General features: G+C 42.8%; 1 protein-coding gene and 1 long non-coding RNA gene across 8 annotated transcripts; both read left to right on the plus strand.

Moving 5' to 3' along the window:
• Positions 1-32,957: 32,957 nt before the first annotated feature.
• Positions 32,958-429,511, plus strand: LOC125457049 (actin remodeling regulator NHS). 7 transcript variants are annotated; one of them, XM_048540751.2, is made up of 10 exons: positions 32,958-33,473; positions 349,690-349,842; positions 380,297-380,418; positions 387,836-387,898; positions 405,082-405,277; positions 409,329-409,460; positions 411,092-412,144; positions 412,298-414,154; positions 416,863-416,983; positions 425,468-429,511. In XM_048540751.2, exons 1-10 carry the CDS (start codon positions 33,203-33,205, stop codon positions 426,042-426,044), a joined length of 4,545 nt encoding a protein of 1,514 aa, XP_048396708.1. In that variant the 5' UTR covers positions 32,958-33,202; the 3' UTR covers positions 426,045-429,511. The 7 variants fall into 7 exon arrangements, with proteins under 7 accessions (XP_048396708.1, XP_048396704.1, XP_048396705.1 ...); XM_048540747.2 differs by having other exon boundaries at positions 411,092-414,154; XM_048540748.2 differs by having other exon boundaries at positions 411,095-414,154.
• Positions 187,589-200,990, plus strand: LOC125457057 (uncharacterized). The gene is made up of 3 exons (XR_007248557.2): positions 187,589-187,820; positions 188,347-188,381; positions 200,288-200,990. It is a non-coding gene; the product is annotated as an uncharacterized LOC125457057 (long non-coding RNA).
• Positions 429,512-437,219: the final 7,708 nt, after the last annotated feature.

Genomic DNA, 437,219 nt, shown 5'->3' on the forward strand with positions numbered 1-437,219 from the left:
TCTTCTTTACTCTCCATCTTCGGTCTGCCTCCCCCTCCCTCCCTATTTATTCCAGCTCCCTCTCCCCATCCCCCTCTCTGATGAAGGGTCTAGGCCCGAAACGTCAGCTTTTGTGCTCCTGAGATGCTGCTTGGCCTGCTGTGTTCATCCAGCCTCACATTTTATTATCTTGGATTCTCCAGCATCTGCAGTTCCCATTATCTCTGAAACTATAGGGTGTTGTGGCCTTGAGGCAAACACTAAAAACCTAATACATCAGTAAAATATATTTTGCAGTATTATTTCGTGATAAGCTAATACTCAGGGGTTGCATCACCATGTTTGGTTGTGATTATAGGGCTTCAGGCTTTGACATTCAGTGGGCAATACAAAGGAGCCCCTAATGGATAGTCTATGACATCATCTGAGCCTTTGTTAAGAGTCTGCTGCTTTGCACTTGCTCCCAGACGCTCATTGTTCTCTGTTTTATTTGAACAGTCGCTCAATCAGTCGTGTAGTTATTATACATCTACTGTTTCATACACCCCTATCTAACAGTCTACATACTTTCCCATAAATGATTGAAGAAGTAGACTGTGTGCTTTGTGCTGCTGTTACATTCTGTTTCATAATAAATCCACTGTAAGCGATTGAGAAGCACTTGGTGCATTGCATTTCCAACATGAACTACTCATTTGGTAAATACTCACACACAAAAACATCCTCCTATCATAGTCCCAGTTTAAAGAAAAGAGATCACAGTTCATCAAATGGCACTTTTGCTTTCCCTTATTCTTTCACTTGTCTGTTTTCAACTTAGTCCTCTTCTCTGAGCAGTGTTCCTCTATTACAGTAGGGATCAAACTGATGTGAAACCCTACGATTTCCAACGTTTACTGCTTTTTATTTTGGCATTCACTCCAGTTAAAAATTAGGACAAGAGGAATTTTAACACCCCCCAACCCTAGCACTTCTCCAGTACCAAGCAATAGGGAAGTGACTGTGAAGAATTAATGATGGCCACAAATATCTCAGTCTAGCCTGTTTATAATAAACATTTCCATTTGAGAAATGAAATATATTACATATTTGGCATTCACTAAGTGTTGCAGGACACGTGTGCCAACACTATTAGCAATTTTAAAACGATGGACAGAATTCTAACCTAACATGGTATTGCTGAACTTCTCATAGGCTTGTTGTATTGGCCTGGGTACAAAAGTGTGTATTTATTTGCCCTTCATTACCAGTCACTTCTGGTAGTACTTTAATTGTCATCGTTTCTGAACTGTGCACAGATTCCACAGCTAGTGATGTGATTTCCCAGTAAGTCTGTTAAGGGAGACATTCACTGTTCACTGAATATTTCCTTTTTTGTGTGCTGAACATTTCTGTTTGTTTCACTTCTGGCCTACTACAAAACTGTCTGCAGTCTGAATAGGGAACTCTAGTAAATGTATTGCATTCCTCATTGCATTTAACTTAAAACCAAATCAGGCTATTGCAAATTTTGATCCAACCTGCTGGAATTGATGCTTCACACTAATCTCTTCCCACTCCTTGTCACCTAATCCCATCAGCGCAGCTTTCCATGGTTTTCTGTCTCATACATTTGTGTCTTGTGTGCATCCGTGCTTTTCGCCTCAGACACACTTGGGCAGTGAGTTCCACGTTCTAATTTTCCTCCTTCATGGCTTTTCGATTTGATTTGATTTGACTTATTTATTGTCACATGTACCAGGTTACAGAAAGCATTGAAAAACGCTGTAAAGAGTCTCTGCTCTGCAGCAGCTTCTTAAAACACGGGAAAAATAAACCAAAACAGAGACTATTTCTTCATTTTTCTGCTTTTATAAAGAAAGTGTCCAACTTCACAGCCCTTCTTGTTAAGTGCTCCGACATGAGCCTTGGGCCTAGTTACCAGGCATGTGTCTCCTTTGCAGGGCCGCTGAGGCAGGAACAAAACTTCACCGACCTAACCGGCACCATCTTGGTTACACAAAACCAGAATCTTTTTTTTAAAAAAAAACCCAGCAGAAATAAAGGAAACAAAGTCAAAAGGAGTGAGAAACATCCAGATATTAAAGCCTTATTTAGGCCTTCCCTCCATGCAGGCGCCCAGGCCAAGCCACAGTCTGGATTCTCAGGAGGAGCTGAGCGCTCGGTATCACTGATGCTACTGCCTCCGATCTTCTCCTGCTGCCAGACCTGCTGAGCTTTTCCAGTAACTTCTGCTTTTGTTCCTGACACGCAGCATCCGCAGTTCTTTTGGTTTTTAGTTTGTGCTGCAACCGAGTCCTGGAACGTGAACGGGCAGGGCCCGCTCGCTGCCTTCAAGCCCTGGGTCCCGGAATGTGCTCTGACATTGAATTTAACAATGACTGTTTTCGAGTTACAGTCTCCAGTTTCGGATCTTCCCCACAAGTAGGTGCATTTTTTTTTTCTGAAGAAGGGTCTCGACCTGAAATGTCAACTTTCCTGTTCCTCTAATGCTGCTTGGCCCGCTGTGTTCATCCAGCTTCACACCGTGTTATCTCAGATTCTCCAGCATCGGCAGTCCCTACTATCTCTGTAAGCATTTTTTTATGTCTACCCGATCAAAACCTTGAAAATTCGAAAGATCTCCGTTAAAGCAATTAATTGAAATGACTCAAATGAAACTAAAATACTGCAGATGCTGGAAATCGAAAACAAACACAGAATGCTAGAGAAACTCAGTGGGTCAGGCAGAATCTGTGGAGAGAAAGAAAGCATTTATGCTTTGAATCTAGTATGACTTCTTCAGAACCCTGTTTAAGCCTACCAGTCCTGCTAAGTTTTTCTATCATCCTCTTAATTAAATCCACTCTTTTTTTTAATTGGATTTTATTCCAATTATTTTGTGTTGGTTATTTTATGCCCCATTTGCCTCCAGAAACAAGGTAATAATAAATTGGCACTGTTGTTTGAAAGTAGTGTACCTTAGCTAGCCTGCACTATTGCTTAATAGGAATTTATAACACTGAAGAAGCATACTCAATCTGTGCCAACCTTTGTAAGAGTCATTCAAACTGGATCCCATTGCCAGCTTCTCTCGGGTTCCAAAATCCTGCAACATCTGTTCCACATACTTACTCAATTTTCCCTTCAAAGATCAGTGGTCTGTACCTCACTTCCTGTTGTAAAATATGCTGGAATTTGCGCACTCCTGTGTAAACAAATTTATCTCGAACCATTCCTCTGCCTTGAATAGGTGCATTCAGGGGGAAAATTTGCATTGATGTAGGCCTGTACCACACTTCTCAAAACATTCTCAAAAGGCTTTACATGCAATGAGCTGCAGTGACTTTGGTAATGCAAGCAAAAGTGCTGTCATGGAATGCACAGAAACTTCTCACAAGCAGTAGTTACATCACAAAGTGTGAAGCTGGATGAACACAGCAGGCCAAGCAGCATCTCAGGAGTACAAAAGCTGACGTTTCGGGCCTACACCCTTCATCAGAGCTGTTGGTTTGTTTTTACTGATGATAACTAAGGAATGTTGGCCAAGAAACCAGGCTTTCTAAGGGCAAAGCCAAGCGATCTGCAACATCAAGCTGAACTGTTAGGAAAAAAACACTATGCTTTAGTTTAACTTAGCTTTGTTGGGTAATCCTCCACAGGGTAACACTCTACGATTAACACTAGATCCATTTTTCACCTGACTGAGAGACAAACTGCTCTTGGTTTTAAAAGGTCAGTTGGTTAAGCTTCAAAAGCCTAGGATGGCTGAATTGTAACTACACAACTAGAATTAGTAGCACAGCACAAGTTTCAACCACTAACTAAGAAAGTCGTTGAGTTAATTGCAAATTTTGAAAGGAGGATAAGGTTCCTGGTTTGATTAGAATAGTCAGAATGAACAGCCCATCATAATATAGGAACATTGCTAACTCTCACCTTGATGACTAAGCAGAAAATCATTGTAGTACATGCTTTACTGGGTGATAAATTATAGAGCTCATTATTGGACTGAAGACATCCCTGAAAACGTACATTTTACCACCAAACAAAATGTGGACTTGCAAGTGGATGCAATCAATTATCTTGACCCTCAACCCCTTAGTGACTTGGAGCCTTCCGAAGACCTGTAAGTGTTCATTTTCAGATCACAAATCGGTGGGATCTTATAGGTCTAAGAGTGGTGGACTGGGCAGAATCATTACTACCCATTTTCTGTTAATCCCAGTGTTCTAGCTCATTCTGAAACTTCAGCATAACTCCTAAACCTGCAATTGACTGATCTGTTTATGTATTCCAACATTCTATTTGCTTTTTTAAAAATTGTTTTTCCGTCTTGACCATAAAAACACTGTCATCAATTTGAAGAGCTCCTGTGCTAATTCATTGGAAGAGCAATATTTTTCTTCCTTTGTGATCTTTATGTTTGTCAATATGATATTAATGATCCAAAATTAATTTGCTATTTAACTACCAGTTTTATAAAGATCTACGTCATTTTCCAAATGTTAACTAAATCTTCTGGCTTGACTATTATACTATATTAACTAACCTAGGGCATTGTTACTTGGTTTTGCATCCACATAATTTGTGTAAATGTGAAATAACACAGGATCTACTGACCTTCGCAGTACTACACTCACCATCTTCCCTTGTCGAACAGCGCATCTGAGTGTATCTACCGTGATTTTTTTACATTACTTTTGCAGCCCTGTATTTGTGTTGTTTTCACTTGGGGCTTTGTCAAAGACTTATGGATTTGAAAGTATTTATAATAAAATAAGACAGGCCAGGATCACAATAAACATCTGACATCATGCCATTGAGCCAACAAAAATCAACGTATACCAGTCACGATTGGACATAGAACAGTTTTTCCGCCGCCTTCGCCTCCACGCCTACTTCTTCAACCGGGAACCTAACCCTCCCTCCACTGACCCCTTCACCCACTTCCAACACAAGTCCTCCTCCTGGGCACCACCCCCAGGCCTCCTACCCTCCCTCGACCTCTTCATCTCCAACTGCCGTCGAGACATCAACCGCCTCAACCTCTCCACCCCTCTCACCCACTCCAACCTCTCCCCCGCAGAACGGGCAGCCCTCCGCTCCCTCCGCTCCAACCCCAACCTCACCATCAAACCCGCAGACAAGGGTGGCGCAGTGGTAGTATGGCGCACTGACCTCTACATCGCCGAGGCCAGACGCCAACTCTCCGACACCACCTCCTACCGCCCCCTCAATCATGACCCCACACCCGAGCACCAAACCATCATCTCCAACACGATTCATGACCTCATCACCTCAGGGGACCTCCCACCCACAGCCTCCAACCTCATTGTTCCCCAACCCCGCACGGCCCGTTTCTATTTCCTTCCCAAAATCCACAAACCTGCCTGCCCTGGTCGACCCATCGCCTCAGCCTGCTCCTGCCCCACCGAACTCATCGCCACCTATCTGGACTCCATTTTCTCCCCTTTGGTCCAGGAACTCCCCACCTACGTCCGTGACACCACCCATGCCCTCCACCTCCTCCAGGACTTCCAATTCCCTGGCCCCCAACACCTCATTTTCACCATGGATGTCCAGTCCCTATACACCTGCATTCCGCATGCAGATGGCCTCAAGGCCCTTCGCTTCTTCCTGTCCCGCAGGCCCGACCAGTCCCCCTCCACCGACACCCTCATCCGCCTAGCCGAACTCGTCCTCACCCTCAACAACTTCTCTTTCGATTCCTCCCACTTCCTACAGATTAAGGGGGTGGCCATGGGCACCCGCATGGGCCCCAGCTATGCCTGCCTCTTTGTAGGTTACGTGGAACAGTCCCTCTTCCGCACCTACACAGGCCCCAAACCCCACCTCTTCCTCCGTTACATTGATGACTGTATCGGCGCCACCTCTTGCTCCCCAGAGGAGCTCGAACAGTTCATCCACATCACCAACACCTTCCACCCCAACCTTCAGTTCACCTGGGCCATCTCCAGCACATCCCTCACCTTCCTGGATCTCTCAGTCTCCATCTCAGACAACCAGCTTGTAACTGATGTCCATTTCAAGCCCACCGACTCCCACAGCTACCTAGAATACACCTCCTCCCACCCACCCTCCTGCAAAAATTCCATCCCCTATTCCCAATTTCTCCGCCTCTGCCGCATCTGCTCCCACGATGAGGCATTCCACTCCCGCACATCCCAGATGTCCAAGTTCTTCAAGGACCGCAACTCTCCCCCCACAGTGGTCGAGAACGCCCTTGGCTGCATCTCCCGCATTTCCTGCAACACATCCCTCACACCCCGCCCCCGCCACAACCGCCCAAAGACGATCCCCCTCGTTCTCACACACCACCCCACCAACCTCCGGATACAACGCATCATCCTCCGACAATTCCGCCATCTACAATACGACCCCACCACCCAAGACATTTTTCCATCCCCACCCCTGTCTGCTTTCCGGAGAGACCACTCTCTCCGTGACTCCCTTGCTCACTCCACACTGCCCTCCAACCCCACCACACCCGGCACCTTCCCCTGCAACCGCAGGAAATGCTACACTTGCCCCCACACCTCCTCCCTCACCCCTATCCCAGGCCCCAAGTAGACTTTCCACATTATGCAGAGGTTCACCTGCACATCTGCCAATGTGGTATACTGCATCCATCGTACCCGGTGTGGCTTCCTCTACATTGGGGAAACCAAGCGGAGGCTTTGGGACCGCTTTGCAGAACACCTCCGCTCGGTTCGTAATAAACAACTGCACCTCCCAGTCGCAAACCATTTCCGCTCCCTCTCCCATTCTTTAGATGACATGTCCATCATGGGCCTCCTGCAGTGCCACAATGATGCCACCTGAAGGTTGCAGGAACAGCAACTCATATTCCGCTTGGGAACCCTGCAGCCCAATGGTATCAATGTGGACTTCACCAGCTTCAAAATCTCCCCTCCCCCACTGCATCCCAAAACCAGCCCAGTTCGTCCCCTCCCCCCACTGCACCACACAACCAGCCCAGCTCTTCCCCCCCACCCACTGCATCCCAAAACCAGTCCAACCTGTCTCTGCCTCCCTAACCTGTTCTTCCTCTCTCCCACCCCTTCCTCCCACCCCAAGCCGCACCCCCAGCTACCTACTAACCTCATCCCACCTCCTTGACCTGTCCGTCTTCCCTGGACTGACCTATCCCCTCCCTACCTCCCCACCTATACTCTCTCCACCTATCTTCTTTTCTCTCCATCTTCAGTCCGCCTCCCCCTCTCTCCCTATTTATTCCAGTTCCCTCTCCCCCTCTCTGATGAAGGGTCTAGGCCCGAAACGTCAGCTTTTGTGCTCCTGAGATGCTGCTTGGCCTGCTGTGTTCATCCAGCCTCACATTTTATTATCTTGGAATTCTCCAGCATCTGCAGTTCCCATTATCAAAAATCAACCACTGACCTTATAATCTTGCTGTGCAAGTAAAGTGCAATGGAGATTATTGGCATCAATAGTTTGGTAATTGTCCAAACCAAGGAGTAATTATCTATATTTAGAGGTTAGCTATGTACTCTACAATGATGGATAAGTGTTCTACATTCAATCTTTGTTTATCTCCTGATACCATCTTTAGTATCTTTTCATCTGCCATGCTTCCTCAAAAGCTGAGGTTGTAGACATGCTCGTCGAGCAGGTGTATTTGGTTGCAGACGTTTCATCACCCTGCTGGGTAAGAGCGTCAGTGCAGCTCTGGTGAAGTGTTGGTGTTCAGTCCCGTTTGCTATTTCTATGCCTCCGTTTGCTGGGGTGTTTAGCATCACTGTTTTTTCAGTGATTTGTATATCAGATCCAGTTCTGTGTGTTTGTTGATGGAGTTCAGTTGGAATGCCAGGCCTCCAGGAATTCGCTGGTATGTCTCTGTTTGGTTTGTGCTATTATGGATGTGTTGTCCCAGCTGAATATGTGTCCTTCTTTGTTCGTGTGTATTGAGACCAGTGAGAATTGGTCATGTCTCTTGGTGGCTCGTTGGAGTTTGTGTATCCTTATTGTCAGTTTTTTTTCTTGTTTGGCTTATGCAATGTTTCTCACAGATCTGGCATGGTATTTTTGTATATTACATTAGTTTTATTGGTTGTGGGTATGGGATCTTCTATATTCGTTAGTAGTTGTCACAGGATAGTTGTTGTTTTGTGGACTACCCTGATACCTAGGGTCTGAGTAGTCTGGTGATCATCTTTGATACGTCCCTGAAGTACAGTAAGGTTACTAGTGTGTCTAGCCATGTTATGTCTTCATGTTGTGGTCTATCACGGAGGTAATGGGAGATTGTGCTTTTTGGGTATCCATTTCTTTTAAAAACTCGATATATGTGCTCCTGTCCTGCTTTGCACAATTCCAGGTTGCTGCAGTGTTTTGTGGCTCATTTGAATAATGTCCTGACGGCTGACAAAACGTCTGCAATCAAATATCGCCGAGCAAGTCTGCAACATCATCCACAATCCGAGCTATTAATCTTCTCAAAAGCTTTAAAAAGAATCTTCCTTCAAGGCTGTGTTGGAACCTGTAGCCACCTTTGACCCAGCATTGTATTTGGGCACTTGGTTAGATAATGTTGAAGAATGATCTGGTGTAAAATGTCCACTGATTGTGTTCATTCGCTCTACACATCATCCTTTACTGTCGTGACTAAGACTGGATGTTTAATGTAAGTCACAGTGATATAAATTATGGACTGTTCACTGAATTCCTTGACTGAATGAATATCTAGGACTGTTGTGGACTGAAATAGGTTTTGAAAAGAGACCAAAAACAAGTTATAATGGCCACAGCAATCACCTGACCAGAGAGCTTGGTCAATTTTCATGCAACCAATATGGATTAAGGAAAAGAGATAATGGGAACTGCAGACGCTGGAGAATCCAAGATAATAAAATGTGAGGCTGGATGAACACAGCAGGCCAAGCAGCATCTCAGGAGCTGTGCTCCTGAGATGCTGCTTGGCCTGCTGTGTTCATCCAGCCTCACATTTTATTATCTTGGATTAAGGAAAAGACCACCTGAGCTGAATTTAACATGTTCTTTAATCCACCCAGCAGACTCACTAAAAAGGCACAAAAAGGCCCTTGTCCTCTATTTTGAAATACACCTTTAAGATGCTTTCGCACATCGGAGATGTAACTGCAACTAATAAATTCCATTAATTCCATAACTCCTGCAGATGCGATATGCACAAACAAGCTTCTATTTCAAGAAACTCCTTTGGACAGAGAGAGAGAGAGAGATGAAATTAAGGATGTAGCAAAAACACAAGCTGAGGACTCTGGCTCTTGAGAAAAGAAAGTGCACAATAACAATACTGATGAGATAGAGTTGACAAGGCAGTCATAACTCAAATGATAACTGCAAAATACAAAAGCAGATCAAAGGCTAGGAATTATGTAGTGAGTTTCTCCCCTCTTACTTCCCCAAATGCTGTCGTCCATCTACAGGGCACAAGCCAGGTGTTTGATGGAGTGCTCTCTAATTGCCTGGATGAATGCAGCTCCAACAACATTCGATTTCATCAGGGATAAAGCAGCTCGCTTCTCTGACACTACATCTCCAAATATTCACTGCCTCCACCACGAACACTCAGTCACAGCAGCATGTACCATTTATAAGATGTACTGCAATAATTTCCCACTCTTCCTTCGACAGCGTTTTCCAAATCTGTGACCATTATCATCTAGAAGGACAGGGGTAGCAGGTATGTAGGAATATTATTACCTGCAAGTTCCCCTCTAAGCCACACGCCATCCTGACTTGGAAATATATCGCCATTCCTTCACTGTGACTTGGTCAATATCCTAGAATTCCCTTCCTAATAACAAAGTACCTACAGCAGAGAGATTTTGATGCTTCGAGAAGGCAGTTCACCAAACCACTACCATATCTAGGGAAATTAAAGATGTACAATGAATGTTGGCCTAACCAAAAATGTCCCGTAAATATGTTTTAAAAAGTTGCTAGTGATTCAAGACACTAACCGGACTTCAAGTTTGAATCTTGCATGTCAAGGATATCTAACAAGTTTAAATTGTATATTCCTTTACCTTCCTTTATATTGAATATGATCCCATTTTAACTTTGTATTTATGAGAGGGCCACATGATTTTACAGAGGTTGCGTCCTTGATGTCACTACTTTATTATTTTTCTCCAAGTTAGATTATTAATAAAATTGCGCTTGCACTGAAATAAGTCTTGAAATAGGCTCCTTATTATTCTGATGAAATCAGTTAATTATGTTTTACTTGGGGAAAGGTATGGTGGCAAGTTTAAAAAAGTAATGCTAACCACTGTTGTGGCCAACCAGCGAGGTTGAAAAGTGAGGAGCCAATGATCCATCTTCAATTGGTTGTAAAATAAGAAGATACAGTGGTATGACTCTCCATAATAAGATAAACAGACAGATATGTATGTAGGGAGGGAGGAATAAAAGGTTACACTGATACAGTTAGATGAAGTAGGTTGGGAAGGGGCTCATGTAGAACATAAACACCAACATGGGCTACAAAAAACCTGTTTCTGTGCTGCCAATTCTATGTAATAGCTTGTAATTATCACTGAAGCTCTGAAGACTGATGGAGCATATGCAGTCTTTCATTATTTTTCTAAACTGACAAGTTGAACACTACATGATTGTGTCCACAGTCTGGAACAGGGGCTGTATACAAGAGCATTCACCAAGGTGTCCAGACTCGTTGGCCATGTGGCAGCATTCAGAAAGACAGAGGACAGGAAGGCAAGTTCACCCCAAAACGCATGGGCAGTTTCAAGCACGGGGACACAATGATTTGAATAGACAGAATCTCTGAGGAGCTGCTCCTCCAATCACAGGTTGCTTCTCTCCTGTGCTCGCTGACAATAGTTTCGATGCTGAATCTAATCAGCAGCGTATGAGGGACAGAAGCAGACTGTGATTGGAGGAGCAGTGAGAAGCTGGATGGGAACAGTGAGTTACCAAGAGCAAGAGAGAGGGAGGCACAGGTTGCTGGCACTGGAGCCAGAGAAGTGGTGCCAGAGAGATGGCGTCAGGGTTAGAGATGTATGGGCAAAAAGACAGAGGGCCTGGCCACAGAGGTTTGGGAAGAATGGCAGGAAGGGTTAGGGGGTGGTTAATTGGTAAATGTTGATGTTACTGATGCATTTTTTTCTAATTCAGCTTCTCATACCTCGCATGTCAACCTAAATACAAAAAGTAATGTTATTACATGACTGTGTCAACACATAAATGAGTTATATTTAGCTCATACAATTCAGAAATAAGCACCCAAGAAAGCTTCAAGAAGATGCCTTAGAGAGGTGGGGAGAGAAGAGTATTTTGACCCCTGTTCCCAATTCTGAAAGATGTCGGGGCAAGGGTTAATTTATACCAAGTGTTTGGGAAGGGAAATAGAAACTCAGAAATAGGAGAAGCATCAGGGACCATGTTTTTTCTCCCTCACCCTAATCAGGTCCTAGCGAGTTTTGAGAAGATTTGTAGCTCAGGTTGAGGTTCTGGATGTGAACACATCCATCCTAAGACAAGCCAAACAGAGACATGCACGAGAATTCCTAGAAGCATGGCATTCCAACCGGAACTCCATCAACAAACACATTGACTTAGAGCCAATCTACCATCCCCTGAGAAAAAGAACAGGAAATGATATCACCAACCCAATGAAACCTAACCAGATAAATAGAAAGCGGGACATAACACCAGCGCTTCGTCGGAGGCTCACTGATGATGTTACCTAGAATGGTGACGAAACGTCTGAAAACTAACCTTCCAGCTCAGCGAGCAAACTCACATCCTAATCAGGTCCCTTTGAGTACGTACTAAATCAGATTATATCATGAATGCTCAATACTATGTTTGCAAATGTTGTTAAGCTGTACAAACCAAATACTGGGCATCTTCTTTATACAGTTTTGTACTCAGTTTTTCAATCCACTCAATAATTATTGGACAACACACATTAACTTAAAATAGTTTTGCAAAGATGTTATGATGTGCTGAAAGAGGTTAGTAACAGTGTCCATTATTGTTTAATAATATATTATAATAACATTATTTTCTATTACATTAGAAAGCAGTTTTGCAAATGGTTCTTGTCAAAGTTAGTTGTCAAATCCAGTTATTTGTCTGTGTTTTTCCTCTAATGCAACATCTCTTTCAGTGGGAGGTGCTATATCTGAAGGGTCAGCAGGCACACAGTAGCAAAAATCTGTCTTTCAGTTTGGTTTATACAAGACTTGTGTTTTGACTCTGCATTAAGGTAGGCTGTCCTTTGAGAGTTTATGCATGATTCATTGATAATTTTGTGCACCATAGGGAATGCAGTGACTGCCTCAGGGCTTCTCAGTCAAATCAGTCCTACTCTCTGGAATACAATCTGTCAAAATGATGTACTTACTTCCTTTCATACATAACCGCAAGCCCTGAATAATTCGAGTACATATGTGTTTATGTTTGAGAATTGGGTTGAATAAAATGGTGAAATGAATTATCCTGATTCAAATGTTTAGTGTATGCAACCAGGCACAACCACAGAAGTAAGCTTCCAAAATTCTTGGACATCACGAAACAAAATTCATGAAGTCTGGGGATGAGGAGGAGTGGAAGGAATTGTTAATTTCAACCTACTCCACCTGGAGGGAATGTGGTGACCATCTATTTAAATTTGCCTCTAAAACTTTAGAGTCCTAGAGACAGATAGCAGGGAAACAGACCCTTCAGCCCGACAAGTCCATGCCAGCGATAATCCCAGATCAAACTAGTCCCACCTGCTTGTGCTTGGTCCATATCCCTCCAAATATTTCTTATTCATGTATTTATCTAAATGTCTTTTAAACATTGTAATTGTACTTGCATCCATCACTTTGTCTGGAAGGTCATTCCACATACGAACCGCTCTCTGTGTAAAACAAGTTGCCCCTCATGTCTCTTTTTTGAATCTTTCTCATCTCACCTTAAAAATATGGCCCCTGGTCATGAACTCCCTAGGGAGCAGCCACCTGCCATTCACCTTATCTGTACCCCTTGTGATTTTATAAACCTCTGTAAGGTCACCTCTTAATCTCCTAGGCTTCCCAGCCCATCCAGCCTCTCCTTATACCTCAAATCCTCCATTCCTCTGTTCTAATAACTGTCTGTTCTAACTCAACTCTCGCCCATCACCATCAGAACTGCACCTCTCTTTAGGTGGACAACAGGCCTGCCTGCCTCAGGTGGGAGATTCTTTGATGCACTTACAGAATATTATTATATCCAACATTAATTTGTGTTTTTAGGCCACAATGGGATTTTCACCACACCCACCCTGTTTAATAAAACTTGGTCTGGAGGAACACGAGGCCATTTTTTGACACTGCTGTAGATATCACAGTAAGTCTGGCCCTTTGCTAAATTGTGCCAAGTCCAATTGTGAATGGAGGAGGCTGTGCCAACTCATGTTGGCTAATCGCCAGCTGCCTCTTGCCACTGGTTTCAAGTAGCTGGTTGGCCAATGTGCATGTTGGCCTCACAGTGCCAGGGGCCCAGTTTCAATTCCAGCCTTGGGCTACTGTCTGTGTGGAGTTTGCAAGGTCTCCCTATGTCTGTGTGGGTTTCCTCTAGGTGCTCCTGTTACCTCCCACAGCCCAAAGTGTGCAGGTTAGGTGGATTGGCTATGGTTTTAAAAACAACCTCGTGACTGGTGTGTCTAGATGGGATGCTCTTTGGAGGGTCAGTGCAAATTTGATTCATTGTTGTCACATGTCCCAAGATACAGCAAAAGATATTGTTTTGCATGCTGACCAGACAAATTGTACCTTACATAAGTACATTGGGTAACTGAACAGAATACAGTGTTACAGCTATTGAAATGGTGCAGAGAAAGATCAACTTTAATATAAGAGAGGCCGCTTTCTACTGTAGGCAATTCTATGAAGTCATATCTGACTCAAAACGCCAACTGTTTCTCTTTCCACAAGTGCTGTCTGACCTGCTGGTGTTCTCCAGCACCTTCTATTTTTGTTTCAGATTTCCACCCTTTCCATATATATAGCCTTAAATCTGGGCTTTGGGAAATTGGCAATCACAATTGTGTATAACAATTGCTGACTTGTGAAATAAAAGTAAATGTCATTGCTGCTGTGATGTGCTGTGTTGATAGCAAAGCACATCACAGAAGCTTCATTCTGTTCTGTCTAATACCTCAGCTGGAGCACTAGCTGTGTAAAGTGCCCTGCTCCCTAACCTGAAGTGGCTCAATTTGATAAACAAAACAAAAATCACCAAAACAAAGGAAAAAAATTAATTGACCATTGACCATTTGGGACATCTGGTAGGATTTCCTCCTGCCCCATTCCTTAAGGGGTGTTTCACAAAGGCTGGAAGAGAAAGGGACCATTCTTAAATATGGCGAGTTTGAATAAAAGTCTTGAAATGGGTTGAACCATCTTGTGCTGACCTGCATACTAGATTAGCTACTGTGGTCAGTTTTATCTCCCCTACCGCCATCTCAGCTGAAATGAACTAGTTGAACACAGTCTGAGAATCAGACTTTCCTAGTCAGCGTAATTCTAGTTCCATGCCAGATGGGCATCAGCATCGACATCACCTATACTTTTCGATTGTGTCATCAGGAGGTCTCCAGTCAGTTAAATCCTGCTGGGGCCAGGTCAAATGTGTGCCAGTGTGTTTTTGTCATGAGTACTCAAGGACTGGATTTTCACTATCAAGGCAGTAAGCTCAAGTCAGGGAATTTCTAGACTCTGCAGACCTAGCTTGGTTTAAAGGAGCCTGTTAGACCACACTTTCACTCCAGACAGCCAACGGCAGGGCAGTCAAGTCTGGTGACCCTGGACATAGATCACAAACAACCCAGAGGTGGTTAAGTGTTGAGATGGGCTGGTTAGAAAGCCTGTCTATGTTCTCTGAGACATTGTTCAGTTGTTTTAGATGCTGTTAGGCCATCCATCAACTCTCCACCCCGGCCTCACAAGCTTCCTATCATGTTCCCTAAAACCCTCTTTCTATCCAATGGCCCTATGCCACATCCATAGCCACAGGTCCTATGTGAAGATAGGAAACAATAAACTGTTACCATGATATCTAATGTAACGACACTTTACATGTACTTTATAGTACAAGAAATTCAGAAATAAAATTAATGTTTTTAAATCCCCTGAAGTGGTCCAAATCTTATCTAAAAGAAACTTCAGATCCCACATCCAAGACAATGAATGTATTTATTGCCTCCTAAAGCTGTCAACTGAATGTGGACTCTGAAGATCCCACTGAAATAATTTTAACTTTTGAAATTCTGCCAAGCATTTGTAATGACTTCTCAAACGCCTTGGAAAGATGTCAATACCTAACCCTATCAAAACTATTGAATAAACAGTCATATTTTCTTCAAATTCACACCAGATCTCCTGTCAATTAAAGCTGTCAGCCCAGGATGTATTTTCTGAAAATATAACTGACCATTTTTCTTCATTGCCAAGAGGTCGGGGATTTTGAAACTTTAGATTTTAACATTTAAATATCCTTGACAGGTGGATAAGGCACAATTATTTCTAATTCATCAATTTGTGACTGTTCATTTAGGCCTTCAGCACAGCCAAAATGTGGCCTGTTGTAACTTGGCATTGAAGTCACAAAGCCCTAGTTGTGTTTGGGTTTTTTTAAAATCTTAGTGAGTCTTTCTGACCTTGACTGTGAGATAACCTGGCGTGAAGTCTTCCTGAACAATTTATTCTGTGCTTAACTCCTGCATTTTGAGAATTGATGGGAATAATAAAAGATACTCTGCTTCACACACGTGATGTATTGACGTGCAGTGACATCCTGATGGTAAGGTCCAAGCTCCACATTCCGAGGAAAATTCCAAGAAGAGCCATACATAAGGGAGAGCTGAAGATGTTTGTTTCAGTCTCTGAATTGCCATGGATAAGAAAGATGTTTGTTTCAGTCTCTGAATTGCCATGGATAAGAATCAGACTGATCTGGACAGCCAGAACTCTGCCTTTCATCATGGTGACATGCATTTTAATCCATCTATTATCTATTACCTGCTTTCTTTCTTCCAAATGGCTGTGTGCTGTTTCCCCTCCCCTGTATAACATCTTTGCGCTTGCATTGTCACCTTCATTTATGCAGTGTAGTGTCAGATCAGATTTGACACAGTCCTGCACAAATTGACAGCAAATTCACGAATCCAATTCTGTGAATTCCAGCTTTCCCAAAGAGTGATTTAACCTGTTCACTGTTGGGCCTTGTGCAGCTGCAGATGAAATCAAGCAATTTGCTCCCACTCTAGCCTGCAATAAATGACAAACATTTAGAGAAATGTTACCTTATGCATTTATTCTCTCCACCCTTCTCTTATGTGGGGGTTACAGTACTAAATGTACTGGAGCTATCTATTAGCTCACTCAAATGGCCACCCTTGAAGTGGCACTGAATTCAAGCAGCTATTTAATAAAATAAAATCAAACCAAGGCTAGTTCTAGTCTTTCATTGTTCAGGCATGTTATGATGCAGCTCCATGACAGGTAGGATTTGAACCCAGTGCTTCTGGTCTAAAGGTAGAGATTCATCCACTTCATGACAAGAACCTCTTCAAGATTAATCCTATCCCTACCCAACATACTCATATATTCATTTATTGGAAAACGAGCAGGAGTGGGAACCAAGACTGACTTTTCTCCCTCCCTGTGTAAAAGACATTGAAGCAATCTATTAACTCTACCATGTGTTTGGCCTCACACCCTGCTACATGGAGCATTATCCATTGTTTAACTTTTCTCTTATTTGTAACGCCAGTGCAATGATTTTCAAAACTCTTTCTGCAATACTTACAGTGTAGGATGTTAAGCAGTTACACACCTTCTGTGTGCTCCTCCAGTCTGGCACTACAGGCTGTTGCACCTAAAGGCAAGCAAATCTTAGAAACAAAAAAAAACACTTTTTTTTATTATTTAAAGGGATGTAGCAAGACTAGCGGTTATTGCCAATAAGGCTGCTTGGTGGTTTCGAAGCCCCAGTAAAATTCGTCAAATATGGGATTAGGATTTCAGTGCAGCAAGCAACATCACTGTGTGCCATTGCTGTAGGCTTAAACAACGTTTTATTATAATTACACTTATCCTCTTACCTACTGGTGAGATCTCTTTGTGCAATAATCCCCAGTATAATTGTAGGGGCTTCATCTCGTCATGATATAGTTTCTAAGAACTCTTCAAATGATTCTGACACCACTCTATTGTAAGGTTTGTACCTTTTTAAATTGAATTCAATATACCTGCGCTGAATATAGATTGACTTCGTATTGGCTGCTCTCGTTTTCATGTGTAAAAGATATTACTGAATTGTAAAGTTAAATGTGTTCAGTCTCATTCAATGTCTACACCATTCTCAGCCAAACATGCAGAAGACTCCCAGATCCGAACCCATAATTTAGACAGAGCAAACTGATATCATTGGGGTTAATGCTTGCCTTTAATGGTCAGTGCTTTGAGTATCGGAGTTGGGAAGTCATGTTGCACTGTACAGGACATTGCTTAGAGCACTTTTGCAATACTGCGTACAATTCTGATCTCTTCACTATAGGAAATACGTTGTTAAACTTGAAAGGGTTCAATAAAGATTTGCAAAGATGTTGCAAGGGTTAGAGCTAGAGGGACTGGCTGAATAAACTGGGGCTATTGTCCCTGGAGTGTCAGAGGCTGAGGAATGAACTTAGAGGTTTATAAAATCATGAGGGTCACGGATAGGGGTGAATAGGCAAGGTCTTTCCCCGAGGGTAGGGGAGTCTAAAACTAGAGAGCACAGGTTTAAGGTGAGAGGGGAATGATTTAAAAAGGACCCAAGGGGCAACATTTTCATGTAGAGGATGGTGCATGTATTGAATGAGTTGCCAGAGGAAGTGGTGAAGGCTGGTACAATTACAACATTTAAATAGCATCAGGATGGGTTTATGATTAGGAAGGGTTTAGAGGGATATGGGCCTAATGCTGGCAAATGGAATCAGATCAATTTAGGATGTTTGGTTAAGTTGGACCAAAGAGTTTGTTTCCATGCTGTACATCTCTGTGACTATGCCTCTATACCAGTTTAAGATGACGTTCCAAATCTAAACCAAAGAAGTGAACAATTATCAAGCAAGACCCCTGCTTCCACTAACCATGCAATGAAAACTGGTGGCAAGAGCATGCTTGAGAACAACAGAACTAAGAGCAGGAGTAGACAATTTAAGCCCTTAAGCCTGCTCCACCATTTGATATGATCATGGCTGATCTCTTCTCAGTCTCAGCTCCACTTTCCTCTCTGCTCTCCATAACTCTTCAACACATAACTAATTAAATATCTATCCATATCCTCCTTAAATTTACTCAATGTCCCGGCATCCACAACAATCTGGGGTAGTGAATTCTACAGATTCATGACCCTTTGACAGAAGTAATTTCTCTTCATCTGTATTTCAAGTATGCTGTCCCTTATCTTAAAACCATGACCTCTTTTCTAGATTGTCCCTCCTGAGGAAACATCTTCTCTACATCTACTTTTTCAATTCCCTTTAAATTCTTATATACATCAATTAGATCACCTCTCATTCTTCTGTACTCCAGACTGTACAGACCTGCTCAATCACTCTTCATAGGACAAGCCCCTCAGGTCTGGAATCAGTCCAGTGAACCTCCTCTGAATTGCTTTCAATACAGTTGTATCCCTCCTCAAGTAAGCGGACCAAAATTTTGCCCAATGCTCCAGATGGATCCAGAGTTTAAGCCTAAACCAAATGTACAAAGTTGTGAACTTACTCTATTTTTATTCATTCATGGAATGTGGATATCATTGGCTGGCCAAAGTTTATTCACAGCCCCTAGCCCTTGCCTGTACCAGTACAGAACAATGCAATGGATAGTCAGATTTCTGCACTGATAGGCTTTTAAACATAAAGCAAAAATCATTTAAGGCATCCTTATGAAAAGTCAGCTTGATTCCAGTAATAAAAACAAGGGAAAGTGAAGAGTTGTATTATGTTCTGAGCCAAATCCTTGTAGCCGTTAGGTCCTAGAATAATGTGGCACAAAATAAAGGAGAAGCCAACAGGAGAAGAACCTTATATAAAATGGTATATCATGCCTTGCATGACCTCAGGACTTGCCATAGCGCTTCACAGCTAAATCTTTGAAGTGTAATCCCTGTGAAAGCCACACATGGAAGTTACATGGGAGACCAAGATGCACACAGGCAGCTCACACTAATAATTAAATTAGTTACCATAGTCGTAAATTTTTAGGTTTTGGTTGAGGGCTATAGGATCTCTCAAATTCTCTTGAGTGGGTATCCAACATCTTGGTGTAAATTCACGCCCAAAAGACATCACTTCTAACAGTGTAGCTCTCCAAATGAATAGCAGAATTTTTTGTTTTCTTTCCCAAGATGAGGGCATTACTGGCAAGGTCAGTATTCATTGATCATCCCCATGTTATCTCAAGAAGATGATGGCAAAACGCCTTGTTGAAATGTTATGGACAATCAGGTGTATGTTCACACACACTGCTATTAGGATGGGAATTCCAGCTTTTTAAGTGAATGACAGAGAAATAGCTTTAATTTCATATCAGGATAGTGTATGACTTCAAGAGGAACTTATTTCTTTGAGTGGGCTATCCTTATTCCCGTAGTTGGTAAAGACCATAATTTGGAAAATATTCTTGGAGGAAGTTTGGCAAGTATCTGCAGTACAACTTGTATATGGTATGCATAGCAACCTACGTGTTGTCAAGCATCTTGGGTATTGTTAGAGCTACACTCATCTAAGCAAGTGAAGAGTAACATGTGCCTTACAGACAGTGGACAGATGGAGAAAGAGACATGGATTACTCACCGTAGAATTCGCGCTTCTAACCTGCTTTTCTAGCCACAATCTTTCTGTGGCTGGCCCAGTTAAGTTTCTGGTCAATGGTAATGTTGATGGTCAGGGGGGTTGGCCAATGTTAATGCCACTGTATGTCAAGGGGAGATGGCTAGATTCTGCCGAGTTGGAGTTGGTCTTAGTCTGGCACTTGTGTGGTGTGAATGGTTATTAAGCCACACCTAAATCACGTCCAGGCCTTGTTGCTCGAGTGCCTGCAATGGTACTGAATACTGGAAAGTTAACTTAGAATTTGTTTTCAAGTCTTTGGAGAAAGATGTGAACTACAAACTGATTCTGAGAATAGGATTGATCATTGAGTCAAGACTGACATGAAAATAGAGAGCCAATAATCACCTAACCAGCTGGACACATTGGAACATATCCTACGTGATCTCCAGGAAAGGAGACCACCAAGATGAAACAAGAAAACTCACAACAAAGGTCTATATCATTGATTTTATTGTTACAAGAACATAGCACTTGCCAGTTTAACTTGCATTATAGTTTTTGTCAGTGGGTTATTTTGTTTCAGTGGCAAACAGTGAGAGAATTTGGTAGAAGAATCCATAGTTAATGCTGATAAATCTTCACTGCAGTACATTATATGCAATTGCTGGATGTTGATTTTACGGTAGATTGATTTATTTAGAATGACCTCATTTTCTTAGAGACTGTTTAAATAGCAGACAATTGAATTACTGAAGTGTTTAGTACAAGATGTTTCAGGTGTGGCTAATTTGTAAGAAATTTTGTGCAAACATAGCAAGCACGAGGAACAGTCATAAAGTATATAAATCTGCAGAAAAATGCATCCAATGACGCGTTCTTTAAATAGCATGGGCAGGATATGTTTCTTATTCATCACGGATCAGGGAACAAAATCTGCCATGTGTACATTAAATAAATCCAAATAACTTGCACTGGAGAGTTGAGGAAGGATCAATTCAAATAAAGAGTGCAGTGCAGATGTTTTTTGAATGCTGTGGAAGTTAGCCTATAGAGTTTGCGGTAATTCGGTTTCATTTTCCAATTTTCCTTTATGCCTTCTTCAGAGAGTTGTGGGTGTAGGGTTCTACAACTGACATCTGCAACCTGACCCAACAAGATAGTCCTTACTAAGATAATAAAATGTGAGGCTGGATAAACACAGCAGGCCAAGCAGCATCTCAGGAGCACAAAAGCTGACATTTCGGGCCTAGACCCTTCATCAGAGAGGGGGATGGGGAGAGGGAACTGGAATAAATAGGGAGAGAGGGGGAGGCGGACCGAAGATGGAGAGTAAAGAAGATAGGTGGAGAGAGTGTAGGTGGGGAGGTAGGGAGGGGATAGGTCAGTCCAGGGAAGACGGACAGGTCAAGGAGGTGGGATGAGGTTAGTGGGTAGCTGGGGGTGCGGCTTGGGGTGGGAGGAAGGGATGGGTGAGAGGAAGAACAGGTTAGGGAGGCAGAGACAGGTTGGACTGGTTTTGGGATGCAGTGGGTGGGGGGGAAGAGCTGGGCTGGTTGTGTGGTGCAGTGGGGGGAGGGGACGAACTGGGCTGGTTTAGGGATGCAGTAGGGGAAGGGGAGATTTTGAAGCTGGTGAAGTCCACATTGATGCCATATGGCTGCAGGGTTCCCAGGCAGAATATGAGTTGCTGTTCCTGTAACCTTCGGGTGGCATCATTGTGGCAGTGCAGGAGGCCCATGATGGACATGTCATCTAGAGAATGGGAGGGGGAGTGGAAATGGTTTGCGACTGGGAGGTGCAGTTGTTTGTTGCGAACTGAGCGGAGGTGTTCTGCAAAGCGGTCCCCAAGTTTCCGCTTGGTTTCCCCAATGTCTTCCCTGGACTGACCTATCCCCTCCCTACCTCCCCACCTACACTCTCTCCACCTATCTTCTTTACTCTCCATCTTCGGTCCGCCTCCCCCTCTCTCCCTATTTATTCCAGTTCCCTCTCCCCATCCCCCTCTCTGATGACGGGTCTAGGCCCGAAACGTCAGCTTTTGTGCTCCTGAGATGCTGCTTGGCCTGCTGTGTTCATCCAGCCTCACATTTTATTATCTTGGAATTCTCCAGCATCTGCAGTTCCCATTATCTAAGATAGTCCTTACTTGTCAGTTTAGATATTAAACGTTAGCAAGTATCACAGTTAACCTTGATCCTATTTCTCACTTGGAAGGAACAGTAAGTTAGTAAACTGTCTTTTCAGCTCTGAAATGTGGATGTAAAGTAGCCTTTCACTGCTGGATGTAACAGGCCCAATATTAAAAAGAAAGAACTGAACCAACTTTCATCATAAATATAAGGCAACGACCAGGGTTCTTGTGGCACAGTGGTAATGCCCCTGCTTCTGAGTTAGGTGGCTCAGATTCAAGTCCTACTTGCTTCAGAGGGATGTCATAACATATCTGAACAAGTTGGTGAAAAACATCTATAATGTAAGAATATCCTTTATCAAGCACTTTGTGTAGAAACAGAAGTAGGCTGTTCAGCCCCACCAGCCTTTTCCACCATTCATTTAAATCATGTTTAACTTGCATCTTAACTTTATCTACTCAACTTGGTTCTGTAATCCTTAATACCTATTCCATGCAAAATTTTGTTCACCTCAGTTTTGGAAGTTCAGTTTGACTTGGTTCTGACAGAATTTTGGGGGACAGCCATCCAGATTTGCAGTCTCCTTAATCTTTTATATTTGAGGGAATACACACCTGGTTTGTACAATTTGTGTTCATAATTCAATCCTTTGCGGTCAAAAAAGTACATTTGAGGATGGTCACTGTTGTAATTTAGGAAACACAGCAGTCAATTTGTCTGAAAAACTATCCTACAAACAGTAACATGTTAATGTCCAAATAGTCTATTTCAGTAATGTTGATTAAGAGAAAATTATTGACCTAGACACTGGAGAGAACTCCCGTGCTCCCCTTTAAATGGGTTTATTTGTTAGTTTACAACTGAAATTAAGGGGTTTCAGTTTAAAGTTTCATCCAAAATGAGTTTGGGCTGTCTCAGCTCAGTTTTAAATGCGTGGGGATTCCACACAATAAAACTGATACATTTTGAACTTAAAGACATTGTTTTGCAAAGTGGAAAATTATACACAGAAGCAGTTGGGATACTACTTTGAAAATGACGAGTAATATGAGCTATACTCTATACCTGCCTTTGATGTAGGTAACCTTAGGGGCATTGGGTGCTGACAACAGTAACTGAGCTGAGAACAATTTACTGGTGGTAGCATCTCTCCTCTTGATTAATACAAATGTTCATTGTGACAATACACATTTATAAATTGGGGGAGAAACTCCTAAATTTATTCCTGTTACTGCAGCATAAAATTTCTATGTGTTGATCTTCTTTCAATAGTTCGGATTTGAAGAAAAAGCTAAACATAATATTAGCAAGATACAATGTTTGATCCGAAGCCTGTGCTGAGTTTAAATCAGATACATTCATCAATTATTTTGAGCTTTACTACTGCCACTGGGGTGAATGTGTCTGAAGTAAGGATGGAGTGAATGATATGTAAACACTGTTAATTGATAAAGACGAGGTTTCATTGTAAAAAGGGATCCTGAAATTTCATGATGTAAGAAGTCGGCATTTGCTGTTATGTTTTTATTAACTACTACAGAAATATTGATATATTTCTGAATGTAGAATAGGAGGAGAGGCAAACAGAAATCACAGATGTGAGAAGGAAAGGTGAAGGAGGTCAGGGAGGAACTTCTTTTATATCAGTTATTATAACACCAGCAGCACTGGTAAATTGTATTCATTACCCATCTCCACATGCTCGGAGAAGGTTACATTACATGATCTTGAACAATTAGATTTACTGCAGGCATTGAATCCACTGCATTGTTCAGGACTGGAGTCACCTGGCAGACCTGTTGACAGATTCCCTTTCCTGAAGAATGGCAGTTACAGGCTGGTAGCTTTGCCTTTAATTTTCTGGAAGCAGCCCATGGATAACCTACAGAACAGATTTGGGGAACATACTACATGATGTACCAACACTTGTTCATTGTATTATCATGATCCATGCTGACTGCTTTATTACACACCACTATGCCCAGTCAATGTTCGTCCTGTGCACATCAATAACAGGCCCAATATTGTGGAAGCTGGCACTATTTAGAGTTGCAAGAACTCACTTGTAAATTGAATTTATGCTGTAAGTTGATTAATAAGCAGAGATCAGCAGTGCAATTAGTATCTTCATTACAACAGTATGTTTTAAGTCTTTATCAATGCCATTTTATTCTTCAAATGCAACACATATAATGCCATAACCATCCCATTCCTTTCACATTCTTCATTTCATCCCCATTTCCCATACCATCCCAAACTTCCAAAAACATGTACAATTGCACCAAGAGCCAGAATAAATAGTCCTGCAAATAGTGAGTACTCACTCACAATTCCTTTAAATAGTGCTAGTGGGGTGTTCTTCCTCCTGTTTGATTGTCATATCCATGTTAGGTCTTTGCAAGAATTATTCATCAAATGCCACTTACTCTAGGGTGTAAGTATCTTAAAGCATTAATACTGAGGAGTGCCTTAAGCAGTACCCACAATAATGAAGTCATTGGGACTGAGTGAGAAAACAGCTAAGGCGCTTGAGGGAACTACTACCCAGGTCTTCTCCATCACCTCTGAACTAACATCTAGCCCATCTGTATAACTTGGACCTAGTTCCTAATATTCAGTAAGCTACATATCAATTCAACTGAAAGCTTCTTGCTGATGTAAATGGATTTCCTCTACCGCATCAGACCCAGTGGATCCTGTGGATCTGTGCCTTAAAAAATGGATAGTGGCATCAAACCTATCCCATGCTGAGCAATAATGCAGACAACCCCATATAACATAGTGAATGAATTAATTAGTTATTGTTGCACATGTCTCAGGGGATAGAGTGAAAAGTGTTCCGTCGTTGCAATGTGGCTCCATTTTGAGGCATACAGAAACAAAAAGAAAGTACTAAATTCACGTTCATCTTCATTGATTGAAGACCCAAGCACAGCTTCGTGACATCTGCATGTTGCCCACACTTGGCCTAGTGGAGCCAGGAGTCCCCACTCTGCACGTCAACACCACAGCAATTGATAACCCACTGCTGCCAAAAGATCGCACATTCCAGCCTTCCGCAGCCAGGAGTCCCCTGCTCCACCAACACTGCAGCCGGCGGTCCGCTGCCATTCCAGGTGGCCACGTATTGGGCCTACAAAGCCAGGACTTGGTCCATTGTAAGGATTTGCAGTACAACCACTCCCCTTAACTTAGAAGTATTGTCAAGAGTTATGTTTGGCTTGAGCACGCCATGAAGTAAAGGCACTAGGATATGTTATTTTTAACTCTCCCATCATGTTGCCTGTGGACTTGGCCGTGACTTCACAATAATGGGTGTACGTGATATATCTGTGTCATATCCTTTACATGAAACAAAAGCTGTGATGTTAACTACAATGTTTGGCAAAATCACCAGCTGCCATAATAGAGTTGTTTTTGAGATTGCATGGACACCAGCTGAGAGACTCTGAGTACTATCAAGGCATCTCTTTGCACTCTGACCATTGCACAACAGTCCCCAGTACAATCTGTAATAAGTAGCACACTTTTCAACTCTGTAATGGGATACGTATGCTCTGTTGTTTTACTTAACTGGGTATGCATACAATGTCAGGTTAAAAGAGAGAAATTTAAACTTATAATTAATGTCAATATCAAGTTCTCTCTCCTAACGGATTCGTAGAACTGGGTTAGGTAAATTAGCGGGCTGGAATTTCTCTGGGTATGATGATCCCTCAGAGAATAGGATTGGTATTCATCTGATGCCACTGGAGATTGACCCCATTGTGAGGACCAAGGTTGGACCTGTTTGGACAAATTGGGAATATCCCTGATTTGTAGCAGCTTTATTGGGGTGGAGTGAGGTGGAGGCAAGTAACAAAACACTACCAGTGAGATTTAAACTCAAGGGGCAAGATATTGCCAATGTCAAGAATTTCCTGTATAATAGCAGCCTGAACATCTTTTGGAATTGTCAACACCGTCTGCTGTATCCTTTGGGGGATTCCATGACCACTACTCGCTGCCACCATCTCTTTGTTGCAAGACCTGGTCGTAACACAGAGTTGTATATCATGCTAACACTGTAAACAGCAGCTGTCTGAAATCCAGCCTAGTGATAATACCTAAATACTGGGAGTTGTCATCAGCAATAGCACTATAGAATAGTATTAACCACCCAGGAAGAACCCTGAATGCTTTATTTTATGTTGGAAAGATCCTGTATTGTTGTAGCTGGCAGCATTAACTCACATAATGACATGCTGCTGGTCACAAATGAGACACATCTTGAGAGATTGAATTCCTTCCGCTGTTGATCTAGATCAGGGTTTGATTAATGAACCATGTTAAGCCATCTATGTGCAGTCTTCTTCTTAGACCATTGGAGATCATCTCATTCAGTCACATCACTAGAACCACTCATTACCATTGGTTGTCCACCTTTTCATAGCTGATTGCCTAAGGTTTAGTGATATCCTCATAAAGCTTCCTTCTGAAGTTCTGCTAACCCACCTCCAAATCATAAAAGCTGAGGGTAAATGCGAACTCTGCAACCACTGGAAACTGTAATGATAGAGGGCTGGGTTTGAGAACATGGCTCAATAATGGCCTTGTATCACAACACTCCTGCAAGCACTACTTCTGGGAAAACTGATGAGAGGGAAAACTCCTTGATATCCTTTATACCCTGCTGTGGGGCATAAAGTTAGACGTCACATGGCTCAGGGGCTACTCCCTTATTGCCTGTCCTCTTCCTTAATTACAAATGAGTCAGAAGCTCCAGACACGAGACAAACTTGGAATTGATGGTCAAGGAAGGTGCAGTTATAACACAGCTAAATAGCTTGTGTATCAAGTTGTAAATCCTTCCAACACACACCAATATCAGACAGTAGGAGCAGGAGAGATGCAACATGGGAGCTGGACTTCTTACCATATGGGAGGAGGATGTCGGGGTGTGTGGAGTTGGCTGAGTGGATGGTGTGGTTAGATTCATGTGAATGGCATGGGGTTCAATCCCTTTTCCAGGTGAGATGGATTCGGAGCTGCCTCTTTAGTTCTACCCAGGTTGCAACAGCTTGGATTGGACCTGCTCAGAGAACTGGAGCAGACTGGGTATGCAAACCATGACCATACTTGTCCTGTCATCCAGTGTAATGAGGCAAACGTGGATTCCTCCACTCCCTGTATGTTACTACTACTACTTCCTTTTTTCAAACCATCTTCCCTGATTCAACTTGTTGACAGTGGTTCTGCCTGAACTATGTACAAGCAAAGGAGCCCCACTACACCAGGTTATCTTTCAGGAAGCCTGCACGCCCACTTTGCATGGTTTTTTAGTTGGACGGGGGTACAACTTCACCATTTCTTTTGTAAGCTTTGCAGGGGGGGAAGAAAAAAAGCAACAATCGAATTAGTTTTTTTGAACTATGTCTGATCCTTCAAATTCCATTCGGGTTGTAGTGTTCAATAGCTGTACATTTCTGATAGTAAGAACTGCTGATGCTGGAGTCAGAGGTAACACAGTGTGGAGCTGAAGGAACACACTGAGGAAAATGAAGAAGGCTCCTAACCTGAAATGTCAGCTTTCCTGCTCCTCCAATGCTGCCTGGCCTGCTGTGTTCCTCCTGCTCCACACTGTACATTTCTCGTGATGTTTCATCTTCATGTTGTTTGCAGATTAACAAATCTGCCACCCCACATTCCATGAAAATGAATTCAACGACATCATGAGAAATGTACAGTCAATGATGTCCTTCCCTTTGATATTGATCCACAGACTGAATTACCTATGTTTCATAGATAATGAAATGTGAGGCTGGATGAACACAGCAGGCCAAGCAGCATCTCAGGAGCACAAAAGCTGACTTTTCGAGCCTAGACCCTTCATCAGAGAGGGGGATGGGGTGAGGGTTCTGGAACAAATAGGGAGAGAGGGGGAGGCGGACCGAAGATGGAGAGAAAAGAAGATAGGTGGAGAGAGTATAGGTGGGGAGGTAGGGAGGGGATAGGTCAGTCCAGGGAAGACGGACAGGTCAAGGAGGTGGGATGAGGTTAGTAGGTAGGAGATGGAGGTGCGGATTGGGGTGGGAGGAAGGGATGGGTGAGAGGAAGAACAGGTTAGGGAGGCAGAGACAGGTTGGACTGGTTTTGGGATGCAGTGGGTGGAGGGGAAGAGCTGGGCTGGTTGTGTGGTGCAGTGGGGGGAGGGGACGAACTGGGGTTGGACTGGTTTTGGGATGCAGTGGGTGGAGGGGAAGAGCTGGGCTGGTTGTGTGGTGCAGTGGGGGGAGGGGACGAACTGGGGTTGGACTGGTTTTGTTTCATATTTATTTTCTTTTGATCCAGAGGTAATTCAGTCTGTGGATCAATACCTCAGGTAATGGTTCAGGCTTTCCCAGTAAAGCTGATAGAACAGGCTGTATACACAAGCCCATGCTGGAGATCCTTCTGAGGTTAACCAGGAAAACTATTTTCTAATCAACCTATTCAGAGATGTTACGGCACACTTCGGGAACAGGTGAATCTAAAACTGGCCCCCCGGGTCGAAGATAGAGATACTCCCGCTATCACAAGAGCTGTTTTCAATACCGATGCTTGTCAGAGTTATGAAGTGAAGTGATGCATTCACACCAGGTTTATTTCAGGCATCTTGCAGAGTTACCAGGTTTGGAAGTATTAAGGGCTCTTGTGATGGACAAGGGGTCCGGGTTCAAGTCCCACATGCTCGAGAGGTGTGTCATAACAAGTTGGCTAGAGTTTTTGTTGAGAAGTACAAAGGGAAGCAAAGCTGATTTAGAAATGATTTAGTACTGCAGCTGTCCCTCAGGAGCGATTTCGCGGTGGACGCTGGTTTACCAGAGGAACTTGATGCAATTTGAATATTTGAATGGTGATTCGGTCAGGTAACTCCCTGAGAAGCAACCGCCAGTCCGTATAAATCATAATTTAACTAAACCAGTAACAATAACTGTAAGGAACCAACATAATTGCGTTATATCATCTTAAATTGGAAACGAATGGCATAAACTGAAGTAAAAGTAAAACGCTGGAAGTTTGAAACAGAAAAAAAAGTAGGAAAATGTTACAGAGAGGAAGATAAGACTTGTATTTATCCGGCCCCTTGAACAAGAGTAAAACAACAACGAAAGATAGCAGGAGGAAAGGAATCGGAGGCGACCAGGAGTCAAAAGCCAAAAAGTGAATAAAATGAGAGACGACTAGAATCGGAGAACATGGGGATAAAATCTTGGTTATCTAGGCAGAGCATGCGAGCAGAGCGAGCGGGCAAGTGCAAATATGTAAGATCGGAGCACAGAGCCTAGAAGAAAGACCAGAGACACATGAAGGCTCAGGACTGCCCAGAGACACCGGATAAAGCCTAACCAGAAACCTGAAATCCTGAAAGATATTTCTTTAACCATCCCAACAAATGGTATGCAATCTCTGACCACAATAGCACCCCGAAAGCTCATCAATCTCTCTTCGTTTCAGTGTGACCCTGGCTCTTTTACACATTCCCTTCGATTATTGAGGCTGCCAGAAACTCCAGATGTGGGAGCTTGTGGAATCTGCCCTGCAGCCCCATCATTGCTGCTTCAATGCCCCACAGCAACACACAGGCTTAAAGGCAGCCAATACTCACTCTCTCTCTCTGGGTTTCGACTCGGTGGGGAAAAATACACCAAGATCAGCTTCCACATCTTTCTGAAGGCCCTGATTATTTTTTCCACCTAATTTCCACTAACCATCTTGGCTCGTACCTGAATTCCAGGTGAATGGGTCCGAGATATTCCTGCTGTCTACCAGGGTGAACCGGATGAGACGTTGAATGAGACAGAAGCAGGTCACTCGGCCCGTTTTACCTGTGCGGACTTCGACGCCCAGAGTCCCACGCTTAAGATGAAATTGCGTTGACGTAGCGCCTTTCAGGACCACTAGAGCTTTCAGGACCACTAGAGCTTCCAGCCAACAAAGTCTTAAAAGGAAAGAACTGGTTCTCACCTGAACTGAGAATGTTTGGTGACAGGCTCAGTACACTAAAAACATTTTTGTTTCCAAATCCTGCCCATACAATATTAGAAATCGTTGACGTGCACTAATTTCTAGTGAGATGTACAGTAAATTTAAAATCAGCTAGTTTTGAATGTGCAAACTTTTTTGGCCAAATGGAGAATAATGATGGGTGCATCTGGAAACTGTTGCTGTTTTCTGCGGCGAATTATTTCCATAAACCTTTGCTCACCGGTTTACCCTTAAATTAATAAACTAGCCAAATCCTTTATCAGATAAATGTCCTATTGTTGGACTCACAATTTTTTTTCACAAAAAGGAGTAATAATGTCAGGGCTCTGAAAGTGTTAAGCAGGGTAACAATCTCCAATAGTTACCGTCGCTGTTTTGTTGTTTCGTTACAGTGTGATGGAGCTCTGTCTCCAAGAAGGATGTTGGCAATTTAAAACCAAGCGTTGCACATAAATCACAGCATAACGTATAAACAGCAAAATATAAATGAAAAATGTGTGAGGGCTACTGAAGGAAAGCAAACATTCCTGGAATTAGAGTCTGAAGAAGGCTGTCTGGACTCCAAACGTTAACTGTGTTCCTCTCTTCAAAGATGCTGCCAGGCCTGCTGAGCTTCTCCAGCAATTTCTGTTCTTGATCCTGGAATACAGACAACACATGAGGAAAGAACCTGAGTTCTGATGAAAGCCGTTCCCCACAGAGAATGGTTTCTCTTCATAGATGCAGCCTGGCCTGTTAGTGTCTGGGCCATTTAGAATTATAGAGTTGTACAGCATGGAACTTTGGTCAAACTCATCCATACTGACAAGATATCCAAAATTAATCTAGTCCCATTTGCCACCATATGGCCCACTAAACCCTTCTTATTCATATACCACCCAGATGCCTTTTAGGCATCTGGCAGTGGGGAGGCACGAATGATATTCAAAATCTCTTCACACATGTTGAACCATGGAATGAAGCATGATATGACTCTTGTAATAACCCTTTATCTGGGGATAACAAATATCCTTTGGTGTTTCATTTTGTTAGCTATTCTTCTGCAGATATTCATGGTCTACTCTAACCAGAATAATGACCATTGAGCAATGTTGATTGATACCCAACAACCATATGCTCAGTGTGAGACAGCGTATTTGGGAAAGGAAGGTGGATCTTCAGTGTAAAAGAGAATTGGCTGAAACTGTTGCTCTAATCCTTGCCCAGGAAAGAATTTGGTTTTAGTTTTATCTACCCAGCTGAACGATGTTTCAGATTGATGAAGGATTGTAAATTAAGAAGTTATCTGCCAAGTAGTTTTTAAATTTTAAAATGTTGTTAAAAATTTTTACCATTCTTTTAGCTTAGTGAATCATTTCATTGTGCTTTGCAGCTTGGTATCAGATCAAAGCAGGAATCTGAAAGAGTGATAAGAAGAGGGGAATACCTTAATGTGCATTTGAAACAATGGGTTCTGAGGTTTGATAACCGAAAGAAATAACGTAGGAGTTCAAAGTGAGAACAAAATATAGATACACTGAATGGAGGTGTATGGCTAAAGACCTGTTTAGGCACCGACATTACACCATTTTAATAGGAACAGAGAGTGAAATACTGCTCTAGTGTGAAAGACAATAAATAGTGCAGGTGGGTGCAGGAGATTGCATAGGTGTGTAGACCAATTAATGTTCTGTGACAATTCAATGAATAGGCAAAGCAATGGCTCCACAATCTGTTATCTCTGACTCCAGCTTCAGCAGTTCTTAGTATCTCTGGGCAAATCAAGTTCAATGTGTGTGAGAGCATGGTCATCCAATGAAGATAAATTGGGAAAAACATGTAGCCAAGTGATAAAGCGCCTTTATTTCACAGGAAATTGAGTATAAAGGCATAGAGGTTTTGCTAAAACCAAGCACTAGACAGACTACAGCTAAAATACTGTGAATGGCTTTGGTCCACTTTATGAACTAAACAAAATGTTGGCATTGGAGGCAGACCAGAGAAAGTTCACTATGTTGATGTTAGATATGGAGGGACTGTCTTATGAGGAGAGATTGAGCAGTTTCGGCCTCTACTCATTGCAGTTTAGTAGGTGACCTTATTGAAACATCAAAATTCTTAGGGAATTGGCAGGGCATATATCCAAAGGTTGCTTTCCCTCGAGACAAAATCTAGGACCAGAGGGCGTAATCTCAGAATAAGGGATTGCACATTTAAAACCGAGATGAACAATTTCTTCTCTGAGGTAGTGAGTTGACTATTGAGGCTAGGTCAGTACGCCAAGGCTGAGGTTGACATTTTTATTCAGTAATGAAATCAGGATTATGCGAGGGGAATGGCTGGAAAGAATCGTCAGATCAGCTATGATCTCATATAATGGTGGAGCAGATTCAATTAGGTGAATCGCTTACTTCTGCTCCCAAATCTTGTAGTTTTGTGAATTAGGAGTTCAAGTGCATAGTTAATACATGAGAACAAAAGCGACTTTTTTTAAGAAAAAAGAACGATTGAAATGATCATCTTTGCCTCGAAGAAGCAAGTCGTACTGAGCCCAGGTCGGAGATGGGTGAACTGGAAAGTGTACCACAGCTCAGCTATTACCTAATGAAATGGTGCTACACCTAGATGAGTCGAATGGCCAACCCCCTTCCTCGTGTGAGTATGGAAAGTCTGAAAATATGGGAGCTGACTTCCGACCTGGGGGGGAGGAGGAACCAGGAGAATGTACTAAATTAACGAAGCCAGGGATTACCAAAGTGGCGTCCGCTCTCAGCGCCTCTTTGCCTGTCAACCAAGTATTTCCGAGAAGCGCAGCCGCTGTTGTAATGTAGAAAAGGACAAAATACATTTAGCGCGCAGCAGGCTTCCACAGTGCGATATGGGCAAGTGAGGCAGGGCTGACACTTTGCACACACACACACACTGACACCCTCCTGAGCTGGTGTTTGAGGTAAAAAAAATCCCAGCTCCCGATCCAGGCGATCCAGCGCCTGGTGTTCCGCGCAACATTTAAAACCTCTTCTTTCGGAAGGGGGGAGAAAAAAGGGCACCAAAAGGCAACTGATGATCGCCAAGGCGGACAGAGTGTGGGTTGCTCTCGGAGAAGGGTCGCCTCCGACTGCGGACGGGAAGGGGGCACTATGCTCGGCAGCTCGCCGGTGTGATAGGGGCCGGGGGCCGAGGGGAGAAGGAGGGCGACAGTGCGGGAACGCAGGAGGCAAACTTTCCGCCGCTGCTCCGGCTCATCCCAGCGCAACTCTGACGCTGCGGCTGCGGGCGAGAGATGCCTTTCCCGAAGCGCATCTGCAAGCCGCTCGGGCTCAGCCGGCCGGCTTCCGGGGCCAGGCTCTTTGAAGAGCTGCCCAGTGTATGTAACCACACGCTGGGCCGGACCCTCCGGCAGCTCTCGGAGCTGGCCAAACACGCCGCGGGGCTCTTCCAGGAGATCGAGGATGAGGTGCTGGGCGTCCACCGCCGCGTCTCTACCATCCAGAGGAAGATCAGCGAGATCGGCGCCGCCGTGAAAACCCTGGAGCCCAGGCAGCAAACAGTGCGTAAGTGGAGCATTCTGTGCGAATTCCTCAATCTCAAATGTCCTGCGCAGGGAGAAGTGAGTGAGTGCACTGCTGCGATGTGCGAGAGGCGGCAAGATAGACAGACCCTGGTGGGTTAATCATGTAACCCAGTCTGCAGTATCTGACTGATCCGTGCAATGTGTCCTGGAAGGTGTTAGCTGGAAATCGAATGGCTTGTCACCTCTTATCATTAAGGTTTAGGGTCCCAGTTGCATTTCTTGCGTCCTGTTTACTAAAGTCCGCGAGTACTTTTCAGCTTGCCGTGTCGGGCGCTGTGTGTTTGATCTCCCAGATGGTTCTCCCTCGTTTTCTTTTGCTGTGTATTTTGATCTGGGGACAATCTTGTTTTTGCCTTCTGGGTCACACTGTCAGCCATCCCTTTTGTTTGGGTCCTTCGTTTCGGAAATGCTGTGACTTTCAGTAAATGCTCAAAAACAATCGCAAAGTTGTGGATATTGCCCCTTCCTCAAATCATTGGGAGGTATCGATTGAAATCTTTCTCCCTCTCGTTGGAGTAAACACAAGTCGACCCCTGTACAGTGATAATGGGAACATCTCTCATAGAACATTTTACACCGGAGTTTACTGAATGTTGAGTTATCCCAGTCCAGCCAGGATTTCGTATGCGTGTGTGTATGTCTGTTTGTCTGTGTCTGTCTATGCGTGTAAGTGTGTCTGTGTGTGTGTATGTGTACGTGTCTCTCTGTGTGTGTCACTTGTGGGTGTCGGTCTGTTTTGTGGGTGTGTGTCTGTGTGCGTGTGTATATCTGTATGTGCGTGCTTTGTGTGTATGTCTCTGTGTGCATGTCTCTGTGTGCATGTCTGTGTGTATGTCTGTCTGCGTGTGTGTCTGCGTGTGGATGTCTGTGCATGTGTATATCTGTATGTGCGTGCATGTGTGCATCTGTTGTGTGTGTCTGTGTACATGTCTGTGTGTATGTCTCTGTGTGTGTGCATGTCTGTGCGTGTGTCTCTCTGTGTGTGCATGTCTGTGTCTGTGTGTGTATGTGTGTGTGCATGTCTGTGTCTGTGTATGTCTGTGTGTGTGTGTGTGTGTGTGTGTATGTCTGTGTGTGTGTTCACAGATTTTCCCCCTGATGGCAGTAGCTACACTTCCTTGTTATTCAGAATTCGCGCTCCTTTCCCAGCTCCCGCCGTCTCTCGGTTTGCCCAGCTGTATTTTGCGGCTATTCCCCTCTCACCGCCTCCCCCCACCCCCTCTCTCTCCCACCCCCGGAGGAGTTTGTGGACCGGAGCTCAGGAACCCTGGCTCCCTGGGCTGGGAAGCTGAACCCCGGACGGCGTTCCTGGGATGGGGAAGAGTGATAAAGGACCGTTTCTGAGAGTGGGGTCAAAAAAGCGCTAGATTGTGTGAAGCAGCAACCAAACGGGCCAGCGCCAATTGGGAACCGAGAACCCACTTCCAAACATTGGCGAGGCAAGCAACACAGTGCTGGATGGAATCTTGTCTGAAATGAAAACACATTTCCTAATAAAACTGTTTCTCGGTAACATTAACCTGCGTGTGTAGTGGTTGTATTTAAAGTCAAAGACTGTGATGCTTTATCCACAGCCCGTTTCAGAATTCAGCTGTGTCACCCTCAGAGCGCTGGTGCTGTAATGTTATAGAAAGGTTGGCATTTAGAATGAGAAGGTGGCCTTACAGAGATACCATGACCCCGCCACCCCCCCGCCCGCTCTCTATTCTTGTGCCTGAGAGAGTTTACTGCGTGCCTGTGTGCAGTTTGCCTCGGATTTGGTGAACTTCCTCCTGTCTGTCCGCCCCTCACACACAGATGCAGTGGAGCCTGGAGAATGGATCTGAGCAGAGGCTCTTTGTAGACAGGCGCTGTGTGAAACCCACTGTTTTGTGCCTGGCTCTCTACCTGAGGAGAGCAGATCGCTTCTCGTTTCCGAGTGTGTGAAAGGGTTCGAATCGGCAGGTTGCCCCTGGGTTCCAACACAGCAGGCAGGGGAGTAAGGATCAGAAAAATGTTTCCCCGGTGAGTGAAGCCTGTAGCACCGACCTCCGGGTAGGCAGCATCTCCCGGCGCCCGGAGAAAGTCGAACCCAGGAACTGAGAGGAAACACAACGGTTTAAATAGCGGCAGATTCTGTGAGTTACCACTGACTGGTAGCCGGATCCCATCTCACAACACAGAGCTCGGGTAGACTGGAACCAATCAAAGGTTAAAGGCGCAACATCTGAATTTCCATTTATTGCCCACCGCCAGTAAATCCAGCCTCTGTCAACCCAATGTGAACTTTCCAAGCCGCCTCCCAGACAGTAGGGAAATATAAGGATTGGCCTCTGATCTCTTAACCACATGTCGAGAGATTTCTGCAAATCAATTCCGAACTCAAGTACCCGTGCCCCCATTTCAGGCTGGTGTGATGTTTTTAATATTGCCACGCCGTGTCCTGGCATCGATGCCTCCTCAAGGCCCAACATAATCATTCACTGAGCCCCGGGGCCGGATGGCGCTTGTGTGTGCGTTCAATTCCAAATGGCTTTCAATCAACCTGCCCAGAGATACCAGTGCACACCTCTGCAACACGTGTTGGCTGAACCTAGGCCTTCTGGCTCAGAGATTGGGACAGTACCACTGTAGCATAACAGCCCTCTTGTGCGTGCTGAGTCTCAGGTCATTTTTCACCACCTCTTCAACTTGCATTTGAGTGACCAGTCTTCCGCTAAACACCCAGAACACTAAGTTCATTTATTAAGTATAACAGCTCATCCACTGACTAAGATGAGTCATTGATGTGGGTCATTTTCTGCATTTGGGAGTATCCGCTAGATGAAGCCAGACAGATGATGAAATTCATTGCTATCTCTGTTATGCTAGCTCAGTTTTTGGCCAACTGAGGACCAGGGTCTCAAATTCAATATGAAGACCATAGTTTACTGGACACCAGTGATCTCTACACTGCTCCATAGATGTTCAGACATATGACAGCAGGTACTTTAATGAACTGGAGGACTGCACAAAGCTGTGCCTTTGCAAAGCCTCCAAAACTGATGGCAAGACAGTGAAACTGCTGAATCCCCTCTCCAAGCCTACCTGCTGAGCGTCAAGGCACAAATGACCCAAAACCAGCTCCTCTTGGTAGGACAGCATGTTCATATCCTGGAGCACAGCCTCCCAAAGTGACTGCTCCATTTGGAACTCTGTTATGGCTGGAGACTCCCAGGAGGACAACAGAAACTTTCTAGTTATGTCCCTAAAGCACTGGGGAAGATGCTGAACATATTGACAGTTTCCATTAAGGATGTGCAGAGCAGTGTCGATGTCTCAGACAGCGCACTCCAGGCCTCCAGATACCACTCCTACCTGACCGTCGAAGTGCTACCTACCCTCTGCATGTGGCACAGTCTGCAGACTGGACTGGTCAGCCAGCTCAGAACCAATTCAAATCAAATGCAAGTAAGTCATCATTGAACAACACGACTGTCTCAAAAGGAATAAAGCTGATACCTTTTCAAGGGCCAGTATTTCAAACAGAAAAACTTGTGAAGTCTGTCGTAAGTTATAGGCTAGTGCTACCATCATATTGAAAAAACCCTGATAATTGCATCACCTTAGATCCCACGGAAAACTGATTGATTCACAAATGTCCATGCTGAAGTGAACTATCAGTTTTCATCAGTAAATCTATCTGGGAAGGAATATAATCCTCTTTAACTAGCTGCATGCATCATGGGGCACTCATGGTGGTCTGTGGCTGCAAAGATCCCAGATGGTTCAAAATGAATTTTACTATAAATATTGACATGATTTAAATAGGTTTTCTGTGGGGCTTTGCAAAGGCTGGGAATTTGGATTGATAACCAGCAGTAGTTGTGCTGAGCTGACTAAACTTTTTTGGAGCGTTCAGAAATATGCCTGAGCAAGCACAGAAACATGCGTCTGGTCATTAGGTACCACTTTTTTTGATGGTCCCTGAGTTTAAAATTGACAGCTGGAGTTATGCTTTGCAAGAAAAATTCTTCATGTCTGGTGTGTGCACCTTGAATTCATTATCAGTTCAACTCTTTTCAATTTGTCTTTGTCCTTGCTCCATACAAACCAGGTGTAGTGTGGTGATGATCCTGGAATGTGGTGCCGGAAATTGATGCCATATCCCCAACTATTGCTGTAGTAACAGTGGACCCAGCAAATTACTTATGTCACTTACTGTGCAGCTACCTTGAAAGAATAGGGATATATCATTCTGCACATTACCTCTTCAGCACTAGAACTGACTGATTTACCAAGATTACATTAGGGATGAGGGTAGGTTACATAAAAGAGGGTCAAGACTGAGTGCAGTAATTTTTGTGGTGAACGTACTTTCTGAAACACATTAAACCACAGAATTCAGAAGATCTTAAGAGCAAACCCACATCTGTGTTGAATTATCCGATCTCAGCATGGATACTGGTAGGGCACCAAATTCACTCACATACCCTGTGTTAGGAAGGAAATAATGTCTCACTTATTCCTGGTACACAAGAAAATGTAGATGTATGGATCTTGGTCAGAGCGAGAAAATCAGATATCTTCCATCCTTTCTCAGAGAGAGACTAATCTGTTGATTTTCATTGCCTTAGGTCACATGCACAATTCATAGCTTTCTGAGAGGATGGCCTAAAGAAGTAGGATTACAGACAAAAGACAGGGAGCAAAGTGATCAGATAGGAACCCCACAAAGAAGTTCTGTCACATCTTGCTTTGAGTTAAGTGAACTGAATGAGTTGAAACATGCTGGTGGCTTGGTAGTCACACGCTTCAAGTATGTTCCCAAAACATTCATTATTGCTACCCGGATGATGTAATCACTTAAATACTAGGTCTAAGATTGAATGTTGTTTTTTTTCCCAATTACCTGAGGCCCAAGTCTGAAAAAATTCCGTGACCACATCTCAGACACCCGGAATGTGCACATGCAGGCAACTGAAGTACTGAGATGCACCCTCTCTATCTTGGAAATTGCTGCTGGATTCTTCATGATCAGACTCTTGATTTCATAGTAACATGAACAGCTGGAATGATGTGGAACAGCACAGACTTAAGCTCAAGTGGTTTTGAATCATTTTAATGTCCATTCGTAGCCTCATAGGTGGGCAACATCAACCATTTGTACAAATCAGTAGTCTTTGGTTCCTGTAAGAAATGTGAGAGGTCTAGTGAAATCAAAAGATTCATTTCCAAGTTACAGTTTGCAGTTAATAACTGATCATAAATAATTTAGTTGTGGTATATGTTAACTCGGCTGGGAAATACTGGCAGGCAACTAAATCTTTCACTGTGAAGTTAACATCTGGAGATTTATACTTTGTAATTACAGCATCAGTGATTTTCAATGGCTGCATTTGGCTGCAAGGGGCAGTCAAATGTTGACTATTCAGAAATTATTAGCTAAATTAGAATGCCATTGTTTTCGTTGGAAATCAGGATGTGGGTGTTTCATGGGAATAGTAAATGACTTACTTCATGGTTTTTTTTTAATGAAGAGTTGAGATTCTGAGTATTGTAAAGACCATGCATAAAAAAAAGGAGGAAGGGAAACTTTTTTCATGGTAATATTTTATGAATGGATTTAAGAATGTGAATTTGAGTGGCATTGCAATGAAAGGGCTGCTGTGAAGCTGTACTTACGTATTGCCTGTATGTATAAGCACCAACTCAATTGTAATATAGTGCCGTTATGAACTCCATGTACTGCTATAACAGGAATGGGTGGTACCATTATAATTTTACCTTCTGTTAATGAATACCACCCTCTGCCCATTCCTCTTACATGTGAAGGTATTCAGTGTTTGGTGGGATGTGGAAGGTCTGAGGCCAAGGCCTCTGGAAAATGTGAGTTTTACCTTGCTGTCGATTGTTAAATGGAGCAGTCAGATTAACCTTGGAACATTGGTCTACTTCACCATGAATAGATTTTTATAAAAATTTAAAAATAGCGTGGTTAAAATAAATTACACCAGCCTTATTTGCCTTCAACAGAACATCATTTTACCAGTACACAGTGACACTTTCTTTAACTTCCTTCCCAAATGTTTATGGAGGCACTTTTGTCTTCCAGAAACATTTTTCAATGCCTCAACAACAATTTCCTTTGGTCCAGGAATTGATTGATTGCAGCACTATGGGTGGGAGTTTCTAATCTGACTTTGAGACCAGGACTTCCCAGTTTTTGTATGATCGCAGGGTCAGTGCATCATTCAGTTATAAAGTTATAATCTGGTGATTTGCTTGTTGTTGTGCATGGAAAAGTAATTATGTGTAGGATGTGCAACCCAGATTAATAGTCATTCAGGATAGTTTAAATTGGTAAAAAAACAATTAGTCTGCTGTTAGAGGAGTAGTGTGATGTGTATGCATCTGCCTTTAAGGGTGCACTGAAAAATCTCACAGTAGAGCAATGTAACAATACAATAAATAGTCATCCTGTCTCCATATTGACTGAAATCAATTTTCTATATCTATTAAAATGTGATGTCTCTAATGGGGTTTGATTGGGAGTGCGTGTTTGAGATTTCCCTTGGTTAGACTATTTTAAAATAAATACCTTTTAAATGCACCACTTTGTCCATGTCGGTGTTGGCAGCTTCAGGCCTACAGCTAACAACAGGCAGCAAGAATATTTTGGGGTCTGGCCCACACCAACGAGCAGAGAATATAGCCTGCATGTTCTACATCTTTGGGGGTGTGGGATACCATAACTTGACTGTAGGCTGTGGATTAGTTTCTGTTCATGCAGGCTATGGTGAACGTTTTCCTCCCCTTCTCCATGGGACTGTGACCAAATGTGGCACCAACACAAGATTGGAGTTGAGGCCATCCTTTTCTGTATAGTTTAAAAACTGATACTTTACCCAGAACTATCAAGATGGCTTAGAACAAGAATCAAATTCATACTGGCATATCAGTTGGTTCTGTAGAAAATGCTATTTAAGTAGTTGAAAGATGTCAAGTTGATCCCAGCATCCTTTGGAATCAGCTACCAAATCACACAATTCATTTTGCAGATATATTCAAAATAACATTGGTTTAAAACAAATTCTGAATTCTGCACACTGGCCAAGTGATACCTTTGTGTTTGGGGCAGAGATCAGTCAGTTCAAAAGTCTGTCTTCCTTGCTACTTCTCATTTTAAAATACTTTGTTAGAAAATATCAGCACCACCATCAAACTACAGGTATCTAACTTATACAGATGAGCCCATAGCAACATCACAAAAAGAACAGATGTGGCCATAAAGTTGCCCTAACAGAGGGTCTTGACATGGTAACATGGGAGATACTAAGTTCTTTTATGATATATGGATGAATACTAACAAGGGAACAAGGGAATTAACAAGGGAAACAATTGAAGTCACATCCAAAAAGCCACAGTGGAGACTGGAAGGGGCTTAGGGATACAGACACATACTACAGTGAGAGTTCATCTTATATAAGTGTGCAACTTGACCTTTGGTGAAAAAATCCAAATTTTTTTCCTCATTGACCTGCTTCTCACTCAAGTCAAGCTTACTTTGCAGCACATTTGAAACTGGCTGTTCAGCTCTTCATAGAAAGTGGTTAAAATTACTTTTTGGCTCCTTTTTGCACCTGATTTGGTGGAAAGCTTGGTAGGAACAGTCTCTGATGTGGCAACTCTTTGATAAGCTGAAGCGGGTCATCATAATTAAATATATAGCAAGACAATGGAAGAGGGTTGATTTAAATCCTTCAAAAATATTGTTCTGGTCTAAGTTTACCCTCTTTTTTTGACTTTTACATGAATACATATGGCACTTTAGATGCAGCAAGTAATGGGAATCAAGACAAATGGACTGAAATGTGGTTGGCTTATTAGATCTTTTATGCCAATATTAACGGTGACCATAGATTTTGCATAAAGCACAATGGATTAGGTGGCATCGCAATTGTTATTTTGGATACCGTGTTGCAGAAAAACAGCTCTCATAATTACCTCTTACAATTACTGTAAGCAGGGTCACTTCCTTTCACTTCTAATACAAAGGAAAATCTCAATGCCTCAGTTAGTTGGGTAATTTAATAATGCACACGAGGTGTGGCCATAACACTAAATAGCTACGTTCCATTTAAATCAAGCATGTCAAAGAAGTATGCTCTGCAGTGGACTGTGGCATAAATATAGCTTAAGTGACAGTAAGGTCTGTTGTGTGTGAACCTTTGATTAAGTTGGATGTCGCCATCTGAAATCCAGCAGAATCTGTTTTGAGTGAAGGTGCCTCGTAATGTACATGTAACAGACATTTGAGAGCTCATTGATCTGACATTCCAATATGAGTTCCAATGAGTTTATCCTATGAACAGTTAACTCCTATAAACCAAGGAGATGCCAGACTTAATCCCTGGTCTGAGTTTAATTGCATTGAAGGTAAGGGCTTTAAATTTGGCCTCAGTGCTGTGACAAAGGCAAAACTGAGCAGCTCCCCACTCCTGGTCAACCAAAGTCAAACACTGCCAGAAAGGAGATATATGAATATCAGTGTAGAAGGAATTTGATTCGCCTTTCATACCCATATGGTGGGCATAGTCTTGCAGCAGCTGATGTGGAGGTTTGTACATGAATAATGTCTACTCAGATGTGGTAGCTATAGATCACCAGATCTCTTCCCCACTTGCTATTTATAGGGTTGTTATGATCAGTTACCACATCTCAACCTCCAGGATTCAAACCACAAACTGTTTCTTTGATTTTAGTGACTCAATTGCAATCAGAGACCTTGTTGACAGTTCTTCAAAGCCATGTATTTATGTTACGTCAAGTCATGCAAATCTCTTGACTAAGTACATCTCCTAAAGTTCGATTCCAGGAGCACTTAAAACCTTAAAGTGGCCTTGAAAAGAGGATTACCTGAGTTCTAATGCACTGTAGGGACTACAGGAAGTGGATACTAGCTGGCAGTCAGAAAGGGAAGGTGATTAACACACACCCAATAGCTAACTCCTGCATATTATTCTTGTCACTCCTTCTATGATGTATCATATTCAGTTAGAAAAAGGACCCGGAGGCAAAATGGGAACTGATGATTGTGCTACTGTGTATTTTGAATAGCCCAATCTGGCCAATTAAATCTTTAGCAGCTGAAAAGAACTGAAGTTTATTGAGTCAGTCATTTAGACCTGTATGAGTGCTAGAATTTAGCCATTTCTGTCGGCTCTGGAATGTAACTAGCTGAAAAATTTCCACAAGGGTAAAAGAAGGGATGGAGAACAAAGAGTCAAAATGAAATGATTTTACTGGCACACAGCATCATATTGTCCAAATTGATGAGGTCTGCTGATTCAATACATAATGTCACGTGTACACACTCTCTCACTCTCTCTCTCTCCCTCTCTCTCTCAAACATGCAAATGGTGTATTGACGGATTAGCCACACTGCACTTCTGAACTCAGGCAGTGAGATGGCACTTCCATTATGGGAGTTTGCCTTTCTCCTTGCCTCATTTAGCACTTTTTAGCAAGGTGCACTGAATTGTGAGCCACAAAAGAGGTCTCAGACTTTAGCTGATTTTATTGTATTTAATGGCACTGGTAGAGCAACAGTGTCACGTTCAGTATAAATCTATTCTCCATGATGAAATACTTCAGGAGGCCAAACATTACAAGCTGCAAAGACACAAGGGCCTGGCATTCAATTCTGTAGACATGCTTTGTCTATGTCAGTCTTTTACAAAGTTAAAAGTATCTATCTAAGACAGGTTGTTGTTACACAGAAACTTGAGGCAAGAAAGCTTTACAAACTGAAGGGAAAAGTGTTAATGAAAATGAATGTAATATTTTTAGCCTCAGGTTATTACTGGGAAAGTGATAACTTATTTTAACAATGTGGCTGGAGGCCTCATAATCATTCCTAACAGTTTAGTGACAGAACAGACCAAGCACTTACTAGTTCGAAGAACATTTATTTTTTCATGTAATCAGTACAGTGTGTAATACCAGATAATCACATTTAATGTTACACGTTCACTTCTATATATTCTTTATGGATGCATAAAGGAATCCTCGGAAACACCAGGAAGAAATGTCAAAAGAAATGCTACTAATGAAATACTTATGTTGTATATCTATCTATTGTAAAAAAAAATATATTTGTTACTGGTCTCCTGAAAAAGCTGCTAAATCCTGACCTAGGGTACAGTCTGCAGTTGAGTATAGAAGATTAAGAGATGATCTAGTTAAGGTGTTTAAAATGATGAAAGAATTTGAGAGGATTGATAGAGAGAGATTAGTTCCTCTCAAGGGGCAACTTCATGATAAGAAATTTGAGCCAGGCAGCCATCCATTTCACGGATGGTGGTGGAAGTCTGAAAATGTCTCCTCCAAAAATCTGTTTGAGGCTGGGTCAAATGAAAAGTTAAGGATGGAAAGGTTGTGTCTGTGAGGATGTTAAAGGTTTCAGAACCAAGCCAATTGGAAACATGCGAAAACAATGCACAATGTCTGTAAATTGGGTTCCTTAAAAATAAATCTAGAGCTGGAGGACCACGCAGTGCATTTTCCTCTAACCCTCAAGTGTGGACAATGCACCGGGAGCAAGATAATAACATCCTTGTGATCAGGTCATTTCAGTAGCTAGCATCTTTACCTGTGAATCAGAAGGTGATGGGTTAAAATTTCTACTTCAGAGACCTGAGCACAAAACCTAGCTTCATTCTCCAGTGAAGTACTGTGCTTCTGGCTGGCTCTACCATCTCTTCCATGAGATGTCAATCAAGGCTCAGTCTGCTCTTGCTGGTGGACAGAAAGGATTCCAAAAATGCATATTTTCAAAGAAGTGCCAGAGAGTTTTCCGTGGTGTCCTAGCCAACGCATTGTGATTATTTACTTTGTTGTGGTTTGTGGGACCTAGTTGGATGCAAATTTGCCCCATTTGTTCCACTGTAAGAGTGATGACTCTTCAATTACTTCAGTAGATTTACGCTGCTTTGGGAAGAACTGAGATTGTTGAAGATGTTGGATAAATCCAATTTGCTCTTCTTTATCACCAAAGCTATGGTCTTCAAAAGGAAAATGTTGCAGCTGTCAAATAGTTAAAAGCCCAGAGTTGTTGCATCGCAAGATACAAGGGGCTTTTGCTAATCAATGGCTCTGAAAGATGTTTGCTGACAAGTATCAAGGAGGATTACTTTTAAAGGTTCTCTTTTTTGAAAAAAAAAGACTCCAAATCAGCAGAATCTCACCAGTGTTTTCTTCTGTCTCTTATTTTTAAAAGGCTGGATTTGAGATCATTGCACATTCCAGTCCTTGGGAACAAAAGGTTGATCTCCCTGGGGTAACTTGTCCTGTGAGGTACTCACAAGACAGGCATCCTCCCTCTCTGACCTGAGTGATGGTAAAGGAATGGAGGGTTTAACATTACATCAGACTGGGAAGAGATGTGGGACAGGGAATGAGTGGGAGCACTGAAAACACAACAAATAAAATTCAGACTCCTTGGAGGGAAACCTGGAAAGTCTAAACTTACTGATGCTGTCAGGTGATCTTTGTGAGGATTGTTTTTATTAGCACAGTTGTGGTCTGTTCCTATAAGCTCATTCATTTCTTCAGAATGTACGATGGAAAGCAGACAGTATATTGTCGGGAGAAAAACCATTCTGAATGACTTTTAATTAAACAATTTTCGAATAATCTACCTCTTCAGTAGATTTCCCTCTACTTAATTGAATTCACACATCTCTTTAATCTTGAGGGTAGCCAACATTTTTTTAAATTCACTCGCACTATGCCAGCATGCCTGTCAAAGTCAGCCTTTATCACTCACCCCTATTAGCCCTGAAGAAGGTACTGGTGAATGGACTTGAACTATAGCAGCCCATGTTATTTAGATACATTCAGAGCCTAGTTGCTCCAGTATTTGCATTCCAGGACAGTGAAGGAACGGTGGTATAGTTCCGATTCAGGATACCCTTTAACTTGGAGGAGAATTTGTAGTGGGTGGTGTTCCGAAGTGCCAGAGATCCTTATCATTCCACATGGTAAGGACTATGGAATGGGGAACGGTGGTCAAAGAATTTCTGGCACGTTGTCGCAGAGGATCCTGAGTGTCCACCCATGTTGCATTTTCTCAATCTTGAGACCAGTGATGCATTGACCACAGGGGTCATTGGCAAATGTTGGGAGCTGGAGCATGTTGGCCAATGACTGACATAGGGGAGAGTGCTTTTGGTGAAAAATGGTCGGTGGAAGCTGTTGGTAAACAGTGTAGCGGAGAGGGCAGCTAGGCAATGATAGAATAGATAACAATGGGAATGGAGACTAGTTGGTAACCAGGATTTAGAGGGTATTGCAGGGGATCGAGTGTGGGGGTGGTGCGTGTTGTGATGATTATCAGAATAAGGGGTCGCATATTCAGATGAAGATGAGGAGGAATTTGTTCTCTCAGAAGATACAGGATATGTGAATTTCTTTATCGCAAGCGGCTGTAGAGATTGGGTCAACAAGTATACTCAAGGCTGAGGCAGACAGATTTTTATTCAGCATGAGAATCGAGAATTGTGGGGAAAAGACAGGAAATTGGAGTTGAAGATTAGCCATGATCTCATTAAATGGGAGAACTGCTGCTATATCTTATAGTTGCTGGAGCTGGTTATGAGTTGGAGAAGTCTGTCAGGCCATGGACAGAGTTAAGGAGGTGGAATGTAAAGCGAGGCAGCAAATGGATCCATGGAAATGGCTGAGAGGGATGGCTGCCTGCTGATCTGAAATGTGGTAAGAGAGATCGTGGGCATCAGTGGATGGGAAAGGGAGCAGCAGACCCGGGTTTGCAAAAAGGTGACAGAACTGGTGAGGGACTAAGGTGAGGGCAATGAATAGTGCATATGCCAACACATTTGGCACCGGGTTCAGAGAGTCCCTGAGCTGCTTGGGCATTTATTGAGGGGAGGAGGGATTCTGGGATACCTCCTGGGGACTGGATGGTCCTCCAAATTCTTGGTGGTGGTGCCACATTTAATTGAGCTTTTGGACCCCCAGTTGATGGGCTGAATGGAAACCTTGCACAACCAGATTTGGCAGCAGTGGGGTGTATCGTGGACGACTTTCTTGTAGATAGTACATAGAATACACAGTGTGCCAGTGATGAGGGAAAATAAATGTTTAAGGTGGTGGATCAGGTGCCAATCAAGTTTTATTCTGCATGTTGTCTGAAGTGAGGAAAGACTGTGTCACACAGCGAATAATTTGGATTGGGCATATGCTGGATGGAAGTGTGGTGGAGGCAGGCTCAGTTGAGACACTCAAGAGGACATTAGATGATTATTTGAACAGAAGCAGTTTGCAGGGTTATGAGGAAAGGGCAGGAGTTCAGCATTGAGTCAAAATACTGAGAGAGCTGATGCAGACATGATGGGCCAAATGGCCTTTTTCTGAACTAACGAGCAATTCTGTGAATTTGAGTGTATTCATTGAGGTAAGTTGAGAATATTCCATCACACTGTGGACTTGTGAATAGATGATGGTGGGATAGAATTTGTAGAATTGGAGGGTGAGTTACTCACCACAAAATTCCCATCCTCCAACCTTGTCTTGGATGCCCATGGCTGGTATGTCGGGTCTAATTCAGTATCGGTTGAATGTTAACCTTCAGAATATTGATAGTAAGGCTTTCATTGAAAGTAATGCCATTGAATATCAAGACAAGGTGGTTAGGTTTTCTCATGGCTAGAACTTTGGCAGCATTAGTGCCAGCCTAAGCTTTGTGTTGTCCATGTCTTGTAATGTACACAGACAGACTCCTTTAGCATCAGAGGAGTTAGAAAGGGGACTGAAGATCTTGCGATCATCAGTGAGGGTGCTCACTTCTGACCTCTATACTGGAGGGAAGATATTTGAAGCTGCTGAAGATGGTTGGGGCCACTATCCGAAGGAATTCTTGCAGTGCTATCCCTGGACAGAGATGAGTGACTTCAAATAACCACAACCATCTTCCTTATTCCAGATGTGAGTCTAACCAAGAGAAAGTTCTCCCCGTGATTATCAATGAAGTCGACATTACTGGAGCTCCTTGATGCGACACATATTCAATTTTTATTTCAAATTCAGGCTAGTCGTCATTCAGTTTCTTTGTCCATATTTGAACAAAGCCTCTAATGAGGTCTGGAGTCAAACTGGGCACTGCTGAATAGTTTATTTTTGTTTCTTTATTCACTCACGGGATGAGGGTGTCACTAGCTAGGCAGCATTTATTACCAGTCCCTAATTGCCCAGAGGGCAGTTAAGAGTCAACCACATTGCTATGGGTCTAGAGTCACATGTGCCACTTGGTAGCCGTGTTGACGATCTTGTTATTATGCTGATGACAGAGCATGTTTGTTAGATGTATCGATAGCCTAGAACACTGTGTTCTAGGTAGTTTCCATTCTTCCTTCGCTGAAAGAGCTAATGGAAGGAAAACTGTATGTAACATTTTTATTTATTATTGTTCTACCTGACTCCATATGATCAGAAATGAAATCATGGCTCAGTTATGGCAGTGGATACAGTATTCACAAATAGATATATTTCTTGGATGTAATTCTGCTCTGATGACAGTCATCTAGACTCGAAACATTACTTTGCTATCTCTTCATTGGTACTGTCTGATTCACTGTGATTTCCAGCATTTTTTTTTCAGTGTAGATTCCAGGATCTGCAGTAATTTGCTCCTAAATCTTAGGGGATTGGCTGACTGACAGAAAGCAGAGGGTCTGGATAAATGTATCCTTCACTGGATGGTGAACTGTATCTAGTGGGGTGCCACAGGGTTCCGTTCTCAGACCTCAACTATTTACGATCTATATAAATGATCTGGGAGAGAATGTAACATAGCAAAGTCCACAGATGATGCTAACATAGGTGGGAAAGCAAACAGTGATGAGGAAATAAAGAGTTTATGGTTGGATATCGATGGGCTAGGAGAATGGACCAGAATCTTGCCGATGGAATTCAATGTGGATAAGCAGGAGGTTGTCCATTTTGGCTGGAAAAATGAAACAGCAAATTATTATATAAGTGGATAGCATATTCGAAGTCAATGCAGAGGGACCTGGGTGTCTTTGTGCGTGTATCATTGAAAATGCTTTCACAGGTGCAGCATATAATAAGAAAGGCAAATGGAATCCTGGCATTTACTGCAAAAGAACCTGATTATAAAAGTGAAGAAGCATAGTTACAATTATATAAGGCATTAGTGAGACCACATCTGGAATATTGTCTCCAGTTTTGGTCTCTTTACTTCGGGAAGGATGTGGTGCACTGGACGAAGTTCAGAGGAGGTTCACAAGGTTGCTTCCAGGGATGAATGGGCGGTTATATGAAGAGTGGTTGAATAGCTTGGGCTTGCACTCACTGGAGTTCAGAAAAATGAGTGGTGGGAGGGAATCTGGTTGAGGTATATAAAACAATAAGGTGGGCATTGGACACATGCTCTCCCTTGAGGGACAGTCTCAAACAAGCGATCATGGATATAGGGTGAGAGGAGCTAGGTTCAAAACTGAGATGAGGAGGAACTACCTCTCTCAGAGGGTTGTGAATCTGTGGACCTCACTGCCACAGAGTGCAGTGGAGGCAGAATCAATTAGCAGATTCTTGAAAGAAAGAAACATGTTGCTGATGAAAAGTGGGATGAAGGGCTGTGGCAAATGTTCAGCAAAGTAGAGTTGAGTCAAGGATAAGATCAACCATGATTATGTTACATGGCAGATTGGCCTCAAAGGGCTGAATTGTCTCCTGTCACTACTAATTCCTGTGTTCCTACCTAATTGGAGCCATTGTTTTAACAATATGAAAATACAGGTACTGCGTAGAATACAGTGAGGGGAAATGTTCTTGGTAAACCAAGAAAGGGAAAAGAATGACTTCTCAGTTATTGTCAGAGTTGGTTTTGCCTGGGATAACTCCGTTTTAAGGATCTGAGTGTATCCTCTCATAAACTTGGCTGTTCCCACATTGAAATCTGCTTCTTGCAGAAAACTCTTAAAATGCACTGACTTGTAAAGTGGTTTTGTAAAAACTGAAAATCTTACAGGAGAGCATTCCACCGGTGGGAGAGGGTTAATTATGTTTGGTTTACAACAGGAATCCTGGCAGGTTTTACAAAGCACAGTTTTATTGGGTAACGCACATTCCTCTTCTTAAGTATACGGAAGGTAAGTGCCGCACTGTTTTTAGATGTTACCCAATTATAATGTGAAATCAAAGGAATTCCTCAGTGATGCCTCCCATGAAAGCCATCTGAAATAGGCAGGCTATGTCAAAGGGCAAATGATTCCATGTACATCTTTGGATGTTTGTCCCTCGATGAAGTAATCCTATATAATTACAAAAACATCTAATACCCATTAAAGTAACCTCCAAAATCCATTCGGATGCATTCTTTTACTCCACGAGAATGAAAACATGGGAATAGTTTGAAAACGAAAACTTTATAAGACAAATGCTAATTGAAAGGCATGCTGATGGCCAAAGAAGGACTTGCATTTAGATAACATCTAATCATCTTTTTCAGAGTCATTGCAAAGTGCTTTCCACAGAGCAGACTACTTAGCCATGTTTTTTGTCTGTGATACAAACATTTTGCCTGCCAGAAGACCCAACAAACAGCAAATGGAATGGTTAACCAGTCTTGGTAGTATTAATTAGTAAAGGAATAATGGCAGGAGCACTAAGGGAATTCCCCATCCTCCTTTCGACTAGAATTATTGGGTTTTTTTTCACACCCTGTCAGGACAGACAGTTGGATCCTCAATCAAATACCTCATCTTAAAAATAGTATCTGGCAATGCAGTGCACCCTCGCAACTGCACTTATGATAAGGGGTATGGGGTAGCTTAAATTCAGCAAATTCTTAGTGTGGGACTTGGCCTCAGGGTTGTGAGACAGGAGCACTATCACCTGACAGGTAAAAGTCACAACTGTCTGAACAGGAGGTGTAATGGAAGTTCTATAATGTTGCACAGAGAAGTCTTTTGAGAAAATAACAAATTGAATTAAGAATTAATAACATATTAGGGTATGGTCAGGCTTGTGTCTTACACTTGCAATATCAGTGATGTCAAGGAACTATGATTGGATCAGCTGTATTATCTAAGTGAAGTTGGTTCACCCTTCATTTCCCTCGACTAGATCTGGAATCTGTCTGAACCTGCCACCCTTAGTTTCTAACCTGCCAAACAAGAATCAAAATCTTAACATTCAGGCAGTGTGTGAAACCTCTGCATTTAATATCCAGGGGATGCAGAGAGAAACTATCCAGAAGACAAATTGGCCTTTATTAAAATTACTGATTTCTCTTTTCTGACAGATCTATTAAAGTATTTTTCTTCTTACCCCTGCACATTTAAAACTCACCAAATTGGCCATTATTCATTTTCAGAATCAGCAAGCTGTTATGACAGAGAAACCTTCCTTTTGCCCAATATTTGTACTTCCAACTGAATGGACTTGGGGTTGGGTTTTAGGGTGTGGGAATTTTTAAAAATGTTTAAATGATGTTAAATCAAAGAATTTGTACTTCCCAGTGAACTAGCAACAGCCTATAGAAGGTTCATGGATTTCAGCAAGCAAGGCTGAAATTAGTCTCAGCCTTACACGGTAAAATCACACAATATTAGTTCTCCAACTATAACTGGTGTCCCTTGTACAAATTTTCATAGGCGTTGGTCTTGGAAAGTTGTCATGGATCCAAACTCACAATGTGCCAGTATCTTCAGAAGAGAGGCATTTCTCAATATTTGAGATATAATTGGATAATTTTAATAGGATATCACAATCATGTGCCACAGGATGTTTGGACATGATTGAAGCCTTGTGCCCATCATGGGCTGCATGGTGGCTCAGTGATTAGCACTGCGACCTCACAAGACCAGGGACCCAGGTCAATTTCATCCTCAGCCAGTTGTCTGTTTGGAGTTTGCACATTCTCCCCATGCCTGTGTGGGTCCCCTCTGACTGTTTCCTCCCACAGTCCAAATATGTGCAGGTTAGAGTGTATCGGCCATGCTAAATTGCTGATAGCGTCCAGGGATGTGCAGGCTAGGTGGGTTTACAGGGATAGGGTTGGGGGTTGGGTGTGGTTGGAATGCTCTTCAGATGGTTGGTGTGGACCCGATTATGCTGAATAGCTGGTTTCCACTCTGTAGGGATTCTATGTGGAAATATTGGCTGAATTTTCAGGGTGACAAGATAAAAATGACCAAAGTATCACAAGACGTAAAAACAACAGGCTGAGCACTTCTATAAAAATTTTCAAAGGAAACATGCACAGGCCGGGAGCTTTCAGTTGGTTGTGCTGGAGTTTTTCATACATTTCATCTGAAATTGGTGCCATACATCACAGAATTTAAGTGCAGGTTACATCCAATATAAATTGAACTGTGACAATTTTTCTACTCATTTAAAAGATATTCTTATTGAGAACGGGTTCTGTCCACAAAACATGCTTGCTCTAGATTGAATTACCATTGCAAATATCTGCCAAACTCACTTGTTTCCAGATCTTTGAAGGGGAATAGGGCATGTTTTCAAAATCTTCTGATTATAATAATTCACCTATTCAGAAACTCTACCAATGAAGCTGGGAATGAGTCTACATATATTTTGTAAAGTTACTTTTCAGACTCAAATTGCTTTTTTTTGAGATTGTGATAGTGACAAATTTTCAGCTATATTAAACAAACAGAAGCAAGTTTCCAAATTTCACTGTATAACAGAACGGCTTTTAACGCAAATCCTTCAGAATATCATTGTCACATACTGCCACATTGCCATAGCTCTCACAGGTTTCGCATTCAGAGATGCGTAAATGTCCATGAATGAAAACTTGAGGGGAAAATATCAGTGCATTTCAATCCAATGTGAAACCTCTACAGAAGTGCTTAATGTATCAAAGCATATTACCTTTTTGAAGTATAAAACAATATCTGTTCTGTCTTTAACATAAGTGATCATTGCCATTTAACACTATTGATTATTCTTCACTTGGTACATTGATCTTTCCTCTTTAGGCGGATCTGATTGTTGCCTCTAGTCACTGTTTGTTTAACACCAATAATTATTGCCTACTTAGGCACTACAACTTGAAGTAAATAAAGTGGTATTTATAAATTAATTGATGATCCCTTCAGTTTGTGGAGTGCCATTGAATTTTAGATACTGTGATAATTTATGAAATGCTGTTGTATATCTGTGCAGAGCAAGGTTCCACAGAAATCAATGAATGTTGCTACAATTTGCTTTTGTGATGTTGGTGGAGTGGTAAATATTAGCCATGATTTGCTAAATTAAGGGAGACAAACCAAGTCTATTCAAGCTACCCTCTTAACAAAACCTCTAAACCATTAAATATTTTTTTAACTATTATTTATTCTTAGGATGTGCATACTGCTAATAGGGATTGCTGAATTCTTGCCCAATTCTTGGCTCTGATGGTGGACCTTTTCCTTGAATTCATGTGGTCCATGTGATGAAGGAAAGTTGTTAGTTAGTGTTTCAGCACCTTGATCAAGGAATGTTGAAGGAATGATGATACATGTTGCAACTCAGTGTGTGTGAACTTGAGAACTGGGACGTGAAGCTTTCCCATGCACCATGTGTCCTTGTCCTTGTAGACAGTAGAGAACAGTGATTTCAGTATATGTTGCAAAGAAGCCTTGGCAGGGTTTTGCAGCATGTCCAGTAGATAATGCAAATGCCAGGGGATTGTTTTGTCCTGGATAGTGCTGAGATGCAGGAGTATTGTTGAAGCTGTACTTATCCAGGGAATTAAGGGACATTCTATCACACCTCAAAGTTGTTACTTGCAGGTGCCTTTCAGGATTTGGGAGGCAAGGCCGCCAGACACAATACTTAGAGTCTGAAATAGTATCGTTACCACAGCATTTAGTGACTGGCCCATTTTATATTCTGGTCAATAGACGCTACCAGGATGTTGCTGTCAAGAGACTTAGTGATTGCAATGTCACTGATTGTTAAGGCAAATGATTATGCCCTCTCCTAGGATATCATCGGTGCCCATACTTATGCTTACATTAGGCTGTTTCTTTTTCTATGTTAATAACACAATTTGTTACTGCTTTAATGTATATTTCTTCTGTATTTTGAAACCTAGAGGAAAATTTTGTGCGCAGCAGTTAATGATTGCAATCAATTGATAACATTTAATAATGAAATATTGGTCAATGTTTTCACCATCTGTTAGTATTTATCATTTAAAGTTCCTTTGAAATACTCTCATTAAGTGTTAGGTTAATCTGTTTGTGAGCTTTAGCTGTCAGTAAGGAATATTTTGAACTTTTGATGAGGCTGTAATATTGCATGAGAAATGAAACATACAGAAGATAATTGAGGCTCGTTAATTTAAGAAATAAAAATAGATTGCATTTGAGTGAAGTAACTTGGGAATTTTAAGCATGTTTATTTCATTAAATATGAATTGTGCCTGGAACAGCTTGCCTGTAAAAATAAGAAAGCAAGCTTTTACAACTTTTAGTATCTTTCAGTCCTCTGAAAACTTTTCCATCATTTTTGACCCTTCTGATCTTTATAGTCTCCATTCAGTTTGCATCACCTTGAGCCTAAAGCTCCACAGTTGAGTCAGCTTCTTGACAACCACAGATCAAATTGTCCAAGGAGCAATTGGTGGCTTAGTTCTTTGTTCAGCCAAACTACAAATAAATTTTAAAAACCAAAAGAACTGCAGATGCTTTCAATCAGGAACAAAAACAGAATTTGCTGAAAAGGCTCACCAGGTCTGGCAGCATCTGTGAAAATAAAATCAGAGTTAACATTTCAGTCCGGTGGTCCTTCCTCAGAGGAAGGGTCATCAGACCCGAAACGTTAACTCTGATTTTTTTCATTACAAATGCTGTCAGACCTGCTGAGCTTTTCCAGCAACTTCTGCTTTTGTACATGTAGGTTTTCCTGTGACCTGGTGACATTATTGAATGCACAATAGCATCCTGGGACTAGAGCTTGTTACTGTGTTTCTTCCCCAAAATAAGTTTGTGACTCTGTGCACCCCTACACTAGCTGTTCTCTTGAGAGAGAAAGAACAGGAGGAAAGCAGACAGCTGCAGATCTCGCTTGTATTTCGCAAGGTAGTCATTTATAAGTAAACTGGCCTGGCACTGGGTCACAGTGCCCCTGTTCAGATTCCTGGAACTCAGTCATATAACCTTGGTGAAGGTGCCTGGCACACAATAACAGAGTGGCAGTGGAGACTATCTGGGGACAGATGGTCTGCCTGTTCACTCAGTCAAAGAGCGGTGCATGAGCTGGGGGAAGCTAAGGAGGTGGAGGAACCAAGTGAGATGTGTGTAAAATGTTACATGAGAACATTAATCATCATTTATAAATAAATCATGATTTCTGGGAACATTTACCTGATCAGGCAATTCAACAATCTGGACTAACATGGAATTCTAGAACAATAACTTGTTGACAAATCCAGCAGGTCTGTTTTGCTTCCTTTGCTTGGCAGGGCTTCTTTAAGATCCATCAGTTGATATTATTCAAGTTTATTTCAGTTTAATTACTTGGCTTCCATGACCAGAAAAACCAATCTCCATCTTAATCTCCTTTGTAAAGTAATATTGTTTGGAATGGGCCTGTGGACAGTTGCCAGTTGGGTTGCATAGTCCCCCAGTTATTCTGCTGCATGTACAAATATTCAGGGAGCCTCAGAAAACAAACTTAAATTTCATCAAATTGGATTTCTTTTCCTTTTTATGTATGATGGAAACCCACATGACGCAAGTTATAATCTTCTTACAAAAAGCATCTCGACGGTGCCAATAGATAATAGACAATAGGTGCTGGAGTAGGCCATTAGGCCCTTCAAGCCAGCACCACCATTCATTATGATATGCCATTTTGTTGTTGCAGAGAAATAGAAGTTAAAAGAATGTTAGAAATCAACTGATTTTAAGAGGCTTGACATTTGACCTTTTAGATGTGGCTGTGACAAGTCTGAACCCCAGCAGCCCGGGGGAGACATGTTTGTAACTCGTTATGCTCTCAATTTACATTATGCCTGGTTACAAATAGATTATGTTCAACACAGGATCATGAACTAATTTGTGTTCATATGAGGCTGGGCAGGATCAAATAAACTGTAAAGATGTGCTTTCCAGCAGTGCCCTGCAGCCACTTAGACTTTTAAAAACTTGCTCTGATAATGTTGGGAAGAGGTTAATGTAAGGTGTCATGATGTAGCTTAATAGAGCAAACAGAGTGATTGCCCTCAGTGGTGAATTACTAACATGACCAATATATTAAAAACAGAGACAAAAGTTTGATACAAGATATAGCCATTTGAGTTAACCAGTCCACTCCATTCAAGATTAATATATGTTTATTTGCTGCTGCAGTTTTTTCCCTGCCACACTGTTAGTCTCCGACTTTAAATATTAATTGAATTTTGTTCTCCATGTTCCTGGAAAACCAAGTTGAGCAAAGCTATTTAAGCCTCTATAACTCTCCATGATAATTATATTTCAGAATTGAATGCATTTTCCCCATGCAAAGGTATCTATAGGTGAATGCATTGTGTTCCACAGACCACACAAGTTTTCTTGAAAATAGCATTGTGACATCGCTTATTTGCATCTGAGGGGCCAGACGAGTCACAGTTTAACTTTCATCCCAAGGGCAGCACTTCCAACCGTACAGCAGTGTCTCAGTGGGATTTGATATTCAATGGTCTGGGGTGAGACTCGAACAGAGCCTTCTGAGCCAGTGACAAGATTACTGCCACCAACCAAAGCCTGATGCCTGCTCTTTAGATTTGCATCCTTTAAGGGGTGCAAATTCCCCTGCTTGCTGGCAGAAAGGGGAAATATTTAGGCGAGTTGGCCTTGGAGAAATCCTTAACCACCTTCTTCCCGACTCACTAATTAAGTACTGGGCGAGGAGGACCTTTGAAGTTCTTGTCTCGCCAAGAATTAAGGCCAATGAGCGGTCATTTAGTGGTTAGCCTGAACCTCCTACATTAGTTTCCTGGCTGGTTTATCAGGCTGAAGTGGGTGAGAGCCTCCATATGCACCAATTTCAGATAATCAGAGGCACAGATGGAGGGCGTGTAAAGGAAAGCCACCCTCTGGTCTTATCACTAGCACTCTCACTCCTCACTTCACTTTTCCTCACAACCCTCAATGCACAAGAAGCAAAAGAAAAAGACCTCCCTCCTTTCCACTGGATTCCCTGAAGGCTAGGCCTCAGCCTCTGACTGGCAGCATCCGGTGAGCCAAAACACCACTGTTGACACCTGTGATTGGCTGAGAAACTCATGCACATTTGACTGTCAGGTTTTAACAGTCCGCCGAACTTCCTCAACAATGGGGATGACAATTTAATCGACCTCAAGCATACCCAACCACATAGCCTGAAAAAGGGGAAATCTCAGTCCCCTACCTCTTTCTGTCATTTACCTTATTTCTTTGGATGCTACTGTTGCCTCTCACCCAAAGCCCCAGATTATCTCCTCGGTTGATATCTGAGGAACACTAACAGAAATGCACATTGCCTTGGGCTTTGCATCTGTGACAAGGAACAGGTTTTAAACTGCACTTTCTGTACATTTTACCAAGTAACTTCCATGCAATATGAAGACAGGATGGCACCTTTTTCCCCTCCCTGTTGTATCATCTGAAATTGGATGGGTCAGTCTCTGAGGGAACCAGCAAGAGTCAGTAATGACTGAAATGCCTCTCAAGGTGCTTTTCCAAAGAGGCAAGTGTCAACAGATTTTAGTTGATGCTGCCACCCATGTTGGGTGGCTCAAGACCCAGCTGCATTCTGGTTGCTGATGGCTTGAAATACTCTTGCATGTAAACCTGAGCTCATCTTTTCATGATGCTCACCACTGGAGCCACTATAGTCACTGGAGAGTTTCTGTGGATGGAAGGACAAGGCCACAGTCACAAGTGTCTAAGCAGCCATCATTTCAAAGCCTTTGTAGGTGCTCTTTATTCAGTGACATATTGTAATGCAGTGGAGCAAAACTGGCATTTATTATAAAACCACAAGATGAAATGCCATTACTTCCAGAAAGTAGTTTCAAATGAAAGTACCAGGATAGACAAAACACACCAAATATCCTGATTCTAAATCCTTATTGAATTTAAATCCTTACCACCTTTAGGGGTGGCACGGTGGCACTGCTGCCACACAGCACCAGGGACCTGCGTTCAATTCCAGCCTCAGGCGACTGTCTGTGTGGAGTTTGCACATTCTCCCCGTGTGCGCCTGGGTTTCCTCCCACAGCCCAAAGATGTGCAGGCTAGATGGATTGGCCATGCTAAATTGCCCGTAGTGTTCAGGGAGATGTAGATTAGGTGGGTTATAGGGAGATGGGTCTTGGTGGGATGTTCTGAGGTTCGCTGTGGACTTGTTGGGTCGAAGGGCCTGTTCCCATACTGTAGGAATTCTAATTCTAAACAGACCTTAAGTTTCTTTTTGTAGAATTGTGGTTGACTTCCTCCACCAAATCAGCTCTACAAACTAAATGTAACAGAGGAAGACTACCTTTATAAGCACCAAACAAATTTGGCTATTTTGAAACCCTGAATGATTATCAAATATCTTTGTGTTCTTGTGTAGGCAGCCTTGAGTGACAGACATGACAAATCAAAGAGAACGGCAACAATACGCATGAAGTGTTTGACTGAAGTAATTAGAGAACAATTATTAAACTGTACAATGACTCAACAAGTGTGGAATATGTTAGTTATACAGTGTGTTAAATTATGCTAATTCTTCATTAGCATATTCAGTGGATTTTTCCTAATTTAACCCTTCAATCCATGGTTCTTGTTGCTATTCATGTCCTCAAACAGAAAGAAAGGCTTCCATTAAAGTAATGCCTTTTATAACTCAGTCCCCATCCAGTCTTGAGCACTAATGGACTGCATGGCCCTGACTGGCAAGCAGCAATCCCAAAGGTGTACTCTTCACTTTAACAGCCCACAAAATACAGTGTGCAAATCAAAGGGGAAAGTAAACGACACTTTTAGGAATGATCGCACGCAAAGATGACAACTCAAAGGCACGACACTGAGAAGCTCTCCCTATCCCAGGCCCCTAAGATCTTGAAAGGCAGACTGGCACCAGCTGAAAGAAGTTAGTCCTTTGGTGTGTATATAAATAATCATTTTCTGTTATTTAGTAACCAGTCAGTGGCTGCATGCATCTTTTGATTTATTTTCTCTAATTTGGAAATAATTGGTTTATTTTTACGTTAAGTAGGACAGGAGGACTTGTTTGGACCTGATTGAGGAAATGCCAGTCTGGCTGTCTGGTTTCCAGCTCACTTCCTGGCCAGCCTAATCCTGTGAGCCCAAAACTGACATGTCTTTGATACTAAGTTTCACAATCTCTTGTTTACTCCATGGTAACTCCAGTTCTGAGAGTGAAAGGCCGAACAAGCAAATACTTGTGTATGGCTACCATTCAGAGGAACGTTCCTGTCTGAACTAGGATTCTTCATTTGGACCTGGTCAACTCCATTCTCCACACCCCCACTACCAGCATTCCAAACTCAGATCTAGGGAGAAATGCCCAATGCCCTCCTTTTCTCCTGCTGCTTCCTCCATTCCAAGCATGCGTTTAAATGATGTTTGTCTACCTCTCTGAATCATTGAGCCAGGCATGCAGTTTGTGCAGTATGCATTTTGTAGCAAGGCTGATAGCCAAGATGAACAAGACTTAGTTCATTTGGGATACATGAAAATCAGAAAATTGGTTAGAAGTTTTGAACTTGAAAAGTCATGGATTTATAATGGGGATAATTTTGAAAATGCTTGTTAGTGGGGCATCTCTCCACACACCGTCCCAATATTTCTTCTCATTAATACCAGTAGAAGGTAAGACATATATTGTAGTGTGAGAAGAACCTTGGATGATATTGCGATTTAAATTGCTTACTAATGTTGTCGAAACTACTGTAGAGGGTCCCTGCATTAGAGGAGTTTTTTGATAGTTTTAGTTTTGACTAATACTGTGTATTCTATTCTCTAATGTGCTTATTGTCAAGTTCACTGTGGTTTATTTTGGTGGGGAGCTGTGTAGTTCAAAAGGTGCGATATTCCATTCCCAATGCCTGTGCTGAGCTCCTCCATCTTATGTACATTCACATTTGGTCAGGACAGTTACCTCAGTATCACTGATAAAAGATTTTTAAAATCACCCAAGACATCTGTTGCTATCCAGCAGTTAGTGCTGAAATCAAGTCTGTGTGAGTGCAGTGGGTCTCAAGGAAGCTGAGATCAAGCTCCCCTGTAAAGCTTTTCATTTTTATTGCCAAAGGCCATACATGAGTAATGAATTTCTAATGTGTGTAATGTTGGGTGTTTAGTACTATGAAGCTACCTTAGCAACACCTAGTTCTATTTTTGGAGAAGGCTGATATAGTGCATAAACACTAGCATGCACCAAATGCAGTGACTGCCCTACATTGTCTGTAAGTGTATTCTTTGGACTTTATTTTGCCCAGTTTTGTCTCCTCCATTTTCATCATATGCTCTTTGATATTGCAGTGAGGAGGCAAGTTTGCCAAATGAATAAGGTGGCACGGTTGCTCAGAGGTTAGCACTTCTGCCTCACAGTGCCCGGACCCAGGTTCGATTCTATCCTCGGGTGACTGTCTGTGTGGAGTTTGCACATTTTCCCTATGTCTGTGCAGGTTTCCTTTGGGTGCTCTGATTTCCTCCCACAGTCCAAAGATGTTCAGGTTAGGTGGATTGGCCATGCTAAATTGCCTGTAGTGTCCAGGGATGTTTAGGTTAGATGGGTTAGACATGGGGAAATGCAGGGGTAGGGGAATGAGTCAGGGTGGGATGCTCATCAGAGGGGCAGTGTCGACTTGTTAGGCCGAAGGGCCTGTTTCCACATTGTAGGGATTCTATGAGCTATGATCACACTTGCATACAATGCACAGTAATTGACACATTCCAGTGCTTAATGCTAATCGAGTGGCAACTAATAGCCATGTCACACAAGTGCCGGGTGATGGCCATCTCCAACAAGGAAGAATCTAACCACCTCACTTTGACATTCACTGGCATTACCATCACTATTATGGGAGCTACCAGTGGCCAAAACCTGAGATAGACCGTACAGATAAATACTGCGGTTACAAGATCAGGTCAGAGGTAGAAACTCTGTGGTGTGTAGCTCATCTCCTGACTTTTTAAAACTTGTCCACCATCGACAAGGCGCAAGCCAGGAGAATGACAAATATTCTTCTGTTGTCTGAATAAGTGCAACTCCTACAACAGTCAACAAGCTCAATACCATCTCGGACAAAATAGCCTACTGGATTGTCACCCCATCCATTGCTTTCAACATTCACTGCTTCCACAGTCAACACTCAGTCACAGCAGTATGTATCATCTACAAGATGCACTGCAGTAAGCTACCAAGGCTCTGTATACAGTATTTTCCAAACCCATAGCTCCTCTACCCAGAAGGAGAAGGGCACCAGATGCATGGAAACAGTATCTCCTGCAAGTTTTTGCCCCAAGCCACACACCATTCTGACCTGGAAGTATATATTGCTATTTCTTCACTGCCACAAGGGTAAGATCCTGGAAACCCCTTGTTAACAGCACAATGATTGTGTCTACCCCCATGGACTGCAGTGCTTCAAGGAGGCAGCTCACCACCACCTTCTTAAGAGCAGTTCAGAATGAGCAATTAATGCCAGTACAGCCAGCATTGCATGGATGAATAAAAGCAAAGCATCCTTCTTGATTGGGGCTGAGCAGGTTTGGAACTAAAATATCTAACATATACTGTCATTTTTTTAGTTGCTGACCGTTTATAATTGGAGAATTGTAACGAAATAATTGTTTGGAATCTGACACATTTACCATCAGTTTAGTCAAGTATAATAAAAATGATTACCTACCAGTGCTTCTGATTTTCTGAAGAACATATTTGTTCATGGACCTAGCTATTATTTTAATTGGTTTTAAGCCTCCTTTATTCATAGTCATTATGTTTACACTTTTTATACTTTTCTCCTTTAGCTGGGGTTGCTGGGTGATTAATGTGTAGGGAAAAAAAAGCAGAGAAGCAAATTTAACCTCTGAACAGTAACATTTTCAAACGGGATGCATTAAGACTAAAACTGAGAGACTAGCTGAGATCTATGTAAATTCAAAAGCATAGATAATGGTGTGGGATGAAGCTGTTTCATTCTCATCTACAAAGCCTGTCAATTGAGTTTCTTTCCTAATGTTGACAGCACTTGACACATTTCTTGCAACTCTTTGCGATAGCAGTCAGCCTTTGATGTCTGTGGAAGTCGGAAACTGAAAAAAATATTCTGCTGGAAGCCACTAGAAGTTAGCTTTACATGAATTACGCAAATCATTTAGAAGTGATGATAATGAGAGGTCTGTATGGCCTATTATTGTCCTTTGGGAGGTGATGTGGGGATAAGAAATATTGTAAGTATTTTATTGCTTTTAAAGGCAGACCTGCGCATACCAGCAAAACCAGAGAACTCTGCATTCTCCCCTCATTGTCTATCTGATGAGTCTGGGTGGAGGATTTTCTAATCTTCTGTCTGGCAGCTCAATGCTTTTTTGCTCAAAAGCTGCCAGTGTCCTACTTTCAGCAGATCTGCTTTTAGATTTTGACAGGACTTTAATGTTTAATTCTTTTTGATTTGCAACACGCGCACATCCACTAATCAACTGTATCTGCATCAAATCTAAGACCTTTCTAACAGCTGCAGCACAGCAGACTGCAGTTACAAAGGGCTGCCATGCACATTCCTCTTCCTTGATTTGTTTCCTTCCACTTAAATCTTTCCTTTTGTCTTCTGTGTCTGATCATCACTTGGCACATGCAGGATGCTCCATGACTGTCAATGGGAGTCAGGGCTTGTAGTCACGATAAACATGCCATGCCATACTATGCCTTTACTACCAGGAAGAGTTGAAGGCTGGTGTCTGGAATAAGAGCTACCAATCCAGGTTGGCATCTCAATAACCAAAAATGTGAGAACTGGCCTCACTCGTTAGATTGTACTGTAAATATCAAGAAGTGCAAAATGCTCATGAATGCATGTTTACTGCAGTGATTAATGTCACGTCGAGTGGGAAATATACATGGTAAGCAATTCAGACATCACAGTTTAAAAACAAGGATTTGCCCATTTAAGGCAGGGATGAGGAAATTTGCTCTTCCTCTCTGAGGGTTGAACGTTTCTGGAATTCCCTTCTTTATTAGGCAGTGGATGCAGAATCTTACAATATTTTTAAGGCAGAGGTAGATAAATTCTTGATGACCAAGTGGATGAAAGCTTATCGGTGATATGCAGGAATGTAGAGTTAAGGTTAAAATCAGATCAGCCACAACCTTACAGAATGGCAGAGTGGGCTCGAAGGGCTGAGTGGTCTTCTCTTGATCAAGTGTGTAGATTTCATAGAATTCCTACAGTGTGGACGCAGGCCCTTTGCCCAACAAATCCACATCACCCTTTGGAGCATCCCACCCAGACCCATCTCCCTATAACCTCCCTAATCTACACATCCTTAGGCACTATGGGCAACATTGCACAACCAATCCACCTAACCTGCACATCTTTGGATTGTGGGAGGAAACCGGAGCACCCAGACATGGAGAGAAAGTGCACACTCCGCACAGACAGTCGCCCGAGGGTGGAATTGAACCTGGGTCCCTAGCGCTGTGAAGCAGCAGTGCTAACCACTGAGCCACTGTGATATTTTCTTCTGGGAATATTGCTGGTATTTTTGTAAAAGGAGTGGGTGAATGTAAATCTAATTGTATACTAATTTTTAAGCTCAAACATGTTTATTCTATTTCATCTTCTATGATAATATGAATGCTAGTATGTACGGCCTTAAAAAGCGAAAGATTCTGTATTTTATAGTTGGGGTTATTGGAGTGTTCAGCCCAGGGTGATCCCTAGTTCAATCACTCATGGTTAGGGGCTGATCCCAGTGAAGCCATTGATAAAGATGTTACAGCTGGCCTCAGTGTTCCTAGATGAGGGAGAATTCCAGTGTGGTTTGTGCTCCTGAGATTGCTGGAATGTCCGAGTGACTACATCGCATGAATACAGAAACAGGCTGGAATCCCCATTATAGTTAGCGAGTCTGTGCTCAGTGACACTCTCCATTAGAGGTCACGGTATTGCAGGTCAAAGGTCATTGGCAAGAAACATTGGGCAAGAGATGTGATCAGGGCCAGAAGCCTTTTCTCCAAATCTGGTCAAATTAAAGTTTACCTGCTTTGTTTGCTTTTTTGTGGGAGATGTCTGGACAGGGGCTCTATGTCAATGAACCAGTCCAGGATTCCAGCAGCAGAGAGACTCGACTTGGAAACATGGTCCGACCCATTTACATCAGTCAGTGCACAATGTCTGTCACCCACTTGACAGCTGTGGAAGGTATGTGAACTGTATGTGGGGTTAGGGCTGCAGTTGGGTGAGGTGTTAGGGTGCCAGGTGGGTGAAGGGATTGATGTCAAGTGGGTGAGATGCCAGATGGGTAAGATGCTCGGTAACTGAATCATTGCTTAAGGTGGGTTGGGTTTGGGTGTGGGAGAGAGAAGGGGTGTTGATTTGGAGCAAGGTGGAGGAACAAATCAATGATGAGTTGGGGGGGGGTTGTCAATTTAATACCTACCTGGAAGTTAGAGTAGGGTTTTAATCCTTTCATCTTTCCTGGGTAACTACTGAGCTTAACTGAGTCAGGACCCTCCATGCTTTGACTTTAATGAGCTTTCTTGGAGGATTCTTGATGGAGGAGAATTGCCAACACATGTTCAAATTTGCCAATCTGTTCTATTGGGGTTCTCCAGCCTGCACACTGCCCCTACAACTCCCTAGCCATCGGAATATCTCCTTTCTCTTCCCAGATGCTGTCTATCCAACGTTTTCTTCCTTTAGCTCAGTATGAACACAAGGTGGTGTATTCAAGGCACACCTACTCATGTAAGCATCCCACTGCACAAATCCCTGCCACTCAGAGATGAGGAGAAAACATTGGTGAAAAGACCCGATAACCCCAATGCCCCCTCTCCGTCTGCCTCAATTCACTTTATCAGGACCCTGACAACCAGAGTAGCAATGATTCACTGTATTATAATTATCAATCCGTAACTCATGAACTGGCACTTGTCAGTGAAGGTGGTGCTTTTGCAGTCCTCAGGGAATTTGAACTAATCAGACAGGGCAGGCTGCATTCAATTATTGCTAAAGCTTTGCACAAATTCCATTACCACAGTGAGTACTCTTCAGAACTGATTGTAAAACACTTGGGACATTCCAAAGTTGTGTAATACACCCATTAAATGCAAGCCGCAGACAAGGGAGGTGCAGTTATAGTATAGTGCGCTGACCTCTACATCACCGAGGCCAGGCTCCAGCTCTTGACAGTTCCTCGTACCGCCCCCTTGATCATGACCCCACCCCCAACCACCAAAACATCAACTCCCAGACCATTCACAACCTCATCACCTCAGGTGACCTCCCACTCACAGCCTCCAAGCTCATCATTCCCAACCCCACACAGCCTGCTTCTATCTCCTTCCCAATATCCACAAACCTGACTGCCCTGGTCAACCTATTGTCTCCGCTTGCTTCTGCCCTACCGAATTTATTTCCACTTATCTCGACTCGATTTTCTCCCCCCTGTCTGGGAACTCCCTACCTACATCCGTGACACCACCCACGCCCTCCACCTGCTCAAAAACTTCCAATTCCCTGGCCCCCAAGACCTCATCTTTACCATGGACAGCCAGTCCCTATGCCTCTGCATTCCTCATGCAGATGGCCTAAAGGCCGTCTGCTTCTTCCTGTCCCGCAGGCCCGACCAGTCCCCCTCCGCTGACACCCGCATCCGCTAAGCCGAACTCATCCTCACCCTCAACAACATCTCCTTCAATTCCTCCCACTTCCTACAGACAAATGGGGTGGCCATTTCCTCTTCCCTCTTCCAAAGTTACACTTACTCCAGCCCCCACCTCTTCGTCCATTCCATCAATTACTGTATCAGCGCCGCTTTGTGCTCCCATGAGGAGCTCAAACAGTTCATCCACTTCACTAACGCCTTCCACCGCAGCCTTAAGTTTACCTGGACCATCTCTGATACCTCTCTCTCCTTCCTGACGTCTCTGTTTCCATCTCTGGCAACCACCTGGAAACTGATATCTATTTCAAGCCCACCGATTCCCACAGCTACCTAGAATACACCACCTCCCATGCACCTTCCTGCAAACATGCCAACCCCATTCCCAATTCCTTCACATCTGCCGCATCTGTTCCCGAGTTGAGGTATTCCACTCCCGTCCATCCCAGATGTTCTCGTTTTTCAAGAACCGCAACTTCCCTTCCACAGTGGTCGAAAACGCTCTTGACTGCGTCTCTCACATTTCCAGCAACTCATTCCTCATGCCCCCCCCCTGCATAACAACCAGATCAGAATCCCCCTCATCCTCCCGTATCACCCCACTAACCTCCGGATCCATCGCATCGTCCTCCGCCACTTCCATCACTTGCAATCTAATCCCACTATCCAAGGACATTTTTCCCTCCCCACCCTTATCTGCCTTCTGGAGGGACCACTCTCTCCGTGATTCCCTTGTCCACTCCCACCTATCTGCTCCTTTATCCATCTTCTGTATGCCTCCTCCTCCTTCTATTTATTTCAGAATCCTTTTCCTCCCCCATTTCTGAAGAAGGGTCCAGATCTCGAACGTCAGCTTTTCTGCAACTCTGATGCTGCTGGGCCTGCTGTGTTCATCCAGCTCTACACCTTGTTATCTCAGATTCTCCAGCATCGGCAGTTCCTACTATCACTAAATGCAAGCCTTTGATTCTTCTTTCTTAGGTTAAAGCAGACCATGTTTATAGTTCCTTCCCCTACCCACCCAGATGGTTTTTGGACTTGTAACATCCACACACATGCACCATTCACTTACCTAAAGAATAGGCAATGGGTGGCATCTATTAAGCTGCATAAAGGACTCCTGGATACAAATGCACCACTGCAACTGTCTGACTCAGTTTTCATTAAACTCACGAACTTAGCAACTTACACGATTGAGTTCAGATTCAATGGCACCATGTGTTCTGATATAGATGGTGTTGCCATGGATCCCTGGAGGTTCAGTTCTTGTTAACATCTTTGTTGGTTACCATGAGAAGCATGTCTCTGATGCAACCACTATTAACTGATTGTTTCTGATATAATGATTACATGTTTCAAAACTTGAATCAGCAGTTGCAATAAATAATTTCTTTATGCAGTTTAACAGTTTGCATCCTGCATCCGAATTTACTGTTGAAATGCAGTGATCAAACAATCTCCCTTTTTTTGACGCGTTAGCTAAGAAACTTGCAATTTGGTTCTCATACAGTCGACCAGAAGCCTATCTTCATGATTAATATATGGGTTTGTCGTTCCTACACGTTCAGGAATTATAAGATTAATATGAATGGCAAAGCAATGAATTGGGGTCCAGACATATGCCCACTCTGCCCCAACATGGTGGCTCAGTGGTTAGCACTGCAGCCTCACAGCACCAGGGCCCCAGGTTCAATTCCAGCCTCGGGTGAATCGTCTGTGTGGAGTTTGCACGTTCTCCCCGTGTCTGTGTGGGTTTCCTCTGGGTGCTCTGGTTTCCTCCCACGGTCCAAACATGTGCAGGCTAGGTGGATTGGCCATGCTATATTTGCCCATAGTGTTCAGGAATGTATATAGATTAGGTGGGTTATAAGGGGATGGGTTTGGGTAATATGCTCTGAGGGTCAGTGTGGACTTGTTGAGCTGAAGGGCCTATTCCCACACTGTAGGGATTCTATAATTCAGTGTGAGCTCGATGCTGAGATAGCATGTATCAAAATTACCCTGCTTGGTAATGGCCACTTTGATCAAATTGTCACTCACTGGGTTACCACTCAAGCTCCAAAGAGGGCCTTTGGCTACCACTTTTAACACCAAATAGTCCCCAGTCTGTCTGAGATAGTCCTGATCAAGGAAGGAGTCACAAAAATGTGAGCGACAAACAAAACTAGCTGTCTCATATTGCTACTTTGCAGTGAATCCCTTGAGTAGGTGTTCTTCTGTACTAACAAAACATTGTCATCAAGACAGAAAGATGTTTTACCTGCAGTACAAATGAGCAATGTGGTATATATGTTTCAGTGCCAGTTTAAGCAATATTTGCAAATGCCTAGTAGACTGCATTGAACAGAATGTCCGTCTGACTGCTCTGAGCAGGCAATGTGCCAATCAAACTCAGCCAATCCGAGCTTGCGAACCTCAGAGGAATATCATAACCCATATTAGATGCGATCCTGCTACTGGACAGCATTTACCAAATATGCTTGACTGTGCTGAGAATTACAGCAGAAACTGTGTTTAAATTATCACTTGAGTTCACAGTGTGATTCATTTGTATGTGCTAGAAGTTGTATATATCAATACACAGGATCCTGATCTTGGTAGACAAAAGGAATTTATATAATGAGCACAACAATCTAGTTCATGTAATTTAATCAAGTGAATTTATATCCATTCTACGTTGATTCTTTTTAACTGAGGGAAGCATGTTGGAGACTGGCAATCCCTGCTGTGTTCCCCATCACAACACCCTAAACAGTCAGTTTCTACCTGCCTGGTCTGACTTGTTTTAGCTAGGTGAGATTGATGGTCACCATTTCCTGCTACATCCCCATGCTAACTATGGCCCAAGCAACCAGCATCCTCTTCGTCTGCTGTAGACATCAGTGTTCTTTTTCCAGGATTTGTTTCTTCCTTGTCAATCTTTATGAGTTCAAGACGGAAAGATTTGACTTTGTGTCTCTTTCCAGCGAATACCATAAAAAGCACAATGGAGATTCCTTCCATAATGTGCAAACCGTCTGATTTTTATTTCCAATTTTACACTCAGGCAGCATGTTAACAATCTGCCCTGTCATTGTCTCAGACTAACCGCGATCGAGGGCATGAGAGAATCATTAAATGGTTGACATTTTCCGTAAAGCCAGTAATGTATGTGCATTTTTGAAGGCTCCAACTACATTTCACCATCTTTTCCAGATTACATGAATTAGATGGTTATGCTCATTAGAGTTTTTTTTGTAGCTTCTTAATAGCATTCATATTTAGTTCAAGTAGTTTGACCTTTCAGCACTTGCATTTCGGATCTGAGCAGTACCCAGAAAGTTCTGGCATACAACAGAAAGATATTTGATAATCAAGACTAAGATGATCTGTGGAAAAGACCTTTATAGAAGATAGCCACGGCCCTACCCACACCGGTTATGTTAGTGAGGCTATCCAAGCAACTTTTCCAATGTGTTAAGGACACTGTTCCTGGCACTGGGCAAATATTTCATTTCGTTTCCTCCCACACCAACAGTCTGTCAATTTGGCTAAAAGCACAGCTGCTTACAGTGCGTAAGCAAACAAGGTTCTGGTTTTACAGAGGTCAGTCAGTGAACTTCAAGGGGCTGGATGACCATTGCGTAAAACTCGTTCTCTTGTGAAGATTCATATCATGTCTGGAAATAAATTGAGAGAAAGAAAAACAACCTGAAGTCGAGCCTTTTAAAAGCAGGTGGTTTGTGTGTTGAACCACACGAGGAGAAAGTCATAAAACCAAATGAGATACCATGAAAGAAAAACAACGCCAGGCAAACCCAACATTCAGCAACATCTGGAGACAATTTTAGATTTTTTTTCTTCTCTCTGCAAATGAAAATAGCAGTGAAAAATCAGCATGGAGCGTATTCCTTGAAATAAAATCTACTGTAGAAAGCTTTTCAAAATAAAAATGCTTTATGAGTCTCTCTGGAAAAGTCCACATGTTTACAGAGGTCCTGTGAGGTGCCCCATGCAGTTATTTGAATTTATTGCAGCACTTTTTAGGAGAATGAATGCTGTATTCCTGGTGAGAAGTGTACTTCTAAAAATCCGTGCAAGTTTCCAAGATAGAGGGAGAGGGAGAGGAGGGGTGAGGGGCTGGTCGAAGAGGGAAAGATGATATGTTACACCTTTGATGTGTTGGTGGTCTCTCTGGTTGATCTAAGAAACAGACCAGCTGCTCTTGCCTCATAGCCAGCAGATGTTCACATACTCTCAAAACTCTACCATTGGTTCCCCTCCCCCCAGTCACACCCAATTAAATCATTCAGTTATGTTGCCTTCTCATCATTTATGTCTTTTTGTTTAATTTCTCACTCAATAAGCCTCTGGTTCTATGTCAGTATGAACTCACTGGGGTCCTGCGGGTGACCTTTTTCACTTGTAACCTGGCCACTCAGTACATTTGTTCCACCAGCATGCTTTGAGTAAATGTCTTGGAGGAGCAGTGGGGAAGTTGCTGAGTTGAAGTGTTTCGTAAGAGATTTCAGAGTGTTCATGCACAGTGATGGATATATTGACATGTCAGTGAGTTGTAGTCACACAGCATGGAAACAGACCCTTCGGTCCAACTAGTCCATGTTGACCATGTTCCCAAATTAAACTAATCCCTTGCCTGCATTTGGCCCATATCACTCCAAACCTTTCCTATTCATGTACTAATCCAAATGTCTTTTAAATGCGATAACTGTACCTGAATCCATCACTTCCTCTGGCAGTTCATTCTACATGCAAACCACCCTCTTGTTTAAAAAAAAGTTGCCCCTTGCATACTTTTTAAATCTCTCTTCTCTCCCCTTAAAATATGCTCCCTAGTTTTGAACTCCTCCACCTTAGGGAAAGGGCCTTTGCCAGTCACCTTATTAAGCTGCCTGCGATTGTATAAACTTCATTAAACCTCAATTTCCTACACTCCAGAGTAAATGTGTCCCAGCCTATCCAGTCTTTCTTTATAACTCAAACCCTCCATTTCCAGCAACATCCTAGAAGATCTTTTCTGAACCTCTCCAGTTTAATAATATCCTTCATATGACAGGGTGACCAGAATGGCACACAGTGCTCCAAGACAGGCTTCACCAACATTCTGTGCAACCTCATTATGACGTTCTAACTCCAATTGTCAAAGGTCTGAACAATGAAGGCAAGCATGCAAAATGCTTCCTTAATCACCCTGTTTACCTGTGAGGCAAATTTCACAGAATTATGTACCTGGACCCCTAGGCCTCTCCATTTTACAACACTACCCAGGACCCTGCCATTAATTAGGTATGTTTTCATCATCACCATGGATGCCTTTGTTTGTTTCACCAAAATACAATACTTTGTGTTTATCTAAACTAAACTCGATCTGCCAATCCTCAGCCCAATTGATCGAGATCTCTTTGTAACCTTAGAAAAACTTTTTCACAGTCCACCATACCACCAATTTCGTGCCATCAGCAGACTTCCTAACCATGCCTCCTAGATTTTCATCCAAATCGTTTATATAAATGACAAACAAAAGTGGACCCAGCACCAATTCCTGTGGAAAACCACTGGTGCAGGCCTACAGTCTGAAAAATAACCCTGCACCACCACCCTCTGTCTTCTACCTTAAAGCCAATGAGCCAGCTCACCCTGAATCCCATGTGATTTAACTTTACTAATTAGTAAATCACAAGGATCCATATCAAAGGCTTTACTAAAATCCACATAAACAATGTCTACTGCTCTGCTGGCATCAATCTTTATGGTTACTTCCTCAAAAAATGCAACAAGTTTGTGAGACAAGATTTCCCTCACACAAAACCATGCTGATTATCCCTAATCAGTACTTATCTCTCCAAACGCTTGTAAGTCCTATCTTTCAGAATCATCACCCAACAGCTTACCCACCTCTGATGTCAGACACACAGGTCTATAGTTCCCAAGCTTATCCTCGCAGCCTTTCTTAAATGAAGACATAACATAAGCCACCCTCCAGTTCTCTGACACCTAACCCTAACCCTAACCCATGATTATAGATGATACAAATGTTTGCTAGGAGCCCCACAATTTCCCTCCTAACTTCCCACAACATCTTAGGATCCACTTGATCAGGTCCTAGAGATTTATCCACCTTTGTGTTTTCTAAGACCTCCAGCACTTCCTCTTTTGCAATATGAACTCATGTAAAAACATCAATATTTATTTCCTTGAGGTCTCTTGCTTCCATTTTTGTCTCCATGGTAAAAACTTACATGAAATATTCACTTAATATCTCTACAATCTGCTTGATCTTTAAGGGGCCCTACTCTCTCTCTAGTTGCTGTTTTGCCCTTGATATCCTGGTAGGATCTCTTTGGATTATCTTCAACCTTATCTGCCAAAGTTTTCTCATAGCTGCTCTTTGCATTCCTGATTTCCTTCTCAAGTATGCCCCTACATTCTTTGTATTCTTCAAGAGATTCATTTGATCCCAGTTGTCCGTATCTAATATATGATTCTTTTCTACTCTTGACTCAAACCTCAATATCTTTATTCATTCATTGTTCCCTCACCTCACCAGCCATACCTTTCACTTCCTTGGGATTGGCTCACAGTAACAAGCAAATTACTGCAAGAAAGCAATGTTTTCTGCGGGATAGCTGACAAACTGACTCTCCTCCTCTTGCTGCCTGTCATCAGGGTATGGGAACGTTATTACAGACAGATAGTTGACGTATTTGGATGTAATGAAAACCGTTTCTATGATCTACAAACCGAGAGTTTCTGACCCTAAGTATGGACACCACCATTGCACTACAACACCTACATGTGCACATGACAAAAGATACACAGCTCAGAGGTTCCAGTTGTAGCTTTTGAGATTGGACGACTTCATAAGGAATCCTTACCAACGCACTGCTATCTCGAACATTTTTCCTCACGAATTTTGGAAAAAGAACATGCTCCAGGCGAATGGTGGCGGGGGGAGCACTTTTCTGTCCTTTTTCCTCTCTGTCTTTCAGCACCTTCTCCTGCACCACATGGCCTATGGAATCATAGAATGCTTTCAGATCACAAGGAAGCCATTCAGTCCACCATGCCCATACTGAATCACTAAAAGAATAAGCCAGCTATTTCCATTGCTCCATTTTTTCTCCATAATTGTGCAAATAATTTCTGTTCAGGTATTTATCCTATTTAAGCCTGTCTCTATCCATCCCAGCCATGCTGTATTCCAACAGGAATTCCTACTTAATGCTTCCGGCTCTGGAGACAACTCATTTGTGCAGAAGCCTTGAAATCCAGTAAAGTCCTTCAGCGCAAGCTGCGCCACTTTCTGTAGAGTTTTGCAACTTGGAAGATCTATGGAAAGCACAAAGCCATTGTGCAAGCTCAGCAAAAGCCAGAATAAATCCAGTGCCAGCCAACCTATAAGTAGTTGCTGGTCTCTGTAAATAGCCCTGGTATAGTGGGGAGGGGGAGATTCTTTCCTGTTGTGTGACACGCATTCAGCTGTGTGAGATGAATGAAGAGTGTTGAGACCCAAAATAGCACTGCTGCCTTCAAATCAGCAGATTTTCCAAACTGCTGCATATCATGAATGCAGTCAACAAGATAATATCTGGTGTCATTCATGGCAGCAATCTGTGCGTGCAGGCTTTGGGCTCCATGTCACTCCCTGAGCAACCTGGCAGTGCCGAAACAATAGGCGCTGACAAGTACCGAGCCTGGAGGGCTGAACTAGGCTGCGGTTCACCAACTCAGTGCATTGGGCTGTATGCTCTCTTTCTAGACACGTCTTCACTTTGATATTTTTGGGCTAAATCTGTTATGTTTTGGAAAGGAATAGTAGATAATGGAATCTCTGGAGTATTTGTAGCATTGTCCATCTTTCTACATATTTTACCAACTTGTGATATCCTCTGTCTTCCTGAGTGATTGACTCCCATGTTGCATAACATCAGATGGAAGTTGCCTCATCCATAACCGGTCTGTCTTCCTCCCTCCCTGGGGGTAAATACCTGGCGTTTATCTAGTACCTCCCCCTGATGGTATAAGTGTGAGGTGTTGCATTTTGGAACATCAAATCAAAGTGGGAGTTTCATGGTGAATGGTAGGGACTTAAAGTGTGCGGTGGCACCATAGGACCTTGGAGTACAGGTGCATGGTTCTCGGAAAGTGGAGCCACAGATAGACAGGGCAGTGAAGAAGGCTTTTGGCACACTGGCTTTCATCAGTCAGGATATTAAGTGCAGAAGTTGGGAAGTTATTTGGTGAGGTTGCACTAGGAGTATTGTGTTCAGTTTTGGTCACCTTGCTATAGGAATGATGTTACTAAACTGAAAAGAGTGCAGAAGAAATTTTCAAGGAATGTTGGCAGGACTGAGTTACAGGGACAGGTTGGAAAAGCTAGTACTTTTTTCTTCAGTGTATGAATGATGAGGGGAATCTTCTGGAATCGTAGAGGATCACGAGAGGCATGGACAGGGTGAGTGCACTTGGCCTTATTCTTTGGCTTGGGGAATCGAGGACTAGAGGGCATCAGTTTAAGGTAAGAGGGAAAAGAATAAATGGGAAGCGGAGGGGCAACTTTTTTTTACACAGAGGGTGGCACGCATATGGAATGAGCTGCAGGCAGAAGTGGTTAAGGTGACATTTAAAAGGCATTTGGACAAATACATAGTTAGGAAGGATTTGGAAGGTTACAGGCCGAGTGCAGGGAAATGGTGTTAGTGTGGATGGACATTTTGGTTGATATGGACGAATTTGGGCTGAAAGGCCTGTAGGACTCTATGACTCTATGACCGTAAGTCAGGAATCGAATCTAGCCCCAGTCTTTTCAGCTGCTTCCATGTTTGCAAAACTGTGCTTTGAACTGGAGACATCATGGGGTAACTCTCCCAGTCTGTGGAGCTAAGCTTGTAGTGACAAGTAACAAAACTGAGAAGCTTCAACTCCTACAAGACACCTGTTGAGAAACTGGATCAGGTGCGACACGGCTTGGTGCCAGCAACGCTAAAATGCTATTTTAAATCTACTTTAGTGCTCCCATGAAATTACTGACTTCTGCTCATTAGCAATTACTTTGGTTTCAGCTACGAAACCACACCCCACCATTTGACAAAACGTTGAAAATGAAATACAAGAACTATTTCAGTGCACAAAGAATCTATCTATCCAGCTTCTTGGCATTTTGAATAAGGAAGTATAATGTAACGTCAGGACAAATGGCAGTTTGCAGCACAAGAGTGTGTTGTACTGATTGAGAAGCTGTTGGATGTCCAGTCTCACATTGGGAAAGTGTTATGCACTACCTGGGTGAATAGCTCCTGCGTGACAATGGTGTGCAATCTGCTAACTGCTTGGTTGCCACTAACATAACAACATTGGGGCACTTAAAGGGGAGTGGAGAATTACATCAAAATAGAGTCAGGACAGGGGACCTGATATGGGAGCTATTTCTACTTGTGGAGTCTAGTTGCAGTGTGTAAAGCATACGTTTAATGTAACGTAGTACTTTCAGCCTCAACAGTTAGGATTCCATGATCAGAAAATTGGTGTACTTCATAATCATCCTAAAATGAAACAGTGGCTTACATTTACACTATGCTTTGCCAGATCTCCCAAAACATTTTGCAGTCAATGATGTTATTTTCAAATTGTAGTCATGGTGCAATGTAGGAATTGTGGAAGCCAGTTTCCACTCCCACAACCGGTAAAGTGAAATTCAGCTTCACTTACATTGGTTTCTGTCCAGACCAATGATTGGTAACAGATTTTTACAGGCGTTGAGTCATTTCTGAAAGAATGGGATAAGATCCTAGACAACATATTTAGTTTAGGAGCTGGGAAATCTCAAGTGCTTACTATTCATTTCCTTGGCTTCTGGCAAGCATGAGTTTCTGATTTGGTTCAATGCACAGCCCAATGACATTATAACTGTGCAATCCAGGGGGCACCACTGAGTAGTTGGCTTCGCGGTCGGCTGGTTTTCATTCACTGCTGTTGAATCCAAACAAGAGTTCATGATACATTTTATCAGGATACATTCTTCACTCAAGGATTCTATGTTGCTGAAGAAAATGGGACTGTTTGTGGATTAGCACTTACTTTCGTAATGGGATTAGAGAGAAAACAGTACTTTGGATTCTTTAGTAATGACCAGATCTTTACGTAATGGTACAAATTGGACTGGAATGACATTTGACTGTTACAGATATCAACACTTGAGATGAAAGTGAATTTGAATGCTGAAAATCTGTAATCCTGGCTTTATATAATGAATGAAAATAGTGCACTGGAAATTGCACTTATATTTTTGTAACATGATATAGATTAAAGATATTGGGCTGATTTATGTGCTAATGAAGTGTCAGGCCAACCCTAGCTTAAAATGTACAGTTAGTCAAAAGGTAGAGGGAAGTCAGGGTTGGACTTGGTCAGGTCTGTCCAGCCAGTAGCAAAAGCAGATTGTAAGTGGCCCCAAGTCTCTCCATCTCTCAGCCCTCATTAGCCCCTTCGGTCCCTTTTCAGGGCAGCACGGTGACACAGTGGTTAGCACTGCTGCCTCACAGCACCAGGGACCTGGGTTCGATTCCACCCTGGGTCAACCATCAGTGTGGAGTTTGCTCGTTCTCCCCATGTCTGCGTGGGTTTCCGGTTTCCTCCCACAGTCCAAAAATGTGCAGGTTAGGTGGATTGGCAGTCTTAAATTGGCCATAGTGTCCAGGGATTTGCAGGTCATGGGAAAAGCAGGGTAACAAAAGTTGGTATGGAGGATCCTGAGTTGTACTCGGAGAGTTGGTGTGGGCTTGATGGCCAACTGCCCTGCATTCACACTGTTGGGATCCTATGATAAATGCCAACTTGTGCCCACCATACTTGTCAAAACTCACTCATGCTCCATGCTTCTGTGTGCCAGTTTATAAAACCACCCCCCCCCAACCCAAGGTCTGTGACATCCATGTGCCACCTCCTTAGAAACTCAACCTGTATCCTCCATGTGGAGACGGGGAAAAGAGATTTCTAGCAATCTAAAACCGAGCTCTCTCAAACAATGTTAGGCAGTGCTTTTCTCCAAATGAGAAAGAATTTAACCATCTCCTTTAATATTCAATTACACCACCATTGCTATATCCCACACTATCTACTTTGATATGCTTAATATTCACCAGAAAGTGAACAGGACCAGCCATATGAATACTGTGGCTACAGAAGTAGGTTGGGAATTCTGAGGGTGGTAACTCTCCTGCTGATTGCTTAAAGACTGCCTGCCAACAGCAAGGCACATGTTAGGGGTGTGATGGAATTCTCTCCGTTTGCCTGAATGAGTGCAGTTCCGACGACATTCAGATAAAGTAGACAACCTCCTGGGCTCCCCTCACCTATCCTCCAACTTAAATATTCACTCCATTACCCTCTGATACCAGGTGGCAACATTTTGTGCTAAATTCAAGACACACTGCAGCAGTTCACTAAGGCTCCTTCAACACGACTTCCACATTCACGATCCTCTATCGGTTTGAAAGACAAGCATAGCAAATGCATATGAATAATGCCACCTGCAAGTTCTCTTCAAAGCTGTGCACAACTCCACTTTGGAAGCCTATATGACTTTTCATTATTAGGATCAAAATCATGGAACTCCCTTCCTAACAGCACTGTGGGTGTTCCTGGTCTAGATGGACTGCAGAAGTTTCATGATCGTGATTCCTCACTACCTGGTCAAGGATGGACACTAAATGCTGGCATTCCTAGTGGTGTCCACATCCCATGATTTAAAAATAAAAGGACCTGTCAATCGTGAGATTAATTTTAACTTGTACAGATAGTCTGCTTTTTCCCATATTTAAAGAGCAGGGGATATGAAAACATCAGATCATGCCACTTAAATAGCCTTGTTCACCCATCAACAGCATAGTAAGTGCTGTGGAACCAAGCTGGCCAAATTAAGACACCTATTAACCACAACTTAATTAAATGGCAGAACATGCCTGAGGAGTCAGGTGACCTCTACTGGTTGCTGTGTGATCATTTGGTCAAGAATCAGAATATTGCACTAATTTCTTGTCACTTGTCTGTCACCTTCATCTTATTCTGAAGGTGTGCAGTCATGGAAAATGTAAACTAACAAAGCACAGATGGTAGAAGACAGTAAGCCATTCAGTGTGGGAGAGGGACAAAGCATCCTAACTAAACTTAGTTATGTCCTTACCTGACATCCATATAACATGTCATTCTGAAAGAGATTGTCAGCGACCGATGAGGAATTGTGGTTCCCTTCCCTGGCCCCATCCTATCCCCTCTTTTAACAGCAAGACACTAAGGCGATTTGACATTGTTTGTGTAGCTGTATTGAGATTAGTACACTCAGCACCAATTGATATTTAATGTGGAAACCTCTTCAGGAACCTTCACAATATGTGTTTCAGTTTGGGTCACTAGAGAATGACATCCATGTGCCAATGTCAGAATAACAGAACCATTTTTTGCACTGCTCTGAGAGTATTATCAGTAAGGAGGTGATTTTATTTTGAGACAGAATGTGAACCAGACTACTGAAGCGTCAACTGTCAATGCTTTTCTGATTTGTACAGTTCAGCTTCTTATCAAAAAAACCCAACAAGTCTTCGGGAGAGCTGACCTGGAATTCTGTTTGGATCCCAACTGTGTTCTAGCCCAGGCAAGTATTTAACAGGCTTCAGCACCAACTCTGTCTCAGCGTGGTGCTGTAGATCAATAGCACTTTGTCCCGGATGCATAGGCAGGTGACTGTAAAATGCATTTTTGCATTCCATTCACCTGGTTCTATCATTTAAACTTCAGGAATTTAATAATAAATAAAATATCATAAATTTCTTGTAAAATAGTTAAACACTGGCATCTCCCTGCCTCACTAATGGTGTTTACCGTTTGACATCCATGTTTTGTTTTGTAGATGAAAGTAGCAGAGAAGCATTTTGTTTCGGGAGGGGTTGCAGTACAATTTCAGTGCACGGCGATCGAATCTGCCTTGCTCTGTACATCCAGGTTTTAATTAGGGCTTATCACTGGCCAATTACCACCATAGGCTCATTAAGCTCATTAAGAAGAGCTAGCCATAACAACTGTCCAGGTGTTGGATTGAACCATGGAGAAGATAAGCCATTGACGGCAGCTGCAAGCTTCCCCTTTTGTAATGAAACATTTCATTAGTGCATATTTTGCTGACAGATTGGAAGGGCCTTCCTCCAAGGACAGGCCTTTACAGGTTCAATGAATACATCAAACAGTTCAGTAGAGGCTGCTGCTGCGAGAACTACAGCCTGTGGCAAAAAGAGAAGACGCAACATTTTCCGGAAATCGTAAACTACAGTTTAATGAAAGGGGAAATGGTTCGGTGGAATTTTGTTAAAACAAGTGTGATCTGTGTCATCGATACAATGTAACATTTAACATTACTTGATGGTTGAGGTGAAATATGATCATTTGCACTGAATCAGCAGTGAGTTAGTCTTTGAATTATTTTTGTTTCTCCTGCCCTTTTTTTCCCTACTGTCCTGTTCAAAGACATTGGACCTTTGGAAGGCCCCATAAGGACCTGGCTCTCCTAGTCCTTGTTTCGGTGAACCTTGATGACAAGTGTTATCTCTGCTGTTTGACCTCGTGGATCATGACAACCCAACTCATGTTTGTGCTTGCCATATGATTCATGCAAAATAGTGGCCAGGCCTTATTATGTCCATTGAGACTTGATCTGTAACTTTTCAGGGCAGATCCCTTCGCCTGTTGTGCTCTCATAAAGAAGGAGTTAGCCAGCCCAGCCTAACTGAGTAGGAAGGGTTAATATTGCGCTGGATGAGCCTTGCCCAATCTATATATAGCCCTCACCTGTAATTTTAAAGAAAACACATAATTTTCTGTCAGATTGTGTCCTAATTTGATATGAGTTGTAAAATATAGATACATGCACAGGTTTCGGTGTTGCTTACCAAATAATTTCACCAGAGGACTTGCAGTTTGCAATAAGCAGATACATGTGGTACCCAACTATTTTGTGAACACTTCTCTTGTATTGAATTTTGCATATTTTATTAATTTTCCAGTGTAACTTCAAAAAGACAGCATCTTAAACTTTATTTTGACAAAAGGTTGCTGGGAATCTGGGTGAGTGGTTGTCCATTTCAGGAACTGATGTCTCCTTTTCTGGTAGACTGGGGAGAGCCAATTTGAAATAAGAAGAATGAGGATAACAAGAACATGGGAAGCACCTACTTTCACGGCCCACCACCGTCACCTATTGATCCTGACTTGGATATTAACGACACTGTTCCTTCATCAGTGCTCTAACTGGATCCTGGAACTCTCCATCAGTATGGCTTTCAACACACATTAACACAATGGTTGAGGAATGAAGCCTTCCACTTCACAACTGATGGGCCATAATTGCCACAGCTGTCTGCATCCATGGATAAATAAAACAGCATAGATCCACAGCAATAAATTCAGCCAATGAACCTTATGTTGACAGTCCCGCTCTGAGAAGCCACAGAGCAGATTAGTCTGGGAAATGAAATATGTCTTGTTGATGCACCAAGAAATGTTCGTCAGTGAAAGTCCATTCAAAGCTATGAGTTAGTAGCATCCAGTCCTTCAAACTTATTCATTATTTCATAAGATCATTGCTGATCTGATTATGGTCTCAACTCCACTTCCCTGTCTGCCCCTGATTTCTTTTGGCTTCTTTGTTGGTCAAGAATCTACCTAGCTCTGTCTTAAAAAAAATTCAATGATCCTCTCTCCACCATCGATTGTGGAAGAGAGTTCCAAAGATTCTTAATCCTTTGAGAGACAAAAATATTCCTCGCTCAAATGGGAGACTTCTTTTTGTTAAACTGCGCCCGTTATTTCCAATCTCTCCCATAAGAGGAACAATCCTTTCAGCATTGACCCAACAAGTTCCCTCGGAAAATGCTTCCATAAGATTCACTCTTGTTCTTGGCCCAGTTTATTGAACCAGGCCCCATACTCCCAGGTATTTGTTAGTGAGACAACATGGTGTGAAGCTGGATGAACACAGCAGGCCAAGCAGCATCAGAGGAGCAGGAAAGTTTGACGTTTCGGTTCGAGACCCTTCTTCAGAAAATTGTTATTTGTTAGTGAGCCTTCTTTAATCTACCTCTAACATATTTGTATCCTTTCTTCAACGAGAAGACCATATTTGAAGGCAGTACCCCTGATATAGTCTCACTAATACTCTATACAATTGCAGGGGAAAAAAAGTCCCTACTTTTATGTTCCATTCCCCTTGCTGTAAGCAACAGCATTCTCAATGTGGCCCATCATTCAGACTCTAAAGACCTTTACTTTGCCTCCAGGCACGCTAGAATTGCTTTATTTGAAACTGCATAACAAAGTCCCCGACTCTGCAATCATTTCTCTTCATCTTGAAGTACAAAATTTTTAATACAATATAATTTTAAAAGCAGTTTTCAGGAGCTTGACATTCCCTGTAAAAGATGCGGTGCTGTAACCTCACCCCCGACTTTGTTTTTCCCCAACCCATCCAGATGCTCGTGAAGTTTCAGAGTGAGCTGGTGAGTTAAAGGAATGGTATCTTGCTTCCATGCTTAAATTTTTCCAGCTGATGTTTCAATTCTTAAACTTCGTCTTACCAAGTACCCGTTAGCTGGCATTACACAGTGAATCTCTTTGTGCATGTAAGGAGTTAGGTGAAAATGGATGGATATGTGCAGCGTGAATGGACAGGATTCTAATGGTTGTCAGTGTTGGAAAGGGTGTGGGTTTGTATTGTTATCAGGCAGTGACAGCACCTGACTCGATTTTGATGTCACCTTGAGATTGAATAAATTCCAGATTTGCACATGAGAGATGGATCCTGAGGTTATCCTTCAGTTATTGGGTAGATTAATTGGGAATGTGGCAAATTCATGTAATGGAAGTCAAACATACATATGAAAGGGAAACGTGGCCATACTAAAACAACCAGTCCAGGTAAGAACGGTTTAAAAAGCAGCGTAATCTCCTTATTAAGTCAATGCATAGGAGTTGTTCCAATTGCTGATTGGCTTCTAATTGCTTCCTAAAAACTCTATAATTCTGTACACATGAGCCCACAATTGGTTTGGTCTAAAGTAATTAACTAGGATAATATTTATTGATAAATTGCACGGTAATGTTAGTAAGCACTCTAATGTAATCCTTTGATCCACTATGCAGCAGTTTATGATATCATCCACTGTTAATCGCAAACTGTCTACATTATAAGAAAGTATCCTTGTCTCTCCGGCAACAATTTTTAGGCAATGGAGGAGTAAGATAGTAAATCTCTAGACATTTACATTCAATTAAAGATATTAATATTGCCCAAATAGGGAGGGATTTGAGGAGAAGAATGAATTTTGAAGGCCTAGGAGCTCCACATTCAATCCCATAGGAATACTGAAACTGCCACAATTCATCTTGTTTGCCTTGACAGTGTTATCGTTATCATGTGATACTTGTCCAGATTGTAACCTTGCCCCTTCAGAATCTTTTAAGACACATCATTTCAGCCTTCTCTTTTCCAGGGACAAACATTCTGAGGAAGAGCTGGAGTTCTCCGTCTAACCAGGAGGGGCAGTGCAGGCAGCTCATTGGCTCTTCTGAGATTGTAAGGGCGAAGGATCAGGAAGGCTTCTCACTACTTCCACCAAGTTTGTGGAGCTTGGGAGAAAACTGTGATGCTTAGCTGAGGCTGAAATTAGCCTTCATGGATTGATGCAAACCATTCGGGTACCCCACGCTCAGATACCCCAAGTTACTTGCCCACAGCCTGGCTGACAGGATCCTGTCAGGTGCAGTTTTAACCTGAACAATGACCCCTGCCCAAATGGTTTGGTTAGGTTAGCCTCCACTGCTTCCTCCTGATCTCCTCACCCAGAACAGGCAGGAACTATTCCACACTCATTTGACCAGCACCTGTATTGAAATTTCCAATCCACCTTGCCATCCAGCTTCCCAAAGCCAACCTGGAATTAAAGCCAGCCTGTTACGCACAATATCAAATGCCCCAACATAGGGTTATTTTGGTCAGCTTAACATGAGCCTTGTCATGTTTCAAGCCAGATCTTATTGACATCTGTGGTCTTCGTACAGATGTAAAAGTTAGGAAAGTAAACCGATTTAGTTTTGTCGAGTAATAAATTATATTCATAACAGTGACTCTTTAAGTAACTCTGCCATGATCATATCATTACACACTTCTCCTTTCGAGGCAAGGTGGAGTGATGCAGGAAGAATGTTCCCAATGGTGGGGGAGTCTAGAAACAGGGGTCATGTTTTGAAGTTAGCGGTGGTAAGCCCTACAAGACAGAGTTGTGGAGAAATTTCTTCTCCCAGAAGAGATTGTTCTCAGAAAAGATCCCACAGTTTTAAAATAATGGCACAGATCTTCTGATCGAGATCGGGCACCTTACATTCTTCGTAACACACTTACCTTTAGAGGGCATCACCATTCGAACTCTGATTAGGAGATTCCTCAGCTGAACCAGTCAGTAATCCACACTACCTGCAGTGAAGTGAGTCAGAACTGAAATCATGCCCTTTTCTGAAGACAATTCTTGACATATCCCAGGATTTAAAGATCCTGAAACTACTTCCACAACAATCGAGAGAAGGTAAATGTGTAAGGTGGTTAAGGGGTAGGAATCCAGCTAAGTCGTGAAGAGGTAGGGTGTCCAGTGACTGAGAGGTACAGTGGGTGTAGTGCTGGGTGCCAGGTGGGGAAGGGATATGGTGCCAAGTAAGGTGAGGTATTGTGGTAAGTCAACAGAGGGTCTGGTCTGGCCAGGATGGGTTTGGTCTTCATGGGTGTTCAAAGGACGAGGTCAGTTGTGAATTGGGGTGGTGAGTTTAATATTTACCCAGGAGTTGAGGCAAGTTATAATTCCTTTGACATTTCCTGTGTAAGTATTAAGCTAAATTAATCAGAGCCCTTCAAAGTCTCTGCTCTAACTCTGAGGTAGGGAGTTTAATAGAATGTTCCAGATGCTGGCGAATGGCCCATCAAAAGTTTCAATTTCCAGCAAAGAGTCAGCTCCATTGGGATTTCTAAAAGTAACACAGTGCATGCTGGAGAAACTCAGTGGGTGTGGCTGCATCTGTGGAGAGAGAAACAGAGTTAACTCTTCAAGTCCAATATGACTCCTCTTAAGAACTCTATGCTTTTCTGCATTGTCCCAACACACTGCTGCTGCCCATGCTCCTGCAATGTCTATTTCCCATGGAAGATCTGATTGTTTAATCAGGCTGGGCGCCATTACTGAAAGTTGGTTTGTCATACTTGTCACCCTTGCAATGTGGGTATTGCTACTAATTCATGTGATGAAGGTATTCCAGCAGTGCTGTTTTAGTAGGGATGATGTTGCATGTTATGGACTAGACCCAGTTCGAGCCATTATGTTCGAACACTGGGAGAGATCAGTATAAATGGAATGCAAGGTTGTTCAGAGACCATGCGGGCAGTGCTTGGCCCCTATCAATTCGAGCCCCAGTTGTGTTCCAAGTATTTTTACATTCTCACGTTCAATAACAGTTGGAACTCAGAATCAGCTCCTGTCCAAAACATAGTAACTCTTCCTGCAGTGTAGCTCTATAGACTGGCAATGAACCGTAGAAGTTAGGAACATGGGTAGGCCATTCAACCCCTCGAGCCTGCTTTGCCATTCAATATGATCATGGCAGACCATTGAACTTAATGCCCTAATCCTGCCCTCTTTCCACATCCCTTGTTCCCTTTAGCCACAAGCTAACTCAGTCTTGAAAACTCACAATATTTTGGCATGAACCCCTTTCTCTGGTAGAGAATTCCACAGTCTCACCGCTTTCTGGGAGAAGAAATTTCTCCACAACTCTGTCTTGTAGGGCTTGCCATCGCTAACTTCAAAACATGACCCCTGGTTCTGGACTCCCCCACCATCGGGAACATTCTTCCTGCGTCTAACCCATCTAGTCCTGTTACAATTTTTATAAGTTTCTATGAGATCTTGTCCTCATTCTTCTAAACTCCAGCGAATGCAATCCAAACTGACTCAAAATCTCCTCGTAATGCCATCCCAGGATTCAATTTGACAAACCTTCACTGCATTTCCTCGATAGCAAGATTATCCTTCCCCAGATGTAACTTTTTTGTATGTGGGGACCTTGGCTAGTGCTTTTCAACAGGCCATTGTGATAATGATGCACCTTGGGGTGCCTTGATAAATGACCATGCTTGAACAATTTGCTTGCTTTTCCCCACAGGGTTTCATGAAAGAATTTCAGAATGATTGGTCAGGTAGTTGGTTTTCTTTGAAGTTAGTGTTTGTTGTTTGCTGAATTGGGTATCTAGTTAAATATTAATGACTGAAGAAGCACTAATTGCCTAATTTGACTGTTATGGTGCACACCCTTGAGTTGGCATGAAACTGCATTTATAGATGAATATGTGGAAGTCAGTTAAAATAATGAGTACAGATTGAAGACCTCTTTGGGAAGAGAGTTTTTTTTAAGGGCTCTTCAGGCTGAGTTTGGGAAAAATGTTCTATCTTTGTCCCTTTCTGGAGCTTGCTGACAAATTCCTTTTGTCTTTGAAAGCCTTTTCAAAGCCATCTTTATGACCCTTCTCTCAGCCTTCATGGCTCAGCTTCTGTTTTCCTAGCCATTGTACCTCCCCTAAGTGCTTGGGACCTTTCTTCATGTTAAAACCACTGTATAAGGACGGGTCATTGCCAGCACTGCTGTTTTTAGCGACAAACCCTTACTTTCTTTGCCAGATATGCTGAGGATTGTCGCAAATAACTTACCACCGCAAGCCAAGAGAGCAATTGGTCATCAACATTTTGATGATTTTGGAATTAAAGCGACTTTGCAGTTTTCCTTTTTAAACTGACCTTGGATATTTGGGTGTGAGTTACCACAGGCCTAAACCAGGCATTCTCCGTTCATGGACCCTCATAATTGCCTGTGTATTCGCAATAGTAGGAGCCGGTCATGTTTAAATCTAAAAAGCTAAGACTGACTTTCCCCGCTTCCTTTCTGCTAATTACCTGTCTTTTGCTAATTACCTGTCTCTCGGAGATGTTGGAAATTTTTTTGTAACCCATTTTTGATCCACTCCGGCACATCGACTAAACTGGCATTCTGTACTGGCTATTTTTGAAGTATGGCAATTAAAAGTCCTTAGTGTTTGTAAAAGAAGACAGTAATCAGGATTTACTGCTAGGCTTCTTCTGCATTTTTTTAATACAATTTGCATTTTAATGACTTTAAAAAAGTGTTAGCCAAGCTTTCTGTTCATTGTGGATTGCAATCTTTCTATTACAAATTGAGGAGCACTCTTCACCGTTGTAAATCCTTTCGACAAGTAATCTTGGAAAATACTCTCAATGTAATCTTCTGTTTTTTTTCTCCCCCTCCTTTCCTGGGGTCAGCACTCGCTGCTGTTTAGTGATGTGTACAGTGACAGCAATCTGGTGCCTTGCTTGCGTGGGACAAGAAAAGGACTATTCAGTCACCATCTGACTGTGTGAAAATGTCGCAGCTGAGCCTCATCGTGGTCTTGTGTCTATCCATGCGGGTCACTGAACAAGCAGTCAGGATTAGGAAGAGCCAACTCATTTCCCTATCCCTAACAGCTAAGGTTAGCCAACTCAGACTGAAGTTAAACTGGGTGAGATGGGGTGGGATCTGCATAACTTACTGCTAAACAGGCTTGATCACAACATTTCAGAATTTTTAAAGGATGTTTCTGTCAATGTTTGCAAACAAAATACCTTTGTATGGACACAGCACTTGATAAGGTATCAGGAAGCTTGCCTGGAGAGTTACTGGGACAGCTGAAGGAAATGCATTAATGCTTGCAATAAAGGTAGCAAGATCAATGAAAGAAATTGTGTCATTGAACTTCTTTCTGATGAACTTTACTCCTTCACAATGGGTTACTATAGGATAACCTATTTCACAAGACAAGGCAGAATTCTATTCTTTTTGTCTTTCCCTCTTCCTACTATTTTCCATTTTCTTTTTATTAACCCCATTTTAATTCTGGCATCTGCTTACTTGACCACAAATTATTTTTAAAACTTAATGTAAGGGTCAGGCAAAGGATTTCCATTGCTTCTGGTTCAAGCTGAAGTAACAGCCTCAGGCCTGAGCTGATGGCAATACTTGATTCTCGAAATGCGGACATCCCAAGCTGACTAAACATGACAATATTGAGAATTCTCTGGAGCCCAAGAAGGTTCCTGAGATTGTGCAATTTTCCAATTTTACAGGGAAGGCACATTTCCAATTGTACTGTCCCTGCTGGTAGATGTCAGAATGAGTGTATTTTGATCATGCCATCATCCATAATCCTTTCAACAATAAGTCAGAAGTCACCCAATACCAGGCTATAGTCCAATAGGTTCATTTGAAATCACAAACTTTCGGAGCACTCTCCCTTTGTCAGGTGAAGGAACAGTGATCCGAAAGGTTGTTATTCCAAATAAACCTGTTGAATAATAACTTGGTGTTTTGTAACTTCTGACTTTCTCCACTCCAGTCCAACACCAACACCTCCACATTACGGCTTTCAGTGTTAAATTCAGCTCTTCTCTCTGGTTATTTTGCTCTGAAAATGTGAATTAACTGTTGCAGTGGAGCAGATTTGATCTACGATGATGAAATGCTGTTTTTATTTTATTCTGGGTTTTCCTGCTTCCAGATATTACTGCTGATCGGTGTTCTCTACTGCTGAAAGGGAGAGACAGGTGTCACTGTCTGTTAATATCAGAATGCTTCATTGGTAATGGGCTTGACTCCAAGTCAGTTCTGGGTATCACACTTCAGGAAAGATGTGAAGGCCCGAGGAAGACGAGCGAGGGTTTACTGAGTTTTTTTACTGGAGATATGGGACTTGTGGTGGATTGTAAAAGTTTGGAATCTTTTCCCTGGAATGGAGAAATTAGAATGTGACTTTAGATTTCAAGGTGATATGAGGTTTCAGTGAAGTTTACATTCTGGTTAGGTCTGGAAGAGAGCTTGTTAAATATTTTAAGAGACTTTTCATGTAGGGTCATTATCCTTTCATTTTAAATATGGTGAAAACTCTGTACAGGTCAAGACTGTACCAAGAGTCTGCCTGAGAGAACCATTCCTTGGCAGTCAATTACAGGATCTTATGTCACTTCCCTGTGGTGATATAAAATGACTTTTTTACATATTCACATTAATCTTTTCACTACGAGTGTGTGGAGAAAAAGTATTTCCTTTGGCAAGCGTGTTAATAATCAGAAGTCATTGACTACAATAATTGGTAAAAGACATAGTCACTGTTTTAAAATGCCCAGTACAGACTCAACAATCCTCCTCTGCTGGAAGTTCAGTGGTTCCATGAAAACAGTCATTTATGGGTTCAGCACCTATCCCATCAGCCCCCAAGGTGACGATGTCTTGGGTGGTAATTTTGACTTTGGGTAATAATGTAAAACAGGTAATAATGGATTGACAACCTGCTTCATACCTCTCTCATGGTCTTCAAAGCAACCTGCTGACTCGCCATCACCTGCTTTACGCTGTCCCACAGTCAAATTACCCTCAAAAACATCCAGTAATGTTGTAGTCTTAGGCCCTGCTCGACTATTAAGTAGAAATAAAAGGTCTCCTGGTTCAGTGTGAAGCTGAGCAAATTGTTTTTCTTGCCAACAGTCTTTCCCTGCACCGAGAATAAAAGCAAATTAAATGTCCTTTCAATCCATGTGTTTTGTGGACCATGGATATGTGCAGATTGGATGTTTTGACATAACAAAGCCTGCATTTCAAAAGTAGCTCATTACCTCTCTCCAGTCTTCATATCAGGACAAAGTGTACCACAAAGGACTTAGAAATGAGGGAAAAACAAATGAAAGGTAACACTGGTTACAAGAAATGACTGGCTACTTCATGATCTGGAACGGGGGCGTGAAAGCAAGGTTGGGCAGGAGGTTGTGTGCTAATTAACTCCTATGTGCCCGACATCAAAATGCACCCCCCCCCCACCCCCCCCCCCCCCCCCCCCCCCCACCCCGGAGAACAGCAGAGCAACGGACTGTCTCCACACTGAAGGTAAATTGGGATTCGGAGTCCCTGAGTTTATGTGTGGCCCAAAAACTGGAGGAAAACACAGGCACGAAAAGCAGATCTTTTCTGCTCAGTTTAAATAATAAAAATGGACAGCCCGCTAAAGAAAATAGACCCCAAGCCAGTAAAAATAGGCATCAGCTCATCAAAGTCGGTTTTCAAAATTAGCTGTTCTGCAGGATCATGATGATAAATGCAAAGAAGCCTCTCTCCTCCCAGTGTCATTATTTTTGTCGTTTCTTAATTCCTGTAACCACATTAACCACACACTCAGCTCATCCTGCTAATAAAATTGGGAGATATATAAAGGTTGATGGCGGATTACAGGTTTCCACATAAAATTATTAAGCAGCAATCAGAAAGCAACCAGTGTGGGTTTGAATTAATGCTGGAGTTGTTTTGTTTTTCTGTTCACTCCAGGAAGTTCTGTATGATCCTGTTGCATCATTTGCTGGGAGATAAAGTTGTGTTGCTTGCTGCCAAAGCAGGTGTCCTTAATACTTTGAGCATGTGTCTCTTGGCTTCACTCTGATGGAGTGCCAAACTTTGACAAAACAAGACAAACCGGCACTCACTGTTTTCTTTTAATATAGAAAAGTCTTTGAAATGAACAATGAAAAGATTCTTTGATTTTAGATCTTCAGCAGGCTGAGGAAAGTGGATCGAGACTACAAGGCCTGCCTCATATTATGAATAATATTTCTGTGGTCGGCTTTGTGTTTTGACAGCCTGGATTTCATTTCATGTTTGTCGCTTGGTAAATGTTTTCATATAGTAATCTTAGGTTTAGCTACAAGAAGGAAAACAGTGCAACATTCCATTTAGAAAGTGCTTTGCACATCCTCAAAGTCTTAAACAGTGCTTCACAACGAGGTGAATTACTTGAAGTTATTTGTTATTGCCTGGTGTTGTAAACCAGGGTGTGGAGGAGAAACAGAGTGTAGACCAACTTGGCCAAATGACCTACCTCTGTGCTGTACATTATGAAAACTCTCCATCCTTGCTTCCTTGCAACGTATCAGCTTTAGGTCAACAGTCATCTTTACAACTCTAATCAGGAAAATATAGGTTCAGGTCCTACTCCACAGGCTTGAGAAATTAAAAGCTTTAAAGAAAAAATTTTTCAGTTCCAAAGCAAAAAACCATTCATCCCATCACTGCTGATACTGACTCTCTGATTGTACAGAAGGATCCCATTATGTTCTTGATGACCAGAACACCAAACTGTCTTAATGTAAGTCAGAGCGCTCACAACTTCAGTCTACTACATCCTCCATTATTTCAATGCTGAAATGAGGTCCCACAAAAAATTAATAATGTGTCAATTATTAGAAGAAATAAAATCTGAAAATGATGACAACACATGGAGCCATAAATTGCTGACCAATGCAGAAGAATCATTTTGGATAATAACCTGAAGATTAGGTGTCTGTTGTGAACCTCTGTCTGACTAATTCAAGCCTTAAAACTAATATGAACCAGCCAGATTGAATACCTTTAGAACTTGTCTAGTGAGATTGTTTTGATGTGATTTGTTACTGTCACATGTACCAAGGTACAGTGAGAAGTGTTGTCCTACATACTTTGCAGGCAGATCATACAATGCAATTGTATCAGGGTAACAGAACCAAGTGCAGGATACAATGTTACAGCAACCAAGAAGGTACAGAAAGAGATCAACATTAACATTAAACAGATCTATTCAAAAGTCTGAAAGCAGTGGGGAAGAAGCTGTTTTTGGATCTGTTCATATGTGTATTTAAACTTTTGTAGCTTCTGCCCCATGAAAGAAGGTGAAGGAGAGTATAACTGCGGTGGGAGGGGTATTTGATTATGCTAGTTGCTTTCCCGAGGCAGCAGGAAGTATAGATGGAGTTAGTGGCTGAGAGGCTGGTTTACATGATGGACTGGACTGTGTTGTGAATATGACCAGAATCACAGTGATTGGGAACATGACTGAAGTCCTGAAAACGTTGACTGATCAACCAAAACTGAACTTGTGAAGGTTTGAATAACTTACTGCTGCTTCTCATGATGATCTGTGGTAATTATGTTAGGTGTTGTTATAGCTATGAAGCTTCTACACCCTTTAAAACACATTAAATGCCTATATTTACTGTCCAAGCTGCAATGTTTCAGTTTCTATTGTGTTAACTCTGTTGTTGGCAGGCCAGGAATATTTTTAAACACTGTTGGATTCATTGCCATTTTCCACCTCTTTGGACCTCTTCCCAAAAATGAGAATGCTGTGGACAGGCTATGCCTACATTTCACACACTGCTGCCACTGAGTAATGTGCTGAGTACAGATATTCTCTTCGATATTCAACATCTGCTGTGTTTTACTATTTTGCTTCATGGCGGCGTGGTCAAGAAGGCACACCAACCCCTTGACTTCCTCAAGAGGATAGGGACATTCAGCATGTTCATAAAGACTGTTGCCAATTTTTATACATGCACCATAGAAAACAGCCTGTCTAGAAATCATCACAGCTTGGTGTGGCAACTGCTGTGCCCAAGACCACAAGAAATTACAGAGAATTGTGAACACAGGCCAGTCCATCACACAAACCAGCCTTCCATTTATTGACACCGTTTACATTTCCTGTTGCCTCATCAAAGCAACAACATAATCAAAGACCACTCCCACGCCAGTTATACTCTCCCCCACTTTCTTTGGTCTAGGCAGAAGATATAAAAGTTTGAATACATATACGAACAGATTCAAGAACAGCTTCTTCTCTGCTGTTAACAGACTTTTGTTATGTATTAAAGTTGACCTTTCTCTGAACTTCTCTGTAGTTGTAACAGTATGACCTGCATTCTCTTCTATTGCTCTGATGTACTTATGTAAGGTATAATTAGCCTGTATAGCATGCAAAACAATATTTTTCACTGTACCTGTGACAATAATAAATCAAATCACTGTGCATTACCCTGATGGTCAATGGCTGCTGTGACGTAGTAACTGACACTGACACCAAAACAAAACCATTGTCAAGAGGTGGTGACCATTTTATTTATAGTACTTATGCTAGAACCTTGATCTTCTGGATTGGTCTCTTAAGCCAACAGTAAAGAGCACCATGTCAAGCTAACGCATCGCTAATGGACTTCATGCCCACCATCTTAGCTAGTTGGTAGGATGCTGACATGTGGTGAATCCTAGGGGAAAACAAAATCCTATATTTGCCTGATGTTGACTAACCACTCCAACTCATAGTAAGAACTGACCCAAAGAATGAACTCCGCCTTCTTTCTATTACCATGTTCAAAATGCAGTTGAATCAGTATGAAGCCTGTTTCCCTTGTACAATCTGCACTTCCTAGCTCCTGTTGTGCTGTTCAATAAGATGTGAGTGTTTCTGCGTTGAAGGGTTCCTGGAATTTGGATCCAGTGTGTGAGCAAGTTAATCCAAAACCTCAGGCAACTGCAAAACCTGAAACCGGCACAAATGTCTCCTTTCAGTTCCTTACGGTTGAAAATATAATTGGAGAAAATACAGCACTGCAGATTGTTAGAGATTCATAAATGCAGGAATGCATAAAAGGAACATTAAGTGTTTCAATGTCGATAAATATGGAGAATCCTTCAGTTGAAATATTAACTGTTGCAGAAGTTGTTGACGGGACCTGCCAAAATAGCTTCTGCTTTGCTTACAAAAGCTGAAAGTAAGCCGTTACGTTGTACACAGAAGCCAAGGAATAGCTTCACACTTAATTTTCTTTTGTTTATTAAACTTTATGGCAGAATAAACTTTGTGCTTCATTGGAGACGTTCTTACTGTTGGACATTGAGACATCCTGGAAAATGTTTAACATACTGAACAGATGGTGGATTTTTTTATACTTCACCTGTTTGTAGTTTGTTTCTTGACATATGTATGAAAAGAAAATCAGCAACCTATTATGAAAATGGTCATCTGACTGAAAACCCGATGGATGACAACTGATGTTGATATTTAGCGATATTAATGGCCAAGACATGGGACTCTCCAGCCTCTTTGTTTCCACTGTAGGACAAAGCCCTGCAGTACGCATGGTTAATGTATACCAAGTGAATTACTGTAGAGTGCAGCCATTCCCGATAATAGCAGCAGCTATACTCGCTCTGTTTCCACATCTGATTTACAAGCTACCTTACTCATTATTCGGTTTTCATCACTGTCATTTTGTCTTAGGAGTTTCACAGAAAAGCATTTGAAATCTCGGCTCTGATTTGTAAACTTTTTTAATTGTTGCTCTAAGCCCATGCAGGTCAGAAATGGGAATGAGCCAAGTAGCTTTTAAAATGTAAGATAACAAAGTGTAACATAATAGAAAGTGAAAGTGTGATGATTATATATTTTACAATGACTTGGCCATCAAGTTAAGGTGTGTTGTTAAAGGCTACAGATGCTTCCTACACATGAGAGCACTCTATGGTTATCATATGTTGGCTTAGGAACAGGACTAGACACTGCACTGACCTTTGTCTACCACTCAATTGGATTACAGTTGATCGTTGGAATGGTTTGGCAGTCCAGTCATGCTCTCCCTCTCACTACCCAAGGTTTTAAATATACAGATCTCAATCCATTATTCATTTTCTCCCCTGACTGTCTTTGTTTTTTTCTCGGGCTAAATAAGTCCAGTGATGTTACCTACCCCTAAGGAAATTCTCTCAAAATGTTCCGCATCAGTCAGCCTGAAAATAAGGGCAGAATGCATCATCTACAACATAATGTCAGAATACATAGATTTTTTTTTCAAAGACACATGTTTCAAGGAGTTTCCTTCATTTACCCAGTGTCCTCAGAGCAAGTTTTTTCAAGCTTAGAGCTACTGAAGGTTTTTTTTTGTGCCTTCAAGCTCTGTGTTTTGCCTCATGATACTGGCAAACAGTTGTAGGAATAGAAGCGTTCAGTCCACGTAAAATCTGTCTTGTATCCTGACAGCTTCAAAGTTAGAAAACCAAAGATCCTCACAGCCAGCACAGATCCCACCTAACTTGTCTTCCATTGGAAATGTGTCTCCCTTCTCCATCATAGTGATTAATTTCCTCTCAGGTACACTTCAGAGGATTCGTTCTTGCTGTCCTGAGCAAGTACCACTGGAGATATTAACTGCTTTTTACATTAAGGAAATGTATGCCAACAGATCAATATTTCTGTCTCCTAGAGTCAGGAGGGCTGGTTTTCATCTCCAAAGTGAGATAAAAATTGAGTCACAAAACATTGAAATTGGCTGTCTTCTTGTTGCTAGAGAAACCATTTCCTTGTGATTTTCTGACCCGTATCATTTTCTTGTAGGTCAGGAAGACCTTGAATACCAAAAGCACAGGCACTACTTCCAAGGCCACTACTCCCCATTGTGGAGATCGCAAGGAAATGGAATTTCCTCCTGCAAACTATTTCTATGTGTTAGCACTGCTGCCTCACAGCACCAGGGCCCCGGGTTCGATTCCTCCCTCGGGCGACTGTCTGTGTGGAGTTTGCACATTCTCCCTGTGTCTGTGTGGGTTTCCTTCCACAGTCCAAACATGTGCAGGTTAGGTGGATTGGCCATGCTAAATTGCCTGTAGTGTTCAAGGGATGCCTAGATTAGGAGGGGTCTGTGTGGGATGCTCCGAGGGTCAGTGTGAACTTTTTGGGTCGAAGGGCCTGTTTCCACACTGTAGGGATTCTATGATTCTGTGATATACTATAATAGTCATTTGGCATGGAAACAGATCCTTCGGTCCAACCAGACCATGTCAACTATAATCCCAAACTAAATTAGTCCCCTGCCTACACTTGGCCCATACCATATCTCTTCAAGCATTTCTTATTCATGTACTTATCCAAATATCCAAACTATCTTTATCACTAAGGAGGCAGTGCTGGGCAAGCTAATGGGGCTAAAAGTAGACAAGTCTCCTTGCCCTGCTGAAATGCTTCCCAGGGTGCTAAAAGAGGTGATGGGGGAAATAGCAAATGTACTCGTAATTATTTATCAAATTCACTGGACTCTCGGGTGGTTCCTGCAGATTGGCTGTTTTCCAATGTGATGCCACTGTTTTAAAAAGGAATTAGACAAGAAGCAGGTAACTATAGACCAGTTAGCTTAACTTTGGTAGTGGGGAAAATGCTTGAATCTATTATTAAGGAAGAAATAGCAAGACACCTGGATATAAATTGTCCCATTGGGAACACCCAGATGGGTTCATGAAAGATAGGTCATGTTTAACTAATTTAGTGGAATTCTTTGAGGACAGTATTTGCATGCTGGCGAATGGGGAGCCTGTGGATGTGGTGTATCTGGATTTCCAGAAGGCATTTGACAAGGTGCCACACCAAAGGCTGCTACATAAGATAAGTTGCACAGTATTACAGGTAATGTATTGACATGGATAGAGGCTTGGTTGACTAGTAGAAAGCAAAGAGTGGGGGTAAATGGGTGTTTTGCTGGTTGGCGGTCAGTGGCTAGTGGTGTGCCTCAGGGATCAGTATTGGGACCGCAATTGTTTACAATCTACATAGATGATTTGGAGTTGGGGACTAAGTGTGGTGTGTCAAAATTTGCAGATGACACTAAGATGAGTGGTAGAGCAAAGTGTGCAGAGGGTTATAGATAATCTAAGTGAGTGGGCAAAGGTCTGGCAGATGGAGTACAATGTTGATAAGTGTGAGGTCATCCATTTTAGTAGGAATAACAGGAAAATGGGCTATGTTATAATTGGTAAAAAAAATTGCAGCACACTGCTGTGCAGAGGGACTTGGATGCCCTTGAGCATGAATCGCTTAAAGTAGGATTGCAGGTACAGCAGGTAATTAAAAAGGCAAATGGAATTTTATCTGCCATTGCTCGAGGGAAGGAGTTTAAAAACAGAAAGGCTATGCTGCAGCTGTATAGGGTCCTGGTGAGGCCACACCTGGAGTACTGTAATGCAGTTTTGGTCTCCTTACTTGAGAAGAGATATACAGGCACGGGAGAGGGTGCAGAGGAGATTCACTTGGTTGATTCCAGAGTTGAGAGGGTTTGATTACAAGGAGAGACTGAGTAGACTGGGATTATACACATTGGAATTCAGAAGAATGAGGGGAGATCTTATAGAAACGTATAAAATTATGAGGGGAATAGATAAAGTGGAGGCAGGGAGGTTGTTTTCGCGAGTAGGTGGAACTAGGACTAGAGGGCATTGCCTCAAAATAAAGGGAAGCAGATGTAGGACTGAGGTCAGGAGGAACTTCTTCACCTAAGGGGTTGCGAATCAGTGGAATTCCCTGCCCAGTGAAGTGGTTGAAGCTACCTCGCTGAATGTTTTTAAGGCAAGGCTGGATAAAGTTTTGAACAGTAAAGGAATTAAGGGTTATGGGCGGGTAAGTGGAGATGAGTTTCCAGAAGATTAGCCATGATCTTATTAAATGGCGGGGCAGCCTCGAGGGGCCTGCTCCTAGTTCTAAGTTATGTTCTAATGTCTTTTAAACGTAACTGTACCTGCATTCACTACTTCCTCTGGAAGTTCATTCCACACATGAACCTTGCTTTGTGTAAAAAAAAATTGCTCCTTGTGTCTTTTATAAATATTTCTCCTCTCACCTTAAAAATATACTCCCTAGTCTTGAAATGCCCCAGCCACCTTAGGGCAAATACAACTCCCAATCACCTTATCTCTACCCCTCATGGTTTTATACGTGTCTCTAAGGTCACCCTTCAACCTCCTATGTGCCAGTGAAAAAAGTTTCAGCCAATCCATCTCTCCTTATAACTCAAGTCCTCCATTCCCAGCATCATCCTGGCATATCTCTTCTGAACCCTCTACAGTTTGATATCTTTGCTACAACAGGGCAACCAGAACTGCACATTGTACTCCTGAAGGGGCCTCACCAACATCCTGTACGACCTCAACAGGACATCCCAGCTCCAATACTCTGAGGTCTGAGCAATGTAGGCAAGCATGCTAACACCTTCTTAATCATTATTTTGTAAGCCATAGAACAACAAATCACTTTGATGAGTTCGTGACCGCTGCAGAAAGACTGCTACGGAGTCTGGATCATTCAGACAGCAAAATAAAGAAGGTTTTGACACCTTCAAATGTGGCTTTTGGATGCTGCACTGTAACGTAGAGATATTGCAGTGATTCATACAGGGCTCTGTCCTGTAAAGTTTAGTCCACATTTACATTGACGAGGTTTGTACAATTCCTGTCATGAGCTACAGCACATTTCCAAGTCAAAAGTCCAATAATGTCCTTTAAAAAAAGATTTTAAAAAGGTTACATCAGTCTCTCCTGTCATGATTTGCGCTCTGATTTAAAACGACTGAAAGCTCTGTCAATTTTTTTTAAAAAGTGAATAAAAACTGAAAGAGCTGCAGAAACGAAGCATAGGCTAGGTGACCGCATTGTGGAACATCTACGTTCTGCTCCCAAAATAGACCCTGATCTTCCAGTTTCCTGCCACTTTAACACACCACCCTGTTCCCTGGCCAACACCTCTGTCTCTGAGATAACAAGTTGTCGAGCTGGATGAACACAGCAGGCCAAGCAGCATCAGAGGAACAGGAAAGCTGATGTTTCGGGTCTAGACCCTTCTCCTATGATGATGCTTGGCCTCCTGTGTCCATCAGCTCTACACCTTGTTATCTCAGATTCTCCAGCATCTGCATTTCCAACTATCTCTGTCTCTGGCTTGCTGCAGTGCTCCAGCGAAGCTCAACGTAAGCTGAAAGAACAGCACCTCATTTCCCATTTGGGGACCCTGCAGCCCTCCAGATTCAATATAGACTTCAATAATTTTAGGGCTTAAACTCTCCTATGACCCAGCCCCCTACGCTACACACCAGGCTTTGTTATCACATAGCCTGCCATTACACACTACCTATTGTTAGTCACTAACAGTCCCCATTAATAGCTATTCACCCTCCCAACCAGATCGTAATCAACTCCTTTGTCAATCCAACTGCTGTTCTCTCTGTACAAGCTCATACCCATCATTTACTCCCGACCCAACCCCCTCCCTATTTTCTGCATATAAACCAACATCTTGTGTCCAATTTTGGGCCCCACACCTCAGGAAGGACATACTAGCCCTGGACCGTGTCCAGCAGAGATTCACACGGATGATCCCTGGAATGGTAGTTTTAACGTATGATGAACGGCTAAGGATCCTGGGATTGTACTCATTAGAGTTTAGAAGGTTGAGGGGAGATCTAATCGAAACTTACAAGATAATGTATGGTTTAGAAGGGGTGGACGCTAGGAAGTTGTTTCCGTTAGGCGGGGAGACTAGGACCCGTGGGCACAGCCTTAAAATTAGAGGGGGTAAATTTAAAACTGAAATGAGATGACATTTCTTCAGCCGGAGAGTGGTGGGCTTGTGGAATTCATTGCCACAGAGCATAGTGGAGGCCGGGACGTTGGGTGCCTTCAAAGCAGAGATCGACAAATTCTTGATCTCAAAAGGAATCAAGTGCTACGGGGAGAGTGCAGGGAAATGGAGTTGAAATGCCCATCAGCCATGATTTAAATGGTGGAGTGGACTTGATGGGCCAAATGGCCTTACTTCCACTCCTATATCTTATGGTCTTATGGTCTTATCTTCCCAGCTACTGTCAGGTCTGAGGAAGGGTCACCGGACCCAAAACGTTAACTCTGATTTTTTTTCCTCCACAGATGTGGCCAGACCTGCTGAGCTTTTCCAGCAACTTCTGTTTTTGTTCCTAAAAAAACGTGCTTTTTAAAGTTTAAGAAGTATTTTTGCACCTGCTCCCCTACACTGATGAATAAGAAATGAGGAGAAGTGTCTAGAAGCTTTTTCCATGATAACTGTAGCTGTTGTGAATGTTTGGTTGAGTTTCAAAAGTTATTAAGTGTTTTTAATAACTGAATATGCATTTAATGTGGTAGTTTGTTAGTTTGTAAAGCTAAAAAGACTACATTTTATTTCCACAGGTATAATTTCTACGCAGTTTTTAGTATCAATTATAGTGTGGTGGAATTCATTGTTTAATTAGATAATTAGAGACTTACTTTTTGTTTTCTATTGATTTTAAAATGATTCCCATTGCTGTTGCATTGTTCCTGAGGGCTATACACAGAGAGTACTGAGTGACTATGAAGGATACATTTGGTGGCATGGGGGTTCTGAGAAGGGTGGGAATGTGAGGGCTGAGATTCCGGTAGCCTTTAAGCAATGTTATGAGCTAGTCACACGTGGACCTGGTCTGCGTTTCAGAAGGTACAAAAATTAGCAGATCGAGTTTTCCCGAACCCACATGGGTTTAACGTCAAAGAATGCTCAGGATTAATCTTGCCATTACATACCTTGCATTATAATTGAGCAGAAGACAGTGATGCAGAAATATGTTTCTTGTTATTACAGTTGGCCTCCACCTTGAAAATGTGAATGTTTTGGTAGTAGCCTCCTGAATGATGAGCAGCACAATTTAACTTCTGCCTATAGGTGTGAATGTTGATAGTTATTCAAAATCTGGAGTTTCACATTTTTAAGTAGAATCCTCTTGGACACCTCATGCTCTCATCAAAATGCTTAACCTCTGCAAGTAAGTCTTTTGTTTATTGCGGATACGTCTTTAATCCCAGGATTCTTTGTGCTGTGTTTTTTAATTGACAACTAGAGACCGATACAAAAGGGAGATTTTGTGAGACTAGCCTGTGAGCCAATGCTAATTACCTTGCCATTAGCACAGTGCACATTTTGTTGGTGATCTGGCAAAAATTTATCTTTTCTTCAGCCACCTTTCTGCCTGTGTTTTTGGAACCGGAGCAGGTAATTAGGAACTTGCTCTAGCAGATTCCAGCAAATTTTAGATTTCCTGCTAAACGTAATGGGTTACATTCCATATGTCTGCCCATAGTTGGTAATGACACAAACGACAGAAAGGGTGCCTTTCTCTTCATCCATCATGCATCGGAAAGGACAGATAGCTAATCAAATTGTCAGGCCTTTACCGAATGCTGCTTCTGAACTAACAACTGAGAACAGACTGCCAATAGGATTTTCACGTATCCCTGAATGTTTCATTATAATTTCCCACGCCTAACCATCTCAGGCCTTCAACCAACTTTTAACCCTTTCTCCATTATTTACATACCGCTCAGCAAATACGCTCAATGCAAATGAGACAAAACGATACATTTTCTTCAATATCTCTATGATTTTTTTTTCTTCTGGGTTACCAAGAGATGAACCTTTGAACTTCTGGCGATAGCCAGGGCATCCTGGAGTGGAGCCAGCCCATATTGTGAGATGTGTAAGAAAAGCCTAGAGGTGGAGCCTTCTCAGACTCTGAAAGATTAATTCAGTCTTTTTACACCAAATTTGATTGTGAGAATGATTTTGCTCATCCTTGATCGAAAGACACCCTTCATTGTGGAAAGGAACAGATAAAAACATCTGGCTACCATCTCGTCTTCTTTAGAGAATTTAAATAACCTAAATATTATAGTGTGCAGTTCTGGTCACCACATTACCAGAAGGACGTGGATGCATTGGAGAGGGTACATAAAATGTTTACCAGGATTGCCTGGTACAGAAGGTTTTAGTTACGAAGAAAGGTTGGATAGACTGGGTTTTTGTTTTCACTGGAAAACGGGAGGCTAAGGAGTGACCTGATAGAAGTTTTTGAGATTGTGAATGGCATGAATAGAGTGGAAAGTATGAGGCTTTTTCCCAGAGTAGAGGGGTCAATTACTAGGGGGCACGGGTTCAAGGTGCCGCAGGGAGGAGTTTTAAAGAGATGTGCGAGGCAGGTTTTTCACACAAAGGGTTGGTAAGTGCCTGGAACACGTTGTCAGAGGAGTGATGGAAGCAGACACCATAGCAGCATGCAAGAAACACCTGGACAAATACATGAACAGGAAGGGAACAGAGGGATATGGATCCTGTAAGTGAAGACGGTTTGATATGGAAGGGCAAAATGTGTTGGCACAGGCTTGGAGGGCCAAAAGGTCCGTTTCTGTGCTGTTTGTTCTTTGTTCTTTGGTGTTTACACTTCACAAATCCAAGTAAGAATTGTGCTTACAGAGTTGAGCAGAATCCATACTGATCACAGAGATGTGAGCATTCATCTCATCTACCCCACTGTTCGCCCCATTCATTTTCACTAAAAAAACTCTTCTCTCAGTTGTAACTCGCACTAAAACTAAAGTGCCTTTTCAAGCATCCATAATGGATTTTGCCTGTCCTTATTTTCACATCTTTCACGGAATTTTCCACATAACAGACATCCCGTTTATTCATTGCACCTATATGTCTAGCACATGCCCGGGACTTGAGTCGATTTTTTGGGATAGACAGTAGAAGAGTGTGTGAACTTTTCGCTCTAATTTAGAATGCATGTATATTCCAAAACTAGAACTTTCCCATTTGTAAATACTAATTCAGAGGTTGGTATTCCGGAGGTCACTATTCTCCATCTGTACCATATAGCTGTGGTCTAATTAGACTCTCATCTCCTCTCGCTGGAGATTAGATTTAAATTCCTTTCCATGTGCTGGGCTCTTAAAAGCGTGATTACAAATAAAGTATAAAATCTATCTATTATATGAAAAGACTGTAGATCTTTCCTCTTATAATTTTGTTCAATGTTCAGAGCAAGTATTCCTTTCCGTTATTCCTTAATTGAGATTGCTATTCAGCATATTTAATGAAAGCCTATGTAATCACAATCTGTGGATGTGATTAATTTGGGTTAAGTTATTTAATTAATTAGGATTGTTCTTAGGGAACAACATTAAAGAGGAATTGAATACAAGTGTACAAAATGATGGATTTTGATCAATTTAGATAGGGAGAAATTGACAGGAAGGTCAGTACGAAGGGAGTAAATTTAAAAGGGTTGATTGTAAAAAAGAGCCAGTGGGGAGCTGGGAAGGTTGTTATTGTCATGAGATGTTAAGATCTGGAATGCATTGCTTGAATGAGTGGTTGAACCAGATGCAATTGTAACTTTCACGAATCGATATATTTGGAAAAAAAAGAAACATTTGCCGAGTTATGGGGGAAAGGCGAGAAGTGGAACTAACTGAATATCTCTTTTGGAGATTGGGCACAGATAAGATGGGCCAATTGGCTTCCTGTGTTGTACCATTCTGACTCCCAGAATGTGAAATAGCCCAGGGCTAAAACTGTTCAGTGTATCAGAGCTACACACTGCTGGATTTGCCCAAGATGTCACTGAGGGTAAATGACTGCTGCTACTCAGACACTCTGCTTTTGTTCATGCTGGCATTTGGAACATTGTGGATGCATAGCTTACACCTTTGACTGCCTGCAATTATCTATCCATTCAAATTTCCATAGCCAAGGAAAGCTAGTCCATCAGAAAATCTATCCAGGTTCAGTTACATGGTGAGAAAGAAATTATGCGCAGGGGCCTGAGTATCAACAAAGTTATCAGATTCAGAATAAACTAGTGGTCCTCTGCATTGGCCTTATGTCGCACTGTTGATCAAATGGAAAGAGAGTGGTGTCTTTGCTCCTGCTAAGTAATGCAATTGTATCTTTGGAAGTGGCAATATCAGGATTTTACTGTGTTATCTACAGTCTGTCCACTTTGGGTGAATCCACAAATCCAGCCATTAGCTTTGTTCATACCTTTACAGATTGGTCCATACATTGAGTGAGTCTGACACTTCATTATTTAGCATCTGCCAGCTGAGCAGTACCAGCAAAAGTCTTGTGGACAGTGATGAAAGCAAGTTGAGTTCATCCATAATTCTGAGCATGATTGCCAGAAAAGTACCTAAGCAGCCCATTTCTGATTCTGCATTGAAACCAATGGTGAATACCCGAAACGTTGACTACTCCTTTCCTCCAGATGCTGCCTGGCCTGCTGTGTTCTTCCACCCTCCTGTTTATCTACCTTGGATTCCAGCATCTGCAGTTTTTTTGTCTCCATCCAAAGCAGAGAAGGAGCCTATTCAGCCTGTTGTGTTCCTACTGGGTCCATGTGACAACTGTACTGTACATAGAAACGTGGAAAATAGGAGCACAAGCTGGATGTTCAGCCCATCGAGCTTACTCCGTTATTTACCATGATCTAACCTGATCCTCTTTCACAACACCATATTCCTCCTCTGTTCCCATAGCCCTGCTCACCTTTACCCTCTAAAACTCTGTGACCTTTTGCTGCATTCTGTCTATGGAAAGTACATATTTTCTTGTGTAGGGAGACTAAAATTGCACATAATACCCAACAGTAGTCTCACCAAGGCTTAGAGACGGAGTGTCTTCTCTGTTTCCATATTCCAAGCCACTTGCAATGAAGGTCAACATACCATGTGCGTTCCTGACTATTTGCTGCAGTGAAAGTAAGTCCCATTGTCCTGCTTTATCCTCATAATCTTGCACATTGTTTCTCTTAAAGGTGTTTATCCAATTTTGAAAGCATAATTGATCTTAAGCTCCACCACACACACTCAGACACTGCATTCCAGATCCTAAGCACTCACTGAATAAAAGTAGATCTTGTTTGTTTCTCAGTACACTATTTCTTCAAGTAAACTCCGGGGCCAATTTGGGAACAGTTGAGTGCAATCACAGAGATGAGGGTAACATATTATTTTGCTTGAGGCAAGTGAAGGCTTCAGATTAAAAATTAGATGTGTTTCTAAAAAGTTCAAATTGTAATATCTCACGAATTGCAATTCTTGCCCTCATGAATCTCATATGCAAACGGCAGAGTTCCATATGAGAAGTCAAGGGGACCCCAAGGCAAATTGCTTGCACTCTACAAGAAATTAGGGAGAATGATTAAGAAACTCAGATATATACTGGAATGCAAATACAGACTTAATCAGGTAGTGAGATAATAAGGTGTAGAGCTGGATTAACACAGCAGGCCAAACAGCATCAGAGGAGCATGAAAGCTGATGTTTTGGGCCGAGACGCTTCTTCAGAAGAAGAGTCTAGGCCAAAATGTCAGCTTTCTTGCTCCTCTGATGCTGCTTGGCCTGCTGTGTTCATCCAGCTTCACACCTTGTTATCTCAGATTCTCCAGCATCAACAGCTTCTACTATCTCTTAATCAGGTAGTGGTGCTTGAAGAATATGTTCGAGACATGGGGGCTTATGGTAGGCGGGAGCAAGATAATAAATCAGAGAAAATGAAAAAGAATTATTAAATATAAACACAGAATACGATTGGACAAAAAGTCTGTTGACTGGCAGGAAAACAGCATCCAGTGAGGTCATTGGATCCTGTTTGCATTCCATGTGACATTGGAAGGTGCTGCTGTCCAACAGGTCACATGGCTGAAGGTTGGAGCATACAGGCAGCAAGGTACGTTCTGAAATCTCTGTGAATACATCTAACCAGTGCTGACAGCACGACTTACCAGCTGCCTTCACTTTTCACCCAATAATTGATCCTACTTCGAATCTGTGACTATTACAAACATGGACAAACTGCTAACCCTCGCTCTGAGCCTGGGTGAGGCCGGGTACTATCCTACAAATAGCCTGCTTGTCCCTTCTTTCTGTATCATCTTCAGAGGGTGATTTTTCTTTTTCTTGACATTGCAAAGTACTGGAGCATTGACAGGGCTCTAGTAGAGAAACACTTGAGGGAAGGGCAGTGATAAACATTATGGGGCCTAGTACTGCTCATGGCGAGTCCCCAAGCCCTGTTCCCGAAACTGATCCCAGCCCAAACATAGCATTGCCGCTTGCTCCCTGGGTTCTGAAGTATCACTGCACGCATGCACCCCTTCCAAACTGCCCCACACCTCCACATACCCGTTCCCTGTCCCATGCCCTGATTTGCGGTACCTCCTATGTGATGGTATAACAGTAAGGGAGAAGGGGATTGAATCTGACTCTGCAGTCTGTGCTGATTCTGCTGGGTCAGTTCCCAGTGCAGGTTTCTGCCACACAACAGTTAGCTCTCAATCGCTCTTGTTAGACCATGAAGGTAAATGATTCTGTCAGCAGGAAGCCACAGATTTTTACTCCAATTCCTTATTTCCGTATGAGCATTGGTTCAGCTGGGAGATGCAAGGGCATTTTTTTTTGCAGTGCCTGAGGGCAAGTTTATTTTCAGGCCTTTTACTATTTGGAGCTACAGTTTTGTGAAAATCATAGACCTGTTCTCCCTCAAAGAATCTTGTTTTTTCAGATTGCATTTCAGTATCTGCATAGTGTATAAAGCTGATGAAGTGAAATAGGTAGAGGGGAATAGCAGACTCTCAATAGTGATGGTTAATTTGTTAATCAGTGCCACTATGTTGCAGTTTTTTTTTCTCTCCCACAATATAAATATGATTTAACTGAAGTATCCATTTCCTATTCGGACAGAGTGGGTTTGCTCAAGTCACTGGCTGCTTGACTTTAAATAAATGTGACTTAAAGAGAAAGACAGATGTGAGCAATCAATGACTGTTGTACAGAAAGCTTCAGCTCCTCCAAATTTCTGTTTTTCCTTGTTCCAACTTGTGTCAAAGTCTCTTCAATCCTGTATTCATTGACCTACATTGCCTTCCTGCCCAGCCACACCATTACAATTCTCATTCCTGTTTTCAAATTCTGCCATGCCCTCATTTCATCCTATTTCTGCAATCTCCTCCAGTCCAGCAATAAAAAAAACACAACAAAGATTTGCATTTATAGTACAGTGGAATACCCAAATAAGCTTCACAAGAACAGTACAAACAAAATTTGATACCAAGTAACATAAGGCAGTGTCAGGTGGATGATGAAATACTTGGTCGCAGATATATTTTGACCGGCATCCTACAGAAAGGAAAAGACTTATAAAAGCAAAGAGGTTTAGGGAGGGAATTCCAGAATTTAGGGCTTTGATGTCCCAAAGCAGGACAGCCAGTGGAATGAGAAAGAGCACAGAGATACGCAAATATGACTTAGAGAGTTTTAAGGTTAGGAGTGTGACTTCTGCATTTGTCGAATTCTGATCTTTAATACATCCTAGCCTTTTGTCACTTTGGTTTAAGCCACCGTATAGCTGCAAGATACTGTGCCATTATGTGAATAATTCCACATGAGATTATGCTCCTAGAAAGGGGACTACAACCTTGTCCCATTGAGCGCTGCTCATCTTGTACTTGTGTTTATTCCTTCCCTTTGCTGCCAGTTTTCTCCAGCAATGACTTGAAGGAGCTGCCCAAATTGAGGCATTGGTTTCCCTGTTAGCTGCAATCCTCAGGTGACACCAGCATCTTTACCTTCCCCAGCCCAGTTGCACTGGCCATTGGATAATGGCTGTCACCCATGACCCGGCTAGAATTAAGACTTCATGTGCTGACTTTGTTTTATCTCATATCCTGAACCAATGATCCCAGTCATTGCCTGCAACCAGCTGCTGGCCAAAAATATACTTCCTGGGATTTATTGGCAACTTGGAAGAATGTATTCATAATTGAAGCAATGGGAAAATTTTTCCCTCCCTCCCCCCGAGACATTGAAGACTATTGATATTTTGGAATACAGGTCCATAGGTGAGCCATACAGTTGTTCTGGAAGTCGATACTTTGAAACATAAGAACATAAGAGCCAGGAGCAAGAATAGGCCATTTGGCCCTCTGAGCCAACTCTGCCATTCAATAAGATCATGGCTTATCTTTTTGTGGACTCAGCTCCGCTTACCTGCCCACTTGCCATAAACCTTAATTGCTTTACTGTTCAAAACTCTGTCCATCTTTGCCTTAAACACATTCAATGAGGAAATCTCAACGGCTTCACTGGGCAGGGAATTCCACAGATTCACAACCCTTTGAGTGCAGAAATTCCTCCTCAACTCAGTCGTATATCTGCTCCCCTTTAGGTTGACGCTATGTCCCTCGTTCTAATTTCACCCCCTAGTGGAAACAACTTCCCTGCTTCGCTGTTACCTATTCCGTTCATAATTTTGTATGTTTCTATAAGATCTCCCCTCATACTTCTAAATTCCGATGAATATAATCCCAATCTACTCAGTCTGTCCCCATGAGCCAACCACCATGGGTCTATGAAGGCAAGGTGGGTAATGGGAGGAGAAGAAAGCTATCATAAAAGAGAGTGCTTAAAGATAGAGTGAGGGAGATAAAAAGGAAGGAGTCGCTTAACTTTTTTGTGCATCACCCAAATCCATCACCCAACCACTGATAGGCATACATTCAGCAGTCTACACCCTGAACTCTTAAATTCCTTCCCTACACCTCCCCATTATTTTCTTCCTTTAAACCTGTCTCTTATATGGCTCAGTGTTGAGTCTGTTAGATTATACACCTGTGAAGCTTCAGGTATTTACGCTGCTGAAAGCACTGCATATGATATGTAAGCGGGTGGTTGGTTTGCTCAGTGGCCTGGATGGCGTAATGCCGACAGTGCGGGTTCATTCCTGCAGCGACTGAGGTTACCATGAAGGACTTTCCTTCTCAACCTCCCCCTTTGCTGGAGGCACGGCAACTCTCCGGTTAAACCACCATCAGATATCCCTCTCTCTAATAAGAGCGTGGGACGATGGCAACTTTGCCTTTCTATGTACAAGCCTGTTGAACCTTCAACAGATTTTAAGAAAACAAAATAAAGCTGTTAGAAGTATTAACAAACTGGCAGGAAACATGAATAGAATTGATTCCTTGGAGCTGACAGAGAGATAACCACTAATGCCAGACTGTAATTTCTGATTTTGATGATGTAGGATACTTATTCACAGAACTGTTTAATGAAAAATAGTCTCATTCTGTGGTACATTTGTACTGGCTCTCATTTTGTTTTACTCTCAAAAAAGCTATTTGTTGTGAGCGTTATCGAACCAGATTGCATACCGGTACTGTTATCATTGTTTTCTGACACATTAATCCATCTGCTGTGATATCTGACCAGAGTTTGCCAGAAGTGAAGTCTCACGGCTGTTGTTTGTTTCACACTTCAGATAAAATTGAGCGTTCGCTGTGGTGATGACAGAAAACGTTGTTACTGATTGTCATTGCACTGCGATGGCTTGGCAAACTTTGGGGTAATTCAGCAGCAAGTGAGGTTCAGACTGAACAGAAGTTACATTCTGTGGAGTACTGTAGGAAATGAAGTGCAAATCTTGAAAGTGCGGGCAATGCTTCAGTGATTTCACAACACAAGCACAAAGTGTGACAAACATATCCAGATTAATGAGTTGTGACTATATTTCATACTGATATTTATGAGTATCTTATGGCATTGCTTATGATTAGTCAGACAAAAATGCTGCTTTATTTTGTGTAACGTATAATTGTCAGCTTCATTGATTTACAGCGCCTAAGGATAATTGTGTTTCCACATGGATGTATACTACAAAACTCTCTATTTATGTATTATTTAATCTGCTACTATTTCTCCAATCATCTTCGAAGTGATCTGCCCAACAGTATGAGCTGAGAATTTCACAGGAATGTTATGACCCAGAAGGAAGCCAGTTGGCCCATCATGTTATCTACTGGCTCTCCAAATGAGCGTTATGGCATATAGCAATTCTAAGTGGGGATGTTCAGTGATAATTGCAGAGTTCAGCTCCATTTGCAATCTCTCAAATAATGAAGTTATTTATGCTGGCAAGCAGCAATATCCAGGCCTTGGAGAGATAATGGGAACTGCAGATGCTGGAGAATCCAAGACAACAAAATGTGAGGCTGGATGAACACAGCAGGCCAAGCAGCATCTCAGGAGCACAAAAGCTGACGTTTCGGGCCTAGACCCTTCATCAGAGAGGGGGATGGGGTGAGGGTTCTGGAATAAATAGGGAGAGAGGGTGAGGCGGACCGAAGATGGAGAGAAAAGAAGATAGGTGGAGAGAGTATAGGTGGGGAGGTAGGGAGGGGATAGGTCAGCCCAGGGAAGACGGACAGGTCAAGGAGGTGGGATGAGGTTAGTAGGTAGATGGGGGTGCGGCTTGGGGTGGGAGGAAGGGATGGGTGAGAGGAAGAACAGGTTAGGGAGGCAGAGACAGGTTGGACTGGTTTTGGGATGCAGTGGGTGGAGGGGAAGAGCGGGGCTGGTTGTGTGGTGCAGTGGGGGGAGGGGACGAACTGGGCTGGTTTAGGGATGCAGTTGGGGAAGGGGAGATTTTGAAACTGGTGAAGTCCACATTGATACCATTAGGCTGCAGGGTTCCCAGGCGGAATATGAGTTGCTGTTCCTGCAACCTTCGGGTGGCATCATTGTGGCAGTGCAGGAGGCCCATGATGGACATGTCATCTAAAGAATGGGAGGGGGAGTGGAAATGGTTTGCGACTGGGAGGTGCAGTAGTTTGTTGCGAACTGAGCGGAGGTGTTCTGCAAAGCGGTCTCCAAGCCCCCGCTTGGTTTCCCCAATGTAGAGGAAGCCACACCGGGCACAGTGGATGCAGTGTACCACATTGGCAGATGTGCAGGTGAACCTCTGCATAATGTGGAAAGTTATCTTGGGGCCTGGGATAGGTGTGAGGGAGGAGGTGTGGGGGCAAGTGTAGCATTTCCTGCGGTTGCAGGGGAAGGTGCTGGGAGTGGTGGGGTTGGAGGGCAGTGTGGAGCAAACAAGGGAGTCACGGAGAGAGTGGTCTCTCCGGAAAGCAGACAGGGGTGGGGATGGAAAAATGTCTTGGGTGGTGGGGTTGGATTGTAGATAGCGGAAGTGTCGGAGGATGATGCGTTGTATCCGGAGGTTGGTAGGGTGCTGTCTGAGAACGAGGGGGATCCTCTTTGGGCGGTTGTGGCGGGGGCGGGGATTGAGGGACATGTTGCGGGAAATACGGGAGACGCGGTTGAGGGCGATATCCAGGCCTTGATCTGTTGTGGGTGGTGTGAACACATTTGCTAATTAAGTTCCAGGCGTTAACTATCTCCAACACAATGGAACTTAACGATTCTCCCATGATATTCAATAGCATTACTACCACTTGCTGAGAGTTACCATTGATCGGAAACTTGATTGAGCCAACAACAAGTAGCTAGTAAAGCACACTAGAATTAGGGCTTTCTGTCGTAAGTGGCTGACCCCTCCAAAGCCTGTCCACCATCTGTGAGGCATGAGTTAAGCATGAGATGGAATACATTCCACGTGTCTAGATGAGTGCAGTTCCAGTAACACTCAAGAAGCTTGACACCATCCAGGACAAAGTAGTCAGTTTGATTGACAATTAATGGCGTATAGCTGCACTATATATGTTGCAAATGAAGACAAGGGCAACAAGTGAACAGGAGTGCTATCACCTCCAGTGGCACACTACACTGACCTGAGACATATTTGAGCTCATTTTACAAGTGCAAATCAGGATATATAATAAATACTGGCACCAGTGGTACTCCTGCAGAGCAGGTATGAAATTTGCTGCTGGGTGAGAAAGGACTGAAATGTGATGCTCCCATATTTTAATAACCATTGTCAAAGCTGAAGCAAAAAAAACAAGCCTTCAATAAGCATTCAGTTTAAACCACTCTCATTAAGAAAGACAGGGAAAATCTTGATTTTGTCACCATTACATTTTTACCCCTGGGATTATGGATGAAATGATGGATCTGATTCCCTGAGTGCATTGCGAGGGGAGCCACCCTAGTTAGATAGATGTATTAAGTTGGGGTGGGTAAACAAGTAGTCCCACAAATTTTAATCCATTCATTTTAACGGTGGGGAATACAACGGTGATTTCCTGATGGGCAAAACCTGTGCAGAAGTTTCCAATCAAAAGAATACACTTATAGATTCTCATAGCAGATGATCTCATAGAATCCCTACAGTGCGGAAACAGGCCCGTCAGCCCAACATGTCCCCACCGAACCTCAGAGCATCCCACCCAGACCCATCCCTATAAACCACCTAATACTACGGGCAATTTAGCATGGCCAATCCACCTAAAATGCACATCTTTGGGCTGTGGGAGGAAACTGGAGCACCCGGAGGAAACCCATGCAGACACAAGGAGAATGTGCAAACTCCTTAAAAAAACCTTGTGAATAAATAAAAATTAGAAATAATTTGTACTATGGAACTGTAGACGTTGAGGATATCTTTATAATTTTATTATTTTTATATTCTAAGTCTTTGAAAGTAACAAAGAATATCAATTTTACAACCTCCTTAGACGTAGGTTCACGTTAAGCATTTTAAAGATAAGTTTCTGATTGCGAAATAACTAGGCAGTTCCTTGATCCTTTGCCTCTCCTTTTCCTTCCCACATAAATACACATTTCCTACAGTAATAGATGACGTTGAGTTCTCTTTCGCAGAACGAAAGCCAGATCTTTTAAAGCAAATACAATGCCAAGAAACAGCATGCAGCTGGAGCTAGCGTTGGAAGGAAGCTGTCTTTTTGCAACCAGAGAACTGTGATGGAGAGCACGATTGTATTTTATTTCGCAACGGACTTGTTGGAAATTTGTTTGACTCATTTTTCCCATCAGAGTGAACAAAACCAGACAATTGCATCTTGCCCAGGGTCACTGGGAGCTCATTGGTCCATCTGCAAATGATTAGCTTCTCACAAGCTGACTGTGTTGTGCATTTTCCTAATAGCCTGCTTTGTTGTTGTGTTCAGATACTGAGATGAGCACATGTTATGAAATGACTTCGTCTGTGTCGTGCAACCCACAGTGTAGGTCATCTGTTTACAGATGTTACAAGGCTACGTTGCTAGTATGTTGGATAACAAATAGGGAAGTACTTCCAAGACTAGATCTAGTAACATTTGCCAGCTAGCTTCCCAAAACACTGTTTGTGGAAAAATCTCAATTGCAGAAATTTCTTACATCAAGAGCCTTGGCATTCAAAACATTCTTTTCAGGAAGGTCCCAATTTCCACATCCTACCCTGACGTGTTAGAGTTAATTGTCCCAGTACCAAAGTCCTCAGCTAGGCTGTGGAGCCCCTTTTGTTGGCAAGGGAGTTCAGATATTATATGAGGTTAGAATTGGATGACCATTTTCAGCAAATGCAGCAGAGACATTTTACTGTGATTTTTCTAAAAAAACCAAAAGTTGTTCCCCTTTCAGGCTTACATATGATAAACTTTCTTTAATGCTTTTCCTCAAGTTAGATTATTTAGCTTAGTTGGCTGGATGGCTAGTTTGTAGTTTTCAGAATGACACCAACAGCATGAGGTCAATTCCTGTACTGACTGAGGTTACAATGAAGGACTCTCCTTCTCAACCTCTCCCCTTGCCTGAGGTGTGGTCACTCTCAGGTTAAACGTCCATTGCACATCTCTCTCTAATGATAGAGCAGCTTTATGGTCTATGGTGACCTCACCTTCAATCACACACACACAAAACTGATTTTAAGGACGGTGCACACCCCCACCCCCTCCCCCACCCCGAGTTGGTCAGGTATCTGTGAAGATACTGAATCAAAACTTCTGAATGTAGTTGTTGCCACAGGTATTGCAGTCAATCAGGTTAATTCTCAGGCATGATTTTTCCTGTGGGGCTCTTCTCTGAGATTAACGCTCTATGCTAAAATTCTTTTCTTTAAGCAGTAGAACAGAAAGATGAGTTTTGAATGTTGTGGAAAAGCTGGAAGAAGTTTGGATGCTGTAAATCAGGAACAAAAACAGAAGTTGCCGGAAAAGCTCAACAGGCCTGGCAGTATCTGTGAAGAAAACTATCAGAGTTAACGTTTGGGGTCCGGTGACCCTTCCTCAGAACTTCCTCAGTTCTAAGGAAGGATCCCTGGACCCGAAATGTTAACTCTGATTTTTTCATCACAGATGCTCCCACACCTGCTGAGCATTTCCAGCAACTTCTGCTATAGAATATTGTGGTTTTCCCCTTCATTTCTTAGATGGCACTTTATTTAATATTAAAGTTGGATTTTAATGCTTTTATTTATTCTTTTCCTCCATTTCCCCTTTTCTGAAGATACTTCTTCATTATCAATAAGAACACTGAACAAGAACATGAGGCATTCATCTCATTCACATATCTGTTTTACGTGAAGTTAGTCACTGAGTTCTGTAAGAATCTTGACTAAAGTTTTCTTGTAAATCTCTAATCTACTATTGTAACCCAAGAGTGCTATCACCCACTATGCCCCCCACCGTGTGATTCAAACTGGGATCCTTGTATGCTTTACCCCTAGTTATAACCAATTTTAGGCATTGTAATTTGGCTTTCTGAGGCCCCTTCAGCCAGCACAGACTGGACATTGAGTTGGGGATTTCAGTAGTACGCTTGGATCTACATCTGGTTTCCTATTCCAGTTGAGCCTCCAAAGAAACAGTTTGTTTCCGATGTTTGCTTTGTCACTGATGAAAGATTCAATAGAAACCTAACAAGTAATACACAAGCATTGAGAGGTGCGGACGTGAAACAGGCCAGAAGTGGGTTCTCGTTTAAGATCTGATTCTGGTTTACGTGGTAGGGGGTGGAAATTTGTCCCAGGTTGTGGTGCAATACAAGTAACCTAGCAGCACCGACCCTGCCCCGCTTTCAGCTCAGTTGCCCTTAGGTTGTCAATGCTGCACTTTTATTGCGCTTGGGCCCGAGAGTAATTTCTAAACCTTCAAGTGTGCAGTTCAGAAACAATAACTGTTTACAGCCACATGCCTTGTTAGGGTTGCATGTGACAGTAACCTGCAATAGCAGTCTTCCTGGCTGTGCAGGAAGGGGTGCATGTTGACTTCCAGTCATGCAATTCTGTCATTTCTTAGATGGTGCAGTGAGGAATCCGAGCAGCAGTTTACAGTTTGTACAGACTAATCTTAAACATACTTGGGAGGTCCAGCAGTAAGATAGTTGTGCCAAGTAGGCCTCTTGTTACATTGCATTGGGATAGAATTTTAATTTTGCAACATGCCGTGAGATTATGCCGTGGAATTGAATAAGTTGGTGCTCAGTATCAACTGTTCTTCTGGGAAACTATAAGGTGACATTAAATATGTCTTCACATGAAGTTGAATGATTTGTTTTGGTACCTGTTTGTACTGGGGCATGTACATGCTTTTGGCATTCACTGGCCTTTCGAATTGTTGCTTGTGAAACATGCTGGACTATTTGACTTGTGATGGTGGAGGAGGCTGTGTGCTGTGTATGGGGTTTTAGATTTACAGTGCTCAATGTAAAAAGCCTGCTGGTGGCTCGTTGAATAAATACTCTCTATTGAGTTAGAAGTTGTGTGTTCAAATCCCACTCCACAGACCTGATCTCAAAATCCAGGTTGATTGTTCAATGCAGTGCTGAAGAAATGTTGAATGTACTGTTTCCAAGATTGTGACACTATGTTATTGGACTGGGGCCTTGCAGTACACAAAGAGATGTCTTGACTTCATTAAAGCTGCTGTATAACTGCCCGTTGTTTTATTCTGTGTGAAAAAAAATTTAAGTCTATATATCTATCTTATCAAATACTCTGAAATTTAAATGATTGTGCTGTAGTTATCCGCTCTCATCAACATTTCAGTCTTCAGTCACCTCAGTGCTGGTCTCAGTCTCCTCTACTTGTGTGAGTTCTTCTATTGTTCTCTTTGTATCATTCACAGTTTCTTGATGGTGTGACTCAGATTGGGAGTTGTATTTCCAAAGGCTGCAGTGATTATTCTACGCTCTCTGAATGACATTTTATTTTGGCTCCTTGTGTCCAGTTCCTGGGAAAATTGTCGAGTTTGACAGCAAAGTTTCTAATTGGTTTGGGTTAGATTTGTAGCAGAAGCGAGTGTCCTGAGCAGTTAACACAAAATGACGTTGACCTTTCTCTGACTTTCAGAAGAGAATCCCAAGTATTTGTGAGCTTTTCCATTCGCAGCTAACAGCAACACATTCAGGAGTGCCACATGAATTTTAAATGAATGTTTGCACCTCCAGTCCTCTAGAGTTGAAACATCAGGCCCTGAGCAGAGTAAAAGCAGGAGGTGAATTATGTAAATGATGACAAGCTACAGTTGAACAGCGAGTCTGCAATCAGAAGCTGCATACCCAGTTTAACAAAGTGTGGAGCTGGATGAACACAGCAGGCCAAGCAGCATTTTAGGAGCGCAAAAGCTGATGTTTCGGGCCTAGACCCTTAACTGTAGGGTTTAATCTAACTCATTAAGGAAATCACAGGCTTTGGGGAGAGACATGGACCATTGCTGGGCCCAGGTCCTTCATCACCTTTGGTCTTGATACACAGCTCACGCCCACAAAATTAAGTCTTCCTGTTTTATACTTCATATACCAAACAAATGACACTTTGCATTTTGTTTAAATCCATCTGCTGGTTGTGTAGATTGTTTTTTTTCTTTGCCACACTGCGTAAAGAATTTGCAAGCTCTGGGCAACAGTAACATCTGTGGACCCACTCATAACACAAACAATCCCCACCCATTAAGACAAAATGCAAAGTAAGAATCAAGCAGAAACAAATGAAAAATGCAACGCAAATGTAGGAAGTCATGCATTACAACCATGCTGAAACAAACTTTGTTTCTGTCTTTCCCCACTGGTGTTACTTTGTATATTATCAATGATGATATCCAGTGGTTGAAGTAACCAGGCTTTACCAGCAGCTTTGGACTGTGGGAGGACACTGCAGCACCCAGCTTGAAGCCCACGCTGACACAGGGACCATATGCAAACTTCAGGCAGATAGTTCCACAAGGCTGGAATCAAACCTGTCACTGGTACTGTCAGACAGCACACTAGCCACTGAGTCACCAAGCCACCCAATTTTTTTTTGTCTGTTTCCCCAATGCCGGGCATAACACAGTATCAGCCCCAGTTCTGAGGCCACTCTGCCCAGCTTGCCAATTCTAATTACATACCTCTGGAATTTGTAAGGCCACAGACCCTTAGCACTCTGCATTGACATGATCCTGTTTGGCTTTGACTCAAAGCCAGAAACATTTTAACAATGAAGGTATTTTCTTTTTGATAAAAATGGAGGTGTTTCCACATCGGACTGTTGTATCTGGGAAAATGGCTGTGTGGGCTCAGAAGTAATATGGATTTAATCCCAACTCAGATGGGTGCAGATAGAATACTGTCCACTTTCTTTTGGCACCTGGCTTGGGATGAAGAATGGCAGACTGTTGTGGTAGAAGGAGATTTGGGCTGGACAGACAGAGGGAATGTCATTTTGTATTTAACCGTCTTGAATTTATGTTCAGCCTGGAGTACTTGATGCTGACACCACAGGCAACAAAGTGTGAAGAGAGACGTGATGGATCACTCTCTCAGAAATCCATTAACTCAACAACAGCCACAGAATTGACAGAGCCCCACTAAATAAATAAACAATTGCCGCTAGTTAGGCATGGTTGTCACTCTGAGCTCCCTGCGTTGGATCCTGGAGGGTAGCTGTGTCCACTAAAACCGAGTGGTGGGGGAGGATGAGCACACAGCCTCAGCATATAAGATCACGTTTAAATCAACATAAATCACGCTAACTTAAATAGTCCTTCTTCTCAGTAGATGGAATTATTTCTCGCGAAAACCTCAGAAAAAAAACACATTTACTTTAAACCACTTTCTCCCTTCATTTTTGGGGTTTTGAATGGAAACTGCATTGCTCTACAATCCCAGTGCTGAGGGATTACATTTGTACATGTGGAAAGGAAGAGACTTGAATGTATAAAGTGACATTTTCAAATTGCATGCCAGAAATATTTTATGACCACCTTCAGGAAGTGTAGTTGTAGATGATGCAGCGACACATTGGCTGTGGTCAACAATGAAAGGACAATTTACTGCCTCAACCAGAAGACCATAACATATAGGAACAGAATGAGGCCATTTGGCCCACAGAGTCTGCTCCATCATTCAATCATGGCTGATATGTTTCTCAACCCTGTTCTCCTGCCTTTTCCTGTTAACCCTTGATCCCCTTACTCATCAAGAACTCATCTATCTCTGTCTTAAATACACTCAGTGACTTGGCCTCCACAGCCCTCTGCAGCAATGAGTACCACAGATTAACCACCCTTTGGCTGAAGAACTTCTCAGCTCTAAAATGTCTTTTCTTCACACTGAGACTGTGCCCCAGGTCTTCGTCTCTCCGTCTTCTCCACATCAACTCTATCCAGGCCTCTTCGTATTCTGGAAGTTTCAATCAGATCCTTTCTTACCGTCTAAATTTTATTAAGTACAGACCCGAATCTTCAACTGCTTCTCATATGAAAAGCCCTTCATCACTAAGATTATTCTTCTCAAATCCTCTGGATCCCTTCCAACACTAGCACATCTTTCCTTAGACACAGGGCCCAAAGCTCACAATATTCCAAATACAGCCTGACATGAACCCTACACAGCCTCAGTGGTACCTCTCTGCTGCTGTATTCTAGCCCGCTTGAAATGAATGTTAACATTACATTTGCCTGCCTAATTGCCAACTGAACCTGCATGTTAACCTGAAGAGGATCCCGAGCCTCTAAGACCTTTTGTGCTTCAGATTTAGAAGCCATTCCCCACTTAGAAAACAGTCTACGCCTCTATTCTTCCTACCAAAGTGCATAACCTCATACTTCCCCACATTGTATTCCATCTGCCACTTCTTTGTCCATTGTCCAAGCCTGTCCAAATCCTTACACATCCTCCTTCCTTCCGCTATACTGCCTGCCGCTCCATCTCTCTTTGTTACTAGGTTTGCAGATGACATAATGCCCTCCATCCCTTTATCCAGATTAGTAATGTGTAATGTGTTTCCAACATAGACCCCTGTGGAACTCCACTAATTTCCAGCTGCCATCTTGAAAAATACCCTTCTATCCCACTGTCTGCCTTCTGCAAGGCAGCAGCACAGGTTCTTATGTTATTTCACAGCCTCCTGTACTACAACTTGTCAAAGGCCTTTTGGAAATCCAAATAGATCACATCCATTGGCTCTCCTGTGTCTAACTTGTAACTTCTAACTATCTTCTGTGTAAAGGAGGAATCAAAATTACAGGCCATCAGTTGAATCTGGTTAATAGCTTTTTCATCTGTTTATAAGTTTCAGTTTGAGGTAAAGGAAATTTTCAGTGTGACCAGAATTGAAAGGTGTATGGGGTTTTGCACATAAGCCTGACATTTACTTTGTTATGCCAGTGTGTTTTGATGAATTACAAGTGAAAATTATACATAGGGCTGATTCTTTGGCTGTGTCATTTTTATCATGTTTCTTAGAGTGTTTTAGCCCTGTGGGGCTGAATGAGTTTTCTTATGCAGTCATCCCAAATTTGCCTTGTCAAAGGCCCCATGGTGCCTGTTTTATCTGATGCTATCCCTCTTCTACCACTCACTGTACTCAGAAGAGTTTGCCACTGCTGGGATATCTCTGAATAAAATGTTATCGGGGTGTGGCTGTCATCGTTAAAAGCTGTTGTGCATCTGGGCAAGTGGTGGAAGCCTGGAGCTGCCCTGCTTGGCATGTAACACATGCCCAGGACTTGGCAGAGAAGGCACTACTTTGTGTACAGGGACGTGGAGGTGCTGGCAGGCAGGTTGGTGCTGAAGAGGTCTATCCTTTACCCCTTGGATTGCCAGAGAAGACAACACCCGGCTATGCCAGCCTCATTCCAGGTCGCTACCCAAGTCAGTGCAGCCTCAATTATCTGGAGGAATGCCCAACCGTGCAGGATGTAGGTCAATGATTTCTCTGCTCTGCCGGGCCATCTTGCCTCTGCTGCCTCACACTCAATCTGCATTGACCTCCCACCAAGGCTCATTCTCTACTACTCTGACTTTCTTATGCAACATCTTCCCTCAGTCGCGCTCACCCACCCGCCCAGGTAAGCAGCCCTGTGATGCAGCCTGGTCCAGTCTGGGAGCTGGGTGCCTGTGCCCACAGGTAAACTGAGATCTGGCTGTGCATCCCGAGGTATGGCTGTGAAGTGCCAAAGTGTATAGTAAGTGGATCAGTGATAGATGTGATGGTGCAGAGGGGTTGGCAGCATCTGTGAACATGGGGTGCATCCTGAAGCAGCCCATGGAGTGTATCCTGAGCAATTGGCGATGAGCTGCAATCACCTGCCCAAACATTCAAGAATCCTCGGCGTCTAGTTTCTTATTGCTCCTGACATCACTGGACTTTCTCCCCTGATTCTCACAGATGTCTCACAACAACCCATGGTCCTAAGGGCCTTATAGGATTCTGCCCATCTGTGTGACTGTGTGTTTAACAACATCTGCAGTCATGCGAGAAGTTAGAAGAGACTCCAAAATTAATCAGCTCTAACACTGGAACTCAATGAGAACATCTCATCCCACATCTTGAGCAGCTGTATTAATGTATCTCGAGTCAAAGAGCTTTCTCCTTCAGAGGAAGAATTGTCTCTTGGTACCACCCTGGATGAAACTTGTACTTACAGGGAAAAACAGTTGTTTGTATGATCCCCTCCTGCATGGCATGTAAAACCAACAACATTTCTGAGGAAAAGCAATTGATCCATACCCATAGCTGTCATAGTTGTGTCACTTTTCTATTTCTTCTGGTTAATGAACTATTGTGTTTCTGTATTTAATTTCTTCGAGCGTTACACTTCCTGATATGATGTTGGATCGATGTGTTTAAAATGATTTTGTCCCAGTGACCCACCAACAACACTTCCCACCTCCTGGCTACGAACAATAAAACTAAAGGTACCCAATTTGGGGATCTTTCCTATCTTGATTCTGGTAAATCATCATCTGCACATTTATCTGTAGCATTGATGCAGTAGCGCTGCTGCCTTGGAGTTGGGCTGCTGTGGAGTTGAAAGGTCATTTTTCTCGCCTTCAATTTGCAACCAATTCCTCTCTTTAAAATCGGTACGAGACATTTTTGGGGGGTCACTAGTCATCTCCTCGATGGGCCCTTGCGATCCACTTTAGCACGTACCTTAACATCACGGATCTAATGACAAAACTTCAACCACATAGACGAGACAGAAAAGGAGAGTGTACAGCTTTAAACCCTGACCCTCTGAAGGTCACTTTTATGAGGCTGCATTCATTTCATGGCACCTTCCGAAGGGCTCCCCACAATTGCTGGGCACTTTACCACATTAAGCAACACCCTTTAGCAGCAAGAAAACTATCATTTCTTTGCCATCCTTTACTTTCCCTGCCTACAGTACTGAATTGTAGTCAAAATAAAAACACTTTTTAAATTGTGGTCCAGCAGGGAAAAGATATCTCTTTTGGATATCAGTGAAACATTGAGTTTTAGATTTAACTTTATCCTGGATATGTGTAAATGCCAATGTTTGATGAAATTTTGAGACTTAGTATTAAAAATGCTGAGATTATAGCTAACTTTGTTATCCCAGACCTGAGTTTCAAGCCCCCTCCACCCATAACATTGACTGCAACAAATCAGTGGATTTGGCCTTCTGGTTATGTAAAACAAATGGTCAGCGAAAGTTAATTTCAGAACAGATGGACCTGCCAACTTTTTGTTGATGTTCGTCTGCAGAGATCTGGCAATTCCTCTAGCTGTTGTGTATTTTGGATCTAGATCCCCTCCAGATGCATTTGAATTAAGATAACCACCAAAGCTATTGCTGAAGATTTTGCTTTCATGGGATTTTGAGCGCAGTATGAGTGAAGAGGTTTTAATTTTCAACTTCCAACCCATGCCATTTGACAACACAGCATGATGTCAAAGTGTATGCAAGATTCTGGCTTGGCAGGTCAATCCAGCATTGAAATAACTGTTCCCTAGAACAAGTGAGAAACACTACCACACAATGTTTTAACGAAGATCTGTAGCTCGGGTTGCGGTCGGAATTGTTGGATGGTTCGCCAAGCTGACTGGTTTTCATGCAAACGTTTTGTCTCCGTTCTGGGTGACATTGTCAGTTCTGTGTCGCCTCCGTTGAAGCACTGTTGTTCTGTCCTGTTTTGAATTTCCGTAGTCTGGTCTGCCATGGTGGGCAGCCTTTTGTACCCTAGTGGTGCGTAGATGGGGTCTATTTCAACATGTTTGTTAATTGCATTGGTGGTTGAAAACCAAGCCACCAGGAATTCTTCTGCTTGCCTTTAGATTAGATTAGATTCCCTACAGTGTGGAAACAGGCCCTTCAGCCCAACAAGTGCACACCGCCCCCTAGAACATCCCACACGTAACCATCCCCCTATAATCCACACACCCCTGAACACTACGGGCAACTTAGCATGGCCAATCCACCTAACCTGCACATCTTTGGACTGTGGGAGGAAACCAGAGCACCCGGAGGAAACCCACACAGACCCAGGGAGAATGTGCAAACTCCACACAGACAGTCGCCCGAGGCTGGAATCGAACCCAGGTCCCTGGCGCTGTGAGGCTGCAGTGCTAACCACTGAGCCACCATGCCACCCCTTTGTCTTGCTTGTCCTAGTACTGTCACTCTGTCCCAGTTAAATTATTGTCCTTCCTGTCTGAGTGTATCCCCCTCAGGCCCATAGTTTCCCTGCAGGGCACACCAACACAGCCAAGGAGGTACAGCAGAGACTAATATACCTCACCAACAGACCAACCCACTACATACACTCAGCACAGGAATTCCTGGACAACATCAGGAACATAAAAATCAACAAGGAGGAAATGATGGTCTCCTTTGACATTACAGCACTATTCACCTCTATCGATATGACGCTAGCAAAGGAGACACTGGCCACATTACTGGGCAAGCTGAAAACACAAACCTCCAATGAAACCATCAGCAAGGACAACATGCTAAAATCACTTGACCTATGCGTTACCATACATTTGTCTGCAACAGTCAGGTTATGTGAGCAAATTAATAGAACACCCATGGGTTGACTGGAACACAAAGCCCTCCCCCAGATCCAGCCTAAACTGTGGGTTAGGTACGTGGATAATACCTTTGTGATCATTAAATGAACAAAGTTAAAAGAAACACACCACCTTGTTAACATCATATTCACCACAATCAAGTTCATCTGTTCAACAGTCAACTCCCGTTTCTAGACCTAATGGTGGAACGAACGAACAAAGGGGAATTCCTTACCTGTGAATAAAAAGACTATACACACAGACCAAATCCTGAGTTAGAACAGTAACCACACCAGCATCCACAAACAGTGCTATGTGAAGACTCTTTTTAAACGAGCAATAACACAATGCACACCCGAAGCTGTGCAAAAATGGAGAGGAACACCCATACAGAGTCTTTGCAATCAATGGGTATCCTAACAGCTTTATCTGCCTTTGCCCGGCAAACAAACAACACCAAGATGACACTGTGCACCCCAATACACTGGCCACCCTGTCCTATGTTAGAAACATATCGGAACTGACTGCAAGAATCCTACGACCTCTTGGAATAATAATAGCACACAAACCAACAGCCACACTTTGCCAGTTGCTCTTAAAGACGAAAGACCCCATACCCGCAATGAACAGGACAAATGTGATATACAAAATACCATGCAACAACTGTGAGAAATACTACTTAGGACAGACAGGCAGCAAACTCACCACTAGGTTTCATGAACATCAACTTGCAACAAAACGGCACGACCGACTCTCCCTTGTTTCTATTCACTCCAACATGGAAGGATATCAATTACAGTACTAGGACAAGCAAGACAAAGGAAAGCATGAGAATTCCTGGAGGCCTGGTTTTCGACCACTGATGCAATTAACAAACATGTTGAAATAGACCCCATGTACATACCACTACGGTACAAAATCGGTAACAAGACTGCCCACCATGACAGGCAGAACCACATAAATTCAAGGCAGGAAAGAACAACAGCGCTTCAAATGGAGGTTACACAGCACTGACGATGGCACCTAGAAGGGAGACGAAACGTTTGCGTGAAAACCAGTCAGCTTGGTGAACCAACCAACAACTCCACTATCACATAATTTTCACCATGTGCTGTGTCAACCAGGGCAGAAGTTTTGTTGTTAGACCCTGAGGAGACTGGGTGGATGTTGAACACATGTTTCCTCTTGCGGGAGAACTTAGAACTGGCATCACAGTTTAAAAGAAAGGGGACGCCCTTGAAAAACAGAGATGAGGAATTATTCCTTTCTCTTAGTTGGTAGAGAGGTTTTGGAATTCCCTTCCTCAAAAGGCAATGGATGTAGAATTTTTAAATATTTCTAAGGCAGAGGGAGACAGATTTGTAATCACCAAGGGGGATGAAAGTTTATCAGAGGTACACAGGAATATGGAGTTGAAGTTAAAATCGGATCAGCCATGGTACTGTTGAATGGTGATGATGCAAAGTGGCCACTATTGTTTGTATAGTCATCAGCTGTTTGTGTCTACAGCTTTCTGTCAAGTGGGGTAAAATCAAATTCCTTTTCCATGGATCACTGTCAAGTTTGCACAGCTGGGAAGTATCATTGTTGAGACAGATCGGGCCCTGCTATCTGCTTTTGGCACAAAGTGAGAAATGTTCCACATTCTGGAACACTCGAAGCATGTGCAACATCTTGTACTATAATTCTTCAGGTAGTTTGTGCAGAGTTTGTTATGGTGAGCGTCTTTGTTTTTGATGTGGAGTGTGGAGTGCACTGATCTCACTTCACAGTGCAGAAACACATGGAACATTATTGGCGATCCGCCAGCTGGTGACCTGGTTTGAAGAGGAATAAAAGGTGAAACTTTCCTTCGCGTTGTTCAACTGTCTCTAAAACCTCTCTTGGTCAAAGAGCCAGTCAGATCTCAACAAAAGCACTTGGGGAACGATTTTCACCTCCTTTAGTCTGTTTCATTAGAGGGTAACTGAAGATGCATGGCCACACAATGGTCTCTAGATAACTCTCTCATGCTGTCTAGCTTTGCAAATAATCAGATTCTAATATCCTTTCACTGCTGAGATAATGATGTTGGATTAATTTGCTTGATTTGAGAGCTTCCAGTTGGCTATTTGGCCATGGCATTGTTCATTGACTTGCGTCTGGTGCCAGCTATTGGCCCTAGATAAATAATGTGCTTGACTCTCAGTGCTAAAGGTAATCAAATAAACGAGAGCTCATTATTTGTTCTCAGTGATCAAAAGGAAGTGGTGGCAGCACATCTGCCTAACGTGACTTTCCAAATGTGACAAATGGAAGGCTGAATGGGTTGTGGGCTTCCAGCTGCAGTCCCCACATGTTGAGCCATTCAGGCACCCTTCTGCCAACTAGTGGTTACTTTCAACCCTGCGTTAGCAGAAGTCTGGGGGAAGCTGGTTATGTCCTCCAATGCTTTTCACCCCATTGTCTGTTCTAATAGATACAAACCCGCTTGTGCTTATGCACTTTCTAATCAAATGAACTGTTAAACTCTTTAATCTGTCTCTAAGGTGGGCAATTGTTTTAATTTACCTTCCTGTATAGTATGAAAACCCATCTGGTTCACTAATGCCCTTTAGGGAAAGAAACTGGCCATCCTTACCCAGGCTGAACTACATGCGTTTTCAGACCCATGGTAATGTGGTTGACTCTTAACTACCCTCAGGGCAGTTAGGAACGTGCAATAAATGCTGCCTAATCAGCGATGCCCTCATTCCGTGAATGAATAAAGGCCAGTGATATTATGCAGTGGTATAACCCCCATTGGAGAGGTTTGCATTTCGTAATCAGTGTTGTCTAGAATGATTTTACAGAATTTGGCTTCTGTTTGGTTTGTAATAAAAATGACAGTCTTTTTCCCAGTTGCAATGGGATAGGTACAGTGCTTGGTACATTCCTATCAGAACAATATGAAGTGGCTCATTACTGAGGCAGGGATTTTAGTCACAAGGAGTTTCTATCCACGGTGGGTGTTTTCACACATGCTTCTGTAAAGTAGGATTTTCTTTTAGCAAAAAGCTATTGACGTCTTTGACGTTGATTGTTCTCGAAGTATGGAGTGTTGATGTCATTTCCAACACACTTGAGTGTTTAATGAATAAAGAGATCTTCAAAATTTGAGGCTGAACCAGCTATTGTGTCACATTGCTTATCACATTCCACTTGGACGCTAGGGGTTAATAGCCTGCTGCAGCAATTCTTTGGCAGTTCAAAGACATAAGGATACGTTCCACAGACTCTACAAATATCTTGTAGAGGTGTCTCCCTGATTTCCCATGCTTGAAGTCGTCTGATTGTTAGTTCTCATGACATTGTACAATCTGGGCTGCTGTACAGCAAAGATTTATAGATTTTTTTTGTTTGATTTGGTTTGTCTTGCGTTACGTGTCTTGTAGGAGCTCAGTTTAGTAAAACATCACTTTGTTTGTACAGGACTGGCAGCTTAAGATATATGAGAAGCAATCATAGATTAGCAGGTGTACCTTGTGAATACATTGTCTAGAAAGGAACTGAGAAATGCAGGCATGAAGGTGCCAGCTTTGACCCCTGACAACCCTGTTTCATCTCAGTTTGAATAAGAAAGCAGTATAATTTATATAGATGCCGTTGTTTTTATTTGTCCATGGGATGTATGTATGCCAGGCCAACATTTATTGTTCTGAGGCATTTGGTGGTGAGCTGCCTTCTTGAACTACTGCACTTCATGTGGTGTAGGTACATCCACATTGCCTCTAAGAGTAGAGTTCCAAGATTTTGACCCAGCAATAGTGAAGGAACAGTGAGATATTTCCAAGTCCAAATGATGCAAGGGGATGGGGTTGAAGGAGAACTTACAGGTGCGTGGCATTTGCATGCACCTGTTGCTCTTGTTGCAAATTTGGAAGCTGATGTCAAAAGAGCCTTGGTGAGTTGCTGCAGTGCATCTTGGAAGTGGTACACACTGCTGTCACTGTGGTGATGGGGGTAAGTACTGAAGGTGGTGGGAGGGGAGTGCCAATCAAGTGGACTGCTTTGTCCTGAATGGTGCTGAGCTTCTTGAGTGCTGTTGGAACTGCACTAATCCGGGCACTAACCTGGCCATCACACTCCCAACTTGTGCTTTGTGGATGGTACACAGGTTATGGAGAGCCAGGAGGTGAGTTACTGCCCACAGACTTTGATCCACTCTTGTAGCCACAATATTATATGACCAGCTCAGTTCAGTTTCTCCTCAATGGTAGCTCCTGGGTTGTTGGCACAGTGCTTTTTGCAACCTCAGATCATCCCAATGTGTTTTACACCAAACAAAGCACTTGGTTTTAAATGCTGAAATGTAGGAAAGGCAGCAGGCAATTTCAGGTACTGCAAACTGTGTCAAACAGATTATGATAATGACCAGATGACTTGTTCTGGTTATTGATGAAGGGATATCCATCAGCCATGACACCAGAGTGACCTCCCTGCTCCCCTTGAAATGGTATCTTTTCTGTCCATTGCCTCAATTTAACATTTTATCTGAAAGACAAAGCAGCAATCCCTCTCTGCTGCCCTGCCAACATTAGCCTGGGTTTTATGTTCAAGTGCCTGGAGTAGGGTCTGAACCCCAATCCTTTCGACTCAGGAGAGAATCCTGCCATTTGAGCCAAGCCTCAGTTATAGGTGGAGTGATGGCAAGGACACTGTTACTGACCTATCAACATTTGCTGTCCAGGATCAGACATGCAGGCTAGTTAATTCAGTCAGATAGAGTATCCCCGGGAGACACAGCAGGGGTCCTTGCCTCCACAGGAGAGGAGGAAGAGACAAAATTGGAAGTGGGAAACAAAATACAGAGAGCTTTCATAAATTAACAGAAGAAAGACAGTTAGCAATTGAGTATCTTGCAATGAAGACCTTGTTGCAAAATCCTTTCATCTCCTGAGATAATAGTTAGGTGTCACTGATGTGATGAAGCCCCCAGGCTTGACTAATACCAGCCTCTAATAAGTGTCTGGATTGTACCTGTATGACATTATTAATCCAACAAACATTGCAATTAGAATTATCTGTCAGAGGTACAAAATAGCCAGAAGTGCAAGGGTCAGTGTGTCAGGCTGGAGTGATTTAGAATCGCAGTGGTGTTTGAATGTTCCATGTTTCCCTCCCACCATTTATAGCTCTCTCATGGCTGTTGACCTTCACATAACCTCAAGCAGCAGGGATGAGCTTGATAGCTTTCCACATTGAAGTGGAGTTGGTTATAAGAAGGAGTCCTTCAAGGAGGGAGGCAAATACGGGTGTCAGTTACTGAGAGAAAAAGCAAACTTTTTTGCATGGGTATCACTCCCTTTATGTGTTGCTCCTTTTATGAGACTTCAAAGTCCTTTTATCAAAAAAAAACAAATTCTTGCTTTTTTGATCATGCAAGTGGTAGAATTTTTTTGTCAGCAAATTAAATACTTTGAGCTGTGCAATGTAGCAATTCAGCGGAACATTTTAATAAAGTGGGGAGAGAGCATGAGACTGTATTGGAATTTTTCTCTTTTTTCTCTCTGTGTGCGCTGTGAAGTTTCAATGGTTTGTGAAGCAGCAGGCTGGGATTTCTTTTACTGAGGCCTGTCAAACTCGACAGTCAGACGATAAAACATTTAGCACGTTAGCGCTCTAGCATCTATCACCAAGCCAATTTGGCACCTTCTGCCCCCCTACTGTAAAAAGACTGTCAAGTAGAGATTGGTGAGTAGAAAGGGTGACCTGCATTTACATAGTTTCTTTCAAGACATTAACACATCTCATAGTGCTTTACAGCCAATTAGTTTTGGAGTGCACTCAGTAATATATTGAAGGAGACCCAGGAGATGAGTGAGGAAGATGGTGAAGAGTGAAAATTAAGAAAGTCACCGGCGGAGAGATTGTGGGAAGCCTCCAGCTCCTTCTGTCTCCATTCCCTGTATTATCCTCATGTTTAGAATCTCTAGGGTCCTCTCCAAGTAATTATAACAGCAAGACTAACCTCCTCACCTGTGCTTCTCGAAGTGAGGGTCTCAAGTTCAATCTTGGGGTTGCCATGAGACAGCAGTGGCTACAGAATCCCCAAGGTGCAGGAAAAGGCCATTCGGCCCATCATGTTGGCACCAACCCTCCAAAGAGCATCCCACCTGGACGCATGTCCCCACCCCAGCCTCACAACCCTCCGTATGGGTTACTGCTGCCCACTGGCCACTGTGGCTCTCCAACTGAGACAGAACAGTTGTGCTCCTGCTCGGACAAGGCACACTCAACTTCCTGTCTCCTGCTCTAACTGGGCTGCACATGGTACACTCAGCTCCCCTCCCACCTTCTCTCTTACAGGTTCCCCCAACCCACCCCACCTCCTTTCCTCCCTTGGTCTCAAAGAGGATTGCAACAATTTTAAGTTTCAAACAGGGACCACTGTAGGAAAAGTTTTGGGAAGCACTGCACGACATGCTAATGAACTGCCTACTGACAAAAAGTGCAGCAGTGTGAAATTGCAGTGGATAGCTGAATACATACCCACTGAAATTGACAAGAAAAGTCAATGTTTATCCAGAGATAGTAGGAACTGCAGATGCTGGAGAATCATAGATGACAAGGTGTAGAGCTGGATGAACACAGCAGGCCAAGTAGCATCAGCGGAGTTGGAAGGCTGATGTTTTGGGCCTAGAACACTTCTTCAGAAATGGGGGAAGGGGAAGGGGGCTCTGAAATAGGGAGAGAGCGGGAGGTGGCTAGAAGATGGATAGAGGAGAAGATAGGTGGAGAGGAGACAGACAGGCCAAAGAGGCAGGGATAGAGCCAATAAAGGTGAGTGTAGGTGGGAAGGTAGAGAGGAGATAGGTCAGTCCAAGGAGAATGGACAGGTCAAGGGGTAGGGATAAGGCCAGTAGGTAGGAGATGGGGTTGGGGCTTGAGGTTGGAGGAGGGGATAGGTGGGAGAAAGGACAGGTTAGGGAGGCAGGGATAAGCTGGGCTGGTTTTGGGATGAGGTCGGGGAAGGGGAGATTTTGAAGCTTGTGAAGTCCACATTGATACCATTGGGCTGCAGGGTTCCCAAGCGAAATATGAGTTGCTGTTCCTGCAATCTTTGGGTAGCATCGTTCTGGTACTGCAGGAGGCACAGGATGGACATGTCGTCTAAGGAATGGGAGGGGGAGTTGAAGTGGTTTGTGACTGGGAGGTGCAGATGTTAGTGTGAACCAAGCGTGGGTGTTCTCCAAAGTGGTCCACAAGCCTCCACTTGGTTTCCCTGATGTAGAGGAGTACACAACGGGAAGAGCGGATGCAGTATACCTATTATCTCCACCTGCTCCTACCGCACCAAACTTATCTCCATCTATCTCGATTCCATTTTCTTCCCCTTGGTCCAGGAACTCCCTGCCTACGTCTGTGACACCACCCATGCCCTCCACCACCTCCAGAACTTCCAATTCCCCCGTTTCCAATGCCTCATCTTTACCATGGACGTCTAGTCCCTATACCCCTGCATTCCCCTAAAGACCCTCCGCTTTTCCTGTCCCGCAGGCCTGACCAGTCCCCCTGCACTGACACCCTCATCCGCCTCTTGCTCCCACAGGGCGCTTGAACAGTTCATCCACTTCACCAACACCTTCCACCCCAGCCATAAGTTCACCTGGACCATCTCTGATACCTCTCAATCCTTCCTAGACTTTCCACATCAAGCAGATGTTTACCTGCATATCTGCTAATGTGGTATACTGTATCCGCTGTTCCTGTTGTGGCTCCGTCTACATCAGGGAAACCAAGCAGAGGCTTGGGGACCGCTTTGCAGAACACCTCCACTCAGTTCGCAATAAACAACTGCACCTCCCAGTCGCAAGCCATTTCAACTCCCCCTCCCATTCCTAAGACGACAAGTCCATCCTGGGCCTCCTGCAGTGCCACAGTGATGCCACCCGAAGGTTGCAGGAACAGCAACTCTTATTTCGCTCGGGAACCCTGCAACCCAATGGTATCAATGTGGACTTCACAAGCTTCAAAATCTCTGGCAACCAGCTGGAAACCAATATCCACTTCAAACCCACCGATTCCCACAGCTACGTAGAACGCACCTCCTCCCACCCACCTTCCTGCAAAAATGCCATCCCCTATTCATAGTTCCTTCACCTCCACCGCATCTGCTCCCAGGATGAGACGTCCCGTACATCTCAGATGTCCTCGTTTTTCAAGGGCCGCAACTTGCCCCCTCAGTGGTCAAGAACGCCCTCAACCATGTCTGCTGCATTTCCCGCAACTCATCCCTTGCACCCCCTCCCTGCAATAACAACCAAAACAGAATCCCCTTGTCCTCACATACGACCCCACCAACCTCCGGATCCAATGCATCATCCTCCGACAATTCCGCCATCTGCAATCCGACCCCACCACCAAAGACATTTTTCCCTCCCTCCCCTTTGCTTTCCAGAGGGACCACTCTCTCCATGACTCCCTTGTCCGCTCTACACTCCCCTCCAGCCCCACCACACTCAGCACTTTTCCCTGCAAGCGCAGGAAGTGCTACACCTGCCCCTACACCTCCCCCGCTCACCCCCATCCCAGGCCCCAAGAAGACTTTCCACATCAAGCAGATGTTCACCAGCACATCTGCTAATGTGGTATACTGTATCCGCTGTTCCTGTTGTGGCTCCTCTACATCGGGAAACCAAGTGGAGGCTTGGGGATGGCTTTGCAGAATACCTACTATCAATTCGCAATAAACAACTGCACCTCCCAGTCGTGAGCTATTTCAACTCCCCCTCCCATTCCTAAGACAACATGTCCATCCCGGGTCTCCTGCAGTGCTACAATGATGCCACCTGAAGGTTGCAGGAACAGCAACTCATATTCTGCTTGGGAACCCTGCAGCCCAATGGTATCAATGTGGACTTCACAAGCTTCAAAATCTCCCCTCCCCCTACCGCATGCCAAAGCCAGCCCAGCTCATCCCTGCCTCCCTAACCTGACCTTCCTCCCACCTATCCACTCCTCCCACTTCAAGCCCCACCCCATCTCCTGCCTACAAACCTCATCCCGCCCCCTTGACCATTCCATCCTCCCTGGACTGTCCTATCTCCTCCCTATCCCCCCACGTACTGGCTCTATCCCCACCTCTTTCATCTGTCTTGTCTCCTCTCCACCTATCTTCTCCTCTATCCAACTTCTATCTGCGTCTCCCTCTCTCCCTATTCATTTCAGAATCCCCTTCCCCTCCTCCATTTCCGATGAAGGGTCTAGGCCTGAAACGTCAGCCTTGCTGCTCCTCTAATGCTGCTTGGCCTGCTGTGTTCATCCAGCTCTACTTAATGTTTATCCATTCTATTTGAAAAGAGATGTGTTACTCACTGCGAAGCCATGTCTCTGGCATTGACAATTAACTTTAACAATGTGGCTTTTCATTCCTTCAGAATTATTCATTATTAGTGGAGACAAACGATATTTTTGTTTCACCTATTTATCTTCTACCTTTCTCTTAATCCAATCATCCGTTTCCCTTCTTTAAATTTTGTACTCAATTTGACGTTGGTAATCTGACACTTCTGGTTCTCCTCATTAATGTTCATCAGGCTGAGTGCCTTAGGATATCTAGTTTCCTACACGTGAAAGGAAGGCATTGCACTTTCTAGATGGCTGGTTAACAGAGACTTCCAGTACACAAGTCAATAGAAAGTCTCCGGAGGAGCTGCTGTTGACCACAACATCTATCCCACTATGTTAGATGCCACATCTGCTGTGTGGTGCCCTGTGTGGTGGCATCAGTTAATGTGCAGCTGCAAGGAGAGCCAATTGGCACAAATGTTGGAATAAGGAACCTGAGAGATTGGATAGGCAGTTTGCTCATGTTACTGGAAACCAAGAAATTACAGACCAGTAAGCCTGATAGCTATGGTGTGAAAATTGTGGGAGTTTATAAATAAGGATAGGGTGACTGATCACGTCGAAAAATTTAAGTTAATCAGAGAGAGTCAGCATAGATTCATGAAGGGTAGGTCATGCCTGACGAACCTCATAGAGTTATTCAAAGACGTGCCAAATGTCGTGGTTAGCAGTAAGCCAATGGGTGTTGTTTATATAGATTTCAAGAAGGCTTCTGAGAAACTCCCACACATGAGAATGTTAGGCAAGTTACTGACATGGATAGGAAATTGGTGAGTGGTGGGAATCTTGGAGTTGTAATAATGGGTAAGGACTGAAATTGACAGGATATGACTAGTGGTATCCAGCAATGATCTGTGCTGCAGCCTCAATTATTTCCAATTTTCATTAATGACTCGGAAAATGACATAAAAAGTCAAATACCTGAATTTGCTGATAAAACAAAATTAATTTTGATGACCGCATAAAATTACATGGGCATAAAATGGGCAAAGCTGTAGCAGATGAATATTAATTTAAGCAAATGTGAGGTTTTCCATTTTGGACCACAAAAAGAAAAATCAGAGAATATTTTAGAAGGCGCAAAGTTAAATATAGTGGTTGTCCAACAGGATTTAGAGGATCAAGTACATAGCTTTTTAAAATATCATGAACAAGTGCAGAAAACAGCCAGGAAGGCTAATGGAATGTTTGCTTTCATATCTAAAGGGCTAGAATTTTAGGGATATAGACATTATGCTGCAGGTAAGCAAAATTTTAGCCAGACACCACTTACAGTACTATGAGCAGAGCTGGGCAACACCCCTTAGGAAGGATGCACTGCCCTGGAGAGAGTTTAGTTCAGGTTTATGAGGATGATACCTGGACTCCAGAAGTTAAGTTATGAGGAGAAATTAGACAAATTAGGCATTTACTCTCTAGAATTTAGAAGGTTAAGGGTGATCTGAGTGAGGGCTTCAGGGAAAGACAGGGCCAATAAAAATAAATTATTTCCACTACTCGAAGATTCTAGAAGCGGGGATAGGGTGTGCAGAGTCTAAAGAATTAGGGCCGGGCCATTTAGGAGATATGCTAGAAAGCACTTCCACGTACAAAGAGTAGAGGAGGTTAGGAACTCTCTTCCTCAAATGGCGGTTGATGGTAATTCAATTGTTAAATTTAAACCTGAGATAGACAAATTTTTATTAAGCAAGGGTATCAAGAGATGTGGGCTCAAGGCAGAAGTGTGGAGTTAGCAATAACAATGGCAGAATGAACAAAAATTAGATATGGGATACAATTGTCTTCTTCACAATTTTGCCAAAAATTTGGTGGAACAAATTACATGTCTGTTGTAGAACTCACATGGATTTTCTTCCACTAAAACCCCAACTTGTTGTGTTGCCAGGTCAGGATTTACCTTGGAGTGTGGTGTGCAAATTGACCTGACATATAAGAGAACCCATTTTTCATCACCAATTCATGTTTAGACCTATACTTGGCATTTAAGATGACACTCCCTTTCTTCAATGAAATGCTAAATCAAGCAAGCAGTAAGGCCTATAATGCCAAGGCATTACTAGCGTTTCAGACATGCCCACACAGAGCAGACCATGCATGGTGAGCAATGAGCAGGAATGGCACCTCTGGCAAAAAAACTGAATGAAGTACAAAGCTGGCTTCAAGCTACATGTTGTAGTATTTGTTCATTCATCAAATAACTACAGCCGCAAGGGAATTTGGTGTTCATGAAAATAATTGCATGAAAATTCAAGAAGAAACCCACCTTGAAGGAGATACTTACGGCAGAATGCACCATGAAAATAGTATTTCCAAAGGGTTAAAAATCCACCCTTTCCCATTGCCTTGCTACCTAACTGTTTATGGCACTACATCAACTGATCAACAGAGTTGCCAGTAGGAAACATTTTTTTCAGTCACAGGATGTGGACATCACTGGCCAGGCCAGTATTTATTACCCATCCCTCATGGCAGTTGAGAGTCAACCACCACGCTGTAGGTCCGGAGCCACATGTAGGCCAGACCAGGTGAGGATGGCAGATTTCCTTCCGTGGACCACATTAAGATCGTTTAATTCTCCCCTGACAATCAGCAACGATTTCATTGTTATCATTAGACTCTCAATCCATATTTTTGTAATTGAACACAAATTCCACCATCTGCCAAAGCAGGATTTGAACCTGGGTCCCCAAGACATACCTGGATTAATAGTCTATCGATAATCCTACTCGGACATCGTTTCCCCTTATGTCCCTACTGACGCTAAAGCAAAAAGAATCAGAAAGTGTTGACATTATTTTGTGCAGACACCAGTAGCTGAACAGACACCTTCAAATGAGTAGGTTTGCACCAGGGTATGTACAACTTCAGTGAGGAGGTGGCAACTAGATAGAATTTGGAGTGTTTTTGTAAAATGTTGGGTGTTGAATTATACATGAGATTGTGACCGTTGCCCATGTATAAACAATACTGGTGTTTTTTCATGCATTGGACCACCTGCACTAATGGTTCATAGTTTATACTGGGCCAATATGTTGATACCTGTTTTTGGAATGGTTTTCACAAGGCCGTGGTACTCAACTTGTGGTCCCGAGTGTAGGAGATTAAAAGTGGGCTGAATGGACTGCAGTCCTTCTCTGTGCTGTTTTCATCAGGTTTCTGAGTCTGGTACTCGAACAAAATTGTTAAACTATTTATGACCTCCTTATAATATTGTGCAGGCGAACTTGGACCTTTAATTGTTACTTAGTAAGAAATAAAGACCCTGCTCAAATCCAAGTTGGTGAAGTTGACTCTCCCTCTCCTTTAATGGAGCTATATCACCTCCAAGCTTGGCTGAAGTTCATTTTCTTTTCACGAATTTGCTGACATTTTCCTAAGGGGCAGTTCCCTTGTTTGCAGCTTCTCGTGTGCAGAGCGCACAGTGAGCAGTTGAATGTTGCCTCGCCAGTATAATTAGCCAGCAAACAATTGCTGAAAGACTGATTGCGGCCCTCGTGAACATTTGTCCCTTTTTAGGAAGCAACTTTTCTCTAAGAAGGCCGAGGCATAAATAATGCAATAATCGGCTTTTCAGCCAAGTGAATGGGGGGTGGGGAGAAGCTTGTTAAAATGTGCATAATTAGCTCATTTATCAAAGTGCTTCAGTTGTTTCATGCTGAAAGGGAAACCAATTTTTGGAAGTGATAAATTGGAGGAAAATACTGATTATAGTTGAATGCATTGTTACGTTGCAGAGAGCGCAAAGATCAAATATTTTGAAATGAGATTGCCTGTTCGCTATGAAGAATACTGGTCACTGAGAGCCCATATTGGGAAATAGAGGTAACTTCAGGGGTGGGAACTATTATGGTGTTCATTTTTTATACATTTAAAAAAAGGGCTTTGCATTATTGATGAAGGAACCCATTGCTGCAGTAATGAGGGAAGATGTCCTAGAAGGCTCTTCAAATGAGGCAGTCTGGATAGATCTAAGAAATTAAAAAGGTACAATTACTTTGATTAGATTCCCTACAGTGTGGAAACAGGCCCTTCGGCCCAACAAGTCCACACAGCCTCTTGGAGCATCCCACCCAGACCCCATTCCCCTATAACCCACACACCCCTGAACACTATGGGCAATTTAGCATGGCCAATCCACTTAGCCTGCACATCTTTGGACTGTGGGAGGAAACCGGAGCACCCGAAGAAAACCCACGCAGACACAGGGAGAATGTGCAAACTCCACACAGACAGTTGCCTGAGGCCAGAATCGAACCTGGGTCCCTGGTGCTGTGAGGCTGCAGTGCTAACCACTGAGCCACCCAAACATTTTATATTACAGGCCGCCCAACTGTCGGAGGGAGAAAGAGTAGCAGATATGTAGTCGAATCACAGAAAGGTGTGAGAAAAACATGGCTATAGTTTGAGTGATAATGGGAACTGCATGGAGATAATGGGATGCATGGAGAATCCAAGATAATGAAATGTGAGGCTGGATGAACACAGCAGGCCCAGCAGCATCTCAGGAGCACAAAAGCTGACGTTTCGGGCCTAGACCCTTCATCAGAGAGGGGGATGGGGAGAGGGAACTGGAATAAATAGGGATAGAGGGGGAGGCGGACCGAAGATGGAGAGTAAAGAAGATAGGTGGAGAGAGTGTAGGTGGGGAGGTAGGGAGGGGATAGGTCAGTCCAGGGAAGTCGGACAGGTCAAGGAGGTGGGATGAGGTGGTAGGTAGGAAATGGAGGTGCGGCTTGGGGTGGGAGGAAGGGATGGGTGAGAGGAAGAACAGGTTAGGGAGGCAGAGACAGGTTGGACTGGTTTTGGGATGCAGTGGGTGGAGGGGAAGAGCTGGGCTGGTTGTGTGGTGCAGTGGGGGGAGGGGACGAACTGGGCTGGTTTTGGGATGCGGTGGGGGAAGGGGAGATTTTGAAGCTGGTGAAGTCCACATTGATGCCATTGGGCTGCAGGGTTCCCAGGCAGAATATGAGTTGCTGTTCCTGCAACCTTCGGGTGGCATCATTGTGGCAGTGCAGGAGGCCCATTTTGGAAATGTCATCTAAAGAATGGGAGGGGGAGTGGAAATGGTTTGCGACTGGGAGGTGCAGTTGTTTATTGCGAACCGAGTGGAAGTGTTCTGCAAAGCGGTCCCCAAGCCTCCGCTTGGTTTCCCCAATGTAGAGGGAGCCACACCGGGTACAGTGGATACAGTATACCACATTGGCAGATGTGCAGGTGAACCTCTGCTTAATGTGGAATGTCATCTTGGGGCCTGGGATAGGGGTGAGGGAGGAGGTGTGGGGGCAAGTGTAGCATTTCCTGCGGTTGCAGGGGAAGGTGCCATGTGTGGAGGGGTTGGAGGGCAGTGTGGAGCGAACAAAGGAGTCACGGAGAGAGTGGTCTCTCCGGAAAGCAGACAGGGGTGGGGATGGAAAAATGTCTTGGGTGGTGGGGTCGGATTGTAGATGGCGGAAGTGTCGGAGGATGATGCATTGTATCCGGAGGTTGGTGTGGTGGTGTGTGAGAACGAGGGGGATCCTCTTTGGGCGGTTGTGGCGGGGGCGGTGTGTGAGGGATGTGTTGCGGGAAATGCGCGAGACGCGGTCAAGGGCGTTCTCGACCACTGTGGGGGGAAAGTTGCGGTCCTTGAAGAACTTGGGCATCTGGGATGTGCGGGAGTGGAATGCCTCATCGTGGGAGCAGATGCGGCAGAGGCGGAGAAATTGGGAATAGGGGATGGAATTTTTGCAGGATGGTGGGGGAGGAGGTGTATTCTAGGTAGCTGTGGGAGTCGGTGGGCTTGAAATGGACATCAGTTACAAGCTGGTTGCCTGAGATGGAGACTGAGAGATCCAGGAAGGTGAGGGATGTGCTGGAGATGGCCCAGGTGAACTGTAGGTTGGGGTGGAATGTGTTGGTGAAGTGGATGAACTGTTCGAGCTCGTCTGGGGAGCAAGAGGCGGCGCCGATACAGTCATCAATGTAACGGAGGAAGAGGTGGGGTTTGGGGCCTGTGTAGGTGCGGAAGAAGGACTGTTCCATGTAACCTACAAAGAGGCAGGCATAGCTGGGGCCCATGCGGGTGCCCATGGCCACCCACTTAGTCTGTAGGAAGTTGGGAGGAATCGAAAGAGAAGTTGTTGAGGGTGAGGACGAGTTCGGCTAGGCGGTGAGGGTGCCTGCGGGACAGGAAGAAGCGGAGGGCCTTGAGGCCATCTGCATGCGGAATGCAGGTGTATAGGGACTGGACGTCCATAGTGAAAATGAGGTGTTGGGGGCCAGGGAATTGGAAGTCCTGGAGGAGGTGGAGGGCGTGGGTGGTGTCACAGACGTAGGCAGGGAGTTCCAGGACCAAAGGGGAGAAAATGGAGCCCAGGTAGGTGGAGATGAGTTCGGTGGGGCAGGAGCAGGCTGAGACGATGGGTCCCCAACCTTCAGCTCACCTGGGCCATCTCCAGCACATCCCTCACCTTCCTGGATCTCTCAGTCTCCATCTCAGGCAACCAGCTTGTAACTGATGTCCATTTCAAGCCCACCGACTCCTACAGCTACCTAGAATACACCTCCTCCCACCCACTCTCCTGCAAAAATTCCATCCCCTATTCCCAATTCCTCTGCCTCCGCTGCATCTGCTCCCACGATGAGGCATTCCATTCCCGCACATCCCAGATGTCCAAGTTCTTCAAGGACCGCAACTTTCCCCCCACAGTGGTCGAGAACGCCCTTGGCCGCTTCTCCCGCATTTCCCGCAACACATCCCTCACACACCGCCCCCGCCACAACCGCCCAAAGAGGATCCCCCTCGTTCTCACACACCACCACACCAACCTCCGGATACAATGCATCATCCTCCGACACTTCTGCCAGCTACAATCCGACCCCACCACCCAAGACATTTTTCCATCCCCACCCCTGTCTGCTTTCCGGAGAGACCACTCTCTCCGTGACTCCCTTGTTCGCTCCACACTGCCCTCCAACCCCACCACACACAGCACCTTCCCCTGCAACCGCAGGAAATGCTACACTTTCCCCCACACCTCCTCCCTCACACCTATCCCAGGCCCCAAGATGACTTTCCACATTATGCAGAGGTTCACCTGCACATCTGCCAATGTGGTATACTGCATCCACTGTACTCGGTGTGGCTCCCTCTACATTGGGGAAACCAAGCGGAGGCTTGGGGACCGCTTTGCAGAACACCTCCGCTCAGTTCGCAATAAACAACTGCACCTCCCAGTCGCAAACCATTTCCGCTCCCCCTCCCATTCTTTAGATGACATGTCCATCATGGGCCTCCTGCACTGCCACAATGATGCCACCCGTAGGTTGCAGAAACAGCAACTCATATTCTGCCTGGGAACCCTGCAGCCCAATGGTATCAATGTGGACTTCACCAGCTTCAAAATCTCCCCTTCCCCCACCGCATCCCAAAACCAGCCCAGTTCGTCCCCTCCCCCCACTGCACCACACAACCAGCCCAGCTCTTCCCCTCCACCCACTGCATCCCAAAACCAGTCCAACCTGTCTCTGCCTCCCTAACCTGTTCTTCCTCTCACCCATCCCTTCCTCCCACCCCAAGCCGCACCTCCATCTCCTACCTACTAACCTCATCCCAGCTCCTTGACCTGTCCATCTTCCCTGGACTGACCTATCCCCTCCCTACCTCCCCACCTATACTCTCCTCTCCACCTATCTTCTTTTCTCTCCCTCTTCGGTCCACCTCCCCCTCTCTCCCTATTTATTCCAGAACCCTCACCCCATCCCCGTCTCTGATGAAGGGTCTAGGCCCGAAACGTCAGCTTTTGTGCTCCTGAGATGCTGCTGGGCCTGCTGTGTTCATCCAGCCTCACATTTTATTATCTTGGCTATAGTTTGAGACAATTTTCAACTTTGCTAACAATAATTGGGATCACTTTAGCATGAAAGGATTAGACAGAGTGGAAGTTTTGAAGTGTACCAGGAGAGCTTTTTCTTGCCAGTATGTTGGTAGTCCAACTAGAGATGGGGCAGGGCTAGACCTAATCCTTGACAATGAAGCTGGTCAAGTGGTTGAAGTTCCAGTGGATGTGCATTTTGAGGATAATGACCATAACTCTGTAAGTTTCAAATTTATTTTGGAATGGTAAAAAGTTGGTGCGGAAGTTAAATGTCTAAGTTGGGGGAAGGCCAATTTCTATGTTGCCTGGGATGAAAAGTCAGTAATGAGGAAAGACTGGATAAGCCTGGGTTTGATTTCCCTGGAGCAGAGGAGACCGAGTGGGGAATCTGATTGAGATATATAAAATTATGAGAGGTGTGGACAGAGTAAATCGTGAGAATTCTTTTCCCATGGCAGATGTGTCTAAGACCAGAGGGCTTAAGTTTAAAGTGAATAAGTGGTTTAGAGGGAATCTGAGAAAAATCTTTTACACCCTGAGAAGGTGGTGGAGGCAGGTACTCTCACAACATTTAAAAAACATCTGGATGAGCACTTAAAATGCCAGGACATTGCAGGGTATGGACCAAGTGCAGGTAAATGAGATGAGTGTAAATTGGTGTTTATTGGTCAGCATAGACACAAGACCATAAGACATAGGAGTGGAAGTAAGGCCATTCGGCCCCTCAAGTCCACTCCGCCATTTAAATCATGGCTGATGGGCATTTCAACACCACTTCCCTGCACTCTCCCCATAGCCCTTGATTCCTTCTGAGATCAAGAATTTGTCGATCTCTGCCTTGAAGGCATCCAACGTCCCGGCCTCCACTGCACTCCGTGGCAATGAATTCCACAAGCCCACCACTCTCTGGCTGAAGAAATGTCATCTCATTTCAGTTTTAAATTTACCCCCTCTAATTTTAAGGCTGTGCCCACGGGTCCTAGTCTCCCCGCCTAATGGAAACAACTTCCTAACGTCTGCCCCTTCTAAACCATACATTATCTTGTAAATTTCTATTAGGTCTCCCCTCAACCTTCTAAACTCTAATGAGTACAATCCCAGGATACTTAGCCGTTCATCATACGTTAAACCTACCATTCCAGGGATCATCCGTGTGAATCTCCGCTGGACACGTTCCAAGGTTAGTATGTCCTTCCTGAGGTGTGGGGCCCAAAATTGGACACAGTATTCTAAATGGGGCCTAACTAGAGCCTTATAAGGCCTCAGAAGCACATCGCTGCTTTTATATTCCAACCCTCTTGAGATAAACGACAACATTACATTCGCTTTCTTAATTACAGAGTCTACCTGCAAGTTAACCTTTAGAGAATCCCGGACCAACACTCCCAGATCCCTTTGCACTTCTGATTTGCAAATTTTCTCACCGTTTAGAGAATAGTCCATGCCTGTATTCTTTTTTCCAAAGTGCAAAACCTCACATTTACTCACATTGAATTTCATCAGCCATTTCCTGGACCACTCTCCTAAACTGTCTAAATCTTTCTGTAGCTTCCCCAGCTCCTCAGTACTACCTGCCTGTCCACCTATCTTCGTATCATCGGCAAACTTCACCAGAATGCCCCCAGTCCCTTCATCCAGGTAACATGACCGGCTGGAGGGTCTGTTTCTGTGCTGCATTACTCTCTGATGCTTTTACTCTCAGGAAGCTGACATACAGTTGTCACACCCCCAGGATTGCCCTGGATCTTTGGGAATTTAAGATTAATCATCTCGTCACTGCTGCAAGCAATCCATGAGAAATGAGACATGAAATGACATGTTTCCTCATTCTCTTTGCACAGTTTTGATTATCAGTTCTAAAAGTATTGGCAATGGGTGGGGACAGGGGTAATGAAAGGAAATTTCACTGGATAAAGCAATTGATGGAAAAGGTAGTGCAATGAAATCCCTGAGAATCTGTCTAACCAGAGTTGGCAACTCAATTGACCACTTGGCTCAGAGCACAGAGGAAATCTGTTTCCAATTTTACAAAGTTTCACCACTCTGACAGATTGCTCTGCCTCCTGACTCAATCAAACCTAACATTGTCTGTTGGCTTTGTGGCAAAGTTTCCTAGAACAAGTGTCATCAATTTTGAGTTTGAAGTACATGATCACAACATTATTTTATAGCCCAATGCTCTGGCCGCAGTTTTAAGCTTTGCTATAATTGGCATCTCTTTTTGCTGTGAGAAGTTATTAAAAACTTGTTTGAATGTGAAATTTCTGACCTTATTACACCCGGATTTTTTTTGCAGCACATTCCAAGCAGCGGGAATGTCGTGTTAATAAACTGGAACGAAGTCGCTAAATCCAAAATAGCCAAGAGTTGATCTGCCAGTGAAGCAACAAACTGGCCTGCAAAGACCAGACAGAATAAACTGATGTACAGTTCCTTAGTCCCACATTGAGAGGGATGTTTGAGTTCTCCTTTGTCTCAAGCCCTGCAAATGTTAAAGGACAAGAGGGCAGACCTTCAATTTGCTCCCTGGACATGAATGGGCTTTGTTGATTTTTGAAACTGCCCAAATTTCATTCCCAATTAAATCAAGGGGGTCATGTCTTCAGGTTGCCATAGTCCTTCTTGATCATAGCGTGCTTTTCTCATGAAAGAGAGAGATGACTGGTGCTGGTTTAACCTGAGGGTCACCATGCCTCAGGCAAGGGGGAGAACCCTTCATGGTAACCTCAGCTGCTGCTGGAATTGAACCCACTCTGTTAGCCTCACAAACCAGCCATCCAAGCTAACCAAACCTTTATTCAAATCTGTAAGCAGAATGTTACCATTATATCAGCCTGGGTTTTGACCACAAGGAGAGCATCAAAGTCTGAGTTTATCCTCACCGGACGCACTTGTCATTAGTAAGGATAGCAACCATGGGCTAAACGTTCAGGAATGAAAGTGCTAGACCATTTTCATTTTCCCTTCTTACCACAAGCTTCTCTGAAACCAGACACAGGACCCACTTCACCACACCAGCCATAGTCATTTATTTCAACACTAACCGGACAATGTGCTATTCCTGAATCAGAGAGTGCAATCATACAGTGTGAAATCTGGCATCTGAGCTTCAGGATCAGTTAGGAATATACTGGATCAGAGGTGCTAAGCAATAGCGACCAGAAGGTCCTAGATTCAATCTCGGGTCAATGCCTACGTTAAACTGACTAATCTGAGTACAAAGCTGGTCTCAATAGAGTCAGGCTAGTTGGGGCAATACAATAAGCCAGGATGCTCATTGCTGTTCGCATCACAGTGTATGGATGTGAGATGTGCTTTGATGAGCTCAGTCTGAAACAGTCCATTGATCCCATGGTCCACATGAAGTGCGAACATGTATACAGAGCGGCTAGAGCTGTACCTACTGTGAGCCACTACTAGCAGCAGCAGTGAGTAAACATTGTGGTGGTCGATTTTCCTTTTAAGAAACTACTTTCAGTAATATGGCGATTGACATGTGACTGTGCAGTATTTTGGTTTGTTGCTGTTTCACGAGGCTGCTGTTTTATTGGAAAGTTTTGACTTTTTGGCATGTCTCTGTTGGTGTTAGGAAAGTAGTGAGAGCTTTTGTTGGCACAATAAAGCAAAACTTGTGACCTGAATATTCACAGTGCAATTTCCGGTTTCTCTATTGTAAACGGTCTGGATTTGATGTATATATGGAACGGTGCCATTCATTTTCCATACACACCTCACTGACTGTGGCAACAATAAGCCATCTTGATTTGAATGGACAGCCGTGTTATGGTTACTTAACTTCAGAGCAGGTGAGATGGTTCGACATTGATTTGCTTTGACAGTGAGCTGATGACCTACTGTAGAGCACATTCCCTTCGAGCTTTATAACATATATATATAAAAAAAACTGGCACAGGCATTGAATCAGCAAGCTCGGATGCATGTAAAATGCTGTCAGCTTCTGAATATGTGCAACATCCAAGCCAAATTTTATTCCAATTGTGGAATCTGCATATTGGTTGAAAATAAAGCCACTGGCAGCTTTCTGATATAACTTACAGCACAGACACAGGCCCTTCAGCCCAGATGGTCCAGTCTGATGCGTATGCTGTGTACCAGGCTTCCCCCGTCCTGCTCAATCAGTGACATTTTTGATTCCTCATTATTTCAGGTACTTGCCTATCATCCCCTGAAATTCATTGATGCTATTTTGCCTCAACTCCTTCATGTGGTAGCAAATTATAATTTCAGCCCTTCCTCCAGAGTTTTCGCGATAGTCAGCCAGATAGTCAGGCATTGGTTAGGTCAGCTGGTTGGGTGGTTTATTTGTGATGCAGAGAGATGCTTACTGTGTGGGTTCAATTTCTGCACCAGTAAATTTCCCACCTTCTTCACCTTGCCGCTTGTCTGAAGTCTGATCCTCAGCTGAAATTGCCACCGGTCATGTCCCTCTCCCCAATGACAAAGTGAGGCTATCGTGATTTTACCTTAATTGGGAACAATCTTATATTTTTGATCCCCAGTTTTGGACTCCCCACAAATGAAAACATCTTCTCCATGTCTATTCCATCAAACCGTTTTCGATAATGTAAAATACAGCTGTCAGGCCAGCCTTAGCCTTCTCATTTATATGGTGAAGAGGCCTAACATCTTCTTTCAGTTTAATTGGTCCTTTAACTTCACGACCAGAAAGTGAAGTCAAACAATAATCTCGTTCCCATTTGTCCGCTTCACCACAATGAGATAGAACCTCAATATCTTTATTGTTATGTGGTACGACCTTTATTGTCATATGATAGCAGAACATACTTGTTGTTTTGCTTCATGAATAGAAAGAAATAAAAAGTAAGCAGGCTATGCCAGTTTTACAGGCCCAGCGCGTAGTTCTCATTGTTTGGGATTATTGATTCAAGAATGAAGAAAGGCAGCACTGAATCGTGGTCATGCAACACTCTTACAGTTTTAGTCTACATTATGTGCTGCAGCCCATAGTGAGGCCTCAGCCACCATTTTCTGTGCAGTGGTCAGGTTGTGCTGCCCTGGCACAAGTGTGCTCTGTTGGATGATATATTACATCAAGGCCCTGTTATGCCTTTTGTGTTCCCTTGAACAGCAGGAGTGTTCTCCCTGTCTAATGTTTATCCCTCAAATAACATGCAAGGTAGATTATCTGGCTGCTTTGGGAATTTGCTATTCCGAAATTGACTGCCACGTTTCCTTCATTGTGCCAGTGAACATACTTGGAAATATTGATCGTAAAGCATTTGGAAATGGATTTCATGGAGTTGCAAAAGACATTAGATTAGATTAGACCAGATTCCCTACAGTGTGGAAACAGGCCCTTCGGCCCAACAAGTCCACACTGCCCAGCATCCCACACAGACCCATCCCCCTATAACCCACACACCCTTGAACACTACAGGCAATTTAGCATGGCCGATGCACCTAGCCTGCACATGTTTGGACTGTGGGAGGAAACCGGAGCACCCGGAGGAAACCCACGCAGACACGGGGAGAATGTGCAAACTCCGCACAGACAGTTACCCGAGACTGGAGTCGATCCTGGGTCCCTGGCGCTGTGAGGCTACAGTGCTAACCACTGAGCCACCGTGCCATTATATAAAATGTAAGTTCTCCAGAGAATAAGGTGCCATCTTACAGAGCCATACTACACCAGAGATTGCATGAAGAAAGGCAAACTACTTGCAGAGATGCTTCTGAATTCTGTAAGGAACCATTATCCCCCTGTGTTGAGGCTTCAGCTCTCCTGAAGCTGCAAATAGATGATTTTGATGTCTTCTGAATTATTGTTGCTGCTTTTGATGACAAAGGAAAGTATAACTATTAGCCAGAATTTCTGACAGTCAAAACCACCCATTTGTCCCGACTTTTCCCCTTCGCTACATGGGTACTAGAATCACAAAAATTTTGAGACTCTGATTATTGGATTCTCTTTGTCAGTTAGAAATACCAAGAGACATTTGAAAAGATGGGTAACTGGTACTGAGTTAGTGTAAAATTTTTCTTTGTTGCTGAATAGGCTTGCATTGACTCACTGTGCAGAGATGATCGACTATCCCTATATGGTGGGAAACCAAAGAAGGAGATGGTGTGTTCTCTACCTACACAGTAAGTGCCTCAACACAGCCAGCCCAGAAGAGGGCAGCAGTGGAAGAATCTCAGTGCGTACTGAGCAAAAAGTTCTGCCCTGTCCTGCAGCTGAAGATGGAGTTAACATGTGACCCTAACTCTATGTCCTCCCACCTTGGCATTGCCCACAGTCTGCTGTGACTACATGCTTGCAATCTCCAGTCATACGCCTGCTCATTTTGTCTGATTATGTAGGCCCACCATATTACCACCCACATGTGAGATGCCTTAGTGACTGTTGAAAGCTGTCCTTTCCTAATGAACTTAGCGATGCCAGTTGTGGACTGATGCCCCTCACCTATCCAAGCATGACAAATGCTATTGTAGTCCTCAGTGATACCTCTTTCTCAGTGTCTGTCTTCTCAGTGTCTCGACTGGCCACTTGCTTTGACTATATTAGGGGAAGCTGTGTCCACTCTGTTTGCTCAGTTTGTTGGCATATTGACATCACCAGAGTTTGAGATCGGCCATCCAAGCCCCACTTGCTGCTCACTTTCTCTGAGCTTAAGATGTCATTGAATGATTTCAGACACATGACCCTTGACTTTGTGGTGACTGCCTAGCTGTTGACAATGGACACTGAAATTCTTCTGGCATTCTCAAAGATCAGTGTTCCTCACTACTAGGTAACTGCCATATTTAACACCTCAGGAAAAGCACCCAATAACTCTGGGGGCTGCCTGTGGATGCTTGCCCAGCCCATGCCAAGTTGGCATTTTGTTGAGGAGGTTCGCCATCGGCAGGCCTACTCCCGGTTGCCATTTGCCTTTTCAGAGGGACCTCCATTTACCTGTGCTACCTCCAAAGTTTAATTTGCTCCGGGCCAATGAGGTGGTTTGCATCTCAAAGTCACATCACTGTTGCCATTGGAGTGCGGGATCAGGCTCTGGAATTATTCTAGGAATAGGTTCCAGATCCAGAATTGGGAATCTAGCCCAGGCGGTCCTTTCAACCAGGTCATAGCTGACTGCTTGAAAACGACACTTAAAAATTCATGATTTAAGTTGGAAATTAGATATAAAAATGTTGCTGTCCAGCATGACCCTTGACATCAGTGAAGAGAAAGGATAGATGACTGGTTCCTGGTGGATAGCTTTTACTACCTTATCTGTATTTCCTTCATGCCAGTGCTCTTCATTTGAGTGAGTATTAGATTTTAATATCATACAGGAGTAATTTTCAAAGGGCATCAGAATATCTTGTTAAAAAGAAAACAAATTTCAAGACTAAGGGGATAGCAGGGAATGGGATTGTTTAGAAAGCTCTTTTAAAGAAGCATAATAGAACTTTTGATCAACATTTCACCACACCTTCACAGTGCAGCACATATCTACACTATTGCACTGGAGTGGCAACTTTGATTTAAGATCTCAAATCATTATACAGAAGGACTTGTACCCACGACTTTCTGACACCAAGTGTTAGTAGCTGAGGTAACGTAACAAATGGCAAACAGGCTCTGATGAAGGGTCTAGGCCCGAAATGTTAGCCTTTGTGCTCCTGAGATGCGCTTGGCCTGCTGTGTTCATCCAGCTTCAGACTTTGTTATCTTGGATTCTCCAGCATCTGCAGTTCCCATTATCTCAAATGGCAAACAATTGTCACTTTCTGCTTAATGCTATAAGGCTGTGTTCTCATACGCTTTAGGCTCAAGTGCATGAGAAAAGTAGAACCCATACATTCAGGACAGTATATGCAACATATTGTCCATTCCTATTGTACTCTTGTGGAAATTGAATTTAGGAACTTGTTCTACACATTTCCATAACCCAACTATAAGTGCTGGCGACTAAAATTTGGATCCACATTATTCAATTGCGAAGGAACCCTTTCCTTCTTTTGGTAGCCAGCACCAGCATCAGTTTACACAAATACGTTATAATAAATACTAGCTGAAATAAAATCTTCTTTCTCCTTCCAGGATGCCCAAAGAAAGGTTTTGAAAAAGATGGGTTCAGGCAATATTTGGAGGGGTGCGGTTTTCAATATAAATCAGTTTCCCTTCCGTGTTCATTTTTAGACCTTGAAACCAAATGCAAATTTCTTGATAATTCAATCCAGCAATTATTAACTGATTAATTTACTGAGTTAGGTGCTGTATTGTTTTCTTTCTTTATAGCACATTCTATTTGTTTTCTTCAGGGTTATTCTTTAATGATATCAAGTACATCTTGAGTGAGGTAGACTATGCAAGGGTTGCGGGAACTAGGTCACTGAGCTAATCTGCAATTTTGGATGAAATCAGAGAGGACAGGAATTTGCATATTCCATTTCTACAGGGCTATTTATAGACCCAAAATAACAGTCAAAAGAACCAGAAGGAAGATGCTGCATACACAGGAGGAATTATTTTCATTTTTAGGAGTTTACTGAGGATAAAGTTTCAGTTACGCTGACAAACATTCATTCTGCATTCATTACATGTAGATAATGCTTCGTTTTAAAAGTCAATTAAAAAATTTCTGAGCCTGTGCCAAAATAGACAAAGGTGTGGGTAGGGCTGAATGTGAATAATCGCAAGCAGAATTCTGGTCTGGCCAGAACAATGGAGAAGCTCATATCAGAATTTAATATTGGGACTACAGTTAATATTAAACTTTACAATCTTGGTGGCTTAATACATGCTGAAAAGATCCAGCCTGTAGCTAAGCTGTGGTCCTCAACATTGTAACTGCTCAATGTACATATGGGACTGTATTCATTGATGTTGAAAATTCATAGATGTTGAGGACTCTGTTGTTTCTCTCCTTTTTCTCTCCTTTACTTGTTCTCTACTAGAGGGAACAAGGAAATTGTTGTTTAGAGGCAAGGCTGTTCCAGCATCTGGAGAGCCAGGGAAAGGGATTTAGAAAGACTATATATGGGTCCCAACATTTTTCTCTGTTTCTCTTGGGAAATGCCTTGCCTCATTTTGGCAATTCCACGAACTGATGTGATTGAAATCTGGAGCTGAAATATGACAGACATGAGCTCACATCCCATCAGTTTTGAGCCTCAGCAAATTGATGTATTACTAAGCGTAATCCCTGTTAAAGAAATGGTTGAGGATTGTGACCCTGTAGAGAAAAAAAAGAAGTCAGTGATTAACCCTATCCTGACTGGCCACCACAGTTAAAGTACAATTTTTAACATTCTACGAGAACGGTGACCTCACTTCTAAGATTACATGTGATTGCTTCAGAATATCCTATAATGTGAATGATAAATGCAAGTTTTCTCTTTCCTTTAAATGACAGAAAACATTTTCTTTTATCGGAGGTCGACAATGTGGCGTTAATTGTCCAGTTAGAGAAAACCATATTTTGTGACAGTGAGAGCCCATGCAGGCGAATGCAGCCATGTTTCCTTCCTAAAAGCATGAGAGACAAGTTGGATTTTCACATCAATCCACTAGCTTTTATGAAGAATCCAGTATGCTAGATATTGATCTCATAACCTCTGTGGTGGTCATCTTGGAGCATCACCATCAAACCACCATACCCTGGTACATGGGGTCCACGTAACATTTCAGTCATTTGGTGTGAACATACCATCTTCGGAGTTTACAGTCTGCAGTAGGGAGTGACACCTTACACAATGGTGCAATTTTTAAAATCAGGTTTCAGTATTTTCTTTGTGTGTTTTTCCTGGTCGAGGATGGGTATAGGGCACCACAAGTTTCAGCTTCCATTTTCAGAACTGCAGACTTCCAGGTGGGGTATACCGGTTACACAGTTTCTCCTTTTCCTACTCATTGCATAATGACTTTGACTACCTCAACCCACAGAAAAGCAACAGTATGACCTTTCCATGTCCCACAACCGTCTGTTTGGTCTGACAGTATTCAGCTCTCTGGAATCAGTCTTTCACTCAAGTTGTCAAGCTGAGGATTGTGGTAAATCCCTTTCAAGCAATTACATTTTTCTGTGTGTAACTTGCTTTCATACAATCCAGAATGCCAGAATGAGGAAATATTTCAGCATTATATTGTTTCTGATGCTCACTTGATTGATTGTTATCTCATTGTCATGAAAGAAAGACAAGCTTCTGTATCGTTTGTTACCACAGACCATTCCAAAGTGCTTCAAAACCATTGAAGTGCTTTTCGGGCATGATAATTTTGTAATGCAGGAAACACAACAAGTAAAGAAGATAGGGACAAACATTGGCTATTCTTCCCCTTCTCTGGGATAGCGATATAGGATTTCTTACAGCTAGCTGAGAGAGCCTCGCTTGAACATCTTGTCTGAGAGACAGTACCTCTGATAATAAAACACTCTCTGGATACTGTACTGGATGTTAGACTTGAGTTTTATTCTCCAGTTCCAGACCTTGAACTCCTAAACTTTTGACTCTAAAGCAAGAATTCTAACTGCTGATATTTCATTAACATTCAATCTCGATCCTCTGTCACAAGAAATACTCTGTCACAAGAAATACTCTGGAACTGGGTTGAGATGGTACAAGTCATTTCAGATGAAGAGTCAGTTTGCTGTCTCTCCATGGATACGCCTGAGCCTCTGTGATCTCCAGCATTTGTTGTTTTCAGTACAGATCAGACTCCTTTTGCCAGAAAAAACATGTTTATTCCCACAGTCAGAGCTGCATTTTACCCAGGTTCCAGAAATGAACGAACACAGCCTCAGTCAGCCACATTAAAAACAAAGATAATAACAAAAAATAAAATGTGAAATCAGCAGCTAAGATATGGTGTACAAGTATTTTGTTTTGAGTCTGAATCATGCTCCTTCTGCCTAAAATAAGTTAAAGCAGCATTTTTTGAATTTGTTAATGTGGGAGCCTAATTCAGGATTATTTTGAATAGGGCATGGAATACAAATATAGCATTTATGTTCAAATACTTAAATGCAAGCCCCGATCCAATTTATTAGTGAATTTGCTTGTTAAATTTCTGTTGCCGACTAACAACACAAGCTGCGAGCAGGAAAGGCCACAGGGTGTGCCTGAGGCTTGGGGCGAACTGATCATACATTCTGACTGAGGACATGATACTTTCCATTCATGGCATAATCTTACTTTCATTTTGTCAATTTTATTTTCCTCACTTGTCACCAGAGTGGTCCATCCCTTGATTTAGACAGTAGGTATAAACGTCTTTGTAACATAGCAGCTATATGTACCTTTTTTCCCAAGGCTTTCTGTGGGATTCAGGTTTCTGTCTCTGAGAGACAATTGGCAATTCTGTGTTGATCATGGTACTTGGTATATACTGTACTGAAACAGATTCTTTGACTCAGCAGATCAAGGCAATATTGATGCGCAAGACCTTTGTCCTTCCCTTAGACACCTCTGTCTGTCTGTGCTTTTCTATTGTCGACACTTAGTAATACCGCTTTAGTGAGGCAATGTGATCCAGTTAATTAAAGTGAAGTTTTTGCTTAAGACTCTGTTGGTGGAAAGTACACTGACAGGGCCTCCCTATTATCAATGCATTCACTGAGTTACGCCATTAATTCATAATCGTTGCCTTCTGTTTAGTCTTTCTGGTATTGACAGCACAACCAGGTGTATTTTTTTTGAGCTAGTAGGAGCTGCGAATGCTGGAGAATCTGAGATAACGAGGTGTAGAGCTGGACGAACACAGCAGGCCAAGCAGCATCAGAGGAGCAGGAAAGCTGACATTTCAGGCCTAGACCCTTCTTCAGAAAAAAAAATAATTTTGGCCTGCTGTGTTTATCCAGCTCCACACCTTGTTATCTCAAACTCTCAGATGTGTTGTCTTTTGTATATGACATTAAACTGGGACCCTTTTTTACTCCTGCAGGCATAAAACATACTATTATATCATTTTGGCCTAGGGCAGGGGTGTACTCTGAAGTGTCCTTGCTAATATTCATCCCTTGACACCATTGGTCACCACCATGTTACTGGTTGTAGGACCTTCCTGTGGCAAAGTTGACAATCATGTTACCTATGTTATAGCAATGACTGCACTTAAAGAAGTATTCAGTAGCTTTAGAGTGCTTTGGGACTTTCCAAACTTAAATTAACAAAGAAATACATGTCTTTATGTATTTCAATGATATCACTAATGCAGAATTATGTGGGAGTTGGCTTTCTCAATTAGCAATGTCATTGGAAGAAGACTTTGATTGAGTTAAAATGTCATGTCTGTTCCAGTGCCTGCTGTGATCAATCTGTACATGTGCATTTGCATGTATGAGCAATGCCAGTGCAGCATTCCATTTTAAATTAGTAATAAAATCAGGGAAATGGAACAACAGTTATAGTCAGTGTGCAAATCTCTTTGCAAGTTGGTGCTTAAATATCCTGGTCTCTACAGATGCAGTGCAATGTTAAAATTGTAACTCAAAGGCTATTTAACAGTGACCGGAAGCCCCAATTTGCAGAGATATTTACAGAATGATTATAGTTGCGGCTGTGCTTTCCTGAATTTTACAACTGATTTTAAAATTTAAAATTAAGAAGTTGTTGTGAACTGGCCCCTTAGTTAAAGCTTGCACTCATTTTCAGCACTTGGCGTTATTTTTTCCAAATTCAGTCAGCTCCATACTTGTGGGTTGTAATGCTTTACCTAATGGTGGCTTTGCCAATGTACACAGTTCAGCTAAAATTGAGAGACAGCAAGAACTGCAGATGCAGGTTGGGACCCTTCTTCAAAAATGGGGAGAGGGAAGGGAGCTGGGAAATAAACAGAGGTTGGTGGTGGGGGGGGAGAGCTGGGGAAGGTAGGTGGGGTGGTGATAGGTGAGTGAAGGTAGGGAGTGGTAGGGATTGGTCAGTGGGATGGGTGGGGCGGAGAGGTGGCAGAGAAGATAGACAGTTTGCGTCAGGTCAAGGAGGCGGGTATCAGAGGGAGGGTTGGTCATGGGACCAGATATCATCCTGTTTCAAGGACACCCTGCTGGTGATCAAAATGTCCTCAAACATATCTCTTGCATTTCCCACACCTCTGCCCTCACATCACCTCCCCCCAACAAAAATAAAGACAGAATCCCCCTTGTCCTCACATACTACCCTACCAACCTCCACATCCAGTGTATCATTCTCTGTCACTTATGCCACCAGTAATCCAACCCAACAAGCAAAGGTATATTTCCCTTCCCACCACTATCTGCTTTTTGTAGGGATCTCTCTCTCTGCGACTCCCTCATCCGCTCCACACTCCCCACTAACCCCACCACCCATGACACCTTTCCCTGCAACCACAAGAGGTGCTACGCACTTGCCTACACTTCCCCCCTCAACTCCATTCAAGGCACTAAGCAATCCTTTCATACCAGACAGAGGTTCACCTGTACATCCGTCAACTGGGTGTACTGCATCCGCTGCACCCACTGTGGCCTCCTCTACGTCGGTGAGACCAAGCGGACACTCAGAGACTGTTTTGCAGAGCATCCACGCTGTCTATGTGACAAACGACAACACTTTCCAGTTGCCAACCATTTTAACTCCACCTCCCATTCCTTGGGTGACATGTCCATCCTGGGCCTCCTGCATTGTCATAATGATGCCACTCAGAAACTGGAGGGGCAACACCTCATACTCTGCTTCGAGCACCTACAGCCCGATGGCCTAAACATGGAATTCGCCAGTTTTAAAATCTCCCCACCTCCGTTTTCATCCCATGCTCAACCCTCCATCTCATCCCCGCCTCCTTGACCTGATGCAACCTGTCCAGCTTCTCTCCGACCTGTCCACCCCCCCACCTCACTGCCTACCTGCACTCACCTATCACCATCCCACCTACCTTCCCCAGCCCTACCCTTCCTCTCTCTATTTATTCCCCAGCTCCCTTCCCCCTCCCCATTTCTGAAGAAGAGTCCCGACCCAGAGTGTCAGCTTTCCTGCTCCTCTGATGCTGGGTGGACTGCTGTGGTCCTCCAGCTCCACACTGTTATCCCAGTATATAATTAAGTTACTTTGTCGCCAAATCCAATTCCATTACAATTATCCCATTCGGGAATGTCAGTTTCTGCCACCGCAGTGCTGGGGCATTGTATGAAAGTTGTTCAGTTTGGGTGATATGAAAAGTGAGATCATAAAGTGTCCAAGAAACTCTAACAAGGCATCTCTCTTCAGAGAATGTCAAATTGTGGAGGTCTTCAATTTTATTGTTACCATTGGCCCACCTTCAAGGTTAGAGCATGAACCTTTTGTAAAAACATCTTGTAAGGGGAAAAATAACCAACTGCCATGAATAGTTAATATTTTATTGAAAGGACACAGGGGATGTAGGAATCCGTTTTTCAAAGATTCTGTTTGTCTACACTTAAAGCTGAATTTGAAGTAAAAAGAGACAACTCTGATCTCTGGAGGAGCTGAGAAAATGAGTGTGATTTTGTGGAAGGGTATAGTATGCATATCCAGTGCAGGAATGGCACATGAGGCCCGACTGGTCTATAATGGTGTTTGTACAAACCTCCTTTCATTCTAATTACCTTCCCCACCCTGCCCCTAAGTTTGTGTTTGTATGAAATGTCCCCTTAAATGCATGAACGCTATTTATTTGAGCCACGGTGTTAAATGAAGTTACACATTCGCCCCATGCTCCGGGTAGATGTGTTCTCCTTGTATCAGTATCGGTCTATTGGTGGCCAACCTGCATCATGTCCTGTTATTTTGGATTCACCAAACAGTTAGCAGCCAGTGAGGAAAAGTTGACCGACTAAAGCAAACACTTAAAATCTAATTAACCCCATGTGTAGCCTCATGATCTGTGCACATAATAGTCCTGTCTTGAGCACTAAGCTGTTATCATTGTGATCCTATGAAAGAAAGAAAATGCCAATAAGAAGTGAAAGCAGAAAGTTGCCTGAGTTCCACTCTCTGCATGCATGAGAAGGATGGATTGTTATCCCAATGATGGACGCAGGGGAGGTGTTTGTACAGCCTCCTGCAGGTTTTCAACGCATGTCATGCCTGTTGGTGATGGATTGCAGCAGGAGTAGGGCTAATGTTTCACTGAAAGCCTCCCAGAGTCCAAGCCAAAGCAGTGAAAATACAGGCAGCATGAAAGCAGATAAAATTTGTGCACAGTCACTGTTTCCATTCATTCTTGTGGAAGTCCGTTTGACAAGAGCCAGATATCAGCCTGTCCACTCTTAAAGAAGCAGACTGTTTGTTTTTATGCAACTATTAGCTTCTGAAATAATCTACCCTGGATTACCCACAGTACAATCACTGCATTAGGTAGTATACTTGCAAATATGGTGGATGTTATTTTCACATTTTAATGGAAACATGGATAAAATTGGAACAAAATTATTTGTTTATCCTCTCTTGGGCATAAAGATGGTAATATATCTTCTAAATTACTTCACCATGGCAACACCTTGCTCTGGAAATTTGCTCCCATGTTCCCTTTGGAAATATTAATGATTATTTTGATATTAGTGTTGTGTTTAGACAGAATATCTGAATATCTCATTATCCTTAACTGTTTTGATGTATTAACTCCCCTGAATTCTCTCAAATTTGATAGAAGCCAGCACTTGATAAATTTGATTTTATGTGCTCATGATCTAGATATTTTTGCGTAATAATATTTCCAAAAGGAAGTTTGGCATTAAGAATTATTTGTTATTGTAACCATTTTCCAAGCAGAAAAGTCAGTCCAAACCTATATTGGGTGGAGCAAATTGCAATGCAGATGTATCTATCAGCAATGTACAAGACACCCTGGGGCCCTGATGCTTTTTGATTTCTTACACTACAACAGTGACTACGGTTCAAATTATTTCATTACCTGTAAAGCGCTTCAGGCCATCCTTGGGTTGTAAAACATGCTGTTTTGCTGTTTGCATATTTTCCAGCTCGAGCTCACTGCATAAGCACTGTTCAGAATTTGCAAGATTATGGCAAGTCCAGTTTGACTAACTCCAGTGTAGCACTGAGCAACTTTTTGCATGTCATACCTGGAGCTGTGCTTTTATTTTTGGTGTTAGACCAAACTCTACCTCCACTCTCAAGTTAAAATATAAAATCTGGTGGCACTATTAAAAGCAGAACTGGGCCGTTCTCACTTGTTTGCATTTTACATATTTTTACCTCAATTAATTCCCAATAACCTGATCACGGTCTCATTGAGTGTGAACCACTTCTTGGACCTCCGCAGTTTGTGAAAGGGGCTATATATAGAGAAGATATTCTTTTCAAACATATCTTACTTTGAAGAATCTGTGGGTGTAACCATGTGTCTAACTCTTTCTGAGGAAAAAAATGAATTATAATGAAACCATATGCAGTTAGTGATATTAATTAAGTGCATCTATTCACTGCACATTTTTACTTCTTTACAACTATTTGGTTAGATTGAATTTTTTAAAAATCAATCCAATGGGAGCAAGTGTCGCGAATTGCTGTGTGAAAAGTTTATGATTCCTGGGGAATAAGTGAGGAGTTTTATCAGAAACTTTCTGTTCCTCAGGGAGAGTTGGGTTGGTGATAACCTTTCCACGCCCTCTCTGTAGTTACAATACTGGATTTCTATGGGAAAGACACACAGCTCCAAAGTCACAAATTGTGTAACAATGATAATACTTTTCTGAAGCCCCTTCATTCAGAAAGGAAATATAAACCAGTGTTGGCAACTCTTGCAGTCTGCAGAGACCCTGGCACATATGTATTATCCACCTTGACAAACTGCTTTAAAGTGGTAATAATAATCCCTCATTTAGCAACTAACCTACAAATGGTAGGTAGGAAATGATGAAACTGAGATAATCTATCTCTCGTAAATGAGCCTTTAATAATAAAAGTTACTGCCGTGACTTATGACTGTGATAAGAATCAATTGTGCATTTTAAATGCACTGCAGCTGAAATAAATTAAATTGAGTCATTTTCTTTGAATTTGTATTTCAGTGGGCTTCCCTAATGTCTCCACGTCAAATACATTAAGATGCATAGAGCAAACCAAAAATCCATAATCAATCCTTGTCCATGCTGTGTTAGCTGAGCCCAGTTAAGGAGATGTTTGGGGTGTTACATTTGATCCAAACATATACATGGCTACAAACTGGAGCAAATCAGCCAGATTTCCCAAACCTCACCATTGTCTATTCACTGCTGGCCATATGAATGTGGCTGGGCATCAAATCATGGTATGTGGGCTCTGTTCCGTTGCCCCCCTCCCCCCAAGGTAATTCAGTTTCTGTCTGTCTAACCTCTTGCATCAGGAATGGCCACTTGGGTGAATTGGTGGACTCCAATCTAGATATTTTTCAATCAGTTCAGAGATTTTGTAACACATGTCTGGAAGAGATGGGATTTGAACCCAGGCTTCCTGGCTCGGAGATGGGGAAATTACCACAGCACAGTATAACGAAATTGGCAACCATTTCACTAAATAACGTCTCCATTGTATTTGGCTGCCCGTACGTCACCCATGGTCAGCAGGTGATATGCCTGCAGGGTGGATGTATCCAGACCTGGTCCCTTATCTCAACCTGTCCTCAAACGTGGACATTACAGCAAGAGAGTATCATCATGAACTGCTGACTTTGCAGAGGCCCTTCAAATTAGCAGTTCCAGCCAATGCAGAACTTTGCAGGGATTTCAAGCATCGCTGATACTAAGTTCATGGACCAAAGCTTGTTTTAAACAAAGGACTTCAAAAATCATGTCAGGGTACAAACAGGCTTCCTTGAAGAAAGCGTTGTTTCAGTTTGCTTTTTATCTCTGAAAAGGAAATCAAAAGCAGCAATGATTGTTATGCAGTTAAATGACATAAAATGCTTCGCTGCAATTAATTCTAATCTCAGGTTTTTAGAACTTCAAGATTATAAACACTAAAGAATCTCTCCCTCCCACAAATAACTTCACAAAGTGATAGGAAAGTAGACCAGGCGGCACTCGGATGATTCATTAGAGCTGTTTATGTCTTTAAATTTGAAACTCAACACAGAGCAAACATGGTCTTTTGAACATCGCTGTGTGTGAAGTATTTTCAACAGCAGCATCCACAAGCTGTGGCTGCTACATATGTGAAGACGTGGACTGGATCCACAAATCTGACTGGACTGGAATGGATTTATATTTCAGTCCAATTTAGAGTCATAGAGTTGCACAGCACGGAAATAGACCCTTCGGTCCAACTCGTCCATGCCAGCCAGATATTCTACATAAATCTTGTCCCATTTGCCAGCATTTGGCCCATATCTTTCTAAACACTTCTTATTCATATACGCATCCAGAAGCTTTTTAAATGTTGTAATTGTACCGGCCTCCACCACTTCCTCTGACAGCTCATTCCATACACGCACCACCCTCTGCAAGAGAATGTTCCTTTTTAGGTCCCTTTTAAATCTTTCTCCTTTAACCTTAGTTCAAACATTTTAAAGGCTTGGTCTGAAAAGGCAAGTTAGCTGTCCTGCATGGTACACCTATGGTCCAAATTCCCACAGAATGCAGTGACTGCTTCTGGGTCTCACCACAACAAATAAGCTCATGATGATCTCTGATGCGCACCAGCTTACATTAAAATGGTCGGTGCACACCGAACATGTATGAGAAGCCTGGCTATGAAATTTTTCCTGTTTTGGAGGGAACTGATTCATTTATCTTTTGCCATGTGAGTCTTGGATCGATGGACCAATGTCAGCAGTCAGAAGGGACATACGTACACAGAATCACAGAAGTCTTATGGCACAGAAATAAGCCATTCAGCCATTGTACCTGCTCCAACTCTTCAACTGAGCGCCATTACCCAGTGCAAATCTCCTACATTTTTCCCATTCTCTCGCACATCATTTTTATCCAAATAGTGATCTATTACTCTCTTGAATACCTCAACTGAAGCTGCCTTAACTACACTTCCAGACAATATATCTGTACCCTAACAATTTACTGAATGTAAAAGTTTTTTCTTTAATCAGTCCTGCTTTATTTGGAGATCACTTTTTATTCTATGCCCTCCTTTAACAAACAAGAACAGTTTCTTCCTCTCCACTAAATCCAACCCGTTCACGATTTTGAAAACCCCTATAAAATCTCCTCTCAACCTTCTTCTCTGCAAGGAAAACAGTCCCAACTCATTCAACCAATTCTCATACCAACGCTTCTAATCCCTGGAAACATTCCTGTTAGTTGATTTTGCACTCTTTCCAATACATTCACATCTTTCCTAAAATATGGCACTCAGAATTGTACACAATACTCCAGCTGAGGTCTAACAAAATGTTTTATACAAGTTCAACATCACCTCCTTGCTCTTGTAGGCTATGCCCCGTTAATAAAGTCGGGTATGATTTATTAACTGCTGTCTCCACCTGTCCTCCAAATGGATATGTTTCTCAATCAGTTGTTCATTGCTCCTGGCCATTAGCTGAGCTTAATGTCTCGCTCTTCACTTGCTTGTGTTAGCTGAGAGTTAAAACTTGCCTAGATTTGACTAAGTTAATCCTGCTTCTGGATTTCTGATTTAGATTTGATTGTGTGGTGATTGCAGAGCTAAAGGATATGAGAGAGTTGACATGAATCTTCTATGTCCAGCGAGATAGGGCATGAGGCAAAGCAGGAATGACGTGATGACTTCAGTGCCCATGTTCCATGCCACCTAAATTGAATCTTTTAGGGTAGCAACTGCGGCCGCAGGCAGGTAACAGCTAAGTGGAATCTCTAAAGTTGAGGCTCGATGAGGTCATTCAGATCTTGAAAACATTTCGATGTATGCCTATGTTCTTGATGCCAGCCTCACCAGCAACATATCTGTCCAGTTGAGAGTCTAATCCTATACATAAAAGTAACAGGACAGCTGTTCATACAGCTCTTTTCAAAACCATTGGTCATCAGGTCATTAAGGGGTTTTTTGCTTACTCCGTTCAGGGCCAAGTAGTTTTTGTGATGTAGTCCCACGTGTAGGATTTACAGCAGCCAAGCTGTGCACAGCAAGATCCCACAGGCTACAATCGAATAAGCATCTTTTTTTCGTGTGACATTGATTGAGGGCTAAACATTATCCAAGATACTGGGGATAACACCCGTGCCTCTTGTAGGAAATATTACTCAGTAGGTAGCTGTGGTCTCAGTTTAATTGCCTTATCCAAAAGAAACCACTTCTGACAGTGCTGCATCAGCCTTGATTTTTATGCTCAAGCCCTGGAGGGTGACTTACTCCCAGAAGAGTGAGTGCTGCCAACTGGGCTCCAGCTGATACAATGATATGCCAAGATTATTTGTTAAGATTAGAGCTGGAGGCCCACGAAGGAACCTGGGGCTCCGCCTGCTCTGGGCTCCCCTTAAACACATTTTCACCACCAGGTTGCTAGGAATTGTTCCAGTGGTTTTCAGAGATGCTCGCACAGTCCTCCCCAATGAAACTTTCCCTTCAGTAACGAACCCTGAGAGTTAAATAGCCAAGGCCCATAAAGGAGAGTTGTGAAAAAACTTTTCAACAATTCTGTCCATCCCACCTTTCCTCTTGCCTTAGATTAAAACGAGGGCAGACTAGCTTTCCCTGTAGCAAAGGGAAAGATTGTTCTAACACCCCCCCCCGCGCGCCCCCCCCCCCCCCCCCCCCCCCCCCCCCCACCAATCGTTTACTGTGTGCTTGTTTTATATGTGGGTTGATCACCAGTAAATGCAAATAGAGGTAGTCTGGTCAGTTACAACATGAACTATTACTGTGGTAATCGACTACACAACCAGATCACAACTTGATTGCAAATATCACCAATAACGTGCATTTAACAAAGGACAACCTCTCAAAGTGTTTCACAGGAGTGATTATCAAGCTACCATGACAACAGGCCAAAGAAAGAAATATTAGAGGAGAGACTGAAAACTTGATCAGAAGGTTGGAGTTTGAAGGGGGAATGAGAGAGTTTGAGAGGGGATTTCTAGATCTTGGCACCCAGGTGGCTAAATTCCTGACTGCTGGTGGCAGGACTCTGACTGTGGGCCCATAACCACTAGGCCAATGTTGGAGGAACACTGCGTGCTCTGAGGATTGAAGAGGTAACAGATAGGGAGGGGTGAAGTCATAGAGGGATTTGTGAGCAAGGATGACAATGTTAAAATGTGGCATATTTAACTAGAAGCTAACTCAATTCGGCAGTGACAGTGGGTGATCAAAACATCTTATGGGTTAGGGTTGCTATACGAAGGAAGAATTCTCAATATTGTTTCAAAGGAAGCCTCAATTATTATTGTGTGACATGTTAAAATGAAATGTATTCGCAATTACCTGTATTTCATGTATTTCACTTTTCTCAAGGCAGAAAATTGGTGCAGATTCTTGCTTCCACTTGCTGCCTCCTGTTGGGAAGTGTGTGTTTGTGGATTTCAGTATTAGGAGCCTCAGTGATTATATTCAATGTTGAATATGTGCTGGCACTCACTGTGTAGTGCAACAGAAGCACAGCAGTCACTTTGGGCCCAGGACTGGAAGGTGGCCAGTATCAGTGGAACCTGTAGCGAAACGTGTGTCAGCGTCTGATGGGCGAGAGAAAATAAAAGCTTTTTCAGGAATCGGTCCTCTCAATTTAGCCCATTCTTACTTCCATGACGATAGCTGGCAAAGCTGGCTGTTAGATGGTCTGCAGCTGCAGTTAAAAGGGACGTGGGCTTAGGCTAGTGAATATTGTACAATGCATTAGCCATCAAGCCATTAAGTAGCAATCAAGAATTTATGGGAATGATTCAGAGAAGATAGTCAAATTAGAAAGTTTAATGTAGCAAATTGCAAATTTGAAACTTGGAGCTTGTTACTACCTTAAACTGTGCCCCCCCAATCGCATCCTCCCTGGAATTCAGTTCTTTCGAATCACTCCCATTTTCCTACTGAAGCAAAAGTTAATCTGACCTGGGGAAGCCATTTCCTTTTTCCAGCAGTTATTGCCCTGGCCAACATTCTGGAATGATGATTGTCAGAGTTACGACCACCATGATGTGACTCTGATAACGTTAAATCTGATTTAAGAGCCGACCGGTCCTTGTAATCTGAAGAGGCAAAATTACCTTCTTGTCAATGAATTATGCCAGGCGTTGGATAAAAGCTGAAGGAGCAGTAATGTTCCTGACTGCTGCCTGTAATGCCCAGAGATCAGACCAGTTGCCTGAATGTTGGGCCTAACACGCCAGCAATGAGATCGCTCCCTTCCTGCTTGTTGTGGGTCACTGCCAAAGGCAGTGCTAAAAACTCCATTGATCTTTGAGTTTACAAGATGGAGGACAAGACAGTACCCTCTGATCCATCACTCCCTTTGTGAACCAACTTTGACCGAATAGCTGCACCATTACCCTGTTGCAATCTCCGAGGAATCGGGGTAAAGACTTGGAAATTCTACCCCAGTGATGATGATACACATTTATGAAAGGCCTTCAATGTAACAAAATGTCCTCTGACCCTTCACCAGTGCAATACAACACACAACTTCAATTCTGAAACGCATACAGAGACTAAAGGACGGGCCATTTGGTCAAAGAGGGAGCTAGCAGGCTGCAAAACAAGAATGTGCAAGAGGCCGAAATTGGAAGAAGGACAGTTAGAGGGTGATGAACGAGGTAATGGAGACGGGGCTGGGCTTTGGTTTCATTTAAAAATGAGAATGCAGTTTTAAAATCAAGAGCTTGGCAGACCAGTAGTCAATGTATATTGGTGAAGACAAGATGTGATGGAACAAACAGGACCTGGTGTGGGATTAGGAAAGCACCAGCAAAGCTTTGGCATCATCAGGTCTAAAGACAACAAAGTAGTTGGTGAGGGCTTCAGCAGCAGCTCAGCTTCGTCAGGGATGGAGCCCAGTGATATTGCTCAGGCGGAAGTAGGCAGCGCTGGTGACAGTGCTGATGTGAGGTTAGAAACAATGTGCAAAAATGTGCATATGCCATCACGGATAAATTTCCATGAAGAATCTCCTTATCACCAGTTGCAACTTCAATTGAGAAGCCAAAGAAAACCACCTCTGGTTATTCAGGCCCAGCAGCATCAGAGGAGCAGGAAAGTCAACGTTTTGGGTTGGGACCCTTCTTCAGAAATGGGGGAGAGGGAAGGGAGCTCAGAAATAAATAGAGAGAGAGGAGGGGTGGGGCTGGGGGTGGTAGGTGGGGCAGCAATAGGTGAGTGCAGGTAAGGAGTGGTGGGGATTGGTCAGTGAGGTGGGAGGCGTGGGTAGGTGAGAGAGAAGATGGACAGGTTGTGTCAGGTCAAGGTCAATATGAGGTGTCAATCTCCACCTCAGGAACCTACAGCCCAATGGCCCAAACGTGGAAGCCACCAGTTTTAAAATCTCCCATCCCATGTCCAACCCTCCCCCTTAGTGGACAGGGTTGTTAAGAAAGCATATGGTGTTTTGGCTTTCATTAACAGGGGGATTGAGTTTAAGAGTCGTGAGATCTTGCTGCAGCTCTATAAAACTTTGGTTAGACCGCACTTGGAATACTGCGTCCAGTTCTGGTCGCCCTATTATAGGAAAGATGTGGATGCTTTGGAGAGGGTTCAGAGGAGGTTTACCAGGATGCTGCCTGGACTGGAGGGCTTATCTTATGAGGAGAGGTTGACTGAGCTCGGACTTTTTTCATTGGAGAAAAGGAGGAAGAGAGGGGATCTAATTGAGGTATACAAGATAATGAGAGGCATAGATAGAGTTGATAGCCAGAGACTATTTCCCAGGGCAGAAATGGCTAACACGAGGGGTCATAGTTTTAAGCTGGTTGGAGGAAAGTATAGAGGGGATGTCAGAGGCAGGTTCTTTACACAGAGAGTTGTGAGAGCATGGAATGCGTTGCCAGCAGCAGTTGTGGAAGCAAGGTCGTTGGGGTCATTTAAGAGACTGCTGGACATGCATATGGTCACAGAAATTTGAGGGTGCATACATGAGGATCAATGGTCGGCACAACATCGTGGGCTGAAGGGCCTGTTCTGTGCTGTACTGTTCTATGTTCTATGTTTTTATCCCTGCCTCCTTCACCTGACACAATCTGCCCATCTTTTCTCCCACCTGTCTGCCCTTCCCACCTCACTGACCAATCTCCACACTTCCTATCTGCCCTCACCTATCACCGTCCCACCTACCTTCCCCAGCCCCATCACTCCTCTCTCTATTTATTCCTGAGCTCCCTTGCCTCTCCCCATTTCTGAAGAAGGATCCCAACCGGAAAGGTCGACTTTCCTGCTGCTCTGATGCTGCCTGACCTGCTGAGTCCTCCCAGCTCCACACCGTTGTCTCTGACTCCAGCATCAGCAGTTCTTGTTATCTCTGATTATTCAGGGCTTTTGTTGCTTTCCTGTTTGAGTTCTGGCTGGTAAATGGGATGACCTTAGCAGAAATTCACTTTCCCAGCCTTTTCCCACAAGCCTAAACCAAGCAGTGAGTCCTTTCCCCGAGACCTATATTGGTCTTCAGTGAATTCTGAGATGCTGAGGGTCAATCGAATCATGTGAACATCACTCACACACCAAGAGGTTTCTGACATTGCTTTTAAAACAAACTACTGGCTGATCAATGTCTGACAAGCTGTGTATTCAGCAGTGCCTCCTGCTGGACAAACTCACCCCCACCCCGCCCCCGGATCCCAAAATTGTTGAAGGGTGGTGTTTCTCTGTCACAGGGAGAAAGCGGCAAGATGGGGGAGGTAGAAGTGATACCAGAGGTGTAGTTTTCAGCGGCCACCCCAGCGTACAGGATAGAGTGCCACCTCATGCCAAGGTGATGAGCTGCCTGCTGGGCAGCAGCTATTGTCAATGCCACAGGCCCACTTGTTGGTGTGTTAATCCAACAGTTGGACCTTTTAATCATGGTTTATTTATCTACCTCTGGGCCTGAGCTGATGACAATGGTGGGGAGTTGAGCATGGGCTTTCCTGCCCAGATTGTATCTCAGGTAGAGGCAGGAAGGTGCCATACCTCAGATATACCATCATCCCACCTAACAAAATGTCCTACCCACCTCTGAGCTCATCGCTAGCAGTGACATCAACCTCAGCCTTGAGCAACAAGAGGTGCCTGGCCCTGCTGATCAATGGACCAGTTTGCTGTAGTTATATAAAATATTACTGGCTGCCCGTGTTTTTATAGCTCTGTCTCTTCATGAACTGTTCAACAAACTCTTTGAGGAGCCCAGCTGTAGCTCAGTGGTTTCTGTCTTGCCTTTGAAGTATAAGGTTGTTCGGAGTGTGTTGGAGTCTGCTCGGAGATCACGGCCCTGGTAGTCTGAAAATGTGATGGTGGCTAACTGCTGGAGTATTACCGAGGGAATGCTGCACTATTGAAGCTCCTGTGTTTCTGATGAAGCTAAAAGATCTAAAAGATTCTATGATAATATTTGAAGCTCTCTCATCTCCATTAGTAATAGCTATCAACGATGTAACGTCTTTCATATCATCAAACATTCAGCTATTCTTCAACCAGCTATATGATCCAGTTATTTAGTTCACTGCTATTTGTGGGACATAGCCTGATGTAAATTAACTGCTACAATTAGCTGTTACAATTCAAACAGACAAGACTATCAAATTACTTTATTCTGAGATTGTGAAAGGTTGTAAATAATTACAAGGGATTTTTTTTCCTTTGAGTGAACATTTATGGTTGTGAACATTTCTGCAGCAGCTCCATGTATAACTGGCCTAACTAATCTACTGATCTGACAAGTCACTTGGCCATGATTAATTACGTTGATCTCCTGTGCGCGTTGATGGCACAGTGTTTGACCTCAGTCATATCTGTGCCAGCAAAAAATATTTTCAGAAAATGCCCTTGATAGAGCCAGTCTTCTCCTGTTGAGCTATGGAGTGGGAGGAGTAAAAGCTGCTTTACTGCCTGAACTAGCCCAATGGCTTGATGTTGAACCATTGGGTTTCCATGAGATTATTCCCAGCAGTTTGTCGAGTTTTAGCCAGAAAGATGCAGAATTGAGTACCATTGGGTTTTAAGAGGAAGGGAAATAAAGCATGGCTCCTACTCCTGGTCCTCCTCTTTCTGTAGGGTGACCAGATACATTATTATTCTGACATTATCAGTGTCCAACAGTGAGGCACACACTCAAGCATCCCATAGTCACCTTAAGACACAGCCGTCTGCGTTTTCTCCTCAAGGGGAAGAAAAGAAAACTTGCATTGATATAGCCCCTTTCATGGCCTTGAGGCATCATGAAGTATTTTGCAGTCATTGGAATACTTTTGAGGCAGGATCTTTACAGCAATATAGGAATCAAGGCAGCCGTTTAGTGCATGAAAATGTTCCACTGCAATCATTTTAGTTATTGGTTGAGATAAATATTAACCAAGATAAATTTTGGGAGAAGATAATGAGTTGATGCTAGCAAACAAAAAAAATTGCCTGACTGCCACTTTCTTACTTCAGTGTTTTATTCACAAATTCACTACTCGATGCGTTTTGAACAAATAGGAACATGACAACATAAGTAGGCCATTCAGCCCCTCAAGCCTATTCTGCAATCCAGTAAGATCACGGCTGATCTGTGGCCTAACTCCATTTACCTGCCTTGGGCCCATATCTTATCAATACGTTTGGTTTATCAAAAAATTATCTGTCTCCGGTTTTAAATTAACAACTGACCCTGCACTCACTTATGGAAGAGAGTTCCAAACATTTATCACCTATTGTGTTTAGAAGTACTTCCTAACATCTCACCTGGGCAGTCTGGCCCAATATCTCAGATGATGACCCTAGTTCTAGAATCCCCAACCAGTCAAAATAGTTTATCTTTATCTACCCTGCTTTTTCTTGTTAATATTTTGAGAACTTTTCAAATTGGGTAGTTGCTTCAAAACAAGGAAATGTTAAAGAAGATGAGGTTCAGAATTAAACCAAATGGCATGTCCAGATGGAAACACTAGCACAGACTGGATGGAGTCAATGGCCTTTTCCGCAATGCCTACCTGCATTAAGCAGTGAATAAGCTGCTGGCATCTCCTCCCAGATGGCCATTTGCCTGAGGTCATGGAAAGTATCTACTTTCTGTCGAGCTGTATTTCAGGAAGGAATCAAAACTTTCAGGAGAGAAGTGAATTTTAACACAGTAATCTGGTGTTAGATTTGTTTTATTTGTTATTGCTATCAGTAGAGCAACAATTAATTCAGCTCCTTCCTTGAGATGATTGCAGTCAGCAAGTTAGTAGAGGCTAGCATACTTCATTAATGGTCCAAATTCCAGTGATGAAATGTTTAATGTTCAAAATCCTGTTCTGAGCCTACATGTTCAAACATTGTAACATTGGTCCACTTGCTTCACCCCGTGACTCCTTTCAGTTCTCCTACAAAGAATTGCCACTATTTTCAGTGAGGTGAGAGAAGGAGTTGTTCTGGAAGTGGAGCATCTCTTTAAGGAATGGATATTAAACTGGAAGTTGAGTATTTTGGTGTCATGATTACTTAATCCAAAAATGTCTTCGCAATGAGACTGAATGTGTCCTAACCTGCTTTATTGACTCTGCGTAAACAGTTTTTTAAAAAATGGTTAATTGGGCTTGGCATGTGTGTTGACAGGACTTCTGCATAGCTTATTTTTGAATCAAGTATCTCGGACTAATAGTGCTACTTTCTGACCGATTTTTTTTCATTCTGTCCAATCTCCCACATACAAATACACACATGTATATGTACTCAGCAGAAACACGTGCACACTCACCTACAAATAAAAACATTACGAGACAAATGCAAACACATGGACACGCACATACGCATACATTCACAGGCATGTGCACAAATACAAATACACAGAAACAAATACAAACACACACACACACACACACACACACACACACATACACACACATGCGCACACACAAATAAAAACACATAGAAAGAAATACCAACAGATATGCATACACATACACCCACACACAAACATATATGTATGCATACATCCATATACAAATACAAACACATAGAAAGAAATACAAACAGACATATATGCAAACACAAATATACACAAAACACTAGGGAGTAAAAGGCCCCCATGTCCCAAGAGAAGCAGTGAAGGAGCCTGTCTTCACCACCCCCAAAATGCAAAGTTCAATTTGTTACCCAGAGCAGCCAGCTCCCAGGCAAGGAAATAGTGAGGTACCCAGTGCATGTGTCTCTAGAAGGCTAAGTGCAAGAACAGAGTGGCTTGACTGTACCAATGGGGGTTCTTCCAAATCATCCTGCTGCCGTTACCCTGCTGGTGTCACACAGGCAGAATGGACCAGGCCATCTTGCTTAGTCGAACAGCAGTGAAGCAGTCTGTAAACTCTGTGAGTTTTGAGGAAAATACCCATGGGCCGAGACTACCAGGGTGCCTGGACTGGTAAGCAATATGTGCTTTAATGACTTAAAAGACTGTCTTTGTGAACATGTGAAGGGTGAAGTCTACCATGCAATGTGTTTCCACCTTAGGGTCCCTTGCCAAGGTCAAAGCTGACCCACTGTTTCCACAGGACTAGGAAATAACACACCTCAGCTGCTACAGGCTGGTGTGAGATGCTCTCAGTGTTGTTCTACATGGCACAGGTCAACCTGTACTTAACTCCAGTGCCATGGCGGTCATCCGAGACATCTCCCAAATTACCTGGAGATCAAAAATGAATTATATCATGCATAAACCTCTAGACAGAAAGGTAGGGGAAAGCTATTCTCAGTGTTGACCTCATCTTGATGCTATCTTTTGTGAATGGCCATTTTGAGCTCGGAGTAAACCTTTAGCACGCAGGTACGTGTTACCATGTGGTGAGATACAACCTGTGCCCGTTTTTGTGAAGGATGGGTTTAGCTGTGTGGTTGTGCAATGCTCCAGGAGTTGCACCATACCATACCAATTGTCCTTCACAGACCTGTTAATGCAAAAGAACAGCTTTGTCCACAAGCCAGTGACCTGCATGTGACATCCTACAAAGGGGATGGAGGATTCAGTCAGATGACTGGCAGAATGCCTCATTCGCAGAGCTTTTAAACAAGGGGTGTCACGGTGGCTCAGTGGTTAGCTTTGCTGCCTGACAGCGCCAGGGACCTGGGTTCAATTCCATCCTCGGGTGACTATCTATGTGGAGTTTGCACATTCTCCCTATGTCTGCATAGGTTTCCTCCGGGTGCTCCGGTTTCCTCCCACAGTCCAAAGATATGCAGGCTAGGTGGACTGGCCATGCTAAATTGCCTATAGTGTTCTGGGATGTTTGAGTTAGAGATGAGGAAATGCAGGGCTAAGGGAATGAGTCAGGGTGGGTGGTCTTTGGAGGGGCAATGTGAATGTGTTGGGCCAAATGGCCTGTTTACACGCTGTAGCAATTCTATGATAAGCAGCAAGATGTAGTTTCACTGGTGATGCATAGAATTCTGACCCCTTTGTTTGCTGCCCTCCTTCTGGACTGTCCTTTTCCAAAGCAGGCCTGAAAAAAGATCCTTCATCAGAGAGGGGGATGGGGAGAGGGAACTGGAATAAATAGGGAGAGAGGGGGAGGCGGACCGAAGATGGAGAGTAAAGAAGATAGGTGGAGAGAGTATAGGTGGGGAGGTAGGGAGGGGATAGGTCAGTCCAGGGAAGATGGACAGGTCAAGGAGGTGGGATGAGGTTAGTAGGTAGATGGGGGTGCGGCTTGGGGTGGGAGGAAGGGATGGGTGAGAGGAAGAACCGGTTAGGGAGGCAGAGACAGGTTGGACTGGTTTTGGGATGCAGTGGGTGGGGGGGAAGAGCTGGGCTGGTTGTGTGGTGCAGTGGGGGGAGGGGAGATTTTGAAACTGGTGAAGTCCACATTGATACCATATGGCTGCAGGGTTCCCAGGCGGAATATGAGTTGCTGTTCCTGCAACCTTCGGGTGGCATCATTGTGGCAGTGCAGGAGGCCCATGATGGACATGTCATCTAGAGAATGGGAGGGGGAGTGGAAATGGTTTGCGACTGGGAGGTGCAGTTGTTTGTTGCGAACTGAGCGGAGGTGTTCTGCAAAGCGGTCCCCAAGCCTCCGCTTGGTTTCCCCAATGTAGAGGAAGCCGCACCGGGTACAGTGGATGCAGTATACCACATTGGCAGATGTGCAGGTGAACCTCTGCTTAATGTGGAATGGGAACCAAGCGGAGGCTTGGGGACCGCTTTGCAGAACACCTCCGCTCAGTTCGCAACAAACAACTGCACCTCCCAGTCGCAAATCATTTCCACTCCCCCTCCCATTCTCTAGATGACATGTCCATCATGGGCCTCCTGCACTGCCACAATGATGCCACCCGAAGGCTGCAGGAACAGCAACTCATATTCCGCCTGGGAACCCTGCAGCCATATGGTATCAATGTGGACTTCACCAGTTTCAAAATCTCCCCTTCCCCTACTGCATCCCTAAACCAGCCCAGTTCGTCCCCTCCCCCCACTGCACCACACAACCAGCCCAGCTCTTACGCCCCACCCACTGCATCCCAAAACCAGTCCAACCTGTCTCTGCCTCCCTAACCGGTTCTTCCTCTCACCCATCCCTTCCTCCCACCCCAAGCCGCACCCCCATCTACCTACTAACCTCATCCCACCTCCTTGACCTGTCCGTCTTCCCTGGACTGACCTATCCCCTCCCTACCTCCCCACCTATACTCTCTCCACCTATCTTCTTTACTCTCCATCTTCGGTCCGCCTCCTCCTCTCTCCCTATTTATTCCAGTTCCCTCTCCCCATCCCCTCTCTGATGAAGGGTCTAGGCCCGAAACGTCAGCTTTTGTGCTCCTGAGATGCTGCTTGGCCTGCTGTGTTCATCCAGCCTCACATTTTATTATCTTGGAATTCTCCAGCATCTGCAGTTCCCATTATCTCTGAAAAAAGATCCAGCTGGTTTGTTGAAGTTCACCCCTGATGGCTCTGTAATACAGGGTTCCATGCTCCAAGAAATGTTCCCAGGGTGGGGGTACAGAGGTGAAGAACACCAACATTAACATTCACGGTTGCTGAGGGCCATTAGCTCAGTGAAAAGCTGTTGAAACTGTCCAAAATGCACTTTACTTCTAATGCAAAGAGCTAGAGACAACATTGTGCTGCAAACTAGCACATTCTGGTGTCCACGCAACATGCTGAGAGATGCACAAAAATTTGGAACAGTGTTTGCAAAGACTCGAAGAGGAAAGATTACTGTTGAAGGCCCACTACACTAAGGGACTAGGGACTGTGAAAACCTCCCTGGGCTGAACATTTGACATGGAATGAGTATTGTAAATATATGCTGCAATTGTCATAAGGCACTTCAGTGTGCACACGCTATATTAAAAGACAGTGGTCTTTTTGCACTTTATGTAAAGTCAACCTTGAAATGATGTTCTATGAATTAGGATTTTTTTGGCAACAAGGGGTGAATCTTTATGAGCTGTGTGGTTCAGAAAGGAAATATATGATGTCTTAATTTACGGAGCCATCCAGTTGGGGGCACGGCAACACAAACAACGTGGCATTTTTTTAAGACCCTCTGTATTTACTGCCCTTGTACTACAGCTGCTCTGTGTATCACCATCTTGAAAACACTTATGCTATCCACACAGAAATGTAAGTTCCTATTACGTCTGGACGCTGCCTAATGAATAATGAAATATGGCTAGAGGACATGTCCATAGTGAGGAAGCAGTGGATTCATGCTTTCTGAAGGGAATTTCTGCAAATTCATAGCTGTTATAGCATCACTAGTGAAAAGCATTACATATTATTTCTGGGTTTTTAATGATTCTCTTTCTCAATCCTCTGCTCCACTTTGCTTAAGAAAATTTGTGGTGGTGAAGTGAGATTTCGCAGTAAATACAAGAGCCGGCTTTTAAAATATTTAACTGGTGTGTGTTTTGCAATCACTGAAAGTAGTCAGACCAAGGCAGCTGATGGAGGCTTGTTTTGGTTTCTGCTTCACTTGCTTCCTCTGAGTTGCATTTGATCCAACAGGAGGGCTTGCGTACTGAATGGGTTGGTGCTTGCAGAGGCCAGTACCATGCTGGGGCTAACAAAAGATGCACAGCCATCAACCCCGCTCCCAAACTCACCCCAGCTATCACTCTAAAGAATTGCTGACAGCCAGCAGTAGCTTGGGCACTGGCCAGGAAGCGAAGAACAGAACAAACTGGAGCCTAGACAAATATGAAGAAGCAGGATACCTCAATCAGACAAATAGGGTTTAGTGGGAGATGAGGTCCAGCTCTAAGCAGCATGTGGGAAAAGATAATTATGAGATGGAAGCATTCAACAGCACCAGCAAATAGGTCATTGGGGTCGCTCTAACTATTATGACTCAATCATTGTAGAGCCTGAGTCTTGATTTAGTTAGGCTTGCAGGATTCCTTTATGTTTCTGCTTGTGTCACTTCCCATTAAACATTTCTTTCTATGAGCCTCTATCATTACGATATCACAGCAGGGCCTGTAATATTTAAACTACAAAAGGGCGCAGCTTTGGATTGCAGTGTTTCCAATTAAGCATACAAAAGATCACAGCTTAACAAATAGCCACATTATCGTTCAGAGTGTGTAAAGTTCCCAAGCAGTGTGAAAGACCAAATGATGTGAACCAACAGAATACGCTGCTGGAGCAATGTTTTCCCACCTGTCGATGCCAATCCCAGCCCAGTTCATCCCCTCCCCCCACTGCATCACACAACCAGCCCAGCTCATCCTCTCCCCCCAGTGCATCCCAAAACCAGCCCAGCCAGTCTCTGCCTCCCTCACCTGTTCTTCCTCTCACCCATCCCTTCCTCCCACCTCAAGCCGCACCTCCATTTCCTACCTACTAACCTCATCCCACCTCCTTGACCTGTCCGTCTTCCCTGGACTGACCTATCCCCTCCCTACCTCCCCACCTATACTCTCCTCTCCACCTATCCTCTTTTCTCTCCATCTTTGGTCCACCTCCCCCTGTTTCCCTATTTATTCCAGAACCCTCACCCCATCCCCCTCTCTGATGAAGAGTCTAGGCCCAAAACGTCAGCTTTTGTGCTCCTGAGATGCTGCTGGGCCTGCTGTTTATTATCTCAATTTCTTTTCTAACTTCTTTCCAGTGAATTTCCACATTCCTCTTTGTTGAAGTATGGCGCAATGCAGGCCAGCTGCCTTCTGCGAACTGACAGTAGCATTAATTTAATATCCTCATTCCACCTGCCCCCTCCCTCAATTACCCACCCATCCCTCTGAAAGAAGCAGAGAGGTAGAGATCATTGGTAAAGCTGCAGCGCACCATGGTTAACCTTGTGTAAGACAAGAAATCAACCTGGACGATTCGCAGTTCTTAATGGCTCAGCTCCACACAGCGACTGATAATGAGATTTGCAAAATTCGTTTCAGAGGACAGCTCAAGAGAAAAAAATGTAGTGACCTAGATAGGCCACAGGGTCGGTATTTGGTCCTGCCAGTTCATTTTCTGTCTTTCTTGTAGGCATACCCACGAAGAACCTGTCAATGCATGGAGAATCGCAACTGTGGATTTAAATTATACACAACGGGGAGGTGGGGGGGGGGCAATACTTGGCATTAGAGTAAAATGGGCATTGGTCTACCATGGCAGAAAAAAATCAGACAGACTGGAAGTAGACTGGCACTGCCACCGTAAAAGATACATTTTACTCCCAAAGTGCTATTGTTGCAGTAATTGTGACATTGCAATATTTCTTGAAACACTTCCTCAGGCATGGACAATGGCAAACACTGAAAGTGTGGCTTTTAACAAGATCGACTTGCATTTTTACGGTGCCTTTCACAACCATGCAAAATCTCAAAGTGCTTCACTTTAATAATGCACCACCTCAGTGTAATTATTCTTGCAATGTCAGAATGGCAGTCATTTTGAGTGTAGCAAACTCCCACAATCATCTGTGCTACGAGGACTAGAAACCGCAGATGCTGGAAATCTGAAACAAAAACAGTTATCGCTGGGAAAAAAATTCTTGGCAGCATTGTGCAGAGAAAGCAGAGATAAAGTTTCAGGTCCAGTGACCCTTTATCAGAACTGATGGTAGCAAGGTAAAGGTGGTATACAGGGTGAGGATAGAGGGGTTTGGGTTGGCGGGGGTTGGTGGGTGTGCACATGGTGGGTGTGGGGAAGCACTGAGTCAGAGATGGAGCCCAGAGAGAGAACGACAGTGAGGCAGACAGGATGATAGTATGCTAGGGAGAAAGAAAAGCTCTCATGGGGCCATAGTTGGTGAAAATGGGGTTCACTGTGCTGAAAGCTGCTGATAGTATGACAGGACCTGGGCTATGCGGATGGGTAAAGGACATGGAGGAAGGTGTTCAGGCCCTAAAACTCTTCAACTTGATACTGAGACCTGAAGGCTGCAGGGTCTCCAAACTAAAAATGAGATGTTGCTCTTCCAGCTTGCACTGAACTTCACTGGAGCATTGCAACAGGCCAAGACAGAGAGCATGGTGTTAAGTTCACAAGAAATGGGAGCAGGAGTACGCCGTTTACACCACACCGCCCCCCCCCTCCAAGCCTCCTCTGTCATTCAATAGGATCAAGGCTGATCCAATATTCCTCACATCTGTTTTCCTGTATTTTCCCCGTAAACTTTTATTCCCCTACTGATCAAGAATCTATCTATCTCAGCCTGAAATATACACGAGGATTCCGCTCCCACTCCCCGCAATGGCATGGAGTTCCAAAAACACTCAACCCTCTGAGAGAAATGGAATCCCCCTTATCACGGTTTGAAATTGACACCCCCTTATTCTGAGACTATGCCCTCTGCTCCAGTTGTGTTGAAGTGGCATGCAACTGGAAGCTAAGGGTCATTTCTTTGTGAGCAGAATGTAAATGTTCCACAAAGACCATGGCTTAACTCCCCAGTGTAGAGGAATCCACAGTGTGAGGAGTAAATATAGTATACTAGACTGACTGAAGTGTAGATAAATCACTGCTTTACCTCAAGGTGTGTATGGAGCCTGGTGAACTGTCATTTTCTCTCTGTGTTCTCCATCTCCATCTATCGACACACACCTCTTCCCCAACTCCCCATCGTGCCACACCCTGACTTAAACCATCTATTACTAGCTACTCCAGTTCTGCAAAAGGGTCTCTGGACTTGAAACATTAACTCTGCTTTCTCTGGAGACCTATGAGTTTCTATTTGGACCAAAGTTGATTGAGGGATAAGTGTTGTTCTAGACACTGGGTTTAACTCCCTTGCTCTTCTTTGAAACAGTATAATGTGATCTTTTATATCAATGCATGAAGCAGACAAAACCTCAAATTAATATCTCATGCAAAAAATTGCACCTCCAACAATGTGGCATTCCTTTGATACTGCACTTGAAATTCAGCCCTGATTTTTGTGTTGGGAATAAAAATGTCCTTACTGTTGCTTTTTGAATTTTTTAAGTTGATTTATTGTGAGTCCCCCAGGCCATGTCTGTTTCCCAACTAACGGGTCTGTTTGGAATAAAAACAGCTTCTGGGTGTTTTTTTGACAGGGCCCTTCCTGCCAGTGTCATGTTTTCTTACGGCTCTTCAAACAGGATCTATGAAATGGTGCATAACAGAAAAACAATTGTAACTAATTGTAACAGATTTGAGGCACATTATAAGGGAATTGTCATAAAACCTAAAAGTAATATCGATAAGCCATTATAACCATTGTCTGGTTCTGTTGAAAACAGTTATGGATCAAGATGAAGATGAAGATGTTTATTTAACTACATTTCACATTTGCTGGCTTCCTTCATGGGTTGGTACAGTGCTCTCTCATGATTTGGGATCATTAACACTTCTCAATACATTTTTTGCTTGTTCTGAATGAATGAATCAAATGCAGGCAAATGGAACATTTTTCTATTTGTTTCTCAGGATGCTGTTTAGGACGTTTCTAGATCAGCTTTAGAACAATTTGATGGCTCAGTGGTTAGCATTGCTTCCTCACAACGCCAGGGACCCGGGTTCGATTCCAACCTTGGGTAACTGTCTGTGTGGAGTTTGCACATTCTCCCTGTGTCTGTGTGGGTTTCCTCCGGGTGCTCTGGTTTCCTCCCACAGTCCAATGATGTGCACATTAGGTGGGTTGGCCGTGCTGAATTGCCCCATTTTGGCCAGGGATGTGTAGGTTAGATATGTTAGACATGGGAAACACTGGGTGGGGAATGGTCTGTGTGTGATGTCCTTTGGAAGGTTGGTGTGGGCTTGTTGAGCTGATTGGCCTATTTCCACACTGCAGGGACTCTATGATTCTAATTAAATTGTGAGGCTCGCCCCTTACAAAGTGCCTCAAACCAGCTTCAGAACAGACTTTCTGTACCACTGAGTGACAGAATCATGGAGCCCAATTGGAGGCTGTTTTCACATCAAAGCTGTGTCAGATCTCCAAGGGAACTATCCAACGAGTCCTACTTACCAGATCTCATAAATTATCTTTCTTCTTTTGTGTTTCAGAAGTGACTATTTGCTCTGATTCAAGCGTTACAGATGATAACTTCCCGAGTAAACATTGCCACTTTGATAATTTTGCCAATTTTGAATCTCTATCCTGTGATTACTGATGCCGTAGAAAGTGGATACAATTCCTCCTCACTTACTAATACTCTAAAAGCCTTGTGGAAATTGTGTACAATTCTGGAAAAATCTCTCAGAATTTTTAACAATGCTATCAAATCCACACTCATCCAGAGAAGTACAATCCCAGGTATTTTAACGTGCTAACTTTGAGTTTAAACTGCTAATTAGAAGATGAGAGAACAATGTGTTAATTTAGTAACCCTCCACCTGTTCATTTTAACAGAGCCGTGAGTGCATAACAAACAGAGAGCTAACACATTTGTTGAAGTAGTGGAGGAATTTGATTGAGTGTTTTAGAGATACTCCTGTTAGTAACAATAACAGTAAAATGCAGGCAATGTCTTTTCTGATGAGATTGCCAATTTAGTCCTAATTTTAGTTCTCTTGATGTGGGTTTGTCCTCATTAAAACTGAATTGAAGCTGGGCGGAATATCTTTCTCTTGTGTTATTTTTAATTATGCTTCCTGATTCAGACAATCTGGGTGAGGGAGCCTTTGTCTCAGGTCACTATATTGGAGTCTAGCCTAGTTCCGATCTGCAATAGAAAAGAATCCAGTTTGCACTGGGTGTGAGAGGCAGCTGGCAAAGCGAATGGGAAGGGATAGAAATTCATTTTGGGCAATGGCAGACAGTATTATATTGTCTGTGAGTTATTGATATTTTTAAATAAGCTGTACAGCAATATTATTACACACCTCTGGAGTTGATGGGACTTGAACCCAAGCCTCCTATCTTTGGGGTAGGGACACTACCACTGTGCCACAACCATCCTCATCTGCTGCTTATGTGCAGCCTGATGTTCCTGCAATTGCAGTCAATTAACTGTCAAGGGCTTTACATAGCTGGAAGCCAGTCCGATCAAGCCTATATTACTCCATTGCCCAATTACAAAGTTCCCCTGCAAGATTTTTATTTGGTTGGGCTAAGCTAGGTCCCATTGTGTACATCTAATTTACTGTATCATCCCCACAGTGTTTAACTGCTTTCGAACATTGGCCTAGTGAATAGGTTCACGAGGCATTCCAGATGGCTTTGAAAATCGGGCTCAGGTGTGATCGCACACAAATTGCACTCACACTGAAGAGACTTAGACAATAAGTCCCGTTGCCTCTTGAAGTGTGACTGTTCTCTCGCGCGCTGCCAGTTTGTATCTCGACAGTGAAGTGCAAGAATAGCAGAAACAGCACACAAGAAGGAGAAAAGTTTACAAAGTAATTCCCATTAATAGCATGTGTTGTCAACATGCCTTTGTGTTGCACATTCAGTGTGTGTTCAGGCAAAACCAAGTGTCAATGAGCTTATTGAGCTCAGCACAACATTTCAGCAAAGATCATTCAGAACAGTTGAAACTCGAGCAAGAAACCCGAATCAAGACAGCTAAAGGATTGGTGTTCCGTAGTTTTAAAGTAATTTATTTATCCATCTTCCTCCTCAATATTCTCAAGTTTCTGGCTTCAATGAGACTTATTCCCAGTCCTCTGCCAGTGTTGCTTCAAGGTATATAAGATTGGTCTGGTCCAATGTCATTGTCCCAAATCCACCATGCCTCAATCCGAAACCCATGTCCTTTCCTCAGCTCTGACTAGCTGCATCAATAATATCAAGAGGGTCGAATTTGAAAATGGATAAAGGAAAGAAGCAGTTAGAATGTCACATGGATGTTATGCAGTCAGTGGACTTGCATTGTGTAAGCTGTGAGGAGAAAGGCTTGAGCATAACCCCATGGATTGCTTCAAATGGCAGGATTTCCTTCAGCTTCTGACATCAAAGGGTACTGATAGTCCTGCTCAGTAAGTCACTGACATGCGATGATATTGAGTCAGACACAACAGTCTATTCAGAATTAATATGGTTGGGATCTGTTGCACTGAACCACATAGAACAGCAAAGATCCGGCTTTGGTATTTTCAGGGATTTTTTTGTTTGTGGAGGGGAGGACACAATACAGTCAACCTCAGCATTCCTGGGATCGAGAGGGAAGAAATCCCTGATTGAATGGGCCTGTGTGTGGATGCTGATCTGGGCTTGATGTTGCTGAAGGACTGACAGACTGAGTGTCTTTTCTGTTGGAAACAGAATCATAGAATCTGTACAGTGTGGAAGCAGGCCATTCGGCCCATCGAGTCCATAATGACCTCCAAACAGCATCCTACCCAGACCCATTCCCCCTACCCTATCCCTGTACCCATGCATTTCCCCTGGCCAATCTGTCTAACCTGCACATTCTTGGACTGTGGGTGGAAACTAGAGGAACAGGAAGAAACTCACACAGACAAGGGGAGAATGTGCAAGCTCCACCCAGACACTTGCCTGAGGGTGGAACCAAACCCGGGTCCCTGGCGCTGTGAGGCAGCACAGCTAACCACTGAGTTATCATGCCGGCCCAAATACCCAAGGTGGTATTTGAAATTATGATCTGTAACGATAGAATGGTCAGGCAGAGAATGTTTCCTGCCATGAGGAAGAGCATAACCAGAAGGCATTAAAGTCAGATGGTGGGCAAGAAATTGAATTGAAAAGACACTTCTTTTCTCACTGAGTGGTGGGAGTGTGAATAGGGAGTGGTTGAAGTGAATAGATGCATTTTTCTAAAGGTAGACCAACATAGGAGGCAGAAGAGAATAGACTGTTACGATGGTAGACTTAGGTAAGGAAAGATTGGAGCAGCTTCAAGATGTGCATAAACTCTTGGACTGGCCCGTGATCCCCTCGTGTAGGGAAAGATGCACAGGCATTGGAGGCAGTCCAGAGAGGGTTCACCAGGCTGATACCAGGGATGAGGAGAGGTTAGGTAGATTGGGCCTTTACTTGCTGAAATATAAAAGAATGAGAGGCAGTTTTATTGGAACATACATGATTCTTAGATTACTTCATAGAGTAGACACGGAAAGCTTGTTTCCTGTTGTAGGAGAGTGTAGCACTATAGGGCCTAATCCCAGAATAAGAGGGTCACACGTTTAAGGCAGAGATGAGGAGAAAGTTATTCATTCAGAGAGTTGTGAACCTGTGTCATCTTTTCCACAGATGGCCAATGAGGGTGGATCATTAAGTATATTCACTTGCAACAGACATATTTTAATCAGTTAGGGTGATGGGGCTATAGCAGGAAAGTGGAGTTGAAGATTATCAGATCAGCCATGATCTCACCAAATGGCAGAGCAGACTCGATGGACTGAATGGCCTGCTTCTGCCACTACATCTTCTGGTCTTATGGGTGGGCTGGATGGCCTTCGTCTGTAAACCCTATGTCAAAGGTCAAACTGCTTGCCCATGCACTCAGCAGCCTCACACATTGGTACAAGGGCATGGTACCTGACAATGTTCAATGCATATGAAACTATGGGAGGAAAAAGAAGAAAGTAGTTGAGAGGAGTACGAGCGTGGGTGGAAGATTTAATTGTGTAATACTCACCAGTAACTGGAAGAAAGGCAGGTTAAGTACATGTCCACCCAACTGTAACACCTCCTGGCTTGGCGCACACTTTCCATTGACCTTTCTTTGGTTCAGGGCCGTTCCCCAGCAGGTATGCAGAGAAACAGACTACAGTGTTCTTATTTGGCCCTTGTGTTGCTTGAGCACAGTTAACGTTCCCTTGGTAAAGAAGACTGAGAATTTCTTACTAACTTCAGAGAGCTCTAACAGATGAGGTAGTTCTTTGGCATTTCTACAAACCTTCAAGCTAATTGTTATTTTTTTAAATTTATGAGCAATGTTTGGAAAGGTGCCAAAGAACCATTACACCCCATGGCTGTCTTCTAGTGTCAGGCAGATTATTAAACTTTCCAGCTTTGTTAACAAGGTACGAGGTAATTTTCTTTTTCAATTGCTGGCTGTGAGCTGTGCCTGTATAATTAGAAAGGACACATGATGAGTGAACAGCGACAACTGGAGATGTGTGATGGAGGCCAGGGCTGGACACTGCTGGTATAATAAATGCACTTGATATGGGGACCCTAATCGAAAGATGACCCACGAACATTTAATACCCAGGGAAGCAATGCATTCACAATGATGAAAACAAAAACCTGCACACTGCCTCCCATTTTACCAATTAATGAGCAAACGGTCAAAAAGATTAAAGTTCGCAGGCAGGTACTCTGGCAATATCAGCATGATACCCAATGCCAATGGCACTGTCTGCTCATTTGTTTACTTACAGATCAAGAAAATAATCTTACACATCTGGATTCTTAATAATAGTTGTCTGGAGAGAAATGAGCAGTGAGATTAGTTTTGGATTGCTCATCTAAAGTGTTGGCAAAAACACTGGATTGCAGACATCTCATTCTGTGCTGTAAACGTTTATAGTTCTACATGTGCTTATTCAGCTCATTTGTTTGCATCACTGTTCAGTTGCTCTGGTATCTTCCACCGTTGTCTGGCTGTGAAGCTTGGCTATTACAGTACAAACAGAAGCCCATGGTACCAGTGCCAACTCTTTGGTACAACAACCCATTAAGTTGCATACCCCTGCTCCTTGTCCACAGCCTTGTACATTTCACCTATTCAAGTAGATATCACCTTCCTTTTGGAAGTTACTATTGAACCTGCTGCAAATAGTTTGCCTTGATGCTTAGCCACTGATGTAGTAAAACATCCCGATGTGTTACATGGGCAGTGCAGTCGAACAAAATTTGACTTTGAGACACTTCAGGGCATGTGGCCGAAAGCTTGGACAAAGAGTGCAGTTTTAAGAAGCATCTTAAAGAAAAAAGAGAGAAATGGAGAAGTTGGGAAGCAAATTCTAACACTCTGAAGCATCACGGCTCACTATGTAATACGTTTCTCCTCATCGGCTCACGGTCCATTTTGGCCATCTATTGAGCACAAATTGGCAGCACAGAAAGACACCTGCCAGCTTTGTAGTACAGATGTTGTAGAACAATCTGACTGGCTGAGTGGGTCGGGAGATCACTTCCTGTTTTGTCTTTATTCGCTTTGGAGGGAATGATAAATCGTACTTGAATCCCTGCCCCAATCCACTTGATGTCCTAACAAGTAGCTATTGCAAGGGGGAATAGTTTTAAAGTGAGTGGACGTAGATATGGGGGAGACATCAGAGGTAGGTTCTTTACTCAGAGAATGGTAGGGGCATGGAATGCATTGCCAGAGAGGGTAGTGGATTCGGCCTCATTGAGGCATTTAAGCAGCTATTAGATAGGCATATGGATGATAGCATAAGGTAGGGGTGGAGGTTAGATAGAACTTAGGTTTAGGGTAAAAGCCGGGACAACACTGTGGGCTGAAGGGCCTGAACTGTGCTTTACTTCTCTGTGTTTTATGTTCTAAGTGTTTACCACGATAATTGTCAGAACAGTGCATGGAGACAGATGGGATGATGCACAAAGATCCCAGAAAAAGACACAGTAGAATAGGGGAAAATAACTGAGGACAGCAGGAAAGCATTAGTATGGCTGGAAAAAGAGGAATAGTGTGTATTGAGAAGGGAATCTCAAAAGGGAAAGTTTTCTATGATCACCATGGGTGCCTCATTAGAAGTTGAAGCTTTAGCTGCAAAGTTCTGAATGTGAATGGTAATAGTTTAAAGCCAAGTACTTCAGAGAATAACATCTGTGTTGCATGTGACTTTAACTGTTGCACTAAGGTGCAGTTTGAAGCTGTTGCCAAAACACAGTGAAAAGACAGGATGTCCTCATGCTCCGTGCCAAACAAGCAAACAGCAGACTCTGATAGCTAGACTGAAAGTGCTGGTGCTGCACTCAGAACCAAGTTGATAGGGATGCTGCTTTGTGGGAAAAAGTTGCCGTGGAGGTCATGTTTAACACAGGGTTTCGGTCTGCACGTTGGAACTGATATTGACACGCCCCAAGTTTGCCAGGGTGAATGCTGAAAGTCTGAATGTGTTAGTTGGTGAAACTCTCTGTTGCTGCTGTTCTGCTGTCTGCAAGACTTAGTGCTGTGGTTATTGCAACTGAAATCCGTCATCATAGACTGAGAGGGGAAACATGAACCTTCATTGTCTTGCCCAAATGGGTGCTGAATGTATAACCTTCAACCATTAATTATTTAGGCCACTCTGATTGTTGTGTGCTAACACACCAACTCACTTTGATTAATATCTTACGTGATCATCCCAAAGTGATTGTGCCTCAGAATCAGTAGCAGAAACACTCGCTGATCACCCCCCACAACAAGCACCTTCCTACCCAGAGCATTGAGGCTCATTGAAGCCCTATCACTTGGTGAGATTCCTTCTTACACTCTCCCACTGCATAGGTGGCTCAGAGGTTAGCACTGCTACCTCACAGCGCCAGGGATGCAGGTTCCATTCCAGCCTCAGGTAACAGTGTGGAGTTTGCACATTGTCTGCATGGGTTCCCTCTGGGTGTTCTGGTTTCCTCCCACATGCCAAAGATACGCAGGTTAGGTGGTTTGGCCATGCTAATTGTCCAGTGTTGTGCAGGCTAGGTGGGTAAGCCATGGTAATTCAGGGTTACTGGGATAGAGTGGAGGAGGTTGATCTGGGTGTGATGCTTGTCAGAGGGTTGGTGCAGACTCAATGGGCTGAATGGCCTCTTTTCTACAGTTCTGTGTCTCAGCTAGTCACTATGTAAACTTACCAGAAGGAGGAATAATATAAGTTGTTCCATCATTGAGGGTGGTCTGTTGGCTATTCGTTTGATGCTTTTGAAACATACACTAAATGTTATCTCTCACTGCTTGCCTGGACCAGCTTCAGTGAATAAAATGTTCAAATGTAAACTTTGCATCCCACCACTTGGAACCAATTGTCCCTATTACCATGGCCAAAAGGTTTGACTTTTGAATGAACTTTGCACACTCGTTATATAAATTGGCTAATAATGAAATAAAAAGATATGGGCCTATTAAGAATAAATGATTGCTGTGATTGTTCTGTCACCAAGCATAAATTGCAACTGGATAGGAATTTACATGTTTACAATTCTTTGTTCATCTTTGCAGATATCTTTTTTGTTACTGTTTGATCTGTGCTTCACCTTTCACTACAGGCTACATGAAGCAATCTTATGCAGGCTTCTGCTTTTAATGTTAAAAAAAAAATCATCCCCATTTCTTCCTCTGAAAGGACCGTTATATTTCTGGGGTACTGTTCGTCAGGCCATTACTCACATTTGATAGATGGCTTGTCAGTTTTGGAGTCAGGCTTAGGCCTGATCCACAGCCCAAAGCCACAGATGAATACCTCAGCGGACACCAGACCAGGGCGTACTATGTCATTAGCAAGAAAAAACAGAAATAATTGCCAGTAATGAAGCTGGAGTATTGCAATGAAATATGGCACCTGACTTAGCTACAGCTCTGTTCGAAAGATGTTTGACTGTTGATTGAGATATGACCATGCTAATAAATGTATATCTTGATTAATTAACTGCATGGTTAGTGTTTTCACACACTGAAGTCCTTTGATTAAAACGTGACACACAATGATGTGACAATAAACATAAGCAGCTTGAAGGATTGTAAACTTTCCAAACTTCTGGTTTGACTAGGCGACCCATTGGTTGTAAGAATCTAAATAATTGGTGACCAGGGAGTGTGGTACCACTTTCAGCTTGTCTTCCCGCCATTAGTCATCCCCAGGTGCCAATTCATCCAAACACTGCAGCCTGCATTCTCACACTGAATCCCTCTCTCCTGTCTTCCCCACCCTGCACCCATTTCCTATGCTCCCATGTACTAATATCAGATTTCATATTCTGACTTCAAATCGCTCCTAAACTTGGCTCAATCCCATTGTGCACCTGTCCAGTTTTCGTCAAGTCGCTCTTGTTCATATTCTCCTTTTCCATTCTTTCCTGGCTTCTGGTCTTTCTTACCCGGTCTCCTTCCTCCAAACTTCTTCCTCCTTACTTTCAAAATCGTTCCCCTTGACCATTCCTCTGGCTCTTCCTTGTAATCTTCCAAGTCTCTTTTCTTCCCAAATGTGTATTTTACCAGCCAATTCCTCTTTTAATTGGGAAGTGTTCCATCCTATCTTCCAATATGTGTAGAGTCCAATAAAAAGTTCAAGTTGCAGGTAACTGTGTTTCCAATTGCCTTTGACATGACCACATGTTGAAATATGTATAGCTCCTTTTAATTTTTTTTTGAAAGTAAGAAAACATTTTCAAAAACTGCATGAAATCTTTTAATGTATTTAACTTGATAACAGAATAAATAGCACAATTAGATTTCAATCACTTGAACTAATGTTGCTAATCATAGCATTTGATAATTAAACATCAGCTATGATCACAGTAGCAAACAGGTTAGGACTGTAAAATATTAGCTTAGTTAATTGGAAGTGCATTGTATGATACTGCAGTGGTGGTTTAATTTAGACATCTATTTTTACTTAAACAGCATGTGGCTATCAAAGAATTCATGCCCAAGTTCCTGTCGGATGCTTCTCATCACTTGGAAGACATGTTATTATAATCTTAATCATTAGAATGATTAATATCTAGCAATGTAATGTTTATGTTCAAGCCTGTAGAATGGCAGTAATGTCACTGAATGAGTAATTCGGAACCCTAGGCTGATATTCTGGGCACATAGGTTCATGACAGACATTGAAACTTTGTCACAAAAGCCTCATCCATTTTTTAAAATGCTGTTTAAGAAAGGAAATGTGCCATTCTTCCCTAGTCTGAGCTACTTGTGACACCAGATTCAAGGCAACATGCCAGACTATTTGCAGCTCTCTGAAATGGCCCTAGCAGATCAAGGGCAGTTAGGGATGGACAACAAATGTTGGTCCGTCCAGCAACTCCCGCATCCCATGAAAGAATAAAAAAAATCATCAAATTAGTATAATTCTAAGAAAGATTGGGAACTCTAACATGCTGTTGAATTGACTGATTCAGAGTCATGTTGATGAATTCGCATCCCTATCTGATTAAGCCAAGCACAGCCCAGTTTGCACTTAGAACCCAACATCAGCCCTTCTCGCAGTGTATGTATATTGAGCAACTGAACTATGGAGAGATTCCTCAGTCTGTTTTGTGTATCACTAAGATTTTTGTTTGACAAAAGGACAAGATTAAATTAGCTCTATTTGCACAATTTTGCAGGAAATTCATTTTTAATTAAGGAGCATGAATGTTGACAGAGAATGATTGGCCAGAATGGCCTGGTTCTGTTCTGTACAATTCACAGACATGAAATCCTTTGCACTGCATGAATATCCTTTCCAGAAATCCCAATGCACCCACCTTGCAGTCTTTGATCTCCTGGCTTTTCTCTGGTTTTAAACAGGTTGATGAATTCAGCCACGTGCCTGTTTCTTACCATGAATAACAATCAATCATAAAATGAAATCAAGAGAAATAGAGAAAGTTTTTCAGTTCCTCAGAGCCTTTTTATAAAGAGCTTACAGAAATTCAGGATAACTAGACTGTGCTGGAAACATTCTCTCTGTAACACTCCCACTGGGGAAGTATATCATCACTCATGTGAATTGTTGATTTGAGTTGGCTCGGGTTAACAGAATGCAACAGCAGTGCTTAGATCCAGGACTCTGTTCCAACTAAAAACAAGCCCACCCTGCCCTAACCCTAACCTTTTGAGGTCACAAGATGCATCTGTAAAATTTGCCAATTTTTTAAGTATATAGAGCAGAAAATGCCAGCCTGAAAATAAGTATGCCACAAAATGAACAAAGCACAAGTTACAGAGGCAGTCAAAGTTATTGGGTTTCACTGTATAAATTCCCAAACCAGATGGCACAAAGTATTGGACGGACACACAATGTGTGTTACTTGGTGCTTGGAACTTCAATCTGTAGCAGTGAATCCCTAAGATTTTCTGACAATTTGGAGGATTCGTCTGAATTGGCCAGCACGTGCCATTCAATATCTGGGATGCATTCCTAGGTTAGTTTTTAAGTGCACCTTTTAATGTTAGCTTGTTAGGGGTAAAGCTCACAAACAGGACTGCTGACTCTCTCCCTTTCCTCCTTTACTCCTAGCCTCGGTGGTTGTGCCTTCAGCTACCCTGTTCCAAAATTCTGCTATGATCCTCTTGACCTCTCCAGCAACCCATCATCCTTTTCAACATTCCATCAAATGCCATGGAATTTTCCATGCTTGGTAATCATTTTCCTTCATCTAAAGTGGAACATGGATAGGGTTAAGGTTAGAAGCTGACATATAAATGCGGGTTTTAGCTGGGACACCTTGGACTTCCTTTAAAATCTGACTTTAATTTCACTGTTGAACTTTGTCACATTATCACTCTAGGTTATCCTGAATATAACCCATGAGCATTCAGACCATCTGTGTTACTTAATGCAATGGTCCCATACATAATGTGTCCTATGGAATGTCATTGCACAGACCAGAAAGATCCCAGTTTTGATCCTGAGTTGTTGTGGTGTTAGGTGACCTCAGTGTGGCAGCCAGAGGGTCTCTACAATGAGCTTCATTGGCCCTGGAATGGAGAGGTACAAAACAGCAAGTGGTTCTACTTCTGATTGCATTCCTGGTGGCAGCATTTGGGTATCTAGATATCAGGCTTAACGTTATCTTCTTTGTGAGAAATGGTCACTTTGTGGAGCTATCAGATAATGTTGAGGAAACTATATCTCATTGTGAGTCAGTGACTGCTGGAGTGAGAAGTTGAAGAGGTTTGAAGAAATCGTAAACTGTGTAAATAGCAGTTTAATAGCAGTGGTTTTATGGGTAATGCTCCTAATTTATTCAGTGGGTTAAATCTGTCAAGATAATTGTCAGCAAGATTTGCTATAACTAAGTTATACCTTTATGCATTGACAACACCAATCTTTAGTCTCATTCCCACTGCTCGTTTGCTGCAAATTCTTCCTCTTTAAGCAAATATCTGGTTCCTTTTGAAAATTAGGCATTGACTTACTTTATCAGTAGTTGGTTATCTGTAAAGCACTTTTGGGCATTCTGAAGTTGCAAAAGGTACTACATAAATGCACAATATTTTCTTTCTCGATGCATTTCAACTCTGATGATTTTTGAACAAAGGATGATGATTCCAGCTCTCAAAATTCTTTCCAAATCCACTTCTACATTGTTACTGTAGACAAGCTGTCCCTATGTGCTGTGATACTGACTGGCATGACTATGGGCAAAGGATTGATACAATAACATGCCTGCTGTGAGATGGGTTTGATGAGTGCAATAAGAAGTGGCTGTTCCTGCTCCTGTTATCACCACAAGGGAGGAAAGTTATGGTGTCAACTAGAGCTGGGTTGATACAACTCTGTCCTGTTGTTGTGGCTCGCAGTCAGTATATCTACATTAAGAAGATGTGCTTATGATACAATTTCAGTGCAATAGATTGTGACCTGAAGGTACAAAGATCTCATTATCCACCTTACCCTAGATCACTTGAGGCATGACACTCTACTGGGAGCATGTTCCTTTGTTGAAAGAGCCCAGCCACTTAAATGTCTGAGAATGTAATGTTTGTACATAATGGTTAGTTATAATAAATGTCTGTTGGATTCTTCAGCACCATACTCATGTCCAGATTTTCATGCTATTGGAAATAACTATTGGAGGCAAACTCCTTTCGTCTCTGAGTCACAAAGTTCCACGTCAAATCCCATTCCAGGACTTGAATTTAACAATCAAGATGGCAGCGCTAGACAGAGGGAGAGTTGCCCTGTTGGAGGTGCTTTCTTTCAGATAAGGCATTAAACCAATGTGAAAGATCCATTGCACTATTTTGAAGAAAGCAAAAGTGCCTAGCCTATATTAACAACATCATATTAACTACAGATTATCTGCTCATTATCACCTTGCTGTTTGTGAGTTTGCAGTGTGAAACTGGCTGTCAGATTTCCTACATTGCAGTAGTAACAATACTTCAAAACTCTAAAGCTCATTAATCGTGAGCAGTGTTGTAAAAAAAATCATAGTTCATGGCTGTGCCAGCCAGCTCAGAGTCAGCCCCCTGGACTGAGGAGATTCTAAATACCCTAGTTGTATTCGGCAGCCTGGGGGCTTCCTGATTGGCCCAGGTTAACAACCCCAATCCATGACCTTGTAGTCAACAAGGTCACTCTGGTTACAATCACCACACCCATGTTGTGAACTCAAAATCCCCTGCCCTATCCACATGACCCCTCTGTTTAGAAACCTACTCAACCAATGCCATCCTTTCTGGTCACCGATCCCCCATCTGCCAATAGTGTTGGACCACAGTGATGCTGTGTTCTGGAGATTCCGACCTCTGAATGGCTGGCACCTCCAGGCAGGGGACAGGACATCTCTGGTTCAGGAAGTGATGCACCTGAGGGGCACTGGACCTGGAAGGTTTTCTCTGGGCCGGTGTTGGTGGTGGATTGTCATGTGCGCTATGGCTGCCAAACTTTGAAGACAATTTGGAAAGTCCTAGTATATCTTTCAGTTTAAAGAACACTTTGTGTGTGTGTGTGTGTGTGTGTGTGTGTGTGTGTGTGTGTGTGTGTGTGTGTGTGTGTGTGTGTGTGTGTGAGAGAGAGAGAGAGAGAGTGATAACAGGAAAAACTTTGCTATGGTTGCACAACTGCCTGTATGACTTGCAGTTTTTTCTTATTACAGTACACGGTGTCCACAGAATTCCAGTGCCAATCAATTTGATGTTCATCATCTATTCTCTGTGGTAAACAACCTGTACATTATGAGATCATAGTCATGTGGTTTGCCAGCATGAGCGATTCAATTCAATGATTTTTTCCTTCTAAACACCACAGCATGTTAACAACACCAGAGAATGAATGAAGCAGGTTACCGTGGCGATGCATTCCATTTATTCCACTTGACCACGCTTGTATAAATTGTCTGCAGTCAGAATCTTGGCCCCTCAGTCAGCAACAAGGACGTTTCTTCAAAATAGGGTATTAACAATGGTTAGAGAAAACATCCAGGCTTATGTGGGCTATTTTAAGGCTTAAATAGCATGGAGAAAGTTTCAAAAGGAACCATGCAGACTGACTGGTAGGAAATAGCTCAAACATGGTACCTTCATCGCCTCACTGCCACTGTGCAATGGCTAAAACAAGCAACTAAAGACAGCAGAGTCTGTGGGAGGTAAACGATTCTTCCTTTAGCTCAAAGAACTGGAATGATGTGAGTAAATTCATGTGCTGAAAACCTAAAGACTCCTTTTCTCCATCCAGTATGGAAATGCCCCAGTGCAATTAGACATTTATTCTTTTGGTTGTGTTTTTCCCCATAATACTTTAGCTCTTTCTGTCGTACTGTTGCTTGTATGAAGACTAGTCAGGCAGATCTGCTGTCGGGGGTGCCATGCTCCTCAATCTTGCACCATCCTTACACATCATCTGTAAACCACTTTCTGACATCTGTCATCTGATGACACCCAAATCAACCCTTCTTTCTACTGCTCTCCATTTTGCCCTTGAGAAAAGATCTCTGGGGCTTCTCAGTACTGATCAAATGTCCAAAATCCTGACTTTTTTTTTCTTGTTGGCACGCCTTTAAACTTTTCTTTTCAACGTCAAGTAATTCTCCCCTTCTGTCATGTTCAGCAAATGAAATTGTTAGTATATATGTTAGCATCTACATTTCAAAGATTTCTTATTTTCTTCCATAGATCGTTATATGATGTCAAGGTTTCTGAAGCATAAGGTGGGTAGAATGTAGCATCTTATGAGTTTCCTCTTTCCTTGTCAGACTTGAGTTTTCATGTTGCTAAAACTCTTTCATTAGCATAAATTTACTTCTGGAAAACTCTATCCTCCTCCTCCTGCTTTATACTTGCTATCTTCTGTTATCATTGCACAATTATGGAAGCTTATAAAACCGTGATGGGTACAGAGAGGGTGAATAGCAAAGGAGTTTTCCCTAAAGTGGGGGTGTTTAAAACTAAGGGACACATTTTTAAGTTGAGAGCAGATTTAGGCAGCGACATGAGGGGCAACTTTTTCCCATAGAGAGTGGCTAGTGTGGGGAATGAACTGCCAGGGGAAGTGGTGGATGCAGAAACAATTGCATTTAAGAGACATTGGACAAGTACATGGATAGGAAAGGTTTGGGGCTAAACGCAGGCAGGTGTGACTAGTTTTGTTTGGGAAAATGGTCAGCATGGACTGGGTGGACCGAAGGGTCTGTTTCCATGCTGCATAACTCTGTGACTGTATGTAGGTAAATATATCTGCTGGTTCCAGTGTCCAGTCCAATCTTCATTCTAGTTTCTTCAAATGTATTCCTCCAAATTGCCATTGTATGCAGGGCATGTGGGCTTACTGTGGAGAAATGGAATAATGAGATGTATGGCAAAGTAGTAGAACTGGAAAGAAATCGCAGAATGAGAACCAGAAACTGAACTGGAGAGAAGCAAATAGCAGCAAGCAGTGGATGGATAAAAGGGCAACGTTCTTGAAAAGGATGCAATAGCAGAAAAGTGGGCGGAACATTTAAGTGAATTTGCTGATGATCTAAATCGCAGGAGTCCTCAAGATATAGATGTAAATAATGGACAAACCAATATGATATCAGAGGTAAAGGATGTTTTGAATTGATGAGTAAGGGAAAAGATCCAGTCGCAGATGAAGTAACAACTGAACATCGAAAAACCCTTGGACAAACAGAATTCAGAAGTGATAATATAACTTTACGACCAAATGTATTTGAAAGGATTGTAGCAGATACTAGGGCCAGGAATTTCTGCCCTGGATGGCTGATTGTCACATTTTTCCCTTTGAACCTCACTCCTTCCTAACCTTTGTCAACAAATCTCCCAGGAACAATTAATTTGTTTTCCTAAATTCTTCTGAAGCCAGAACAGGAATGCAAAACAAATGATCTTCAACCAGCAGGAGAGGTAGAGTCGCACACCATCCAGGATGTTTCCAAATATAGTGGTCTGTCTGTGTTAACAAGGTGTGGAGGTGGATGAACACAGCAGGCCAAGCAGCATCAGAGGAGCAGGAAGGCTGACGTTTCGGGCCTAGACCCTTCTTCAGAAAGTCATTCTGTGTTCCTGGTGATTCAGTGATCGGACTTGATTTTGTAGTTTATACAATCACTCCTCCTTCTGTCACACACGAGGACATGGTATTCCATAAATGCTTTAACAATCCTAGCTCCAGCGGTTCATGCTTCATTGATGTGGGTGTATCTGGGAACAAAATAGGTTTTAATTTAATTTAAGAAATAGCCCATTAATTTAACACTGGCCTGTGTTTGAAGATCTTCTATTGATGTGGTACAACTTACAACAAAGGAGGGATGATCACAATTGCATAAAAATTGGTTTTGCGCAGACCAAAAGTTTCAGAATTGAATCAGTCCAACAGTAGCTTGCAAGGACAAGCTGTGCACTATGAACTGTATCAGTACCCCAATATAACCAAGTACAACTAAATGCTAATTTATCAAGAAAACTCAAGGCTAATGATAAAAGCAAACTCTTGCTGCACCCTTAGCTTAAGTAAGCAAAAGCCTAATTTTTTTTCTTTGTTAAATTACAACAGTGACTGGGTTTTTGCTGAGTATTCTGATGGTTTTGAAACTCATTGGGATGTGCTGAGATTGTGAAAAACACAGTATGTGCATAACCTTTTACTCGTGTGATATTACCTCCTGAGATGTGAATATTTTGAGCTCTGAGCCACTGATGAAAGCATTTACTGACCACTGCACACTGATTATGGTGGGGACCACTTTCTTTGTGATGCTTGCACAGGGCCTGCAAACTTCGTAACAACTGAAAGAACTGTGGGTGCTGTAAATGGGGAACATAAACAGAAGTTGCCGGAATCTCAGCTGGTCTGGCAGCACCTGTGAAGAGAAAAAAATCGGAATTAATGTTTCGGGTCAAAACTGAGGAAGGGTCACCGGATCTGAAACGTTAACTCTGATTTTTTTTCTTCACAGATGCCGCCAGTCTCACTGAGCTTCCTTCAACCTTCATGACGGCTTTGCTGCATTTTGTGTGTTGGGCCACACAACGTCTGTTTCCTTGTGCATGATGAAGTCTGGCGACATGCACAAGCAAGCTAACACAGTAACACCGCAGCCTCATGTTCCCAGACTGGCTGTTTAGGGAAGGGAGCAGAGGGGCCTGGTCAAGTACTTTGTGGAAGGGTCTAGGCCCGAAACATCAGCCTTCCTGCTCCTCTGATGCTATTTGGCCTGCTGTGTTCGTCCAGCTCTACACTTTATTATCTCATTTTGTGTGTGGGGTTTTGATTTATAATTGGCCTATTTTTAGGTCAAAACCACTTCAGAAGGTTAAAAAAAGGTCGAGTTGGAAATTTGGGTAAGTTCAGTATTCAACAGTTTTTAGATCCAGACTGGTTCACTACTGGATACCTAAAAATGAGGTATCAACCTAAGGAAGCTATAAAACAGGACCGATTGTGTGCCAAATAGCGAAAGCAGCAAGATATAGAGTAAGCAATTCCACAACCAACAGATCAGATCTAAGCTCCGCAGTCCTGCCACATCTAATTGTGAATGGTGGTGGACAATCAAACAGCTCACTGAAGGAGGAGGCTCCACACATATCCAAATCCTCAGAAATGGGAGAGCCCAACACATTTGTGCAAAAGATAAGGCTGAAACTTTCGCAATGATATTCAGCCAGAAGTGCCTAGTGCATGTTCCATTCGCAGGCTCGTCCAGATATCCCTAGTGTTACAGATGCCAGTCTTCAGCCACTCCACGTGATATCAAAAAGCAGCTAGGGAGACTGGATACTACAAAGGGTGTGGACTCTGACAGTATTCCTTAAGAAGAGCACTGAGGACTTGTGCTCCAGATCCAGAATCTAGTCAAGGTCCTCTAGTACAGCTAACATCCTGATAATGTGGGAAATTGTCCAGGTAATGACTTGTACACACAAAATAGGTCAAATCCAATCTCGCCAATTATTGTCCCATCAGTCTACTCTCAATCATCAATAACGTGATGGAAGGTGCCTTCAACTGTGCCCTCAAGCACCATTTGTTTAGCAATAATGGGCTCAACAATGCTCAGATTTAGTTCTGCCAGGACCACTCAGCTCCTGACCTCTTTATATCCTTGGTTCAAACATGGACAAAAGGAGGTGAATTCCAAAGATAAGGGTGACTGGCCTTGATATGAAGACCACATTTGTCAAGACATCAAGGAGCCCAAGTGAGATTAAATCATTGAGAGTCAGTGGGAAGTCTCGTGCGTTCTCCAACAAGAGAGAATCTAAACATTGTCCCTTGACATTCAATGGTGTTCCCATCACTGAATCCTCCACTGTCCAGAAACTGAAGTAAACTAGCCAGAGAAATATTTGCAACAAGAGCAGATCAGAGGCTAGAAAAATCCTTCAATAAGTAACTCACCTCCTGACTCCCCAAAGCCAGTCCACCATCTATCAGTCACAAGTCAGAAGTGTGATGAAATACGCCCCACTTGTCTCTTGAAGCTTGACACAATCCAGGGCAAAACAGCCCTTTGATTGCCACCACATCAACAAACATTTGTTGCCTGAACCACTGATACAATGACAGTAATGCGTACTATCTACAAGATGCCATGCAGAGCTCCGTAGACAGCACCTTTGAAACCCACAAACACTACCGTCCAAAAGGACTAGGGTGACAGATATATGGAAGACCACCATCGATATGCTCCCCTCGAGCCAAACACCATCCTGAGAAATATATCACGGTTCTTTCAGTTCACTACATTAAAATCTTGGAACCCCCTCCCTAAATAAATACAACAGTTGCACTGCTGTGAATCAAAAAGGCAGCTCACCATCATTTTCTCAAGGGTAACTAGAGATGGGCAATAAATATTGGCCCTGCCGGCAAAACCCACATCTCATGAATGAATTAAAAAATTCGATGAATAGAAAGGTGCCTTAAATGTCTAAGGCACCTCATTTTAAAAATAAGAAGTCATTTTTCACCAAAATGAGATCAGATATTAATTTGAGCTTTAAATGCAGCCAACCAATTACTGAATGGGTCAAATTGCTCAACTAGAACAATGGATCAAGGTCCCAAGATCCATTTATACATCATGGCCTAGATTTTTCAATTGTAACAGTGATAGTGAACCATTAAGTTTAAATAAGTTAGAACATTTTAGCCCATGTATCTCTCTTTCAGGAATAGGCAACATATTGAATTTAATAGATTTATATTTGGAAGTAAATTATCTGCACCACAAATCAATTCAAAGGCGTGAAGGTTGGGAAGTCAAGATTGTTTTCTTTTTCAGTGCTAATTTCCCGTTTTATCTCTCTAAAACCCTGACCCCTTGCAGTTGTTCTGTGACACTGGACACATCCTTCCCCCCACACAGTATTAGTCATGTTTTATCTCTGTTAACAAGGTCAGCCCCATTACTCTGTTCAGCTACATGCAGGGCAAAGGGGTGGGTGTTCCATTCCTTTGTGTCCTCACCCAATTGTGATTACGTATAGGGACCTGGCTGTTATTCCTTATCCCCAACACAAGGGCATTAATAATTATTACAATTAATCCATTGCAATATACATTGTGTTATAAGTGAGTCTTTTAGGAGAATAATCTGAAATTCAGAAATGTTAACTGATTTTGATATTAAAAGTAGTTATGCGTTTTCACTGATTACAAGGTATTTATTTGCTCTTAAAACATAATGACCAAGAAAGGCACAGTGCAGCATGGTGGCTCAGTGTTTAGCCCTGTTGCCTCACAGAGCCAGGGACCCGGGTTCGATTCCATCCTCGGGCGACTGTGTGGAGTTTGCACGTACTCCCTGTGTCTGTGTGGGTTTTCTCTGGGTGCTCTGGCTTCCTCCCACAATCCAAAAATGGGCAGGGTAGGTGGATTGGCCGTGCTAAATTGCCCATAGTGCTTGGTGATGTTTATGTTGGGTGGGGTAGACACGGGAAATGCATGGTTAGGGAATGGGTCTGGGTGGGATGCTCTTTGGAGGGGCATTGTGGACTTGTTGGGCCGAATGGCCTGTTGCCACACCGTAGGGATTCTATTGGGGTGGCACGGTGGCTCAGTGGTGAGCACTGCAGCCTCACAGCACCAGAGACCTGGGTTCAATTCCAGCCTTAGGCGACTGTCTGTGTGGAGTTTGCACATTGTCCCGTTGTCTGCGTGGGTTTCCTCCGGGTGCTCCGGTTTCCTCCCACAGTCCAAAGATGTGCGGGGTAGGTGGATCGGCCATGCTAAATTGCCCATAGTGTTAAGGGGTGTGTGGGTTATAGGGGTTTGGGTCTGGGTGGGATACTTCAAGGGGCGGCGTGGGGCCGAAGGGCTTGTTTCTGCACTGTAGGGAATCTAATCTAATCTATTATTCTATGACAGTTGATGACACAAGTGGGCGTTGTACTGGTGCTTGCTTCTGAGAAGTTGCACTGAGCAGAGGCTTGCTGTGCTTTGAAGACTAGGCCATATCTGCATTAACAAGTGTTTAGCTGCAGGAGCTAGCCTGACACCAGCTAGCCTGGTTCACGAAAGAGGGAGTAAGGCGATAGAAAGATGAGCGTTTCTATATTGCCTAATACTCCGTCTGTGTATCCCATACAGTGTCACAGAATTATTACAGTGTAGAAGGAGGCCATTCAGCCCGTCTTGTCTGCACCAGCTCTCCAAAATGAGCATCATTACTTTGTGCCATTTCATGGACATTTCACCACTCCCATGCACATTGTTTCTGTTCCACTCATCATCCAATCCCCTCTTGAAGGCATCCATTGAACCACACTTCCAGGCAGTGCATTCAAGACAGGAAACACACTTTGTATGAAGAAGGGTCCAGACCCGAAACGTCAGCTTTCCTGCTCCTCTGATGCTGCTTGTCCTGCTCTGTTCCTCCAGCTCTACACCTTGTTATCTTTGTTCAAAAAGGGTTTTTTTCTCACCTCATATTGTAAGCAATGAAGCCTTTCTGAAGCGTAGTCCCTGTTGTCATATTGGAATAGTGGCCGTCAATTTTCACACAGGAAACTCCAACAAACTGAAACATAATCATGACAAGATAATCTGTTTATTTTAATGTTGACTGAGGTATAATTATGGGTCAGGATGTACAATATGCCACGGAAACTCTTTGAAACAGTGCCATGGGATCTGTTATGTCAACAAGCTAGTGCCTCACTTTAACTTCTCCTCTGATAAGACATTCTGCTGATAGTGCGGCAGTCCCTCTGTTTTCCCTGGCGCATTAGTCAAGGCTTTTTGCCTCAAGGGTAAGGGAATTCAAAACTGGAGGGCATTATTTTAAGGTGAGAGGAGAAAGATTTATATAAGGGAACTGAAGGGCAACTTTTTTACACTGAGAGTAATTCATGTGTGAATGAACTGCCTGAGGAAGTATTAGATGCAGGTACAGTTACAACATTTAAAAGACATTTGGACAGGTACATCAATAGGAATGGTTTATTGGGATATGGGCCAAACACAGGCAAATTGGACTAGTTTAGTTTGGGAAACTTGATTGGCATAGACTAGTTGGATGAAAGGGCCAGTTTCTATGCTGTATGACTCAATGACTGTATAAGACCCAGGAGTGGGTCTTGAACACACAACCTCTAACTCAGGCAAGTGTGATACCAAATGACAGATGAAATGTATGTGGTTGGGTAGCCATGAGAATGGGGAAGCAAGCCTTGGCCAATAGCAAAGCAGAGAACTGAAGTGGAGAAAGCTTTTAATTAGCATTTTACTGGCATTCTCCAAGGTCCTTTAGGTTGATGCAAATGTTGTTGACCCTGAAAGATTGAGTTGCAGGGCTGGAATTGGGCAATGGGGTCCCAAAGCAAGCATCCAATCTGCCTATATACGCCTAACAGGAACCTGCCGCCTGTTCAAAAATGGCGATTTCCCCTACAGTTAGAATTCATTGGCTTCCAATGTGCAAAGCAATACAAGTATGGAAGCTAGCTTCACCAAATAATGTGGGCAGGAATTCAATCAATTTCCCCTCCCTGTCCAAAAATTCAATCAGGTAGCTGTTCTCCTAGGTTAGCTCATTTCACCCAGCCGTCAATCACACTAGAAAAAGAGGCTATGTTACACAGTGTGGCAACAAAACAAAAGGCTTGACGAGGATTAAACCCAGTTAAAACCGAATTAACTGGTTTCAACCATTGTTTTAAAATTCAACAGGATTTTGGTAGTCCTGCATTGTCTTGTTCTTTTTTTTTAAATTTCCGTAACAAACTATTTTTGCCTCTGTCAGTGAAACACTTTTCTTTATGATTGTATACATGTAATCCAAATGTTCCTTCATTTGGAAATGCAAAAGCGTACCCAAAGCAGTGATTCAGCAGCTTTGTTGTCAGAACTTGGCTGGAAAGTCCAAGGGCATAATTTCTATTTGGGCCGGGAAATAAAAAGAGCAGGTTTGAAGACCAGAAAATGGGGAAGAAGCAAAGGTTTTTTTTCTCCCCACGTACACACTGGGATGTTGGGAGCAGAGGGAAGGGTCTTGAACAGATCTCCCAACTTCCATGTTTATGTCAAAGGGGTGTGTGTGTGACGTAGACTTCCTGGGCAATACCACAAAAGACCCCAGCAACTGATTCGCTCACTGTATGCATGTTGTATCTCCTGTTAGTGTCATTGGCTGCTTGGAGATAAAAAAGACCTCTGATACCCCCAGTGGAGTGGCAGGACCCCATTTCTCCCAGTTTTGCCATGAATGGGGCGTGCCTGCTCTGAACACGCTGATGAGCAGTTCTCATCTCACACTTGCAGTTGGCTGGGAGTTTACTTATCAGCTTCCCTGGTGATGTAATGAAAACCAATCACTGCACTAAACAACTTAACACTCACTGTGAGAATACTGTCAGCAGTCACTCTCACCTTATTTTCCTGTGTTTTTAATTTCCTTTTGGTCCCCAATATTCCTCCTTTTCTTTGCTGAGGATAGTTCGTGCTGCCAGCTCTACAATGGCCAATCTTCCTCTGTCAAGCCACAGTGAATATTAGCAACAGTGTTAGCATCACAGTCTAACTCCATTTCCTAATGTTCACCAACGTGGATTGCCAAGTAGCTTTCAATGGATGATAGGCCACCCTTTCCTGGCAGTGTAGCACTGAAACAACTTGTAACAATGTGGTTGAGCCAGCTGACCCACGTGTGTTTCATCACATATCTTATTGGCCTATGGCTCAGTCCAAACTGTGCAGCAAATAGAATATTGCAGCACAGAGAAAAACCTTTCAGCCCATTGATTCCACATTGATCGAACCCAAAACAAATTGCGTTCAGGCTGTAGAACGGCCATGATTTATTTCCTCTACTCTTATGGATTAATTCTATTTGAAACTTGGGAACAGGATTAGACCATTTAGCCCCCACAAGGCATTCAATTGGATCTGCCCTGTATCCTAAATTCACCTAACCGCCTTGGTTCTGTAACACTTAACAGTATTACTGTATCAAAAAACTGTCAACCTGACCTTTGAGATTTTCAGTACCCTTGCCCTCACTAAAGATTTCCATTCCCCTGGTATGAAGAAATGCCTTCCTGATGTCATCCTTGATTGGTCTGGCTCTGACACTAAACTTATGTCTCTTTGGCCTGCACTACCTTATAAGAGGAAATGGTTATCTCCATTTACCCTACTAGTTCCTCTAAACATCTTTAAACACCATCGACATTGAATCAGCCCTTAATCTTCTATACTCATGGCTATACAGATTTGGCTTGTGAAAGCTGCCTTCAAATTTTAACCCCTCAGCTCAATAAAATGCTAAGCAAACAAAATAGAGAATTCAAACAAATGAGCAGCTCTTCTGTTTGCAGAATCTGAATTGACTACCCTAAACTGTTGAAGTCATATTCACTTAACCAAACATTATGACTCCTCAAAGTATTACCCACCAATGAAAGAGGAACTTGTCCTTGGAACTAATTCCTGCAATCTTTCTATTTGAAGATGACCTAACTTCTGGTTTACTGAACAACCTAGATTATCATAAGCACACAATTATTATCATCATATAATTTCAAGAATTTGAACTCATGGGGAAGTCAGGGTTTGCAAAATGTAATCTAATCCGCATAGCGGTAAACTTAATGGGATCGGCTGACAGACATTTCTGAAAGACTTCACTAAAATCAGATCAAGTGCAAACTGAGTAGCTGATTCAATCCTATTCATTTCCCTCTGTAAGGGTTAAGTATTAATCACTTCCATTTTGAATTTAAACAAAAGCCAGGCTTTCAATTCTGCGCAGTATAGGACTGCTTTGCTGCTGGAGATGCCATCTATCAGTTGAAACATTGAACTGAGGTCCCAACTATCCTCTTAGGTAAACCTTTAATATACTTCAAGAAGAAGCATAGGGATTTTTCCAACTGTCCTGGCTAGCTATTATGATCAACCGGCATCTCTGAATTAGCAGCGGAGGTCATCATTGTATTGGTGTTTGTCCAAACTTGCCTTGTGCGAGTTAGCAGTCAGTTTTCCTGCATTATAACAGTGACAATGCTTTGAATGCACTTTTTTGGCTTATAAAATGCTTGGGGACATTCTGAGCTTCTGAAAGGCACTATTTAATTACTAGTTATTTCCTTTTATTCTTTTTGATTTTCTCATAGTGGGAACATTAAATTCTACCCCTCATCCACTCTTCATAGAGTCATAGCATCATAGAGATGTCTAGCACAGAAAAAGACCCTTCAGCCCAACTCGTCCATGCCAACCAAATATCCTATATAAATCTAGTCCCATTTGCCAGCATTTGGCCCATATCCCATAGACCTTTCCTATTAATCCTTTCCAGGTGCTTTCTAAATGTTGTAATCCTCCCAGCCTCCACCACTTCCTCTGGCAGCTCATTCCACATATGCACCTCCCTCTGCATGAAAAAGTTGCCCTTAGGTCCCTTTTATATCTTTCCCCTCTCACCATATGCCTATGCCCTCTAGTTTTGAACTCACCCACCCCAGGGAAAAGACCTTCCCCATTTACCCTGTCCATGCCCCTCATGGTTTTATAAACCTTGATAAAGTCACCCCGAGCCTCCTCATTTTGCTAATTTCCCCAGATAGTGTGCGTAAACCACACAATGTACACTTTCCTCCAACTCAAACAGTTAGACAGAAGGACTGCAATTTTTTCTACTTGGTACAATCAAAGTTGCCAGTCAGGAGTGAGCTTTCCATCTTCCTAAGTGTTAAATCTTCTCTTCACCTTATCTTTCAAATCATACCGTCGCCTACGAATGGTCCAGTTCACCCAATCATAGCCAGAGCGTTAGGATGTCCGTTTGATAAATGGTCAAATATCCATTCATACCTAGAAATGAAGTTGCTCAACCACCATCGCAACTTGAGTTGCAGGCCACATGCTTCCCTTCATAACCGGCAAATCAGCAACATCACTTCATATTACCTTTTCCTCAAAACGGTTTTCCATCCATACATTTCTGATTGTGAAGATTTTGGTGTTAATGCATTGAGTTAGTACACTGTTCTTATGATTAATTGTATTGCGTAGGCTTACGAATGGCTCCTTCTTCAATTTTTATCTCTTCTGAAGATGTTAATTTAGACTGGTTACATATGGCTTACACCCTTGAACATTGTCCAATGATTTCACATTAGTGCAAATCAACAAAGGTGTTTTAGTGTGATGTTTGCCAATGTTAAACAGCCAATGAATGCCGAGACTCACTTGGGAAAGATACTGTGGTTTAGTGCTGCCACCCACCTAGCCCATCCATAAATTCCTTCGGGAATGAAAGGGAGAAAATATTCAGGAGTTTCAAATGTTGGGAAAGACTGAATGGGTGATATTAACCTGGTAAGTGTTGAAACAACTGTAGCAGCAATAAGTTGAACACCCTTCATAGGCTAGCGGCTTAAAGACCCAGCCTTTCCTCGTCTTCCTTGGTGGGTTAATCTTCAACACAGAAAAACGAATGTATTCCTGAGATCCCTTTGATATGTCTCTTCAATAGCTGAGATAAACAGACGTCCATGCAGTGCAATTCAACTATGGAGCTTGACAGCCTATTTCAACAGTTCGTCTGGCTACTAAAAAGCTCCTGCACACACAGCAAATGATGCTTGCTTCCCAGTGCTGTTTGCTTCTCTTGATGAGGGTGTGAACAGATAAGCTATTAGTTATTGACACAAGGTGGGAAGCATTTCAGGATTTGTCTTGTAGACCTAAAAGCCTTCAGATTAGATAATGCCAGCATTAAAAAAGCACCAGTTAAAATCAGGATTGCTGTGAAAATGTGCAATAATTGCTTGTGGTCAAACATAAATTGACTGTCAGCCTGCTAGTTTAGTTGGCATGCTTCACTGCAAAATGCTAACTGAACTAACTAACCATGTCCTGAACTAAGTACATTCTGTTTCACACCTATTGTTCTGAGTTAAGCATTGCAGTTTGTAGGAGAAAATTCAAACGTTTGAAATCCCTCAGCAGGTAGCACACTTCAGGATATATTTAAATATTGACCAAAGTCAGTCAATGTTCACTATTTTGCAGAACTGTGGCATCAATGCATGGCTTTCATAATGTATCCTTTTATAAAAATTTTTCGAACTATGCCGTGACTTTTCTTATTCTGTCATGAAGCCCAACAGTTAATCTACACACCACCCCATGTGGTTATTGCCCGTGCCAAGACTTTGATCCTCAGCACATTTTGATGGAAGAACAGCCAAGCCCTGACCTGTACTCACAAGATGCCCAGATGAACTCTTCTCCCCCAGGAAACAACTGCTTATACCTTGCAGAGGAAATTGTTCAGTGCTAAAGTGAATCAAAATGCTGCAGCATAAGTCTGTTCATGTGATAAACATGACTTTTGTGTTAAACATGTTTTTTTTTCTCTCTGTATGTAGAGAAAGCTAGGAAGATTTCATCATGTAAATGATGCGTACGGGACTTGGTCATCATGTCTCACTCCCTGTAATCTGGGAGGCTGCAGTTGAGGTCACACTGGGCCAAAAACACTTCAGACTACACTAATTCCATCCCCTATTCCCAATTCCTCCGCCTCCGCCGCATCTGCTCCCACGATAAGACATTCCACTCCTGCACATCCCAGATGTCCAAGTTCTTCAAGGACCTGCAACTTTCCCCCCACAGTGATCGAGAACGCCCTTGACCGCGTCTCCCGTATTTCCCGCAACACATCCCTCACACACCGCCCCCGCCACAACCGCCCCAAGAGGATCCCCCACGTTCTCACACACCACCCTACCAACCTCCGGATACAACGCATCATCCTCCGACACTTTCGCCATTTACAATCCGACCCCACCACCCAAGACATTTTTCCATCCCCACCCCTGTCTGCTTTCCGGAGAGACCACTGTCTCCGTGACTCCCTTGTTCGCTCCACACTGCCCTCCAACCCCACCACACCCGGCACCTTCCCCTGCAACCGCAGGAAATGCTACACTTGCCCCCACACCTCCTCCCTCACCCCTATCCCAGGCCCCAAGATGACATTCCACATTAAGCAGAGGTTCACCTGCACATCTGCCAATGTGGTATACTGCATCCACTGTACCCGGTGCGGCTACCTCTACATTGGGGAAATCAAGCGGAGGCTGGGGACCGCTTTGCAGAACACCTCCGCTCAGTTCACAACAAACAACTGCACCTCCCAGTCGCAAACCATTTCCACTCCCCCTCCCATTCTATAGATGACATGTCCATCATGGGCCTCCTGCACTTCCACAATGATGCCACCCGAAGGTTGCAGGAACAGCAACTCATATTCCGCCTGGGAACCTTGCAGCCTAATGTTATCAATGTGGACTTCACCAGTTTCAAAATCTCCCCTTCCCCTACTGCATCCCTAAACCAGCCCAGTTCGTCGCCTCCCCCCACTGCACCACACAAACAGCCCAGCTCTTCCCCCCCACCCACTGCATCCCAAAACCAGTCCAACCTGTCTCTGCCTCCCTAACTGGTTCTTCCTCTCACCCATCCCTTCCTCCCACCCCAAGCCGCACCCCCATCTACCTACTAACCTCATCCCACCTCCTTGACCTGTCCGTCTTCCCTGGACTGACCTATCCCCTCCCTACCTCCCCACCTACACTCTCTCCACCTATCTTCTTTACTCTCCATCTTCGGTCCACCTCCCCCTCTCTCCCTATTTATTCCAGTTCCCTCTCCCCATCCCCCTCTCTGATGAAGGGTCTAGGCCCGAAACGTCAGCTTTTGTGCTCCTGAGATGCTGCTTGGCCTGCTGTGTTCATCCAGCCTCACATTTTATTATCTCAGACTACACTAGAGATTGTTTTAAGAGTAACCGGAACTATGTTGTCAATCAGCAATGAACAAATTGTTTTGATGACCGTACTAAAAGCTGATATGAACATTCGTGGTTCTACTTGCTTTAGCATGTGATGTTGTTTCGTTTTGCAGAAACATGGTCTCTGAATCAACTGTGCCAACGTAATTTATTTCATTACAACCAATAATTGTTTTTGGATAAAATAAACTTTATTTATTGGCCTAAATGATGTCAGGCCAATTCCCTTAACATTGCTGAGATGTGTTTTCCTGCCCACAGCCTTATCTTTTGTTGCATCATTCTTAACTATCACCTCTGAGAATTGGTCAGCATATCCAAAAATTGAGCTATAGGTTTGGATTTTCAGTTTCCCGTAGGTGCAAGGCTGGGTGCAGGCACGCTGGGAAAATAAAGCTCTTTGGCATGTTAGTCTTCCCGCACCTCTTTAACACTCTAAACTTCTTTAAAGGGAGGATAGAATAGCTGACCAGACAGAGTCACATTTCCAATTTTAAGAATGGAAAGAGAGAATGGTCTAGGATTTATTAGTCAGCTATTGGGAGAATAGCAAGAAACAGTTATTTATTCGACCAGTTGATTTAAGATCTTGGCTGTTTTTTAGAAAAAGGATAATCCAACTGAAATGCTGATGTGGTGACAAAAAGCTGCTGTTACTTTTGCAGAGCAGATTAAGTAGCTGAGGAGGGAGTGTTGACTGAGGGCATTTGCGTCAATGGTTGCTCTCCTGCCTACTCCAGCCACCCCTCTCCCCAGGTGACGACAAGTCCAATCAGGTCTGCCATCTACCTTTGAAAATTGCCATCCGAACTAACTCCTGCTTTCAGGCAGCATTGAGTGTTGCTAATTGGGTTCAGCTCTGGTCCACTTAGGCCTTTTGCACATTGACACAGACATAACGCAAGGTTGGGAGATTGAAATTATCCAGATCCCAGGTTCCTGATCCCAGGTTGAAAATCCAAGCTAAGGTCTTGGGTTTAATCCTCGGTTTTTTTGTTACATTAGCTGATACAATCAGCATATTGGGGTGGGTTGCTGAGGGAGGCTTATGGTTGGTATTAGTGATGTAGTTGGGTTGAATAGCCTGGGAGCAGAATGTAAATTAGACCTCCTGCTACATGCAATCACCAAGCTGGAATTGTGCGTGCTTGAGCATTGGGTGAATATGATCAGGCTTGAATTTCGTTACTCTACTAATGCCCACTGTCAAGGTTCATGGATGAAAGAAAGTCCCCCAATGGAATATATGAAGTTGTAACTCGACAAAAGGTAGGGAATGGAAGAAAATTAGCATGTAGTCAGGTCCCCAATCTGTGCTCTCGTCAACCAATCTCAGTAAGAATGGTACAAATGACCACCCTGTTCTGTATTGAAATGATCAACCATGATTCATGCTATTGATCAGGAGTATCAGGAGTCACACAATGCTAGATTATAGCCCAACAGCCTTAGTGAAATGACAAGCTTTCGGAGCGCTGGAATGACCCTATGATCCGTCTAAGATAATCCACTTGTCTAGATTCTAGAGGAGAGCAGGTTTTGTTTTAGTTGTTTGATGCACGAGTCAGCATCTTCCAGAAAGGAAAAGTGAAAAATATTGAAAAAATGGCTGATCATTTAATAAGTGTTTGTGTGCATATGTATACGCATAGGAACAGAAGCTGGTCTTTCAGTTCTTTAGAGCTACTCCAGACATGGCTGACCTGCATCTCAATTCAATTTCCCACTTTTGCTCCATTTCTCTTGAGATCCTTGTTCCATTGGCCAGCTGCAGTCTTTAAAGTTTCAGTTTATCCACCATCCATTAGCTTTCTACATTGAGAAAATGCTTCCTGATTTTATCCTCAAATGACCCAGCTCTAACTTTAAGGCTGTGTTCCTTCATTCCAAGATCAACCACCAGAAGAAATACTTCTAAGTTCCTTTTGTATTTTAAATCTTGCCTCAAATCAGATCGCCCATCAACACTTGAGATAATTCAAGCCAAGTTTATGCAACCATACCTGAACCCTCTCAGTCTTAATATCATATTGATGAGGATACATTTGCACCTCTTCACACAAATAAAGACATGAGTACGTGTATACTCATTTTGGATATATTTTAAGTAAAATCTCTATGGTATACATTCATTATAACATTGCTTCATGGTTAACATGGATCTTCATCTCGATGTATGTGCAGTAAGAAAATCACATGATGTGGCCGGAATACCATCATCAGTGAATGCTTTCAGAATACAGAACTTGGCATTTGTAATGCCAGCTGCTGCCAGCGCACAAAATGAATAAAGCAAACACCTTCAAATTGGCAGCAATATCATGATATTGAAAACACAGATCACACAAAGAGGTTTCAGGAAAATAATCTAATTGTGGGGCTTAGACAAGAGACTTATGACGTAATTTGAACCCCTCGATTAGATTACTGCCTCATAATCAGTCGCAGCTTTCTGGAGATTGCAGAGCACTGTTTGTTTTGTACAGGATTACCCCCATGCAACAATGAAAACATGCACAAGCGAGCAAAGAAACAAACTGAGGGACACCTATTGCATCTATTGACAAACTGAACAGAAACATGCATCTTGGCAGGACAGAGATAGGACTGTATTTGAATCTAATTCTAATTATATAAAAAAAATCCAGTAATTGAATACGTTCCATTATCCATCAATGCATTGCCTTTAACAAGTTATCCAGCCTGGGACTGAGCCATCCCCAGTGAACTTGGACCCAAGGTTTGATCCCTACTTTTTTCGGAGCTGGATGATTACAGTCAATGAGGACTTCTGTGTGCTTGGGGTAGGCAGGAAGAACATCAACTAGCCAGTTTCCAGTCCTCATCACGATCCCTGTTGAAAGGTACATATTATATAAACAGGTTGATGTTGGGGAATGCTTTAGTTTCAGCCTGTCTGGTGGTATAACAGTCTTCAGAGTAATGCGAGATGTCAGATGTGTCACCCCTGCCTCTTGTTAGTCTCAGTAGTTATGCCTAACTAGTCATTGTAACTTGCATGGATTGTTATTAACAATGTCTTATCACTAAGATGAGTGCCTCTGCTTGTTAAAACTCACTAGTAATTCATCCTCCACTACAGTGAACCAAATGGCATCTGACATCCAGTATAGGAATAAGAATTAGTGGCAACGTGCTTATCTATTCGTTAACTGCTGGTCAGAGATAATGGGAACTGCAGATGCTGGAGAATCTGAGATAACAAAGTGTGGAGCTGGATGAACAGAGCAGGCCAAGCAGCATCTTAGGAGCACAAAAGCTGATGTTTCGGGCCTAGACCCTTCATCAGAAAAGGGGATGGGGAAAGGATTCTGAAATAAATAGGGAGAGGGGGGAGGCGGACCGAAGATGGATGGAGGAAGAGATAGGTGGAGAGGGGAGGATAGGTGGGGAAGTAGGGAGGGGATAGGTCAGTTCGGGGAAGACGGATAGGTCAAAGGGGCTCCATTTTCTCCCCCTTGGTCCAGGACCTCCCTACCTATGTCTGTAACACCACCCACGCCCTCCACCTCCTCCAGAGCTTCCAGTTTCCCGGTCCCCAACACGTCATTTTCACCACGGACGTCCAGTCCCTATACACCTCCATTCCCCATGCAGATGGCCGAAAGGCCCTCTGCCTCTTCCTGTCCCGCAAACCCAATGGGTCCCTCTCCACCAACACCCTCATCCGCCTAGCCGAACGTGTCCTCACCCTCAACAACTTCTCTTTTGATTCCTCCCACTTCCTACAGACAAAGGAGGTGGCCATGGGTACCCACATGGGCCTAAGCTATGCCCGCCTCTTTGTAGTTACGTGGAACAATCCCCCTTCCGTACATACACTGGCGCTAAACCCCACCTCTTCCTCCATTACATTGATGACTGTATCGGCGCCGCCTCTTGCTTCCAAGAGGAGCTCAAACAGCTCATCCACTTCACCAATACCTTCCACCCCAACCTCAAGTTCACCTGGACCATCTCCAACACACCCCTCACCTTCCTGGACCTCTCTGTCTCCATTTCAGGCAACCACCTAGAAATCGATGTCCATTTCAAGCCCACCGAGTCCCACAGCTACCTAGAATACACCTCCTCTCGCCCACCTTCCTGCAAAAATTCCATCCCCATTCCCAATTTCTACACCTCCGCCGCATCAGCTCCCAGGATGAGGCATTCCACTCCTGTACATCCCAGATGTCCTCATTCTTCAAGGACCGCAACATTCCCCTGCGCTGGTCGAGAATGCTCTCGACCGTGACTCCCGCATTTCCCACAACTCATCCCTCACACCCTGCCCCCGGAATAACAACCAAAAGAGAATCGCCCTCGTCCTCACATACCACCCCAACAACCTCCAGATACAATGTATCATCCTCCAACACTTCTGCCATCTACAATCCGACCCACCACCAAAGACATTTTTCCATCCCCACCCTTGCCTGCCTTCCAGAGAGACCACTCTCTCCGGGACTCCCTTGTCTGCTCCACACTCCCCTCCAACCCCACCACACCCGGCACCTTCCCCTGCAACCATAGGAAGTGCTCCACTTGCCCCCACACTTCCTCACTCACCCCCATCCCAGGCCCCAAGAATACTTTCCACATCAAGCAGACGTTCACCTGCACATCCGCCAATGTGGTATACTGCATCCGCTGTACCTGTTGAGGCTTCCCCTACATTGGGGACCGCTTTGCAGAACACCTGCGCTTGGTTTGCAATAATCAACTGCACCTCCCAGTCGCGAACCATTTCAACTCCCCCTCCCATTCCTTAGATGACATGTCCATCCTGGGCCTCCTGCAGTGCCATAATGATGCCACCCATAGGTTGCTGGAGCAGCAACTCATATTCCGCTTGGGAACCCTGCAGCCTAATGGTATCAATGTGGATTTCACCAGCTTCAAAATCTCCCCTCCCCGACTGCATCCCAAAACCAGCCCAGCTTGTCCCCGCCTTCCTAACCTGTTCTTCCTCTCTTATCCCCTCCTCTCACCTCAAGCCACACCTCCATTTCCTACCTACTAACCTCATCCCGTCCCCTTGACCTGTCTGTCCTCCACGGACTGACCTATCCCCTCCCTACCTCCCCACTCATACTCTCCTCTCTACCTATCTTCTCCTCCATCCATCCTTGGTCTGCCTCCCCCTCTCTCCCTATTTATTTCAGAATCCTCTCCCCATCCCCCTCTCTGATGAGGGGTCTAGGCCCGAAACATCAGCTTTTGTACTCCTGAGATGCTGCTTTTTTCTGCTGTGTTCTTCCAGCTCCACACTTTGTTGTCTCGTTAACGGCTGGTGGTTTCATAGGACAAACGACAATAAATGAGCAGATACCTGGTGAGAACTGGAAGGCAGAGCTATGTCTCTTCACACCTTCAAGTAAAGTGCTGATGCTTACACTTGTATCTCAAGCATAAATAACTCACACAATTGATAAGGTTCCTGGATGTGCACAGAATCATACTTTTGCATTGGTACATTGAGGTCAGAAGGAGAGATAACTAAAGGGATGGCGATTCAATAAAGTGTAAGAGTTTTCATTCAGCATGCAAGAATGAAATCGATTTTTAAACAAGATTGCCTGTAAAAATGCCTCCTGCTCAGGACCAGAAGAAGTCAGAATACAATGCCCACAGGGATTTCCTAACAATATTTCTTTCTTTCACATCAGAGTGATAAGCTGAATGTTACACTGTCATTCTGAAGGTGCAAGTTGTTGGCCACTCTCTGCAGACCGCACAAGCCAACAGTTAAGGACAATAATTTCTGGATGACTTTATCAGATTTATTGGCAAAGAATTTTGTGAATAACCAATCATAATCATTTGACAGGAAAACATGGCTGTTCCATGCCACTCGTCCCTGCTTTCAATCTGGCTGTCTCGTCTAATGATGCGTCCCAAACTGTGTGCTTGATAAGGAAGCCCTTTATGACCTGGCTGCCTGTTTAGTATTAAATTTTCATTGATGCTGAAGAAAAGCTTAAGCTGGTGGGATACTGAGTCAAGTGAGACAGCTGCTCAGCGTCATTTAGCTTTGGCCCATGTGGAAAGCCACCTTGACATTAAACCATGAGAGAGGTCAGCCTAGGGTGAGACAACCTGCTCATCATGCAGCAAGTTTTTCAAATCAGATTTTATCTGAAAGCTGATCTCACAAGCATAGAAATTAAGCATGGGCATGAAAACCTTGCTTCAGTTTTTGGTGTTGGAAATGTATTTATGTTTTCAATCAAAAGCAACGCAGAATTGGCTACGTGTATGTTGCTGTGTCAGGTAAGTAGGATCGCACAAGTTCAAGCAGCTACTGCAGCTGGAGCTGGGATGTATAAACAACTTGGATGCAGCCACGAGTGAGTATCCACTCAGCCGAGATCCCCCGCCAAGCCAACAGTCAGCTGTCACCTTCATTTGGCTTTTTGAACTTTGCTCCAAAATACAGACTGGGCATGTTCAGATTAGCAAGAGCACAGCTTCAAATTTAGACCAGCTATGTATGTTCACCTTCTGCAGAGGTACAACATTGGCAGTTGTTCTTTTCAATCTCAATGGGAGCACTTGTGTAATATTATGGGAGACTGTTTGATCTTCTACACGCAATCTGGGCTAGAGCAGTTCTGTTGGTGTTGCAGCTGAAGGAGACCATGGGTTAGAAATTACTTCTATGTTCGTGCACAATTTACCAAATTTGGATTTGAGTATTTGGTATTTAACAATTATACAAAATTCTGTTTGGTATTAATAATGAAGAATGATAAAAAGGACATATCTTCAAAGCTGCCGGGGCAGGTCACAAAGCAGTCAGAGTGTCGATGTACATCCAACTCTCAGTGGAGGAACAACACATTGAGGAGGTTTTCTGGGCTGATAGCCAAGGCTCACTGGATTGCAAGTGTGGAAAATATTGCAGCATCAGGCAAATTAGGACACGTAACAGGAATTGAGCCTGTTTGAGTTATTCATATTTTCCGTACCTATATGATCTGGTGCAAATACTCAGATACAATCAAATCTATCCCATCTACCCTTGTGATGCTTCCATAGAATCCCTACTGTGTGGAAACAGGCACTTCGGTCCATCAAGTCCACACTTCATCTTGGACACTGTACATGCATAAATGGCAAATATGTGCAGATATACTTACAAAACTAAGATGACACAGCTCTTCTAATTGCGTTGATTTGTCTATGAAAAATGCAATCATTGATAAATTTTTGGAAATCAAAAGATATGGGGATACTGCAGGAAGATAGAGTTGAGACACCTCTAGATAAATGGTGGAATAGGCTGAAAGGGCCAATTGGCCTATTCCACATATGTTCATAGAAAACTCTTTCTGTGTACTTACACAAAACCATGGCCCATCATTCCTGCGCATGTGATATACATTAGCTCCCAGTTAAACAATTCTGGTCTCCCTGCAGTAGGAAGGATATCATGAAACTAGAAAGGGTTCGGAAAAGATTTGCAAAGATGTCACCAGGCTTGGATTGGCGAGGCTGAATAGGCTGGGACTATTTTCTCTGGAATGTCGGAGGCTGAGGGGTGACCTTATAGAGGCTTATGCAATCATGAGGGGCATGGATAGGGTAAATAGAAAAGGCTTTTATTTCCCAGGGAGGGGGAGTCCAAAACTAGAATGCATAGGTTTAAGATGTGAGACGAAGGATTTCACAGGTACCTAAGGGGGAACTTTTTAATGCAGAGGGTAGAGTGTGTGTGGAATGAGCTGCCAGAGGAAGTGGTGGAGGCTGGTACAATCATAACATTTAAAAGGCATCAGGATGAGTAGATGAATTGGAAGGTTTTAGAGGGATATGGGCCAAATTTTGGCAAATGGGACTAGATTGCCTTAGGATATTTGGTAGGCATGGACAAGTCGGATCAAAGGGTCTATTTCTGTGTTGTGACTCAATGACCCTAAGCAGTGCCTCAGTTAGAAAATTCATATGAGGCTTTGTGAGGGGTAGGTCATGCCTTACAAACCTTATCGAGTTTTTTGAGGATGTGACTAGTAAGGTTGATGAGGGTCAAGCTGTGGATGTGGTGTATATGGACTTCAGTAAGGCATTTGATAAGGTTCCCCATAGAAGGCTCATTCAGAAGGTCAGGAGGAATGGGATACAGGGGAACTTAGCTGCTTGGATACAGAATTGGCTGGCCAACAGAAGACAGCGAGTGGTAGTAGAAGGAAAATATTCTGCCTGGAAGTCAGTGGTGAGTGGGGTTCCACAGGGCTCTGTCCTTGGGCCTCTACTGTTTGTAATTTTTATTAATGACTTGGACGAGGGAATTGAAGGATGGGTCAGCAAGTTTGCAGACGACACAAAGGTCGGAGGTGTCGTTGACAGTGTAGAGGGCTGTTGTAGGCTGCAGCGGGACATTGACAGGATGCAGAGATGGGCTGAGAGGTGGCAGATGGAGTTCAACCTGGATAAATGCGAGGTGATGCATTTTGGAAGGTCGAATTTGAAAGCTGAGTACAGGATTAAGGATAGGATTCTTGGCAGCGTGGAGGAACAGAGCGATCTTGGTGTGCAGATACATAGATCCCTTAAAATGGCCACCCAAGTGGACAGGGTTGTTAAGAAAGCATATGGTGTTTTGGCTTTCATTAAAAGGGGGATTGAGTTTAAGAGTCGTGAGATCTTGTTGCAGCTCTATCAAACTTTGGTTAGACCGCACTTGGAATACTGCGTCCAGTTCTGGGCGCCCTATTATAGGAAAGATGTGGATGCTTTGGAGAGGGTTCAGAGGAGGTTTACCAGGATGCTGCCTGGACTGGAGGGCTTATCTTATGAAGAGAGGTTGACTGAGCTCGGTCTCTTTTCATTGGAGAAAAGGAGGAGGAGAGGGGACCTAATTGAGGTATACAAGATAATGAGAGGCATAGATAGAGTCGATAGCCAGAGACTATTTCCCAGGGCAGAAATGGCTAGCACGAGGGGTCATAGTTTTAAGCTGGTTGGTGGAAAGTATAGAGGGGATGTCAGAGGCAGGTTCTTTACGCAGAGAGTTGTGAGAGCATGGAATGCGTTGCCAGCAGCAGTTGTGGAAGCAAGGTCATTGGGGTCATTTAAGAGACTGCTGGACATGCATATGGTCACAGAAATTTGAGGGTGCATCCATGAGGATCAATGGTCGGCACAACATTGTGGGCTGAAGGGCCTGTTCTGTGCTGTACTGTTCTATGTTCTATGTTCTATATCTGAATTTTAAAATCACTCTCTCGCTATCTCTGTTATGTCATATAAGATCATGTGTTCATTCAATTCTGGCCAATAGCATGTCCTCAAATTTAATCATTCCACCTTTGATGGCCATTGCCTTTACCTTGGGTTCTCAACTTGCTAAATTTTCTTCCTAAAACTCTTAACTTCTCTACATGTTTTCTTTTTTATGATGCTCATTAAAACTTGGATCTTCAAACAAGGTTTTGCTTTCTGATGTAATAGTGTATTAGATATCAAATTTTGTTGATGGCATTTTCTGACATTGAAAGAGCCTACATAAATGCAGATTGTTATTAATTTTATTCTTTTGTTTTTGTCTGATATGTATGCTCAGTCATGAGCTGTTCTGGCTGCAGCTTCTCCCATTCCATTTTGATTTGGGTCTTGGACAACTTTGGTCAGACTTTGAAGTGAACTGTGCAGCTTGACTTAAGCTCTAAATTGGTACACTTTGTGATTAACCTTTTGAGCATGCTTCCATATGCCCTAAACCCAGCATTCCTTGCTCCCCTACTTCTCAAAGCAATTTCCGTCCTTGTTCATGCATGGTTTTTATGGGATATGGGATATTTCCTGTGCTGCACTACACAAGGAGAAACCAAGACCTTCACTGTTATTTTCATACCTATGACCAAGACATTTCAGAAATAAAATTGCAGATCAGGCTCTTATCTGGCATTGATGTGCCTTCAGAAGTGCCTGTTGGAGCATATGTAAGATCAGATATTCGATAGCATGCTCCTCCTCAGATGCATTGCTGATTGGCTCAGTAAATCTTGCAGTAGGCAGAGATGGAGTGCACTACAAGTCAGGAATAAGGCCTTTGGTCATTTGTCCTCATAGCTGCTTCAGGTGTTAAACAATGGTGTTAAACATTGTTAGATAACACCTTGTGATGTTTTACTGTGCAAGGTCTTCCTGCAGTAACACATTGAGAGTTTTAGATGATATCAGCAATGACAAATTCTAGCTGTCATCAAACAAATCCTAGTTTGTCCAGAAGCAAGGCACACTTCATTTTTATTGCGTGTCACATAGAACTGTTATTCCTTTCAGGTAAAATACAATCAAAAGCAGAATTGCAAAGCCAAGCTGGAAAGGCAGCCCAGTTTGGGTGCTGCCTGTTCTTTCTGGGGCTTAAATAGCCTCGAATGGGAAGTGGGAATAAAAACTAACCAAATGAACCTTTCAGTTGTTCATTTCTGTCATGAGGACATGTGGATATCAAGAATGTTGGGTTTGAATATGTGAGACAACCAAATGTAGAACGCCCACTCTTCATGAACTGACAAACCAGACGCTTTTGTAAAAAAATGTCAACATTCCAGTTGCCTTGTGGGAAATATTTATTCGATGACATGTTCTATTTTCCCCAGAACCATTTTGTCTTATCTATTAAAAACATGATTATGTGTGAGAATGAGCAGTCTTGTACAAACAAGAGGAAAGCTTCAATATAAGTCAACTCAAAAATCTGCGAGTGAGGGTAATGGGTTAACAGGACCACAATGAGAGTACACAATAGCACTGTGTCACTTTAAACTGTGTTAGTCGGCCTGTGATGTCTGGACTACCATTTATCAGTGAATGAAGTTGAGTCTGACAGAATTTAGACGTGTTGACAGACCTCCGATCTCTGCAAAACCAACTAGTCAGCTGGAGAGACAGCTTACAGTTCCACTCACAAAAGACTGATTTCAAAATGCCAGACAGTCATTTTTTTCTGTTTTTATTCACAGCATGAGGGTGTCGCTGGCTCGGCAGCATTGATTGCCTATCCCTACTTGCCCGGAGGACAAATGGGAAATGGAACTAGATTTTACAAAAGCCTCCGCTTGGTTTCCCCGATGTAGACGAGGCCACAATGGGAACAGCGGATACAGTATACCACATCAGCAGATGTGCAGGTGAACATCTGCTTGATGTGGAAAGTCTTCTTGGGGCCTGGGATGGGGGTGAGGCGCGAGGTATGGGGGCAGGTGTAGCACCTCCTGTAGTTGCAGGGGAAAGTGCCAGCTGCGGTGGGGCTGGAGGGGAGTGTGGAGCGGACAAGGGAGTCACGGAGAGAGAGTGGCCCCTCTGAAAAGCAGACAATGGTGGGGAGGGAGAAATATCTTTGATGGTGGGGTTGGATTGCAGATGGTGGAAGTGCCGGAGGATGATGTGTTGTATGCGGAAGTTGGTGGGGTGGTACGTGAGGATGAGGGGGATTCTCTTTTGATTGTTATTGTGGGAGGGGGTATGAGGGATGAGTTGCGGGAAATGCGGGAGAGGGGAAACCAAGCGGAGACTTGGGGACTGCTTTGCAGAACACCTGCGCTTGGTTCGCACTAAACAACTGCACCTCCCAGTCGCGAACCATTTCAACTCCTCCTCCCACTCCTCAGATGACATGCCCATCCTGGGCTTCCTGCAGTGCCACAACGATGCCAACTGAAGGTTGCAGGAACAGCACCTCATATTCCGCTTGGGAACCCTGCAGCCCAATGATATCAAAATGGACTTCACAACCTTCAAAATCTCCCCTTCCCCCAACCACATCCCAAAACCAGCCCAGCTTGTCCCCACCTCCCTAACCTGTCCTTCCTCCCACCTATCCCCTCCTCCCACCTCAAGCCCCACCCCCATTGCCTACGTACTAGCCTCATCCCACCCCCTTGATCTGTCCAACCTCCCTGGACTGACGTATTCCCTCCCTCACTCTCCACCTACACTCACCTTTACTGGCTCCATCCCCGCCTCTTTGGCCTGGCTGTCTCCTCTTCACCTATCTTCTCCTCTCTCCATCTTCTATCCGCCTCCCCCTCTCTCCCTATTTATTTCAGAACCCCCTTCCCCTCCCCCATTTCTGAAGAAGGATCTCGGCCTGAAACGTCAACTTTCCTGCTCCTCTGATGCTGCTTGGTCTGCTGTGTTCATCCAGCTCTACACCTTGTTATCTCAGATTCTCCAGCATCTGCAGTTGCTACTATCTCTTTTTCTTTTGAATGTTGTCTAAACAGGGACTGTAAAGCCCAAACATAATCTCTTAAGACCTGCACTCTGCTATTCCAAGAAGCACATTTGAAGGGTTCTGTTCTCTTTGTACAAGATATAAATGTTGTTCTGATTGTGTAGTTTGAGATTTGAAAAATAGCTGTGTTTACTTTAAGGCTGTTTATGGGTTATAGAAGTGATCACGTCACAATATAGCAGTGTACTGGCCCACCCACAAGCATCTCAATTTAATCATTGCAAGCTGCCTGGTTGGTGAAGAGTGTGAGCTCTGTACGTCGTCCACACACTTTTGGGTGCAATGGGATCATTCATTCCCCATGGCAACAAAAGCAGAGGATACATTGACTTCTTTTGGTGACGTTATTTGAAGTGGAGCCAGGCTGGTGTGGCTTACTAACCGAGAGATCAAAGTTTCTTCTGATTTCAGATTTACAGGCTTCAGGCCAGAACTGTGTGAATGCAGTCAGCCCAGTGTGGTTCTGTGCTGATGCTATCATATCCTTTCGCAAAAGAGTTACACTGTACATTTTTAGGGACAGGAGAAATCCATGCACTCGTTCTGTGTTAATGAGGATACCACTGCACATTGAGAGCTCAGTGAAATTAATGGCACAGACTTCATTTCCAGCAGTCATTTAGCCTGTGGATCGAATTGTCTCCAACGTAACACAGTTGGCATCGAGCAGTGGAAAGCAAGTACAAACAGGTTGATACACTGGAAGGTTTTATGATCTGATCCCTGAGAAAGGGAGATCTGCAGGATTTCAGAACACGCTTGATATTCACATTTAGCTCAGAGCTGAGAGCTGCATGGTTATATTCAGCGTTGTGTCCTAGATCATTCTTCCCGCTGGGACACCGGCAACACTATTAACTTGATAGGTAGAGTGCGCTGATTGAATAAAAGTAGGAGGCCTATTGATGCTCTGGGTTGGCAAATAATATGGTTATCCCTGGTTAAAATTCAGAAATATGCAGGCATACCATTGGAGTTACTAGAACTTTGGTTATGTCTGACAAGTGTATTGGTTGTCTAGAAGTGGATGAATGATGTTTGGAAGAATGGTAGGTAACCTACATCCTCACTAAGTGCTTTACTAGGTGGGAGGGTGTAAAATTTGGTGCCACACCTCTGGGCACTGTTTCTGGTGTCTGCTAGGCATCAGGAGATCCCAGCTTAAGTTACCTTCTCAACCTGTTCATACTTGCTTTCCACTGTGTAGAGGACAGCTCTAAGCTGGTGGTGAGCAAGGAAGGTGCCTCTTCTCCCCTATGTGCACTAGACAGCCTCCCACTTCAAGATGTGCATTTTTGCCTTCTCCCTTGCCCTGTTTTCCAGGGACTGCCAGACCGGCTTCATCAAAGAACTAACCAGGTCCTCTCCACTTTTCTTCACATTTGATTCTTATCACTAATTCCCATTGAGTTCTGGGTACAGTTCCAGAAGTGGCCATTGGCTCCCAGTGGCACTGCTGGGACTGGAAAGCTGCTGGCCATTTGATTGACTCACAGCTCTGGGGCTGGGGCTTCTCCCTCAGTTGGGGTCAAAGTTATGGTACACTCATTTAACTGCACAACAGCTGCAAGATGAACTGCCCAAGTAAGGTGCACTCACTCCTAACATTTTCACTGGGTGTGTAGACCCTGCGTCCTGCAAAAAATCCAACCCACTGCGTGCAGTCCAAATAAGGCTTCTGTGCAGACTCCTCGCTAACTTGCTTAGAGATCCTTAATAGGTATTTTACAGTGTAAAGCTCTGAATCAATCAGAAGAAAGCAATGCTCTAGACAGTATCTTCATTTGTATGTTACATTGTATTTTACATGAAGTACATACCTGATACTTAAAATGCTTTAGTTAAAATAGAATTTTAATGTTTACGGTGTGTTTTTTCTGGCCCCATACTCACCTGGTATTGGCACATATCTATTGGCTCTGTTGGGCTGGTTAAAACAGCACCAGTAATGGGTTTAATGAGGTTCCATTTAAAGCAGCTGTTAAAATGGGTCTTAAGGGAGTGATCTAAATGTACTACATTCATGCATTTTAGTTCTAATAGTTCACTAGATGGTTTTAGTAGCTTACCACGAAGCTGCAGCTGATATTCAGGAACATTATGCAAATGGGGTGCGAAGCAGTATGAAAAGTATGTTCTCTACTACTGGTTTTAACAAATCATACGATAGATTAGACGCTAGTCCAGAAACTAGTCCAATTTTCACCAAAAAGCCTTTCAAACTAATGGTGCATGACAAACAAGAGCACATTCTGGTTAATGTCTGCCATCCTGAGAAAGATTATTTATTCCTACTGTCTGTTTTCAGTCTGTTAACCATTATCAATCCATACTAGCATATTTACCTTCAATTCCATGCACTGTAACTTTATTTACTAACTTCCTGTTTGGAACCTTATCAAGAGCCATCTGAAAATCCAAGTACACTGCATACAGTACAACAACAAAGAGATTATGTTGTATTTATATGAGACACCAGTTTAGCCTTCACTGCAATATTGCATTGAGTTCCAGAAAGATGTGAATGCATTAGAGAGAGTGCAGAAGAAATTTACAAGAAAACTTCCAGGGATGAGGACTAGATTGGAGGAGTTGGAAATGTTCTTGAAGAGAAGGCTGAGAGGACATTTGATGTAACTATTGAAGGTCATGAGGCATGTGGAAAGTGTAAATAGGGAAAGGATATTCCCACTCATGAAAAGATTGAGAATGAGAGGGCACAGAGTTGGGGTAGTTGGTTAAAGAAACAACAGAGATATAAGGAAAATATTTTCATGCAGCAAGTGTTAGGGTCTGGAATGCACCACAGGAGTATATTTGGAGGCAGATTCAATAGAGGCATTGAAAAAAAGAATGAGATGGTTGTTTGGAAAGGAACAATACACAGGTTATGGAGAATGGTATGAGGTGAAGTACTCAATTGGAGAGCCGAATGGCCTCCTCCTGTGCTATAACAATTCTGTGTTTCTGAGAGTTTCTGTACGGGAACTGCATGTGGATGTCGATTTGAGAAAGGGCTCAGGCTTTGCTGAGCTTTCCTGTTTGCGAGAGTTACTTGCCAAAGCTTGTATACAGATAATGGGAACTTAAACAAAGCACTGGAACCTGGCAGGTGCCTTGAGGTGGGGAGGGAAGAAAATTTGTGAGAAAAGAATTAACTGCTTAACAGAGTGAGTTAGTGCTGAGTACGTCAGATTGTTTTACTAAACAACATGTTTATCTGTGTGGGTGGATAAGAATGTAAGATAAAGCCGCTAAAATGTTGTCAATGGAGCAATATCTTGTTTGTCTGATAGCTGTCTCATTTCAGGGATACGAATATGCGTTTGAATTGGATTCATTCACTGTTACTGACTTGGGTTACTGATGGCTGTGACATCTTATGGGGAGATGAGGAGGAAAATATGTCTTTTGATAAATTTGGAATTATTGCCTTTTTTTTGAAGAACAGGTATTAATGCTCAGAATTCCACCTGAGTGTCATTTCATAGGCAAATAATCTTCCATTCACGTTTAATTTCACAAATGTGGATTCGGGTTATTCACCATGTCCTTTAGGATGGGAACAGTTAATGTGAGGCTTTCAGTGGATTACCAGTCACCGATTGTCATTCAAAGTTAGTAATTTTCCCCTTTGACTGCAAATCTTCATTACTCAATGAATGGTTATTGGTGCTTTTACGGGACGCTCCAAGCCTATGGTGACAAATTTAAGCCCTTCTTTTGTCATTTTCTTTGGCTTGTTTAGTGAGGTTAACACCTTGGTACCATTTCACACTGAGTGAAAGGAGAAAATTGTAAAGTCCATTTTAATCTTTGTTCCTGTTCCTTTTATAAACCTACCTATCCTAATACACAGCTCTGAAGAAGTGTAATATCCGAAACATTGACTGGTACTTTACTCCAGTTGCTGCCTGGCTTGCTGTGTTATTCTAGCCTGCCATTTGTCTACTTTGGAATCCAGCATTTGCAGTTCTTTTTTTGCCTCTAATACACCAAAGCCTGGGTAGCTGGATACTGAGGCCAAGAAGGTGATTGGCAAGCTGCCGGTTATTGACTGCACTCACCACCGTCTTTCTGGGGATTTGAGCACAATATCTAGGCTCATAATCCGTGTTGGACACAGAGCTGCCATATTTCTGACCTGAGTTTAAACCAAGGCCTCTTCACATGAATGTAAGAGATCCCATGACAGTATTGCAAAGATATCCCCCCAATATTCTTGCCAATATCTATTCCACAACTAAGAGCTAATTGCAGACTTTTGTGATCATTTTCTAGTTTATGGAGCCTTGCTGTATGCAAACAGCAGGGATATGCATATTCTAGAATTGTGTAAATGCAGGTTTTTTATTGGGGGGGGGGGGTGCGCCGCAGTAGTGGTTGAATTTCTACCCAGTTAGTGTCACTCCTTTCCGAGTATCCACACAATCGCATTCCTGACACTGGGGTACTGAGGATTACAACCTGGTAACAGTCACTGGTGATCCCACTTCTGGCTATCAATAATGGAAATATTGCAACAAGTTTGTTTTTCCCACCTCCTGGCACAATCTTTAATTTCCGTTTGATAAAATTAAAATCCCATGCAGGCTCCAAGTTTGAAATAAAAACAGACTGTTCTGAAGAAGAGGCACATCAGACTTGAAACGTTCAGAGATAGTAGGAACTGCTGACACTGGAGAATCTGAGATAACAAGGTGTGGACCTGGATGAACACAGCAGGCCAAGAAGCATCAGAGGAGCAGGAAGGCTTACATTTTGGGCCTGGACCCTTCTTCAGAAAAATTTTCTGAGTAATTTTCTGAAGGAGGGTCCATACCCGAAACGTCAGCTTTCCTGTTTCTCTGATGCGGCTTGGCCTGCTGTGTTCATCCAGGTCCACACCTTGTTATCTTAGACTTGAAATGTTAATTCTGTTTCCCTCCACAAATGCTGCCAGACCTGCTTGAGTTTCTCCAGCATTTTGACTTTATCTTCAATTCTTAAACAATAACAGAAGTTGCTGGAAAAGCTCAGCAGGTCTGGCAGCATCTGTGAAAAGAAATCAGAGTGAACGTTTCGGGTCTGGTGACCCTTCCTCCGAACTGGTTTCAGTTCTTCCGTTTTTGTTTCTCATTCTCTCTAGCCTGTTTACTGAGAACCTGAAGCATTATTTGTCGAAGGCTGCAGCACCAGAAATCTGACATCATTAGACTGTCACTGTTAGCAGTAAATGAGACCAATATTGATAGATGGCAACTCAATATCCTAATTAGTCAGAGTTACACAGTCTCTGGGGGTTTGTTCAGCTCATGTTGCAGCTGATATTAGATTTTAACTTTCATTAAGAAAAACACATGTCTAAAGAATATCGTTATCAGAGATAACAGCATTATTGAAACCTCTTTTTAAATCATGTACCGATATCAAACAATTGAAATAATGGTCTGTAAGAAGGTTATTTGATCCCATTCTGTGTTTGCTTGAAATCTGTTGCCATGGTAAAATTGTGCCCAAACCTTAAGTCCTTAGATTGTCTCATTTCAGTGAGTCTTAAACAGGGATTCTGTTGCCGCATACACTTTACTGAGAAGAAAAAAAAGATGTTAAATTGTGTCAGATTAATCTGAGACCTTTCACCCGTCTCTAAGAGACTGTAATGGAGTTGGGCAAGTGCCAATTGATGGCCTTGAACTGCCAATACAAATACAGTTACTGTACTGTATACAGTGGGTTAGCAAACATATTAAATACTCACACAGGCTGGGAGCGAGTCTTTAATTACACAGCACAAGTTGCAGTAAGAATAGAACCATCAGGTTGTTATGAGCCAACCCTTGACTTTCCAAACAGTACAAATTAAATCTCAGCAACCCATTTGTAAGTGCTTGTGAACTTAGTGCTTAATTGGACTGCTGGTGCCAAGCAGCTCTGGCATCTGTTCCTGTACTACTAAACTGTTTTTGTTTATCTGTTTATTTTGTGTCTGCATGTCTCTGGTCCTGCCCCCTCGAGTTATGGCAATAATTTCTCCAGATGCCTTGACCTCTTGGATTCTTCAAAACAAATGTGTAAAGTTTGACACTAAATGGGAAATGTTGGATGAAGAAATACACCCATTTATGTATTCCTACTTTTCACACCCCCCTTCCTCAGGACGTTGGCTCATTACGCGTTTTAAGTCTGCGGGTACTTGACCACTCCCAGATTCTGTCCAAAGTGGTCACTCATCATGTGTGGAGTTAAATATTGTCATGTGGAGAATATCTCAGTTGAGCCTATCCTCATATAATCCTGATATTCACACTTAGCACTGGGTGCTGCTAGGTAATGAACAAAACCATGAATCCTGGTTTGATTTTACCTTCCCTAAGACTTTGAGCCTTGCTCTCACCACACACTAGCAATCATAATAGGAGTCTTTCCAATATGTATTGTAAAAATTGGTTATGTTATGATCCCAGTGGATGTTATTAATAGATGGATAAAATCCTGGACTGAAATCTGGCTTGAAAGTTCGTGCTTTTATTTTTTTTAGATTTAACCAGATAGTCATTCAAAAAATATAAGTTTGCATTGCTACACATCTGGTTTTAACAATAAAATAGAAGTTTGTTGCACAAAAGTAACGAAGGTAAATAGAACAAGCCAAGTTATTTAAATTTAAAACAAAAGTAAAAAGATTAAAACAAATGGCAAAATACAATTTCATTTATCCCAACAATATTCCTTTGCAGTACTCATACCTAAGAGAATGTCTTTCCATTTCACATCGACTGTGCCTAATTAACTATGGCTTTAATTCTCCATTTTGAGAGTTTGATAGCCTCATCTGAGAGCCTGCATGCAACTGAGCTTAGACTTTCGCAGCTTCATGTAAATCTTTCAGGATTTTAAATAAACACTTACGGTCTGGAACTAAAGCCCCTATTTTTATACTCCATTCCCTTTGAAATAAAAGCCAATTGTTTGTTTGCCTTCCCTCTTTGCTACTAAACTTAAATGATAGCTTTTAGTCATTTATGCAGGAGGACTTTCAAATTTCTTTATGCTGCAGCCTTCTGCAATTGTTCTCTTTTTAAATAATATTCAGCTTTTCTATTCTTCCTGTCCTAGTGTCTAGCTTATGAGAAAATACAATTGAATTAAGCACAGGGGTAAATTTAATTTTACCTCCAGACAACTATGAATCACTAACCTATTTTACACCTTACCTGAGTTGTCTTCTCCAATGGCATTGATAAGAAAGAAAATGGGGCAAGGTCAAATGACTGTTGGCCGAATATTTACTGCCTATTTACATACAATAATAATGTGTCAAACATAAGGAATTTATATCCCTGTATATCCTGCACTTTCCTGCAGTGATCCTCTGGTATACATTACGAGATAATGTGCTGCATACTATCTGTATGTCTTCATGGGAGAGCTGCACAGTTTTGTGACTGAACAGAAATCACCTAACCATAAGATGTAAGGGCAGAAGTAGGCCATTTGGCCCATCATGTTTGCTCTGCCATTCAAGAGATCATGGTTGATCTGATAACCCTCAGCTCAATATCCTGCCTTTTCTCCATAGCCATTGTTTGCGTCCCCTATTGAACAAAAATCTGTCCATCTCAACCTTAAATATAGTTGATAACCCAGCCTCAATAGTCCTCTGGGATTCATTATCTTCTGAGAGAAGAAATTTCTTTTATCTGTATTCTAACTGGCCAAACCTCTTCCTCTAAGATTATGCCCTCTGGCCCTAGACATTCCCACAAGGAGAAACAACATTTCTGGATCTACCCTGTCAACACCTAGGAATTTAGAATGTTTCTGAATTCTATTGAGTACAGGCCTAAACTGCTCAACCTCTCCTCATAAGACAGACATTATAGATGCTGTGAATTTCAGAGAATGTTTAATTCTTTGTTAGCATTAATCCCATTGAGTAACAGAGTTTGCTGACATTTCAGTCAGTGTTCAAAGGCAATGGTTGGTTTTGTGGGTGACCAATGACAGAAAGGCTAAAGTGGATGTGGTTGGAGGTGGGAGACCATATGATAAATGGAGTCTTGGAATACATCTGATGAATGTTAGCCACCCCACAGAGTGGTCACAGCTCAGAATTTTGAAAGACCTGATCTGATTTCGGGCGTCTAGTGGAACATATGCATTTGTTTTCTTTACCCACTAGAAAAGGGCAAGTGAAAAGGTAGAGACGGGCGTAAAATGAAACATGGAAATTGTGATAATATTGTGGCTTTAGGAGGTGTATTTTGTACTTTTTTGAAGAAAGGTTTTAAGGCAGAGCAGTCTCCCAGAGCCAGTAGAGTAAACAGCTTGTGAGGCTTTGGATTTTTTTAAGAGGTTAGAACAATAGAAGCCTGAAAGGGTGTGGTCAAGCTCCCACAAAATCAGGATTTTAACTTTTAGCTTTCGGCAGTTATTGCTGGGATCTCAGCAGGGTTGGAAGCTGTAATAAATCTCTCCCGGCTGCTACACTCTCTCAAAATTTTCTCTTAATGTTAGCTCCCTCCTGGGCTGCTGGAGTTGCATGTGAAACAATCTGTTTTCTGAACCAAATAAAAACTGAGAGAACTGCGGATGCTATAAATCAGGAACAAAAACAAAGTTGCTGGGAAAGCCCAGCAGGTCTGGCAGTATCGGTGAAGGAAAAAACAGAGTTTTTTTCCTTCACGGTGCTGCCACACATGCTGGGCTTTTCCAGCAACTTTGTTTTTGTTATCTGAACCCACCTTTTGCTACGAGTGTGTTTATGGGATGTAACTGCATTAGAAGACAGTTCAATCATGTCAATTCCTTCTTTCATTTGTTGTATTTTAACTGTAGAGAATGAATAAAGTGTGTTTTGCTTTAAAACCGATGCTGACACCAATCAGTGCATCTGGAATATAACACCTTACATTTACCTTTAAAATAAGAAAAAACTTGGATCTAGACTGAGGGGGTTTGGTCTAGTCCATGAAAAAAGAAACAAAATAATCCTTGAACACAAGGTCAAATCTAGCACTACTTGGAACTGTTTGAAGAGTGGACAGGGGAACTTTACTGGGGAGCAGGCTAAAACACAGTTTCCAGAGAACAGGGTTACACTGTTGGTGTTTTGTTCTCTGAATCTTTCCTGCAGATCCACTTTGTTTGGAATCATTTTTGTATGCATTAGCAAGCCACATATTGGCATTAGCACACTAGCCCACTGGGACTTCAGTTCACAGGCACAATTGTGGTTGGAAAATTGGGAAATGTTTCTGTTCCCAAACGCAGCCATCTCCACCCTGTTGAGTACAAATGTCTGCAGTAATTTGGCTTCTTCATAACCACGGTATATCTTTGCACAAATGCTCCCAGCGGGAGGTGTGAAGCCTGCCCATGTTGAAGCAAGGCAGCCTCACTGGGTGATGCCATCAGACCTGACTAGGACAGTTCACAACGGAGCTCCAGACACAAAATGTTTAACAAAAGGTAGAGAAGGTAGAAAGGAATGGTGGGGAATGGAACTTAAAGGATGCATTTGTCAGGGAGCATTGGAAGGATCTGGGATATGGAGGGGCAATCTGGAATAAAGAGGGGATAATCACAATGATTGAGGTGTGGGGAAAAAGCAAGGGTGAGAGCTGCATATTGCGGGTGAGAAATACAGTGGAGTGTGGATATTAGGTTCTCTCAGGAGGGAGAAAGAGCAGGTGAATTGATTGAGGGATAGTGTCAGGCTAAGATTGGGCATGGATATCTGGATGGGTGTGGGATCATTCGCTCTATCCCCCACTAGCTTTCATAAAACAAGATTTGCCCAAAGTTATTTTTTATAAACTTGCTGATACATGCCACTGCTCCTATGTTGTGTATTGCGTAACAGGAATAACTGAGGTCTGTATGGTTTTGAACAGAAGAGTTTTGTCTATGATTGTGATATAAGAAAGACTCTAATCTGTGTTAAACTGGCAAGTTACATATTCAAGCCATTAAGTCGTTATTTATTAACCATCTTTGATGTTACGCTATGCTGCATTCAGTATTTTAAGAGCTTTGATATGGGCAGGTCTTCACTCACTCACATATGCACACATATACGCACACACAGGCATATGCGCGCACACATGCACACACACACACACACACACGGCACACACGGCACACACACGGATTGCCTCCTGCATTAATTTTTCTCATTAAAACGCTGACTTGTTCTAGGAGAAGAGTCATATCTGACTTGAAACACTAACTGTCTCTCTCTCCACAGGTTATGCCAGAATTGCTGAGCTTCTGAAACTCTTTCTGTTTTCCTTTCAGGTCTCCAGCAGGTGTTTATAGGTGTTAATAATAGGTGTGAATAGAAGAGAATAGAGAGCTGAGAGCACAAATGTAGCCAGGAAAGACCTGAAGAGAGAGCTCAAAAGAGCCAAGAGGAGACATGAGAAGTTGTTGGCAGATAGGATCAGGGTAAACCCGAAGGCTTTCTATAGGTACTTAAGGAATAAAAGAATGACGAAAGTAAGATTAGGCCCAATCAAGGATAGTAGTGGGAAGTTGTGTGTGGAGTCAGATGAGATAGGTGAAGCGCTAAATGAATATTTTTCAACAGTATTCACTCTAGAAAACGACAATGTTGTCGAGGAGAATACTGAGATACAGGCTACTAGACTAGGTGGGATTGAGGTTCACAAGGAAGAGGTATTAGAAATCCTACAGAGGGTGAAGATAGATAAGTTCCTGGGCCGGATGGGATTTATCCTAGGATCCTCTGGGAAGCCAGGGAGGAGATTGCCGAGCCTTTGGCATTGATCTTTAACTCGTCATTGTCTACAGGAATAGTGCCAGACGACTGGAGGATAGCAAATGTGGGTCCCCTGTTCAAGAAGGGGAGTAGAGACAACCCTGGTAATTATAGACCAGTGAGCCTACCTCAGTTGTTAGTAAAGTGTTGTAAAAGGTTATAAGGGATAGGATTTATAATAATCTAGAAAAGAATAAATTGATTAGGGATAGTCAGCACGGTTTTGTGAAGGGAAGGTAGTGCCTCACAAACCTTATTGAGCTCTTTGAGAAGGTGACCAAACAGGTAGATGAGAGTAAACCGGTTGATGTGGTGTATATGGATTTCAGCAAGGCGGTCGATAAGGTTCCCCACAGAAGGCTATTATACAAAATGCGGAGGAATGGAATTGTGGGAGATATAGCAGTTTGGATCAGAAATTGGCTTGCTGAAAGAAGACAGAGGGTGGTAATTGATGGGAAATGTTCATCCTGGAGACCAGTTACTAGTGGTGTACCGCAAGGGTCAGTGTTGGGTCCACTGCTGTTTGTCATTTTTATAAATGACCTGGATGAGGGCGTAGAAGGATGGGTTAGTAAATTTGCAGACGACACTAAGGTCGGTGGAGTTGTGGATAGTGACGAAGGATGCTGTAGGTTGCAGAGAGACATAGATAAGCTGCAGAGCTGGGCTGAGAGGTGGCAAATGGAGTTTAATGCAGACAAGTGTGAGGTGATGCACTTTGGTAGGAGTAACCAGAAGGCAAAGTACAGGGCTAATGGTAAGATTCTTAGTAGTGTAGATGAGCAGAGAGATCTCGGTGTCCATGTACACAGATCCAGGCTGACAGGGCTGTTAAGAAGACATACAGTGTTTTAGCTTTTATTAATAGAGAGATCGAGTTCCGGAACCAAGAGGTTATGGTGAAGCTGTACAAAGCTCTGGTGCGGCCGCACTTGGAGTATTGTGTACAGTTCTGGTCACCGCATTATAAAAAGGATGTGGAAGCTTTAGGAAGGGTGCAGAGGAGATTTACTAGGATGTTGCCTGGTATGGAGGGAAGGCCTTACGAGGAAAGGCTGAGGGACTTGAGGCTGTTTTCATTAGAGAGAAGGTGGTTGAGAGGTGACTTAATTGAAACATATAAAATAATCAGAGGGTTAGATAGGGTGGATAGGGAGAGCTTTTTTCCTGGGATGGTGACGGCAAGCACGAGGGGGCATAGCTTTAAATTGAGGGCTGCACGATATAGGACAGATGTCAGAGGTAGTTTCTTTACTCAGAGAGTAGTAAGGGAATGGAACGCTTTGCCTGCAACGGTAGTAGATTCGCCAACTTTAGGTACATTTAAGTCGTCATTGGATAAGCATATGGACGTACGTGGAATAGTGTAGGTTAGATGGGCTTAAGATCGGTATGACAGGTCGGCACAACATCGAGGGCCGAAGGGCCTGTACTGTGCTGTAATGTTCTATGCTCTAAATTAACACCTGGATCACTTCTGCAAACTAAAGTGGAAGTGCAAATCTCTAACATGAGTGTGTTTAGTAGAATGAGACTACTCCTAAGGCATGTGAAGTGACAAATGTGCTATCTCATTTGGGGATGATACTTTCAATATCTAGTATCCATTCAGTACTGCCATAAAGGGTCAGTTTGCAATTCAGACCCTTGGAAGGGGTTGTTGATTTTACCCTACTAACGCCTTTATGGTATTTAGTAACTTTTGTACCTTGAAAGGGGCCCACTCTGAGCTACCTTCATTCTAGACTGCAGAGCTTGAGCATCTTTCCTTTTACCATACATGGGAAATCTCTACAAGGTATGCATACAGCAAAAGGGCAATATTTTCAGCGATTGCTATATGTAGTGGAATGCTAACCATTCTTTTTGAATTCATTTACATTATTTCATGTAGCAAGCAGAGTGATTATTCCCTCTCCCCATCATGAAAGATCCTCAAGTAGTTTGGCATTGGGAATTACAAACCATTATAGGCTCATGTTCAACTCCAGTCTTTGCCTATCCAGTTCTGGTGGCAGTGCCCAATTAAGTCGTATTGGGATGAAGGTTTGTCACCAGTACAATGAATGCTCTATCTCAGCCATTCCATGGGTTGCTGTCTGCAAGCAGGGGACCAGTATCCTGCACAGGTAAAGGAAGAGGAATGTCACTGGGTGATAGTGGGCAATTGTAGCTTGTGATTGAACCAGCCATGCAAGCATTTTGGCCAAGGAATAAAGTTTGTGACTCATGAAGTTGTTCATAAAAGGGAAAAAAAGTTTAAAATTGCTACAATTAGTATTCATTGTTTCCTCTAAGTTGCTAATTGCAGTGTTGAAAAGTGAGGGATATATTAAAATGATTATAGCTATCCCATTATAATTCCAGACCACTTTTACAGACATGACTTAAACCTGAAAATATTACTTTTATTATTCATACAGCATGATATGAACAACATACATAATAGAAGAAGAAGTGAGAGCTTTGACAAAGTGAAGTTGCGTAATCTTTAGACAAACAATGAGTCAGTCAAATGATCATTCTATATGCCGCATATTTGCAGATTTATATTCAATTCCAATTTTCTAAGGAAGACTACTTTTAATTAAAGAAGTTGATTAGCCCTGCAGAAGTTTGTCATTGTACCCGAACTGTTTACGTTTATCTACAACACAACATAGCAGGAAAAGACAGTACCAGAGCCTTTGAGAAAACCATTATAGGCATAAATTGGTTTAATGCTGCAATATAGGGTGGTCAATGACTTGGACAATGTGAGAGGCTTGTCCCTCAGGCAGAAATATAGATTTTTAAAATGGATATTTCAAGGTGTTACATTTGATCCTGATCTGAAGTTGCGGTTGATTCTTGTTATTGATGCGTTTGATAATTTGTCAAAAAGTTTAACAGAGTAATTCTTAGAAAGGTACCTTCTGTCTTATGAGTGAATGGGGTGAAATTGTTTCTGCTAGCAGGAAGAATGGTAACTCAAAAAAATTGGTGAATGCACGAGAGGGGAGAGCCAGTTTTCTGCAAGGAGCTGTGACGATTTGGAAGCAGAAAGGAGTGATGCGGGTGGACTCAATTGCAACTTTCAGAAGGGAGATAGATGAATACTTGAAGGGAGAGGAGTCCCAGCCAGTGATCCCATGAAGGAGTAAAAATATCTTCTATGGCAGAAGGTTTGAATTTGGCAAATGACTAACAGCCTTTTTGCTATGATGAGTCAATTGAGACGAAAACACCACGCAAGGTGTATGAAGGAGAAAACATAAGACTGAAAGGGGAGGCAGGACTGTGGTTGGTAAAAAAAGGAAAAATTGAGGAGAGAGCACAAATGCTAACAATGTGGAGGTGAAGATGCAGGAGCAATTAGGCACCAACTTTCGAAGTAGTATTTTACATAATTGATTTGCAAGGGATTGAAAGATTTATAGATTATTTCAGTCTATACTGTAAACCAGTAAAATCGCAACCTGGGAGAAGAGTGTGGGAAGTTACTTTATCCAGTAACTAATCTCCAAAACAGAAGTGCTCTTTATTAGCTGTTGAAGTACTTTCAATGTGTAGTGCAGAAAACTCAACAGCACCTTGGTGCACAAGCATTGGTTAAAAAAAAGTGATCATGACCAGATAAGCTGCTTTAGTGGTTTTGGATGAGGTTAAATTATTCACCGAAAGTGTGGGGAGAACTCTACTGCTGCTCATCAAAATCCAACTGCATTGTCAGTCTGGATTTTGTGCTAATGTCCCTTGAGTGGGACTTGGACTCATTGTCTTCTATCTCTGCAGTGAATGCCGCACAAACCAAGTGTAGGGTAGTAGGAACAAATACAAGAGGCCAAACAGTATTTGGTACACACTGATATTAAATAATGCTGGGTCAGCCACTATGGTGCCATTAACAAACTGAGCAAATTTTCTGCTTCATGGCGGACCAAGGAATTGATTTTGTGACAAGGTGGATTTTCAGCTAGTGCCAGGATATGTTTCTTTGTCAAACTGTGGAATGAAGTCGTCCTTGGACGCAAGTTATAGTTGCAGCTGTTCATCAGATTTTGTGGTGTATAGTTAAGGGAGAGCAGATGGGATAACTGTCGGAGTATGTTTTAAAAAACTGGCCCCTGATGAAGGGTCTAGACCCGAAACGTCAGCTTTCCTGCTCCTCTGTTGCTGCTTGGCCTGCTGTGTTCATCCAGCTCCACACCGTGTTACCTCTGCTTTAGTGTTGCTGAGCAATCATTGAGTCGCAACTTTCCAGTATATTTCAATGATGATTTTATATGATGAAAGTTGTAAGTTTTAAAGTGCTTGGTTCAGGATTTTAAATCTTTCCTCTGGTTTCCAATAGAGTTGGGGGAGGGGATATGCACAAGATGGAACCATCAACAATAACATGCTCCATTCTGTCACTGCCTATTGGCTAAAAGAAAGTAGCTCTGTTCAAACATGGTTGACTGTTTCAAAATGGCATTCAAATGTTTACAAATATATAACCAAAAAGTATAACAATTTAAGTATTTCTGTCATTGGTGGTATTCCTGAATGGTACTTAGTTTCTTTTTCATAAAATTGTTGGACCTTTTCCCTATCACATTGGCTGCTGACAACAAAGATACTAAAGCTTACCAAGCCTCTATAACCATCTTCTGCCACTCAACTCGCCAGTCCTACAAAACCAACCACCCCATTTCCAGCCCTCTCTCATAACGACGCAGCAGTAGAGACCAAAATCCCATCAAAAGTCCACTAATGAGGCCAAAGTTGGGAAAATCTGATGGAGGCACATCTGTGTTGTAAGCAGGCAGAGGTGCCACAAAGTCTGAAATGAGTGCCAACTCTTTGTCAGCTCCATCAAACAAGGCTGTGTATTGATGTTGTGATATGCTGAACTTACCACAGTGGGAAATTCAACTTTGGCAGTCATCAGAACTGAAGCCAAGACACAAAGGCGTACAGTGTTTCTAAGAGTTGGAACCTATAGCCATAGTTTCTCCTTTCTGAAAAAGGGCTACTACAGTATCTCCTGGACAAAATCCATATTCGGTTCCTGATCACTGATTTAGTCCTGCTTAATGTGATTGCAGTTTGAAACAAACTAGAATTTCCTTCTGCATCAGAATCTACAAGGGATAATCCTTCAGAGATGACAGTTAGATCAGTAAAAGATACATCAGGAAACAGAAGTCCACATGCAGCTAATTCATCTGAATGTGTGCTGCAAATAGTGCGTATTGTATTCACTTTGATATAATCAGAGTGAATAAAGCTGGGGAAAGGGAAATAATTACAGTTTGTAGCTCTTTCAGTTCAAATTACAGGAAGTGCTCAGATACAGATAATGACAAGGCAGATAGGGTTAACTAGCAATAGTCTTATAAAAGTCACTCCTGATAGCTCTCTTTCACTTCAAGACACAAGAAAATATGATTCTTCAGCTGTTTCTTCAAGTTTCAAAAAGCTCAAGGCATGACATTCCATAATTAAATGTATAAACAACAAAATTAATCCAAAGTCCTGGCACTGCATGATAGTTTCATGGTTTGAAGGGCTTGCTTTTATTTTTTCTCTCCCAGTTACAACTGCTCCCAATCCCGCCAAAATCTGTTTACTTGCATAGTCCAACCAGTACTGACACCTAATTACTTCACCCATTCTTTTGTGTCTGAGTCTAGACAGGAAGAAGAGAAAGGAGTTGCATTTCTGTAGCACCTCAGGAGGTCCAAAGCACTTCCCAGGCAATGATCTATGACAGTCTTTCTGCACACATCAGCACAGAAACTTCCCAACACCAAAAATAACTATAAGGTCACCTCACACAACATCTCAAAGCTGAAAAATCATGATGCTGATACTAAAGGCAGAAGTAAGGTATTGTAGAATCTGAAAGAAAAACAGTAAAAATACTGGGAATGTTCAGCAGGTCAGGCAGCAAATGCAGAGAGAAACAGAATTAACATGCAACTTCCTTCTCTTCCAATGAGTTTGAAAGGTTTGGGCGGGTGTGGTTGGGGGAGCCGGGGAAGGTACTTATTTAAGCCAGTCACCTCCCCACTTCTACCATAATTGAATCTGGGGCCAGGAAAGCCAGTGGTCTGTTTCCCACCTCACCATAAATTGTTGACCTTTGAATACCAATTATTGGCCACTTAATGTCCTCAACTTGCCCGTGCTGGAATTAACCCAGCATGAGCATGCAACATGCATGACAAGTCGAACAGTATGACAAGCTTGTCACCTCCTGCGGGTCTGCCTCTGATTGAGGAGCTGGGCATCAGGGAAGTGGTGGTGGTTTTGAGAGCCACTGCCCATACCCCCCTTCATTCAGAACCTTCTATACCCCACCAACCCAACCCCCACCACCAAAACATTGAAACTCCATCTGACATTACCTCCCTGTGGCCTGTGTCATTCTTTGATCCAGGGACTCTGTGTTCCCGAGTGAGATGGTTGTCAGTTCCTCTCGGATGCAGGGCTTCATCACCAGGGAGTCCTGGTCCTAGTGTAAAAGCTGCTGTTGGCCAGGCCAATGCCCGATTGGCTCGTGGCTTAGTGGATTTTCACTGTCAGTGGATTAGCAGGTTTTGCGAGCTCTCTGGCTGACAGGCAAGTCCCCTGAAGACCCAGCAAGATTGTGTTTCAGATCTTCTCCATGGGCTGAGCTTTTACCCCCAATCAAGCCCCTCTCCTCCCTGTGAACAGGTTGGTAGATGGCCAGAGCTTTCAGTATGAGCCTAATGCCATGGGTTCCATTCCCGGTGCATAACTGCCTACTGAAATTTTACCAGCAGCAGGTGAGAGATTGAAAAGTCCCCCATGGGCTAATTGAAGCCCCATGGGGTCACTTAAGGGCCAAGTAGCGAACTATCAGTTTCTGACAATGTAAACGCATTGTCCCAAGTTTGTAGATATAAAATCAGTAATTGCTCTGTTTCCTCTCCAGATTTGCATGCATTGAGGGGTGACGGGGGTGGGTGTGATCTGGTGCCAAGTGCTCAGCCTAGCTGTTTCACTGAGCAGACTATTGGCTGGGCAGAGTTGTGGGTGCCACCAATCTGGGCCCATCAAAAGTCCTTCCTATAACTAAAGTCATCCCACTGCTGCCCACCTCGTCCCAGCAAGACTCCAAATTCGCACTTCAAACCAACTAACAGCCCAAAGGAGTGTAAGTGGCTGCTGGAGACCCCCTCTGACTTCTACCCTGAGGGAGTGGGCATTCTGCCACCTGAGTTCTGGACCTCCATGCCACACCTGACCCTCCCCACGTAATCTCGGTTGTTTCAATGCCCACAATTTGGGTACATTCAATGGTAGCCTAACTAAAGCAGTGTATCATTTAAACAGGAGTCCCTCTCACTTGTATTTTGCTGATTTTGGGATATGCTTGTCTTTATGAGTACTCAGCAGTAATTGGTTATGTTGAATGATGAGTCTGCCAAACCCCAAAATCCCTTTCAAATCCATCCTTTGCCATTTTAACGCCTTTCACAGAGTACTTACGTCATCTTTTCTCTATGTTGTGTGTGATAATTTTGCACTCGAGCGCGTTAAATTTTATCTGCTGTTTTGTGCTCATTTATATAGTTTGTCGACTGCAGCCCTGTAGCTCCGACATTGCCTCATCAGATTCAAGTGTTCCTTTCAGTTTGCTTTCATCTGTGCATTTGATCAGTTGGCATTGGGCTTAAATCCAAGTTGTTCACTTAAATTAGTAATAATAGTAGCTCGAACACCAATTGCTGCACGTCACACTCAGCACCTCATTGCCACTCTTCCAGCAACTGACAGCTGTTTGCTATACTTTAGTACTCATTGCTAGGGTCAAGACCCCACTGCTTCAAACTTAACAATTTACATTTGTGCAGGACTTTTTAAAAATGAGTTTGCAAAAGAAAGCAGTGGGAAAAGTGAGTGTGCTATGACATGCCTTTCTCCTAGTGACTCTTGTCGGGTGTTTGCCCTGTGAGTATTGCAGGGCCATCAGGATTCACTGAGCAGAAATCAAGTGGTCTCTCAGGGATGGGACAAAATCCAGAGGATGTCTTTACTTAGTTTCTGTTCTCTAGTAACAATACAGCATTTAGATTGAACAGACTGGATGCATCCTAAGCCAGTTAAGATTCACCTCCAGCACCCCATTGCACACGACTTTGGAAGGAAAAACATAGAGGCATTATACATTATATTGTGAAATCCTTTCATACATGAGTTATACACATATTGACAATGCAGATAACAGGTGATTTCACGAACAGTCAAGAGCACCCAATTGGCGAACAGAATTTATTTGTTTTCCCATTTGAAGGGGAAAATAATGAGCTGGAGGACCAAAGACAGAGCGGGGTAGAATGCATTAGAAGGTCATGTAGTGAGCTCGTAATCTTAAACACCAAAAACCAGAGAGTCAAACTCCAACTAACTCTAACGTACTTTATTAACTGTTTACCATCGCCTCAAAGAAAAAAAATTATATTTCCTTAACACCTTCCCATCACCTCTAGATGCCCAAAGTGTTTTACCCAGAGTTAACCCGGACAAAATCAGAAACCAAACGAGGACCCAGTTTCAACTTGGCCTGAATTAGCCAATCTGAGCTCAGAAGGGACGGGGGTAGGGTTCCTTCAGTTAGCTTGAGAATAAAGAGATAAATATTGACCAGAGTTCCCACTCCTGGTTGTTATCCAGTTTCCTGCTGGAAGGTTGTTTTAATAGTCACTTGACAAAATTAGCCTTGAGAATCATGCTTATTTGGCTGGATGGCTAATTGTTATTGCCAAAGTTTAAACCTCACTGATATCAGATGATCATCTGTTTGGGGACCATATCTTGTGAAGAGAAAATCTAGCTGAAAATGAGGACAAATAAAATTTCAACTATTTGCATGCCAAAGTTCTCGTATTTAAACCGAACTCAGATTCCAATAAAGATATTTGTGTATTTTACTAGTTTTTTTACTTTTACTAGTTATATCGTGTGAATTATTATTTTTGATAAATTTCTCTTCATATTGGACCCTTCTCTGCTCCACAATCCCAATGTTTTATTGCGCAAACAAATGTAAAGACAAGATAGGAAAGAGTAGATGGGCAAGTGGCTTTTGCCCAGCTTTCTTGTCCTAGTTTCACATTTATCCCTTCATTTATTTATTGTAAGTATTTACTGCAGTGCTGAGAATGAACCTCACTTGACATCTAATTTAACCACCAGCCTTCAATTTTCCGATGCCTAGTCCACTGAGTGCATTTATTCCTTGGCTCAGCACTAAATATTAGTCATGCATGGTTAACATGAGGATATCTCTAATCTAGCTTTTGAAGATGGTGCTTAACAGTTAGTTGCTTACAGAGGAGCTTGGTTAAATGGTATTGTTCTAAGGGCTTAGATACAAAATCAGCAATGTCGGCTCTCACCCTGCTTGACAGGCCAGAAGGGTGAAGCTTTGTTTAGAAAGAAATATTTATTCCACTAATCTTTTATCCATTACTGGATCTTGTACAGTTTTGCACTTGGAAAGTCAGAGTTTCACTGTTGCAAAAGTGGGTGAAGTGGTGTGTGACTAGATCAGAAAGGTGATGGTGTTACATATCATCACTGGAATAATTTATTAAAAGTTTATAAATACATCTTCTTGCAGATAGTGAAGTAAAGGTTGATTGTTTCCATGAAAATATTATTTTTTTCTCTTTTGGCAGAAAATACAACATTATTTAATTTATTTTTGCATATATACTGTGAATAAATGGGAATTAGCCTTCACCAGTGTTCATCATTCATTTAGTTAGGCTACAAAGGGAAAGCCACTATAGTTCTAGCAAACCATAGGACTGCTCTCTCATTAGAGAGAGTTGACTGGTGCTGGTTTAACCTGAGTTACCATGCCTCAGGCGAGGTATGAGGTTGAGAAGAATAGTCCTTCACGGTAACCTCAGCTGGTGCAGGTATTGAACCCAAGCTGTGGGCGTCACTCACCGGCTGTCCAGCTAACTGTGCTGGCCCAGATATGCAAGCAAAGGAAAGGCTAAACATGTCCTAGATATGAGGAAGGAGACCTGTTTGTATCTCCACTTCCTTCACTGCAAAATCCTTCTCCATTTGCTGCTCTTCTTGTTAGTTGTGTTTAGCTCTCCAACTGTACTTCCTGACTAAATCCGTGGGCCACTCGTGAAAAAGGTGGGAGAATTTTGATGACTGCAATATGCATTTCAGTTTGGGGTGCTCACGCAGTTGCGTGAGAGGATTTCCGAAACGTTTCAGCTGCAGCAATTTTTCTGTAGACACACAGCAGGGGCAGAAGGACTTGGAAATAACACAAACTGGCACACTCCAAAAATGGCTACTTTCAACGTCAGTCAGAATAAAATCTGTAACTTCTGCATGATGGTTTTTGCAACTTGCAGCCTGGTGTCATAGCTCAGCAAGCGTTCTGTGAATCTGCCAAGAGGTCCAAAGGGAAACTCTTCAGAGATACAGACACTTCTTAGAAAACAATTCTTTACAGCTACATTGGTCGCACTGGTGTAGTTCTGGTGTACCAAAGGCAGGGATACAAAGTACAGGCACCAAGCACAGTTTACAGGAATCGGGGACAATTGGGGATATAGCAGGAAAGTGCAGTTGAGAATTATTATATCAACCATTGAATGGTGGAGCAGACAAATGATGGGCAGAATGGCCTAGTTCTGCTCCTTATTTTGCAGTCTTACTTAAAACAGAGCATAATTGAGGAAGAAACCTCTGTGTGATATCACCTTGTTCTGTGATTTGGTTAGTCATTTGGATGGAAAAGAGTTTTCTGTCAGAGTTATGGTACAGAAGCAGCAGAGAATCCTCAGAAAATTTACCTCCAGTTTTACTAGATTGTGAATTTGCCTTTTCTTTTTGTTAGGCCCCTTTCATCTTTCTGGGTGATCTGTTTCACTGCAAGGGGCACCTGAGCACTTTGACAGTTTGCAGTCCCTGGACTGAGTAACACAGTTTGCCGCACCACCCAGTTTCCCTTTCTTGCTGCAGTGGGGCTAATGAAGGCAAAGAATATCATTCCAAAAATAAAAAGATTGTCACCTCGCTCTCCTTGAGATACACAGCCTCACCCATGCCAACAATCCCTGTGACCTCAATGGAAAGAGTATGCGCTAGCACGAGCATTGAGCTTTCATCTGTTTACACCACTTTGCAACATCCAGCAAAGGCTAATCAGGCTGAGTGGATTTCAAAATGGTAAAATTTAACAATATTTTCTTCACAACTTAGCCCCTAAATGATATTGTTACAGTGATAATATCGAACAATATTTAGAAGCAGTTGTAAAGTTTACTTTCTAAAACCCCATGCACCTTGATAGAAGTTTGACCTTGTCATAGAATCATAGGCATACAGCTGCAAGCTGACCAGATATCCTAAATAAATCTAGTCCCAGTTGCCAGCATTTGTCCCATATTCCTCTAAACCCTTCCTTTTCATGTACCCATCCGGACGCATTTTAAATGTTGTAATTGTAACAGCCTCCACCACTTTCTCTGGCAGCTCATTCCATATACGCACCACCCTCCTAATATAACTTCCTAACTCCTATACTGGGATAACGTACTCCTTTCAATAAAACTAAGCTGAGGCCAGACTGCCCTCGGGTCACCTACTCTGGTTGAACGTATTCCTGAATGTTTCATGTCATGACACAGTGGCCTGTTTCTTCATCTCTGTATTTTATAACAAATTAGAAAAGAAAATGAAAATAAAACATTGGTCTCCCAGGACAGACTGGGTGAATTTCTCAAGACAACAGCTTGTTCTATGCTGCTAAAATAAAGTACCTCTCTGAACCCTGTCTAAGTTAATTTAACTTGATATGGACAGTCTGCCATTTAAAAATTAAAGAGACATCAAGTTCACTTCTCACCTTCAAAAAATGCTCTCTGTACAGGTCAGCAAATGCCAAGCATCCATCCTGAGATATTGGCAGTATTCTTTCCCATTATTTGTGGGAATGTCAGTAGTTTCCCTTGTCCCAGCACCTTATCCCTGTTTAACATTTGGAATAATGGCCGGGCTGAAATTGAGAATTTACCACACAGCGGAAGACGAGATGTGAAGGATACTGGACCTGGGGAATGTGAACTGCAAGAAGATATCTGGACATGAAGTGTTCAAAGAAAATAATATAGGTACATCTAATGACTCACTCAGCAATTGCCCTCCACGGTGGCTGTTACTATTGAAAAAGGTGGAGCCAGAATGGCCCATGTTTGATCCATACTGTGCTTTTTTCGATTTGTTTCCATGGAAGTTCCAGCCTGTTAATATCAGGATATTGCTGTCAAATAACTGGCTCAAATTAGTCATAAAATGTCATCAATATCACTTTATTCAAATTCCCGAGGAACCTGTCAGGGGCAGTATCCCCTCGTCCACTGACTTATACACCTGTACAATTGTCTTCCATATTCTCTCAACTCATGATGGCTAACGTATTGGGAAATCATTTGCCATTGTTGTTAAGCACTGTTCCCTTTGTCCTACATGTCAAGTCAATTGGCTGTGTTCTAAACAAGGTGTTTGCTTGTTAATATCCTTGCATTTTTTTTGGTTAAGTGCATGCTATCTCCTTTCTAAATGATTATTTCTCAGCAATCAGGTGCACTATCAGTTTTTAGTCAATTAATTCCCATACCCCCCTCCTCACCCCTGGAAGTCTTGGTCAAACACATTCCAGGATGAGAAAGCTCTCCTACTAACTCCATAACCACCAAAATAAATCTTCATCTTCTCTGCAGTACAACCCTAAAATTAAACCTTATTGCATAACATATGAAATTTGCACAAACATTAATCTACCCATACAATTTGGCACAACAGGTCCTCCTACTCACAAACTGTGAATCAGCTAACAAGGTATGCTGTGCCAACTGCATACAATACAACTTTGGCACGGCTACCTGTCTTTAACCCTACATGGTGCATTTGTTTCTTGAGCCAGTGCCTTGCTTTGAAAATTGCCCCCCTGTTAGATGGTGAATGCTCCAGAGCAGACACCAGCCTAGGATCAGGTCCTTAACCTGCTGCTGATGGGGCATGGGTAGGGCAATCCTGGAGAACATTGAAGCCTGGAAGCTGCAGGCAGACGGTGGCAGCAGCAATCCTGGAAGGATGAGCTGTTGACTCTGGGGGAGTTTTGCTTTTCATGGCCAATGGGCAACCCTGGAAAAGCAGTTATCTCTTCTTTCTAACTTCCAGAGATGAGTGTTCAACTTCAAATGGTGATAAACATAAAAGGCAAATTCACTCACAGGATGTTGGCGTCTCTGGCTAAGCCAGTATTTATTGCCCATCCCTAATTGCCCAGAGGGCTGTTAAGAGTCAATCGTATTGCTGCAGGTCTGGAGTCACAGGTAGTTAAGACCAGGTAAGGATGGCAGATTTCCTTCCCTAAAGGACTTTAGGGGACCAGACAGATTTTCCTGACAATCAGCAATGGATTTATGGCCATCATTAGACTCTTCATTTTAGATTTTCATTGAGTTCAAATTCCACCAAGCGCCACGCCAGGATTTGAAACTGGGTCCCCAGAACAATAGCTGAGTTTCTGGATTAAGAGTCTAGCAATAATACCATCAGGCCATTGCCTCTCCTTATCCAAAGGGTGTCTACCCAAATTGTATGCCTCAGGCTGTGTCCTGAGCAATTCACACAACCATTTCCAGTACATCTTTACTTGTGAATGTAAAGCATTGGTTGCTGGTTGAACAAAACAATTAATACAAATTGAAAAAAAAGGACACAAAATGTCAAGGTATTATACTGGAATTTTGCCAGATGAGCTGTAAGTAGTGAGGAAAAAATGCTAACAAATTCACAAGTCTTCTATCCATTTGTACAAAAAGTTGTGTCACTTATTTCCCATGCAAGTGTGTTTGGATGTTGGCAGTGGATTATGGCTAGTAACTACCATTGTGAAAGAACTATCTATAACCAGGCTGGGGAACATTAAAGAATGTGTCTGCTTGTGACAGTGCAGTCTGTGCTAAGAAGGTCAGTCTTGACTGGGAGCAACAAGAGACTGCATCCAAAGTAATAACATAACTTGCATATGATGAAGGAAATCTTTCAGTTAGTGGAAAAAGTAATTTTGCTGCGGTGCCTGGTAACTATTACCAGTGGCATGAGTAATGCTGCTGACCATTGTTTCTTCAAAGCAGGAGTTATTGCATTTTAGTAGCCTGCAAGGATTGTTATTTACTTAAGGAACCAGAATGGCTAATAGTTAATTTTCAGACATTATAGAAATAATATATGAACTATAATGTATCAGTCTGAAGGATTGATTAAAGAACAGGCGTAAGTTGGGTGGTAAAGCTTCCTTGTCTGCTTAATACATAATATATAATGGAGAAACTGATCCTGTGGTTAGGGGGTCTGTAACTAGAGAAGACGGGTTTAAGGTCACTGACAAATAAACTATAGGAAAGGTAAGGAGAACTATCTCTCTGCAATAAATTGTTGTGATCTAGAAGCTACTGCTTGAGAACTGGCAAAAGTATTCTTAATCACAACTTTCAAAAAGAATTTGGATATATTGTTGATGGGGAAAAGAGCACGGAAATGAGATTACATATATAGCTCTTTCAAAGAATTGACATAGATATGATGGACCAAATGGCCTCCATCTGTGCTGTATGAATCTATGATAATTGATTACTTGATCTATATTCTTGTGGTAGCATTGTGGTCAAATGAGTAGTTAGATGTAGCCATCATCATATTAGGCATGGAGCGAGTTTATATTTGACAAAATATTTTGGTTTGGCGGTCAAACCTGGCAATAACATTAAACATGAGAAGCAATTACTGGCAAGAATTATTGCATTATATTGTGTCATTTCTACACCTTCTTAGTAGTGATTAACAACAACATCCCTTAACCTCTCCCAACGTTAAATGCTCATCTCCACACTTCTTGTGAGTTTATGACTGAATGGATATTATTACTCACATGAGGAAGTGTGTATGTTGTATATGGATCCAAAGGGTCAATACTGAGGAATGCCAGAAACACAATTCATTATAATAATGTCATTTGGTCTTGTTAGCAGAACAGCTTAGGATGTTGGAGTGAGACCTAATGTCCGGTCCTTCTCAAAGTCCCTTTACAAACATGTATCAAATCAATGTTACCTGTAGCACATCATTAAAATGTGCTAGACTGTGTCTTTTCCATTATAAGAGGCACTTCTAGTTAGACCAGGCAATAGTTTTCCTCCTAACAGGCCTTGTAGGTTCCTCTGCTTGAAGAGGATGATGCATTTTCTTCTTTCATAATCAGCGATTCACACACCATAACCCCTGTCTGTACAATCTATTGTTGTTGTATGCATCATTTGGTGTATCAGCTGATACTGTTCTAATCCCTTCTTCTTTTTCTTATTTGTATATTTCTCAATTACAAATACTTCCTATTCCTTTTTAATGAAATTCCAGTCTCTGCTTCAATGACCAATTGCCATTCTATTTTCTAAAGGCATTTCTTGTTAAAAATGAAAGAATTTCTTTTCTTACCTCATTCTTTCAGCAATAGACCCCATTTCATGTACCTTTGCTATTGATTTAACAAACTTTTCAAACCGTCTCTCGCTGATAATGTTAAAACCCCTTTCACAACTTTGAAAACTGCTATTAGATCCACTCCAGCCTCCTTTACCTGAAAGCTGAAAAGCCTCGTATTATTTCAGCTTTTCTAGAACTCTACTTTTTATTCCTGGTGTCATTTCAGTTCTCCAAGCTGTGTACTTTTCAGAGATCTAATTTTCTTTCTTGTAATGAGTTACTCAGAATTTCACATAAAATGATACTTCACCTGTGGCCTAATCAATTTTACAAATGCATTTACTTACTCTTATGTAACCTACATTGAAATAACCCACCAAGGCTGATATCCTGTCACTTAGTCACCCTTTATTTACAGGTGCTTGATACTTGACACCGATCTGGCTTCCTCAGAGCCAGATGTCAGAGTGAGCAGAAACTCTGACCCTCCTGTTTATACCTGTCAGCTAAGGCTCCATGATTGGACAGATTAACAGCCCCAAACAGGGAACTCATATTCTATGAGGTCCACCCGGCTGACCTTGTTCCAATCACTACACACTATAAATCCATTTATTTTATTATGGCTTTTATTACTTGTACTTTGACCTTAAACAAGTGTATTTCTGATTTTGAATTGGAACAGGACTCAGTGCTCACTCAGGCTGGGATCAAAATGCCGCCCAGGCTCAGTATGTTTGCTCCTGGTTAGTTTCCATCCTGAAATTGATGAGAGGTCATCGTGTCATAGATTATGATACAATCGATGATGAGGGAAGATAGTAGGTGTCAGACTAGAAAGGTAGATATTGGGAGATCTTAGACACTACACTGCAAAGCCATATTCAGTTGCCTGTAATGTGTGAATGCAAATAAAGTCTGTTACTGTAATTTACAGGATGCAAGTACTCCAGGATAAAGAGTCAGCAGCCGCTAACAGTGTGTGTAGATTTAAGAGCTCAGAATCTTAAGAACCGTATCTAACTATCCCAGTATTAGTCTAAAGCATGGAATAAAGCAATTAGCAGTTAGTCCATGGGAGATTAACAGCTGGAAGAGCAAATTGTAGGGAGTGACAGAACAATAAGAATACAGGGTTAGTAGAAAGATTCTTGGCAGTGTGGAGGAGCAGAGGGATCTTTGGGTTCATGTCCACAGCTCCCTGAAAGCTGCTACCCAGATGGATAGTGCTGTTAGGAAGGTGTATGGTGTGTTAGCTTTCATTAATAGAGGAATTGAGTTCAAGAGCCGTGAAGTTATGCTCCAGCTGTACAAAAGCCTGGTTCGGCCACATCTGGTGTATTGTGTCCAGTTCTGGTGGCCTCAATACAGGAAAGATGTGGAAGCATTGGAAAAGGTGCAGAGGAGATTTACTAGGACATTGCATGGAATGGAGGGAACATCTTATGACGGAAGGTTGAGAGTACAAGGGCTTTTCTCTTTAGAAGGTTGAGAGGTGACTTGATAGAGGTGCACAAAATGATCAGAGGTATAGACAGAGTGGACAGCCAGAGACTTTTTCCTAGGGTGGAGGTAGCTATTACGAGGGGCATAGTTTTAAAGTGAGTGGAGGTAGATATCGGGGAGACATCAGAGGTAAGTTCTTTACTCAGAGAGTGGTAGGGGCGTGGAGTGCATTGCCATAGAGGGTAGTGGAGTCGGCCTCATTAGGGGCATTTAAGCGGCTATTAGCTAGGCATGTGGATGATAGCATAAGGTAAGGGTGGAGGTTAGATAGACCTTTGGATTAGGGCAAAAGTTCGGCACAACATCATGGACCAAAAGGGCCTGTACTGTGCTGTGCTGTTCTGTGTTCTATTTTGTACATTCTAATATCTTGCATCAGGTTAGGAATAGTCCCTGGGGTGAAGGCAAAGAATGACTTAAAACTTTCTTGTGGGAGCCAGAACCTTACACTGAAAGGCGTTCTCCCAGCTACATGGAGATTTTAATGGGATAATTTAACCTAATGCATGAGTCAGCAAAGCACAAATAATAGAAATGGAATAAAAATGACATTTTAAACCTTCTGTCACAGGAGTGAATGACTAGGTGAAGAGAGCTATGCCAGGTTATTCCCTTCCATTTAATCCTTACCAATCCATCTTTCATTCATAACAAAGGGCTGCACTCTTTACTTGTACATTGATGGAAGTTTTATGCAAACAACAAGTTGCATCTGAGCATGGCAGCTTTTTATTAAAAAATGTACTAGATGCAACCTTTCAGTCAAAGACATTAGTACTAGATGCCAACGTTGACAATAAGCCCTTCAGCACATTTAATATAATGTTTCTTTGATTGAATCAAATGTAGGGCAGAGTTTTAAATGTTATTGCATTTGTACTCACACACCTTCAATTTCCTGTTTCTGAGCCTGATTGTATGTCTTGGAGAAAAAGGTTGTAAGCAAGAAAATATGTGTTTTCAGTTACTGATCCACTTAAACTACAGGCTATATATGCCACAGCCTATTGATGTATTACTGGACTTAATTGAACCTCTTCTAATTTTAGTTGCTTGGTTGTTCTTCCCGTTGTCCACACAATAGATATATCATAGAGTCATACAGTTACATGGACGGAAACAGACCTTGCAGTCTAACTCATCCACACTGACCAGGTAGCCTAAATTAACCTAGTCTTGTTTGTCAGCATTTAGTCAACATCCCTCTAAACCCTTCATATTTGTGTACCCTTCCAGATGCCTTTTAAATGTTGTGATTGTATACACCTCCACCATCTCCTCTTGCAGCTCATTCTATGCACACACCACCCTGTGTGTGAAAATGTTGCCCCTTAGGTCTCTTCTTACCTTAAACCTATGCCCTCTAGATTGGGACTCCCTACCCTGGGAAAAGACCTTGGCTACTCACCCAATTCATGCCCCTCATGATTTTACAAAACTCTATAAGGTCACCCCTCAGGTTCCAACACTCCAGGGAAAATAGCTCCACAGCCTGTTCAGCCTAATGCTCAAACCCCCCCAGTCCTGGCAAGATCCTTTTGCAATTTTTTCCTATGGCAGGGAGACCAGAAATAAATGCGGAGAAGATTGATACTCTTGCTCGCAAATATTTATAAATGGCTTTCTATTACCAGCTGATAGGAGACTAGGAAGAGTCAATATTTGCCTGGCCCATCAATATATGCACCTTTCTGTTTCTTTAAAAACACTAGAGGACAACTGCACCAAGATTCGGAACGTTCTCTGAGGAATCACATGATTTTAAAGCAATTTTCATATATTCGTACACTGGTTGTGTAATGCAACAATGCTGGAAATAATCTACATTCAGGACTGGATCAACAGTAAGGTGTCCAAGAATCATTGTAATGATCCTCCTGAGGAGAATTCTCGAAAGCCTTCTATGTTGGGGCTTGGTGGGAGTGCTGATTGCAGCATCTGCAGTAATTTGCTCCTACCTGGGCTGATAGTCTACCTGGGAACCATGCTTATTGTTGCTAAGCTTGGTGGGAAAGTAGCTAAGTGTGTCACGTTGCATTCGACACGTCATTCCACCTGAGAAGGTCTTGAGTCTTTGTTGTGTGTTTTACGGCTTAAACAGGACCTATCGACCAGTAGCATCAACATTCAACAAGTATGAAGGGGAGGGAGGTGCTGGCATTGCCATTTCTCACACCCACTAATGTATGTGCTGACTGGGTACAAAACAAAAGCCAGGCTTGGTTGAACAGCCAGGCGCAGAAGCAGTGAAAACTTTGGTAGGGGGGATCAAAGAGTTGGTGTAGACTGTAGAACAGTCTCTTGGAATCTAACACCACAATTAGGAGTGGAGAAGTGAGGGCCAAAAATAGAGACAAGTCAGAGGAAGAGGAGGAAGCAAAAACATAAGCAACATCAGGCTACAAGAACATTGACTGTTTAGCAACAGCAGATTATTGTGTGGGTGTGAGCATTTGTAGTCAATTCTTGTAGGAAAGGACTGAAGAGACAACACCTTCGAAACAACATTTCACAAGCAATTTACAACTGCCTGATATATTTACTCTTTGGGCAAGCAACAATGTTTTGGAATTATTGCTGTCACCACAGTTTCGATCCTATCACGATTGGAAATGTGAACATCTCTTATCCACCAACCAACCCTTTCCAAGCAAATAGTTATCATCTCTCTTGCTGCCTTTCTGAAAACATATAGAAAGCTCATGTTACCGAATTTATACTGTTTGAGGCAAGCAACCTAAAAGCTCTTGTCATGATACCTTGTGGACAGAAATAAAAGTATTTTAATAAAGCCTGATATTTATATGTGCTCCAATGTAGTTCACTGGTGGAAGGCTGAATATCTTTTATCTTAGGGATTTACTGGATAGAGGTTTTACTGAAAGTTGTCAAAACCCTTCCAATATCTCAGGGCATAGAATCATAACAGACAGAGTGGGTCACAGTCCACCTGTTGACTGGGGCTGCAAGTCGACTTTCTGAGATGGAAGTGAGGACTCCACAGTTTACAGAAATCATCCAGCGATCCCACATGCAACCACAATGTAGCAATCCCCAGCACCAGGCACACATGCCTGCTCAGAGCCGACCTTGACAACAATGCCCTCCTGTGGTAAATAGCTCGTCAGCTCTCCCAAATATTGGAGATCATTTCAGCCACAGGGTATCTGGCGCCTGTGGAACTGTACCTCAACAGGGAGAATGTTGGCAGTCAGCAAAAGCATTTAGAGTATATGTGCGGCTTTGTGCTGACAGCAACATGTTAGGAGTATTTGAAGGGTGCAAAGTACAATGTTTACACTGGCTCAGATCCAGCAGACAGAGACACAAGTGAGAAATTTAACTTTCAAAATAGTGATGCTGGGTGTGGACGTCAGACTTCCGTATGTATTCAAAATGAATGCTATTCCAATAAAATTAAAAAGCAGGAATGTCTCTGGGAACAGTTACGACAGGTGCCTTCTTGCCCATATGCTCCTTTATATTTCAGCATTCCTGTTGATTGTAGGCCTGGTGACTGGTGATTCTGTGGGGGAGAGAGGGGAGTTACATGTTCAGAGATGGCTTTTCAAAGCTGGCCTGGCAGCAGTGGTTCACCCACATAGCTACTAGCTAATGTCAGTGTACATGTGTATTACCGGCCTGATAATATGCAATACTATCATTAACGTTATATGTAATGTACAACAATACATTGATAATACTATTAGTATCATCCAGCCATTATGACAATAATCAACAACACTGTATATTAGACTGTAAGATCATAGGACATAGGAACAGATGCACACCATTTGGCCATTGAATCTGCTATATTATTCACTGAGATCAAGACTGATCTGATCTTGCGCCAATCTCTTTATTGTTGCTCCAATATCTGTTTGATAATCAAACTCGCTGCACAAAGCTGATTTATTGGCTGAAATTTCCAAAAGGTTAGAGGAATTGGAGCCTTTCAACCCGGAAAGAAATCCCTCTTGTACTGGGACAACAAAATGTGAGGCTGGATGAACACAGCAGGCCAAGCAGCATCTCAGGAGCACAAAAGCTGATGTTTCGGGCCTAGACCCTTCATCAGAGAGCTTGTACTGTTTGCTTAGTTTTGACAAAGGAGCACTTCTCAAAGCATTTATATCACTTATTTATATCATTTCTCAAAACATTTTTGCCAGAAAGAACCAGAAGTGCTTCACATTTGCTTAGCTGTATAATTGGTCTGCAGATTCAAATTGACTGCATTCTTCCATGTATTATGCTCACTTAGTGAGCGAGCAATGGACGGTGCCATTCTACTCCTTCACCTGCAGATCAATGGGAATTAGCATCCTAACAAGGGGAAGGAGGCAAAGTACAAAGAGAGTAATAACCCACAGGAAAAACAAAATACTGCTTTATATTGAAATGCCATTATAACTGCATTGATCTACATAAGTGTAAGAAAAATTGTTTTTCCTGGATACCCACAGAAATACAGGTCTGAAGGATTCAAGCAAACACTGACATGCTGTAATATGTAGTTAGCTCGATAGTACTGATTGACTTGATGATTACATTTCCTGGAAATAACTGTATCTGTTATCATGTTTTTTTGTGTCAAAGCAACCAAGCATTACATTATATAACTGAGAGGTATAGCACTGAACAATGACCGTGAGTTGTCTTTTGTGCTGAGCACTGTGAAAAATGAAAGGCCCTTCTGTGTATTGGTATAGCAACCCAAAGGCTATGGTGACAGACTATAGACATGTGGAGAATAGACGCTCCCTCTAGCAATGACTGACCCTGCAATTAATGGATACATACAGGACACCATTCACCTGGATCAGTGTGACTTCTTTCATCTTATCTGTCATTGACGTCTCTTTTTACTATCTGTGATGCAATGTTAGGCATGCTGAGGTTTAAACAAGTTACTCAATGTTAACAATTTTACTGTAATGAAATATAGCAGTGTTTGTCCTATATTTTAGGACTTAGTTTCAGATTTATAGTTGTTGCAGCTCTTTGACCTGTATGGGAATTTATGGAGTCTTTCTAGCAGCCTGTTGGTCAGTGAACATCATTTCTATATGCAAATTAAGAAACGTAATTGCAATCTATTAACATAGACATTTGAGCAAACCAAGGTATAAATCTGAATAGTTTGTAAAATAGGACATGTTTTGTGGATTGTGAAGGTGGATGTTACAGCTGCCAACACTTCTTCTTTTCTGCAGATAATATCTGCTGTCATACAGGCCAAATAAAAAGATTCCTTCAGCAGGGATGCAATGTGTGCTGTCAGTGCAGTATTACCTCACTAATAAATGTATTAAAAAATGAAAAATATGTCACAATGACAGATAACTTGCACTGTTTTCTCTTGTCAGAAAGCTGGAACCCAGAGGTGCTGTATTCTAATCCAAAGGGATTAGTGGGTTTACATGTAATTCCAAAAGACTGCATGCATATCAGTATTCGAGGACCGCTTTAGATCAGAGTGTCACTGCTTCTGCAATGCTGGAAGTAGGTCAGAAGAATGTGGAAATCATCTGTAACCATTTGTTGGAAAGGCCCCCACACTTCTGAGGACCTCCTGCTCCCATCTGCTTCATAATGTGAAAAATATGTGACGGGCCAGTGACAAATACAAGCTGTTTGAGTTGGTTCAGGCTCATTTACGTCAGGATTGATCTTAAATGATTTTAATGTTGTTCAGCAATTACTTCATTAGGTTTGAATGTCCTTCAGATGGTGATGCAAGGGCTTCTGATGGAATGTTGTTTAGCTCAAGATGCACAGGACAGTGCTGTGAAGTATTTGAGCAGCCTGTTTTCTTTTCAATTCTGAGATGATTAAACTGCAGTATTCTCAAGGGTCCTTTATTCTTCATTGTTCCAGTGAAATGCACAAGCCTGTAAGTTTCACTTTTCATTCAACCACTTTTGTAATGCAAGTGCCTTTTGTGCTCAAAATTGTTCAGTTATTCAGAACATTTTAGAATGAAACAAGTCTCACGCAGATGACGAAAGATAAACCACATATTTTCATTCTCTTCAGACTTCATCTGCCTTTTCAGAGACAGGCAGGGGCAGTTGATGCAAATGATGATGAACAGATTTGTGGATTATTCATTTTAGGGTCTGGAGCTGCTTGAACCACGAAGGTGTTGCTGACCGCTGGTGGAATCTATTCTGGTCCATGTCGAATGAGCTGATGTCCCCAGAAGTGGAATTTGGAACAGTACTTGCCTTTGGTTCTACTGGGAGTCAAGTGGTATTATTGGTGGACTGTTAATCCAGAGACCCAGATAATGTTCTGGGGACCCGGGTTTGAATCCCGCCATGGCAGATGGTGGAATTTGAATTCAATAAATATCTGGAATTGGGAATCTAATGATAACCATGAATCGATTGTTGGGGAAAAACTCCATCTAGTTCACTAATGTCATTTAGGGAAGGAAATCTGCCATCTTTATCTAGTCTGGCCCACATGTGACTCCAGAGCCACAGCAATGTGGTTGACTTTTGACTGCCCTCTGACCAATTAGGGACAGGTAATAAATGCTGCCCTAGCCAGCCCTCATTCCATTAATGAATAAACAAAAATCTAGCACATGGATGTCTCCAGCCCAGAGGCCCCAGCTGGAAATAGCATTTTTTTGCTCGGTCTGGTATCAGCTGTGCTACCCCTCAGCTTTTGTCTCTCATGGGAAGACTGGCCATCTGTATGAGCTAACAACGGCCTGGAATTTTACACCTCAATTTGCTTCTATTCCAGTGAAGCACAGCTAGGGGTTCAAAAGTGGTGGGCATAATTTTAACATGAGAGGAGAAAGATTTAAAAGGCACCTGAGGGGCAACTTTGTCCACACACAGGGTGGTTCTTATGTGGAATGAACTGACAAAGGAAGTGGTCAATGCATTTACTGTTGCAACACTTAACATACATTTGGACAGGTACATCAATAGGCAAGGTTTGGAGGGATATGGGCTGAAAGCAGGCAAGAAGGACTACAGTTTTGGAAACCTGGTCAACATGGACGAGTTGGGCCAAAGGGCTGGATGATTCAATGACTCTATGACCTAGACTTCTGCTGTTTTAAGACAATTAAGCATCTCCAACACATCCATCCCCTTCCTGGACCTCTCTGTCTCCATCTCAGGCAACCAGCTAGAAGCTGATGTCCATTTCAAGCCCACCGACTCCCACAGCTACCTAGAATACACCTCCTCCCACCCACCTTCCTGCAAAAATTCCATCCCCTATTCCCAATTCCTTCACCACCGCCACATCTGCTCCCAGGATGAGGCATTCCACTCCCGTACATCCCAGATATCCTCGTTCTTCAAGGACTGCAACTTCCCCCCCCCCACCCCGCAGTGGTCGAGAACGCCCTTGACCGTGTCTCCCGCATTTCCCGTAACTCATCCCTCACACCCCGTCCCCACAATAACCGCCCTAAGAGAATCCCCCTCATCCTCACATACCACTCCACCAACCTCCGGATACAATGCATCATCCTCCGAAACCTCCGCCACCTACAATCCGACCCCACCACCAAAGACATTTTTCCTTCCCCACCCTTGTCTGCCTTCCGGAGAGACCACTCTCTCCATGACTCCCTTGTCCGCTCCACACTCCCATCCAACCCCAGCACACCCGGCACTTTCCCCTGCAACCGCAGGAAGTGCTACACCTGCCCCCACGCCTCCTCCCACACCTCCTCCCTCACCCCCATCCCAGGCTCCAAGATGACTTCCCACATCAAGCAGATGTTCACTTGCACATCTGCCGATGTGGTATACTGCATCCACTGTACCCATTGTGGCTCCCTCTACACTGGGGAAACCAAGCGGAGGCTTGGGGACCGCTTTGCAGAACACCTCCGCTCAGTTCGCAATAAACAACTGCACCTCCCATTCGCAAACCATTTCAACTCCGCCTCCCATTCCTTAGACGACATATCTATCCTGGGCCTTCTGCAGTGCCACAATGATGCCACCCATAGGTTGCAGGAACAGCAATTCATATTTGCTTGGGAACCCTGCAGCCCAATGGCATCAATGTGGATTTCACAAGCTTCAAAATCTCCCCTTCCCCCACTGCATCCCAAAACCAGCCCAGCTCATCCCCGCCTCCCTAACCTGTCCTTCTCCCACCTATCCCCTCCTCCCACCTCAAGACCCACATCCATTTCCTACTTCCTAACCTCATTCTGCCCCCTTGACCTGTCTGTCCTCCCTGCACTGACATATCCCTTCCCTACCTCCCCACCTACACTCAACCTTTACTGGCTCCATCCCCACCCCTTTAACTTGTCTGTCTTCTCTCCACCTATCTTTTCCTTTATCCATCGTCTATCCGCTTCCCCCACTCTCCCTATTTATTTCAGAACCCCCTTCACCTCCCCCATTTCTGATGAGGGGTCTAGGCCCGAAACATCAGCTTTCCTGCTCCTCAGATGCTGCTTGGCCTGCTCCACACCTTGTTATCTTGGATTCTCCAGCATCTGCAGTTCCCGTTATCTCTGATATAATTAAGCCTCCAGTATTCCTGCTTATACATAGATAACAAGGTGTAGAGCTGGATGAACACAGCAGGCCAAACAGCATCAGAGGAGCAGGTAAGCTGATGTTTCGGGCTGAGACCCGGAGCAGGTAAGCTGATGTTTCGGGCTGAGACCCTTCCTCAGAAATGAGTTCATCCAGCTCTACACCTTGTTATCTCAGACTGTCCAGATCTGCAGTTCCTACTACTTCCCTTCTTATACATCTTGGCCATGCTATTTATCCGTATCACGTACAGATACCATGATCAGGACACTTTTCAAAGCCCTACATCAGGGCAGGTGCCCATCAGGAGTCTGAGTAACCAGCCATCAATGTTAATACCCTTGGCTTTCACCGGATTGCAATGCAACAGTTATTTTTCAATAGATCTGCTCCGGCTGAAGGCAGTAAAATGATGTGTCCCATCCCCTGAACCTCCTGTCTTGTACCTGGTGGAAGATCAGTGAACATTGTGTGTGAAGAGCAGACAGCAGAAGGAAACTTGGCTTCCGTGACATTGCTGGCAATTGTGCAGGTTGATGGGAGGCCACCATTTCAACACCAGCAGAAATGGAAAGGATGGCCTGAGGAAACATTGCACGGCGTGAAAATGTAATCTTGCACGGACTGAAGTGAGGGCTGTATCCAAGCTCTGCTTCTGGGAATACCAGCCTGCAGCTATGGACCTGCTTCCTGTAATTAAATAAGCTCAAAGTTGGAAGGTCAGCACAGGAGGGCGGGCCGTTCCCACGTGTGAAAGGATTATTGGGGGAAATCACAATAGTGAACAGATTTCTACAAAATGCAAACCAAGGGCAGCAACAGTGGCTCCACACCTGAGTAAGGACAGCCTGCTCCCTCATTTTTATTGTTCTTGTCGATGTCAAAGAAAGGCATTGATCTCCAGCACTTGAACGGACTGTTTCCTGCTGCATTGTTAGTCAGATGTTTATAGTAGCCTGCTTTTGTTGTTGTAGTTGACTGAATTCCTTGAATGGGAGGAAAGCCTGGGGTCCCAGCTTTGTCTTGCTGCTAAAACTGCTGTTGGGAACTTACTTGTGGATGGCTCACTGTGGACTGTTGCAGAAATCCTCCAAACAAACAGTACGGCACTGCATTGTAGGTTATGTTTCAGGGGAAAAAATAACAAACTACATACAGGCTTGCAACATGGGAGACCAATGTTCCAACGAAGCAGGGCAGGATAGTAGGATACATCCAGAAAGTGAGACTTCAAATTTGTTGTGTTCGGTTGACAATTTGAATTCAGCATTAAAATTTTGGGATGTAGAAAAACTGGTGAAAGCGACCACGAAGCTGTCAGATTGTTATTGAAAAAACGCATCAGTTGACTGGTGTCCCCTGGGAACAGAAACCTGGTATTACTGTGGGTGTCGGAGATAGTAGAAACTGCAGATGCTGGAGAATCTGAGATAACAAGGTGTAGAGCTGGATGAGCACAGCAGGTCAAGCAGCATCAGAGGAGCAGGCAAGCTGACGTTTCGGGCTTAGACTCTCCTTCAGAAATTTCTGAAGAAGGGACTAGGCCCGAAATGTCAGCCTTCCTGCTCCTCTGATGCTGCTTGGCCTGCTGTGCTCATCCAACTCTACACCTTGTTATGTCATTATTGTGGGTGTGACCTCAGTCACACACCAACACAATAACATTTGGTTTCACCCTGAAATGGTGCAGAAAATGCCTCAGTTGGAAGTGGACGAATAATAAACGTTGCCCCCTACCCATATCTCAATATGGTTAGTGTTTATCTAAATGAACCTAATTGCAAAAAGGCTGCTTATTTAATTGTAAAACAGTTGTATATGTCTTGAGGTATTAAAGGGTTTTCTGTTTTTTACAGCTCATCCTCTTAATGCTTTTCTGAAAAGTTGCTTTACAAACAGCCTAAAAAGCTGATTCCTTTTTTTGCCGCAGTAACTTCCTTGTAACTTATCATTTTTAATGCACCAAGTGGTTGTCAAAGTAAACAATAGATTATTGAATCCCTGCAGGGTGGAAAGAGATGATTGAGTCCATCCTGACCCTCTGAAGAGCATCCCACCCAGATCTACCCCACCCGTGCATTTCCCATGGCTACTCTACCTAGCCTGCACATTCTGGGCAATTTCACATGGCTAGTGGGAGGCAACCAGAGCACCCAAACATTGGGAAATGTGCAAACTCCACACAGACTGTCACCCAAGGATGGGATTCAACCTGAGTCCCTGGTGCTGTGAGGCAGCAGTGCTAACCCACCGAACAGCAATGCCACCCCTTGATGAATGCTGTCTGGAAAAGACAGTGTCACTTTAAGGAAAGAGTCAGTTCAACATGATGCTACAAATGCTTCCTAGCACAAACTGAACACTCCCTCCCAAGCTGACTTTCCCAGTCGCAGTTCAGGTACTGATCAGACAAGCACCTTAGCAGGTACAGCAGTAAGAAGGAAAGACAAAGGCTGCTCTATCCAGAGCTCTGACTAATCATTACCCTAACTCCAAACAGGACTTCCCACGACTATCCAGCCTATCACATTACCACCCAAAAATATTTAATAATTACAAGCAAGTAGCATGTGACCCTGTCAATCATTCACAGAATACAGAAGGAGTGTAATTGGGAAAGCTAACATGTTTTTGTGCTGTAAATTTTAATTAAATTGTTTTCTTTATAGATGCTGCAGCTGCATGCACATACTTTGTAATCAGTGTCTATGAGTCTTTTAATATCTGGATAAAATAAAATGAATAGGCGTTTGTTATCCCCCAAGCCCTTTTCTCATTCTTAAATGGTTTTTCAGGAAAGACTTGTACCTATGTAATATCTTTCAGTTCTTCAGTACTTTTCTACCAATGAAATGTAGTTACTGGTATAATATGAGAAACACAGCAGCCAATTTGCACACAGCCTGTCCCCACCAACACATTGGAAATAATCATGAAAGAATCTGATTTTATGATGTTGGTTCGGAAATGAATATCACACAAACTACCCCTCACTGTCATGCTTTGAAATAGTACAGTGGGGTCATTTATGGCCTCCAGGAAGGGCAAGCAGACTTCAGTTCAACATCTCGTCCAAAAGGCCATACCTTTGACTGTGCAGCAATCCTTCCATATGGCATGGGCGTATCAGCCTAGATTATTTGTAAATGTGGGACTTTAACTTTCAGTTCCCTCAGGGAAGAGAGTGCTCCCACTAAGATCCTTGTGCCTGCTTTCCTTAATGCTCTTCTCTTGAAGGTACTGAATTTGAACATTAATTCTACATCTTCGCTAACCCTAGCCTTGCTACTCCTGAGTTCCGTATTTACAAGTACTCCAGCAGTATGCACTGACTTCAATTGCATATTAGATTTTATTTCTCTTCTTGAACTCAAAGACATGTGGCCAATTATGGTGCATCTAACATCACCACTGCTGAGATCAGCCAACTCAATACAGAGCAGGAAATGAATCTGGGACCTTCTGCAATCTGAATTGAGCAGCAGATTTAGCCAATGATCCTTCTCGTGCCCTGGATTGTGTGTTCTCTTTTAAAAATCTCTGATCTTTGAAAATCCTCTTACAGTTGTACTTACTTTAACCAAAAAATACAGAGTTGTTCCAATCCCATCTCCATTGTTTAATACTCACTTCTTGAGACTGAACAATAACCTAGGCTGATGCCCCAATGCAGTGCTGAGAGAAAGCTGCACTGTTGAAGGTGCAGATCTTCAGATGAGACTTTAAACTGAGACCCCATCTGTTGACTATAGTTGATGCATAAGGTCTCGTGGCATTGTTTGAAGAAAAATTGTAAGGCATCTACAATGCCCTCGTGAACAGTTCTCCCCCAGTGACCGTCACCAGCGTAGCTGACCTGGTCATTATCACATCACAGTTTTTTTGGGGAGCTGGTTGTGTGCAAATCAGTTGCAGTGCTTTGTACATTTGTTTTTATACTATCATCATAGGTGGTTATTATTGGATGTGAAGCACTTTGAACATCAAAAGTGGTGGAAAGCACCACACTAATGCAACTTTTCTATTTAGTGGATAGGTCTATCAGATCTGAATGCAAGTGGAACTGCCAGTGTCCTCGATGTATTCCTCAGTGAGCAAGTGTACTGCCCAATCTCCAATGACAGACTTGGTTCCGGAATGAAACTGTGTGTATGAGTTGATTGATCCAGCCAGGTGGTAGTTTGTCACATTAAACCTCAATTGCATTGGGGAAACAAAAGCCAGAATTCCCAGTCCTGATGTAAATGAAAACTGAAGGATAATGTGAATACAACCTTAGAAACACAGCAGTGCTGAATTCTCTGTGTTCAGTATTTCATTCAATAACATCATGGCTGATCTTCTACCTTAACTCAAACTTCCTATCTGCCCCAATTTCCGCTGGGATATTGGGAATGAAAGGAATTATTGATCTCTGCCTTGAATATATTCAATGATTGAGTAACCACAGCTCTCTGTTGTAGAGAAGACCAAAGATTCACAAGCCTTTCAGGAAAGAAATTTCTCCATATTGTTTTCCTAAATGGTGGACCACTTTTTGTTCTGAGCTTGCGAATCTGTGTCTAGGTCTGGTGCCAGGAGAAATATTTTTGTCTTCATCTGTCCTGTCAAACTTCTTAAGAATTTTACATGTTTCAAATCAATTGAGTCATGCTTCTAAACTGCGGGGAATACAGGCCTCATCTAGTCAATGTCTCCTCATAACACAATCCCGTCACATCAGGAAACAGTCCAGTGAACCTTCATTGCACTCCCTGCATGGATAAATAGATGCTACCCTAGATAAGGGGATGAAAACTATATGTGGTACTCTAAGTGAGGCCTCAGCAATGCTCTGTTTCAGTGAAGCAATTTCTTTACTCTTGTGCTTCAACTTCTTCATAATCAAACCTAACACACAATTTGCTTTCCTAATTGCTCACTGTACCTGCAGATTTACTTTCTTTGATTCATGCAAAGGGCATATGGATCCTTTTGGAATGCAGACATTTCCCACAGTCTTGCCATTCAGAACCTTTTCTTGAAAATGTTTCCATCCAAAGTGGATAGCTTGACATTTTTGCCACATTTTTTTTCCATCTGCCAGTTTATTGCCCACACCCAGCATGTCTACATCACTTTTCAACACTTTTCACTGTATTTCTATCAAATACATGTTACAAGTACACATGACAATAAATAAATATCCCTCAGCAACTCTTCAAATTCTCCTCATTCCTTATTCCCACACAGCTTTGTATCACTCACTCCTTACCTTCCCACTTAATTTTGTATTATTTAGAAACTTGACCTCATTATACTCTGTCTCTTCAACTAAGTGTATATTAAAGATTGTAAACAGCTAAGGCCTCAGTACTGAACTTTGCAGTCTTCCAATAGTTGCAATGTGCCATCTTGAAAATGATCTGTTTATTTCTGCTTGCTGTTTTCTGTCCATTAACCAATTCCCAATTCATGCCTGTATATTAGCACTAATCCAGTAATAGAGTCATAGATTCATACAGTACCCTTCAGTCCTACCAGGCCACGCTGACCATATTCCCAAACTAAACTAGTCCCACCTGCTTGTGCTTGTCAGATATCCTTCCAAACTGTTCCTATTTAGTACTCATCCAAATGTATTTTAAACTGTACTTTTATACAGTCTTTTTAACTGTACTTGCATCCATCACTTTCTCCAGCAGTTCATTCTACACACAAACTACTCTCTGTGGAAACCAGTTGCCCCATATCCTTTTTAAATCTTTCTACTTCCACCTTAAAATTATGCCCCCTAGTTTTGGACTGCCCCACTAGAGGGAAGTGACTGTTGCCATTCACCTTATCTATGCCTCTAAAACCTCTATAAGGTGACCCCTCAACCTCCTACGCTCCAGTGGAAAAACGTCCCAGTCGTTCCAGTCAATTTTTATATCTCAAACACTCCATTCCCAGCAACATCCTGGTAAGTCATTTCTGAGCCCTATCCAGTTTAATAATATCTCTCTTATAACAGTAAGACGAGAACTGCACACAGTGCTCCAGAAGAGGCCTCATCAACATCCTGTACAACCCCAGCATGACATCCACAAGTGTGTTAAATGCCTTTTTAACCATTTTGTCTACCTGTGATGCAAATTTAAAAGAATTTCCAACAACACGATCCAGATCCTACTATCAATATATAAGTCTTGCGTGTAATATCCTCTTATGTGATTGTGTATCAAATGCTTTTTGAACATCCAAATACATATACTGCATCCAATGGTTCCACCTTACAGGATACATCAGCAAGAAAGGCTCTCAACAGGACATAAATTTCCTTTCTTGAATCCATATTGGCTCTTCTTAATTATGTTATGATTTTCTAAGTTCTTCATTACCATGTCTGTAATAATAGATTGCAGCTTTTCACCTATTGTTGCATGTGGGGACATGGAGTCAGAACAACATTTGGCTGGGCTGCAATGCCCTGCTCAGCTGAGCAGCTCTCCAAGGTACAGTTCCATATCAGAAGAATGGTTGCATTCGCCCAGCTACTGTAGTACAGAAGGGGGTTCAGTGTCAGGGAAGTTTACAGGAGGAGAAAATTTGGTTAAAATAAATCCTCCCTCCCAAAAAGACAATGGTCTGAAGAAGATCAGGGCTCATGAGAACAGTGGGTATCCAGGAGTACAGACTTGTGAGTGAGTAATTGGAATTGGGAATGAGGTTTAGAAACTCTTGGGTTAATTAGTGCAAGGTTCCAACCACTAAAGTGGAACAAGCAGCTCAAACGGGTGCCTTGTACTGTTTGGATCAATAGCATGTCAACACATTCATGATTTGCATCCCTGCAGATTACATTTAGAGTCGATGATTCAGTTGCAATTGATGAATTGACACAGTCACAAATTGCTTAAAATAGCCTTCACCATCTGACCACCTGGATTTAAAGCACTTTAGGGAGATACAGAACTTAATGCTATTTTATCCAGATCCATTACAATGGCTGGCTTTCAGTTCTTCCTCTTTCTGATTATAAATTAATTGTTACATTCTACTCAACCTCCCTTACTTCCTCTCTTTCCCCATTCTCACTCCAGTATTCCCATACTTCATGACTTTCCTTTTAGTACATCTCAGTACCCATCTGTGAGACAAGGATCAGGATAGGTTGTAAAATGTGAGGCTGGATGAACACAGCAGGCCAAGCAGCATCTCAGGAGCACAAAAGCTGACGTTTCGGGCCTAGACCCTTCATCAGAGAGGGGGATGGGGGGAGGGAACTGGAATAAATAGGGAGAGAGGGGGAGGCGGACCGAAGATGGAGAGTAAAGAAGATAGGTGGAGAGGGTGTAGGTGGGGAGGTAGGGAGGGGATAGGTCAGTCCAGGGAAGACGGACAGGTCAAGGAGGTGGGATGAGGTTAGTAGGTAGCTGGGGGTGCGGCTTGGGGTGGGAGGAAGGGATGGGTGAGAGGAAGAACCGGTTAGGGAGGCAAAGACAGGTTGGACTGGTTTTGGGATGCAGTGGGTGGGGGGGAAGAGCTGGGCTGGTTGTGTGGTGCAGTGGGGGGAGGGGATGAACTGGGCTGGTTGAGGGATGCAGTGGGGGAAGGGGAGATTTTGAAACTGGTGAAGTCCACATTGATACCATATGGCTGCAGGGTTCCCAGGCGGAATATGAGTTGCTGTTCCTGCAACCTTCGGGTGGCATCATTGTGGCAGTGCAGGAGGCCCATGATGGACATGTCATCAAGAGAATGGGAGGGGGAGTGGAAATGGTTTGCGACTGGGAGGTGCAGTTGTTTGTTGCGAACTGAGCGGAGGTGTTCTGCAAAGCGGTCCCCAAGCCTCCGCTTGGTTTCCCCAATGTAGAGAAAGCCGCACCGGGTACAGTGGATGCAGTATACCACATTGGCAGATGTGCAGGTGAACCTCTGCTTAATGTGGAATGTCATCTTGGGGCCTGGGATGGGGGTGAGGGAGGAGGTGTGGGGACAAGTGTAGCATTTCCTGCGGTTGCAGGGGAAGGTGCCGGGTGTGGTGGGGTTGGAGGGCAGTGTGGAGCGAACAAGGGAGTCACGGAGAGAGTGGTCTCTCCGGAAAGCAGACAGGGGTGGGGATGGAAAAATGTCTTGGGTGGTGGGGTCGGATTGTAAATGGCGGAAGTGTCGGAGGATAATGCGTTGTATCCGGAGGTTGGTAGGGTGGTGTGTGAGAACGAGGGGGATCCTCTTGGGGCGGTTGTGGCGGGGGCGGGGTGTGAGGGATGTGTCGCGGGAAATGCGGGAGACGCGGTCAAGGGCGTTCTCAATCACCGTGGGGGGGAAGTTGCGGTCCTTAAAGAACTTGGACATCTGGGATGTGCGGGAGTGGAATGTCTTATCGTGGGAGCAGATGCGGCGGAGGCGGAGGAATTGGGAATAGGGGATGGAATTTTTGCAGGAGGGTGGGTGGGAGGAGGTGTATTCTAGGTAGCTGTGGGAGTCGGTGGGCTTGTAATGGACATCAGTTACAAGCTGGTTGCCTGAGATGGAGACTGAGAGGTCCAGGAAGGTGAGGGATGTGCTGGAGATGGCCCAGGTGAACTGAAGGTTGGGGTGGAAGGTGTTGGTGAAGTGGATGAACTGTTCGAGCTCCTCTGGGGAGCAAGAGGCGGCGCCGATACAGTCATCAATGTACCGGAGGAAGAGGTGGGGTTTGGGGCCTGTGTAGGTGCGGAAGATGGACTGTTCCACGTAACCTACAAAGAGGCAGGCATAGCTGGGGCCCATGCGGGTGCCCATGGCCACCCCCTTAGTCTGTAGGAAGTGGGAGGAGTCAAAAGAGAAGTTGTTGAGTGTGAGGACGAGTTCCGCTAGGCGGATGAGAGTTCTGTAGGAAGTGGGAGGAGTCAAACCCGCATGGGCCCCAGCTATGCCTGCCTCTTTGTAGGTTACGTGGAACAGTCCATCTTCCGCACCTACACAGGCCCCAAACCCCACCTCTTCCTCCGGTACATTGATGACTGTATCGGCGCCGCCTCTTGCTCCCCAGAGGAGCTCGAACAGTTCATCCACTTCACCAACACCTTCCACCCCAACCTTCAGTTCACCTGGGCCATCTCCAGCACATCCCTCACCTTCCTGGACCTCTCAGTCTCCATCTCAGGCAACCAGCTTGTAACTGATGTCCATTACAAGCCCACCGACTCCCACAGCTACCTAGAATACACCTCCTCCCACCCACCCTCCTGCAAAAATTCCATCCCCTATTCCCAATTCCTCCGCCTCCGCCGCATCTGCTCCCACGATAAGACATTCCACTCCCGCACATCCCAGATGTCCAAGTTCTTTAAGGACCGCAACTTCCCCCCCACGGTGATTGAGAACGCCCTTGACCGCGTCTCCCGCATTTCCCGCGACACATCCCTCACACCCCGCCCCCGCCACAACCGCCCCAAGAGGATCCCCCTCGTTCTCACACACCACCCTACCAACCTCCGGATACAACGCATTATCCTCCGACACTTCCGCCATTTACAATCCGACCCCACCACCCAAGACATTTTTCCATCCCCACCCCTGTCTGCTTTCCGGAGAGACCACTCTCTCCGTGACTCCCTTGTTCGCTCCACACTGCCCTCCAACCCCACCACACCCGGCACCTTCCCCTGCAACCGCAGGAAATGCTACACTTGTCCCCACACCTCCTCCCTCACCCCCATCCCAGGCCCCAAGATGACATTCCACATTAAGCAGAGGTTCACCTGCACATCTGCCAATGTGGTATACTGCATCCACTGTACTCGGTGCGGCTTTCTCTACATTGGGGAAACCAAGCGGAGGCTTGGGGACCGCTTTGCAGAACACCTCCGCTCAGTTCGCAACAAACAACTGCACCTCCCAGTCGCAAACCATTTCCACTCCCCCTCCCATTCTCTTGATGACATGTCCATCATGGGCCTCCTGCACTGCCACAATGATGCCACCCGAAGGTTGCAGGAACAGCAACTCATATTCCGCCTGGGAACCCTGCAGCCATATGGTATCAATGTGGACTTCACCAGTTTCAAAATCTCCCCTTCCCCCACTGCATCCCTCAACCAGCCCAGTTCATCCCCTCCCCCCACTGCACCACACAACCAGCCCAGCTCTTCCCCCCCACCCACTGCATCCCAAAACCAGTCCAACCTGTCTCTGCCTCCCTAACCGGTTCTTCCTCTCACCCATCCCTTCCTCCCACCCCAAGCCGCACCCCCAGCTACCTACTAACCTCATCCCACCTCCTTGACCTGTCCGTCTTCCCTGGACTGACCTATCCCCTCCCTACCTCCCCACCTACACCCTCTCCACCTATCTTCTTTACTCTCCATCTTCGGTCCGCCTCCCCCTCTCTCCCTATTTATTCCAGTTCCCTCCCCCCATCCCCCTCTCTGATGAAGGGTCTAGGCCCGAAACGTCAGCTTTTGTGCTCCTGAGATGCTGCTTGGCCTGCTGTGTTCATCCAGCCTCACATTTTATTATCTTGGAATCTCCAGCATCTGCAGTTCCCATTATCTCAGGATAGGTTGTGCTGCCTTTTGTAGCTAAATAGACAGCCATTCTTATGCACCAACAGCAGACAGTGAGACAAGGTGTTGGTGTGCTGCCAACATTCAGCAAACCGTCCTCCAGCATGAGTCAGCAATGTCTAGAGACAGCGGGAAAGATGGACGGGTTCCACGGTAGGGCTGAGTAGTTAATCTCTAATGTCAGTGTTGTTATAAATGTGAAGTCTGTAAGATTGCTATGTTTGAGGAACTAACAGGTAACATGGATATTGAGGAACTTGTAGGAGAAATGTGGAAAGTAGAAGTAGGAATAGACCAATCAGCCCCATCAAGGCCATTCCACCGTTCAATGTGATCAAGGCTTAGCCTGTATCACAACACTGTTCTCCCCTCTCTCCCCAAACTCTCAAGACACCTTCACCTTCTAAATATCTATCTGCTCCTTTCATTGTCTTGGGTCCATGAGGATGCATTGATAGAAACAGATAACGATCTCAGTCTCCAGATTAAAGTGAAATACTGCAGATGCTGGAAATCTGAAACAAACACAGAGAGTGCTGGAGATACTCAGCAGGTCTGGCAGCATGTGTGGAGAGAGAAACAGAGTTAGTGTTTCAAGTCCAATGTTGCTCTTCTTCAGAACTGGCTTTCAACCAATGCTAGAGCAGTCTGACGAAGGCCCAAAGGGTAGCTTGATGGTGTCAGGGTCTCAAACCCAAAAGCATTCCTGAGATTTTGTTATAGACAGGAGCTCCATCCTGGATGTTTAACTGAATTAACCCAGCAGCTCAGCTGCTACTGCTGAGGTTACAGAACAGGAGGAGTTCCCAGCACCAACAGAACCAGAGACATGAAGCTGAACCTGTTGATGTACCTGGTTCTGAGAATCTGATCTGTCCCCAGAACTGGGTTCTGAACTACAGTGAAGCCAGACTTGAAATATTGCTCGTGTTTCTCTGTCCACAGATGCTGCCAGACCTGAGTTTATACAGGTCTCTGTGTTTCCTAAAGTTTGTGTGTGTGTTTATGCATATGTATATATGTGTGTGCGTGTGTATGTGTGTGTGTGCACGTATGTGTGTATGTGTATGTCTATGTCTGTGTGTAAATGTGTGTATACGTGTGTGTATATGTTAGTGTATGTGTATGTCTATGTGTGTCTGTGTGTATGCGTGTGTGTGTATGAGTGTGTGTATATGTTAGTGTACGTGTCTCTGTTTGTGCATGCGTGTGTATGCATATATGTGCATGTGTCTGTGTTTGCACGTGCATGTGTGTGTGTTTGTGTGTGTCTGTGTGTGTTTGCATGTGTTTGTTGGTGTCTATGTGTGTATGTACGCGTGTTGGTGTGTGTGTGTCTGTGTGTGTATATGTGTGTGTTGGTGTCTGTGTGTATGTGTGTCTGTCTGTGTGTGCATGTGAGCAAGCAAACGAGAAAGTGAGTGACTGGTCAGAGGAATGTGGTCTGGGAGGCGGTAGGACTGAAAGGGTTCTGATTGAAAGGTGACACTGAAGAGCCACAATTTGTGTAGTTTTTTTTAATCAAGTTATGTGGATGTATGTTTGTGAGGTATTCAACTGAAGCCATCTTTTGAACTTAAATCCTTGTCCCAGGGAAGTCTTTGTGTGTGTGTGTGTGTGTGTGTGTGTGTGTGTGTGTGTGTGTGTGTGTGTGTGTGTGTGTGTGTGTGTGTCTGTGTGTGTGTGTGTGTGTGTGTGTTTGTGTGAGCAAGTAGGCCAGCGAGTGACTGACTGGTCAGAGGAATGTGGTCTGGGAGATGGTAGGAGTGAAAGGGTTCTGAGATTGAAAGGTGTCACTAAAGAGCTATAGTTGATGAAAGGACTACACAATGTTATGTGGATGTTTGCTTGTGAGATATTTGTGAGGTATTCAGCTGAAGCCATCTTTTGAAGTTAAATTCTTGTCCCAGGGAAGCCTTTGGTGAAAAGCTATCAGATGTGTCCGTTTTCCTAATTGTGAGCTGATGGTGTGCGAGCTACTGAGTGTTGGAGCTCCTTTGATGTTTTGGGTGTGAATCCTGGCAAATGTGTGAGAGGTAGTATCACTGCGGTGCCAGTCATGCTACACTGGTAGCTGCCATGACTTAACATTACTCAAAATAAGGGGAGGCGATGGCCTGGTGGTATTATCACTGAACTGTTAATCCAGAGATCTGGATAATCTTCTGGGGACCCAGGTTCAAATCCTGCCACAGCAGATGGTGGGATTTGAATTCAATAAAAATCTAGAATTAAGAATCTAATGATGACCGTGAATCCATTGTCAATTGTTGGGAAAAACCCGTGTGGTTCATGAATGTCTTTTTGGGAAGGAAACTGCTATCTTTACCTGGTCTGGCCTACATTTGGCTCCAGACCCACAGCAATGTGGTTGACTCTGAACTGCTCTCTGGGCAATTAGGGATGGGCAATAAATGCAGCCTGGTCAGTGACACCCTCATCCCATGAATAAATAAAGGAAACAAAAGATGCATCTGATGAAGACACCTGGCACCCAGATTCCTATGTGACAGTCCTCTGCACTGGTAATCTTACAAAGCTAACTGCCTTACATAGGAGCATGGGACTTAGCCTGGCAGAGAGCAGCAGATCAGTCACTCTCTTGCAGGATAGGAGCCAAGTTCTCTTGACTCAATCATGAGACCTGACCTCTGCAGCCATGTCTATCCAGACTGTTTTATCAGTCAGATGGCCTCTTATTTGGCATTCATAGGGAAAAAATAATTACCACTGAAACTCACAGATAGAGTCAGTTTGGAAGAATTGGATGGAAATCAGAGATGGAGGCAGCAAGTGTCTGTTTATCATTGCAGAAGTGGAATAGGAGCTTGGATTGGAGAGACCTAGACCAGAAGTATGTAAATGAAACTGGTTAATTTGCCAGCATTAGTTAGAGGGTGGGGTCTCCAGGTAAACCATACTATTAGAGTCAATTAAGGATTAAAAGCTATCTGACTAAAAAGGCAAAGGGAATTAAAAATCACTTAGAGTTCGTTTCAGGGGAACGAAGTCTCCACTAAAGAGACAGAGCGAAGACTAACCATAAAGAGAGATCTTCAGTCTTTTTAAATGTTAATTGCTTTTGTAGTTTAGGGTAGAAGTTGGCTACTGAAATAGTGTTTAGGCAATGTTACTTTTAGTGTGTGTGTTGCATTAAAAATCTTAACTTGGAGTCTTGCCATTTAATCCATTTAGCCATTCATTGGAAGTTAACATTCCTTTTTACAAGTTATTAGAGATCATGACATTGCAGTTTTCCCTCTTTCCCAGGCCTGCAGGAAGAAAAATGATTCTGTTCAAGGAAATCACAAGTTCAATAATAGATGCATCTGAATTTACACAGCACCCAACATTAGGGACCAGGGTTCAATTCCAGTTTCAGGTGACTGTCCATGTGAATTTTGCATACTCTCCATGAGTCTGCATGGGTTTCCTCCAGCTGCTCTGTTTTCCTCCCACAGTCCAAAGGTGTGTAGGTTAGGTGGATTGGGCATGCTAAATTGCCCATAGTGTCTAGGGATGTGCGGGCCAGCTGGATTAGGCATAGGAAATGCAGGATTACAGGGTTAGGCTAGGGGGATGGATCTCTGTGGGATGTTCTTCAGAGGTCAATGCAGACTTGATGGGCTGAATGGCCTGTTTCTGCACTGTGGGGAATTCTATGACTCTTTCACAACCACATGATATTCCAGAGCACTTTACAGTCAATTAATGCATAATTAATTACTATTTATTATTTAATTGTTCATTATTTAAGCGATTATTGTATTGAAGAATTATTAATCCTGTTGCTGTTGGAGCATTGGAAAGGCTACAGCCAATTTTCACACAGCAAGTTCCCACAGACAACAATATTGTAATGACAGGCAGTCGGTTTTGTCACTGCTAATTGATATTGCACAGGACACCAATATGCTTTATACAGCGCCATGAGATGTTTTTAATGTCCTCCTGAAGAGATAGAGACTTGATTTACTGTCTCATCTGAAGTATGGCACTTCTGAAAGCCCAGCACTCATTGAAGAGTCAGCGTAAATTCTATGTTGAAGTCTCAGAGATTTGACTGCTCAAAGAGTCAATACGAAGTGAGAGAGCTATTAACTAAGCTGCAGATAATACCCAGGAGTTATCTAAAAATACCTGTATAGAGGTATAGTTTTCAAATATATTTTCTACCTTCCATATTTTACTTGTAGGCCAATAAATAAACTATTATGGTAAATAGAAAGGCATGTGATGGTACATTGTAAAAACTGAACTTCTCTGGCTAATCGACAACAACACTATGATGAATGTATCTCAGGCTCCCAGTCATATATTAGCATTCGAAAGGGTCTGTAACCTATCAGAAGAATAGTGGCTTGATTTATTTTTCAGGCTGGGTGGAAGTGAATGCATTCTAGACCAACAAGTAGCCCTGATTAGCGCCCCCCCCCAACCCCCACCCCACCCCCCCTCACTCTGCTTTAAAATAGCTAATTCTGCTGCTCAAGAACTCAGTATCCCCCTCTTCCTCCATTGGAATAGTTCCTCCCATGCATAAACAGCTCCTGGCCTGAGACTCCCTACTCTTCAGACACACCTTGATTGCAGAGGACCGTGTCCTGCCAGGCACATGTTCTATACCAAAATGGGCCCATAAAAAAATTCCGACAAGGGGGATTTTCTGGCCAAATTTAGCTGGAATACGTCAGGAGGCTTGTATATTTTCAGGGTTCAAATTTCTGTAATCCACACCTTTAAAGCAATCGGAATTAGAACAGCAAATTGTCTTAAATATTTGCTATTTTTTGTATTTGTGCTGAAAAGATACCCTGTTTGACCCAAAACAACAGCAACAACTTGCATTTATGTAGCATCTTTATCATAGGAAACCTTCCTCAAAACTGAAATGTGAATTCTTTTGCATGCCTTTTCTGCTTTCTTACCAACTTGCTGCCATGGACCATCAGAGGCCTCTAGTGGTGACATTGTTCCAACAGCAAAACAAATACTTGATGAGTGGCCCCACCGAACTCATCTCCACCTATCTGGACTCCATTTTCTCCCCTTTGGTCCAGGAACTCCCTACCTACGTCCGTGACACCACCCACGCCCTCCACCTCCTCCAGGACTTCCAATTCCCTGGCCCCCAACACCTCATCTTCACCATGGACGTCCAGTCCCTATACACCTGCATTCCGCATGCAGATGGCCTCAAGGCCCTCCGCTTCTTCCTGTCCCGCAGGCCCAACCAGTCCCCCTCCACCAACACCCTCATCCGCCTAGCCGAACTCGTCCTCACCCTCAACAACTTCTCTTTTGACTCCTCCCACTTCCTACAAACTAAGGGGGTCGCCATGGGCACCCGCATGGGCCCCAGCTATGCCTGCCTCTTTGTAGGTTACATGGAACAGTCCCTCCTCTGCACCTACACAGGCCCCGAACCCCACCTCTTCCTCCGGTACATTGATGACTGTATCGGCGCCGCCTCTTGCTCCCCAGAGGAACTCGAACAGTTCATCCACTTCACCAACACCTTCCACCCCAAACTTCAGTTCACCTGGGCCATCTCCAGCACATCCCTCACCTTCCTGGACCTCTCAGTCTCCATCTCAGGCAACCAGCTTGTAACTGATGTCCATTTCAAGCCCACCGACTCCCACAGCTACCTAGAATACACCTCCTCCCACCCACCCTCCTGCAAAAATTCCATCCCCTATTCCCAATTCCTCTGCCTCCGCCGCATCTGCTCCCACGATAAGACATTCCACGCCCGCACATCCCAGATGTCCAAGTTCTTCAAGGACCGCAACTTTCCCCCCACAGTGGTCGAGAACACCCTTGACCGCGTCTCCCGCATTTTCCGCAACACATCCCTCACACCCCACCCCCGCCACGACCGCCCAAAGAGGATCCCCCTCGTTCTCACACATCACCCCACCAACCTCCGGATACAACGCATCATCCTCCGACACTTCCGCCATCTACAATCCGACCCCGCCACCCAAGACATTTTTCCATCCCCACCCCTGTCTGCTTTCCGGAAAGACCACTGTCTCCGTGACTCCCTTGTTCGCTCCACACTGCCCTCCAACCCCACCACACCCGGCACCTTCCCCTGCAACCGCAGGAAATGCTACACTTGCCCCCACACCTCCTCCCTCACCCCTATCCCAGGCCCCAAGATGACATTCCACATTAAGCAGAGGTTCACCTGCACATCTGCCAATGTGGTATACTGCATCCACTGTACCCGGTGCGGCTTCCTTTACATTGGGGAAACCAAGCGGAGGCTTGGGGACCGCTTTGCAGAACACCTCCGCTCAGTTCGCAACAAACAACTGCACCTCCCAGTCGCAAACCATTTCCACTCCCCCTCCCATTCTTTAGATGACATGTCCATCATGGGCCTCCTGCACTGCCACAATGATGCCACCCGAAGGTTGCAGGAACAGCAACTCATATTCCGCCTGGGAACCCTGCAGCCTAATGGTATCAATGTGGACTTCACCAGTTTCAAAATCTCCCCTTCTCCCACCGCATCCCTAAACCAGCGCAGTTCATCCCCTCCCCCCACTGCACCACACAACCAGCCCAGCTCTTCCTCTCCACCCACTGCATCCCAAAACCAGTCCAACCTGTCTCTCCCTCCCTAACCGGTTCTTCCTCTCACCCATCCCTTCCTCCCACCCCAAGCCGCACCCCCATCTACCTACTAACCTCATCCCACCTCCTTGACCTGTCCGTCTTCCCTGGACTGACCTATCCCCTCCCTACCTCCCCACCTATACTCTCTCCACCTATCTTCTTTTCTCTCCATCTTCGGTCCACCTCCCCCTCTCTCCCTATTTATTCCAGAACCCTCACCCCATCCCCCTCTCTGATGAAGGGTCTAGGCCCGAAACGTCAGCTTTTGTGCTCCTGAGATGCTGCTTGGCCTGCTGTGTTCATCCAGCCTCACCTTTTATTATCTTGGATTCTCCAGCATCTGCAGTTCCCATTATCTTTGATGAGTGTTTGACTGAGGCTTTTATAGTCCGTTAAACAGAAAATGTGTATTTATCTAATCTAGAAAAAACATCATCCAAAGTGAGCTGGAGTCCATTTGAGACAGTATTATCTCGAGAATCAAACTCTGCCATGTGTATCAGAGATGGCTACAAGTCTTTGGCTTAACCTTGCAATTCTACAATAAAACCCAAATTCTAAAATGCCGTTGCACATCACACGTACTGGATGGTGCTTTAAGAGGAGAAATGCCTCCTCCTTTCCTCAGTGGCTTTCACAAAGGTCAATGAACTTAGCAAAGGCAGTGCTGAGAAGTCGTTGAACTGTTCCATTTTACTTGTTCTTCATAGAGAAATTTGCAAAGAATATCTCCTTTTGTCCTCAAGTCCATAGCACATAGTGTCCTCAAGATCCTGCAGGCAAAGGGGAGGATGGATCTTGTTGGGTGGTTCCATGAACAGACTGTCAAGGTCAGTTGGCAGAATGCCGCATCACTGGAACTTTCCAACAAACACCAAGATATCACTGGCCGGTGATGGGAAGGGCATTACCTTCATGTACACCCAGTGTGTCTATGGCACTGCACGCTACCCTCAAAGCAGCTGCAAGGGGGAGTTGAAACTGTCACACATCACCTTCTGGAATGCGCCTTTGCAAAGAAAATCTGTAGAGAGATGCAGTGTTTTTTCTCGAGGTTCATTCTGAGCAGCTCCACAATGCTGGACTGTGTGCTCTACAGTCTATTCCCTGGGACGCGCATCAAGATAAACGTCAATTGTGCACGGAGGATGATCAGCTTGGTGAAAGATGCTCTTTGCTCTGCCTGAAACCTGTTGGTCTTCCAGAGCATGGAGTTGACCTTGACTGAGTGTTGCAGACTGGCACATTCCAAGATCCAGGACCACGTGCTGGGGGAAGCTTGGAGCAGCTGCTGCCAAGGCACCGTAGGGAAAGTCTGAGGTCTTTCTGCCAAAGTTAGATGGGGGTCCATTCAGTTACTGGGCACCCCCCCAAATATAGTCTTGTTCAAGTAAGAGATGCCTTTGGTTTCTTTGGATAAATTCCAATTTTAGTGTTTGTTTCCTGATTTTCTCTGTGCAGAGCTGAATTGTATTTTTAACTAAGTATAAATATTGTTTATGAATGAAGTATATTTTTGAAATAAATAAATAAATTCAGTGTTCTCCCTGAGCTAGGGATAGAATAATGCCGTTTAGAGCTCCTGCTCCTGGTTTCTAACCAGTCAGTTCTTAATTGAAAACTTCACTTTACTTAAATAGCTGCTAATGCTTACTGCCTCATCTAGAAAGGGTGAATTTGGCACTCTACGTACAAAGGCAGAAATTTAAAAGTCTAAACTTCTGAGCTATGCATTCTCTCATATGGAACTCTTTTCAACAAAATTCCCCACTGGAAACAATATAGGGTGTACAAGAAGGTTGATAGCTTAAGAGTCAAAAATTAAGTAACAGCCAGCAATTGCAATGAGGACTTTAACCTCTAGACAGCTTCTGGTTATTATTGATTCTCAGGATGTGCGCACTCCTGGCTAGACCAGCATTTTATTGCCCATTCCTATTTGTCCTTGCAAAGGTAATAGTGTGTTGCATCGCAGAACCATTGTAGTCCACTTGGGGTGTGTATACCCACAGTGCTGTTAGGAAGAGAATTCCGCAATTTCAATGCAGCAACAATGTGGGAACAACGTTATATATTCAGGTCAGGGTGCTGCATGGATTGGAGAGGAGCTTGCAGTTCATGGTCTTCCCATTTATAGGGTCAGGGCACACTGAAGTGAGCAGACAGAGGTTACATTTTCAGATTCATTACTCAATAATGTTCAGAAAATCAAGAACAATTTTCTCAGCGGGGGAGAACATTGGGGAAAAGTGCCTTTGATTTTGGGGAGACCTTGAGGTGCCTTTTCAAGTTCAATGTAAATGACATTTCAGTTTGTGATGAATGGAATATGTGAAGAAGCCCATTTTCAAGCCAAACAAAAGCCCAGGCTGTGAATCCAATCATGTAAAGTCTTAATCTAGTGATTATTAAGCAAAGCATTGCCTATTCCCTCCTCCACTGTGAAGACTGCTCTCTGAAGAGATGAGCTTCCATTTTCAAATCCACTGGCAGAAGAAAGGCAGGATTAATTTTTTTTCAACTGATAATGAGGAGCCTTAGCTCTTTGTGGTTTTTCTCAAGAAAAAGGAAGAATAAAAGTGACTCTAATCGGCTTTGAAATAACTGCTGGAAAGCTTAACAAAGAAGTGCTTTTTCATGGCTAGAGCTAAGGCTGAGGGGTGAAAGGCAGAGCTGAGAGAAATTATTGTTCTTTTGCAGACGGTGTCAGTTTCAAACCTTCCGTGAGCAGGGTAACTGAACATACTTGTGATCCTGAAGATCGTGCTTGAGCTTGTTTTCATTGCCATCAGTCGTAGTTGGAAAAACACCGTCATGTCACTAGTTCAGTATCACTGGTAAATGTTGTCCTTGCTGCAGAGTGACCTTTGACCCATGCTGAGTGGATTGGTGTCAGCTTGGGTTGGCCGTTTGGGGCTTTCAATCCATCTTCCTGAGCGGGTGTAAAAGATCCCCTTTCACTATTCAACAAGCATCGGGGAAGTGCTCCCAGAATTGTAACCAATATTTACACTTTTAATCCACATCACGACTAGAAAGGTTTGTTGGTTGTTAGTAAGTTGCTGTTGTAAGATTTTGCTTGTCATCAATTGGGCTGCCATGTTTCTTGAGTTACAACAGCTGTGACACTTCAAAACATAATTTCATAGGCTGTACAGCGCTTGGAACATTTGGAGATTGTGACATTTCCTCCTGTTTAGCACTCACGAATCTGGGAAGGGAAAGATTCACCAGGGTTTGTCAGTGAAATCGTTTGTCAGAGGGCTGAGTCAGGTTTGAAGATGATGGCCAACATTGCATGCGATGGGTTCATTTTCCACATCCCTCCTCCCATCAGGGAATTTCACAAGTTATGAACACACACTGGAAATTCAGTGACAACTGGAAAACTGTATGCTTGCCACTGCAGGTTCCATTGGAATGCAAGTGTCAGTGGGGCCAGGCTCTGAAAGGGGAGGAAAAGGTAGGAACCAAATGAGAGATCAGGAGTGTAGAAACCAGCATCTTCTCAAGCAGTCCTTTGGGACCAACGATGACTTTCTTCCACTCTGGAGTTGTGTATTCCGAACTGACTCAACAATCAAACGCTGGATCTGTGCACCTTGCTCCACAAGGGGTTGTGGTTTTTGCAGGGACAGGCAGGTGGGATGTTTGGGTTTTAGCTCCTTTTGCTGTTTTGTGCTTGCTTTCCACCTGAGTCTATCAGAACCACTGTTACCAGGGGGAGAGAAGCTATGACACAGCTGTAGTTTGAATAAAGAAAATACAGGAATTTGAAACTTCTACTAAGAATTTAACAGAAGAGGGATTAAAAGGATTTTGCTTGATCTGCTTCCTTCTAGGTGCAACCAACAAAGTTTCAGCTTTTAAGCAGTATTAGTTTTATGGTACATTCTTAGACCATTTAACAGCCGGGTACAGTCTCAGGCAGCTGGGACTGCAGGCACATACCATGGCAATTTGAGAATGGGCCTGCTGCTACTGTTAAAAAGAAAGCCTAGCAAAATTCTGTTGTCCTACCATCTGAGAGGTTTGTAAAAGTAATCACAAAAATCTCAACATGTGCAAACCTGCCGCAAGTCAAAGGGTGAGGATGTAGGAGAGAAACAACAACAGAAATTGCTGGAAAAGCTCAGAAGGTCTGGCAGCATCTGTGGAGAGATCAGAGCTAACATTTCAGAGCCAGCGACCCTTCCTCAGTTTGTAGGACAATTGTGTTACACAAGACTCAGCTGACTCAATGCCATGATAGTGACAGCCTGTGGCAATTCCTGGTCTAGTCATCATTAGTTATTACTGTTGAAAGGGAGCTGAAACAAACATTGCAAGGTGGTCTCAGTCTGTTTAACCTTGATACTGCTGAATAAAAATTACCACCATGTAACGCCTGCAAAGGAAGAGTTCTGGAGAATCACTTTAAGCAGCTTTGGACAATAATGGTTGGCAATGAGGCCTGATGTTGTAATTCAAAACCAGGCATATCTTAGTTAAGAAGGACGTTTATCCCTGTTTGAGGTGAAGCAAAATGTAGGTCAGATCTGAAGAATTTACCACCTGACTTCACATCATCATTTTAAATTTATAGGTTTTGTAGTCTGAATATTTTATGTGCAGATTTGCAGTACAGCGAATTCCACAAACTGTTTGAAATCTTCACTTGCTGTTAATTGCTTAGGTTTTATACATGTGTGTTACTGGGTAATGAGAATCCAAAAAGTATTTATTTGGGAGGCCCTGAAAAAGCCATCATCTCCCTCTCTTTAATCATTTTAAAGAGAACACTTTCAGACTTTTCAAAATGGCCAATTTATCTGGTGGTTTATTTCAAAAAGATATTGTGCAAATATTTACAGATAATCTGCAAATGTGCAGGGAGGAGGTATCAGATGCCTTCCTGTGAGTTCTTTGTTGGATAATATTACAGTCACAGTGAGGTCCAAGGGAGAAAATCGACCAGGTTCTGACAACATCATGAGTGAAATATTGTTAGGCCCTGAGAATCAGCTAATGAATTTATCTCGCTATCTCTCTCACTCCCTGTCCCCTAGCCTTCCAATGTCTCTGAATTGTCAGACTGCTTGTCTGACATCAAGTATAACAGTGCTTCCAAAACTATTTTTCAATTTAGCCCACTTTAAACAGTCAAAAATTAATGTGACTGCAGATGCCAGCAAAAACAAGAGCAATAAAGCTGCATTGTGATATTGAGTATGTGATGACTAAAGTTTATATATTATGGATCAGCATAAGACATAAATATGAAAATATGAGTGTTTAGAATAGTCTGTGAAAATGTTATTTTGCGTACTCATACATTTTGGCCAAGACCATCCATATTGCTTGGCGATAGAAAACTTATCGAAGCTACATACGTACGTGTGTGCACACACATTGTGCCCTTAAATCTATTTTCTTACCTATCTCCCATGATGCTCATGGCAATAAAGTCTCTCTAACTCAGCATTGAAATATTCAATGACGCAGTCTCCACTGCATTTTGTGAAAAAGAATTCCAAAGACAAGTATCCTTTTGAGCAAAAAAATTCTTCATTGTCCCTATTTTAAATGGAGATCCCTTTGATTTTGAGCAGAGTCCTCTAGTCTGAACTCCCTCATGAGAGTAAACTCCCTCTCAGCATCTACCTAGCAAACTCCATCCAAGCCTAGCATGTTTCAATGCAATCAGTTCTCATTCTTATGGACCCTAATGATCAGAGGCTTGACCCTTTTCTGCCTTTCTTCCTAAGGCAATCCTCTCTTTCCAGGAATCAGCCCAATGAATCTTCTCTAAACTGCTTCCAATGTAAACATGTTCCTCTTTAAGTAAGGAAACCAGAGCTTTACAGCATACTCGAGATGCAGCCTCACTAATACCCTGTACAGTTGTAGCAAGACATCCTTACGTTGATGCAAAGGTAATGGTGTGTTAAGAGCCAACATTACACTTACCTTCCAAATTATTTGCCTTACCTACATGCCAACTTTCTGTGATTCATATACAAGTCACACAGTTCACTCTCTAATCCAGATTTAGCAGTCTGTTTCTATTTAAATATTCATGTGCTTCTCTATTCTTCTCCAGAGTGGGCACCCTCGCATTTTTTCCATATTATACTCCATCTGCCAAATTTTTGCCCAGTCATTTTAACCAAACTGTATCACTTTCAACTTGGAATTTCATAATTTAGTTTCCTGCCTACTTTTGTATCATCAGCAAATTTGGTTACAATACCGTTGATCCCTTCAAACAAATCAGATCTTCATCAGTCAGGGCATTGAGTTTAGGAGTTGGAAAGTTATGTTGCAGTTATACAGGATGTTGGTGAGGCTGCACTTGGAGTATCGTGTTCAGCTTTGCTCACCTTGCTATAGGAACAGTGTTATTAAATTGGAAAGAGTGCAGAAGAAAATTAGGATGTAGAAAAAAGAATCTTGCCAGGACTCAAGGGATTGATTTATAAGGAGAGGTTGGACAAGCTAGGACTTTGGAGACAGAACATAGGAGACTGAGGGGGATCTTATAGAAGTGTATAAGATCATGAGACACATAGACAGGGTAAATGCACTCCGTCTTATTCCCAGGGTTGGGGAATTAAGGACCAGAGGGCATCAGTTTAAAGTAAGAGGGGAAAGAATAAATGGCAACCTGAGGGACAACTATTTTATACAGGCCTTGGTACACATCTGAAATGAGTTGACAGTGGAAGTGGTTGAGGTAGGTACATTAACAACATTTAGAAGGCATTTGGACAAATACATGGATAGGAAAGGGTTAGAAGGATATGGGCCAAGTGCAGGGAAATTGGAACTGTTTGGTTGGACATTTTGGCTGGCATGCACCAGTTTGGGCCGAAGGGTCCATCTCTGTTTGTAAGACTCTATGCCTCTGTAAGTCATTAATATCAATCATGAATAGTTGAAACCTCAGTACCAATGCCCATGGCACTCCACTAGTTAGAGTTCGTCACCTGGAAACTGACTATCTGCTTCATGCTAGTTAGCTAATAATCTCTCCATGCTAATATATCAGCCCTGACCCTATACCGAGGGCAGTTTTACTGCACACCAGCATAAATGTTCAGGTTATTTGAGATAGATTGGGCATTTTTCAGGTGTGAAAATGGAGGCCTTTGGATCATTTGTGAGTTTGGGCGGTACACTGCAAACAATGGTCTGATCAGGATAACCATTGTCTCTCACATAGGACAACACGGTCACTTTTTTTTAAAGACTAATGCTATTTCCCCTCTTCTGCTTGGATGTTCACCTTGGCTGAATGAGATCACGCTGAAATAAGAAAGTTCAAGCTCCACTCCAAAGATGGAAGTGCATAATCTGAACTGACATTGTACGTTAGCAAGGGAATGCTACACTATTAAAGATGCTGCCTTTTGTACAATGTGATACCCTGTTTGTCTATTGTGTGGGTGTATGAGATTCCACAGCATTTCTTGGAAATGGGCAAGAGCATTTTCCTGGCGTCCAAGTCAATACTCTTCCCTGTAACATCACTCAAATCGATTAACTGTTCATGATCTCACAGTGGGAACTTGCTGTGTGCAAAACAATGGCCTAAGACTGAATGAAAATCCAAGCAAAATTTATCGAAGCCTGTTGTTCATGCTTGAAATTCATTTTGACGTGATTCTGGTTGTATTTCTTGCAAAATCAACTTCATAACTTGCATCTAGGTTATCCCTTCAAGTGGTCAGTTACCTCATTGTAAAATTCACATGCACTTTCCTTTAAGCCTGTAAAGGAACTTGTTTTTAGGCCTTCCCACCACGCATCAACACTGGGTATAATCTCACCAACGAATGGTTGTAACACATTACCCATGACAAACATCAAGTTAACTGGCCTATAATTTTCTGCTTTCTGTCTCACCTCATACCCCGTCTTGAATAGAGGGGTGAAATTTGCTATTTCCATGCTTCCACTTCTGCACTCAGTCCTGAAATGCCCTTTCTCTGGTTCCTGCCCTGGCTCACAATGCCATGTTCATGAAACATCCTGCCTCCAATACCCGAATCCCATTTCCACCCTCTGTTCTTAGCTTTATAGTCTCCATTGTCAACCTCTCTCCCAGCTCTCATTCTGAACTTGTACTGAAGTACTGGGCTGAACTGAGTGGCAGATTTTGGTCAATTCACATAGTTTCATACTTCAGCTGCAATTATTTCTGCTATTACATGGAGCCTGGTTAATGAAATATAATCAGATGAGTGTAATTTTAACATTTATTTGCAATCTATACATATACACTGTATTTCTGCTACACTTTAAAATTTATTTTAATTTAAAAGTTATTTTGTTTATGAATTTAGGCATTTAGGAATGTATGCTATTTCAAGCTTATAATGTTTCAAAATTATTTTTGGCTGTGAAAGTTATTAAAATACATAACTACTGTGTTCCTTTTGTATTTAATTTATTTTAATTTGAAACTTATTTCAGCTCAGGATATATAGCATTGCACATGTACAATGTAATATTTCAACCCGCACACTTTTTTTTCCAAGCAAAAAATGTCCACAGGAACCTAACTCCAGTTTTAACATTGATTTCTATAGGAGCCTATGATCCACTTAATGTTGTTTCACTTAAATTTGTGAGTTTCAGGAATGCATTGACAATTTTATATGAGGACTTGACCTCTGGGATTGTGTAGACTGATTGGATTACAATTAGATTGCTCACTCTGGATTTATGGGTATGGATTGCTTCCGAAAGTGAACAGGTTCACACTTAGTGGCAGTGCAAGGCTAACATAAAAGCAGAGAAGGCTAAGGAAATTCAGCATGTCCGCAGTCATTCTTAGCAATGGTTATAGATGTGCCATAGAAAATATCCTATCCGTTTGCATCACAGCTTGGTATAGCAACTGCTCTATCCAAGACCAGAAGAAATTACACAGCTTCGTCCATCACAAAAACCAACCTTTCATTCATTGACCCTGTCTATACTTCCTGCTGCCTTGTGAAAGCAGCTAACACGATCAAAGACCCCTCCAAGCCTGGTTATACTCTCTTCCACCCTCTAACATTAGACAGAATTTACAAAAGTTTGAAAATGCCGACAGATTCAAGAACAGCCACTTCTCCACTCTATTCAGACTTGTGATTGGACTGCTCACATACTAGAGCAGATGTTTCTCTGCACCTTTTCTGTAGCTGTAACACTTTATTCTGCATTCTGTTTGATTAACCTGATGTACTTACGTAAGCTATGATTTGTCGGCTTAGCGTGCAAAACAATATCTTTCACTACATCTTGGTGCATGTGCCAATAATAAAACAAATCAAATCAAAATCATTGAACGGCAAGCCATAGCTATTTTTTGCATCCTATTCAGACCTGCTTAAAAAGGAAACAACTGGCAAGAGAAATGACCCCCTGTTCAACATGGTTAACCCATGGGAGAATGTGCTCCTTCCCACTTGTGAGTTATGAAGATTTTTCAGTCATTCATCTGTGGGGGCATGAAAGCTGTGTGCGTATGGAATTAACCATTTACACATGAGCTGACTTTACCAATGGCTTTCTTCATGGCTAACACAGTGTGGAATCTGTCACCAATCAAATTGCCAGAGGAAAAACATCGGTACATGTTGATTTGAGTGACAAGCTGATGTACGCCAAAAAATTTCAAAACGTGGCTTAATTCTCTTATTACCTTAGTTTCTGAGATCCACGAGAAGGGACAAGAATGATTTTAGTCAGAGCAAAATTGAAGACAAATGATACAAAACATCAGACATTTATTTTCTGCATCAGGGCATCTCACTGCACCCCTGATGGGTTAGACCCTTTTCTACAAATGTTTTTGCCCCCTCAACAAAAATGGCAGGTGGGTTGCAATGGTTTCCAAGTCTTGAAACTAGCCACCATCCTCTCCGACCTGGCAGGCATGTGATCAGGGAGGTGGAGAATTGAGAAAGTCACCCACAGACCTCCTTGCCCAGCATTTGTTTATTGAAGTGGTGGGAAGGAGGTGAACTCTCTCCAGGGCCAGCATATCCTGCTGTTTACCCTCACCCCCAAGAAGGGGAGAATTGTTCCAGAGTATACATCGCCTGAGATGGGATTTCCAGATTAAGAGAAAACCATTCACAACTTGAAGGAATGAGACTCTTCCCACTCCTGGGCATGACACATTGCCTGTCATTCCCAATTATCAGACCATTACTTAGCTTTCCATGGTGAGTTCAGTGACAATTAAAGAACTAATTGAGCAATGACTTGACATATCTATGAGGAGGTTAGGGACGAGATGTTAGGTTGCTGACTGGCTCGCTGAGCTGGCCTGGTTTTGGTCAGATGTTTCATCACCGTGCAAGGTGACATCATCAGTGGTGCCTCCAATGTAGCTTCATCAGAGGATCCACTGACAATATCGGCTGGCATGGTGATGAATTGTGTGAACAAAAACAAGCCAGCTCAGCGAGCGAGTCAACAACCTCATCTGCAACCTGAGCCGCGGATCTTTGCCAAAACTTCAAACGACATGTCATTTCTGGTCAGCTGATAGTGGAGTGACACTAATCACACAGTAACCTGTGATGAACTGCAGTCTCCTCCTTGCAACAAATCACTGGTTGGTTTGAGCACTGATAAAGCTGTGCGTCAGTCAGGCTTTCATTGTAGGGGATTTTTTTTTGACAAATTATCTTCATCCGTACAGTTGCGGTCAATACTTCTTTATTATAGTGTTTGATGGTCCAAAATGAGACGTAGCACCTTTGTAAATTGAAGAGCTTACCTTGCTGCACATATTTGAGTTTTAGCCACCAGGTGAATACGGGTGAAACAGTTAGTTATCCAGATCCAGCTCCACAAGAAGTGAGAAAACCTGCATCACCTCCAGCAGATAGATCTCGAGTGGGTTGCTGAGGTCTTTCCCACTGGTTATAATTTCCAGCAGATTTATTGCAGGACTAACATTCAGATGCACAGAGCTGGCCGACTATTTGAATTTACACACATTGACTGTAATAAATTGACCTTAAACTGACAAATGTATTGTTTAAGTGCAGCCTTAAGGATATGTTGTATGTGCTGCTATTGACTTTGACACATTTCTGCAAAGTGCTTGGAGTTTGTGAAAATTTCAAGCAAACTGTGATTTGGTATTTCTCATCTGGAAAGCGTGGACGCTAAAAGCATATTCCATACTATTTTAGAAGGTGTGGCACTTTACACAGAGAGTTACATGGTAAATTTATCCTCAGGCTATAGTTATAGTGTGTCCCATTTATTATAGCTTTTGATTTGGTTAACCAGCAAATTAATTCGCCATGGTTATGAGTATGACACACAATTTAGGTCTCCATATTACAATACAGGTATAAGGGAATAGGGAAGCGACAAAAAGATTTAAAAGAGTGCAATCAGGATGGAAAGGTGACAACTATCAAGAAAGACTGAGAAAGCTGGACTTTCTCTCCCTTGAAAAGGGGAGATGACATGATGCAGTTCTTGAAAATTGTGAAAAGTTTTGGTAGATTGATGTAAGTGAAGATATTTCCACTTGAGGGGAATTAAAACTTTGGATTTGTAAATAAAAAATACTCCTGAATAAATGCACTAAGAAATTCATGAGAAACATCTTTGACCAGCAAGTGGTTAGACTGTGGAACTTTTTTGTTGCTATTCAGTCATTGGACATGGACATCACTGGCTGGCCAGCATTTATTGGCCATCCATAGATGTTCCTGAGAAGGTGGTGGTGAGCTGCCTTCCTGAATTGCTGCAGTCCATGTGCTATAACCAATAATGTCTTTAGGGATGGAATTCCAAGATTCTGACCCACTGACAGTGAAGGAAAGGCAAGAAATTTCCAAGTTAGAATGGTGAGTGGCTTGGAGGGGAACTTGCAGGTGGTGGTATTCCCATGTATCTGCTCCCCTTGTCCTTCAGATGGAAGTGGTCATGAGTTTGGAGGGTGCTGTCTAAGGAGTACCTTGTAGATAGTGCACGCTGCTGCTATTGAGCGTCAGTAGCGAAGGGAGTGGATTACTGTGCATGTAGTGCCAACGAAGCGGGCTGCTTTGTCCTTGTGGTGTCAAGCTTCTTGGGAGTTGCTGGGAGCTGTGCCATGATAGATGAAGGAACACGCTTTGAGGAGTCAGGAAGTGAGTTACTCACCACAGTATTCCTAGCCTTTGACCTGTCCTTGTAGCCAATCTATTTACATGGTGATTCCAGTTGGGTTTCTGGTCAGTGGTTGCCACCCCCCCTCCCCCAAGCTGTTGCGAGTGGGGTACTTAGTGATAGTAACACATAGACTGTCAAGGGGCCGTGGTAGATTGTCTCTTATTTGAGATGGTCATTGCCAGGCAATTGTGTGGCATGAATGTCATATGCCACTTGTCATCCCAAGCTTGGATATTGTCCAGATCCTGTTGCATTTGAATATGGACTGCTTCAGTATCTGAAGAATCAGGAATCATGCTGAACATTGAGCAATCATTGGTGAACATACCCATTCTGACCTTATGATGGAGGGATGGTCATTGACGTTGCAGCTGAAGATGTTTGGGCCTAGTATGCTACCCTGAGGAACTCCTGCAGAGATGTCCTGCAGCTGAGATGACTGATCTCCAACAATGCCAATATTAATTCCTGACTTCCCAAAGCTTGTTCACCATCTAAAAGGCACAAAGCTTTGGTGGAACGCTCGTCACTTACCTCAACGAGTGCAGCTGCAACAACACTCGAGAGATTTGACATCATCCAGGAAAAGCAGCCCACTGGATTGAGACCACTTCCACAAAATGTCCACACTTTCCTCCACCAACACTCAGTACTAAGACTGTGTACAAGATGCATTGCAGAAATTCGCATAGATCCTTAGACAGCACCTTGCAAATGCATGAGCATTGCCGTCTAGAAGGACAGGGGCAGAAGATACATGGGAACATCACCACTAACAGTTCCTTCAATGTCTCTGGGTCAGAATCCTGAAACTCTCTCTCCCTAATGGCATTGTCAGTGTACCTATGCCAAATGAACTGCAGGGGTTCAGGAATGCACTGCCTTGTTGAGGGCAACTAAGAACGGGCAATAATTGCTGGCCAGCCAGAGATGCCCAGATCCTATGAATGAGTTAAATGTATTTCAATGGAGGCACATGATGTGGAATAGTTTACATTAAGTTATGCCAAGGTCAGGAAAAGGTCTTTGTTCTGACTAGTGGATGCCAGATTTATGTAACTGTTTCCCACAGGAATGGTTTGGAATGTGAGAAAATTTGAAGAACCCAGGCATAATACAGGGGGTTTAGGAAGAGCTGATAGGCTTGCATTGGAATAGCCACAGTCTTTCTGATTAGCATGAATTTCATTAGGAATAATTCCCATGACCACGTACACATGGTGACTGAAACAGTTTCGCAGAATAACCTATTTTCTGTCCTGTGTGTAGGGAACTAAGATTCTTTGGCTGCAGCATAAATGAATCAGGTGAGGAGTACTTTTACCTTGGGCCTTTTTAACTATGCGTGTACCGCCCCAGGATATGATTATCTCTTTGCAGAGAGTATTCAGGTCAGCTGGGGAAATGAAAGAAACAGCCTTCCTTCACATATGATAGCTTCTTTCAGGTGACTGATCCCTGGAAAGGTATGTAGTGGAGGTCAAGAGGGCATTCTAATTGATCACCCTTTTCACCCATGACCATGCATGGTAACTGGGTTTCCTAAGCTTTGTTATAAAGCAAAGGGTGACCCCCCTCTAAGAACGAAAAGCGAAAGACCCAAACAGGAGTACCTCACCCTGTAATCTGTAAAAGGAGTGTGAAAAGTAGTGTAACCTGCCTTTCAGCAACTTCGAGAGGTTAAATAAAATAAATGCCTGATACTCACCTTACAATCACAAGTAACAGCTTATTTATCCAACAGTGAACAGATTAACCAAACTGTTAACAAACCAAATGAACCCCTTCTAACTACTAATTGTTCCCAAATAAACAAGATTCTAATGGTATGCTGTTCCAATAAATACAAGCCTCACTTACATAAAATTAAAAAAAACAGACTTTAGTTTCTTGAAATTACAGTCAAGTTATGTGACTACCAGAATGTTCTCTGCCTTCTCCGTCGAATGTCCTGTCAGGAATATTGACTAGCTGTGCAGTAGGTAACTTTGATTAAGATGGTGCTTTACTGTGGGGGCTGGCGATTCTCTCTTGGGAGCTGACAGCTGTTAACTCTATAAGATGGCAGTGAATTCTTCTGATTTTCCAACTGCCCTCTCATGTTATACCCTTGATGACATAACAATTTCTTACAATAGGATTGTCAAAACCTTCAGATTTAAATTTAATTGGTTTTTGGTATCTAAGTGCCTGATTCAAATTGATTGCTAAAATCCAAACTTCTTGTCTTGATAACAAAACAAAACTGCTACTTGGCCTACTAATTGTATGGCTGTTTGATACAAATGTTTCAATTTGAGTACTTTCTGTGCACCTGCAAACCAACAGCTGCTGCCATAGAAGAATCTCTAAGCATAGAAAAAGCACATTGTCTTTTGAAGGGACCATGCGCCACTTTCTCCCAGCATTTCACAAACACCAAATTCTAATTTCCTGCCTTCCAATCCACAAGTACTCTACCCACCATTGCATTATTTTGAAAAGATGGCTTCAAATTCTTTTCTTTTAAAACCTTAACTCCAATATATTACTAGATTCATCTCATTAATCTAGAGTTACACATTTTATACTCGTTCTACTTATATATAATATTGAACATAACCATTTCTATCTTACATAAATATTTTTCTTTCAATCCATGATGAAGCACCCATGATAATATTTTCACAACCCACAACATTTACAATCTGTACATTAAATGCTTCTAACATAACACTCCAACAACAAAATGTGGTGCTTTTGTCCTTAAAACTTTCCAGAAATGTCAAAGGATTGTGATGGGTACACATCAACCATCTCTGGGTGTATTGTTTGCAATGTAAACATTAAAATGCTGGAAGGCCAATACCAAACTTAATAACTCTCTTTCAATGTTTGAATAGTTTTTTCTGGATGCTATTAAAAGTAACTGATTGGCCTTTTAATTTCACAGACATCCTCCTGTAACAAGACAGCTCCAATACCCACCTGGCTTGCCCTGACAGTGACTTTAAAGGGTTTCAAAAATTTGGTGCGGCTAAAAGTGGTGCAGTGGTTAACTCTGCTTTTAAATTCTCAAATGCCTCCTGGCATTGTTCTTTCCCCTGAAATTTTGTGTTCTTTTTTAACAAGTCTGTTACCACATTACCAAACTTTGGTACAAATTTCCCTCAGAATCAACTCAATCCTAAAAATCGTAGCACTTCCTTCTTCGAGGATGGTCTTGGAAATTCCTTGATGGACTTCGTCTTCAAGTTTCTTGATGTCATCTGTCTATATCCAGTGTTCTGCCTTCATGAATTCTGCTTTTGCCAAATTTATGGCCAGCTTTGCCTTCTGTAGTCTCTCAAAGAGGTCTGCTAAGTGCTTCATGAGATCTTTCCACAAATGACTAAAGGTCACTAAGCAATCTGTGTAGACAGCACAATTAGTTCATCTTGCAACAAATCTGTTCATAAGTCTTTGAAAAGTGGCTGGTGTATTTTTGATTCCATAGGACATTACTTTAAATTGATGCAGCCCATTTGGGGTTACAAAAGCAGAAATGTCTTTTGCACTGTCCAACAAAAGTACTTGCCAGTAGCCACAAAGTAAGTCCAACTTTGGGATGGAAGTCACTTATCCTACTTTTTCCACTCATGTGAGTCAGATTTGAACACGGTATTGACCTTCTGATAATCTACGTAGGACCGTTGAGTATCATCAGGAACCAACACAATCAGTGAACTCTACTTGCTTTGACTCATCTCCTGGAGCATCACTTCCACTTCCTTTTGAATATGCACAGCTTTGAGAAGGTTAAGTTGTAGGGGTGGCTTTTTTTTTATCAGAACAGCATTCCCTACATCAAACTCACGTACTAGGATATTAGTCCTCCCCATTCTATTTCTACATATATCCTCATAGCATTGCAACAAGTCTTTTAAATCAGTTCTCTGTTCCTGGGACAGATAGCTCACTACCCTGTCCAATTCCTTAAAGACTTTCTCATTATTCAATTTATTGTGAGGCACATCAAAATCTGAATCATCTAGATTTGATTCCTCACTCTGAGGGGTAGTAACTAATGCCTGTTTCTCTGGTTCCCTTTCCCTGTCACCGTAAGGTTTGAACATATTCACATGATATATCCGATATATACTTATTTTTTCCTATCTGGCATTTTTACCAGATAATTCATCTGACTTAACTTCTTCTCAATCTGATAGGCGCCACTAAACTTTGTTTTGAAGCAATGTCCTACCACTGGTAACAGTGCTATTATTTTATCCCCATGGGCAAATGTACGAATTTTACTTTTCCTATCTGCTACTTGCTTCATTATATCCCACCTTCATGCATTGTCTAGCTAATTCACTACTGTGTTTAATCTTTCTCTCACCTCAGAAAAATAATCCAACTGTGAGACCTCTGACTTCAGACCTATCAATATTTCCTTAATTAATTTTAAAGCCCCTCTTCCTTCATGTCCAAATATCAATTCAAATGGAGTATTCATTGGAGCATCTTTAATGGCAAATAATATAGATGGGATATCTTTATTCCAGTCATTTGGGTAGTCCCGGCAATAAGCCCTCAGCATTGTCTTTAGGGTCTGATGCCACCTTTCCGATGCTCCCTGGGATTCAGGATGGTACATACTTGATTTAAAGCATTGGATGCCTAAACTACCCATGACCTTCTTAAATAGTTTAGCAGTAAAACTGGACCCTTGGTCTGACTGAATCTCCCTGGGTAACCCATAACAGGTAAAGAAAACTAGCAACACTTCCATAACCTTTCTTGCCTTGACAGTCCATAATGGAATTGCCTCCGGAAACCTGGTAGGCACATCCATATACTAGTTCCCACTTTTGATTTTAGGAAGGGGACTCACACGATCAATTATAACCTGTGTATAAAGTTCTTCAAATGCAGGATTGGCATCAAAGGTGCTGCTTTTATTACTGCCTGTGGCTTTCCTACCGTTTGACACATATGACAGGTACGGCAAAATTCAACCACATTTTTATGTGATCCAGGCCAATTGAAATTCCTCTGTGTCTTAGCTTGAGTGTTCCTCACTCCTCAATGACCACCTACAGGTAATTTGTGTGCTACCCACAATACTTCCTGTCTGCACACTACTGGCAACACAGTCTGGTGAACTTCTGCCCATTTCCCAACTGCACTAACCCTGCCAAGGTCTCCATTTCTGTCTTAAGACTTTGTTCTTAAGGTAATAGCATTGAGGAATATATTCTGATTCCTTTTCTGAACAGGCTTTATGATTTGAATCCTTCATCATCTCATCTTTTAATTGTAATTCAATTAATTTCTCAGAACTAAACACCTCTGCCTGATCCTCAACCTGCTTACGTTTTTCCACTACCATTTCATCAAACAGGGTGTCAGGTAACTGGACCTCAACTCCTTCATCTTTCTCTTATTCTTTCCTTTCTTGTTTTAATTTATGGCTGTGAAATCTGAAAAAATCCAGCGTATTTTCTTCTTAACTTCTCAGTTCCCTAGTTTTCTTTTGGCTTCTCCAATACAATGGGATCGCTCCCTCCTGTGAACCAACTATGTCATTTCCAAAAACAAAATGTATTCCTGGAATAACCAATTTTTCTGTTACTCCCACTGTCACTTCCCCGGTCTTGATTGGACTTTCTAGTCTTGTCTTACACAGGCGAACACTAATACTCTCTCCATTTATTTCACAGTTTATTATTTCTTGGGTAATATTTCAGAAGGAGTGCAAATATTTCCATCTCTTACTATTAGAGACTGACCAGCTCCCAGAGCTCTCAATATTTTAACTTTTTTCCCTACTTCCTCTGTTCTAACTGAATAAACCATACCCACACAAGCAAAGTCTTTGAAAAGATTGGGTGCTATCTTACTTTCCAGCCCATGACTAGGCTGTGCACTTTCCTGCAGCTCCTCGACTTCTCTTGGGATTTCCTTCACTACTTCAACTGTTTAGCCTCTTTTACTACATCCTTTTTCCCAGTGCCTTTCTTAAACCACCAGCCCTGTGGCTTTGTTTGTCCTACCTTATTGCAGTAAAAATACCTGAGGCTTTTCATCTAGATAGTAAGGTGTGAATCTGGATGAACACAGCAGGCCAAGCAGCATCTTGGGAGCAGGAAAGCTGACATTTCGGGCTTAGACCCTTCATCAGATGCCGCTTGGCCTGCTGTGTTCATTCAGCTCCACACCTTGTTATCTCCGATTCTCCAGCATCTGCAGTTCCTACTATCTCTGAGGTCTTTCACCTCTTCTCCACCCTCTTTGCTTTCTTTTTTCACACATAATAAACTGTTCCCATTGTGATCTACTTTTTTGTTTTTCATTGAAAAACAACCTCTTTCCCAATTTCTATTCGTCACGGAATGAAATTGCTGTCAGAGGCTAAATTGTGAATTATGCGCTAATGCGTATTCATCCACCATCTTTGCAGCTTTTCTCGCTGTTTTAACTTTCGGTTCCTCAACATGAGTCCTATCACTTCTGGAAGTGAGTTTTTAAACGCTTCCAGCAGAATAACATCTCTAAGATCCTCACATGTCTTTTCCATCTTTAATGCTCTCATCCATCAAAGTTGCTCTGTTAAATTCTTTCAAATTCATTATAAATCTAACCCGGTTCCTAAAATTTCTGAACTGTTGTCAGTATGGTCCTCAGGCACTCAAAATAGCCTGTTTTACTCTTTCATACTTTCATAACACCTCCTCTGACAGCACTGCAAACACCTTACTAGCCCTGCGTACCAACTTGGTCTGCATTAATTTTCCCAACATAGATCCTGGCTAGTTCCTCCATTTAGCCAATTTCTCAAAGAAAATGAAAAAAAGACTTCTACATCTGCTTCATTAACTTTTGGTTTGTATATTATCACTGCCACGTCTGCTCATCATCACCTTCCTCCTCACTGCCTACCTTCTACCTTCATTTCCATCATTTTAAGTTGGATATCCTGTTAAATTTGCATCTTTTAAAGTTCAAACTCTCTTTCTCCCTTTTTTTTGGTTTTTCTCTGCTTGTAACTATAATTCAAACAGTTTCATTTCCCTTTCTTTGTCTTCTATCCTGGCTCTCTCCTTTTCTATGCGTTCCAACTCCAATTATCTAACTTGCAGTTTAATGTTTTTCTAACTCCACTAACTTAAACTGTTTTTTTGATATATGCTGACTAACTCCATTACAATTTCAGCTTTCCTCTTATCCTTCACTAAACGCAATTGTAGCCTGTCTGCTAATTCTAAAAGCATCTCCTTTTTCTGTCTTGCTAAACTTCCTTGGCAAATTTGGAAATTTTGACCCCCAGAAACGTTTTAGCAATGTTAAGAGCCATTTCTCCACTTTTGATTTAACCAACAACAAGCAACAGAAATTAAACAGATTTTCCATTTCACCCTTAAGTTTTTTTTCCAAGATCTAGGTCACTAGCCCCCAAGTCTGTTTTAAATCTGCTGGGATCTTTCGTACCCTAAATCTGTTCAAATCTCTCCAAATCTGTTCAGGTCTGCTCAAATCCGTTCAGAATCATTCACATCAGTTCAGATTGGTTCAATACTGATTGTGGATGATCAGCCATGATCATAATGAATGGTGGTGCTGGCTCGAAGGGCTGAATGCCCCACTCCTGCACCTATTGTCTATTGTCTATTGCCTATAAATCCATTCAGGTCCATCCAAATTCTTTCAAATCTGTTCAAATCCCAGATACGAGCCCCCAGTCAGTTATAAAGTAGAGGTTGACCCCCCCCCTCTGAGAACTAAAACTGAAATAGCCAAAGAGGAGCACCTCGCCTTATTGTCTGTAAAAGGTGTTTGAAAAGTAGTGTAACCTGCCTTTCAGCAACTTCTAGTGGTTAAATAAAATAAATCTCTGACACTCACCTCACAATCAACAAGTAACAATTTATTTATCAAACTCTAACAGTGAACAAATTAACTAAACTATTAACAAACCAAACAATTCCCTTCTAACTACTAAATATTCCTGAATAAAACAAGATTCTAATGGTATGCTGTTCCAATAAATAAAAGTACCACTTATATAAAATTTAAAAAAAAACAGACTTTAGTCTTTCAAAATTATAGCCAGGTTATGTGCCATCCAGAATGTTCTGTGCCTACTCCGTCCAATATTCTGCCAGGATCACCTTCTGCATCAAAGTTCTGTCAGGAATACCTTCCCTGTTGAACATCCTGTCAGGAATATTAACTAGAGATAATGGGAACTGCAGATGCTGGAGAATTCCAAGATAATAAAATGTGAGGCTGGATGAACACAGCAGGCCAAGCAGCATCTCAGGAGCACAAAAGCTGATGTTTCGGGCCTAGACCCCCTCTCTGATGAAGGGTCTAGGCCTGAAACGTCAGCTTTTGTGCTCCTGAGATGCTGCGTGGCCTGCTGTGTTCATCCAGCCTCACATTTTATTATCTAGGAATATTAACTAGTTGTGCCGTAGGTAACTTGGATTTAGATGGTGCTTTCTCTAAGACTTAGAGAGGACTGTGACGGCTAGCGATTCTCTCTTGCGAGCTGACAGCTGTTAACTCTAGCAGATGGCAGTTAACTCTTCTGATTTTCTAATTGCCCTCTCCTTTCATACCCTTGATGACATCAATTTCTTATAAGAGGATTGGTCTTATGTTGTTAAAACCTTCTGATATAAATTTAATTGGTTTTTGGTATCTAAGCTGATTCAAATTGATTGGCTAAAAGCAAAACTTGCTGGCTTGATAACAAAACAAAATTGTTTCTTAGCCTCCTAACAGTGTGGTTGCCCGATACAAACATTTCAATTCGAGTGTTGTCTGTGAACCTGAAAATCCTCAAGCTGTTGCCCACAGACATTCTTTTTGAATCTCTAATCATAGAAAAAGCCCATCATCTTTTCTAGGGACCACGTATTGCTATCTTTCCCCATCCCCAGCAATTTACAGACATCAAATTCTAACTTCCTGCCCTCTAATCCACAAGTACTTTACCCAACTTTGTAATAGTTGAACAACAGGCATCTGTACTTATGAAAACATAAATGGTTCTGAAAACAGAACACATCTGTAGGCCAATTACCAATGGCTACATGGCCCACAAAAAAATCCAGATCGATTTATTTAGCTTCAAATACCATGAATATCCTAGGGATTGGTGTTAATGTGAATCTTAAGTGGTCCAGCAATATAAATACAATGACAAGTTAGACAATGGGAATTCTACAGCTCATCACCTCTCTTCCCAAAGACTTGTCTAAGATCTTAGAAGGCGCAAGTCAGAAGTATGGTCAATTATTCTCCACTTGGGTGATGGTGACTCCAGTAACGCTCAGGAACTATGCACCATATATGACAAAGCAGCCCCCTTGAACGGCATCCCATCCACCACTTTGAACATTGCTTCCTTCACCACTGACTTACAATGGCAGTAATATAGACTATCCAAAAGATGCATTGTAGCAATTAATCATTGTCCCTTTCACAGTACCTTCCAAATCTAGAATAACTAGAATATTAAAAATATAAAGGCAACTAACATGAGAAAAATGCCATCCTGAGTAAAAGCTATATTGCTGTTCCAAAAATGTCATTTGGTCAAAGTCTTTGAACTGTATGACATGGTAGCTCAGTGGTTAGCCCCTCTGTCTCACAGCACCAGCGACATGGGTTCAATTCCAAGCTCAGGCAACTATCTGTGTGGAGTTTGCACATTTTACCCATGCCTGCAAAGGTTTCCTCCAGGTAGTCCAATTTCTTCCCACAGTCCAAAGATGTGCAGGTTGGATGGATTAGCCATGCTAAATTGTCCAAAGTGCCCAGGGGTTAGCCATGAGAAAGGCAGGGTTACAGAGATAGGGTAGGTCGGTGGTGTGTCTGGGTGGGATGCTTTTTGGAGTGTTTGTGTAGACTCAAAGCGCCAAATGGCCTGCTTCCACATTGCAGGGATTCTGTGATTCTATGCCTAACACCAGCACGATTCTACCTACAGCACACAGTACGCAGCTATTCAAGGAGGCAGCTCACGACCACCTTCTTGCAACTAATGAGGAATGGGCGATAAATGTTGGCTTACTCAGTAAGGCCTACATCCTATAACTGAAGCAAAAAATATAGGACAACAGCACAGTAGGGAAAATCAGAGTGCAGTAGAGCTTAGTTGGGTCAGGTTTAGCTGCTCTTTAGCATTGATCGTTGTTCTAATTAAGCTTATTAAATAGGAGCTGAGTACACTGGATAATGGGACTCGTGATGTTGAGCTGGCGAGCGCACATAATCATACTCTGAGGCTGCTTTATCTGCTAGTCAGACCAATGTGACGTGGATAGGTCTGGACATAAATAGGAAGATGGTCCATGGTGCAGAGGCAATAAAAAAGCCTGCCATTGTAGACGATTAAACAATTAAATTTACATCACAGTAAAGTGGTTGATCTTGTAAATGGATGAACTGCTGACAAACAGCAGATGTAAATGTAGAAAAGGGGGTTCTTGGCCAATTTAAGTTAATGGAGGGGGGAAGAGAGAGGGTGGGGTGGATGATAGGTGAGAAAGAGAGAGGTCGATGCTTGTGTGCTGATCCTTTCCAGGCTCTGTCTTAAGAGCCTTGTGTTTGAGTGGGCTAGACCCGGTGAATTAAAGAAAAAGCTCCCACTGTGTTTGAATTCTTGTTTTGTCCCAATGTCTCAGCTTCACCTCACAATGAATGGCATGCTGACTGAATGAGCTGTGTGTGTGCGAGAGAGAGACAGGAGGGGATGGAGGTGTTCTACGGAAGGGAGAATATAGGCACGACAGGTTCGGTTTGTGCTAAGAAGCTGTTTGCCAGAGCATACAGGAGCCTGGTGATTCCAGCCGCCGCTTGAACGGGAACGTGTTGTGCCATTTGGATCTGATGTGCTGAGGAGCAGGGAATGAGAGAGAGAGAGAGAGAGAGAAAGTGGATTGAACCATCCCGTCAACTGAAAAGGGGGTAGCCTTGGAAACTGTTGACATGCATATCGTCTTTTTTTACCCCCAGCGCTTCTTTCACATTCAACCCCCTCCCTCCAGCATGCGTAGCTTTTCAACATCACCGGTGTGACTGAATTGCAAGCTGTTGCTGGAGGAGAAAGGCAACTGTGGTGTGAGAGCACCATTCACCATTACATCCCGCCATGGCCCTGGGATGCTGTGTGCGGAGGAAAGCAGATAGAGGTCCACTATATGCTTTGCCCAGCAAGCTGAGGAAACTTCGCTGAAGCTACTTTTGACTGTGTAAGTGCTTAAGAGCATGCTAATGCTGTCATGTCTGCAGCATCCTCGCCTGTTTATTTGGCGCAGGGCTGAATTGCTTCAAGCTAACCTTGCTGCAAAAAAATGCATGTTCTTCTGCGGTGAAAATGCTTGATGTTCAGAGACTGAGCAGGGAAAGATCCTTGGTGGGGGGGGAATCTTACGGTTTTTGCATCAATATGCAACTGAAATAGTGCTTTATAAAGGTCAATGTGGGACAACAGATTTACAATGCATTGTTCTCGAAATCACTCTCTCCACAGCTTTTGTGTGGATTCTCTCCCCCGAGTTTTGATGTTAGATGCCTGCTACCTTTAGCAATGTACAATAAATCTTGTATTTGCCTACGATATTTATAGTATAAAGCTTTCATCTGCGGGCGCCTCTCCAGTTTGCATTTTCCAATGAAAGCAGTAATTTCTCTCGATCATGGTTCCAATATAATGTTCTTTACAACAGATTATAAAGGATTATTTGGCTGTTTGGGGTGGGGGAAACGAAGCAAATAATGAAAGCCTGAAGCTGGGAGTTCAATTATGCATGTTTAGCCAAAAAAAGAGGCCACAATAAAAGCAACCTGTACAATTGAGTAGACTTGGTCTCCATCTCTACATAATTGTAGCTTTCCTTGCCTGTGTTGAATCTACTGTGCATCCACACTGGTACCAATGCCTTTTGTTTTCCATCTGGTAAGCAATAACCTGAAATCCGGCTGAGGCAAGCCCGAACTAAGATGCAGAAAGGGGAGGGAGAAGACGTGTCGGCACTAGCAATGCTCAAAACTAAATTAAAGGCCAATGATTTCTCCACGCTTACCCCTGCTGCACCCATTGCTCTAACAAAGCTCTCGCGGGCTCAGGTACAGGCTGCGCTCAGGGACTGTTAGAATGATGAGAATTGCTGACCCAGATTGGACCAAAATCCGTCCACTTTCCCCTTGACCATTCATAATGGAGTTGCTGACAGTTCACAGTAATGGGTAGCACGATGGTTAGCACTGCTGCCTGACAGCGCCAGGGACCTGGATTCAATTCCAGCCTTGGGCAACTGCTCGTTTGGATTTTGTGAGTGCTGAGTGCTCTGCTTTCCTTCCATCGTCCAAAGATGTGCGGGTTAGGCGCATTGGCCATGCTAAATTGCCCATTGTATCCAGGGATGTGAAAGCCATGAGTAAATGCAGGGTTACAGCAATAGGATATGGGTTGTGTCTGGGTGGGATGATCTTTGGAGGCTTGGTGTACAATTGCGCCTGTACTTTAGGGATTGTATGATTCTAACTGACCTCTACTGCTAAATCAACCACCTACTCAGATATGACCCTGTTGCTGGAGAGCCATTCATACAAAGCTACCTTTTTCACCCAAGTTTGCTACACTTCCTAAATGTCATTCTCCACTTGAGTTTACACAATGAGACTCAGTCGGCAGTTTGACCACATAGGGCATCGCAAATCCCTTCTCAATTAAAAACCAAAAGAACTGTGGATGCTGTAAATCAAGAATAAAAGCAGAAGTTGCTGGAAAAGCTCAGCAGGTCTGGCAACATCTGTAAGGCAAATGTGTTCTCACAAAAAATGTACACTTTCCAGTTGGGGGGGTGGGGTGGTGCTAATGGTCAATGGCGTAAAGTTGAAAATTAGACCCACAGTGGATTTTCTTCTCTGTTCCCAGTTACAGGGAGATTGAGGTCAATTACAAAGGCCCAGCTTTTGCTATGATTGAAATAGCTACCTCAGCATTGAGAGTGTAATGAAATAGGTCAATCCCATGCTCCATGGTGCATTTACCTACTAAATTAATAAGGGACAGTCGTTTTCTTTTGGAAGCAGATTGAGTTGATGGATCACAACATTAAAATGTCACATTGAGAGATGTTGAAAGTATCCGAGATGCAGATCTTTGCACCGTTTTACATCTCTGTTTATGTAGGTTTTAGCTGAACTGAGATATTTTGAAGTGCAGGTATAACTAACCTGGGCTCTAATGGCAATGTGAGTAACCAATACTGGCTGTGAACAGCTTATTTGATATGGGACAAACATCAGCATACTTCTGTCTGTATAACATGATGAACCTGCAGCAAATGAAATGCATTGGGAATGGGGTTTCTAACCATTCTGCCATTGAGAGGATCTTCTTGGTTCCTTGAGAAGCTGGTTCTGCCACCATGTTGAACTAGTGAGCCGGTGTCAATGTGGGTGACTGCTGCCAAGCCGCTGTAGCCCCTGATGGTCATGACAGTGCCCACCAGCTCATAGGTGATGTCGCCATTCCCCTGTGCCATCCAGTGTCCCCCAGGGCTGAGAATCAATGGTTCAGGCATTCACCTTCCTAGAATCGGAGCTTTGGGCATCCTGCTGGTTGTCAGCCTCTGGCTAGCTTACCATCCAGAAAATCCATGGACACACAATTGCTTTCCATCCTGGAAATGTGTCAGAGCCTCTGAACTCTTCCCGTGCTCAATAAGTTCCGACTGACTTGGGGATGAGCTGCTACATTCGTGTGTTGCCCTCCATGGAAGGCCCAGAACATGTCACAGCAGCGAAGCCGAAAGTTGCTCAGCCTCCATTCTGTGATAGCTCCCAGCCGTCTGTGTTTCACAGTCAGGCATCAAGATGCTGAGAACGTACAAACAAGTAACAAGAGTGGGCAACTCAGCCCTTCAAGCCTGACATGCAATGCAATAAGAGTGTGGCTAATCTGATTTTAACCTAAACTTTACATTTCTGCTTATCCCCTGATAACTTTTCATTCCTTCAGTAATCAAGAATCTATCTACATCTGCCTTGAAAATATTCAAAGATCCTGCATCCACTGCCTTTTGAGGAAGGGAATTGCAAAGACACACACCCTCTGTGTGGGAATAAGTTTCCTCACCTCTGTGTCAAATGGATGCCTCCTTATTTTTAGACTACGATCTTTAGCTCTAGATTCTCCCACAAGAAAACACATGTTTCTGGACCCGCCTCGTCAAGCCCCCTCTAGATTTTATGTGTTTCAATTTAGTCACCTCTGACTGTTCTAAGCTCTCAAGGATACAGGCCTAACCTGTCTAGACTGTCATCATAAGGCAATCTGTTCATTCCAATTATTAGTCTAGTAAATCTTCTCTGAACTGCTTCCAATGCTTTAATATTTATTCATGAGTACAATAACCAGTACTGTACACTGTATGCCAGATGTGATTTCACCAATGCCCTGTATAACTGAAGCATAACATTGGGAAGTTATGCAGGTTAAGGCTGCATTCAGTTCCCCTTGCAATAAAACATACACTGTATTAGCTTTCCTGATTACTTGCTGTACCTGCACACTAACTTCCTGTGATCAATGCATGGCAATGCCCAGATTTCCCTGCATCTTAAAGCTCCGCAACCTCTCACTGGTTAGATATATATATATTTGTTTTTATTATTTTGCCAAAATGGACAATTTTGCTCTTTCCCACATTGTACTCCATTTTCCAGATCTTTGCCAACTCCTTTAACCTAGCTATATATCCCTTTGTAGGCTCCTTAGATCCTCTTTCCAACAAAGAGAACATCAGCGTCATAAACCAACTTCTTGCTCCTCGGAGTCAGCTTGATGTTATTCCATGCACATTGCATGAGTCGGGAAAGATGGTAGCTGTTTCCCTATAAATGTATAGAGGTCCTACATAAAGGGGCAGATTGTCTGTCAACGTACAGAATTTGCAAACCACTGCCAGTGTGATGTTAATTAGTGTGACGTTTGTCAGTACGATCGATAGCCTAGTCAACTTCCCCGATGAATGTCAAAGACATATTGATACAATCATGATTTCCCCTCACTGTAGTGCCTGTTTGCATTGCAAACAGCTACATTGAAAGAGGACATAATTTTTTTTTACCTATAAATGGCTAATTCATAAGGATGATATGCTGGGAGGAAGTTGATTAATAACTCAATATCGGCAACATAAAAGTGCTGTGAAGGCTATACATTTTAATATCACTCACTTTAGCCATACGACCAAGCCATTATAGTAGGATTGAAATCTGGAAATATGGATGCTCAGAGCTAGCCAAAAGATAATTAAAGAAAATTTAAATATTGTGAAATGGAACTCAGATTCTAATAAGCTTCCTTTATAAATCAAAAATTAATTCATAAGACTAATATGGTTTGGCAATGTTTTGTTTTTGTCTCATCTTAATCCTTGCAAACAAATTTGATTCATTGTTTAGCCTGACAAGCATAGTCTGACAGTGCAATATTTTCTCACCCTTTTGGAAAAGTTAGGATTGTATGATGATGATCAGTCCACATGGGATTCTTGTGTGAAATGCACCGATAAAAATGTAATTACTAAGACCACAGTGCACAAGTTTATCTGTGGAAGTTTCTTCCTGTCTCAACATCATTATTTATTAAAACTAATAGTCAGCATTAGAACAAACCCAAGTTGGAAAATAGTTTTTGAATGTGTCTCAAGCAGTCCAACCACAACCTTTGCTTGTTTGGCACCTTTATTATGATCAAATAAAGTCTAAGGCACCTTCACAGAAGCAGTATGAAGGAAAATGTGACACTGAGGCACCGAGATATTAAGGTAGATGGCCAAAAGATGAAAAAGCTATACATAAGGCATGTTTGAATGGGGGAAGAAAAAGGCAGGGAGGTTTAGGAAGACAGAAGGCAAATAAAGATATCGCTGCAAACAGTGGAGTGATTAAAATTAGAAATGTTCAAGAGGCCTGAAATGAATGATGAGATGATTACTGAGAATTATGTGGAAGGAAATGGAGAGCACAAGAAAATAAGAAATAGGAGCTGGAATAGCCCATTCAATCTTTCAAGCCTGCTCTGCTATTTAATAGGATCATGGCTGATCTACTTCCACACTATTTCCCCGCACTGTCCCCATATCCTTTAATGTTTTAATAAGTGGAAATAAGCCTCGAACATATTCAATGACAAAGCCTTCACAACCATCAGGACTCGCCACCCTCTTTCTCTTTAACTCAGTCTTAAATGCCTAACCTTTAGTTTTGAGACTGTGTTGACTGCTTGTAGTATGTCCCCCAGCTGTTGGAAATATTCTTCCTGCATCAACCTGGCTGAGCCCTGTGAGAATTGTGTCTGTTTGCATGAGATCACCTCTCATTCTTCTGAACTCCAAAAATGTAGGGACAGTCTATTTAAGCTTTCCTCATACAATAATCCCTCCAAAACAGGAGTTACTTTAGTGAGCCTTCATTGTACACCCCCTATGGTAAGTATATCTTATTTCGGTAAAAGTCTGAAAATTGCACACAATACATCTGCGTGTGGCCACATCAAGACTTTGTGTTCAAAATCTTTTGTAACCAAGATTGCTGTGCTCTTTGCTTCCATAGTTGCTTGCTGTGCAGACATGTTAACCTCCATTGAATCATAAACAAGAATACCAAGGTCCCTTTGAAATTCAACATTTCCTAGCCTCTCACTGTTTAAGAAATACTCTGTGGGTGGAATCCTATAGGGGCCTGAGAGATATGGACTCTGGGTGAGATTTGTGGCAGAATCGCTTGAGAAATCTAACAAGGCTGACCTGGATGTCGGGAGCAACTCACTGCACCTGGTTAACATCGTTCTGGGTGTCGAAGTGAGATTCTCATTAGGTAGTGGCATGATGCCTGATAAGGTGGGGGTGGGGGGTCGATTATTGCCTGTTAATTACCTTATTTTCTGTGCATTTTGCATCACTAAAATGCAGCTTCCTGTCCTACCATCAGCTGTGAACCAAGAGATTCTCAATATGGAAGTCAGAGAGGACAGTAGGAGACATCAGCGCGCAGTGTGCCCCAAGGCAACTCCATAGTAGACACTGGGCACCGACCTCTTAGGGCACACATCCTTGGGCACTGGCCACACACACACACACACACACACACACACACACACACACACACACACACACACACACACACACACACACACACACTGTGTGCCAGCAACAACGAACCTTCATAGCACATCTCTGATCTACTCACAGTATGCTTTTGCAATTCAATGTTGAACTTTGGGATGAAATAGCTACTATAATTGTAATGCTGCAGCTGACTGTCAGACAGTTCACAATGCATCTTGTCTCTTTCTGCCCTATTATGGAACTCTATCAACAAACACATTGAACTGGACCCGATATACAAACCACTGAGAAACAGAACCGGAAGTGATGCCAACCAGCCCAGCAAACCGAGGCATGTAAATAACATCAACACTTCACCAAAGGTGCACAGATGATGGTACCTAGCAGGGTGACAAAACGTCTGCAATCAAGCACACCGTCTCAGTGAGCAAGTCTACGCCCTCTAATACAAATAGTTAGCATCTAGGTACACCAGGCAATTAGAAAAACAAATGACATTTTGCCTTTACTTCAGGGGCTTGAAGTAAGTAAATAAAGAAGTTTTGTTAGAATTTTTGGAGCTTTGGTGAGACCTTCCCTGTGTGTAGTTTTAGCCATCATATTTAAGGAAGGGTACATTTCCTTTGGAGAGGGTTCACTAGATTAGTCCCTGAGATATGATGTGAGGGAGTCACCGTGGATAAATCTGGTTTCTGTTCCCTGGAGTTGAGAAGAATAAGTGGTGATCTTATTAAAACATTGAAGATTAAGAAGGGGTTTACTTGGGTTAATAGACATCTTTTCTCCCCTGGCTGTGTAATCTGGGATAAGGGGACATCATTTCAGAATAAGGAGTCATGATGAAGAGATATTTATTCACTTAAGGTTTCTAAATGCTTGGAATTCTCTACTTCCACAAGGTTTTAAGGCTGAGAAGTTCACAGTTTAGGCTTCTCAGGAATTGAGGGATATGATGAGTGGACTGGAAAGTGAAGTCCAAGCCAAGATTAGTTGCGATGATAATGAATTATGGAGCAGATTGGCTGTATAGTCTAATCTTACTCCTAATTTGTATGTTCTTATGTTGTTACATAAGAGACTGGAGAAACAGTTTACAATCCAACGCTGATCATAATCGTTGAGGATATGATTAAGGTCAAAGATTGTTGTATGATTATTAATTCAAGCACGCTAGTGTTTGTTCAGAGACTTCTAATCCAATTTACCCATATTGAAAACTACCATTTTCTTTTTCTGATACATTTTATAGAAGTCTTAGTGTGACTTGGCTCATCCAGTGTACACAGCAATCTGGATAAAACTCTCTGAAAACCTTTTCTGGAATTTATTGGTGCTTTTTGCTTACTTTAATGGATATGGTGTTGGTTCAAAATTGCCTTTGGAGCTACTTGCTAAGATTAAGTACAGTACAGATTAATGGGGCATAGAATCGATAGCATTTCACAGTTACTTTCCAACAATGAGATAAACTCAGTGACAGTCAAATGCGAGGACACTCTTTTTTAAACAAGTTTCACTGCAGAGAGTTTCTTTTCTAAATGTATTGAATAGCTTTTTTAATAATGCATCTTATAACAAATCAAAAGAAACAGCAATTCGGAATATTATTCTTGTGAGCACTGTAATATACAAGGGAATAATCCTGTACCACAGGAGAGGAACTGAAGATTAGTGTTTTTATGTGAATGATAATTCTCTTATTGCATTGCAATTATTTATAGAGGAGTTCTTTTTGCCTGCATTACATGAGGGAGTGGAATTGTTTGTGTGTTATGACAGTTGACTTCAGTTGTTGTGTTGTAACCAGATCTGTGGGTTGTGCTAACCACAGCACAGTTGTTCTTTTTCTCCTACAGATGTACAATTTTATGAAGCACTTAAAAACAATCTGTATGAAAAAATGATCAACATTTTCTAGTTCTGTGTGACAGCCAAGATGTTGACTCACCCATCATTGTGATGTCTAGAATCTAGGTGAATACCTCGATTTGCTAAGAAAATGAATGGCCAGGCAGTGAAGTGGAGATGTGCATGTGATCCATATGTAAAGGCAAAACTGAGAAAAGACTGAAGAATCGCAATTAGGGATAGAAAGAATGATGCTTTGTGTGGAAATTGTGTGGCAGGAAGGAGAGGCAACGGCAGCAGAGACCCTGCTTAAAATCATTGACAGCTGCATGTTAAGAATCACAGATGGAGAGAATCAGACAGAGATGAAACTGGTTTTCAGACTTGAAGAAAATGAAAATACTTTTTTGGGAACCCATAAATGTCCTTGTATACTGAAATTTCTCAATGCTATGGATACAGGAATTAGGACTGAAAGCAGAAACATAAGCTAAAATGAGAAAAATAAATTTACATCTTGTTTTGGGCATTTCTGTTGTCTAGTGTTGTAAAGTTAATACTTTGTATTTATGTGAAGTCACTGCAATGTCACCTGAAGGTCAGTGTTGTGTGTGAGAGACACAGAACATGTTGTTCCAGTTCTGAAACAGCACTCTTTCAAAATCCTGCCCTCTTGATATGAAGCCTCAATGGCAAGTTGACAGACTGGCGATGGAGCGATGTTATCACGGGGCCAATTTTGCAAGCAAAGCTCCCATCTATTGAGACTCCATGTCAGGACTGAAGTGTCACATAATTAGCCATTTCTGTGTTCTAATTAAAAAGAATACTATCAAAGCTGATACCAGCGGTTTATCATCATATAAGTACAACAAGTGTAGGAACTAAGTAACGGATTAGATCTTGCTGGAGTCTCACACACCTTTCAAATTTATGTTAAGAAAATTCATTCCCTAAAAGTTTCTAGAAATCTAGAATGTTAGCAGAGAATCTGGGTTCTTACTTTCTCTCACTGGTTCTTTTTTGCTCTCTCTCTTAATCCAATTTTTCCCAACATTATTTCACTCCTTCCTGATTTGATTTTTAATGCATCCTAATTTTTTCCCTTCTTGGTCCTTCCTCTGTTTATTTCTCAATCTTTAAACCTTACTTCTAATCCCTTCTGTGCTGTAACAATTCTGTGAAAAGCATTTTGGAGCCAGAGGAAGCCCAAAGAAGTGAAATTGTAAATTTTTTCTTGCACTTCCTTGGAGATGAGGAGGAATGTGAGGCTTCCCCAGCACTACTCCTTCTATCTCCCAAAATGCACCAAAAACCTGACTTATTCAAGGCCATGCTAAATTGCCCATAGTGTCCAGGAATGTGTTGGTTAGGTGGGTTAGCCATGGGAAATGCAAGGATATAACTCAGCCACATTAGGGGCATTTAAATAGTCCTTGGATAAGCAGATGGATGATGATGGGATAGTGTAGGGATAGGAGCTTAGATTAGTTCACAGGTTGGCACAACATCGAGGGCCGAAGGACCTGTTCTGCGCTGGATTATTCTATGTTCAGTGTTCTATACAAGGATAAGGTAGGGGGGTGGGCCTGGTGGGATGCTCTTCAGAGAGTCGGTGTGGACTCGATGGGCCAAAGACCGTACTTCCACACTGTAGGGATTCCTTGATTCTAAGAGGCTAAGGACCATTCCGGCGGTCATGACCAATAGCCTCCTGACACATTACATTGTAGTCTCATCCACTTGCCCACTGTACTGCAGTATCAAGTTGTCACCTGAGCACCATCAAGCAGATGAAGCCTGAGAATTCAAATTGTCAAGGCCACGTGGTGACCTCCTTCTGTAGGTTTTGTCTGTTGCTGGGGGACAGTTACACAGATTTTGTCTTTCACTCGCACACACGCATTCTTCTTGGGTCACCCTAGATACCAACCAGGAATTTCTGATGAAAGGTATTTGTCCAGCATTATAATGGAAATTTTAAACCAAATGACTGTCTAACCAATGCATGCAAGACAGCTTCAGGCTTATCAGAAAACTCAATTTATTAAACCCAAATTAAAGCTGAGGTAGAAAGATAGACATAATTTGGATCGTTCGATTATTGCAGTTCTTTCAGAATAACTACATTCCAGCTTCCACCCTAATGGCTGCACTTGAAGCCACTTGAAGTAAATTTGTTTAATGGGCTTGTTCCAGATTTTCAAGCTTTTCCTCTCAGAATCAGTTTGTATGTGGTTGCAAATTGTACATAATGAGCATATGTGCTTTGACAGTTTGGAATTGCAAAAATCTCCTCCCAGGTCCAAATGTTTCCTGAGACAGTCAGCACAGCACATAACATGGCCGAAGGAGATTGAAGTGCTACTTAGCATGAGATATTCCGTAATTAATCCCCAGAGAATATGTTCTGGCATTTTCATTCACTTCAGAAACAGGCTCAGCATTTGCCCTGCTTAACACTGAACAAATTCAGCAGAGGCACTCTGAAATAGGCTTTAGGCAATTGATTTCCATAAGTAAAGGGCGTAACATCTGCTACCATGTGAGTCAGTGGAATCCAACGTGTCTCTGAATGTCTTTCAGGTGTCCTGGATTCAGGGTATTGCTTCACAAGTTGCCCTTTCCCCACCCAGAATGGTCCAGTTTCTCCTTATGCAGTTCCAATAAAGTATTCCCATCATCACCATTCTGTAAGAAATTAATTTCTCCCTTTTTTGCTTTCTCAAAAATAAAAAAAGTTATTTATGAGCTCATTTTGAATCATATGACCTGAACCCACAATACTTGCAACAATGTACAAATGACATTAAACCACATCAGCGAGTCAATCATGGTTTGTAGCTATTTGAACCCTATCTTATGCCTCATAGCTTTCATTGTGTGTAAATTGCAAATTGTGGTTAATTTTCTTTGTAATTCTTTTTTATTACATTGTGTTGCCAGTGTAAAATTGCTAATTGTTGAATACAATGATGTGTGATCAAAAGGCTTTTGAATTGTAATATTGAACCTAAACTATTACCAATTGCTGTGCTTCAGATTGCAGGCATTATGTAGCCGTGCAATAACCTCCTACTCAGGCCAATGGTTAAAATAGCACTAAGGCTGAAATCATGAATTGGATATTTAAAAGGTCCTTGTTGTGATTGGTGTGTGTTCTTCCTGGCTGTTTAGAAGCGAAGGTTAAAGTTAAAGATTACAGCACTTGGCAAGGCAGCGTGGAAGGGAAAATTTTATCGTTTAGAAATTCTGGTATTCTGATGTCTGATGGTAATTCAGAGACCGTTCTGGTGTTTGAATTTCAGTTTGGAAGATAAGACTGACAATGTTGAAGTGGCTGGCAGACTCAGATGACGAGATGTCTTGAAAGAGGCTGTGTCCTGCTATTTGATCTGTTCATGGAAGCACAACACAAACTGGATGAATCAGGCATAGATGCCAATCACAAGTCTGCAGGTTTTAAATCACAAATACGAAACATCTTAGTATTAATCAAAGAGTGTAATGTGCTGCCGTCCAGACATTTTGTGCCCATCTATTACGCCATTGCTCAATTATGTCGGCAATGACAGCAGCCTGTTAACTAGGCCAGGAGTAACCATACCAACCAGCAAACTGTAAGACTTCCACTTTGTGGCTTTTTTGGTATTTTTGGAACATTTTCCATCACATAACATCCTGGCATTTGTCAGCACCTTCTAATTAGTTGTCCATGCAAGATGTGACCAGTTTTTAAGTTTATTTTAAGAAATAACATCCTTGATAATCCAAGTTCTTTGGGGTGTGTATGTGCATATGAGCGATGGAGAAAATGAGAAGAATGGCAGTAACCCAAAGAGTTACTGATAGCGCACGACTTTGAAAAGAAAAGCAACGATGGACAATTGGTTTTGCTTTCTGGAATGACTTAAAAGGCCAGTTAAAATGACTGAATTCTGTTCTCCCATTGATGGGACCAACTACCTCTCCAGTGAGTGAGCTCCAGATGCTTTGTTACTTGCGTGAAACAGTATCATAACTCAGTCATGGTTGTGGTAATCTTGAATTACGAGTCTTTTACACCCATGAACGAGCAGCAGTAAGTCACTGTCACCAGTGAGAAATCCCTGATATTATTCACTGTATTCACTGGCAGCTCCAAGCCATTGACATTAACTTGCTAAGCCCCAATTATAAAACAGGCATTTATTATTGAATAATAGAGGAACAGCTCTCTGTCTCTCACTGAGATGCCTTAGAAATAATGTCACACAGCTCAGGATCGTGGTCATTCATTTATATGGAACTCTTTTTCAGTCAATCTTGCTGATTCACTTTACCAGCTTTTGGCGTTTGATTCTTCAGGAGGCTGTAACTCATTTTCAGGGAGGTACTGGAGCTGACGTGACATTTATGGATGGGGTAAGTGTAATAAGTGAAGCAGGGATTGTAACTCTGCCTTCTCCACCCAGAGAGTGGAAGGGAGGGAGTTGGCCTGTGGTTGGGGTTGAGGTAGACTTGAAAATCAGTTTTCAGCACCAGCCCATGTTCCTGAGTGCCATGGCACTAGTGACAGTGATTCAGGTCTTCAGGTAGGCAGTTATGGTTGCAATGAGTTACTGTACAAATGTTATAGCCTGGTGTTGTCACAGGGGCATATTAGTAACTTTATGTCAGCAGGAGAACTGCACTGTTTGTGTAGGTCCAGCAGAAGCACAACTGCAGGCATTGACCAACCAGAAGGCCCAATGTCATATTTGTTCATTAATTTTGTTGCTTTATGAGGACCTAATGGCTATTGAGGAGTCACCAAGCATCAGACTTTTCCCTCCACCGTCACCTCTACAGCTCTCCCCATACTGAGAGCCAGTGTCCCACCAGGCAGGTTGTGGATCCTATGCAAACGCAAACAAGGGGCCCAGTCCTTTCCTGGCAAAGGTCGTGGATGACTCATGTTACATCTTTATTTGGGGGGGGAGGGGGCAGTGATTTAATGACACGAGATGTGAATATACTGTCCACCAAGTTGGTGACCACAATGCGAAGTGTGTCATTAGCTTCTCTCAGCTGATTTGCTGGGAGTGATGCCGCAATTGGCTCAAAGACTATAGCCTTGGAGAATAACATTCAAGGAGAGTTCTTGTGTCTATTATCCTGGACGTCTACAAACGTCAAGTGAGGGTTGAGGCCCCTGACCTTTGACACCCACTGACTGAGGTCAGTCACCTTGGGTGAAGAGGTAGAGCATATTGATTTCATTCCGTGCTCAAAATAACGTCGCAGTGTCTGAGGAATGGGGAGGCCTCATCAAACTAAGCTGTCTTTCTTTCCTTCCCTTAAAGTTCTTACAATGCTACTTTCAAGCTCTTGAAAATTGCATGTAATTATGAACACAAATTAAACTCCTCGGCAATATTCCAGTACTTGTCAGGGAAATGCCTTCATTTCAGAGGCTGCCGGGCCTAATCATAGAGTCGTCATTGGAGCTTTTCACCACATAGACAGCTGTTTGAAAAGAAACATTTTTTTCTCCTCTGAGACCAAAATATTGGGAAAATGTTTTGTAAGGATGAAGGATCATTCAAGTTCACATCTATCACAAGTATTTTCTTCCTGGCACATTGAATTTTGGCAAGTCTAAAGTTGTACATTCCAGGCTCTCACTCTAACAGCAGTAATGTAAATTGTCTGATTTATTTCATTATGTTTGAAAATAGGTTTAAATGTATTGCCCGTCTTCACAGAATTCTCAGTTCCTCCTCTGACACTGATTTTTCAGAAGGTCTTTTGAGCACATTAATTGAACGAGTACAGTTCTGATATTTGGCGAAAGACAAATATGGTATAGAGAACTCAGTCCTACTTTCTGAGTTTTTATTTGTTTGCACCTTCTGAGGCATTTTCCTGGTGTGGCACAATCAAGAAGCGAGGGAGCTCAGCTCAGAAATAATTAAAACTTACAGATCTTAGGAGTGGGGAGGGAGAGAGAGAGAGAGGTGGTGGGATAAATTCTCCTGTTTTTCCTAACCTCTTGGTTCTCCACAGTAAGATCTATATGAAACCTTTGGAGGATTGTGACTTACAGAAATAAACTTGAAAGAGGCTCTCAGTAAATTTAAATCAGAAAAAAGGTACATTCCATGGATATTGGCATTCAACATGTGCCAGTCTCTAATGTCTCTCATGACTCATCTTTGATCCATCTATGGGACACTTCTGCAATTTCATCGCTGCAATTTTGTCTGCACCAGAAACTACCGTTATAATGCTGTAGCGTGGATACTGTCATCACAGAAACAACCTAGCTCAGGGACTAGACCAGGCTATGGCTCCAGGCTGTTCTCTTATGTGATAGTGCCCAGTCACTTTGACCCTATCTAAATGTTCACAATATCCCTGCTTTACAATGCCTGGCCTTGTCTGTTTGCATTTTGACCATGAGCCAGAGACACCAGGCTTGCCTTGCCTCATGTCTAGCACAGACACAAAGCCAGGAAGCTTGTCATAGTTGTCAACAGACCTTGGTAAGCCAAGGGGCACAGCTTTCGCTGAGGGGATCTTGGCATAGTGAGTCAAGGGCAGCCTCTGATATCAGGCTAGGCCCTGCTTGGGGTGGTCTTGGGCAGCACACACCATCTTTTTGCCTTAATGTGATTGTTATTCTCCTGGAATTAGAGAGATTCGGGTATTATGGAACATGAAAGTTGCCGACACAGCTATTAGTGTAGGTTCAGGTGGGGATGTATCCTGAGTGAGTGAGTAGGCAGCACACAGGGCATGAAGGGTTCATCATGTTATTGTTAGGATGGGTGACAGCAAGTGGGGACGATGTTGCAGGAGACAGTGAGAGTGGTGGAGCATGAGCCTTGGTGGGAGGTGGGCACAGTAGCAGAGATAGAGTGAGTGTGAGAAACTATTGGAGAGAATGTAGTGGCACTTACACCAGCAGAGTGCGGAATGACATTGACCTTTTCCCTACGTGCTGGTCATTCTTCCAGACAGCTGAGACCGCTCTAACCTGGGTGACAACTTCAAACCAGACTAGCTCAGACCAGAAGAGCAGGGCACCAGATTCACCCTGGATGCAAGTGGCACAAACTGGTGAAGGGCAGCTTCAGATTTGCAATGTATACTGGCTACACAATGGGCCTTTAAAGATGGCACCTGCACCAGGGACACCAGGGATTCCAGGAGATCTGTTGAGTGGAGATCTTTTCTGGGAATATGGTGCGTTAAACCTGGGTTGAAATCAGACATGACAGCATTGTAAAGGGAACGGCAACCGTTGCTATGAGTTTGGTGAGATTCAGCGAGAAATTAACTCAGTGTCTCGATGCAAATTGCTCCACCAAAATGGATGTGACTTGCCCTTCACCAGAAAACCATAAATTCAGGCCGTAGATTTTTAATTTTGGTCTCACAAGCAATAGAAGGTGTAAATTCCAATGGTGGTTTTCATCTTGCTTTATCCATTCAAATCAAAGTACCTGTTACATTTTAAGAATTTTCTGGAAGTGTGTTTGGCTATGAGTTGATTATTTGCCTGTGTAGCAATCACAAGAGGTCACCTGACTCGGTGGCCACTTTGGATCAAGGTAAATTGTCATATTCTGTGGCTGTGCCTTTAATTTTAAATTTTAAGCGTACCCGTCGCTTCCAGTTAGTTGCTGGCACGAGTTACAAGCATGGCAAGTGCCAAGCAGCTTCAAACTTGAAGTCTGGTAGAATGCTACCAAAGAACAGAGGAAGTTACTAGGCTTGTTCTGCTGTGAGTAGGCAATTAAGTCACTCATCTGAAGCTACAAAAGCAGGCTGTAAGAAAAATGCACAGTTTAAACTGTTAGTAGAACTGAGGCGTATTGTTGTATTACGTAGGATGTATGGCACAGCAACAAGCCTTCCAATGCAGTCTGTCCAACAAGGTATTCCAAAGGACACTACTCTCATCTAAATTTAACATTGTCACAATTTTATCACTTTCCCCACTCCTTGTTTCTAATCCCCCGAAATGCATCTGTATGATTTGCCTCAACCACTTCATGGTTGCAAGCCCAGCATTCTGACTGTTGTTTGGGTGAAGAAGTTATTTATTATGTTCAAAGAGTGAGGGAGGTGATTAAAATGCAGTGTGTCAAAGGCCTTCACTTTCTCAGTATGATCCCGTACTAGCTCATAAAATTTGTGTGTGGTATAATTTTTTGTTTTATTTTGAGCAAAAGCATTAGGTTGTGAAATGTAATCCCTTCATCAGTAAAATGATTGCTTCTTTTAAAAACACATTGGCCACTTTCTATGATGTGAGGTGCTTTCCATGCAAGCCTGTCTGTTTTCGGCATTTTTCGCCACAACGTGGCCAAAAGTGAGCTGAACTCCCAAGGTGGCCTTCTTGCACCATCCACGCAGTCACAAAGCCAGGGAAGAGGACTGTCACTTTGGGACGGGAGAGGTTGTTTACGGCGCACAAACACACAACCCATTCACAATGTATAGAGTGGGACATGAATATCTGTCGAGGAATCTTCTGCCTGAATTTAGACACTGAAGCTGTTTGTGCTGGCTTGTCTCCAACAATGCAACCTAAAACATCTTGTTTTGATCAAATGCGAGATAAGGATTATCTTAATATATTGAAAACTCAAACCAGTTTCACTTTGATCATCTTCAAATTAATGATTGTCAGGATTCATATCTGACCTGTACATTTAATGTTATCACAGAATTACTTTCTGACCAGAAAATGACACTGCGTCAGGGGATTTTTTTTCTTGCAATACAATCCTTCATTGAGAAAACCGCAGGATTACTAGACCAGATAGGGTATTTTCTGGGGGCAGTGCCAATTACATTTCAGTGTAACTGCAGGTATAAACTCTCTGGTGTGTTCAAGTCATTTTCCTGCCCTTGTTTTCTCAGATGCACCATGACACAATGTGAAGGATTTGGACATTTAGTGCAACCATGTTGATGGACCGGAAAAATGGCAAATCCATTCCGGGTTTGGATTTATTTGGAACTAATTGAAAATCTTTGCCCTGCACCCCTATTGTGTACTAATTAGGATACTAAATAAAGTTAATATTTTTTGACCTGGTTTACTGTCATCATTTGACCATGAATGTGGTAATGGCATATCATTGATGATTACAAGCGTACAGGCTGGCCCATAATTTAAACCTCATTTCCCACTCTATGAATGCGCTGGTTATACCAAGGAAAAAGCAACAAAGCTTCTCTGACTTTGTTGGAAACTTGAGGTCCTTGGATTGGATTTCCTCTGGTCACATTGAAAACTGGGGCCTTAGCGAAGTATGTTAGAAATCCAACACCTGGGAGCAAAGGCCTGGGATTTAGTTTATTGTTTCAGCTGTCAAATGCAGTAAATGTGGGCAGTGGCTAACTTCGGCTATATAAGAAGAGCTTGGGTTTTCTCAAACACCAGTCGGGGCTGTGATAGAGTCAATATTTGCTTGATAGAATACTTTAAAGGCCTGGTTAGAACTAACTCCTGTGTTGCTTGGCTTCAGAACAATGAAGACCATCCCATGTGGAGTTTCTGATTACATATCAGAGTCCACAGCCAGTAATTAGTTGGTAACTCATTATCTGCAAAATATTCCAGGGCTGAACATACAGCATGCATAGAACAGAAGGGAGCACATTGACACATCCTGTTTTGTACTCTTCGAAAAGGATCCAATGACAAATGTCAAAATAACGGGAAGGAAATACATCGAAATATTAGATGAGTGAAAGGTTTGTCCTATACAAGAACTGCACACTATAGTCATGAACATGCAAGCCGTGTGAAATGGATGGCTCTGTTTTTTTCTAGCAGAAATTGGAAGCATCAGTTTGTGTTTTTAATTAAAGTTGTAGGTAAGCTTAATTTCACGCTGATTATGAGCAAACCTGAACAATGAAGTGATTAATGTGCAGGCCTCAATCATATCTGTCACTATGACATTGGTCTCTTTCACCCCCTGTTTGGAGAAGGCTGGCATCCAATGACTGACCTCTGCATCCGACCCTTCCCAAATGGAAATGTTTGAAAGGGTTCAATATGTTCAGCAAACAAGAAAATTTAAACCTTGAAACTGGAGCACTTCTGTCTTAGTCTGCACACATTACATTGAAAAAGGAGGATTTATAATTTCCATGATCACCCCGTTCCAATGTAGTTTGTAGATAAAAGAGTGTAGTCACTGCTGCAGTGTAGGAAGCCAATGTGGACATAGAAAATTCCCACAAAAAACATATGATAATGACCAGAGACTCTGTTTTGTGATGTTGATTGCAAGATAAGTAATTTTCCAGGATGCCTTGTTCTTCCAAATCATACCCTGCATTCCTTTACATGTACTTGGGTATGAATCACATTTCATCTAAAAGACAACACCTCTGCGAGTGCAGTGTTCCTTCAGTACTGCATGGGAATGTCAGTCTCAATTATTGTCCGAAAGTATCTCAGCTGACTTCCTTTAAAGATATTTGAGCCATGCTGTGCATCAACGAAAAGTCTAAAGAAACTTTTTAAAAGTGCCCAGGGATTAGGCTTGCTCAATATACTGGGAACTCCAGTCCACATCTTGTCTGTTCTTGGCATTAACTAGTTGCTGATATTTGGATCACTGCTGCTTTATTGAACTTGACACAACTACTTGTACAACGATTTATCAGTTGCTGGTCATTAGGTTACAGCTTTTCCTTACACATGGCTCAAAAACAAGTATTTCTCGCTTTCTGAAGCATTGCAGGGCCTGTGACTGATTACAGCTGTAGCCACTATTACAAAAGTTGAACTTTTTAAGTATTTTATGGCAATCCTTATGGCACAAACAACCAGATACTGCTGTTCCCTGCTGGGACTTCAGGGATTGTTTCAATGCTCAGTTTTGACTCATAAAATATGTCTTTGATGACCACGGAACCAGTTTTATTTCCAATAAAGTACACACAGTGACATACCGCTTCTTTACATCTGGTGCTCAGTGGAATTAAAATTGTCACTTGGACTGAGAACAAAGAAGTGAAAGTATGGTGTAAGTCCACCAAAACATATTAAATCCAGAAGGTTAGGGCATGATTTGCATCCTTGGAAGTCTGCCTAGGTTTTAAAAGGCATATCTTGGAATGTTATCATGTTTGTTTTCTGGTTACCTTTAACCCCATGCACACAATGATAATCTAAATCATTCTCTATTTGTCAACAGTTCTCTGCTGTTCCTCACCCAACAACATTCAGAGAGGCTTACAGAGATATTGGGACAAAAGCTGCAGAGACACTGAGTACAGCTCTGCAGATGCTGGGGTAAATTCTAAAGTGTCTGTGGGAATCCTCTCCCTATCTTACATATGCACCAACATACATACTTCACATTGACACACTTCTTCAGTATTACATATAAACTCACTCATATTCAGAGATAGTAGGAACTGCCGATGCTGGAGAATCTGAGATAACACGGTATAGAGCTGGATGAACACAGCAGGCCAAGCAGCATCAGAGGAGCAGGAAAGCTGACGTTTCAGGTCGAGACCTTTCTTCAGAGATTTCTGAAGAATATTCAGATTCATATTCATACACCACTGCACTGGTAACACGCTGGAAATTGAACTTGCTATTTTCGAGTCATTATAAAAGTTAAAGATTGTATAAATGTACACAAAATTTGTTGTCCTTCAGACCCAGGTTAACAGAAAGCATGGGCAAGGTTTCTACAGATTATTATTCATTACAAACAAATAGATTCTAACTACAGATAAACAATTACAAATATAACAATTATTGATATGTAACTCCACTAGATCAAATTTTAATCCCGTTTTAAACCTTACCCCTAGCAATACATGTGGAGAAACAGACATGGAAATAAAGGTTGTACGGATACAGGAAGGATTGGAAAGCAGTTCCATTGTCCCTATCCAAAGTGTTTGCTCATCAGAATGCTGCTTCTCGATCGTCCTTCGTCAGGGTCTGACACTTGTTTGGAAGAGGCACAGGGTGACTGGTTCACATTTATAACAGGTTCTGACTTATTCAATAAAAGTCACAGCTTACAACAACTGATACAGAAAAATAGATAGGCTGTCTTCAGGCTGGAGATGCTTCTTATTGCATGGCAAAAGCAGCTCCTTCCATTTCAGAGGCCTGACAGCTTCTTGCAATGTCGTCGTATTCCAGGGACTGAATTAATTTCAGATCAGCAATGGTGTAAGGAATAGGGTGATTATCCACTATTTCTGAGATTTTGATGGTGGATTGTGTGTCAGATGATAGGGGGTCAGTGACGTGGGTAATGTGGATCAGATTGTAGACGGCGGTGAAGAGATGGGGAGTGTGGATAGGGGTCAGTGAGTGGGGTAGGTGGGGAGGGGGCAAATGAGGGGGGGGGAGTGTGGATATGGGTCACTGTGGGGGAAGTATGGATGGGGTGAGTGGAGATGGAGTGTAGATACGGATTAGTGAGCGGGGGATGTGGATAGGGGTCAGTGAGAGGGGTTAGAATATAGACAGGGGACAGTGAGGGGGGGATGTGGATAGGGGTCATTGAGAGGGGAAATGTGGATAAGGGTCAGTGAGAGGGGGTAGAATATGGATGGGGCAGTGGGGGGGCAAGTGTGGATGGGGTCAGTGGAGGGGAGATGTGGATCGGGTTCAGTGAGGTCGAGAATGTGGATAGGGGTCAGTGAAGGGGAGGAGATGTGGAGTAGAATATTATTTTCTAAGTTCAAGTCATGTATAATACATGAAAATACCACATTGCTTGCACAATAGTGAAACTCCCAGTAATGTAGGAACATGTCTATGTAAATAAGATCCCTGATGGTGTGGTGTCTTACCTCAGACAACAGACTTTAGTTTGCAAGAGCAATGATTCTGCTTTCTCCATCTGTTGCTGTTAGGTCTGTTCTGTGTTTAATCACAATCTGATGAAGAAAAGGTTAATTGTGTTTGCTTTGCTGCAGACCAGAACTCTCTGTGGTGTCCCAAGGTCAGTCACCCATCCTCACAAACGTGACCGCACACTTTCAAATTCTTATTCATCCTTGCAGAATTCGAAAGTGATGTCACAGCCACAATATCAGCCCTGGGCAGCCCAGCGTTTTCTGTTCATTCATCAATCAAAACATTTTGCTTTGCTTTGTCTTGCGTTATTATGTCATTTGTACAGCGCAGGAACAGGCCAGTCTGTTCCCTGTGTTTATGCAGCTTTCATTTTATTTTGAGAAATGTACCAAAGGAAAGGATGATTTCCATGGTTACAATCTGTGAACATTTTATTTTACGTCATGTGTGGCATTCTAACTGAATGTTTGAGAGTGCAGTGGAGTCAGATTCAGTTGTGGCTTACAGAAGAAAATTGCATAAGCACCTGGAGTGAGAGATTATAGGCCTGTGGGAAAATCGATGTGTGTGATTAACTAAATTGTTGTTGCAGAGAGTTGCCATGGCTCAGCTGGCTGAATGGCCATCTTTTGTTTCATAAACATTCTATTGATCTGTTGGAGATTGCGGACTGCAGGCAATTGGACTGGCAGTCATGAATAGTCCAAGTGTGTGCTGAAGGGTTTGAGTACAGCAGGCACCACAGCAATGGTTTAAGGGGTGATGCACATGGACAGGGCCAGTTAGACATAGGAAGTTGTTTGATGCAATCTCCAGGATTTTATCCAACAAGAGTTGCAAGTGTTGGGGTAACCGAAAAGCCCGTGGTATGACCAAAAGACCACCAGGATCACAATTAGAGAGATAATGGGAACTGCAGATGCTGGAGAATCCAAGATAACACAGTGTGAAGCTGGATGAACACAGCAGGCCCAGCAGCAATTTAGGAGCACAAAAGCTGATGTTTCGGGCCTGCACCCTTCATCAGAAAGCCTTGTTGTGTTCATCCAGCCCCACACTTTGTCATCCATGATCACAACTACTTTGTTTTCTCTCTGGGTTCTCTTCTTTGTTCGTCTGAAAGCTTCAGTCCCTCAGGAGACAGGAGGAAGCGTGTTTCACAGGAAGCTAACTGTTTGACCCACACAGCTGCCATTGAGGTTCAGAGTATGGAAAATGTCACACTACTCATAGTCCGCTCCACCCACTTACAGGACTGAGTGGGTAATGTGGTTTCTGAATGGCAACAAACAGTGGGGACCCTGACTGGTTTTCTTAGCATTGCACCCACTTCCGTCAACCTAACTGATCTCAGTTATCTCCAAATCACTGAATTGTTGCCGCACTGAAGGAGGCCATTCAGCCCCACTTGTGGCCGCATGACTCTTCAAATGAACATCAAATCCTAGTGCCAAATCCTGCCTTTTCCACATGGCCTTGCGCATGATTTCTATACACACACTGAGCCTAAGTTGCCACTAATCCATATTGTTTTGCTGATTCACTGGAGGCATCTAAACAGCTTAAGTGCCACAGCTCTATCCAGAACCTCAGGATAGTCATTAACAGAAACTCCAACTTTTCTTGGAAGTCCCAGGTGACTGTGAAATAGCTCAGGTCAAATGCAATATAACCAGGTGTTGGTAATACAAGCATCAGCCACGGTCCCTCTGAATCATGCAGTTGTGGCTTCATGTTCCTCTTTAGCTACTCGAGGATGCATTATCTGGCTGCACTCTTCCAATATCTGGCACTGAGTGAGCCCCCATCCCTTCAGTGGTGCCATCTGTTGGATGAAATGTTAAAACAAGGAGCCACCCCTACTCCCAGCTGAAGATAACAGATACAGTACAAAAGAACTGGGGAGTTCTCCCAATGTCCCGGATAATATTTATCCTCAATCAACATCTTTCAAATGATTACCTATGTCTTATCACATTGTGGTTTTGGGAGCTTGCTGTGTGCAGATTTGCTGATCTTGTTCTCTACATTGCAACAGTGACTACACTTCAACAGGATTTAATTGGTTGCAAAGCACATTGGGATGTCCTGAGGTTGTGAAATGTGTTCCATATATGCGTGTTCTTTCTATCAGTCATTCTTTTCCTCATGTCTGTAATATCATAAATCCAGTTCATCCTAAGTCTGTGATAAGGTAGTTGCCATGTATGTGCTGTGTGTCTGTTTATGAAGGTAACTTAACCTACAGTTAATTAGAAATATGATATTGCTTGGCCTTAGCATTGGAGCTTACGGAAATCAGCAGCAAAACCATTTAAGCCGAGACCACAAACCCTTGGGTTGAAGATAATTTATTAACATAAGAGAATATTGATCCCGTGGATAGTTTGACTGAGCCAGGTTATACAAAAGCTCGAGGGTCACTGTGGACCAGCTACTAAAGCAAAGCCATCTGTGTGTATGGACGAGGCAGATGACAGAGGCCAACAGCTGGTTTGAATTCAGACAACATGCAGGTGAACTTCAAAGGCATGGCTTAAAAGAGGGCAGCATTTTAAATGAATGCCGTAATCCTGGCTCTTCCTACAGCAATATCAAGTAATCCCTGTGGCTCTGTCAATGCTTTTCGCTTATTCAGTAGGTAGCTAGCTTTTATTTTCATTTTTCTTAATACATTGCAGCACGCTAGTTCCAAATGAAATTAACGCAGTGAAATTAAATGTTCCCAATTTTTTTTTCTCTCTCCCTCCGGACAGAACTGTATTGAGATGATTGTCAGGGTTTAACTGATGTGTAAGGCAGCAGTGCACTACATTACAGAATATTAATTAGTCTTGCACATGGAAGCATTTCCCCTCTGAATAGAAAGTGCCCTGTCCAGCTTTGAAAGTACACCTGCTCCTGATCATTTTACATCTACAGAGTGAATCATTGGGTCCATGTTCTATAAGATGATCATTCTGAAATTGTATGGGGAAAATGTTTGTTATCGAGGAAAATCTGGCCAAAAATGTCATTGTCCAGCGCTTGATTTGTCGACTTAAGAATGGTTAGACCACGAAAGCGGGATTTTTGGAACATTGAACCTGTTGTACAGCTTTCTGCCAGAACAGTTAAGGCTAGTTCCACTCTCCAACTCTTCCTCTCTCTCTGAAACACGAAGAGTTTTTACTTTGAGATTCTCATCAAATTCCCTTTTGGCAGTCACAATTGATTTTGACTTCAGTGCACTCTCAGCTGGTGCATTCCAGATCCTAACCACTCTGCCCATTTGTCACCTTTGATTATTTTTTTGCCAGTCACCTTAAATTGATGACCTCTGGTTCGCAATGCTTTGACCAGTGTGAACAGTTTCTCTTCTCTTCTCCTATTCAGTCTAGACTAGTCATGGTTTGAATATTGCTACCAATCCCCTCTCAGAAAAACAGTTCCAGTCTGCACAGTGTAATGAGTGTCACTGAGCCCTACATCCAATGAGGTGTTACTATATCATTACACCCACTGCCTCCATAGCTGGATCATTAAATTTGAACAGTCTCATGTTCTCATAAATGGGTAATAACCAGCAATTATTAATAGTAGCCTTTTGAACAAGAGCTGATTGCCACTAGATGTGAGATCATGTGTGTCTGACATCCTCAGTATAGCCCAGGTACACAACAGTGAAATGGCCATTAACCAGAGTTTGGGCTAATGTTCTGTGGCTCACTTTTCTGTCCCAGGACTGAAATTGGAATCCCTCCCCTTCTGAGTGTTGGAAGATTGTTCATATGGGACGTCATAACAGAGCCCAGTCCTGTCCAGACCTGACACCACCATGTTATAATTCCACCTGGTGTGACTGGGCAAAAGTATTGGCTAGTTCTTTCCTCTGACACAGAACATGAAGGGAAAATGCAGCAAAGATGAACAGAAATCAAATTTTGCACCTTGCTGGTTCTTTATATCTCCATCATACAATGGGTTATACTACCTCCACTGATTGAACAATCAGAGAGACAACATTATTGTGACAGTGGCCTGGTTAACGTCCAACAGTAGTGAATGTAGATGCTCAGAGGTGTAGCTGAGTCTAATACAATCCTGCTCAAGCTGAGTTGGTGACTGATTAGGTCTGACAGTTCCAATACTTTACCTCTTATTGCTCACCATTAGTCTAGCGACACACCCTTCCTGATAATATGCCTTTCTAATGCTCATTGAGAAGCAAACTTCACTATCTGACAGAACAATGCTCAGCTTCACTGTAGCACCTTTCAAGACAACTCCAATGTTATTGTCACAAATGAGAGAATTTTTCAAAATGTTTTTAATAGCCTGATGATTTGTGAAGACTTTGGGAGAATCTTGGAATGGTTGGCCAAAACCCTAATGATAGCCTACTGGAATGAAAAGCAGCTTTGTTTTGGTTTCATGTGCAAAAGTGCTCAACTTGACCTGTGGTAACATTTTAACAGCTGTTTATACATGATTGATCTGTTCAGTGTTCGTGCTGCATTTTTAGGAGTTATGTGTCACAAGAACGTTCTGGACCGTACGCCAAAACTGATAGTTTATAGTCAGATGAAAGATGAAAATGTTTTCATGTATAGCCTGCCCTTCTGCAACTGGCCAGAAACAGTAATTATAACGTTGCCAAGAGACTGGGCACCTTTAAATTCATTAAGCAGAGCACATTGCTAGGGGAGACAGATTATGTTTTAAAGTGTCAGCAGCTACTGCTGACTCCTCCCTGCACGGTAACACAGTTATTGATTGGTTAGAATTTTCCGTACAATTCCATATTTTATTTTCTAATTGTTCTGTTCTCCCTTACTCTCCAAAGAGTTCATTCCTCCAGTTGTTCCCAGTTCCTTTAGGGACTGTGAACAACCTGTGACAATGAATCTCTTATTCAGACGTACAGATTGATAGATTAACCAGATCACCCAGAGTTGGGGCTAATGTTCTGTGGCTCACTTTTCTGTCCCAGGACTGAAATTGGAATCCCTCCCCTTCTGAGTGTTGGAAGATTGTTCATATGGGACGTCATAACAGAGCCCAGTCCTGTCCAGACCTGACACCACCATGTTATAATTCCACCTGGTGTGACTGGGCAAAAGTATTGGCTAGTTCTTTCCTCTGACGCAGAACATGAAGGGAAAATGCAGCAAAGATGAACAGAAATCAAATTTGGCACCTTGCTGGTTCTTTATATCTCCATCATACAATGGGTTATACTACCTCCACTGATTGAACAATCAGAGAGACAACATTATTGTGACAGTGGCCTGGTTAACGTCCAACAGTAGTGAATGTAGATGCTCAGAGGTGTACCTGAGTCTAATACAATCCTGCTCAAGCTGAGTTAGTGACTGATCAGGTCTGACAGTTCCAATACGTTACCTGCTACGGGTGGCCCCCACCGTAACACCAATCCCTGTGGCATTTCCAACTGTTCTGATAGGAGAGGGGATGGCCTGTTAACCCAGAGGCCCAAATAATGTTCTGGGGACCCAGGTTCAAATTCCAGCATGGCACATTGTGGAATTTGAATTCAATAAATATCTGAGGTTAAGAATCTAATGATGACCATTAATCCATTGTTGATTGTTAGGAAAACCCATCTGGTTCGCTAATGCCCTTTTAGGGAAGGAAATCTGCCACCCTTACCTGGTCTGAGCTACATGTGACTCCAGACCTGCAACAATGTGGTTGACTCTTTACGGCCCTCAGGGCAATTGAGGATGGGCAATAAATGCTGCTTAGCCAGTGATGCCCTCATCCTATGAATGAATACAGGAAAAGAAAGTTACAATTTGCTAGCTACATTTATCCTGACCCTTTTTCTCCTGTTTGTTACCCAGTCCCTTCTCCATGCTGCTAAATCACCTTCAATACCATGAGCTGGACTGTAGACTGAGGGAGTGCTTCCTACATTCCACTATAAATGTAAGCCCACATCCCATTAGCCAGCTTGGCCTGCTTTCATTATTCTGTTCAATGGCACTTTGATTACCACGAGTTCAGGCTTGTGCCAGTCAAAGGGATGGAGCGGGGTTGGGCTGTAAATTCTGGTGTGGCCAATAATGCCCAGATCCAATGTACAAACAACAAAAACTGCTGCCTATCTCCATTATCAAAAGTCTTTTGGAAGTCCAAATATAGTACATTGACTGGTGCCCCCTTTTCAAACCAAATGTATAAATTTGTCAAACCTGATAAATTTGTTAAACTGCTTTTTCCCTCTTGTAATGATTAGATTACCTACAGTGTGGAAACAGGCCCTTTGACCCAACAAGTCCACACAGCCCCTTGGAGCATCCCACCTAGACCCATCCCCCTATAACCCACACACCCCTGAACACTACGGGCAATTTAGCATGGCCAATCCACCTAGCCTGCACATCTTTGGACTGTAGGAGGAAACCAGAGCACCCGGAGGAAACCCACACAGACGCGGGAAGAATGTGCAAACTCCACACAGACAGTTAGCTGAGGCTGGGATCAAACCCGGGTCCCTGGCGCTGTGAGGCTGCAGTGCTAACCACTGAGCCACCGTGCCACTGGGTAAGACCCATGTTGACTCTGCATGATTACATTGTGATTTAATGTCCTGCTGCAAATCTCGTTTATAATGGATTCGGGCATTTTCCAAATGACAGATGTCAACTGAGCTGGCCTGTGCTTCCAGTCATCTGTCTCCCTCTTTTTAATAGTGCTGTTGTGTTTGTGGTTTAGCTATGTCTTGGTATTTTTCTGGAATCCAGGGAACTTTGGAAGATAATAGCCGATCCATCCAATCTCCTCCTTACAAGACCCAAAGGTGCTGTTTTGGAATCAGTGAGAATGATGTGAAGTGACAGTACATCTTTGATTCGGCGGGTCTCAAGCCTTTCACTTTGTGGAAGAGGACGTCACGTCATAGTCAGGGGACACGGGTTTAATTAAGTGTCAGCGTAGCCAAGATCAGAAAGAGCAGCTGAAACCTGTCCTCCTTCACTAAGCAGTTTGCTGTTCGATTTCAACGATCTTTTTGGAATAGTCGGCAAACATAACGTGATTTGCATGTCCTCCTGCTGCTTAACAGCTGATGTACATAGAAACTTTATTCACAGCCTGAGCTTCAGGTTGATTTAACCATTGATTTCTTCTGCAGCAGATTTTATGTGTGAAGCTAAGCCCAACAAAGAAATATTTTAAAGTAATTGATATTCTGTGCAAAGAAAAGGTGATTGTAAATGCAACTTGGGTTTCAGTACAGAGATGAACCCAGGTTGTGCCTTCATGCAATATCTGACTGTAATATGAAGCGGAATGACTTTACAAGCTTTGCATGTCTAAGCAGAGATTTGCTGTTCTTCGATTGTGTTTCATGTTTTTTGTCAATTCAGAGCATATTAATATTTCAGGGCATTCTCCAGCCTAAGAATCATCAGGCTTGCAGTCTGAATTAGAAACATAAAGAGCTGCCAAGGTTTCATGGACTAGATAAGGAACATTGCATTCATGTCAGCAATTATTTCATTTTCTGGCTCTAGGAAGTTCACGTCCTTATGAAAACACATGTGACAAGAGACAAGAGGTGCTGGAATGTACAATGTACCTGCTTGCTGGATCTGGAATGAAGTTTGCTGAGTGGCTCAGGTTTTATTTCCAGTGAAATGTTGCAAGTATGTACACAGTCCTTTTAACACCTTGTGACATCCTAGATTATTTTACAGCCAACCAACATCAATGCAGTAAGAATCAGATGGTTGCGGGATAAATATAGACCATACCATGGAGTGACTTACTATTTTTAAGAAATTTTTTCACCGCACCCATCTGAAAGGGCAGGAGTCTTAATATCTGCTCTGAGATGATTGTGCTTCTGACAGTGTAGCACTCCTTTAGCAGCAACTTGCATGAAGTTGCTAGATTGGGACTTGAACCCCCAACCTTCTCAGCGTTACCAGCTGAGCCATAATTGATCCATAAGTAGCTCATTGTTAAGCATGATGAACTTTGAAGTTCCTGTTGTCCTGTTTCTGAAAACTTAGGATGAAGTGAATGCCCCTCAGAGTACCGTATCAATGATATTGATGTGTATGATGGTCTGCAGCTCAGAGAGATTGTGAAGCCCCATCTAGTGGCTGAAGTGTGCATCTGAAGGTGTGACTGTCATAGAAAGGGCTCTCCCAGAAACAGAGTAGAGGTAACTAAACTTAATGTTTTATAGATTAGGAATGAAACACACATCATTCAAGAGTAATGCTGCATGCTGCAACAAGGAAAACAATTAGAACAAAACTGTAGCGTTCAGAATTTAGACAAATCTTCCAGGGGGAGGGCCCTGTACATTTTCTTCTGTGTCTGCTCTGTTAGAATGTTGTTCTCTTGCTTTGAAAGGTGACAGCATTACAATAATTTTGAAACTTTCAAGGTAGATTATGCAGCTTTACAGTTAGGGTTGGTGTTCTGATCAACTTCAGGCTCACTGGCTTGCTTTTGTATTCGTAAGCTGCTGTTATGTTGCAGGCATTGGCCGTTCCAGTAAGCTCATGTTAGGGTTAGGCTCTGTAAGTGCAAACAAAAAAGTCGATTCTCACAGGGATCGGAAGCTTTGTTACAAGGTTTCTCTCTGGAAAGAATAGCTCAACTATTTTTGCTCATAGACCTGTCATGAAGTTATTAGCAGGAGAGATTAACGGTATTTTGGAGATTTTCTTGTTTGAACACAGCAGGAAGCCCTTGCTTAAATTGTTAACCTCATACCGCTGTATTATGACCAACATTAAAATCGATCAAAGAGAATGAAACATAAAAATTGCAAATGATTTTCATCCATTTTTTGCTCATCTCTTAAAAAGAAATGTGCATGAATTTAGTAGTTGTTATAGGATGGCAATAACTGGATGGTATATCTGCTTGCTGCATGCTTTTCCCACTTATTAACCCATTCTCACTTTGTCTCCTGCCTCTCACTCTCTGTCTGTCCCCCTGTGATATTGAGATGAATTACAAGATTGCAGATCATGAATTATGGTTTGGTTATCCCATGTTCATCGCTGTTTAATAGAATTTGAGACAAATGCAACTGATACCTTGCTCAACTCAACAAAACAGTGATAGAAGGACAGTGTGCAATGTCAACATGGTCTGTTGTCTTATTTGGGCTGTCAGTTGTTGTAATCTGGAATGCGCTGCATGTAAAGGTGGTGAGAACACACTCTGTGGTCACATTCAAAACAAATTAGATATGAAAGGAAAACTGGATGGCGGGGGAAAGGTGGGATTGATTGGATTGAAAACTATAAATGCTGGAGATCACAGTGGGTCAGACAGCATTTTCAAGATTCTTAAAAGTCTTCCATTAAAAAAAAGCACACACAACTGAAAGAGAGAGACGGGAATAGTTTTGTATAAAACTGAGCTGTCTGCTTGCTGAGTCTGAACATGTTCCAGATCTGAATTAGAAAGAGAATCAAGTTTTAAAGGTGCTGCATCATTGCATGCATCAACAAATCTCCAATACAATGTGTGAAAATGGCTTTGTAATAATTTGTATTAACCATTAGCAGCAGTAGTCTTTAGATAAACCCATGGGATATAGCAACCAGAATTTGAAATGATCAACTTCAGGCTCACTGGCTTGCTTTTGTATTCATAAGCTGCTGTTATGTTGCAGGCATTGGCCGTTCCAGTAAGCTCAGACCTCACAATGCTGGTTGTAGGCTGAAGGTAATATTGCTGCAGTAAGTTTTGTGCTTAGTACGTGTTCCCAATAAGTGGCAACAGTTCAATCTTTGGTTTGCAGTCAGTTCACAAGACCCATGGAGATGGATACTGCTGGCCCAGCTCATGTGAAATATTGAATCACTTTCTGAAGTAATTTTCAATGTGGTGTTGGGCGCGTTATTCTAGCATTATCATATACCCTTGTTTTAGAAAGTGTGCAATTTGCAATTCAATTCCTGGAACCGAACTGGGGCGAGTTTCTTTATATGGGAGAGTTGAGGGAATGGGGCTCAGTTGCAATTTTCCAGGTGCCTAATGTTGAAATTATTCGCCGATCCCAAGGCAAAACAAGGTTCCAGTAGCTCCAGCCGGCTGTGAAGAGCCAACAGGGCAGCCCTGGTTTTGGATTCAAACCCCCAATCACCAGACTGGAAGTGTATAAACTAAATTGACTCTCTAGTGCACTACTGAGAATGTGCTGAACATTCAGAGGTAATGGGAACTGCAGATGCTGGAGAATTCCAAGATAATAAAATGTGAGGCTGGATGAACACAGCAGGCCAAACAGCATCTCAGGAGCACAAAAGCTGACGTTTCGGGCCTAGACCCTTCATCAGAGAGGGGGATGGGGAGAGGGAACTGGAATAAATAGGGAGAGAGGGGGAGGCGGACCGAAGATGGAGAGTAAAGAAGATAGGTGGAGAGAGTATAGGTGGGGAGGTAGGGAGGGGATAGGTCAGTCCAGGGAAGACGGACAGGTCAAGGAGGTGGGATGAGGTTAGTAGGTAGCTGGGGGTGCGGCTTGGGGTGGGAGGAAGGGATGGGTGAGAGGAAGAACCGGTTAGGGAGGCAGAGACAGATTGGACTGGTTTTGGGATGCAGTGGGTGGGGGGCAAGAGCTGGGCTGGTTGTGTGGTGCAGTGGGGGGAGGGGACGAACTGGGCTGATTTAGGGATGCAGTAGGGGAAGGGGAGATTTTGAAACTGGTGAAGTCCACATTGATACCATTAGGCTGCAGGGTTCCCAGGCGGAATATGAGTTGCTGTTCCTGCAACCTTCGGATGGCATCATTGTAGCAGTGCAGGAGGCCCATGATGGACATGTCATCTAGAGAATGGGAGGGGGAGTGGAAATGGTTTGCGACTGGGAGGTGCAGTTGTTTGTTGCGAACTGAGCGGAGGTGTTCTGCAAAGCGGTCTCCAAGCCTCCGCTTGGTTTCCCCAATGTAGAGGAAGCCACACCGGGTACAGTGGATGCAGTATACCACATTGGCAGATGTGCAGGTGAACCTCTGCTTAATGTGGAATGTCATCTTGGGGCCTGGGATAGGGGTGAGGGAAGAGGTGTGGGGGCAAGTGTAGCATTTCCTGCGGTTGCAGGGGAAGGTGCCGGGTGTGGTGGGGTTGGAGGGCAGTGTGGAGCGAACAAGGGAGAGAGTGGTCTCTCCGGAAAGCAGACAGGGGTGGGGATGGAAAAATGTCTTGGGTGGTGGGGTTGGATTGTAAATGGCGAAAGTGTCGGAGGATGATGCGTTGTATCCGGAGGTTGGTAGGGTGGTGTGTGAGAACGAGGGGGATCCTCCCACACCCCTATCCCAGGCCCCAAGACAACATTCCACATTAAGCAGAGGTTCACCTGCACATCTGCCAATGTGGTATACTGCATCCACTGTACCCGGTGTGGCCTCCTCTACATTGGGGAAACCAAGCGGAGGCTTGGAGACCGCAGAACACCTCCGCTCAGTTCGCAACAAACAACTGCACCTCCCAGTCGCAAACCATTTCCACTCCCCCTCCCATTCTCTAGATGACATGTCCATCATGGGCCTCCTGCACTGCCACAATGATGCCACCCAAAGGTTGCAGGAACAGCAACTCATATTCCGCCTGGGAACCCTGCAGCCATATGGTATCAATGTGGACTTCACCAGTTTCAAAATCTCCCCTTCCCCTACTGCATCCCTAAACCAGCACAGTTCGTCCCCTCCCCCCACTGCACCACACAACCAGCCCAGCTCCTCCCCCCCACCCACTGCATCCCAAAACCAGTCCAACCTGTCTCTGCCTCCCTAACCGGTTCTTCCTCTCACCCATCCCTTCCTCCCACCCCAAGCCGCACCCCCATCTACCTACTAACCTCAGCCCACCTCCTTGACCTGTCCGTCTTCCCTGGACTGACCTATCCCCTCCCTACCTCCCCACCTATACTCTCTCCACCTATCTTCTTTACTCTCCATCTTCGGTCCGCCTCTCCCTCTCTCCCTATTTATTCCAGTTCCCTCTCCCCATCCCCCTCTCTGATGAAGGGTCTAGGCCCGAAACGTCAGCTTTTGTGCTCCTGAGATGCTGCTTGGCCTGCTGTGTTCATCCAGCCTCACATTTTATTATCTTGAACATTCAGAGGTGCCTTTTTCTGAACTAAACATTAAATCTCCTGACTGACCAATGTTTAATCCCCAATCTACACCTAATACAGATAATCTGGTCATTTCTTTCCTTGCTATATTGGGACAAATTGGTTGCATTTTTCCCCTCATTACAGCAAAGATGTTTGCGACATATTTCAGTGACCTGAGATTGTGAAAGATACTCTATAAACATAAGCCCTACTACTTTTCAATTCTCCCTGGGGTTTCCCCAGTATGAAATCTGTGCTGCTATAGAAATCAGTTTCCTGTAGCAATGAACTCAATCCAGGTGTGGTTGAGAAAATTCCAGGGTTTGGTGAGAAGACACTGGGCATATTTTAACATAAGAATAACAAAATAGTGAGCTCATTGACACCACTGTGTTCCACTGGCAGTTCTTTAACATTGTTAATCTCATACACACATTAGAACAGTTTCTTATCGCCATCTCGGTTTGTGGTTTTGTTGCTGTTCACCAGTTTATCTGATGTAAGCACAATTAAGTTGTTAGCTTGGTATGTTTAAGGAGAGATCGGAGCTGATATTTCAATCTAGTTTTGCAAATAACTACAAAAGAATTCTACTCAAAGGACAGAAATAAGCAGTGATATGTGCCCTTCTTCAACTTTCCACCTGTCCTCATCTCCCAGATGCTGAGTAAAGCTAAAGTTGCTGTAATTTGCTAGATTGTAAGGCTGCTGTCTGATAAGAGAGAGATAACAGGTCACCATTCCTTAGGTGAGGGGAGAGGTCAGAAAGGTAAACCCTTTGTGGTAAGCTGAGCCACTGGAGATGGGTGAGAGGTGGGGAATTGAACCTACAATGGCCAGTGTTACTCTGCATCAGAGACCAGCTGGTCAGCCAACTATGCTATCCAGCTCCCTGAGCTTGAGTGGCATTTCTAGATTCTGGTTACCCTTCACCCAAGTGATCATAGTTCCTCAGAGATAATGGGAACTGCAGATGCTGGAGAATCCAAGATAACAAAGTGTGAAGCTGGATGAATACAGGCCAAACAGCATCTCAGGAGCACAAAAGCTGACATTTCGGGCCTAGACCCTTCATCAGAGACTGTCTGATCTCTCTGATGAAGGGTCTAGGCCCAACACGTCAGCTTTTGTGCTCCTGAGATGCTGCTTGGCCTGCTGTGTTCATCCAGCTTCACACTTTGTGATCATAGTTCCTAACGGTGCCTTGGGATTATGAATGACATATAGACTTTTGACTGCAGAGGATCCCACAGCTGAGTGCCAATGTGGCATTAGCTACATTTCTCCTGATCTGGGTAGGGGTTACAGCTTTTACGTAGCTCCATTGACTGTTGTGTCCTAGGTACAGTAAAGCTAGTGATGGTCCCACTGGTACCCTGCTCAACTGTGAATAATTTCACCCTTGTTGCATGAATTGCTCTCATCATTTACAAACAAGGAACAAGGGCGTTAAAATTAGAAGCTCCTGGAAACACTCCACAGGTTTGGCAACATTTCTGGAGAGAGAAACAGAGCTAACATTTCAGTTTAATGGCTATTAATCCATAACAGAAAAAGTTCAAAATATGATCGGAAGGTGAAAGAAGAACAAAAAGGAAGTTCTGTGACAACAGTGAGAAACCTAAGCTTATGATATTGCACAGGTACCTCAGCAGGTGAAACCAGGGTCAGTCTCAATGTTGGCTAGTTGCTCTTCAATAGTTGCAGTTTGGTCAATCATTAACTGTAATGCAAAGTCAATAGGGTGTAAGAAACCATTGATCTATTTCCATCCATTTTCTGTCACAGGTAACATTGCATTTTACCCCCAAGTTGTAATTTGGAGGCTGTAACCCCTAGAAACTCGAACACAGAATGCACTGCACAACTTAACTTCAGTACCATCCAGAAAATTCCTTGAGCAGAAACAGAACTTATGGAAAATTACATAAACAATTTCACTAGGCCTCAGCATCGTTTACCTACCCACTGCCAAGATCCACTGATTCCTGCTGATGAATTTACATGGGTGAGAGATGCAGACAAGGTAAAGCTTAACACTGAAGAGCTTTGAATTGAGTATTCCATGACTTTGAATTGGGAGAGGCAATAAATAGCGAGCAGCACATTTTAAATTCGAAGTATTGTGGAGTTCTAGAGCATAGAAGATGGTCATTCAGTGCATCACGCCATTGACTGGCCCTTGAAAATACTGTCCAGTTAATCCCTGTTCATTCCACAATGCCCAGCAAAGTTTCGACCTTATTCAATTCTGTTTTGGAAGTTGGCATTCAATCTGCTGCCCCTGTCTTTCAGATAATGTGTTCTGGGCCATTGCAACTTACTGTTCAAAACACTTACACCTCCAGAAGAAGAGAGGATGAGAGATAATCATGTGGTCCTAAGAGTTTTATCTCTTGGCTAATATATATTTACTCACAAACACTGCTTTTTACTTGAATTGAAAATGGAATAATAGTTTATACTGTTCAGGAAGGGGTATTAATCAATTTTTTCTACTCCCTCAGATAGCACTATTGAAAAAGCTTTGGTGATCAAAATGTATCTTCCAATTGAGGCTCTAACTATAACTCGATAGGGATCAAGCAACTCTTTGAGAATTACATTTGAAAGTTGTTACGGTTACCAGGTTACCAATGACTTCTGGTTATGCATGGTAATGGCATTCTGTGAACACTAATAGGACGGAGACAGCCAGGCCATCTTATTTGTGCTGAAATTGTGTTTGTTAATGCACACAATCTATTTCTGCCTTTTCCCTATTATTCTGTTGGAATGATTGAAGATGCCAATTGGCAGCTTTCTGCAGTGAATGTCGAGGTGACACTGCTTTTCGAATATGTGTGAAGCAACTAGAATGTCAGTGATTGTGAGCCAGAGATACTGACTGCAAAAACAGCATGATGGAATCTTCATTTCAGAAGGTCACAGTTATCTCCTCATAAATCACAATACAGAAACAAAAGTCTGCTTTTATCTCTGGGGTCACGAGAGGAAGGGTGCTAAGGTATTAATCATTGCAGAATAACAAACATTATCCACTCTACTGATACGTCTCCTGCTGTTTCAGGCTCCCAGTTACAACATTGTTCTTTCATAAGGATGAAGATTCATGGTGGTAGGTAGTGATGTGGTGACTCCTGGCTTGCATTGTCTGCTAAGACTGAGTGGAAGAAAGGCGCATTCTCAGAAGGCTATAGCAAAGGAGAAAATGATGTCTACATGCTTCCTTGCAATGAGCTGGCAGAGCCCAGAATTGGGCCAAAGGCCAGAGGGAGCAAATTGTTCTCACACCCTTTCAGATGGTGTTACATATTGCAGGGAGAGAACAGAAGTACTGAGAGTGTAAAGAAGGGGCTAATCACTAGCAATAGCCATTTGTATTTATTTAGCACCTTTAATGTTGTGAAATGTCCTTGGGAATGTTAACAAACGACATTTGTCGCTGAAGATGGAGGTATTAGGACAGGTAACCAAAAGCTTATTCAAAGTGGAAGGGGATAAAGGAGACAGAGAGAGTGAGTGGTAGGCACTGAATTCCAGAGCTTAGATCTACATGGCTGAAGGTATATTTCCCAAGAAAACCCAAGAGATGCAAGAGGCAGAAAGTGAAGGAGCACAGAAATCTTTATTGTAGGGCCGGAGGAGGTTTGACAATTGCCTCTGTTACTCAAGAAAACAAAGTGTGTAGCTGGATGAACACAGCAGGCCAAGCAGCATCTCAGGAGCACAAAAGCTGGGCTGGTTTTGGGATGCAGTGGGGGGAGGGGACGAACTGGGCTGGTTTTGGGATGCGGTGGGGGAAGGGGAGATTTTGAAGCTGGTGAAGTCCACATTGATACCATTGGGCTGCAGGGTTCCCAGGCGGAATATGAGTTGCTGTTCCTGCAACCTTCGGGTGGCATCATTGTGGCACTGCAGGAGGCCCATGATGGACATGCCATCTAGAGAATGGGAGGGGGAGTGGAAATGGTTTGCGACTGGGAGGTGCAGTTGTTTGTTGCGAACTGAGCGGAGGTGTTCTGCAAAGTGGTCCCCAAGCCTCCGCTTGGTTTCCCCAATGTAGAGGAAGCCACACCGGGTACAGTGGATGCAGTATACCACATTGGCATGTGTGCAGTTGAACATCTGTTTAATATGGAAGGTCATCTTGGGGCCTTGGATAGGGGTGAGGGAGGAGGTGTGGGGGCAAGTGTAGCGCTTCCTGCGGTTGCAGGGGAAGGTTCTGGGAGTGGTGGGGTTGGAGGGGAGTGTGGAGCGGACAAGGGTTTCACGGAGAGAGTGGTCTCTCCAGAAGGCAGACAAGGGTGGGGATGGAAAAATGTCCTGGGTGGTGGGGTCGGATTGTAGATGGCGGAAGTGTCGGAGGATGATGCGTTGTATCCGGAGGTTGGTGGAGTGGTATGTGAGAACAAGGGGGATTCTCTTAGGGCGGTTGTTGCGGGGGCGGGGTGTGAGGGATGTGTTGTGGAAAATGCGGGAGACACGGTTAAGGGTGTTCTCGACCACTGAGAGGGGGGCGGTTGCGGTCCTTGAAGAACGCGGACATCTGGGATGTGCGAGGGTGGAATGCCTCATCCTGGGAGCAGATGCGGTGGAGGTGGAGGATTTGGGAATAGGGGATGGAATTTTTGCAGGGGGGTGGGTGGGAGGAGGTGTATTCTAGGTAGCTGTGGGAGTTGGTGGGCTTAAAGTGGACATCAGTTTCTAGCTGGTTGCCTGCGATGGAGACAGCGAGGTCCAGGAAGGTGAGGGATGTGTTGGAGATGGCCCAGGTGAACTTGAGGTTGGGGTGGAAGGTGTTGGTGAAGTGGATGAACTGTTCGAGCTAGCAACTCATATTCTGCTTGGGAACCCTGCAGCCCAATGGTATCAATGTGGACTTCACAAGCTTCAAAATCTCCCCCTCCCCCACTACATCCCAAAACCAGCCCAGCTCGTCCCCGCCTCCCTAACCTGTTCGTCCTCTCACCTATTCCCACCTCAAGCTGCACCTCCATTTCCCACCTACCAACCTCATCCTGCCTCCTTGACCTGTCCGTCCTCCCCGGACTGACCTATCCCCTCCCCACCTATACTATCCTCTCCACCTATCTTCAGTCCACCTCCCCCTCTCTCCCTATTTATTACAGAACCCTCTCCCCATCCCCCTCTCTGATGAAGGGTCTAGGCCCGAAACGTCAGCTTTTGTGCTCCTGAGATGCTGCTTGGCCTGCTGTGTTCATCCAGCTTCACACTTTGTTATCTTGGATTCTCCAGCATCTGCAGTTCCCATTATCTCTAATCAAAATTGCCTCTGTTACTCAACTTACTTTAGATAGGAGAAATAAAATACAAGCAAGGCAGTATAAACATGTTCCTCGCCTTGGAGTTTGAGTTCTTAATCTCATATTATCCCAATGATGTGGACTTGATATTCACTTCCTCTGTAGTCTGAGCAATGGCTATGGTATATAGTACATACAGAATGCAATGCCATAGCAAGATGAATTTAACACCTCCCTCTGCAGCAGTCTCTCAGAAATACCTGTTGTGCAGTTCCCCATCATGTCATACACTATCCCATCTTTGAAATATGTTTGTGTCTTCATTGTCTTGAACTGTCCTACTCAATTCCACTGCGAAAGCAGCCTCACCAAAAATCTGCAGGAGTTCAGACAAAAAGCTCTTCGGTTAACTCCTGATGGAGCTATTTTGCATGTTAGTGAGAGAGCAGTAACCATCAGCAGCTCACATTGCTGTCATCAGGAACAACTTAATTTTCAAAGGGTACTCTTTATCTGAAGCCTTTTAGACAGCTTCACGCTCAAGTGCAACTTCTCAACTGTCCAGTTGAGTACATCTGCCGTCAATGTAGTCAAGTCTTAACTATTAAATTGGAGCAAAACATTTTCCCTCCTACCTTTGTATTTCTGCCTCTGGCGTTGTTTAAGGATATGCTGTTATCCATTATATATCGCTCATTTTACCTGTTGCCCGATGTAACATTATTTAAAGATGTGGGTTGAGCTTCGTTTTGTATGCAGCTGGGGTTCAGCGCTCTCTTTCAACCATACGTTCTGACTCTGTTAGTGCCTGTGATGTCAGACTATTTATTCAATCTTGGATAAGCTGCAGTTTCTTGCATTTGAACACCGGTAAAACCAAACATCATTATTACAAAGTCTACTGTGGCCACCATTTGTATCACATCTGCAGTTACTGGCTAGGGTTGGACCAAGCTCTTGACAATCCACATATCCCATTCAACCCTCAGCTCTGTTGTGGTGCAGTGTCTCTGCACGTGAGTCAGAAGATCCTGTGTTCAAGTCCCAGCAGTCCTAGAGATGTGTCATGACCTGTCTGAACATGGTATAAAGGCATAGACGTCTACAGCACAGGAAAAGGCTCTTCGGTCTATCAAGCCTGTGCTAGGCAAAAATGACCACTTAACTGTTCTAATCCTATTTTCTAACACTTGCTCCATAGACTTGTATGCCTTGGTACATGCACATCTAAATACTTGCTAAATGTTACGAGGATTTCTGTCTCTACCACTCTTCCAGGCAGTGAGTTGCAGATGCCCACTGCCGTTTTGGTGAAAGTAACTTTCCTCACATTCCTTCTAAGCCTCCCTGACCTTACCCTTAAAATGATGCCCCCTAGTAATTGATCCCTCTATCAAGGGGAATAATCTGTTCCTGTCTACCCTATCTGTGTTCCTCATGGTTTTATCTCAATCATTTCCATCTCCCCCCAGTGTCCTCTGCTCCTAAAAAAAAGCCCCCATCTATCCAATCTCACTTAACAATTGAAACTCTGCAGTCTCAGCAACATCCTGGTGAATCTCCTCTGCAAAGTCCAAAAATGTGGATTCCAGAAGTGCACACAGTACTCTAGTTTGCTTAACAATAATGAGAATGTTACGGCCGGTATTTAATAGCATTTAATTTGACAAAGAGACTCACATTTCTGCACTGTCGCTCAATCACTCCAGCTGGGGTATTATAACTGGAATTTCACTCCACCAGTGAAAACTGGTGAACCTCCACCAGGTGGCTAGAGATTTCTGAAATGTCAAATGTTTTCATTTTCCTTTTTGTTTTTCTTTCTGCCTTTCACTTTCTTGTCTCTCATTTACTTTGATCAGTTTTTGCTCTGTCTGTTCTCAATTTGTCTCCGATTCACCCTATTTCCTTCTCTGTCATTCCCTGTATTTATTTTCCCTCTCGATCTATAAATCTCATTGATTAAAGGGTTAGTCTGTCCAGGCATTCAACAAGGTCCCTCATGTCTCATTGCCCTCGCAATCAGTAGCTGCTTACACTAACAGGGAAAACATTTTCTGTCTGAAGGGTGAGGTAAAAGGTCTAACCAATACATTACAATCAATCTGCCCTTACTAATACTGCCTCCTTTAGTTTGACACTCAATTTTATTTGAATACATCTCGACAGAACTCTTTGGGACATCTTAACTTGCCCTAATATTGATGCTGTTTTAGTATTGATTTCGAGACACCGATGTCCTTGAGTTGGTTCTCAGTGTTCACGTTGTTCGATAAAACTGTCAGTGCTATAACCAAACTGGGTCCGCTAAACCTACTACAAAGATAAAAGAGTTAGATTTAACAGAGGTAAGTTTTCCAGACAAAGAATTAAAATATGAGAAAAATGACCTGTTATGAGTGCTTTTTGTCACTGAAGGACAACTGAGATGACAATTTCACACATTTGCAGGACTAAGTCCCTTCCTGTACTGTGTGGTTCAGTATCAAATTAAGATTTATCTGCAGTGGGATCTGACAGCCCTCCAGGATTGCCCTGGCCTCTGTTAAACTGCAGGACACTGCTGGAAGCAGCCCAAGAGAATGACAATAGGAACATTAAACAAACAAAAATCTTTCAGTGCGTTTGTTATTCACTATACAAGTGTTGGCATTGCGAGAGAAAAGGCTATTTGGCTAAAAGGAGAAGTGTGGTACATTTGCAGAATCAGGTCACATGATGAAACCCCCAGGAATATAGAATTGACCACCCCGAGAAGAGAGATCCTTTTGAACCAAATACCACAAGCTTTTTTTGTTTCTTTCAGTTTCCATTCCCCTGTTAGCTGCAAGCTTTCTCTGTTTGGAAGTGATGTGGCATGTGACAATGAGCAATTAAGTGTTGGATTGAGCTGGGTTAGGGATTTAACATGGAGCACAGAACATTTGAGTGCCGGTTCGAGACCTTCTTTGTGAATGTTCACGCTCTAACAGTAGTTTTACTTCAAATTAGTATCCTGCTGCTCTTCATAATTCCATCCAGCTGTTACTGTCCTGACAACACCAATGATACTTTCTGTGCTTGAATGGTGATCTGTGGCTGATTTACTATCTCTGTTCAAGGGTGCTATAGACTAGTTTACGTCTGTTCTGTTCCTAGCCACAGGCCACGATGGTCTCCTTTCTGCAAATTAGAGACCACTACATAAAGAACTACTCTGCTGTCTGGCAGAGTGAAGAACTCGGTGACACAAAAATGTAATTAAACAACAGCTTTCCCTCAAAGTATTGCTTTTCATTATCGATTGAGGACATCAAGCTGCTTAAAAACAAGAAATGGCCCGTAAGCATTTCATTAATCATTTCACAATAAACATAGGCTGTTGACAAAACATTCCGCGGGTATGAGAGATTGACTGAAGAAATGTGTGCAAAAAGCATTAATGGGAAACATTCCTGCTCAACCCTAATGCAGGATCAAAGCCCTCTTTCAGCCCCACCTGTAGCTTACTGTAGGCGCAGCCCTTTTGCATCTTCTGCTGAGGTTGAATTATAAAAAAACACACTAATCTCTGTGGCTTACAAATATATTGTCTGCTTTTCATTTCCCACCAGTTTTGCATCAGGTAGTTTTCAACTCACTGTTTGTCTGTCAAAAACAGTGATTCATCGCTACGATACAGTCTTTTGAGAGTGTTAACTAGCTTGGTCCTGTTCTACCCCAGAGCCATACTAGCAGAGCCTCAGAAGGATGGAATTCTTCATGATGTCCCTTATCCCAACCCAGGAACACAGACACCAGTTAACTAGCTTTTACCTGACATTGGACTTGGTGCTTGTTATCAAATTCCTTGCGCTTCTTTGCCGCTTGGAGGAAAGAACTTGCATTTCTACAACCGCCTTATTAAAAATTCATTTGTGGGATGTGAGTGTCGCTGGCTGGCTCAGCATTTATTGCCAGTCCCTAGTTGCCCTTGGGAAGGTGGTGGTGAGCTGTCTTCTTGAACCGCTGCGGTCCACCTGCTGTGGGTTGACCGCAATGTTGTTAGGGAGGGAATTCTAGGATTTCGACCCAGAGACATATATTTCTAAGTCATGATGGTGAGTGGGTTGGAGGGCAACTTGAAGGTGGTGATGTTTCCACATGCCTGCTGCCCTTGTCCTTCTACATGGAAGTGGCCATGGGTTTGGAAGGTGATGTCTGAGGATCTTTGGTGAATTTCTGCAGTGCATCTTGTACATAGTACACACTGCTGCTACTGGGCATTGGTGGTGGGGGGAGTGGATGCTTGTGGATTGTATTGCCTTTTATGATCTTGGGATAACCCCAAGTATTTCACAGTCAGTTGAATTTTCTTTAAAGTGTCAACAATATTGTGTTGTAACAATCAAATAAAAAACTTTAAAAAAGTAAAAAAAAATTCTGGCCTTCTTTCAAACGGTGTCATCGGATCTTTTGTGTCTGGGTGAGCAGAAGAAGAGGGACTCTGTTTAATGTCTCATCAGAGAAACAGCACTGGAGATGTCAGGATTTATATTGTCCTCAAGCCGCAGAAATGGCACTGTAAAAGCAGAGCTTTCTGCCTCTGAGGCTACAGTGCTACCGACTGTGCTACAGCTGACTACCTAGCGGCAAAAACCTGCTTTGTCTTTGAAAGGTGCAAGGCGTCTGTGTTAAATCACTGTCCCGCACAGATCTCTCTTGACTTTTGATCCCACAGTGCATTTTGTGTGTGCTTTTCAGACATAACTTCGAATTTGGGTTACTGACTAAACAAACATGGCAACACTGTGTGTCAGCAGAGGTGTGAAAAAACACACTGACAACTCAAGGCTCAAGTGTACTTTCAGAGTGTACGCATTCTCCAACATCTACAATTCACAAACCCCTGTAATTAAAGATGAGAGATGTTGTTTTAGGATATGAAAATACCTTTGAAAAAAGGATGAGAACAGTGGAATGTGCTAAAATGTTTTGAAAACCTATCAACAGTTCAGGATTTAAGGGATAGATGACTTCCTGTTAATAACTTCAAGGCTACTTTAAACTTCAGAAGTCTTTTTGTAACATGTTCCTGTGTAATTTGAGAAGGAGCGTGTGATAAAGTTAAAGGAGCACCTGGAAGTGGGAGAATTGCCTCATATTTTACTTGTAGCTGCAGTCAGGTCTGTCTAGCAGCAGTGATGGAAGCATTCCTTTTTGAATTGATCGTTTTTGAATGAATTTACACCTTTGTCACTGGCAGGAATGTAGACCAAAGACAGAACCTTCTGGAAATACACATTGAGATCATTAGCCTCGGTAAAGTGTCAAGTTAATGTTGCACAGATAGACCCACCATTCGGGCCCCTGTATAAAATGTATTTTCAGAAAGTTTTCTTAGAACTGTTGGATGCATCCCTTCTTAATAAAATAAAAATAAAATGAAATAAATGATATTGAAAACTTGCTCTTCTATAATGCCACATCCATCACTGCATACCTGAAAGAGCTTTAAAGACTTTGAATTGGAGCCATTGGTGTAAATGTGTTGCTGATTTGTGCAGGGCTGCCTCCCACAAAGAGCAGCAAGATAATTTTTCAGATAATTTTTCTTTTGTGATGTTAATGAGGGATAGATAGCTGCCATGGCTGCAGAGAAATAGTGTTCTTCGAAATAGTGATACGGAATTTTTACATCCACCCGAAGAGCGAAATAGTGTCCCCATTTAATACCTTAGCTGAGAGATGGCATCTCTGACAGCTCAGTACATACACTCCACAGCCCTGCAGTGAAATATCCTGGATTGGGACTTGAGCCCAGAACTTTGAAACTCCAGAGAGAAGTATGCTGAGTTGAGGTGAGCATTAAAGATTGCTCCTTCTAAATCCTTATGGAAAATGCGCTATGACCCAAGCTAATCTCACTCATTCACAGGCTCAGAGCCACAACCCTGGCAGCACCTACCATTGCCCTGATACAGACAGATGTGTGCCAGCTCTGGTTTAGTTTGCAGAGTTCTTGCCTCCGACAAGGAGTGAATTGGAGCAGCTGCTGCCAAGGTGCAGTGGGGAAAAACTACCATCTGAGGTCTTTCTGCCAGAGATAAATGGGAGTCAGTTCAGTTATCGGACCCCATCCCCCAGTACCTCAAATGTATGTAAATATTGACTTGTATGAATAAGAAATGTCTTGGGTTTGTTTTACATATGTAAAGACTGTACAGAATCAACCTTCTCCAGTATATCAAGATTTTAATGATTGAAATATGTTTTTGAAATAAAGGAAAAGATTTGGCAGCTGGTAATAGAAGTGACCGGCACAGGGAGTAACTTTGCTTTCTCCTTCAATTTGGCCAACTTTAACGGTTGGTTGATTGGGGGCAAGATAGAAATGATAATCGCCCCATTATTCAAGATAATTGTACAAGGCAGCAGTCTGTTGTGCCTGAGTGTTGAGTAATTAAAGAATAGAACAGCAGTGGAGCTGATCAGCTGTTAGCCAGAGCTAAACATTTCATCAAAGGGGTGTTTCAATTTGTTTTCGGTTGTACACTTACGATCAGTGTTTCTGACTGAACACTTCTGCACGCAGTCATTTAGTAAGTAGATGACACTTTGTTTTCTCGAATTTCACAGTACAAACTTACTATCAACTAGTCTGCTTTTCTGTGCAACCAATTAACCCTCAGAGTGCCTCGGGAGTTTTGACAGAAGATAGGAATTGTTCTGTAGTTAATTGTAGTTCCAAAGCAGTACTGTCATTAAGAGAAATCACTAGCAAGCCGGCCTATTGGATGTGACTCCTCAAAGATATATTTGGTGCGTCATTCTCTTTCATATACTGAGTAAACTGCTTTGCATTTTCAAGGCCTTTTTTTAAAAATTCAGATTTCCAACATTGCTGTTTTAGTTTTTCGTTCTCTGAAAGACTTACATGAGCCTCAACTTGACTATGTTGATTCTATGGTGGACTATAGTTGTTTGAGTAGTGGCATTCCTGCCCAAGTGCCCTTAGGGTGACAATTCATTTGGTTCTGTACCATCCAGTCTACTTTTTACCTGGTTCGATCACTTAACCAGTACTCTAATACCATGGAGCGTTCAATATATGATAAGTAAGAAAGGTGATGTTCCTCTTTCGTTGAATGTATAAGTTGCAATCAAAGAAGAAAATGTTTAGTCAATAGTGCTTTTAATAATTTGCCACACTAGAAGTCTTATGTCAAATTTTGACATAATTCTTTAGGGCTAACTATAAGTTCAGTTGAAACAAAACATTTTGGCATCTTGCAGAGATTACAACAAAATTTAATTTATCACCAAATTAGATTTTTACTGGGTCTCGTGGCCTCAAGTATTGGTTAAAGCAGTTCAAACTCATTAAAACTGGGATGTTCATAGCTACTGAATAATCATATTATCGTCTTATAATGGTCTGTGCTCTGTTGAAGCTCAGAGCCAGAACCTAGAGTTGAAGTTACAGCAAAGCAGTTTGTAGTGCCACACATTTTCCAATGCTCCCAAGTCTCATTTCTTCTTTTTTTCAAAAAAAAATTAAGCAGCCATATTTAAATGCATGACTTGTGTTTTCTGCAGTTAATGCATCTAGCATACAACCCGATGCTCGGAGAAAAAACTAATTTACAGTTTGTTTTGTCACTGGTCTAATGCCACATCCTGTTTATAAACCAAAAGAACTGTGGATGCTCTAAATCAGGAACAAAAACAAAGTTGCTGGAAAAGCTCAGCAGGTCTGGCAGCATCTGTGGAGGAGAAAACAGAGTTAACGTTTCGGGTCCGGTGATCCTTCCTCAGAACTCTGAGGAACGGTCACTGGACCCGAAACGTTAACTCTGTTTCCAAATCCTGCTTAACCAGATTGAAATCACTAAACCAAATGTTGCACCAAAAACAGGCTGGACAGCTACAAGGCAAATTAGTTACAGATGATGTTTCTTATCGCAAGCTGTATTGCCATAAATCACCCCTCGTACACACTGCTTTCCTGATCCCAAGTTCTGCACCAATAGCTGCAAAAAGAACATTCACTGACAGTGACTCAGACACTACATTTATTCCTAACCTCACTAGGACACTCGAACATGAATCCTTAATGTTCCAGAATCACATAATTCTTCATGGCACTTCTCATCTTGAAACACTACAGTGTGTGAAGCATGTGGATTCTATAAAGCTTCTTCACCAGAAGCATATATGTCAGTTCTATTGCTTACAGCTTGATACGCCAGAAAAGTAATGTACTCTCTTACTGTCTGCCCGGACACTAATAGATGTTCTCAATTACCTGTGTTTTACATGGAAGGACATTGTTGATGGCTGTACTTTGAAGTAGTTGAAATACTAAATATCTGGTAGAGCAATGCGCTCCAATCACAGTCTCAGACCTTTTCACTGAATCCACTTCTTGTCCTCTGTGATGATGATCCCTTTGTCACAGCCCAGATATCCCAATGACTAGAGAGTCCTGGGAGCACCTTAGACTGATGATGTGTATTGGAGCCCACCTGCAGATTCTGTGGGATTTGCCTGGGAAATTGAAAGATTCTGATGGGCAATGCAGGTGCATCTGGAACCTCCTGAAAGAATCCCATTTAAACTAGAGAACTCAGAGGGTTCAGACTCCAACAAGCTAATAGTTAGCCAGGAAACATTAGAAGATTAAAAACCTGTTTTAACTTCTGGATAACTATTAAACTGACCCTCAAGCTTAACACATTCAGCTAAAGCTGTGCCTGTTCCTGTGCTGTACAGTTCAATGTAAATCACCTCCCGCCCAACTCCTTACACATCTGGGACCACAGACCACCACCCCTACCCAAACTGACTCTCTCACACACACCTGTTCACACATGCACACATACACCCACACTCACCTCTCATGTATGAAAGAGGTCCTATGGCACTAGCTTGAAGTAGAGCATAGATGTTCATACCTGGGCACTGGCCAATATTTGTCCTTCAGCCAGGACCACCAAAGATAAGTTAACTCATCATTTAACTCAATGTTGTTAGTGGGATCTTGCTGTTCCCAGTGCTGCAGTGCCTACATTTCAAAAGTATTTCATTAGTTGTGAAGCTGGAAAGTGCAGAGGGCTTGAAGACACTGTAAAAATGGACGTTCTTTGGTGTTTTTCTGGTACAGTTTTGACCTAAACTACAGGCTAGAGTCTGGCTGGACATCTCACCGGTCTTCCTGCCCTCAATATTACTGAGGATGGGTGGAGGGAGCGAGACTGTGAAAGGTGTGGACTAATTAACAGCCTGACTCCAGGAACTGTTCTCATCTTCAGAGAGGGTGACCAGATTTTTGCAGTTATAGAGTCATAGAGTCATAAAGATATACAGCACAGAAACAGACCTTTCAGGCCAACTCATCCATGCCAACCAGAATTCCTATATAAATCTAGTCCCATTTGCCAGCATTTGGCCCATATCCCTCTAAACCCTTCCTATTCATATTCCCATCGAGCCATTGTTTTGATCATTTTTCCCCAAAATTCCAAAACAATGCTACCGCCTATAAAACAGTCCTTACTGCTCCTAGGATTCAAGGACATGGGCTCTGACAATGAAAATATCTCAAAAAAGGAGCAGGTCTTCCAGCCCGCAATTTTTTTCACATCCCCCACCTTGGATATTTTGTCAGCCCAGCTACGCAATTTGTGTAGGAAGCAAATTTTAAAGTGTAAGCGAAATATGGTTTTCAAGCTTCAGAGGTCTTATCCTTTAGTAGTTAAAAATTTTGTCATCGCATTTCAGGGAAGGAGACAGAATTGAGAGTTTTGCCACTTTGAGAGGCCATCATACATGGGCATTGCATGGGCATTGGAGTGGGGGGCATGGCTGTTTGGACCATCCATTACCCCTTGGAAGTGTTGTTTGGAAACATTTATGATACCCTCAGAGTTTGAAACCATTGGAGCAGCAGCTGCACAGGGCGGGCAGAGTACCTGGCATCAGAAGGCAAGTGGAGAGGGGGACCAAGCAGATGAGACATCATCCTCAGTGCAGGATCCAGGGATGTCTTCAATGCACTTCTGGGCCTTTGTGTTATCTCACAGGCAGCAGCACACTGGGCATCACCCAGTGATAGATACTATCTTTACAAAAACAGGAGCACAAACTGATGGTCACTGGTGACTGTGGGTCCAATGCCTGGCATGGTGGCATGGTGCCCTCAGACATAGGAAGGTGGTGCTGATGATAGAGAGGTGCCCATGCTGCATGACGAGATGGTCCCTCCCTGTCGCCCTGTGGTAACAGAACCCTGCTCCTCCCCTTTAGTCTGCCAGGCCTCTGGCATCCCTGTGACCACCCTCTGATGCAATGGCAAGGCTTTTGGCATGCCTTCTGTTTAAGACAAACAGCCACTTCACTGATGGTTGCTGTGGGCACCTGAAGCCTGTCTCCATATCAATTCAGGGTCTGATTGTGGGAAAGACAAACACTTTCTCTCTGGATCACGAAGTGTGAGGCTGGATGAACACAGCAGGCCAAGCAACATCTCAGGAGCACAAAAGCTGACGTTTCGGGCCTAGACCCTTCATCAGAGCATCATCCTTTGATGCTTGGCCTGCTGCGTTCATCCAGCTTCACACTTTGTTATGTTGGATTCTCCAGCATCTGTAGTTCCCATTATCTCTAATCACACTTTCTCTCTGGAGGCTGGTTTCTGACAGACAAACAGATCCACCTTTTCTTTCCCATCTCCAAAGGGAAAATCAAAACTGTTGCTCAGACAGAAATGTTAAAATTGACGGTGAGCTGTGCAGATCAGGAATACTTCATGCTAGAAAGCAATTAACTCACCGACAATTAACTTTCAGCCAGGCCAGAGGTCTGGCAAGAGGTTGGAGAGAGTTCCAGGTTGTGACTGCCGTCTGTTGGAAACAGAGTATCATAACCAGGTGAGAACAGGGGATGGCTGGATCCTTTGCACGTGGGAGATTGGCCTGGTTTCTTCTTGCATTGCAGGGTCAGCATCTTCTGCAGAGGAGGCTAAAAATTGGAGAGAAGTTAAACTAACAAATGACATACTTTTGAGATTAACACAATACACCGTAAAGCAATCTAGTGAAGTTTTTTTTATCTCTGCCACTTCTATTGGAGCACTGTCAACAGAGCGCACTCCCTATCACTTTAGCTAGCCGTTTCCAAGTTTGTGTTGGTCTGTCTTGCTCCAATTTGCAACTCATCTTCTACTCACATTTTCATTTCATTTCAACCCAAGCCTTTTGGCATGAAGCCTGTCAACTGTAGTTAACCAGTGAAAAATGTCATAATCCAGAGAAAGGGGCGATTCAACTCGTTTAAATAGATGCAGCAATCCAGCTATTCAGGGTTACAGAGCTGCTGTCAAGCTAACTGTTAGGGAGCAATCATTCAGAATCTGGCAGTAAACAATTGGCACCTTAATGTGCATCTTTATAGATGATAAGTCATTCGGTATTGTGATGGAAATAAAACCCGCTGGGGAGGAAAAAAATGCCTGGTAATGTTATACTTTGGTCGCTGGCTTATTGTTCCCAGACCACATCTCAAACACTGTCTGGCCTGAAGCCATTCTCGCGAACAAAACAGTGATGCTGCCACAAGCCTGCAGCTGTCTTTCTCCGCATGTCTAGCTCCTGTTGCCAACTCTGCTGCTGCAGTTCAATGCCAGCTGAAGGAAGACAGCAGCATCATGGTGCTCTGTCAAATAATGCTGCTTCAATCTTTTCCCTGGAAAGCATGCAATGCTCGGGAACAGCACTGATTTGAAGCCAGTTCACTGTTTCCCCCCACAGAGCAGCCTGGGATTATAGCTCTAAAAGACACAGGAAGCGGCAGGAGCTGCCAAAGGTAACAGGTGGCAAAGGGAGCAAATGCATATATTGCTTCATTATTTGCAAATTATTTGGAAGAGCCATCCAGCTTAGGGTCAGACCCCAGTATTTTTCATCTTAAACCTGAAAATCAGCCATCTTCAAATCCATGTCTAAAATGCTTTTGTAAATTCCTATGGATAATTTCACTCACGTTCTTTCAGATTATAAATTCAGGTCTTAACAAGCTTCTATATGACCAAAAATCTCACTTACCCTCTAGTTCTTTTGCCAGTTATTAATCTAAGACTCCTGATCACCAATACAGTTGCCAGAGGAAATAGTTTCTTCTGATGTGCTCGACGAAACCACCCCCCTCTCATAAATTTGAATATCTCTATTAGGTCTACACTCAACCTTCTCTGTTCTGGGGAAAGCAATTCTAATTTCTTCATTGTCTGTACAGAACTGAAATCCCTCATCCTGATATTTATCCCTCTTCTGCACACTTAAGAGTGCTGCCCAGAATTGCACAGGATGCACCACTAGAGACACAGGGATTGACATGTAAGGAACATAGAACGTAGAACAGTACAGTGCAGTACAGGCCCTTCAGCCCTCGATGTTGCGCCGACCTGTGAAACCCATCTGAAATCCATCTAACCTACACTATTCCATTATCATCCATATGTTTATCTAATGACCATTTAAATGCCCTTAAAGTTGGTGAGTCTGTTACTGTTGCAGGCAGGGCATTCCACACCCTTACTACTCTCTGAGTAAAGAATTTATTTCACTGGACAGTTACTGGATCCTTTGGTGAGCTATATTGATGGTCGTATCTGACGGAATCCAGCAATGGAAGTAGCCCAAAAAGTACTCATCTGTGCACAGGTATAGGATGAGGACCATAACCTCATGGAGTGAATGTTCTGGTGCCCAAAATGCAAGTTTGAAGGTGGTTTGTATAGGGGTGTGTGGAGAATGTACAGTATTTCAGTCTTCTACTTCCCAGCCATTTCCTCCCTCAGACATTATAGGAAATATTAATAATACTACAAATTAATGGCTAATTCCTTGATTGTGGTATCAATCATAAGAAAGCATCAGGCAGCACTGTCACCTTTGGGTTCATTACATTCTTAATAGTCAGTGAACTATCTCCTTCTGCCTCTGCTGTAGTTTTGCAGACTGCCAGCCCAGAAACTTTCACTGCATGGGTTTAAGGTGGGCAGGAAGTCAGGGTATCTCCTAGCCTATGCAACCTGCCACGCAATTCCCTACTCCCACTCCTGATCCCATTGCCCCCCTCGCCAGGATCTCATGACTGCCATGGGCTTTCTGTTGGGTTCTGGTTGCAGTGCCACATTTGACATCCGGTGCTGTTTGGGAGGACAGAGCTGCCGGCTAATCAGACTGGCGAACAGCTCTTTAGGGCAGAATTCCTGACCCTGAATTGCCATGTTGTACCACTTAAGGCCAACCCCAGGTGCAGGCAGTCTGATTTCAAGTCACCGAGGTTCCTGGCCATCCATCCCTTCCTCTGCAAAACCCCCATGTTTTTGTCTTCACAAAGCCAAGAGTTGCATGTGTTCTTAACTGCCCTATCATCTTAGTCTGCACATTCAAGGCTTTCTGCATTTGTAGCTGATGTCCTTCTGCTCTTGTCCCCTCTCCAAAAATAGGATCATTTAGATCATTCTACCACTCCATCCTGTTCTTCATAAAACACATCACTTTGTGCTTTATTTGATTAAATTACACCTGCCATGTATATCCCCTTGATTGTGTATGTCCTCCTGAAGACTGCAGCCATTCCTGTTGCAACTCGGTAAACATTTGTATAACATGCAAACTTCAACATTGCACTCCTTTGACCCAATCTCAAGTTATTTATATATACAAAGAGAGATGATGGTTGTAAAGCTACAATATACAGGATCTGGCTGTTTTGTTTCCAATACCATTACGTTATTCAGAACAGCACTGCACTGAGCTGAATTTAACCACAGCACCCTGACAGTTGTTACCATATTCTGAATTGCACTGCAATATTCTGATTAACACTGGTAAATTTTACATGCGGGTATTATATTCAAAATGCTGCCAATATATTTGGAAAATGGCTGCCACCTTCTGCATTCCACTGCTGCATCTTGAGGCCTGAGGTCAAAGCACATGACACATGCTCATTTGCTGCAGTAACTCTCTTTTCCTTCAACCATTTCTGTCCGTTCCAAATGCTCTTAGTTAAACCTTTTCCTGGAATGAGCGTAAAGGACAAGTCAAAGCGAATGATTCTGGGGAACTGTTTTCCCTTCAGGTACAATCAATATTCCGGGTGAAAATTGACTCTCAGAATCGTGCCAGTTTTATTTTATCGAGTTTCTTTCCTACTTTGCTGCAGAAAACTATTTGCGCATTGCCAATTGTAGAATCTGCTATAAAACAGGGTAATCAGTGTTTGATGAAAATAGGTTATCACAGAAAAAATTAGCACTTTTATCAGTGTCTGGTCAACTGTCTGTGAGTAAACAGTTTTGAAATAATTGAAAATTACTTCAGAAAAATACAGTTTGTGACCATTATGGACTGTAGTTGCCGCTAATTGTAACTGTTTATATTTGCATGCTTTTGTCCTAAGGGTATATCATGTCATCATGATTAATAGCCTCCTCCTGTATAAGATGATAAACCTGCAGCAAATGAAATCCATTGGGAATGGGGTTTCTTCACATTCTGCCAATGAGAGGATCCTTTTTGTTCCTTGAGAAGCTGCTTCTGCCACAGTGCCCCATGTGGACTGGAGAGCAGATGTGTGGGTGACTGTTGCCAAGAGCCACTGACCACCATGGCGGTGCCCACTAGCCCAGAGGTGATGTTGCCATGTCCCTGTGCCAGCTGCTGTCCCTCAGGGCTGAGAATCAATGTTTTCAGGCCTTCAGGTCCGGCTTCCTGGAATCGGAGCTTTGGGCATCCTGCTGACCGCCAGCCTCTGGCTAGCTCACCATCCAGAACATCCTCGGATACACAATTGCCTTCCATCCTGGGAATAGGTCGGAGCCTCTGAACTCTTCCTGTGCTCAACGAGTGGCGACTGACTTGGGGGTTAGCTGCCACGTCTGCGTTTTGGCCTGGAACATGTTACAGCAGTGAAGCTGAAAGTTCTCAGCCTCCATTCTGTGATAGCTCCCAGCTGTCTGTGTTTCACAGTCAGGCATCAGGATGCTGAGAACAGAGAACTAATAAACCCCCTACTTGATCCTCGGAGTCAGCTTGATATACATGACTGCATGTTCCGTGAGTGGATTTGGCTTTTTCCCTAGAAATGTAAAAGAGTCCTGAATGAAGAGACAGATTGCCTGTCTCCATGAGCCCAGAATGGCTGAATTTGCAAACCACTTCCAGCTATTGAATGTGTGACAACTGTACCATAGCCATGGGTTTTGTTTATCGTTTATATTCAGGGTGAACAACTTGCAGGAATGGGAGAGAAAGCACAGGAGTTGTTGTCGCTGAATTTTTTTTGGACCAAACAGTGCAGCGTCAAGGAGTTCACTGATCAGGATGTGATGGGCTTTGGTCCTTGCTTTCAGGCTGTGTAGACCACTGTCTGACTTGTATGTGTGTAAACCCCCTTGCATAGCTGCAAGAAATGCAATTACAGCGGGGGACATACCAGGAACTGTCGATGCTGGAGAACCTGAGACAACAACATGTACAGCTGGATGAACACAGCAGGCCAAGCAGCATCAGATGAGCAGGAGAGCTGATGTTTCGGGTCTAGACCCATCTTCAGAGAGCAGGAGTCAGGAAGTGCTCCTCTTTTTCGACCACCTCTTCTCACAGTGCTGTCCCTCCATTGGAGGCTGGTTGCCCTTGAGTGAGGGAGCACCCCTCCTCCCCCATAGTGACAAGCAGCCCATACGGCATCACCCATTTTGGGCACTGCATGTTGAGGGACCTATTGTGTCCAGTCCAATGCAACAGGAAGCAGAATGAACACCATAAGTGGTCCTTAATTGCCTCAGTTGATAGACAAGGCAGATTATGAGCCTTGCCGGTCAGCACTTATTTCTGGCGAAGCTGGATAAGTGGCAGGGCCTAGTTACGCCAGGATCCTGCCTAATGAAATGTTCTTCCTGGAATATCTCACGGCCATCACTCTGTTTCTCCCCGAGGAGAGGGTGACAGAATTCATAGAATCATAGAGCCCCTACGGTGTGGAAATAGGCCCTTCGACCCAACAAGTCCACAGCAATCCTTGGAGCATCCCACCCAGATCCATCACCCTATAACCCACCTAAGCTACACATCCGTGAACACTACAGGCAATTTAGCATGGCCAATCCACCTAGCCTGCACATCTTAGGACTGTGGGAGGAAACCCGCGCAGACATGGAGAGAATGTGCAAACTCCACACAGACAGTCGCCCGAAGGTGGAATCGAACTCAGGTCCCTGGTGCTGTGAGGCTGCAGTGCTAACCACTGAGCCACCGAGCCTTCCCAACATTTTTTCTGATTTTGTTTCGGATTTCTCGAATTTGCGGTTCTCCATTTTTCGATCCCTGAAAGGGTATCACAATGACTGTAATCTCACTCCCTCCTTTCTCCCTCTCCAGTCTATTCAAATGAAAATCCGACCTTTCTCTGTGTAATTTATTTAGATTTATTGGTGCTGGCTGCAGTGGGGGTTGCGAGTCATTTTCGGTTTCAAAGAGAGCCAAAGGCTGAGCAAGTCAGGACAGTCTGTGAGAAAATAACTTTCAAACGTGAGCAAACGGATGATGTGCTTAAGCCATGAAATGTTACCTCAGTGTGTGATGGGAGACTGATTCTAGACCGGACATTTTCACGCAGTGAGTTCTGGGGAAGTAGTGAGTGGAATTCAGGTATAAGTGGAAGAAGAGGACAACCCAGTTGCCCACCCCTCACTGCCTTCACAAGCTTCAAAATCTCCCCCTCCCCCACTGCATCCCAAAACCAGCCCAGCTCGTCCCCGCCTCCCTAACCTGTTCTTCCTCTCACCTATCCCACCTCAAGCCACTCCTCCATTTCCCACCTACTAACCTCATCCCGTCCCCTTGACCTGTCCGTCCTCCCTGGACTGACCTATCCCCTCCCCACCTCCCCACCTATACTCTCCTCTCCACCTATCTTCTCCTCTATCCATCTTCGGTCCGCCTCCCCCTCTCTCCCTATTTATTTCAGAACCCTCTCTCCGACCCCCCCTCTGATGAAGGGTCTAGGCCCGAAACATCAGCTTTTGTGCTCCTGAGATGCTGCTTGGCCTGCTGTGTTCATCCAGCTCCACACTTTGTTATGTTGCCCACCATTTAAGGGCTTTTTGCCCTGTTCTTTAGTTTCCTGGAGCTGGTGTCTCTGAGTCATTGCCAGCCTTCATATTGTTTAATCCATAGAGCAGTAGCAGCATTATAAGATGCATTGATCTACATTCAGGTATAACTCGGCTGTCTCTTTGGATTCAGATTCCTAGGATTGGCATCAATCCTGCTCGTGGGGCAGCACGGTGGCTCAGCGGTTAGCACTGCTGCCTCACAGCACCAGGGACGCGGGTTCGATTCCAGTCTCGGGTGACTGTGTGGAGTTTCCACATTCTTCCTGTGTCTGTATGGGTTTCCTCCGGGTGCTCCAGTTCCTCCCACAGTCCAAAGATGTGCAGGCTAGGTGGATTGGCCATGTTAAATTGCCCGTAGTGTTCACGAATGTGTAGCTTAAGTGGGTTGTAGGGGAATGGGTCTGGGTAGGATGCCCTGAGTGTCGGTGTGGACTTGTTGGGCTGAAGGGCCTGTTTCTACTCTGTCTGGACTCTATGATGAAAAGGGAAGACTACAGAAGCTGGAATTGCTTTATTTCAAACAGAATAAGTGGGATCAGTAGATAACCCTTCCACACAGAGGCATCGTATGCTGAATAGTCCTCTTCAGTGCTGTAAGATCACACATCAAATAGCTGCTTTATTGTCTGGTACAGGGCCATACTTGTGAAGGATGAGGGCAGATTTCCAACTTGCCTTCTTTGCTAGATCAGAGGGCACAAGTTGCACCAAGCAGATCTCAGAAGTGGGCAACCACACAGATTTCCAAGACGGATCAGCAAACAGAAGGCCTAAGAGATCAATGGTTGATAGAAGTCACAGCTTTTAAGGTGACAGTCTCTAAATTTGATGGTTTAGCTGTTTCCCAAAGCAGTGTGTGTTGTCCCTGCACAAGGGTGTACTGCCAGCTGATCTATGTGAGCCTTACCGTCTGCAGGCTATTTGAATGTAGCGGCATCAGAGATGAGGCTAAACCTCTCATTTCTCCCCACAGTTGAGAGTCTACTGGGGAGGCTGCACACTTTTGTAACAATGTCCATGTAACAGCTGTCATATCCTGCAAACTCCACATTACCCTATATCTGCGCTGTTACAGTCTTCTGGTTTCAGTCAATTTCACAACTTCTCTCATTGACAAAGATCTGTTTTTTTTAAAAGGAAAGCTAATGTGTTCATTGCAGCATAAAAAGTAACACTTAAATGAAGTGATGCTGTGGTAGTCTCTGAAGTAATTAAAAATTCTATTCACATTTTCTGACAGGGATCTTCATAATTCTGGTCTCAGCTGGATGAAGGCTATGCTTGGACCAGGATATCATTATTCTGGCCTCTGCTGTGCAATGCAAACTGTATTTGAATTTGGCTTGCAAAAACTATAATACATTCTGTCAGATGTGGCAGTCAGTGGTTCTTGGTAAATTGTCATGGCCACATAAAAGGATATGAGCTGTTTCATTTTTAACACAAGAATGGGAAGACAAATCCCCAAGTGCTTTAATTTTCAACTTTATTTCAAATAATAAACTGCAAGAATTAGCATGCATCATTTGTTCACTTGTCACTGCAACTAATCCAAAGTCATGTAGCTGGTTCCTGCACAGATCAATTAGAATGGCTTTCTCCTTCAATTTCCTGCTCTCTCCTGAAGCTTTAGTGAAGCCCAGTTTCATTTATTCCAACCACCTGCGACACAGCACCCCAAGTGGCCATTCTTCATTCCATCGCCTGCATTGCAAGTGTTGGCTGGCTGTGGGAGTCATCACGAGTCAAAGCCAATTGTCACGATTGACAAAGACCGTAAACATTCCACCGGGGTGCAGTAAACAAGCAGGGATGGAGATTTCCAGGCCATTGACCCCTTCTGTAACAAAGAGACCAGGGAAATGTTGCTGATCTTTTACATCCCCTCGAAAGGCAGAAGTTGTCTTGATTTAATATCTCAATGAAGAGGCAGCATGCCCAACAGTACAGCATCCCCCCCCACCATCGCTGCCCCGGTGTGTCAGCCTTATCAGTTCTTAAGGCTCTGGAGTGGATCTTTTGCCCGCCTGTGTTAGATGCCTGTGGGAACAAGAGCCACCATTGGTTTATAGTTGGCATCTGATGCTGTTTCAAACCTATTTTGCTCAGCAGGACCCAGAGGTGAAACCTGGGAGCTTCCTGCTGGGTGACTGAATCTCATACTGGGCTGTGCTGCCAAGCCAATTTAAGGCACAAAGGAAGTTGATCTGCCGCAGTTCTATTTTCTTGTTTATGATGTAGTAAACTGCAAGTAAATGTTTCCTTAGCTAAACATTTGAAATACTAGTATCATGCATGATTAACCCTGATGCACTTATATTCATACTAAGGGAGGTAATCCAGTGTGGCTTTGCTGTGTTCATCCCATAAGTGCCTACAAATAGATAAGGAATAATTTTGGACAAGTATTGAAGACCAATAGTTTAATATTAATCATCTTTGTAAATGAAAATGTCTCCCTTATCACTGCTAGAAATGATAGCAGTTAACCTCACATCCTTGCATCCTGCTTCCCATAAGGATTCCATCCCATTCTCCCTGGGTTTACTGTCTCCATCGCATCTACCAGCTTTTCCTAGCTACATCCAGTTCTGAGGAAGGATCACTGGACCCCAAACGTTAACTCTGCTTTCTCGCCACCGATGCTGCCAGACCAGCTGAGTTTCTCCAACAATTTCTGTTTATGTTTCAGATTTCCAGCATCCGCAGTCCTTTGGTTTATTTTACTATGTTGGTATTTGTTCCAAAGGGTTTGATGTTAATGGAGCCAACTTAGTGGAAGAAAATTTGAGGGAACATTATTTCATGATCTGAATTTTTTTGAAGTAATGTGTGTTCTTTTTGAGATAACAAAGTGTGGAGCTGGATGAACACAGCAGGCCAAGCAGCATCTTAGGAGCACACAAGTTGACATTTCGGGCCTAGACCCTTCATCAGGAGGTGTAGGCCCAAAACGTCATATTTTGTGCTCCTAAGATGCTGCTTGGCCTGCTGTGTTCATCCAACTCCACATTTTGTTCTCTCGGATTCTATAGCACCTGCAGGTCCCACTATCTCTGTGTTCTTTTTGAGTCAGTTTTCTCTCCTATCTCGTGCCTCTAACTTGGGTTCTCAATGGACAACAAGCCTCAACCAAGTTGTCATGTATGTCAGCAATTTAGTTATGGGACGTATCACTGTCCGGCGCAGTCCTATTTCACCTCTTGTCACCACAAGTACGTAACTATTCCTCAGATAGTGATAAAGTGCTTAGGGACCCAGTTTGTTTTCTCCTTCACAAACCTTCATTATCGAATGTGGTGCTTTCAATGGCTGAAGCAAACAGCACAAAGCAGACCAGGAAACATAACTGATGGTCTCTTATAGCCAGGAAACACCATACAGTTGGCCTTTACTGAATTATTTATTTATCACCATTACAAGCACCAGTGATAGATTGTAGTCAGCCTAATCTTCAAACCAAGCTTTGCTACAATCCTTGTGATAACAGTGATGCAATGATTGCTGACCTGGTGCTTCTCTGTTCCAGCTGTGTCAGACCTGGACAAGGAGAGTAAACTAACAGTCCACTACCGAGCTCCATGGTATCAGCAGGAAGAACTGTTTCACCCATCGACCAGACCGCCATGTGTAGAGGAACTTCACCAATGTGCCAAACAGAAGCAGCAGTTTCTACATAAAGGTAAGCCTCATGCTTTCATCTGTGTATGTCCTTCATAACCACGGTCAGTGCTGACTTCACTCCATTTCAGTGTGTGCGTTGGCTTTGCAATGTTCGTTTTGCAATTAAATGGCACCTTGAGGAAGGGAAATGTTAAAATGTTTGAAAGGTGAACTGGAGAACGGTGTACATGAGGTGATTCAAGCAGACAAAAATACCAGTGCAGACTTCAGGGATCAATTGGCCTGTTTCGGTGAGGTAATATTGAATGATCTTATTTCATCCACAAATACAAAAGAGTTTGTTGTCTTATATCAATCAGGACATCCATAAGAATGCAAAATGTAAAGGAGAGCACTTTTTATACTGTATGAAAAGAGAGTGATCAGTTTGCAAATGGACTCCTACTGGTAGACACACTGCCATGGACAGTAAACCAGTTGAATGATGACTGATAGTTTACCACCAAGTTTTGTTTAAATTTAAACCAGGCAGGTTGACTGTAATTGGTCTGACACAATCCTCTGAGGAATGAGCAAGTGAATGGTTGCTGCATATTCTGTTAAGTTAAAATAGGTACAATGTGTGTACATGTTCTTTGTGTCTGCAAAGAGGAGGTCCTTTGTATTAATATAGGTATTTTTCAGAATGCAAAAATTGTGCCATTATGTGAACCCAACTGACAATCTTCACAGTACTGCAGAGCTATTAAGGCACAAAAGGAGGCCTTTCAGCCCAACCTCTGTGCACCAACACCTCAAACAAGCATCATTACCTCATGCCCACCTCTTGTTATTTGCCTAAACCGTTGCACGCTATTTCTGTGCAAATAATCATCCAATGCCCTGCTGCATGCCTTAGTTGAACCTGCGTCCACCATTTTCCAGGCAGTATGCTTGATACTTTAACAAGTTGCTGTGTGTAAACATTTCTTCTCACATCACCCTTGGCTCTTTTGCACATCACTTTAAGTCTCTGCCCTCTCACTCATGTTCCTTCCTTAAACAGGAACAATTTTTCCCTATCGACTCTATCCAGCCAGCTTATGATTTTGACAACCTTTATTAAATCTCCTCTCATCCTACTTCTCTCCAGTGAGAGCAGTCCGAACTTCTTCAAGCTACCGTCAAAACTGCACTCCTCATAGTTTACAATTCACCCAAGTTCAGGCCATCTGCAGACTTTGAAATTGCCCCCTACACACCAAGTTTGAGGTAATTAATATATATGTCAGAAAAAGCGAAGGTGCCAGTACCATCCCCTGAGGAGCTTCACTTGAAAGCTTGCAACAGCCCAAAAAACTGTCCATTGACTGTTCAATTGATTGAGAACGCCCTTGACCGCGTCTCCCGCATTTCCCGCGACACATCCCTCACACCCCGCCCCCGCCACAACCGCCCCAAGAGGATCCCCCTCGTTCTCACACACCACCCTACCAACCTCCGGATACAACGCATTATCCTCCGACACTTCCGCCATTTACAATCCGACCCCACCACCCAAGACATTTTTCCATCCCCACCCCTGTCTGCTTTCCGGAGAGACCACTCTCTCCGTGACTCCCTTGTTCGCTCCACACTGCCCTCCAACCCCACCACACCCGGCACCTTCCCCTGCAACCGCAGGAAATGCTACACTTGTCCCCACACCTCCTCCCTCACCCCCATCCCAGGCCCCAAGATGACATTCCACATTAAGCAGAGGTTCACCTGCACATCTGCCAATGTGGTATACTGCATCCACTGTACCCGGTGCGGCTTTCTCTACATTGGGGAAACCAAGCGGAGGCTTGGGGACCGCTTTGCAGAACACCTCCGCTCAGTTCGCAACAAACAACTGCACCTCCCAGTTGCAAACCATTTCCACTCCCCCTCCCATTCTCTTGATGACATGTCCATCATGGGCCTCCTGCACTGCCACAATGATGCCACCCGAAGGTTGCAGGAACAGCAACTCATATTCCGCCTGGGAACCCTGCAGCCATATGGTATCAATGTGGACTTCACCAGTTTCAAAATCTCCCCTTCCCCCACTGCATCCCTAAACCAGCCCAGTTCATCCCCTCCCCCCACTGCACCACACAACCAGCCCAGCTCTTCCCCCCCACCCACTGCATCCCAAAACCAGTCCAACCTGTCTCTGCCCCCCTAACCGGTTCTTCCTCTCACCCATCCCTTCCTCCCACCCCAAGCCGCACCCCCAGCTACCTACTAACCTCATCCCACCTCCTTGACCTGTCCGTCTTCCCTGGACTGACCTATCCCCTCCCTACCTCCCCACCTACACCCTCTCCACCTATCTTCTTTACTCTCCATCTTCGGTCCGCCTCCCCCTCTCTCCCTATTTATTCCAGTTCCCTCCCCCCATCCCCCTCTCTGATGAAGGGTCTAGGCCCGAAACGTCAGCTTTTGTGCTCCTGAGATGCTGCTTGGCCTGCTGTGTTCATCCAGCCTCACATTTTATTATCTTGGAATCTCCAGCATCTGCAGTTCCCATTATCATTGACTGTTCCTCCCTGTTTCCGGTCACTCAGCCAATTTTGTATTCATGTTGCTTCTGACCCTTTTATAACTTGACCTATGACTTTCCTCACACGTCGATTGTGTACCAATCTTAAAATGGCTGTTGGTGCAAATTTTTAGTACTTTCCCGATTATTTCGCAAATGTCATCCAAACGTGGAATCGCATCTAACGCTGGGCAAGGTGTTTCGAGTTTTGTAGGCATGGGCTGGTTGGGTACTGTTACTACCTTGTTTGTTGTGAACTGCCAAGGGAACATGCTGTTCAAAACGATCTGCCCGTCTTTAGGATGTATAGCCCGTATACCTGGCATAACACTGGCAGTGAAATTCATATATCACATTACTCACTTGTGTCTTTTTTACCTTGAAGTCAGCACGCTATTGGCGATGAACAACACTGCTGTTGACACTGTCTCTCTGCAGTCACCATGTAACTGATACATTCTCCATGGCAATGCCTTGACCAGTCTGAGTTCACTTACCAACACACCAACACTCTCTTCTCAAGCTGTAGAAATTGTTGTTTTCTCTTGCAATTGTTCTTGTGAATGTCCTGCTGAGTGTATGACATAGAGTTTCAACAAAATCAAGAAATACTTGAGTCCTGTAGTACCGAAGGATGATTTTACGTCAATCAGTGCTAATTTGGACTTCTAATTAAAGGAAGACAATTAACTCATTGTTATATTTCACGTAATCTGCATCCTGGCTCTAAATGCCGGTGTTGTCATGATTTTTGCTAACTATACATTGCAATTTTTCAGTTTGTTAGTATTTGTTCACAATATCATGCCCAGTTTTGCACATCTACAAACTAAGTCATAATCAATCCCTGGAATCTGAGCAACGAGCAGCCTATGAAGAATACTGTGCTCAGTTCTGCTCACCCTTCTGGAGGAACAAAGTTGTTAAACTTGAGAGGATGCACAAAAGATTTACGAGGAAGTTGCCAGGACTGGAGGGTTTGAGTTATAGGGAAAGGCTGGATAGGCTGGTACATTCTTCCCTGGAACTTAGGAGGCTGAGGGGTGAGAGGTTTATGAAATCGTGAGGGATAGGGTGATGAGCCAACTTCTTTTTCCTGCTGTGGAGGAATTCAAAACTTGAGGGCAGAGGTTTGAGGTGACGGGGAAAGATTTAAAAAGGACCCAAAGGGTAACCTTTTCACACAGAGGGTGGTGCGTGTATGGAACAAGCTGTGAGACTAGATGATAGAAGCGGGTACAAATACAACATTTAAAAGGCATCTGGATGGGTAACTGAATAAGAAGGGTTTAGAGGGGTATGGAACAAATGCTGGAAATTGGGACCAGGTAAGATTGGGATGTATGGTCGGCCTGGATGAGTTAGACCGAAGGATGTTTCCCTCTTTTATGATGCAGTAACAAGGCTGATTCACCAACCTTAGAGGATTGAGTTAGGATGATAGACTGGAGGGATAAAGGCCAAATGCAGCAGATATACTAATGCATTGCTCAGCCATGCAAGCTTCAGTTATTGTGCTAAGCTCAGCCTGGGCAAAGTGAAGAAGGACTATAGTAGACTACAATACGCTTTAAGAGTGGGGGTGTTAGTCAGGCTCCTCACTCCTCATTATTGTTTAGGGATATCAACAGACAAGTACGGATTCACAGAAAAATCCCACTGGTTTATCAATCTGTTCCACACCTCTTTTGATAACTCAGTATATACATTCTTCCTATCTCCCTGAAACTATGTATCTTCCAGGAAAGATGAAATATTGGGTATAAAATCTCAGATCATCCTGAAAGAAGATATCCCAGGAATTTCCCGATCCCGCCCCCCCCCCCCCACTCCCCATCTCTACCTCCCCTCCATGCAATGGAAACTAATCCAAGGATTGACTCTGGTCCAGAGCGTTCTGTGCAAAATCTGTTCCTTCTGCACAGTAATCTCTGGTCCAGCCATGACAGATCCCACTATCACTTAAAGTCAGCAATCTGTTCTACCGGTCCATAAGTCTCTGGGGAAATTGTATCCGATTTAAAATTATGACCCATAGCCTTAACCTGTTGAATTGGAATACATGTATGTGCAAGTGTTTCTGAGTCTGTATGATTCACACGCTGCTGAAACTACGTGACAAGTAGCTAGCATGGGTTACAACAGGAATCCATACATTCCGGAAAAGGGAGCAAAACATTTGCTGGTGTCACAACTGGGAGAAAATTCACTTTTGGTTTCTGTGAGGTTCCGCCTGACACTTCTTTGTGCTTATACCAAAAACAGAGTTTCCACTGCACACAGAGGGCAGATCGGTGTAAACCTTTACATCTATTTTCAGATTCTATCCACCAAATCATTTGCCAGGCTGTGTGGAGACATAAAAATAGTTTATTCTCATAAAGGATTAAAGTTGCGAATGCTACAACTTGACGACCACATTCTTGTGAGATCTCCTCATTGAATCAATCAGTACCACCAAGTGAAATGAGTCACTTTTGATTGCAGCACATTCACTGTTTGCTGCTTCCAACAATCGGAAAGCCGTGGTGACAGATAAAGATTGACAGCACGCTGCTTACTTTCGTCCCGTTTTCCTTGATTAGTAGTTTAGGTTCCATTTTGAGATAAGCACCGAATACATGTTGCTAGACTTCTGTTGCAGTTAGAAGTAGTTTTGTTGTTTAAATTCGTTCCCACTTTCACTCCTCCACCATTGAAAGCAATGGCTTTGCCAAATGTGTGTGTGTGTAGACATTAGCACAGGACAGGATCAGTCAGTTCTCGAGGCGTACAGGATGGAAACAGACCCTTCGGTCCAGTTCGTCCATGCCAACCAAGTTTCCCAAACTAAAGCAGTCTCATTTGCTTTCCTATTCTTGTGTCTGTCCTAATGTCTTTTAAATGTTGTAATTGTACCTGCATCTACCACTTTCTCTGGCAATTCACTCCACATTTGGAACCACTCTCTGTGTGAAAAAGTTGCCCCTCAGGTCCCTTCTAAATCTTTTGTCCTGAAAATTATGCCCTCTATTTTGAACTCCCCTGCCCTAGGGAGAAGAGATTTGCTACTCACCTTATATGTCTCTCATGATTTTATAAACCTATTTAAGGTCGGTCCTCAACCTCCACCGTCAGGATTTACCTTTGAGGTGTTGAGCTTTGTTTGGAAGTCACTGACTAATTCTGAAGGCTATGAATTTAAGTCCCACTTCAAAGGCTTAAACCACAGAGTCTAGGCTTCGGCTTCAGTGAAGTATTGAGTTGCCATATTGCACAGTAAAGGGCAAAGGGGCTTACTTTCAGGGTCCTGAGCCCTCAGTCACCAAAATAAATAATCTGGTCATTATCAGACTGCTAATTGTGCGAGCATCCTGTGCACAAATTGACTGCCATATTTCCTGTATATAAATGTACTTGAAAAATGCCAAACTGTTGGTAAAACACAGCGGAATGTTGTGAAGCCATGAAATTCACCCTTCGGTTGAGATCAGTTTCTGTCAACAAGTTGTAGGGCATGGACTTCAGACTTATCTAGTCTGTGTGTGGCGTTGTTTGGTATTGGGCTTTGCAGTTGCCCAATAATATATTAAAGGCAACGTTTAATGCGACAAAGTGGAAATTGTCATATGGATGTAACTCCTTCAATTTAATCACCACTCACAATACCCTAGATAGTGGTCAGTCCTTTGAACTAAACTCCAAATCCATTCACTTGCCAGGACCAATGGAATTCAGATGGAGGCCTGTTGCCATGCATGAGGCTCTCTAGTGCAGACAACTCAACAGTTGTCATTGGTGAGACCATTTGCAAACTATATACAGTGCAAATGTAAGGAAACACTGAGAGGGATGTGCACTCAGCTTTAACTCAGTTCATTTTACCCGAACTGTATATCCTCTTTAAGTGATGTCTCTAATGCACACTGCTACAAGCAACTCCCTTGCACTACCCATTCCCGTTTGTGAGCTGCCAGTAAACAGCACAAGGAAAGGTAAAGTCGCCATAATCCCCACATGCCGTAGGGCTGCTTTCTTATTGGAGAGAGACAGAGAGAGTTCAACGTGAGAGTCACCACACCTCACACCTCCAGTGAGGGCCAAGATTGAGAAGGTGAGATGTTCATAGTAATCTCAGCTGGTTTGGGAATTGAAACCATGTCTGTTGGCCTTATTCTGTATCACAATACCAGCCAACCAAGCCAACTGGCACTGTATGCTTTGACAAGAGAGGATAGCTGAGATGTTTAAGTTGAATTGTGTCAAGGAGTTTTATTTGTCAGAAACTGACTACAGCTATGAAAATAATATCAAGTGCATATTTCCGTAAGTGCATATTATCAGTCACATCCTACTTTCGTTCTGGTAGAAAATCAGACATTTAATGAACTTGTCGTAAACCATTTTTAAATACCACTTGCACCTGAATGTTTGTGAGGAGTCAAACATCAGCCTGTAAGTCAATATAGTTCACATATGCGGCAGATCTCAATAGTATGGCCTTTGGATCAGTTAACTGTTGGCTGATCACAGAAATTACTCCCAATATGAACCTGTCTTTCCACACAATTTAGAACAGCGCGAGTTTTCTTTTGAGAGGAATGAATGAGATTAGAAGATCTACGTGTTTGGTTTCAACAGGAGACAAGTTCCAGATCCTGCTGGATGACAAGATATCAGTTTCATTAATTTGTATTGAGTTACTTTTTGTCCCTCCTTTTCATATATGTTGTGGTAAATTATTTTGTGATCGGTGAAATGAGGAATGTCTGGAAGAAAAAGGAACCTTTTGTGTTGCTTGACAGTCACTGTTAATATCAAATACTCATCAGTCAAATATTGCAGGGTCTTGTCCTGTGATAAACTGGGTGGATTCTGTCCCAGCAATATGTCACACCATGTCAGTGTGTCAATTTTCACTTCCCACGTCAACCGTTCATTGAACCTTCGGGGTCAGATTCCTAATTCGTTCCAACTCAAGTTAAGTTGAAGGGCAGAATTTGTGTCAGCGAATACTGACATAGAGGCTATCATCCCACACAGGAGCTATTATGTGTAAGACCAGACGGACTGCATTGGCAGGCAGTTACACATCTCCTAACTCTTATCCCAACCTCCATCAGCCTTGGCCATATGGGCTGTTCCTATAAAGTGTCCTTTTTTATAGACAGTATAGTTGATAGTCATAAATCACCTCCTAATGTTGGTGGAGTTCATTTCACAGCTCTCCCTGGCATACATTTCACACTATGTGGAATAATATTAGCATGATGTCAGATAAGGAGGATCTCAGTCTCATCGCCAGCTGACACCAAATCTGGTCCCAGGGTCATTGACTGAGGCAACATCTTTGCATTACAAAAAAAAGTCATGCCGGTCGAGCGATTGATTCCGTAAAACAGAGATGTCTTTATTTCTTTGCAATTTGGGAACATTCCTTAAATTAGTAAACGTTAAAAGATTGAGGTAGGCAAGAGTGAGCTAAGCTGTTGTAAAGGGGCAAGGCCCCACCAACTAGAAATGTCCTGATTGGGAAATAAAGGAAGTCGTGGCTATATCATTAATTGCAAAATTGTACCGAGTTATTTCAAATTTCCATCGATATATTTTTATTTAGTTGAATAGTTGTATACCTTATCATGCTCATGCATTTATTGGGTTTATTTATGGACTTACATTAGTGTAAGACACTGGTCAGGAATGAAAAAGGATAAGAATTAAAGATTGTTTTCCAAAAAGGGATGTAATGAGATGCAGCTTGTTAGCCATTAAGTTCAGTAAAGAAGATGAAATTACGGAGATCACTTCATAAAATTGCACCATTGAATTTATTGGAACATACGGACGAGTATAGTCCATTCAGGCCTTGAAGCCTACTCAATCTGTTCTGTGATTCATGACTGAGTAGCAACCTAATACTATCTACTCACCTTTGCTCTATTTCCATGAGTATGTTGTGTATAGATATGTTTCCTATTGTCACTCCTGTAAGGTCTGGGTCTAATTTTGGGCAATGCCCCTTAGTCCTGGATGTCCCCAACCTGTGGGGCAGTTTCTCTCTTACTATCCTACTTGTTTACTTTAAAAGTCTTGCAAGTTTTGGTTAAAATATCGCTTAACCATGCCAACTAATTCTCGCACTCCAGATATGATTCAAATAAATCTACACTATACTTCTCCAAATAGTCAAATCTCTCCTTTCCAGGATGTGGTACTGGGAACACCCATCCAAGGACACTCATTGACAATGGGAGTAAACAGTGGAGGACCCAGCACTGATCCCATGACACACCACTTGCTATTTTTGACAATTCAGAAAAGACCCAATTATCCTTACTTTGTGCTTCCTGTTAGCTAACTAATCCCTTATCTATGTTAACATATTAACTCCTACACCATGTACTCTTGTGCCACAACCTTATCAAATACTTTATAGAAATCCAAGCAGACCACATTTATGATGGTGTTCCTCCCACCCCACCCAAACAATCCTCCGCTCACCCATCCAAGGTAGATGTTACTTTGTCCAAAAAAAACTCTAATAGGTCAGTTAAATGCAGTTTCCCTTTCAGAAGTAAGAGATAACAAGGTGTAGAGCTGGATGAACACAGCAAGCCAAGCAGCATCAGAGGAGCAGGAAGGCTGACGTTTTGGGCCTAGATCTAGGCCTGAAACATCAGCCTTCCTGCTCCTCTGATGCTGCTTGGCCTGCTGTGTTCATCCAGCTCTACACCTTGTTATCTCAGATTCTCCAGCATCTGCAGTTCCCACTACCTCTTCCCTTTCAGAAAGCCATGTTGGTTCTGCGTGATCAGGTTGTGAGTCCCTAAGAACGCTACTTGATGAGGGATTCTAATATTTTCCCTATGACGTGTTAATCTAATGAGCCGACAGTTTCTGCCTCGCTCCCTTCATGGATAACAAAACCTTATTTCCAAAAACCTTTCCGAAAGTTGGGTTTAAAGAGCCATCTGGTGGGAAAAGTGTGGAACTACCACTTTGCTGGTTGACGTATTATAGATTCAGATGGAGGAAACTACTGTGGAAAACGCTAAAAGGTGAAAGTCTCAACTAAGATTTCATAGACGGGTAGTGTGCATAGATGTAGAATTTTTAATATTTAACAATAATACTACCATATCTTTAAAACGTAATTAATATAATAACTTAAAAATTAAAAGTATTAATGTAAAACAGATGTAATGTTGTGCTGACAGGCAGTTCATTTGTTTCCAAGTTACATGAGCTGATATTACACTGAACTGGACTGTTGTCTAAGCTGGATTCATTGATCGAGCCTATAGCATAATGGTAGCAATATCCTTCCCGTCTACTTTTGTTGACTGTGTTGAGTGGAGCTGTTGGATTTTCCGTGTGGAAGTGGGAATCTGGACACAGATTCCTTTGTAGAACACCTGCCCACAGGATGTAGAAGCTTATTGGGACTTTGGTGGAGACGAGCTGTCAGTGGAGTTGGGGACTGGTGTCGGCAGTCGATGATAATGCTGAAGGGGGGGGTTGTTGGGCACTGTGGTCCACCATAGAATCATAGAATTCCTACAGTGTGGAAGCAGGCCATTTGACCTCTCAAAGCCACACTGCCCTTCTGAAGTGCATCCTACCCAGACCCACTACAATCCCAGCCACTCCCCTGACACTCTCTCACACACACACACACACACACACACACACACACACACACACATGCGCTAATGCTGTAACTCCACATTTTCCGTGACTAATCCATCCAACCTGCTCATCCCTGGACACTATGGGTCAATTTAGCATGGTCAATCTGCCCAACCTACACATCTTTGGACAGTGGGAGGAAACCGGGACACCCAGAGGAAACCCACGCAGACATGGGGAGCATTTGCAAACTACACATGGTCACCCAAGGCTGGAATCGATGCCAGGTCCCTGGTGCTGCGGGTGCCAACCACTGAGCCACTGTAACCACTGACATGCTTTGCTGCTGGGCAGCATCTTCTAAAGTTGGATAAGTGGAAAGTTTGGATTTTTCCCATATTGGGTGACATATGAAAGCCTGGAATCTGGGACAGGCAGGGGACCTTTGAATTTGGTTAATTTGTTGCCCTGAACCTCCTATGGCTCCACTAGACCTCTTAAAAGTTCATTTTCTACACTCAAAGCTCAACCAGTCTCTATCCCCCTTGAACCAGTGTGTGTCAGATTGCTTCTATAGGCTGCTCCTTCCCATTGCAAAATGTGAACAGATCCAAAGATGGTCAACCAGTGAGCTCTGGGTTGACTGTATCGCATCCCCCTCAACCCTCTCATCGCAGCCCTACTTAAGTTCCCTGGGTGAGAAGCAGATGAGGTGGACCAGCATAAGGATATCTGCACCTTTTGTTTTGTGCGCCCCTTTTGTGTGACATAATGCTACCAATAGGCCAGGGTGGCCATAGCCTCACCGAAGCACTACAGCCTGCTGTATCATTCAATAATCATCAGGCCGAGCTCTCTTGTCTGGCTGAATCTATCTAACTCCAGAGTTTTTAGAAGAGAATTCCACAGAAGAAGAAAGAAAAAAAAGTGGTCATCTCTGCCTTAGAAGGAGCACAATGTAAATTTATAAGAATGTTATCTGGACTTCAGGATGATGAGGACAGACTATACCAATTAGGGATAACAAGGTGTTAGCAAGTTTTGAGAAGATTTGTAGCTCAGGTTGAGGTTCTGGATGTGAGTTTGCTCGCTGAGCTGGAAGGTTAGTTTCGGACGTTTCGTCACCATTCTAGGTAACATCATCAGTGAGCCTCCGACGAAGCGCTGGTGTTATGTCCCGCTTTCTATTTATCTGGTTAGGTTTCCTTGGGTTGGTGATGTCATTTCCTGTGTTGGTGATGTCATTTCCTGTTCTTTTTCTCAGGGGCTGGTAGATTGGCTCCAAATCAATGTGTTCATTGATGGATAGCCCACAAACCCACCAACACACTAAAACAGCAGTTAATGAACTTAAAAGACCCTATACAGACAACAAATAAAACAAACGTCATCTACAAAATACCTTGCAAGAACTGTGACAAACACTACATTGGACAAACTGGCAGAAAGCTAGCCACCAGGATACATGAACATCAACTAGCCACAAAATGACATGACCCACTATCACTCGTATCCTTACACACAGATGAGTAAGGACACCACTTTGATTGGGACAACACATCCATCCTAGGACAAGCCAAACAGAGACATGCACGAGAATTCCTAGAAGCATGGCATTCCAACCGGAACTCCATCAACAAACACATCGATTTGGAGCCAATCTACCATCCCCTGAGAAAAAGAACAGGAAATGACATCACCAACGCAGGAAATGACATCACCAACCCAAGGAAACCTAACCAGATAAATGGAAAGCGGGACATAACACCAGCGCTTCGTCGGAGGCTCACTGATGGTGTTACCTAGAATGGTGACGAAACGTCTGAAAACTAACCTTCCAGCTCAGCAAGCAAACTCACATCCATAACAAGGTGTGGAGCTGGATGAACACAGCAGACCAAGCAGCGTCAGAGGAGCAGGAAAGGTGACGTTTCGGTTCTGGACCCAATAAAAATTTCTGATGAAGGGTCTAGGTCCTGAAACGTCAGCCTTCCTGCTCCTGTGATGCTGCTTGGCCTGCTGTGTTCATCCAGCTCTACACCTTGTTACCTCCAATACAAATTAGGCCTGTTTTCTCTACAGTTTAAAAGGTTAAGGGGTGATCTGATCAAAGTCTTTGAAATATTAACAAAAGTAGACAGGGTAGACAAATTATTTCCACCAGTTAGGGATTCTAGAACCAAGGGGCATAGTCTCAGCATCAGGGCCAGACTCATTCAGAAGAGATGTTACAATGTATTTCAACACACAAAGGATGGTAGATGTTCAGAACACTCTTCCACAAACAGCAGTGGATGCTGGAATCAGTTGTTAATTTTAAATCTGAGATAGATAATGTTTTGTTAAGCTAAGGTATTAAAGAATGTGGGCCCAAGGCAGGTATATGGAGTAAGGTCACGGATCAGCCATGACCTCATCGAATGATAGAACAGGCTTGAGGGACTGAATGACCTGGTCCTGATTTTGTGTACCTATTTCCCATGTTCTGATGTTTCTCAGAGCTGTTTGATCTTAAGATTCTAAGAATAAACTGAGAACATATTATCAAACCAAATGTGGCACACAGCTAAAAAAGAGATATTAGGACAGATGACTGGAAGTTTAGTCAAAGCGGTAAGTTTTGAGGAGGTGACTTAAAGGTTGTAGGAGAGGTAGAGGGAGGGAATTCCAGTGTTTAGGGCCTTAGCAGGTTGAAGCAATGAATTGCAATAGCAGAGCAATCAAAATGAGGAATGGTCAAGAAGTAGCCAAATTGGAGTAACACAGATATTACAGAGGGTTGTTGACCGGGAGGGAATGACAGAGATATCTAGATATATAACGTGGGGGAAATCTTCGGACGTTTTAAATGTTGCCTGGTAAATGAAGGTGCAGACTATTTTCCCTGAGAACACTCACTTCTGCCAAATATGCAGCCCTTCTTTTAACACTCCATCCCATCTCCTCATGCCAGTCTCAGTTCTTCTGCTGCTGAAACCCTCATTCGTACTTTTATCTCTAGACTTGACTACTCTTGTCCTCTTCTGCTAACTTCCTGTCTATAAAGGTGAGGTCAGCCAAAAACCCGACTGCACCTGAGCTCACACTCCTGTTCTCCTGCCCTCCTCTGTGCTCACTGACCTACATTGGCTGCTTCTTCAATTTTATAATTGGCAGTGAGGTTTCAAATCTCTCTGTGGTCACAGTTATCCTGACCTCAGATTATCTCCTACAACTCTCTGCAATATCTACACTACTCTCATTGTGGCTTCATTAGCATTCTCAATGTTAATTAGCCTGTTCTTGGTGCTTCTGGCTTCGGTTGTCTGGGTCCTGAGCTCTGTAATACTCTCCCCCCACCTCCCCAATCAACTGTCTTTCATACTTCACTTTTCCTGTTTAAAGCCAATATCACCAATAGTTTCAATGCGTGTTGAAGGTCAACTGGTGGATATTACCATCAGCAATATTGAATTCTGCTCACTATTCCTGTCAGCTAATGTGCACTGCTAATATCCACTGGCTGTGTTGCATTTGGTGCTGCAGTGCAGTACAGGTGAACAGCTGTTGGCACTCATCCTGTCACCTTTGGATCAAGTCATTCAGAGCAGCTCTCAAGAATACAGGCAAGGTCGAAAATGTCTCGGGGATCCTGGAAGTTGTCTGCCTGGCTGCATGGCACTTATATTTCCTGATTTAAGGTGAATGGGTAAAATCGGTGGTCCCTTCACAAATGGAGAGCTCCTGGTCACACTCCGACATGACCATTTGTAAACGCAGGCATAGAGGAACAACAGGACACTCGGGGACAGCACTACTTCACAGCGCCAGGGACCTGGGTTTGAGTCCACCCTCGGGTGACTATTCGTGCGGAGTTTGCGCATTCTCCTCGTGTCTGCGTGGGTTTCCTCCGGGTGCTCCAATTTCCTCCCACAGTCCGAAGATGTGTTGGTTAGGTGGATTCGCCAGGGGAAATACAGGGTTGCAGGAATAGAGTGAGTTTGGCTGGGATGTTCTTCAAATGGTTGGTGAGGACTCAGTGGGCCGAATGGCTTGCTTCCACACTGTTGAAGCTAGCCATGCTGTTGCTACTATCAGCTTGACTGAGCTCACCTATCTGCCTGTGCTTACAGTGTTTGAGATTGCTCCTGTTATCTCAACGGCAGAATTGCAGACCCTTGAAAATAGGGATTAGCAACTGATTTGCAGGTGTAAAGGGGCAGTTTCTGACACAGACATATTGGCTTTGTGGGATAGTGTAGACCAGAATCTAGTGAGGCAGTTGTGCAGGAACTAATTTGAGCACAAAGTCGTCTCACAAACATTGATGATGGACAAATAATCTGTTGGGAGTATAGAATTTGAATATTGCACAAAAAGAGAGACGGATTGTTAAGCTTTCCCACCTTGCATTCATCAGGACAAATAAAAAGATGCTGACTGATTGGTTGGTAATAAGTCAACACTGATTGGCTAAGGTGTTGCTGAGGAGAAAGCAATGAAGAACAAAGGCTCCCAAAATTCCTGGATAATTCCACAAAAATGCAAGGCTTGATCATACTGCATTCTGTGTCTGAGTATGCATCACTCAGAGCAAGCTTAACCGAGCCATATCACAAGCTGACCTGCTGTCCTAATTTATTTGTTCGCATTGCTATTCACACACACTGCAGGAAACATTCAAGTTCCAGAAGAGCTAAATCTAAAGAAGACCATAAGATATGGGAGCAGAATTAGGCCATTCAGCCCATCAGGTCTGCTCCACCATTCAATCATGGCTGGTATATTTCTCAACTCCATTCTTCTGCCATCTCCCTATAACCTGTGATTTCGCCTTACCAGTCAAGATTCTGTTTATCTCAATACGCTCAATGACTTGGCCTCTAAAGCCCTCTGCAGCAAATTAATCACGTTTGGCTGGAGAAATTCCTCCTCATCTCAGTTCTAAAAGGTCATCCCTTCACTCTGAGGTTGTGCCCTCAAGTCCTAGTCTCTCCTACTCATGGAAAAATCTCCTCCACGTCCACTGTACCCAAGCCTCTCAGTTTTCTGTAAATTTCAATTAGAACCCTCCTCTCATCTTTCTAAGTTCCAGAGAGCACAGATCCAGAGTCATATGCTCTGCTCATATGACAAGCCCTTCAACCCCGGGATCGTTCCTGTAAATCACCTTTGGACTCCCTCCAACGCCAGCACATCCTTCCTTAGGTACAGGGCCCAAAACTACTCAGAATATTCCAAATACAGTCTGACCAGAACCTCATACATCCTCAGTAATACATCTCTGCTCTTATATTCCAGCCCTCGTGAAATGGATGCTTACATTGCATTTGCCTTCCTAACTGCCAATTGAACCCATATGGTTAATCATAAGAGAGTCCTGAACGAGCACTCCCAAGTCTCTTTGTGTTGCTTTAGATTTCCAAAGCCTTTCCCCATTTAGAAATAGCCTCCATTTCTATTCTTCCCGTCACTATGCGTAGCTCACAATTTCCCACATTGTCTTCCAAGTGCCACTTCTTCGCCCAGTCTCCTGGCTTGTCCTAGTCCTTCTGCAGCCTCCCCACCTCCTCAACACTGCCTGCCCCTCCAGCTCTCTTTGTGTCATCTGAAAACCTAGCAACAATGCCCTCAGGTCCTTTGTCCAGATCATTAATGTCGAATGTGAATAGTTGTGGTTTCAAGCACTGACCCCTGCGGAACACAACTAGTCACTGGCTGCCATCTGAGAAAGAGCCCTTTGTCTGTACTATCTGCATTCTGCCAGTCAGCCAATCCTCTATCCATGCCAGCTGCTTGCCCCTAACACCATGAGCTCTTACCTTATTTAGCAGCCTCTTGTCAAAGACGATCCAAGTGCAGAAAGATCACATGCACTGGTTTACCCTTGTCGGTACTTCCTCAAAACACTTTAACAGATTTATCAGGCCTAATGTCCTGTTGAAAAAGCTGTGCTGACTCAGCCGTGATTTACCATACGCATGCAAAGTCATCCTTAATAATGGAGTCTTAAATCTTACCAACAACAGAGGTCAGGCTAACCGGTCTATAGCTTCCTGCCGTCTGGATCAGTCCCCTCCTACTCCAGGCTCTTCTGTAGTCCACATGGGATATCTTGAACCTAGGCACCAGGCAGGCAACAAAGCTTTCAGGTCTCTTGGCCTTGGCCACTGTGTCTATTCCCCTATTATTCACGATTTCAGCTACAGTTCTCTTTCCTCCCCACTTTTGAACAGCTCCCTGTACCATGGTGCTACGGTTGGTTTGCTCATCCTCCTGAACAGCCCCCACTCTCATCCACGCAGGGAGCAAGAATCTCAAACCTGTTAGATAAGCTCAAGGGCTGTGGCTCCTTCAGCATTAACCCCCTGGATCGCTCTACCTGTCTCACCCATAGTCACCATGCTCCTGTCCCTGACCACTGACTGAGTTTGAGGCTGTTAATCTAAGGGGTTGTGACTGCCTCCTGAAGCACAGCATCGAGGTAACTCTTCCCCCTCCCTGATGGGTTGCAGTGTTCGAAGCTCAGACTCCAGCTCATCAACTCTGAGCCAGAGTTCCTCAAGCCACCAACACTTGCTCCAGACCTGGTCAGTCTGAACTACAGTGGTGTCCACCAGCTCCCACATCATGCACTTACAACACATCATCTGGCCTGGCATTTATATTTTAATTAATTAGCTCTTAATTTGCTTTTTAAAACCTTCACACTAGTTTGGAGCCTGTGACTATTTCCCCTGTTGGCTTTAAGTCTGAAAGTACCCCATAATAGATAATCAGGTTAGTGGCTATCAAGGCCCAATGAACTTCTGGTTTTCCTGTATTGTCACTCCTTTGTGCTGGACCCCTGATCCAGGGCTTCAATTTATCCTGTTTAAAAAAGCAACATATAAACTTACAGCTTGAAAAAAAGCACCTTTTCACTTCTGCACCGAATGCCCACATTGCCTCCAAATCCCCCGACATCTGTACTCACTCGGACCGTGTCTCCCTCAGGTTGGGATCTCTCCTTCCGGGCCATGTAAAGCTTGCTCATCCTTCGCTGCTAATTTCAAAATGTACTGCTTTAATTTTCGTAGCTTCTGTTCAAAAAGTACTGTAAAACAGCGATTGTTGGTAATACAAAGCAGGTCAGGCAACATCTGTAGAGAAGGAAAGAGAGTTAACATTTCAGTAACCTTTTTTCAGCTGTAGTTTTTTTAAAGTTTTACAGCCAATATTCAGTTTTTCTCCTTTCGGAGGGCCCTCATGTGCCTGGATAAGGGTCTATACAAGAGAGAACTCCTGCCACCTAGTGGGCACTCTAACACACACGTGGGAGCATTGAAAGGCAAGCTGCGGCAGCTCACTTCCATCTTCAAGGAATCACTTTTGTCACTTTTAAATAAAGTTTAAATAAAGAAAATCATACAGACTTAATGATATTCTTTCCCTCAGAGAAGAGATAGAGAGAGAGAGAGGTGGGTGTGAGAGAGAGAGAGAGGGAAAGACAGAGCCGGGGTGGGGGGGAGACGGAAAGAGAGGGAGACAGGGGCAGAGACAGACAGAGGAGAGAGAGAGGGAAAGACAGAGACAGAAAGAAAGGGACAGAGGGGGAGACAGAGAGCAGGAGGGACAGAGAGAGGGGAAAGGCTGAGAAAGAGGGACAGACTTAGAGATGGAGAGACAGAGAGAGCGAGTGACAGAGAAAGGGAGGAGGGATATAGTGTGGGAGAAACAGAGAGAGGGGGAAGACAGAGAGGGGGTAATTGAGAGAAGGGAGAAGCATGGACAGAGGGGAGACAGGAAAAGGGAGAGACCCAGAGTGGGGAAGTCGGAGAGGAGGGGAAAGACAGAGGGAGTAGTTGAGAGAGAAGGCTGCAGCAGGGAGAAGGGGAGAGGAAGACAGAGACAGAAGGAGGACTAGCTACGAGTTGGAGAGCAACAGACAGAAGAGACCAGCTGTGGGATTCTACTAGATATGAGAATTTGGTACGTGGGGTTTACAGGGTCTGTTTCATCAACATGTCTTGACGAAGAAGGGCCCAGACCCGAAAGATCAGCTTTCCTGCTTCTCTGATGCTGCCTGGCCTGTGTTCTTTCAGCTCCACACCTTGTTACCCTAACCTTGATGAATTATGTCTTCAGTCTGGGTTCTGCCCATGTGGTTCAGTACCTGCTACAGGCTGTCCAATATAATAAAATGTGAGGCTGGATGAACACAGCAGGCCAAGCAGCATCTCAGGAGCACAAAAGCTGACGTTTCGGGCCTAGACCCTTCATCAGAGAGGGGGATGGGGGGAGGGAACTGGAATAAATAGGGAGAGGGGGGAAGGCGGACTGAAGATGGAGAGTAAAGAAGATAGGTGGAGAGAGTGTAGGTGGGGAGGTAGGGAGGGGATAGGTCAGTCCAGGGAAGACGGACAGGTCAAGGAGGTGGGATGAGGTTAGTAGGTAGATGGGGGTGCGGCTTGGGGTGGGAGGAAGGATGGGTGAGAGGAAGAACCGGTTAGGGAGGCAGAGACAGGTTGGACTGGTTTTGGGATGCAGTGGGTGGGGGGGAAGAGCTGGGCTGGTTGTGTGGTGCAGTGGGGGGAGGGGACGAACTGGGCTGGTTGAGGGATGCAGTAGGGGAAGGGGAGATTTTGAAACTGGTGAAGTCCACATTGATACCATTAGGCTGCAGGGTTCCCAGGCGGAATATGAGTTGCTGTTCGTGCAACCTTCGGGTGGCATCATTGTGGCAGTGCAGGAGGCCCATGATGGACATGTCATCAAGAGAATGGGAGGGGGAGTGGAAATGGTTTGCAACTGGGAGGTGCAGTTGTTTTTTGCAAACTGAGCGGAGGTGTTCTGCAAAGCGGTCCCCAAGCCTCCGCTTGGTTTCCCCAATGTAGAGGAAGCCGCACCGGGTACAGTGGATGCAGTATACCACATTGGCAGATGTGCAGATGAACCTCTGCTTGATGTGGAATGTCATCTTGGGGCCTGGGATGCGGGTGAGGGAGGAGGTGTGGGGACAAGTGTAGCATTTCCTGCGGTTGCAGGGGAAGGTGCCGGGTGTGGTGGGGTTGGAGGGCAGTGTGGAGCGAACAAGGGAGTCACGGAGAGAGTGGTCTCTCCGGAAAGCAGACAGGGGAGGGGATGGAAAAATGTCTTGGGTGGTGGGGTCGGATTGTAAATGGCGGAAGTGTCGGAGGATAATGCGTTGTATCCGGAGGTTGGTAGGGTGGTGTGTGAGAACGAGGGGGATCCTCTTGGGGCGGTTGTGGCGGGGGCGGGGTGTGAGGGATGTGTCGCGGGAAATGCGGGAGACGCGGTCAAGGGCGTTCTCGATCACCGTGGGGGGAAAGTTGCGGTCCTTAAAGAACTTGGACATCTGGGATGTGCGGGAGTGGAATGTCTTGTCGTGGGAGCAGATGCGGCGGAGGCGGAGGAATTGGGAATAGGGGATGGAATTTTTGCAGGAGGGTGGGTGGGAGGAGGTGTATTCTAGGTAGCTGTGGGAGTCGGTGGGCTTGAAATGGACATCAGTTACAAGCTGGTTGCCTGAGATGGAGACTGAGAGGTCCAGGAAGGTGAGGGATGTGCTGGAGATGGCCCAGGTGAACTGAAGGTTGGGGTGGAAGGTGTTGGTGAAGTGGATGAACTGTTCGAGCTCCTCTGGGGAGCAAGAGGCGGCGCCGATACAGTCATCAATGTACCGGAGGAAGAGTTGGGGTTTGGGGCCTGTGTAGGTGCAGAAGAGGGACTGTTCTACATAACCTACAAAGAGGCAGGCATAGCTGGGGCCCATGCGGGTGCCCATGGCCACCCCCTTAGTCTGTAGGAAGTGGGAGGAGTCAAAAGAGAAGTTGTTGAGTGTGAGGACGAGTTCAGCTAGGCGGATGAGAGTGTCGGTGGAGGGGGACTGGTCGGGCCTGCGGGACAGGAAGAAGCGGAGGGCCTTGAGGCCATCTCCATGCGGAATGCAGGTGTACAGGGACTGGACGTCCATGGTGAATATGAGGTGTTGGGGGCCAGGGAATTGGAAGTCCTGGAGGAGGTGGAGGGCGTGGGTGGTGTCACGGACGTAGGTGGGGAGTTCCTGGACCAAAGGGGAGAAAATGGAGTCCAGATAGGTGGAGATGAGTTCGGTGGGGCAGGAGCAGGCTGAGACGATGGGTCGACCAGGGCAGGCAGGTTTGTGGATTTTGGGAAGGAGATAGAAACGGGCCGTGCGGGGTTGGGGAACAATGAGGTTGGAGGCTGTGGGTGGGAGGTCCCCTGAGGTGATGAGGTCGTGAATGGTGTTGGAGATGATGGTTTGGTGCTCGGGTGTGGGGTCATGATCGAGGAGGCGGTAGGAGGTGGTGTCGGAGGGACTGGTTGTCTCACCACCAGTTGTTCAGCCACAAAATGCTTTTTTGACCCGTTGCTCCTTGACCAGTTTTTCCATAACTCACCAATTTGACTCCTTCTGCAATTTTAAAGGAGGTTAAGATCAAAGCACAGATTTATACTCGAGTGAGTATATGTGATTATGGAGTAGGTACATGTGCTTTAGATTAGATTAGATTCCCTACAGTGTGGAAACAGGCCCTTTGGCCCAACAAGTCCACACAGCCCCTTGGAGCATCCCACCCAGACCCATCGCCTATAACCCACACACCCCTGAACACTACGGGCAATTTAGCATGGCCAATCCACCTAGCCTGCACATCTTTGGACTGTGGGAGGAAACCCACGCAGACACGGGGAGAGCGTGAAAACTCTGCACAGACAGTTACCCGAGGCAGGAATCGAACCTGGGTCCCCAGCGCTGTGAGGCTGCCGTGCTAACCACTGAGCCACCGTGCCACCCAATGTGCTCTACTGTCTGATACTCCATGTGTTGCACAGTTGTTGCATTTTGCCTTTAATCTTAAATGCTGCACCCCTGGACCATGTCATTGTGTTGCAACGGGTAATAAACAGTGCTCCTTCAATGATTGTACACTCTTTAATAATATGGTAATACATGCCCCTGTATCGAGCTCAAAATAAGTTGATGCCCATTGACACCAATGTTTTCTTGCCAAAAAGGGAGGTTGGGATTTCCTGTATCCACTAGGAATGCCATTAGCTTTTCTTTCCAGAAGACAGTGGCCGTGGGTTTGGAAGGTGCTGTTGAAGGATCTTTGGTGAATTTCTTCAGTGGTTCTTTTAGGTAGCACCCAAAGCTGCAACTGAGCGTCGGTGGTGGAAGGAGTTGATGCTTGTGGATGTGTTGAAGTGGGCTGCTTTGTTCTGGCTGGTATTCAGCTTTTTGGGTGTTGCTGGAGCTGCACTCAACCAGGAAAGTGGGGCGTATTCCACTCCTGATGTGTGCCTTGTAGATGGGGTATAGGCTGCCTATCAGTCAACGCCTGGATATTTGTCAAGATCTTGTTCCATGTGAACATGGACTGCTTTTCTATCTCAGGAGTCACGAATGGGGCTGAACATTGTGCAATAATCGGCAAACATCCCTATTTTTGTCCTTATGATGGAGGGAACGTCATTGATGAAGCAGTTGAAGCTGGTTGGGTCTAGGATACTACACTGAGGAACTCCTGCAGACGTGACCTGGAGCTGAGATGACTGACCTCTAACAACCACAACCATCTTCCTATGTGTCACGTATGACTCCAACCAGCAGAGATTTTGTCCTTGATACCCAATGGTTCGAGTTTTGCTAGGGCTCCTTGATGTAGCATTTGGTCAAATTGAGTGCTTTTGTCCATGTTTGAACCAAGGCTGTAGTGAGGTCAGGAGCTGAGTGGCCCTAGCAGAACCCAAACTAGATGTCACTGAGCAGGTTGTTGCTGAGCAGGTGCTGCTTGATGGCATCTTCCATCATTTTACTGATGTTCGAGTGTAGATTAATGGTAATTGGCTGGCTTGGATTTGATTTTTTTCATACAAGACATTTGTGGGCAATTTTTCATATTTATGAGCAGTGAGTAAAATTGGCTGATGACTGGTATCTGTAATGCTGGGGAAAGGAAGATTGATGCGAATGCTTCAGCCTTTTGCACTGATGTTTTGGGCTCTTCCATTATTGAGGATGGGAATATTTGTGAAGCCTTCTCTTCTAGTGAGTTGTTCAGTCATCCTCCACCATTCATGACTAGGTGTGGCAGAACTGTAGAGCTTAGATCTGATCTATTGATTATTGAATTGCTTAGCTCTGTCTATTACTTGCTGCTTTCGCTGTTTGGCACATGAGTGGTCCTGCAGTTACCTTTACTTAGTGCTGCTGCTAGCATGACGTCATCATTGAATCTGGTTTCATCCTCTGGTTTGATAGTAATGGTACAGTGCTGGGGCCGTGAAGTTACAAATTGTGCTGGAGTACAATTCTGCTGCTGTTGATGGCCTTTCTTGAGTTGCTAGATGTGTTCAAAGTCTGTCCCGTTTAGCACAGTGATAGTGCCACACAACACGATGGAGGTTATTCTCCATGTGAAGGTGGGACTTTGTCCCACAAGGACTGCGCAATGGCTACTGTTACAAATTCTGTCATGGGCTTCTGCTGCCGGCAGATTAGTGAGGATAAAATTGAGCATGTTTTTCCCTCACCATCTGTCACAGACCCAGCCTAGCAGCTATGCCCTCTAGAATGCGATCACCTTGATCAGCAGTGCAGCAGCTGAGCATCTATTATTGGTGGACATTGGAATCCCCCACCCAGATTACATTCCTTCCCTTGCTGCCTTCAGTACTTCCTCCAGGTTCTGTTCAGCTTGGAGGAGCACACAATCATCAGCTAAGGAAAGACGGACCACGGTATTCAGCAGGAGGTTTCCTTACCCATGTTTGATGCCATGAATCTCAATAGGTCCAGAGTCAATATTTAAGATTACTGAGGCAACTCCCTTCCAACTGCATACCATTGCTCCACCACCATTGCTGGGCCAGGGATGGGGACAGTTGCATGGGACAGTGTGTGCAAGGGATGATCCCGTTAATGTAACTACAGGCTGCTGCTTGATGAGTCTGTGAGACAGTTCTCTCAATTTCATTATTGGCTGCCAGATGTTGGTAATGAGGAACATGGCAAGGTCTCTATAGATTCTGTATCTTAAAGAACTGTTTTCTCCAAGTTGTCCAATTTTCGATTCTATTTGGCTGATCTCTGAAATGAAATATATTTGGCAATATTATTTCTGCTGTCATGTCATCCTAATATTTATTATTGATTTTCGTTTTGGACCCATCCCTGAAATGAAATATATTTGGCAATATTATTTCTGCCGTCATGTCATCCTAATATTTATTATTGATTTTCCTTTTGGACCCATCCCTGAAATGAAATATATTTGGCAATATTATTTCTGCTATGTCATCGTGATTTTATTATTTAATTTCCTTGCTTCAATTTTTTTTATTTTGCTGTACAATGTTGTAACATGTACTGCTGAACTGGGAGGTTTTTCTGCATTTGCAGTCAAAATTGTGGTTTCCTGCCTTTCTCGCATCCTTTTCCAGTGAATCTCCCTAATTATAGTTGCAATATTTTGCTCACAGTCTCTTACTGGCATTCCCAAATGAATCCCACTCTTCATGGATTTCTATGCTGACACCTGGTCCTTTAACAGATGTTCTTGCTGCCTGAAGCTCTAAATTATAATCCACATTGCTTTCACAATTCTTTTCATGGATGGGCTTCATTGTGTGTGACTAAAATAAGTGTCTTTGTCTTTATTGCAATTTAAGCAATGGATCTTCCAACTTTTCTGCAGCTTCAATAGTGTCCTAACTTTCCTCTTCCTTTAGTCAATTTCTGCTTAGGTTTTTAAAATTGCCCAGTTTTTGCTTTAATTCTGATGTCATGGGGCTTTTGTAGACCTTCGGTATCCCTTACAATGCTCCCTTGCTGTTGCCCAGGATCCCTACAGTTTGGAATCCACATTGACCCTCCAGAGGGCATTCCCCCCAGACCCACTCCCAACATTTCTATTTAGCCTGCACATCCATGGACACTTTAGCATTGTCAATCAACCTAACCCACAAATCTTTGGACTGTGAGAGGAAACTGAAGCAAGCACACACAGACACAGGAAGAACGTACAAACTCCATGCAGACAGTCATCACCCGAGCCTGGAATTGAACCTGGGGCCTTGGTAGTGTGAGCTTTTCCGTCTTATAACCTGTGCTACTTTATAAAAGTCTTCCTCTTACCCACCAGCTACATTATAGTAGCTAGTGCTCAAGGCACTCTTCAGCATTAACCCTTTCAGATCCTTTACATCCTTAAGTCACCTGAACTGTTGTATCTCCAGATACTCCCAGGGATCTGCTGCAGGTATGTGCGGGGTGTTTAAAATGGATGTTTTGTCAGTGCTACAAACTGTGTGAACTTTGCCTGCAGTGATGCCAGACAGCATGAGCAACACTTGATTTTGTGCCTGTGACACACTTCCCATGCCGGCTGGTTATCGAGAACCGGGAGGGCATCCACTTCATCTTTGGAATTGTGAGCAGGCGGAAGGGTGCTTGCTAATTGCAAAGGACAGCACAGCACTGGATGCGATATCACCACCAGATGTGGAGATGCCTGTGTTGGACTGGGGTGGACAAAGTCAAGTATCAAACGACACCAAGTTATAGTCCAACAGGTTTACTTGAAAATGCAAGTTTTCGGAGCTCAGTCCCTTCCTCAGGCATAGTGTGAGATAGAGGGTATATGACACAAATTTTAGAAGCAGAAAGGGAACAACCTAAAAATGGTTGCCTCTTGTTGAATATTTAATTAGTATTCTCATTCCTGACTGATTAAAGATTCAACAAGAGGCAGCCAGTTTTAGGGTTGTTACCTTTCTGCTTATAAACCCTGTATCGTATACTTTCTCTCACACACTACGCCTGAAGAAGGAACTGAGATCCAAAAACATACACTTGCAAATAAACCTGTTGGACTATAACTTGGTATTGTGTGATTTTCGATCTTGACCACCAGATCTATTATTGATACCACATGCCAAGATCTCTGGAACAGCTGTGGGGTAATTTGCTCTTTACACAACATTGTTCACCAACCAGGCTTTGAACAGACAAAATAAATAACTGAAATCCTCTTGGAAATGAGTCTGTGGAAGATGTAAGTAGGAAGCTGACATGTAGTGAAAGCTGCTCACGTTGCAACCTGGATAACAGGGATATCCTCGTTAATGCACAGTGTATTAGTGTTATGTGTCTGAAACAGAGGGTATTTACACACTGGGTCACAGAGTATGTTTCCATTGCTAGTCACAGTGTTTCTTTTCAGGAAGAGATAAACAGAAAGTGCTGGGGAAACTCAACAGGTCCGGAAGAGCCTGTCTCCAAAGAAGACTTCTATTGGCCTCGATGCACTTCCCGTTCCTCTCTCGTCAAACTAACATTGCCATCTCAATGCTGCAGAAGTTAGTGGCGCAGCCTTAAGACAAGGTGAATGCTGGCCGGAAGCCCTTATCATTTGTGGAACTTACAAGGGTGCTGTGGGCCAAAGGGAACATCACTACATCATGGTCATGTAAGCATAGTGATTGACTCTACTGAATACAACAAAAAGTGGAATGGTCAAGGTGATGGAAGGTTGGGGGACGGGGGGAAGCGAGGGATCAAATACAGCAGTTAATATGGAATATGTTTGTCACTCAGCCAGCATGGCACCTTCACCAAGTTGGTGCCCGTGCTACACCATGCTTTACCAGGGCCATGGTTAAAGAGATTACAGAAGCTGTGGTCGAGGGAGGGTCTTCTAGTACAGTCAGCGTGTATTGCTGCGTCCTGATGTTGTGCTGCACTTTGCACAGTTGGAGCAGGCAATGAGACGATGTGGTTGATGCTGGGGAGCCAGGGAAATGGAGCAGCGTCTGAGAAGAATAAGGGTGTTGAACTGGAGGAAGCTGTCCTTGTGGGTGACAGGTTCATCGGGCACTACAAGATCCGGAGACCCTGACTGACACCAGCTTCCAGCAGATGATAGTCATGGGCAAAAGACCATCCTCGACTGTGAAGGTCAAGATGACAGCATTTGTTCACAATGTGGGGGCAAACTGCGATATGTATTTGTTTGATTTGTGTTTCCTTTTGCTGGTTGTCAATAGAAGCTCATCTCTGGCCATGTCCATATGCCTGCCTGTATGTGGTGTTCCCCCACTGGACAATGACAAGGCAGGGTCTACAGGGTAGGCGCTAGGGACAGAGTAGCAGTGACTTAGATAGGAGCTTTAGACAGGATGTAGCTAAGGACAGGTAAAGTGTGTGGCCTTTGGTTATGTAGATCCAGGCTGAGAGAATGGAATTGCATGTGCAAGCGAGTATCAGCCATGCTGGCTATGTGCTGTGAGCAGTGTGGCTGGAATCAGACACGAGAGTACCGTAAGCATGTCTGGAAGATATGGCAAGAATTCCAATTTGTCCTTGCAGCGAGAACCTCTGCAAAAAACCCAATGCAACTTGTATCGAGCTGAAAGAAATAGGATTCAGCATAGAGTGCATTTACACACTGGGCTACGGAGTGTATTTACACACGCAAACATAGTGCATTTACACACTAGGCTACAGAATGTATTTACATACCCAGTTCACAGTTCATTTACACACTGGGTCAAAAAAGTGTATTTGCACACCTACTCCACGGTGCAGGTACACACTGGTTCACAGGCAATTTTTATACACTGGGTCACAGCATGTAATTGGAGCCAGTCATGGTGTGCTTACACACCAAGTCAATTTACTTGTGTACACAGTCACAGAATGTATCTACACACCCAGTTACCCGATGCTTACACACCGTTCCCAGAGACTGTCTTTACCGCCGGGTCATAGAACGGATCCACAATCATAGCATGTTTACACACCCAGTCACAGTGAACATTTGTCCACATAGTCACTCAGTGGTCCACTGAGCGGTTACACACTGGGTGGCAGAGTCTAAGCAGTCTGAACTATGAGTTTCCACTTTGTCGCACTGGCACTCTACATGCCGCAGATGGCAAATCACAGTGCTTTCATTGTGAATGCTTTGTCCATCATGCTGCACTCTAAGGGTTAAATATGAAATTCACTGTTTTTAAAAGCATAGAAATAGGGTGCGTATAAATATGGACTATTCAGAGTTGGGTAATTATTGTTATTGGCCCAATGGTAGAAACTCAAAAATAGTCCAACGTTTTCAATGCAAAGAATGACTCGTCTGACCAATATCAGAAATTACTGCAACCTCATTGTATCCCTGTGCTGGTGCAATCCGTGATAGCTTCATTCTAAGCTGCGTCTGACTGAATCAATTCAGCATCACTTTGTCATTTTAAAGTCTTGTGCAAAGCAAATAGTCTCTCCGGGCAGAGGCATAGCCCAGTGAGCAGCTGGCAGCCTGCGGATTGGGCGCTTCAGCTTCATTCTCTTCCGTAATGAACTTTCCATCGAGAAACCTGCTGTGAGCTGTTGCTGCGGTGCTGTATTCTGCAGAGGGAAGCAATTGGTGGGACCATGGGCCGTTATCGCAGACCTGGTGAAAGAGGTACAGTTGGCAATCAAACTTCAGTTCGGTCCCAAAAATAAAAGCCCTTGTCTTTATCATTCGATTCTAATGGGCATCTTTTATATGTACGCAGAGAATTAGACACAGTTAGTTGTGATGTCAGCCATTGATCAGTCTTCAACTGTGAAACATAGCTAATGTGAATTACAGTGAAAAATGCTTCACGCTGAGTATTTTGAAGTGCATATCTGCTCCCAGCAACCCTCAAATACAAGTACAAATTAGTGCTGTAAATACATTGCTCTTTGCTTGGCTGAGAGAAAAGCAGAAAGCTTCTCTGGTGCTGCACAATAGGACTTTATCTAAATAATGTAGCAGTGGTCGTTGGTAGCTTTTGCTCACATTTAGTGGCCATCTTGTTGTTTTGTTTGCTGCCTTTTTGAGTGAACTTCTTTTCTTGGTTTTTGGCTTGATTCAAACAAAAAAAGATGCCAGCATGTCAGTTTGGTGAACGAGAGCTCTCCGGATGGTGAATATTTAGCTAGAGACCCGTTGCTGCAGTCAATGCAAGTCACTTAGCACTTTGAATTAAGCGTGGGGGTTTCAAGCTTTTGTGGATTAAGTCACACACAGTAAACAAGGGCGCAAGTCAAATACATGCAAACTCAAAATGATTCATAATCAAATGCCAGCGGCAACCCTCTGATGGCGGGTTGGTTAATGACAGAGTTACATATTTCAGCTTGATAGTTGGCTATTTCATGGCTATATGATTATTTAAATTGTTAAAAGAAAGTTTTTGCAACCACAGGCTGAACATGTGATAAGTTTAGAAAATCAAATGTCTGCTGAGAGGCACTTTCCCTGGCTCACGCCTTGGGAACTCGATTTGGGATTTGTTGCTAGAAAAGAATAACTCCCTATCATCAACGTCGATTTAAAGTAAGCAGCACTGTTACGCAATGAAGCTGCTATTGAATAAGTCAAGGCTAGAGCTATTCAATGAATGGGGAGTGTGACGCATTGTGAAGTTAGGGAATGGAAACAGCTAAGCTGGCAATGAGAGTTTGCGGGTTAGTTAAAGGATTAATACTGCTTGCGTTTCAGCAGCTCGCATCATTGAGGGTGGAACTGATTGTGAGAAATGGAAGTTATTTTTTGTACCAGGAAGTGAATAGATTGCACTGCCTGGAAATGTGTTGAAGGCATCTTTAGTTGGGTTTTGGATGATTATTACGATGAAAGTGGTGCGCAGGGGTATGGGGAAATGGCATGAGACTGACACCAGGTAATAAACCAGTGTAGGCATGATGGGCTAAATGGCCTCTCTCTGCATTAAATCAATTCTGTAATTCTGTCAAGTACTATTTTTCAAGTGCTCTCGACGAGAAGTTAGTTGAATTACAGCACATTTAATCAGTCGTCTGGCTATTATGGATTGTGAGTTTCTGATTGTGCCACTTAATACCTTATTTATAATTTTGCTTTCATAAATCAGTTCTCTTGTAAACGTATACAAAAAGCTGCTTCGCCTGCACAAATGGCCTAGTGCAATGAATTGGAATTGACAAGTAACATAAAAGAGAGAGAGAAAGAGAATCTTGTATTGATTTGGCACCTCGGGAATGTCAAATAATGCTTTGCAGCTTTTTTTAAAAGCATTGTGATGACTAGAGAAAACATAGCAGCCAATTTGCACACAGTAACATCCCACAAGCAGCAATGAGATAACAGCCAGAAAATGTGGTCTCGTTATGTGGGTGGAAGAATAAATATCTGCCAATTCCAGAACATCCGCCTGCTTTCCTTTGAGGTTTATCATGTGAATTTTAGCACCAAAGAAATAGGCAGAATGTCAGTGCAGCATCTCAGTGGAAAGATGGCACCTCTGACAATGCAGCTGTCCCTCACTGATATGTCAGCAGAGCTTTTCAAACCGTTAGAATGAACGGTCACTGTGGGCTGGATTTATAAGAACCTTTTCGAGCTGGATCAATGGTAGCTGGGCTGCCATTCAGATCATTCCCACTGCCAGGAAAACTCATCCCAATGAAGTCAGCAGTGGGAGGGAGTTGACGGAGGAAACCAGCCTGCTAGCTATGTGTTATCCCGAGATTGGGCTCGGAGAACAGTTCAGGGATTCTCTTGAACTCAAATGGGTTTCACTTGCATCCTGAAACCAGCAAACCTGAATTAGTAGAGAAGGTGCCTCTTAAAGCAGTTAATGCCCACTTGAGGGGGCGTCAGAAAGAAATGGGATGCTCCTGAAATCTACACCCTCTCTGCACTTGATTCCCACTGATTCCACATTTTGTCAGCACCCATACCCTTCAAACACCACCTTACCATCATTTGCCTGTGGCCTGCATCCGTTGTTGATCCAAAGTCTTTTGTAGGTGCAGTACCAGAGGCAACCAAAACAACATTAGTCTGCCCCCAGTTAGTCATAGAATGATAAGGGTTTGGGCCAACTTGTCCATGCCAACCAGATATCCTAAATTGATTTAATCCTATTCATCAACATTTGGCCCATATCCCTCTAAAGTTATCCAGCTAAGGAACACTAAATGCAGTTCCACAGCACAACACACGTCCTAACTGTGCTTTATGAACAATGTACAGCGTACTGCAGTTGTGATCAATTATCACACCTGGGCCTCATTCAGAAAATGTGCCAGAGAATGAAAGATGCAAGTGCAAACTATGAAGAGATAGTATACTTTGAAATGAACTGCCGTAGGGTCAACCACAAGAAGCTGAAGCATTGGTAAAAGGCTGGACTGCAAATTGGATCGATTTTCAAGGTCTGCATGAATGGGCTTTTGTTCCTTGACTTCATCGGCCGCAAGAAATTGTTTCTCAATTGGCAGGTTGCAGGATCTACAAATCATGTTTCCTTAATCTGTCTTGTTCTTCTTTCTTGGCAGAGCATCAGAGACAGCTGGGAGAGAGAAGATTAATGAAACCCCCGTCTATGTTGCCCCCACCACTGCCATTGACACAGCCTCGGCACCGTCTCAGAGCGCAGAAAAAACAGCAAATTGCAACGGTGAGGCCACCTCTTCCTACAGCACTCTCAATGAGTTCAGTCTCAGAAGCATTACATTGTGATCACACAGTACTTAATACGTTGCTGCCTGCACTGAATGTTCTGCTTGGTTAGAATTGCCCATGAGTAACTTGGATTGGATTGCTGTGGAAGACTAATGGTCATGAATCATGGATGGGGTCATCCTGGCTGTAGTCTATTGGTGTGAGGTGCTGCTGTCTCTCTTGTTTGCCTAGCTGTCGAAACAATAGCGCAAGCGTTTTAAACATACTTTCACAAGAAACATTGATTGGGAAGTACAAAATAACATTCCTTTTATTGATGTTGTTTTCAACTGATTTTGGATACTCAACACTAAAGTGTTGAAAACTTACAAGTTTTTTGGAAATATTTACAAATATTTCACAGTCAAATTGTGGATCAAAATATCGTTAAATAGTGCTGTGATTTATAGCAGAGTTAATCAAATCCTTAAGTTATCTCTTGTTACTGAGAATGAATCCAACAATTCTGACCTATAGATCAGTTCTTACTGCATACTTGGGGTGCTGGGGTAGGGCACTTGCAATTTCGTAGTGGCTTCCAAAGACAAACTTGTAAGAGTTGTCCTTTCTCCTGTTGATTCCGAAATCATCTGCCTTGATGAGTTACTTCAAATTCTTTGGGTTTATTTTGGAATTCTACAACAATATCCTCGCTCCCATACTCCCTTTTTCATTCCTGAACCTGATGGTAGCTCCAAGCACCATAGCAACATCGATGGTGGACCAAATGTAAACTGGCCACCTATTGCGTTTTTTTATCTCAACTTTAATATGTGTTTGCTTTAGCACCAATAATGGGGAATGTGTATCATTCCTGCATTGTCTCTTTGGAGTGCGGATTCTGCTGTTGGTCATCAAGACAGTGAGTAAAATGGTGTCAGCGTGTTATCCAGCTTGGCAGTCTGGTCTTCCCCAGTTTCCATGGTGACAAGCAGTCACTGTGCACTAACAGGTCTGCCTCATTTTGCTATGAGGATGTTAGTGTCAGCACGCCACTGATGTTGTAGCACCTCTCTCCAGCATAGCTTCATAGTCACCAAGGGTTGTAAGTGCTCTACTCATATAAAGTATTGAACTTCCTGGACCAGAAAGGGAACTCTATCCACTCTGGACTCATATAAATTGAAAAATCTGCATATCTGGATGCCTGGTAGAATTAAATGCCTCTGAAATGCCTCCACTCCCGTCTTCAACACTCGTACACGGGACAGAGTATTAAAAATCTGTTGATGCTTCAACAGTAGTCAACATCTTCAGGACTGAGACTAAGTGAAAATTAATGCAAATTAAAATCCTTAAAGAAGGTTAGCAAAAAATCGTGAAATATCATGGGAACCCTAACCTCTGGTATAATGGAGCCACGGAATTAAACTTTGAATGAAATGTGAAAGCTTGCTGTTTCTAACCTACTAGTTTAATATGTTTGACAGGGCTAAAGATAATGTGAGAAGTTAAATCCATTTCCATAACATCATCAAATAATGAATCACACTAATTCTGCTGGGTAGTCATGAAGACACAATGTCAGCAGTACACTGCAAGTCACAGAGGTTTCAAATGTTTTGATAATCATTAAGATAGATCTTCTGAGCCTGGGTTGAACAAAGTAATTTCACCCAAAGTAAACCAACTTTGAGATAAGAACAGCCTTCCAGAAGTAATTAAGAAATGTTAATCATAGTATATGAGCACATTGCTGTATTATACCACCTTCATGATAAGAATACAGTAACTGCATTTTAGAACTACAAAGCATGCAATGGAGATAAGAGGCGCCACAACTGACTAGATCAGTTATTGTTTCATAAACATTAATTGACCAATGCAAGTATTGACAAAGAAGGCCTTTTAAATATAGAATGTTGGATGACACGTTGGATGCAGTAACACCCATTCTTAGGTGATACATGTGCTGTTTGGGGTTCATAATGTTGCCTTCAGCATCTGATACAAAGCATTCCAGAAACCATCATGGCGAATAGTTTAGTAGCACGCATTGTTTATATCAGCCCTAAGAATGCAGAGTAGGCAGATCATTAATCAGCATGTAACACTGATTTGACACCAGTATTGTCATTTTGGGTTTCACTTCTCCAGCAACTGCCTCTCTTCAGCTTGCATGGTCAACATACTGGAAGAACCTTCCCTGAGCTATCCTCCATAACTTACAGGTTAATTGCAAGCAGATTTCAGCACTCACATTTTAAGGGTACTGGGGTAGGCCATTTAGGACTGAGATGAGGAGAGATTTCTCCACCCAGAGAGCAGTGAGATTGTGGAATTCAGCAAGTCATATTCACCCATATTGTTCAGGGAGCATTTCCCATTTCTGTGTCTCAGCATGGAACAATGTGTTTTGAGTTCTGTACTTTACCAAGGAGGTATGAAATCTGCTATCTGCTACAGCAGTAAGACATGACTCCTTTGCCAGTGACTGTCATTTATGGTCATGGAGGCAAATATTCACACAGTCTGGAATCTCCCATGCTACAAATAAAGATGTTTTCAAACATCACTATTTGCGGTGCAGTGCTGCCCAAGAGAAGTCAATGAGGGCCTCTATTTTAAGAGTTAATTTCATTTTATTCCCTCTTGCTAAAGACAATCAGATAAAGTGAGAACACAGCTTCAATAAGATTGCAGAATACATGATGCACATGTATCATTTTGCAGACAGCACATGTCAACTGTGCAATTAGCTGGAACCAAAAGGATATTTCCCTCAATGTCCTGATACCATGTAACCAGAGGCAATGTATCGTTCAGGACAATGCCTGGGGCTCTGGCAATGGTTACAATGTCCTCATTCTGCAACAGCCCATTATACCATCTGCCACAGCAAACCGCAAGGTGATTATTGAGGCTGTCCCCCACCAATATGGCTCACAAGTGCAGCTCACAATCCTTGCACACGCATGCAGCAGGCATCAGTTGAGGGCAAGATCATTTACATGCTGAAGGAACAAACCGAAATAAGAGGTGCCTGCAAACAGCTTTTACAGCTTATAAATCAGAAAACAATGTTGCACGAGGAGGAAATGGGAAGCGAGAAAGAGAATACGATTAGCTTCGATAGTTTCAGCACCTCGGCTGGCTCCAGCTTCACCAAAGGACACTTTGGGAATGGCCAGCACTTTCTCTTCCATGGGGGTTTAGAAATTGCAGGCAGTCTATTATTTTCTGGTTGGAATTGAATCATTTTCTCCTGAGTGACAGGACAAAGAGTATCATTGAGTGTTGTGTACTACATTTGTCTGATGTGGCTGTTTTGTTGAACAGGTATGAGGGAGGTGCCATTGTTGTGTAGTGCCTTGGATAAATTGCTGTGCTCCAAATGTTGGCAGTTCTCAACATCTAGATCAAGGAGAAGAACCCATCTTTCCTTTCTCCTGCAACATCAAGTGGGGTGCATTGCACTGCTGACCTGTTCTTGCTCCGGCTGATTTTTTGAAGGTCCTGATCAGCAAGTGGCATCAGGAGATCCAGTTGGCATCTGTAGCTCACAGGGTTACTATAGAAATAAGGCCCCAGGCCTGGATGGCAGCTAACCTCGAGCCTCAAACATGTATTACAGGCACATCGCCCTCTTCCCAGAGGATCAGGCACAAAACCAATTCCTCCCCTTTATCCTTTCTGTGCAGTTGCTTAGCAACATAATGCTTGTTTCTGTGCAATTCTGTTGGTGCGATCACAAGGTAACCGCTCTTTACAATGAGAGCAGAGATTCCTGTCAGAATACAGGAATCGGGAACATTTCAGTTGCAAGTTTGCATTTTCACTGCTTTGACATTTGTTAGAAAGCCTGTTTGATTTAATGCCGGATTTCCACAACAGCACGATTAATTCTGGCTCAGGCATAGCTTTCATGAGCACAGACTGTGTCCCTGAGTTTCAAATATCTTAACCTTGAAAAAAAGATTGCATCCTTTTCCTTATTGTGCTTATTAGGTTCCAGTCTGTTATTGATGTAAAATTTGAAAAGTTTGTGCAGAAATGACAATGTTACCACCTTAATGCCAATATATTCATTCCATTTATCAGCATAGAATATCTGGTTGGTGACAGGAAGACGGTGAGAGTTCTTACTTTAGTTTCATTCATACTCTAAGTGATTGAAGTACATGTTTTGTACAGTATCGAATTTTGTTTTGTTGTCATTGATAGCCATAGAACCCAAATATAAATGATCCACAAAGAATTTGTAAATCCTAAGCCACAGAATATATATGTGTGTAGCTCACTAGAACTTCCCTTTTTAAACAAATTCTCCAAATTCACAGCACGGGGATTAGTGAAGCAATTTGCATTCATTGGTATCTTAGCTAGATGAGCTCATGCATAGTGGTGGTGGCATGCAACATGGAGACTAAAGTCCGTGAGTGCCAACAAATCGTTTTGAATCTTTTATCATCTCTGTGAGGCTGTTAGTATGCAGACATTTATTATTGTCCTGTAGGCAGTGCGAGACATTTCCTTGGCAGACCAGGCATCTGGTAAAGCTCCTTGGTTCTCCGGACTAATTAATTAACTGTTGTTTTTCAGGCAAATTGGAACTGCTATTCATTAAAATATATAAAATGGGTATAAAACTTATTAATCACCCATATGTTATCATGACTGACTTTCATGGTAAGATTTGCAGTTTTTGATTACCAGGTTAATATTTGGATCTGCTCTCCATGTCTTTGCTAGCTTTGGTATTAATTTACCGTTCTCTTGCAAATCTCTCTCTGTGTTTCTCTTTGAATCCTGCCTTTCCCTTGACAGTGCCGTGTGATTCAACACCTGAAAGTGTGCATGGCATATTGCCACCTAGGACTGCGACGTACAAGCCATTATGTAACAGCCTTCAGTCAAAGTGCATCTTTTAAATTGTGATCTAAGTGCATGAAAACAATTATTGCAATCTGTGGCAACGACAAACTATCTCATCTCAGCAGAAACATAGAGGGGAACAGCAGCCAGGGAACAAATCTAGTGCTTAATTTTTTCAAACTAACAAACAGGGGCAAGTGTACGCATTGCTCGCACCAGGTTATAGAAGCAAATCCTAGCAGGGAGGGTGGCATAGTTCATTGGCATTGTGAGATATTTGTGTGCGGGAACAATGCTATTTGGGAGTAGTTGTAATCCATCTGAGAAGTTTATTTCTGGCAAGATAGATTATGAAGCGAGATTGAGGGTATAAAGAGTCTTCAGAGAGTTCATTTAGTGGCACTTTGGATTTAGATAATTGGATTTTAAAATATTACGAGAATATACTTGTGCCTTGATCTAATTTCTTCGGAGGCAAATTGGTTAGTGACCTAAGTATGTATGTGTCTCTATGGCTCTCGCATAATGTTAAATTAATGTTTTGTGTGTTCACATAAGAAAAATTATGACAGGACCTGTACTGAAATTAGCTTTGCCTTAGCTAGAACATGTCTGAATACCTAATCGCGTTACCTTGTCATTGACTCACAGCCCACTTCAATCTGCCTGACAGAGTCTCTTCATACACAATACTGAGGTGCCCTTGGCAAGGTGAATCCAACTTTGTTGGGCCTGCTTTGAAGCAGCTGCTCAAAATTGTGAAGACCAATCATACACTAGAATAAATGTCATTGGACTCAATTGACGACAGCTAAGATGTTGGAGAAGTTCTGTTGTTGTTCATTTGCTTCTGGGGAAAGCGAAGGGATTTGTTACACAAAACAGCTGTATTCAATCAAAGAAAGATAACTTTTGATGGCTTCCGATGTATATCCGCACAATGTAGACAGTCCCTCAGTCTAATTTTTTGCTGTACTGACAGAGGTACATCTTGTAGACATTGAGTTGCCAATAAGATCTAAGTAACTGTTGCAGTCATTAAAGTGCTGAAAAATGTGGCAACTTTAATTCACAGTTTCATCAGGGTTACTGATACTGCTTTGGTTATGTTAAAGGTAGGAAACACCTTAACAAAAGAATCTGCTGTCTGTTGTAAAGCCCTACCATTCCAAAGACAACTAGGATCAATAATTTTACCTGTAGCTTATTAATGGCAGTAACTTATTGTTCAAGAAAAGCCCTGCTTTTGTAAACTTTGACCCCATCTTGAGTGCATGCAGTTAAGATGTAGCAGGTGATTTTATCTTGTAGCAGATAACCACAGGAAATTGATGAATTCCCCGCTGACCTGTGGCAGAATGAGGCCTTGATGATTATTACTGTATCAACATGCCATTAGATAGCAGCAGTTGTCCACATGTGAAGTGTTCCTTTGAGCTCAATAGGAAAGGTTCACCCTTTCCCTCTGTTGAACGATCTATTCAATACCTCAGGAAGCCAGCACAGCCTCTGACCCTACTTGACTGAGCACTGACTGATTTTCTTCGTCTGATGAAGCATCACTGGATGCTAAACGAGCAGTTTGTTTTCCTCCCACAGATGCTGCCAGACTTTCTGAGCTTCTCTAGCAATTTCTGATTTCTTTTCAGGCAATGCATCACACTGTTTGCTTCAGAGAATGGTAACATACCCTTCACTATACTGTTCCTGCATAGAAATGTGTGAGGAATAATCAACTTCCATAGATTGAGTCTGGCTGCTGTTTACTAGAACTACAAAGCTTATTGATCCATGCTTCACAAAACTACTATAGATTGAATAAGAAAGTTGTAGTTACTTAAGATTTCATTTCAATCTGCACCTCTACGCATGGGCCATCTTCTCCAGTGATATTCTGCACGTTTCTTGCATACTGTAAACAATATTGCACAGTAAAACTAGTAACTTAAATTTTCTTCATTGGATTTTCATCTCTATTCTTGCAAGTTTAAAGTTAGTTGTTACATTTTCAGTTACTGGATACCACTTGGCATTGTTACCTAGAGGGAGCCAAGTATGTCGTGGAGAGTGGGATGTTGGTTGAATGGACAGATTGATGACTGGAATGTTTTTTACCCCTCACAGCTCAATCTATTTCAACTAAATTCAACTAAAATCTCTAACTAAGGGATAACCCACATCTTATTTTTGTGCATTGCTGTATAATGTACTCAGAAAACCTCAATATATGCAATTCTTAGTCCTGTGTGATCTATAACACAAAGCACAGAAAGGATTGAAAATTTTGCACAACTCTCATTTAATAATGCTTGTATAAATGATATTTATTCTTGCAGGAGAAAGTATGCAATACAGATTACTTAGAAGTCAGAGCCATTTAAAATGGCTTCAAAAATGAATGAGAATATTCCTGTTTGATATATCAATACTGTTTGTCAAGCATTTGTGATTAACTTGTATTGTTCGTTCAGATATTCATTCTTATTTTGTTTCTCATATTTTATAAGATATTTGTGTTTATTTGGTTCTAATATATCACTGCCCTGTTTTATTTGTAGTTTCACAGCACTCGTTCATCCTCCCCTACAGAATGTTGCCAAATGACCCCCTGGAGTAAAAAGGTACTGGACTCCACCTTAAGCCTTAGTCTTGCTGTCTGCCAGTCCTTACTCTGTGGCTTATGGTGCTTTCCTGAACTTTATAACACCATTCTATATTTTTCACTAACATTTTCTGGACATATTTTTTAATACTGTGCTGTCATTTGAAATGTACATTAAATGGGCACATCAGCATTGCATTTTAACCTAAGATTTCTAATTCAAATTTACATTGAAAACCAGAAAATACTATTAATGATATTAGCAGTTAAAGCACTAATGTATTGGCATGACATTCCTCTTTTTCTAATGCTGACACTTAATTTGCATGCTTTAATGCTTCTGCTCAGGTCAGGAATAGTTATTGTTAAGCATTCATCCGCTGAATCAACATACAATCATTTTTAGGGTTTAAAATGATATTGATGTTACAAGAGAATAATATAAAGCAAATTTATGTGCATAAGAAATTTTAGCATGCATGCCTTTATGTGTTAACAATACTGTGGCCTGTATTTTTCTGCATTGTGTAGCATTCTTTGTGAGGAAGATGCAATGTGCAAGCTAGTGAGGCATTCTGAAAAGTTGTGAACACAAGCTTTGCAATATATCTTCAGCCCTTGAAAATAAATTATGTTGGGACTAAATAATGAAAAGCAGCAATGATAAACTGTGCTGGTCAAGACATGCTGATGTATTGATAACATCAGGAATGTACATGTTGAAGGGTTTTGTTCCAAAGCAACAACTGCTTTTTGCCACAGCGAGGACAATGCAAAGAATGAGATGTTTTAATCTATTTAGATCTGCTGTTCGTTTGAGAATAGATTTAGATTTGGATATAGGTTTAGATACTATTGTCATGAGTACTGAAGTACAGTGAAAAATGTATAATGTCGTCACACACAACGACATCTTAGGTACAAAGGTAACTAAGTACCAACAAAACTTAGGCACAAAGTAGTAAAACTGACAAAATTAAAAAGCTAAGCATTACCTTCATAAACTAAGTGAAAAAAAAGAAATAAGGTAACAGTTACCATTAGAGTCCTTCTTACTGTAAACTAGAAAAATAAAGTAATAAGGTTAAACAATTGGCTGTCTTTGATGAGTCCTCCACTTAGCTCACTTTCTGGGAGACCTCAGCTGCCTGTTCTCAATGCCGCTGCCACAGATACTGGGGGACTTCCCTCACTGCTCACTCTTCCCACAGTGCCATCGCTGCAGCCTCCTCAGTCTTCTCATAGGATCATAGAATCCCTATAGTGTGGAAACAGGCCATACGCCCCATGAGCCCACACCGACCCTCTGAAGAGAATCCCACCCAGAACCCCTCCCTATCCATGTAATGCTCCATTTCCCATAACTAGTTGATCTGGCCTGCACATCCCTGGACACGGTGGGCAATTTAGCATGGCCAGTCCAACCAGCCTGCACCACTTTGGAATGTGGGAGGAAACCAGAGCACCCGGAGGAAGCCCCTGCAGACACAGGGAAAATTTGCAGACTCTACACAGACAGTCACCCAAGTTTAAAATCAAATCCAAGTCCCTGGTGCTCTGAAGCAGTAGTGCCAACTACTGAGCCACCATTCCAGCTCAAAGTTTCTGCTGTTTTTATAATATCCTCAGAAATCAGATTCTCTTCCTTTAGGAGTTGCACTGTAAAAACAGGCTATCTTCTGCTTAATTAATTTTTTAATATCTTTCAGGTGGCCAAATGTACAGGTTTCTAAGAGTTGTGTTAATGCAGTTACCCATCAATTAATAGGTTCTTTTTCAATACAAGCTCTAATATTGAAGTTACATCATTCATAAGTTACATTCAAAGCATACCTAAAAGAATTTCAAACTTTTGCACTCTGTTTTTCTGTTCGTCATAGAGATCTAGAGTGGATTATACTTGAAACACTCTTTTCCAACATTGAGAAGAATATATTTACTCACCTGGTCTAACTTTTAGTTAACTCTTGTGCATTTTGAGAATTTAGCAACATTTGAGGAGTCAAGAGAAATGGTGAGGTAGGGTTGTGTAGTCAGGGTACATATAAAATGAAGACTATTAGAAAAGAAATGAAATTAATCAAGGATTTATCACACCAGAGGTAGCAGTGCAGGAGCAGGAAGAGCGTACATTGACAGTCTAATCTGGCTATGAATAGATAGATAAGAATGGATTGAAGTGAGTGCAGTAATGCCTAGCTGGACAACAGTTAAGAGACTTGGAAAAAGATGGCGTGATTAATCATGTCAAAGGTTGCAACCAGGTCAAGAATGAAGTGGAAGAGTTGTTTAACTTTGTCAAGGCCAAGTAATATGGCATTTGGGCATTTGATAGGAAATGTTTATTTCAGTAGTAGGGGTAAGAAAGAGTGAGCTTTAATATACATGCTAATCTCTTATGTGGGGCATTATCCAAAGTCTGTGAAAGTCCATGTAAACCATACCCACTCATTCTCCCTTATCAACTCTACAAGTTACATCTTCCAGAAATTCTAGTAGATTTGTCAAGCATGATTTCTCTTTAATAAATCCAAGCTAACTGTGTCCAATCCTGTCACTGTTTTCCAAGTACTCTGCTATTAAATCTTTGATAATGAACTCTAGCATTTTCCCAACTTCTGACATCAAACTAACCAGTCTGTCATTCCCTGTTTGTTCTCGGCCTGCTTTTTTAAATGGTGGGGTTACATTACCAATCCATAGGAACTGTTCCAGAGTCTATACAATTTGGAGAGATGACCACCAATGCATCCACTATTTCTAGGGCCACTTCCTTAAGAACTCTGCAGTGTAGATTATTGGGCTCTGGGAGTTTATCAGCCTTTAATCCCATCAATTTCCCCAGCACCATTTCCCTACAAATACTGATTTCCTTCATTTCCTCTCTCTTGATATAGACCATGTGTTCCTAACACTTTGGAACAGAATTTGTGCCTCTTTTGTTAAGACAGAATTCGTTAGCCTTTTGTTACTCATTATAGCCTCCCCTTTTTCTCATTGTAAAGGACCTGCATTTGTCTTCACTAATATTTTTCTTTTCATACCAATAGAAGCTTTTACAATCAGTTTGTATGTTCCCCACTAGCTTACTCTCATAATCTGTTTTTCCCTTTTTAACCAATCCCTTTGTCCTCCTTTACTGAAAACTAAACTGCTCCCAATCCTTAGGTCTGTTGGGCTTTTTGAACAATTTGTATGCCCCTTCCTTCAATCAAATACTATCTTTAATTTCCACTGTTAACCATGGTTGGGCCACATCTCCTGTTTTATTTTTGTGCTAGACAGGAATTAACAATTGTTTCAATTCCTCCTTGCACTCTTTAAATGTTTACGATTGCCTATCTACTGTAACCCCATTGCGTAACACTTCCCAGTTTATCATACCAGCTCACGCCTTATCCTACCATAGTTTCCCCTATTTAGTTTCAGGAGTGCAGCCTTAGAATCAATGATGTTCCTCTCCGCGTTAATGATGAACTTTATCATATTATGGCCATTTTGCCATAGGGGCCTTGCACAGCGAGATTGCCATTTATTCCTTTCCTGTCCTGTCCTCTATTTGGTTCCTCAATGTACTGATCCAGTGGTCAGAATGGTAGCAGTTAAAGAAGACAGCGCACACCACCTCCCAAAGGGAAAATGGGGCATCCAATGCTGGCCTAAACAGTGAAAAGTCTACAAAACCGTAAGATGTAAGAGCAGACACAGACCATTTGGCCCATCAAGACAACTGCAACATTCAATAAAACCGTGGCTCATCTGATAATCCTCAGCTTCACTTTCCTCAAATCCCTTTCTAATTAACAACCTGTGTACCTCAACCTTGTATAAATTTTATGGCCCAATCTCCACAACTAACAGCCCCCTTCCCACACTAAAAAATTCCAGAGATTGACGACCCTTTGAGAGAAAAGGATTCCTCCTCATCTCTGTCTTAAACGTTGACACCTTACTTTGAGATTTTACCCTGTGGTCCTAGGCTCTCCCACAAATGAGAAAAACCTCACTACAGTCACGCTGTCAATCCCCTAAGAATCTCATATGTTTCAAAAAGTCTCCTCTCAGTCTTTTAAATTCCAATGAGTACAGGCTCAACCTGCATAACTTTTCCTCACAGGAAAATCCCTCCATATCTGGAATCAACCTAGTGAACATTTTCTCTATTATCTTCATTGCCAGTATAACTTACTTTAGATAAGGGGACCAAAATTGTTCTGACTTGTATAGTTTTAGCAAAAACACCCTATTTTTAATATTCCATTCCTTTTGACAGAAAGGCCCCTCAAAATGTTCATATAATACACTTCTCTGTACGTTATCCTGCATTTTAAATGAGTTTGATGCTGTAAAATTGGACTAATGTGTTCATTGGGATGACAAGATCTAACTCTGGGGCCGTGTAATCAATTTCTGAACTCATGGGATCATGTACTGGGACCATGCAGTCCAATGCTGGCATTGTGTGATCTAACACTAGCACCATGCAGTCTGATACTGGTGTTATGTGATCTAACACTAGCACCATGCAGTCTGATACTGGTGTTATGTGATCTAACACTAGCACCATGCAGTCTGATACTGGTGTTATGTGATCTAACACTAGCACCATGCAGTCTGATACTGGTGTTGTGTGATCTAACACTAGCACCATGCAGTCTGATACTGGTGTTATGTGATCTAACACTAGCACCATGCAGTCTGATACTGGTGTTGTGTGATCTAACACTAGCACCATGCAGTCTGATACTGGTGTTGTGTGATCTAACACTAGCACCATGCAGTCTGATACTGGTGTTGTGTGATCGAATACTTGCACCATGCAGTCTGATAGTGGCACTGTTTGATGTAATACTAGGACCATGCAGTCTAATGCTGGCATTGTGTGATCTGATACTGGTGTCATGCAGTCTAATACTGGGATCATGCAATCCAATACTGAGACTGTGTGATCTAATGCTGGGACCATCCAGTCTAATATTAGGACCATGGAATTTAATGAAACTGTGTTATCTAATACCAGGACCATGCAGTCTAATACTGGGACTGTGTGATCCAATACTGAGATCACGCAGCTTAATACTGGGACATTATAATCTAATACTGGGACCATGCAGTTTAATATTGGGACTGTGTGATCTAATACTGGGACCATGCACTGTAATACTGGGGTTGTATGATCTCAATGGAGGTTTTCTGCTACATCGTAGACTCAGAGCATGCTGTGTATCTGCTCTCTATGTCCTCTCATTAATTCAGTTGGGAAAAGGACAGGAACTGGACCTTTTAATTCACACCATTCCCAGATTCAAACCATGTTTTCTGCCTAATTGACTGATTTAAGGGAATTGCAAATTGCTACCACATCATCACAGTCCCCAAGGTCCATCCACGCGGAAACATCAGGATAAAGTTTGGGGTACTCCCAGACCCCAAGGCTTCAAAATAATAAAAAAATTCAACATCATCAGCTCCTGATAGTATCTGAGGAACATAGCAATTTTATCAGTCACATTACAGCACAGTCTTACTCACAATTGCATCACCAGCACCGTAAAAGAAATCAGTAAATGATCACACTCATATCAGTAATACAGTGCCATGAGGCAATCAGCAATCACACTTGTGGCTTAGCAGAGAACGCATTCCATTTTGACAGCAGCGATACATACAGATGGGTGTGAATACTGGAAAAGTGTTGTGTTACATCATTTCCCTTCATGATGAATTCTGCATTGATCTTGAGATATATCTAGAGAGAGACAGAACTGAGCTTCATATTTGGGGTAATGAGTTTTAGCAGCCCAAACATGCATCCTTTTGCATAGGCCTACAATGGTGCTGTCATCTGGCACAAAGTTAAAGCACATTTTTGAACGCCATTATCTGGACTATAACAGATGATATTGCCGTACCAGTAGGAGTTCAGTGGTGGGATATTCTAGAGTGCTCCACACTACATAATATTCGCATTAAAAAACATCACTGGTGACTGCCAAGAACAGCTGCAGGAAGGCTGCTCCCAGAAAGAAGATGAAACAGAATATGAATCCCCTGCAGCATACCAGCCAGAAACCAGAGCTGAACAGATGTCATGGGTATCAAGCAACATGTTCTGCTCTTGATGCCTGCACACTCCACTTTGTGAAAGTCAGACAGCATATTGAGCTTTGAACACCGTAAGTGAGAACTAAATCTCCCATTCTTAGGGTGAGGGATTGAGTGTCACTTTTGCTTCTGTAATTTTTTCCCAGATAATAATGTTACGATTCTTGCTGTAAAATTTAGGGGGTTTCAACATTTCCCTGTAGTAATGTACAGTCCATATGTAACATGCCATGTGTTGCTGCATGCACTTTATAAAGGAAATGTACCAAGTCCTTTTTCCTGTTTGGATCTGAAGCAGGTGTGAGAGTTCATCTATATATTCATACTGCAACGTGGAACAGCCTAACTAGTTTCATCAGCGGGAGTATGCATGTTCTGTCCAGATGCTTTGGATCCCAAGACCCGTGCTGGCATATGACTGGCCGTGAAGAGAGAACAAGCACCAGTTCTGTACAGTCCTCTGATTTTGGCCTCAAGCTCATGCTGCATTTAGTCTTCACTCTGCCAATGGTAGCCGTGCATCAAGCTGCCTAAGCTCAGTAATTCCCTGCCTGTATGGAGTTTGTGTACTCTCACGGTGCCTGTGTGGGTTTCCTCTAGGTTTCCTTCCGTAGTCTAGAGATGTGCAGGTTCAGTGGATTGGCCATGCTAAGTTGCACTTTAGGGTCAGGGATGTGCAGGCTAGGTGGATTGGCCACGGGAAATGTCGGGTTATGGGGACAGGGTAGGATGCTGAGTGTGGGTGGGGTGCTCTTCAGAGGGTTGGTGCAGACTGGATGGGTCGAGTGGCCTACTTCTGCACCACAGAGATTCTAATGAACTCTCCTTTGTCTTTTAAATGCTGGCATGTTGGTTTGAACAATCTTCTTTTGTGTTCTAATATTTTACAAAGGTAATATTAATAGAAGTACTCAAGGCGGGTGCTTTCACACTTCACAAGATTTTACACACCTGAGGCCCAAAAGGAGAGTAAGTTTAGATGGATGTAACTTGTGAACCTGCCTCAAACCCACCCATTTCCCAGTCAGCAACTTAAGCTAATTCTGCACAATAGAAATAGATTGTCCTGGGTTACTGCATTGGCCTTGCTTTGTTTTCTTAGAAAATGTACTAAATAAAAAATGGACATGCCTCAGAGGGATCTCTTGCCCTATTCCAGTTTCATACAAATTCCCAATTTGAAATTTTTGACCCCTTTTGGTTTTATGACAAGCAAGACATAATGTCAGTGGCAGTATTTCTAAAGCTGCCCATTTTGTTGTGGTAAGTAACGGCATCTTCCGAATTAAAGAAGCAACAAAAGTATATTTATGGTAATTGCACTTGCAAATTCAGACAGTAGGTATTTAAATTTCACAACTTCTGCCCTGAAAGTTACATTGTTTCCTTCCTTTTATATTTATATCCATGAAGTTGTTTTACAAACTTCAAAGAAGACTATTACTGCCTGGAATCAATCAGCATTTCTGCTGGGAATTTTCAACTCACTTATTTCTGATTATCATGGCCTTTGCACATTTGCACACAAAAAGTTCAATAATCTTTTGAAAGATCTCCAACTTTTTGCTTTCTGTTTCCCCTTCTGCACCAACATTTGATTTCTGAACTCAAGATTGTTATTTTGTTGCAGATCCATCCAAGGTGCTTGCTTTACACAATATCTAATTCTGGAGGAAACATCCTAAAATGCTTTCATTGTTACCTTAAATCTTCAACAACTTTCCTTCTGCATTCAGTGATAAAAATGGAGCTTTGCTAAAAAAAAGGTAAATTTTCTTGCTGGGTCTTCTTTATGATACTGAAGATGAGAAGAAGTAGAGCCACAATTTGAACATATGAAACAGGAAATTCTTGATGGATAGAGTATTGTACACAATAAACTGGCTTTCTGACCATTTGCTGGCATCATTACTGAGATGGAATTCCTCCAGAATGATTAAGCTTGTAATCTTTCATGCCTTGTTTAGTTTTCAGTTGGTTTCTTTAGCCTTCAGAAACAATGTTGTGACAGAGAACAATAGAAAATAGGAATCCATTTGGCCCATCAAGCCCACACCACTATTCGACATGATAATGGCTATCTCAACACCACACTCTCGCCACATCCCTTCACACCTTTAGCCTCTAGAAGTCTATATTCAGTAAATTGGCCTCCACAACCTTCTTGGTAAGATCAGAGAGGAATACAGTCACTTAGGGAGTGCTGTCATAGTCAGTCAAGAGGCTCACCTGATTTCAGTGCAAGGTATTGGTTGTGATCAATCCTGTTGATGAGTTTTAACCAGTCTGGGGTAGTGCTGAGTCAGTTTACCTGTGATGGGACAAGCAGAGGGACTGAGTATGATAACAGTGGATGCAAGAGTACTTAGTGGGGTGAAGCAGGAGCAAGTGAGGTGGTGAGCTTTCTTCACTCATTGACTAGGAAGCACAGAGGGCAGGGACGATTAATAGTTTGGGCTGATGGGGTGGGTGAGAACTGTTGAGTGGACATGACAGATGCAATAATGAGAATCATAGCCCATGAGTTTTAGTGAGAGGAGTGTGCATTGGCAGAGTTATCATCAGTGGTTGTGCTCTGAATGTGAGGTAGCAGAGAGAAGATGGTGGAGTGGGGAAAATCATTTCTCCCTGTGTTACTGTGTGTTGTTTCAGGCGGGACCCTGCACAGATCTGGGCTGCCACCTAGCTCCAGGTTGATAAGGTCTTGGTGACATGTACTCCTTTACCAGTCAGAGGGAAAACCACTGCCCTCCTTTCCACCAGCATCTCCAGGACCCTGCTGGCAAACTGAGGAGCTAACTTGCCAGTTAGAGCCCTTCCCTTAGAAAACACTGAAGCACCAGTGTGTGAGAAGGCCAATTCCCCTGCACTCCCTAAAGTACACTGAAACAGATGGTGCCTGTTGCATGAACGTTGTAAAGGCTCAGCAATTGGCAAAGATATCCACCTCTCCATTGCAAGATTGTAGGTGGCCAGTTGCTACGTACTGAGCTGAAGAGTGGGAGACTTCATGGGAAAAGCTACTGTGGGACACAGTGGACTGGATCCTGTGAATCTCACTTGAAAAAAAACACTTTACCAAAAACGGGGAGAATTTAATCATCAGAAACAAACCTTTTCAATGAAAAGATTTCTTTCAGGAAGTGCAGAAACTGATACTCACCAATTAATTATTGCTGCTATAAGATACATTGGGACTGATGATCTGATTTATAACAGATTTAGTCGTTTCATTTTTGTGGAGATGTGATGTAGGTTCTCCCCTTTTGGTCAGTAAGACTTCAGGAAATTAATTGTGACAGTAGGTCAATGCCTAATCACCTACATAATCTTAAAGCTAGCTGTCTTCTCATGCACTGTTTTGTGATGTGCATAAGGAAGTTAACCAACTTCAATTTGATTTGATTTCTTAATGTCACGTGTACCAAGGTACAGTGGAAAGTGTTGTCTTATGTGCTTTACAGGCAGGCCGTGCAATACAAATGCAACAGAGTAACAGACCAAAGTGCAGGATATAATATTAGTGCAGTAACCGAGAAGGCGCAGAGATAGATCAACATTAACATTAAGCAGGTCCATTCAAAAGTTTGATAATAGCAGGGAAGAAGCTGTTCTTAAATCTGTTTGTACTTTTACCTTTAGTCCAATGGAAGAGGGTGGAAGATAGTATAACCATGGTTGGAGGATTTTTGGTGATATTGGTTACTTTCTCAAGGCAGTGGGAAGTATAGATGGAGTCAGTAGATGGAAGGCTGGTTTACGTGATGGACTGGACTGTGTTCATAACTCTGTGTAGTTTCTTGCAGTCTTGGGAAGAGCAGTTACCATACCATGCTGTGGTACATCCAGATAGGAAATAGCAATAAAGCCCCAAACACTAGGTCAACAGAGGATCCATTGTAGATACCTGTATTTAGTTTCATTTGGAACCGCGTTGACTATTTTACAGGCTCTGTAGAAAGAATAGTTTCTCTTGACAAAACAGAGTCTCTTTGTCTCATTGGAGAATGAAACATCTATGAAAGAAGATAAACGTGTTTGAAAGCCCAAACTATAGCTAATTACTCCCCATGGCATCCTTAATACGGACCACTCAAAGATCTTTGCCAAAGAAGAAAATAGCAGCCTTCACAGGAAGAAAACTGGTCACTATAGTGATGACACTACGTCAAGTATGAATCCTGGACAGCCCTTATGCTAGTCACAAGGGCAAGCTGCTGACTGGGGAAAAAATGTGAGTAAACATCACTTGCACTCCACTGTAGAGTTCGTCTGTTACACTGGGACCACAGGTTTTTCATCATTTGATCGCTGTCTTCATATTAAAGAAAGATGTTTACAACAATGATTTCGTACAAAAGAGAGCGCAATGGTAATATAAAGTTTGCTAAAGAGGAGCACGCAGAGAAGGTGGTGAAGTAAGGTCTGTCTGAGCAAAAGTGCCACATGTGAAGTAAGTGTTTCATTCATGATTTTGCAGAGGCGTTGGTTTTCAGAGAATGTCCACCACCTCACAGTGATGGATCAAAACACCTCCCATTATGCTTTGCTCAGTTGGATCCAAATTAAGAGCTGCTCACTTCTAACCCCAGTTTCTTTCCCATTGACAATCCTCGAACATTAACCTTGACCCCCAGTGTATTTATTTGTGCAAGTTTATTTCCATTGAGGCTAATGATGCAAGTAAATTTTCTTGCAATTCTAATGTGTGTTCAAAATACTTAACGAGAAATGAATATAAAATATCTATCACTGTTATCAATGTGCTATGTAAGAGAGAGAGAGGCTGTTAATTTTTTTGTGAGGCAGTTTTGTTACTTCAAGAATTCTGCTGGCTTTGTTCCAGTAGTGTGATGGACATTTAACATCCTGCCATTTACAGTTGATGGAATTGAATTGTGAAACTATTCATAATAGAATAGGCGATAGAATAGTCACTGGAGACCTTTTGTTACTTTATAGAGAGACTTCACAGATAGAAATTTCAGTGACAAATGCTTCAGGACATTTGTCTTTAAATCTGCTGATCTTAAGATTTGTTCATATCAAATCAATGCAGCACATTTGCAAACTGTGCATGACTTGTTCATTCCCAATTTAAAACACAGGAAGAACTGACATACGCCATTAAAGATTAAGCTAGCATTAAACTTGTTGTATAAGGAGTTTATTCAAAGAGTGGGACAAATTAAAATCTAATTGTTCTCTAAATGGTTAATTACACATATCTATTGTATATATTAATTAAAAATGTGGCTTTTCAGAAGATGAATATTTTTATTTGTGTGTATTTATCTAAATAATAATAATTTAACAATTTATATTACTAGTTCTCTGATAAAATTAACTTTTCTGCCTAGTCAATGAACACTTTCTCCTTAACTTAAAAAATATACATTTCAAAATAATATTTTTTGAAAAGAATTGTTGAAAATTCCCTGTTCAGGACAACACCTCCGATCATAGAGTTACACAGGATGGATACAGGCAGTTTGGCCCAACTCATCCATGTTGACCAGGTTTTGTAAACTGAACTAGTCCCATTTGCCGTTAGATTTATGGAACAGAATTGAAACCAACACTGTACAACAGAACATTTAGCGGTCAAGATGCTTAATTACATGAGAGATCAGGAACCTGTCACCTAGTGGTGAGGAAACCTCCCATGATTATGTTAGAAGTGGGAATGTGCCCATGTGGGAAACTCAGCCATTTGTGGCAGGACATCATCTGGACCCTCAACAATGAGGGATGAAAAAGGAACAGCTTAGCTACACTGTGCCAATGGATGGGCCAGTAATAGGAAGGTGTAGTAGGGTGGACCCTGAAAGCCTTGCTCCCATCCTTGCTTCTGAACCCCTGCTTCTCCAGGGTGCATTTACTTTACTCAGTATTGCCTATGGTCTGCCAGCTAGTGGGCAGCATGTGGAAGGACAGATCTGCAGGGAAATTGCAGAGAAATGCCAACGTTATAGAGTTGTTTCAATGTGAGACTTCAATTATCCAAGTATAGACTTGGATACGGGTAGTGTAAAAGTCAGTAAGGGACTAGTGTTCCTCGTTTGATTCAGGAGAATTTCCTACAGCAGCATATGTACAGCCCAACAAAAAAAGATGCAGTCACTGTTGGACCTGCTTTTTACAGTCATGTGAGCCAAGTGGACCAAGCATTGTAGGGCAATACTAAGGAGACATTGATTATTGTGTTGTATTGATGGTGCAGAATGACAGCAGTCACTCCAGCATAAGAAACATCAATTGGTGGTGAGCCAACATCAGTAGAATAAGAAAGCTTTGGGCAGGATAGACTGGAGTTATAGGCTGTCGAAAGAAACTGTAAATACGCAATGAGCTAATTTCAAAGAGAATATGGTTTTGTGTACAGTAAAGGTATATTCTCTCAAAAATGAATGATGGGGCAAATAAATGTGGAATTCTCTGGCTGACAATGAAGATAGAAATTAAGATAACGAGGACAAAATGTGCTAGGACAGGTGTCATGTGGAAGATGCAATTGACAACCAAGGGGAATGCAAGGGAAAAGTTCAGAGCGGAGGTGAAAAGCATATTAGAGAAACAGAGATGTATTATGAGAAAAGACTGGCAGCCAATCTAATGGGGAATGCCAACACCTTCTATAGGTATATACATAGGGAGAGTGTTAAAGGAGGAGTAGGGCTGATCAGGGACCAACAAAGTGATTTACATACGGAAACAGGGAGAGTGGGTGCTACAGTAAATGAATACTTTTTATCTCCCCTTACTAAGGTTGGAGGTGCTGTCCTGAACCATGGTGATAAAAAAGAAAACAAGAAGGGTTCAAAATTGAGAAAGAATTAGTTTTGGAAACACTGATGCTACTCAGAGTTGATAAGGCACTGGGACTGGATGAGACAGATCCAAGGATATTGAAGGAAGTGAGCATGGAAATCACAGGAGCCCTGGCCATAATTTTCCAGTCTTCCCTAGACCCCAGAAGATTGGAGAATTTCAAAGACCATAGCCCTGTTCAAAGGGTATTGTAAAGAGAACCCCAGCCAGTACAAACCAATCTGTTTAATTTCAGTTTCTGGTAACAGTTATTCAGGATAGTGTTAGTAGTCACATGGAAAAAGGTTGGTTGATTAGGAAGATTCGGCATGAATTCCTAAAGAGGAAATCGCCCTTTAACTAACTTAATAGAGTTTCTCAAAGTGGAAATAGAAAAGGTCTATGAGGGTAATGCTGATATAGTGTACATGAACTTGTAGAAGGCATTCAATACAATGCCACATGATAGATTTGTGGGAAAAGTTATAGTTTATTGAACAGAAGGGACAGTATTAACATATTAATACAACATTGTTTGAGTGATAGGAAACAGGGAGCAATATTCAATGGATATTTTTCAGGGTGGAGAATAGTAAGTAGTGGAGTTCCCCAGAGGTCAGCTTGGGAACCGTTACTTTTTCTTATTTGTAATAATGATCCAGTTCTTGGTGAGCAGCAGATAATTTCAATGGTTGCAGGTGGTAGAAAACTTGGAAGCATTGTAAATGGAGGGAAGGGCAGTTTAGAATTACAGAAGCACATTGACAAATTGGGGGATTGGACAAATAGTTGGTAGATGAAGTTCAAGACAGAGAAAAGTGAGATAATGCATTTTGGACAGATAAACGAATAATAACGTGTATTATTCTAGAGTTGGGTGCTGGAGCAGAGGGATCTTGGTGCACATGTGCTCATATTGTTAAAGGTAACAGAATGAGTGAAGTGAGCGGTTAATAAAACATAGTGTTCTCAACTTCATTATCAATTCATAGAGCACAAGAACAAGAAGGTTATGCTGTACTCATATCTTGTTAGACGTCAGCTGCTGTTTGTGTGCCACACCATAAGAACAATGTGAATGCAATGGAGAGATTGCAGAACAGATTTTCATGAATACTCCCAAGAGATATAAAATCGAAATTACAAGGAGAGATTGGAGAAGTTGGGACTGTTTTCCTCAGAGAGAAGAACGCTGAGTAGAGATCTGACAGATGATTTCATAAGTGTGAGGATGCTGGTTAGCATAGATAGGGAGAAATTATTCCTGCTCATAAAAGGATTGAGAACAGGAAAGCGCAAATTTAAAGCGATTTGCAAAAGAAGCAAACAGAATTTGAGAAAAACCTTTTTGGTCAGGGTTAGGAATGCAGCACAAGGAAATGTGGTGGAGGCAGGGTCAGTGAAGGCATTTAGAGGGCATTGGTGATTATTTGAATAGCAATAATGTAAATGGGTACAGCGAAAGGGAGAATGATGCTAAGTCATGATGATCACTTGGCACAATGGACGAATGGCTTCCTCTCTACTGTGACACTCCTGCAGGACATCTGGGATCTGAGGGAACAGGCCAAGCATGTATCTCCTTAATAAATGAGATCAAACTTGGTGAAATTAACACCATCAGAACTAAGGAAGAAACCTTGGTTAAAGTGGATAAATTAATGTCAATTAACATACAGAAAAAGAACTGAAGAGAGCAAAATTTTGAGGTTTTGCACTTTGGAAAAAAGAATACAGGCATGGACTATTTTCTAAACGGTGAGAAAATTCACAAATCAGAAGTGCAAAGGGATCTGGGAGTGTTGGTCCAGGATTCTCTAAAGGTTAACTAGCAGGTAGAGTCTGTAATTAAGAAAACAAATGTAATATTGTCGTTTATCTCAAGAGGGTTGGAATATAAAAGCAGCGATGTGCTTCTGAGGCTTTATAAGGCTCTAGTTAGGCCCCATTTAGAATACTGTGTCCAATTTTGGGCCCCACACCTCAGGAAGGACATACTAGCCCTGGAGCGTGTCCAGCAGAGGTTCACACGGATGATCCCTGGAATGGTAGGTTTAGCGTATGATGAATGACTAAGGATCCTGGGATTGTACTCATTAGAGTTTAGAAGGTTGAGGGGAGATCTAATAGAAACTTACAAGATAATGTATGGTTTAGAAGGGGTGGACGCTAGGAAGTTGTTTCCGTTAGGCGGGGAGACTAGGACCCGTGGGCACAGCCTTAAAATTAGAGGGGGTAAATTTAAAACTGAAATGAGACGACATTTCTTCAGCCGGAGAGTGGTGGGCTTGTGGAATTCATTGCCGCAGAGCATAGTGGAGGCCAGGACATTGGATGCCTTCAAGGCAGAGATCGACAAATTCTTGATCTCAGAAGGAATCAAGGGCTACGGGGAGAGTGCAGGAAAGTGGTGTTGAAATGCCCATCAGCCATGATTTAAATGGCGGAGTGGACTTGATGGGCCGAATGGCCTTACTTCCACTCCTATGTCTTGTGGTCTAAAATAAAGATTGAATCAAGTGGGTAAGAAGAAATAAAAAAATCAAAATAATTAATTTTAATTTTCAATAAATCTCCAGAATAAATCTGAAGCAGCGAAACCACAGATGTGAAGTTGTTAATCTTCTGTGTCAGAGAGATTGACTGACTCTTGAAATAATTGTTAGTGTAGCTATTGTTTGTGGTCATACAAGGTTGTGAGTGAATTTCAACGGAGGAATGCCAGTGCAATGCCAGATACAGTGGCTTTACCCAATTGTTGGCTGATCGAATGGGCCAGCATGTTCTTTCAGTTGGTCATAATAGGTAAAACACACACTATAGTCAACCAGCCACATTTACAATGTCCAAAACATAATGTCCATGGTCAGATGTGATTTTGTGAATCAGTCACACTTGCTGCCCAGTTTTGAGTGCTGAATAATCACACTAATAACCAATCCCTTGAGCACATAACATGGTTCATTTTTGCACACTAGAAATGACATACGTTTAAACACATGGACCCACTTTCTGCAACATTTGTTCAAACTTTGCAAATTTTTAAAATTACTTGAGAGCTTAGAGAGCTTATCATTTCCTATTGCTTTCTCCTTGGCAACACCTTGGCCAGTCAGAATTGTCTTGCCAATCAATATAACATACTTTTCTACTGTTGTATAAATTGTTGTGATTGTTTGAAATTTGACATTCTTCTGTTTGTCTTGATAAATGTAAGTCTGTGCATTTTGGAAACATCTTCCTGTTTTCAAGAAATTATTGTGAGCTGCCTTAATGGGTGAAAAATCCTATTTAATTTAGCCAATGTTGCATCAAAACATGCATCATGAAATCATTTATTTTCTTAGTCTTTCTAAATAACCAAGAAAATTGTCTTAAAAATGCTTTCTTTATATTTTAGTCTTCAAATAATATCACAATATCTAGCGGTTGGTGTTGTATTGTTGATATTAATTGCACGCTTCAGCATGTTCAGCAGAAGAGTCTCAGTAATTTTTCTCTCATCGTTCGTCTTCACATTGATTGCTGTTCTCATCGATTAACCTTCAACAGATATACTAAGTATGCGTGTTTTTCAGCTTTAGGTTTATGTGCTTTGTTAAAATGTAAAGAAGCACTGTTTCAATAAGAAATGGTAAACCTTTCCCTTTGACCTGGAAAAGGGTAGAGCAGATGGGCATGTGCCATTCACGTTACGATATTGCCCACCCAGTAGTTCGGCTGATAAATGCACTTCCCAGGTTGTGAAGAGCCAAGGAAACCAGAAAGATCCCAGGTCTGTCGTGAGGCAATGATAGCAGCAAAGGTTTTGATTCATAGAGCAGCAACTTTCTGAACAAAGCAGCGAAAAATTTTGTCGGGGTTCCCACTTTTGATTGTCATCCAGCAACACCCATTGTTAGATCTGTCAATGTTAGAGCAATAACGGCAGGATCCAATTCAACTTAATGCCCCTCAGATTGAAATGCTGTTGACCCCCTGCTCCATAGACACGTCTCTGAATTATAGGTAGCTTATCGATATACCACAGGGTCAAAAGTACCTGTGGAGCCACATTCACAAAATGTGTCAGCTCCTTCAAGAGATGAGGGGAGTAAATCAGATAAAAGGGAATTTTCTGATCCAGTTTGCCTGATTTGCTCAATGTATCATGTGGTTGCGAACAAAGCAGGAAAGGTTTGCCAAGCATATGTTCATGGAGAAGGTTTTATGTAACTTGGTTCTTTCATGTAATATTCTTGTTGTTATTTGAGTATACAATCATTATCAAATTATACTCTTTTACAGTCCGTTCCATCAACAGATGGTGACAGTGATATGATCGATTTAGGTCAAAGACCGAAAAATCCAATACCGAATATTCCTACGACACTAGATAGGCATACGAATTGGAACAAAGATCTACCTCTTCCTACTCCAGAACAGAAGATGCGCCAGCAAGCTGAGGCTATTTCTTCCTGTGTTATTCCCATCAATGTGACTGGTACAGTTCCACCTCTTCATATTGATACAGAAAAAGCTATGCAGGATCAGGGTTGAGCAAACGCACAGAAAATTTGCTTTTACATCTGGGCGGAGTTTCATGGGAATATGAAACTTTTCATGACTTTGTACAAATGGTCATTCTTGATAGTGACTACATGCCATTCTGATGGACAATGGGAGCCTGAATTTGGTCATATCCTTATCCAACGTCCACATCCACCACATACCAAATTAATACCGGCACATAAACACAGTATAAACACTACTAATCAAACATAAAAAGACCACCCACACATCCACATACACACCCACCAACCACATATAATCATACCACTCATACATGAATACAGCACCCACACATGAACACACCCATCCACACAAAAACACACCATTCTTAAATCAACACACATCCACATACAAACAGACCACGCGCACAGACTGGCATTTCCTGGGAAACAATCAGAAAGAGAAACACTTTTTAGTTTCTGCTCTTTAGTTAGAGAATGATGCAGCCTTTAACAGGTTTATGTTTGATTTTATTCGGTGAATACAGAGAATTACAAGTCATTCTGAAGTTTCATTCATTTCTCTAATAGTTCCAACATTCAATATGCAGCATTAGGTTCCTAAACAACACATTTTTTTTCCAATTGTTGGTGGACATTAAGTTGAATGGTATTATACTAGTATAGGTTTGAGGTTTAAATAATCCAATTCTTTTATGCATGACTTTTGTAGTGTGTATGTGTTTAGATGCACTTGATATTATATGTTATAATTGTAAAGATTCAAATTTGTATTCACTATTATATAGTAATCTAAATTTGGTCATGACTGTATGAATTTGAAAAGAGGTGCTGAATACACAAAACTTTCTGAATTCTTGTTTAAAGCTGAATATTCATGATAGCAATTCATCATAATAGTTAGTAAAATTAATGCCCATGTAAACATATTAAAATACAACCCAATGTTTTCGTCAGTTGATTGAATTACACTTTAAAGTACTTGAAGTAATTTTTTTTCAGGCACACAATGGCTTACAAAAATCTAGAGATGATCTCATACTGATTTTATGTTGCTGTTGTAAGGACACCACAACAGTGGTTCAGCAAGTTTGCCTCAGGAGTAGCTGAGTCACAGTTTTATTTTCAGGCTTCTATTAAGTAAGGTGTTCTTCACTCTGGATTTCTACAATTAGCCTCAGCATTCCTGTTTTAGGAAGTGGCCAGGAGAAGCCTGCGATATGTTGCTAATCGGTATCCATCGGTTCCTGCTGCTCCTGACTGTAAGTTGAGGACACGTTTTGCCTGGATGCTGAAAACCCCTGATATTATGTGGCCTGTCAGCGCTAAGTGCTGAGGTGCATCTATAAATAAAGGTCACTTGACAGAGGTACCAGAAGAAACTGGACTTAATATCCTGGCAAATACTCAATACCATTTGAAAAGGGAGGAAATTTGGCTGCAAAAGCACAAAAAGAAATAAGAAAACGGCACTGCAGAACAATATTGTAACCTGTGATCATTAGTCCAGTTTTATAAATTGGCAGTGCTCTGCAGAAATGTAAGCTTCAAGGTCAGTATGCCCTTTGTGATCTTCTAGCGATTGTGGATGCAGAGATGTGTAACTTTGTGCCTTAATTGCTAAGGTATGCTTCATAAGTAGTCATTGCCCATGCAAATTCCCAATTTAGTCGTAAAGAAAGAAGCAGTGCGCATTTGAAGATGTTTCAGTTTTATGGTCACCCAGTACCCAGCCTGACTGGATCATTATTAACATGACTACTTCATGTGGCAATTGTTGACTGACATTGGGCTGTTTGCACTGTGTTAGCCTCACCAATGCTTTCGGTGATGTCATAAGCATAGACACCATGGAAACACCAATAACAGTTTGACAGATGATGCAATGTCGTACGTAGCAAGCAAGATGCCAGCTTCTATTTAAATGTAAGCAATAGATGGCAATGATGACAGTATCAATTATTCCAGGTCTCAGTGACTCCCTAATTCTCAGAACTGCACTTCAATCCACTCCGAGGAATAATTTGTTGCATTACTTTTTAATCCACTAGTGACTAAAAGCAAAGGTGTGTACAGATTATGACCCTAAGTGCAGAGAACGTTAATTTGTGGGAGCCTGATTCCTATAAAAGCTTCCAGATGACTTTCTCTTGTCTGATCCTTGGCATCTTTTCCCCACAGAGTGCTCTGGGACTGTTCCAGTGCCTGTTTGAGAAGTGGGCATCAATGTTAGATCAACATTCTTCAAGCAGGTGTCATGAAATCGTAAACCAGAGGGATTTTGCTGCACTTTGCATGCAACAAAAATTTTCCCTCCTGTGTTAGTCACCTCAATAATTTTAGTGTATCGTGTGACTTTTGTGTTTTTTAAAACTCCAGCCTCCAAAATTTGCCCCTGTTTTGAAAGGCATAGGATCTTCCACATGCCTCAGCCTCCCTCAGTACCTAACTACTCATTATTTGTGGCCATGGTCAGTGAGTGATAACAAGCTACTTCGCCAGGATAAACTAATTACTTTTTCATTTTACTGAAATTGTTCATTGCAGGGGTAATGTCACAAATGAAACCATTGGTTCTCTCACTTGTCATACACGAGGCCCTCTCCTTTTATTGCACCCTCCTATACATGATTTCTATAAACAATTTTAGCTTTCCACTCCAACTCAGAGATAATCCTGGCAACTTAATGTCTAAAGAATGCAGCTCCACATTGGGTAATGTTTTTGAGCTGCACTTTTTTTGTAAAGCACTTGAAGAGATTATCAATTCTTTACATACCTGAAAAATCAAAACGTTTCACAGAAGCTACTTAGTCCCTTATTGCTGTCTTTTTCTCAAAGCTCAAAGTTCAGGTTGGAACAGTACTACATTTTATTTAAAGTATTTCTTGGTATCCTCCACATTAGGAATAATGCTGGAAGACATGGATTAAGTATTCCAATACCTATTGGTTTTCAGTCTACTGTAACTGAATGATAGGTGTTGCTTAATATGCACAATCTGATCTATAGAATATTTCAGTTCCACAAGCCTAGCGACTCGCCAAGAGGTGTACCTTTCTTATCCCCACATTTAAGTATTGTTTGGCTTAATGTTAATACTTTCTACTCCCCTCATTAACTCGTCGTCTTTTTGATCTGGGTGGGTGGGCATTGCAGGAATATTGGCCATGCTAGCTTCATATGACCATTCTTCAAAGTAAGCACAGCCTCTGCGAGTGTTCATGGGCTGCTCAAATGAGAAAGCATTGTTACCTCACATCAACCTTAGCTGACCTCTGAACACGTGCTCACTTGTCTGGGTGTAGGTATTGAAAAACCACTGATTTCCCCGTTTCATAGTCTGATGGTCAGGTCACGTTGACCATTCCACATGGCCTAAAAATCGATCAGCTCACTGCTACCTCCTCACCCTCCTGAGTAATCTGATTGTTCATGATTTCTAATAATTAGCTCCCTGAGGTTTAACCCAGTGCTTCTCAGACTTTTTCCCACCGTGACTGCATCTCAAGCCTAGGAAACTGTCAGTGAGCAGTAGGTGGGAGGAGAGAATGTGTTAGACCGGGTGGATTGAGGTCCAGCTGTGGCTGCTGAGGAGCTGATGACCCTAAAGTTTCAGATTATGGTCCCCACAACGTTTTTTCAATGAGCAATTAATGCTTGAACGATTCTTAGTTTTCACATACTTGACCAAAAATGGTTTTTGTGTTTCCATTAAAACATTTGCTGCTGTTATAACCAGGGCTAACAATGTAGAAGAAACTAGAAACACACATTGTGCCCATGAGCGTTTGTACAGATGAAGTGCAGGTTGGTGTTGTGGTTTGGGAGCCAGTTTTTGGAAAAATGTTTAGTGATGCTCTGGATCCTTTTATGAAAATGCTACGTATCATACAAATTTAAATGAATTGTCTGAAACAGAATTTGGTACCAATATACTAAATAGATTTAGCAGTACGTGGTCCACTATAATATAATGCTTTTGAAAACATGTACGGTTTCCTTTTCCTTTCTCGATTACAGGAGTGGGTTTTGAGAGGCAGGTCATCGGCAGATACTCTTTTGTGCATCCTCAGTCTGTGCTGCATCGAAGGCGGAAGCTAAAGAGGCGAAAAACTATCAGTGGAATCCCCAGGCGTGTGCACCAAGAAATAGGTAACAGTATAAAAGCTCACCGAGTTGAACCTGATTTGAAGTATTTTTCTGCAAAGCCTACTCATAATTTTGAAGTAAACCTTAGAGGCAGACATAAAGTAGTCAGAGCAGATTTTTCTCACTCTTCAATGAAAAAGAAAAAGATTTGATTTCATTCAAACTTTCATGACCTCATAATGTCTCAAAATGCTTTTAAGTACATGGTTTTAAAGTGTAGCTTTAAATGTAGCTTTAAGTGTTGTTATAATGGGACACAAGGTGACTGTAAAGGTGACTAGATATTTCCGTCATGTTAGTTAAGGGATAAATATTGCGAAGGACACCTATTCTTCAAAAGAGAGCAGACAGAGTTTAGGTTTAATGGCTTGTCCTAATGCAAGCTCCTCCAGCAGAGCAATACTCTCTCAGTTCAGATGAAAATAAATTACTGCGGATGCTGAAATTCTGAAACGATAAAAAACGGAAGAGGTGGACAAAATCCAGCAGGTCTGGCAGCAACTGTAAAGAGGGAGAAAGAGAGTTAATGTTAATAATCAAGTAAGACTCTTCATCAGCATCGACTGAAGTGTCAGGCTTATTTCTCTACTCGTGTCTTTGAAGTAGGATTGAGCTTTCAAGCTTCTGACTCAGAAGTGTGAGCCAAGCTGAATTTGATGCCTTTCTGGGGCAAAACTGCTCTGTTATTATTTATATTTTTAAATTTATTATTCTGAGATGGCCATGAGTTCCACGAGATACTGCATGGTCTGATGCTTACTTGCCATATAGTAACTGATTATTGCATATAAAGGTTTTGAGAAGATCTGTAGTTCGGGTTGTGGATGAGGTTGTAGACTTGCTCGCTGAACCAGTGTGCTTGGTTGCAGACGTTTTGTCACCCTGCTAACACCGTCAGTGCGGCTCCACTGAAACGTAAGCAACCAAACACACCAGCTTGTCAAGCAAGTCTACAACCTGACTATTGTATAAGTGAGCAATGGTAGAGGTTGCCCTTAAGAACCCGCTCTGCTGCTGATTTGATGGCAAAGTGAGAATTATGAGCTACCATTGGGAGCTGCTAAGTTTGATCCCACTGTTGGCATCAGTGAGGTTGGTATCTGCTGTAGCCCTGGTACTTCTGGATGCCAGCAGTTTTGGCAGAAGAGTCTGACACCTAACAATGAGTCTGAAGGTAATGCCAATGGGATCAACTTCAGAGTGCTGTTAAATGTGAAGTACATGCCCCTTATCTGAGAGCAGGGTTCACTTTGGTAATGTGTCATCTCCTGGTCCAGTCCTCCCAATTAGATTGTTATATTGAGCTCCTGGGATCTTGCTGGTGTACAGTTCAATGGGATCAGAGGAGGCAGAAGCAAAGGGAAGCCTCGCAGTTGATATCATGCTGTCAATGCCATCTGTTTTTCACTTGTCATACCCCATGGGACCAACACAATCACCTCTCACCCCTCCCTCCAGAGGGATAGAGACCTGATATCAGGAGGACCCATTCCCATTCTAGTTCTGCCCCATCCCTCCCTGCCTGTCAGAATGCCGCTGGTACTGCGTCAGTTCAGGGCCTTTGTTTATTCAGCTAGCTTTCTTGTCATTTTCAGAGTATAATCCTAGACTCCCTGTTTCACTTATTTCGCTAGCAGATTCTGATGGATCTCCCATGGCTCGAGAAAGAAATGTGATCGTCCACGTTAACCCACAGTTAGGCTTCCGCGGTGATGAGGCACATTCTACCAGCGGCCGATCTGGGACCAAGGATTCCGAGTGCCAGACAGAGGATATTCTAATTGCTGCCCCATCAGCGAGGCGGATCCGACCTCAACGGGATAGCAGTATCGCATCTTCCCTGTCGCATTCGGCTGGGAATATCCCAACCTTGGCAGACGATTCAGGCTCGATGTTTCTCACGCCAATGGACAACCGCGTTCGCGCCCGCAGCCTTTCGCGAGAAGGCATTGGAAATTCGCTGTTCCCTCACGAGTTAAGTCAGGACGACAGCGTGGAGAGCATCATCGGGGCTCCTGAAAAATACCTGCCCGGCCCAGAAAGGGCAGGGGAGGAAGAGGACGAAGCAGATTTATTTGTTCAGAGCTCGCGGACACATCATTCAAAGGGAGTTACCGTTCAACCGCAGCAAAGCCCTGAAAGCGAATCCCATGGAGCAAAGATGTCCAAATTTGTGCCGGAGGGAGATTTGGGCAACAGCGAAATCTCTTCAAATTCTGATACGTTCGGCAGTCCAGTCAACAGTATCTCCAGCGGAGGGGTTCTGTTGAGGAGTCAGATAGATCAAAAGGAGGACCATCAGTCCTCGAGTGGAAACTGGAGTGGGAGTAATTCGACGTGCCCCTCACAGACATCCGAGACCGTCCACACTGCGTCTTCGCCGCCCCTGACAGGATCTTCGCACTGTGACTCCGAATTATCCTTGAACACGCCTGCGCACACAAACTACGATTCCGCCGGCTTCTTACTGGAACAGTACCCATATCAAGGAGATAAAGTCAGAGGTCACAGAGCAAACTCTTTTACTTCCATGGGGACAGATGTGATGGAAGATCTCAACACGAGTAACACAAGTGACGCTGAATGGAGCTACTTACACCATTGCCACGATGCATCTTGCCATCGAGACTTGAGCCCGAGGAATTCCAGGACAAATAGCTTGGGATGCCCAAGTTTTGCCAGCATGGGTACGTGTGACAGTTTTGTTGAGAGACCGTCCTCCTCCAAAACTGATTCGGGCTCACATTTCTCCGTGGATACTGAAGGGTATTATACCTCCATGCACTTTGACTGTGGTTTAAGAACTAGTAGAAATTACATTTTTAACTATGCATCCGCAGGCTCCGATGGGATCCAGAGTACAGAGAATACACCCGAACTCGGCGAGCTCCCTCAAGCAGATCACTTAGAGCTGACAAAGCAGAAGCATCGGGGCCAGAGCATTGCACTCAAGAAACCAAAGGCAAAACCAGCCCCACCAAAACGCAGTTCATCTTTGAGGAAGAATGATGTTTGTACGAGTGAGAGTGATCAGAAAAATGAACCAAAGACTAACGATATACAGGAGATGACTGTATCTTCTAGAGATGCACAGAAATCTTTGCAACTTGACCTAAGCCTTGCAGCTGAGAGGCTCAAAGGATCCTCCATGTCACCTTCGAAAACAAACAGTCCTTGGGATAGTCAAAGTGGATATACACATGACAATGAATTATCAGACCCTCAACTCACTCCATTGGACATGCCCTCCTTTAAGGATGAAGGTGCTGTGCAATCGGATTATGCAGGTCTCTGGCTCTTAAATGACTTAAAGTCTAATGATCCTTACAGATCGTTATCGAACTCTAGCACTGCCACAGGTACAACCGTGATAGAGTGCACAAAGTCTCCTGAAGGATCTGAGTCACAAACATCACAATCCGAGTCGCGAGCTACCACTCCATCTCTCCCCTCTGTTGAAAATGAGTTCAAGCTGTCCTCTCCCGATAAGTTGGCCAGTTTGGCATCGCCATCCAGTGGGTACTCGAGCCAGTCTGGCACACCAACCTCAACTTTGCCTACCCCTCTGTTCCCTGGCCCCCTGTCTCCAAACAGTGGTAAAAAAAAGCCAAAAGTTCCTGAGAGAAGGTCATCATTACAGCCGTCTTCCACAAAGAAAGACCTCGAATTACCAACGATACCTCCAACACACCTTGACCTAAGTGCTCTTCAGAATCTGTTTAAAAGCAAACCTTTTGCTCACAGAAATCAATTGCACATCTCAAATCAGAGCAAACAGAGAGAGACTCCTGAAAAAACCAACAGCAGCCCATCTATTTCCCTTGGCATAACTCCATCAGTTCTGCAGTCTGTTCAGCTTCGCTCTGTTAGTAAAATCAAGCAATCCAGGCAGGAATTCCATGAAGACCCTGATGTAACAGAAGGCCCAGGTTATGCAGAGGTCATCGCACCACCAAATAGAACTGAACCGTACACTTATAACCGATCATTAACACAAAAGTACACTGAAATTTCCAATGCACCTCAACTGTTAGAAAAACCACCCTCCACTGAAGCCAACCCAAGCATTTTGCATTTAGAAAGTCATATTGCACTTTGTCTTGAAAATAAATTGAATAGAGAGTGTATGTCGCCATTACCGCTAGCTTCTATTGCAGCAAAGTCTCTGACACAACTCACGGTATCCGATGAGTGCCTGCCCAGCGCAGAACTGGAAGATGACCAAGTAATCCTAACAGAAGGCTGTCAGCTGGTCTCCAACAGCTACAAGTGGAGCGACAAAAAGAATTCAGCAAAGGAGAGCACTCCACATGAAACAGAGCAAACCTTCTATAATGCCAGTAAAGAATTGCAGAATGAAGTATTTGCCCAGGAAATAGGAAATAAAGAGGAGGCTGGAAGTGTGCGCTCTCCCTGCAACAGAGTTACAGAAACTCAGTCGGCAGTGGCACTGGGGTCACCAGCTGCAGAGAAATTGGAGAGAAAGCTTGATTTTGACTCAGCTGGTGATATAGAAATTGTACACCGTGACCTAATTCAGCCAGAATTAAAAGGTGCACCAAGGCTCGACAAAGGCACTACTGAAGAGAAGACCAAAAGGGTGCAAGATGGCTGTATAGAAAGTGCTGCTGATCATAGCAGAACTGCAGAAGGTCTAGCTGAGAGCCCTAGCCATGGCCAGCCCAAAGACCACTTAGGTAATTATTTCTATATTTTCTGTCAAGTTGTACATTGAGATTGTTAAACTTTATACTTGGTTGCATTATCAGGTCAGTTAATGGCCGCAGCAAAGTTTTTTTTCATAGCTCAAAGCTTGATTATTTTCTGATCAATATTTTTAACCCTTGCTGTAGGTTTCTATATCTAAATCAATCTAAATAATTGCATAAAATAAGCATGATCCAGGTTGACATTCAGAGCTCCAATGAAGATTAACTGCTACAGTTCTGCATCAATAAGATGTTCATTTGTACTGCATCAGCAAGATTCTGATCTTTTTGTATAATGTCTTTCTTTAATCTCATTATACACGTGCTCATATAATGATATAGAACATGCATCAGTCTGCTGTACTTTATGAACTTCACAAATATAATGGCAGTATTCTTCAGCAAAGTATTTCTGATCATTCTTCAAAGTAAGTGTTTTGCACTGAAACTGGAATAATGGGTGCATTGCGATAAATGATCAATACAGTTGAGAATGCATTCAAAAGACTGATTATGTAAGGATTTTCAGGCTGGGGTGGGGACCGTACATTTTGTTTGGAGCTGCACTGCACAGCCCAGTTGCGTAGGGCAAACTTTGGAAGCTGAGTGGGAGACATGCTTTTTTGTACCAGAGTTTTGGTCAATTTCCCTCCATTTAAAGGAAAAGCAGAAAAGTTAAGCAGTTTAGTTTGAAGTTACATGCTCTGGCTTGTCCAGTTTTAAGATCTTTACTGTTCACACTTAAGTAGAGTTTTAGAATACCTTCCAAGTTGTAGAAGAATATTAATTTTGATATTATTTGGATATAATAGTTTAAGCACATATCCTTTGTATATTACATAAATTATGTATTGATTTAAAATGTCACCCAAGCCTATTCATGTTGTCATTTTCCGTTTAGTCATAGGTTTAGGAGTTGTGGTGCAACAATATTTTATATTGCTAAATTTTGGGACCAATGGAAATTGTGCAGCAAATATTTAACACAGATTCCTGGACAAAGCAAATATATTTTATGATTGTTTGAGCAGCATATTTTCTCTCAATTTTTTTTCAAAAAAGACTACCTCATCAAAGATACACCAGCAGAACGTGTTTTTCCCAGTTAGTTAATAATATGCAATTCATTAGCTTGTCTGAGTAATTACAGGGAAATAATGTTTTCTGACATGATGTCTGAAAAGGCAGTTAAGCTATTAAACCAGACAGCTGCAGACACTTTAGACTCACTTAGAAAGTTAGCAGTCTTGGACAGTAAGGGATGTTTGTGATTATACATTACTATATAAATATTGCTAGGAGGAGATGCAACATTGAAATTTTTCATCGTGCACTCACCAGGAGTAGGGCAAACGAGCTGTTAACCATCAATCTTAATTTTCCGACCAGGCCGTAGACTTTGATTGGTCAGGTTGTTGCCATGGGGAATGTGGCACACTGACTGAATCAGTGAACTATTCCTGCTACATCTTCTTGCCAGCACTGGACCAAACAATCAGCACATACTTCTCATGCTATATAAATTGGTGTTCCCTTTGCAAATCTGCTTACCTTGTCCTGATGAGTTCAGGACAAAGAGCTTTGACCTTGTGTCTTTCTATTTAGCAATGTTTAAGTTTCATACTACAAGCAATTAGTTATTATACAACTACATATTTCACAAATCGACTTGAGTTAATCTGGTTTGAATTTATACTGTTGATGTTCATGAATTGTGAAATGAAGTGACTTAACAATTTACATCAAGCCTCAATTCGTAAAGGTTGACTCTGTGCATGTTTTTGGATTGATTGACAAAAGGTACGCATGAAAGATACAAATTTTATTTCAGGTCACAATGAGGGGTGCTATTGCTGCAATTGCAGTCATAGATGTAAGGCAACTTGAGTCAAGCCCTACAAAGGACAGAAGTGACCCATACTGCTGTCGCTCCAAATCTGAAAGTAATCTTCTGCCCCAGAGTTGGCAATCTCAGTGGTGGGAAGGTTATTTAACTAGGCAAGGTGATGTCTTGGCTGAACACTGCCCCCTTCCCACCTCCTACCAGAGTTAAGGCCCATGGTGAACTTTGCCAACATGTGCCAATTGAAGCCTTTAAGTAGCCACTTATGGTGGGGAGTATGGTGGAGAGATAAGCAACGCCTGATTGAGGGACTGGTTATCAGGAAACAGAGATCCTGATAAGAACCACCCTCTGTCCTTGCTTCTAACCCCACGTTAGGTACCCATAACTGAGTACAAGAGCTGCTGGCCTCCTACTGACCATTCTCTCTCTAGAGGTAGGTTTGCAACATTCCTGGCGAATATTCTCGGGTGGCCTCACCACTACCTGATTGGCATGTTGTTCAGCGGGCCTTACTGAAAACATAAATGGTAAAAAGTGCTGTTGCGTTATTTCTCCAGCTAACAGGAGAGCTCTTAACTCCAGAACAAGAGTCTGCCTTCTTTATGGTGGACACAGATTTGATTTTAATCAAATATCAAATCATCTCAATTCATGAAAATCGTCCAGAGAAGCTATTTGAAATGCTCCACAGGCTAAGATTATTAATGCATTTTTGCGTAAAGTGTTCTATCAAGCCACACTAAAATCTATGTGTATATGTCATGAGGGTTTTGTGCAATTAAATGTCAAAATGAATTGCAATGTTAATACAGACACGAAAGAAAATACCACTTACCTTTCTCATACACAGATATAGGACTGGGTGAAAGTTGCTTGACTTCTCCTTTGGATCTTGAGACAAATGAAGATAATGTATTCATATCACCAAACAAACTCCGCACAACAGAGGACCTTTTTGCTGTGATTCACAGGTCTGGAGTCTTTATAAATGTTTACATGTACTTGCCTACAAAATTATCTGGAAATAAATTATAGATGTCCCATGCCATTGCTCATGTGAATTGCAAGCTTTTCTGTTTCAGGAATGGCTGGAAGTGTTAATGCTGTACATAAATCTGCAGAAACAATCTGTCAGACACTGAAATTTTTTTGTACTGATTTTTCGAAGCAAATGCTTTTTTCCTGTACCCACTGTAAGTGTATAAAGAAATGCATTTTCTCCCTTCACTTCCAAAGCTTACGTAAATAAGTAACTCTATAAAATGGTTAAGAAGGACAGATAACTGGAAGATGGGGATTTGAACGATGACAACAGCTACCATTTATATAGCATCTTTCGTGCAATGAAACATCCAGTGGTACATCACAGGATCATTATGGTTCTAAACTGGCAAAGATAGATAAACTATTTATTTCCACTGGTTGGGATTCTAGGACCAGGTGGCATAGTCTGAGAATTAGGACCAGAGCAATCAGGAGAGATATGAGGAAGCAGTTCCATACACAAAGCATGATAGATCTTTGGAACTCACGTCCACAAGTCACATTAGGAGCTGGGTTAATTTTAATCTTAAATCTAAGATAGACACATTTTTGTTCCGCAGATGTATTAGGAGTTATAGAGCCAAGACAAGTATAGAACATAAAACAGTACAGCACAGTACACGTCCTTTGGCCCACGATGTTGTGCCAAACTTTAACTCTAAACCTTAGATCTGTCTAACCTCCACTCCTACCTTATACTATCATCCATATGCCTATCTAATAGCGATTTAAATGCCCCTAATGTGGCCAACTCCACTACCCTCTCCGGCAATGCATTCCACACCCCTACCAGTCTCTGATTAAAGAACCTACCTCTGACGTCTCCCTGATATCTATCGCCACTCACTTTAAAACTATGCCCCACCGTAATAACTACCTCCACCATAGGAAAAAGTCTCTGGCTGTCCATTCTATCTATGTGAGGTTAGACCGTAGATCAGCCATGATCTTATTGACTGGAGGAACAGGCTCGAGGGGCTGAATGGCCAACCCCTAGTCTTACATTTTTTTGTTCCTGCTATCAAAGAAAATTTAAAGTCATATCTCAGAACCAAGTGTCACATTACACATAATGCCAATATTTCATCTGGTTTTGAAATTACTTGGACAAACCAGCTTAGAATTATTGCCATATACTACATAGAGACCTGCATTCGGATGTTGCACATTTTAGGAAAGCAAATCATTGTGATAAGCTCATTCAAAAATGCTGCTTCCTGAATCCTTCTCCCCTCAAAGCCTTGAACTTCCATTATTTCTTACCAGAGCCCTTCTCATCTTGCAGCTTTTCAAATTACGTTCTGAATACCTTTCCTTATTTTAATTGTTTCCAAATTCTTTCCCTGACTTACCTTAAACACCAAAGATAAGATTAAGTACACTATTGGTAAAGTATGCTTTCTTCCTAAATGTTTTACTCTTGGAGAGGCCTTATTTTAAACAATAATATTCGTTATAAACAATGTCATTCATTTTAAACAGTTTTATTCCTGTGTGCAGAAGCACAAATGTTTATGAAAAAGAATTGCTTCTAGTTGCTTAACTCATTCATGACTGCTTGTTTATTGGGGAAATTTCCACCATTCCTTAAAGTAGAGATTTATTGCCTTATAAATATAAGGTGAACAAAAAATGTGAAAAACAAGCAACTGTGAAAGTGCAGCTCCCCTAATTAGTATAGAAAGTGTAATGATAAAACAGAACACTTGGCATATTTATTCTATGAAGAAAATTGCCCCAGAGCATTGAAACTAGAGACACAGACTCCATTTAATAACATTCTTTTATTTACAATATGTTGACAAAACATGTGCCATTTGAAAAGCAAGAAATTGGTCTTAATTGCTATCGCACAAGGCTTTGGTTCGGAAAGAGTTAGTTTGTTAAGATTTCCCCATAAGAAGGATGCTACTCGAACTTAGGTGGGGGAATAGTTGTGGATCTCAGAAAGAGAAAGACCTGCTACCTCGGTCTTCCTCTTAGTCTTAGTTGCAATGTCTATTATACGGATGTAATTTGGCATCATGCAATAAACTAAGTGTTAATCCAAGACAAGAGCCTCTTCTCATTAGACAACCAAGTGATTTTCTTTTCTCCTTCATAGCAGTCCCTCGTGGTTAAGGATGACTTGCTTCTATGTCAAATGTTCTCATTTGATTGAAGAGACCAGTGCATGACCCACAGCCTCTGTCCCACCTGGGGGAGAGGATGTTAGTGGAATGGAAGACTTTGTAGTGTCCAGTGTTAGCAGTATTCCTGTGGACTGGACCACATGGGTTCTGGGCAAGGATGAGCTGAAAGGTTTGGTTAACTTGCAAGGGGAGTCTAGGAGACAGGCAATTAGTTCATTTGAAAAGCCAATTTCATTGGAGGAATGCCTCTCTTGAAACATACTTTTCCATAAGAAGGTGTAACAGCCACCTTGATCCTTGAGTTGGTTTTGTCTGCTTTCAATGGCGATGTCAATGTTGAAATGTTTGATCTGCCAGGTAATGGCAACAGTACCCCATTCCAACTGTCGCTGTTGTGATTGTCCATGAGAGTCATAATACTGCAGGTTATAGACAGGTTATGGGTGGAAGATGTCAATGCTTAATTCCAATGTATGGTAGTCAGCTACTTCTAGGCCTTGGTACAGAAAGGGCTCGTTCCAACAGCAAGGGTGTTTGCTGTATGGTCTCAGGACATACAAGCACACATAAGTGTTGACAGTTCTGACTTGATCATCATCATTATTAAAAAAAACCCATTTTGTTCCTTGAATTCTTTCACCAACTCCAGTGATCTGGTCACAGCTCCAGGAACTTGTGGCTGCATTGTCTAGGATTTCAGGATAACGCAATGACTAGCTTCCAACCGGAAGGGCTTGGCCATCGAGAACTTAGATCCAGTAATGTTGCAGTCAGTTTGGAGGTTTGCAGACTCCATCAGCGAATGAAAGGAAGTCCAGCAGGAGAATGCAAGAAATTCCTTTTGACTTTGAAAAAAAATTGAAAATGCAATAACAGTAGAGAAGAGGAATAAAAGCCACTAAATTGCAAAATAATTACGTGACAATAAGATTAACATTTAAAGATTTAAAATACCTTGATCAGGAAGGAAGCCTGTTCAGTGACTTTGAAGGATTGCCATGATGTCACCCAGTGGTCAAAATATGCAACTATTAGCAATGAATTTGAAATAACCAACTTTGGAGACTGAGTGGATTTTTACGATTGCTTTATTCGAGCGGCACAAGCAGAGATTCACCTCAGTTATTAACTCAAGTAAAACTTGCAAATGTGTAAAAAAAATCATTGTCTGTATACTATGGCATCCTCTTATCCACATTTCATATAACTCAAATAAAGCAGATCACCACCCCCCCGCCCCAACCGTGTTATTGGTTCATCTGTTCATGCCTCCTTCACCCAGCTAGGCCATAAACAATCTCATCCTGGATGTTGCTGTCTCTTCCTTTATCAGTGATTGCCCTATCCTGTCACCTCTTAAGGCTTTCGTAGACATTTTTGTTAACACTGCCTCCTGTTGGCAAAGATGCTATGGATACCAAACTGCATATGGTTCACTCCATACAAATTTGCAATCCGCCTCAGTTCTAGGTTAGAAAGCACAAGACCTTAGAGTCTACACTTTGCCCTGAACAGAGCTACATGCGCGCACAGTTTTTTTTAACTACATGAACATCCTGTCATGTGTACTGTGGTCCTTTTTTATTATCTATTGATGCTTCACCTTGAGCTGTTTACTTGGCAGTTTTTGTCCGTGGTGGTTTGTCATTGCCTTCCACTCTGCATGGGACAGGGCAAAGAAGCAGATCCAAAATCTAGCCTCAGCCAAAATGGGAAATCAAACACTTTCTGATATTCAACCACCCAGCTAACTGATATAATCAGCCTCCAAATCATAGCCACTTACTATGGCTAAATAGCAACTTATTCTATTGTTGGCTGGCATGGTGTATAATACGGGCCAGTTAGAGCAGATTTAGCAATGGAAATATTTATCACAGAATCTGCCATCGTGGAGCTCCATACCAGCATAACAGTAGATCATTGACCCTGTCATTCATTTTAATGGGCCCAATTAATTTAACAAGTATACAACAGTCTGTGAAGCTCTTATGACCTGGGTTCAAGTTCAACCTGCTCTAGAGGTGGTAATAACTAACAGCTCTGTTCAGGTTGATTAGAGAATATCTACAACAGACTACTCCTCCACTCATTTTTATCTTACTGTTTGTATTAGTTCTGTGTCCCCTGATACTGTTGCCCAATAAAAATCTGCTTATATCAGGCTTCAATTAATCCAATTGATGCCTCCGCCCTGCAAGAACCCAAAGTTCTCAGGTGCAGAGAATTCCAGATTTTCGCTACATTTCGTGTGGGAAAACCAGCCTTCATTCCCGGTCTGCTGCCTGAAGTGTTCCTCTGGGGTTGAATTTTTCCCAGTACTGTGCAGATGGGTTTGGAGACAGATTTGAGAATCTTCCAGTTGTGATCTTGTTGAAGGTAGAGTCCTATGGCAGATTGATGTGTTCGACCCACTTGATATTGACACTGGGATCCCCCCCCCCCACATGATGTCCAAGCCCTCCCAACTCCTATCAAAGTCAAGCCATTGTTGGGGGTGACCTCCAAATAGCTTAAGACCTATTGAAGCCACATGTAGGTTACTACAATGAGATTTCTAGTCAGACAATGCTGTGGGTCCTTTGAGTTCCCCGACACCCCTGTGGCATCCTGAGCTGGATGGGGTTACCAATTCATTGAATTGAGGCCACGATTGAGTCTGACATTGGGGTCCCCAATTCACAGCAAACTGCAGCCTTACCTGTTTGGTTTCACTCATCAGTTTTAACAAATTCAATAATACATATAGGATCATTTTTTGACAGCATGATCAAAAATCAATCATTGGGCATAGAAACAGGAGTGGGCCATTCAGCCCCTCATGGCTGTATCACCATTCAATGAGACCATGGCTGATCTGTGGCCCAATTCAGTATGGCTGCCTTGGCCCCATAAACCTTTGCTTAACAAACATTTATCTATCTCAGATTTAAAATTAACAACTGACCCTGGACCCTCTGCTGTTTGTGGAAGAGAGTTCCAAAACTCTACCATGCTTTGTGTATGGATGTGCCTCGTAACCTCTCTCCTGAATAAGCTGGCCTTAACTTTCAGACCATGCCCCCCATAGTTCTGGAATCCACAATCAGTGGAAATAGTTTATCTATATCTATGCTGTCTTTTCCTGTTAATTTCTTAAAATTTCAATCAGGTCACCATTTAAACTTCTAAGTTCTAGAGAAAACAGGCCTAATTTGTATAAAAACCGAAGTTGCTCGAAGCTCAGCAGGTCTGACAGCATCTGTAAAGAAATATCAGAGTTAAATCAGGGTCCGGTGACACTTCCTCAAAACTAATTTATATAATCTCTCCTCATAACTTAACCCCTGAATCTATGTGTCATTCTTGTAAAGCCGTATTGTACTCCCTCCAATGCACATATATCCTTCCCAAGGTGTGGTGCCCAGATCTGTTCCAGGAATCCAAACCAGGGTTTTGTATAACTGCAACATAACTTCTGCATCCTTGAACTCCAGCCTAGTAGGTATAAAGGGAAGCACTCCATTAGCCTTCTTGATTATTTTCTGCACTTGTTTGTGGCATTTTAATGATCTATGCCCTGAACCCCTGCCTGTCTTCCCTCAGAGCACTCCCTTTTCCTAGAATTCATGCTGGGATACATTGCAGGCATGCAGCAACCCATCATTTTTAAATTCATTCATGGGATATGGGTGTCACTGGTTGGGTCAGCAATTTATTATCCTTAAGTGTTGTTGAGCTGGTGGTGGTGAGCTGCCTCTTTGAACTGCTACAGTCCATATAGTGTGGGTATATCCACAGACTTCTCAGCCTCTGACCTGCTGTTGTAGTCTCAGTAGTTAGACAGCTAGTCCACTTTGGTTTCTGGATACTAGGTGCTTGTTTGTAGTGGGGAATTTGGCGACAATAATGCCAGTGAATGCCAAGTTGGAGATTGTCCTTGCTTGACACTTGTGTGGTGCAAAATGATTTTAACCCAAGCCTGGATATTGTCCAAATCTTACTGCTAACGGACATGGACTTCCTCAGTATTTAATTGTGAGCTTTGACAGTAACTTTTGACAGCATTCACTGTCAGCAGTTGTTAAACCAAACATGTTGAAATCACAGTGGAGAACAGATGGCTGTATAAATTTAGGAGATCTTCAGATTTGCATCAATTTTTTATGTTTAATTTGAAATTCTTATTTAATATGTGATATAAATAGTATCTCCTGATTAGATTTAGCTCTGATCTTCATACAGATGACAGCTCACTTTGATCTTGGGATTTTTGGGTGCTTCCACATCTGGTGCCTTGAAGTGAGCTGTTTTCTCAAACAGCGGATTTTAGAAAATTAGAGAGTGAGCATTTTGTGATTTTTCTGACCATTAAAAGGGAGGGATATTGCCCTGAGAGTCATAGAGTTATACAGCACAGAAACAGACCCTTCGGTCCAACTCGTCCATGCTGACTAGATATCCTAAACTGACTTAGTCCCATTTACCAGCATTTGGCCCATATCCCTCTTAAACCCTTCCTATCCTTGTACCCAAAAAGATACCTTTTAAATGTTGTCACTGTACGCACCTTCACCACTTTCTCTGGCAGCTCGTTGCGTACACACACCACCATCCGCATGAAAACATTACTCCTCAGGTCCCTTTCAAATCTTTCCCCTCTCATCCTAAACCTATGCCCTTTAGCTTTGGGCTCCCCTCCCCTAGGAAAAAATATCTTGGCTATTCACCCTATCCATGAGCACTTCTGTCCCTAGTGGAAACACCGGATTGTGAACCGAACAATAGTTGGCCTTTTAACAGAATCTCTAATGTGTGGGTATTTTCTAATTGACCTGCTCAGAGATGTTACCACACACCTGTGGAGCAGGTGGGACCAGGAACCCTGGTCCCCATGGTCTTGTGATAGGGACTCTATTTCTGCACCACAAGAGCCCAAGTTAATCACTTCTAGAGATATTTTTAATCAGTCTGTTCAGATATGTTATGATGCATGTCTGAAACAGTTGGGACTTGAACCTGAGCCTCCTGACCCAATTATAAGGACATATCACTACACCACAGGTGCCCTCATCTTCAATATGGAAAATGTCACAAGATACTGCTTGGACTCATACCAAAGTAGACAAATGACTGTAATAACTACACATTGAATATACCTATTGTATATTGTTGCTAAGGACAGCAGAATCCTTCAAATGTTTTGAACATGTTTCTCTCTTTCAGTGGTATTCATCACTAGAAGGACAGAGTTGCATTTAAATGGAGCTTTGTATGACCTCATGATGTCTCAAAGCTCTCTATAGCCCAAGAACTACTTTTGAAGTGTAGTTATGGTTGTAATGTAGGAAACAATAGCTGCTAATTTTAACACAGCAAGCTCCCAATAACGTTTTTGGTGATGTTGGTTGAAGAATCAATATTAACTGGGAAGAACTCTCCGAATAGCCTCAGAATAATGCCGCAGGCTGTACGGTATCCACCTGAGGGGACAGCAGACACTTCTGACAGTGCTACACTCCTTCAGTACTGCCCAGAAGCGTCAGCCTCGATTAGGGGGTCCATTCGCTGAAGTGGAGCTTGACTTCACATTTTGCCGACAGCTGAGAATGCATCACTTAGCTGAATCATTTGGCAGATATCTGAGTGTAGCTTTGTTATTGAATGCAGGAAGTCGGGACATCGTGAATATGAATTGTACTTGTAAACCGCCCACCTTTTCCTGAATAGTTTATCAACCCTTCACGATATTCCCCCTGAAATAATCTCCTGGAAGCCATAGCCAGCTTCCCAGGAGACATCCCAGAGCGCCCTTGAAAGTAGTGTGTTTTTGACCCATTGTCCAGGCACACTTCTACTTGCCAAGCTACAAAGTTATTGCTGATAGAATTTAAACTTTATTTTTTTGCTTTCCTAATTTATACTGTGAAAAACAGTAATGTAGAACTTTCAGCTTTTTTCTTCGTTTCAATATTTTTGTACCGAATCTATTTTAGTACCTAAGATTTGTAACTAGAGATGACACCTAAGATGACAATATGTGGCGACATTGTACGCGTTTTATGGTCCTCCTGTACTTTTATACTTGAGTTAGTGTGACAATTAAACTTAATACTATTTTGTTTGGGTAGTGGGACGTTGGATACTGTGCACCATGAAGCATTGCATCCACCCAGAGCTGATAACCCCTGTTTCCCAGTTGTTCCTAACTGATGTCAAGATGCGTTCATTTGAGCCAGTGTTTATATTAGGGCTCTGGAACGATGCTAGAATTTGACTGTTTTTTGATTTGCCTTCTAGATCAAAGAGGAAGCTTCTGGGAAGAAAAGATTCTGATGACGGGCCAAATGTAAATAAACCAAAATCATCCCCCAGCAGTTCCCCCGGGACTCCACCTGCTGTCCAAAAACAGCCTGGCCCTATTTATAGGAGCGTTCGAAAATCAAACACTTCCCATGAGGAGTTCAAGCTGCTGCTGCTGAAAAAGGGCAGCCGCTCAGACTCCAGCTATCGACTGTCTGCCACTGAGATACTGAAATCCGCAAGCCCGGTTTCTCCCAAGTCTCCGGGAGACAGTTCCCCAGAGCAGGCTAAAGAGTCTGAGGACACGTCCCCTTTCCCATCCAGATGCGAAATGCAGTCACCGCTGTCACCGTGCTCCCCCAGGTTCAGTACGGAAGGAATCTCCACCCGCAGCTTCTCGGTTTCGATGTCTTCCCGACCAAGTCGCTCCCGAGCACCGCCAGTAGCAGGCAGCAGCCGTTACAGTGTCCGCAGTCGCCTGCACAGTGCACCGATGCAGGTCATCTCTGAGGGCGAAGCTGAGAACTCAGATGGAAGCCCACATGACGATCGGAACTCACAGGGCACACAATAACTGTCCGCTGTAGAACAAACATAAATGTGCATGTGTTTTTTTTTGTTTAGCAATGTTTATGCCGAAAGGTTTATCAAAAAGCAGGGCAAGGTCTAAACTGTCGAGAACACAAAAACAGATTATTGCCCAAAGTCTAACAGAACAATAGGTACTGAGATAAGACATCCCTTCACTGTTCCTTCAAAACTGCTAATGATTCAATCATTTTAGTGTCCTCTAGAGCAAACAACGAAGAGAATTTTGATGGAAGAAAATTTAAGGATGTCCGTAATGAATTTGGGCTAATACTCTGTTTTTAAAGTTTCAGATGAATTTTGCAAGGTTTATGCATGGTTGTTCCCTATTTGTGTGAAATTAGTGGGGTGTCATTATTCCTAGACTGATTAAGCAGAAGCATAAGCAATAGGACAAATTGTGAGAAAAGCACATTGCAGTTCTTGGTATTCCTGATTGAGTGATGATAGATGAGAAATGGAATGGCCGTGCTCTGTGCAGCACAGTCTTTGAAACTAATGTAAATAACATTATTTTTAATTGATTTGAAAAGGTATTAATCCTTTGAGCAATGCACATTCTTAATCATTTGCATCATCAGCATATTCTAGGAATGAAATTGTCCTTGATCTGAAGGATTAATACAATGACGAAGGAGGAAAAATATGAGCAAATTAGTTTCTTTTTCAAAATACTGTCTTCACGCTGATCTTTACACAGTCTAGATATTATTCCTAAAGATGACCACATCAAGTTTGTGGCTTCTTCTAACCCACAAACCACAACTGAGATAGCCTATCACTATAATTAATTTGGAAGAAAAACTTTTTACTGCCTCAAAAGATTGACAGAGTTTTTACATATACCTGGATATTTAAATCTAATTGAATTATTATGTAACTAATAATTATAAATATATGATTGATAATTGTCCACTTCTAAGAGTTTGAAGTTATACATTGCTCAAGTATTCTGCCATTACAGCTGAAATCTTAATTAACTTCTACTGTTTACAGTAGAAATAGGATTACAGCTAAAGGATTAATACTATACTACCTAATAAAGAAAAATATTGTGTCTTTTTGGATTTTAAAAAATCATTATATTGTACAAGTATACAAAAGGAACCTAAGGAAATGATTATTTTTGTGATTAAAGTTGAAATACTTGTGTGTAGACACCAAGAATTGCAAGTTTGCAAATATGCCATATTTTAAAACAATATACGAGCATTTTTGGAACCACAATGGTGGGGGTTGAGGGGAAAAAAGAGCCTTTTTGACAGGGCTAGGCCATAACAGACATTACCATTGTAATGAAAATGTTTTATCTACAGGTTGTAATGCACAGATGTCAGTATGATGGGATTAACTGAGAAGATAAAAAGACAGGTTTTTTTTATAGTTTTAAGTTGTTCAATAGAAAAAGGGAGAGAAGAGCAGTAAGTGCATGGGGGAAGTTTTAACCTAAAGGACTTGGCAATGCAGAGTAACTTTGGGCAAAGTGTAAAACTGGGCTGATCCTATGGTTGGCCGCCCAGTAACTTAGCATGTAATTAGCCCCCAGAGGTTTGTGAAGGATTTGGTGATGGTGTAAAGTCAAAAAATGAATAGGATAGAGGATCTATTTCATGTATATTGGAAATACAATATTCAAGAGTGAGAAGAGGATGAGTAACAGTGTGAGATGAATGATGCGCGAATGGGTAAGAAAATGGGGTATGTTTAAAGTGCAGATTGATCCAGAGGTGTTCAGTGAAAGAAATTTTGCAAAGAAGATTGTAATTCCACTTTGGCATGCTGAAGAAGTGCAGAAAGCAATGCAGATTTTGAAATATCTACACTGAAGATTTGAAGACAGTCCCATGTTAAGAATGGACGGAGACAATGCTGTAAACACTCTTTTCTAGAAAAACAATCGCAAGTACATGAGCTGATTCTCTTCAGTTCAGTTCACTACACCAAGCATTGTTGTTCTGTTTTAACTTGAATGTTTATTCAACAGCCGAGGTCAACTTCAGTTGGAAGGAAATGACTGTTACAAAATTCGCAACTATTATATCTGGCCAGGACGAGACTTCAACGATAGCGACCACATGAAAAAAAGGTAACCGGAAATCATGCAGATGATGGAAACTGGAAATAATGTCAAAAGTGTTGGAAATGCACGGCAAAACTGATCAGCGTTTGATAAATGATCACATGTCAATGGAAATCCTCCAGTAAAAAAGTAAAAATCCTCCACAGATGCTGAGTACTTGAGAAACCTTGCTGGGGTGTGGGAGGTGCGGGGTGTTGAAGCGAAGTATCTTGCAGTATTACCTTTTTTGCGTACTGATAAAATTCCTCCTGTGACATCAATTATTTCTTTCTTGCCTATCAAACCTTACACTATTTGGAATTAGCTGATTCCCATGAATGAGCACATTTTCTTCCGTAATATGAGTGCTTTTTATCAGTGCAGTTAGATATGAATTAGGCAACACACATACACACAGATGATTATTTGAGCACGTAAAGCACTCAATGAAAAAGTGTTTTTCAGCAGAGCTATATCTACCAGCTGTCACACAGCTAAAATATCTTCAGCTGAGTGCCATATCTTTTTTCCCTCTAGAAAATGTGGCTGCATAGAGGTGATTAGGAATGAAGAACAGAATCTTCTGGACAATTTACTTGCTGAAATATACAATGCACAGTTAAATGAGATATTGCTTAGTTATTTTGTAAAGCACTCATATAATTACTGAATGCTTTGACAGCACTGCCATCTTTGGACAAGTTGAACTAATTATATTGTACAAATTACTTTCGTGAACCATCATTCCAATATGTGTGTTCTGTTGTTTGCACTGAAGTGTGTAAGACAGTGGGTGTTTGAAGTTTTGCCGCTGCTTTCTTATAGCGTTTGATGATTCCTAATTTATATAGGCTTTCTTTCTGTTTATTTGGCACATATAAGAACAACTGCACAGTTTAAATCAAAAATATATACCGTCTCATAAAGAATTACGCCTAGGTTTTGCCAAAGGTTGAATGAACGCATCGTAACTGCATAGATGGCAGAGTTAACAAAATATTGGTTTTGGTTTATTGTATAAAAATAAATATAAGAGAAGGTTACAGTGTAACTGTATTGGTACTAGAACCAGTTCATCTGGAAGACAAGAATGGTTTATGGATTTGCAGCCATTTTATAATTTTTTGTAATATTTGTAAATATGGACTTTTTAAAATGCCGAGATGCTTTTTTGTAAAATGTTTTCAAAGTTTACAATTAATTTCTAAGCCTTTGTATATTTTAGAGCTGTGCAACACTTTTAAGTCTTGTATTTATTTTTAGTAAAGATTGTGAAACTTTCCCTGTGAATTATCCCCAACTACAGTACATATGGCCAGTCAAGTCTGGCTGCTTTGACAGTGTGCATAGAGCCTGAGAATAAATGTGACTGCATTGGATCGGCAGAAAAAGAATTCTTTTTCCAATAGTTCATTTATTTCATGCTTACCCTCACTCATGCAGAAGGATCCACAAAGGAGCATATTATACACCAGGTATACACAGACACCAAGAAGTTCCTCTGGAATCTCAAATGTCATGGAAACAGACATTGATTTGAAAACAAGCAAGGGGATTCCCAAAATGTTCTAATTGTATTTCAGGCACCCTAAGTGCAATGATTAAGCTCAAGCAAGTTGTTTTATTTAATAGGAGGATTACCTAGAATGAGCATTTGCAAAACATGGGTAATGTCCAATAAGCAAACATTCCATTACACACGCTAAATTGCAATTATGATCAAGGCACGTCTTACAGATTTCTCATTAATGTCCCTGAAAGTTACTGATGTGGATGAGCCATCAAATCTCATTATATAACACAAGGAATTACAATTTTGCATTCTTGCTGATCTGGCCTTAAGATCCCTCTCAAGGGTAGTTTCGTCATGAGCTGCCTCAACAGCTGTTCTTGTAGTCAATCAAACTGTCGTCCTGGGTCCATATTCCTCTGGATTCTGAAATCTGCACTTCAGTACTTATTCACAGGCACCGCTGCAGCTTTTCACTGACAGCTAGCTTCATCATGCTGTGTCCTTTCTTATGTTTTTCCTTGAGATTCATCTTTCTCAACTGTGTCATGAAGACACATCCTATGGCTTTCCAACATCTCAGCCATACTGATATATTTTGGCACTTGGCTTCTCGTGAGCCACTATTATTTTAAATCCTAACTTTAACATCTAGCTGCTTTATAATTCCCAGACCTTGGATTGAATTCTCCTCGCACGGAGCTATCCAAATGCTCTTAGGACTTGGGCACTGTGCTCCCTTCATAGGACCCATGTAGCTTGGTTAACTTGCTTTCAAAAATAGTTAAAAATCAGCACTTCTAACATGGAATCTCCTTTCTGTCCCTTTCACAGACTGACATTTTTACTATGTCTGACTCCATTGAATTCCTGTTTAGTGATGCCTGAACACCACCTGAGTGACCTATTGAACACTTTGCAATAACTCCCTGTCCTATTGCTGGGGTGAATTGAATGTTGCTATCCATTAATTTTTGGACTGAGTGTCATAAATGTTATCAATCATAGATTGCTGGCTTATTCAGAACAGAAAATTGATACACATAGAGGATGTCATCAAAATTTTCAAGAACTATGAGTACTCCTGACTAGTTAATATTTAAATTAATATTATGGGATCACTGGAAGCACCAGTCTATCAAGCCCTTGTCATTTGTAGTGGTATCATTATTGATTTGTATACTAACTCTATTCTTCATTTTATATCCTTTAGTAACCTTTGAAAACAAAAAGAAATCTGTTGATCTCAGACCTTAAATCAAGTTACCTTACACTGTATTTTGTACAAGATTGTTCCACACATTTAACTGCCTTCAATGGTCTGGCTGCGACTTTCTTGTTAGATCTCCATGTCTCAGAATACCCACCAGCAGAAGTTTCTATATTCTCTGAAAATTCCCTTCAAAATACGAAAAGCCTCAACCAAAACACCCCTTGACTTGCAATATTCCAGGGAATACAAATCAAGTCAGTGTAATCTTTCATAATCTAACCCTTAGATCCCTATGAAAGAAATAGAGGATGTGTACAGATGTCATTCCAAGATAAAAATATAGTTTCAATATTTTCTAATCAACCTGTTTGGAGATGTTATGACACACCTCTGGAGGAGATGGAGCTTCAATCCAGCACTCCTAGCTCAAAGCACGCTACTATTGCACTGCAAGACTGTAAAAATGTCCTTTCTAAGGTGCATCAACCCATAATTGAATATGGTGCAGTGAACCTTACTTCGGTTGTGGGTAAAGTGTTGGACAGGATTATATGAGATAGGATTTATAATCATCTAGAAAGGAATCATTTGATTAGGGATAGTCAACATGGTTTTGTGAAGGGCAGGTCGTGCCTCACAAACCTTTTTGAGTTCTTTGAGAAGGTGAACAAACAGGTGGATGAGACTAAAGCGGTTGATGTGTATATAGATTTCAGTAAAGCATTTGTTAAGATTCCCCATGGTAGACTATTGCAGAAAATATGGAGGCATGGGATTGAGGGTGATTTAGCAGTTTGGATCAGAAATTGGCTAGCTGTAAGAAGACAGAGCATGGTGGTTTATCGGAAATGTTCATCCTGGATTTCAGTTACTAGTGTGTACTACAAGGATCTGTTTTGGGGCCACTGCTGTTTGTCATTTTTATAATGACCTGGAGGAGGGTGTCAATGGATGGGTTCGTAAATTTGCAGGTGACACTAAAGTCAATGGATTTGTGGATAGTGCGGAAGGATGTTGCAGGTTACGGAGGGACATAGATAAGCTGCAGAGCAGGGCTGAGAGGTGGCAAATGGAGTTTAATGCAGAAAAATGTGAGGTGATTCACTTTGGAAGGAGTAACAGGAATACAGAGTACTGGGCTAATGGTAAGATTCTTGGTAGTGTGGATGAGCAGAGACATCTCGGTGTCCATGTGCACAGATTCCTGAAAGTGGCCACTCAGATTGACAGGGTTGTTAGGAAGGCATACGGTGTGTAGGTTTTATTGGTAGAGGGATTGAGTTTCAGAGCCATGAGGTCATGCTACAGCTGTACAAAACTCTGGTGTGGCCGCACTTGGAGTATTGCATACAGTTCTGGTTGCCGCATTATAGGAAGGATGTGGAAGCATTGGAAAGGGTGCAGAGGAGATTTACCAGGATGTTGCCTAGTTTGGAGGGAAAGTCTTATGAGGAAAGGCTGAGGGACTTGAGGCTGTTTTCGTTAGAGAGAAGAAGGTTAAGAGGAGACTTAATAGAGACATACAAGATGATCAGAGGATTAGATAGGTGTGCAGTGAAAACCTTTTTCCTCGAATAGTGATGGCTAGCACAAGGGGACATAGCTTTAAATTGAGGGGTGATAGATATAGGACAGATATCAGAGGTAGGTTCTTTACTCAGAGAGTAGTAAGGGCATGGAATGCCCTGCCTGCAACAGTAGTAGATTCGCCAAGTTTAAGGGCATTTAAATGGTCATTGGATAAACATATGGATGATAATGGAATAGTGCAGGTTAGATGGACTTCAGATTGGTTTCACAGGTCCGCGCAACATCGAGGGTCAAAGGGCCTGTACTGTGCTGTAATGTTCTATGTTCTATGTTCTAGATGTAGTCTAACCGAGGCATTATACAGCTGCAGAAAAACTTCTTCTACATAGCTTGGCACAGTGGCTCACGCTGCTGCCTCCCAGCGCCAAGGATCTGGGTTTAATTTCACCCTCAGGCGACTGCCTGTGTGGAGTTTGTACATTCTCCCCGTGCCTGTGTGGGTTTACTCTGGGTGCTCCGGTTTCTGCCCACAGTCCAAAGATGTGCAGGTTAGGTGGATTTGTCATGCTAAATTGCCCGTTGTGTTTAGGGATGTGTAGGTTACGTGGGTTATAGGGGGATGGGTCTAGGTGGGGTGCTCTGAGCTTGGTGTGGACTTGTTGGGCTGAAGGGCTTGTATTTAGCCTTACTTAAATGCTAACATTCCAATAGGTTTCTTGATTATATTTTGTTCCTGACTACGAGCCACTTCCTTTGTTTTCAACTCATGTTGCTACTTCCTCAGTATTAGTTTGTTATTTCACTTGTAGTTGGTTAACAAACTTTAATAACTGTAATAAGCACAGGTCATAGAGTCATAGAGATATACAGCACAGAAACAGACCCTTCAGTCTAACTCGTCCAAGCTGATCAGGTGTCCCAAATAAATCTAGTCCCATTTGCCAGAATTTGGCCCATATCTCTCTATACTCTTCCTATTGATATACCCATCCAGATGCTTTATAAATGTTGTACCGGCCTCCACCAGTTCCTCTGGCATCTCATTCCACACACACACTACCTTCTGTGTGAGAAGTTGCCCCTTAGGTCCCTTTTAAATATTTCCCCTCTCACCTTAAACCTATGCCCTTGAGTTTTAGATTCACCCACCTTGTGCAAAAGACCCTGTCCATATAACCTATCCGTGTCCCTCATGATTTTATAAACACCTATTAGGTCACCCTTCAGCCTCTCATGTTCTAGGGAAAACACTTTCAATCTACTGTGTGGGTTATAGGGAGATGGGTCTGGGTGGGATGCTTCAAGGGGCGGTGGACTTGTTGGGCTGAAGGGCGTGTTTCCACACTGTAGGGAATCTAATCTATTCAGCCTCTTCCTATAGCTCAAACTCTCCAACCCTGGTAATATCCTTGTAGATATTTTCGGAACACTTTCAAGTTTCACTTGAAAGCAAGGAGACCAGAATTGCATGCTAGATTCCAACAGTAGCCTAATCGATGTCCTGTACAGCCGCAACATGATCTCCCAATTCCCATACTCAATGCACTGATCAATAAATGCAAGCATACCAAATGCCTTCTTCACTATCCTATCTATCTGCAACTCAATTTTCAAGGAACTATGAACCTGCACTCCAAGGTCTCTGTTCAGCAACACTCCCCAGGACCTTACCATTAAGTGTAGAAGTCCTGCCCTGATTTGCCTTTCCAAAATGCATCGCCTCACATTTATCCAAATTTAACTCCATCTGCCACGCCTCAACCCAACGGCCCATCTGATTGAGATCCCATTTTACTCTAAGGTAACATTCTTTGCTGTCCACTACTGCCAATTTTGGTGTTATGAGCATACATGCTAACCAGACCTCCCATGTTCACATCCAAATCAGTTACGTAAATTGTGAAAAGCTGTGGACCCAGCACTAATCCTTGTGGTTACAGGCCCCCAGTCTGAACAGGTCTGACAGTGATGTGTATCTTGCACACTGTGTCTGTCAGGCAGGTGGAAATAAGATTTCTCCTTCACAAGAAGGCAGAGTTAGGTAGTCAGTGTTCAAGTGGCCTTTCTAAACTTTGTTTCTCTATAGCATTAAAATTAAGACCGAAGATGATAGAACAGTGTGTCCAATGGATATTGTTACAACTTAATACCCTGTTGAACATTGTTTTTAATCTCCCGTGACTAACATACAGTGTATGCATTATATTTGAATCCTTCAGTTCAGACTGTATTGCCATTTAGCTGCAACAGTTTAGAACTAAATGAATGGGTGAGTGATACATCAACTATAAACGAGAGGCAAGTGTAACAATTTTGGGTCTAACCTTAATCTTGTCTCAGGTTCAGCAGTACCAAATCACTCTCATAAGCAAACCCCATATACTATGCTCAGAAATGTGCATCTACTTCCTAATATATAATCAAACAACAGCATAACCAAGAATGTAACAACAGTATCCCATTACGCTGTTGTGTAGATCACATATGCTCCCATTGCATTTCCCCAATATTTCGACATTTGGGCTGAAAGCAATTTAAAGACATGAGTGGCCCTTAAAGTAGCCCATTTGTCCGTTTTCTTTATTAATACATATGATTAGTGGAAACGGGTGGGTTTATGAATACTTTGTCCCAATGTAACGGTAATAATCAATCTTTCTATCAACCATAAAAGGAGTGAATCTTGCATCTCCAGACACATATCCAGTGTGGAAGTTATAGTTTTCAATGTTATTACTCTTTATTTCACTGCTTCAGTCGATAATGATGCTATTTATCAATGTTAAGTTTCAGTTTTGCAGAAGGATGAATGCTTAAAACATGTTGTTGCAGACATTTCTAATGTAGAAAATGCTGGTATATAATTGCATTTAATTGACTTCCTATAAATGCTCTTTATTTCATGCTGTTATTTTATGTGCCAGACTTTGCTTTCAGGGATAAATCTCAAGTTTTCGAAAGATACTGTGAATGATTTAATTACTGCTTCTTTTTATGTGTTGCCTTTGATAATTGTAAATTGTTTAATTCTATTTATACAGCATTTGGACTTTTTTTTTGCAGACTGCAATGCTGTGAACATTTGAATTAAAGTTTGACAATATGACTCATGATTTTGCAATGCAAGCCACAGTGCCAATAGATGTTGATACACCCAAGAACACAGTTCAACATAATCCTTCACACCACAAAAGTGCACTTCTGGTGTCTTGACATGAATAAACCAGCAGACAGAAATATTTGTGATGTCCTGCATGCCTTTGCCATCCAGAAGGATGTTCATCTGAAAATCAATGACCAATGATTTGTGATTTATGCCAGAACTCCATTAACAAAGACCAACAAGACCAAGTGAAAACATGGACGAAGAGCAGGTCTCCCTACTCAGTTACCTTATTTACCCTACCCACAGCCCTCATGAATTTATAAACATCTCTAAGGTCACCCTTCAGTGTCTGATGTTCAAGGAGAACACCCCCCAGACTATTTAGCCTTAGACTTGTAAATCTATCCAGAACAGAAGCTGTTTAACCCGCACGGTCTGTAGTTCAGGGAAGGAGCTATTTGCCAAAGTGAAAGGCTTGTAAGTGCCAGGAAGTCATGATTTAAAGTGTACAGTGCTCTGGTTGGTTAGTTGGTGTATGGAGTCCTGCCATCAGAAAAATGAAGATTTGATTTATTTATGAAGATCAGGAAAACCTGAATTTACCAGTCGCGAGTGTAAGAATCATGATGCACAAGAAAATTCGAGAAGTAATTATTTTTAATTAAATTTATAAAGTCACAATGATAAGATCAAATTAGACAATGGTAAATCTAAGATTAGCGTGTAAGGAAACTAATGGCTGAACTACGGAAGCTGAAACAGGAGGACTGCTGGAAACTTTCTGCATTGATTAATGATTAACTGAATGACGCTACCTCATCTGTAATTATCCTGTGACCCTGTGCCTTTCCTGAGAGAAAGAAGCATGATTGCTAATTATGAATTAAAAATATGTTCATAAATGTATTTATGGTTGATTTTGAAATTAAGGAGATATTTACACTTGTGCTTTTCTTGATCCATAATATGGACCTAAACATAGGTGTACAGGGCACAATTTCAAACTTTATAGATCCTACAAAACCTGTGACTTTTGTGGGCTGTGAGGAGGATAGTGGTAAACATCAACAGAACATAAGCAAACTGTTGGAATGGGTAGACACATAACAGAAGAAATTTTATGCAAGGGAATGCATCAGGATAAACATAAGGAAGTACAATGGGAAGGATATATTCTTCAGTGGAGTGCAAGAGAAAGGGGACCAGGTGTATACGTGCGAAAGTTATTCGCAAAAGCAGTTTACACAGCACATGGGGTCGTCGGTTTACTAAATTGAGACATAAAGTTTAAAAGCAAGGAAGTATCGGTGAATCTTTATGAAACAATGGTTCAACATCAACTAGAGTACTATAAGCAGTTTCCTGCGCCACATTTTAGCAAGGAGAATGTTTAGGAGACTGTGTAGACACGAGTTATGAGCCTGTTTCAGATGAGACTTCCATCACTTCAATTGATTGGTGAAGCAGGTAGTGTTATCTGTAATGAAGGCTGAGGGGAAATCTGATCGAGGTTTTTAAATGAAAAGTGGTCTGGACTGAATTGATAGGGAGCAACTGTTGAAAGGTCATTAACCAAAGAACAAGGATTTAATATGATTGGCAAAAGAGGCGAGGACAACAACAAGGAACAAATGTTTTCATGTATCGCTGGAGCATGTGCCAGTGGGGGATTCAAAAAGAAACTGAATCATGATCCAAAGAGAACGAAAATGCAAGACAATATGGACAAAGAATGAAGACTGG

This window comes from Stegostoma tigrinum, chromosome 12 (assembly GCF_030684315.1).
Source record: "Stegostoma tigrinum isolate sSteTig4 chromosome 12, sSteTig4.hap1, whole genome shotgun sequence".
In the NCBI taxonomy this organism is placed as follows: domain Eukaryota; kingdom Metazoa; phylum Chordata; class Chondrichthyes; order Orectolobiformes; family Stegostomatidae; genus Stegostoma; species Stegostoma tigrinum.

Coding starts and splice junctions, on each gene's coding strand:
- LOC125457049 (XM_048540747.2), top strand. CDS start 33,203: ATGCCTTTCCCGAAGCGCATCTGCAAGCCGCTCGGGCTCAGCCGGCCG. Junction 349,843..380,296: donor GCAGCAGTTTCTACATAAAG/GTAAGCCTCATG, acceptor CTTTCTTGGCAG/AGCATCAGAGACAGCTGGGA. Junction 414,155..416,862: donor CCAGCCCAAAGACCACTTAG/GTAATTATTTCT, acceptor TCTCATACACAG/ATATAGGACTGGGTGAAAGT.